This window comes from Melospiza melodia, chromosome 1 (assembly GCF_035770615.1).
Source record: "Melospiza melodia melodia isolate bMelMel2 chromosome 1, bMelMel2.pri, whole genome shotgun sequence".
Classification (NCBI taxonomy): domain Eukaryota; kingdom Metazoa; phylum Chordata; class Aves; order Passeriformes; family Passerellidae; genus Melospiza; species Melospiza melodia.
In genome coordinates this window covers 120212149-120777068 of record NC_086194.1, presented here as the reverse complement: position 1 = coordinate 120777068, position 564920 = coordinate 120212149, and the positions used below count along the sequence as shown (strand labels likewise).

Genomic DNA, 564920 nt, shown 5'->3' with positions numbered 1-564920 from the left:
TGCACAGTTTCTAGATTCAGAATATATTTTGGCTGGTAAATGCCATACAAGGAGCAATATGCCAGCAGCAATGGTGAATGAGAAGTGGGATGTGTTATTTGTGAAACTCTGCCACATCTGACCACCCTGCGGTCTTTGTCCTGGGGTTTTCTCTGGGGAACATCACAAATCAGGTGATGACAATATTTCTTTGTCTCTGAAAAAGTGGTAACGATAACTCTCACCTAATTTCCAGCGTTCCAGCGACCTTGGAAAGCAGGATGAAGCAGACAACTGAAGGAGGTGACTGCATCAGTTATTACAGCTAATTCTGCTGTCAAATATGCATCTACAGTGTGCAATATTACTATTGAATTTACACAATTCTGTCACAGCAAATGGCAAAAATCCTGAATTTCTTTGGACAGGAGGTTCCAATGAAATAATGCAAGGATTACATTTCTAAAACATAAATATATATGCTTCTCAGGGTGATATTAAAACTTTCCCTTCTCTTTCTTTTGCCTCTCACTTTTCTCAGAGAGGAAGCAGTAGAGGTGCTTTTTTCACAGAGAGGAATTAGTCATTAATAGGTTTGATAATTAATCAGATTAATGAAATCTATGCTGAAAGTTGTAGCCCTCTGGTTACTCTAACTGGAAACTTATGTGCACAGCATTTTATACAATTGTTTTTCTAATGTGAATTTCATAGATATATACCTTTAAATCTACCATTCTAACACAACGTGATAGAAATTAAATTAGCTAAAATCATCAAGTGCTAAATTATATTTTTCTTGATAATTTAAAAATATTTCTATAAGAAGTAAGGCAGATACTTTTAATCATCATTCAGATAGCTGCATGATTAGCTCTTGGAAGTTTACTTCTTTCATCAGAATATAGCATTATTGGGGGAAAAACTGAAATAATATTTTTGTGTTCACTAATCTGTGCAAGTCAGCAGATGGTGGTTAAGTAGTCTCTGTACACTGTTCAGTGTTCCATTTGTAGGCTTATACTTTGTGCATGATACTTGTGTATATAAATATCATCTGCTCCTACTGTCCTCCCACAGAGCGCTTCAATGTACGGGGTATTTTTTTTGTATTTCAGATATCTCAAGGGCAGGGGCTCAGAAGGGATGCTCAGCACTTAGGCATGGTGCATAAGCCACTCACCAATGATACATCTATCTGAAATAGTTGTATTTCATCTTGTTCAACAGCATAATGCTGGGGGAAATATTGAAAAAGCTGCATGCACAAAAATTATGTCTTTCAGGCATACACTGTTTCCTGCACAGTGTAGCAATGGGTTACCTTGGGCAGAAAGCAGTCGCTGGCAATCAGTGTCACTGACTGGACCTTGGCTGAAAGGAGCATCCCCTGTACAGCAGCTGCTGCACGCCTCCACCACAGAGCTGTGTGGGAATGTTCAGCGCACCATTAATCCTGCGGCACGATGTGAACATTTCCTAAAATACTCAGTACTTTTCTCAGCATGTTCATATGGTGTATGCTCTCGCAGATTTGGGCTCTGTTTGCTTTGGCATGTGCCTTGAGTTTTCAGTTTAAATTTCTGTCACAACACAAAAATCCCTTATTCCTGTAAGGCCAACTCACCATGCTAGTTTGTACAAGACTGTAAAAAGGAGACTTAACAACAGGCAGACTTGATTCTTCTCTTGTAACAATGAAATTTCAAGATTTAGAAATCATTTAATTAAAAATATGTTAACGTAAACTGTGACCATACAGTTTACACAATAACATTTACAAATGATATAAATTCTTTGCTGCTTCTAATGATTCTAATGATTGAGTAATCTGTCCTCATAGCAGTTCCTGTTGGGAAGTTCTCCTTGTTATGATTCTGATCTAACAGCATTGCTGAGTTGAGACATAAGATGAATAAAGTAGCTGGTGATTAGTATGAAGTCACAGTACATTTTCTCTTTAAAGGGAATGTACCCTCACATCTGACAGTAAGGCAGCATTTTTGTTAATGAGAATTTCATGAGCAGAGGAGAGCAGAATTGAGTACAACAAAATATTTTCAAAACTTCCAGTGAATGGGAAATTAACTTTTGTAGTCATGTGTCTTCCAGAAATTCAGTATGCTTCCCCTGGAATCTTGTCTGGGATTTCATTACATGTCCTTAGTCCAGATGTTTCAAATGCTTTGGAAACAATGAACTATTATTATTGTCAGAGTAAATTAATCACATTTCCTTTTAGAAAAGTTAGAGGGAGGAGGAGTGCTTAGCACATCTCTAGGGAGCCTTTTGGTGTTTTCTCTACTGGAGTCTGAAACCTCCCAAGAAAAATATGTTTAACTTCTCCTAATGGTGGTCAAAGCAGAAAATTACTCTAACACTCCCCATTTAAAATTTGCTGATATATATTACCTGGACTATATCCCCAGACTGTTCCTTACTCAAATTTACTCTGTCTTGTTATGCCTCATGATTATATATAAGCTATATATAGCATATGACATCCCTAAATATGTGATTCCATATCTATAATATAGTCTCCCCATGCACCTTGCACAAATTTAATTTGAAATCTGCGATAGAGAGATGGGGTCTATTCTCCATAAGAAGAGACTGAAGAATCATCTGACAGTTTGAAAATCTTGGCTATGCCCTTTCATAAATATTCCTTAAGTCTGATGCTGTCTGTAGGTATTGCCACTTGCCTTAGCTGAGATTCCTGTTCCCCCCAGAGCACATAACAGGTCCTTATTTCTTATGCATCTTCTTTTAGATACATGAAAATGGCTCCGAGAATTATTATTTTGCTGGAAGACAGAAGTATAAGGATGGTTTTGGGATGGACCTTGAGTTTGTTAAGCTGCTCTGCTTGTAGATGCAAAGATTTGTAAACGTTCTGTATAGCTGCTTAAGTAATTTTTTTTTAGAATGGGTAATCCTGTTGTGTTTGGGGAATATGTGGTTTTCCTAAAACACTGATTTCAAAAGCTCTTTAGACTATTATAGCTAAATAGCATTTTAATGAAGCATGTTTGTTATACTTACCAACAACAAAATGTAATGAGTAATAAGCAAGTTACTTCACTATGTTGTTATCATCCTTCCAACTGCATTGTACCAGCTCTGCTGCACTATAAACTCAGATTGGTATCAGACAAACATTTGGATATTACACCCTAATATAAATATTTATTCTTATCTTTCCAAATGAAAAAGAAATTATTAAAGAAAATTATTGGCGAACTTTCCATTTTAAATTTAGAGTTTTTATTTTATTTGAACAGAACACAGCAGGTATAGGCAGTATATGTGGGCAGGTTGCCTGTGGATGCAGCTGTTCAGGGTGGCACAAGGGCCCCAGTAAAGAGCAGCCAAGTTCTGCTCTTTCCTCTGCCAAGGCCTTTCTCCTATGGATGGGAAGATCATGCATTTGAGCTGTTCATATCATGTGAGCAACTGATCTCTACCTTCTAACAGCAAACTCGCTCAGCCTAGGTAATTTATACTTTTATACTGTAAGGATATATGTGTTACATTGTATTATATACATGTGTGTGTATTTTGTACTCACTTTGAGTCAGTATGCATCAGCAGCAGTAGCAAACCTGACCTTCTGAGCCAATCCTATTTCTGCCCCTTCCTTTGCCAGAGCAGCTGAGCCCTGGGAGCAGTGGAGGAGGTGTAAATGATGAGATTTTGCTGCTTGAGAGTTGAGGAGTGTGGGCAAGGAGAGGAACTATCTCCTGAAACTAGAGATTGGAGAGCTGGAATCCAGTGACTGATGAAGGAGACATTTTAATTCTACTCCTGGTCATCCCAAAACTTGCTGAATGGCCTTGCCAATGGATCTCGCTACACCTCCCTCTCCTCTTTCCTCCATGCTCTTCATGCACATCCACCTTCTGCAACCTCCACGTTCTTTTCTGTAGAGTCTAGTACTGCTGCAAAATTCAAATTTTCCTGTACATGGAGAAGCCTTGAGTCAGCTCCAGGAACCAGCTACTTAAAATTTTCCAATCTATTAAGCAGATCACATTAAGTAGTACGCTCACTTCAGATATGTGAGAAAGAAAAACTCCAAATAAAAGAAAAAATAATCGAAAGAGATACCTGCAGTAAATGAAATTGTCACATTCAGAATGGATGGCATCATGATGTGTGTCTGGCAACAAAGACTATGTGCACTGTGGTGCAGCCCTGCTTTCTGTGGCCCACCACAGCTGTGCCTCTGCCTCTGTCCCCACAGAGCAGGAGGACTGCCATCCTGCAGCTGCATCCATGGTGAGAGGCTGAGGAGGAAAGGCTGCAGCACGTGCTCCTTCCCTCAGCACTCTCTCCCTCTTCATGAGCAAACTGCTGAAGGAAACAGGAGCTGGCTCATCTCTGAGGTAACTGAGAGGCTGTGGAATCTAGAAGGCAGAAGTCTTTCTTCAAACCCAGCTCACCAAACCCTGCCTGACCTCACTGTTGAAATCATTTAATATTATTGTGCTAACTGGTGGTATTGGGAAATCTTTTTGTAAGGTAGTGAAAGATTTGTGTTAGCACCCAACAGTAAAGGGTGGGCATTAAAGGCTTCCTCTGCCCATAAACAAGCATACACAACCATTCTGTAAGCAACAGCTATAATAATGCATTTGATATCCCATCATAATTGTAGTCTGCAAAAATGATTTAACTGCTAACTTTGTCAGCATTTATACCTTGTTTTCTACTTCTGATGTTTCTTTCCACACTCCAGAACAGACGGAGGAAAGCCACCGGAGCTAAGTTTAGACTTTTCTGTCTGTTCTTACTGTGAAAACTCTCAGGGCCAGCTATTTTCTACTTTTTCTCCCACAAGCTGTTTCTATTTCCCAACTTAAGATCAGTAGTTTAAAGATAGCTCTGATGCAATTATACCATCTGAGATCAACCTTCATATTCATCTGTTATGAAGCCATCAGTATTCCCTTCCTAGCTGTCAGTTATGTTGCTTGTCAACTTGTCATTCCAATTTTCCCTCACATTTCTTTGCACATTCATATGACTCAGAATAGTTTCCCATCCATAAGCCACTTACTTACATATAACACCACTTCTGTTTCTCCTTAACTCAACTTTATGTGCTGCCACAGCTATATTTGATCATGACTGAGTAACTGCTTTGCTTGACTGTCATTTCTAATAATTATTTTGCTTACTTTGTCTTCCTTTTTACATTAAGTGGTAAAACCTAATTTTATAGAGTTGGAGCTGTTTTTTTTCTTCTTGCATCTTTCTATTAGTCCTTTTTTTTAGATAAAACAGTAAGTTTTAAATCCAGTTTGGGACATTCTATTGAGTTCCTAGCAAAATAAATAACAGGTTCTAAGTGGAACTCTGCAGCAGCAACAAAGCAGGGTGATACATAAAGCTTCACTGTTCTGCTTTAGGTGCCTATTTTACTCTCAGGTTACTCACATAAAGGCTTGGGGACTTTACCCTCATTTTTACCCACAAAATATTATTTTGCTATTAATTTCTTGCCATGATAGGCCAGTCATGCTTGGTAAGTGATCCTCTTAATTTGTCTTACTCTTCATAACAGTAATTGCTGGTATTTTTTTTTTTCTGAACAGGAATTCTACCCACATTTTGCACACATTGCTGTGATTATGTGTGCTTTCCTCTGAAACATCCACCTTTAGATTTCCAGTTTGTATGACACTTTTGTTACACATACAAGACCGCTTGCTGACATTTTCAAATGCTTTCCAAGTTTTAAGCCTCAGATTCTTGAAGCAAAGCAAACTCCTAAATGACTGGGTTTACCAGAATTTTTTCCCCCAAATCTAATTGCTCAATAACACCAGTTTGTATTTCTACATTGCCTTAATCCAGGACATATAATAATAGATATTATTTTACTCTCTGTGAAATATTACTAATTGTTGTGAATCCAGTTTTTAAGTTAAGGAAAACATGGTACAAAAAACTGTGTAGATTTCACAGAGTCAGGTATGTCTTCCTTGCCAAAAATAATATTTTTAAAAGGTTGTCAGGAATGGAACCTTTAACTCTGCTGAAAGCTGTTTGCTGTTGGCATGATAACCCATGAGGGCCTGTAACAGAGCAGCTTCGAGTGCAGACATGACTGAAGCATGTAACAGTGGGAGCCATTTTAAGCAGGCTCCTCACCCTCTATCCCATGCTGATACAAATATTCTTAATGAGTACAGTTCATTATTTACTTTCTTTATGGTACGACTTTGCATTTTAAAAGCATCTTTTACTTGAAGAAGGTAGTCAAAAGGGAGAAAAGGAAACTACCAACTGTAGTTTTTAAAATTCCAAGCAATGCCAGGTAAAGTAATTTTGCATGAGAATATCTCTACCAATGCTAATACACTTACACCGGACTTTCAGCAGTAATGAATTAAGTTATGTGGTTTTATAAAGTCAAATTGAGAACAAAATTGGCCTACTGTGTCAAAAGTGAAAAACTAACCTTATTATAGATGCTTTTACTTCTTCTTCTGTGCTGTGGTTCAATTTAATTTAATCAAGGTATAATACTGAATCAAAATGTTAAAAAATCTGTACCGGCATTGTCATAGTTGTGTGATCTTCCTCTGCACATCATTATGCAAATAGTAATGTTAAAATACAACTGTCTTTTCCACCTCGTGCACACCATCACCACAAACAGAATGTCTTTCCTTACTGTTCAGCTGTTAAGAGGAAGTCTCCAAGGTTAGCTGGTAGCTGAATCCTGATTCACGCCTCAGCTAACTGGAACCTGCAAACTTCCTGTGGTTCCCCTGAGTTCCAGCTTGCTTCCCATTATCTAGCTGTGTGACAGGAAATGTTCTGGTTACCATCAGCAGCAGATGCTTGTGCCCCCCTGACCTGGCCATGGTAGCTGCCAACCACTGCTGTGCACTGGGGACTGTCCCTTGGTGCGGCAACTTCACAACCCTCTGGATACTCTGGAAATGCAGCAGGGAGCTGCAGCTTTCCAGCACTAAGTGTCTTGCTTTCTGGATTTGTCATACCATTCAAAGGGGAATGGCTCACTAGGCAGTAGTATTGAATTTGTTATTAATTTCACCTAGATTAAGATAAAAATTTTTTCATAACAAAGGTTTCTATTAGACCTAGGTAAGGAAGCAAAAGGAAAGTGCTCACATACTGTTCATACTATTTCCATCTGATTTACCATACTAACCCAGATGTCAAGATTGTTGTGGTCCAAGATAATTTGTGTTCATGTTACATCACTGGAAAATCCCTCTTTTGATGTAGCATGTTAGCTTTTATAGCCAATTTTTGGTAACATTTGAAATCTTCCCGAAGAGATCCAGAGAGATTTGATCTTATTCAACAAATTTTGTTTTACTTTTAATGTGAGAGATACTCTGGCCATTTAAAAGAATTTAAACAAGTGTTGTTTCATTTCCCAGAAAATATGAAGCCTCTTCATTAGACTGGATGCCTTCCATCCTAATTGGCTGTCTATTTAATGACTGCTTGCCTTAACAAAGGCTGTATCTCATCCTCTCATCCCTTTGCTAATTCTGGTGTTTCACTATGAAGTGTTTCTTCTATTGAACCTTCATTCTGTGTCAGTCTTTCTACTAGCTGAAAACACCAGATACAATTGTCTACATGAGGTAAATGTATTTATCTCATTCCTGGGCACTGACTAAAACCAGACACCACAGTAAATGAAGATTCTGGGATGACAATCATCCATGTTTCCTGGATTTTTTTAAGTAAGTGATGATTTTGGACCCAGTTTCTAAATAAATCTAACCTGACCTAACTTGCTTTGAATCTAGGGAACGAGGTCAGGGGCTTGTTATATTTAAAAATGAACAAATATTTGTGTATGTGTACATGTAGTAAAAAAAAAAAAAAAAAGTTATTTGGGTTTGATTTTCTTTTTTTTTTTTTTGCTTACTGACCAAACTAAAATGTCAGAAATAAAGCCTAATCTTGACTTGAAGTGTACAATTTTTGTGTCTTGTCAGAGAAAACAAACGTTTTAGGTCATAATGTGCCCTTGTGAAACATTTACATATTTATATATTGTTCAAATGAAAATGACTGATGTTAATTATTTGTGAATCTGACAATTTTGCCCTGCTCCAACTATACCAATATTACTGGCTGAAGAAATAAACTAAATTTGAGCAGGTGAAAGATATTAATTCACTAGTTGAAATGTACTAGTTGAAAAGTCTCGACAAAACCATTACATTACTAAAATTACAAAAGAATTTGGTTTTGACAGCTGAATCACTGACTGGAAACAATTGTTCTGAAAAAAAAATGCAGTTTTTATAAACATAGTCAGTGGTTTACAGTAAAAGACATTTCCCCAAATAGCTAAAAAAATTGACCTTTCAGATACACTGTTATAGACTGAAGAACTTAAAAGTCAGCTTTAATGTTTTTTATTAGGCACTGTCTCTCCAGCTGTTTGAATGAAGCAGTAACTGATGTTTCAAAGTACACGTCTCTAATTATGCTAAAAGATTAAAAAAGTAAAAATCTTCCTCTTTTGCAATCTAAATACATGCATTATTACTATTTGTTTGGGGGGGGTTTTTTGCCCTTTGTTTTTCTTACATGTGAGGATAGCATGAAAAATTTACTATCTCTGTCACTACAGCACTGAAACAGTCACAAATACATTTCCTTCCTTCTTCTATTCCACTAGCTATAACTTAACCATGGTTTAGAAAATACTGAAATTTCAGCTTCCAAAGTGATTGCATATGATTGCAGGGGGAAAAAAAGGGTATTTGTACTCTGAGTGAGGTTCCCTCTAGGAGAGGAATTGTGCAATACCAGTTCATCTTCAGAAATGAGAAAATATTAACCTCTTCCTTTCATTAACTTCTCATTTTTAAAAATGCTTAGCAAGTTTTCTCTTATTTATAAATGCCAACTAAATTTCGCCACTAATGTAAACAGGTAATGCTTAGATATCTAAATTTTCTTGACAATTTTCTTGCAAATTCCTCTTTTCAGCTCCAGATATTATCTATTGAGATTTAGTTCTGTAGTATTTTAACAATATATTTTTAAAACTAATATTGGCCAACTTGGACAAGAATGTAAAATCAGTTGGTGATTTTTCTTCCAAATTCTTCCACATTTTTGACCCTCTGTTGAATTGAAATTGAAAGCTTTTTTTATATTTGCTGTACTTGGGCAAAAATATATTTTTCAACATGTTAACTTTTCCTTACCCAGTATCACTGCAATAATTGAATCCTAGCATTTAAAAGCTGTGGTGTACCTTCAAGTCCAAGTTTGTTGTAATTTACCTTAATCTGTTATCCTCTATCTATTATAATTCCTTATCACATTTAGGTACCACCATATCTACTCTTACTATAAGGCCTGTCAATGAAACTCATGCATTAGGGTGCTAAATGCTTGCATATTTTGTATGCAGGTAATGCAGAAAGAGTGAAAGAATCCCTCTGGCATGTGATAACAGCACCTCCATCAGTCCCTACTGAATGTAGTCTGCAGTTTGTAAAAATAAATGGATTAAATATCAAACTGTCAGGTTTATTTCACAAGCACATAACAGTTTATTTATAATTCTGTGAAGAATTTGGACATCTCTGAACAAATTCCATTCACTGAGTGAACAGAAATTTTAAACGAGAACATAAAAACATGAAAACTTTAAATGAGATAGTGAAAAGCAAAAGTCTTCTTGAAAATGTCAAAACTAATTTTCTGTTAAAGCTGCAGTTACCAAAAATCTTCTAGAAAAGGTCTAACTCTGACTTGAATCTGGAGAATTTGAATATATCTGATGTCAGGGAATTTCATCCTTTCGCCTTTAATAGATGACTGGAAAACTGGATCATAGCTTTAAGGCACTGGAGGTGTTCTGATGACTTCAGTACTGTTTTGAACCTGAAATATAAACCAGTTAAATACAAATGTATTTGCTTTCACTGTCTATTGCCATGCTAATAATTTTTTTTCTCTTAAATCTACTGACTGCATTATTGTCATTGGAATATAGCGCATTAATTATCCTCTCTTTGCTAATACTTGTCCACTATTGTAGCTATCTTCAGAACAGTCAGCAAATAACAAAGCTTGCAGATCAAACATTCCTTAAAAACAGGATGCTGTAACAGTCTTGTGCTCAGTGTTACAACAAATGAATGGTATTTAAAAGGTATTGGCAAATAAGCTGCATGCCCCAGTTTGTGAGGGGATACTGCAGGACACAAACTGGAAGAAAGTGCTGCTTGTAGTGAAGAGCTCCTTGAAAGGTGGAAGGTCAAGGGTGAAAGTACTGAGCCCTCAGGAGTCTCCATCTGCTGTGGTTCCTTTATTTTGCACAGCCCTCTGACTACAGACCAGTCATCGCTGCTCTATAGCTCCCTCATAGAGCTCAGTCACTCGGGATGCGTTTCCTACCACATGCCAGGCTCTATTCTGCTGCTTCTACTTCATAGCCTGGATCTTGTCCAGCACCCACCATGTCTCACTTTGAATCATTGGATAGCCTGGCTTGGGAAGGACCTTAAAGACCATCTACTTCCACCCCTCTGTCAGGGACAGGGACATCTTTCCTAGAGCTGCTTGCTCAAAGCCCCAGCCAGCCTGGTCCTGACCACTTCCAGGGATGGGGAATCCACAGCTTCCCTGGGCATCCTGTATGGTCCTTCACCACCCTCACAGTAAAGAATTTATCCCTAATATCTAATCTGAAAACTGAGAATAGATAATCTGAACCTATTCTCAGTTTGAATCCATTCCCCCTTGTTCTGTCACTACACACCCCTGTAAAAAATGTCTCTCCATCTTTCCTGTAGGCTCTCTTCAGGTACTAGAAGGCCACTATTAGGTCACCCCTAAGCCATCTCTTTCCCAGACTGAACAATCTCAACTTTCTTAGTCTTTCCTCAGAGGAGTTTCTCAACCTGGCCGCGGATTCCTCCCCTGCCTGCACTGTCGGTCACGAACTTCACTCTCCCAAATCCTTCCCCGACAAGGAAGCAGGTCTCAAGGCTCATCTGACAGGGCTCATTAGTACCGTAAATCATTAACGAAGCAAACGCAGTACATCCCACAGCGCTGAGTGTTTGTTTATTGATCTGCATTACCACAGCGACCTCCGCAGCTTTTCGGACCCGCTATGGAATGCGACTGCGGCGCTGTGGGCACAGCAACCCCACAGAAGAATCCCAGAACCAGCTCGGCTGGAAAAGACCCCCGAGACCATCGAGACCGAAAACCACCATGCCACCAGTGCCGCGTCCAGTCCTTCCTCTAACACCCCCAGCGACGGTGTCTCCACCACCCCTCTGTGCAGCCCATTTCAGTATATAACCACCTTTCCTGAGGAGAAATTCCTCCTAATGTCCAACCTAAACCTCCCCTGGTGCAGCTTGAGGTTACGGCCTCTCGTCCTGTCACTTCGCGAGGGTACATGTCGCAATCAGGAGCGGCAGCGGGGTAATTTCCCACACAGCATCGCCCCGACCCCCAGTGGCCGACTCCGAATCGGGTCGGGTCGGGTCGGGGCGGGTTCGGTCCGGTCCAGTCCGGTCCGCTCCAGTCCGGTCCGTGCCCCGCGTTTCCCGGCGGTGGGAAGAATCGCGCATGCGCGGAGCAGCCCCCTACGCACGGGGCGGGCTGTGGCGGCTGCGCGCGCGGCGGCGGCGGCGTCGGCCCCGCCCCCTGCCCCGCCCCGCCCCGCCGCGTGAGGCGTGCGCGGTGCGCGCGCGTGGCGGCCGCGGCGGGATGTTCGTGGCGCGCAGCATCGCCGCGGATCACCGCGACCTCATCCACGATGTGTCCTTCGACTTCCACGGGCGCCGCATGGCCACCTGCTCCAGCGACCAGAGCGTCAAGGTGAGCGGGGAGCCGCCGGGCCTGGTGATGCGCCAGTGTCGCGGCCTACCGGGCTGCGGGCGGGCCGGGGCGCGGCCGAAGGCTCGGTGCGCGGCGGGTCCCGGTGCGGTGTCGGGCCGTGGGGCGGGAGGCTGTAGCGCACAGTGCCCGTTGTGTTTGTGTGCGCGCTAACGAGTGTAAGTAAACACGGGAACTCCGCTTCCGACCCGGGGCTGCGGCAGGGAACGCATTCCCGGCTGCTGTGCCTGCAGCCGTGCCGCTTGTGGAGTTTATTCAGCTGAAAATCTGTGTTTATTAAAGAATGCTTACGGAAAAAAAAATACTGTTTCGTAATTTAGTGCCAATAATCTGTATTTATTGTGAGAAGGAGGTGAAGTGCCAGTAAGCAAAAATCCGGAGTGTTCCGTGTGTGTCCTGGCAGACTGGGGAAAGTGTGGAGTATAAGAAGTCTTCATTTTTACGTTCTTGTAGAGGAATTAAAGTAGCATTTTACATTTACTTAAAGGAAAAGTTGATTGCTTTTTTTTTGTGCATAGTGAGAAGATGGGCAAATATTTGGGAGTCACGTGGATAGATTTAAATCTAATTTGCAGAGAGCAGACATGTTTGTTATTAAATCCAGATAAATGGTTGAAAAAGTCACTTTTCTGTAGAAAGCTGTGTCACGTGTATATTAGGCTTAAAAACCAAGAAGTAGTCTGTTCTCCCTGACCACAGACTAAAAAGCAAATAACCAACCACAATAAAATGCGCCCCCCCCCCCCCGAAAATAAGCCAAAGCCATGGGGATCTTTGCTTTGGACTGACTACCAAGAGTGTGCAGTTCTTAAAAAAGATACCATGAGGTGGGTTGAACACAGAAACTGTTCTCTAGCAGTGTAATGTTACTTTCCAGTCATAACTGAATCCTTTATGAGAATGTTCAGAATGTCCCTCCACCCAGAGGAACAACATGACCCAGGCTGTGTTGGAGAGCCAGAGTGGCAGACGTGAGGTGACTTTTAGTACAGCTTCAGACTGAATGAGTGACTAACAGGAGGGAGTGTCAGGTAGTGTCTTTCATTTGGTTACGTTCATGACTTTCTATGTAATTTTTCAGTAAGAAACTCGTAAATATAAAGATGTATGGGAAATCAAGAGAGGGGAAGGTTCAGTGACTTGCATGTGGTTAAAAATCAAGGCAGAAATCTCATAAAAAGAGCCAAGATTTGTTCCCCCACTACCATGGTGTATATTTTACTCTCCTACTCTGCTTTTGGGATGAGTGCTGGGAGCTGCATTTGGGTTTTGCAGCCAGAGCTGAGCACGTGAGGTTGCTGGGGGCTCTGGAATGAAACAGAACAGTGTGCTCTTCGAACAAAGTGAATGAACTTTTGGGAATTGTAATAATTTCTCTTCTATGTAATTTACTGTTTAAAAAGGGATAGAAGACATAAAATAGTGGGTTTTGCAGGCAGTGCCTCTTCTCCCTACTTGTAATAGGGATAGTTTCATGGTGGAGTAAAGTGCAATTTTGTACTGGACCAAATAACAGGGTCCTGGATGAAAAGGTTTAGTGGGGATGTGTGTGTATGTTTTTGTTTGTTTTTATTTTATATATATGAATGGTTGTGTCTTTAAAGTACTAGTCAGTGAGGTTTATTTACAAATTGTATTTTGATTTCTTATTAGGTCTGGGACAAAAGTGAAAATGGAGATTGGCATTGCACTGCCAGCTGGAAGGTTTGTATTTGTAAAAATTACACAGACATAATCATAATTTCTCCTTTGTTTTTGGAGAACCATGCTTAATTTCTGCTGAATTTTAGAGCAGAAATATTTTTGGTTTGATGTAGATTCTGTATGTCTTGTGTAAAATACCTTTTCTTTGCTTTTGTAAAGCATCTCTAGTGCCTTTCACTTAAAGCAGATGCTAATATGCAGTCTGCTCTTGTTAGTACCTAGTTATGTTGGCAGATGAGTCTTAGTAAATATTATTAGTGACTGTGTTCAGGGAGTGGAAAACAGTACCTTAATTTTTAATATTTCCTTCTGTGTATAATAAGACTTAAAAACAAAAAAAAAGCGGGAAGGGGGAAATTAAAAGGAAAATGTCTGGCTATTAAATGTTACAACATCTGACCTCTGCTTTTTGTTCTCCAAAACCTTTCTGAGAACTGTGTCATAGAGATGCTCTGCTTCATCTGGATAATTAGTGCATTCAGCTTCTGAATTGTTCTTAAACTTGTGTTTAATAGGACCACAATGCATTCATCCCTGTAAATGCCAGCGCAAGGGAGGCTTTTGAATTCCCCTTCTCTAAGACAGGAATGTTGACTAGGTATGAGAGAGGAGCTTCATATTAAAAAGAAGATTAATAATGCTTACAAGTGCTTTTGAAAAGTACAGGCAAGCTAGAAATGAACATGGTAATGGTTGATGGAGAACAAAACTGTACTTTTTGCATCAAGACACAATCATAGTTTGGAACTTAAAGTAGTAATAAATGATGCCTTGAAATATGCTTGTAATAATTGCATTTAAACACTAAGCGCAACAACTTTGCAGTTATGGTTAGAATAAGGAACTGCAACAGCTGATATGTAACTTTGTATAAAAGAACATAGGTTTCAGAGGAACAGTGTTACTACGTCCTAGAATTCTCTTTTTCAGAAAGTCATGAAAATATATGGTTCCTAAGGCAGTAAGTTTGCTTCTCTGCAGTGTTCTGATGTTTTCTTGCAGACACATAGTGGATCAGTGTGGCGTGTGACATGGGCCCATCCTGAATTTGGGCAGGTCCTGGCTTCCTGCTCCTTTGATAGAACAGCAGCTGTATGGGAAGAAATAGTGGGAGAGTCAAATGATAAACTCCGAGGCCAGAGTCACTGGGTGAGACTTCTTTTCTGTAGCTGTAAAGTTTCTGATTTTGGCTATGTTTTGTTCATTTGTGGCAACATTCCAACTCAAAGGAAGTATTTTTGAAGCATTTGAGGAAAACAGATAACTGGTTGCATTCAGGCCAGTTTGTGTCACTATTATCAATGTTTAATAATGAGATGTTTCCTGGCAAACAACTGGCAGACATGAATTCCCATCTACAGTTGGGTTTTTCTCTGACAAGGGATAATTTGAAACAACACTGGCTGTTCTTGTTCATCTTTCAAACAATATAAAAGTTGGGGGGGAATTTTTTGGTGGAAGATGTAAGCAATCCTATGAAATGGTGTTGTCAGACTTTGATTAGCCTTCCTTAGGAAATAAATTTTTGATGGAAATTTCCTTGCAGGTCAAGAGGACCACTCTAGTAGACAGTAGAACATCTGTTACAGATGTGAAGTTTGCTCCCAAGCACATGGGTCTTATGTTAGCAACCTGTTCAGCAGATGGAGTTGTAAGGATCTATGAAGCTCCAGATGTGATGAATCTCAGCCAGTGGTCACTGCAGCATGAAATCTCGTGTAAGCTCAGCTGCAGTTGTATTTCTTGGAATCCTTCAAGGTATGTTACTAAAACATTTGCTTTATGACTGTAACAGGAAGGGAAAAACCATTCAAAGCTGAACTGCTTTGATTTCTCTTTGTCCAGAAGCGCTTAATAGCTTTCCCTGTGGACACAGTGTTGTGTCCTGCTGATCCAGTTACTCTTTTATTCATTAGCAGTAGTCCATGCTGAAGGTTCAGCATACAGGAGTTCACTTTAATGCATGGGATAGGATAAAAGCTGATTTAAAAACTAAAATCCATGTACATTTACCTTATGTGATTTATCTTCTGAAAACTGATAAAAATATCACTAAATCAATAATTAAAAGCACTGCAAAGAATGCAGACTCTGCTATGAAACTGGTGGCAAATACTAGACTGCAGATGCAATTTCTGTTATGGAAAGTCAGTTCTCTCTGAGAACATCATCTTGAATTGCTGAATAATGTTGTCTAATAATTTCACCTTAGTGAGTGTATAAGGTGGGCTTTTAAAACAACAGAGTGAGATAGTGGTAACTCTGAATAGCATTTAACTCCTCTTTCTTTGGGATTTTTTCCTTGCGGTATTTTGTGGTGGTGTTCTGTTTTCTCTATAGATAATGTGTTTGAAATTTAACAAATGGCTTGGTGTACTTTCTATGGGAAATACTATATATTAATATTATATATACACATAGATATAATATGTAAATATAACAATACTTGTTTTCACCTTTTAGCTCTCGAGCACATTCTCCAATGATCGCTGTAGGAAGTGATGACAACAGTCCAAATATACTGGCTAAGGTTCAAATTTATGAATATAATGAAAATACCAGGTATGCTAAATAATAATAATAATATATAACATTAGTGGGATTATGAAGTTGTTTATGATATATGAGCTTTTATTCCTATCATTAGATGTGGAGTAATAAATAAAAATACCTTAATTTTGTCCCTGATCCATTGGGTAGGAAAAGAGAGGGGGACCTCAGAATGGTAACTGATGTTAACAGAGATGATATTGATAATTTTATTCTCTGTCAGTGCAGAAGTGTCAGTGTTCTTACCAGCATTTTAAAGGGAGAGTTGTTGTTCTGTGTCTGTTAAATTGTGTGTTTAATTTTGCACAAGGAATTAACAGTTGAAATTTGACTTGTGCTGCACCAGGCACTGTTTTGTTCAAGGCCACCTTACAATGATTTTAAAGGCATTATTACAATGACAGAAAGCGCTGTGAATTGCTCATGGTCTGTCAAAGTTCAGGTTGTACAGTCAAGAGTCCACAGAACCAGAAAGGGCTACTAAGTTTGTGCACCACCACTTCCAGTTAAATGATAGCAGAGAAATTGTGTTTGACTGGGAGTGACCGATGTGGGAAAGGAGCCAGAGTGTTCTGTGGATTTTATGCCCAGCTTCAGGCAATGCTCTCCATGCATTAACAATAAAGTTACTGTAACGTACTAAGAAAATTGAATATGTGTTTATCATACAGCAGAGGAGGCAGACAGTAGTCTGCTTAAAAGCATGGAAAATTTAGTGAGTTACTGAGATGCAAATTCCCTTTAGATTTGTGAATGGAATATTTCTCTTCATTTCCCTTTTCCAATTGCAGACAAAAGTGTCCTTTGTACTGCAATCCTTGCTTTGTTGTATGACTCACAATACTGTAGCATACTGTACTTAGTGGCTACTGTATCTGATAGATTCAATTTCTGAAGAAATTTGCTTGAAATTATTGCAGAAATTTATGTTTAAATTTTTTTTTCCAAGTCTTATCATGTATTCTTAACCCTTTTCCCCGTTTCCACTATATCTGGTCTATATAATTTTAATCACTGGCAATTTTCATGGCATTAAAGGTTAATTTCTTGCCCTCTACAGGAAGTATGCAAAAGCAGAAGCTCTGATGACAGTCACAGATCCTGTACATGATATTGCATTTGCTCCAAATCTGGGAAGATCCTTCCACATCTTGGCTGTAGCAACCAAAGACGTACGAATTTTCACACTAAAACCTCTAAGGTGAGCTTAAGAGGAAGATGGTTTGATGTGATGTGATGCACACTATACAATCTTGTTCAAATTGTCTCTGCAAAGCAAAAGTAATAATGTATGCAGGATTGTTTTTAGCAACCTGATTTTTAAGGTGACAAGATTGTGAGCAAGTCTATAATTTTGTCTGAATACCTAATCTAATACACTTGTTATTACAAAGATTTAGTAGTCTCTGACATCATGTTCAAGCCCAGACCTTTGAACAGTTGTGTGCACAACTGTCACTTTTCTCTTAAACAGGAAAGAATTGACTTCATCAGGAGGATTAACAAAATTTGAAATTCATATTGTGGCACAGTTTGATAATCACAACTCCCAGGTGTGGCGAGTGAGCTGGAATATTACAGGCACAGTGCTTGCCTCCTCTGGTGATGATGGCTGTGTTAGGCTCTGGAAGGGTAAGGTCACCCACTTGAATCACATTAACTTTGTAGTCTAGTGAATATATTTGAGAAATTTTACTCAAAACATAATTTTGGAGTGAGTGTCCATTTTAGATTTGTGAAAGATAGATTTTTATTGTCTATATTTCTGTTTATGTTTAAGAAAAACAAAATTCAGAAATAACATTCTGCATGAAATACTTGCTTGATTTAGGCTGCTGTGAATAGCTGTTACTGTACCCTGAAATTGTTTCACCAGACTAGAGCTACATAAAGTTGTCATTTTAAAAAGTAAGGTGGATATTTTCCCTGACTTGGAAATTTTCCTCTAAACCTAGAAAATCTACATTCAGTCACAATGTCCAGGCAAATGGCTTTTTTCTGTGTGCATTTTTAAGAGAAAACAAACAAATAAATGCACCCCTCTGTCAACCAACCAAATAAAAAAAAAAAAAAAAAAAAAGCCCAAACCAAAATTCCCACAACAACAACAATAAAAATCTACTGGCAGTTACCTTACACATTCTCATTTGTTCCTCAGTATTGTAACAGTGGAAACTGAGTTTTAAATTATGGACAGGCAGAGAATATCAGGCAGCTAAAGGGCCGGATCCTCAGCTGTTTGGAATTTATATATAGGTATTGAAGTTCAGGTGTGATTCACACCAGGTGTGGGGCAGTTAAAACATATTTGTAGAGAAACTGAGCTTCAGAAGAGAAACTAACAGTGTCTGTGTATCTGTGTTTGCAGCTAATTACATGGACAACTGGAAGTGTACTGGTATACTGAAAGGTAATGGGAGTCCAGTGAATGGTAGTTCTCAGCAGGGAATTTTTAATGCCTCTCTAGGTTCAGCCAATACAAGTCTGCAGAATTCACTAAATGGATCATCTGCCAGCAGGTAGGTTAAGTAGTAGAGAGACTGATTTTCAGTAGTCTTTTCTCTGAATCTTTATTTCATTTAGCTCTCATATTTGTTTTACATGTTTTTAAAGAGCAGTGTCATTTATTGCATGAGTACTTCTATAAGCTCCTCTGGTTTTGCTCTGTGGTTCGTCTGTTATGCAGGTGTTAAGAGGAAAATGAACAAAACAGTAAGTCATACTGAATCAGTCTGTATAAATAAGCAATATAAATAATTATTTTGGTTTTTAGTCCTTTCATATTATTAAAAACAACATTTCTGAAATAGTTTCAAAGGAGAAGCTTCATCCTACTGGTGTGTAACTGCCCTTTTGGTTTAGATATATGCTTAAAAGTGAAGCAAAAATGCCAGCAACAAATTCTGAGTTTTCTGTGGGATAATATAGCAGAAGGGAAGGAAGAAAAGTTACTTGATAACAGTTTCAACAATTAAATGTTAGCGTGATTTTAGTTGTTTTTTTCAGGTGTGTAGCATCAATTGAATAAAAGTTCTGTGGTTTTAAAATTTTCCTCATATGGCATTCATATTGCAAATAATATGCCTCAATCTCTGTTAGGTTTTTGTTCTGTAATAGTTGCTTTTTAGTGAGTAAATTTTACTGCCTCTTCTGAAAAAAACATTTTCATTTGTGCACACTGAAATGTAGAAATATGCTGAGTCTTGCATGTGTATGGTGCAGTGTGTACAGTCAGCTTTACAGAATTATAAGTCCTATATAAGAATGAGATGTGGGCAGATTCCATAGCAGTGGTTTCCAAGTTTTGTGGCTACCTTTGTTTCAAGTGCCTTGGGATAGTTTCCTTTCTGTCCATGTGCAGTTACTCATGTGGGGTTTTTTCAGTTTGGAAAGCTTATTGGCAAAGTTGGCTTGTGGCGAGTAGCACCAGCCTATCCCCTCTTGCCCTTTCAGCAGTCAGTCCTGAATGGCAGTTCACAATCCCTAGCCCTGTTGAACAGAGAACAGGTTTCACATTTTCCTCACAAGATAAACGCGGACACAAGAGGTGGTAATGGGCCCGGTCCCAACAAGAAAGGGCAGCAAAATTATGTTAGTCATGATTCCAGATTCTACTTGCAGTGTAGCAAATGGAATGCAGCCCTGCCTTGGACATGGTATATCCAGAGCTATGTAGCTGCATTTGCTTGGGCTCCTGTGGGGAAATGCAGGCTGTCTTACAGCTCTTTGGCACAGGGTGTGGTTTTACAATCTCCTTATCTAAGACTCTGCTGCCACCAAGACTAACCATCCCCACCCTTCTCGTGGCTCTTCTCCTGTCCCTGAACTTGGTGCTAAGCCATTGTGCAGCTGAAACTTCTAGCATTATTTCTATTCCCTTCATTGCTCTGTATTGGAAGGTGTTTTGTTTTGGTTTTTAATAAATTATTCTTGCCTCTGATTTGTAAAACAATGTTATTTCCAGAATTAAGTCAGGGCCTGTGGAATTTTGTGACGTATGGTGTCTTGTCCTAGGATTGAGCCTTACGTAAAAAGATACACACTTTACTACAGGCTTTCTTTTGTAGTGATACTGGCCTGAGTTGTGTAAGCACAGCTGCTAACTTCTGTGTTAGTGTTAACGTGCTGATAAAGATTCATGCATTGACATTTGACTAAATAGGTATCCTACACATTACTTGTCTCTGACTGTACATGCTGTGTTTCATGTCTATATGTTTAAACACTTAAGACAGCTATAGCACAGGCAGATCTGGAAAAGTTTATAAAAGCGCTATGGCCAAACTGAATTTGTACTCAAAATAAATTTCAGAACATGTGATGTAGATTGTTAGGAAATAAACCAGTAGGGCTGTATTATTATGTTGATGTAATTGTGTGTGTAGATTTATGATACAATTTCCATTCTCCATTTGTATTATGTCCTTTTTAACAGAAAGCAGAGCTGATACCAAGCTAACTGGAGTAACTTTGGTGTTTTGCTGCTTGTTGCATGCACACAGGAATGGAAAACGAACTCCTTTTTCCCCTTCCCCAGCGCCGTTTGACCTCTCCCAAGACACCAGCAGCCTGCTAACTACTAAATACTGTTCAGAAAGCCTTTTTAAAACACGTTGTGTGCATTTTTTCTACTAGCCTGCACAGTTTGATACTGATGGAACGCCCGATAGAAAAATATTTGGAGAGGCATCTTGTTTGGAAAAAAACATAAACAACCCACCCAAACCCCAAAACTTCCATCAGAACATATTTTTGAAAGCTTGTAAAATTAAAAGATAGTTTGTGATTAAAAACAAGAATTTTTGTCCTTGATTGGGATGGGAGGAGGGAAACGACCATTACAGTAACTTCCATTAAAATTGTTTTGAGAACCAATTTGTTTTGCATTTCAGAGTGTTCAGCATTTGATAAGGATTCCCTAAACATTACAAGGTTGTAACTGCTTTGTAATATATATGCAACTGTTAGTTCTAAAGAAGTGAGAAATCTGTTTTGACAATTGTACAGATGATGGCTTTTAGTGGTTTGTTATTGCTTCATTTATATTCTTTAGTATGACTTCAAATAAATGTTTTGTAAGTACTGTCATACTTCATCCTGAAAGAAGTACTTTCTCTGTTACATATTTGTACATTCCTGTGGTAAGAGTTATAATTACATGGAATACTTAAATTCTCTCAACGTAATATCCTTGAAAAATGCAAACACTTTAGCCATACAGAGATAGAAACCAAAATGCAGTTTGTTGTTAATTGTCCCATAACTTCATTAATAAACTGATAGCTGTTCTTTGTTGTAAGTCCACAGAATTGTAAACAAGACAGAAAACATAATATAGTTATACTAAAATGCACGAGTGTTACGGGTAAGTTCTAATAAAAGCAGCAGCAAAATGACATGGAGTGGCATAATTCTGAATCTTGCATTCACCAGGAATCTTGAATTTACACAAAATTGAGGATTTTGCAGAAATATGTAAATAGATACAAAGACTGTATTTCGTTCAAAGCAGTTATTCTTTGTAAATGTATATCATTAATGTAAAAAGTGGTGTTTTTACATCTTCTAGAAATGCTGTGAAGTTAATCTGAATTAGATGCATATGCAGCAAGTGTACTTTGATAATATTTAATGTATATTTTGTGTCACAAAGAAAGCATTACTGAAAGCTGTTAACAAATCACAGAAATTCTGGGAGAATGAAAGCCTGTTAATAGCTGTACTACACCACCTTTTTGACTTCAAAGTAATCCATTCTTTTGTAAAAATGTATGCTAGGACTGTGACTATGGTATTTTCAATGAATTTTGGTGGAAAAGACTCTTATTTTGCTTTAAAGAAGAGTTTCCAGATTTGTCTTGTTTTGAATTACAAGCCTTGATTTCTGCTGTTATGTTCTATTGGTTTTGGCATGGATATACTAAAGCCTTTTTTTTTTTCCAGCATGTCTTTTCTCCCCTTTGGTTCTCCTTGTATTTACTACCTTTCTCTTCTTTTCTTGTTTTGTTGGTTGTTTTTTTTTTTTGTTCGTTTGTTTTTTTGTTTGTTTTTTTGTTTTGGTGTTTTGTTCCTTTCTTAATTGTTTCAGGTATTTCTTTCCCCCTCTGGATTCCCCACGGGCTGGATCGAGATGGTCCAGTCATGCCCAGCTCCTTCCTCCTCCTCCTCTGATAGAGCAGTCTTGTGATGCTGACACTGCCAACCTCCAGTATCCTCACCCTCGCAGACGATGTGTGTCTCGGCCTCTTAATCTTTTACCTGAGAATGAAGGGGTTTAATGTGTTACTTTAAATAAATTCTGAAGGGCCTTATTCTGGGTGTTTGTGAATGCTTCCATTTCTGGCTGCCTTTGTATTCCTTCTCTGGTACAAAAGACTTTTTTAAACATGTGGGAACTTCATGCATGTTTTGTGAACCAAAAAACATTTAGAACATGTTATTTGTGTATCAAAGACCATTTTATTTTGGTACCCATTGAATTTTGGGAACGTACATAAACAGTATTAGCCGTGCGCTCTTTATGGAGTAGATGGTTTCAATTTGCCTGGGGTTTTTTTCATTTTTTTTTAAATCTTTTTTGAATCAGTTTAGTATGGTCTTTATTTTTTTTTTTCATTTTGTATACTGCATTTATGTGTGATACACATTCTCAAAATTAGACATGCCTTCAAGACACTTGTGAGTGAAGAATGATGTTGGATCACCTTGTTAAAGAAACAAACCATTCCTGCGTATACTGCAGCAAAATAACTTGAAGTGTTTGGTTACTTAAGGTTTTTCCATCTTGCTATATAAATATTTAAATTTTATAATTGTGGTTGACTAATAAACTTGTTCTGAAAGGTCTGTATTTGTATGTCTTTCCTTGTAATTATTTTTTAACAGGTTCCTGATGAAGGAGTTTTTCTGAATCAGGTGTCCACTCTCCTAGCTCTGCTCTGTGCCATTCTTGATGTGCAGCTGCATATTCCCAGTCTGTGCCACAAGGTGTGCTCTCACTTCTCCCATGGCTGTGCTGGAGGTCTGTGCAGGCTCCTAAAGCTGTTGGGTTTCACATTACCTCTCAGTTCTTTTCCAGTGACTGAATTCAATCAGGGCATTTTGAAGAAAGAGTGCTAGCTTGAAAAATGCCAAATGTCTTTTGTGCTGTCAGCACGGGAGGGAGCATCACTGCTGTGGATCAGTATGTTGGCACTGACTCAGACTGGTGCAAGGCAGGCAGGAAGACAATGCTGGGCAAAGAATGCTTGGTATTGCCCAGGAGTAGCATTACTGCACAGGATGGGACTGCTGAGGTTTTTGGGCAGATCCTGGGGGAAGGAAGGAAAGATGAGGCCTTTGTGCTGCAGAAACCCAAAGTGTAATTGCATCTTTCAATGCGCTTCAACATGGACTTACCCTGTTTCCTAGACCACTACTGTGAGGTAAGGGAGAGGACAACTTGTATTTTTCCAAAATGACGTGTTCCTATGAGCTTTACTTGTGTTCTGAAAACTTCATTTGCTCAGATCCACCACATTTGTTTCTTTGTTTCTCTCTGAGGAATCAAGTTTTAATTTAAAAACCCATGAGGTACACTGGTATTAAAATGTGCTTGCTGAACATGTGTGGAGGGAGGCTGCTGATACTTTCCAGCCAACAGGAACAGAAGTGAACAGAAGGAAAAAAAAGTTTTGTAACTTTACTAGAAAAAGTTAACATGAAACCATGCCAGCTTTTATGCTAAACAGAAATGCTACATGATTAAAAGATAATATTTAAATGGAGGGTGGAAAGTTACTGTTCCTCTAAGGGAGAATGAATAACTGAAAAAATAAAAATCAACACTATTACACTGGGATATAGTCCTAAACCAGACCAAATTGTTTCTTGATATGGAAGCAACAAAACATATTTTTTAAGTGTTAAACCATTTGCAGCATTCATGTCTTAACCCTGGAAGAGGTCACTGATTACCAGTTAGAGTAATGACAATTTTTTGCAGTTTCTAGTAGTGCGTTGTTAATAGTTTATTCAGCATGGTCACGTTATTTTCCTTTGTGATGAACATGTGTTATTATTAGATATCCTCATTCCAGTCACACCTCTTACTAATGGAAACATGCTGTAAGATTCAGTACAAACAAGTCATGTTAGAACACAGTGGCCAGGTACTTTAACCTCAGCAAATGAGCTCAGGCTGGTTTTGTGGCCAATGCCTGCCTTGCCCCCTACCTGCTATTTTGTATTGACCTCTCTCCAAACCAGGAGCCTTTCATGTACATCCCTGACTTTCCAACTCTGCTTCCTCAAATTCATAGACTCTTCTTCCTTGACTCAAGCCTGTGAACTTCTGTGCAGGATCTGGGCCCTTGGACATAGGCAGCAAAACTCTAGGAGGGAAGATTAGAGAAGGGCTTTGAAAGGGATAATTACAGCAGGTACAAGCAATATTTTAAATTTATGCAGCACTTTTTAAGGCTACACTCCTTTTTCTTCTTTTGCAAGAATACCCAGAATAGCCCTTCTACTGCTTCTGTGCTTGGAGCACATCTTAGTTTGAGCTGCCAGGATTGGAAAGTTTTGGGTCTTGTAGAAGCCATGAGATGGCATTGGTGGTTTTCTTTGTTTTCCTTGGTTTTGTGGGTTTGTGTGTGCGGTTTGTGTCTGTGGTGGTTTTGCTTTTGCTGTTGTTTGGTCTTGTTTTGAACATATTTGAACCAGTATGAATTTCTGATTACAACAAATGTGGATTTTCACTCTCCATACAAGGAATACAACCATAGAAATGCATTCTGAAAACATCCTGGAGAGCACTGAATTTGATGTAGATCTGCAGAAGTTTTCATGCACACACACACATTTGGAAGGCACCTGCTCACATCCTCTACTTAAAAAAACCCCGTGACATGTACGCTTCAGCGTGGAAATGAAATTTTCCATGTTCTGTACATAAACTAGAACACAAGGAGTTCCACCTCAACATGAGAAAGAAATTCTTTACTCTGAGGGTGGCAGAGCACTGGGACAGGCTGCCCAGCATTCAAACCCCAGCCAGAGCCCCCTGCTCTGGTGACCCTGCCCTGGCATGGCAGTGGGACTGGACCAGAGGTTCCTTCCACACCTAATGATTCTGTTTTCCAGCCTCGTTGTGAAAAACGCTAATGACTTGTTTTTAAAATTTTAATAGTAATAAAATGGTTTTAAAATAGTAAAACAATTAGAATAATAATAATTTGGACAATTTGGAATATGAGATGATGGAAACAAAGAGTTTCAGATGGTCCAGGTACCTTTTTCTGGGCAAAATAAGCCCAAAAAAGGACCCACGTTAACAGAGGATTAACCCTTAAAAACAATAGCCTGTTGCATATTCATACACCTCATACATGATGCATAAATTCCATTCAAACACAGGATTCTGTCTGGTCAGTGTCAACTTCCTCCTCTTAATCCTGACGGCATCTTCAGGCTGAGCGAGGCAGGAAGAAGTTCGTTTCTTCTGATAGGAGGGCAATAAATTCTCTTTCTCTGAAAGATTTAGGTGTCCCGTGGCTGCTATCTTGCTGCGAGTCCTTTCTTTAAAAAAAGTATCTTGCATAGAATAGTTTCTATTTTAACCTTATCTTATAACCAAAAACTGTATTTAACGCACTACTTAAGAGAATTAATACAGCATTACTTTCTAACACAACACATATAATATTAATTTTAATATTTGTGAAAAACCAATAATAAAATACTCATTTTTCACATTATATGTATTACATTAGAAAGTAATGCTGTATTAATTCTCTTAAGTAGTGCGTTAAATACAGTTTTTGGTTATAAGATAAGGTTAAAATAGAAACTATTCTATGCAAGATACTTTTTTTAAAGAAAGGACTCGCAGCAAGATAGCAGCCACGGGACACCTAAATCTTTCAGAGAAAGAGAATTTATTGCCCTCCTATCAGAAGAAACGAACTTCTTCCTGCCTCGAAGGCGCTGTTAGGATTCGGAGGAAGAAGTTGACAATGACCAGACAGAATCCTGTGTTTGAATGGAATTTATGCATCATGTATGAGGTGTATGAATATGCAACAGGCTGTTGTTTTTAAGGGTTAATCCTCTGTTAACGTGGGTCCTTTTTCGGGCTCGTGCTGCCCAGAAAAGATACCTGGACCGTCCGTAACTCATGTTCTTATTGTTCCATTTTGTCCTAATTCAATTTGTCTAAATTATTATTACTCTAATTGTATTACTATTTTTATAACTATTTTATTACTGTTAAACTTTTAAAATTTTAAAAACAAGTGACTGGCATTTTTCAGATATACTATTCATTTTAATGTTTGAGAAAAGCCACACTCATCTAACTGATTCAGATGGCAAAAACGGGACAGAAAACAAAGCCGGGAATATAAACAACTTCACATGAATTAATCTGAATGGACCTTTTTTGTTTTTCCCATTTTTAGGTAGGACGGGTGACAGCAGACTCGGGCGGGATGTTCAGCGGCCCTTCCCCTGGAAGACCCGGAGCTACTCCCTGGTACGGGAACTCCAGCCCGGCTGGCCTGAAAGCAAATACCTGAGACAAAATACACCGATGACATCCTCCCCTTCCCCACACTGCCCGCAGCCTCGCCGCCTATTCCCGCTACCGTTCCCGCTTCCACTCCCGCTCCCTCAGGCCACACCCGGCCCCGTTCCTGCTAACGGCCGGGGGGGCGGGGCTGGGCGGTGCCGCGCGCGCATCGCCCAATCAGCGCTGCCGCCTGCCCCGCCCAGACTGTCTCGCTCCCCGTCCGCTACCGCGCGCCGTGCCCGCCCGTGGCCGGCTCCGCTTGGGGCGCTGCCATTGGCTGCGCGGGAGGGAGCGCCAAAGTTTCGGCGGCGCGCGCGGCGCCGCTGCGCATGCGCTGCCGGCCGCGCGGGTGTGGGGCGGGCCGATCGCGCGGCCGTTTCCGTTGCGCGCCGGGGGAGCGAGCGGTGCCCGCCCGGCCGGTGGGGAGCGCTGCGGCGGCGGCGGCGCGGGGCGGATCCCATCCCATCCCGAGTTTTGGTGGTCGGTCCGTCTGTCCGCCAGCTCCTGTTTCTGGTGCACCTGGAACCCTCGGGAAGGGCAGAGCTCTTCTCTCCCTCCTCTTTGGATAAAAAGGCGCTCGCCGGCTTCCGAACTGCGCGGCGGAGCGTGGCCGGTGAGCAGCGGGAGCCTTCCTGCCGCGGCCCGAGGTCACACGGAGTTGGGGTCGCCCCAGGTGCTCCCTGGAGGGGCCGCGGAGGGAGGAAGGCAGGCTGGGACTGCCCGGTCCGGGCGGCTTTACACGCTAAATATAGGCTGGCACGTCTCGCAGCGGCGCTGGAGTGAGTGGCAGGAGCACCGCTCTTGTTGGGCGCTCCGAGAGCGCTGTGAAAGCGTGTCCCTCTAAAGTCTTGGTGGGAGAGGGCAGGGAACGGTTCTTGAGCACTTCTGTGGCTAAAGCGGGGTGGTTTTCCAGGTTTCCCGGGCAGTGATGTGAGGGTGAAGTGTTCGGGTCCTGCCTGCAGATGCTGCCCGGGCGGGGCTGATGGTGGTGCCGGGCCGAGTGCTGTTCCAGGCGGGATGATGGAAGACTTCAGGGGTATCGCCGACGAGACCTTCCCGAGCTACTTGGGCCAGTCCTTGAACAGCAGCGCGAGTGTGCTCTTTGAGAATGTCACCGTCTCCTCCAACCCGGGGTTACCTGTGGCGGCCTCCACTGTCGCCAGGAGCCAAGAGGGCAGTGACAACAGGTGAGGTCTCAGTGAGTGCTATTCAGAAATATAAAAAAAATAGTTGAAGCATCTAACTCTGGAGAGCAAAAATTAATTTTGCAGATTACTTGGTCGGTGATAAAACTATTTACCAATCAGTATCTCAGTAATCAAACATAGGATTGTCTCTATTACCAGTGTAAACTTCACACTTAATTTGTAACTAGTAGAATACTTAACATTTACAAAAACTGCTCTTCGAAACTAATTTAATTTTTAGACTGTAACTGTCAAATCTCTTTTAACTTGTCTCTTCAGCTTACTTGACTCGAGTTTGAAGCTGTGTAGAGAAGAGAATGAGAGAGAAGAATGTATTTTTTACCTGTGTGTTCTCTGTTAACTGTTCACTGAACTTACCTGAATTTAGCTCCTTTTAGAAACTGTAAGATCCAGCATTATGTATAAGAACTAAAATTTGCTCAACAAGGAGTAGAGCAAAGAGTAACAATTTGAAGCCTTTGTGCTTAACTGCTGTCCTGTTACTTAACAAGTAAGATGAGACTTTAATACCCTGTCCTTCCAGAAGGACACCACTAGCCACCAAAAACTGTAATGTGTTTTTTCTCTGAAGAGCTACAGAAGACTGGAGAGGAGTGTTCAGAATACATATGTAAATACAGATTAGCTACAATATTGCAATAACTTAACTTACAGGAAATAAGTAGTCACAAATACGAGTTTTTCCCCTGCCAATTTTCTGGAAAACAGGAGCAGTGCATATTAGAATGACTGTGATGTGTGATTTTTTGCCCCACATTTACAGGCTTCCTGATGACTGTGCATCCTATTTAGAAGGGAAACATTCACCTCTATCCAGATCTTCTCACAGTAGTCAGTCACATCCTGAGCCAATGGAAAGAGTTGCCCTCTGCTTTCATGATGACATGTAAGTGAGGTAGTTAAAATCTAATTCTGTCCTAAAATGCAGGCACAGTGTAAGTTAGTATATAGATTTATATGTACTATATGGCTAATGATGGGCTATTTCAGAATTGAGTTGCAGAGTGGAAAGCAGCAGCTTTTACTACTGGCCTGCAGTAACTGGGGAGCTCAGCTGTGCATTGGCCTGTTAGCTCACAGTGTTTGGCAGCCTGGGCAGCTTTTCCTACAAAACCAGCTCCTCTGTGTTTTCTGAAGGGGGATAGTGCTGGGCCACGTGGAAGCACCCAGTGGCCTTCCACTCAGTGGCTGGTGCCACTTAGCCTGTGCAGCCCTACATCAGCAGCATTCTGCTGTTTGATTGATTAATTGGACTTCATATATGTGACAGGAACGAAATCTTCACAAGGGATGTTTCCTAGACTGTGAGGTTTTGTTTTGTTGTCATACTAATTTAAATTGTCCTAAGCATGATTATTTAATTGACTTACCTGAATTTGGCCTGTATTTATCTAGTTTACTTTACATAATCTAGAATTAAGCTGGTGTTTCTGGTTCGTGTCATGTGTGTGAACAGCATTCTGCACTGATATAAATATGTTTGGAGTAAGTATCAGGCAGCTTGCTTACAGAAGGAGCAACAGTTTCTATTAAATTTGCTTTTCTTGTAGCCTCAGTGATTGGTATTTCTTCAGAAATAGTTATTGTTAGAGATACACTTGAGAAAGCATTGCTGAGTGGTGGAAGTGTTGGAAGCTGTTGCATATTCTGACCAAGGCCAGATGTGCTGCTGTTGTGACACAAACTGTACTGTGTGCCTTTCTCACTGATAAAATTGAGCCCCAGGCAGTGGGGCTCAATCAAAACAACGAACATAAGATTTGAGACAGAGTCGGTGCCTTGATTGTACTCAAGAAAGAAAACAAAATACAGAACATGGACTAGTTGTGTTTTAGACTTTCAAATGTTAGTTTCATTTATTTACTTGAAATACTGAAGCAAAAGTATGAAACTTTAACATCTGGCCTGATTAGTTTATAAGCCTGTGTGGATGTTCTGTAAAACCAGAAGCGAAGGATAACTTTCCTGCATAATTGCAAAAGCTGTTATTTAATGACATGCAATTTCAGTAACTCATGTTCTTTATAATTTTGTCCTTTATTGAGTGTAATAGAAATGGTGATATTGTGAACTTGGCAAAATCTTGCCTAGTGTTTGTCTTGGTCTCAAATGGATCATGGAACTTGGCCAGAGTAAGCCCTTTTGTCCTTATACTTATCCCTCTTTTTATGGAAATCAAAGAGAGGAACAAATAGGTAGAGAGGCATGTTTTGCATGAAATTTCACTATTTGTTTCACAGTTTAGATTGTGATGCTGAAGTCCTTGTAATTTTGATATGTATTCTTTTATTGTAAAATGACAGGTCTTTAGAATCTATCCTATACTGGAAACAACAGACTGAGACAAAGCAATTGGAGAATGTATCAAATCTTTATCACAAGAGATGATGGTCTGTGTAACTAACTGATTTTTCATTTAAATAATTCTCTTTTTAGGGAAATTGCTACCCAAATTGAAGACCCTCAGCCATCCTGTGTTAATTTGAAAGAATCCCACTCAATATATGGAGAGCAACCTCAGAATGTCGTTGAACATTCAAATCACAGTCAAAGTACCTTACGTGAAGTTTTGCCTGTTGAACAATTGAAAGGTATTACATTTTGAGAAAAATTGTGTACTTACTGTCACTGTAATTAGCTTTTTATACTGCAGATGTCTTCTTTTGACCCTTTCACTGTTTTATGGCAGATTATAAATGGGTTTTGAAAAAAAGCCTTTTGGATTTGAGCAAATTGAAAACAGAGAAAGCTTGTGGTTGACATGTTCTCTGAGTTCTCCTCAAAGTACAAAGCTATACAGCAAGTTGTTGAAAAAAGTGTTTGCTATATAGTATCATAAATAGAATGCCAGTAGTAATCTGACTTAGTTCAGGAACTTTATGGAAGAAGTGTATGTAGCTTGTTCTCTACCCCTTCTATTTCAGTAAGTGTGAGGCTGCAAGTTTATGTTTTAGCTAGCATCTCTTCTCTTGCCCCATTCCAACCTGTAACAGATGTCTTTAATTGCTGCTGTAGGTGTTGGAAGCATGCCCCTCTAGTGGGGTTATACATGAAAAAACAGTTTTGAGTACTTGCTGTGAAAACTATACTTTTTCTGAAGTCTGGGTAGAGTACTGGAAACAAAAGAATATTCCCAAATTAATTTTAATAGTATGGCTACTGATATTAAGCTTGTCTGGGGTTCTTGCTAATGCCAGTACTGTGAATAAATTCTACTTGTCCTTTAAAAGTCAGTAAATACAATTAGTAAATATATACTTTTAGACATTTTCCTTTTCCAAGCTTTGAGTATTTGTATAGGTTTTTGTGAAGTATTAATGATTTTGACAGATAACATGTTCAATGATAAAGTATTGTGACCTGTAATATAAATAGACACATAAAATCCACTTCTAACAGGGAAGTGTTGGCTCCAGTCCTTTGTTGTTGAAGTCTTGAATAAGTGGTAGTAACTGGCAAGAAAATGGTGATGCTTTTGAAAACTGAGAGTGCCCAGTGTTTGGACTTGATGGTGGCCAGGCAGATTTAGTTACTTGATTTTAACTTGGAAATTATTTGAAAATTGTCTTCTATTCACACCTATTACTAAAGAATTACAAACCTTTTTTGCTAAAATTTGTGTGTGCAAGTCTAAACTGTTCTCTGTCTTGTGGGACTTCCAACTGGATTATATGCGGATCTGAAAGACATTTGGAAGCTGCTTTAAATGATCCAAAACAAGAATTGGTCCAATAGATGAAATGCAGCAGTGGAACAGAACCCTTGTTCCTCTTTCTGCTAGCACAAACTGGGACTCCTTGCTTTCTTGTGCTGCCTTGTGGAAATCCTTAAGGCAATAAATAACTTCGATCATTTTTAGAGTTTTAGCCCTGATGAAGCTCTGCCTATTTAACAAGATGCTTTAGATCATTGTCATAAGAACGTACAAGGTTTAGTGTTGTGGTAATCTGTATGTTTGGGTTACTTCTATGGTGTATGCCAAGACCTTCCAGAGGCTCAGTTTAAACTTAGAGAATAGTCAGCACTTATGTTCTCATGTTTTACTGCTAAAATACTGCTCTACACCACTTTCTTATGTTTCAGATTTGCCAACTGGAATATGTTTTCTCCCAGATGTTAAAAACAGCAAGGTAAAAACTTTTCCAAATACAGTGAGATGAAATGTTTTTTAATATTAATCTAATAAATTTAATTCTGTGAGAGGAGGAGGAAGGAATGGAGCTGTGTTTATTGTTTTATACTGTGTATATCTTGTGTTTTAAAGGTGCTGTCATGACTCACTTTGCCTTCATTTTGCAGATCACTTCATTAGTACCGTGTGAACATGACTCCATCTAATATTCCTCAGCTGTGAAAACTGTTGTTTGTTCCTAGCCTCCACTGTCTTGTAGTTCTTTGTCACTGTATGGACCTTGCATTTTATGCCAGTTGTAGTCTGTCTTAGTGAAGCATCTTTTGAGGAATTCTTTTGTAGTGGTTTTGGAAATTGAAGTACACAATGCAGAGCTAGCAAATAGCTGCTGGTATTGACAGGTAGGGTTATGCTTCACCTGTTTTTATCTACTGTATTAGAGATGCTAAGAGTTCTGGTCACAGAGACCCACTGCAGACAGGAATGGGGGGGTTTCCTGTTCCTTGTAGAAAATACACATCAGGCTGCAACCAAATGCTGTCCAATACATACTCCTTAATGTGTCAGCTAGTATTCTGATTTAGTTTTCTGTCATTTGATTTTTGTAGGGGCCACAGTGGTCAGTGAGTTGCAGTTGAATGCTTGCTGGCTGTCTTCTGAAAACCATAATTCATTTTCCTTTCAAATTCTTTACTTTATGAACTTGGACTTTTTTTTTGCTGTGTCAAAGATCTGTTCATCACAAAGAATATGAGACTAAATCCATAGCAGACATTACATCATGCTGTTTTTAAAAATCATTCAGCTATAGAAAAGATAAAGTATTTGCAGTTAACTAGATTCAGCTGAAATATTGCTTTTTGAGTAATTCAGTGTGCTCCTTTGGAGAAATTTCCAACAAAAGTTGGATCTGTGTGTACCATTTCTGAAGAGGCTCTGTTTTAACAGCGCAGGAAACTATTGAGAGATGTCTTTGTACATTAAAGTTGGGATTGCAGCTCAATGAATGATGGAGGACAGTTTTTTCAAGTGTAAACTCTAATCCAATGTTTCAGTTTTTTATTTTGAGATCTCTTAAGTTTGGTGCCCTTCAGATGGTTTTTTGCTCTTCCCCTTTTATGCTTCCTATGTTTCTTGCATGCGTCCATTCTGGAAGCTATCGGGCAAAGTCCATTGGAACTAGAGTGTTTCCTAGGATAAGTAAAAAAAGTGTATGCAGAGTTTTGCAATATTATTCACCTCATTAATTATTTTATTTTTATTATTCACCTCATTAATTATTTATATTAACTGAATTCATACGTTAGTTAGTAATTTCTAGAAACATTTCTTTATGGGTGCTTTTCACAGGTTGGTCCATCTGAACCTTCTGAAAAGCTGATGGAAGGTGTTATCTCAGGTGTTCACCTTAGCAATAGCCTTTCAAGTTTTTTGGAGAATGAGAAACTCTCATCTCTTCTAAGCACAGATGAAGATTCCACTGGTAGGTGTGTTTATAACTCTTGGTAGCTGAGTCAGAATTAGTCTCAATGTTATTGCATACTTGAGAAAAAAGATTCTGTTTTACTTAAGTATTTAATATCAGATTGTGCTTGATAAAAAAGTAGTATAACAATTTTAAAGAAAACTGTTCTTTGGAAAACTGACTTTTTAAATTGTAACAGGAGTAGATGGCTATGGAATTTGTCAGAGAAGATCACAATTGGAATTTTAATCTAAAAAATTAAACAATAGTGCTCAGTTACTGTGAAGCAAAGATAGAAGTGGCAACATCAGCATTGATTTAATAAAGTGGTAACTCTACCTACATTTTCAGTTCAGTTCAGTAGAGATAAAATTCTGTAGTGAAGAGCACACCCATGCAGTTAAAAAGGACTTTTACTTGAGTTTGAGTTCACCTCTCTTTAGATGCTGCATGTTGTGGTAGCAGCATGTGTGCGGTAACGTCTGAGTTTTAAGTCTGATTTACTTGCAGGCATAAAAATGAGTGCATGAGTTCTAGATCACTAAGACTTTTGAACTTTTTGTGCCCTTCCAGGGGCTGCTGCAGAAGGACAAACATGCTCTTCATTAGTGCAGCTGACTTTGCCCATGACATGAAGGATGACAGGGCATGTTCTTGGATGTACCAGTGGGGGAGGCAGAGAGATCAATAGGGTTACTGTTGTGAGATGAGGTACCCTTGCAGTAAAGTTACTGCATTTCTCCCATGGCATCTACGTATGTCATGGCTGTCTTTTGAAGTTGTTTTGTTCTTTCTTGTTGCATAACTTCACTTGAGAGTTTAGCATAATAAGAATTAAGTTAATAGTTTGCTGAGTAGAAATACTGTTGGGTTGTTTCTTACACTCAAGAAGATGAAGTTACTTTTGGTTGCCCTCCGAAGAGTTGGTAGCTGTTAGCTGGAAATATTTGCCTATTCAGGGTTCCAGTACTGGTGAACCTAACTGGTCTTTTTGTTTTTATCATGCAATTCAATATTCAGTGTAAATTATGGAATTGTTTTGGTAGTATATCAGGTGATATAAAATGTCTGTTAAAATGAAAAGGATATTTTCTTCACTTTTCATAGGTGAAGATATTGATGATGAAGAATTTGATAACAAACTAGAAGCATATTTTGAGCAGCTGATACAACCAGAAATAAGAAGAGACACCAACCTGCAAAACCTCTCAGAACACTGTGCAGCACTGAAGCTGTCTGAAAATGTCTTACTAAAAGTAGGTTTAAAGTTCAAAGCTCAGCATGCCCAATGGCTCTTAAACATGTTAAATTTTCAGTGATTATATTTGTTGGTATTCTAAACAGAGTTAGTTTTAATGGTCTTTTTGGTTTCCTTTTTTTGTTTCTATAGGTATTAAGGCAACATGCTGGCACTTCTTTTTGATGATACAAGTTTATAAATAATAATTTTAATCACTTGTTTTTCATCTTGCATAACAATGTCCAAGGTCTTTAAAAGTGACACAGAGACTTGTCTTTCCAGGAGAGTCAATAATTCTCTTAAATAATTGGTAAATAATGTGGAAGTTAAATGTAGGGCAGTAACAGGCTGGTTTGTGGTTTGCCTTTGAGCAACAGTTAGCTCCATTCCAAATGAGTTGCCAGGGATTAAGTGCCTTTCCATTTTCTTGGCTTTGCAACAGTCATTGTGATCCTGGCAGTCTCATGCTTGACCAGAGTGGAAAAGTGTGATTTAAACAGTTAAACTGCAGCTTCTGAAATTTCAGAAATTTCCCAACTGACATCAGAGTTTCCAGGCTGTTTGGGAAGTGATGTTAACCCTGTTCAAGTAGTTTGGATAGGCTGCAGTTTGTTACAGCGGTGCATGAAGGAAGGGATAAGTGGTTTTAAAAGTGAGAATAGCAGAGCTCTGCTCTCAGGGCTTCTCTGTGCAACATGTCCCTGCCTTGTAGATAGACAGTAGGGTAGGTGCAAAAGGCTCTGAGTCTGATTTGGACCCCTCATCCAACAATGGGTCAGCTAGGAGTGAAAGGGGAATAACACAGAACTCTTGTTAAAGGGAATGAAAAGATGTAGTAGGAATAAGAAGAAATCTTCCCATCCTCTTGTTGTGTATGCCCTTGCAGGCACATCTATGGATTGGCATGGCCAGCAACTCTTCTTGGTGGCAGAGGCTAACTAGAGGTGCTGGCTATGGCAGTGTCGTATGAGTGAACAGAGAATCATTAATCTCTTTTCTACCAGAGAATTTTTTAGTATTCTAAAAGGCCCTGTAGTGTTTTTTTTTGTTTGGTTTTTTTGTTTGGTTTTTTTTTTTTTTTTTTTTTTTTTTTTTTTTGGTTTGGTTTTGTTTTTTTTTTTTTTTTAATATCTAATCTACCTAAATGTTTTATAATTTTTATCTAAAGGAGAGCTTTAAGGATTCTGCCGGTTATGGGGCTGTGACTGAAATAGATTCTGGAAGTGCTAGTGATGAAGATTCACAAAATGAAGGGATAACTGGACGTCCTGTGCAAAAACAAACGCTGCCCAGAGCAGTGCAGGAAATGGTATGAAATTGCCATTTAAATTCCTATTATTCATGTAGAGTAAGTCTGTAGTAGAAGATGGCAGTGTGTTTGAAAACTTGTTAGATCTTTAGCTAACCACCCAACCTTCCTTTACAAAAAATTAATAATACCACTTTGGTTCTATGCCTGTTTTTCAAACATAGTCAGCTTGGACTGTTTTGTATCTAGAACTTTTAATACATGCAGTTAATAACTGTGCTTCTGTCACTTTTCAAATGATTATTGTTTTCAAAGAATTTGGTGACTGCTGAGGATGTGCTGGATTCCCGCACAGCTGCTGAGCTGCGATTAGATTCCCTGTACCTCCAGTGCATGGACAGCCATAAAGCTGATGTCTCAGATGTCCTTCCAAAGCAAGAACTGGAGTCCTCTGTCTGTCAGGCTACTTATTCTGATGCAGAAGTGCTACACACAGCAAGAGGATTTTTGGGATGTGACACCACTCCTGAGCTTCCTAGTGCAAATGCGCCTCAGGCAGATGCAACTCAATGTAAAGCTGGTCTTCCTGATACTTACCTGTCTCCAGCTGGGGACAGCTATGAGAACTTAAGTTTAGCTACAACAGACAAAGGTGGGATGCTTTACATACAACCTATCCTTACATTAAACCTGTCCATGCAATTGTGACCATATTCTGTTGCATGGAAAAAGAAATAAAATTGTAAGCTAGGCATTTTTATTTAGTTGTAGGACTTGGTAATAAAAAACAATGTAGCATGAATTAAGTCTGACTTGCTATTGTTTTCAGAAACACTGATTGTTGTATATTGTACTTAACTGTTACTTATTTGCTGATGAAATTAGTTTAAGCTTGCAGTTGGAGCAACTTTTGCCGTATCCCTTTTTTTTTTTAATCCATAATGCAGCATTTGATGTATTTTTTAGGTGATTTGCCACACAGCATTGTCTATCAAAATGAGGAGGGCAAATGGGTGACTGATCTTGCATATTATACTGCATTTGATGAAGAACAAGATTTAAATATGTCTGAGGATGATAAAGGAAATGAGGAATTCGTTACTGGCTGTATGTAATCATCTTTTTAGTTAACTCTTGTTGTCTGTAATAATGTTAAGTAAGCTTTCTTCCTTTTTTTTTTCACTTCAACAAATCAGTATTTGGTGTTACAAACACTCCAGGTTTTAGATATTACAAATTATTTGAAAGCTGATGCTGATAGTAATCTGTAGTGATATTATATCATTATTTATAGTACATAGCTTCTTGCTGTGTACCCTACTCTTCCCATGAAGTGTGTTTTAAAACAAAACAAAGCATTCCAACATTTGCCATTGGTACTTACTGTATGAGCTGAGGCAACTCCTCTCACTTCCACAGTTTTTCCTTTGGACTTTAATGATTGTTTTCCTTTCTTGCAAGAAAAAGAGGAGAAGAGTAATTTTGTGTTGAGTGATGCTTATAAGAGAGGAAATAATTATCAATGAGGAATTAATACAATGTCAAATAGATGCAGTTACAATGTCAAAATTTGAGAGACTTGGCTAGCTGCTGATTTTTTGTGAAATCCCTTGATTTCACAATGTCTTGATTGTTAATGTCTTGATGCTTAAAGATGGTACTGAAAAATATTGGAGCTTTTTGAGGGACTTGGGGACTCTCATCTTCCCTTGAGTTCCAGGCTTTTTGTACCTCTGTTTACTTAAAAAGTTGTTTATTATCCTTAAGCTATATCAGACTGATCTTCATGGGAGTCTATATCTTTGTCATACAGGCTTGGATAATACACATGCAGTGCTATAGGCAAATTGATTCCTTAGCACTAAAATGTCATCTGTTCATCTGTTTTGTAAGAGATTCAAGCAATGTGTGCAACAGCATTTCTCCTAATCTCTCCTAATTTCTGAAGCTGACATGTAGGTGGGCTAATATATTCTCAAGATGTCCATGGTCCACTCAAGATTCTTCTTTCTTTCAAAGCAAATTATGTCTAATGTTGTTTATTTTGAATGAATGATCAAACAGGGTTGACTGGTTGAAGTAATGTTTTTCAGCACTGTAGTGGTTTTCTGATGGGTCAAGTCAATATCATTTGGGTGACACTTTCCCATCTACTATGTGAGTAATGTAGAACTCTCCCGTGATCTTTCAGAATCATTATATTTCAGACACCTTCTATATCTTAGACTGGAGTTGTCAGGTGATTAGAATATTTGACTGTTATAAATTTTTCCAAGGCTACTTACGTTTTTCCACCTGATAGGTTTTTAAAATCTTCGGCTTTCAAGTCAATGAGCTTACCTCTTTGCATAGTAGATGATAACGCACTGACAGATTCCACGTGGTTGGCATTTTTCTGGCTGCTACTCTGCTTGTCTGTCTGCAGTGGTGTTTGACAGCTGAAGAAATTTTATTTGTAAGGACAGAAAGGACATGTTACATCTGATTCTTTGGTCTCTCATTTATGACATGTCTCTGTCAGCAAACTGTGCACACAGTGTGGTCTTGTATGGAGTAGTGCAGGAATGCTCACTTGACAGTGTTGGGTGCTTCAGAAAGTCTCTTGGGGCTTTAGGGCTCATATAGAAGATAAAGAACTGCTGCTGTCAGAGAGTTGAATATAACAACATGTCATTCACAGTGCCTTTAGGGGATGAACTTGGATTGCTCAATGAAGATGTATTCCAACTTTGTCAACTCTGTTTTTTCCTCAGAGTGTGTATTGTGACTTCCCATGAGTAGTTTTATGGATAACAGCTGTATTCACCTTACAAGTTTGCATGCATTCTCAACTTTTGCTCTCTATGCCTAGGGATGATCTGTGTACAAGGACATGTATTTTTGAAGTTTTGATGAGCTTAATGATGCATTTACATTGCGGTCAGGTAGTAGAGTAGTATCTCTTGATCAGTTTTTCACATTTTGGTGCAGAGATTCTTAAGTGTTAGTTGTTCTGTAGATGATAATTGTGAAAATAGTACAGGCATTTGAATTCAAAAATAAGATTGGGTTATTTAGCCTGTTAATTTGCATGGGTTTTTCATTAATAGGTACAAGCCAGTGTCTTTCTTTTGCTCCAATTCAAAGGTACCACCTTGATGGAAAAAATTTTCAACTTCAAATATAGTAAAGGTTTGATCTGAGTTAGCCATGTGATGTTTGGTTCTCGCTAGTATGGGTATCATAACCTATAAAAAGTTCTAGTTTAGCCTGGGGCTAAGGCTGTTAGAAACTTTCTTTATTTACCACTAAGTTAATTAGCTAAATGCTGATTTTACTTTGGCTTCTAAAGATCCAGCAAGAACTCCTTTAAAACTAATTTCGTATAACTTTTCTCACCAAACTGGGATTGAATAACTCCTACTGTGCCCCAGACTGTCTCAGGCCTAGAATTTTATGTGCAATAATTTTCCATCAAATTGAGTTAATGATGACAAATAGTAATGATGGTACTTAGTAACTTTTGCTTTATTTTAATAAATATTCTCTTTGGTTTTAAGCTGAAGCAGCAGCTATGATTGCACAAGACCAGGAAGAATTCGAGAAAGCACACAGGCTCATGCAGGTAACTAATGACCTCAATGTAAAATAAACAAAATAGTTTTCTTATTTACAAATTACAACTTCTGAAATCTCTTTGGTTGCAGGCAGGAAAGGTAGGCAGTCTAAATGCATCTGAATTAGCAAATACTTCATGGAGATCTGCTAATAGCTTCATTCTGCCAAGAACATCTGATCTTCATAAAGATGCCAGCTATTTACGTTTGTCTTTGGGGGAGTTCTTTGGTCAGAGATCTGAAGCTCTTGGATGTCTTGGTGGAGGCAGTGATGTGAAACGGGTATGTATCTAAATGTTAGTATTGAGAAACAAGGAAAAGACAAGACAAACGGCAGCTAGCACTGGTTTTGTTATTTTGTAAACAGTTCTTTATCAGATCTAATTTTCTAAGTTGATTTAGGAAGGAAATTCTGTGTGTTACAGGTGTGGGTTGACTGGTTTCCTACTGGAATTTCTGATGTGAAGTGCTGCCTGGTGTTATTGCTGAATGTTGATCTTTGCCTTTTGGTCAGGAACTAATTATGTGTAGGATTAGAGGGAGAAAAGTACACCATATACAGGAGGCATGTTGGAGGTCCCAGCAAATTACCCACACAGTTGAGTGAAATGCTGGTCAGACAAGGGTATTTAAACAGTGAGGGCATCTCTGAGTGGCTGTTGATAGCTGATGTGCTATCTGGGCAGTGCCCAACTTCAGTGAAAATGTAGTCATTTAGATTCTGACTTACCAACCCCTGTACATGTCTTACATCTGGTGGATAACTGACGCTTCTCTCTTCTACCGTTGGTAGACAGGATCTCATCTGTGTTTCATAAAAAAAAAAAAAAAGGTGGGGAAGTGTGTACAATGAGAAGAAGTGGTCACACATGCTTGTGTAATTCACTTGTATCATGAGGAAGTTTTGGAGTTGGCAGAGTTAGAGTCTGTCCTAAGCATTCTAAGGCTCAGTGGCAGACCATGCCTTCAGGCAGAGATGATGTGATGTACTTTATTTCTTTATTTTGAGTAACTGGTAGACATAAATTGTGTCCTGGTTTCAGTTGGAATAGAGTTAAGTTTTCTTTGTAGCGGTTAGTACAGTGCTGTGTTTTGGATTTAGTATGAGAATAATCTTGATAGCACACTGATGTTTTTGTTGTTGCTAAGTAGTGCTTACTCTAAGTCAAGGACTTGGGGAGTGTTTCATGCTCTGCCAGTGCAGCAGGTGCACAAGAAGCTCGGAGGGAGCACGGCCAGGACAGCTGACCCAAACTGACCAAAGGGATATTCTGTACCATAGAACATCCTACTCAGTCTGTAAACTGGAGGGAGTTGGCTGGCAGCCATGGATCACTGTTCAGGGACAGGCTGGGTGTTGGTCTTTGGCCAGTGAGCAATTGTGTTGTGCACCACTTGTTTCTCTTGGGTGTTATTCCCCTCTCCTTCCTTTTCATTACCAGTATTATAGTTGTAATTTATTCTTGTGTCAGTTATTAAACTGTTCTTATCTCAACCCACAAGGTTTGCCTGTTCTTTCCAATTCTTTCTGTGGGGAGAAGGTGGGGAGTGAGCAAACAGCTGTGTGGTACTTAGTCCCCAGCTGGGGTTCAGCCATGCCAGTTGTTAGTTTATTTTATCTGTGTATGGGAAGTGCAGTGTATGTGTTCAGATTGGGCATTTGCAATGCCGCATTATTTCTTAGTGGTATGAGAGGTATACCAAGCAAGCACTGTGGGCCAAAACTGCTTTGCAAGTGTCTTGAATCTGTTTGTTCATTATTCAATTTACTCATGTGTTGCCAACATCTTTTCATTAAAATCCTTTCTTAGGATTTTTCCTTGTGAGAAGCTGCAGTTTTGCAACCAAGTCCACCTGTGATTGGCCCCTCTTAGATGTTTACAATTAATGGCCAATCAAAGACTGAGCTCTCTCGGACAGAGTCAGAGAGAGCTCCTTTGTTTTCATTCTTTGCTATTCTATTCTTAGCTAGCCTTCTGAGAACTTCTCTTTCTATTCTTTTTAGCATAGTCATATGTTATATATATATCATAAAATAATGAATCAAACCTTCTGATCATGGAATCAACATTCTCATCTCTCTCTCATCCTGCAAACCCTTGTGACCACGGTCACAATTGGTGACCCTGAGTGACTGAAGCGGAAATCATCACTTGGTGAGACCCCAGAGGAGCAATTGCTGCACTGGGTAAACCCGAATGTGTGGCATTGATGGTTGCTTCACAAGTGACCACAGAAGTGGATTCTAGCCAGGAGCGGAAGAACTGAAGATCCTGATTTGGACAGAGTTCACAGCAAGGCTGACCAAAAAGAGAACCTTCTGAGAAGACTCCAGGAAGATGGCCAGAAAGCTCAGCAGCACCATGCAGCTGGCCAAAGAGTTTTGGACTCTGTCACAAGGTACTGTAGGCTTTTGCCTTCCTGATGATCCTGGCCTTCACAGATTATGGCTGCAAAGGTGGTGGGGTCTTCCCACCAAGGCCGAGGTTCCTTTCTCCCCTTCAGAGAAAGGCAAAATGGGGTGAAGAAGATGGAATTCTTGGAATTGTCCTGGCAGAGAGACACTTACATGAGTTTTTTCGATAGGCAAAGCTTTTTGGCTTTTTTGCGAATGTGCTGTATGCCCTGGATGTGTTTGTATGGGAGTACATGGAATTAATTTTCCAATTCCTTTTGGACCGTGGATTCGGACACCCCCGAATTTACCTAACATTTAAGGCACTCTTCCTGGTCTTGAAGCGGAAAGCAGCTGTTTTTCCCTGGATTGCTAACTGCAACGGGCTCGCCCCATATCCCCCGACTCCAGCAGGAGCAGACCCTTTGGAGGGGGACGATCTGCTGCTTCCCAGCTCCCCTGCATCCCGGTGAGGGGGCGAAGTTTTGCCCATAGCTGAAGTTTTTTTTTACTGCGTTTTCGGAGCATGCTCACATGGAGCCATTTTTCTCCCCCTCTTCTCTCTCTCTGGGGGACGAAGAGTGGGCAGCGCCGCCCCGGCCAGCGCCACGAACACCGCCCCGTGGATTCGGGCGCTTCCCCGCGTGGCCCCTCCCGTGGCCGTTTCTCCAGCAGAGCCTGTGGGCGCGGCGGCCCCGCCTGAGAGCTCCGGAACACCGCTTCCTGCACCTGCACCGCTGATGCTAGGCAACCGCGATCCGGAGCCGCTTCCTCCACTTCCCACGGCCGTGCCTTCGCCCGCAGTGCCGATGCTGGAGGTTGCAGCTGAGGTCAGCGACCCACCGGCCCCCTCACTGCCTTCCACCGAGCCAGTCCCTGTTCAGGATGATGCTGAAAACGGCGCCAAGCCTGCGGGACCCTCGGAGCTGCCTGCGGTCCCGCCGCCCCCGGCAGCTGCTGCGGCGGCTTGTTCGAGCTCGGACCGTCCCGGGCCATTTGCCCTTGCAGCAGCAGCCCCGGCCGCCGGCCTCTCCTTCCGTGGAGGAGGTGTGGCTCGCCAGCTGGCTGTGGGTGCAGCCCTTCTGCTTGCGTTCAAAATCAGTCTTCTTGGCGGGCTGGGGGGTGTCTGTTCGGGGATTGCCCCTTGGAGGTGGCCGTCTCTACCGCCCCTCGCGCACCCCAGCGGTGAGGGACAGGTGGGTCCCGAAAGTTCTGCCCCCGGTCCCAGGCCAGAGAAGGTTGGCGTGGTGCCGTGAGGCAGATGGGGGCAACATCATCTGCATTTGCATGGCAGAGGGCACAGCGGGAAGCGATCATAGCTTGTTTGCTGTGGGGAACAAACATTCCTAGGCCCGAGATGAAGATTCTTGGGACGGCTTCTATTCCCCTGCTGCTGGCATGCCTTGGTGATTTTGGTGAAAAGAAGAGTTTGGCCCCTCGTCACTCGTTCTGCCATTGTACTGGCAGCGGAGTGCAGGCCTGTGGCAAGGCAGAGCCTGCCTCATGGGTTGGGCCTGGGCTGTTGGGCTCGGGTCCCTGGGCCAGGGCCACCTCCCGGCCTCCTGATGGGTTTGGGGGTTTCGCTTCCCCCTTCCGGTCCTGGGCCACTGTCCACATGGGCCAGGGCCCCCAGGGCCTTTCTCATGCTCCACTGTTGCTGCTGCTGATGCTCTTTCTGAAAAAAAAAAAAAAAAAATGAAAAGGGTTGAAATAGCTGGCAGCAGCTCTGAAGCATTGAAGGGCCAAAAATTAGCTTCAGCCCAAGTTGTTCAATAAAGGGCTGTGGCCAGGACATTCCAGAAGTTGTCTCAAAATTGTTAGAAATTGTTTTATGACTGTCAATGGACTTCTGATAACTATTGATGCATTTTTCTGCAGCAAACCTGTTTCAGGACCAAAAAGGACTTTCAGAGATGGCAAAGAGGAACATCGTCAGTCCATGGGCTTTTCCTGAAACTCAGCTGTTCGGACTTGAATTTTCTTTGCATTGTTTTTGCATTTTCTTATATTGTAAGATTGTTTTAGTGGTATGATAGAATTTTATGTTCTACAGGTGAAGAAATTCCCTGTTCATTCCACACCAGCACTTGAGTGAGGTTTTGATTGGCAACAGATAACCTTTCAAGTGTTTGTTCTTCCTTCTGCATGGGCCCAGCAGAGAAAATTCCAAACACTTTTCTTTTTAATTTAACTAAATAAAAAAATGTGACATGTCGCAGACATCTTTTCATTAAAATCCTTTCTTAGGACTTTTCCTTGTGAGAAGCTGCAGTTTCAGCAACCAAATGTAAACAATGATTATCTGCTGCTGTGGAATGCAACAGGTGGATCCGTGATTGGTCTTATGTGGATGTTTGGATTTACTGACCACTCATGGCAGAGCTGCTCTCGCTCTCTGTCTGAGACACAGATCTTTGTTATTCATTCTTTTCTATTCTTAGCATAGCTAGCCTTCTGAGAACTTCTCTTTCTATTATTGTTAGTGTAGTCATATGTTATATATATATATCATAAAATAATGAATCAAGCCTTCTGATCATGGAATCAACATTCTCATCTCTCTCTCATCCTGCAAACCCTTGTGACCACGGTCACACTCATGCTGTATTCTGGGATATTTTTTATAGCCATCTTTTGGTTACTATATTACATCCCCGAAGAAGAGGCAGCCTGTTCCTTTGCTCATGAGATCTGATTCATCAGGAGGTGACATCGGCCGAGAGATTTCACAGTTGTCTGAGGTGTTTTCAGGTACTTATGGAGCAGCTCTTTTTTTCTATGGGGCATTAAGGGAGCATATGTATTCAAGGATGCAGGTTTTTTAGACAATTTCCTTACTGTAAATTAATTGCTTTTTTTTGATGTTGTTGTTGTTAGATGACTTAGAAGCACAAACAAAAAAACATGCAAATTTTACCAGCTCTGAAGGTTCAGGGCATAGGGTGGATACTGCTGCTGGAATGTGTGAAAATATTAATACAGAAGCTGCTACCAAAAGTAAAGTAAAGGTATTTCTCTTGTATTTTTCTTTAAAGTGCAACTATGAACTGAAACAAAATTCAAATTATTCCAATTATTATTGTTTCTTTGAATACAGCTACATTTTGGCTTTCACGTCAGCTCACTGCTTTTTATATTGATCATTTGAATCCTAGTAGGTGGCCCTGTTTCTTACATAGGTTTGATTAGAATGGCATGATCCATTAGTAGTAGTAAGTTAGGTGATAGTATCACCATCTCATTTTCCTTTTCCTTCCTACTTCACTTTAAGAATTGCTCAGTCTGTCAGCCCATAGTTTTTCAGAGACTCATAGGCCATTGATGTTCTGTGATCAAGTTTCTGAATTTCAGCTGTGTCTTCCCCTTCCATTTGGTCTTCGCATTTCCCTTTGAACTTCTCAGCCGATCGTTCTGTCTTGTTGAGCTCCCTCTGAATGACAGCTGACTCTCTTGGTCTATCAGCCACACCTCCCAGTTTTGTATAATAATGGAACTTCCTGAAGGTACCCTCTGCCCAATCATCCACATCACTATTGAAGTTGCTGAACAGTACTGGCCCCTGTCTTGATCCCCAGGATACTCTACCAGTGAGTGACTGGCCTCCTGATGGACTTTAGTGCTGCTGATCTACCTTTTGAGCCTGGCAGTTCAGCTTGTTTTCAGTCCAGTCATGGTGTGCACGTCTGCTCTGTGCTTTATCTGTCTTTTGATGAGGAGGTTGTTAAGTCATGCATGTGTATCTACAGGAGGACAGGTGGTTTCAATTCTTCCTGAGTCTGTATCTGTCTGAGAGAGACAGAAAGGTCCAGAGCCCAGTTTCCAACTGTCTACCTACTCTGTGCCCTTTGCTAAGAATAGCCAGTGTGAAAACTAAAGAAGAAATCAGACTTGAGTAGTAGAAAAAGCTGTAGGAATAGCTGTGTCTTCTCTCTATAGAGGCAGATGATTTCAAGTTAATTTGGATGTTACTGTATATTTGATCATGGTAACTTCTCTGCTGTTTGTCCCTGATAGGATTTTCCTCCCAGTTTTTTCAACTGAACTGAATAAAGCATTTTAGGATTTTTAAAGTTTCACAGGAGCTAAGTCTTCCTAGTAGAAGGAAGAATTATTTATTGTTACTATTTAGTCTAGAAAAGCTTTTGTGAAGTAGACTTTAAAAATCAGGAGAGTGAGAATGTCTGTTGCAGCGTTCCTTCTAGACAGGTGTTTCAAAATGCATCAATGAAGAGTGTTAATATAGTCCCATATCCTAAAATGCAAACACGAAACAAAACATTAAACAAAAAGTTTTTTGCCGTGATGCTTAACTCATTTTGTTTTGTTCTAGGATGGAATTCATAAAGGCAAGTTTGAGGATAGCTTGTCTAATAATTCTGACTCTGTCTTGAGTATCAGCACAATTGCAAATGCTATTGCTAATGCTTCCTCCAGTGCTGAACCTTCCCAGCTAGCTGCTATGATGATGGCACTCTCCAATAAAAGTAAAAGAACACGTGTCCTTCCTAGAGCTGTTAAAGAGGCTGAACTCTCTACTAATGAGGCATTATCCAGCAATGAGGAAAATAGTACATTTGATATGGAAAAATACCTCAAAAAAACAGATGAGAACAGATGTGAAAGTGAATACGAGAGTGTCGTGAAACATGAAGCATCTGTCCAGAACCTTACATCTGATACCTTTATAGTGGGTAAAGAGAAACATACGGATGCTTTTGCAGAAGACTGGATCAATAATCACAGCAAACAGCAAGGAATAGAGAAGCGATTGCTTGATTATCTCAGTGAAGAAGGTGACAGTCAGAATTTTTCTAGTCTATCTGGTGTTCCCAGCCACAGAGATGTAAATGCAGATAATGTTCGGTGTTCAGAAAAGTTGTCAGATTTGGTAAATCGTAAACATTTACAGTCAATGGATGCCGATATTGGATCAGAGACACTTAATGAAAATGAAGCCCACACATGTGGAATTCTCTCAGCAGCAAAACTGGAAGTGGCACAGCGACATCTACTTGCTTACCAGAACAGCAATCTCACTAATGCATGTAGTATAGGGGAAGATAGAGAAACAGCAGATAAAGCAGCAAATGCTGTTCCTGAACCGTGTAATGATTTAGTGGAGAGAAGTGCAGGAAATACTGTGTCCCTCAGCAACTTAAAACCTGCCAAGCAATTGAGTAAATGTGTCTCAGTAAGTCCTACAGCAGCCAAGCCTGTGCAGAAATTGAACAGTGATGACAGGAGGCAAAATACAGAGAAGAGAAACAAGGATGCCAGTACTCCTCATAGGGGGAATGCAAAACATGTAACTTTTGAGAAGCTGTCCCCAACTTTCCAGACTAATACTGGTAAGTAAACCTAGATGGAATTATTTGTTGAAAAAGCTTTTTTTTTTTTTTTTTGGTCAAAAAAACTTGTTTCCTGTTCATAAATAAACATGGTGCTTAAATTTTGTTTATTTGCCAGAGCATAAACCCGTTCTACCTGAATGTGACTTAAACCTGGAGGGTGAGCAGTGTAGCTTCAGACCTTCAACTTCGCCTCTGATTCACTCTTCTCCTAGTGAGACTTCTGGAACAGCATTTTCAGGGTAAATTTCTTGGTGCAGGTTACAAGAATTAGTGCTTCATAAAGGTTGTTGAGGATCATGTGTTCGTTTGAATGTTGACTGTGATTTTTATTAGGCTAAGACTTCATTATACATTAAGCTGGACCTTGTATAGACCAATGTAGATGTGTTTTTTAAACTTAGAAGTATTTTGCTCCATCTGGTTCTCTGATTTGTATAATTGCTTATTGTGGGAGAGGGTGGGTAGAAATATTTGTGTGGCTTTTGACGATTTTGATACATACTTGTGTGCAAGGTTTAAGGTTACCTTAGCAACTGAAAGTACACTGTTTCTTAAATGAGTTCCAGTAACATAAGTGTCATAACATTCCAACTAAATTAATTTTGCAGTCTTAAACACTAACGTGGCCAGTAGCTAATGGTTGTGTGCAGACTGATAAGATGAGGCAACTGATTTCCCTGACTTAACTTTGAACTTCGTTGTTTGGTATTTAACTAATGTTTGTGTTTGGATGTGTTATTAGAATTACAGGCTGTCTGGCATTTCTCAGAAATTAATATGTGCAGGAGAATATGTATTTTTGCAGCCATGTTACATAGCTCTTAGGATGTCCGGTTAAAATTGTCAGTGCTTTAATTGTTGTCATGTTAGCTTTTTTTGTTGAGCAAAGTGCTGAGAGACCCTGTGTTTTCAGGTGTTTGAAATGAAGAGAATCTCAGCAGTGAATAGGAAACCTAATGGTGTGATGGGAGGTTAAATGATTTCATTTGACTTTTTAATCTAGTTAGATACGAGTATATTGATTCACCTCTTTTAATAAGTTGTGTTGCTTCTGTGGCCTTGGCATCTGAGGTCAGTTTTGGAATTCTGATCTTTTACCTATATGGATTTATATAGAATGAAAATGTGTTTTATGTACATCAAAGCCAGAACTTGTAAAGATTGAGAGCTGATTTCTCATTTCTACTACATTTAACAGAACAGCTAATTAAGTTGACTTTTAGAATAGTATCGGAAATGGGTAACATTGATTTTCTTGATGGCAGCATTAAAAAAATATATTTTATTATTGGCATATTTTGAATCTCTTTTTTAGATCTGAAGTGGACTTTACTTACCCATCACGTTGTCAGGAATCTCCTTGCAGAGAGAATGTGGTACCTCAGTCTGTTTACTCGAGTCCAAGCATGAGCAGGTTAACCTATGTCTCTGCATCCGGCAGCGCCCGAAAGAACTCAGCAGTGATGCGTAGTCCAGAGACATCCTGGGTAAGGAAAAAAACCAGCACCTCAACCTTACCCCCAAACCAAAATTTATAGGTCAAAGTAATTCTAAATTAGAAAAGCCTTAAGGGTTTTCGAACAGTTTAGGATATGCTGTGCATAGGGAGAAGGTATTCTTCTTTCCAGCTTCTGAGTTATATGGAAATTTGAGTTTTGGTATCAACTCTGCTAAATGCGCACACTCTAATAAATACAAACATAGTAAAACAATCAAAGAACTAGGAACTTTTGAAAAAGTTTGAGTTGATGTATTTTTTCCTTTAATTCTTTTTGATAGTTTCTCATTAAGTCATTCTGTTCTTGGAATGTGCTGCAGTATTCCAGTAGTATTTTGCAGGATCTATATTGTTCTCATCATACCTGAGGCTCCCTTGCTGTTCAGCTTCAGCTGTTGGGTGAATAATTTTCCTGGTTTGTTTTTTTTCTGGAGAAATGTTTATAAATACATAATGTAGCTTGGACTACTTTTTTCAGGACTGAAACTATAATTTTCTACCTCTGACAGTCATTCTGACTGTTTTTACTGGTTTAGAAGAGAATGTGCACTGAGGGTAAAATTTGTGTTCAGACTTGCAGTCTTAGCCTGATTAAAATAATTGGCAATCTTTTATCTGAATTTGTGCATTCCTTGGAATCTGAAATCTGTTACCTCTCTCCCTTTCCAAAGTGTGTGTAATTGTGGATGGAATTTTAAAAACAGACAGATAAAACCTGAAGAACCTTTTTGATTTACATGCATGTCTGTGTAAATATGAATGCTCATTCCAGCTATACCCTACCTGTCAAAATGGCAGGTCTCTGGACTTCAATGATTTCTTGTGAGCACACAAAGAAAATGTCTGTATCAGTGCATTTCCATGCATCTCAAATCCTTTTCGGTTACTGATTTGGTTCAAGACCATTCAGTTTTTTGGGTTTTTTAATCTGTCTAGTATGTCTGGTGTGTTGTCAATGCTGTTTTGAACATAAATCTAAAAATACAGCAGCACAGAGACCGCTGCAGAGAAAATTGACTCCATCTCAGCCAGACCCAGTAAAATGTGTCTTAAGGATAGCAAACAGGTTGATGCTGCAAGTTATCTTTTTCAAGGTGAAGAGTCACAGTTAAAACAGTAAAACTTCTGACAAGACAAGACAAACTTGATTATTTATATTGGATGGCAGTCCCAATAATGATCAGACAGGAAAGTTTCCAGGCAGTACAGAATTACGTGTGTCTTATGTACCCTATTGCTTTTCTTAAATATGTGATACTGCATGTTATATTTGTTTACTAGGATGAAGATGCTGGTGAACTGAGCACAACAATAATTCAGGCCAGCCCAGTTCCTCTGGAGGAACGTAGAAAAGAAAATCTAGAAGACCGCTCATGTCAAAGAAATAGAAAAAAAGCAATACTTAGTACTGACCAGGAACAAGAAGAAAATGAACTTGCTGGTCTTCAAAGAAAACCTCATAATGTACTGGACCAAGAACTGGCCAAAGAAGGTTTTCTGAGGATGAATCAGCTTCCATTTATTCCTTCAAATGTACCAGCAAATCGTGAAGAGCTAGACCGTGTTAAATCAGCTTTACCAAGTCAACTCTGCACCTTCCCACCACTTTCTGTCAACATGGATGCACAAGAACTGTGTCAGGATCAAACAAACAAAGCACAGAGACAAGGATTGCCTGTTTATTCTGGATTAAACACTTGTTTGCCATGCAAACAAAACCCATCTGGTGAACAGCATGTTCATATATCAACTGTTAAATCCCATGTCACTACCTCTGAGAGTCAAGCAATTCCTTCTTCTGTCCCCACCTTGCTTACAGGGCATTGTCTTGCAACAGCTCCATTTGCACAACAGCACCTGGGAGCTAAACAACCTCCAGGAAATGCAGTTCTGTCTCACTTTCATGGCTGCAACGCTGCAGGTTTTGGCCTTGCAGCAGGGCTTCCTTGTTCTGGTATCCCAGGAGGACATGTTGAGAATCCACTTATGTTAGGAATTCCTTTAGGTTCAAATGTTGGTCCTGGCTTTTTGGGTGCAGCTTCACTTTATAATCCACACAGTACTTCATGGAATAATAATATCTTAAATATAAAACCATGTACCGGACAACCTCTTGGAGCTGGGGGAAGGGAGTGGGAGTTGTCGAAGTCACCTGGTATTGGTGAGTATGATTTTTACAGTGTATTTGAAATACAGCTGTGGACAGGAATGGTGATAGTGATGTTGCTTATGTTACAGTAAATACAATTAAGATGGTACTAATGTAACTGCAATTATTGTTTATGCAAACCCTGTTACTAGTTTTCCTTTAATGTTGTTCTCTGAATTTAGTGCCTATTCTTATAGCTCCCCTAATGGTCTTAAAAAACATTTCTCAGAATTTCAGCATTCTTCAATATTAGTTTTTTGTTTGTGTGAAGGATGAAGAACTACCTTTCATAGGAGGAAGAGAAATCTTAGCTGCAGTTCAAACTAGGCAAGACAAGTCATGCTCTTGAAATTCCATTGTATTTTATCTGGAAAGTAGAGGACATTTCTAGTTTCAGCCTAATTTAGTATTAGCAGTCAGTGAAGGCCAAAACTCATAAGAAATTTGAACCCCATAGAGGGTTGAAACTGTTTGCTGGTTATGCAGGGAAGGATGAGCTGCCAAGTGTCCTCTGTCCTTTCTAGACTTAGCTCTAAACCTAAGCAACACAAATTACTATTTAATTTTAAAAACTTATTTTAACCTACAATCTTGCTGTACTTTTTTTTTTCCTGGCTAATTCTTTCAGCCTAAATGACAAACTAGTAGAATTGAAGATTTGAATATGTAAGAGTTTAGAGCTTGTTTATTGATTGTTCCAGATCATTGATCTTAGTGCATTTTAAAATAGAGAAATACTCCTTACTAATTTTTATACTAACAAGATTTTGTAATAGTAATGTTCAAATTTTCCCGAGTTGAGCTAGTGCTGATTAAATTGTGACCACTGAGTGTTTATCAAGTATATATACATATATATATACATACACACACATATATATATATATATATATATACACACACACTTCTTTGTGGGTCTGTATAGAATGTGCCATTTCCATAAGTATTTGTTTATGTGACAGTAGAACTTTAAGATGCAAATTAGAAATTATCAAAATGTCAAATTTCACGCTTATGGAAAACATTCTTATGAGAACTGTAGGAGTCAAACATTTCCTTGCCATAATGAAGCATTTGTCAGATGAGTTCACAAACGTGGTGGCAGCCTGAGTGCTGATTTGCTTCTGAGTACTTGTAACTAATAGGAGCATATTTTCTTCCAAAGGACACATAAAAGTGCCAGAAGAACTGAAGTTCCCTACTGCCTGTTGTGTGGGAATTGCATCTCAGACGGTTCTTAGTGTTTATAATCCAACTGACCGGTGGTTGCAGGTCAACATTGGGATACTCAGTGTTTCAGTTAATGGGGAAAGGGTAAGAGATTTTTTCTGTTTCATAAAACTGATTAATACTGTAATCTTACCAGATATCATATGTAAAATTAAGACCCTCTTTACAGATCTGTGATTTTTTTTTCCCCCGTTTTATCATTGATATGCACAAAAGCAATGCTCCTTTCTTTGGCCAGGTGCCTGACTTCCTCCAGCCAGTAGCCTTTGTGAGGTAAATGCCACATGTAGAATTATATTGTGTGCATGAAGTGTGGAAGGTTTGAATTCGAGTTATTCATTCCCACCTTTGTGCATGCAAGAAAAGTCAACCCTAGGCCAGAAAACATCCATGCTGAGAGCTGTTACTGCAAAAACGTTTTTGGCAGTTTGCTTCTCTTTTTCTTGAAATCAGGAGATTTTTGAGTGATGGAAAATGAGCTGGCTTTTTAGAAGCCTTTTAGAACAGGCTTCAAACTAGATGGGTTGTTCTGTGGGTTATAGGTAGCTTGTAGGCCGTATGTTGGCTGTCTTGCACTTCAATTTTGTTAAATTCTATATAATTCTGTTATCATACTCATAGTTCCAGAAGTAAAATATCTTGAGAACTTGAGAATGAGTTAGATACAAAGTCCATCAGAAGGATTTAATTTCTTTTATTGATGAATTCACTTAATAGAGAAGAATATAACAACAGAACAAGCATAGGATACTCTGAGCTTCTGGCAGTTTGATACCTGCTAACTTTAGTTAGATGTTATTTCTGTTCATACTAGTTTTTGGTATAGTGCTCTTTATCTTGTAAATCTCTTGAAACTATGCATTCAGTCACAGTTCAGTTCAGCTGTAGATTGTATCAAGTATTGCTTTTTTCTTTTTTAAGATACAGTTCATGATGGTTTTATTTGGTCCGTATTACTGAGGAATAGCAGAATTATTTGCTTTAAATATTGCATCTTATAAGTCTTAGAAATCCTGATCACAACCCTCAGGTGTATTCTTCCAGCAGATGTAGCATGTGTCTTTCCAGGGGTATGATTTCTGTTTTGATGTTGTTTTCTTAGAATGCTTCCTCTTTAAAGAACATCAGGCCACAATTCTGTGTGCTTGTGTGTATGTATAGATGTGTGTGTGTGTATAAGGATTTGTTGCATAATTTTCTAATCAGCTTCATAGAGCTTTTATGCATCTCCTGTAAACAGTGATTCTGTTGGATCAAGAGGTGATTTTTTAAAAATGAAATTGCTTTACAGTTGTTTTCATGAATAAATATATGCAATTGTTTGCACAGTGTGATTAAAACCGATGTTTTTTCAGTCAACTTTGAGATCCACTGCTGTTCTTTCTCAAAAATCAGGGTTTTACTTAATAATTTTCCCAGTGTCAATCTTGCACTAGATGGTAGAAAGAAACCTCAGCAATTTTCAGGCTGACTTGTCTGTTTAAATTAAAAGAAGAGATCTGCAGTCGAGCAGGATGCAAATGGGCCATGGATATGAAGATGCATTCATTAAATGGAGGAGAAATATATACAAAATGTCTGTGTTAAGCAGTGGTGCCAGATGGAAATGAAATGTCTTCTGGTAAAAGGCCTTTTTGAAAATGCCAGGTATTTTGTTTTGCAGATGGATCCTATGAAATATCCATGTTTGGTTTTCAAGAATAAAACCATTGTAGGACCCTACTCTACCAACGACCTGAAAATACTTTTCTTACCTTCCTGCTCGGGGATCTTCCAGTGTATCCTCAATGTTTCATCTTGGCCAGTTTCTGCAGATGCTGAGACAATCGTTCAGTCAGAAGCTTTGGCAAGCAGGGTAGTTCTGACAGCAGTTGCTGAAAATCCTAATTTAGAAGTAAGTTGCTGTTTACTGTGGGTCTTTTGTTGTTGCAATTTTATGAATAATTTCATGACACTGGAAAGTAATAGGATTGCAAGGTTGCTCCTCAAAGAAACCTGGAATTTCATATGTTTGAGTGGGAATAGAGGAAATTTTTGAGAAGCACATTGTTATCTGGGAAGTTCCAGTTGTGCAAAAACAGCTAGCTAAAAGTGAAGGCTTCTGTGTGGAAAGAATAAATTAAAAATTACTTTTTTGTTGTTAAAAGACTGGGCATTACTTTTTCATTGTTAAGACCTTAAACATCTGATGCTTAGCTTATCAGATGCTTATCTGCTGTGTTGGATTGGGAATTTATCGTAACAAAAAGCATTTATTTCCAGTTGTAAGGATTTCTTTATTTTTTACATCAAGTAGGCTTTGTCTTGGTTTCTCACTACCACTACCTTGTTTATGCTTGTAGAGAATATTTTCTTATTTTGGACTAATTAAAAATTAAAACTACATGCATGTGTAAAGTGCTTTTGTCTTGTGTCTTATCATGAAGAGCAACCAGGTGAGAGAGTGTGACAATAATTAAATCTGGCTTCATATAGTTCTTGTTTTAAGAGTATGGACAGGCATAGAAAGGCTTGATGATACTTGTGGAGGTGCCTGAACAAATTACATGGTAGTCTGTGACATGGTTGATAAAAGTAAAATTTTCAGTCACCAGCCATAGTGGACATTTAATATATGGTGGTCTTTTAACTTGCTTTGGGCTAATTATGTGTTTTGAAGTAATAAATGCACACAAATTGACATAATTTCTAATGCTTCTTCAATAAATTTTTATTTATTTTTAATGCATTTTTTATTCTTTCACATGTAGTCTATTCTCCATGTTTTTCATAGTATATTCAAACTTGTGTCATGTTCAAATAAAATTTAAACCTTGTGCTCAATCTTGTTGTTACATTCCTGAGATTGGAAAAAGTACCAAATTAAAGCTGTGTTTTGCTGCAGATCATGACATTTAGGTGTTTTTAAGCTAGCAAAAATTACTGTCCCTTATTTTCTTAACTTTCAACTTGCTGAAATGTGTTTTTAGCTATCTAAAACTGGCATTTCTTACTTGCTAGCAATAATCATGGTTTAAACTTACTTTTAATTTGAATTATCCAAAATAACTTGGTTGTATGCTGGATTTTGGTGGATAAACATTGCACTAAGACTGGCTTAATTGATTGAGGTAAAATGTATGGGAGATAGCGAATTGGCTGTAGCCCCTTCTAATATCAAAGGAAACATGATTCTTAGGCTGTAATAGTTTGTATTATATGTGGATATAGGGTTAAGAGGGTGAAATAGATGAGTAACATCCTGGTACTTTTGTAGGGTAGAGTGTTTTGAAGGTTTTCTTTTCTTCTAAGTTCTGCTTTGTTTTAAAACCAGGTGGAAACAGGAAAAGAAGATTGCCTGGATTTTGGTGACTTGCCTTTTGGCAATTTGAAGGCTCTTCCCCTAAAACTTATCAACAAAACCCATGCTTTTATGCCAATTAGACTTATTATTAACGCAGTAAGTACAGTAAAGTTCTGTATGTGAGAGCTAACATCTTGTGATGCTGGATTTTAGTACCCAAACACTTTGTTACAGATCATTAAGAAATAGATCTTGGACACTCGATATAAGACTTCTCAAGAAGTCTTCTGTTAGTCAGGAAATAAATAGTTTTTGCAGGGGGTAATTTGATTCTGCTGTAATGGTACCAAGAAAAATGCTTCTGGGATAGGTGTGTGGCGTTTTGTTTCATGTTTCAAAGCTACAGCACAAATTTGTTTCTTTGTTTTTTCCAAGCTACTTGAATCATTCAAAACTTGTCTTGCATTTCTCAGCTTTGTGAGCATTGCTGTTACTGACAATAAGAGATTTAATACTTGTAATACTTCTCTTTTTTTGACAGAATGCAGTAGCCTGGAGGTGCTTCACCTTTTCCAAGGAACCTGTTAATACTTCTAATGAACAAATGGATGCAGTTTCTCAGACAGCAGCTCCATCAGTTGTAAACCATGTGATACATGCAAGCTATGATGGGCAAGTGAGTAGTTTGTAGTTGGTCAATTCTTCTTTTTACTTGCTGTCTGAAGTGACAGTGCTGAATATTTGAGTTCACAGTAATGATTTTTGGGCAGCACACCTTTTGCATGTTCAGGTTTTGTGGGTGTTTTGTTTTCTCCTCTCAATAATTTTCTCCCTTCCATAAGGTGAGTCAACCAATTTCTTTTTCAGGATCCTGAAGCTTTAACAGTTTGGGTTCTGTTCCATGCACCTAAGAAACAAATTTCTTCCTCAGGTAAAATAATTGGATTTTCATTTCAGCTGAAACAGATTTGACTTTTAATGTATATGTGTTTTAGAATTGCAGGAACAGGCTGCAAACTTGAAACATGTTTGGTTTGTGTGTGCTAATATTTCAGGTATCATATTCATTTTTAGTAACTGTAGGAGACAGAATGTCTCTATGTCTTAATCCTTTATGTATTACCAGGGACATTTTTACTTAAGTATGAAGCTGTACAAAGTTTATTGCAAGATGCCTGGAATTTGTGTTAACTCTTTTTACTGAGGGAATTAAACCATCACTTAAGAACATATTGCATTAATTGCAAAATAGATAATGAATTTGAAGAAATCTCTGAGTTGTTCTGACTTGCTGAATAGAAAATACTATATATATCAACTAGTTTGGCTGGTGTGGTAAGATGAGTTTTTTTCTTTGCATTAGTGACAATTTCAGTTACATATGACAAAAAGGTAAAACTCTTAAATAAGGTTCTGTGAGACTTTATTTAAAAGAGGGGGAAAAAGTGTTGCAGGAGTAATGGGAGAGCTGTTCTTCTCACCCCATGGATATGTTAAGATTGAGGAGTAGCTGAAGTGAGGTGTGCATCCATAGGAATGGCCTTTGCTGTTGGCACACTTGCGTTTGATACTCATGAAATTGTTCCTAGATTCCTTGGGTCCAGCAGAGGAGTTCCTGGCAAGAGTGGATGTGGAAGTGGATAGTCCAGGACCTAGCACTGTGATTAAAAGTATTTTTCTCAGAGCAAGAGCTGGAACAGCAAGGATACGTATTCCAAAGGACTTAGAGGTTTGTGTGTATTTACAAACTGTATTTCAAGAACAGTTTGCCTCTTCTAGCCTCCTACTTTTGTAATGTTTGGTTTTATTATATATGTATATATACAGATATACACTTACTTTATTTTTACAGAAAATACATCTGTCTGCTAGTGTGGGTTCAACAGTCAAGCAGCAGCTGCCATTGGTAAATTCTGGAAACATTAGTGTACATTTGAAAGTTCAGGTAGGTTGGCTTTTCCCTCTTGAAATCATTATTTTTGTGCTGTTCATATTGTACTGAAGCTAGAGGTGAGCCTTGGGATTTTAGCTCAGCTCTGTGGTTTGATAAAAGCTTTACAAGTTTACATACAGGGAATGAAAAATGCCAAAGAGATTTTCTTACTTTTTTTAGAAAAAGCTTGTGGACATTCTTTTCCTCAACTTCAGTTTTACTTGTTGTAACAAACATACCTTTATGATTTTTAATAAATTTTAGCTAAAATATGTAAAAGTAGTGAAGCCTATGCTGCATAGCAGGTGTTAGTTAGCTGGTAGAGTAAAGTCTGCTTAAGGCAAAGATGAATATTAGCATTGGGAAACATCTGTATTTTCTTACAAAACTGCAGTAGTTTTTAGTGTACATCTTGCCAACTCAAAGTGAATTCTTTTCAAATATGCCATATCTTTACTTGACCTTTTTGAGAATCTATGGAAAGTGTGGTTCCAGACTGAAAGATAACTAACCACATTTGAAATTTACATTTCAAAGTCAACAGAAGGAACAGTTGGTTCCATTTTACAAAAGAGATGTGTTAGCCCATAATTTCTAAGATCAGAGGCCATGGAAATAGGATCTGCCACATTAAGTGATGATACTGGGTGCTAATTGATAAAGTGTTGAAGACTCCAGGTGTATTCAAATTGTCTGAATTGCATGTAAAACAGGTGCAGAACCAAATGGTATTACATTTTGTAGAAGTATTTAGTCCCTTAAAATAGGTAACTAACCCTCCCTTTTGCCCTTGCCTGCTTTCAGATATCAGATCAGGACAGCTGCTTTGCTGTTAAACCCGAGGATCTTTTCCTTTTTCCTGGAGAAGAACAAGTAGTGACTGTCCAGTTTTTTCCAAAAAGCACAACAACTACAGAAAGGTAATATAACTAATTCTGTGCTGCATGTGTTAAACTGAACTACTTTTGACCTTAAGGTAATGAACAAATTGAAAGTTTCACCCATATGAGAGTTTTTGACTTCAGTTGTTCTCATGAGAGTTCTCATCCATTACAAAAGGATTTTTGTTAAAGTTCACCTTTTCCGTAGAATATCTCCCTCTTATAGGTGTGTATAGCAGAATGAATAGACAACATTTCCTATCAAGAAATATTCTAAGACATGTTTAGTGTTAATAAGCAGAGTAAATCCCTGTGGCCCTTTATCCAGTAGTTATTTCAAAAGTACAGCAAAGCTTCAAAATACTTACCTTCAGCAGCCTCTTCAGTTGCTTCCCTCTTTCTCTCTTTGCTGAGGCAAGGGAAATGTTATTTCTGTTTTACATGTGAAAAATGTCAAGAACAGATCAGGATCCTACGTATTTATTTGTCTGCTGTACTCAAATCAAAGTTTGTTCTGTACAACACTAATGTACAAGTTCCTTTTGCAGATGGATGAAGCATTCATAGTTTTGCTCATTAGCTCCTGTTGAACTTCATTCTGCAAAATTAACTTGATTGGTTCAAGTGACAATTAAGATGTCATGTGAGAGTTTTTGGCAATGACTCATTTCTCCAGAGCAGCTTTCCCTCTCTTGCTGCATGATTTCCAGTTTCTGCAAGAATGGACAAAAGAATATCTTCAATATATGTTCAACTTCACTCTCCCCAGTGCATTTAAATAAAACAATGAAGTTCTGTGCTAGTTACAGTATGATCCTATTGGATAGCTTGAATTTTTACAGGCTTGAGGTACTCAGGAGGATTGGAAACTTGGTTATCTTCATCCAAGTGCTGCCTAAAGACTAATAAACTAACTGAGGCAGTAACCAGGGTCCGTGTTCCCTGCTGATGGGATTCAGGGCTTGGTCAGCAGGCATCATAAGGATTCACTGACAGCTACAATGGAGGCTCTTGAGTTTTTTTCCTTGACTTGAAATCTCTCTGTGCTATAACAAATGATTCAGGCTATTATTTAAAAGCTAGATTTCCTTCCTTGGTGCTCCTGGTTATCTCACACCTGTAACAATTCAGTAAAGTTTCTCATGGCATTCAAAAGGCATCTCTTTAATCTACAGCCAGACTTTGTTTCTTTCTAAAATTAGTCTGTCAAAATAATTAGAAATTAGTATGGACCAAAAATACTTTTGAGCTGTAGTCTCTGAAATATTTATCTGAATCATTTCCAGATGAAATACTTCAGAAGACTGTGTGAGATATGTGTGGCATATGTACTTACAGCCCAAAGGATGTAAATGTAGGGCTATACCTAAAGCTGGCCTTTGTCATAAAATAAAAAGAAGTGTTTATATTTTTGCCTTAAGAAGGTAGTTTTAAAAATGCCAATCTGTAATATTTTTTCAATTATGTTTTTACTTCATCACCTAATCTTGTTCTATTGTGGGATTTAAATTTATGCATTTATTTTTAAAGCATCTTGAAAATCCTTGTGCTGCCATCTGGGCCTCAGTTTGAAGTGATGATTGAAGGTGAGGTAGAATCTGGGCAAAACAGACCTGTGTCTACACCTGCTAGGTGCTCAGACATTCCACCCATCCTCTCCAACAAGCAGTTCATTGCCTGGGGAGCAGTATCACTTGGATCATCAGTGTAAGTATAGGTTGAACAGCTGTTCATATAGAATATCATGTTAAGCGTTTTATATTGCACTTTTTTGAAGTAAATTTTCCCATTCACATTGATAATTGGCAGTAATTTGTTCTGTGCCTCAAGTGAAAGAAGCAGTATATTGCAATTATTTTTCTTGTGCAAGAAAGTTTTAGAAACAAACTGATCTTGTTTGAGCTTTGTGTGTTCTTGAGGACTCTTTAGTTATGATCAGAATATCTGGTTTTGTAAGTTTAGTGTGTCACGTAAGTAGAAATGAGGAGAGAAGTATTTTTCAATTAAGTTGATAGAAAAATTCTATCAACTTGATACCTGTCTCTTGCTAGAGATTAATTATTCTTGATCTCATCTATGACAAGGAACACAATCTAGTCTGGGTAATGTAATTTGACCATCTGAATAGCATAAACTGTTGAACATCCCTTGATTGATTTGAATGTGTTTCAGGGTTAAAACTTCTAATGTGGAGAATCTGTTTTGCCTCCAATTATGAATTATTTTATCCTTCAGACTACTTCTTGTCCACACTTTTTTAGTTTCAAGTTTACAGGTTTATTATTCTATGCTTTAGTGAAACTGTTCCTAATTGTTAGGATGTTCTTTGCTTCTTTTATATGTAAAGTCTGCAAGTTTTGCAAATCTCTGAACTTCTAGTAATTATTACTTGAAGAACTAATCCACTGTTGGTTGATACTGAACTTTTTGATTCTAATGATCTTATCATGTTCCTGGTGGTTTAAAATCAATGTTTGTATCCAATAATTGTTTCTAATAGCTGCATTTCTGTTTTTCTGGTTTGTTAAGGTGTAGTGTGCTTCTAACAGTAGTTTTGGTTATTTGATATTTAGGAATTACTGCTTCTTTCCTGTATGCTGCAGTGTTTTTATTTTCCGTTCCTCCTGTAAAACGGTGTTGAGGAACCCTTGGTTTTAGGAAGCTGAAATTATTTCTGTAATTTTGTTTCAACAGAGTACAAAAGAATGTCTGCTAGTGTTGATAGAGGTTTTGCTCTCTCTGTCCTCCTCTTTAATTCCAACTGCATGATCTGTTCTCTTATGTTGTAGCAGTTCTGAGTTTGTCAAATTGAGTTTGTCAATGTTTTTTGACTTCTTAAAATGACAAGGGCACTTGCTCTTGCTGGAGATGTTTCCTACCTCTGCTGAGGAAAGCTCTGAGTACCTGAAGCCTCGTCAATGCTAGGATGTATCGCAGAGAAAAAAACTATTTCAGTCAACCTGATTCTGTTAAGTGACCATAACTTTCTGTGTTGCTATTACATTGAGAAGTGCATGAGAAGGAAAAGTTATCCTGAATTTAGTTCTTTACAACTGTTCCTGTGAATCTGGGCCAGACTACTCATGAGACTTTGTTTCTGCATAACCAAGTCTCTCTGGATAAACTCATCATAACTGTGTCCTGAAGTGGGGATTTTTATGGAGTTTTTGTATTGATACAATTGCTGGTTTCTTTGAAAGTTCAGGCTGTTAAGTACAGTACTTGAACTTCAGAAAATTATATTTTTTAATATATATGTATATTTGGGGATTGTTTTGCTATGAGTATTTGTGTGTTTTGGTGTATAACAGTGTAGGATGTGTAAGTTTGATAATACAGAAACAACTTTTTATTTAACATATTCTATTGCTCCAAGAGGTGATTTTTTTTCCATTAAATTACTTCAAAATTGACTGTCCCAGTTCCATTGCTTCCATGAATTAATGTATGCAGTTAATTTGTATTTGCTGTAAAATCTAACCAAACGTATTTTTCAGACAGAAGAAGTTAATTCTAAGAAATGACTCTCCATCTGTGCCGCAGCATTTAAGATTGTTGATAAGAGGCCAGGATCAAGACTCCTTTCAGGTGTCTGCCATTAAAATTTCTCTTTAGTGTTTATGACAGTTACCAGGCTATGTTTATAATGAAAATGTTTTTGCCCTGAAGTGTTAGCAGCCTGCATTTGTTTTGAGACTGCCAAGATGAGTGTGGTAGCAGAGCTTAAGCTACCCTGGTATTTCTTGGGAGCCGCTGAAATAGGAGTGCTGCAGCAAACTGGAGCTCAGTTTACAGCTCTCTAAGCTGCTGTTTCACAGCAGAGTCAGTACTTGGTGGAGTGGTCCATCAATGGCTCTTCTTGCAGGAGGGAGTCTAGATGAGGATAGAAAAACTGGAATTAGCCTTTAGGAATTACCATGGCTAATGGGTCTTTTTGTTATGTAACCTACATTGACTTATATCTCGTTTTCCCTCAAATGTTCAGATTTTTTAAATTTAAAATCTTATACTGTCAGAGAATCATGGTAAAGTTCAGCCTTGACAGGTTGGGGATTGAGGACAAAAAAGTCTGTCTAAACTGAGAGGCATCGAAGTGTTCATTATGGGACTGTGAAGTATCTTGGACTTTGTAATTTCATTGCTTATTAAGCATTCCACTTTAAATATGCCATTGTCCGAGAGGTTAATGTGCAGTTCAAAGAAGTTAATTCTTCCATCCAAGTGTAGTAAGTTTTACTGCTATGTTTTTTTTCTATTATAGTCACTCAGTTTTGATGTCTTTGTTTTTATAGCTGCAAAGTATATTTGGATCAGAACAACGCTTAACCAGTAGCTGGGAGCTCAGAATGCGTCCCAAAGAAGATACGAACATATACCTGATGTTTACACCCACTCGAGTAACTTGCTGCTTTGCAAAGCTGGAAATCAAACAGCTGGGGATTCAATCAAAGCCAGGAATTAAGTTTACTGTAAGAGTCCCAACATAACTTTTAAAAATTTTAAATGTATTTTTTTTGGGTAATTATTGAAAATCTAGCACTGAGTAGGTGTTTCTATCAAAAACTTGAAAATTAAAGATACAGATTATGGACATCTGTATACTTGTTAAAGTCATATGGCCACTACATTTTATGCTTTGAACATGAGTATCAGTTTTGCATGTAATTCTTTCCTTTGAGAATGATGAAATATTTTATGTACTACATTAAAAGTAGCCTAAGATTTTAACTCTAGAAGTGTTAAAAAATCTGAACTTGTCTTGTTCTATAGGTAGGCTTAAACAAACTTGGAAGTAGAACTTGAAAATTATTGAGTAAATTTAAGCTTTTCTATTTCTTGCAAGGGCTTTTCAGTTCACATTTTTAACATTTTCATTTGTTTTTCTGTAAGGTATATAGTTTACCACAGTTGTACATAAATGTGTTTTGCTAGTAAGCTTTTTTCATTTGAAGTACTTCTTTTTTTGATGGTGGGTTTTGTTTCTCTCCCAGATACCATTATCTGGATATGGAGGAGCAAGCAATATAATTTTAGAAAATGTTAAAAAATTGTCAGATAGCTTCTTGGTTACACTGGAATGCTCGTTGTCTGCAAGATCACAGAAAGCTTCCTTCCACGTGAGAAACACAGGTTCCCGGGCTGCCTATGTTAAGGTGCTGTGCTTGGGAAACCTGCACACAAAAACAATGATAGATCCTCAGGTTATGAGAGTGTCTCCAGAGCAGTTTGTACTAAGAGAAGGAACACATGAAGTAAGTACAGTGCTTTGTTCTGAGCAAAAATTATGAATTTAAATTAAATGTCATAATTGAAAATGTCTGACTAATTCTTTATTAAAATCTCACCTATTTTTTGTTATGTCCCGTTCCACTTTTATTGTAGTAATCTGTTGACTCATAGTCCAAATATTAATGCGAACATTAAGATTTTTTTTATTCCCCTCAGTGTGTTGTCTGTTCATTTTATCAGGTGGTCACTGTAACATGGAATCCAATGGAAAAGAACTTCTCTCCAAGCATGGTGGTATCAACACTATGTCTCTTTTGGGGAGATGAAGTTTCTAGGCAGCAGTATCGCAGGTGAGATGTGCTTTGTGTTTGGAACAGACAGATCTGTTTAATAAGAAGTTAAAGCTAGGGATATGTGCTGCCACAAGTGTGATTTTAATGTGTTTTCAAAAAGAGCAAGAACAAGCTAAAATATGATGATATGTAGTGATCTATTAAAAGCCTTGCACATATAAGTTGTTGATGGGGGTTTGTTCATTTATGGCTTTGCTTACTGTAGCTAGAATCCTAGGTAAGGGTTTTGTTCTGTTTTAACTTACTTAAATTCAAGTGTATTGTGTTATGGGGAAATGTTTTCATTTATGTATTGAAAGAGATCTGTCTTATGTCTTTGTATTTCTCTTTCTAATGTGTATGTAACTTTAAAGAAAAGGCTCATGAAAAGAATAGTGCTGAAATCCAGGGGTATTCAGTTTCAAACAAAGTTCATGTCTTGGTTTGCTGAATTCTGTTGACAAAGAATGTGTTTGAGTAGGTGTGTATATGAGAAAAATAACATGCACATATGTTCATGGAAACTTGTGGAGAATACCTTGCTGATCTTAAATAGTGGTCATGTTATTCTGCATTTCAGTTTATATAACTCAAACACACAGAAGTGGCATATTCTGCCTTCAGTGACAGAAGCTGCACTTGTGACTTGTGCTGCCCATGGGGTTCAGTGTAATGCAGAATGTTCAGACTAGGTAGAGCAGTAAGGTGCTGATAATCATAATTCCATGCAAAACTTCAAAACAGCATTATTTCATTATTGATTTTAAATGCTATTGCCTGACAGTGTATGATAGTCATTGTGTATATCCTTATCCAAACGAAGTGTTAAACACGTCTGGATTTAACTGCATGGCTTTGAATAAAAAGCTCATGGAATAGCTGAGTTCCTGACCTTGATAGGAAACTGGCTTATTTTAGATATCTTAGAGGATGCTTGTTCCTGTTTTTTTGTATGAATTGTTTTGTGTGAGGCAATGCTCTCTATCTTGGAATCCTCCTTAAAGGGATAAAGTACTTAGGGAACACTTTTGGTCTACAGATCAACAGAAAACCCATGCAGGAATGCTTTTAGTCTACAGATCAACAGAAAACCCATGTAGAAGCTGAATACAACTACATAAGTATTATTGGAAACTTCATTTTTTAAATTCAGATTGTGGATGTTATGTATGCAAAATGACTTGTTGATTTTATTAGTCAGCAGGCTGACATATTGTTCTTGAAAGTAGTGGTCTAGCTGGTTGTTTCTTGATGGGAGTTTTTCTAAAGTCTCCCTTGATAACTTGAAAGAGATGTATATGTCTTGAAATGACTGAGTTCTCCAAGCCAGTCCAACCCCATTCTGTAATTGTGCACTAGAATGAGAGCGTGATTTGGGACTTAGGGGCAAGAATGTGAGATGAGTATTCTGCCTCATCTGCCAGCTTGTGCCCCAAGTTCCTTACTCCAAAATTATATATAGTCAGCAGCCCAGTAAGTAGCTTAGACATGAGAGTTAGTAGTGCTCAGGTATTCTTTCCTCCTCCATGGCCCTGACCTTATCTGAGTGTCACATTTCCTCTTGCTGACCTGTATCTTCCCATTTTTCCCAGGACTATTTATATTCCTGTGCCTCCCAGTCTTTTCTATGCTGTTGGCAGTCATGCTGTTGGCTCTGTGTTCCTGCTGTTGGCTGGCACCTGCTGCCACTCTGACATTGACTAGTCAACTTTTCCTCTCAAAAAACTTTCACTTGTAACCAAAATAGCATTCTCCTGCTTCCTGTGGTGATTGAAACATCACTCAGATGTCTGATGTAGTTATCAAAAATCTAGGTAGGTGTGACTGACAGCAGAGAACAAGTATGGAAAGACAAACATATGGTAACCATTATTTCAGTGTTTCCTTTTACTCTGCAGCAATAGAGGAGGTATTTCTTTAACCCTTTTAAGACTGTGAAAAAACTTTAGTTTTAAATGGATGCTCCCAAATTTGAGCTTGGTGTAGTCAAGAAATGAAGTGAAAATTATACTGAATTCCCATGATTCGTATCAATCTTTTCAATTTGTTGTTTCTAGTATTTTGTTTAATTTAATGATTCCTGTTTACTTCTAACAGAGCTGTGATGTATAAAGCTGAGGTGGAAAAACGCATCATCCCAGAAAACAACTTAGTGAGAAATGCTGTATTTGATGAAGAATTTCAAGGGGAGCAGCTTGTGACAGAAGGTAAGACTATGACTTCTTAAAAGAAAAATATAATACTTGTTTTCATGTGGCAAATGTGTTTTTGGCTTGAATCCTAGTTACTTTTTCACTAATTTTTTTTATAAATGTAGAAGAAAAATTCTGAGTTTGGACAGTTGTACTGGGCAAAAATTAATTGTATTTTCTTTCCCCAGTCCAGCTGAGGAGGAGTGTGATAGAATGGCTTTGGTGGGCACCTGGCATCCAGCCAGGGTCAACCCATCACAGCAGAATGTGCCTTTTTTCATTCAGTATCTATTTATTTAAATTATTTTCTGTAATTTTCTCCTAGGAGCATGAATCCCTGGTCTGTAAATATTATAGCATTAAAAATGCTGAATTTATTTGGAAAGTGTTTGCCTTATTAACTATTGGGAAAGATTCAGTTTGTTTTATATTTGAAAATTGAGAGGCAGGCAACTTGGCTGACAGCAAAATATATATATTTTTCCTAAATAGCTTTTTCCTCTGCTTGTTAGTAAGAAATGTCTTAATAAGAATACAGTATACTGTAAAGGGTTCCTTAAAGCACCCCCTAAGTGTTCAATCCCACAAGTGTCATGAATAAATTTGCTGTCAAACCCTATTCTTGAGCTAGTTATATTCACATATGGAATTACTTACTGTCCTAAGGCTACTACAGCTGAATAAATATGGTCTGTTTCTTTCCCTGAATTATGTATTGTCTTTACTTGAAAAAGTAAAGATTTTTTCTTAATCATTCATCTTAGTTGAGGTGAAATCCTGGTGAACATTAAATACTTGGGTTCTGGAGTATCCTTTGAAATTGTTAAGCCAGTGTTAGAGAAAAAAGTAAAAGCTAACTCTTAATTTGGCATAGAATCAAATTAGTATATAGCATTTGTATAAATGTGGAAATTATATGATAATCTTTTCACATTTTTTATATGCCATATTTATTATGTCTTATAATAAAAAGTATTAAATTTGTGTATATTCAGATTTATGTATTATATTTGATTTTAGTGTTGAGCTACACCTGACAGCTAAGCTTGCAGGAAGTAATTTTGGAATTATCTAGGATTTCTTAGCTGATGGATTATTAACTATGGATTATTAACTATCCATCTTAGCTGATGGATTATTAAGTCTATGTCTTAAATCTGTCTGGTGTAATTTCTGAATATTATTGAATTGGTCTTACTAGAGTTTCTCTATTACTCTCATTTTTAGTATGTGATGTCCCACGAGAGACAAATGATATCCATCTTTTCTATGCAAATATGCAAAAGATTCTCCTTTCTGTGGTCGGATATTCCACTTGTGATCAGGATGGCTTTCAGCAGTCTACTGGACCCCAGTTGGAATTGGACAGGTATTGGAACCATAATTAGTAATTATATGTATGTAATTGTTTTTTTCTTGAGAGAGTGGTTAGGCATTGGAGCAGGTTGCCCAGAGTGGCTGAGTGTCGCCGACCGACACGAAAGGACACAGGCACACACCGCTTTCAGGTGAAAGGAAAAAAGGGCAGTTTTATTCTCTGACTCCACTATTTATAGTTTTACAAGGGTGACAGTGGATTGGAAGATGACAGTGACACCTCTGCAATGCCACAGGTCAAACCGACAGTCCATCAAATCTCTCCTCCTCCAAAAGGAATGAAAAACAATGAGTTGTTTACAGAAAATGTGTGTGGGAAAGTTCACTACAAGAATGTCAACATCAGAAGGCTTAGAAAATCCTAGAAAACCAGGGCGACAGCTGAGAAGTTTTCATCTCTGAAGAAATTAAAAACCTGGTTGGGCAATGCCCTGAATTACCTGCTGTAGCTGCCCCTCCTTTGTGCAGGGGTGTTGGATTGGATGGTCTCCACAGGCCACTCCTCATCTTCACAATGTGTTGCACAGCATGCTGTTGCCTTCTTTCTCTGTGCAGTACTTGTTTTCTCTGTATATGTTTTCAAATTATTTTATATTATTATCTTCTGAAGATAATTTTTTATTTTAATTCCTCTCATTCTAAATGGTACCTTCCACTTCCAAACACTCTGTGAAAAGCTGTGTCCTGTTATAGCTGCTGGATTGTTTTATACTTAATGGAGAATTGAATTAAATTGAGGGCCCATGTAAAAACTATTGTACTTCAATAATAAAATTTTGAGAAATACTAAGAGTAGGCCATTATAATTACTCATGAGATATTTTTTTACTGCTTTTGCCTAATGCAGTCTTATTTTCAGGTTGGAGAACTTTGTCACACATACTGCTGCAACTTTGGATGTTCTTCCTGTTAAAGGACCTCAGGGTACTTCTTTATCTGCAAAAAATAATGATCTAGCTCAGAATAAATCAGATGCTCAAGAGACTTGGGCTGTTACACCTGAGTATTTGATTTTGACATCTCCTACTCTTGGTAAGTATTTTTTGAAGTTAATGAAATAGCCACTTAAGTATTAAGATAACTATACTGCATAAGATGTTTGTAAGTGTGGATTGGCCAGTAATCTTTATGCAGACTTGATTTGAGCACAGTTTTGGATAAATCATCAGAGGTTATGTGCTCTGTGTATACATTGACAATGAACTGCATGCCCATGGAGGTTCTAAAGTAATGTGAAGGTAAAATTAGGACAGAAAATGCTTTATTTTCATTGCTGCATGTCTTTATCTTGGGGATTTTTGTGAATTTTTGTATGTATTAGCTTTTTTTTTGTGTTACAGGTGAAACGTCAGATACTAGACGTGTACAAATTCTCAACAATTCCAATCGAATGTTGGCATTTGAACTTTCATGGCCAGCTCACTGCCTTACTGTAACCCCACAACATGGAGATGTTGAACCAGGGTAAGTATATTTCCATAAGTTCCTTTATGTGTGAAAGTGTGGTGAGGTTTTGGAGGAATTTATTTTTAGCTTAACTGTGTAACTAGTTTAGGAATTTTAGTTGGTTTTTAGGAATTTACTTTAGTTTGCTTAGACTGCACCCTGAAACTATTTTAGGTCCAGGGTATAGACTTTTTGTCAACTAACATGCAAATCTAGCTTTTTTAGGACCTTATCCTTTTACAGTTGTGTATTGTGGGAATGTTCTTCTGTCATAAGTAAAATTACCTCGATTCCAGGAGTTTTCTGTGCCTGGAAGTTCTATTATTATTGCATAGTTCAAGGAGTTGAATGGTCAGTGAAGCTGAAGCTTTAAAAATCTGTTTTCATAGTAGTTTTTTGTTTAAAATTTAGCTGTGCATTTAAAATCAAAAAACTCTTCTGCCCTTCCCACAGCCAGGAAACAACCCCCAAAATAACATTTCTTAGAGAAGGCTTCTCTTCTGGGGACTTAGCATTTCTTTAGCAAATGTGCTGATATTCCTCACAACTTGATTTTGGGATTCTTTTTATTTGGAGAAAACTTGGTTTTGCCATTCAACCTTTGGCTTCTCAGTATCTGTAGGTATGAAAATAATGACAAGCCAGTGTCAGCTTGCCCATGCCCTGATTAGGGTATTCTTGGAAAAGTAATCATAATATCATTGTATATGTATATAAGACTTTTCACATATGGCAGCAAAGACTTCCACAACTTATGCTTGAAAGGTCTGCTCACCTCTCCCTTCTAAATTTCTGGTATTTTTAAGGTTCTGTTAAGACAGCTTTAAGAACCTGTTATTAAACTATTCTCATCTTCCAAAAAGTCTCCCACCAAAAAATAGGTTTTGCTTTCAGAATTATATTTCAGTAGTTGCTTTAACTTTGAAGTTGTTTACCCAAAATACTTTCTCTTCAGTCCTGCTTGGCTGATTGCATTTTAAACACTTAATTTCATATTCATGTAGATGTAAATTTCTGGGAAACTTTCATCACTGGTGAGAACAGAATAGAGATGCATGGAAGGGCTAGGATATCTGCTATTCATTGCAAATTCGGTCAATGCCAAGAAAAATAATCTGCAAGAGCAGTAACAAGGAATGACTTTCCAGTAGCTGTGAAAGTAAGGACATACTGAGTGTCTCATACCCCAAATTCAAGATTGTCTGGATGATTTTTACAAAGAGGGTATTGAAGGCCTTCTGCAAGCAATTTTCTTGCAGTGTAGAATTTTAAAATGTGTTCACTGGAAAAGAGTGAGCAGAATCCTCACATTTTGGGTCCAAGTAAATAGTCTGGATCAAGAACAGAGGTCTGCAAGTAGGAAGCAGACCCATGGGAACAGCTGACTTAAGCACAGCAAGCTGCACTTGCCCAGGTCTCTATTTTTCATGACCATCTCCTCACAGTGCCAAGGGCAGTCAACCTGCCACAATAGGAGCCAGCCAGAATATTTTATACTCTGCACTGTGGGGGCTGGAGCCTGCAGAACTCTTGAACTGAGTTAGGCCATGAAAAGAGGTGATCTGATTTCTCAGTGATGGTGGAAGAAGATCCTGGGATCATGGCTTTTAAAGCTTAATTTGTGGCATATCTCAGCACCTGAGATTTAACTATCTGTAGAGCCTCTTCACTTATCTTAAAAGTGCATCCTTTCTTTGGGTGGGCTAGTGACAAATGTTGTAGATGCTGATTCTAGTATGAGAGTCATGCTAGTTGATTTTTTTTAATTTTTTTTTTTTTTTTTAGGGCCAGTACACTAATTCTGGTGAGTCCTAATCCATCACTTGCCACAAGGCCCATATTAATTCCTTGGAGTGGCCTAATCTATATCCATTGTGATAATGGACTAAAGGTATGTGGTTTACTTGAGACTTCAGATTGGAACTTTTTATTTTACTTTGTCAGCTCTAATAAAGTTGCTAAAACCTTGTAGATTTGAGTCAGAAGCTCTGTCAACTTCCATTATTCTTTTTAATTTGTGAAGTTCTCATAAAGAAAATAGTCAAGATGCCATTTTGTAAACTGATTTTTGGTTCGTAATCTCTGAAGAAATGCCATGATGTAGACACTAACTAAATTTCCAACAAAAGTGAACCCAGCACTGCCTTATGCATAATTTTATAAAACACTATATATATATATATGTACGTATGTATGTAGATGTGCACACATAAAAGTAGTTTGTATCATATTGTAAAATAAAAGAAGTTAAAAGAGGGTATTGGACAAGTCACCATAGCTCTTTTTGAGCTCCCTTAGGGTAATCTTCACCTTCTGGATGACAGGTCAGGGATAAAGAATGTCTAGAACAGGTTCTACCTCTTCACAGATCTTAATCCAAGACATTTCCCTGATAAAATTGAGGCATAGAAATAAAGTTTATGAAGCAACATTTTTTCTTTTTTCTGTGTAAGAGCAGAAGGACTCCTTGGTATTCTCTCCTAAAGAAACAGACTTTTTTTCTTATTTTTACAGTTAGTGTATGTTTTGAGGTATTTGTAACAATACATGGAGAGAGAAATAGACACTGAAAGGATAAAACTGTATCTACTTTCCTTTTGCATGGAGGGAAGTGTGAGGTATGATACAGAATTGGAAACTGCTTTCAAAAAACCCAAATAAACAGGCAAGTTGTTGAGAAGGAGATGATAACTGCATGCAGTTAACTGTGTTGTGTTCTACAATATGAGAAAAGGATTTAAGAAATCTACTAGGACAAGTGTCGAGAATGTAGCAAAACCCATCAAATTCTAGGAAATCCTGTAATTAATAATGCTTTTGTCATTTATTTGCTGCGTCTCCAAATCAGCAGAAAGTATGCTAAGACTTTACTAGCATTAATTGAAACTTCTAAAATTTCTATTTCTGTAGCAAAAGGGAACACAAAGCTCCTTCTGAATGAGGCAGCTCTGTTTCCATGATCTGCAACAGAGAATGTTGTAGGAATTGTCAGTTAAACTAGTTGAAGTTATTATTCCTGTTGAACTAAAATGCCTAGATAGCAAATTTTCAGTGAATGTTCCTTTTCTCCTAAATTAAACTTTTTAAACTTTTGACGTTGGAGAAGATCTGGTGATGTAATGTATGAGAGCTTTCCTTTGTTGAAATGTAAAGCTGAACATAAGCTCTTGTGCATAAACTAAATGGTTTGATTTATTGATATATCAATATTGACTGTTTAAAACTTTGCTTTTCTCCAAATTGTGCAATAGTTTATTAAAGTGCTTATTCAAGAGGCTGGCACTCAGAGCGTGTCTGGATCAGATTTGCCATGTAGAAGATGTGACAACATTACTCCACAGCCTGAAAATCCCACTGTTGATGTGCCAAAGCTTCTCCCCAGGTTCCCTCTAACAGAAATGCACATAAGGAACAGAAACATTGCTTTTCCTAAAACAAGACCTGGTCAAAGCTCAGGTAAGAGGAATTTGTTATTAAATATAGCATCTGTAATAGCTTGTGTTCAGAGGCTTTGTGTACTATATTGCCTGTTTGGGAATTTTAGTGCTTTGGTTTTGTTCTCTTAGTCTAATAAGTGTGAATGACCAGTTCCCCACTTCTGCCTTTAGTTTGAAATGCTTTTTGGGTTTTTGGGGTTTTTTGGGTTGTTGTTTTGGTTTTTGGGGAGTTTTTTATTGTTGTTGGGTTGGGTTTGGTTTTTTGTTTGTTTTGTTTGTTTTGAGGGCTTTGTTTGTTTGTTATTGTTGTTTTTTGTTTGGGTTTTGTTTGTTGTCATTTTGTTGTCGTGTTGTTTTTTTTTTTGGCGTGTTTTTTGGTGTTTTTTTTCCCCCAGTTCTCCTTATACAGCACAGTCACACCTTTTTTTCCACAGTTAGGTTTGCATACAGACAAATCAGTTGCCACTATGATGAATGCAGCTATGCTGTGCCTGGTAAAAGAGACTGTTAGAAGTCCACTTGAAACTCTTCTGGCTCAAGGCACCTTTGCAGTAGATCCCTTCTCATCTGCACTTATGCCCATAAAGAGATGAGACCAATCTGTCTGGGTTTAGCAGGGAAATAAATGCTCTTCCTGAAGACAATAGGAGTCACAACAGCTGTTGTGAGGCTGGCTGTCCTTGTTTTGGTACATAGCGATTGAGGAGGACAGGGGCAATAATGGAGTCTGAAATGCTTGGACTGTACTTTTAGTTCCAGTAATGCTTAAAATTCTCAAAGTAACTCTATGGAACTCTCATTCTGTTATCTATAGACCAGGTTTCTTTGTAGTACATACTTTTTTAGGCAGTGAATGTTTTTTTAATGATTCATTGCCACTATTTTTTTTTCCAGCAGACTTGAGGACTTTCGAGACTTAATTTATCAATAATATCTTGGGGGTTTTTGCTAAAATTATGGAAGTATTGTAATAATAATACTTTGATGTTTATATATTTCCTATATAATTTATGTCTGCAACTTAAACTTTTTAAAGTGCTATTGTAGACTGAGATGATCTTCTAATAATTTCTTGCCAAGAAACATATATTTATATGCATGCTGAGTAACAAAACACATTATTTGTTACAAGTTTATTTGGTCCCAGTCTGGGATATTGTGTTTTGTCTCTGAATGATCAAATAATATCTTGGGAAGGAGTTGGATATCTTTTGGGGATTTTTTGGTGGAGTCTAAATTTCTTGTGTATAAGCTTCTACAAATTTTATGGCAGTGTGCTTTGTTTGAGTCTGCTCTTGAGATTTGTTATAATGAAAACTGTTTCCACTAAACTTGTGTTCATCTAGAGACACAGTTCCTGCTTAACTCTTTACAGCAGGGATACTTGAACAAAGATATTTTGTATGCTGGTCTGATATTTCTCTTTTAGAGAATTACCTGGAAATGCAGAATAAAGGGAATGAAAATCTGAAGTGGAAAATATCATCTTTTGCACCACCCTATATTAAAGTGAGTGAATGCTTGCATTGGGAGTTTTATGCCAATGTCTGGGTTTTATTTTAACTTTTCTCTTCCTGCTGTGCTCTCTCTCTCCCTGCTGCCTCTCAAGGAAGAATATATATTTGAGCATGACCTCAGTTACAAAGGTTTTTTTCCTCTGTTCGTATCAGGGAAATGTTTTGCTCCTTTTTTTCATCCCCGATGTGTTCCCTGACTATGAATCAATCAGTGCTCTGTGGTACAGTTTCTGCTTCACTTACTGCTTTACAGAGTTTTCTTGTGCTCATACAGTGTCATCATCCAGATTTCATTAAGTGATCAAGCATAAATGAAAGATAGGTGTGTCTTTTTGGCTGCAGAATGCCAGACTTGTGCTGCTGAAATTGCACTGTACGTGGTGTCTCGGTAGAAATTTGAGTTAGGTCAAGGATATTTTAATTACAGTGCTGTTGCCTGTGCCTAGCTGTTGACGTTTGTAAATGCTTCCCTAATTTTTGATAGTCTGAAATGCTGTGATGATTTTGGATTTTATGCTTGAATTATTATTATGCTCTATTGTTGTGAAACTATAAAAAATGTTTATTACTCTTAGCAGTACCCATGGGTACTTTGTCATGTTCCAGCCAGTGCACCACCTCTGAACTGTAAGTCAGTAGTAGTGGTGACTGGATTTAGTAGTTTCAGTCTCTATTAATTTGCTTTTAGGGAATCCGTTTTAATTCTTTACTTAAAAGTACTTTAACTGAGTGTATTTTCTTCAGTCTTCTGCAAGGGGGGGTGTGTGTGGGTGTATTGTGTGGTTTCAGGCTATTTTTTTCCTTTCCCTTCAAATCTGACTCACAAATTGATTTGCAGGGCGTGGATGGAAGTGGCACTGTTTATAGGGTTCCTTACTCTGCTTTTGGATTTTCCCATGTTTCTGGTACCCTTGAGGTTCATGAACAAGAGAAGGTAAACACTTATAAATATTTCTGGCATATTAGTGTATCTCAATTGCAAAATAAGATCTTAAATGAGAGATAAATTTTATTTGATAATGATAAAATGTTGGCCTTTCAGTACTGGGCTCTGGAGTGTGTCAGATATTCTGCATCAGCCTAATTCAGCAGAGTTAATTCTAAGAATTCATGCAATCAAAGTAGTTTGATTTCAAAGTGGTGGTGTGTTTATGTTACTCTTTGGGGGTTTTTAAGGACAAATTATTTCAGAAGAGAAAATTATTTTAAATGTTTTGTAAAATTCCAGAAGAAAATGGCAAATAATCCTGCGTTCTTACAAAACTTGTGTAAGCACCTGATTCCCTTCCTTGAAGCATTCTTGCTATACTTGTTCAGGGACAGCTGTCTGCTCCTAAAGTTGGTTTCATTTGACTTGCAATTTTATCTCCTGGCCAGTAGAGGGTTTCATAACCACAATTATAAAGCACATCCACGGATAGACTGAATGGATTTATAAGGGTCCTTTCCTCCCTCATCTTCTCTCATAATGCTACTTGAGTTCTATCTTTTCATCTTCCTTAAAACCTATCTTTTCATTGTTATGGATAATTATTTCCATAGAGATACAATTTGTAATCTATTTACAAGAATAAAAAACCCATTCCTGACCAGTTTCATAGTAATTTCATAATATTGCAAGCCATTATTTGAATTTAAACAATTGTATTTGCCTTAGCAATCCTTGTTCAGGCCTATTTGAATAACATTTACATCATTGGCATGCCAGGCTGTGGGCTGGAGCTGATAAGGTACAGTGCTATCATGGCTGGCTGTTTTTTTTGCAATGGATATTATGATTGGCTAATGAGATGTAGTTGTAGTGATCTATTCTAATCTGCTTCTCTTTTTCTCTTCTTCCCTCAACCTCAGTTCTGAAAGTTTATTCCTGAATTAACCTGGTACAGCACTATATGGAGACAAGCCATTGTTACATAGGTGGCATTTAAGGATGATCAAATTCATAGGTTGCAAGTTGGTTTAAATTTTAGGCTTTCTAATAATTGTAGTGCAGGAATTTCAGTTTTGGAGCTGGAGGAGTCAAGTTGTTCACAACTTAGTTGCCAGATGAAGAAAGTTTTTTTCAGGTGCACATATTTCCCTTCCTGGTCCCCTTTCTCTCCATTTTACTAACAGAAGTAATTGTGCCAGCACTTGCACAATTGCACAAAAACTCAAGTTTTGTTCAAAACTGCTTGCACAACAGATTTCATCCATTTTTTCCACTTGCGGGCGGAGGAGGATTAGCTAGTTGCATAGTTTTCTGCAAGATCACCTGTGTGTGTCATGTGTGTTCTGTAGTGTGTAAATTTTGTGCTGGCTGAACCATAACTTTGTACAGGTTAAATTGTGAAGATCCTGAACCTGAAGATTATTAGTGTTCTGCAAAATTTTCCTTTTTTTTTTTTTTTTTTTTTTTTTGCAGGTTGCTGTAATTTTTTCACCTAGAGATACAGGAGATTACTCTCAGTTCTGGGACCTTGAGTATTACTCAGTTGGAAATCCAAGCAGGAAATACAAATTAAAATTTCAGCTTTCTGGAAATGTGAGTATATAAAACCTATAAACACTGTTTGAGCTCAAATTTTTGATAACATCTTGATTTTACTATACACCTCTCTTTCATGTATACATTGGTATATTCTGGGAAAACTCAACCCTGCTAGTATTTTTGCTGGATTAAATTGTATTTTTTTCCTTAGGTTCCTTTTCCTTATGTGATAATGCACTGTCTTTTGCCATTCATGGTATAAAACCATTTGTTATTTAAAGAGACTACAGATAAATTTACATTCTATGGGAATTGTTTCTGTAGACAAAGGTATTTCTGTCAGTTTTGTTTGTTATTTTGCTTGCTGGTTTTATTTTTGTAAATAAGTAGTTGACTAACAGACCTTTGCTATAATACATAACTCAGTGTAGTTTTGGAATTTTCAAATATCCATCTTGCAAATGGGTATTTGTGTCTCTAATAAAACCTGCTTCAGTATTTTATCAGAGTAACAATGTAGGTGGGGATAATTGTGAAATTTATACATGGCAGCAACTGGGTTTGAGCTTCCCTTTGCTCCGCTTTTGTTCCTCAGCTCAAACTTCATAGTAAGGCTTGGAAGAAGTGGGTTGGGAGTTGCAACTGGTTTTTTGTGCTCTCTCTCCTTACCTTGCTTTTTATCCCATCTTTACAAGAGGAATTTACCTAGGACAGAGGATTTATTACCATAAGGAAGAATTAATTATAATGGTTAGTTAAATAAACTGAATGTGAAGAGCTTTCTACATTCAGTATGGCATGATTGCTATCTGTGCTTTGCTGTCCTCTTTAGAAGGTTTGACTTGATTTTTCTAAGAAGTCCACTCAAAGATTTGGGATCTTTCTTTGGAGTATTAAGCATGCTTCAGTAGTAAGAACCTTACTTATCCTTCTTACATTTGTTTTGTAGGTTCGTTATTCTTTCCAAATTAATTGCGTTGAAAGAGTACTTGTAAAAAGGTTTAATATTAAACAACTCCTGATTTTTTTTTCTGTATAATGTTTGGTTTTAGAGGGTTTTTTATGTAAATTTCATCAAATTCTTTGGTCACAATTTTCCTGAAAATGAGGAAAGCATCTAAATCATTTGTCTTTTTAAAGCTAGTTGAAGTGTGGAGAAGATTAATTCTTTAACAGAACTCTAGAGTTTTAAGGAAGTCTCTTCTTAAAACGTGACTAGTTGTCAGAGTTGTGTAAATCTTTGAGCTGCATTACTTGATATTAATGTTTTCAAACTACTACTGTGTCAGATTTGTTCTTGATTTTTTTCAGAGCTGTTAACAATTAGATCTTGATAGCATCTCTGCACATGGGAGAAAAGTTAGTAGAAAATACTTGAAATGCATGTCATGATCATGTTCAGAAAGATTTGAAAAGGAAGTACTGTATTTATCAACTAGGTAGGGAACATCTGTTCAGAAGAGGGATCAACACAGAACATTTAGAGTGTTGCGGCTTTTAGTTGAGAAGACAAGACAAGTGAATCATAATCTGTTATCTTCTTGGGATCAAGAGTTTAGGCAGTGTAACTAAAACTTTGAAAAGGACTTGGAATCTGGTGGCTTTGCTGAGGCAGAGGGCTACAGCTGTGGTTAGTGTGACTTTTGATAGAATAAAGGGGGGAAGAGTGACTGACTGTCATTCAGAGTGACTGAGTGATGTTTATTTATAGCACCACTTCAGAAGAAATGAAAAATTTGAAAGAGCTCAGTAAGGAGCTAAAAGAACATTAAGTTAGGAAAATCAGTGGCACATATCACTTTAATGTTTTTCCTGACAAATTAATTGACTGTAATTTTGATTATGCTCTACATGTGTTTGCAGTCCTCACCATTGGAAACTGTAGTCAGGAGTTCAGCTCATCATGTCTCTGAAAGCAGTCTGAGAGACAGAGGAAGGAGGGATTCTCTGTGTGCTCTGAGCCCCAGCCTCTCAGTGCTGGTCATTCCAACTTAGTTTTGTCCTTTCCTGAGGAATATTTGCTCCTGCTGCTGGGAGCTGCTCCTGGGGGCTCTTTGAAGATCATTGAGCTGAAAATGAATATTGTGCACAGGAGTCTTGGACTGGTATTTGGGTCTAACTATCAGTCTCTTCTGGGGGAACTGGCAAGCACCTGCCACAAGGCTGAGACAGCAGCAAAGTCCTGACTGCTCCTTTAGCATCTAGAAAGTTGAGGACTTGATAAAGAACCCCTGCTATTTTTTAAGATATTGCAAATGTTGAATGCATGCCATTTTTTAATTTACATGGTTTATGTACTTTAAAAAGTTAAATAATGTGCATAAGTAACAATAAATAAGTTTGAAAGTATCAGCAGCACAGAGCTTCATTATCTTTGTGTATCTCAGAAGTGAGAAGAGGGAAAACCTTTTTAAACTCTGTGAGAAAAATAATTCACATTTTCAAGGTATGTAAATTTCTGTGTTCCTGAGGTGTCTTTGGAACTGCAGCCCTCAATTGTAACCATTTGGAATGTTAATGTACTGCTCTCATTTGAAACAGCAGAAGTCAGTACAGGCTGTGGTAAAGCAATCAGTATTTCAAGATTCCCTTATCAAGACTGGGGTAACTTGTGATCATTTTCCATAATGTACCTTATTCTCATGCAGTCAAATTGCCTTTTGATAAATTAGAATTTGAATGATAACAGGCATGATGTCCACTATTTTTCACTATGTGGAAAAATAAAAGCTCTTGAAATGACACATGTGCAAATCCCTTCTTGTCTTTATCAGGTTCTACTGGGGTTCATGGGTTATTTGCAACTGAAAAATACATTCTTTAAAATAAGATTAAGAATTTTTTTATGGCTGCTGCTATTTCTGACAGACTGATTAGCAGCTCTTTCAATAGAAGAAATGAATGTCTAAAAGACAAGTTTGTCATAGCAGCTCTATTGAAGATGAATCTATTTTTTTCATCTTCCCTGCGTCAGGGAATCAACTGCTTGTCTAAAACGTCAGCACCATTTCAAAAATTGACATAATGTTGTACAACCATAAGTGTAGGAGGTTCTTTTGGTTCTTTAACTTTGTTTAAGATGTTGTGACCCAAGGGGACTCCAAAGAATATCTGGTAAGATTCACTAAGCAACATGGAATTTGAAATTGATTATTTGTCCAGTTATTCCCATTGGGTGATCTGGTCTCCCTGTGTTAGAATACCCTAAATGGGGGTCTTGGTGATGATAAATATTTTGGCCTAATTTCTGAATGCAGAAAATACCATATTGTGCATTATCTGTTTCTCCTTCTCTGGAGAGGCCTTTCTTTGAGAAGGATGTATTGTTCATAGTACAAAATTATTACCAAGCTTTTTGCTGTCTTAAGAATTCAGATTATAATGCTGACTTATGTCTTCCTTCTTTCTGAGTAGTTGTTTAGCCAACTTGGTTGTTCTTGAGGCATGTGGGCATAATATCTGCAGAGGAAGTGAGGCGTTTTTTGGCTTTTAGTAAAATCTTGTTTCCTTGCAGCCTTTTTGAGGTTCCACCTGCACTCCTAGTTTGTTGTGAGCTGTCTTGTAATAAATATTTGTAAAGCACAGAAGCCTGTTGATGTAGTCCACCTAACTAATTGCTTCCATCATGATGATCCAGACTCTCATGCTCCTGAAAGATTATTCTTGAAATGAAAAGTCTTGCATTGGGTTAGGGGAATGACTTATATTCCTGAATACTTAAGTACTTTTGAACTTGAAGTTTACAATCTTCTCTGGTTTTGCCAACAGAGTACTAAAGCAGAAAATGAAACACCAGTCGTGAAATCTTCTCCAAGTGCCCTTAAGAAAACTGAGCTTGCAGTTACACCAGAAAGGAAAGCTTACCCTGAAGGACAACCAAAAAGAGTAAAGTATGTATGGACAAAACCTGACAAGAGTGTGTCTGCAGCTGGGCAAGGGGGTGAGGGAGCAGAACCCAACTCCACAAGCAAAACCTTTTTTACCATTGGGACATCTGTGGAGTGGAGCAGGCTTCACAGAGAGTCTGTGCAGTCCCTGTCCTCAAATGGTTTTGGGATTTACCTGGTCAGCTTGCTGTGACCTCACATCTGACCCTGACTGGAGCAAGAGGTTGGGCTACAAACCATCTGAATATCTTCTGCCCTGAATGATCCTATGATTCTATGTTAGAATAAGCAGCTGTAAAAAACAGACTTGCCAAAAACTCTTGGTGGCTTTGTATTATTCAATCTTCCATGCTTTTTGTTTTCAGTTGAGTTTTTAAGTTGTCTAACTATGATATGCTGTGGTGAATGAAATGGTCTTGGCAGTAGAATTTTGTCCATGCTTTTTATATATTTGCCTTTTGGATACTCCAATTGACTACAAAGTACTGCATGTCTTAACCTTGCTGTTCAGTCTTAAGTTAATTGTCAGTTCTTTTACAATGGGATGATGTGAATATGGCAGGAGAGTAAAACAATTGGTCAAATCTGCAATCTTTGATAAGACTCTAGGTCTCTGGTAAAGCATATGGGGGAAAAATTCAGACTGTGAAAGTACATATAAGGAAATTCCTGTATATTTATGCCAGAGTGATACTTTCATTATTCTTTCTAGCTAAAATATCTTGCCTACAAAACTTGAAGTGAGAGAGTAGATGTTTTCTGGATCTTTCCATTTTTTCTGATTTATTCTCAGAAAATACACTTGTTACTTCAAGTATGCAATCAACATACACTGATCATACAGGTCAGAAATGTTAATATCTTAAATTCCTTTTTCAAATCAGACAAAAAGAGGTCATTCAAGGGGTGTATGCACCAGAAGATGTCTACGTTTTTCCTCTAACCAGAGTTGGGGAAGCATGCACGTTAAAGGTGCACTTGCGGAATAACTCCCGCACAACACACGTGGTGAGTCTGACACATTTAATCTTAAATAGATACTTGTAAGTCCTTTCAGTTGCTCAACTGCACTGGTTTTTTCTCTTTTACTCTTGACAAAGATTGCAATAGGACATGTCTTAGTTTGCTAGTACCAAAAATCAATATTTGAAGAATTTTGATGTGTAATTTTTCTGTTTTGTCTGACTGAATAACTGAATGTATTTGTAATATATTAATAGTAAAGTATGGTAGATCATAGTTTGCATGGGTTTGTTATTATTCTGATTTGTTGATTTTAATTTTTTTAATTAATTCAAAATATTGAGGTTAGTTTTTTTTCTTTACTGTTCAAAATGTGGGCATTCTCTATTTTTAAACCCTGGGTGTGTGTAAAGCTGTATTTGTAAATGACCTGATTTATCTTACGCATGTCATAATTTGAATATGATGGGCTTAAATATAGTGCAGTTTTAAGCATTTTGTATTAAATTACAGCTGAAATTTGTAAGTCCCAGGGAGCCTTTCTACATCAGGCACTTGAAATACTCTCTAAGGTGAGTAATGCATATGCTAACATTTTCTCCTAACAAAAAAAATTAACCAAGTAATTCAGTAAGATAAATATCTTCTATATATGTACAGTGCTAAAATGTACATATAAATATTCTGGATTCTTTTGTTTGTGGTTGCTGGTTTGGTGGGGGGAGGGGGTTGTGGGGCTTTTTTGGTTGTTTTGTTTGGTTTTGGTTTTTTTTTGTTTTGTTTTTTTTTGGCTAAACTGTACTCTCTAATCTCTGTTAGAAACAGAATGAGCCCACACAGTTATTTCTGCATCTGCCAATTTCTTCACTGCAAATTGTTTCTAACAGTGCTGCTGCTTTTAATGTTAAGCCTAATGCTTCATGTAACCATTTGGCATGCTGTGCACAATCAAGTCACTCCTTCCATTTATACTTTCTGCACAACAGACCAAGCAAATTGCCTTCATCATGCTTCTAATTTGACAAACCTGCAGAGCTGCATCAAAGATTCTCTGCAAACACAAGGTTTCAGCAGCCACTGGAATTGTCTGGTCATACCAACTGTTTCAGCATTTTACCTGCATAAAAGAAATTTTTGAGTTAGTGATAGCAGTCCCTAAAAAAAACCCCAGTCATCTGTGGAGTTCATTACAAGTATGTGCCAGTGGTATTAGTCATCTCTTCAAGAAGTGCAGCATCTCACATGCTCATCTGCAACAGTGGGGTTGTCAGGAAGCAGAAATGCAACTGTTTCATTAGAAATGGTAGCATACATTCTCAGTGTTTAAACAGGTTCCCATTTTAAACACAGGAAAGCTAAGGCTATAGAGAGCAGAAATTGTGAGCAAATCGTAAATGGAGTTAGATATTCTGCTTCCTAATCTGCCCCACATTTATCACAGAGACAGGGCTGTGGTGGTGTTAGCCAGACGTATTCAAGGTATTCTTAAGGCCACTTCTCAGTGCCAAGTGTTGTAACCCCTCTTAGGCTTGTGTTAGTGCTTCAATTTAAATGTCATCTTTTTATTAAATATTTCACATGAGAAGACACAGAAGGGTTTTTTGGTGGGGTAATGACCAGGATAACATCTATTCAAATAAAGACAACTACCTGGATCTGTCTGAGGCTGTACAGCAGCACACAAAGGACGGGATGACTTGATTTAGACATCCTTGACAAAAAAATAGTAACTTCACTAGAAGATACTTTGATATTTCAAAAATATTTTTGAGGAATGCTGTAGAAACTATTTGGTATATTTTCTGCATGAGATTATGCACTCCTACTGCATTTATCTAAAGTAGACTTAACAAGTTTAAAAGTCAGTCTACTATTTTTTTCCTAGTAATTTTGGCCGTTTTTTCTTTGGTTGTAAATACTAGCCTTTCCTATTTAAAAAAAAATAATTTCTCTGAAGTCAATATAATGCTCTCCCATTTATGAGCATAAAGCACAGAAGATTTGCTTGACTTGGATAGATGTTTTTTTAAAAAGTGTTAGAAGTGTTTTAAAAGGCTTTTATTCAAGAATAGCATCAAGGAGGATATCAGTAAAGCTGCCGGTAACTGTTTCCTTCTAAACTTGGCATCTGAGGAAGTAATGGTCAAAACTAATTGGATGAGAAGACTCTTTGCAGGAACTTGAAATATTAGTCTGTAAATAAGAGTATAAGAGTAGAAAGTACCATCTACCTTTATGTTTTTTGCCAAAAAATTGTAATGTACTAAATGTGGTCTATTGGATGCTCGTAATTTTGAGGGCCAAATTTAAAAGTAATCCTGTGTAATCAAGTTTTAAATCTAGACAAAGAAAGTGAAACTTTGTAGCTAGTATCAAGAGTCTTGTCCTTCAGAATTTGGTGTAGTGGTTTTGCCAGTTCTTCAGTTGATTATGCAGTCCCAAGTACCAGTACACAGCTCTGCTGTGGAATTCTGTCTCCAATTTACACCCAAAAGAGTTCTATTTGTTGACAGACTAGAATTTCTTCTACTGCAAGGAGAATACTTTTAACAATATGACTCTTAAGTGATACAAAAGTATGAATAAAGCATTAAAAAATGACAAATTCCTGTTTCTGGAAGGACTACCAGGTTGCTATGCCTACTTTAAGCTTGAGAACAAAAGTGTTCCAATTTGACTGCTTTCAAAAGCCATCTGATTACAGAATAGTATATTTTCCAAATACTACTATAAGGTAAAGCTGTTTGTTGAGTTGTTCCCTTCACTAATTATTTTTGTTTCCAGCAGCCACCCTTCTGGGTGTCAGTGGTCACTGTTCATTGATGAACCATCTGGTTACTATGACTTACGCTGGGCTAACTGCCCATACTCTTCTTTTTCATCTTACTGCAGTGTTGTGTTTTGAGGATTAGAGGATTAGTTTGTCTGTGAAGCAGGCTTCAGACATGCCTGACTTTTCAGAAATATCACTGGAAACTGGTGCAACAACCTGTAAAAGCCATACACTAATCAGAGACTAACTGAGGTGCTGGCATAGTGGAGAGTTTGAAATAAAAGGGGTGTTTTAAGAGAAAAAGAGTTAACTGCAGCAGAATTCTGCTTGTTAAAATTCTGCTTGTTTAAAACTAAAAAAAACCTATAGTTTTTTATTACTATACTTGAGAAAAATCTTCCAGATTGCCTAATTTCTGAGAACATTTATGTTATGGAGTAGCCCAAAGAGCTATTGCATTTGGGGTCTGAACTTTCCAGTCTTGTAGCTGAGAAAATGAAATGGAAGCAAGTGTGATGAGTCTTTTCTCAGTTGTGAGAATTACAAAACAGACTACATGATGTCTGATTTACTCTGCTGTTAGGGAAGAACAGTAATGTGTTTAGCACCTACCCAATGGACACCTGAATTTAAAGATCAAGAGGAATTCAATATGGTTGTCATTTGCTAAGAACTGCTCTGCCTCAGTACCATTCAGGCCATATGATACATATACTGGAAATTAAAATTTGACGGCCAGACGTGGCCATCTTTTTGAAAGAGCAATACCTAACTTACTGTTAAGTTTTTGATAAAGTGTAAGTTTGAGAATGGTAATATTGTTCTTTTTGAGTAAGTGTTATGTAATGTATCAGGGAGCATACATATATTATTTTGGAGATGATACAGACTTCTGCATCTCTTCTGGCTTTCTACTGAATTTACTTTTACTTCTGTAAATTCTCAGGTGGCCTAGTTATGTGCAGCTTCACACTCTATTCCTACTAAAATTTATGTTTTCTAACATAATGCAACTTACAGATTAAATAATCATACCGACATCCTTCACTTTAAAAAATTGATTTTCTGTTAAATGAGCTGAGTAAATATCTTCAGCCTGTATATCATAGATGGTTAAAAAGACAGACACTGCCAGATTTGTTATACAGCACTTGGCAGTCAAGAATGAGACATGAAGCTGATTTGGTTGTATTCCTTTGGTGCAGTGTTGGATGTAGTTCACTATGGTACAATCAGTACTTTATTTTTGTATTCACCTGACAAAAAAATACAGTAGCATCCCAGTCTTTATTCTAAATGTGTATGCTCTTATTTGATTGACCAGGACGTTGTTGGGGGGTGAAAAAAAGTACTGGTGTGGTTACTTGAGCACTAAGGATGATACCAGCAAATGAGAATTGTGTGTAATGCAGGTGTTATGATTTCAGGTGTGGGTAAGGGATAGAGTAGAAGGGTAAAATCACAGACTGATTATGATAGCTTGAATTAGTGTAGAGAAAAGGAGTACAAAAAGGTAGGAACACTGTGAGAAAAAGTAGGAGAAATAAGCACGTGCCAGAGGACTTTGGACGATACCGTACACTCTTAAGGAAAGGAAATTGAAGGAATAGTAAAAGCAAACAAAACTGTCTTTTCTGTTTCTACTAAGTGGGGATGTTCTATCATTCCTTAGTTTGTGCCTGTTACTGCCACCTGTTTCAGAGCTGGATGTTTCTATTGGATGCCATGGAATCCAATAGACTGCCACTCAGAATTTTCAGCTATTGCTTTTACAGCTTATATTTTTAAGTAATTCAGTCTAGGCTTTTGGCAATTAACACAGATACCCATTACTTTTGTTTTTTATGTAATCCAAATAGAAGAGGAAAAATGGTGTAAGATTTCTAAAATGTTGTTTGAGGATGGATGTACTGATTTACAATAATTCAACAAAATATTTCTTAATGTGGAGGCAATTAAAAGTAATAGAATTTAGTAGCTTCAAATGCATGGATTTCAGAAAAGACTTGGAAATCTTAGTGTACTTGTGTGGTGTTTGAAGGGAAGAAATGTAGTCATTTTGCTCTAAATAAAGTTTATGCACTGTCAATATTTCCAAGAGGCAGACCAAGCTTACCAAGGTAAAGCAGCAGTAAAGTATTGTATTACTTTGTATAATCAGAAGGAAAAAATGACCTTGAAGATCAAAGCCCTTTAGAAGAAAAATAGATAATCAAATCTATAAAACTAAACTTGATGACCTGGTGCACATCCAGTATACCATTAGGGTGAAAATCCAAACTAGACAAGAATTTGTCTCTCAGGTAGTATTTACTTGTTTATTAACAATTTCTATGCCCACAATTGCCTTTTTAGATCCTGTCACTACATTGCTGTGCCAGTCCAGTTCAAGCCAAAGGTAGAAGGAATGTTTGAAGATGTCTTCGTTGTGCTGACAAGCAAATATGGCCCAATTAAAATTCGGCTTTATGGTAAAGCTATTGCAGAAAAATAGAACAGTTTTTTTACTGTTTGTAAGAATTTATAACAGTTAATATAATTTAAAATATTAAAAGATTTGCTACTACATTTCCATACTAATGTCCTACTTGTTTTGCCCTGTGATGCTGCTTTGATGAAAAGTCTTCTGTAAGATAAATTATGGTGCTTGTTTCACAAATCTGTTTTGATAGTAAAAACAGTGAGAAATAACATTGTATGTTGTAAAGTTACCGTTTTATAATTTATGTTTCTGCACTTTTAAAGGAAATGGAAGTTTTGTATTTTTGCATTTATTAGAAATAGCTAGATACCGATATATTTTATTTTAAACATTGTAAATTCAGAAATAAAATCTATTTGTAAACAGTTGGTTCTACTTGATTTCTGTCTGTTTCAGAGAATTGTTTGCTGTACGGGATCAAGCTGCCTTCACTTAGACAATGCTAAATTTTTGGGGGGCAGTGAGGGAACAGGGGTAGGCACTGCAGTCCAGAAGCTGATCTATGAATATCACATTTCCATGAGGTAATGCTGGGATCTGACAATCAGCCCCCACCTTTTTACACAGTTCATTGGCAGGCATAAGCATTGTTTTTAATCTAACAGTGTGAAAACAATGTAAATTTTAACATGACCAATAGTGCCTTCAGCCCTCCAGAATTATGCTTCTTACCCAGTATTCTGTCTCTGAAAGTCACACAAGGATGATGTTACTTTGAGAAGTGATGGAAGCCTGGCTGCTTACTGGTTCAATTCCATTTCCTCAGTGTCTGCCACCAGATGAATAAGGATGGGAGGTAGAATCCCACCTCTGCCTTTTTGCTGCATTTATTGGCCTGTTTGTGAATTCACCTGTTCACATTTTTAACCCATTTGAGACTGTTTCCACAGCTCCATGTGGCAGCAAACTCTAAAAGTTCACCGTCTATTATTCTTTTAAGAAAATTTGAATTTTCCTGTGATAAACTGGATTATTTCTGATTTGAGTACTCTCTAATTTTTATATTGTAGGAGTCATTGAACAACTGTTCCCCCATCCCTTGTTGCCATGTCATAGATTCATAGAGTAGTTTGGGTTGGAAGGGAACTTTAAAGGTCATCTTGCCCACCACCCCTGCCGTGGACAGGAGCAACTTTAACTTGATGAGGTTGTTCAGAGCCCAACTCAATCTGATCTGAAATTTTGCTTCCAAGGATAGGATGTCTTCCTCTGCTCTGGGCAGCCTGTTCCCAGGGTATAATTGGCTTTCTGGGCTCCAGGTGCACATTGCCAGCTCATGGGCAGCCTCTCTCCCACTAGCACCCCAGGCTGGACTGGGCAGGGCTGCTCTTGATCTGTTCATTCCCATGAATGGTGCTGGGGCTGCCCTGACCCAGATGCAGCCCCTTGCACTGGGTCTTGTTAAACCTCAAGAGACTCCCAAGTGCTCACTTGTTGATCTTGTCCAGGTTCCTGTGGATGGTATCCCATCCTTCAGATGTGTCCTTCCCTCCTCAGCTTGGTGTCTGCAAACTTGCTGAGGGTGCACTCCATCCCTTTTTCTGTACCACCAATGAAGATATTAAATAACACTCGTCCCAGTATGGACCTTTAAGGGACAGCACTTGGCACTGGTGCCCACTGGGCCAATGATCACTACCCTCTGGATATGACCATCCAACCAATTTCTTAGCCAGTTAGCAGTCCACCCATCAAATCCATCTCTCTCCAGTTTAGAGAGAAGGATGTTGTGCAGGACTGTGTCAAAGGCTTTAAAGAGTCGAGATAACATTTGTAACCCTTCCCTTTTTCACTGATGTAGTCACTCCATGCAGAAGGCCATCAGGCTAGTTAGACAGGATTTCCCTTTGATGCAGGGTGCTGCCTGTCTCAAGTTGTCTCCCTGTCCTCCATGTGTTTTAGCATAGCTTCTAGGAGGAACTGTGCCATGATTTTCCCAGGCACAGATGTGAGGCTGATGGGTCAGTAGTTCCTGGGCTCCTCCTTTCTACCTTTTAAAAATTGGTGCAATGTTTTCCTTTTTACAGTCACCTGGGACTTCACCATCATGACTTTTCCAATATCATATTGCTTGTAGCCTTTGGCTCTGTCTTCTATTTTATTTTTGTAGCATGTATGGCCAAAGTTGCTTTAAGATAGAAGTGCAGGTTTTTGTGTTATTCTGTCATAGCATATGTACATTATTCCCTCCTTCAGGTTGGTAGGAGTGTGAGTGAAATTTGTTTTAGTAGGAGGTTGTTGGTTTAACAGCATTTAAAACAGCTGAAATGTGAAAAAGCAGGGTGGAAAGACTTGAAGTACCCTCTGCATTGCCTTTGGTACATACCATCAGTGTTAAGTAAAAGTATACTAAAGCTGCTGTTTCTCAGCAGTCTGGAAACCAGGAAGGGCAGATTTATTAAAAGAAATTAAACTAGAGATGAGAAGTCTTGTCACCTTATTCTCCCAACATGTAAGTTCATGTCTGTGAGATACTGTGACCATGTTCTTTTTGCCCTCTTTCTGCCAGATGTTTCGTGTTTCCTCAATTGCTGTGATGCCTGTGTACTTCTGAGTACAGAACTGGAATGGAGGGAATCTTCTGCCTGCTGCCTTAGCTTGACAGGCTTGGCTGCTTCATTTTAGAAGGACCTTAGTGTACAAAAACCCGTGTCTGATCAGTTTTAGAAGCACAATTGGAAGTCTCTTCCAGAGCTGAAAAAAAGACTAAGCTGCCTTTGAATTACAGTAAGAAGCCCTGATTTTGGATAATGAAGTATTTGGTGTAAATTCTGAATTGTCTTTGTGTTTTACTCCTCTGCTAGGCCTGCTGTCTGTGACTGTTCATACTTCTCCTATGGACTTTTCTTGAGTTCTTGAGATGAGAAGAATTGGGAGGAATGGTTATGCATTTTTTCCTATGTTTTCTCCTGGGTTGGATGTAAGGGAGAAAAAGGATGCAGAATGTGCTGCTGTGGATACTCTGGTGAACTATGCTTGTGTACATAAGTATGTAAATATATACATGTGAAATACATCTAAGTATGAGCTAATGACCTGTCTTCATAATCCAGGGGAATCCTGATTTGCAGGTGATGTGAATTATTTTGGTACCTGTTTGCAGCCTACTGTGCTTCTTTCACTCCTAATAATGACTTTCACTGTCTTTGCAGTCACTTCAAACTGGTTCCATTCCTACTCCACAAAATAAGATTGCTTCCTTCCCCATGATTGCTTTATTTATATAATAAACTTCTGTAGTCAAGACAATCTTGCTTTGATTTTCCCAGTGCTTACAGTGAAAAAGTCCTGATTTCTGTCTACTTCTTTTAGAGATGCAGAAAAATAGAACAATTCTGTCCAGAATTTGATTTGATTAAGATTTTAAGCTGTAATACTTTTAATAAAGTAAGCAGAATTAACTTTAGGTATAATTCTTTTCTCATTTTGATCTTTGACAGCTTTGAAACATTTTTTCAATTTTCTCATGTTGCTGGCTGCAATCTTTTGTCTCAGACTGGCAAGATTGCCTCAAATGCCCCAAGCAGCAAACTTAAAAAAAACCCAAACAAACCTAAAACTATGTCTTTTTAATTACAGCCATCTTACTTGTTGATTTTAATACCAGTCAGAAAGGAAATTCAGAAAAGAATTATTTTTAAAAATTCATTAAGTGTCTAGCACTGAGGATGTCTGTGTACCTGTTCAACCTAATTGGGATATTAGTGATCATAATTATTCAAGAGCTTTGTAAAGTTTTCACATCATTGGCTGCAAATGGGGTTGTAATACATTCTGTACACGTGCTTCAGTGTGTTTTGGAGATGGTTGCCCTGGCATCTGAGACTAATTAGTGTTCAGAAAACCTTGTATAGGTGCATATCAAGGCCTAGCTGTCTAGAAGATTATTTTGATTATATAAAAGCTTATAATGGTAAAGAGAATTTTGTGAGTGTTTTTTGATACATAGAGTAAATTACTGAGGCCAGTGCTGGCCTTTTGAAATAGAATACTAAATACTCTGGGCATTTCTGTGGTAGGAATGCCTGATAGGTCAGATGCTGGTATATTCTTGTTCCTGTGATTTGTGGAGGAGTTGAGGGGTAGCAAGGTTCACTGTGAGGTTAGTAGGTTATGTTAGTAGGTTATGTATGCGATCTTATGTATCTGAGGTTATGTATCTTATGCATGTTAGCTTGCCGTACTGCAGCATTTTTGGAAATGAGAAAAGGCATTCTGGGAGCCAAAGTCCTTGAAGTCGGTGAGAGAGTGGGCAGGTGACATAAGATCAGTTGTCCCTCGTACTGTTATTGAGTATCCTGACTTTTAGTCACAGCTATCTTGTTCTACCTTGTTTCCAAAAAACCTCCAGGTAACAGAAGTTCATGCCTTACTGCATTCATTGTATAGCATAAATGAAGAATATACATCTTTTTATAAGAATGACAAACATCAAGTATTTGGGTGAAGGATCCACCTGCCTGCCATGATGCCTCATATTCATTAAGAAATGTGACTGTTAATAATTTTTTAAGTGGTAGTGTTTGCATTATACCGATTTTCTCCCCAAATTTGCCAGTTAAGTAGAATATTGTTTCTAGCTTCCCATTTGAAAATTTGAGTTGGTATTAACAGTAGAAAATATTTTCCTCAATGTTCTTATAACAGTAGTGATTTTTTGCCTTTAGAGCACTGCATTAGTTCACTGATACATTAAGTAATGTGGAATCTGCCTTACAGGTTCCTATGGAGTGGTAACTTCAAGTACAGAATAAGGAAGTATTGCAGGCTGGACCATGGTGGATTAAAAAGTGGATTTTCTTTAGACATTTTATTAATTTGCTAAAACTTATCCTGAAGTCTTTTCAAACTTAATTCAATGTGCACAATCTACACTAATAGCATAAACACCTAACTTGCAGCATAAGGAGGTTAAGATATAAAATGAAAATTCTGCTTTCAATACCACACTGTTTGACCACAAAGCTTTCCTGAGCATATCCCTCCATCCTGGATGTTTTACTTTTGCTATATGATTGTTGGAGGACAGTCTTACATGAGCAGTTTTCAGATGTAAAATTAGATTGATATAATGCACTGGGATTAATTGTCTGTAAATATTATCTGATCATCTTTGAAAACTGGATCCTTGGGTGCTACTTTTTGGCTCTAGACATTTCCTACATGAAAATGTTTTTTATTTTTTTATTTTTGCACCTTTTCTCTCATTCTAAGAATATGTAATTTCTAGAGCTGCTCAAAAGCTCAGAAAGATGCAACAAAATTGTTTGGTCTGAATAATCAGCTTTATCCCTGTTCTCAAAATTCTCATAGTTTTGGGGTTTTTTCCATGGGGGGAAAAAAGGTAGTCAGTGCTGACAAGCTGAAGCTTTTGAAGTATAAATACTACTGAAAACCATGGCATTTTAAAGTATAAAAAAGTATAAAGTATAATACCCTTTATAAAGCACTCTAATATTTTTCCTGATTAGTGTATTCATTACTGCCATTGTACTTGGCAACAATTTGTAACACAAATTCATGTCTTTATGGCTCAAAATGCTGAATGCTGAGACAGTTTGTCCTTGATTGCAGGGGCAGTTTGTTGTCTGGGAATGACATTTTCAGGTATGTCTTTCCTCACAGACTCTCATCCATAGCCACCTGCCTCAGTCTGACAGTTGAGCACCAGCTGGGAGTTATGACCCAGAGAGGAGCATGAAAGGGCCGGAGCGTGACAAAATGATCCATCAAGTCCTGCTTGTAAGTCAGGTCTCCAAACATGCATTTTCCACTCTATAAATTAAAAATTAAAATACTAATGGGTGTGCTTTTGTGTTCATCCAACAATTGGTTCATTAGGTAGGTATGTACAAAGAGGCTCTGCTCGTCAATGCTGTTTGGCTCTAAAAGGAGGCGGAATCGGTAGGGGTTAGGCTGGTGCTGAAATGCCCCCACCCCTTCTACCTTCCTTCCATGTTTGTTCTGGGAGGCTGGCGGTAGGTAATACTCATCCTGCATAGAGCTGGTTTGCATTGTGAGTGCTCTGTCACCAGTCACAGCTGTCAGGTATGTCAGTCATGGAGTATTGTGGTGGTGTCAGAGACATAATCAGAGAGATTAGGTGGACACAAAGAGCTCTGAATGAGGTGGTAATTGCGTTCAGGGGGAAAAGAGAGTTAAAGAAAGAAACTTTCCTTTCTCACAAGATCCATTAAAGAGGTGACAGCTAATATATTAAAGCTGGAACAAGATAATTGTGGTAAGAATCTTTGTGTGTTCTCCCTAAAATGCAATGTGCTCACAATAAATATTCAAATGCTTATTTTGTGTTGTGAATACCAGATAACCATTTACAGTGAAATGCGACCTCTTTCAAAAGTTTAAATTCATTGCCAAGAATGTTCTAGGAACAGTTATAAAACTCAAAAGGAATATTGGTGCTATACTGAATCACAAAAATGCCATCTTATGAAAGCTTCTTTGCAGGATTTTCTTCAAATTGGTCTAGTGGAAAAGAAATGCCAAGATGCCAGCCATGGGCTGTGCTCTTCCAGACTTTGCTCTCTTTGAGTAGTACTTGAATAGTACCTCTCCCCCTCCTCTCTCTTACTTTTTTTTTTAACAGACTACTTGAGTATCTGTTTACATTACACTTTTGCTGTATTGATGCCATGCTTCAGAATTGCTACTTACCCTTAAGCTTCAGGAAGAAATTTCCCTTCCCTTCCCTTCCCTTCCCTTCCCTTCCCTTCCCTTCCCTTCCCTTCCCTTCCCTTCCCTTCCCTTCCCTTCCCTTCCCTTCCCTTCCCTTCCCTTCCCTTCCCTTCCCTTCCCTTCCCTTCCCTTCCCTTCCCTTCCCTTCCCTTCCCTTCCCTTCCCTTCCCTTCCCTTCCCTTCCCTTCCCTTCCCGCACTGAAGGTTGCTACAAGTGTACACATAAGGTGTTCACTGGAACTTCCTTTGGCACCAATCTTTTAAGCACCTAATCAGTGTATTTTGCTTCCTGTCCCTACATTTGAGGTCAGGACCTCTGTCCCCTCCAAATAGGCAGGAATAAATGTTTTGGCATCCTCTTCAAGGTTTGAATATTTTCCTTTGTACCTCTGGAAGCTCTTAAAAACTTCAGCTACTCTAAGGACTTCACAAACTGCTGATCTTTACTTCCTCCTGCTCTTGTGCAAGGGCTCATATTACAGATTTTGATCATTTGGTGTGGGCCAATGGATTCCAAGCCAAATAGGAAGAAAATGTCAGCTTTTGGTGTATTATATATTAACAGTAGAGTTGTTACAAAGACCTTTCCAAGTTAGGAATTAATTCCATGGCTGGTTGTGACTGTGGAAAAATAAGCTTCTATGAGCAACCCCAGGTTCTTTATGACCCTAGTGAAAAGTGTAATTGATTTCTTGCACTGCACAGCTGCTGTTGTATTGAATGTTTAATCTGAAATCAACAGAACTGTTGAATATCCTTTTTTATCAATGAATATAAAATTTCTAAATAATGAGTATAAAAGCCAAAAGCAACCACTAATGGAAAAATCACACAACAAATCACACAACAAATTTAAATAGTAGCAGGCATCCTCCACTGTACTGCTTGCCATCAGAAATCATGAAAAGCAGTTTCATTTCTGTCCATTAACTTCTTGGGATCTTGCTAGAGTTTCTGGGTTGACTGAAGTAAAAACCCAATCTTTGTTCACAGAGCTTTCAGGGCCTTCAAAGATGACTGTATAGGTACAGAAAGAAGAAAATACTGTATTAGACTCTATTGTGATAAATTTTCATGCCTTCCTTGCCATTCAAACCAACATTTTTCCATTTTCTTTTGTAGCACTGAGTCCTAATAAACCTTACAATACAAAATAGAGAGAGAATGGTATGAGTCATGACATCTTCTATGACTGATTCTTCAGATAAATTAAAGTAGTTTCTCATTTCTCGTGGTATTTATGGTGGTTTTCCAAGCCTACTTTTCTTGCTGGCTGTTCTGATTGATACAAAAGTGGGTTGTGCAGAGTAATCTCCAAAGATGGAGAGATTTGATGCATTTCAATTGTAACCATCCTGCAAGTGCTTTTAGGATAGTTGAGCCACCACGTGTTGCTATAATGGATCGATCAGTTTGATTCTTTTGATACAGGTAAATTACTTTGATGCAGATTAATTCAGGCTGTGTTTACAGAGGTTATTCTGATCCCCTTTTCAGGCTCCTGTATGTGTTTTCAAAGAAACAATACCCCAAAACCTTTAGAGAATGAAAACCCATTCCTCCCTATTTACAGAAAGTTTTTTTTTCTTTCAAGCTGGAAGCCTACAAAATAAGTCTTAGGTTTTCATCATAATCTTTTGAGTTTTAAATCTACTTCATAAGTTGGCAATTTTAAATGGTTCCTGGTGAGTAGAGTCCTGGTGAGCTTCAAAACCACACACAGTTTCAATGAAGCTGTGTGAACCTGCTTCAGAATCTCTGCAAGTTTTCTAAGCTTTTATGCTCTTGTATGGTTTACAGACAAAAACCTACAGGGGTCCCATTTAAAGCCTCCTAGCAGCTAAAAGATAGAGAAAAAAAATGGCTTTTAAAAAACCTGAAGTACCCTCTTATGAGTGCATTAAAAGCAATTTTATTTGCTTTCACTTTCAAAATGCTTCAAGCTGCCAAAGACGCGATGCTAGAAAATGACTCATGAGCACTAGAGAGAAATAGTCTTTGAAAGGTGGTTCATAGTAAAAGATGATGGATAGGCAAGTGGAATTTCTGTATTCAGAAGAAATATCTTGTGTCCTCATATTGCAGATTTCTTTTTTTCTGTCTCAGTAATCTGTTCTTCAGTGGTTCTTCACCTTTATCTTACAGGTTTTCAGCAATTGTGTGAAAATCAGCTCAGAGCTTCAGTTTGTTCCTGTGGATGCTCTATCTATCAATGTTTGGAGACCTCCACAGAAAGGGAGGGCAGTGCCAAAACAATGAAGGCTTGTAATTTAACCCACCTTTCTGGTAAATCACGGTGTGTCACCCTGTGGATTGTCTAACAAGTCTGTATGGTAGGTTTTAGAAAATTTTAGTATTGCATTGTGGGGTTTTTTTTCAGTATTTGGTATTTGAGTGGTTTCTTGATTTATTTGCTCTACGGGAAACACTCGGCACAAAGGTAAAGTATTAAAATGTCCTTCTCATTTTGATGTTGCTACAGCTTCTCAGTTTTCTCTCTCTTCCAGTGTAATAAAGACAACAGTGTGGAGTAGACTTCTCAAAATTCCAGAATATTTGGACCTTGTGTTCTGTTGCAAGCTGCTCTTGAACAAATATGCTTTCCTTCTAAATTGTATTGCTGAATGTTAGGGAAATAAATTGTTAGGAAAGATTAATTTAATGAAATATAGAGATTACTTGACAAAACAAACATTAATTAACTGTTTAAGTTCATTTTCTAATGGTTTAAACAGATGTTATCTCTAAAAACTCTCACAAAATCCTGCCTTTTGAAGGCTTACCTTATGTACTTCATGGTCTTGTAAATGTGGTATATTTGGTATGAATAACCATACAGAAAAAGGACTCACAGCATTAACTTTTAATGGTTTCAGTTTTAAATTTTAAAACTATGTATTTGCCAGGCCCTTAGCTTTTTCTCTAGGGAGTCAAAAAGAAGAAAGGAAAATGTTGATCCCCTTGGTTGTTAACAATATCTGAAAACTGAGTAAATATTACAATATTAAAAAGCTAAAAGAATTAAATGAAAGTACAGAAGGGGTAGTAAAAAGTCTGAGCTTTATTTTTCTTGTGACAAAACAGAAAGCAAGATGTGTATGAACAGGATGTGAGCATAAACTGAGATCATGAGATAACGATTCTTACCTGGTTTTAACTGTGAAAACAGATCCGTGAGCCTAAAACTCACATCTGGAAATATTGCTGATTTACAGACTAGCAACCCATTGTGTAGTTGAGTACTAATTGAAGGGGTTTGGCATCTTTAGAAATCAAATAAATTTAATGATGGAATGAAATTTTGAAAGCCCTTGCATACCTGGAGCAAGAGTCGGTGCTTAATCTCACCATTTGCTTGTATAAACCTTTTAATGCAGGCAAATTTTTGATTCCCCGAAACTCATTTGCTGCTCCTTCACAACTGCATAGCTTTTTCTGGGGTCAGTCAGTCCATGTTAGGCAGCTGGTGTATGTTGGGAAGTTATTTCAAAGCCTCTTGCACATGCTACCTATCTCTTGCATAGGCTCTATAGTTTCTGTGTACCCCTCTCCACTGTGATCCCCCCTGGAGTCCCCAGAGGAATTACTGCCAAAGCTCCAGGCAGTAAAAAATCCCCTCCAAACTCCAAACAAACAAACAGGACCCTCCCCTAGAAGAGCTGAGGCTTCCTGGAACTGCTGTAGCACTGCAGGATTACTCACAAGAAGAACAATCACTGGCATCACCAGACATGAAAGCAGCCATGCTGCAGTAAGATGTTACCCTCTTAGGAAGGGTCTAGGTGAGATTCTCCTGCTCTGCTTCAGCAAGGAGGTTTTTGTTTGTTTGTTTTTTTTTAATGGCATGAAGTTCCTTATCCACTCTTTGTAGAAAGATGAAATTTATTTTGTGTCATTGCAAAAGCATATGAGTATAGAATCAAAGAGAAATTTGTATACTAACATGGAACTTGCATGTGTAACATGAAAAATGAAACACCTTTTTTTTTGGAGTATAGAATGAGACAAACAGGAAAATGTTGATTCATTGAAGGTAAGGAAGTTGACAGGTCATTAAAAAAAGATTTTGGGAGGAGACTGTATACTTTAACACTTGGCTCTGCAGGAGTGTTGTTGGTAGATTAAGTAGACGTTAGCTTTAGCTACATATGAGAATTAATTTTTCTTTATTCTAGCAATGTATAGAAAATAAGCTGTGTTTTAGAATTCAAAACACAGTAGTTTAATGAAGTCTTGGGCAGAAGTTACTGCCTGGATCTTGCTATGTTTTCAGAAGAGGTAACTGCCCTTCAGCTGCTTGTCACCATCTTTTCAGCTGGTGATTATCATCATCTCAGATCTGTTCGTTGTGCATGTTGTAATTTTCTAACTTGTCTGTCAAAATGAGTTAGGTTGAAAAGACTTTTTTTTTTTTTCAAGTTAACTTGGTTCTCTTTGAAGGCAACAGATTGTGGAACATTTGTAATAAGACCCCCTCCAGCAGATAATCTCAAGCAGAAGGGTGATGACAGGCGGCTGGAGGTTGTAACCTCTTCTGAGCTGGAGGAGTTTCTTGAGATAAATTAGTTATTCCAAAACCTGAGTGGAAGCAAGCATATCTGCTGTAGGGGTGGGGGTCTTGTAGACACCCCTCACCCTGCAAAAGCTGCTTCTGACACTTCCACAGCCAGGAGCCACCCATGCTGCTGATCTGCTCCCTTCTACAGGCATGTGACTTAGAGCAGGGTGTCAGTACTTAGAGCCTGTTCCAGTCAAAAAGACATGCTGGAGTGGAAAGCAGGCCAGCTTGGAACAGTGATGCTGAGGATGAGAATGCCTTTGTCAGCTTGACTAAGGATCAGCCCACCTACAGGGGTACGGCTATTCTTTGATGCAACTGGGTTGAAATCCAGATGCTCTCATCCTGTAACTGCAGCAAAATGGGGAACAAATGCTGCAGGAACAACAGCAGAGACTGTGGGGGTCTGTCAATGCCCTGGAGCGCACTGCAGCTCTTGAAAACCTGCTTTCCCAGGAATCCCATTCATACATGCTGAAATGCTAACATGAAGGTTGTCCTAAGATGCTTTTGAGTTAATGTGGTAATGTGGGAGTTGCTCAAGCATTTGTTCATTGAGATGCATGAGTTGAGGACTTATTAGTGTGGGAGGCCAAACTTCCTCTCTGCAGAGGAAGAATTCCACAGTGCTCAGCCTAGTTTAAATATCTCAGGATATGAAACTTTATAAATAAAAGATATCTAAATAATGATATCTAAGGAGGCAATTTATAGTTCCTCTTGTCAAGAATTTTCCTTACTTGTTTATGTGAGGATAGGATGAGGTCTATTTTCTATGTTAATATGATAGGCCTAATTGCTAGCAGGTCAGACATATACGGTGTCTCAAATGGAACTTCCTGTTGAAGATGATGATGTATTTTCACTCAGTCCCAAAATCCAAGAGGTCATGATCTGAAGCAAATAGAACAGCCATACATGTGAGGTCAGATACAAACTCTGAAACAAAAAGGCAAACAAGATATTTGAAGTGAAATCCAAGTAGCAGTGATGTGAGTGGAAGGGTGGAACTGCCATCCTAGGGCCATGAGAGGATGAGCTGGAGGAAAGGTGAAAAGTCTGTTGACCTGTTCTGGCATGGTGTCAGTCTGCACCACTATATCCAACTGGGAGTAGTAGAAGGACCTGTACTGGAGATAGTTTGACTTGATCTTGCCTTCTCTAGTGCTTAGGTCTAATTTGGAACTCCACATTCCTGAGTTTCTGGCTTTAATCACCAAGAACAGCATGTTCTTATGAGGACTTTCAGTCGACCTAGAGGGACTTAGGGAACATGCTGGCTGCTTAATGCAGCGTTCTTGCATCCAGATCACAGAATCACAAGGTTGGAAGAGACCTCCAAGATCATCGAGTCCAGCCCATGCCCTAACGCCTCAACTAAACCATGGCACCAAGTGCCACATCCAATTTTCTTTAAAACACATCCAAGGATGGTGACTCCACCACCTTCTCGGATCAGTACTGCTATTTCAGCATCAAGCTTCTGCAATTGTCAGTCTCAATAAATGGAAACTCTCAAAGCACTGAAGGGTAGCACGATGTCTGTTGTAGCTGACTCTGGCAATGTTTGTTTTAGAAACTACTCAAGTACTGTGTCAGTCCAAGAGTGAGTGTTAAGTTGATGAGACTACTTACTGAGATGCATCTGAAAGAAAGGATTTTTCTTTCATACAGCTGTTGTGTCTGATCACCTTTTATTCACTTTGTTTAGAACTCTGGAAGGAAGAGTGATGAGAAAAAAGTCTAGCTCAAAATTTGTAATGAATAGTAGTCTCTATTACAACAGAGAAATTTATTTATTGTATGACCATAATGTTTTCTTCTTTAAAAAAAAAAAAAACAAACCAAAAAAACCCAAACTATAATAATATTTCCTTTCTGAAATTCTCCTTGCTGTGGCTTACAAATCTAAACTTTTTTTTTAACCAGAAACCTGCAATTAATAAAAAAGCTACATGAAGTATGTCTTCGCAGAACTTAAAGAGGACCATGCAGCAGAAAATATCAAAGCCAACCATTAATGTAAATGGGTGTTCCTGAAGGTGCAATGGAATGTTCCTGACTAAAAGATATCCTTAATCCCTTTCTGAAATGGAAGTTTGCAGTGCAGCTGAGGGCCAACTGATCGTAAAAGGCTTATTATGAGGCTGAGACATTGTTGGGTCTGGACACTCTTTGAATGGCATCTCGATGTCAGCCTAACCCCATGCTGATTTCGCTTTCTTTCTCACTCTTAGGGAACAGCTAAATGACACATATTCTTCTTCCTGCTGATGAGGTAAATTGTAAACATCCCTCTAGACTCTCAAATTCACCTGCTAGAGTGATCTCTCTCAGCTGTGGCAATGCAAAGTTTCTTTTCATGCAACTAATGGGACAATTATATCAGAATGATGAGATCATGCCTTTTGCTGAAAAGAATAGGGATCTTTCATGAACAAAGAGAGCTTTATTTACATCTTTACAAGTAAAGCACCATTTTATTCGGGGAAAGGGGGTGACTGCTACAATTTGGGTAGGCACAGCATGGCATGAAGGTGAACTCACTCTGTAGAGTGGAAGGTAGAGCTTTGGTGTGGCTGTTCCAAAACAAAATAAGCAGTATTTTGGGCTTTTTTTCCCTGCTTACACTAATTAGTAGACTAGTGTGCAGAGAGTTCTGGTATTGCCTAGGTAAACCTAAGACTGTTGAAAGTAATTTCATTTGTTTGCTAAATAAATGTAGAGAACCCATCTTGGTACTTTGAAGAACTTTCAGGTAGGTAGATTTTGTGCATGTAAATCAAAGAGTATTGGTGGACAGATCTGTACTCTGGGGGAACTACCGGGCCTCCTAATTTGATCCCAAGTTATGAGCCATATCTGAACAGAAACATGGAAAATATTTTCATTCTTGTTTCTTTAGACTTATATATTTGTACCCCATTGACATTGCTAAGAGAAATACACGAGTCTGAGATATTTTTACAGTTCCTTCTTTAAGCTGCAAGGCACATATTTTCTTTTAAAAGCTCATTCAGTGAATACTAATTTTAGTCTGACTTTTGACACTGTTCTAAGTGACATCTGGATTTCATATAAAATCATATGTCTAGTACAAAGCTGAGACTGCCCACTGACAAATAAATTCCTATGCTCATGTAATTCTCTTTAGGAACAGACAAATCACAGCTATACTGACTCTGAAGTGGTTTTGGTTTTATTTCTGGTGGCAGAGGTGATTCTGAGGCCTCTTTAAATGAGTTCAGCATCCAGCCTGTGCCTGGATCGTTGCAGTTACCCACCAAGCAGAGCCTGTACTAGTTAATAGAAGGGCTTGTGGATGGGGAGAAGTCTCCATGATATTGCTCCAGTTTTCAGTGTTTGGGTGAGTGGTTTGTGGAGCCAGGGAGGCCCAGTAGGTGAGAGGGTGACTTGGAGCCCCTTCCAGCAGCAGCTGGGCAGCCTCTGGCTGCGTGCCCCATGCAACTGCTCGAGTGGCCCTGGCATTAGTGTTCCCTGCCAAGATTTCCATGCTGCTGTTGGGCTGCGGTGCCATGAATGGGGTGGGACAGAACAATGTCTTCTTTGCTCTGCTGCCTTGGCCCCAGCAGAAGGGCAGATATTTGGAGGGAGAAAGGGCTTGGAGATAACATTGTGCCTGTTTGCCTGGGGAGGCTCTGAGGTCTCTGCGTGGCCTCGCTGCATGGGGTGTAATTCAAGTTGTGTTCTTGCTCATCTTTCATGCTTTCAGTGTAACAAATGGAGTACAGCAGAGAAATAAATAAATAGCATTGTAAAAGCTATAAAGAATAAACAAATAAACCTTAAGAAATTAGTTCTAAAACCTGAGAGCAGGAACAGGCTTTATTGTCTTAGAGTTGTTGAGTTTTGAAGTTTAGGATAGTTATGTGCTACAAGACTGTGAATGGCATAGCCACAAATAAACCTAAGCAGGTATTTTGTGGAGGGATAGAATGTAAGAAAATAAAGATAGTGCAGAAGGCAATCTCACACCTGAGGAGTTGCAGCTGTGCTAATCACCAAAGATTAGGAACAGGCCTGCCCTTAACAGGCCACAGCTGTGTCCAATAAGGATGAGTGCTATAAGAGAGTGGGTGAGGAGAGAGTTGGAGTTTGTTGGTTGTGCTGTGAAGAAGGAGTCAGTGCTGTGAGGAGCTGCCTGTGAGAAATCACCGAGAAGGTATGGGAGCTTTTGAAATAAGATGGCAAGAGTATTTATGTGCCCTCGTTTGCACAATGTGAAAAGTCTCAAGTTTGAGGAACAAGGATATTATTTCACGTATTTTCACCCTGCCAGAAAGATGTAGCTTGAAGAAGTGAAGTTTTCTGGAAACAAGGTAACTTAGATTGGCATAAGCTCCAGGTGTAGCTGTATTTTATCAAAATGTTGCCAGACTGTCTGATATAATCTTAGTGCATGTATATAGAGAGGACACATATGCCAGTAACCTGCTTGGTCTCTAACTCCTCGTTCTAAGGAAATTACTCCTAGTCAGCTGTTTTGCATTAACTGCCTGCATGCAAATTGTTATTGTCAGGTCAGTATGAGCCAATTCCAAGCTGTTTATTTTCTCGGTTAAGAGCAAACTTCTTTTGCATGTGCTGCTGGGGCATAGTATACATTTTATAGAAAACAACTGAAGATGAACTGATTTATAGTAAATTTGACATCCTAGCTTAACTTGTAATAATTCCTTCATGAATTCCTACTGTTAGAGTGTGGTGTAGTCAATATGATACTGAACAAAAGCAAGATCTTAATCTGCACAAATGAGGCAAAGTTTCTACCAAGAGCAACCTCCTTCCATATGTAGTGCTGATTCATCCTTTAAGCAGCTTCCATTCTATGCAATGAAGGTCAAACTACTCTAAAAATAGTAATATAATAACAGAAAATAAACAAAAGTAGAGGTTAATTTTACAGTGTAATTTGACTTATATTTCTGCAAATGTTACTATTATATCAGAATAATTTTCAAAGTTGCATTACCCTGGAACAGGATTTTTATTTTTCAGTATTAGGATTACAATCCATCATGTCACTTAACATTTAAAAAACCTCCAAACCTCTAGTATGTGGCATCACTGCCTGTTGCAAAAATTCCTAACCTAAGAAAACTGGTTCACTTGTGAAAGTCTGTGTTACATAGTGTATAATCTGTACCATTTCTAATCAGTCGCAGAAGACTATCCTGGAACACAGTAGTTTCCCACTCCATGGATTTGAGAGAGAAAAACAGGGGGTTTTTGTGCATCCCATTATGTTAAACATCTGAATTGAGGTATTATTTTCACAACACGACAGGGCACATCTCAGTACTTCTAACACTCACTTGAGAGCTATATGTATCAACTGTTAGGATGGTACCTATAAAGATAAAATAGAGCTTTGAAGTTAAGATTTTGAGACGTAGAAACTCTTTTTTCCTTTGGCATGTTCTGAATATTTTGTCCAATAGTGTCTAGTTTAAAGTAATTCAGCTGACAGTGGAGAATGCTGAAGATGGTGGCCCAAGGAGTAAACAGTGTGTTAAAGGAAAAACATGTAAAAATCTGTAGCTTTTATGTATTTTGCACTTTTGCAACTTGTTAAACTGATGCTAAAATAACTGTGAAAGTGCCTTTTAATAGCTTATTTTGCATTGGCCTCTGTTCTTGATGTCTGTATGGTATGTTAGCATCTGTAGGTAACCTGCCAATAAATGAGTTGCTAGGAAGTATCTGAGAGAAGACACAGCAAGTTATTGGAGGAAATCCTGTTAATGAAGTCCTACATATCTGAGCATTAGGGGACAGTTTGTCTTTTTGCAAGTGGTTGGAGTTTGAATGCCGGAATGAATTCTGCCACTCAGCCCTCTCTGTAGTTGTTTTCTTGTCTACGGAATAGGGATAATGCTTGTGTATTGAACTGATTAGTGACAACAAGATGCTTTGAGAGCCTTTAATGGAAGGCATTAAACAACTCCATGCTATGCAGATTTCCAGTATTAAAATATATTATAGGTGATATGCAAAACCAGTGGGGAGAATAAAAAAAAAAATCACTGAGGTTCATTTAACAAGAAAGAGCATAGAGAACAGTTCCTAAAATCCCTTTGTGAGGAGTTACCTAGAAGGGAATTTCTAATTTTCAGTATTTCTGTAATCAGTTGTGCAAACATTTTTCCAGACATGAAAAGATGCATTTGCTTAGAGCAGCAGATGTCGCAAAGCAGGCATGTGGTCAGCAGCAGGTTCCACTTGTGCTTGTTATGGACAATATGGATATCTGATTCAGTGGTCAGTGTTAGCCTGGGGTCCCTGACGGCGATGCTCCTATTAGGCATGAAAAACTCTCATCTACTATACTATGTGATGATACATGCAATTTGATTTGTGTCCTCTGTCCAAACTATTTGCTTTAATTTAGTTGTCTTCTCTGATGGTAAACCTTCAGATTTTTCAATGCTGCATTAATGCAAAGGCTTTAACTGAAAAGAAGTCCAAAAGCAGAAGCAAAAAAAACCCAAAAAACCACCCACCAAAAAACCCCAACAAAACAACAAAAAAAACCAAACCCAAGAAAGAGAAAAGGGGGAGTTGTAATAAGTGGATGCTGGGAAGTTTTCAGAGCTCTGCAGCTTTATCTTTTAGGAGAGTTGAAGGGCAGAACCAGAAGTCCTTTACCAGAAGGGAAGGGTTCTTAAAATGAAGGTAGTTATATTTTAAAGTTTAAGCATTGAACAGATGCCTCTGTACTGTACCAGGGAAACAGTGAAAATGGTCCTTATTTCCAAAAATTAGGGTTTTTTTTGAATGCATAAATAGAAAGATAGAAATATTCTAAGGTAACCTGAAGAAGAACAACTGAGTGGCTTTTAAACACATGTGGATGTGTCCAGTTATTGGGAAGGTTATGAAAGGCAGGAAGATGGGCAGCTGAATAGGAGTTATGATGTTAGTGAGCATAAAACCAGAAGGTTATAGATTGTAGTACTGATTTTACCATTACAGCTAAATATAAGATGATGCTGCTGCTCTTGGTTATGGGTTCTGTTATACTTTCCTGTCATACAATATCCCTTTCTTCATGCAAGACTAAGCAAGGTTTTGTAGTTTTTGACTCATGGCTTCATTTGATGTAGTAGGTGGACAACACATTGTTTATTGAATACTTTTTATGTCAGTTTTCTGTGTGTGTGTGCATGTGACAAATGAGTCTGATCATTTCTATTCTACTGAAGTCAGTAGGATTTTTTTTTTTGAAAAGACGATCTTTTCCAACAATATTTGTCAATTCTTTCATTTACAAGTCCTTTGCAAACTAATTACTTGCCTCACATATAGTAGGACTGGTAGCTAAGAAAGTGATTCTGGAAATGTTTTTGGAGAAAAAGGGGGTTTTGGTACTACATGAAATCAAAAAGTGTAGAATAACAAGCAGTGAATAGCTGCTTTGTGATCCAGTAGACAGAACACCATAGAATAAACCAGGAGAACTTGGATCAGTTCCCGATTATGCCTGTTCTCACAGTACATTCTTAAAGCAAATCATATTTATTTTATAACTTAAATTCTGTGTCTATATAACTGAAAATTGAGACTTATCCTCCAACACAAATTGGTCTGAGACTTGGGAAAGACATTAAAAATATATTTGGGAAATGGTATTATAAACAAAAAATTTGTACCTTTCATGTGGCAAAGACTTTATTTTGCAAAACTGACAATATACCTATTTGTAAATTGTTTGTAAATTCGTGACAGCAGAGCACATCCTGTAGAAAATCTAGGTTAAGACAAGAATTAGCTTCTTATTTGATGATCAAATATTGTCTAATTGCTACATGCATTATTGACTCAGTATAATAAGAGGTAGCCCAGCCCCTCTTGCACAGGGGTGTGTAATTTCTCTGTTTATTATGGTAATGTACATGGTCTTATCTTATGAGACCCAATTTGATTCCAGCCCCTTTTTCTTGGTCCCTTGCAGAGACTTTTGGCATCCTAGTTTTCTTGGCTGATTTATCAGAAGCTGAAGGTAGACCTGGCAACCTGATCTGTGCTCAGTCATTGTCAACTTTATTTTAGGCCTCCTTTTAGGAAAAGAGGGTGGCGTTGCTGCTGTTACAGTCTGGAGAGGCCTGAGGTGCTTCTGATATTGATAGTGCTCACTAAGTTTACAGTCTGACATTACATTTTATTTAGCATGAAAACCTATTTTAGTTATGTCCATCACAATAAGCAACCCAAAACATCTCCTAATGTATGTGGGATTATCTAAAACTGAGATTGGCATCTAGTGATGGGGTCTGCAGGTGTGTGGGTGGAATTGGCAGATGAACAACGTGTTGCAGAATGAGCTCTGTGTGTGTGCACCCAGGAACAGCAAAGGAGCCAGAGTCTAACTTCAGTGAATGACTGGAACAGGCAGAGAATTTTCTACAACATGGAAATATTTTAAGTAAAACCATAACATTTATTGTGCTGCCATCCTTACATCCATTTTCCCCCTGTCATTGCTTTCCTACCTAGCACCTACTTAACAAGGCACACAGGTGCACTCACTGGGGCGACACAATTTCACAGCACAGTGACAAGTTGGAAATACAGTCTGGGTCCTGTGGCTGCTCAAGGGGCTCTACATTAAGTCCATCTGTGCACATCTGCTGGGGCGCTGAGGCACCTGTCAAGGCCTTGCACCTCCGGTGCAGACTGAGGCCTCTATCCCTCTACAACTGAAACATTGTAATTTGAATTAAGATCTTGAACCACTTTGGAAAAGTGGTACTTTAACAGACCTTTTTCTTTCAAAATGGCCAAAACCATAATGGCAAGCCTGTGGCATAGTTTTTGGCATGTTACTGATTTTTAAAATTCTGAAGAGATTTAATTGCTTGCCATTAGTTCCATAAATTGCCTAATATAGAAATTTTCTCTGCTGGTGTGCTATGGTTAGTCTAATCAGGAAGGAGAGTGGAAGCCCTTGGAATGAATGACCTTTTTGGGAATCATCCAAGAGAAAGACTATAACTTCCTGGCTTTAGTAAGACAGAGTTGTCATGTTTTTCTCTGTTGTAATGCTTCCCTCACTAGACTCTCTCATGATAACAAACCACCAAAAAAACACCAAAACCAAGGCCTGTTCCCCACTCCAGAGGCTGGATTGAGTGGGGATTTTTGGAGGACGGCATATTGAAGGATCGAAGGTGTTTCTGTCCTGTGTACTTCAGGGCTCCCATAAGGCTGTAGTCTTTTTTTTTTTTTTTTTTTCTTTTTTTTTTTCCAAAACAGCTCCAGGTTTAGAATTATGAGCAATGTTTGTCCATGGTGGACACAAATACTCATCTGACTAGTTGTAGGTATTTTATTTGTAGCATGCTTTTTATGTGTAGCTTATCAAGGCTGGTTTATGACATGCCCATATGCTTTTTAGCTGTGTTCTTACTGTGGTTTGAGTGTTTTTAATTTCTTCCTCCTTGTTCTCTCAGCATAACAGATAATAGGAATCAGCAATACTTGAAATACCCTGATCTGTGGCTTCCTGGTGGGAAACAAGATGAGTCACCAGTAACTAAAACCAACAGCCTTTATGTCCCTGGATTCAAATTTGTTCTTCTCAGTATAATTGTTCAAATACTTGCTTTCCCCACTGACTTCTCCCTGGCAGTGCAGCAGACTGCCAGACTGGGAAGGAAGAAGTGATAGCAGTTAGAGCATGTGTAACAAGCCCAGGAAAGGGGCCCACCAGGGATGGATGTGGACACTCAGACCTAAGTGCTTCACCAGACTGTGTATCTCCTATCATATCTAATAGCATGATTGGGCCAAGTATTTATTATAGGATAGCAGAGATTCTGTCTGCCAAGTTTCCTGGGTTCTTGCACCAGGCTTCTGGACATGGCAGGGGTAAGTGGTGCTTCTGTTGTTAGCCATACCTTTGGGAACACAGGACCTTGCTGTCTGTCAGTAACACTGAAGTCACTTTTACTATCAGATGAACAATGAAGTAATAAAAAATCCCAACAAAACCTCCAGCAGTCCAAATATTAGCTATGCCATTGCTGTGTTTAGAGAGGAAGATGAAGGAAAAAAACCCTACAGAGGTCTGCCTACATCTTAAATCAGTTATAAAAATTTTCACTTTTTTATCCAGGAAACAAACAGGATGTCTGTGCAGCCTTACAGATATGAGAACCCAATTTCATGATACTGTGAATATGGCTTTCATTCAAGAGATGTTGGGGTTTTTAAAATCATTTTTTTAAGATAAGTTTCTTCATAAAACCAAACTCTCCCTGGTATTCTCTTTATGGTGAACCCTCTACACAACTCCAAGTTCTCCTATGATTTATAACTTTGTCAGGGAAAAAATGTTAACACTCCCCTTTAACTGTCCCTCTAAGCTTCAGAAATATTGACATTCTTCAGATATGTTTAAGTGGAGCAAGACCCCGAACAGAACTTTAAATGGAAATTTTGGGGAGGAAAAGGTAAAGGAATTTGTATACCTGTGGAAATTTTGTCCCCTGGCAGGTGCCAGTATGTTGGGCTGCAGGTTCTCTCTTCCAGAGACATCTTGGACAGGAACAAGAGTATCAGCAGCATAGAGTGTTCTTGGCGTTTCACTTTCCAGACATGCATCTATCACAATGCTTTCTGAGCATGTCTATGCATTTTCATCAGATTTTGCTGTCCTCCTCCTCCTTTGAGCCCAAAATATCCCAAATTGCTGCTAGGCAGATCTTTTCACTCAAAAGGTATTGTATAGGAATAATTTGTAACTTGGTAGGTGATTTTGTTATGCTTTACAAGGTTTTCTATGGGTTAGGATACTCCTCTGCACATGGGAAGACTGTTGGGAAGTGAATGACTGGTATTCCTTGAGAAGTCATTGAAGGGAATACAGCTGAAGTGTGTCAGACTAATTTGTTATGAAGTGTATACAGATTAACAGGGCACTTTTGGAAATGGAGCACTTGAGTTTTGGTGGCTAACTACAGAGTAAACTTTAAAACAAATTTTTTCAAGTTTGTTAGATTATAAAAAAATGAATTATAAATACCAACTTACGGAATAACCTTGTGACCTTTTGATGATTTTTGCAACTTTCAGGACAAGTAGCCCCAGTAATTATCCATGTTACTGGAAGCTCTTCCTTTCTGTAGTGTTTGATGTTTCTTTGGCTCCTTGTGGCTTAATCCAAACTATGTTTGCTAAAATAATCTTTCACTGCCGTTCTGACTGTTTCTCTGTTTTGGAAGTAATCTGGTAATTCCCCCTTTTCCAGTCATATGGTGACCCACAGCACCAACTTGAGGCCATCACTTCCACAATCTTCATAGCTTGGTGCTCTGGGTTCTGGGTTGGCAGATTCCTGGTTCCTTCAAGCAGATTTACATCTTCTTCCAACCTGCAATTTGGGAGAGGTGAGGCAAAAAGTGAAACAAGCACATTTGAATCAAATGTGCATGTGCTTAAGGTCAGCAATGTTTATACTTTGTTACCTCATCCCTGCTATTTATCCTCTTCATTCTTAGGCTCACAGGTATAACTGGGAAGGGAAAAGTCTTCAGAGTACAATTGTGGATGGGAATGTGAATGGAGGCTCTAAATTCTCTAATTCTCTCTTTGATTCTCTAAATTAACAGAAATCACAGAATAGGCAAGTTTGGAAGGGATCACAGTGGGTCATCTGTTCCAACCTCCCTGCTCAAGCAGGGTCATCCCAGAGCACACGGCACAGGATTGTGTCCAGATGGTTTGTGAATATCTCCAGTGAGAGAGACTTCACAGCCTCTCTGCGTAACCTGTTCTGGTGCTCCCAGAAACAGGGATTTCTTTATTTTTGTGAGAATGGCATGCATAAATATGCCTGCATTTAAACGTGTAATAGCAACTTTGGTTGTACCCAAGCGGTTTGGGCATAGTTGAGATTAAGGTGGCATTTTTACTAGATAATCCTTATCTTGTAAAGGATAAGATAATCCTTATCTTTACATCCCAAAGGATATCAACAGGGATAGGGGGAGGCCAAGGGCTAGTGAATGTTCTGTGTGGGACTGCCTTACCGAGCCTGGAATGGACAGTACCTGCAAGTGAACACAGGCAAGGCAGAAGCTGCCTTGGGTTCGTGCCTGCTGGGCTGTGACGTGAACTGGGTTTTCCTGTCCTGCAACATTTTTGGAAAAGTTAAAAAATTTCTCATTCTGCATGGGACAAAGTCTATTTTTTTTGTTTCCTGCACCCTGTGCCTGTCCTGACCTTTACAGAGGTGCTGCCTGAGGGCTGGTGGGTGTGTGCTGGGGCTGCCCCATGGATACTGGGGCTGCCATGAGTCTGTGAGCAGGACCATTCCCACACTAACGGAGCAGCTCACACAATCCGTAGGGTTGGGAGGGAGCTCTGGAGATCACCTAGTCCAACCCCCTGCCAAGGCAGGGTCACCTTGAGCAGGTGACACAGGAACACATCCAGGTGGGGTTTGAATGTCTCCAGAGGGAGACTACTACTTCCCTGGGCAGCCTGTTCCCCTCAAGGTCAATAAGTTCTTCCTCATGTTGAAGTGAAACTTCTTTTTTGGGTTATGGCTATTGCTCCTTACTCTGATGCTGGGCACCAGTGGAAAGAGTCTGGCACCATGTTCTTGGTACCTGCCTTTGAGGTATTTGCCTCCATTAATGACATCCCCTCTGAGTCTTCTCTAGACTGAACAGGCCCAGCTCCCTCAGCCCCTCCTCATGAGAGATGCTCAGTCTTTGTGGCCTCTGCTGGACCCTCTGCAGTAGCGCCTTGTCTTTCCTGTACTGAGGAGCCCAGAACTGGACACAGCACTAGAGATGTGGCCTCACTAGGGCCAAGCAGGGGGGTAGGATCACCTCCCTCAGCCTGCAGGCCACACTTTTCCCCAGGATCCCATGGGCTCTCTTAGCTGCAAGGGCACTGCCGGCTCACGGTAACTTGTCATCCACCACGACTCTCAAGTCCTTCTCCACAGTGCTGCCCTCTAGAAGGTAAGCCCCCACCTGTGCTGGCCCTTGGGGCCGTTCCTCCCCAGGCGCAGGGCCCTGCACTTGCCCTTGTTGAACCTCCTTAGGTTTCTCTCCTCGAAGGCGGGTCCCGGGCGGCATTTCGGGGGCTGTCGGGGGCCGGTCCCGCGGAGCCGGAGCCGCGCACATCCACCCGGCAGGTGTCAGTGTGGGCTGCGGGGCCGGGCGGCAGCGCCGCCTCCCCTCCCCCGCTCCGCCCGCCCCCCCGCCGCCGGCCCCCGCGGCCGCCCGCCCGCCCGCCGGAGCCAGACTCGCTGCAGACAGGCGGCAGCCAGCGGGGCGGGCAGGGCGGGGGGAGGAGGAGGAGGAGGAGAGGCTGGGGATGAGTTGGAGGCAGGCACAGCCTCAGCGCAGGGCGAGCGGCTGCCGGAGACAGGCAGGGGGAGGAGGCGAGGCGCTCCGGAGGAGGCCGGCGCGGCGCGGGGGCGAGCGGCGGGGGCCGGCGGGAGGTGAGTGCTGCCCGCGGGGCCGGGGGCGGCCGGGGGGCGCCGCGTCACAAAGTGCTGGAGAAAGTGCGGCAGGCCCGACTCGAAGGTCTGTGAGCGTGCGGGGGACGAGGCGGCGGCGGCTGCCGTGGGGCTCCGGCGGCGCTCGCCCACCCTGCCTGCCTTGGCGGGGGCACTGCCGGGGCCGCGCTGAGCGCGTCCCTCCGCGGCACCTGGGGCAGGTGGGGGTGCCGGCGGGCAGGGCAGCGTGACACGTACCGCTGGTAGCGGGGCCCGGCTGGGGCTCCGGGGAGCCCCGCTGCCGTCCTGCCCCGGCCGGCCCGGGAAGCAGCCGGAGCGGCAGCCGGCACGGGAGAGCCCCGGGGCTCCGCAGGAGAGGCGGAGGCGAGCGGGGCTGCGGAGCCGCGGCGGCGGGCAGGGCGCTGGGAGCGCGGAGTGCGCGGCACGTCCTCCCCGCCGCTCCCGAGCGAGGAGCGCAGCTCCGCTTGGTCAGGGCCGGTGTCAGAGCCCGGCTGCGGGACGTGCCTGGCCCGCGGGGTGACCCTCCCGGGGATGCCCGGCCGCGGTGCGCGCCCGGCGCCAGGAGGGCAACTTTGGCAGGGACGCAAAGCGGCGGTGCGGCTGCCGGGCTCACGCACCAGTGACCTATATTTGATGGAGTGCCTTTTTCCTCTTAAAAAAAAAGTTTATTAGCAGAAGTCTAGCTTTGCCTGGCTGTATCGGATGCCTGCCTGCGTTGTTTGCAGCGAATATGTGCATCCCGAATTTCTGAATGGTGTGCCAGGTTTCCTGTCATGTAGGTAGTTATGCGTAGGCTATGGTTCGATGCTTGCTGAAGAGGCAAACACACCGTTGTGTGTAGGTTTAAGTTCGGTAAAGAACAAACAGGAAGCAGGCAAAATGATAAGTAACTTCTGTTTTCTTGGGCGATCTTAACACCTAGACTGGTACAGATTTTAGTGGGATTCAGAACCTTTTCTAAGTAGCAAATGGTGTTTGTGCAGGAGAGCAAAAATCAGGTGAATAATTTTATGTGGTGTTAAAAATAGTGTTTGATGTTCTAAAAGTTTGTTCATCTAGAACCACAGACATCTTCTAGTCAGGATGGAAGGCTCCTTTAAGAGATTTGTCTGAGCTTCCAAACCAAAACCATCCTGCATTAAAATATTGTGGACTGGAAAGGTGCGTCACGTAGCATGAGGAATGAGGTGTCTCCAGCATCATAAATCTGAAGCTGACCAAAAAGGGGAGAGAGTTTTTGCCAGTAAGAAAGCCCAAGGGACAATTACCAGTAGTCATAGATGAGGTAAGAACATAAATGCTGCCTAAGCAGGGGCAGTGCTCTTGCTGGTCCTTCAACACCTGGATATGTTGGTTAGACAGAATTTCAATTCTGCTTTCCAACTTCATTGCTAGGAAAATGTTTTGGGAAACCTATTCTTTGCAGTGGTCCAGAGCACTCTAACATACGATGCATCCTTGAGTAGAATTAAATTACTGTGCATGGTGAGCATGTATTTGATTCTACTAATGAATGTATAAATATTATGGCTTAGTGGCTGTAAATGGAAGGGGAAGTTTTGCTGGAAAACCAGTGTACTCACTGGTGGGCAGCAGCCTAATCAACATCCCCTTGTCCATATTAGCTGAGATAGAGATGATAATCTGAACATCTATATCTGTACTGGAGGTTTAGCACCAGGTATTAAGTTACTGTGACACACAAAGTGACCAGCATGAGGAGGACTCAAACTGGAACGTGTCAACTCTCTACAGTTACCTATAGAAGTAGAAACACATCTTTTTGTATAATCAGTGTTTATACCAGCACAGTTAGTTGCAGCTCAGGTGTGTGAAGATCATTGTTGCACACACATAAGGCATATTAATGTTATCCAGTAAATTCAGAAGGCAGAGTGGGCCTAAATGATGAGCAGTGTGTAACACAGAATGAGTTAACAGTGTGAGACACACTATTTCAGATCACTGGTTTTGGTTAACTGAAACACGACAGGCACTAGGCAGCATTTGACTGATGCAGTTTTTAGTCTTCGGGACCTTAGACTTATTACAAGAAAACTTATGCAAGTAGAAGGAAGTTGAGATTCAAGATTGAGGCACAGTTGTATTAAATGTGGTAAGATTACAGCCATTGGCAGTAGCTTAACCTAGGAATTTAGAACTAACTCACCTTTTGTTACTTTTAAGTAGATAAAATCCTGTTTTCTCTGTGCAGAACATTAAAGTGAGACTTGAAATGAGGAATTGTTGGTTTCCCCTGCATTGTAGGAGCATTGTTGCAAGAGAGGATTGTGGGCAAGAGGGGATTGAAAGTTTTCTCTCTGATTATCCTGACCAAAATTTAGTTATTTTTCAGCTGCCCTGCAGTACCCTGTAGCGCTGTATAGTGCTGCCCTTCCACCAAAAACTAGTTTTATGTCAGTGACACTGTCTGAAATAATTTGGAATACATTCCAAATGTGAATATGATGTGACAGAAAAAAGTAAATAATTATTGAAATAATAGAGAAATACCTTTAAAGTATTTTAATTTAGCACAGTCTCAAAGAGAAATGAAGTGCTAAAAAGTGCCTGCCTGTCCAACAAGTCTTGCATCAGGAGTCAAGGTTATTGCCTTTAACTTGTGAGTGGTCTTGGAAAAGTGTTTTGTGTTTTTTTTTTTTTTTCCTGTCTGGTTTTTCATGGTTCGAAACAGCTCCCTGCAAGTGCATTGCCAGTTACAGAATGCAAATACTTCTAGGAGTTTGGAGATGAATTTTTCTGCAGATTGGTTCTGTGGTAACCGTGAAATTCTTCAATGGCACCAATCTAGTATCAGCTGCTCGTTCAAGGCACTGGTGCCAGAACAGTGGTGCATCAGTTGCTGGGAATCCAAGCCTGTAGTGAAATGATTCATGCATATACATTTTTCTTTTCTCAGTTGACAGCTATTTTTAAGAATAGCTGTCTTGCCTAGAAGGTTGATATCTAAGCAAAGGCAGCCTAGATAGCTAAAAATTTCTTTCACACCAAACATAATCTTAGTACACTAAAACACTTAAATGGAATTGATTTTAATTGATTCTTGCTGAATCTCTGGTTCTAATTGGCCATTATAAAGGGACTGTGGTGTTTTGGAGCTGATGTCAGGAAGTTGGCAATTTTTTGCACAAAGAAAGATGATGAATTTGAAGTACATGTCAGTTTGAAGAAATTTACAGTAATAATGAGTAGTGATATCTATATGGTAGCAGATTACTTGACTAACTTATTGAAATGAATTGGGTTCTCTGGGTACACAAGCCTGAAGAAATGATCTTGAAATGACACATTTGTCCAGTGTACTTTAAAATGCTCTGTGTGCTGCATGGGCAGAATATTCAAGTGAAGGAAAGCCATGGGCCTTTCTTTTTTTCCATTGTGTTCTTTTGAACCTCATATTTGAAAAAGAAATGTGTTTTTTCTTTTCCTCTTAGAGAGTTTTATTTGCTTGGTTCTGAGACTGTCAGTTGAATAATAGTAACTCTAAGGGGACAGCAGTAGAAAGAATGCTTGCAGGTGAATAGGAGCATGACATTACAGTGTGTCCTGTATTTCATGCTGGCAGAATGTGTTGGTATTCATCATCTGTATTTATTTAATATATGGATTTCTGTGCTTTGATTTAGCATATTTGCAGTATGCTAAGTGTAGATGCATTTTACTAAATGCTTTTTCTTATTGTGTAGTTAAGCAATGGAAATTTTCAAGCACTAATATCACCATTCATTATCACTCAGCATAATAATTGGTAAATTTAATCTTCCTGATTAAGATTATTTTGCTCACAGGAGACAAGGGACTGAAAATAAGTAATTTTCATGATGTTGTGCTATGTCTGTGTTGCTCGTATCTGTTGTTCTTTTCTCTAAAATCCTACTACAGAGAACACACCGACCTTTTAAACTGTGTTTGAATCATCTTGCTCTACATCAAGCTTTTCTTTCAGGTAGGAGACAGAAATTAAGAGGAATGTAAATGCATTTTTTCTTCTTATTGCCAATGGAGAGCTTTCCTAGATTTGAAGTAAGTTTTCTTAGTGCCAAGTGGTTGACTTTTCTAGAAAAAAAATCCCTCCAGGGTATGCAAAAAGTCCTCTGGTTAATATATTGGCATTCCCAGAACCCACTAAAGCTTAGGCAGGTTGCCAGACACCACTTAATGAGGATGCAGAATGTCTGGCACAAATCTGCATGAAAACCAGCAAAGGAGCTGGGGGTGGAAGTGCATGCGGTGGGGAGAGGGCTGGGAAGGCGGTGCACACACACCCATAATTTATTTTTAATGTCTGCATTTTGCAGGGAAACTGATCAGAAGTCCTTACCACAGGATTTTGAAAACTTGCTGGGAGCAGGAGTCTGGATCCTTCAAACTGGGAGAGCTGTGTTCTCACAGAAATGCAGTTTTATTAGGAGAGCAGTTTATGAGTTAGGGGGGTTAGTTTTTTGAGGAGAGCACCAAAAGAGGATGGATATGATAGTGATTTTATGTTTTATTATCTGCTAAAACTGAAAAGCATTTGAAAATGTGGTTTGACAATTTGGGGGACAATGGAAGTCAGTGATTGCCAGATCCACACAGAAAAGCTGTTAAAGTTACATGGCAGGGATAGATAAATTCCTGCTGCTGGGACACCTCTGCTCAGTGCAAACCTGTGGTGGGGGCTCTGCCTGGTTCTGCTGAGTTTAGGATTTGCTGCATGTTAGGTGGAATTGCAGGTGTAATAGATTCTCTGGTGGCTAGGTAACTGTTAAAAGAATCAGTCATTCACCCAGATGAGGTATTTTTCCATAAGAGTGCCATTAAAACCAGAATATATTGGTTTGTGTTGAATCAGATATTTAGTCTTAAAGGTTGGATGAGCAAACTTAGCTATATTCTGAATTGAACATTATTTCAGACATTTAAAGTGTGAAAATTTTCAGCATTTTTTCCCAGGCGTTAGTCTCTCCCTTACCTACCCAAAACAGTATTCCTCCTCTATAGACAAATTTATAAATAGACATTTGGTTGGTAGGCATGACTGAAAATAATTTTTTAATCCAAAATAATTCTAATAGGAGTATATTTTGCACGTGGCTGAATTTGGAAATATGTATGCTTGTTACCTGCTTTTCAGTACAGGTTTCAGTTGTGTATTTCACCATTTAGGAGGACTGTTCCTCTTTAGAGGAATTCTACTCACTAGAATAGTGGCACCTACCTGATGAGGATGGTTGGGTAGGACTAAATCGAAATCCGCATGCTCCTGTTTCATTTTGTTTGGTTTCACTAAGGTGAGATGAGAAATTAAATTATTGGACTTCATTGGACTTCAATGCTAACTGCAGTAGATAAAAGTATTTTGCCAGTTGTGTGGGGATCTTTGCAAAGTTTTCTCTGTATTGACATTGACTCCTGGCTGTCTATAGGACAGTGAAAACAAAAAGAGTGTTGGACATTGTACCCACGTTTTGAATCTAGCACGTGTTTAGGATTAGTTCTAAAAGGGAGGACAGTACTGCCTGGAAAAATACAGTGCTGAAATGCTGCATGTGAGAATGGAGCAGGTTGATGAAGTGTCTGTTGGAATGTCCTTGTCTTTTCATCTGCTGGTGTTCTTGATTTCTTCTGTGCTAACCGCCCTGGTACTTTTTTTGTTAGAAACTAGTAATAAATCTGCTTCTGAAAAAATGTAGCTGTGATAGTGCACTTGTATTGCCTGTAAAAGATGAGTTTGGAGATTTCAATTATTTTTAAACTCAGTATTTCATTTAGGTTCTATGTTCTGAAATTGTAAAAGATGTACTGACCTTTGGGGAAGATGTGCTTTTTTTGCATGTTTGTATGAGAAATACCTTGAGGTCTGAACGATTCTGTCATAACCTTGGACCCACTGAGTGTATTTAAGTTGTGATTTTAGAGGACAGTACAGAATTCTCCTAGGGTTTCTGTTAAAACAAATGTTAATGCTTAATAAAACAAGATCTAGAATCTCTCTCATATTGAGAAGAGACTGGAAAATAGTGTTTTCTTCTGGATAAACTCTGAAATGTACTTAGAGTTCTAAAATAAGTGTTGAGCGTTGACTCATATTATCTAGCATATGCCATTACAGGGTACTGTGTTTTGTCTTCAATTTTCAGCACCAGTGCTTGAAGCATCTTCAAACAGTACACTGCTCTGGTTTTTAAACAGAAGTTCCACTCTTCAGCTTTTCAAAGAATTATAGGAGAGAAAATGTGTGACACTTTCTTAATTACCTCTTTGTGTTGTGTGGCTGAGCCTATTATTTTGGTTTCTCACACCTGTAACCTGTTTGTTCTCCATTTGATAGAGGGAAAGGAGGGGGCAGTCTGTGACTGAGATATGAAGCAATCTCTTTAACAGCTGCCTCCTTCCACTGAGACTTATACGAAATTTTCCCTGTGCATTAATTAAAAGTGATCCATTATTACTCTGGACTTGTAAACACCTCTGAACATTCCATTAGGTGTTAATGACACATGAAGCAAGAATAAATGTGAATCTGTTAGTCCTGTAACTAGTTGGGATGTACTTAGTATAGGTAATTGCCTAGATGTAGCAGTATTTATTCAACTGTTGGTGTTGCTTCACTTTCTGCTTCTGCTCAGCCCTGTTACTGAGTGAAGTGATACCAATCCATAGAGCCTCTTTGGGCCTGTGCTGTACAGAATGTCAGCTGGATGTCTGCCTTGGTTTCCTGGGATTGTCAAAAGACAGAAGTGAGTCTCTGGCTTCTGCCCCATAGGTCAGCAGAAGATGTGGGAGAGAAAATATAAGGAACTCTTATAAATAACCCAACTTAATCCCCATAGCTGTGGAACTTTGAAATACCACAGTGGTGTGTGTTCTTCCTTTACCATTTCACCTCAATGGATGACTGGTTTTGTAGGTTTTCCTTAACTAGTGCTAAGCAAAATTAAATTGCATGTTTGTAGAAATGCATGCAGCTAAGGTTCAGTACTCCTAAATTAGAGATGCACCTGGTCATAAAATAGTTAGACTTGGGCTAACTAATGGCATCTGTTGGCCAGTGCAGTTCATGTGTAGGTGATTTGTTTTACAAAAGGTTTGTGTTTACTGTAATTCCTCTTTAAACTTACATAGATATTAGGAGTGAGTGAGGAACTCGCTCTTCTGTGGGTATTTCCAACACTGATGTTTTTGGGTTTTGTGACCCTCTCATGTTCCTCTTGCTGTTGTAATAACCTTTCTAGCAGGCTTTTAGAAACAGCACATTTGAGATGAGCTTGTTGCAAATAACCTTTTTTCACTTAGAATATCTTAAAGTATGAGTTATCCTTATTTAATTGGGAAGCCTCTAGCATGTGATCCATCTGTCCAATTAAAGCAGCTTGGATAATGTTGAATACAGGTACTGTTTGGTGGCTACTTTCACATAGCTTACAATAATAATTTTTTTTTAAAAGCAACCATCTGTTGATGTACAGAAATACTGCCAGTGTTTGTCAAATGTGTGCTTTATCTGACCTGTTCTACTTAGCACCTTATGGCAAAACTTTCTCATCAAAGCATTTTACAAATATTTTTATTCTTACAGTGCCTTATTAGGTTGGTAACAACAGTAGTCTAACTTTTTAGTGTAGGGATTCATTTACCAAGGATTAGGGGACCAATCTTTCTTCAGCTGCAAGATGAAGTCACCTGCAGTGGCTACACAGATGATGATTCTAACTTGCAGCTGTAGGTGAAAATCAGTGTTCTGTTCTAATGATCTTTACAGCTTTTTGAAGAAAACAGCTGGAATAATGTAAAGTTTCCACAGCAGAAAGCTCCTACAGCCTATGTAGCCTGGTTTCCTTTTTCTCATAGGGAGTGGCTGGGCAAATAGGTAAATTTCAAGAAAGAAGTATCACAGTGCTAATATATTAGTGCTGATAATGCACAGTAAGGAGTTAAAAAAGCATTTGAATGATGGTTCATAATTTTGTTTCAAATTACCCAAAAGCAGAGCAAAGCAAAAGGAATTAAAAGAAGCATGGAGAGGAATAAGAGGACCTCTTAAGATTGCAGAGTGGGAGTTAGGTGTGCAAGGTATTCTGGAAGTGTCTTCTGAATTGTTGAGTTCTGTCTTCAGTTGAATATGCAACCAGTACCAGACTCTGCCTTTTCCCATTCCCAGTTCTCCCCAGGGTGTTGTTAGCAATTGGAGATGAAAGCCTTTAATCATCTGTACATGGAGATACCAGAGCAAATCACTTGAAGTGCTGAGTCAGGATATGTATGCTAGAGTATGTTAAACTTGTGTGTGAGTGCTCTGTTGAATACAGAACAGCCTTATATATTTAACTTGAATCCATCAAAGGTCATTTCATGTTCTCATCTGATGGAGATCATAATTCAGAATGTAAGTTAAATTATACTGATCTATCTGTGTATGGCTGAGAGGCTCTTGACACAGATGTTTACCATGCTGTAATTCAGTGTTTTACACTGGACTTTATTTATCTCAACTTTCCTCCATGTTGCCTGTTATGGATCAGTTTTCATGATGCTGCTACCATTTAGAGGTATCTTAGATGGACCTAGTTACAAACTTTCAAGTGGATGTAATTTACACAGAAAATGGCAGTTCATTGCACCTGGGATGTTTCATTGCAAATATTTTAGACCTGACAGACTTTGACCCGAGTCAAAATAAGACCCAACCTTTCTCTGATTCCTGATGAACTTGTTTTGGCCAGAGGCCTGGTGTTTCCATGGTCCTTGTCACAAAGATAAACTGCCAAGGATCCCACCTTGTGACCAGGGGTGCTGTGTTTCTAGGAACATGTGGTTTCACTGGATAGCCTGCAAGAGAAGTCTGCTGCAAAGTTAGGGACTGAAGAAGTCCCTCATGGACTTGCCTCATATTTGGGGACCTGCAGTAATCCTCTGTATCTGTCTTTTGAATCTGTCAGTCTTTTAAATGTTAAAGCTAAGAAAAAAAAAGTTCTATTTGACAGTTTAAAACTGAAGCCTTCAGCTGGTGGGAAATTTGGAGTTTTATGGGGTTTGAGAGCCCAGAAACTGTCTGGTTCTAGTTGGAGCTGTGTTTTATCATGCTTTCGTGGGTGCCAATTAATATCTCTCTTCCTCTTTCTTTTCAATCTGAAGTTCCTCTGATAGAGTACCTCAGGAGAGCCCAAACCTCTGTTGCCTGAAGTCTTTAATTTCCCCCTTTTCATGTCAGCCTTTACCACAGAGGTTTGGAAGTTGCAGTTTTCTGTGTTTTGCATAGGAAGACTTACATACAGGAAAGAATATCCTGAAGCTTCTATATTCCAAAATATTAAAGTGAGTAGTGAAGCATATATTCTTCAGGGATCTGAACTTGCCTCCCAGAAGGAGCTGTGCCACAGAGAAGAGGAACTGTCCAGTTGAAGTAGTTGCAGGTGCAGTGTGCATAGCTGGACATTCTTTTGTAAGTGACCCTTACAAAATCAAGAGTTTTCCTGGGCATTTCTCTTGAGTCTGTCTCTCTTTCTTTTTTTTTTTTTTTTTTTAATGAAATATTATATTTTATTAGGTAATTCAAGCATTGTTGTATTCCCTCTGTAATAAAAAAAAAAATCTTCTGAACTTTCAGTTGGTCAAGAAGATAACAGCCACATTAAAAGCTGTGAAGGAAAATTCGAGAGCCACTCTGCATTCAATACATTGGAATTTTTAATGGTTGAAGATACTAAAAGTACACTTGTGTGTCTGAAAAAACAAGAGGCACTGTTATGCTATATTAGCTGTCCCACATTTAGCTCATTGTTCCAAGATGTTTGCATGCTTAATAGGATTATGGCCACTGCAGTAAAGGCAGATAAATTTTAGCACCTTAAGAATCTCTTTTATGATTGTACAGAGTTCTTGACCTATTCCCAGAGTCAACAAGTTGATTTGCTTTTGAAATGGAAAAGTTTTGTTGCAGAGTTACAACATTCTCAAGATGTAACTTTCTTAGTGTACGTGGTATAGCAGACATTAGAGAGAAAATCTGCAGCGTGTCATCTTCCCCACACTTTGAGTCTCTTGTTTGGGTAAGTTGAAGAGTCAAATTCTTATGGATGCTAAGGATTGTCTCTTTTCACAGTGTGAAAGTGTCAAAAGAATATTTTTTCCTGCCTCTGACCTTGATGTGTAAAGTGTACTGTATTACCCTTGTGTTCTTGAGGTGTTCTCAGGTATCCCTGACACCTACAAAAAGTCAAATGCTGTGTGCAGCTGGTTCTGTTATCTGCCAGTCTCCCACATAGTTCTGGTAGTTCTCCTGTTGCTCCTGTGGCCATCTAGACATCTCTCTCTCACTCTTTTTTCCCCCTTGGTAGTCCTTTAGGGTACAGATATTTCAGCGATGCATCTGTAATGTCTAAGTGGCTTCCTCCTTTCTTTTTCCCTTCCACCTCAATCAAGAAATTCCAGATGGAAGCTCTTTGGTGTCAGTAACAGCTGCACAGCAGATAATTTGTTGCATCTTTAGAACTGTAATATTTGCAACTCCATATATGTAGCTATGATATACATTTACATTAAGGATCTTCTGGTCTTTTAAGCTTCCTCAAGGCTCTTCTAGTCTTTCTTGATGCAGCATTTTGCCCTATTTTCTGTTCCTGGTTAGAAATAGCTTCTTTCAACATAAAGAAGTTAAGATATTCTGTTGTAAATTTGATTTTTAGGAAGCCTGAATATTTTAGAGTCCTGTGTTGTGATTCAAAAATTGTGCTCCCTTCTTTCATCTCTAGGATTTATAATAAGGTGTCAGCAATGATCTAGTCCATCTGGGAGCTTGCATCAATGCTTGGGAGAGCCATATGTGTCTGCCTCAAACAAGGCTATAGAAAAGTGTTCCACTAGCAACCAAGATGTCATCCATCTGCTAGACAATCCTGTAGCTAGTTAGCTTAATGACGTATTTATTTGACTCTGTTTCTGCGGAGCAGAATCCAGCTTTCCTCTCTGCTCAAATTAATACCAAAACCTCCCTGCTCTGGAGGACGTCAGGAAGCCTGTGGCTCAGTGGGTTTGATCTGTTTGTCTGCCTGGGGATGCTGCAGTCCTGGATTCCGAGTGAGATTCCGAGTGATTCCGCTCTGGGAGGCGGCTCCAGCCTCCCTGACCGAGCAGCCCAGGCAGGGCTGGGGGCCGAGGGAATCCTGGAGCAGACACAGGGCCTGGGTGACCTGAGCTGCATGGGGAAATCCAATCATGCTGCTGCTGCTTTAGAGTGTTATTTTAGCACACAGGGCTGTGGGAGGATTTCCTCCTGCCGTGGGCAGAGCTGGAATTGTCACAGTGAACATTTCACCCGGCTACGCACAATAACCCGAGCGATTGTTGCACTCGGTGACTGGTGTGAAAGTGCTCGTTTGGGACTAAGGATTCAGGGTCTTCCACATACATGTTGTAGATATTTGTAATCTCATATGGCCCTGCAGAAAGTCAGAGCTCCAGGAACTGTGCTGGAAATATACTGTGGGAGGACCAGCTCTGTGAACTTCAGAAACTCTGCATTCATACTGAGGTAAATTTGGGACTGACTGTCATTGATTTCTTTCCAGTCACTCTGTCCTGCTGTTTTGGTTTTTTTTTGAGGTCCAAAGAGGCCAAGTCACTCTTGTTGCAGCTTCTAGCTTGATCTAATTTCTAATCTGTCGGGGAGTCAGACTTAAGTTGAGAAGGGGACAAAACAACAGGAGAAATGCAAATTTAGATGAAAAGAATGTTTTGTGTTAATGGCAATTATATTAATTTACGTTGAAGCAATCTACTGAATTTAATCTGGAAAAATACAGATGTGTATTCAGACCACTGTACAATTAGATCCAGCATATCTTCATCCATGTCTTGCAAGGAAGTTCATATGCAGCTTCACATGGGTTTCGGTGGGTTCAATGGATTGAAGCCAACATAGGGCTGTCTACTGAGGTTGGTAAATTTTACATGACAGATGTTGTTTAAAGTAGCAGACAGGGATACAGGTACTTAGTGAACTTCAAGGAAAAAATAATCAGTAGTCAATGCCAGTCCTAAATACAGGTTAGAAACTGATCGTAAGTAAGGCGCAGAAAAAAAATGTGCTTTCTTGCACACTAGAGGTCTTTTTTTTTTTTTTTTTTTTTTTGGTGTTTGTGTGTGTGTGAGCACATTAGCAGTTTTAAGCTGAAAAAGTAAGTAAAAGTGAAATCAGGACCAATCCATGGAGGAGTGTGGAGATTGAAGGGGTGAACTGTACTCACTTTTGCCTCATTCTCTAATGCTACAAAGAGAATTGTAGAATAATTTAGGTCAGAAGGAACCTTCTGGAGTTCTAGTTCAGTCTGCAGTAACAGGATTAAGAGTTTTCTGAAGAAAACACTTTTGAATCTAGAAGTTGGTATTTAGATCCCAATTTTCAAAACTCAGTGTTTTTTCATATGTTTTGAACTGCTTCTGTTTAGGCAGAAGTGCAGAAAAGGTTAAGTGGAAGAAAAAAAAGTGTGAGAAAAGGAGTATCTTACTTCTAAAGATGCTAAGTAAGGCCAAAACCAGCAAAGTTGACACAACTCTAGCTGTAGATGGGAGGGAGTGACCATGTTAAGAGTATCTGAAAACTGTTGCGTGTGTTTAAAGTAAGCAACACTTTTATTTCCTTGAGGTGTTCTAAATAAATAATGTTGCAGTTCCCCTTCTGAGAAGGGAAACAGCTGACAACTCTTCACTGATATGAGCTTACATATACTTATTTGTATTCCTTTTGTCACAGGGCTACTATCCATTGTTAAATAAAATAAGATAAAAATGTCTTTTCCGTATCACCTTGTGAAATCAGAAGTCCTCTCAGAGGTAACTCTGATTGGTTGCAGTAACTTTGATTAAACCTTTGGAGAAAAGGGATATTTACATCTTGCTGTAAAGCTTACAGGATCAAAACTTGATTAAAACAGAATGAAAGAAGCATTTTTGTAGTTTTCCACAAAAATTACATTTGCATTGGATTGATGCATTCTTTACTCTTTTATACCATGCATAATAAAATTTTAAAAAGAATTAGAAGTCATAAAGCTATGAAGTTTTATAAATTTCTGCCTTTAAAACTGCCTGCTTCAGTTTTTTATTTTATTATTGGTGTCATCAAAGGGAAGTATTTCTGTTTTGATGCATTGGATATTCTGATGGAAAACAGATCTGCAGGAGTATTTCTGACAAGAGCTGATTACTTCTTGTTTGGGAAGAGCTTATTTACTTTATCTTACATTTATTTGTTTTGGGTGTGTATTTTTTAAAGTGCTTTAACTTTCTTTGCGTTTCCACTGCAAATCTGGAACTTGATTAGGAATATTACTAAAACTCACTTGATTTGAAGCTTCATTTTGTTTCATTGCTTCACTCCTCTTTGTTTTACCATGTAAGAGAATATATTAATGTATAGAAGTAATGGGGCATCTTCCTGATTTATCTTGTGTATTGGATATGTTTTGTCTGACTCTATAGCCAGAAATATTAATCTTCTTTTCTTAATTTCTTACATGTGGAGATAATAGCTAAGGTCTTGCACATGTAATTTTTTCGTATCTCTTGCTGCTGATTTCCCAGTTCTGTTCACCTGCTGCTAATCCTGTGTAGCTTAATGGAAGGAGATTTATACAAAATAATTTTGAGCCCACTTTGTTTCTTTTCACTTAGAATTGAGACTTACAGAAAACCAAACGAGGTTTTGCTTCTGAAGGACAAAGCACTGGCTGTGTCAGGTCTTTGTCCCATTAGCCAAGTGTTTTCCTTCTGCCAGCACTTCATATATGTGGATGAGTATGTTTTCCTTGTTGCTAAATATTCTTGTCCAGTGGCACAGAAGTGCTGTGTTTCAAAAGAAGATTATGTGCTTGACAGCTATGGAAGTAATTAACATAAAATTGGACTGTCTTATCCAATTTAGTTTATGTATACTAAGGTAGTGTTTTAACACATAATCATAAAAAAAGGGAATGTAGAATGGTGGTACATCTTTCTGGAATAATTTCTGGAATGCCTGTTGCTTGGATCTCACAGTGGTAGAATTTTAAGTCCTGTCTTTATATTTGGATACTCAGAATAAGGGGAAAAAAAAGGGATCTATATAGATCCCTTGGTAGTCCTTATGCTGAGTGGTTTCTCTTTGGCACTGTTTTGTGGTATAGCCTTTATGCTATTTAAATTAATAAAAAAAAAAAAGGCTCAGAAAATAAATGGGAAAGACTGACTTTGATTTTTGCCTGGAAAGTTTCTTTGGTGAGCTTGAGCATGAGACAGGCCTGAATGCTGTCAAATCCAAGTTGAAATGAGCCCTTGGTCATTTCAACTTGGATCAGCAGGGGCTGAACTTCAAACACACAACTAAGGATGGACACGATGTTTAACTTCAATTAGTGAGTTATCACATCAAAGTCTGACCTACTAGACATGGTAGATGATACCAAAACACTGACTTTGTTTGCAGGTACTTGCCATTTATTGCTGAAGCAATTAGCCATCTTTTACATTTCATTTTAGCTGTCTGATTGCTGGCACGGTATAATTTTTTTTGTTCAAAGTTTTTCATATCAAAGCAAATTACATACTACAGGGTGCATTTGTTTTGTGAACATCACTTTTACAGTCAAAACCTTATGTGCTGCTGGATAAACAAGTCATGTTTTAATTAGGTGTGTCTGTGTTCACCAAAACTATGTCAGAATGTAAAACCATCAGGTTAGAGTTTGATTAAAGGAGAATGAGTCCCCTTGTGCAGTCTCCTCTGTACTGGTTTTGTAGCTATGCTGTGAACTCTGTACTCCCTTTGTAGTGTCAAACAGTCTTGCAAAGAGCTGGCCATTAAATATTTTTTCATTTTTTGTAATTAAGAATAATTGTTGAGCAGTTATTCATGATGATACCTGCCTGAAAACATGATTTTACTTAAAAAAAAAGTTACACATTTTATTCATGTTTTCCATCTTCATTTTAGAGAGACTGTAAAAGGTAAATGGTACAAATACACTATCCCATATAATTGAAAATTACTGAAAAATGGTGTAGAGAAATATGGATAATGCAGAACCCAAATATGCTTATGAGACATGTTACTATGTTAATTAGCATATAAAAAAGTTGAAGTTCATGAATATTTAAAATCCACAATGAACTGTGGCAAGGACTTAAAAAAAACCCAACAAGCAACCCACCCTGAAGTATATATTGCAAAGGCTTCTAATAATTTTACAAAAAAAAAAATTACTTGCTGTTCTTCTTTTTGCATGAGTGGCTGTTAGATTCATGCTATCTTAAAAGTTTAAGGAAGGAATAACTCCATTTCCTGTCCCTTATTTTTAATTAAACTGACTGGTGGTCATAGTTTAACCCCAAAAAGCTCCTTGCTCACTCCCCCACCAGTGGGACTGGGGAGAGAATCAGAAGGGTAAAAGCTAAAGAACTCATGGGTTGAAATCAAGAAAGTTTAATAGGGAAAATGAAAGCTGTCCATAAAAGCAAAGCAAAACCCTGAATGATTTCACTGCTTCCCACGGGCAGGCAGGTGCTCAGCCACCTCCAGCACAGCAGGACCCTCTCATGTCTGTTAGTGACTGGGGAAGACAAACACCATCACTGCCAATATCCTCTCCTTCCCCCCTTTTCCCCCACTTTCTACATTGAGCATGGAATATGGGCTGGGATACCCCTTTGGTCAATTTGAGTCACCAGTCCCAGCTGTATCTCCTCCCAAGCACCCCCAGTTTTCTCACCAGCCTGGCAATACAAAAAGCAGAAAAGGCCTTGGCTCAGTGTGAGCCCTGCTCAGCAATAACAAAAACATCTCTATATGATCAACCCCGTGTTTAACACAAATCAAAACCACAGCCCCATGCCAGCCACTGTGAAGAAAATTAACTCTACCCCAGCTAAAACCAGAAAACTGGTCTTGACTATCATCTGTCTTCCAGAGCCACCAAGATGACTCCTAGATCTTCTTGTTATTCAGACTATTTCTCAATCCATTTCTACAAATTTTGGCAATCTTGGTTTAGTAAGAGTTTCCTGGGTATGAGGTCTGAATTTGACTTTGTGACTAAGTAGCCCTCTTGAGTAGATAATTTATGGTCTCTGTGTGGGGTGGAGGTTTTATGTCATCCTCCTACTGCAAGAAATTTTGCCATGATGGCAGAAAAGTGGCAAACTTTTCCACTTGTTTGCCACCAACTTTGCTGTCATTTTCATTAAAAAATGCAGAAGGGGTCAGACATGAATTGTTAACAGGCAGTGCTTATTTAATTGTAAGAGAATGGTTTGGTCCTGTGGCTTGAATTCTGCATTAAAAAAAAGAACAAAAAATTCTCCAGTGGCCTCTTCCTATTCCTCACTCCAGGTTAAGAGTTGTCAAGAAAACAGGGAGAGTAGAAGAGATGGAAATGTGATTATCAACAAATACACAGTAAAGTGTTTTCCCTGATCAGTACTTTTATGTATTTTATATTAATTTTTTATAAAACATGATGTTCCTCCCTTCCCAGTTCTTTCTAGCTTACCAGATGACTGAGGTTAAATTAAGTACTTCCCAGCTATGATTTTCAGGAAAGCAAATTTACTGGTACTAACTCTGCAGGAGCCCTGTGCTGATATTGATGGCTGGCTGTGTTCATTGGCAAGAGAACGGCTCTCAAGTGAGATTATAACCAAGAAAACGTGTTGACTACTCTCAATACGGATTCTCCTTTTATACCCAAGTCTGTGTTTGTAACTGAAAGTGTGGGATATATTCAAATTTGAACTTCTGTTCGTGTCTGTGAGGGGGAAAATGTCCTTATGTTTTAAGTGACTGCATATTGTGTCTGTGCAAATATAGGTCCTCTTGATGTGAGGAGAGCTATTGAACACATCAAGATTTGTGCTGTACAAGGCTTTAGGAATGCTCATCTCAGTAGTTTAGGATTTGGGGTGTGTGTAAGAAAAAAAAATCTGCTTTAACTTAAGGTTAGTAGAAGGATCCCAGCATATAGGTAATATTTTGATTGTGGCTATTTGAAAGGGAAATGTTAGCAGTGTAATTTTAGCAGTGTTCACAGACCTTGCTGATTTTCTTATATGTTATGCCAGATACAAAACAAGATGATTAACTTTTCAGAAGTAAAAAATCTTCTCTTCTAAAACCAGGACCACAGGGATGTGTCAGATGACAATATTGTTTATTGCTCAGACTTAGGAATTGGTATACACTGAGCAATCTGAGAACCTTGTTTTATTGTTAGGTATCAAAACCAATGCAATGTCAAATGTTGAAATGCTGAATTTTTGTAGGATGTTTACAGTGTATTATCAAAGATATTGAAAGAAGCAATGACCATTAACAACAACAAAAAACAAATATATATCCTGTAAGTCTTAATATGAAATGATAATTAAGAACAACAACAACCCAGGTGACTAACCTTCCTTATGATGTGTAGGTTTCAACCTGTGATTGGAAGTAAATATAGAAATCTAAAGGAAAAGAAACATTTCTGAATAGATTATCATTGGCCCAGTTTAATGCAAAGATGTGATTAGTTCAGAAATTAGAGAGGTTACTTTTCCATATGTTGAAAATAACTTGTGCCATAAAAATAAAAGCATAATGCCTAAAAAAGAAAGGTCAGAAGATTTAAATCTGGCAAAGGAGTGTCTGATGCCTTCACTGAGCTGAGGAGCTGTTCCAGCTTATGTATGGAGGCAACAACACTCTCACATCCCAGGAAATGCTAATTTCACAAAAGTGCCTGTTGTCCAAGAGGATTGTTTTCTAATTTGCCAGACAACTTCCCCCCATATCCATCAGGATGACACACTGAGGAGGTTATTTGTATAGTGATGTTCTGTTCTTCCTTTCTCTCCTTGCCTTTCCACTGAGTTTTCCTGCCTGTGAGCTGTTCTGGTTCCTTGCAAACTGAGTTAACAGGAGCTAATATTGGTACTTTCAGGTAGTTTATTCCCGGCTGTTCTTGCAACAAAATAAATAATTCTGAGTACTGCAAGTATTTATGAAGCATTCCATCAGAGGGCGAGGATTGCTTCTGAAGTTGGGGTGAGGGTACAGTTGCTTTCTCTTAAGTTAAAGCAAGTGTCTATTTAGAGAGACAAGGAGATAAAAGGCAGGAGATGACTGCGTAGGGGAGCTGTGTGTGCATGGAGACATACATTATATATAAAGAAAAAAATTAGTCATGTGCATCTTTAAAGTGAAGAGACTAATGCTAGCTGACTCTCAGTCCTTCAGAGTATTCTGTGCACAGTTGCCCTTGAGTACCCTTCCCTCTGTCCTTTTCCCCTGTGCTGAATGAAAAAAAAAAAAATTGGGTTGAAAAAATGCTTTGGGAAGATAATTCTGCTGTTGTCTCAACCTATGGCTCATGTAAAGCTGAAGGTGAGTAGTGAGAGGGAGCACATTGCACCTGCCTGTGTTGTTTTGTCTGTGCGCACACAGTCACACACTGAAGAGTCCAGTTTGGGACTTCTAGGAGGATGTCACATTGTTTCATCATGTTGGTCTGCTGCATCTGTTTGTTTTTTTATTTCTCTTGATACAAAATACTTATTGTGAGGCAAAAAAAAAAATATAAGGAAAAGAGATGTGATCCTTTTGGTTTTACAAAAACTAAACTAAACTGCATATTGGTAGGGTTTCCCAGTAGTCACTTGTGGGCATACAGGAACATTCTGAGTTAGAGATTTTGGGGTGTAGCTTATGTTGAAATATGTTTATTGCTATCATGCTTACATCTCATAGTAAAAAAAAAAAAAGAATATTAAGTGTCTAATCACATTCTTTCTTGATATCAGGCTTGACCTAATTTTGGGAGCATGTTCCTTTCTCCCCCACATTTCTGCAATGGAATATGTTCAGTACCTCACTGCTGTGTTCCTTTGACTGTCAGTTCTTGGATAACAGGATTTCATTGCATTATGATGTTTTTTTGGGGTGTTTTTTTCTCTATTCTCAGGTATCTCTGATATCTAAAATCCAGTTTTTCTCTATTGAAACATGTACTTTCATTAGGTATGTTCCACACACTGTACTCTGCTTTGGAATGGCCATTGTGGTAATGCACTGCACGAAGCCCAGCAGGACAGTGTGGGGTAGATTGCTCCTTGAATCTTTCTGTTTCTACTGGGTGGATCATTCAGCAACATCCAGTCTCCTTGTGTTTAATTGCCATTGTTCTGGAGGCTGCCTGCCCTTACCCTCAGGAGATATTCTTAATTCCTGGCTATAGACATGACCAATCTGGTGACCTTTTGATACTTACTGTTACGTTTTGCTGACAGTTCAAGCATTTCGTAGGAGTGGAAACTGTTGTCTTGACAACTAAGCTCCACCTAATAATAGATAACTAAAGAATCCAAAAGTCCAAATATATAATAATTCTCACAAAATTCAAACTTATTTTTGAGTTTGAGACCTGACCTCAAACACAAATATGTTTGCTTTAGATCTGTATCATGAGAAGCTCAGGCTTCACCATGATGCAACAGTTTTATAGTAGGCTTCATCTGTATCTGTTTTAGATGCTATTTTTTCTGTGATAAAACATGTTAATTTGTGCTAGTTTGCTGCAAAGATGACTCTTTATTTGCACTGTAACATGTAACAACAATATGAACAGCACACAAACTTTTATTATGCAGGTTATTGGGTTTTTATCTCTATTTTTTTTCCCAGAAGAGCCAGATTGCTCCTCAGCATTTCTGCTGTGCTAATAATGCTTCTTACCAGAGCAGGGTGGGAACAGACCTTGAAACATGGAACTCAAGTTCTGATCCTCATTCTGAAGAGGAACAGCAGTTCAGGCTCAGCATTAAGTTGTTCCTCTGCATATAGGGTGCTTTAGAGGAGGTAGCATAAAGAATTTGTAGCAGAAATTGTGTGTAAATGTCACGTTAAGTTAAGGCACACAAACCCAGGAAGGCTCTTTGGTTACCTGCAGAATTTTTCTGGAGTGGAGGAACTGTTACCCAGCATTAAAGGCATCCTCTGTGGGCTGCATTTTGGAGTGGAGTGGGAGTTAGTGTAAATGAGTTTGGACAAGCTCATTTTTTCTGGTTCCATCTGTGATTTTAAAGGAAGATTTAGCAGCGAGATCTATTTTTTTAACTATTTGTGAAAGAATGGACATTGTATTTAAAATCACATATGCTGGAAACATCACTATTCTACTGGAACTGTGAAAGATGAGCTCTGAGAGTCTCTTTTATTGCAAAATGCTTTTGTTCAGAAAGACATCATTCATCTGCCATGTAACACTGGAGGTGATTGGGGTGTGGTGTGACACTGCTGCTGTTTGTCTCAGGCTGGCAGCCCCCACTTGCTGTGTGTCCCTGTTTACTGAAGAGCTGATTGAAAGCTTGGATGTAATGTGATTAAGCCCTCTTTTTGTGTGTGTTCTTTTGAACCTGCAATGGAAGACGCTTCTGCAAAACGACTATTGTCCAGAGAAGTAGTCCAAAAGCATGTTAGTGCAGTGTTCTAATCTACAGGAACGTGAGTAATCCCTGGAAATTATTTTGCATAAATTTGCAGAGGCAGGAATTGCTTTGGGGATGTTTAATTCATGCCAGAAAGGTAACATTTTCTTGTATTTTCTTGAAATACCTGTCTTAAATCTGGAGATGTTATGGAAAGGAAGGCAGTAGTCAAGACCATGAAGCTGATGGTAAGAGGTGGAGGTTTTGAATTTCCATTCTTTTATTTCTGGAGGATAACCATAATATTATTTATTTCTCCCCTGCAAAAGATTTGAAATGAACCAGGAAAGAAGATTTGAACTATTGCTTTCCCTTTTGTTTGAACAGATGTAAAAGTATGCATTCAACAAGAGGAACAAGTTAGTCTCTTGATTTGAATTTCTCATCTTTCGTTTTTGTAGATCGCTCTTTGGGCTGTCAAGATGCATAAGATTTTTGTGCTTTAATAAAAACAACCTGGTTGTGTGGAAAAAGAACTTGAGTCTTCTGGTTATGCTTAGTACTTTACTTTCTGTCCTCTTAGGACTGGTATCAATTAGTTTGAGAGACTACTTTCTAAATAAAAGGTGTCTATAATATTAACCTACACAAAACAATTTCCAGTGATCTTCAGGAGAGAAAAAGTGTAAAAAGTAAAATGCTATTGAATAAAAATTAGTATAACATACTCAAATTATAAAAGACTGAGTATCCATAGCTGAGGCTTTCAGTGGTTTTCAGTTAATTAAGACTATTTCAGTTGTTTGTAGCTTTCTCAAGCAGGAGTTGGAAATTGGACTGGAAATTTTCCATGCTGCTTTGGACTGGTTATTTGGTCTGGAAGGCTTTTCAGATGCAGTGAACCAGCTGGAAGTATTTCTGAGCAGGAGTTTAGGAAAGAAGATGATCGCTGCTGTCTCAGTGGTGAGGTCTCACCCATTCACGACTGTCTTGGAGGGAAGAGTTGACATGTGGTGGTTGAGCATTGCTGGGGCTGTGCCAGGACAGATGTTGCAGTGCTGCACTTCAAAGTGGGTTACTGAAAGGCTCTGGATTTAGACTAAACCTCCCAGTGGGAATGGGAAGGGAGTTACTGCTGGTGCAGATCCTTACAGCCATGCAGTTTGACTGCAGCCCTGCAAGTGGTTGTGGAGGCATGACTGGGATGTGGGAGGAAGAGGAAGGTCAGCAGTCTGTGGGCTGGGAATGGAGGGCCTGCTGGGGTGGGAATCTCTCAGACAAGCTCTCTGCCTAAGCCAGCCTTTGATCCATACATCTGGGGCTATCACAGTATGTTTCACTTGGAAGCCTCTTGTTTAGGAGAATGAACTGTACTTAAAGGATGGTTTCTGGAGGAGCACCTATGTGTGTGTTCTGTGATCTCCATCTGCCCCAGATGTATGTGAGCACAGAGCTCTTGGTTGTTTGGGGAAAATGTCCCTCCAAGGGTCCTAGGTCCTGTCTGCATGTAAAAAACCTGCAGGAGGTAGCAGGAGGAATTTATAAGAAAAATAACAATAAAACCCCCTGTTTAGAAACAAGGAGCCTTTATAGATTACCCACTATGGGACCAGTTCTATAAAAATTGTTGTTTAATTGTGTCAACAATTGGAAGTACCTGGGTTTGCAAGTAAGTTGAGGGAAGAGTGATGTGAAGAATAACTATGGAAAAATAATTTTCCCTGCCATACTGCCTGACAGGAATGGATGGCATTTTTTTATTACTGGCTTAAAATAGATGTAAATACATCTATAATACCTTTCATTTAAGTTGTTCTATAAAATGCTGGTTAGTGAGTTCAGTGAGGCCAGTCTTCCATGTAAGCTTCTAACTCTTGTTCTCATGCTATTTGTCAACTTTATGCTGCAGGGAACTGTGATTTGCCAGTGCCTGTGGTTTTCAGACTTGCTGAATCCAGAAACACTTGGATTTCTGCTGATTAACAAAGGAAATGGCTAGGCTAGTAGAATTATTTCACTTTAAGTCATCAGGATAAATGCAGAAAGAAACATTGCCTGAGAGTTAGACCAAGAAAGAAAAAATGCAAACATGTTGCTGTAAAGTTATCCAGTAACCTATGTGATTACTCCCAATAAATAACAAGAACACATGCTGTCATACAAAAAGTGGAAATGGATCTGGAATGGCTGGTTAAAGCAGACTTCTCTGCATTTTTTACACGGGGTAATAAATAATTTGTCTTTATTCATGTGTTTATTAAGGGTAGCCCATCAAAATGTCAATAAACATTGTTAGGAATGTAGAGGATCCATGAGGTTTTGGATGGATCAAATCTAGGGATGTGTTTCCATCTTCCGTGATTGTAACAAAGGGAGAGGGAATACTCAAGTACAAACAGAAGGTTCCACAGTGCCTTTTGGGTACTGACTTAAAATACAGTCTCATGTTGAGCTTGTGACTTTTTGATATGAATACAATGCAGGGGAGGAACTGGCTGTCCATGAGTTTCCTTGGAAAGTGCCAGCCCACCTTGCAGCTCAGGTTTGCAGCAGCCACCACTCTATAAAAATGGCTTGTTCAGATTTGTGCAGCCCAGCCTTTTGTCCTTAATCATACTCAGTCATGTGCTGGTCGCCTCAAATTTACTTTTCCAAATGTCAGTAAACTAATTTTTAGGTATTAAAACTATGTCTGCTGTAATGCAGCCCATGACATTTTCTTGGCCCTCTGACTTGTAATCAGTATTTCCATTAAAAGTTGTTCTCCTGTGCATTCTGGTTTTTTATTCAGCTGCATTCCTGTAGTTGGGTAGCCTTTCCCTGGAAGTCTCTGAAGCACCAGGATTCTTGTTCACACTCTGCTTCCCATGATGAGCTGCATAAGGCAACATCTGTGCAGTACAGAGAAAGCCCCCAAAAGAATATGAGTTGTGTCTGCCTCCCTGCTTGTCTTGGCTTGCTTCTCTTCCCCTCCCGTGCTCCAGGTCTGTTGTCCTAGTGCCAGTCTGCACTCTGTTGTAAACCTGGGTTTTACAGCAGTTTTACAGTCACTCTGTGGTGACTGGCCCGTGGCTGGGTGAGAGTTAGGTTCGTTCTGCTGTTGGTAAAATGGGAGTGAGGTGAGAGAGAGAGAGATCATGGAGCTGCTCTGTGTAGTGAAGAACTAAAGAGAAGCAGTGGCAGGAAGATGAGCAAGCAGGGAAGAGATTAGCTGAGAGAATGCTGAAGGTTTGAGGTGGATGTGGAGAAGCTGATGGATAAACCAGATCCTGAAGACAGGAGTGGCAAACGACTGAAAAAGTGTAGATACTATTAAAAAATATTCAGAAGTTAAGGAACCTTGGTTATGGGTGACTTTCACCTGTAGTTACTCACACTCAGTCCAGGCCTGAAAACTCTCACTTGTGTTGGATGTCTTGCGTGGTTCTGGAGTGGATGTTGTACGCTGGGTGTACAAGAGCATTCACTGGAGCATTTTCTTCCTTCTGCAGTGAAAATGGGGAATTAAATATGAAGTCAGTACTACGGCTGTGGAGGAGCAAATTAAAAAAGGGGGGAGTGTTCTTATTTTGTCCAGCAAATGTTGGGTTGTTTGCCAAAGGGAATACTAAAAGCAGAGCCCTGATGAGAAGGACCACAGTGGTGGACACTTCTCCATCAGTGGTGTCCTTGCAGGCTGTCCCTCCTTTCCTCTGCTCGTGGCTCTTGTGTCAGTTTAAACAGGAGGGCTGCAGAGCTCTGCTCTGAGGCTTGTCTTTACATTGTTCATTAAGGTACTTTCCTAAAAAGTGGGACTGGACTTCAGGACTTTAAGTTTGCAGAACTTTAATTGCTCTTTGATTGAATGGCTTTGGTCATTAGTGCAGTTGTAATGGGCTAATGTTCTTTGAGGCTAAAAATGAGTGGCCGTGGTGGGAGAACAGCCATCTTTCCCCTGTGTCATGCTGTAGACAGACTGCTACTTCTCTTGTCAGCCTCTGATGTAACTTAATTAATTGTAGTGGAATTACTCCTGATCTATAATTAAGTGAGAAGGAAATTGAACTGGGCAGTGTGAGAAGTTCCCTGTGTTGTTGCTGGCGATTTTGAAGAGAAGTGGAAAAGTTCACATTTCATTACTGCCAGTCTGTCACCTTGAACATGAAGTCCTTCTAACTAAGCACTGTCTCAGAAGAAAAAGTTATTGGGTGTAGTATGTTGGTTCAAGGTCACTCTTTCTTTAGCCAGTTGCAGAAGTTGAGTTCCCTTTTTTTAAATATTGCTGTGGGATCCTCACTTGTTGGAAGGTCATACAAAGACCTGCGTATGTCATGCCTTGTGTGTCATACAAAGACCTGCCTATGACATGCCGTGAGTGCCTTCTGCCTTTTGGATTTGCTTTGTCATATGGGGAGATGGTGTTTCATGTGTGGCTGGAGCTGTTATGGGTAACAGTCTTCTTTTTACCTGGCTCTCAGCAGATCTTTTGCTACTTACAGGAAGTGTTACACCACAAGAACCACCAGTGTGAGGGCTTCCATACCAGTGTAGCGAGGTGGTGATTATATTAACTTCGGGGGGCACAACTATTTCTGGTCTCCCTGGCTGGATACATGCTGTTTACACAGAAGCAGTGCAGCTCTGACAGTGGAAGTCTCACATTTAAAGTTAATTATAAAGAAGTGACTGGAAAGAAATTACAGAATATCTGCCATTCCTCAGGGCTTTTGTGAAGTTTGTTGTCATTATGAATATGTCAAAGCTAGTATTCTTCTGATAGCTCATTTTTCATGGACACTCCCTTTGTTAGATTTACTTGTTCTTGTTGGACAACTGGATTAATTTTCCAAGTTATTGTAAATCTTGGTTTAGAAGTTGCCTTTTTTGATAATATCAATAATAAGTTTTAGTACTCTTTTTCCCCAGCTTGAAAAGTGTAATGAAAATATTTTATCTCTGTGAGAAAATAAAGTGTATTTGAACAAAGATTAAATAAAAAGATAACCTTGAGGATATGTGGTATGAGAGAGCTTGAAGGAAAATAAATACAAATGATCAAGTCTGTTGTGCTTATCCCAAAATACTTGATTTGGTCTGCATGCACTTAGCCTCTTCTCTTTTTTTTTTTAAAAAAAGCTTTTGGAATAATCAAGTTGCAGCCTAAAACTCTTCTAATACAAAGGAATTTGAGCTTTGAACTGTTCCTTATCTTCTAACTTTTATTATTTAAAGCAATTTTTAGTGTGATTTTTTGTGTAAGAACTCTTCCTTGACTGAGCTATTTGTCACATCTTTCTGAACAAATTGAAGCTAATTGTAGTTGATATAAACCCAGAGAGAATAAATAATTATCTCTATGTTGCATCTCCCAGCACTCAGTTCTGGAAGCAACAGAAATATTTTGTTGAAATTCCTTTGAAATTTAGGCTTTTTGTCCAAAGATCAGCAGCAAGGCATGCATCCAGGCAGGCTGGGAGAGCTAGCAGAGGGGCCAGACTGCATGGTCAGTTCAGGATCTCCATCACTTCTGGTTCTCTCATTTTTGGGAAACATAGGATCATTTTTAACATCACTGAAATGAAAATATAATTGTTTAAAATATAATAGCAATCTTTGTGAAATTGTAGTTAATTGTAAAACTCTGTATGTGTTTATGCACATAGATGGATGTACTCTGTTCTTGTGAGAGTCCACCTGCAGTGCTGGGTTCAGCTTTGGGATCTCCAGCATAAGAGCATGGACCTGTTGGAGTGAGTCTAGAGGAGGCCACAATGATGCTCAGAGGGCTGGAGCCCCTGTCCTGTGGAGACAGGCTGAGGGCTGGGGCTGTTCCACCTGGAGAAGAGAAGGCTCCAGGAGGGCCTCAGAGCAGCCTTATTTGAAGGGGGTCTGCAAGAGAGCGGGAGAGGGACCTTTTACAAGCGGGAATGGCTTTCAATGGAAGGAGGGACAGTTTAGATCAGATTTAAGAAAGAAGTTTTTTACTTCTGAGGGTGGTAAAACATTGGCAGAGGTTGCTAAAAGAGGGTGGTGGATACTCCAGCCCTTAAAACATCTAAGGTCGGGCTGGATGGGATTCTGAGTAAACTAATCAGGCTGAAGATGTCCCTGCCCATGGCAGGGGAATGGGACCAGATGACCTCTAAAGGTCCCTCCAATACAAGCTATTCTACGAGCCTATGATATATCCTTATGTCATAAAAGCTGTTCCTTACTTTTGGCTTGGGTAAACGCATTTCACATGTCAGAGTGATGGAAAAATTGCATGTTTAACTGTTTACTAGGTGCAGATTTTAAAATACATTTTCTGATAATGAAGTGTATTTTTGGTAGTGTTTTTATGCTGTCACAAAAGTTTATTCCCATATTTTCTGTAGCTGTTATCAAATGTTTGAGACTGATATGCTGGGGAAGGTGGTGAGGGTGCCATAGAGAAAAATAAACTTGTAATGAAGTATCTGTGCCAGGTGGTTAGAATTTCATTTAAGCTTGGTAAAATTTGGGAAATGTGCACATCCTATCTAGTGATGTGGGAGAAGAAACAAATTTCCAGTTATCCTCAAGGCAGATCCTCAGTGGTTGTAAACTATCACAAAGCAAGTTAGGTTAATAGAGATTTGATTATATTTCTCTGACTAGTTGAAAATCAGAGATGCTGCTGTGGTGTCTGTTGGATTTGACCCTTTTTTATTAAGGAATTCTTGTTTAAAAACTGGTAAATGAGTTCCAGATGAGCCTATCCTCTCTCTGAAGTAGTGATTCTCACTTTACTTCTACCCTTTCTATACCCTATAAAGAAATATAACTTCTCTTCCTGTTGTTTTTCCATTGGCTCCATCAGCATCCTTTCAGGTCACACTCAGCTGACTTAGTACAGAATTGCTGCTCAAGGTCCAAAAAAAGAGAGGAACATTCCTCTGTAGAAGAGAAATAAAGAACAAAATATCAATCTGACAAATTTAGAAAAAGGATGCATTTTATATATTATGAAAACATCAGGGGCTATGTGTAAATGTGGAACTGTTTTTTTTTAAGGATACATAATGTTGTCATTTACATTTTGGTTTATTTTTTGAATTTCTATGTCCAGGTAATTTGAAATACGGTTAAAATAGTCTAGGCTGTAGCTAAGACACCATAGATTAGTACTAACTAAAGATTCAGTTGTGGATGTTCATCTAGGTGACCTTATTTTTGTCAGCATTTTTGGATTGCAAATGGCTAATTCTGACTTCTACTTAATGTCATTTGCTGTTACCATATTCCTAGAGAATGAGTAAATTATCATTTTGAAATGTTCTTCTAAACAGTGTTAAATTCAGGAGTTAGAAGAAGCAAAGAGAAGTACTGTATTACAGTAATTCTCAATAAAAATTGATTCGGAACAAAGCCATCCTTAATGGTAAGTGTCGTTTGAAGATGACCTGTGATTACAACCCACAGTTTTGCTGTCATTTAAGCTGGAGGGGACATGTGTTACTGCCTTGCTCAATTGATGAGATTGGATGGATGATTGAATGATGAGACTGCAAGCCAGGTCTTTAGCTTGTCAACTCATGCCTAATTTGCAGTGACAGTGTGCATGGAAGGCAAGTGTCTGTATCCTGTCATATTTAAGCTTCCAGTTACAGCCTTCTTTCTGTTTAATGCTGTGGTTGCTCCAAAACAGACCAGAGAAGGAAAAGATGGCTAGGGACAGAAATTGGCAATTTTTGTATATGATGCTTGCTTCTTTTTTTTTTTTTTTTCCTATTTCCTTATTTCAGTGTTACTATGTAGAAATTACATATTAAGGAAGTGTTATCCATTAGCAGAAATATTTAGCTGTCTGGAAAAACAGTCTGTGTTTTTATAAAATACGTTTTCAGTTCACTGCCTTCATTTGCAGTTTCCAAAGCTTTTTGAATCTGCTGTTTTCCCTTTTTCTTGGGATTTTCACATTTCTTCTGTTCTTGCCCCTTCTCCCTCACTTGATTCTCCATGTCATAGATGTTTCTATCACTGGGAGTTGTGTTGTATAACATTAACAGTTAAATTATCATAATCAGTCCTAACTACTGACTAAATTGCAAGCAGTTCTGTATACTAAAGCTGCTGAAATCTGTCTAGTAACTTCTGTTTCCTTATTGTATTGTAATGATTTTACCCCTGCTGCTTAGCAGAAGCCTGGTGACAGGAAAAGGAAAGTAGCTGTCTGGTCCTGTTTGTTAAATGAACATCAAAATAATATAAGTTGTTAAATGAACATCAGAAAAAACAAACGTGAAAATGATGTGATAAGAGAAAATAAATGGAACTCTGATCTTCTAGGAGCTGATATCCTTTTAAGATACTGAAAAACTCAGATGCGGTTACCAGTGAATCGCTTTTCATTTTTAGGAGGTTTTAAAAGTGGAGCTCTTTGAGATGAAGCCAGTTACGAGAAGACACTCCATGTACATAAAACTACTTTTCACTCGTGTGGTTTGCTTCCCTCCATTCCTAGTGATTGTGACACCCTCATTGGTACAGGTGACTCTGAGTTGGTTCACTACTCACTGTCTCTCGATCAAATGGAGCTACCATTCCCCCAGCAGTCGATGGCAATGGGAGGTAAGTTTTTCCTGTGATAGCACCTGCTGCGAGGCAAATACTAGAGAACAGTGTAAATGTTGTGCCATTAGCTGAGTCTGAGCCCTGACAATGGAGCAGGTACTGCCTGTGCAGATGCTGTGTCCGTGTCTCAGCGCAGGGATTGATCCAGGAGCACACAGTGCCAAGTGCCTGGCACAGCCAGCTGGGGACTCGGAGCCCTCGCAGCCTCAGTCTGGCTGGAATTCATTAGGCTGGTCCCACAGTTCTGTTTTGCAGGGTGCGTTATGTAAACCATGTATATTATTGGTTCTTTAGATTATTTGTGTTTTCTCCAGCTGGATGAGTAAGTATTATGCGGAAGATTTGGGAGCTTGCATAAGCTGCAGAACTTAGAAACGTGGTGAAGTATCGTGACATAGTGGATGGGGTTGTCGCAGCACACTGCGCTCCCTGCGCCTGAAACTGCCTTGATGCAGCTACAAAGGGAAGATTAGACACAGAATTAGTAAATTCCTTTTATTTTACTTTTTTAGTAGACTGTGTAATTTTTCTTGTCTGTCTCAAAGAAGAGTTCAGCTCTGGATGCAACTGTAAATAAATGTTCCTTTATTCCTTGGAAGAAAGAAAGGAAGACTGTTATGTGACACATGACAGTTGCCACTAGGTCATGTGTGACATTCTACATGCATGTGTAACATTACCTTTATACTAAATACCATAACCAAAATGATTTGACACATAGGTTTTAAGCAAGCATGAATATACCTTTGATATTTTAAAGGCATGCATGGAGTCAAATTAGGAAACACACTCCCAAAATTTTAGAAATGTAGAAGGTTTAAATGATTGTGTTTGCATTCAGCTTTGCTGTTTCACTACAGATTAATAAAATGTACAAGTCATGAGATGGTGCTGTGACAGCCTTATTGGAGAAGGTGTTTGGGAGCAGACTAGGAGGGAGCATGCAATATATGTGATGTACTATGCAGGATATTGGTAATATAAGCATATAAAATAGTTGATATAGTATGTCAAGTGTAATGGGAGTGTATTTTTTATGTGTTGAGATACAATTGTGTTAAAAATTGGCATAATAGGTGTGTGTAGGAAAAATCTAGAGTTAGTGCAGACAGTTTGACAAGTGTATATATATATATATATATATATATTTTCCCCCCAATTTTCTTTAAAAATAGTTTTGGTTGATCATTTGGCTTTCTTTGCTTTTGCCTTTTCATTTAGCAATATTTAGTTAGAAGTGTACAATGCACACGTGAAATGATTTGTTGTCAGTGTTTCTATCCCCGAGTACATTGCCTGGCTCTTGGACATATTCTGAGTTCCTTTTGGTAAAGTTGGTTGCTTTTAGAAGGCGTTCAAAGCACAGACTCCTACACACCTTCAGTGAGCAATCTTGAAAGAAAAACTTGTTAAGTCATAGAATCATGGAATGGTTTGGGTTGGAAAGGACCTTGAAAATCATCTAGTTCTGACCCCCCTGCTGTGGGCAGGGATGCCTGTTGCCCGACCAGGTTGCTCAAAATCCCGTCCAGCCTGGTCAAGACACAGGAGAATGTGATTCTCATCAGGGCTGACCTCAGTCTATGGAGTTGAGACCTTTGTTTCTGACATAATTTGGGACTTTTTGGGGTGGATTTACCCTGGCTGGATGCCAGGTGCTCACAAAGGTGCCGTACAACTCCCCTCCGTGGCTGGAGAGGGGAGAGAAAATATGGTGAAAGGCTCATGGGTTGAGATAAAGTGATGGAGTGAGATGATTCAGCAACTACCCTCATGGGCAAAACAGACCTGACTTGGGGGAAGTAATTAATTAATTATCAATCAAATTAGAGAAAGATAATGAGAAATAAAAACTGAATCTTTCACCCTTACCCCACCCTTCTTCTAGGCTCAACTTCACTCCTGTGTTTTCTACCTCCTCCTCCTCAGTGGCGCAGGAGAAGATGGAATAGGGGTTGTGTTCCATTCATGGCACGTTGTCTCTGCTGCTCCTTCCTCCTCAGGCAGGACTCCTCCTCACACTCTTCTGCTCTTCCAGTGCAGGCTCCTCTGTCCATGGATTGACAGATCCTGCTGGGAGCCTGTTCCAGAGTGGGCTTCCCACAACTTCCCTTATTCTTTTGGGCATCTTCTTGCTCTGAGCTGAGGTTCCACCATGGGCTGCAGGTGGCTTTGCTCCACTGTGGTCCTCATGGGCTGCAGGGACACAGCTCCCTCACCATGGTCTGCACCACAGGCTGCTGACTTGTCTCAGCTCCTGTGCCTGGAGAACCTCCTACCCCTCCTTCTTCACCGACCTTGGTATCTGCAGGATGCTTCTCTCACATCTTCTCATTCCTCACTCTGGCTGAAATTGCACAGTTTCCCCCCCTTCTTTAATGCACCACTGCAAAGGTGCTGCACCATCACTGCTGAGCTCGGCCTTGGCCACTGATGGGTCTGACCTGGAGCCAGCTGGCATTGGCTCTGTCAGACACAGGGGAAGCTTCTGGCGGCTTCTCAGAGGAACCTCCCCTGTAGCTCCTCTGCTACCAAAACCTTGCGACAGAAACCCAAAACAGACCTTAAAAAACATCAGTAGCATTAAGCCTAATTGGGAACAGGATTATAAACTGGTTGGAGAAGAGATTCAGTGTGTGTGTAAAGATACCTTAATTGATATTCTTCATGCCTACTTTAGGAAGTATTAAATAGTTACCTGTTTGAAAATCAGTGGTGAGTTGATACATTTGTTTTCTGTGATTGTATAAGACAACACTGGAGTTCTTGTTGCTTTATCACTATTCTAAGTAAGCATAATTCACACAGTGTACTTGAGAGATCTAGAAAGTTTAAGAATTTTATGTAATCCATCTAGTGTACTGGTATATTTGTGAAGCAGGAGTATTTTTGGCCATCTGTGCATTTCTATCAATATGCATTTTGTTTGTAGAGCAGTGGGCCAAAAAAAATTGAATCTCAGAAAATTGATATCCAGAAGTGTCTATTAATTTCCATAATTTTGGGTGTATAAACCACTCTGCAATTCTGGGGGCATTTATTAGCTGTTTGAAACAATTTGATATATAAATTTACATTTAGTAAAATAAAACCCATGCTTTGCTTAGTATGACATCTCTTAGCACTCAACCTAATATTCCTTCCTGCAAGCTTGTCTACCTGGTTTGGTTTCTAAATGTTAATATCCAGTGCCTTGGTACCCTTTTAGAAATAACAGGCAAGACTTCAAGGTGATAGGCAGTTACAGTCCCTTTTAGTTGACAAATGAGTGCATTTCTCCCTGTCCTGTCCACAGAAGATGCTTTTGCCCATCAGGTTCAGATCTAGTGCTGCAGCTACATTCAGGTGGGCGAGAAGGGTTTGCTTCCCATTTTCTTTGCAGAGACAATGTAAAGCACTGATAGGACTGGTCAAAACCTATTCAGTCAGACATTTTCTGTCCTGCAGGTCTCTCATGCAGCCTGCTCTTATCCCTCTGCCTGTCGCATCCCGATTCCATCCTACTTTCTTGCAGGGTTCATTTCCTTGATTAAAAAACAAGTGCTGTGTCTTTTAATCTTTAAATCCCTTTTCTGTTCTTGTTTCATGGATGAGCTTAGCACTATTTTCTACAGCTGCAATGAGCTGTGTTGCAGCCTCCCCCTTTGGTCACTTGGCTGCTCACTTTCTGTGTTCAAAAGAGTCACCTCCAATCTTCTCTTGCAGAAACCCTGCCACGATTGCTGCAGTCAAGGGCTGCCCGAGTTCTTGTTAACACAATGCATCACAGTTTTAAATTGTGCCCATACATTTGAGGTACAGATGTTTTTGTCTGCAGCTCAAGAGTCTCTAAAGGGTAGTGAAGCAGCTTTCCAAGCAAAGCCAGCAACAAAACTTGACTGGATGATCCTGCTAGATAAAGCAATTGGTCTGTCTGCAAAGTCCCGCACAAGTTTGAAGGCAGAGGGTATTTCCTGCTTAGTCTCCTAGTGAAAATACGAATTTTATAACATAAGGTTGCTTTTTTTGTCACGTATTTGCCAAGATAACATAACTGTTTGACATTTATGTGAAGTATTTAATTAACAAATGTTTTTAGTTGAAAACATTTTAAAATTGCATAGATATGTTGCAGGTGAAAGCTCTGGTGAGTGAAATGCATTATCAGTTTGCTCTGCAAATCTATTTCTGAAATTCTAAATTTTAAATGTGTTTTAAGGATGAATCAAGAAGAAAGTTCTGTTTTGCTTGCCTGCTCCTTCCTCCCCATTCTTCTGCACCTGGACTCTTCTCATCATCTTCTTCCTCACTGCCATTTCTTTTTTAGCCCCATTGTTTGAGGGTGGTTTGTTTTTTCTCTCAAGTTGTGCTGTAAGTGCTTTGTGGTGTACCCTCTTCTGTTTCTCCATAGCTTCCTACGTGTTCTCCATACACTCCTCTCCTTCCTCTGCTGGGGTATTCTGGTGGCAGCTCCCACTCATCACAGCTGCTGCCATTTTCCCCATGTACTGTGGGGAAGAGCTGGAAGATAGAATTTCAGGACTACCCATGGAGCTTGCAAATTTTGGTCTCATACATATGATGGATGAGGTTTGAGTTCAAGATCAGAGGCAGGGGCCTCTTGTGTTTGAGGTGAAAGACCAAGGGTTGTTGCATGCAGAACAGTGCATCCCACATGGACTGGCCCCTGGGGTCAACTCTCATGCCCAGCTGTCCTGGAGTCTGTGGTGGAGTCGTGGATGTCAGGGTCCTTTTATTGTGCTTTGGGGAATAATGGGCCTGGTCACTGGTGATGGAGGGCACTGCCAGCACATCTGGCACTGGCATTCTGAAAGAGCCATTGTAGGGGCACAGACGAGGGCTTGCCTTGGCTGTACTGCGTCTGTGCTGTGGTCTGGCGTGTGGAATGACCCAGTGCAACTGCTGTTCTAGCAGTGTAGAGCACAGGATGGATAGTTCTGCTTCCCAGGAGGCAGATACCTGAGTTCTAGGTTGTGTGGAAGTGTCAATCCTTGTGGAGAGAGATCTTGGAGCCCGAAGTCCAACTCGCGGTTCCTCTCTACGAGGAAATTCACTTTGTGAAGAAAGGTTTCTCTTGCACAGTTTGAGCTTTTCCCTAGCATATGGGTAGGTAGGAAGAGTTTGCCAAATGTGTTATAGTTACATAAAACATGCAACATCTGACGGATATGAAAAGGGTTATAATAAATGATTCCTTTACACTCCCTCTTCAAAAGAGCTAAACAGAATGGCAATACAATGCCCATCAGATTTTCTTTCCCATTTATAATGTTTTTTGTGTTAGTGTGGAAATTCTCTCAGTGAGCATGGGCTAACAATGGCTAAATCTATTTGAGAGCTTTCTGTTAGGCACGTACTGCACTGTTTTAAGTTGCAGTGTTCATTCTGGTTTTATTTGCTATTGCTATTAATACCTGTGTATATGTGGGAGATTATTTCCCAAATCTCATCTCCATTTCCAGACCTGCATCTGCTATGACCCAGAGATAGGAGAAGCTGCTTGAAGTTCTTAGATTTTTTTGTCTCCTTTCTCCCCTCTCTGTCATTCCCATGTTTTAAGCTGTACTAGTTTTCTGAAGGATAAACTGAAGTTAAAAAAAGAAATAGAGTTGTATTTAGGAGCTAGGGATTATTTTGCTTTGCTGGAAATATTTAGCCAAGTTGGTGGTTTGGAAATATTTTCATGAGAACTGCTGAGCTAAAAGTTACTGAGACAAAATTCCATAAAAACAACTGTGCACTCTAGTTTATAACAAAGTCATTGTTGGCAGCTTTCTGTTAAAAAACTTTCCATAGCTGCAAGAAAGACTTATGGATCAAAGCAATCTGAATTTTTTTTGGCAACTAAAAAAGTTAACATTTGGATTTGAACCTCACTGGGACGAGTTCATTTCCATTCATTTTTTACTCTGGATCCTTAATAAGAATGACACCAAGGATCAGAGGATGGCAAGAGACACTTTTTTCTATTTAAAATTGGTTCCACAGGATGGAACTTTGGCAACAGACACGGAAACTAAGCAAATCTATTTAGAGAGCTCTCTGCCTCTCTGTATAATGAAACCAACAAAAAAATCAAATAGAGATTTTAATGATGAAGCCACACTTTGTTGAAATTTTCCATTGTGCTCTTTTCTTGGTCTTTTTAGCTTGATGACAACATAGTTATTTGGTGTGAGGCGTAATGTAAAAATTGAGGGTGCCAGCACCCATCTTGTGTCTTGTACTCTTCAGAGCTTCTGGCCACTCTTCACACTAATGAGCCAGGTACAAAGAGTTTGGAATTGGTAATATCAAAGAGGCTGAGGGTGCCACAAATAGTGCTGGGATAAGTGTTAGGAGAGAACTTTGATGAGAGGAGTCACTGCAGGTTTCAGACAATAATTTAAGGGTTGGGCTGTGGCTGCTGTTAATGCAGGAACACATGGGAGCAAGTGGAATCAGTTTCCCGTGGCTAAATCCCACAAATCATAGTATCTTTTCAGAATTCAGGTGCCCTTTGTGGGAGGCTGGTAGGAAACAGCCAGGTTAGGAGGCTGGAAAGACATTATTCCCTGCACCATTAACTTAATGGTCAGCAAAAATGGGCCACTAGGGAGATAAATATTAATAAATTAATCTAGTAAAGAATAGTAGCAATTTGCTTAAGATCAAGGAGAAAACTTGGGGGAAGCTGTAATTTGCGGACTCAAAAAAATTTCTGTTGCTATGCAGTTGCTGACACTCCCACACAGCTGGTAGACAGCAGAAAAATATTTAATTTTTTAAAAAAATATTTGCTTTCTTTTTGATCCTCAGGTTAAAAGTTGTTAGAAGATTTAATAAAGTCTTGTCTTTGTGGAGAGAAAGAGGAGAAATTGCTGTTGTTTTGCTTATGCCACTTCTTACTTATGGCCATATATAAAGGAAAGAGGTGTTACTTTATATTCCCTGGATATTTGGGTTCAAAATATGCAAACACTTAGGGATGTTTTTTTTGATCAAAAGGCAGAAAATGACATTACTTTGTTTCCCTTACATCTTGTTTGCAAAGATGTAGAATTTGTCAATAACATGGATACTATCTACTTTATAATGCAGTATTTACACACGTGTTACCAAGATGAATACAAGCTCTGTGGGAAGAATCTGTAGAAGATGGGAAGAATAAGGTAGGAATAATTCAAGTGGTTCTCAGTCACTTGTCACCACACAGTGGTTCTCAGAGTAGTTGGACTGGGCATTTGACCTTGTTGATGAAGTGAGAGAGTGTGCTGATGATTGTAACTTGCTCATAGTAGGAAGGTTGAAGTGGACCATGAAAAGAACTGGAGGACTGACTGACACGGCTAGGTGGCTGAGTAGTGGAAAGACAGGTAAAATTCAGTGTGGATAAAGTGGTCTACATAGGGAGAAAATAATGGTGAGTCTTGAGCTGTTGCCATGTGTGAGTCAGTTACCAAGTTGTGATAAACAGCAGTGTAAAACCAGAGCTCACTACTCTACACTGATCAGAAAAGCAAATCAAATACTAGGAAATATTAGTAAAGGAGTAGGGCATTAAAGAGGTGGTATCCTTTTTGCTACTTTGTATGTTCATGGCTCACCAGCATCTTGCATCATGCACAGTTCATGTCCCTCAGCTCAGAAACAATATAACAGGATGAGAAAATTTTGGAAAAAGCAGCATTTGTAAGAGGTATAGAATGGCTTATGTCCACAGGAAACAGGGATTTTTTTTTCATCTTGAGAAGAAGATGCATTGGAAGATATTCTTGAGATCTTCAATGTTGTGAGTGGTGAGGAGAGGGTACACAGGTTTATTGTTCACTGTCTCTGCCAACACAGCTCTTAAAGGAGGCTTCAAATAAATCATAAGCAAACAGAAGCGGGTCTTATAAAAACACTGTGCCAAAGAATATTACATTTATTGAAGTTTTCCATTTTCTGACTGTAAAGGTTCAAAAAATAGTAATTTTCCCCCCTGTAATTGTATGTGTGATGTAATGGATAGGTGCACTTTGAAATATTAGTGTCTTCTATGTTCTTTTGCATATCCCTGTATTTTTGTGTATCCCTGTATTTCCCAGAGTACCTAAGTATCACCAGTCTGTAAGGAAAAATGAGATACAGTCATTTGGCACAATTCAACAGCCTTCCTAGATGTCTAAAATTATTGAAACCCTTTTTTTATGTGTGGGGAAGTGGTTTTGAGTTTTCTTATCCAAGTGTCTGAGCTTTCTCAATTACTTAATAGGATATAGTACCTTGGGTTTTAAAAAGGAGTCTAGATTTAGTTTGTAATAAATGTCTCCTGCATTCCCTTTGGCCTTAGAAAATAACACACTCAACATGTTTGAGAACTTCAGTTGTGCACATAGGAGAAATACTCTAAAAAATTATAGAGGTGTAGGTTAGTTGGCAGTCCTGGATTCTCACTAAGGCATCGTGCCTCTTTAGGCACATGTGTTATCAGTAAAGAAGGCAAAATTGTCCTTCATACCTGAAATATGGTAGGTTCTTTCCCATAGCCAGCTTCTGAAATGATCCTTCTTTAAAGTTTGGTGTAACACTGCAGTTGTTCTTGCCAAGAAACCAGAGGAATAATGACAATACCAAGAGCTTTTATCTGCACCTTCCTGGGTCAGGTAAGTTCAGTTTCCTTCTTCCCAGAGTCACTCAGCTCATAGCAGCAAACATTATATTCACGTTCTAAGTGCATGCACTCATACATCTTTTGTGCAAGTCCCACATGCTTTATGCTATCACCCCTCTCCTCCCAGTGCCTGCACTGGATCCTGAACCTTCACTTGAGATGTTCACAGTCATCCTTGGCAGGGAACCATGGGCTGGCCTCTGCTGCTTGGGCTGTCACATCCTTGCTCCTTGTACTGTATCTGCTCTGGGGATTTCCGTTTCCAGGACCAGCTGGAGAGCTTGGGTGTGCATGCATGAGCCTCCCCTGCTCACTGAACCCTGACAAGGGATGGGTGGTTTTACCCATCAGTTCTCCTCACAGCACTACGAGGCCTTAATTCGTTTCTACTGTGATGGATGCATTCTCTTTTAGGAAAACTGTGGTGTTAGTTGTCTGTGAAAAGGGCCAGTTCCCCTTTTGGTTGTGCAGTGGCTGGTGTGATACTTGTGTGTGATGGACTGGTGTGTAACACTTTGCGTCTGTGATGAGAGACAGATCTGAGGACGGTCTTGAACACAGTTGCAGAGAAAGCACAGATATCAAAGTTTAATGGGAACCCAGGTTTCCTGATGGTAACTTGTTGTGCTAACAGCAGATTCATTTGTTTCCTAATTAATCAGAAGGAGTGTTCTTTTTATTTCAGCCATCTGGTGGAGAGCATGTTGTTTAGCTTCTTGCTACTGCAAATTGGAGCTACACAGGAAAAAGGATGTTTCAACTTCTGTTTTTGGCTTGTTTTTCAAGGTTGAGTCAGTATTGTGCACATTAAAACATACTGTAATCAGTTGCAAAGTTCATCTCTCAAGGACTGCAAAAATTTAACCAAAATTGTCCTTCCTGAAAAGACAGGGTGGTGATATTGATGATTAATTGCCTTTATCACTTGTTTTATTCCATGCAATCAATTATTCAGACAAAAGCAAAATATCCTTAGTGAGCTGCAGGACTATTCTAGGATACCCAATTTGTTACCACTTCATAGAGAACATTCACTGTCGCTTTTACATTTCTTCTTTGGATTAATGTCAAAAGCATATTGCCTGTCAAACAATTTGTCGTTGAGTGTGCCATTAGCTTGCTAACTCCTCACAAGGATTTTAAAACATTGCATTTTTTTTCCCTCCAGAAGTCCCCTTAGCGCAGCCTTTCTTTGGAAGCTATATTGTTCTTGTGGAATATTTTCTGAGGAGCAGTCTGTCCCTATGTGATGTTTACTGTGTTTTTGCCTTGCAGCCAGCAGATTTTAGTACAAACTTGCCTGGGGGTGGCCTTGTCCTATTTTCCTCTTAGATGGTTCTGGCATTTATAGAGCTTGGGAGATCGTGCTTCTGAATTTTCCAGTCTGAAGAGCCCGAGCCAAAACAGCAGGGGAGATAGCAAACCTGTACGTTGTTTGGCTCACGGCAGCTGGGCCTGTTTTCCTTTGACCTGAAGCAATGGCAGCTTTTCTTGGGTTTTGTGTGGAGGAGGGGGAAGTGAGGAAGAGGAAAGCTACGTAAGGAAAACTGCTTTATCTCTGTGATTGGAAAAAGCAAGGCTTACCTCTGCCTCAACAATCCCTCTTTCTGCACCCCTAGCGAAGGTAACTCCAAGCTGCTTTCACATGGCACGTGGAGATTGTCTTTCTTCAAGTTACTTTATGAGTATTGATTATTCATAAGAAAAGAGAATGTGTATTGTTTTAATATTGCATTAACATTTTTGAAAAACAAACTCTTTATGTTGCAGTACCATAGCCCTTGCAAAATGGACTTTATGTTAGAGGACTGGCTGCTTGGCAGTTTTTAGAGATATTTCATAGCTTTCCATCAACCTGCATTTTCTCCCTTACATCATGGTCACTGAAATAAAATAGTCTTGCCTGAGTCTCCACTGGGGAGCAAATTGTGATGAATGATTATGGGAATATATGAAATACCCTGCAGATGGGTGGCTCAGAGGACATAACTACTCTTTGGGTTTGGCCTTGTGCTTGAAGAGCCTTTCTTGTCTTTAAACATTGTCTCTGAAGTCATACCTGCTAAATGAGGTTTCCTGTGGAAATAAATTTCAATGTTGTTGCCTTTGAGGTATTGCAGTTTTGTGTTTATCAGTAGATGTTTCAGTTAAGTTTTGCGTTTATGTAACAGAAACTTTTAGTTGTGCCAGAAGAGTGAATTTATTTCTAGAAGAATGGATTTGCATGTGGTATCCTGAACTTTTGAATTTCAGGGGACTTGAGAGTTCCCTAAAAAGTGTGTGAGAACAACAGAGAGATGAGGCTTAGTACATACTTGAAGTGGAACACAAAAGAAAACAGCCAGTGTGTGCCAAGAATTTCCAAGGAACTCCTAGTGATTAAACCAAAGTAAAAAGCATCATATTTCCAAAGAGTGATAAGATTCCTGTTTGGATGTCTGCACTGGCGTGGGACTAATGGGTGATGGATCCTGAGCCTCCCCAAGCCGAAAAGAAAGGGAAAGAAAAATTTTAATCTTTGTCCAGGTTTCAGTGTTTTCTCCCTTTATGTTGCTCCATAGTTTTTCCTTACAGATATGTGTGGATCTCAACAATGCTTGTTGAGAAGCTCAAGAGAAACTCTTGTTTCTGCTGTAGTTCTGGCAAGAGATGACAGTGCAGAAGCTGCATGGCTGCTCTCTCTGTGAGGAAGCTGTTGACTGGCTTCATAGTGCAAATTTTTTCCAGAATAAGAATTTTCTTAATTGGCAGCTTTGATAAATTTCCCTCCTCCTCTCTTGTCCCCGTTTGCAACTTTGAGTTGGTCAGTCTTATGTGGACATCATGTTTCATCCTGAAGGGAAGATTATTGGGACCTGTAGGGGGATGCCAGAAGCAAGGAGGACATTAGGGCAGGTGCATGTTACCCTAAAGGTTTCTTGTTGGAATAAGGAGAGTTAGCAGAAAGTTGGTGCTGTAGAACCAGCCTCTCCAGTCTCTCTTGGCTCAACAGTGTGAATGCCTCAGGCTGTTGGAGTGGGCCAGGAAGGAGCTGAGCCTTTCAGAAAATATGCTGGCTTCAATATCAATAGGTGTGTTATGTAGGCAAGTAGTCCAGATTTGCCTAGCTGGTCTATATTTATTTGACTGTCGTCTTTCCATTCAGCAAGTCCATGTTGCAGTAGGAGGCTCTCTTTCCTTGGTCATCTAATTTGTTACCAACATCCTCACCTTTGCAAGTTTCACTCTATGTGCATAAGGAGGCAGTTTAAATTAGATAAATAATAAAAAAATCATAATCCATTCTAAGGTGATAATTTACCTCATTTTCCTTTAATAATAGCCTTTTTCAGTAGTGATTTTCTTTGTTTAACATGAACATTTTCTGCTTTTTGATGTGTTTTTCTACAAATCTCAGTGGGCTGTAGTGAATCCTTGTTTCACGTATTCCCTCTTTTTCAATGATTGTCCAAATTCTGAAGGCAAAACACAAAGGTCGGTGTTCTCTCTTGGACTTTAGTACTGCTCCTAATCTCACTTTGTCACTAAATGTAATGATTCCTACAATTTGTCTTCTTATATTTAATATTTCTCCTTTTGCCCTTAGGAGTAGATTTCCTTTCAATGTTAATCTTACTCAGGGAGGATGTAATCACGATTTACTAATTTCTTTCTTCTTTTAATGTTCTCAAGAATGTCTTCCTTAATATTAGGTAGCAGATCCTGTGGATTTTTTGCTGGTATTAATTGCTGTGTGAGGAAGTGCCCTTGAAAGTCAGTTATGTAAATGAGCAGCCTTGAGCTGGCCATAAGAATGATGTTGGCTTGAGTTTTAATTTAATAATTGAGGAATTGGAACATAAAATGGTTCTTTAAATCTAAAATAGGATAGAGTCATATTCTTTATTAGACAAATTCTAATTGCATGGACTGTATCAGCAGTTTAACGTTTAGTTTTGGTCATCACTTTGCATGCAGGTGAGCGCTTTAGATGGTCATTGTTGGATGGTTACTATTAGGAAAAGTTCTTGTATTCAGTTGCCTTAGGTATTTCTAGTTGAGTATTCTGAAAGAAATTACTGGTTTGTTGTGGCTTTAAAACAACAAACTGAGTCTTTCTTAAAATGCATTCTTACAGTATTTTTTTCCCCCCCTTTATTAAGTTAGTGATTGTAAAAGTCACTGTAAAAGTTTCTTGTATTTTTCCTGAAGATGTGTCATACTTGAATCCCTTGGCTTATTGAAAAGTCCCTGAGTTCGGGACGGTGGAGGGCACACACCTCCTGTCTGTTTGAGTAAAGGTTACTATTTATTGTTATGCACAATATATGCAAAAACCGGTGGATGTGAAGTTATTTGCAAATACAGGCTTGGCAAACCTCCTCTGGAATTCGGAAAGGGTTTTCCAGCTCGACTTAGTCATTTTTTCCCAAATGTCTTGGCATAACTGATCACTCAGGAGTGACATATGGTAGAAACATGCTCTAAGGGACAAGTCTCCCGGATGGCGCACAGCACCACACAAGATAGACAGATGGTGGCTTATTCAACCTTGGAAAAAGTTTAATCCTACATATTGGCACGTCGGCCGGGGTACTGAGAGAGAGGCACACACATGCCTGTGAAATCTGAGGCAAAGCTTTTGTGAGTTTTCTTGCCGTCACTGAAAGAACTACAAAGACTGAGCTGATACTATACCCAATGAGTATCTGCAAAATTATGGGCTCAGTGTGCTCTCCAGAAAAAATGACGTTCCTTAGAAAAGTGGAAACTCCAGAGGCAGCAGGACAATGTAGAGAATAAAATTTGGTGAACTCCTCACAGCTGTTTCCAGACTAAAACATGCTTATTCAACAGAGCTGCTGAGTACTTAATCAACAGCTATTGGGGAATAAATTAATTGAAGTGTCTAGTAGGAGATAAGGGTATTTTATGTTTTTCATAGTTTTAGTTCTAAGTTCCTACAGACTTTATGAAGTGTGTTAGCACTTCACATCAGAGAAACTGTAGCCTTTCTCTTCCGTAGGATCTAACAAAAGTTATAAATTCCCTGATGGTAATTTTAAATTTATGGCAGAATATGCTAGCACTGCAAAGTTGTTTTTGTTTTGTTGTTTTTTTTTGTTGTTTTTTTTTTTAATTAAGGAGAGGAAGTCATGCCTTTTGCTCTAATATCTTCAAGTTTAAGACAGCGAAGAGAGAGAAACAGAATATTTCATATAGAAAAATAAATCTGCTTTGAATTCTTTCTGGAAACCAAGTAGTGATTGTTTGTTTGTTTGATTCATTAAATTTCTGGAGTCAGGGCCATTTTCTGTAAGGATTTTGAAAATACTGACCAATTGAAAAGATAAAGGACTGTCTGCCAAACTTTTTCCCCCCCCACTTTGTTTTTCTTGTAGATCACACTCCATATTCACAACTAGAAGCAAGACTCTCCTGACTCTCTGGACTTCAAGGATATCATTATGTTGTATTGGAGGAGTTTAAACTAGACAAGACTTCTTTCTTAAACACTTCGAGAAAGGTAAATGTAATTCAAACAAACTTAATCTTTTTCCAGCAGAGGAATAGTTAGGTCAAATTATTCCCATTCTAGTAACATTTCAACCACAGAATCATCATCTTTTGGATACTTTGTGTAGATACATACCCATATATATATTTCTATAGCTAAAGCTTCCTAGTGATTTTTAGATGTTAAAAGATTTTGATTTGTCAGCCCTTGTATATTTTGTGGAAATGTACTAGTTTCAAGCAATTCTCTAACATGAAAAAAGGTGGGAAAGGAAGAGGAAAGAGAAGGGAGATGCCTGCAGTAACCAGCCTTTTGGTACTTGTATGGATGGGGAAGACCCAGTTAATGTTTCTGTTCTGCCTAATGAGTAAAATGACTTGAAAATTAGATCCTAGCTAGTGAACTATAAAGTCAAATTACTCAAGCAGTACTGATTGACACATATATTTAAAATATGGTGTGGTTTGGGACACGCAAAGGGAGCTGCAAAGAGAGAGACTAATTCAATAACCTGTTGTTTAGGTTATGCATGGAAGAAGTAAGAGATTACAAATCCTTATGTTCGGCTGAGGGTGCTCTTGTGTAATACAAATATCTGCTAACTTTTGGCCTAGTATAAGCAAAGATTTGTTCTTTCTGTGGATATGAGTATTTTTTTCATCACCCTTTTCTGTCTTTTGCTGTGTGTCATTGTGAGAAATGCTGACCATAGGCAGCCAAGCCTGAGGAACCACAGAAATTGTTGCAGAACTACTGTGCCCTTTTTATTTTATCTTTTCCTATCTATTATAACTAATTACTATAGGACTTAGTAAATAAAAATTTTAATAAGTCTGTTTTGTGCCCAAGTGCAGTCAGAAAAATGTGACAGACATCAGTTTACTTTCTGTCTAGACCCTGCAAGAGTTTCTCACACATTTCACAGAAGCAGTGAGTATTTTTGTGGCCTGTCCAGCCCTGTGTGACAGAGTCCTGCCTCAGTGTCAGGAAGCATGCCCGTGGGCCTTACAAACATCATGCATTTGTGAGAGACGGAGCTACAGTCTGATGAGATGATTAAAATTCTGCAGATCCACAGTTGACACCTTTTTGACCCAGATTTGAAGTTCAGACTTGGAAATACTTCAGTCCCTTGGAATTTCAGGTCATGCTTCATAGAATTGCTGTTTTCATAATTTATAGGCTGAGCGTGATGGTATCATTGTTGAGTCGCTGAGCGAATTCGTGTGTGTGAAGCAGCCATCTGCTGTCAGGGCTGAGTCTTGTATCTCCCTGGCCAGTGACAGGGGAGGTCATTATACCCTGTCAGATGGGAATGGTTTAAGGTAACAACATGGCTGTGTCCAAAAAAGTCACTTCTGCTTACTGGTAGTAATGACATTTAGAGGACTGAGGCGGAGGATTGGGAGTTTCAATAGAGGAATGGAGACTTTGTGAAGACAGAGATGTGAAGGGTTTGCATGTTTGAGAGGAACAAAGGCTGGCTTTTGTAGCAGGGTTTTGAGTTATTTATGGAACCAGATGAGGAAGAGAGAAACTGTCTGCACAGGAGAAAAGCAGACTTCAAGATCTGGAAGAGAAGCTGCATAGAGTTGTTAGGCCACTGACCTAAGAGGAAGCAGATACAAATGCATGTGGTCTCATTTTATTTTGTCGAGACTTGCATACCTTGTATCCTTCCCAAGTGGAGAGCGATTCGGTCTTTTGGAACTCGTACAAACCTTCTGCATGTTTTGCTTCATCCAGTGAATGTCCTGGAAACCCAGCATACCCTCAAGGTTAGATCCTTGTGTTAAACTTGCTGTAACATTTGGGCAGGATGTGGGTTAGCACTAATGATGGGATCCTGTGCCATCTTGCTCTGCCAGGTCCTGTTTCTTTGGAGATGCAGTAATCAATACCAAAGAAAAGTAATGCAGAAACTAAGAAAATTATTTAGCAGGAAATAACTGATTCAAACCATTGGAGACCAAAGATGATTGAGAAAAGCCAGACACAACTGGATGTGCAGTAGTGGGGATTTTACCATCCTGGTTCTGCAAATTTCTGCCAGGCTGTTGAGAGCTGAAGTTAAGGTTGAGCTGAAACATTAAAAATTAGGACTAAGACATCTTGCAGCACACCTCATGGAATGCATTTAGGCTTTATTAGCTGCAGCTGATTCAAAAATGGACTCTCAACAGGTGTAGCCAAACAAGAGGAAGGAGCAGTTTAAAAATCCTCATTTATGCATTAATCCAGTGGTAAGAAAATGTGAAGTTGTAATTGAGTTCTATACTTCCCTCCTCCTTGCTGGGAGAATTTTTTTTAGATCTTAATTTCTAATTTAGTACTTAGTCTCCTTTCTTTTTCCTCCTCCTCCAAAAATCTCCTCAGACCCTGATGGTTTAAAAATGATACATGCAGAATAGAGGTAACTATGTGTAGGTTGTGATGTGCATTGGAGGTGTGATGTACCTCTCTTAAAATCTTAAAAGCAGGTAAAGCTGAAAATGGCTAGATTCACTTTTATGCTGTCTATCCCCTTTGTTCTCTCTCCCTCCCCCTTCTGCTTGTGCTCACTTGCTCTCTCTTTAGTATAACACAGTTGAACAGCAGTGAAGTGTAAAATGTGCTTTTGCCAAGGTCAGTTTCTTGTGATTACTCGCCTGTGGCAACTTATGCCAGTTGCAACAGACTGAGTCTCAGCAGTCCACAAAGTCACACTGGTGCTTATGCAGAGGACACCCAGTGTAGGTTACAGTAACCGGAGTCTGGAATGGCTCACAATGCTGCTGAATTTTAGCTGCTTTATTTAACTCTTCCAATCTGGCTTGTGCTTGCTTCAGTGGTTTGGAGTGTGTGCCATGAAACACTGGGTTGTCCTGGTTCTCTGGAGACCCTTGAGGAGGATTTTGAGTAGATGAAATTCTTGTTGTTAGAGGTTGTTTCTTTTCTTATAGTGGATGGCTCAAATTTCAGAATTTCTCATAAATGAAGAGAAGATAAAACATCATGAACACATGCATCTTCTAAATATTACCTATATTTTTTGAGATTGGCTTGCTTTTGGGTGAAGTTGTATCAAATACTGCCCTATTGACATTGGCACAAGAGAAACTGTTTACCTACGCAGCAAGAAATACTATGAAAAATTTTAAGATGTAGTTTTTAAGCAAGAATTTAAAAGATGAGGAGACAGTCTTAAATGTTGTGCATGCTCATAAGCATAGAATAATTTTTTGTTTAGAAGATAAAAATATTTTGACTCCTGAGGCAGAGGAATGAGTGTGAGGTTCCAGAACATTCATTTTAGTAAATAAGATTTGTTGGATCTCATTTTGTTGTATACGCTGGATTAGCTACCACTGTGTGGAAATAAAGTTAAGGGACCTTTACTTTCATTCTCCTTTCTCACATATGACCAAACACATTCCTTTATGGAAAAATGTTGCATTTAGAACAGAAAAGCATGGAGTTCCTGTATTGTGTGCTTATTTGTACTATCAGCAATATAGAGGATTTTGTTTTCTTTCTGGAAATATTTACTTTTGGAAGAAGTATTTATCTCCTGAGTGGTGTGATAGTGACTTTGGGGTTACTTGTCTTTCAGTACTGACTACTAGCGAGGCAATAAATAATCTTGATCAACTAGAGCTGAACTTTAGCAACCTTGACGAAATTGAAAATTTCATAGCTTAAAACTTATTATGCATTTGATTAATTTTGAAAATACATGTTGCTGTATTCCCTCTCATGTGTGCTTTGGAATGATTCCTGAGCCACAAGTAAAATAATGGCTCAGCAATTCAGTCTTGTCCTGTAAACACCCTTGCATAAAGCACACAGGAATATTCTTGTTGTGCTCAGTGAAACTCCCCACAAAACAAGTTGAAGTGCTGAATCCTGTATTTTCAGTTTAGGCTTGCTTTCAGGCTTAGAAGGAGTGGTTTTCATCAAGGAATGTGTTACTTGTTGCTTTTTTGCCTTACATGGAGGACAGCTAAATTAGTGTTTTGTTTCAAGACTGACATTTGCTTTTATGGTTTTCATAATTTATATAATTCCATGGGTAATCCAGCCCCTTTCCTTTGCTTTTAATAACATTTGTATTGGCCCAGCTCTTATGGAAGGATATGCGTTAAGACCTGTATTCCAGACTTTGTGAATATTGATCTGTCTACTCTCCTTTAAGCTGGAAATTCCTGGTAGAAATGAGCAGTGTTTTGTGTGTGTGTGATGGGGTATAGGGGCCTGTGGTACTTGCAGTGATTAGTGATGTCTTCTAATTGTTATAGCAGCAGTGGAAATGAGTGTTCCCTGTAGGAGGACATGGCTGTACTAGAAGAAGCTGGTCTTCAGTCAGCTGAAAAATGAGCAAGTGGGTGTTCTTGGGTGAGGTAATACCCACCCAAAAAAGTGCCATTGTCTGTGCTTACCAGAACCTGCCACATTAATTTCCTTCTATCTTAAGGAACTTTTGGAAAGGAAAGAACTCTTCAGGCACCAGAGTTTTTTTTGGAACATTTCCAATGACGTAGGTCCCTGCAGTGGGCTGCTGCTGCATGCTCCGAGGATTTCCTCATCAGTGCGTTCAGCACGAGCAGGCAGGTGACAATTGAGATGGAAGGAATCTTCACCAACCCCTGAACCCATTCAAATCTCCATGCTGAGCTCCTAACTGATTTTTAAAAATTCGTTAGAACTTCACTATTTCTCACATTCTCACCTCCTGGATTCTGGGTGATAACAGAAATGCATTGCTGCACACATTGAGGGTAGATGTTGTGGGGGGAGGTTTGGACAAGTGACATTCTGAATTCCTTGAAATCTTGGCAACCTAATTTTTCTTTTAACTCATGGGTAGAGATCCGAAAGCTTGTTAAGGGATTTGTTCATACACTTCCTACTACTTTTAAAGGCAGTTCTTCAAGTCAGTGTCCTTGTAAGTTTAAAAACATTTACTGAGCTAAGACAGATGTGCTGGAAATAAACATTTAACATATGGATAGAATCTAACTTTTATAATACTCTTGCAGATTGTGAGTACCACAAGAGTTTTCCCTTCCTGAAGGCAATCACTAAATTCTTGTAGAAGTAGAGGAGTGCCTATCTACTCATTACTTTATTAATTTTATTAGAAACAAACTAGGGAAATGAGCAGTGAATTTGTGTTGCGCAGCAAAATATTTATCTTTTTTTTTTTTAACTCCGTGTTTCTCCTTCTTTTCTTGGCAACAGTAGCAGTATCTCATATCATAGGTGTTCTGTTCACGTTCCAGGGAGTATTTGAGAACTACGAGCTGCATAAAGAGAAGTCAATAAATATAGACAGAGAAAACATTCTCAAATTCCTTATAAAAGATGTTTATTCCAAATAAAGGTCTGTGTTAATCTGAGGGAGCAGTAACTCTAGCAGTTATCATACATATGTCCTTGGAAGATGAAGGGGAGACCACTTGATAAATCATGAGGGTTTCATAATTTCCCCTTTTAATGGCAAGTTTTTCTTTTAGCTTATAACAGCTTTTAATAAATGTCAGTTTTAAATTTCAGTTATGATAAGGCAGCATGATTCTTATAGTTTCTTTCATCAGATGGGCAAAATTCAGTGATTAGAATGTAGGATTAGGAGGCAAGGTCTCTGACAGATTTTACTTATGGCTTTGACTCCTGAATTGCTGTGTGGACTAGGACAGTCTATAACATGACTTTAGCATCCCCAGGGGAAATACTGACTGTAATTTCCTGCCTCATGGGTGCATATGAAGATTAACCTCATGGAATGAGTAAAGTATTTATTAATAGATGATAGTTATTGATATGTCACCTCCTTGTTCATAGCAGTGACATTGCTAATACATTATTCCTGAGGGGAATGTAAATGAGCACATAAGACAAAAGACATTAATTCAAGTAATTTTCATCATCCTATTCAAAAGCATGTGAATTCAGTAGTGGCCATGTTAGTACTTACTGTTTGGATGATTTAAAAATACTTTAAAAAAATGCCATGAAATACAAAGGGAGAACTCAAGGTCGTGCTCACTTATTCTGTCTTCACATCACAGTGACTGGAGTGCCTTTGATAATCTTCCTTTAAAGGCCTGCTGGCTGACAGGACAGGGAAAGCAGCATACATTTATATCCAGCTACACTTTAGAAGTTCAGTCTTGTTGCATGTTTTCTGCTGTACAGGTGTGATGTATGATTAAGTTGTGAAATGTCCAATAGCAGCATGGCTTTTTAATTTTTTATTTCTCACATTTTTCATGGCTGAGGTTAAAGATAAATAAAATATTTTGCCAGTCTGTTTCCAGTGTCAGAGCTGTCGTTTGGACTGCCATGAGCATGTGAAAATGAATATTACTTTATATTTCTTTCAGTGGTCAGCTTGAAGGATGTGAGTGAACAGCAAGGTCATACAGGGTTTTGAATGCTGCTTTTTATAGATCCTTTTACTGTATTATTACCTCCTTAATGAAAAAGGCTCCCTGGTCTCTTTTTTTTTTGTTTCTCTATTGATCTAGAATTCTGTATATACTCTACTATACTTTAAATATTAAAAATATTCTTGTCATAAATGACCTTTGGGCTTAAAATGGAATTACTGCACAAAGCCTTTGTTTTGGGTGTGGGCTGAAAGAAAGACAAGATAAATATGCAGTGCAGAGGAGAGGGAATGCCCTTGAACCCAATTTGCTACAAAAGCTGATGCCCAGAGGTAATTTTGACATAGTGCTTAGTATCTGATCTGTTGCCTGAAAGTAGTGGTAGTGCTCCTTGTTCCTCTTGGTTCCTCTGCCATCATCTCCTTGGACTCATCTCCTTTTTTAGTGTTGTAGTCCAGTTTGCCTAAATACTACATTTGAAAAAAAAGAAGGCAAATTAGGTGAATCTCATCTGCTTTGATAAACTTGATGCTGGCAATGACCGAGTGGGGCCATAATTGGTGTTCTGTTGTGGTTTCAGTCAGAAGGGTCCCATTCCCTCTGCCCCAGTGGTGGACACAGAGCTTGTGCCCTGCAGCTGTGTAGGAGACAGCTCAGGAATGTGGCCCAGCACTCTCAGTGTCCTCTGCAAGATTTCACTGCCTGCAGGAGCTGCTGAAGGTTACTGTCGTGGCTTCAAACCCTTGTGGTGAACACACATAACAGAAGCATTCAGAATGAAAAGACACACTGAATTTAATGGTATGTTTTTGTAATGGGAGTTTGAGTTTCTGTCTGATGTTATTGATGGAGCTTTTTCTCTCTCAAGAATTAAACCCAAAGCAATGACTTATGAATCATACTTTGTGTCCCACTTACGACTAGCTTTGACTCATCAGTGATTTTCCTTCTGGCATTATTTGGGGGGAATGCCATTTATTTTTTCATAGGAAGTTTTAATAATTATTGACTGTGGGATAGAGATGAAGGCAGTCCAGATAAATACCTGATTTTATTTAGGTCTGTGTTTCTAAAGAGTCAAATCATACAATAAAGTATTGTATGATTTCTCAAGAGAGATGGGGACATGTTTTTCTGATCCTTCAGTGATAATATCAAAGAAGGGAAGTAACAAGTGAGGACTAAGAGCTCATTATTATGCTCATAATTTATTTGGCCCAATATTTTTCAGCTGTATTAGAAATGAAAAAAAAAAAAAAGGAGTAATCTCCTGTCTGGAAAGTATCTCCTGCGAATAAAGCCCAGAACCCAGAGCTTCTGATTTCTAGATTTTCTTTAAGCTCCTGATGATCTCATGATAATATGCATTTGTACACAAATTACACTGGTCATGTAACTTCTGCCATTCTTAATAGTACTTATTTTATTGGATAATGTCATTTTAAGTGTTACATTCATCCTGTAATGTAACCAGGCATACAATCCTTTTAATGCTTGTTTTGTGGGAACTTGAAAAGCAAAACTCAACTTCTGTAGTGCTAAGTATAAAAATTTATAATGATCTAGAATTAACACATTGAAACACTATAAGACTATTCTCTCTTATTAAGAGCAACTGTATAGTTTTTTCTGTATTAAACTGTTTATACTTGCTTTTTCCCTATAACCAGCATCTAAATACTCTTAATGTCTTTTGTAGAGCTGTAAAAGCTTTCAGTTAGGATTCTCAAAGCCTTTTGGTTTCATTTGCATGCATTTGTAAGCCTCAGTGGCTGAATTCTTACATACAAACAGTAAATTGTTTAATCTGTTCGGTATTCTCTAATCTCTCCTCCTCACTATACATTAATTGTCAGAACTTGACTCGGGGATTTGTTTCATGTAGGAAACCAAAATTATCAGGAAGATGCAGCTATACAAGGAATTCCCTTAAGAAATTACTAAGTATGTACTTTTCTGCTGTATACGAAGACTCAAAATCCCTGTATTTGCTGCATGCCCAATCAGTAGGTGCTTTATCCATTAACTGAAGCGGAATTCTGAACTGAAATATCTTTAATTGATGATTTAAAAGTTGTTGGAGCAACTAGAGAAGACAGAAATGTGACAAATGTGTAGGATATCCACATGCACAGGCTGTGTATATATCATAGATAAGATGCACAGATTCTATCTGCAGGTATGTGAGAATCCAGACTCTTCTCCTGCATCCTGTTGGCACATGGTCATTGATCTATGGGGAAGGAAATCCATGTGGCTAAATCAGACTTCTTAAATTATTGGCATTAGTTTGAGCCAAATATTTCTTTTGCATTACACAATGAATGGGAAAACTTTGGTGCCAAATAAAGAACAGAACTGACTGGTAACTGTGACAGTAATATTTATTATGGAGCTTTTCACTGTAATCTTATCTGACATGACCAGCTCTTAATTGGAGGTAACTTTTTCCTCCTTTCAAACTGACCAAGCAGCCACCCTTAATAGAAAAAGTAAAGAAAAACTTGCTCTCAAATTCCCCATTTTTTTTCTCGGCTGGAGGCATCCAGCTTTGTTGATAATGATCTAATCTGTTGCATAACCAGAGAATACTGAGCCTGCTGCCATAGCCTGCTTCTTTCTTGGCACTGTTGGAAGGCTTCAAAGAGAGCCTGTGTGTGTGAGGCGACTGCTCTACCAGCAAGAGCGAGGGGATCAAAGCCTACGTTTGGAAATGGAAAACAACAGAAAGAGAAGCACTTACCACACAGTTGCAATCCTGAAACTGAAACCAGTCTCGCAGGAATGAACTGTTTTGAAGCTGAGGGTAATTTATTGCAAATTGTACAGAGCGGGAAAAGATCATAGATTTTTAAGGAAAATTCGTCAAGATTTTATTTGGTAGTTTCTTGAAATTTTGAACAATTTATTGTTAAAAAAATGGATGTATTGACAATTATATAAATTGATTTTGCATGATTTTATGCTGCATCACATTTTCTTCTTGGCTCTGCTAATGTTTGCAATTAGGAAGTTCTCAAATGAAATCAGTTGAAGGATTCCTTCAAGAAAAAATAGCAAAGTTTCTGTACTGATTTCAGCTAGGGTAGAGAAATTCTTTGAAGGTTGGGTAGTTGTTTCAAGATTATATTTAATGATCTTGGGAAAAATACAGTGGCCTGTGGTGTGGAGTTTTTTTTTGTTTGTGTTCAATTTAATAATAAATGGAAAGAATTTCCACATTATCCCCCAACATTTTGGATGAAAATTCCTGATTGTTCAGGAGTTACCTAATTTATGAACATCTAATTTATTTTTCAGTGATATTAATAAATCAAGTTTATTATTCCTTGTATTTTAAGTACAGGGTCAGATGTTATTTTATTTTCACTTGCAATTCTGAATATTTGTCTTCAATTCTATATGAAAATGTTCATATTTACCTATGCTAATTTAATAAGCCATTGGAAATGTAGGAATCTGAGCTGTATGTGTTATTAGGGAAACTTGCTGTAAGGTACAAAATATTAAGCAGAAAGACACCATGAGACTTTCAGTGCTGACTTAATGGAGTGTTCTTGGCCATAGTTCATTTGTCCCTATCATTTACTGTGCTTTTTACTGTGGTTTTTATGGTGGGGGAAATGACAGTAACAGTTTTTTCATGCTCATCACCTCCCTACAGAAGGGAGGCAAAGGCAAGTCGGAGGGGCAGCGAGCTCACTCTCCCTGCTGTCCTTGTTACCGGGAGTGTTCTGTAGGGTGTGGCTGTGCTTCCCGTTCCTGGTGACTGGCATGCCTGTGGTGTTTCCTTTGTGCTGTGAATCCTAAGAAAAACCTCAAAGCACAATGTGATCCCTCTGGATAGAGGTGCACGTTATCAGGGTGTGATGCTTTAGTGGCTGAAATGGTTTATACGCATTAACTTTGAAATATCGTTCAACTAGAATTTTGGTGTCCAGTGTTAGAAACATTTCTCTCTTCTTGAAAAGCAGATTCCTTACTATATATATTTGCAAAAATTTAAGTTTTGATGGTAGCTTGTCCTGATGCTTACAGCAGGCAGCTGTAGTTGTGACAATGACAATGACTGCTTCCTTGGACTGCTTTGGCTCTGTGGTGGTGTGTGTTTCTTCAGGGGTTCTTCCTTCTGGGGTGAGAAAGAAGGAATGGTTGGTCAGATCAGACCCTTTTAGGACCTCAACTGTATTATAAAAAATATGAGCAATCTGGATGTTTTGAAATGTGTGTGAGATGTATTTAGAAATTATCCTGAGTGTCACAGGGTATCTTCTTTATCCAAAACTATCCCAGACCCTTTCTTGGAAACACCAGTCTTTGCAAGATTTCTTATAAAGTCTGTCTTTTTTACAAGGACTAAACAAGATATTTTTCTCTTGCTTTGTGAAACAACTGAGTTGTTCTGTCTGAAATTAAAATACTTTAAAAATTAAGACAAAGCAGAGACTTGACCTGAAAAAATACATTCCGATTTTTAAATCTTAGCAGTTTTAAGGGATGAACAGTTCTCTGCTCCCTAATTGTAATGCTGAGAGTCAGCTGCGTGGATCCTTCTTCTTGCTGGAGAAGCACTACCACCAATTTACTAATTGTCATGATAATGTTACCTGGAACATGTTAAATACCTGTTTAATCTTTTGTTATATTTTTTTCTGTCATTCCTTACTAGTAAAAAAGATCAGCAGTGGAGAAATTGTATATGCTTAGAGGATCCTCCTCTTGTCCTCTTTTTTTGGGTCATTGAAATCTCTCGCTTTTCAGAGGCTTTTGTACTTTGTTTTTATGTTGAGGGTATTTTTGACAGGGAGTCAATGCTCAGATGGCAGTTTTAGTTACTATGGAGAAGCTTTCCCACAGAAAAGCTTATGCTCTATTTTCTGAACACTGAATTTGACCAACTTCCTCTTAACTTGCAGTTCTGAAGTTCATTTTGTACCAGTTTTCTTTAGACTGAAAATTCTTTTGGCTCAGGCATGCTTCCTCTTAGCCTTTGCAATCTGTAGTGTCCTAATGGAAAAAGAAAAAGATGAGGACTGGGACAAAAGAGGAATATATCCTGAAATCCTGCATATGAGGAGGGAAATAAATGTAGCTGCAGTCTGATTGTTGGATTTTGTTGAAAGAGAGCAATGCCATGGCTGTCTCGCAAGTGAGTTTATTGGAGATTTCTAGTATATTCTGATGTATGTATGTTAGTTCCTCCACTTGAGGATATGGTTTCCTTACACAAGGTGCTAGATTGTTGGGGTTTCCTTTTTATGTTGTGCAGCATGTAAGAGTTGTTTAAGTTCAAGTTTTTTTTTTCCCTGGGAAAAACTTCCTGGGTCTGTGCTGAATGGCAGCAACACATGTACTTGGGTTCATATGTAGTTGTGGGGGTTTTTTTTGGTACTTTCTGTAGTTTTTCTTTGTGTCTGCTATACTGAATACTGTTTGAAAAGGTAGCTACATTAAGGTGTAGTTCAAAGTGGCAGGAAACCATATGAAGCTGGGAACTTGATCCAGAAATAGATTGTGAAAGGTTCTGAAAGCATTTTATTTTCACCTGCTCTGTCAGCATCTGTGCTGAATGAACACTTACTCTTAAGCCCACTGTTCTCAGGCTGGTTAGATTGTGTGATTTTTATTTTTCTTTCACCTCCTTCAGCAATAGGAAGGCATTTCTGCAGCCTTTGAAAGGCCCAAAAGTTTGATAGAATTGTGCTGCAATGCAGGCTTTCCTCCTGGTCCTGTGCAGTCACTGTGATGTGAAGAGTAGGAACCTTTTTCTCTTCATCTTTTTATGTCTTTCAAATCACCCATTAAATACCTGAGAAAAAGCAGGATATTGAGGAAAAAAGTTTTCTACATAATAAGAAAAGTTGGAGAAGAAGAGATTCAGAGAGGGAGCAGCTTTCTGGGTTATGGCTGGAAGATTATTCACATTGTGGGAGGACTTCAGAACACAGGGCTTAACCCCAACATCTTTTCAAGTTGCTAACTGAACTAAAGACAGATCAATTTTTCACCAATTATCTGTAAATGTGGAAGCATTTTAGGCATTTTCACTGGCTGTTGGCACAGTCTTAAGACATAATTGATGCTTTCTGGTCTCATTTTTTTTTGAGGTAATATATGGGATGAGGACGGAGTGGACCCTCTGTAGAGGGTCTTAAGGTTTCAAACATGGGAAGAATAACAATATTATCAGATAACCCATGAGGAAAGGGAGACATAAGAACTGCAGATCACACTGCAGCTAATCTTCAAAGATTGGGATTAGAACCAAGGTGGTATTTTCTGTCTCCTCTTTTTCCTATCTGTGTAAGTATAGACATATTTTTATTCTGGAATTTCAGTACTGAAATCCTTAAGTAAAATCTCAGGTTCTTAAACTACAAAGAAATTGTTTCCTGAACAGATGACAGAGGAGTGCTGGGTTTTGCTTCCTCTCTTTCGTGGCTCTGTTTCACTGAGGTTTGCAAGAAAAAGCTCATGAACTCTTGTAGTGGATAAAGGCTGAAGCTTCTTGTGTATAATCACAAGCAGGCTGACAGACACACTTTATCAAAGTGACAGTTATTGTGTATAGAAGATTAGTGATAGACAGGAAAGATTTTGTTATGAAGTCTTTCCCAAATAGTGAACATTTTCAGTTGTGTGACCTTTTCTAGTTTAATTAGTGTACATCTTAAAAGTGCAAGGCATCATGATTAGAGAAGACAAATGTTGTTCAGCTAAATTGCAGAGTTTATCCCCTGAATTTGGTATGAGGCATGATGTTCCTTGCTGGATTGCAAAACTGAAATTGGCTCTTAACAAAGGATCATCTTGAAAAACTGAATTCACATCCACGTTTCTAATACCAACCATACCTCTTGTGGTTTTGCTACTGCTGTCAGCTTGTATCTTCTTGTGTAAAGGTCTTAGATACATCCACACTTCTATTAATGTTTATAAAGAAAGCAGTGTGTTGAATATGTCTGGCTGAAAAACACATTTCCTGCTGTCGTCCCATCAAATTGCCATCTCTCTTAAATATTTGATTCTCAAGCAATACATATGAAAATGTGAACTGTTCATTCATATCCACACATTTCTCAGTTTGGTTCTGTGGAGAGGAAAAGCAGCAGGGACAAAATACTGAAGATTCATGATGTCATGAAGCTTAACTAACTTACTGTGTTGTCATTTAATAACTTCTGACAAAGTTTGTGTAGTTTTTGTTCTGTCTTTGGAAATGCAGTTTATTTGCTTATAAGGCAATAACTCTATAATATTGTGATACCTTGAGGTGTTCCAGTCTCCTCCTCTCCAGTCTTTATTGAAAGTGTGTGTTAGGGTACTGCAGCCAGGCTGTCTCTTCTACATAATGATAATTTCTGTTTTCTTTCCAAAATTCTGGGCATGACACTGTTTTTTGTTGTTTATAGAACACATTTGAATATCTACTGTCTTAATTGATGTAAGTTTTACGTCAAATCTTAATATAAAAGCTTAGAAAATATAGATGAGCACAGTTTCTGCATGTATTATTATTGGTTCTTAAATGTTGTCTTTATTATGGAGACTATTCTGATGGAAAAAGTGTTTAGGACTTTATAGCTGAGTTAGAATTATGTGCATGTATTTGTATCATGTTCATTTGATTAAAGGCATCAAAAGCCATTTTAGAAGAAGCTATTGCTATTTAATAGCGGTTTTATATTTATTATGCAAATGACCTCGTATAAACCTTAATTTACTTGCCTTAAGTACTAAGAAAATAACATTTTAAGGTAGCATTTGAATTTAGTTGCTCCATTCTGTACTTACAATAGGGTTAGCTGTGGGAATGTGTTTTATGGAGTTTTTTTAAAAAATGATTTGGCATTGTGTAGTTGAATAAATAATTTGCATTTGAAATGTGAAAAAGTCAGCACCACTTAGACTCCTTCACTCTTGCAAGCTAGTCTGTCTTTTTGTCTAAGCTAATTCAGAAGAACATGTGTTTGCACACATATGAGGAAAGCCAATATCCAAAACATGACAAAAGAAAGGATTTCTTATATAAATACCCTGTGTTCTACTGTGGGTCAGCAGTGTCCTAGAGCAGTGAGATTTTTGAAGTTTAACAGAGGCAAATCTTACAAAGACTTCAGTTTTAAAAAAAATAACTTTAAATATGAAAGAATTGTAAATCTTCTCCATTTACCTTTAATTTTGACCTCATTTTACAGCTCCTCACCCATACGGTCAGTACAGTGATTAGACTTGTTCAAGGCCATCCACATGCATCCACAGGGCCTGAGTGTTAGGCACGATGGTGTAGGGGGATACAGTATGGGTAAATTAAGGTGGTATAGAATGTAATCTTATCCCCTAAAGAGTTGCAGCTGAGCCAATTACTAAAGATTAGGAGCAGGCCTGATGTTAACAGGCTGCACCTGTAGCCAATAAGAAGCATGTTATAAAAGAGTGGATTGGTTTGGTTGAGGGGAACTGGAATCAGTTGGCTCCTGCAAGGACGAGTCAGTTCCTAGAGGAGTTGCCTACAAGAAACATCAAGGAGGTATGAAACTCTAGCAATATGGAACCCTTGCAATGTAATGACAATATAACCCTTGCACTATATGATAACAAATGGTGAACCCGACATGATTCAGGAAAAAGGACTCAAATACTAAACTATATGACCCTGTGGATTCGGGACTAAGCTATATGACCCTGTGGATTCGGGGAAACAGGACTCGATTATTTAACCCTGTGGATTCAGGGAAAAGGACTTGAGTACTAAACTCTTGGTAAAATATATCGACTGCAGCTATTAGCGTTTGTTAAATATGAGTATAAAAGATTTCGAAGGTAAGTACTTTGTAAACTGAGAAAAGCTGCAAAACTGAACCAACACGCAGAAATATATATTTATTCGTACTATAATATGTTTGAACATTTGTATAACTCTTAGCTCTAAATGAAATATATGAATGTGTCATAATGTTAATTTATTTGAATATGTACTTCTAGAAATGCTGCAACTCTGCAATTAAAAGAAAAAGAGGGGGAATTGTAGGGGGATACAGTATGGGTAAATGAAGGTGGTACAGAATGTAATCTTATCCCCTAAAGAGTTGCAGCTGAACCAATTACTAAAGATTAGGAGCAGGCCTGATGTTAACAGGCCACACCTGTAGCCAATAAGAAGTGTTATAAAGGAGTGGATTGGTGGGAACTGGAGTCAGCTGGCTGCTGTGAGGACAAGGAAGAGTCAGTGCCTAGAGGAGCAGCCTACAGAAAACATCAAGGAGGTATGAAACTCTAGCAATATGGAACCCTTGCAATGTAATGACAATAGAACTCTTGCACTATGTGACAGCACAATGGCATCTCCTCTAGGAATGCTGAGAGGTCTCCCAGATGTAGGTGGGTAGAGGTATTGACATGACTGGAGCCTCAGTGCCTGCACATGAAAAACAGCTTTGTTGTGGCATCTGTGATATTTTAGCAGCACAAATTTTTAGTTATGGCACATGCATATCAGAGACAACCAAAGCTTTCTGGTTTTCCTATATAGCTTGCCACACAGATCAGGGAAGTTCTGTTTTGAACTTCATTACAAAATGGAAATCCTGTAGCTGGTAACTGTGTCCAGACATAGATCTGCACCTAGTGTGCTTTCAGTAGCTTATTATTGTCTCATGAACTAGTTGTTTCTTTTACATGCTTTGGGTTTTATTTTTATTTGGTGGTGTGGCTTTGATAAGACCTCATGAGTTTGATCTCTTTTCTCAGGAAAATTCACAGGACCTGGTATTTTGGCTTCGATTTTTTTTTTTTTAAACACAGTACTCTTTGTGGCAGAGCACAGCTTGACTGATGACAGCCTAATGATAGAAAAGTTTGCTTTGAAATGGGGTTTGGTTTAGAGCAGGAAGTTCTGATGTGGTCTTGTAAGGGAAATGTGATGAAGGAGCAGGGAATATTTCTGCTGTGTTGTTAGGAGACCTTATGCTTTCCCTAATTTTTCTTGGTTTTATCTGTGCTTTTCTCTGTTTTACTGAAGATGTGCTTCACTTCCTAAGTTCAGAGTGGTGGTTTTGTGTCAAATTCAGTTCAGCACATCTTCATTGGCTTTTTTTTTTTTTTTTTTTTGTTATCTGGAAGAAATTGCAGTCTTGCAGAACTGAAAAATATAATTTGAGATTTTCTGAGCTTGGAACTTTTCCTCATTGTTAATAGTAGTTTTAATTTTTGGGCAGCTCATCACTTGAGTGTGTTTGGGTGAGCACTGTGTGTCTTCTGTGCCTCATATGTGCTGCTGTGTGGATTATGTTCTCCTCACCAACAAAAAAGAGATGTCATTGGAATAGGAAATATTAACATTAATGCCAATTACTGCAAAAATGCTGAGAGTTTTCATTGGAAGAGACACTAAACCTTGTGCTTCAAGGCTTAACAAATGCCTAAGACACAGATCAGGGAAGTGGGGAAAGTTTTTTATACATCTGCAGACTGATGGGCCTTGATTTGTTTCTGAAACGTACAGTTATGTGTGTTGTCTGAAGTTCTTGATTAAATAAAACATAAGTGTCTAGTGTAGCAGGATCTAAAGAATCCCAAAGGATTGAATATGGCAGTTGCTCTGTTTTTATGATAACACTGCCCTTCGCCCTCTTGTTTATCACCTATGAAATTGATTATTTTCAGTGATATTAAATTAATATTGCAGGCTTAGACTCTAGATGCAGATTAAACTTTTGATTAAATCTTCATTGATTTCAGGTAATGTATGAATTTCAGTCCAAGTATATGAACGTAATATTTAAAAATGCTATTTCTCTAATGTAGTAGTGAGTACATGGGAAAATTTGCTGCCCTTCTGGTGATTGAAGAAGCAAGGTTTTCTTCCCTTGGTATGCAATAAACCTTGTGAGATGCATTCTGCTGGGAGAGCATTACAGCTTAAATAAGGAATAACTGTGGAACTGTAATTAAATACAAATTGCAGTGCTAAAGCACACTCAACAAATTATCACTTGATAGTTTTCATGGTTCTGAGGAGGCTCTTTTAGATGAAGGCAAATTTGAATGCTCTTCCTTTAATTCTGCACTTCTGCTATAAAAGCTCACTCTGTTGCCAACTTTCCAGTTTTTATTTGTGCTTTAGACTTTCTAGCTTTTCAAAGGAAATGGTTTGCTTTTTTTTTTTCCCTAAACTCAAAACTCAGAGAAGTTTTGCTCATGTGTTTTACTGTTTGTTAAGTGAAGCTTTGGTCATCAGGGCATGACTCTGGCTTTATTAAAGTGGAGCTGCTGGGCAGTTCTTGGGGCTCACTGGGCTTGCTTGCACTGGGGAAGTGCTCCAGGCTGTAATAGCAGCCTTTGCCATGCACTGACACCGTGTGACATTAACAGCATTTATACAAATGTGACACCAAGGAGCAACCTTGGAGGATGAAGAACTTGTGTTTCAGCATAAGGTCTTTGTTCTAAAATGTCTAATTATAATTTTGAGGATTAAGTTAGAGAGATACACTTAAAACACAGGACTTTAAAAACAAATTAATACAAGTTTTTGATTTAGTTTCATTTAACTTTTTAGTTTCTGGCTTATAACCACTCTTCTTGCTGAAACTGAAAATAAGCACATTTAGTGCAAATTGAACCTCAAATTTCAAAGCACTTAAAAAAGAATTCTGAATAATCAGCATTTGAAGGTACATTAATATTTTATATTGAACTGTGTATTAATTACCAGAGAGATGTTTTCATTTTCCTTTCCTTTTGGAAAATTTTAAGTATTTGTAAGAGATATGACAGACTGCTACCAAAGATCTTGTCCTCTGAAAAATTCTAGTAAACAGAGGTCAATCTGGCTGAGATTTTTTGGTGAGGGTGCAGCTGCTTTGCAGTTAATGTGACCAAAGGAGATTGGTCGTGGTGGTGGGGTGGCTTTCATGCATGCAGAGGGTTGTTTCTAGTGGTCCTTCTTCCTTTCAATCTGCTTGATGGAATGTCAAATACTAGGTTTGGATTTCATCTTAATACAGCTGAAGTTTGGTCTTGTTAATCATCAGGTCCAAAGTTTGTATCTGGTGGAATTCTCTGGAAAAATGGTGCGTCTTTCAAAGCTGGGGTTTTTTCCCCCCCTAAAATACTACTCTAATTTAAAGAATTCATGTCAAACTTGTAGAGCAAACATTATATAGAAGCATATTACAGTATTACTATGTAATAGGGGAAATATATCACAAGGAATTTATATTTAAAAGGGAATTCTAAGAAAAAAATGTACAGATTTGATTATTTTGGAGGGCAGGCAATGAGAATTGCTTGTCTCCAGCCTGAACTTAAGTGCATTAGATACTGAAATACTAATGAGGAAAATATGATAAATTTTTTTTTTTTCATTTCAAGTGTTGAATCTTCTGCTTTCTCTTTTCATATGTTTTGCCCAGGATTTATCCTGCTAGTGATTAAAAATATTCCAGTGTGGGCAGTAGAACTGTAAGTTTGATAGCATATCTTGCAGTATTGCCTAGCAAAATTTTGTTTTATTTATCATAGCTGTTTAAATGATGCTGAGTATATGTGTGTTTTCTTCCATCATTTCTTAATTATTGTTCTCTGGTCTTCTTCAGTGCATTACTTAAAAGTTGTTTTAATATATTATAGATATTCTCATTAATGCATCCTTTTAATGACTCCAGGCCTAGATATATTTTTTTAGTAAATGTATTTTAGTTACAAGCATTTGTACCTATTTTTCCCCTCTATTTCTCTGTAGCTATCTGAAATGTCATGTGATGTCTTTTAGCTCTTTCCTTTTCTGGGACTACAGAACACTTGTGATTGTGTGCTTAGAGCTGTTCCAACTATCAATTTTCTGGACAGCAATTATTCTAAATCCACTTCAAACTACAATGAAGTTGCTCTCAGCTTTGTCCAATTCAATATGAAGAAATTCTTTTAAATTCTCTTAAATCCCCACCGGGCTTAGAAAAGGATGAACTGTATGGTGGCTGTGTTTGATTTTTCTGTTCTCATTTTAGTTAGTAAATGTTATTTTTTCCCCAACATTTCTTCAAAATGTTTTCCAGTTCTATTTTCCTGTGAGGTTGGTGATGTCCTGTTCTTAGGACATCTGCCTTGAGCTTTGGCTGGAGTTGCTGGATGAATAATTGCTGAACTGGGAACACTGCAGAGACAGCTTTTAGACAATATATATTTTTTTTTAAATTCAGTCTCTTTCCCATTTATAAAATTGTGATGAATTTGATTGGGAGAGTAATTTATGTTTCTATTATTTAATTAAGCGTTTTCCTCTGTGCCCCAGTCTCCCCTCCCCCACTTGAGGAGAGGGCCTGTAAAGTAAAATAGTAGTAGAGGTAACAGTACAGTTACAAGTTTTTTGTATTTTTCTTTAGACTGCAGTGCTTTGACAAATATATGGTGCTTGAAGCTCATCAGGTGCAAACCTACAGCTGAAATATGGACTGGAATTTGAGTGGAAAATAGCATAACTTTCACTAAAGTAGCAGCCTGTTTATAGTGGGGATTAACCTTAATTTAGAGCTGCTTTGGCCACTCAGTATTCTATGGGCAAAATGACTGCCCTGTTAGCAGTAGAAGAAAATATGTGTGGAAAAGCTGAAGGAAAAAAGCTAATCATGTCCTGTGCCTAACCTCACAGAGAAACCTCTTCCTTCCCCCAAGCCAACTATGATAAAGTCCCATAAATTTTCTCCTCATGTTCTAGCTGTGTTTAAGCAGACGATACAGAAGATTTGAAGCTGTAACAAGATAGCTTTTGTCCTTGAAGAGTGGGACTGAATTTCAGCCTGTTCTTTTCTGAATGTTTTCTTTTGGCTAGACATTAGAATTGTTTTTATTTGACTTTTTTTTTCCTCTACAGGATATCTGCTAGTGAAGGGTAGTTGTTGGATGTACATGTCAGCATTTAATTTTTTTGGCTCAATGACCCTTAGCTCCTTTTGTTGAAGTTTTGGGGAGGGACTAGATTAGTGTTAATGTCTTATGTATGAGATAAACTTCTTCATCACTTAGTGCTCAAGCCTAAAGACAAAGATGCAGGAAAAAAAAATGGAGCATTAGCTTGCAGTATTTATTTTGAAATTGATTTATGCAGATTAAAGTTGTTTTCTGTATGTAACATTAGCCAAAATTTTATAATATAAACATGATTCTCTCTGACTGCAGAATTGAGTGAAATGTATCATGCGGTGATATGGGGATATAAATGCCTTTTAAGAAAAGTTAGATTTGCTAATAGGAGGGTTGGTTATAAAGTGTACAACTAAGTAGGTAAATTCTTGGTGCAAATCCTTTGGGAAGCACAGTTGCACTTGGGATGCAGTTTACCTCTGTTTGTAAGATGAAATTCCTCTTCCTTGTTTAGCATCTGTTATTTAAGAAGAAACTCTTGGGATCCTGATAATGCATATTCCTGAAAAAGTCACCTCAAGATCCACGAGAGTGTCTCAATATTGTAACCATTTAACCAAATTCCTTATCCTAATACTTTAAAGAATGCCTGCTGTCCTGCCTTTTCAAGCAGTGAGCTATGTTGGGTCTTCAAGTTAGTCAAAGTGTGACAGTGAAGTCAAAACTAGTGTTTGCTAAGGAATGCCTTCAGTGTGTTTCAGAAAGTGGTGAAGGCAGTCAGACATTGACAAAAGTGCTCAGATCCAAGGGCTTGTAGCCCAAGTTTCTGCTCATTTGCTATGTTTAATAAAAGAGGGAAGAGAAAGGACAATTTTTCATTATTAAAATTTGAAAGTTCTATTTTGAGGCAGCTTGAAATCTTTTCAATAGTAATGAGCTAGATCTGAGTCTAGTTTTCCACCTCAAGCTCCTGTGCTTCGCACTGGTTTGGGGTAACTGCAGACTGCTGTTTGTGATTTGAGCAATGAGGGGAATTTTCACATTGTGGGAATCCCCTCAGGTGACCAGGATTCAGTGGCCACCAGAGACAATGAGTGCAAGACTGGTTGTGGATTAAGGAGGAGAAATCTCTTGGAGACTGCACTGGCGTCTTTCTGTGTGACCTCAGATCGGTTCCTCAGCTCTTTCTTTTGCTGAGTTGCGTCTGTGTGCAAAGGGTTATGTTACTCTTTGGACCAGATTCCCTCTCTTTGTACACCTGTGCTGACTGATTTCACCAGGGTTACTTCTGGCCAGTACAGATGTAAGGTGAGAAGCAAGGTTTCTGTTTACATTGTCAACGACATTTGATTTCTTTTTAAATTTCAGCATTCAGCTTGTATCTAGAATATAGACCATACTTTCTTAACATGCAAGGTAGGGAGGAAAAGTTAAGATAATGAACTTTTCAGGGTATAAAACTATAAGCAGGTCAAAGACGAATGTACTAACAGGTGAGGTGCTCTGGAAATTAGTGTCTTCCCTACACAGTGCTAGGTTTTATGTGCTTATGAATTTTGGATATGCAGAGGAGCTCCTGGATGTCAGTGAGAATGTCAGTGATGTTGTTTCACACTTCAACTCTGTCCTACAAGGAAAGGCCATTGCAGTCTGCAGTGTTCCTCCTCTGGATATGCTAATGCACTGTGAAAGTGCACATCATGCCTGGATGGGCCCTGCTGATAAATACTGCCTGGAGATCTCACCAAGTGCTAATGTGTCAAAGCGCCCGCGAGGAGAGGGTGAATAATACTGCTTCGGAAAGGTCAAGTCTGCCGGAGTTAGCTGCTGGTCCTTCTTGTGTGGGGCTGGACTCCACCCTGAAAAGTTCTGTTGTTCTTTGCAATCTCAAAATCCAGTTTAATGGGTAGAATCAATAGGGATGTTAACGTGTCTTAAATTAGACAGTGGGAAAGAAAAGCAAACTCTGAAAGCTTTAAAGCCTTACTTAACTGGCTCTTTTGAGTTAAGATGGTTGTCTGATTTCAGCTCTTGCCTAATGCAGTGTTCCCCAAAGTGTTACCTGTTCTGAAATTGCCTTACTCTCATTTCCAGGCTTCTTGTGTTTCATTACCTTCTAATGAGACAAACTCTTCCACTTCTTGCAATGATTCCTGGTAGTTACCTAGGACCATTTGCCAAGCAAAGTTAGTAGTTACTCTCACTTGATGAACACATTTTAAAAAAAAGCAAACAAAACAAATCTACCTTATATTTTTTTTAATGTTACATTTTACAGTAGCATTTGACTCTCCCCTTTTACTTAAAGCTTCATGCTTTTTCCTCTAGGGCTTTGATTATTTATTATCATTCATAAAATGTTGTGAGCATGGTGTACAATTTGTGTATGTAACATTAAATAATAAAACAGATGTGACTACAGTATAATTTCAGTTAGGCTCTTGCAATTTTATTTGGATCCTGGTTATGCTAAACACTTGCCATAAAACATGTACATGTAAAACTTACACATGTTAATATTTCTAAAAAAGAAGAAAATCTTCAAACAGCTGTGAGCCGTAATGCAGTATATCAGACTTGCCAACTATTTCTAGTGTTTTGCAGGACATTTATGTTCATAGATAACCTGTCAGCCTGGATTTAATTATTTACAAAAGCATGTGTCCATCATGCAGACTGTGTCATTTCAGGCCTAAATCTCTGAGTTCTAGATGATCTGGCATTTTTCTATTGTGAGAAAGAGATGTTTCCTAAGTAGCAAGGAAAAGATTTATTGCTTCACTGTAGGTATGGGACTACAGTCTGAAGCAGAACTCTGCAAAGAGGAAATGCTCTTCCTCCTTTTGTTTTCTATTTTGTTTCTCCATGAATAACTGTTCCTTCACCCCATTTGGTTAGCTTAGAAGTTCTGATTCACCAGAATGTTCTATTCTCCTATGTTTGCTTAAAAAGGAAAAGCATTCAGAGTCTGCTTTTAGGAGTATATTTAAATAATGTTCGTTCCTCTGTTCAGCCAGTGTTTTCATTGCTGGGCATTTAAAGGATAGATGAGAGCTCATCTTTCAAGGAAATCCTTCACTGATGGTTTCTATGCACCATGGTTGTTGCTTATTTAAGTTAGGCAAGCCACTGCCCCGCGTCACAGTGTTTTGTTTGGCTTTGATTTTTCCATTCCTGATGTCTGTTGGTAATTCCAAGTTTGATATCTCACCTTTATATTTTCTTGTCTGTTGCTCTTTGAGGCTCTGGTTGCGGTCACTGCTGCTGCTTCACTGATGAAATTAAGTTTATTCTCAAACACTCACAAAGTAGGTACTGGATGATTTATGTACCGTGCAAACTGCAAGGTGCCTGGCTTCCTATAGGACTGTCCTTCTTTGTGTATGTGAAGTGTAGGGATCTCCCTCCACAGGAGACAGTTGTTAAGGTTGGGAAACACCTCTAAGATCATCTAATCCAACCATTAGCACTGACAAGTCCACTGCTAAACCAAATCCTTAAGCACCACATCTACACGTTTTTTGAATACTTCCTGGGATGGTGATTCAGCCACTTCCCTGGGGAGCCTGTTCCAGTGCCTGACCACCCTTTTAGTGAAGAAATTTTTCCTAATATCAAATCTAAACCTCCTTTGGTGCAGCTGCTTAAACTTGCAGCACCTTGCAGTTCTGTTAGGTCTGTGCTACACAAGGCCATTCTTACAAGACTTGTCTAGCTTCAGCTGCCAAATGCTGTTTCCAACACACTTGGGTGCTTGTTTAGCATTTGTGCTCTTTCTTTGAAGTCTTCTGTTGTTAGAAAACCCAGTGGAAGTGCCACCAGCATCTCTGGTGCTCCGAATTTCCACTACTCTAAAACATCTGTTCTCTGGCATTTGTGAGGAGCAGTGCTGGGTCATGGATGCCTTGGGCCTCATCCAGCCTACACCGTTCTGAAGGGTTGAGACTGTGAGGGCAGGGGAGAGGCTCGATTTTGTCAACTTTTAACATTTTCTTTTTGTCTAAGAATACAATTTAAAAATCAGGTAGAACCAAACCCCCTCTTTCTCCTAGGACTTGATGTCTCATTGAGTGCACTGGGGCCTAAAGACAGATAATTCACATTGCTTGTTGCTTGGCACACCAAGAATGGTGTATTGCACATGACTGTGTTTGACCATAGCTTTTAATCCCATGACCATTTGTTAAACATGGCATTTAAAAATGTTTGCAAATTTAGAACAGCAGCAAAATAAAACCTGACATTGGTTTATAGTAAAAGTAAATAAAATATCTTCCTAACAGTATCCCATGTGGCTAGATATAATTTTTTTCCCGAAATTCTTGTTATATGCCTTGTTGGAAAACTCAATAAACCGTGCCACTTTGTTTCACTTGCTCAGTGTTTGAAGGATGCTGTCTAATGAGAATAAATTTGATTTAAACCCCAAAACCTTAAAAATGTAGTACAGATAATGGGACAAAGATCCTGAAAATAATTTGAATCTACAGAAGTAAGTTGCAAATAAAATCTAAGATAGTGTGGGTACATATGAGGTGGAAGTTACTGTGATGGGTGTACGCTTGACTAGGTGGCAAGTCCAAAAAAGAATATTTGAGTGTACTGAAAGTAAGACTATTCTACCTAGTATAGGCTATTTGGTCAGCTTGAATGTGGTCCAGGAGAACTTTACTCCCTGAAGTAATTGACGGATCCAGGCTCCTAATTGGTCTCCCATGGAATCAAGCTAAGCTATTTGATTCCTTACCTAGATGTGGGTTGTTTTTTTTTTTTTCCTTGCATTTCAGCAGCTTCCTGTTTTCATTCCAGTGTTTTTGTAATTCAGCATAGATTATGTGTACACCTGGTAAATTATCTTCCCTCTTCTCTAAGCATCAGGATGGGGGCTTACTGGGGAAATGCAATATATCTCTATTTGCTTTTGTTAAACAAAAGCCAGCCTCAGTGGTAACTTTTCCAGACATTTTCCTGACTTAGCCACAAGAAACATCTTCAGTAATTTTCTTGTTGCAGTGCAAGCTGGGCAGCTGGATTGACAGGAGGTCAGACAATAATGTGCCAGTTTATATTCAGGTTTATAGTCATGCACAAGTAGCACAGGAATGATTTTTTAATGAATGAGCAAGCAATTGACAGTTTCGATTGAGACCTTATTGTATTCATACCTTATTCATTATCAGTTATACATCTTTAAAAGAAAACACCATGCTAATTGATAGCCACCTTTTGTTTATAATAATTAATAATATAAAATTAATTATCTGCAGTGGGTATAGAAAGAGATGATCTATGTTAATCAATTATAAATGAAACCTTAATATTTGGTGAGTCTGACAGTGATCTCTGGAAATAATTTCTTAAAAGGAACATCTTTTCGAGTAATTATTTTTTTTTCCTAAACATTACTGTTGGGAATTTACTGATGCTAAAGATATTGAGCATTTTTACCTTCTCTTTACTGGTGTTTGCACTGCCTCTTTTTTTTTTTCCCCACTTTTTCTCACTTAGCTAAGCGATAGACTTCTCCAGTGGTTTTTTTGGCTGGAAAGTAAGGTTGAGTTTGGGGGTGGTAGTGGAAAGAAAAATAGGATTAAATAATAATTTTGAAGAAGTATTTTATTTCTAGACAGAACATTATTTTGTCTCATACATTAAGCTGCCACACCTATTTTTCCCATCCTTTTTCTTCCTGGAGGGCTCTGCTCGAGGCCCCAGTGACCTCCGTGGCCACCCTTCACCACTGACACCTGGAGGTTTAAATGTGTCCTGCTTATGGAAGGTTGTATTTGTCCCCTCACAGTTTTTTTTCAAGCTTCCTTGCCTTCTTTAGTGTTGGGAAAATTCTGGTAACATGGAGGCTGTAGCAGGTGAGGATTTCTGAAGTGTGTCCGTCAAAAGTAGCAGGAGGAGTTTGATGATGCTGCATAAGCCAGAAAGGAAATTTCCTGGGCTATGGTGGAATGGATTCTTTCAATTGAAAGGAGTGCACACCTCAGCAGTGAGCACTGAGGACTAGATTTTTTAATCACAGAAATTAGAAAAAGAAAAAAACTTTTTTGGACAGGTGTCACTTGTGTCTCTGGCACAATGTGTTTCCATGTCACAATGTCTTCCCTTCTGGGCCTGTGATGGAGAAGTGGGTTGACATGCGTCTGCCTGCTGTTTACAGGATCCACATTGTGAGAAAGGAAGAGCAAGGAGAAAAACGTGACCCTTTTTGTAAGTTTTAGGTGCTGTTTTGGCGCTGCTTGACTTAGGGATCTCTTTAATGATGATGCAGTAATATGTTAAAGAGGAATGTCCTCATATCTCCTTTGAATGGAAGGTTTATTGTACTTGATTTGTTTGCTGTAGTTGTAAGCTCTCTGGAGTAATGGCCTTTCTTATGTGGTTTGTAAACTGCTGTGTTTACTCTTGATGTCCTGCAAATTGCTGTAAAAAATAGTACAGGGAATAATGTAGCATCACTTACCTCTTATTCTTTATTCTATATCCAGTGTAATAAAATTATACAATTATGATTGAAGAAGATACAGAGGTAATGTAGTCTAAATGCTGTTGTTTCCAAGGAATTAGAAGGCATTTGCCAACCTTTAATGTAAAATACCTGGTTTTTTTTTTTTTTAATTCAGTGAAGATGGATGTGTGAAGTTGGGTTTGAAAAAATCTGCTTTTATGTAGCTATTAACCTAATTTTGAGGATGTTTTAAAATATTTAGTTAACATATCTCTAGAGTCCAGTAATGTTTAAGCACGGACTCTTTAAAAACTCTGTCATAGTTAGTTTACTTCAGGTATTTGTGAACATAGGAGCCAAAATAAGACTGATTGCAGTAACATAAAAGTTAGTATCTTAAAATCTGACCTAAGTTTTGTCATTTTTGTTTAATGGTGAAAATAATGGTTTTTTTCCCATTTTGAAACTTAGGTATTGGTTTTTGCAGTGTTTTTGGTAGTATTTAGTGTTTTTTAAGACTTTGAATTACAGACTCAGTGATAATATGAGAAGTTTAGTCCAGTGAAAAACTGAAAAGTTGTTCTGAGGCACCCTGCTTGTTTTGTTAAATGCCATGATTTTGGGAATTGGCAATTTAAAAGGCAATGAAATTAATTTAAAAGGCAACCTGTGCCTTTTAACAGAAGAAGTTTTGTGACACATGGGGTACCAAGCATTGAACAGAGACTGATATCGAATGTCTACTGCTGTTCTGCAGCGACAAATCCCCTTATGAATGGCTGTGGAAAGTTTAAAGGTTATTATCTCGTGTTTGTTTACTTTGTAAAGATAAGATTTCAGAGAAAATCGAAGGGTACTGTCTGGAATTCCCAGTCACTGCAGTTCCATGGAGAGCATCGATCCCTTCCTAGAGGTTGCTGGGTACTCATTGTCTCCCTGTTCATTATAGGCTGCTGCTGAAATCTCCAATATTTCAGGTTTGCGATTCTTTTATTGTTGTTTTGGCAGTTTGTCAAAATTAAATGGCTTAACCAAATCAATATGCTGTCTTGCTTGGTAATGTCTGCATTTCGCATGTCAAGGTGTTTTGCATTTTGAATGCAGTCACAATGGAATGAGCCACAGTGATTGCAAAAAGAACCTTTTGGCCCTCCAGAGCCCTCTGACTGTAAGGAAACTTTCTGGAAAATAAACTTTGCTCAGTTATGCAATCACAGCTTCCACGGAGATCAGTGGTAATTGCACACATCTGCCCGTGGGTAGGAGTGAGTCGGTAAAGAATAGATGCTGCAAGGTCAGAGACAGCATATAAGCTACAAGGATTATAAATTTTACTCAGTTTAGAACAACTGTTTCTGTATTTGTATTTATTGGTGAAACAATTAATTGCATAGTAAGAAATAATAAAAAAAACCCTTCCTCTGTTGTGATGGCCTCTCATTCCATGGGGTGACTAAGCTTTTCTCACCAATTTTAGTCGTGGTGATATGTGGATACATGTTTATCATTAGCTAAAATAACACAGCTGTTAAGACAAGGTTTATTGCCATACTTTTTCTGCATGCTAAGCACATTCTGTGTACATGTCAAACAAAATGCCAATTTAATCGGCCCCCTCAGAGTTTCCGAAGGAGTGATGATGAAAGTTTGGCAAGTTTATTTGCACCGTTCTGTACAAAATCTGCACGGCCATTATCTCCAGACACTTGCAATATGAAAAATGCCAATGGTGTTTTTACATACTTAAGAGACTAATAAGCTACAGATGTCAAAACTGTAAAGTTGAATTATCTTGAGCATGTATGAATATAGCAGTACATTTTTTTTTTTAAATTTGTGTAGAGTTATTTTTAAGCTGTGTTTTAGTACCCAAGGCTGTTTGTATCATTTCTGAATGACCACTGATTTAGTGAAATTATTGCCTGAATTGAGAACCCATGCTATAAGGAAAAATGGAAATTTCTTTTTAAAAGTAGGAGTCCTAATTTGTTCTTAATTTGTTTGGAGCAAGAATGTAGAGGGAAGTAAACAAAAGGAAAATGGCTTGGTTTAGAAAATTGTCTCTACATTGTTGTCTGACACCCTGATAATAATCACAGCAGGTTGCCACATTTAGGTTGACAGATATATCATACAGTGGTGCAAAGCTGTCTGTCTGTCTGTCACAGAATAGATGGAGTCCAGTGCAAATGATCAGGATGTTCCCCTACTTCTGTTTCAGCAGCCAGTTTACTTTTTTGCTTCATTTAACTTTCCACCCTCTGCAGCCACACTGGTATAGGAGCTATAGTTTTTCACAAAATAAAACTTCAATCTTTCCAGGCAACATCTAAAGTATTTAATAATATACTTTATAATTTTCATTTTTACTTCACATCAGATGACAGTTTGAAGTGCTCAGGCTGAGGGAAAGGGAAATTCAGGCTAACATTTTTCACAGAGTCTATTTTGGGCATCAGCTCTGGGTGCCAAGCTTCAGAGGGAGACTTTGACTTAAAGAGAAATCTTGTGCTCTTACCTTGTGCTCACTCAGGTTTGAACCACAGGATTCAGCACCTCTGTCAGGCTTTAAACCTTTCAGACCGAGTACCCCAATTTAGTTACTCTTTTTGATAAGCTGACTTATGTGGGCTGCCAGAGGGCAATGAACCCACCCAGAATCAGGCAAGAAAAAGACTTGTCTGAATGCCCAGTTTTGTGCTTAACTTTCAAGACTGTCTCCTTGGGCCTCTCAAAAAATCTCTTCTTTTATGACAAGCCAGGAAATCTTTTAACCAGACCTGAACTAAACATTTATGTCCCCCTTTCTAATGCTTTCCAGACTAACAGTAATCTTTAAATACTGTTTTTCATGCATGGGTATCTTTAATTTACTGCCTTTCTTTTTTTTTTTGGTCTTGTTTATTCAACCCAAGTTAGTATTTGAAAAATAAGGAGGTAAAATGCAGAGTACTTACAAACATGGATAATTTTGTAACCATGATTGCATGTTAATGCCAATGTATTTCTAATCAATTAAGTGTTTCCATCACAAGTGACAAAAAACTCAATCAGGATTACTAAGTTCAAAGGACAACTGATGGACTTCCATGATCCACCTATAAAGTGGATGATACTTTCATGAAGCTGAATGCAAATGTTTCCATTACAAGGTAATGGACAACAGTGACTGATCAGCAAGCTTAATTTTTACATTTTTTCTTTGTTAATCCCAGATCAGATAATTAATAACTCAAGGAATTTGCAATGCCAGAAAAATGCAGCTATGTTATTCTCAAGGGAAAGGTAGCTTATTGACATTTCGAATATCAGTCCTCCAAGTGTATGAAACTAGTTTCCTCTGCACACAACAATTTCCATCCTGGAAATTATTGATGTCAACCTACCTAAGGACAGTAGCCCAGTGATGCTAAACCTTTTCCCAGTTTTGTTCTCCCATCCCTGCCCTAAATGTTAGCAGGATTTCTGTGCTTATTGGAAAGGTTTTCTGTGAAAATGAAGTAATACAACTTAGGCACAGTTGGAAACAGGTTAATTTGTTTTCAATTGCTAGATGCTTTTCCATTCAAATGTGACTAAATTCTTTGCTCCTGACAAGTTATATATGAAAGTTAGTTGGACTGGGGGTGGATATTGAAACAAACAAATAGACCAGGAAACAAAAAGAACAAAAAATTAATTTTAAATTACTGGATTTAGCAGAGTTGAGTGACAGTGTCCTGGTGTCATGTTAAGACTACAGTATGAAACAAAACCTCTGTTTAAGCAGCTGCAGGAAGTTTTCACTTCCCTGTAGTCAGTTTTAGTTTTGAAATCTTGTTTGCTGGCAGCTTGTTTTGTTGTAGTAATGATAAGGAGACATGACCTGAGAACTGGGGACATTGCTAGGAAATAAATAGCAAGGTTAGAAGAAAGAAACATGTTTCTTACTTTAACTAATGGGTATGTGACCATGTGTTATGTTGTAAGCTTGAATTCCAACAGCAGGTAACAGTCATGTACAGTTTTATTGTTGTATTCTGAAAATGTGAAATGTGGGTGCTTTTAGTTACCTGGCCTCGTTGTGTTTTGATGAAGAAGCCAGTTGTTTGCTCTTGTTGTTTGCTGCAGAAATAGAGAACTGATGTTTTACCAGGGAGAAAAATAACAGCAGGGAATGGGGAAAATTATTTTATGTATTGCTGTATGTGATAGCAGGAATGTTTGAGGTCAGTGTTGTTCAAGCAGTTGGCTGGTTAGAAACCCTTTAATCACATCACCCCTAGGTATCCACAAGTTTTTATGCAGAAATGTTCACAGAGATGAATGCTTTATGACTGCTTTAAAAATACCTTTCACAGCCTAGAAATATCATGCTTTCAGGTTCATGGTGTGGTTTTGGGGTTGTCCTGTGCAGGGCCAGGAGCTGGACTGGATGATCCTTTTGGGTCTCTTCCAGCTCAGGGTATTTTCTGGTACTGTGGTTCTGTAGGCATATTTGCTAGTGGATATCATCACATACACATGTTTCTATACCACTTGTACATTGATACAAGGTGTGTTGATTCCTTGATACAAGGAATGCAAGTTATTTTCCTTTTTTGCCAATAGTAGTTCTGTAAAGTTACAGGCAGCCAGTTCTACGTTGCCACAGAACACATTCCTCCAAAAAAGACTTACAGAAAGGTCTTAATCTTGTCTGGGAAGGGAATGAAGATCTCTTCTACAAAAAATGGTGATTCATATTGCTGTGCTCAGTGAGGCCAGCCAGATACTAGGAAGTTGCTGAGCTGCTGAAACTTCTCTGCATAAGCTTTCAGCTCCAAAAAATACTTTTCTGCTCCTTGATTGGGATATTGTTGTTCTTAGTCATCAGAGCCCAGGATATCACCACACACCTGTGCCATGTGTGTAAGAACACAGCTTTGTGCTGGGGAAGATCTAGATGAAACACAGGTTTTGTTTAAGTGTTGGGAACCTGTTAGTCATTCTTACCACCACTGACTGAGTGCAAAGTATCATAAAATAGTATCCATTTCTTTTGAAAACTCTCTCCCTCGCTTATACATTTCCCCTGTTGACTTACAGTGAAAAGCAGCTGTTGAAAACTTCCAAGATTTTTGTCCTCTGGTAGCCTGGTGTCAGTTCAAGGAGACAATCTTTTCAGCAGGTGAAAGAGGCTGCTAAAAGCTTATGGGGGTTCTCTGCTAGGCAATTTCTGCCAGGAGCATTGGAGGTTTCCTCCTTGCATATCTGCTGAAAAAAGTTGAAGAATAAGTGGATTTGTGCATGTGCATTTAGGAGATGATCTATCAACATGAGGTTTAAAAAAAAGTTTTCTAGGAAGTCCATGAGATCTTTCTGTGGGTCAGTGTACAATGACTGTGTAAGCTCCAGGATTTTCATTTCAACACCAGGCAGCATCTTAATGACACCTTGCAATATCTCCTGGCCCTGGGTGATGGGGCAAGCATTACAGCCCCAGCTGTGGTGTTTTGTGTCTTGCATTGTGTCACTAGTCAAGACTTACATCAACCCTTAGCGATAGTGATAGGTGCACTGTGCCAGTAGATGGTCTCTGTTTCTTCAGGAGATACAACTCTATCAGGTTCCTTGGGCAGACCAGAGACAGAGTCACTAACAAAATGTCTAAGTTAGATCCTAGATCCCCAAAACAGTTGCTTTCATGACACAGACTTCATCTGAAGGGAATGTCTTTGCAGAATTGATGGGAACAAGAGCCATTCTGCTTCTTGATGTGTCCTCTCATGCAGCTTAAAGCACCTGGTGTGATTTAGAGAAACTCAAGTATGAGGCAAATCATCATTGGGCATGTGAAGATGTTGAACCAAGATTTTGTGATAAAGAAGTCTCAGGTGGCTCAGTCCTTGTTAGTTCCTAATAAGTGCAGTTGTTACTGAGCACAACTGAGTCAGGAGAGCCTGTGGCTCAGAGCTTGGTGCTGGTTTTTCATGGGCCTGCCAGGAAGGGAGGATATGGGCTTACCAAACACGTTTGAGAGACCATTCTGGATTGAATAATAGTTGTGGTTCACCCACATTCTTTGCTATGTAGGGGCCTATTTCATACACCTCAGGTTCAAGTTTGGGTTGAGTCTGAACTATTTGAGTCCTAGTATGGGTTGTATAAGGCCCTGCTGTTGTAAAAGTGAAGTGTCTACTTTGAATTTAAATGAAACTCTGATAGCATCCTGAGCTCAAAGGCAAGTCACTTCTACAGGCTGTATTAAGGTGAAATTACACCAACAGTCTGATTCACTTAGGCTATCACAGACTTCCTGGTGTTCATATACACCAGGGGAGGTTGAGACACTAACTGCATCTGGTCTCTCTGGTAGGAGTTTTAGGGAATTGTCATGTCTGACGCTCCTCAGTGAGAGAAGAAGCAAGAGCCCTTCTTGAGATTTGTGATCTCCATAGGTTGGCTCTGAAAAGAGTGCTGCAAGTTGTCTTCTATTTTTGGTCATTCCCTGAATTAGTAAGAAAGTAATTGGCCCTTGGACTTTACCTAGTAACAGTGAATGCTTGAAATCTTACATTTGATGTCTGAAAGCACAAGAGGGGAACCTTCTCAGGGTTTGCATTCTGCTTCAGGTTTCTTTTATTTCAGTAGTGACCCCAAGAAACCATCATTTTATAAGCAGAGAGCAGGCACCTGCGCTACATCTGTTCCTTCTTTTCATCTGTCTTCCAAAGCTCTTCTAATGTTGTTACAGTTATCTAGTTTTTTTGTTGCTTGCCAGAAAGTTTTTGATTCTCAGTTGTCATTTCAGGAGACAAAAGAATAGCAGAAAATCTTCTGTGGCTAGGAAGGTAATGTTAGTTGTGGTTTTTGATGGAATTACTTCTACTGCAGAGCATCTTATAGCCTCAGGCATTTGGAGAATTTTGACTTTTCTCCTGAGCTCTCCAACCATTTTTATATTCTGCTGGAGCATCAGAGAGGTGGATGGGCCAAGACCATGTCCTCCTAGGGTCTGTTTTAGCTGCAGTTTTTAAAACAAATGGATTTTTTGTTTTCTTCCTCATTCCAACTCTTTCAATAGCTTTAATATTAGAAAGAAAAAAAGACTACTATGTTCATGGGATTCAGTGCTTATAGTTTTCTTTGCAAAATGGTTATTGAAAGTATCAAAAATGCAAACAATTATCTTTGAAATTTAACTTCAAAAGTGTCAAGATGCATTGCATTGCAATCCATTATCCAGCTTAAAGTCCAGTAGCACTTCTCTGTGTGGAAAGTCTCTTCTGACTTTATGGTGGCTAGTAAAATGTGATGCAAAGCACTGTGATGTTCTCTAAAAGTCCTGGGGCTTCAGTTCATCTGTAGTTCTCTCTGATTTACCTTAGCCCTGGGAATTTAGTGAGTGTTAGACAGGGGTTTAATGCCATTTGAAGGATGTGGAAAAATTACCTGTGGGAAGGTGCTTGTGTTTCTGGGAGAGAGCCTGGATTGTTCTGTGCTTGACAGAGTAGATGCTCTGCAAGGGACCGCTCTGTTTTCTGACAGTAGTTTTTTGAGCAGATATAAATTGAGTGAATGCAATGCGTGACAGAATCCCACTGAACTGATTCTAAACTTCTAAAACATTCTGTTAGATAAAGCAAAGATGGTCTTGTAGATAAATTGTCTCAATAAAAAAGTATAGTATTACTTTTAATGAGATGATCTGCACCAGTGTCTTTAGTTAAGTGTGTGCGTGAGCCTGCATTTCAGATTGAAGAAGTAATGGAGCTGAAGGTAGTGTAGGCTTGTCCACTGGGTTTTGGATAGCAAATATGTCTGAAAGGTGTGAAGTTCTGTGATACCAGGATTATTCTAAAGAAAAAATAAATTGTCCTGCAACTGACCTCTTGTGCAATCATCAGTTTGTCACTGATCAAGAGTGCCAGCCGGCCATGTGGGAAGTGTTTCTGAAGGGATTTGGGGTTTGAAAACTTAGAGTTATGGGTGTTATCTTTCAGAGATAGTTTAAAACTAAAAAAAAAATAAAAATGGGACTGTGTACAGTGGCAGAGTGAGAACAGTGGTGTGGTATTATTTTTATGTTAGCATATGAAAATGAGTATGAGACTGGAAATCTCATTATTCCACTAGTGTCTGAATGTTGGAAGTTGAGTCAGTGAGGGAGAGAAGGAAGAGAATAATGTGGGTGCTGCAGCTCTCCATTTTTATCTCCTGTAAGAACAACAGCCATGAAAAAAAAATCTAAATTTCTGGAAAAGAAAGAATGTTTATTATAGAGATTCTCTAGCAGCTGAACAAAGCAGACACCTATATATAAGATGATTAATTAAACCAGTGTATTTGTGTTTATCCAAAATGGTCAGGAAGAGGTCAGACCTAACTGAACTTCCTAAAGCTCCTTTCCTTGTATCAGGGAATTCACCCTGTTCCAGACCTGGCTTTTAGTTGGATGTATCTTTGCTTTGGTAGCTGTGACTTTCATTAACTACAGTGATCCTGGATAACACCTGGATAAGTTAACTCTTTATAATTATTTGGCAAGTAACGCTGGTTTTCTTTTGCGGAAAACAGTAGTCATTACATAAATGAATCACAGTACCACAAATGGCAGGGCTCAAAAGCTTTTCAAACATTAGACCTTGTATAGTGAAAAAGAAAAAGCCTGGTTCAGAACCTAAAGAGGGAGAGCAGTACCAAAACAGTGATAAGTGAAACAAAAAATTAGGAAAGACAGGTTGGAAGATAAGTGTAGGAAAGGCAGATGAATCACTGAATTGCTGAGAATGACAGACTCTGTGTCATAGCAAATGCCTGCTCCATGAACAAAAGAATTAACAAGGTAGTAATGTTGTAAACACATCTTATATAAGACTTAGTGTTTCATGTTAAAGGATTATTATGATTGCTGTAATGATGTTTTCATCAAGAAGAAAGGGTTTTTTGAATAAAAATTTTGTCCAGTGCTTTAGTTCTGCAAGAAGAGACTTGATTGAAAAAATGCATTTAATTTTGGAAAAAGAATTTGAGTCATCCTTTGAAAAAATTACTATGGTGATAGCAAATTAAGCATACAGAGTATTTGGGTTATTTATAAAGTTGAAGAGGCAGGTCACTCCAAACTGTAGAGAATAAGAAAGATTAAAGTGCTGTAATATTAATTTTCCAAATGTAAGCACTGTAGTGTGTGATAAGAAGAAGCTGCATGATCAGATTAAGCTATATAAACCTCTGCAATAACTAGTGTACCCAGTAGGAAAGGCTACTGTTTACTCTTAGAGCATTTTCATTGAAATATATTAAAATACTGGTTGTTTCCAGGTGGATGAATCTGTCTTGCATTAGCAGAGTCACTTGTCGCAGTTTACCAAATTCTGTGTAAGCAGAAATAAACAAACCCAATCAGTCAAGATCACTGCATCACAAAATATGCTTTATTTTGGCAAGTCTACTTAGTTTTAATTGCATATGGTCTCAAACTTGAACCCTAGGTCTAAAAAGCTTAGGAGAAATTTGAATTGGAGTTTAGACTTCACAGATTTTATTTTGTTAGTTAGAAAATGCTTCCAGACTTCGGCCTGCACCACATATTTATTCATGAGAAACAAGCCTTTTATATTAGGTGTTATATAAACATGTGTCAAAGACCCAGCATTATTTTTTATTGAGCTGCAAATAACATGTGCAGTTGGGAGTCAGTTTTTTTTATTTACTGATTGCTGCTGGCATGCTGGTCCCCAGGCTGAATAGGCAAGAGGGGTTCTGCACTGAGGGGAGCACACAACCTTCCAACAAAGGGAAATATGGCTGGAAAACACTCTTCTACTTTCTTCCTCTTCCTTTTCTTCTCAGCCTTCCTGACTGAAAGAGGTTGTCTATGAGGAGCTTTCTTTAACAAGTAATTCCTTTAGGGTAAGTATCCTTGTTTGGAGGCATGGCAAGGGAACTCAGTGTCTAAAGGAACCTGTGGCCCTTGACAGTGCTGGGAGGAGTTCTCCACCTGTCTGCAAGGGCATTTGACAGCCAGGGCATCCTTCCTGAGGTACTGGCTGCTATAAAGCCCTGGATCTTTGCTTCCTGGTGGGAATACAGGGCTCGTTGACCTTTCATTTCAGTGGAGTTCCTGTTTCATGCTCTAAGCACCTGGAACTCTGCCATAGGCTTGAAAAGGAATGATTGCCTTCATAGGCAGATTTTGCAAGTATAGGTCCTAGCCAGCATTGTAGACATTTTTCCTCAAAGAACAAGTAAAAAGTGCTAAAGCTGCACCTGGAATTTGAAAAAGAAACTTTGAATCTGACATAGAATTTCCTTGTGGAATATGGCTTGAAAATCCTCAGAATTTGAGCCCAATTTGTAGCAAACCCGGGAATTTCTTAGGAGAGATACTTTTTGGCACTTAAGAATCCAGCTCTCCAAGTGCTTACTGTTTGCCATTTTTCCCTATTTATTTCAGGCTTTTTTTTTCCCAATCTGGAGCAGATCAGTGGAATTTATGCTGCTATAGTGCTTTCTGTACTAATTCTGCAAAGTTAGTTACACTTTTCTGTCTTAGCATGATGTTGATGGCATTGATAATAAGCATAAATGAGGAAGCAGACTAGAGTTTTACAATATCAGGTTCTAGAAATCACAGTGTAAACATGTAATACACTGGATTAATCGAGTGGTTTTCCAGTGTGATGGGTTTTTTTGTGCTGATTACATTAACCTGTCTTCCAAATGTAGATGGGATACCCTGTTCCCTGTCTTGGTAGTTTTATGGATTTACATCATCAGTTACTTCTTAACTTTTAACTCAGGAGGCAGTAGTTTGTAATGTTACTCCTTTAAAGGCTGTCTCTGATCACTTTTTCTGAGAGCATTTGGCACGATTTTTTGCTCTGTCTTTTCAGGTAAATGTGCTTTTCTAAAAGGCAGTTGGAAAAATTTTGCTGGTTTCCCATTTATCACTTGTCCTGTAGTAGCCAGGAATTAGATGGGTACTATGGACTTGTATATGCTTGGTTTTTTCCCTTGGCTTTCTGTTGTATGATGATGTTTCTTATTCAAACAGTAAAGAGAAGAAAAGAATTCCAGACTTTTTAAGATCACCCTCCTGTTCATTGGAAAAAGAAAGGGAAAATCTTCTGCATGCATTGAAGTGACTAGAGAATTTTCAGCACACCAAGTTCCTATTTTCTAATGTTTGCTTTTTAATCCTCAGTGAATTCCTGATTCAGAGTTTAGTGATGGAGAAAAACTTCTTGTGTGTTATTTAAGATAAATTATATTTCTATTATTGAAAGGAGGTATTCAGTAACCTGTTAAAAACTGACATTTCCTCTGCCACGTAGATTTGGTTGGTTTGTTTAATAGTGCACTCAAGTGACTTTTTATGCATTGGGATTTTCTCCAGCACTGAAGATGATTTTGTTCAATTGGATTTTTAAGCATTTGAAAATTGGAATAAGAAAGGCAGCATTGTTTAGGGCCCTGACTGGGTTTTTAAAAACAGGAACAACTCATAGCATTCCTTATTAAATTTAATTAATTGCTGCTGGTGGGCAATATGGCTGAGTTATTGTTACAGTGAGACCAATAACTAACATAATTTGGATTTCTGAATGTTCAGACCTTAGTTAGAGCTTTGCCTAAGAGTAGTTTGATTATTTACTTCTAGAAAATATATTTTTCTTTTATTTCAAAAGGGTATTGAAGGGCATTTCACTTGTAGATTTATAAAAATTTTGGTGTTTCTATTGGCTAAATTTTCTGTAAGAATTCAGGTTTATTAGCAATTAAAAACATCTTTACTATTTGGTACCTGCTTAATAGTCAGATACAGGCCATTAATTTGATCTCTTTCTGTTTTCTGTTGCACAGATGTTCGCATTGCAAAAATCATTATTGTCTGTCGGTAATCAGTGCTCCTATCGGCAAAGCCAATATAGGAGTGGGGAACTAAATGGGTGACTGAGGTCTCATTCTATTCTACAGATACTCTTTCCAGCTGAGCAATAAAGGGGGCTGCATGAGGAAAGGCACCTTTGGTGCATCTGAGATGTCTGTTCCACGGCTAAATGGAATTCTCCAGCCTGACCGTTCACTCACTCAGCACCAAGCCTTTATGCAGTGAATAATTATTTTTAATGAATAGCACGGGGAGTTAGATCCTTATGACTTAGTTATTTCTCAAGTGAACTCAAATTCTGTTTCCACAGTAAATATGAAGTTGTAATTTGTGATAGGAGTTTGAAGTAATGTAGTTGTGCAAACCTTTTTATGCTCAGATGAAACATGCTAAATGTTTTAGAAAGGTTTGCATTTGATTTTGAGAAAATAAAGCTTAGGAGTTTGTTGTGATCCTTGGCTGAAAACTAAAGTAAATATACACAGTGCTACCCTAAGTCTTAGTGTATTTAAGTATCCGTGGTTGGAAAATGCATAAAATGGAAGATCTACTGATTTCTTCAAGCTCTGTCCTCATTGTATAAGGCATAATGCTCTTGGGTTTACCTATAAAATTATGAAATGAATGTGGGTCGCCTAGGTAAAATTCTGCTCAGAGTGAAGTTATTAGTTAAATTCCCATTGAATGAGGTGAGGGCAGAATTTCACTGACACATGGGACACTTAAAATCCAGTTCAAGGTTAAAAATAAACTAAACCCCTAATTCACATTTGAAAAGTATATAGTATGTCTGTATGATAAACTTTACATCCTTACTAAAAAAATGTATTTACTCCAAACTAGTCACATCTCTCTCCAGACAAAAATACTAAGTTAAATCTGACTGAGTTTTATAGAAATGAATCCTCACTGTGTTCAATTATTGATTGTTTTTATTGATATATCAATCATATGATATATCAATATATACACGGTGATATATCAAACCTCTCCAGTTTGATGACATTTTATGTCCATTTAGGTTTCCTTTAAAAGGAGTCAGTCTCTTGGCACAAAGTATTAGAAGTGTTAATCCTAAATAGAGGAGCTCCTCATATTATCCCTATTCAAGTAACCACATTTTGTGAAACAAAGGCCTTTCTTGTGTTTTGTCTTTAAGTGACTAGGCAACATAGATTTTTAGTTTTAGTTCATGCTGTATGATGACTCATAAAAAAGACTTATAAAACCAAAGTGGAGGTGCTGCCTTCATTGTTTTCTTGTTTTGATGAAAGCAGAGCTTTCAGCTCTCATACTTTGTATGGGGGGTTATTGAGGGGCAGAAGCCAACCCATCATGAAGTCTGCAGCACTGAAAGAAATCCCTGACGGCTTGTTCCTAGGCTCTGGACTTAAAGCTGGGACAAAACACAAGCCCTGCTCACTGCCAGGAAGTAGTCTGCTGGTGGGTCCTTCACCTTCACAGTCACCCCTACCTCAGGGAGATGTGCTTTGAGCCTGAAAATCATCAATCCTTATCCCTCTTAGGGAGGACAGAGCAGTGGGGAATGCTGTGTCCTGCTGGGATGGAGTTACTAGCATAGCTGGAAGACATGCTGGGGAAAGGAGAAACTGTCCCAAAAGTGATCCCAGTGGTATCTGGACCAAATCTGCAGAGACCTGTGTGAGTCCATGAAGAGCAGTGAAGGGCACAAGCCCACTCATGGATGGTGGGGGTGGAAGGAGTCCCTGACTGCCTGTCCCCTCTGCTGAGTGCACAGCTGCGGCAAGGGCAGGGTGAGAAAGTCCTCATGGATTTTCCCTCTGTGTTTTTACTGAAAGGCGTAAAACCATTTCTCATCCCATACAGAGAAACTAGAGAGGCTGAAGTTTCCTGAGGAAAATGCAGCTGCTTGATCAGCATAGAAGGCTAGAAAGCAATGCTCATAATGATAATTTGTTGTTCATTGCTGCTTGGGGAAATACCTCTTACTGGGGATTCTCCTGTTTTTTTTGGCAAAAGGCATTTGTCTTGGCTGTTACAAACCATTTTGACTTGGTTCTTTCTCTCCATTTTTGCCTTACCTTCATGACTCCTACTCACTTCTTTCATAATTTATCTAAAGCAACTTTCCACAAACCCTGAGAGATCATACCCTTCAAAGCTGAATTGTGTTTCTTAACTCTCCTACTCTGCCTGGAGAGCTGTCAGGAGGTGGTTTTACATTTGGAGCAAAGATGGCTTGTTTCACCTCAGCAAGTATTTTTAGTTGCCTCTAGGCAATTTCAGATGGTCTCTATCTTGTCTTTAGTAACATACTCACTAGTATATTTTATTTTAAGTTGTGATTTGTAGTTTTTCTATAATTTGGAGATAGCCAGAGGCTGTGCCTTCTAAAAGAAAAATATTTTCATCCTCCTTAACATGAAAAAACTTGCTCCATTAACTGCATTTGACTTAATGTCATGAGCTTAAACACTAACCTGGAAGCTGTTAATCAGACCTCTGGTTTAAAACAAGGGCACAATTAACAAGTCAAATTTAGGTGGTAGCATTAAGCAGTTAGCAACTGAGTTCAGTAGTCTTCTATTGAATGTTTGGTTATGACTTTCCTGGTTGATAAATTTATCTGTTCGAGATTCTTTAGTTTTTATCCCTCATATTTGCCAAGAATTGCTTGGCTGTGAACTCTAAAAGCCTGACCAATCAGTTTGTTAAAAATATGCCTTATAAAATAGGGATTTTTTTTTCTGTGTTTATTTTTGGCCCTAAAGAGGGCTAGCAAGGTGACTTCTGCATTTTAGCATCCTCCTATTTTCTGTTTCTGGCAGACCACAGGAGATTTAAGAAATACTTTTGCTCCAGCCCATGTCCTACCCAGATTCCCTTCTCCTTTTCTGGCTGGAGTGGACACTATGAGGCAGAGTCACTGTGGGTGACTGGCTTTGGTCGGTTTTTCACCTGTTTTAGGTGAAATTCTTTCTGCTATAGCAGAGCTCTCTTGTGACTAAACTCATGAGAAGACAGCTCAAGGAGAGAGAAAAATATTTGCCCTTTCTTTTGACAAGCTGCGGAGGATCCTGTTTCCCCCACTTTTTCTAAGTAGAACAAATTCACATGTTGAAGTTTTAAAATTTTTTGTCTTTGGTTAGTGGTCTCTGCATTAATTTTGTTGTCATGCCGACACCATGGAATCATGACAGCATCTATGTCTGCCTTCACCCTGCAAGCAGGCAGAAGCTGTCAAGCCTGCATTATCTCCTGCTCTTGTTCTGGGAGAGTGGAAGATGCAGTGCCTGCAAGGTGGTTGGTAACCACGGTGCTCTTGGTGATGGCTCCTGAAAGTGCTCTGACAGTACTCTGGAGATTGTTTTACATCCACATCCATTGGGAGCAAAGAGCTACCCTCTTACCACATTAAATTAGTTTTAAAAATTCTTTTGCATAGCCTTGTAATAGATTACATTAGTGTTACAATACGTTAGTGTTGTTCCTTGTATGTTTTTTCTTCTTGGAAACATCTTTGGGGAAGCCTCCTCTTTGGAGATTTGAAGATCTCCTTGAATGTCCCAATTTGACAGGAACAGGCTTTTAAACTCAGAAATTTAGAATCTTTCACATACATATTTTACACATACAAGGAAATGCATCAGATTTAATTGTAAACAGATCATGGACTCTTGGTGCGTGTTTGGATGGATTGTGTGTGTTTCTATAAGAGTAATGTCTTGGCAACTACCTTGCTTACTACCCAAGGATTTACACTCATACTCTTGGCATTCTTTTTCCTGTATTATTAGTGAAAGTTTTTGCTATTAGGGGAAATACTTCTTGTAGAAGTTTTCCAGGGAAGCTTTGCTAATCTTCAGGGTTCCAAAGTGAGAAGGGAATGTGTGTGAATTATACACATGCACATACTGTAAAACAACTGTGTGTAATCTAACTACTGCTATTTATTAAATATTTGCTGTTGTAGGATTGTTTTCAGCTGCACATTAATTCACATGTCTTTAACTTTTGGACTGAAGTTTTCCACGCTGGCTGCCTGCATTCCGGTGTGTTTTATTTTAGTCAGAATGGCTCCATGGTTTACAATAATGGGATTAATGTAAAGCATGTTTTGCATTTATAAAAAGGAAATACTTAGGCAAACTTTTTTTAGAAGCTTATGGTCCTTGCTTATTTAGAAATTGGACAGAAACTTGGTTTTTGCTTTTTAACTTTCCAGTGCTACCGGTAAGTACCGGTAGTAAAGCATTCCTTGTCTCACCTAAGTGTACCCACATCTAACTGAGGCAATAAAGAACTGTTAAAAGCCCCTGAGGGGGTACATGGTTCTCCTGTCAAAGCAGGGTTTGAACAGAGTTGTTAACTAAGTCTGAGGCAGCGTTCTGAGGACAACGAAGAAAAGCAGTATCAGACATTCATATTTCATTTCTGAAAGCATTTTTGTCCTGGACTCTGAGAAAAACACAAATTATGTTAAAGTAAGTGCTGTGCTGGGGAGTACTGGGAAGATACAGTCAATATGAAAGGTCTGAGCTTCTGGACTGCTGGGCTCCAGGAACAGCAGGACTTGGGTTGTTTTGAGTTCTGCTGCAACATCTGTCGGTTTGATTAACTTAGTACATATTCCCAAATAGACTGGGAACGACACAATCATTTTTAGGAACATGATTTGAACATCTTAATAATGTTCTCTGTACTGTGCTTTCAAGGGTTTGATCAGAAAGAGAAATCTTTCATGATGCTTTCATCAACATGAGACTGATGTGACTCCTCTGTTTGAGAGTATCAGAGCTCATGGAGAAATTTTGCAATCCTTATATAGTAGAAAAAGCCCACCTTTTTAGTTTTTGTTTATATTTCTTGATCGTAAAGAGATTGAGATTTCTTAATTTTTTTAAAATCCATTACTTGCAGTCTCTTGAGTACACAAGGATCTGGGTAGAAATGGAGGAAAAACTTATTTGCATTTATGTGTGTCTAAAATGATTCAGTGAGATTTCATAGTTAAAAATGAGTTAATATTCTGGCAATATTAATTAAACATCACCATACTTAAGCACTCATTTATTTGCTTAGGGAGTTGGGTTTTAGAACTAATTGAGTAAATAAATTCTGTTCAAAGAAGTTCTGTGAAGAAATGGGAGTTTAAATAATGCTTTTTACTGTGTAAGAAAAATTAAAAATGTTATATGCCTTTGATGGTCCAGCAAGCCTGCATGTGCTTTCTGTCCCTTCTCCTACCCCTTTTGGGAGAAATCCAACATGGTTAATATGTTGGGATGCAGCATTGAGGGGGGGGAAAAAAACTACAAAAGTGTGTGGATAGCCAGTATTTGTTAACAAAGTGAAGCATGATTTGAAAAACACTTTGTGGTTGTTTTGTTTGAAATAGTTTGTTTGCAGATTTAGGCCAAGATCCTGTTGGGATCTCTGGCTTGTCAGTGACCCGAGAAAAGTTGGGAAGTCTCTTTTCCCAGCCCAGTGCTTGATGAAGGAGTCAGGGCTTTTAATTTCTTGGTCTCAAGGTTGTTTATTGTATCTTAGCTATAAAATTCTTTCTCCTGTCCTGCTGAGGTCCACTCATCATGACAGTCTGAGGCACTCTGCCTGCCCTGGGGCGGTGTTATGTCTTTACACTAGAAACTACGTATACAATGTTTACAATTACTTTCCAATACCTATCACCTATGTTAGACCCTGAGCGTCTGCTCTAAACCAATCTGTAAGTGCCAACATCACAACAGAAGATGGAGGCCAAGAAGAAGGAGAAAGGCTGAACATGCCCAGATCCCTCCGTCTTGCCTCCTGAACCCCCATTCCAAAAAGCCCAAAATCTACTTTTCCACCCCGTGATAACTTCACTATTATTCTTCCTAAACTGTTGTGGCTTGATGATCTTCATATAAGGTTGGTAACTTGCTCCACAGGTCATAATCAAAACCACAGGCATTTTGGCCTCTGTGCCAGGGTCCCTGAGACCCCTGGAAGGGGTCTTGGCTGCTCAGGACAGCCAGAGGGATGTTCTGGATGTTCTTGGCTGCTCAGGACAGCCAGAGGGATGTTCTGGGTTCCCACAAGATCTGTCTGTTGGGGATCCTACAGGAATACACCAGCTCAGACATCAGGAAAATTCTGCCACAAGCACTGCAGTGGTGCTTCTGATGTGTGGTAGTCATCACATGAGGGCTTCACTAAGAGCCCCGTGCTGAGCTACAGCTTGTGCTCCACATCCAGGTGGAGGTTTCCATCTTTGGGGAGGGCTCCAGAAACACAAGGTCCCCACTGATGATGCTCCCGTGGATCCTTCCCAGTAGGAGCTGGGTGGAGTTGGATGGGCCAGCTCTGGGCCTCCCCTGTGTTTCCCACCTGGGCACTGAGGCAGGAAGGGCTCCTGAGGGCGGCTGAGCTGCACCAGCCTCGGGAAAGCCAACATGGAGCTCACTCCAGAAAAAGGGGTTGTGTAGCCCTCAGGGGCTGAGCCAAGCCATTCCAGTTGTGGGGTTTTATACTCTTACTGCTGTGTTGGGGCATCCACCTGCATAGGGAGTTTGTCAGAGAAGCAGGGAAGGCCCTGAGGGATTATTGTGAGGCTGGTGAAAGCTGCTGGTGTCGGTCTGGCCTCTGCTGCCTGTGTGTTCCTCTATGTCTGTCTTCAAACCCCTCAAATGACTGACTCTAGGTTCAGCTTTACTTATGGGATAAAGATTGATGTAAGCTCTGAAGTGTTTAAGTAGCCTGACTGCTGTATGAAACACTGGAGTTTGTTTAAAAACTGAAACATTCCCTTGTTTGCCAACTGCCACTTCCGGTATTGTTTTCTTTATCTCCAGTAGCACTTCTGGTAGCCCCTGATTTTAGTGAGGGAAATAGCAGTGCAGTCAGGGTCTGGTGCCTCATGACTTCAGAGAAGATCCTTTCATCAGTTTTAGCAATAATAGGCTCTTAAAGCAGTATGGAAAATGAACTAGCAGCAGTTCTGTGAAAGAGACCTCGGGAACCACCACTGCCTTTACCATTCACTGAGAAAGTCAAGTCTTGGGCTGAGAAAATTTTTTTTAAAATAAAACCCCCAAACTTGAGTGTAATGAGCTGACATAGGCTGTATAGTAATAATGATAAACTTTATAAAGCAAATGTCTCTTATTAATGTGCTGCAAAGCACTCCAGAGATTCTCAATGCTCAAATTAAGCTATAAAAGATAATAGAAGAACTTATAAAGTTTCTGTGCAGTGAATGATTTCATGACAGTGGCTTTGTTTGTTTTAATGATGTGAGCAAAGGGCATTTGCCCAGCATCTTCAGCATTCCCAAGGGGAACAGGTGCAGCAGTTACATTTTAGGGCTTGTCTGTCATTATAGAGGTGCTTTTCTGTGCAGCTGTATTATAATGTACTGCATAGATTGCATGTGAGATTTGAAGTTAAAAAATTCAGTAAGGAAACAGAAGTTTACTTCTGCTATGATTCAGCTGGTTGCAGAAATAAATACATTTACTTACATTTGCATAATGCATTTGAAAAATAATTTAGGGCTGTGACTTTTTAGTGACATCCGTAATCGTAGTGTAGTTCTCTGTGGACTGCATGACTATTATAAGCAGTGATGTTTTATTGATGAGCTCACCCAAGGAGTCAAGAACCAGTTGGAAATGGAGACAGATTTACCCTCCTTCATCTCAGATGATCTTTTTGTTTTTCCAAAACCAAGTATAAGCAAAGGGTTTTTGACAGTGCTATAGCTACAGTCACCTTGGACTGTTCCCACCTGGCCTTATATCATCCATGGGCATTCTTTCCTAAGGAGCAGGTGTAACAGTGAAGTAGGGAATTTTTCATCCACCTAACTGGAATAACAGAGAGAAGTCTGGATTTTAAAGTTAGATTTGAGGTATCGCTAATAGATTTCAATTTGAATGCTGTATGTTTAGTTCCTGTTATTTTTGTAGGTGTCCTTTGCCTCTATTCCATTCACTTTCACGATAAAATTGCTTTATTAAGTGCAGCAAAAGCACCTGGAGGAGGATTGACTCATATTCTTATGAGGTGATTTTTTCTTTTAGTGTAAATTAGTCTTGTCTTTAAGCAGTAAAACGTCTGCAGTGGTGGCATGAAGTGCTCTAGAAGAGCATTTACTGCAGGCATCCAGGTTTGCGTCCAGGGCTTTGTACAAAGACATTTCCACACAAGTGTGTACACAAATACACCAACAGTTTTCAGAGACATTTTGCGTAGCGCTTAAAATGACAAGAGGTTGTTGCAAGTTGCTGACATATAAAAAGGCTGCGAGAAAATGCCTCTGAATTGGGAGAATGTATTTTCATTCATTAAGAGGGAGAAGATAACATTTTTCTTGAAGTCACTACTTGTCAGACTGTTCGTTTGCAGTGGTTTTTTTCTTTTTTAATTTAGCAGATTTGTCTGGGTTTTTGAAGGAAGGATTAAAATAAAAGGAGGAAACTAGATCCCTTTCTCACTTGCAGGGGTGGAGGTTTATCCCAGCTGTGACTGCTGCTAAGTTCCCTATAAAATGCTCATGAGAAGCGTTGCCCAACTTCGCTCATTTGTTTCAATTAAAATTTGGCATTGTCAGTTCAGACTTTTGGTGGAGTGCAGTTTGGTAGTTCATATTATGCAGGTGAGTATGGAAGGTAAGGTATGTGTGTGCAAAAAAGGTATTGAGCTGGAAACCGGAATTGAACTACATTCAGTTTTTGCCAATTATGCTTTTAAGTTTGTGCCATTTTAATAGTTTCCTGAAGTGATTGTGTTACTAAAAAAGTACCCCTCTGAACTGAAGTTTTTGATGTTTGCTTCTGGCTACAATGTAAATTTGGCTTGGTTATTTGTTAAAAATCTACACAGCTCTCTCTGCAATGCATATTTGATTTTTTTCTCCTCGTGAGTTCTGTATGATTTTCATAAAAAATCCCGGAGCCTTTTCTGAACTCTGAAATAAATGTGGAACTTCAGTCATGTCATGAAGTCTCAACAGGTAAAAAATAGGGTTTACATCCACATATTTTTATGTATAAGATGATGCAAACAGTAGCAAAACCTTTGACTTCTAAAATTGTGAAGATATATGTGACTAAAAATGGCCCATTACCAATCCATAATGTGCACTGAATTAACATACCGGGGTTGGTTGGTTTGGTTTTAGTTCTGTCATCATGGCAGGGAACAGACATTACACATCATTTTGGTTGCTTTTTCTTGCATCTTGTTTAAGAACAAAGAACACCAACAAACACCACACAAGGAGTTTTAAGCTAGAAGAGATAAGAAGAGGCAGAAAAATGTCTAGATAAATCAGGATCAGTCTTGCTATCTTATGCATGTACTGGGTAGCAACCGACTCCTTCCAAAAAATGGGACTCAGAAAAGTAATCCTTCCTTTTGCCATAGGAAGAGATGCATGATGCAGCTCCTCTGGGGTTGTCCCCTCAGTGACAGCAGCCCTTAATGTTTTTCTGGTGTCCCAGAAGACAGCAGGGCAGGCAGTGGTCCCAGGGCATGGGGTGTGTCCCTTTCAGCCAGAGGTGGGGTGATGCAGTCAAGCCTACACATCACTGCTGCATGGAAGATTCCAGTTTACCTGTGGGTTCTGGGCTGACCATCCTCTTTCAGAAAGGTTTTTGGACACCTTCACGTTTTCTTAGCTCAGGGGTGCAAAGAAATGCTGCAAAGCCTTCCAGAAAGCGAGTGCCATTTGCAGGATCTGCGTGCAGCCCCACGGATTTTGCATTTAAAAAGAATGTGAGGCACAGATATTTAGTTTGATGGTAATTAACTTTGAACAGTGTACTGAAGTATCTGGCACATTTAGAAGTGTTTTAAAATCAAGGTTTCAATTTGTTTCTGAGAAATTTTGTAGTTAACCCAGTTTCTGCTCTTGATGCATGAGTGACTGGGTACCATATGATGAACTGTGTTATATAAGATGCTCAAATTGTTGATCCAAAATTCTAGCTATTTAACTCTTCTGGGATCTTAGTGTTTCTTGTTTTATTTTTGTCCTGTTTTCTCTTTTCAGTATTTGAAGTGTTGATACGAAGCCCTTTTCTGCCAGCGCTGTTAGCAGAAAGAACTTATGTATACCCATCTGCCTGTTCCTTGGGCATGGCAATGGGTTGTGCTACCAGGAGCTTTTAACTGTGTGGTAGATTATTACAGGAGGGATTTTCCTGCTTTCCCCTCTATTTCCTCTAAATAGGTTTGTTTCTTACAGCAGGATATAGTGCAGTAAGAATAATCAGCATCATTGATTCCAGCTGCTTCCTCAACAGAAAAACTACATTTTATTTGGATGAGCTTTGCTGTCTCCTAAATATTTTGAGAGGAAAACAAGCTTCTCCCTTTCTGTGAATCTTTCCCACCCAGATGTTCAGTTCTTTATTGTATTTTATTAATAAGTCCACTGCTTTTTTAGCTGTAGGGCTGCAATGCAGCAAGCAGATGCTCCTGTTAGAAAAAATTTCATATTATTGGAAGCTTAATTATCAAAGGCACAAAGTCAGACTCTCATTAAATTTTCCACTTGTTTTAAAGGGGGGCTGGTGGGGTTGAAAGGCAAAAAGTAGTTTTGTGGGGTTTTTTTTTGTGGTAAGACTGATGGTAGCTTAACAGCTGGGAAATACAAAGCTGCAGCTCTATGACTTAACAAGGAAGATAATGATTGTTCATCTGCAGAGATCATTATTTTCTTCTAATATGAGATTGCAGTGTTTCTGTTTGGGGCTGTGAAGCTTTAATTACAGTTTGCAGTTATTTATAAATTACGACTGTGCAGGCCCTTCCTATGGGAATCTGTCTTTATTGCAGAGGGTTGTGGTGGTGGGAGAGAGGACTGACAGGTAGGCTTGAAATACTGCACATGTAATCTCCTGGACATTTGAACGTAAAAGTTGTGGATTTGTACTTTTAAAAGGCTGCTGTAAAACACAAAACAAAGCTAAGGGATGGTATGTGTGGAGAGTAATGAGAACAGCTGAATGGGATGTTTGCTTGAAAAAAAAACAAATCAGCCCAATTTTCCTTCATAAGAATACCAATTGTTGAGTTGTTTGGTCGACCTCCCCTCGCTGTTACTAAGGGAGATGCTGTCAGCATTGTGTCAGTAACACATTTCTGCACTTTCATGCAGTCACAGGCCTCAGTTGCACCCAGACACTGTACATGAGCATAGCAAGAATGATTTTAAAATACAGCAAGGGCATGTTAAAATAAATAGATTATTAAAAAAACATTGGCAGAAAATAGATAAGGCACTAGATTACACAAACACGGTGTTCTTAATGAGTTGTTTGGTTTTGCCAGTTAGGACTAGGAATGCTTCATGAATTAAAGCTGAAGTGAGTGAGCTGAGATTCTCTTTTATTTGTGCTAAGCAAAAACTTCTCAGGAATATCACAGATTTAACTGTTAACAGCATTGCCTCCCATGCCTTTATGCAGTTTGTTTATGTAAAAAGCTGTCCTTCAAGCACGGGAAGAAAATAACCTTTTCCTTTTGTATCTTGAGTAATGGGGAATTGGAGAGAATGAACTGTGGTTTTCTGGGACATGAGATTTAGCTGATCACCATAGGATACTGCTTTCTGATGTGCTTTTCATGTGATTTTTTTGAGATTTTTTGGTGTAGTTTTCCAGTATATTTTTTGAAGAAGGCCAGACTTGAAGCAGAGTATGTGTGTTGGTATTACCTGGAAATAAAGAATCATTGACTCTACCTTAGTTAAAACTCTTTCTTTGGCATGATTTTACAGTGCTAATTGAGTTGGTTTGGATTTTGGCAGAATGATATATTCTCTTGAGAACAAAAATTAATCAAAGCTCTGCTTTAGCATTTTCTGTCTGTTTTACCAGTAACACTTCTGTTTCCTAAGCTTTTTATAGCTCTTTAATCCACAGGTAGAAGTTATATGTACTTTAGTGACTTGATCTGAAGCCCAGAGAGATCAGATAACATGCCCAGAAATATGAAGTCCAATGTACTAAGTCCAAGAAAAATACAAGAAATACTAACCCATTATTTTGTTCCTTTTCTCATTTATGTGTTAAACACTGGAGTAAAATTGTGTTGTTAATTGTAGCTAAGACTTGCTGAGGCAATTACTTATGCCCCATTGACTGTAGGGCTCAAAAGCACACACCTTTAAAATGCTGAAAGAACACTTTCCTCAGTGTTATCTGGATTATTGAGCAATAAGGCAAAGTTCATTTTCCTTAGTCTGGCATGGACAACACCACTGTGGACACAGGAGAAAGTTTTGCTCAGATATGGCTTCTGATACATATTAATCTTGTTGTTATCTAGTGTCATTCAGAGGATGACATTCAAGTGGATGCTCTGGAAAGCAGAGCAGCAGGACACCATGTTGAAGAAATGGTTTGGATCCATCTGAATTGTTCCATGAAGTTCAGAACTCAGCCATAATGTAATGATGGAGATGCAATTTAAACATACCAGTTTGGTTAGATACTGGTCAAAATGGAGACCCGGTCTTAATGGAGGCAAACAGGAATTTAAAGCTCCTATTACATCATGTAGATGGTTGTAGTTTAGTGCGAAAGAGCTGGTAGAGTGTGCATCAGCATAACTCATGGATTTTCAGTCATCTGAAATCTGGTGCCATTCTACAGGAGAAGTTTTAGGTATTTGTTATAACAAGGGCCCCTTTGGATACAGTCACACATCTTTTTAAGATTTCTATGGTACTGGAAGTAAAGTGGATCTGTGCAGTCAGAAATAGTTGCACGCCTTCTTGAGGCTGGGAGAGGCATACACATGAGCCTGCACTGCACAGACTGCCTGTGTCTCCTGTGCTGCTCCAAGTAGTGCTGGGAACACCCTGTAGCTGATGTGCTCAGTGCTGTCAAAATTTTCTTCAAGTTGGGTTTTTCTTGTCTGGATAATGTTCCATTTGCATTTCTTCACGCAGCATGCAGATGATGTTGGCTCCTGAGTCACTGTCAATAAACCAAATGAAGTTTTGTGGTATGGCTTGATTCACAAGAAGCTAGAACTAGTTTTGTGTAGTAATGTGCATAAAATACTAGTGGACTTTTCTCTTTCCTTGCCCCCCCCTGAACAGCTGCTGATCACAGCAGATGGGTGTTAATTGCACTGACTGATTCAGCATTCCAGAAAGGCCATTCTTATCAGTGTTTCTTCAAATAATATGGTGTCAGTTTATGCTAATTCAATTGTATAACTCATGTTTGACTCCTTAGTAGAAGAGAATTTGCTTTGATCTTGGCCCAGGTGCACAGGATGCTGTTTCCCTCTTCAGGCTGGCAGAGCACACTCACTCCCCAGAGTTGTGCATAGCAAGCCCCAGTGCTGTGTAGGTAGTAGCTTTGTATTCCAAGACTGTGGTTTCATTCTCCAGCAGCTTCCTCACCCCTGAATGTCTCTTCAGCATCAGTTCTTTTTTCCTTACAGTTAGAACTGTTCTCTTCTGCATTTTGCATTTGTCGAAATGAGCATAGTGTTGTGCTTTTTCAGTTGTACCCTGTGTTTTGATAGAAATTGGAATAATTTTGGGTAACTCTTATTAACCAACCCTTGAATTTTTAGATTCCCTTATATTTTTACTTCCATGGTCTCCCGTACTGTGGGAGGACTCTTGTCATTCTGTGCCCCTAAGATGCTTGAGATTTCCACATGAGAGATACTGTCTTCGACACTTTCTTTCCAGAACAATGTGCAGATATTTCTGCTTTCAGAAACAAAGTGCAGCTTGGTTAGATCCACACAACTCTTGACTTTTTTGAGCGTAGTAGGTGTGTGTGTCTGTCTTCCTTGTGTGTAATAGGCATTTTGGCTGCTCTGATCAATGCAATGGGAGAAGCTGCTATCATCTGTGCACCTTTTTTTGGTGGATGTGATGCCCTTGCCCAGAAAATGCTGTCAGTGGAGAGGGGAAACCTGACATTGGATCCTCTGGGGATGATGGGCATGTATGACATAATTGTAATTTGCTCCAGAAAAGAAGCACTGCCCATTTGCTTTTATTATGCAACAGAAATGCACAGAGATGGCAAATAACCATGTGCTCCCGTTACACCTAAAAGCTTAAATAAAGAGCTTGAGGAGCTTGTGTTGGCTGATAAAAAACCAGGAACTTGGCAAATGGAGAGCTTGTAAACAACATACAGTGAGTGTGTCTGTGTGGTGGGTTCTCAGGATGAGGTGAACGGGAGCCAGAAGAAAGATTTTGTTGAAGCAGCCATGGGTTTCTGTGGGAGTGGAGAAGGAGATAAATGTGTCTCATCGTATGCTCAGCTCCGCATTGATGATGGTCTGACAGCAGAGCACACTGTGTTGTGTTCTCCTAAGGTCTCCCCTCCTTGCTCACACATCCATTGTGGCATGAGAGGGTTAAATGAGTCACTTCCCGGTCCTGCTGCTCCTTGTCTGGATGGTCAGGTTCTGCAGCTGTGACTGACAACCACAGTTTTTCCAGTGGTGTGCAGCATTGCTAAATGCCTTTTGGATTGTAGCTAGATGTTGGATACTCAGTCTTGAGATATGCAGGATTCCCATGGATTCTGTCTACTGCTCATTTCCCAAACAAGTCACAGAAACACCAGTCAAATTTGTCATCTTTTTCTCAATCTGTTCAATTACTGTTCAGTGTAATTTTTGCTTCTACCAGCCTTCTGCAAATTCAAATAGTGACCCTTTCTGGGAAAATACTGAGACTGGATTCTGCTCTTCCTACCTTTTTGTTATTTTGGCAAATAAAATTTAGAGGTCAAGTTTTTCTTTGACCGGTCAGGTTCACAGGGCAGCATGATTAATAACTTCTTGTGACAGATTCTGATAATTATAGTTTTATTAAGCTGCAAAAATAAACAATGCAGTCTTCTTACTTGCACTGCATTACACAACTTGTACAATTTCTCCCAATACTTACCTCATCCAAATCCAGTCATTTGCTGTGGAGATCTTAGTAAAGATTTCCACTGACTGCATTCTGTCAGCACAGATATGATAAAATGGCTTCTTAGTTTGTTTGCAGAGACAGAAAATAGAGGATTCAATTATTTCACTTAAGAAGATGAATGGAAGAGATTGTGGCATGTTTGTTTGTGTTATTAGTTATTTGTAGGATTTCTTCCTACGTGAAAGGCTTCCCAAGGAAGTGGTCACAGCAGCAAGGCTGCCTGAGTTCAAGAACTGCTTGGACAGTGCTCTCAGACACATGGTGTGACTCTTGGGGATGGTGCCGTGCAGGGCCTGGAGCTGGACTCAATAATTTTTCTTCCAACTTGGCATATTCTGTAATTCTGGGAAATAATACTTTCTACATGGTTGCCAGAGGCTATTTACTTCAGCATGAAGTTACCAGACAGACCAATTTTTTGCCATTGCTTCAGTGTGTTTCTTCATTCCAGAAAGAAATAAACAGGAGGAAGAGGAGGAGAAGTGTCTGTACTGGAACAGTTATCCTTTTCCTTTTTAGCTGGATCTTGTCTGCAATGTTTTTTTGTAGTGTGTGCTTGTGTTTGGGATATATTTTGCTTTATAGAACATTTTCTTAACAGGCTAGGAAAAACACTGCTGGGGTTTGGCCATAAGCCCTCTTCTCAAGACCTGTTTCCTGCTTCAGCTAATAAAAAAAGACCACCTTGCTTTGCTTGTTGTCCATTTCCCCCAATTTAGGGAGTGTTGTAACAAAAAAGAAGTAAGAAAAAGCTTCGACACGATTCCTTGACAAGCCTAAGAGTATCTAAGAATATCTGTAGGAAAATAAATGTGTATAACATAACATATAAACTCATTTTGTATGTCACTGAAATGCACCAAAAAAGTAAAATACAGCAGCTGTTTAAAAAGTCCCAACTGACCTATGCAAATATGGAAGATTGAAAGTAAAAGCAAATTATATGTGTGCATGCGTGTGTGACAGAGAGAAAGATGTGCTTAGATAAACATATTTCGAACATCTGGTTTTCTGTTTGATTTGTGTATGGTCTCCTGTGAAAGTTGCTTTGAGTTTTTTAAGTAGTCTTTGAGTTATAGAGCACAGTATTTCCCAAGAAGCAGGATTTACTTAGCACTGGTGCAATGTTATCTTGGAAGGAAGACAAATTGTAGATAGCAGTAAATAAAATAAATGAGGATCACACAGTAAAATGCAGGCTTTACCACTGAAAAAGATGAGGTAGAATTGGTTGCTATTAATTTATCTAGTTTTGAATCTCTGTAAGAAGCAAAAACAAACCCTGGAAAACTTGGTAAATCCAAAAGGAACTGGAGAGGTGAGCTATATGTGTCCACAAGAGCTTCATTTTAAATGGCTTTAGCAAACTTTAAAAGATATTTTGAAACAAAACAGTTAAATTAAATAAAAAAGTTGCAAGTGTTTTTGTACCCAGAAACAACTTAAAGAAATATCCAAGTCTGTGCTGCCTTAACCTATGGGAAGTATAGGCATTACTTCAGCAAAGTGTTGAAGCATGCTGATAGTTCAGTGCTTGTGTGGGTTTCAGCCTGAAGACTTTTGTCCTTGGAGATGTGCTCCCATCTCCCGTTGAGATGGGACGCTGCCAGCCCAGCCCGCCGTGCTCCTGCCCTCCGTTCAGCCATGGAGTGAGGCTGCCCCTGCTGCACCCTCCTTCTGCAGGGACCACAGGGAGAGCAGGGCAGGGTAGCTCCAGCTCTCTCCCCTTTTACACTCCTTCACCTGAAAGCAAGAAATCCAAGCATGAGTCCTCCCTGGATTAATTTAATTTAAAGCACAGCTCACAAGTTGTCCAGTGACTTTCTTAAAAAATGTGAATGTGTGGGCTCCCTGTGCAGATATTCCTGTTGGGAAATGTATTGTACACCTTAGTGAAATGCTGTCCTTTAGCATCCCAAAGGATGCCAAGGGCTATCACAGGAAATGTTTCCTATGGATGTAGCTCTTCTGGCAACACATTGAGTGAGTTCTTCAAGCCTGTGTGGGAACCAAAGCATTAGCCAGAGAAGCAGACTTTATATAGTGAAAGGAAATGGAAAAATCCCCTCTCCAAACAAAAAAAAAAAAAACAAAAACACCAAACCAAATTGCAGCATTTACATGTCAGCCAGTGCTTTTGAGTTTTTCAAGATGTTACAGAAATATCAGTCTTGGAAAAAGCAATATTTCACTTCTTCTTTCAGAACAAGTTCCTCCAGTCTTGTCCTGGCTGATGGTTGCATAATACTTCATAAAATGTAGATATTAATGCAGAATTTCATTATACTCTTTGCTTAGTTTTCTCCCTCAGATTCTTTTTTTACTGTTACCCTTTTACATCTTTGAAAGTTTAGAAAAGGGAAATAACATGTTTACTAGCTAAATATTCCATGAGAATGTGTAAGACACAAAAGATGTTAAATAGTCAAAATACTTTCTGTTTGCAATTCATGTGAGGTTTAGATGGGTGTGTCTTCCTCAGGACCAAATCTGAGAAAAGCAGAGAGGATGAAAATAAGTGGGTTTGATTTTTCTTCTAGATACTCCATTTTGTAAGTGCTTAGTAGCCAAAAGTCCTTATAGCACAGCTATCTATTTATACATCACAATGGTTTGCTCTGGTTTGCTTCTGAGACTCATAAAACACTGCAGAGTAGATGAATGAAAGCAGAAGTGGAAGCAGAGTTCTTGTTGCTATTGGAAGGAAGGCAACAGATGGAGCAAAGAGAACATCTCTGTTTTTTCTAGTTCACATTTTCTCTTGCTAGCCATCAGTTCCCACTGGGGTCTCTGCAGGTTGCAAAAAAGTTACATCAAAGATCACACCTTATTACAGTTCTATCAGTATGGTTTATTCTCTCATTTTTAGATAGGTATTTTCACTTTTTGGGGCCTTAAGCAGGTTGGTTCAGCATTTCTGCACCACTCTGGTAGAAAAGGATAAGCACTGAAATGTGTCAGCAGAGGTCCTGACCCTTTCCATGCATGCAAACATACCAGTGTGTTGGAAACAAACATAAAACTCCTCCCTTTAAACATAAGCTCAGCTTTAGTGGAAAATTTCTGGATAACGTGAAGTACAATAGAAAGGTTGTAGCTCTGCATGCTGTTCTAATCGGAATTTTCAGTTTTCCTTATTTGCTGTGGTATAATTTTTGCTGCTTTGTCATCTTCACTTGGATGCATTAATAATCTGAGAAACCTGAAATTGTGCAAATGTGACTGACTAAAGTTTGCCTAATGAGAAGGATCACCAAATAGGCTACATAGCTGTAAGGGACAAGCATTTTATAAGTACTGAAGTTGGTTTTGAACGGTGACAAGGCCCAGCAAGGGCTGAGCACTGCACAGGCTTCCCCCAACATCCTGCTCCAGTTCCTTCCATCCTGCAGCCACCTCTGAGTTTGTTATCTGGCACGGGAGAAGAGCACTTTTGCAGTATAGAAAACACTCAGGGCAATAAAGAGATATCAGCATACCTTGAGTCCTTGAGGAAGGACTTAAACCTGATGCAGTGCACTATCCTTTGAATATTAAGGTCTAAATAAACTCTTGAAATGTTTCAGTATCTTGTAATGTTGTTAAAATTACATCTTTCCTTGTGAATAAGCAGTTGTTACTGCAACTGCCTGTGTTCTAGCGTTTCTTCAGCACTACTGGGTTCTTAACTAGTTTAGCAAAACTGTTGAAGATGTGGAGAATAATTATTCTTTTCATAAAATATTAATTTTCAGTAAAGTGAAAATACTTCATTCTTTTAAGAATTAGAAGTTTATTATATCTAATATATAGAAATCAAAAAGGAGAATTTCCCTGGATGCTAAATGTGTTACTGCACATCTCTTGAGCATCTCTAAGATGTGAAATGAAAGTGTTGAAAATAGAAGCATCAAAATTTTGGATTTATAAACCAAAATCAAAAGTTAGAAGACTGTAAATGTAAATATGGATCTCCTCTTAGAAATACAGAGGAAACTTAGGCCACTAGAGAGAAAGCTTGGGAAATGAGTACAGCATCCACCTATAGTCATTATAGAATAATTAGCACAACGTTAAGACCCAAAAGAACTATATGCTGCTGTGTATGTATATTATATTTCCTCAGTTATATATATTTTAGAATAAAAGAGCTTCATATGGAATTGTTATTAGTTGCATTGAGCACTTCAAAGGGTTGAAAGAGTATCTCAAGGACCTATATAATATTCAGGAATAATGGCTTTTAAAACACTATTCTAAAATTTTTTACACAGTATTTTCTGATAAAAGATATTACACATAATTTTTTTTTCTTTCTCCCTTAATTTCCACTTTATTCTCTATTAGTTTGAGATGTTTGGGTAAGAAATGGGGAAAACATTTAAAATCTGTTCTGTAACCTTGTTTGATTTGAATTCAGATGACTGTATTTGAATACAGGTAACTAATCAGTCGTTCCTGTGCTGTGTGTTGAGACAAAAACCATGTGTTCTTCAGTAATAGTGGCATTAAGAAAATTGGGGGCAAAAGCAATACCATTGAGATTCATCTTTGCTAGCAGCTACCTTCCATTCAATGTGTTGCAAGGAAAATGACATTCATCAGGTGTCAGGCTCACTTGGTTTCAGTGGCACGCTTGAGGAGAGATCCTTTCTGTCCCTCACCCAAGATGGGTCCCTGATGAAGCCCTCGAGGCCTGGCTGACTGTACCCCAAGGAGCATGAGAGTCTTCTCTGCAGTTTTGGACTCTCTAGGATATCCCTGAGCTGGCTCTTGCAATGCTCTGCAAAGCAGCGGCTGCTGGGGCTGCCATGCTCTGACAGGGGCTGCTCCAGCAGGTAGACCTTGGGTCCAGTCCTGTAGTGCAAGCTCTGGCTGGGCTCATCATCTAAAATCCATTAATAGGTCGTAAGATCATCACAGATATATTTTCAACCTGCCTGTGCCACTGAGCTGGGAGTAGTGAGCCAAGCATCATTGCACAAGGAACAGGATGATTTGGGACTGATAGGTTCTCATCCAAGTCCCCTTTTCTTTCTTCCTTGTTTTCTAAAGTAATCTTCTTCAACGTGTGTCTGTCTGCTGTTCACTTTAAGCCCATTAAAGTAATTTTATCCTAGTTTTTAAAAGCTGGGTCTGGAACAAGCTGTAGTTTCCAGTGAGCTGTAAGTGTCCATGCTTTATAGAAGTAGCAGTATCAAGTAAAATGTAACCACCTTTCTGCCTGTGGGTGTTTTTAACCAACCTCATTGAATGTCTGAAGGCATCTGAATTGTATCATCTGTGTTACAATTGAGATTTTAAAAAGATAATCTACAGCAAGACCTACAAAGTTTGGTAGTCGACAGGAAGAAATGCAGAGGTTTTTAACCGCAGAAGACTGTAAGAATGGCATATATAGTGTTGGCTCACAGCTCTCTTTTTTCCTGCTCCAGAAAAGGAGGGAAGCAGCTATATGAAATGCTAATAGTTTCACTGTGGTTTTGAATAGACTAGACTTGAGAGTCTTGAGTATTTTTCCTTTTCTCTTTTAACTGCAATTTTGTTATTGTATTGCTGCCCCCATCTCTGCTAAATATGGCTTTTGAAATGTAAATCATATCATGTTCTCAGAGATGCATATGACACCCTCAGCACTGTTCCTCTTTGCACTTCAAAGAGCTGTGTGGTCACACTTTGCATCTCAGCAAAATCGCAAGATTTGCCTTCTGAAGATCTCCTTTAATGTGTACAATCAATCCCTGATAATGTATTTTGGGTTTTTGTTCCCTGGAGTCTGTTAATTTTAGTGTTGCTACAGGTCATCAGGAAACATAATCTCTTCTTTTTTAATTTCTCAGTGAGCGTGCCTGAGGGGAGAGGAACACAAGAGAGGAGAGACAATTGAACGTCACCATTGGCCGAGACCTGGAAAAATGGTGCTGGATGAACACAGGATTAGAACTTAATTGTAAAAGGGAAGGGAAGTCTTGACAGGAGATTTGCTTCATTTTCACATTCATCATGGCACAAATCCTCTGGCTGGCTGGTTGATGGGACTGTCCAACACTCCTCCTTAGTTTCAGTGCAGATCCCTTCTGCTTACACATCAAAAGACCTGGGAACAGGTGGGAACTGGATGGTGCCAGATACAGGAATGGAAAGAGAAATGGACTCTGACGAGCTAAGATGGAAGTGACTTGACAGCAACAAGCTCAGCAGTTGTCTCCAGTAAGGACAGGTTGAGACGGGAATCTCAAGCTTCTCTGGAAGAGCAGTATGCAGGAAGCTGGTTTTCAGGCCACAAATGCTTTCACAGGTAAGGATTTCTGTTCTATTTGCTGGGTGCCCCATGGCTGGAGGGAAGGAATGATGAATCTGAATCCATGTTCTCAGAAGGCTAATTTATTATTTTGTGATACTACATTGTATTAAAGAATATTAAACTATACTAAAGAATACAGAAAGGATACTTACAGAAGGCTAAAAAGATAATAATGAAAACTTGTGACTCTTTCCAGAGTCTCGACACAGCTTGACCCGGATTGGCCATTGAGCCAAAACACACCAGAAATCCAATGAAACAACCATCTGTGCTAAACAATCTCCAAAGACATTCAAAGGCAGCAAAACACAGGAGAAGCAAATCAGATAATTATTGTTTTCCTTTTTCTCTGAGACTTCTGAGCCTCCCAGGAGAAAAATCCTGGGCAAAGCAATTTTTCCAGAAAATAGGAATGTGACACTGTTGTAGTTCCACTCATATTCTCAGGATGATTTACTGGAGTTTGGAAAATGAATAGGTCCTGACTGTCATTAGCATCTTGTAGTACTTTCAACTTAAATAGTATTTAAAAACAATTTACTTGAAGATCAGTTCAACACCTTGTACTAGCAGTGAGGAACACAGTTATCCATGTTTCTGCTTTCGGAAATGGATGGCCATGAGCCTTGGGGAAGGTTTATCTCAGCTTTCCTCGTTAAAGTACTCATTAACAGCTTAACCATGAGTGGTCTCTTGGGTCAGTATAAAATGTGGTCTGTAAAGTTGCTCTTGTGCTCAACACAGGAGTTTGGTGAGGCTGCAGGATGGACATGGCTCATTATCAGGAGGCTTCTCAGCAACATGTCAGTGTTGAGCCTAATCTTGTCTGCTGGAGCACGTCTCTGGGCAGACCTTGCCAGGCACCCTCTCTGTATTCCCCCTCCTCACCACTGGCCTGCTGTAGTGCTTGAACTGGCTAAACTGGATGGTCTGAATGGGAATTGTTTCACCTCAGTCCGGTGTATTTCTCTGTAGATGAATTAAAAATAATGCAGTGAGAAAGAGGATGCCACGCTGGTGTGACTTTCTGAGGAAAGCTCCCTCTAGTGTAAAGTCTGCTGGAGTTCATTTAGTGCTTTCCCTGTATGGGATAGTTTCTGATTTGAGACGTGGGAGGAGGAAAAGAGGATGAGCAGATCCTGCTGCTTTGTTTCCATGTCTGCCAGCCAGCTGAGATGCAGCAAAAAATGCATAGAAAATCAACTGGATATTGCTCTTGTTTTGGTAGGTCTAGATAAGGGATTAGTTCCACAGTGTAAATAAACTAGTGATGTGCGAGACATTTATTTTTCTAATATAAAATATTTGCCTTTAGGAGGAGTTTTGGCTGCAGTGGGTGTGATTCTGTGTCCAGCTGTCTGCACCAGCACAGCAGTTTGGAGTGGTGGTGCAGCTCTGAGCTGTCTGTGTTGCCTTGCTTTGATTTACAGCCTGGTTTCTGTGTGTGCCAGTGAGACGTGTCCTGAAGGAGAGGAAACGGGAACTCTCCTCCACATGTGCTCCAGTGCTGATGGGAGAGGTGAAGTCTGGGACAACCCCAGGGCTCTCCTTCCTCTGTCTAGCCAGCAGCACACTCCTAAAGCTCCCCACTGCTGTTCTTGTCCTTGCTGCTTACTGCCAATCCTCAGCTCTTTCTTAGGAGTTTTTGTCACTCTTCTGCTTTCCACCAAAATTCCCAACTGTGAGGATATCTGCTCTCTTCCTTAACCTGGCTCTCTCCTTTGCTGGAAACCCTATTACTTCTAACACCCTTGCATTACTATATTATTTTCTGTCCAGTTTTACACTTTTCTGCCACTGTGTCTGCTGCCCCTGAGCTCCCAGAAGTTGGCACTGTGACCAGGGTGCTTGGGGAGGGGTGTGTTGGAAAGCTGAGGTTTCATGATTGCTGCTGGATGGAAAACACCTGGCAAGCAGAGCTGCATAAAATTCAGAGAGGTGAAATGGGGTCCTTGGAAGCCCAGGACAACAGTCAGACAGTGGTGCAACCCAGCAGATTCAGATTCAGACCTATTCTGGAGACTTAATGGCATGAAGATTGCTTGGTCTCCTGTAAGAAATTCTTATATTCCTTTGGAATTGCCCTTAGGTAAAGATGTTAATAAACATATTCAAATCTTGGCAGCTGTACTAAAGAATTATTAAACATTAAGGTGCACCAAACGTTCAGGAGACTTGTTAAAGAAACAGGTTGAATTTTATTTCCTTTGTATGAGGAGAAAACTTCCAGCTTGTATCAAATTGCTATCTATATTTTTGGAGATCCTTCTTGTTCCTTATTAGATTTATATGATGTACTCAGCAATAATAAACACTGGGTAGGTATGTATTTCTCAGAGAAATCCACTGGAGTGTGTTATGCTAATTTAAGAGTTGCAATAAGGATGTAATGGCAGTACATATGGTTGCTCCTCTGATCCTTGCTGTAGTGCTCCTTTTGTTTTGTTGGAGTGCCAGTTTAGCTGTAGGAGAGAACAATATCTGCTAGCAGCAGAGGGGGCATGGCCTCATGAGAAGGGAGCTAATTTGTACAAAAAAGCTTTGATATCTGAAGCCTGGGGGGTGTCAACACTGAATTGAGACATGCTAAGTGATTGCAGCTATTGCAACAACCAGAGGAATAATTTCAATTTACAGCTGACCAGAGTGCTGGCAAAAGAAGCCTGGGAGGACAATGCCTCTGTGCAGCCATGGTTAGAGTATTTCCTAAACCTCTTTTCTACTTTGCTGTTTGCTGTTACCTGGAAAGGTTTGCAGTTATGGCTAGGAGAAATTTTGATCCTGTCTGTATGCTCATTTTACTGGCACTGGTGCCAAAGATTCTCTTTCTTGCAGATGGCTCTTGTCCCAAGACATGGGCTCTCCCAGTCATTTTATCATATATTACCAAACAATAGCAGAGGTTTAGAGTATTTCCACTTTATGTGCTAAATACTGAATTCCGTAGATCATGTGAGTGTAATAGGTTCAGCATTACAGAATGTAGAAATAGCAGTGGAAGGGAAGTGCTCCTGGGCTTGGTTAGGAAAGAGATGGCTGAGCCTATGATGGTAAAATACAATTTGAGTGGCAGCAATCAGGAAAGAGTGAGCCTGTCCTTCTTCAGAAGGTGAGAAGAGAGAATTTGAGAATAAAAACAATAGTATGCAAGAAAGTATATTGCATTGAGCTCATAGAACTGATAGGTAATGTTTCCTGGGATACAAGCCTGAGAAATTGTGGCAATTTTAAAAGGAAATAACTTTTTCTTTCCCAGTCAAAATAAAGAGTAAAAAAAGCCCAGATGAAAGGCATTTCAGTAGAAAAAGAGCAAGAAGAGACAAAATTATATGATCCGATAATTTGACTCATACGTAAGGTGGAAACTCAATATGTTACTGGAGATGACTGTAAAAGAAGATGAGAAAAATGCAAGGGTGAAATCAGGTAGGCCAGTTCACAGAACAAGGTACAACTAATAAAGGGTATGATAGCAAAGTAACATACCACATTCTCAGTAGTAATAAGAGGAAGACCGAGTTTCTGGGCTACTAGTTGACAGGGAATTACAAAATGTCAGTTAAAAAACTCATAATCTGATGGTGCAGAGAGGATTGAGTAGTTCATGTAAGTGTTTGTATTGTTCTTTGCCTAAAAGGATGGTCTGGAATCAAGTGGCAGGAAAAGAACTGCGACCTTGAGAAAGGTAAGAATTCCAACTAGAGCAGGAAAAGAACAGATTATAAATTAATGAGATAGGATAATGGGTGTTTTAGAACAAGATGGAGTTTATTAAATTATCTCTTCAACATTGGATGAAATAGCTGAAGCAATCTCTGAACAATTAGTGGCAACACTGGAGAACATTTGGAGGACAGATTAGGTTCAAAAAATCTATGAAGGAGCAAACGCTGCGCCTATGTATAAACTCTTCTGGGTCCTTCCATGTCCCCACTGGAGTAGCTAGCTTATCTTATATTCTTGGGGAAAAAAGTTTGAGTCAAAGAGTCAACTGTATTTTTTAATAATTAGCCTGTAGATAATAATATGATAAATGAATTTGCATGGATTTTTTTTTCCCAGAAGGTACCTTGTCAGTGGAGCCTAATTTTCCTGTAAGCAGAGAAATAATATATTTTGATTTTGGGAAGTCTTTTCAGCTTCTCATAAACAAGGTGGCACAATGGGCTACAAGGTGGGTACACAGTTGGCTGGAAAGCTCTGCTCAGAATAATTACTAGTGATTCACAGTCAAACCAGAAGGATCTGTCAAGTGGGATTCTGCCCTAGATTGCCAGAAAATATTCAATATTTTAATTAATGATTTAGATGATAGAATCTGCATGCAAAATTTCTAGATGACACCAACCAGGGGGAGGATGTAAGCCCTCTGAGCACAGGATTAGAATTCAAAATTAATGTGATATATTGGAGAACTGATCTGAAATAAATATGATGCAGTTCATCAAGGACAAGTTCTAAATTGTAGTTCAACAGGAATAATCAACTGTGCAAATCAAAATGTAGAATAACTGGTGAAACACCAGGTCTGCAGAAAACAGACAGACAGTTGCAAGAGTTCAGAAAATGGCTATGAATCAACAATTCTGTCCCATGAATATTGTGCTAGAATATATGGACAGGAGTCTGCCTGCAAAATGATTTTTCCAGTCTACTTGGCATTTGTGTGGCTGATGTACTATTTCTGCTCTGAGCAGTGCTCTGTGGGTCTCTTGGAAGCATCCAGAGAAAAGCAGAATGAATGGCCAGAGGTCTAGACAACATAACCCCTGGGAACTGCAAAAAGGGTCTTGTTCAGACCAGAGCAGTAACTCTCAAACTTTCTGTGGATTTTTCCCTTGGTTGCCAGAAGCAGCCCAGATTTGTGTCAGGGCGTGTCTGATGCACTGAGGGACATGACAAGATGTGGCTGTGACACAGCACTCCTTTGGGGTGATGGTCAGAAGGACCTTCTCGCTTGCACATGAAGTTTTGCACCTTCTGCACTGGCCATTCCCAGTGCCACACCAGTGCTGGATAACAGCAGTGGCAATTCTGGACAGCCAAGGTCTGTTTTTAAAATCAGCCACTTCCTTCACTAGTGTGTATTTTGAGTGCTCATTTGGGAGAACAGTGTGATTCTGAAGTCTGCCCTCCATCACTGGGGAGTGTGTGGCACAGAGACATCCAGGATGATCAAAGGATAATGGGAACACTGTGGGATGGATTAGGAATCAGTGTATGAAGCTACCTGACCTTGCAAGGTCAGCCTAGGTTCATCAGGATTTTATTAACTCCAACTCTGTCAGACCTGGGCTGACTCAGAGGCATTCCTGCCCTGTGACCCTCAGCAGTGCTGGAGGGATTATTAGTTCTGGCACTATGGAAACCAGAATAAATAGTAAGAGGCTCTGTGCTGCTGCCCTTCAATCTAGCACTGACTTTCCCTGTCATCTCCTGATCCCATTCTGTCATAGCTGCATATCTTCTCCCTCACACCTTTCCCTGTGAAAGTGATGGCACCCTCAAATCTTTCCGTAATCCCTCGCAGCCTTATGTCTGAAAGTCATTCTCACCAAAGTTTGACCTTGGGCCATATCCAGAGAGACCAGGCTACTCCCAAGGAGCAGCTCCTCAGCTTGGCTGGCACTCCCACAGGCCCTGCTGTAGCAGAGAAAGAGAATTCATCTGTTAGATGATGCTCATGGTCATAGAAACACAACTTGGTGGAGCTTCTCCAGTGTCCCCACCTCTGTGCTGTATTTCCTGGCACACAGGATTTCTGCTGCATTTCTTCCTGTGTTTTATGTTGTCCCAACCTCTCTTTGCCTCTTCTCCCATCAGTGCCAACATCCCCTCCCCTCTCTCTGTATTGAGGCTCTTTCATCCCTCCCCATTTGTACATTTGGTTTCACTTATCTTCCAAATTCCCTACTCTTGTGGTAATCTTTCTGCTTTTCACTGCTTTCCTTCACCTTTATTTCCAGACCTTTCCCACTTCCAGACAACTAACTACACCCTAATTCCAGGTTGTGTAAGAGCCTCTCTCCCTCTTTTCTAGACTCAACCCTTCCTCTCTTCATCTGCCCTTCTCTGGGGTGAGTACCTTTCCCCACATCGCATCTCTTCCATGGTCGCTTCTGCTGGGATCTTTCTTTGCAGGAAGGCAATCTCAGAGGCTGCCATCCACTTTGGCTTCTCTCCCTGCATCTTGTTTTGCTTAACTGCCTGCATTTTGGGTGGAGATGTCTGTGGTACAGGGGTGGCAGTGCCAGAATAGGGAGGCTCCTTGAGGGGACTACATGGTAGACCAGATAAATTGCTCCAGCAGGTTGCATATGACCTAGTTGGCCATTATGCATTTAGGGAATGGGAAAGTGAGGGAAGATGTGATAACCATTTAAAAATATATGGAAATTTCATGTAAAGAGTAAAGTAATAGAAACTGTTTTCCAGTTCTGCTGGGGATAGAGCACAAAGTAGCAGTCAGGTTTGCTGTAGTGGAGAGATTGAGGTTAGACATTAGGAAAATCTTTCTAATGGTAAGGGTAGTTAAGGACTGCAGCCGATTGCCTAGGGAGGTTGCAAAGCCTCTGTCACTGAAGGTTTTTAAGAACAAGTTAGACAAATATCTGTCAGGAATGGTTTATGTACAGTTGATTTTGCCCTGGGGCAGGGGAATGGACTTCATGGGAGCACTTCCAGCCTTACTTTTCTGTAAAAATGATGCTCTCTTATTGCTGGTTCCCTGGATAATAAATGTACATTTTTAAAGTTAGTAACCCACCTGTACTACTCTATCATCTCAGTGTTTAAGTAGATTCTGTTGAGCTCTTGGAATAATTGATAAAAAATAGATTAGGAGTCGTGGGTGTTTAAAGTATTAACTCTCCTTTTGCTGGAATATTACTCCGTTGCTTTCCTTATAGCTTGGCCTTGTTTAGATGTCTTATTTTTGGGGGTGTGACATGTTTCTGTGTCTGTGCAACTTGTATAGAAATATTTTAATGTTACAGAAATGCTGCATCCATTCTTCCATTTCACAGTATGCAAGTATTTTAAGAAACACTTTTGCCACTCTTAGATAGTAAGCATATTTAAAAGGTAATTTTAAAGAATAACCAAAAATAGGGCAAAGCCAAATCAACAATCCCCTGAGGTTGTTTTCTTTATTGTGAGCAAAACTGATCTGTAACTGGTATATCTGCTGCTGAAGGTAGCCTTCTTCCTCAGAATTATAATTGAGGCTCAGTGTAAAATAGAAAAACAGGTTTTAAATGCCTTATATTAAGTATATAGTGTAATATTGAAAACAGTTGAAAATTAATTTATACATTAATACAGATCTCCCACATTGCTGATTTCATTATTTGCATGATTTTCAAGTACAGATAAACATTTCATTTAAAAATTCAGCTTGAATATGTAGCAGAGAATTCTCACCCCTCTCTGTTCTAGTTTTGTTTTCATCTCCTTCATGAAACTGTTCTGACCTTACTAAAATGTTTGCAAGTTTCTTAACAATTGCATTCTTATTTTATGAATTTTCAAGATTACTGTGTCACTCAGAGACAACTCTGTCTCTTAGTTCTTGTGAGAAACAGATTGCTCTTTTGCCATGCCCCTTACTCAGCACACAGATAGTAACAGATCATATTCCATTGTATTCCTTAGGTGTTTTATTTAGGGTAAGCAGTTTTTGGAATACAGATAGTATTCTCAGCAAAAGTACATGGAAGAAGATATAACCATGGTCTCTAAGAGTTTCCCATCTAAATATGTGACATTCAGTAACATTCACCACTCCTGTTTTAAGTATAGTATTGCATTGTTTGGAAGTCTCCTCTTCAGCGTTAAAAACTTTAATAGAAGTACAGAAGAGTGTGAAACTGTGAAAATGAATTTGAGAGCACTGTTGCCACGTGAGAGTGATAGCTTTTGGTCTCAGCATAGTTCTTCCATTGTCCTCATGGTCAGTGATTAGAACCAGAATGCTTTCTCTTTAGGATTTTCTTCAAGCCTGCAAGGCTGGCTTTTAAGTTTTGATCCCAAACTTTATGTAGGTGAAATACTGTATTTTCTGCTTTGTTTCCTTTCACCTCAAGAAAATGGGTAGTTCCCCTTAAAATGTCTAGTTGGAGAACTGTTTAATCTTCAACTGGCCAGGTACTACCTTTGCTTCTTGAACCGTGGCAGTCCTTTTGGAAACAGAGGGACATGTCACACAGGCCAAGGATTTCACATTTTAAATGCTTCTCCTTTCAAATTTATATTTAATTGGGGTGCAAGACCTCCTTCCCTGTTTGCTTGTTTCAGCGAAGTACTACATCCTTTTCCATTTGCTAAGGGGACAATTTGGGTGGCAGTCACTACCAGCAGGAGGGCTTGCCATGTGAAGCCACCTGGAGCTCAATGAACAGCAGGCAAAAAAGGGCAGAAAAGAAGCCAATGAGACTCCAGAGGAAGTGCAGTGGTGGGGTGCCCTGTGAAACAACTTGAGAGTCCCTCACTTGGAAAAGGATTCTCCACGAACCTGGAATTACAGACTACTGCATGATATAACACCATTCATATAAAGCAACATCCTACTTACTCTGATACAGGAATATTTCAAAGAATTACTTTAAATCAAATTTTCATTCATTTTTGATTTAATTTAAATTCAGTTTAGACGTCCTTTAGTTTTCAGTCTAGGTGTTGTTTTGGGTACATGTATGTGGACCACTCATTCTGACAGTCCAGAGCCAAATGAAAAGCAGTGGTTTGGGCACACCAGAGCAAAAGAAAGTTCAAATTGAGAGAAATATCTTGGCCAGTGCTATTATTAAAATTATTCTATGAAGTAGTGTATCACTGGAAATGGCAAACTTCTTCCCAAAGTGGGAGGAAATGCTCCAGCATGTTCAGGCAGGATGTTAAGCCTGGATCCTCACCTTTGGTAACCATTTTTAGCAGATGATATTCAGCTATAGCATTGCCATTTGCAAAGCTGATGGTTCTTTGGAAATGCCCATCTGCCATTTCTCATTTCTTAATAGTACATGTCACGATGCCTTCGTGTGGTACAACTTAGTCAGCCAAATGGCCAATTCCAGACTGAATATGACAATAAATTTAGCTGTAAATATGCTATGTTTCAGTGCTTAATCATAATAAAAAGGCAGACTTTTTGAAAGGACAAAATGCACATCATCCCTCAAGTAAAACTCAAAAAATAAAAAGTGGTGAAAATTGATTGTTAAATTGGCCATTTATGCTTTCTGTTAATTCCTTCTAATTAATTAGGTGGGCTGCTTTTGGAGTTTTTTTTATCTTTAGGGGAAAAGAGGCAGTCTGGCTGTGCCCATGGCTGGCTGAGTGTATTTTCACTGCTGGAAAGGCCTTTTACCTGTTGCTGCTGGTGGTCTCCAGCAGTGGCAGTGGGGCTGCCTCCTTGTGTTGGAGCACCACTGTGAGGCAGGCTAGAAATGCATTTTGTTACAGACTTAAAAGTGCTAAAAGGGGAAGCCTAAGCCCCAAATCAGTGCAAAGCAACAGAAGCACTTGACTGTGCCGTGTTGGAAGCTGAAGAGAAACAGTGGCTAATTGGAAACATAAATGCTGTTAGAAAAAAACGAATTTTATTCGTGTAAAAATGATGCGGGATATTCCCAGGCACTTGTCTTGAGGTGAGGTAAAGTTTTGGGCTAATGTTTTGCTGTTTGGTTTTTCTGTAATGTCAAGCAGCCCATTCGACTTGATACTCTCTCTCTCTCAGTTTTCTTTTACCACCAAAAAAAATAGTGTGGATTAGTGTTATGTTTCTTTGCTCTGTGCAGTAGTAATGCCTTTACAAATCAGAGACTGCAGTCTGGATAAACAGAGAAGTGAAAGTTGACATTACTGGATAAATGTTGTGGAAAAGCCTAAAGTTACTGAGGAGAAGGTAATACCCTGTATACAGATTAAATGCTACATTTACTTCTCTGATATTTACAACCTTTTGCTTTTTTAGCAAAAGAAGCCAGGATTCACAGGTATTAACTTCTTTCTAGGCCTTTCTTTGTTGCTGTTTGGTTTGGGTTGTGGGTTGGCACAGTCCTTGCTCTGAGCCCTTCTGTGAACACACGTGTTCCTGTGCCTGTATCAGCTGCACCTCCCATCCTGGGGCTTGGCTTTCTCAGCAGGAGCACTTCATTAGGGAGCAGCATGGATCCACCCAGGCGTGCACCCCACGCTCTGCCTCTCCCAGGTTTTCTCCCTGGGGGCTGCCCAACCTCTGCTCCAAAACCTTTCTAGAGGGATAATCACACCCGTTTTAATTTCTACTCAGCCGTCGGCAACAGTGAATAACCAAAATGGTCGGTTTCTAGTAAGATCATTACTTGCTAATATGGTGTAGCCTTCAAGCCCTTCCAGCCTCTTCCAAACACCCAGAGAGACTCTTTTCTCTGTGAGAATACATCACCATGATATAACTGTAATAACAATGCTGCTTTCTGAAACCCATCTTTTCCAAGGCTGTGCTTGTGCTGATTTCTTAACCAAGGGAGCTTCAAACAGGAAGGCTTTGACAGTATCTGGAGCCCAGGAACTTGGAGTTTAATAGCAAACCAAAATTTCTCTGTATCATAGTTGAATCCTTTCCACTATAATTTATTAGGATCACACCACTATCATTTGCCTATGAAGCTTACCCAGTAGTTTGGCCTGCTGAATCCTTAAACTTTGAAAGCCATGAAGATGAGTTTCCCTGGGGTTTAAGCAGATGTATTGATACATGGATGGCAAGTTGGGACACTCTCCCTGTTCATCAGAGCCACAGGTCCGTCTCCATGCTCTCTTTCATCCCAGGATTAATCTGTTAGCGATGGAGAACAGACTGAGCAGTATGTCTTTCATATATTGTAGGGTTTGATTTCTTTTATTAAAATTTTCTATCCTGTTGTGTTTTTAGCTTTCTCACTTGCTTCACAAGAAAGTCACTCCCTTCTAATTTAAGTGCAAGAGTAAAGGAAGCTTTGTTTGAGTTGTGAGGAGTTAACAATGAAGAGTTTTCATGATGAAAATGCCCAAGAAGAATCCTTCTCTGCAGCCAGCATCTAAGCAGCACCTTCAATCCACGCCTCTGAGGATAAATATGTCTCTGCTGTTAGTGGGTAAAATAACTTTGTTCAATGCCATTTGATGGCTGACAGTGCTGGATGCCTGTGTTGTAGGTGTGCATATGCTGAGGTGGTGATAGGTAGACTGAGGACAAGGTAATGGCTTCAGAAAAGCCTGGAAGACTGGCTTGCCTATGAATTGTTTAAGAATTGTCTGTTTATCCTGGAGGCTCAGACTATACAAACCAGTAATTTATACTGGCTGAAGATGGATTCACAGCCTGGCTGTGCACTCAGTCAGTCCTTGATTTAAACGGAAAAATTGGAATTTGGGCATGAGTCTCCATTTTTCCTCTTTCTGATCTTTATTATTCTTGATTTGTTTATCTCAAAAGAAATACTTTCAGGATAATATCTGCTTCCAGTTGCTCAGAGCGAGAATTTGAAGAGACACATGACCTGCCACAGCAATGCTAAAGTTCAGAAAAGCCTCACTCTTCTTAACTTGGGAAGTAGGTGACATCTGTAAACTGAAGATACTTCTTTTTTTTCCTGTAGCAATCATAACCTTTGTGCCCAAACCACTGCTGTTTATATAAATTGTTGGACAGTTTCTGCATAATAAAAGAAAGAGGGACAAGCCCAAACAAGAAAGGCAACAAGTATGGTTCTTGAAGATGTTTTTATTCAGTGGCTTCTCTAGTGTATGCATGGAAAAAGTGCCATAGCATTGACTTAGTGGCTTTGTACAATCTTTCAAGTATGTCACTGCTTTAAAACCACGTTATTCTATTTTTTGAGATAAACATGATAATGTTCTCTCAAGCATGACTCCTGCGTGTAGTGGTCAGTGTTGCACCAAAGAACCTTCAGCTGAGATTAGGACCCTACTGTGCCAAAACAGTGAAGGACAGCTCTTTTTAAAGCCTCAACATCTAAAAAAGACAAGATAGAAGCAGAAGGAAAAAGTATTGCTGTCCAGTGTTTGCAGACAGGCACCTGAGACACTGATGCGGTATTGATGTGAGGTGAGTCGGGAGCTTGGCAGACCTGAGGACTAAAGCTACAGCCTCTGAATTTAAACCCTGTATGAAGGGTGAGGTTATAACAGAAAGTACTAATGTACCTAATGCACTATTTTCTGTGTTGTATTTTTGTACTTTTTGCCTGCTGCCGTGAGGAGATGAATGTAAACTGGCAAGATTTCTTGTGGAAACTGCAGGCTTGCTTTATGCCAGCAGTGCTAGAAAGAAGTTCTCTGAAGAACAATTACAGCTGTCCATAATATGTAACACAAACAACCCTTCTCATCTGCAAGTATTAATTGTGCATTGGGAAGAAGAGGGTGCTGGGATACCAGACTGCTTAAAGTATATGGGATATTACTAAAAGGCTTAAAGAAACTCTGTCATTGAATTGCCAACTACAGAGCAGGATTATTGAAATTTATGAGAACAAAATTTAGTGAGATGAATACAAATAAAGCTGTCCATATTAGTGTCACTTTTTTTTCAAAGGTCTTTAAATGCAAAATATAATTTCATTAATGTAATGCAGGCGGGCTCATTGGATTGTTGCATTATACGCTTTTGGATCTGACTTGATGTGGTATCTTAAGACATAATTTGAAGAGCCTCAGAAAGTCCTGGGTTTTATGTGACTTGCTTTATCTGAAGGACAAAAAGGCAAGTTTTGTGGAAAGATTCTGTTTCATACTACATCTAGTGGTCTGTTTGAAAGGCAAACAAACAAGATGCCAAACCCCACAAGTATTCAGGCATATGAGCTCTTCATCTCCAGGAAAACTCTTAATGAGCATTCAAGATTCTTCAGTTTGCTAAGGGACATCTTCTGCTACATAAACCATCATTAAAACCAGAAATGGACAAGCAAGAAGGAGAAAATTCTCATGCAAATAAAATCAGCTGTTGCCATATTGGCATTGTGCTTTCAATTAGTATTGTGATTGGGAACAAAATCCCCCAGTTGTCCCCATTCATGGCACTGTGGTTCAGCCCACAAGACAGCTTTGTTGTTACCAGAGTAGATAGTAGTCTCCTGCTAACAGGAGGTTGGAGAAAGTGAATTTGCTTCTTTCCAGCTGTTCAGAGGCAATGGGATGCTGGATTTGTTCATGTGAGATGGAAGGCAAGAGGAGTGAGACCTAGGGACAATGTCTGCAACTGAACTGGACTTGTGGAGTTCCATCCTGAAAGAAATGTGTGCTTGAGCCTCCACCTGGATATAGTGCTCTTGGAGAGGCAGAAGAGCATCAAAGCCTGACTTGGGATGGTTGCAGAAGGTAAAGCTGAAGATAGAATTACATGTGTGTACAGTGGTTAAGATGATTCTTTTAACAGTGATTGCTGTCACTTCAACCACGCTAAAGTTCTGCCAACACTAGATCAGAAAAATACTTGTACAGGGAACAAACTCTGGAAATCTTATCCCTGCAGTGACAGTCTTGAAACAGTTTCAACTGGGAAAGAGCTACATTCATTTTGGGGAAGAGTGTCAGAAGTCTAGTGTGCTCATTCTTAGTTTTTGTCTTCTTAAATATAGAGCCACACTCTAAAAGTTCGATCAGTGTGAGACTGTGTAGACATTACATGATGCCAAGCAATGAGTTCCCAGATATTTATAAATAAACTCTTGGTGCGCTCCCATTTTCCTCTCTCTCGTCTTTGCCATTATCCCACACACTTGCCCCAGGCTTTCTGTGCTATTTATAGAGATGGTAGTAGTAATTCCCTTTTCCTGAATATCATTCTTGAAGAAAGTAGATCAATTATGCAGTATAATGCTGGTTGGGTTACACCTAATAGCTATAGCTGTTAACCTCACATGTTCATTTTACTTCTGTGGTAGTAATGAATCGTTAAATTAAGTGCAGCAATAATCCTTGAGTGATAAAAATAGAAATAATTTTACAAAGGCATTCCAAAGTGAATTCTTTTATTGATTAATATTATGTAAGATTGTCAATATCTTCTGACTGTTACGAGGTTTCCAGAGTGCAGCTCAAACTGTGAGGGTGATGTGTAGAATATCTGCAGACCCTCATGCCTTTATTGTATTCTAATCTTTCAAGACTGTTTTTCAGAAACTAGAAATGAATGAAAGAACAATGTAGTCTTCATGTTAAAGAGCTCCCATTTTAATAAAACTTGAACAGTTAAGAACACTTAGTTTTGCTAAATGTGTCTACCAGAAGAGACAAAATTGAAAAATATGTCCTTTTAGAAAAGAGTATTTCAAGTTTCATAAAGATTCAGATATATAGGGGGAGATGCATTACTGCTCTGGTCCACTGTGGAAATGTATTCTCTAACTACTGTGCAAATGTTCTAACATAGTGAGAATATTTTTACCTGCCATCGATACTGTTGTTGGTTAAGAATTACTAAATAGTTTAGTGTGAAGTGAGACAGTAACCCTTCCCTCCTTACTTTAAGTTTGTTCTGCAGCTTGGTTGAAATAATATTAATAATACTGTTAGGGTTTTTTCTTTCTTCTGTCAAGTTTTACAACAAAAGCAGACACGATGTTATTTGGGTTATAAGATCACTTAATAGATTTCTGTATTCTGAACAAATAATAATCAGTTAAGTTTAGCTGTCTGAGTTTGTATATTAGAAAGAATTACAGAGAATTCAAACTGCCCCTTAAAACAGCAAATAGTTTTGTGTTAAAACAAGAAATTGAAATAATAAAAATTGAAGGAACAAAGACTAAAATAAAAGTAATTGGAAAAGCTATGACAATTGTCATGCTGGAGATAGGACATAACTTTGGTTTTTGGTTCTCAGTAGTAATAACAGTTGTCTTATTTCAGTGTATTTTCTCTGGGAAAAAAAAGTGCCTCTGTTTTTTACTTCCTATGATAGTGTAATTGAAATTTGCAATTGTTACTTTCTTAATAGTTCTGTGTCTTCTTCTGACCAACTGTTGTTGGTGTCAGGAAGAGTAGATTGCATGTGATTTAGAGTTTAGATATTGGTATTGGCAGGTGTGTGGCTGCATAGTGTGTCAAATGAAATGTTCCTTCTGAAATTTATTCTTCTGGATGTTGTTAGATATCTGGAGATTCAGTTTCCCTGTAATAACTTAGGCTGACTTTGGAAGACATTGCAAGTCTGATGATCTCATGGGTATTCTTGTTACTGAGAAGAGCTGTTCCATTTGCTGTGAAATATATCATGTGGAGCTATACATCCCCGTATCAGTACTTTCTACAAGGCATAAATTATAGGAGGTGGTAGTTTCTTTTATTAGACCATCTGATTTAGTTGGAGAAAATAGACAATCTGAGTGCACTGCAACTCCTTCTTGAGGTCTTTGAGAAAGATCCTGAATGACAGGTCTGCAAGCTCCAAACTTGACCTGTTTTCTCCACTTGTATCTGTTGATCAATTAAAAGATAACCTGTCTCTTTATAATGCTTACCTTGATTAAACTGCCATGTCTACAATAAACCACAGCTTAGTAATTTCAGCATTTGCCATCAGGACACATATCCTTATTTTCTTTGAAGTGCCTGAATGAAAGTTACTTTCAGCCATTTTGCTTTGTTCTCCCTTCACATTTCTCACTCTGGGTATAGCCAGAAGGGCTGACTCTTTTACCTAAGCTCAAATCAAGTTGTGCTAAAAACCCGATGAAGCAGTTGAGCCTGTGATTTGCTTTTCAGTTTTCTATGTTGTTCCCATCCCTCAGACTTCACTACAGACCTCATTGGTAGCCAAAGTATTTATTTTGTGGCCTGTCATATGTGATGCAAGCAGCCTATTTAAAGCTTGGTTTCATGCTCCTCAGTCAAATCACCTTGGCTTCAGGGACAACCACACAGCTTTGCGTCCTTGCGAGGGGAATTTTGCTAGAGCAGGTTAGTCACTTTCTTCTTTGTAGCATTTGCAGTTTTCTGTCAGTTTGAATGTTCCTCCTACTTTCTGATCCCTGGCTCCTCTCAAAGCTCTGCCTACATTCCACTTGCACATTCCTTTGCCTTGGGAAGATTTTTTGGGACCAATCGAAGGGCACACAAGGGATTCAATACATGGACCAGAAGTTTCCTGACAACTGTGCATGCCCTCATTTCTCACCTCTTCCTGGTGATTGTTGCAAAGGAGGAGAGCCTTTGGATAAGACTCACCATCTCCTCTCAGGGGTTGTGGTTCAGCTGGTAGCTTGGGAGCCTGACTCTGTGTGTTTTTCCCTCTTCTTCATGGAAAGGAAGCAGCTGTCAAAAAGAGGGCTCTGCTGGAAGTCACCACCACCCTCTTGTTCCAGCTTATAGCCCAAGAGATTGGTTTCTGCTGGCTTCAGTGGTCTTGCCAAGAGCTGACCAAGCTGTCTGTAGCAGTTTCTGTGCATGAGCTATGCTGAGGAGTGATTGAAAGATCCCTTCTAGCAGGGCATGGACTGCTGGATGTGTGTGTTGAGTTACAACACATTTTGAGGAAGAGCAAAATTTTAATCTTTTTTTAAGACCACTGTTTCTTGTCTTCTAGGAGAGATGATCATGTGTAAGGAGCCTTCCTACAAAATCAGGATTTGTAAGCTTTAGTTAGAAGCTTTCTGCCATCAGACTGTCTAAAGGGGCTCTGCTTATGCCATCTAAAATTTCCTTTGTGCAGCAGCAAGGTATGCAAGTATTTGTGATTCAAATGTGTGTAAAGGTATGAAAACTTAGCACCAGGAGGAGCAGAAATGGGTTGTAGATCTTGAAATCCTAGATTCTGGGCTTTGACATCTTGTGTTACTCTTCAACTTAATTTTTTTTTTTTTAAGAGTACACGGAGACCTTGCATGAGCCATCATGTAAGATGGTTTTGTTGGTGGTGGCTTTTTGCAACTACTTAAGCACATTTGGCATTTAAAATTTTCTCACAACTGCCCCATAAAATTTCCTTCTAAGAGAGGAATCTTTAATGCTAAAATATATTTTTTTGTTTCTCTAGTAACTTTTTACTTTTATTATTGAAGCAGTAGCCTGAAACCTTACAAAATTTTCTGAAACTAGAGTTTTACAGCAAGCATATGGTAGATTTTACATTTCATGAGGAAGGAAAAAGATATCTAAAAAAATCTAGAAATATCAATTATAAGGAAGCTACATCTAAGGTCCTAAGTGCAGATAGACTGAAGACTTCTAAGAAACTTTTTACCTTTCTGTGTAATTTTACATCTAATAATTGATGACATTGTCAAATAATATGCTAATATCAATGATATATTTTCATCAATTTTTAAAATGTTTGATTTTCTCTCTGAATGCAGTGGAGGCAGTTCCACTATGACATTTGTGTGTAATGTGCATTATTTCTGTCATGGCAGAAAAACAGCTACAGCAATTCCACAGCTCACAAAATCTTCTGATTTTCGCCTTTTCATTATATTTGGCACTGATTTGTGTGTGCATGTGATTCCTTAAAAAACTAGTTGTGAATATTTTAAAGATTGAATTAGTTTTAGTTCTGAAGGACCAGTGTCTGTTGGCTGTCTGTGGTAAGAAGGAAAGAAAAACACATACATGAAGCTCACTTTCAGAAGGTAATTGGCATTGCCAGCAAAACTATGGCCTTATCAATATTAGATAAGAACTGAAAACTTATGTATTATAAGGGTATTTTCTGCATGGCAGGAGAAAGTAGGGAAATCACTGGATGCAAGATGGGGGGAAGCTGACAGACAATAAGGCTGTCTCCTTTTGCCCTGCAGGTAATGTAGCATGCATCAGGACTTTGCTTACTGCACAAGGTGTTCTCCTTCAGCACTAAATCTGCCAGCTCAGTAAATCCCAACATGCTTAATTATCCTGTTCATTTTTCTGGAATAGGAGAACTGGGAGAAGCACCTGGATCTGTCATGTGCTCCAAGTACATCTGCACAACTGCGACTGCTGCTGTAGAGGAGACTCCTTTCCATCAGCGTTGGGCACTTCTTGTTCACTGGAGCTGGGGGTAGCAGTAGGGTGTAGGGCTGCATGCAGTCACAGAAAAGCATGGTCCCTGTTTTGAGGTGTAGTCCTATATCCTGTTGAAATTCCTGTTAAGATACTATAGCTGTCCAGTTGAAATTGGGCTCTTGAGAGAAAAAGATGAGAAGTTTTATCATGACTGAGTTTGTGACTGGAGACACAGTGTCAAAGGGAAGTGAACTTGAGCCCCTGACCCATTGGTACTAATGGCTGAACTGGCAATAAAATAAAATGGCTGTTCATGTTTTAGTAGCAGTTAAGATAAGAATTACTGGTCTCTGTTCATCTGTAGTTCTTCTTAAAATTATCCTTCCCTAAGATACTGGGGAGTGGAATAATAAACCAAGGCAAGGAATAAAACAAAGGCAATCCATAGCTGGATTCAGTTGTCCACTAACTGTGCTTTTCTTTTTCTTCCTCTTCAAAACCCTTTTCAGGTTCAGCAGAAATCTGAGCAGTTCTTTCAAACCTTCACATCTTTCTAATAAACTAGTAATTTAACATTGCAATAATTTTTTATGTTCTGAACTGTCCCAGATCTATCATGGAATGATGGCTGTCTCAGACATGCCCAATTTCATGGCCTCCAGGGTGGAGAGGTGACAGGGTCATGGACAATTGACACAGACTGTGATGCACAGTATTTTAGACAGAGCTCATGGCAGCTTTCCATCCTTAGGATGCCTCATATACCCTGCTAGTTCGTGTCCTTCATACAGAGATAAAGCATTTTCATATTTTTGACTGCTTCAATTTGAAATATTTAGGGGAAATGTCATCAGGGACAAAGATATCATTGTATATTGGTGCAAGAAATTTCTAATAATTCTTCCTCATTAAAATCCTGATCTTTGTAGTCTTTTAGTGAAGTTCTGCTTTATTGTTGCCTTCACTGAGAACAGAGATTAGATCCTGGGAAGAAAGAATATGGATTAGTCTTCTAAGAGTACATTGCTCAGGGTTTCTTCTTCAGGTGTTGCATCTACCTCAGGAAATGAAAGATAAACAGGGTAAAGCTCCACTGACCACGGCAGCAGTGGTAGTTATGTATTGATTTAATTGTTCTGTATAGCTGGCTGAAAAGAGATGCTTGAAACCATGTCTGAACAACAAAAAAGTGGCTTGTCATGCAGGACGGGACATAAAATCGTTTTGGTTTACTTTGTCTTTAGAGATAAATTTTTGGGTTAAATGGGAGTGAGTTAAGAGCATTGTATCTCATAGCTGGGAAGGTGGCCCATCTGAAACAGTTTCCATTGAGAAAATCTGCAGATAAAATACATTTTTAATAGTTGATGAGATTTAAAAAAATCGAATAGAATTAGAAAATTATTAAAATTATTAATCAATAGAGAGTCTCCTTTACACTGAGACACACGGTAATGTTGCTCAGTTTGCCTCAATACTTTCCTTCTTACTGTCATCATGAGCTTTACATGTCTACATAATTTCACACCATCAGTAGTGGCATCATCATCATCATTATTATTATTGTTGTTGTTGTTATTACTATTATTACAGCTCTAGGTATGCTGGGAAGATCCAAGCAGCTTGCCCAGTGTCATACAGACTGTGAGAAAACTGCAGCTAAGAAAAGAATCGTGACGTTTTTGTTTCAAGATCTTACAAAACCTTCTGTGACCTTACTGAAAGGAAAATTTCTGGAACTATTACTTAAGACAGCATAATAGTTTTCCCCCTGGATCTTTTGGTACACAGAGTTATGCATTCCCTTCCTGCTGCTCCATGTTCTTTACAGGACTTGAGTCTTGCATGCTTTGCAAATGTAATAGTGCAGTACTGCAGGCAGCTCCCTTGTGCAGCAGCCAGCAAATCTCTTTTCTCCTGAATATCAAATGAAAATAATTCAGGCCAGTCTTCTTGTTTGGCCTGCTGGTTTTGTATGCAGACATCAAGTATTAAAACGGAAGCTGGGAAATTGTAGCACAGTCTGGCTACAATTCCATGTGTTTTTGGAATGTGCTTTTGCAACCTGTGTTGCCTAATCACATCTAGGTTATATAATATGTTGATACATGGATTCAAAATCAGTTGATACTGTGTTTAAAATAAAAAATGTGTTGCCTATTGACTCATGGAAATTTCCATACAAAGCAAGCCAATGCATTTTTAAGGTGGTTTTGCAATGAGATTTTGAGCTCTGTGTTGTCCTTGCATTTAAGAAATATGAAATAATTCACAGGCTGAGTACTTTGTAAAGGAATCCCCAGGTCAGTACATCTTAGGCCAGATTTTGCTTCAAACCTTGGCCTACAATGCCTATGCTTTGTGTTTGCTGTTAGATATATTCATGTGAAAGCACAGGTCTCTTTATATAATGGTACATGAAAGGTGAACTTTGTAAGGAAAGCGTATGGAAAGATTGGATTTTTTTGTTCTTTGATTTTATTTCTTTGCAAGATACTTGCCTATATGTTGTGAAAAAGGAAATTATTTTATAAGAAAAGAACACTGATGAGATTAGTTTAAAAATCAGGTTATTCTTTCCTTGTTTTACTGTTGATACATGGCTTGAGAGAGAAAAAATATTTAGAAGACACTTGGAGAAATCTTTATGCAAAAGACAAGATGTAGGCTGCTGATTGCTAGGCATGTGATAAAAATAAGCTTTAAGTGAAATAAATATGTGAAGCCCCATTAAAGTTGAAGATACTATCTAGAGAGTTTTAAAGTGATTTAAGGAGTAGTCCTCTCTCATCTCTAGGTACTTGTAATATGAGAGAATGAAATACTTAATGTTCTAAAAAAAATAAGAAGGGGCAACATTCCTCTCTCTTTTTTTAGTCTTCCTTTTCCACATTCCTATATCTCTCTCTATATATTCACAGTATCTCTTAACATATATAGGTCACCTTTAGTGTCAAAGAAAATAGCGAGCAAGTTATTTAAAATACACGTTTAGGGGTGGAATTCAGTGAAGCGAGTTCTCATTAAAATACATGGGATTAACCCCCAAAATGTCAAAATGGGACAGAGCTACCAAACATCAGCACACTATTAGAAAGATGCCTAGCCTTCCGTACCCACTGCCTATTTCTTTGATGCTTAATATGTGAATTCCTTCCATCAGTGATGTCATCAAATAGAATTAATTTTTACCCATTTTTTTGTCTAATGGGACTATGCTTCTAAAAAGCTGTAATCTGGTGATTCTCTGAAGGATCCTAATGTTCTATTTGGAAATCTGAAATAGACTGAATTCTTTTCTTCAGCTATTCATTTATGTCTCTCAAATACCTGACATTTAGGATGTTTGCCCTAATTTAGTTAATTAAGGTTCTCAAAGAGCAGGACTCTACATCTGTATTCCCCAAAAAAATGCCATGGAAATCAAAGATTGCAACCTGAGGAATAACATTGAGGAGCAGTGTTCCTCAAAGCAAACGAAGTCCATCTTAGCTAACAGCAGCTCTGCCAAAATTTTGCCGTTCAAGAAGAGTAATCAGATACTCTGCTGTGTGACATCATGTGAATGTTAGTGTTTTACTCACAAGATAATGTAATTTTTCTTTTATTAATGATTTGCTCAGTATGTCCTTGCAGAATAAGATTTTTTTATTCGGTTTTTTAAGCTTTGACAAAAATAACACTGGGTGTGTGAGGTCATATTTGGAACTCTAGAAAGCATGTTTAAACCTAAACCGTATTCTTCTCTCAAACGTTCTACCATGTCAGCTATGAGTTTAACAACAGCAATATGCTCTGAAGACTGTAAGTTATTACTCTTTTATTTGCATATCTGTTACAAACATGCTCATCTTTTTTAAATAGTTAATCTCATTTTGAAGGCTTTGATGACTGCTTGCCATATACCAATAAGTATTAAAGTGTTTGTCTGCTATTTAAAATAGGTGAACTTCACAAAATCCCCTAATGCATAGGTCATTTAAGGAAACTTTTCTTACATATTTTATAACACTAATTGATTATGAAGGGGACTTCCTACCCTTTTAAATGACCTTTTATCAGGGTGTGTTGTCCTGCCATCACTGCTTCTGTCTTTTAGGCAGTAGGGCACATTTAAATATTTTACAGTCAACTCAAAGACAGTTACTTCATGAAGTATAAAAAGACATATGTCACTATCATTTCCCCACTGTTGTTAACTGCGACTTTTCTAGGTAGTTCCTAATCCACTGGCACACGAAATACAAAGGGTTTGTTTAAGCTTTTGCTGAAGTACTTTAGGTGAATGTTTTTTGTTTAATATTGTGTAGAGCAGATGATATTTGCTCGCTGGATGCCACCTCTCAGCTCAGACCTTAAAAACAACAGATTAGATGCACAAACAGAATGTGCTAATGTGTTCACAGTGTTCATTTAATTGTAGCCTTTGTTACCTTTCAGTATCTGAGAACTAGACTAGGAAAAAATCCCTACAGGGACCCTTATATTACACTGCTGTAGAATTTCACTCACCTTTGAACTTGATTTCCAAAGATTTGTGTGCTAGATTCTTTTTGCCTAGTACTGGTGACTGTTGGACTTCTTTTTTCTTTCTTGAAGATCCTTCTTTTTATATCCATGTATCTGAAAGAGTGCCTGGAGATTATAAAATATTCTTGGTCTACATCCTGGATTTTAGACTGGGCTCTTCTCTGGAGAAGTATTTTTGTATGTTAGTGTAACATTCAGTAGTATGACATGTTATGTTTTAAAGAAATACCTCCTAGTGCCAAGGAAAATGAATCTATTTAGATGGTGTTTCTTAGTGTCTCAGTAGTTTCTTAAACATAAGGACCCTAAATTAGAGGGTTATTAGGAAGCTCTAACAAATACTTTGTTCCTTTGTTGTTGCTAGAAAATGAGCAGTGTGGTATTAACTGGATTTTTGCTTTACTATGAGCTTCCTATTTGAAGTATTCTGAGGAGGGAACAGTGCTGTGAAACTGACCTCAGTTCAATTATCTTGACTTATAAAAACACAGAAAATTATCACCATCTTTGAACAGATTATAATAATGATCTGGTACAATATTACAAACTGCCTTGCCTAGAGTTAAAACACAATGAGTTGCTCTTGAGTTTCCAGTGCTCTGGCTGTTTATTCTCCTTCGTGGCTGGGAGGTTCTCTGTGTTCAGCACATCATTTGTACAATTTTTAACGTGCTTTAACTTGTCATCGATACACTGATAGCTTGCGCTGTAACCGGAGAGTTATCCTGGGCCCCTCTCTTGTCCCCACCCAAAAAATTCTGTGGGGCCTCTGACAGATCTACAGTGGCAGGTTTAAATTAGATGTCTGAAATGATTACTGCTATTGGCTGCCTACCCTGCCTCTCTGACAGACGTTGCTGTCTCAAGGCTGGCAGGACTGATCTGCATGTCAAGCACAGTAGTTTCCAGTCCAGCGTATTAAGATAAACCACAGACAGAAATCATGTCCAGAGCAGTCGGAGGCGTGAGGTAATGTGTCAGAGTTTTGGAGTGTGGTTTGTAGATCAAGTCCTACTTGGATCTCAGATGCAAAGCACATTTTGTCAGAAAAGCCAGACTGAACCATCAGTGGTACTCCAAGCCCAGGTCACAGCTGGATGTGTGCCTGGCAGGTGGGCACTTCTCAGGTGTGTTGGTTCAGTGCATACCAGGTGGGCACTAGACTGAGCTTCTTTTGCAAAACTGTGTTTAGGAAGGGACAAGCATGGTTAACTTCTCAAAGCCAGCTCTGTCAAGAAGACTCCAGGCTGTGTGGCTCCACCGAAGCCAGTTGTGTAGATGTGAAGACAAGCCCTTACTGTGACACGTGGACACCCAGGCACCATCAATCCTCCCTGGGTGCCCCATGCCCCACTCTAGTCTTTTCCTTCTCACCATGCCAACACTCAGCTTGGGTCAGGTGGTCCCCCTGACTCAAGCAGACCTGTCAGAAACCTCCTTAGTTTCTCTGTCTCTTTCCAGAGGAGTGGCTGCAGATGGATGTGAACTGCAGCTGATGTTGGAGAAAGGCTGTGCCATGTCCCCCTGTTGCAGTGTGTTGTAATGTCCTGTTTTAAACTTCGGGTCCCTTCCCCAGGTGTGCCAATACCTCTCTCCCTTCCCCCTCGCCCCCTTGCTGAGTGAGTCCTGTCAATCAGGCTTAACATTCCAGGAAGGCCATCGTGTGGTTGGTCAAGTTCAAAGGATGCCCCTATGCCCAGAGGTCATTGGCCTGTCTGGGTGTCATCCTCCCCTGAGACCCTGCCCCTCCCACCTGGTTGGTGGCTCACCTGTCCCTTCCCTGCCCCTCCCCCGGAGCTTAAAAGGTCAATCAGACCATGTGCTCGTGATTCTGTTGGAGCTGTTACCTGACATTCAGACCTCTGTGACCATGGAATAAAGCTCTGGATATAACCCTCCGGCAGAATCCGTCTCCTTCCTCCTCACCATCGCCTGAAGCCTTCCCTCCTGAGGTAACAGGGTCCCTTACAAGCCTGGACTTGTTTAGTGCCCAGCTGCAACCACCAGCAAGCTAAAGGTGTCTCTGGGGTGATACACCACAGTTGCTGCCTTTGGCCCAGCAGCGAGGGTCAGACTGGCCCAGGCACAATCTACCTGCTAATATTGGGATTCATATTCCAACATCCCCCCAGCTGTCACTGGGAAACAGTGCCAGCAAAAAAACACTCAATTATGGGGACAAGGTTCTCCAGCTTGTTTTTATTTTTGTTCTTGTTGGTTATCACATGCAGTGTAGTCATGGCCTGAGCTTGTGAACTAGAGCCTCTGTTTATATTCAAGTTTTGGATTGTATTAGGCTTGGGTCTACTTATTAGGTACTTTTTGACTTAAACACTCAGTGTATCTGCAAAGTTGAGTGCAGATTAGGGAAGGGAAGTAATGTGCTGTGCTTGTCTCTGCTATGAAGGTACCCAAGACAATGCATGGTGCAACACCATCCAGCATCATGTTAATAGTCTGTTCATGTTAACAGCCTGAAATGAACTGTCCTAAACACACTGGCCATTTTTAAATGATACTGTTGCAAAACCAGAAAGATCTAAGTGGTAGAGATTTCTATGCAATGCCTGTATCAGAGTTTTCTGCACGGTGTGCTTTGTAAGCACTTTGGCCATGGAAATAGTTAAATAATCTTGATTAAATACCTGCTAGGTGGTCAAATATGTTGCTGATGCTTAAACAAAATCTCATCATTGTAGTTTGAAATAATCTTTTTAAAACTATGCTGAACAGGTTGCTAAATGAGGCATTCTCAAAGCATAAAATACTGGATCTCTGTTCGCATTTCTTCTTTGTGTCTGTCTGTCTCGTGCACTTGATGTTGGGAGCACTTGGGGAAGGAAGAGGTGCACCTGGTGGTCGTACTAATGGCTGAACTTGGCTGTGCCTGGAAGTGAAGTGGAAATCTTGTGTGAAAGTGAGGGGGAGCAGAGCTCACACCTCCCTTCCCCTTCCCCACATCTGCCTCTTCCCCTGCTGTCCCAGTATGGCTCGGGCTGTTGCTCTGCCAGTGGTACTGCTGGAGCCTCACAGTGTCTGCGCCTTTGAGTTATTGGGGAGTGCTGCCAGAGACTCCCCTGATGCAGACAATAAGAAGATAAACGATTTTTTGTTTTGTTTTTGGTGTTTTTTTGTTTGTTTGGGGGGTTTTCTTGGGTTTTTTTTTAAACAGTTTTTATTTCCATAAAAGCAGAAGATAATTTCTTGGGGCATAGAAAAGGCACTTCTGTAGGCTAGGGGCATTCTTCCAGCTCAGCGTCACAGACCTGCTGCATGCAGTGAAAATGAGAGGGATTCTCCAAGGTATTTATTGTGGAAAATATTAGGCAAAGCAAAGGAATACCAGCTCCACTGTATGGAAATGCATATACTTGGAAGTCTGCACTACAGTACATACCTGAGTGGAAGTGTTCATGGCAACTGGTAAAAAGGAAGAATTAAAGACAGGTAGAAAGGACTTATTTTGTTTATTTTCTTTAAAAGGCTTAGCCAAAAAAACTGTGGACTTCTGGGAAAAATACTAAGATGAATAGAATGTATGACTCATTTTTAGATAGAGATGAATAAAGAGGGAAGGGTTTAGTAAGAATTGATACAAGACAGTACTAGTTTGTAAAAAACTTGGTCCATGCTGTATGGTGCAAAACACTGAGAGCTATCAATTTCCCTGTAATCTAGGTATTATTTTGTTTATATTTTTATGTGAACCCTAAGGCACATTGAACTGAGTTAGACACTTCTTAGATAATTGGACTTTAGTTAAAATTGCTTTTAAAGTACAAAATCTAACAGTGACAAGGTATTTACTGCAGGAACACGCAAATCTTCGCAGGTGTGGATCAGAGAATATGATCCAGGTGATAACAGACTTCTCATTACTCACATTAGTGTGCATTGCACAATTCAAATACCACTGAGAAATGAAAGAAGAATGCTGTTGTCCATGGAAATCTGAACTCCTATTACAGTGGAAACTCCGTAACTGTCCTGCATCTTGACACAGAGTAAATACATTAATTTCTCTTAGATTTTCTGCACATTGCGCTTAGGAAGACATGAAAAAAAAGGTACTGTCATCAGTATTAGGTTGATATCTGAGCAGCTACCTCTAACACAGTATACTCTTGCCTGCATTATGCATTGCTTTTATGAAAAGTCCAGTTCTCAGGTCTGCTCTCAGACCCTTCCTGGATTCAGTAGCATTACAGCACTTCAGATGAGAATGGTATTTGTTCTGTACTTCAGTACCTCCTAGAAGAGCTGACGTAAAACAGCTCCTGCCCTACAGGGGTCACAGGCTTAATGTGACCTAATTAAATAACAAAATACATAAGGAGAACTCTTTTCCCCATCAATCAAACCATATTATCCAACCCCAGATAATCCTTGGGTATTGCAGTAACTGTTGTGTGTCTTCATCTGGGCCTGGTTTTAGTGAAAGCTCCACAAGGCATCTGTGAAGGGATATGATTTAGTCTGTATTTCTGTGGATTCAAAGTTTTATGAAGTTGCCTGATAAAATGGTCTTGTCTTGAGCTGTTTGTCAAGCAAACAATATGCCAAAGGATAAGCAACAAACTGCTTCAGTAATGTGATTTTTTTATTTTATATTCCTCTACATATGCGGTACTCTACAAACCTAGTAAGTGGCACTGCTTGTGATTATTAAAGATTTCTTAAGATGAACACCAACTAAGATAATTTTAAAATATTTACCATAATTCAAGAATTCTTTGAATTATGATTAAGGAGGATGAGATGTTAAGAAAATCTCATTTGCATATACCCTTCTTACCTGCACTTGCCCATGATAATGACATTTTGCTTGACAAAAATTATAAGGTACATGCTTAATGTATCTTTAACAGTCTCCTCATGTAATTTCTCAACTGAAAATGAGAGTGTCATTAGTTGAGTCACCAATGCTCCTTCCCCCCTTCCCCATACTTGACTTGGAAAACTTTGCTGGTGCATGTAGAGGAGTGCAGGCAGCTCCTGTGGGGTCTGTCAGGGCAGACACAAGGCCCTCCCATGATTTCTGGAAACCCATCCGTCCTCACAGGTCATTTCTTCCTGTCAGGTGGAATGAGTGTCTGTGGTGGTGCCATGTCCTTCTGTCTGGGGGCTCTGACCCAGGTGGAGCCCTGGGGCAGTGGCCAGACTGTCACTTGCTGGAGCTGTTGGCACTGGCCCCAGTCCCTGTGCCAGGGAGTGCCAGGCACATGCTGCTGGAAGGAGGTTTCTGCAGAAGCCTTGTGGCTGGAGAGAGTGTCAGTGGGCTTTAGGATGTAAAGGATCTTCACATGAATGAGGAGAAGGAGACACAGTTCTCGACTTCTGTTGAGAAGTCCTGGCATTTCAGTTCTCTGTGGGCATAAGCAGGCAGAGCACTGCCAGTCCAGGAAACGCAAGTGGATGGAAGAGCAGAAAATGGAACTCCCTATTTATACTGCCTTGCTGTTTTATGGGCAGGTAAGTGATGAATAGAACAAATAATTTATGACGGTGGCAATAGAAGATCCTTTCCTTTATTGGCTTTTCTGTATGTTGGCAGAACTGGCAATTTGTGTGAGCTTGGCAGTCTTTGAGATCACCTTGGAGAGGTTTTGTCCATTAGTGATGAGTGCTGTGATGGGAACTGTTGTCTCATTCCTGAGGGGACATGCTCAGGGCTGCTGCTGGTCCCCAAGGTGAAGCTGTGGAGAATTGCTGTGTGGACAGAATGGTGGCTCAGTGACAGTGACTCTCCTGAATTTAGTTTCCAGTGTTGATAAAAATTCTTCTCTTAACGCCCCCATGGCCCCTGGGGAGAAATTTTTCTCTTTATTTTCACACCAGAGACAGGTATATGCTGTGAAGAAAGATCACAGGCAAAACTAGCCTCCTTGACCAATCTCAAAATAAAGGAGCTCTTTTGTTTACCCCCATGATGTCTGGGGTAATTTTATTCAGGCTATTAATTAAGGTGAGCTTTGTGAAAAGTCCTAATGCCCTGAACTGGTGAACTGAGCAGTGGATTTCGCTACCTGTGTTCAAGAATATTGTGCTTGCTTCCTTTAGCTGCTGACATAAATAGTAACTCGTTAAAGGGCATAGCTCCAGGCTTTGCCTTAAGAAGTAGATGAAAAGATAATTGCTGGATAAGCAAGCGAGCATGGGGGACTGTAAGAGTAAATGAGACTGGTTGTGAACCAACAACAATCTTCTTTCAATCAGCCTGGTTTTAAGGCTGTAATCTCCCCTGGGCAGAGGAGGTCCCTGTCCCCGTGTTGTGTGGCTCTGGGAGCAGCCTCGCTCCTTGTCCTGCGTGAGGCCGTGGGCGCTGAGGACGGGCCTCTGGCTGTGCCTTACAGCTCTGCTCTTACCCTGCATAAAGCTGATCCTCTTTCATTCCTGTTGGTGTTCTGCTTGGCATTCTTTTTCTGAAGTGCTTTTTTGTTTTGTACAGACCTATTTATCCCTCCCTTCCCTGCACCAGTGGAGGTTTATTAGATCGCATGGCAGGCTGCCATCTTCCTTATTAACCAAGCTTTTTCCCAAATAAACATGCTCCTTGTGTGCATGTCTCCTATTTATGATTTACTTCCCATTATAAAGCTACAATCTACAATATTAAAAATAATACACAGACAGATGTTTATGAGAGGCTGAACAGGGTTTTATTGTACTGACTCTGGTATTTGTGGTTTATATTTCTTTAATCTCCAGTGAAGTGTGGTTCCTCCCACCCTCCCCATTTTACTGCTTCTGCCTCTTATTAGCCTTATAATAGGTGATGGTGCCCTTTAAACACATTTTCTTTCAGGCTCTTACATGCTGCAGTATAAGCAGGAGTATGAGGAAGTATGATGATGTACTTAAAATGGTGTCTTTATATAAGAAATTAGAAGTTAGGCCTTTATTCTGGAGATCTAGATCCACCCACCTGGAGGCAAAGAGATCCTTACCCTCCATTTCCATGACTTCAGTAGGGCATTTGATCACCCTCTGCTGGCTGAGCTGCCCGAGCAGCTGCCAGTCTGCTGGATTTTGGGAGAGTGCCTTTCTGCCCCGGTGGAGTCCCAGCCATCACTTGGGATTTCACTTTGTGCCTCTGAAGCGCGTTACTACGGTTTGGTCACAACAGTTTGGAGTCACTGGCTGCATACAGAGTTCTTTGGTTTTTATTCGAATGGATGGAAGAGAATTCTGCCCCTGGGTCAGATAATCATCTCAGACCCGTTAAATAAGCAGCTGTGACATGCATCATAACAGTGGCCTAAACCACCATATTTTTTCAATATGACACTTCTTTGTTGCTTTTTTTTCCTTGGCCTGTGGTTGGGCTTACATTAGAAAAACAAACAGCACTTAGCTATAATTAAAAGTGCCCTACGGTAAGTGGGATGACAAAACAATGGGAATGCTGTTCATATGGATGAAGTCAAGTGTAAATGAAGTCTAAAAGAATTAAGTTGAATGCAAGGATAAAATTATCTTGTTGGCTAGGCACAGAAAGTATAAAATAAGCCTACCCAATAAATCAGATCTTGCATTTCACAGTAAAAAATCAGATCAGGGTAGTTTTTTTGTGTCATGAGGCAAATCCATCTTTTGCTGTAGCAACAGAAACATAACCTTCAATTAATTATTTGAAACTATTTGAAATGCAGTATATTGGTAATTGTAGAGAGTTTTATGCATTCAAACATATACCTTGAACATGTGTGCAATATAATTATACTACTTGCATTCAGTTTCTAAAAATAGGAAATGTTCATAATAGTATCCTTAAAATTCCTTTTTTTTTCAAGATAGTCAAGTTCTACCTGGAAGTATGTTTATTAAAATTTTATATTGAAGAACCACTGTATCATATAGTTTTTTTTAAAGTATGCTCCAGACATAAGTATGAACATAGTAAGACATAATTATAAGAAGGATTGATATTTTTCAACCTCCAGTAGCTGTCGTCTTGCTTCAGGTTTAGCTGTAGTCAGAGCCTTGCTGACCAACCGACTGATGTTTCACTAATTGCCACTTGAAAATGAAAAGGGAAACTGTCTAGCTTTGAAACATTATTCATGAAAGAAGGATCATGCTGGCACGTTGTCAGAACAGGATCTTTCCCCCCTGTCTTGTCTAGACAGGCCAAGTACAAGACTTTGTACTGAAAAGGTCTCTCTGGTGTGTCATTAGGCACAGTGGTTTAGTCTGGACTGGTCTGGATTCCCTGGTCGGAGCATTTTGAGGTCACTCCTTGTGTTTGGGTACAGACCTCTGCAAGTTTATTTCAGTTTGAAAATACTCTAATATTTGCTTTCTACTACTTCCCTCAACCTCACTTTGATCCATTTTGCTTTACAAGGAAGGGTTGTTCTCTTGTTTTAGTAAAAGCACTGCTTAAATGCATCCACTAAGCAAACTAATTTAAAGTACTGAAATTTTGTTCACAAGTTGCAAATACCAGATGCTAAGTATATTCTATGGTCAGAAATATCTGTATTCTCATTGGATAATCTCTTTAATTAATTTATCTTATTCCTGCAATACATTTTTTCTTTGAATATTTCTTTCAGACTTCAACAGAATGTGATTATGCAGACTAAGTTTTGCAAATTTCTGTCCTCCATTAGATATTGTATTTTGTTAGATTTAGGTGTTACTTTTGCAGATGTGTGAGTGAGAAAAAGCGGAAGCCCCATGGATATGCAGGCACTGCTCAGCACTAACCAAAACATCGTTGTGACATCAGCACTGTCCTACAACACTGTCCAACACTGATTATTTGGATCACAAATCCAAATAGCCACCACAGGGGTCTGCTGTGAAGAAGGTTACCTCCATCCCAGCCAGGGCCAGTAGAGGATGACTGCTTCCTTGGCAAATAGGTTAGGTAGGAGACAGAAGGCAATGTGATTTTTGACAACATGCCCCATTTTCAAATCAACACAGAATTCCTGTGGTATTGTGAGCAATGTTCCAGTCAATGTGGGCACAACAAAAAGGGGACAAGAGGCCTCATGACACTTTTTTTCAAAATGCACCTTCACAATGGCTATTTTCACATGTGTGAGGGAATGAGGAAGTAGCCTTAATATTCTACAGGAAAAGTTGATTTAGTCTGCTTTTTGATTCTAAATTTCAGTGTGGTCTGTTATCTATGACAACCCCCCCGCTTCACCTTAAATCACAAATCCTTACTTCTGGTTAGTCCTCTTATGATAATGTTAGTTAAACCCCAGAACCTTTAAGACTTTAATGTAGCTATGAAAAATGTAATGCTTCGTCTAGTCTTTTGTGTGAAAACTGTATAATCTGATGGCAAACAGACACCGTGAGCTCTTGGCTTTAACTGCTTTTGACTTGACATCTTGCTTGAGCATTTTACATCAGCCATGGGGGAAGCATGGAAAGCATTGCATTAGGACTCAACACAAAGGCACAGGAAAGCAGTAAAAGCTAGCCAAAGTAGCATGCCACATATTCTAACTGCAATATGGTGATTGATTCTTTCTAATAGAAGCATTATGTTCTTTACCACTCCAACTTTACCCTGTATTCTTCCTTTAATATACCTGGGAAGTTTGAATCCTTTCAAGATGACTCTTCTAACCTTCCAAGATAGCTTTGTTCATTTCTTGTTCCAGTTTCTTCAGAAATGAGTCCTAAAGCATTGTAATTATCAGGTTGCTAATATTGAGCCTGGCTTTTTAAGTCTCCTTTCCAGAAGTAATTGTTAATGACCTTTTCAGTTCCATGGGTTTCAAAGGCTTACTTCATTTGGCTATGATTTTTTTATAGTCTATACTCAGAAGGAATCTATGCCCTTCAATGCCTCTTCAGTTCTTTGTTGTTGCAGAGAAGAACATAGTAACATACATACAGAGGAAAATAATTTGTTTGTACAGTATTTTATTAATAGGTTAGGGACTGCAGGGTTGGACTGAAAAAAAGCTTAAATTTGAGGACCTCACTTAGGCAAATACTTATTTTATAAGTACTCCTCCACCAAGCAAAATAGATCTGTTTTTTTCCCCTGCAGGAAAGGCTTGTTTTCCTTGCTTTTCATACCTTCTATTTATATTCCTAAGTAACTTTTTATATGTTACACATATTTATGCATACAGTTTTTTATTGCAGCAGGCTCTTGCTGTTATGTATACCAAAATATCATTAATACTCTTGAAAAGTGTTCAGAGTGAAGTCTGCAAATTGCTTTTATCTGTAAAGCAAATGAAAAATGAGAATGAATTCGCTCCCTTTCTCAGTTTCTTTTTCCTCTCCTTTGCTATTGCGGTGCTTGTGTTATGTAACAGACGTGTGAGTAAGTGTCACACCTCGGTAACTGATGTAGGGACCTTTTAGAATTGGAGGTCCTGCTGTCTCAGTTCAGACTAAGTTAAGATTAAAGCAAAGTCTTTTGCTAATGCTGTTGAAGATGAACAAATTCTGCCTCTTTGCTGGGAAGGACCAGGAATCATCTCTCTGAAGCAGAATCAGCCAACCCATACTGCAGTGTTAGGGAAGCCCAAGGTTCTGGGACTGGCATTCCTTTAATAAACTGCCTGTGAGAGTTTCTAATTCTGTCTGCTTTGCCTCTGCTTGTGAATGGCAATCACCAGAATTTGTCAACATACTAGTAGTGTAATCATTAAATTTTAGTTTGTCTTGATACAGTGTGTTCTCTGTTCTGTACAAGTATTTTACTTTGGAGCAATCCTAGTGAGAAAGCTTTTCATAATTGTGTGTATATTTTTGTGAACATTTCCTAATTTCATCTCCAGTACTTGCTATAAAGTATACTTGGTCTCATAGGAATTTTTCTCATGACAGAATCATATTTAGGGGAAACTGTTCTCCTTTTTTTGTAAAAGAAAAGTGTAAAAGCTACACCATGCCTGCATTTAGCGTTCAGATATCTTATAGGCATTTTAGAAGTTTACTAACTTATAAAGAGCACTGGCATGTGGGATTTTAATGTGCAGACACCAAGTGCTTGACTGTAATTAGGTGGGAGACTGGCAAATTGGCTTTGGGAAGGTAGTTAAGGAATAATTGTCTGTGTCTGAACAGGATTGTTCCTGGTTACAAACTATACTGTTGCCTTACAGCTGATGGCAAGATTTTTTTTTTTAATGTGGGACAATTATTATTTTTATTAATAGTGTTGTCTTGCCCCAGATATGCAAGGTGCCACACAAACATATATGAGAACACAGTCTTTGTCCAAAGTGAACTATACTCAACATGAGCTGCAAAAATTATTGCTTATTATTGAAAAAGGTGCATTTTTCCAAGTGGCAAATCTGGTTTACTAGTGGTTTGATTCTGGTGGTCAGAAATATGTCACATATATATTTATACATGCAATACTGTGAGGGCAAAATTGTTTGTGTTGGTGTTGAATTGCCAGAGACCCACCCACCATTATAGCATCTACTTGAAAAAGATTGTCATTTTAGCACTGAAGAAGGGTGGGCATCAATTTTCTCACAATTTTTTCTTTTTTTTGTTCCTTTTTTTTTTTTTTTTTTTTCCTTTCAGAGTGCAAATTCACCTGCGCCAGTGGTAAATGCTTGTATCTTGGTTCACTGATTTGTAACCAACAGAATGACTGTGGGGATAACAGTGATGAAGAGAACTGCCTGCTTGTAACAGAGCATCCACCTCCAGGCATCTTCAGCTGTGAGTATTGGCTCCTTGTGTGCATCCATGTATGTCAAATATGTCTGGCTACCTCAGAAATCAGTCTTTTTGGAATCTTGATCTGCAGTATGATATCAAGGGAGTATGAGACAGAAAGTAAATAATATTTTTTCTCAGAACTAGCAGGGATTTGTGATGCACTTTCCCCAGGACTCTAAATGTGTTAATTTTTAGTTATTCCAAGGAAGTTTGTGCTATGGACATTGTGGTTATAATCATGTGGATCATACGTGGCCTCTGAGAAAGCATAATTAAATATTTGTTTTCAAGATTCTACAAAATATTCTGTGCTCTGTGTAAAAGTCTTTATATGCTAATAAGACTATCAAGAAAATTATAATTTTCTGTTCATAATTCCTGTTAGTTTTATTAGTGCTGAGATCAGCATCATTTGGTAGGTTACTGACCTTTGATATATTTAAAATATCTTTAGTTACTGTTCTTCAGTGCATAAATACTGCACACAGAGTTTATCACAGGAATTGCTTTCTTAGTGCTTTGTCCTCAGTCATGTCTACTGAAATCAAACTTTGCTTTTGCTTTTGTTTCTTGTGCAATTATTTATTTTTGAACTACAGTTCAGCTTTCTGGATGGGTGATACATTTTTCCGGTACAATAGAAGTATGTCATGTTACTTCTGCTTTCCAGACAGTTTTGTTCGGCCCATACTGACATCTCTCAGTATTCTATTTCCCTTCTGATTGTGATTATATCTTAGGAATATCTGTTTTGTTATGCTGTTATTACTAATAGCAATTATGAGCAGCATGTGTCTGTAATTTTTGTAATTAATGCATGGGGCTATAAGCAGGACAGAAGATGGAGTCAGGTGTTGGATGTCTGTCCTCCTGCACCCTCTAACCTCCAAGTGAACATGTTCCTAAATGCTCTACTCTAAATCATTTAAATCTTGTTCTTTCTGTTACTTTGGTACCTCTGCAGTGATTTCAGTGGCTTTGAAATAATAATCACCTATGTATTCTTTTACGCTATTTCATTTTATTTTTGTTTTGTTTGGTTTTGAGTGGAACTCTTTCCCAAGTCCCAGACAAGACATAGGCTTTGGGGATGCGTCCAAGTCAAAATGTCACGTTTGCCCATAAGGTTGACTTTTGAGTTGTAAAAAAGTTAACATTTTATTATTTATTCATGCAAAACTTTTAAGTATATCTGTAAAGTTCAAATAGAGGAGTTTTTTTTTTTTTTTGACTGGGTTACTGTACAGCTCTTCTCTTAAACCAAGCTCGCCACAACTGTTTGTCCAAAAGGTGGCCACAAAACTCGCAGTGATAGCAGGTGGAGGGAAGGGCTTTGGTGATGAGCAGCAGCTGTGGCATCACAGGTGGTGGCCCTGCACAGCTGCAGTGTGATGATGGCACTCTGTGAGTTCCTAGGTGGAGCCTCTTAGGTGAAACTCCCAAACCCTTCTTTATCCTGAGGTCTGACAACGAGGGCAACAGTGGTTTTGCAGTATCCCTCTGTGCTGGTGACAGTCTTGCAGTAATCAAGTATCATCTTGGCACCTTCTCCTCAAAAGCCCTTTGGACTCTATAAATGGTTATTTGCTTGACCCAGGATCTACAAAGTTCCTGCTCTTCCCCTAAGTCACATCTATCCCCTCTGGTCTTGCTGCAGATCATGAAGACAGGCCTGCCTGGTCAGCTGGCAAGTCATCCCCCTAGCCTCCAGTGACATGAAGTTTGTGGTGACCAAACCAAAAAAAAACGTGTCTGTGAAAAACCTTCAGCAAAAGGTTCCCTACTGCTTTCCTGAGAATTGCAGTTGCTGTGTTTCATGATCCTGTCTCTGGAAAATCGTGCAAGTTGGCAGCAGTTTTCTTACTTTTAAGTGGACTTGGAGAAAGGCAGTCAGCTTTCTCCTCCAGTCAGCCTTTTACAGCTGTGAGGGCTGTTGCCACCCATCCATGGGTGTTAAAAAACACCCCAACAAACAAACCCACCCAAGTTCATTCATATGAATTATGTTTCCTTAAATCTGTTAGAGTTGTTCATTTTCTATGACTGCTTCTAAAATATGGTGTCCAACAGGCTTACTACTTGAGATCTCCCGAGTAGAGTCCAAGTGGAAGAGGGGTAATTATATAAAGTCTTATTATTAAGTCTTTCAAGAACCCTATTTGCTGGTTTTGCAACATCATTGGAAATGAGGAGTTTGTAGAAGAAATACTGGATGCATTGCCAGGAGGATTTGGAAATGTTTTAATTTTTGCTCACCTGGTGGCAGGTAGAGCAGATCATTATTTGTTGCATTTGGGGATATTGACAGGGTCTGTACTGTTTTGTTGCAATAGGGACTGTGTGAAAAGTGCTGTTAAATAAAGGGACTTTGGTTTTAAATATAAAAAAACAAACAAATCCCAGTGAAACAGGATCCTAATGGTGAAACAAAGAGAAAAAGAAAATCAAAGCCAGACAGAAAAATAATACAACCATAAACTCTATTTAAATTATATTTATCATGTTCTGGCTATTAAACAGACTACTACATGGTAGAAATCAGTGCCAGTTGGTAATAGGAAACAAGATTATTATGGACACATCAGTTGTGTTGGTTTATTCCAGCTTTGAAAAAATGTTTTTAGAATACTTGCTGAAGTGAGGTCCCCAGGCCTTAGAGGGATGACATGTTGAATTAAGAAATGTGTGCATGCTTTTGCTCAATGATTTTAATGGGAATCCCTACCAGAGTACAACAGTGTATGCTCTTGAAATGTCCCAGCTGAGCAGGCTGCCTTTCAACACAGAAGTGCATACATTCATTGCTCTCTCATTAGTAACAAGACGGTAACACAGCTCAATAAGAAAAAAATTAGTATTAACAAAAAAACATCACTTGAGGAATGTTACACCAGGTATTTCTTTCTAGTTAGTGTTACATATAAGCTCTGTTCTTGCATCTTCTTGCTTGTGTGCAGTTCTTAAATGGGAAAGAAACTGTTGAAAGGAGCCACTTATTAGTTTGTGCTGGTTAACATCTAAGCAGGGTATCCTATTTCTTCCTGGGACTGTCCTTGTCTTTACCTACAGCATATTGTCACTACAAGCAGTATGCCTTCCCCTCTGCTGTTTGTTCAAAGAATCCCTTTGTCATGCTGTATTCAAACCTTCTGTTTTCCTGTGATAGAAAAAATAGCCAATGTCTAAATAAAGAAATTTTCATATGAAAGTTTTGCTTTAGTTTATTTAAGCAATATGTGCCGTGTTAGTGGTACCCCATATTTCCCAGCTGCTGAAACATTTCTCATTTGTGTTCTTGCCAGCAGCCAAATCCAGAATGTCTTGTTGGAACTTCTTGTTCAGTTTACTGAAGTTGCATGGGCAATGGCATAGAAAGATTTTATTTTTGTGGGTGGCCTGTTCCCTGGATCTCATGATTATAGGAGATGCTATCTTACTGTTAGAGGAGTTCGCATCTCCCAGATCTGGTGTTCCTCTCTCTTTGCCATTCTTATATGGCTCCAGTGTACTAACTGTTAATTTAGTCTTTTAAATCACGGAATGATTGGGGTTGGAAGGGACCCTAAAGATCATCTAGTTCCAGCCCTCTTGCCATGGAAGGGACACCTTCTGCTAGAACAGGTTGCTTTAAAACCCCATCCAACCTGGCCTTGAAGACTCTTAAGGACAGGAGCACTCACAGCTTCTCTGGGCAACCTTTCCCAGTGTCTTACTACTCTCACAGTACAGGACTTCTTCCTGCTACCTAATCTAAAACCTATTCTCCTTCAGGCCATTCCCCCTTGTCCTATCACAACATGCCCTTGTAAAAATGTTGCTGCTGAACTCAGTGTCTCACATGTGCAAAGGAAAACAAAAAGTGCATCTCTGAAGCCCTTTGGTTGTCTTAATTTTCCTTTGCTGACTTATAGGTAGGGCAGCCTTTTGCTGCTGCGTGGGCGATTCACTCTGTATAGCACAGAGAAATTGGAGGACAGCTGGGAAAATCCAAGGTGTGTCAGAGTCTGATTTTAGATGACACAAGCTGCAATCCAGCAAGTTGATCAAAATACATGCTAAGGCATTTAAGCTGAACATGTTAAGGTAACAGCTTGCTTGATTTACACCAGGGTGCAGGTTTGGTGATGCATGTTGAAGCACACTTCCCCTCCTCCGTGAGGACACCCACTGCTGCTGCCTCTCTCCCTGCAGCTCGCCTTGTGCAGAACCCATGGCAGCTTTCAGTGGGGCTACTTGTTTTTGTTTTCATCAGCTGTAAAGGCTTATTGATTGAGATAATGGAGATGACTGTTCTTTTAAGACTGCTTGGAGGTCAAGGGTGTATTTAACAGCACAAAGCCATGACAGGAAAAATGAGGCAAAGAGTAGGATTTTAAACGTTGCAGACTTGGCCTTGGCAGCAGCTTGCCACTCCATGTGACCTGGAGAATTTGGACTCCAAAGAACTGAAACAATGTGCCTGCATCTAGAAGGACGCAGTTCATTTGTTTGAGCATTTCCCTTTGTTTCACAACAAATGATCAGCCTGCCTTGTCCTGCTAAAAGTAAATTAGATTTTGAAATGGGAAGTGTAGTCTGTTGTCTGCAGACTGCAGTATCCAAGTCATGTCTTATTGAGAAGGGTTGTGGTGGTGGAGATTTTAGGGTTTTTAATTGTTTGGTGGAAAACAGTGCAGGTAGTTGTCTTTGCTGTGATCTGTATGTGTTTGTGGGTATATCAAACACAAATATTGACATGCTTGAGAATTTGCAGAAGAATAAAATAAGTGAGAACAAATCCTTCTTGTCATGTGCAAATTATGTCTACATCAAATTTCAAGTTGTCAGCATTGATGGAGGTGATGTGTCATGGCTGTTTTGGCATAGAAGAGTTTGCTGTAGGAGTTCATTTTCCTCTGCAAGGTAAAAAAACCCAAACAAATCAAATATATAGCTCTCCCTTTCACCACCCCCACCTACTGCTGTCAGCTCTGAGCTTTGTAGGGATCTGCAGGGGGTTGGAGAATGATTCTGTTTTAAAAACAAAAAGCTCAATCAAAGGAAAATATTTTGTTTAAAGAGACCTTTGGCATCCCCCTCTGACTGTGACACCGAATTTGCGCTGATAAAAACAACTGCTTAGATTTACATTTTGATTGTGCTTCTGCTTTCATGTGTGCCGGGCTGTCCCACTTCAGGTGAAATTTATCCATTTCTTTAAATATTTAGCAGTCTAGCGTTGATGTTAATGAAAGTCTGGCACTGCTATTTTGAGCATTGCAACAATGATAGTAATTTTCAGTGTCAGATTACTGCTTCTCGGAGGAAAAGGGAGATGGGAGGAGGGAAGAGCAGGAAAAAAAAAAAAATTGTTTCGGCTCTAATAGAGTTTGTCATCAGCCTGGCTGTGCCAGACAGATGGATCATGAATACTGTCTAGACGCTCTCTGCCTGAGTGGAGCTGTGGTCTCTAAGGACAAGCAGTGAGACGCCGGCTTAAGTGACTGGGGAGAGGCAGGACGTGCTCCCCTCTCGCAGATAGCGAGCCGGGCTGGGCCTGCCGCCGGCCTGGGGCCGCTCAGTGCCGGCCTCAGCCGAAACGGGGCTGTGGGGGGCTGTGGGGGGAAAGGAGAGGCGTGTTGGTACGATGGGATTGATTTCAGCCGCGTCTGCCCAGGGGGACTGCGGGCTGGGCCAGCCGGGAGTGTGGATCTCGGGAGGAGGGGCATTGGAGTCCGCATCTGGCCATAAAGAACACGCTGTAAAAGAGTGCCGGTCACCTGTATTTATCAGCTGCTTTAGCCACAAAAGTGACTAAAGTATACGCTGGAAAATGCCGACTTCCTTGCTTACGTTTTCTTTATTTGGCCCCTTGCTCAGAAGGATTCATCTGTTCCCCTAGCCGGGGCTCCCAGTGTCCCCGGCTGTTGGGATGAGGTTTCATGAGGCCGCCTTTGGAAAGGAGAGGCTGTGGGTAAGCAGGTGACACCCACAGCCTGGGGCACATCTCGTGCTGTTTAGTGATCTCTCTTGCTGTTACTTGTCCCTTCTCTGTCACCAAGCACAGTTAATGATAAAGAAAATTTCTCATGTAGATGGAGCAAAAAATATTTTTTGACCAGCAGAGTTTTAACAAAAATTCAATTTGAGACATATGCTAACTTATTTAAAATCAGGATGTTCTCTGGGATTCAGATTGCAGAATAAATAATAGTACTTTGGATTTCAGTTCTGTATGTATGTCATTAAATACTAGACCGATATTTTTATTTAGAAAACCCAATTGGTTTTCAGCCGATAGTGCAGTCTTGTTTCTTGAAGTGCTATAATCAGGTTCTGTGCTTTGTTCTGAAATATTTTCCCCCTTGCATATTTTTAAAGCACATTATGGAATGTTAGCAATTATATGATCTTGAAAATTTGGAAAAGAGCAAAACATTAAAGTGACTGTTGTATATAATTTTCTTAAAATTTTGTTTTTAAAAAAATACTGTATTCCCTGGCTTTTAATAAATGAAATAGAATCCTGGTCCCATGAATGCTGTAGCAAAACTGCAGTGGAAGTCACTAATGTTGGAGTTTACCTATTCTTCCCCTAAGGCCTGACACTGTGAGTGACTTGGACAAGCCAGACACACACACACACATATGTGGCCAATAACAACCATGAAATGTGCTGGTACAAAATTAGTTGTTTGCATCTGCTTATCAACAGGGCTAAACTGGGCTCCTGGTAAGGAATTTCCATTTCACAAAGTTTACAGCTGAACATTAATCACATATTTATGGTTAAAGAGAGAGAGAAAAACTCACAATACTGTGCAGATAAAAATGTGGGAATCTTAGTAGCTCTGAAATGCTATTTTGTTCATTCTCAAAGTATGTAAGTCATTTGTATCACATTTAATCAAGATGTAGAAAAAAAATGTTCTTTAAATTTGTTTGTGTTTGCTCTTCATGCACATTTCATTCACCCTTCCATCAATTCCTGTCAACTTTTAGGAAACTTCATCCATTACTAAATGTTACTTCTCAGAATGATCATGTTGGGTGTGATTTCTCCTGTCCCCTTTTTTGGCTACTGATTTCTTACAAATGCAAATTGTAAGCTCTCAAAGTATACTGTGTAATAAAATCTTCATTCAAAGACTGATTTTTATGTCTCTTAGAAAGTGATTAAGCTTCAGGTTAGAAATCTCAGAGCAGAACTGCCAGGCACAATGGGACTTCGTATCTTACAGATACACTTGGCTCTTAAAGTCACCAGAGCTCCTCCTGGACCTTTTGAGCCTGGGAAATGACCTCTCACACACTCTGAGGGCATTCTTTGTACACACTGGTCCTCCACCAGAAGTGCATGGTAGCATAAACATCTCATCAATGCGGGTGTAAAACTCAAGTATGAAAGCCACAGTGCAGTCTCATACCACAGGCAAGATGCTCCCCTGGAAAGAGAATAAACTGAGAGACAATTATTTTGAGACATTATTTCACATACACCTAGTAGGTGCTTGAACACAACATCAGAAATCATTTAGGTTGTGACTAAGCAACTTTTGTTACTTTTATTTTCAGTCCACATTAGTAAGTGTTGTCCATTGCTGCCCTTCCCTGCTACATTTCATTTGCAGGGGTCACACTGTACTGTGCACTAGACAGCTACGTTTGCTTAGCTAAACCTCTGTAAGTTTTAGATGCAGTTCTGAAATCTTGCTGTGTGAATTTTACAGCCACAGTTTTCCCCATGATTCATTCAAGTCACGTTGGTTATTGCTGGTAAATACTCCTTAGGAGGAGCACTGCATTTGTGCTGTTTGCACTTGACTACTACAAGCCTGGAGGAGCCACTGGGACCTATTTCTTCTGTACAGCATTAGATGCTGTTCAGGTGCTTAGGCAGAATGAAGATAAATTATATTTTCTTATAGTTTAAAGTGTTTTGTTAAGGTTTAATAAAAAATAATGTTTAAAAAAATCCTCACAAGAAAGGGACATTAAGTTAGACCAGATCACCTTCCTTCTCTAAGAATGTTGCAGACTGTGATGTTTGATTGCTTTTCATTCTGCAGTGTGTATCTGACCATTATCTCCAGAAATTCTTCATCTCCCTGATGAAATTACCCACTTTAACTTTTCCTAAGCAAGCTCATCTTCTACTTCTGCTGTAAAGTAACAGCTTTAGAGATTAAGGTGAATTGGGAGTTTACGTCTAAGTTCTGGTATGGATATATGCACACTGAAATATTTCTGACTGAAATTTCTATGTAAATTACCAGCATCATGCTCAAAGAAATCCATGCTTTTCTGTGATCTCTAAAATGGTCTGTGTTGTGAGTGAAATTATGTTTTTCCATACCATGTAGTGTTTAACCAAAGCATGTTGCTTTGGTCATTAGTGCGTAGCTATTTTTCTCAGACTGGAAAGCCTGAGAAATCTTTATGCTCTTCATAGTTTTGCAAGTGCTTGAAAGTGGCACAAGCCACTGTTGCCTCCTGTGGTTGCTCCCTCACTTTCTATGTGCAAATGTTAGTGCAGGCACACAGGGGTTGGGTTGGAGACTGGTCTGGTTCTGCTGAGCTCTGAGAAATGTGCACTTTGCTTTGGCTGGTGTTCATGTCCTTGATTCAGTTCTCAGCTCAGCTCTGCAGACTCTTGTGCCTGCACAAAAGCAGAGGGAGATACAAGGGGCTCTATTCAGTTGTGGCTTATCCTAGAATGGTTTAAGGTTTCTGTACCTTAGTCCCTGCCCCTCTAAAGTACATGCTAATAGACCTTTCCCTGAATACAAAAGTGTTTGGGAATTAAGAACTAACAGTTGCTTTCCCCCTTTTCCATAATTCTGTAAATCTCATTATTTGTCACTCTTTGTAATAGAAAAATGAAATAGAAGAGTGAAGTACAAGACTGGATCTCTTGGGACCATCCATGGGCTTGGGCTCTTTTGGACTGAACCCAGGGTAGTACAATGTAATATACCATTTTGGTATATTACTTGGTTATCCAAGTGCAGCTCGGCTTAAGTCATAGGGCTTTATTGGAATAATGCTAGCTAGTTAAATGACTATATAGGAACAGCTCTCCTGGGTCAGATCAAAGGCCCCTCTAGCTCACCATCAAACCTAGAACTGGCCATTGTAGATGCTAAGTGAAAGAGTAAAAGTTAATTAGATAAACAGTTCTGCTTTTCCCAGTAAACATGATTCCTTGGAGAAATGCTTCACTGCTTTGCATGAAAAGCATGGGGCTTATGTCCTCTGGAGAGAATTTAGCATTTAGAAAGGGCAGAACTGGGGTAAAGAGAAAACACCTCATTTCTGAAGTGTGAGAATAAGCAAAGATCCACCAACCCTTCACTAACCAGTAGATGTGTGGGCACCGTTGGCTTCTTCTGTATGCAGAGCATACTTTTCATATTGAGGCATTCTGAATGTAGGACACGAGCTAGAAGGTGCTGAATTCATGTCAGCTGGGTCTGTTTGCCTAGGTATTTTCACTTATTTTGTGAGGAACATGGACTTTTAGTTTCTCTAAGTTTACTGTGTTTTTTCTGAGGGATGTTGTGGGTTTTTTTAGTCAGGATTTGTGGACTGTGTGTCAGCTTTATAGTTAATGGTGAACCAAGTTCATCTGGCAGGCTTAAATTTGTCTTGGCTGTTTAAGAAAACAAATGCACTCACAAAGCTGCACGTAGAAAACACAGTTGTCACCTGTGACTGTGTAGCACACAGGCATCAGATACCGTGGGTGTACACGTGTATCTTAGAGCAGGCTTGGGCTTATTTTTGTTTTCTATACATGTAGGTTGTGTGCAAACCTAAGGAGTGAATACAGACTGGTTAGAGTTAAGAAAAATATCAGCAACATAAGAAATATCTATAATCAGCTTCTACAAAAACACAAATTGGTATTTCTATCTTTGTTTAAAAACAACTGTTCTTTTAATTACAGGTTAAGGCTTAAAATCATGACTAAAAGAGGATTTCACATTCTATTTAGACCATAAATGAGACAGTGGAACCAATTCTTTATACTGAGTTACTGTTAGGAGCTAACAGAAAACAGATCAGGACAGTGAGTTGCTAAATCACTTGTGTTTTGTGTGTGTTAGATGACTTTTCTTACTTAACAAAGCAGTCTAAGGTGCTAGAGATTTATCGAACACAGCATTGTCCAACCATACCTGATAAGATCACAGATCTGCTTATCTTTCCAGCAGTATTGCTACACTGATAGTTTCTTCCTTCCTTCTCAGTTTCCTCCTTCTTCTCTCCTTCTGTTCAGCATCACTGTGTAATAGTTTCATGAAACCAAAACACATGAGGGATCTGGGGGGGGCAGAGACAATAGTGATGCATTATGTGAATACTGAGTCTGACACCTAGTAGCACCTTGATAGAAATAGAAAGCTGTGATCACAGTATTAAAATATGCTAACAAGCTGAAGGAGCTAATGGGCTTAATTTTTACAGTGCAGATGTTAATCCAGCACTTGTGCTGAATGCAATCACAAATGTGTGGGGGCTGATGGTGATGTTATTGTGTTCTTGGCAGCACAGTCCTCCAAAACAATCTTCCTTTCTTTGATATTTTACTAAGAGTTAGAATGTTCTTTTTTGTGGTCCAAGATAACAAAGGTATAAACAAATTGATATGACTAAGGCTGGTTGGGCCAGGGCCATCTTTATTCAAATAGGGGTTCTGTAAGAATCAGTGTGCCCTTGTGTTTGGTGATGGAGATTGCTGTTCTAGTTCTTGGATAGCTCATGCTCCACATCTCCTACTAAATTTCAGATTGTTTTATTGTTCTTGGTTTCAAATCTGAGCTCATCGAGCCAGAATAAACCATTTGCTTTGAGAAAATGTAGAGCCACAGTGTGATCTAAAGCTCAACTCCCAGTCTTTTCCAGAGAAGAGTCGATAGTCTCCTGGAGAACGGTCACAGTGGCCTGCATTCCACTCCAGTGCCTCAGCCTCACCATCCCCCTCGTGGCATTTCAAATGGTCACACTCCTCCTTTCTGTTCAGGGCTTTGCAGCTAATGAGAATGATGCTGCTATCCTGTGGAACCTTTCATCTCTTTCAATAGGAAATGATCTTGACTTACTTCCAGCAGATTCCGATATTCCTGAAGAAATTGCCTTTTGTACCAGCCAAAGATTAGCTAGGTGTTCATGGGCATCATTATGTTGCAAACCTCTCAGTTTTTTTTTTCCTCCTCTCCCTAACAAAAGTGCTGGCTTGTTTAATTACCAGCAGGAAAGGTGCACATGGCTTTTGTTTGTAATCAGGTGCATCTCTCACTGTGAATACCTGTCACTTTTGATAGGCTATAACCATGTAGGTGATCAGTCAGCTGGCCCTGAGTATTCAGGGCTGGTGGTGCTCCTCCAGCAAATAAATTTGCTGTGGTATAGAGCACAGGTTTCAAACCATGTCCCCTGTTGACGAGCATCTTAGATAATGTGCAAGGAAAATAAATTTCACTGATGTTAGAAAACTAAAGGAAGGACTGAAATGATATGAGGAATCATCAGTTAGTGAATAGGGCTTACCACCAGTTCCATGTTTGCTTGACATCTCTGCCACCAACTTCCTGTGCAATCCTGATGAAATAATTCTTTGTTTTCTTTCTGAATTTCCTTATTTTAAAAAGGGAGATTATGATTTTCATCTACTTTGCAGAAGTAATAAAAGAAGATGAAATTTTTATGTGGTTGAAAAACATGAAAAGGGACATTAAGCTGTAATAGCCTCAGAAAATGGGTATTACGTACTGGAAAAAAGTGCAATTATATGCCGACAGAGAGAAGAAAAAAATGGAAAGTATGTGCTTTGTGTTGTACATTAACATTAACACATACTGTCTGTTATTAATACAAGTATAATGTTTTACTTGTGTGGCAACAAGGAAATGGATATGCTAGATAGTTTCTAAGTAGGTACATAAAAATTGGGTACACAATTTGTATTAAAATGTGAGTAGAGACAAAAGATGAGGAAAGAGTTTCATCAGTCAACTGTAATTCCACAGGTGAAGCAGAATTTCCTAAAACGTGGTGAATGTAATGCAACATAATGATGTTTGGTGGTGTGTTAGTGAAGTTTGAAAAAGATCTTTGGAAGGATTTAATCAAATGAGGTTACCAGTCAACAGAATGATGAATGAAATTCAATCTTGATTAATGCAAGTAATTCATACTGGAGGGCAAAGTACTATACATTTTATTAGGTCCTAATTAATTGTGTAATTTAGGGAAAAGGACCACTAAAAAGCATCACTATGAAAGGCTGAATGAAGATCTCTTTGGAGAATAGAGTTGTGGTCAGATAAAAGTATTTTGAGTCAATAAAAATAGGATGTGAAATGTTATGATGCTGCTACATAAATCAACATTTAACCTTTATTTAGAATGATGTGTTGCTGCAGCACAGAAACTTACTGTGGATGTTGAAAACATAGGAAAAAAACCCAGAAAGAACTGTGAACAGACCTAGATATGTATAGAGCCCAAATATTTTGGAATCATTTGCGTTTGAGTGTAGGTAAAGAGTGGGGAAATAAAGAGGTACAGAGAACTCAGGGTGTGGAACAGAGGTGGCTCAGGCACTCAGTGTGTGTGGTAAGATTAGAAGATCATTCAGTACAATTCAAAGCTGATACAAAAGAAATCTTTTCGCTGTCTTTAGGCTGTATAGCTCATTACCATGCAATGCTTTTGAGGCCAGGATTTAGCAATACTTAAAGAAAGGAAGCCTCTCAATACCAAGTCCACTTGTGTGTAATTTATCCAGGGGGTGGTCGTTAAGAAATGTATAAGGCTGAAGCTTCAGGCATTCAGTTAATTTTTAGCTACAAGGTCATGTTGAGAGCTTGGGAGGACATTTTCTCATTCTTTTGGAGAACTGAACACCCTTATCCAGGGTGAAACTGCATGTGGGTTCCTAATTTGGTGTGAAACTGAAGTCCATAATAAGTGGCTTATAATACTCCTTGTGGCAGATCAAAATCCTTATGTGGAGTTTCCCTGACTTAAGTACTTACTGATATTGTGTGTAACAACCTTCTGTCATATTTCAACACAGAAATCTTGACTGCCTTGTGTATCTGTGTTTCATAGAAGGTGGTTATCTAGTGAGCCTGGCACACTGAGTTGCTCAACAAGTGAAAACTGTGGTATCTCTGCCAGCCTGTGCTGGATTCCTGCTGCACACCATGCTGTAGCCCTGGGAGGGGTGTTGAGCACATCTCCAGCACAGGAGAGCACGCTGATGGGAAGAGTTTACTAGGAATTACATAGGAAGCCGGTTTAAGCAAGCAAGGATTAGAATTAAGTGTGTTGCAATATGGATTGGTATTTGATTCTTTGAAGTTTCCTACAGCCCTTCTGTCCATTCAACCCATGCAGTTAATAAACCAGATCCTCAAAAATGTCTACTCTTTAAACACGGTGTACTGAACTCCATATATAAATGCCCAACATTAGTGGACAGCACTTGTAGGTCTTCTCTTCTTGTAGGAGGTGATAACAGTTTCTTTGCCTATTGCAACACGAGCTCTCCATTAATTAGGACTTTGGGAGAGAAATGTGTGTAGGCTGTGAACATGCGGAGTAATGCAGAGGTGGGAAACAGATGTGTGGTCATAGATGCACCACCAGCTATTACTCAGATACCATCCTCCTGCTAATTAGTGCCTGGAATGTTGAATAATGTTGGTGTTGGTGTTGGTGTGATTGCTTGAGTGCGGTCCTGCATCTGCTTTTCACACTTGTCTCGGTCGCTGCACAGTCCCATAAGTAACATGCTTCAATTAAAATTGTTTTGAAAGTGATGTGTCTAGAACTTCCTTGTTACAACAGATTAATTTCTTGGTGTAGATTGCTGTAAGTACAGGGCCATCAGCTCTCTGTGCCCTTGAAGGGCTAGCATTTGGCTTAACACTGGAGGGGAAATCTGACTCATCCATTTTGCTTCCTTTCATGCTAATGAACCCAGTGTGTGCCATCTCAACTTTAAACTACCCCCTTGGTGATTCTCACTGTACCCCTTTCAGTGATGAGACAGCAAAGAGGAGCCAATTTCTGAGCTGCCATAGCTGGGGAAGTGATGGGATAATATTACCTGTGTGACAAGCAGCTTCTTAGGAAAACTACTGCAATTTATCCTAAGTTTGTGTTTTGTTGTGTTATCTCTTAAGAATTTTCATGCAAAGTATTTTCCAGCTGCTATATGTCCTAAAAAAACCATGCATGCTTGCACACACATGAGCATGTATTCTTAGAACAGACTTTTTTCTTTTGTGAAGTCCAGATCCAAGATATGTTTCAGTCCTAGACATTATTAGAGGAACAAGCAGTAGCAGACAGCACAATTAGAGTTGCCACACTGGGGTTATAAATTATCTACTACTCTATACTGTGCTGTGTTCCAGGTAAAAGGCACATCTGTAGATCAGAGTGACTCTGAATGTGATGCCAGAACATAAATACAGAGATGATTTTCCTCTGATCCAGTTTCTTTATTTGTAAAATGCTTGTGAATTAGAAGACTGTTTCTAAACTTCCAGGTAACTGGGCAATAATCCCTCTTTTCCCCTCACCTTCTTCCCCTGCTTATCTTCCCTTCCCACAGAATACTAAAATACTGTTTTTCCTCCCACAGTTGAAAGATGTATTTTGCAGAATACAGATGAGATATTTGTTGGCTAGCAAAGAATAAAGCAATACAAGAGACATGTCTTTCAGGTACAAATAGGGCTTTAGAGATCTCTGTTGGAGAGCTTAATTTCTATGTGAGCAAAACTGTTTTTCCATATTGCTTGGAACACTTCAGCTGTGTACTTGGCCATACTTTCTAGTATGGATTTTATAAGGACATCATTTGTCACGATAATAATTGTGTACAAAAATGTTTATGCACAATAAAAATAGATTTCAGAGACCTTTGAATTGCACCCACAGATACAAAATTTTGCAGTGCTTTTCAATATACTGAGCTGGATTAAATTATAGTAATAATAATAAATAGGATTCCTCTCTCCATTCTGCAGGGCTAACTAAACCTAGTGCTTTGAAGCATATCGGGTTTTCTTTGTTTTTAATATTTCTAATTTTTGGCCTCTAGTGAAAAAGGTGAAATATTATTTAAATATAAAAATCTTGCTTGCAGAGTGCATTTTCATTACACTGGTGGTCTCTGAAAAAGAGCAATCACAGACTATACAGCATATTTTTAACTAGGTGGATAACTGGTTATTACAGGGAATGTGTTGGGGTTTTTTTCCCCAGCTAAATAGAAAAATTACGTTAGTAAACTACAGACTGCGTAGACTTTTTATAGAAATTGTTTTCTTTAATTATGTCATATATAAGTCCCAGTCAAAAGGTATATTTGTCCCTGATTTCAGCAGCAGTTACGTCATTTAAGTAGGAGCTAGACACACAAATGTGTTCTATATGTGACCATAGTAGCTATTTAAGCTGAGGATTTAAGCAGACAGAATGTAATTATCCCCATTGCAAGACTAATACACAAGGGAAAAATGCCATAGGATTTTGTAATAGCAGCAAGTGGTCAAGACATTACATTTATGCTTTGCTAGTTTTACCAGCTGTGTCTCATTCCATTATTCAGACAGACAGACAGACACATACACACACACACACACACCTCTCTTCTAATTAATTATAGTTGTCTACCAGTGGGGGAGGAAAAAAACCAAGAACTCCAGAGGTGATTTTCCAGAGAAAATCTGATTCCAGAGTGGGGCCACTGCAAGAAATATGCAGACGTGATATAGGTTTTTGAGGTTTAAAAATCTTTGATCATCACATGAATCTGAAATAGAAATGCAGTTACCGGGATTTTCTTAGTGATCTATTTATCTCAGTTAAAACCAAAAGAAAATATCAGAAAAATACTTTGGTTTTTCTGCTTCATGTTATGCATGAAGCTGCATCTATCCATGATCCACAGTGACAGAATCTCTGGGAAATGGTGAAGGCAGGGCACTGTGTGTTAGAAACCAGGGTTTAATGTGCTCCTTCCAGATGGACAGGTAGGGGTGATGATACCACATCACCTACATTCCTAAACTGTTAATCTTTAAAAAAAAAAAACCCTTCTATTTCACATGGCATTATATTTCCTTGCCAACAGTGCCTTGCTCTCTGCTGAAGTACAATTTTTGTGAAGGAGAGCTGGCTGAGCACGAACACTGGGAAATAGAAATGAAAAAGTGACAAATACATGAGTGTTTGAAGATTGTAGAATAGTGTTTTTGGTTTTTTCACGTCTTTGGTAGAGGGCTGGGGTAGAAGATGGTCTTTTAAAGGTTCTTGAATACAAATAAGCAAGCATCTAATCCTTTCAGTTGCAGAGGTGTTTGTTTTTTACATGACTGAATCACTTGCTCTCCTAAAGGCATCAGCCCTGGTCTCTAAATGCTCCTGCTGGCCTTTGAATCTTGTCAATATTGTATTTTTTCAACAGGAATTAAAGCCTCATCTTGACTTTGTAGCCTCCATTTGATTCCTTCACAGGCTAATTGCAGGCCTTTGACAGTGTGTTGAAGTTAGGCATGGATAAAACATGTTTTATGGACATGAAGCCCTTACAATGCATTGCAGTTTTGCACAGTATTTCCACTGCTCATAGGAGTAATTGTATTCTGACAGAGCTTTTAATTTGTTATGTCACATGTCTGTAGTGTAAATTGCCTTAAAAGAGTTTAGACTTCTACAAAACGTTGCATTGACTTGTTTCAACAGTGACAATCCTCAGAAAAAACACCTGGGCTTTCTAGGTGTGTCCATGAAGGATGGAGAAACAGGGACAGTACAAGCCTGAGAGTGAACAGATTGGGTGAGATTTGGTGGAGAGACTGGAAGATGGATAACTTGTGGTAGGCAGAGGGAGGCTGCCTGACGAGTCAGTAGGTGGGAAGAAAGCAGGAGGTGTGGCAGGTTGTGGGAAGAAGAAGTTGCTGGAGTTCCCAAAGACATCGCCCTGCCTTGCCTGGCTATTGCCATCCGAAACTCGCAGTGTGTGCCGGCTGCCCCTCCTGCTCCTGGTCCTGAAGTCAGTGCATTGTAACTCCCTGGGGTTTTGGGTCCTGCTGTTTCTGCAGGAGCCCCAGCAGGCAGCTGTGGGGTTCACAGTCCTGGGTTTGCAGTCAGCCGCTCGGCAGGAGCATCTCGGTTGTGAGGATGCTGCTCCAGGTGGAGCACTGCAAATCCTCGTGTATTCAGATCTGGGGTGTTTGGAATGCCTAATTGTACTGCTGGTGTTTCATGAAGAAAGCACCAAGCAATCATCCATCGTTTTAAACACCCTGTAAAAGCAATTGGGAAATTAAGTGCTGCAGGATTGGGGTTCTAATTGTTCATATATAATGTCTCAGCTCAGGCTGGTGAAAATAACCTTGTTCTTTCTTACATGGCATCATTCCTTTCACTCCTAAATTAGGCAGTGATTAAAAAGATCGATAACTGAAGTTGTCTGGGGCCCTTTGATCGGCCTGGGTGGGAAGAGCCTCACATTGAAAGAAGCTTTGTTGATTTAGCTGTGTTGGATATCTAATGATTCATCCAGTAAATATAAAAAACAAAAGAAAAAAAATTAAAATGTTTCAAGTGTTGAATGTATTTCAGACCTATGGATGACTGGCAGGTTAAATACCAGGGACCTGGCTGCGTGTGCATGGCTCTGGTTCAGCTGCAGCTCCTTTCACCAAGCTGTGGAGCCTAAGGACTAGGAAAAAGATGACTTAGAGATTGCCACCATTGCTGGTGAGGAGGGTAAACAGCACGAATACAGGGGAAGCTGTGTTTTAATAGTATTTGTGTTTGTAGTGTAAATTCCTTCATGTCTTCAGTTACTTCAGCAAATATAGTACAAGGGCTTACTACTTTTTCATTTTAATTTCAAAAGAAGTAGGGAACTAGACACACAGAACACATCCACGGAGGCCTATTTAGTATGGACATACAGAGTAGCAAAACTGGGACATGGTGGCATGGAAGGGGCTCTCTTCAAGCATTGCTTGGTGTAGTTAATTTGTGTCACAGCAAATCTATATATTGGGTAAGCTTCAGCAAATTCTGGGTTAGGAGAGAAGGGTGTGCAGACTTGCTAATTGTAGGACAGTGATTCTCTTAGTGAACAGATACACTGCCAGCTGGAACTAGTGCTGAAAACAAGCATGTACAAAACATGGATGGTGGTGTGTAGTATGCTGGTACTGGTTGTGAGGACTTGAATTCATGCTTGTCGGTAAAAGTACTAAACTCAAGTAAAATGCTTCCTTTCACTGAATCCTACCTACTTTTTTCAGCTGCCCATTGCTGAGGAAAGAAGTGAAAGGAGCTCATGAAAAATGGCTTAGTCTCCCTTTGATTCAGTTGATGCCAAGGATGGAACTAGCCAGTGATCCCACTCTTTCTTCTTGCATCCTGCCATCCTTTGATGTTTTGCCTCCTAAAATCCTTTTTGCCAAATCAATCCAACTCCTTCTGGTCAAAGTGTGGGTGTTACAGTGTCCACTGACAGCTTTGAGGTTCCTTGCTTTCATTCAGGCACTTGGAAAGGGACAATGAGGCAGCAAGGAAGATGAAAGGAGTCATTTAGACTTCAGTCTCAGATGAAAGAATCAAGTTTGGTGACATATTCCAGTCTAACAGTATGGCTTCTGTTCTTTGGGACAAAATATATAAGAATAATGTGAACAAAGAAGTATTCATACTGTATCTGCTGAATTGTAACCCTGTCCTGTGTTGTACACCAGGTTTTTGAACCATGTGGATTTTAATGAAGAAAATTAACTGGAAATTTGGGTCCCTTTTCCATTATCCTTTCTCTCTTCCCTTTCCACTCTCCTGTTCTTTAAAATCATCCCACATGACCACTGTAGGAGGAGTTTTCAAGAATCAGTTCAGGGTTAAAGTCTGGATTTCACAGACCCATGTCAGGTCACAGGGTTGCTTTGCATGAATTTGCTGCTGTGTAAGCTGTGTTCCAGCTTTAAAAGATTTAGATCTTATTTATCAATATATTTATGTTATTTAAATTTATTTATATTATTTCCTTAGTAAGAGGCAGTCTTGCTGGAAGGGAGTGCAGAATGCTTAGTGTTTACTGAAAGGCTCTCTAGACTAGAATCTGCAGAAAAAGTACCCAATTCATCACAAAGAGCTATTTTTCTGGAAGCTTAAGATTTTTTTTGTTTTTGAGAAGGTCATTTGGGCCTGTATTAACTTGAGCTGACTTCTATATTTTTTTTCCACAAAACATAATGTAAACTTTGTACATTCCCAGTGATAAGTCAGATGTTACAGCAAGCTCAAGGAGAGATTTGTGCTCTGGGAAATGAAACTCCACTGAAGCTTGGTGTGTTGTTAAAAGTCTTCTCAGAAACAGGCTTCATTCAGAATGTTTAGCTCAATTCTCAAAGATGGCATGTATTCCGAGAAATAGATATTAACTAAACTGCTCAGTTGAAAAGGGCATGAGAGGAAAAGAGTAATAAAAAAAATTAGAACAAGTCAGCTGAAGTTCATTTACACAAAAGGACAATACAATTAAGATAAACTAAATACTACTATAAACAAACTGATGAACTAATTTTAATTAAAATTAAGTGTGATTTGATTTAGGTCCTCCTCATTGCTCTTGAAGAAGTGGGTTTGTAGTCTCTACATCATGGCCCCATCAGAGTGTTCCTGTTTGGTAGTTTTAGTCACTCAGTCCAGAAAAAAACAACCTGGAAACTGGCTTCTTGGAATACTTCTTAACGTTTTTCAATAAAATGAGCACACCTGATTTCTTCCTTTGTTTTTTCTTTCTGTTTTGTGGGGGATATTTTTTTTGGTTGGTTGGTTTTTGTTTGGTTTTGTGTTTGTTTTGGGTTTTTTTTTAGCTTTATCTCTTTTTTTGTTGTTTTTGGTTTTTTTTTCTTGGAAAACTAATTTTTTTTTCCTTGGAAAACTGTGTTGTTTGAAATTAATTTATCTTGTTAGATCCGCCTCCTTCAACAAGGAAGGATTACAAGGAGATATGGCATGGTATTTTTTTGCTAAGTTGACTTAGCACAGACTAGTTTTGCTGCCTGAGGAAAGTGTAATCTTCCACCTCTTGCTGGTGTAGCTGTACTTAAGTATTTACAGGTTATATTTTCTTCTGTGGGTTTGTTTGTTTTTCATTACTGACTTTAAGAAGGTCAGTAATTTACACTTTAGAACAAATCTACTTGCACACAAGAGTACTGGGGAAAAAAATGCTTTTGGAACAAAGAATGATTATAATGAAACTCATCTTCTCCCAAAGAACCTTCCATGTGAGGTACCCCAAAATTCTTGCTGGCTTGTCTTGGGTCCTTGTTTTTTATATTTTGTTGTGTCCTCAGGCTCGGACTTCTTGTCCTAGTTCTCTGTTGTTTTAAAAAAATAATGTTCTGGTTGGGTAAGCATTTGTTAAAAGAAAATGTGACCTATGATATAAACTTGTAAAATAGGTTGTTTTTTTAAATCTGTATGTGTTCTGAGTAAACAGGAAGGCTAAAAACTTTTTGTTTATGATTGTGAAGCCTGTATTGACATAAAAATATCCAAATTACCTAAAATGGTAAATTGTGATATGTTCATCACATACAGTGCAAATGTTTTCATGTTGGAGGTGTGATTATGATCTATAGAGTGAGTGCAACAGTGCTAGTTGGGATGTAAAGTTCTTTGCTGGAAATAGAAATGTGTCCAGTCACATGATGTCACTGCACCCCTCGTTTTCATTGGGTCATGCATGTGTTCCAACTATTTTCAGGAACACTGAGTATCTTCAGATTGGGTGTGATGTTCTTGGTGCCTGGGAAAGGGGCACTCAGTCCTTTGGATCTGTGATTATCCTACGCCTCATCCACCAGTGACTGTCCAGTTGTAGTTCCAACACCTTTTTTTTTTCATGGAAAGGAAACAAAGAGCATATGTTAAATTAGAAACCTTCTGGTTTAGGTTTGGAATCATCTCCTAGGCAAGCCATCATGAAAACCATTTTCTCCAACCTAAAGCGTATGGGTGGGAGGAAAACTACAGAGAGATATGTTGAAAAGCAAGAAAACATAGCTGGCCCTTGAACAGCTGCAACTGTCTGCCCTTGTTAATGATCAGAGCCAGTGTACAGCACAGAAATAAAAGGGGGAAAAGCCCAGAAGCTGCTGAAGTAAATGTGAAAAATCAGGGAGCAAGGCTTCCCTTCAGCAGGGAACAAGAGGGTTCTCCAGCATTCAGTGATCCATTCCTGTATTTACCCATCGTAACTGCTTAGCAAACCCCTTCAAAAGTTGCCTCCCAAAATTTACCCTAAGCCAAGACACAAACCAAAACATCCTCCAGAATACCAGCAGTGCCACAGGTAACTCCCCAAGCCCAGCCTGTGGAAGCAGAAGCTGGTGAGGGAAAAAGGTACTTGCTGTGAAAGAGCAAAGGGCAGAGGTTGAGTTTATCTGGCAGGACTTTACACTGGGTGCGCAGTCTTTGTGTAATGAAGGGACTTTGCATAAGGGATAAACTAATTTAGCATCTTCCAGGAAATCTGCTTTTTTTTTTTTTTTCATTTTATTTAAGTTCTTCGTTCAGTGACGCACATATTCCTGGAAAAGGTCAACATCAGCAAGCAGGTTAGTGGGTAAATTTTGTTGACAAGTGCCAGTGAAATAAATTTCGTTGATGAATGCCAGTGACCAAAGAAATAAAATGTGGAAAATGACAATGGGAGACTGACCTGCTAGCAGACAGCAGAATTAATGGAGAGAGGTTTGAGATGAGAGAGAAAAAACCAAGGCAATATATACTTAAATATAAAGACAGCAAATTTCCTCTATGCCTATATTGGGTTAAAAATGTATATTAATATGAAAAAATCTTCAGAAATGAAAGAACAGTTTTTGGACACGTTGCATTTCTTACAATCTGTTTGCCACAGTGTGTGGTTTGGTAGGTTGTTTTGGCCTTACCTGGTACTTAAGTACTTAAACACTTAGGCTGAATAATTTAAGGAATTTCACTGGACTGGTGTGTGCATTACCTGTCAAAGGCTGCTAAGGATATGAACACCTCTTTTGCCTGTTTCACATGCATATATGGATGTGCATTCACCTATGCATCTATTTATTGTATGGTGTTATATAATACAAGTGTACAAAAAAGTAATATCAACACAAAATAATGTAATATAGAGTATTTAATTTTTAAATTAATATATAAAATAATAAAAATATAGTATAGTATAAAATTAGCTCTACTGTATCCAACACCATAGATGAAAACTCAATTGACAGAGGTATTCTAAGCACTGTAAGACTGTTGTAATGCAGCTTCTAAAATTCACGGAATGATGGCTATGTGAGTAATAATAATTAGTATATCAGTCTTTCTCAGAGGAATTTAAAACACAGAACAGAATTGTGATAGCATAGTATTTTTTCAAGATGATTAAAACTTTTATTAATATCCTGAATTTTTAGATGCTAGAGCAGAAGACTTCGTAATTGAACGTCTTGAGCAATTTGTGTCTAATTATAAAGAACACTGTGCAAGCAGAATTTGGTACTCTTTTGGAAGCCGAGGTTAAGGTTAAGCAGGAAGGAAGACTGGGTAATGAATTTTCTGAGGGGAAGAACAGATAAGTGGTACATAAATATAGCTTCCCCAGACAGGCTTTGTGTTCAACTACCTGACCTAACACTAAAATTAAGCAAAGTTCTGGCTGCCAATGTGCAAGATCAGAAAAGCATTCAGAATTGGCAGCTGTTTGATGTTGTGGTTGTTCAACATCTGTTTCTTGAAGTCAGTGTTTTTTCACCTAAACTAAAATACAGACTCCTTTCATAGTGTTTGTACTGTTGGATTGTTTCTGCTTGGATTTCTTTGCTTTATAGGACCTGGGGAGTGCCCTCCCCAGTGAGATGAGATGTGTTCAGTAGGTGACTCCTGCTTCTGGGTAGCAAGAACTGAGTAAGAAAGAACGTCCACAATTTTCTATTGCTTGTCTATTCAGAAAACCAAGTTGATTTCTGGTCTCTTCTTTGGTGTACACAAAGCAGACTATTGCAAAAAAATTGCCTTTCCCTATCAAAGCTGCTTTAAATTACATGACTTCAGTCATCTTAAGTCATCCAGAAGGAACAATTTTAAGGCGAGTTTGGATCTTCCCAAAAAACATAAGGACAAAGGCATGGTGTTTCCATTTCTGCTTAGGAAATATTAATTTATGGCGTATCTACATTTGCTAAATACATGAGAATAAGTACAAAAAGCAAGTTCAACAACCCAGAGGTTTCTGGGTTTTGGTTGTTTTGGTTTTTTTAGCAAGCATGTTGGCTCTGCTTGAGTTTCCTGCACCTGCTTGTAAAACAATAGACAATACAACTCCTCCGTAATATAACCTTCCAAAATTTTGAAGTGTGTTATAAATAACTTCCTAGTAAGCCAGAACAGGATTAGCATGTTTTTGCTGTTACTTTTTCCCAACATAGACTGGAAAAGTTTGTGCACAGGAGTAGTTTAAAAGTTGATATCCTGCCTTTGGTTTCATTAAAATGCTGGTTTTAAACAACCTTTATCAAGTTACTTCCTTTCAGATAGAGGACTCAGGCATATGTGTTTTCCCTCCTATTTCCCCCTCTCCTCCTTTCAAGCTTCAGGAACTAGGACTTTGAAAGGGTTAGGAAAGCTCCCCATTTGAAGAGTTTGGGCACCTAAGGCTTCAGGTGTGGGGCACAACAGGGTCTGCTCCCTCCTGTGGCACCGCTCCCAGCCCGAGCTGCCCTGGGCAGTGAGGGATAGTTCAAGGATCACTTTGTGCTCTCCCACAGTGTTGATGACATTATGCAAACAGCTACATCAAGAATTTGTTTATTGATCTTGCTTTTTTAAAGAGGAAATGTAAGGAAAAAAACAACTGATGGTTTAGGGGGAAAAAGATTCCGAAAGAAGAATTTTGGGTCCTATGAGATAAGTGTCGAACACTGCTTCTTTGCACAGAGCACAGGAACACCAGCTGGCAAGGCATTTATTTTTGCCTCAGAATGTATTTGAACAGTAAACAATTTAATAAACTTTCCTTTTTAGTAATTTTCAAGCCTTTTCTAGAAGACAGCTATAAATTGTGTGAAAAAGACATGTATAAATTATGGTATGCATCTCTGGTATGCATCAACAGTTTTGTTTAGAGACTTCCCTGGGTTTTTGTGGGTCTAATAGTAGTACTTACCCCTTAAATCAAAAAAGCTTAATATCTTCGAGTGAGAAAGTGAATTGTATTAACGATCTCAAGTAAATCTTTCCTCTTTGCTGGTTTGAATTTGGAGACATCTACTACTTTCAGACTGAAAAATGTGTTTTGGAAAAAGGGTCTTTCAGCAATCCCCAGTAGAAGAGAGATGTGGAGCTACCAGGCAGAATTGAGCAAAGGAATATGAAGATGATGGTGGGCATTTCTCCTCTGAGGAAAGGCTGAGATAGCTGGGACTGCTCAGTCTGGAGAGAAGGCTCAGGGGGTGTCATCAGATCTGTGTATATGAATACATTGAAGGAAGGATGTACAGGAGATGCAGCCAGGTGCTTCCCAGTGACAGGACCAGAAGCAGCGGGCACAAGCTGAAACAAAGGAAGTTCCCCCTGAACATAAGAAAATGCTTTTTTTCACTGTGATTGAGCACTGGCATGGGCTGTCCAGGGAGGCTGGGGAGCCTCTGTCCATGGGATTACTCAGAAGCTGCCTCGACACAGCCCAGGCCACTAACTCTGGGTGGCCGTGCTTAACAGGGTGGTTGGGACCAGAAGACCTCCAGAGGTCTCTTCCAACCTCAACCATTCTGTGATTCCATGTCTTTAAAGGAGTTCTTGTATACTAATTTTCCTCTCTCCTTTTTCATCTTTCTTTTCCAAAGATTTGCCTTATTTGAAGCAGTTGATTGCAAGCCAATCTAAACCTTTAGTCTAGACAGATAAAACTGTTATTTGCAGCTTATCTGACTTGCAGTCATAGCAATTCCACAGGTGCACAGAGCAAGTTCATACTGGATTTATTTTGCCTTCCCTCATGGCTTGTGCCTGATTTGCATATGCAGACTGTCCACTGATGGCTGAAACTTGTGAATCAGTTTGTTTATACAACCCAACATCAGAAGATGTATCCATGTGGATGCAGTCAAGATCGCTGAGATACCTCAGAAAACTTGTTAAGTATCAGAACCATAATTGCATTAGTCTAGGAAAATGCTGTGCTAATGTGGATAAAAAGTCCAAGGTAATTAGTTGCTCATGTATGTTACTACGCTGTCCTGTGTAAGTCAGCGCTGCAGTTGTTGTTCTGGAACCTGGTATCTGCCCTCATTTTATTTCAACAGACTTCAACTCCCCAGGATGTAATGTAGGACATATTTGAACAATTTTGCTGTTCCTAAACTGAAATAGAAGAAATAGCACTGTTTGTCCTGATAAACTGTATCTTAATTGGCTTTGAGGAGTATGGTTTCCCAAAAACAAACCTGAGTTCTGCCATTAAACGAAAAAAAAATTGTCAATGGAAATTGGAAAGAGTTTTCATTTTGTTCCAGCAGAGTTCCTAATTCTGCAGGCAAAAATAGGAGCAATTTTTCATCTGTCAATAACATTCTGCCTGAATCTGGAAGTAATGGCCTTCTGCATCATCTTGTTTACTGCTCCTGGTTGAAAAATGCTACAAATTCGGTATCAGATTAGACAGACACATTTGTTTGTAAAGCCTGTGAGGCTGATGGGATACCAGTTTTCCAAGGCATTTATAAATAGCAGTATTTTGGGCTGGGGTAGAGGCGTGAATGGGGAAGCTTCAGAGGGAGAGAGCGTAGAGCTGTGACCCAGAGCTGCATTCATGCATGAAATGAGATCTTGTACAGTGGACGTTCTTATTTTGGCTAATGTAGCCGCAGGCAGAAAATTCTCTTGCTGCATTCTTGAAAGAGTTTGTTTTTCTTTCCTTTCTCTTTAACCTCGTACATTAATTATCACTCTGCCTTTTCCAAATGGTAAATTGGTCAATTTATAGACAGGGAAGTGCATATTCATGTACTTCAGAAACAGTGAGTGAATGCATGCTTTTTCTGCTGGCATCACTGTACAAAGTCCTTTCCTACCCTGCCTGTTATCCTCAAGAATTTGTGCATTTTTTAAGTGTTATACTGGTGTTTGGGGACAGGATTGTGTATTTGGGGATATTTTTCCCATTTAATTTTTTTGTTCATATATTCTTCACTTTTGGTTTATTAATAGCTTTGCTTTCTCTAGTCGAAGTACAGGGAGATTCATCAGTGCATGCAGATGCTCAATGAAAATTAATGGAAGCAAAAGGTGCATTTCAATTTCCAGCTAAAATCCCATTAAAAAATTTGCTACTCTTCGAAATACTACAACTTTCATTTAAAAGCAAGGGTAAAACAAACTTCTTGCTACAAAGCGTCTGCAAGAGGGCAGTAAAATCAGTCAGTAATAACTGTTGCTGCCAGGAATGGTTGTGTTAGGTGAGTGCTAGGGCATTGAACTGGGCAGCATCTTACAGTAAAAACCTAAATAGAAATAGATAAAATGCTCTCTGAATTGTTGATTCACTATGTTTACTATCAAATAGATAAAAGAAAGAACAGTTTAACAAAATGTCTCTGTACTACTCTTAATATAACAAGAACCTTCAGGTACAGAATTAAGAGTGTCCTATTCAGCCTTACCAGAATACCTTTGGGTTTCAAAACAAGTTACATGGGTTTTTCAACCCCAATCTAGTTTTCAGTGTTCTGGAAAACATCTGTCATCCTTTAAGGAGGTAAACCAGGGGAAAAAAACAGAAAATAAATTGTAGGTAATGTGCCATGGCAGTAATGCCTGAGCTACATTGTGTGGCTCTGGATTTTGGTGCCTACTGGTGGTATAATGTTTGGAATGTGCTCCTGGGCTGTTCTTTTGAAAAGGAAGGGAAAAAAAGAAGGGAAAAAATTGATTGGTCATTGGCAACACACAGTAAAATAGGTAAGTCAGTGCCAAATCTTATTTTGAAACACTGGGGGGAATGAAACCCTTTAGTTTTCTATGTCAGTACAGTGGTAGTAATGTTGCCAGGTGCTTGGAAGCTCTGCAAAACAACATCTGATTTATTTTTTGAAGTACCTGGGGTTTGTGTTGTTTGTACAACTTGCATCTCCTGACAGCTGACTGTACTTTCCTCCTTTGGTCATGGTAACTGCTTCACACTGCAAGTGAAGTTCTCTACCCTGCTGTTTTGATAGATGTTTTCTAGGGCTGGCTGTTATGTAGGTATTAATTTCTTATATGACAAAATGGGGATTATCGCCTGTCTAGAGTAATCTGTACTCACTGTTATCGCTATATTTCAAAAAAATGTGTAACTTGAATTCCAGAAAAGCATGCAGCACTTAATCTAGTTTTCTTGTTCATCTTCTTGAGTTATGTATTCTGGGTATTTTAATTTATTTTTTTTAAATAAAGGTAGTCACCATGCAAATTACAAAAATACAAAAGTGAATCTTGTAGCTATATGTGTTTTAGGCCAGGAGAAAAAGGATTAGTGCTGCTTAGAAATGTTAACAATTTCTTTTTGTCTGAAATTAAGTCTTGCTTAAACACTGAGTTTTTATTTGCAAAAAACTCTTACAGATTTCAGACCTATTTTGGCCAACTCTTGCGGATTTTAAACTGAATTTGGAAATAATTTCCATTTTATTTTTCACTCTTGTTAAAACATAAATATTTTAATAGGAACATTTATGATCTTCACCCACAACTAGCTCCAAGGATGGTAATAATTACAATGTGTAGAAACACCCACTTTGCACTGTATATCTTCTTTACTTAAGGTAGATTTGGTCACAGTGACAGCCTTGACAGCTGTTGTAATTGTTCTAGGGAAGGTGTGGAGGAAAATCTCCAATGTCACCAGACAGATAAGAAGAAAGAAACCCACAAGAGGGAAGAAGATTGAGTAAATCTGATCAATCTGACTTGAAGATTCCCAGTTTTTAATTTTAGTCTCTCTTTGTGATATGAACTGCATCCAATTATTAGTTTAGTTGGTGAGCAGATACCTCCTCAGGGGTGGATTTTGGCATAATATTCCTGCTGTATTATAAATACTGACATCACGCTAATCTATGCAAATCACTGCTCAATCAATCTGAGCATCTGTGGTTGATTAAACAAAACACGTAGGTGTGAAAGCATTTGCATCTCACAGGCTCTGCTGGATCTGGCAAAGGCTGAGGGGAGTGTAAAGGCACGGAGAGAGATTTGTCACTGCCATGCCTGCCTGGCAATTTGGAGTTCTAATTGCGACGGGCGCAGAGATACCTGCGTGGGCTGAGGCTCTGCAAGGAGAGGAGACTGGAGAAGCTGAGCTTCAGCCCAGCTGCTTGAAGATGTGAATCCAGCTCAGACTCAGACCTGATTCTGTGAGTGACTGCAGTCACGTTAAAGCTCAGATCCGTGGGGTTTGCAGCTCGCAGGGATGTGCTGTGGTCACCCCCGTGGCCATCCCTGCAGATCCCAAGCTGCCAGGGGTAACTGGCCACCAGAGAAGCCTTTGGATGGCCGAGCTCCTGCAGCTGGGGGATGCTGAGGTGGGCAGCACTTGAGGGGCACCTCAAGATGGCAAATGGGAAGTGCCCTTAAGGTGCTCTGTAAGAAGAAGCAAGCACAGGGTACCTGGACCCTGCCAGTCCCTCAGGCTTTCACATAGTCCACAAGTGGCCACTCTTACCATTGCTTTTCCCCAGGTGGGTTTATTCTCTCCCTCTGTCCTTCTATGCCTTGGCCTGACCAGAGATAATGAGGGTAGTGAATAACAGAGGAAACAGCTTGTGTTGGGCGAGGAGAGGAGGGGAGAAGTGGACTTGCTAATAACTGACCAGACATAGTCATAGTTTGGCTTTTGTTCACTACACAGCGGTAACACCGCTCGTACAAGGATGAAGAGAGCCGAATTGTTCTATCTCAGTGGATCTCTTTGTGAATTAAGTTGGTGGCATCAACTGTTGAGTAACAGAGAGCCCCTGGGTCACTGCTTGGGAGGTCCTCAGTGTCGGCTCTGCTGGGCGGGGAGCTTCCAGGAGAGCAGCTCCCACGGGAGGGTGATAACCAGGTGACTTGCTGCCCACCCAACCAGGTGACTTGCTGCCCACCCACTGCCTCTTTGTGGAAGCACTTCTGTCTGTATGATGAGAAATCGCTGAGGAATAATTCACAGTATTCTGTTGACGCTGATGCGAAGAAATGTTCCTTAAAGTAAATACACAACTTAATGAAACCGAGAAAAAGTTATTTAAAGGGACACTATCCTGTGAAACTGCAGATTGCCCAGGTCTGAGTCACAGAGATCTAAGGCAGCCAAGTCATAGCACATTTTCGCTTCAGGAGAGACATCAGCTCTCTTCAATAACAGGATATTTAACTGAGTTTTACAAGTTTTGAGTTTGTCAGACTGAAGAAATGTTGATAGTGAAGAATGAACTGTTTTTGGTCCCCCCAAGGAAAGCTGGGGTTGTGCAGTGGGGCTGGCAGAGAGAGATGTGGTGATTCCCAGAATGATGATGCTCCCCTGGGTGTGGTGTGCTGCTTTCTGATCATTTAGTGCTTTTATAAGAAATGTTTCTTATGAGAAGTATTTTTGTTTCCAAAACTAAAAGTCTGTTTGAGCTACAGTTCCCTTTAAAATAAAAACTTGTTGGTTTTTTTTCTTTTCCTCCTGAGAACAGGGAAGTGGAACTCAGTTGTGTACTTGCATGCAGAAATGCAATCCTCCTTCTAAACCGACAATGGCAATGTGAAATTTTAGTGTCAAAATCACAAATTGTTCAAGAAGGGCAAGTAAATCCCTTATTGTACAAGAGCTGAAGTAGCCTTAGTTAAAATGGGCTATTGGCTCTGAACTCTGGACTTCAGGCAAGGAAGATATGCACTCCTATCCTCTTGACTTTCTATGGATGATGATCTTGATGTTGCTTATGTAAAAGTCTTGCTAACTTTCTGATTTGCATCTTTTCTCAGGTATATGTTTCTTTTCTATTGGAAAGCCTGTCTGCTAGCATCCTGGGATTTCAGGAAGATTTCAGCTCTTCTTTTTGAAGTGTGCATTCCTAACATTCCTAAAAAATACTTAGAAGCTGTAAGTGCTCAGAAATTAGAAGGAAATAAAATGTTGAAGTCCATTATTTGTTAAAAGAAATGTCTGTTTTTATGCCAAATGGAATTTTATGGCATCTGACTCACATTCTTGAGTATTTGCTGTTGGCAGTACTTCAGTGGGTAGAACATATGGACGCTGCTACTACGAGCTTGCCCAGCAGTGGTGTCTCGGCAGCAAACACCTTTTATGTCTTTGCTCCTCGGGTCAGGTAGAGCTATTGACTCTTTTGCTGTAACAGTCAGAGTGCCAGCTGGGCTGATGGCTTTGTGCTGTGGACACTTGTACAATGCACAGAGAGGTGAGATCTCATGCAGGCTGTTCAAAAGCTATCCACTCGCAACAATTTTAACACTGTTCAAGCCGATGCTGATACAGGATATATTTGGCTTTTCACTTCCCTCTCCTAATTCATATGAACATTCAGATCCCGCTAGTTCATCACTTCTTTTTTTTAACAACTATATGGCCAGACATTTTCTTTGGCTGTATGCAGAATAATTAAGGTCTGTCCATAATTTATTTAACTTCAGTTTTATTATTCCTTAAATAACTTTCTCTGCATTTCCTTATGGTGGCAGGTACTGACTGCCCCTGGACACTGTACAGCTGTGAAGCTGACAGAGTAAATGGACCAGTGTGTCCACATCTGGCTGGTTTACATTCCTGTTACAGGGTCACTTGTAGTCTTCTTTCCTTGATTTCCTTATTGTCCTGAGACTGCTGTGCTGAGACTATCAGTTTTTCATGGAGGGATTATGAGAACCAAGAATCACATCTGATATGAACACTGTCAGTTTGGAGAGGATGATGGAAGTTTCATGCTGGCAGTCAAAACACTTGCACCCTTTTCTTCTTCTTTGTGACCAGGAGAGTTGCATAAATGTGTTCATGTGTTTATGTATCCCCTTCTTCCACATATGTATGTGAACAATGGCATTTTGTTTAATCCTATTGTTCTGCATTATTCATCCATTACTTAACAGCTCTTGCACACCGAGGTGATGGCTTTTTGTCCTCCCCTTCCTTGTATAGCAAGCTCTGCCTTAATTTGCAAAAATGACATAGGTGAAAATGTCATGATGTGCCTTCCTGATGCCTCTCCCAACGCCTCTCCTGAATCTTACTGACAGATATATAGTGTAAGCTCTGCTTCTTCATTTAGTATGGATCATGTTGGCAGAGAGATCAAAGAGGAGGAATCTTGGGAGATGCCTAACAATTTTTAACTGGCTTCTTACAAAAGCCGAGGGTGTTATTTATTATATATGCATAAGAATAAAATGCTTTTTGTTCCACCTTTCGTCAGATCCTTCAGTCCTCCTGTGTCATGGCAGAAAATTCTCGAGTTTATAGGGCTGCCATGAAACATGTTTGTGAATATCTTTTAATATATATTGCATTAAACATTACTATTTTTCTTTTCCTTAGTTAAGCAAATACTTCATCATCCCATCCTAGTCCCTCTGTCAGAAACCTTTATAGCGATTTCCACTGGTGACAGCCAACTTGATCAATTCCTCATTGCTGCTGAGCTGCACTAACAAGGCACTTACTACTACCATTTTTTGGTTTTTTAAAAATTTTATGGCCTGTCTCAAATGATATCTGCCTTGCTTTGGACAGGATCCAGAAGATACTTTTCAGAATCCTATTTGGATTTGAGTTTTTGGCTAGCATCTAGAAATTTGTTAAATATGCAAAATTATATTTTCTGTTGGTAGTCCAGCTGCACCTGTGTGAGCACAGGCTGGCTCATGTCAGACCACTGGATCAGGATGGGCAAAAAATGCCCGGACAAAAGTCGAAGGGATGTCCAAGTGTTTTCAACTAAGAGATCAACTTTGTTGTCTTTTTTTCTTGTTTGCTTTCTACCAAAAACCAAATTCTCACCAGCTATGAATATTGGCTGTGGCGTTTTTCTTTTTTGTTTTTGTCTGTCTGTGTTTTGAGTCAAAGGACAACAGAACTTGGGACATGAACTCCAACCAATTTCTGATGTCTCACAGATGCTCTTCTGCCCCAGTTTTGGCTTAAGAGTTATTAAGATGCCAGATTCTCTTGGAACTCCAGTAAAAGATGGTATTTTAGCTTGTATAGCAAAGGTATTATTGTGATCTCAACCAAACCCCTATGTTACTTTCAGTGCATTCTTGTATTAGAGTTCAATATGTCATTGATTTAGGCTATTTTATTTTCCAGAGAACAAAATGCCATTTGTTATTGCCAGGAAGCATTGAAAAAGTGTGTGGGGTATAGAAGGTGTTTTATATAAAATACTTTTTATATAACCTGCTTATGTGTAGTTTCCTTGTCCTTTAGTACCCTTTTCTTTTTTTCCCTCACTTTGTGTTTATTTTTTAGGCAGATTCTGGTTTTTATTTTTTATTTTCAGAAGTAACTGAGGAATAGTGATTCTTGTCTGTGTTGGCATGACAGCTCAACCTCTTGGAAATTTCACTGAAGTAAGAAATTAAATCCAAGCAGTTAGATTTTTACTCTCTTCATCCTCCACTGAGTGCTTTAAGAGCCCAGACTTTTTGTATAAGCAGCTGAGGGGAGGCAGAGTCTCATTGTTGTTCCCCTGTAGCTTCCAGATGGTGAGGAAAGTCCCAGGAAAAATGTAGGACCAGCATGTTCTGTCAAAGTCAAGCTTGTGTCTAGACAGGGAAGCTTACGTAAGGCAGCAGGAGAGGAAGGGGGCCTTGTGTAACTGCTGTCCCTGGCAAATAAACACCCCCTACAGTACCTCTTATGATCTGGCCCTTAGAGGCTGACAGCAAAATGCACTTTGGTGCTTTTTTGTACTCAGCTTGCTCCGACTTGCAGCTGGAGGTCATTCTCTTGCTTTGGCGTTTTTTTCAAACACATCTTCCAGTTATTACCATTTTACTAAAAGCTTTACTCTTCCCCCTTAAGCGGAACCACTTTTCCAAAGAACCCATATACACCTGCACAGCTAATTTAAAACAGATATAGCAAGTTACCAATTTTAAATGGCCTTGAGAAGTTGTTGATGGCATTTGGCAAACAATGCAGACAATATGCAAATCACCAGAGGCAGCACAGAGTCTTGTTCAGGAAGATAAATTCTGCTGTAAGGTAACTTTCTAGTTTGACTTTGAAAAAGCATGATAGTGTAATATTGAGCTCGTGGTATTCTATTAAGTGCTTCAGTCAGTGTATCTCAGTACCTTATGGGGACCTCTGGCACCCCTCTAGCGCTCAACTTACCCTGCACTTAATTTTGTTTTGATTTTCCTCCAGCTGAATGCAAATCTCTGCCAGTGAGTGCTTTCTGGTTTACTCACCCTCTCATAACTATTCTCTCTTGATTTTGGAGCTATTGTTAAAGGTGCTGTGTGTGTTTATTTCTGCCATAAAAATGTGAATACCAGGAGGAAATGTTTTTTCCTTTTGATTTGGATACAACTTCTTCAGCACTCCATGTTCTGGCTTAACTTGGTTTCTCGGGTGTTGCCCTTAGCTTTGCTCTTATCTCTGCATAAAATTTTCTCAGTGTAGTTTGTTGGTGCTTTGTCCTCAGGCAGACGAATTTCTTGGAGGCAGGATCAAGAGCCAAGAGCTCGTCTCCTTCTGTTCACTGAGGCTGGTATTGCAGCCACCTTGCAGGGACAACACAGGCCAAGTAACTTGAGGGTCAATGGTCCTTCAAAGCCTCCCCACCATTTTGGTTCCCTATTTTGAATGCTCAGAAGCACAGACAGGTTTTTCCTGAAAAAGCATCTTTGGGAAGGTTTGTTTATGGAGAATCAGGCAGTGGTGGGATGTGTGTGGTTGTGTGTAATGTGAGAGAGAAAGTAGTGACTGGAGTTTGGCTGTTCAGGGGTGTTGTCTGCACCTGGGAGACAGTCCTTCAGCAGTGTTTGAATCTGGTTTCCAAACCCTGAAGTAGGTCTGAGTGATGATTTGCCCTTTGATAATCTGACTTTTTTCTTTCCTCATTGAATGTAGCTTTAGTCCTTCCATTATTTTTCCCTACTAGAGCATGTAATGTAGTTAATCTCTTCATAACTTCCATTTTGCAAACAATTTTATACAGTCTTGTGGCCTTTCTGACACCTAGCTTTTTTTCCTAGACAGACTAGATATTTAGTTCCACTGCCTTTTATTACAAACTCAAGGAAAATATTACTTTCTCGAGGAAAAGAAAATGGGTACTTTTTCCTTGTGAAAATAAATTTGTACTGTGGCTCAGTTTTATGAAATCAATTTTTTTGGCTCCACACTGAGAGCAGAAGCCTGGCTAAATTATTTTTATGCTCTCAGGTAGAGCAATTAATGCCATGATGCTGAATACTCCACTCCAAAGTAATGTTCTTTCCATGTTCCTGAAGAATTATTTCTTAAAGCTATAAAATGAGTTTTAAATAGCCTTTAGCTTGGTGTGTCTCTTTTTCTCTCTCCTTTCTTTTTTTTTTTCCCTTCTCCATTACTCATTTGAAATAGTTCACAGTTTTTGAAACTTCCTTTAAAATGAAGTTGCAGACATCTCTGTGAAGAGTAAAAATACTGGCTTGGTCAGAGGAGACCATGACAAGACTCACCCATGACTCTGCAGGTGAAGTTAGCCTGTTGGGGTATTTACTGCCCTTGTGAGGGAGTCACCTGGGGATGCTTTTTCTCTCATATATATTCTGGGAATGGGAGTATGCAAGTTGGAAAAGAAAATGTTAATCTATCTCAATGTCTCTAAGCTTCAGATCAGTACTCAAAAGTATTTGTGTAGAGCAGAGCTGTTCCCTTTGCCACCTTGGGTGGGGAAGTTATGGTTATAATAACACATGCCCAAATATTTCTTTTCTGCACTGAGATCTAAGAGCATATTAACTGTGGAAGGTTATGCCAGTGTTTCCTGCTCTGGCAATACCCTGCTCCTTTGGGAGGGCTAGAGGGCTGTGCCAGCCGTAGGGAAGGGAAGTAATACTGATGACTTGGTGTATTGCCTCAAATTAATTTAATGTGTATTCATAGACTGATGTATGCACTGAGTCACATCAGTGACTCCTAGGCACAGTTAGCAGTTTTGTTTGGAGAGGGGCAGGGGGCTACTAGGAATAACCCTGGCTTAAGCAGAGAGCAATGTAAGGAACATTCTACCTCATGCACTTCTTTATTTTGGTGAGTTTGCTTTTTGAGTAGCACTCTTGCTCCTTTGATCACGTCCTTGAGCACCTTCCCCTTGTGCACGCCTTTCTTCCCCACTGCCTTCCAAATAGTTCTGTGACAGCAGATACCCAGACTGAAAATGTTTGCCATAATTCATAAGTCAAAGTACTTTCAATCCCAGAATAGAGGAGACTGCGTGCAGACTTCATTACACAGTATTCATAACATAAACAAGCCTGCAATTATGTCATAGCAACAAGCACTGTGCTTACATGAAAGTTTGATTCAGGTCTCCAAGAGTGGAAGACCTTTGCATCCAAAATATCACAGCGACCTACTTCTCTGAAAGAGTGCCCTACATAATTTCAGAAATTAGATATGACACCAATATAGTAGGCCATATGGTGCTTTTTGCTGGTGTAGGGTGAACAGTGGGATATTCTTGGGGCCACACAAATGTCTGTCCACTGACTAGGTGAAGTCAGCTCATTATTAGTTGAGGAGAGGTGTGACGTTTGTTTTCCTGATGTTGTGAGGCAACAAAGTCAAACTGCCAATTGTTTTAAAAAGGCATTTGCTAATAATACGGGCATGATCCTAAAAAGTTTTAACCTTTTTTTTGGACCAGTGCTCACTGCCTTTAATTGCTGTTGAGAACCTGAGAGGCTGCACCTAAAATTATTTAGACAACTCCAAACCTACCTCTCAGTAATTCATAGAGAGAGCGTTTCCCAGGGACAGTTAGACGTGTTTGACTGATCTGATCCTGAGCTGCCAGAGCAGGATTATTTATATTTCTGTTGGTGCTCCCCCAGACTGGCTGTAGAAGTTGTTAGATGTGTGTGATGGGTGCTGCTGGGGTCCCACATAGCAGTGGGGGTGCTGGGCTGGGCCATTCCTGAGAGGATGGGAGGGCAAGCTGCAAACTCTGCTCCTTGTTGGCAGTGGAGCTACGCCTGAATTTCAGTTGTCAACACATTGGGATGGCAGAGGAGGCTTCAGGACAAAATGGTGCCTTATTCAGAAATTGGGAGGTTTTGGGATCTGGACTTTCTGAGCATCTGGTCTGTGCTGGACGGTTTTGTCTGTGACAGAAACTTACTGAATTGCTGTGAAGTAATATCTCTTCCTGGCATGGCATCCACTATTTATTTATTTACATACATGCATCATCATAGAAATTATATTTGCAACTGAAAAATTAAAAAAAACTCAAAACAATCTCATTTCAGCCCTTTCTCCATAATTTCTGTGTGCTTTTCCTCGTACTTTGAGAGCTTTTTTTCCTTTCTCTTTATTATTAAAAATAGCACCTTTGGAGTCTGCGTGAAGTGAGTATTTCTGCAGTGCTCATTCTAACAGCAAAGTTTCCTGAGGACTGCCCACATTTCAGGTATCTGCTGCATAGGTTTTCTGTGTAATAACTCTCGTGCCAATCTGTAGACTTCAGCTGAAGTACCCACCCAACAAAGTTCCTGCTGAGAAGAAGCAGCGCTGCTTTGGGTACACTGAGGCAGCTCAGGCGATTCCACTCGGCCTGTGCACAGGGCAAGGCTTTAAAAAGCAAAGCACAGTGCCTGGGCCATGAAGTGTGCTGTGGGGCTGTCTGGAGTTCCTCCCAAAGGGGGCTGAGCAGGCATGGCAGGCTCCCTCTCCGTACTTCCCTGCTGCCAGCCAGTGCGAGCACTGCGGGTGCTTATCGCTGCAGACACGCTGGCATCCCTTACAGCTTGGTGTGTGTGTTTATTAGGTGGCATCCATGGGGATAATCTCATTTTGGCTCTTAACCATGAGGTAGATGTTGGGTGACCTTGGGGCAATCTGTGCTCGTACAACGCTGTGTGCTGTCAGCTACCTGATAGTGGCGGTGCTGGAGCCTCTGGCAGGGGCCCCAAGGTGGGAGCCCTCATTGTCTGGGGGCCGCCGTGTTTGCTGACAGACAGGAGGATCTTTGCCTGCTGCCAGCACAGGAGGCACCTGCTGGTCGGAAACTTCTTTTATCACAATGTTTAATTTGCTGTCTCTCAGCTTTTGGAAGGAGAAGCCTTTCATCTCTCGAGTTTGGAAAGGGGTGATATGATTATATTAAGCAGATGATGATGTCTATCTGCAGCTGAAAGGGGATTGGTTTGGTGGCGTTTTTTTAAGATGGCAGCAACAGTAAAGTGCAGTGCAAGCAGCTGAACTGCAGGCATGAGATGAGTCAGATATGGATAATTGCACTCCTCTAGAGAGTGCCTGGGCTGTCCTGAAGATTCCCTCTCCAGAGCTGCCTGGTCTTGCTCCTTGCTTCTCTCTGGACCAGCAAGAGAGGCTGAATAACTCTGGTGCAGCTGTCATGAGTAGCACTGTAGGGTGGACTGGTTTGGGTTGGTTTTTTGGTTTTGAGGGAAAGCTGCTATTTGCCCTGATGGAGCTTCCTTCGGCTTGAAACCAGCATAAACCCTATGGGACAAATAGCACCTAAGATGTTCCTGCTGCAGTGTTCAAACAGGATCTGTGCTGGTGGTGATTGCCAGCAGATGCCTACTCTGCATAAAACTTTAGCCCCTGCACTGATCTGACGTAGATTTTTATTATATTTTATAGGAGGGTGGCATGCTTATGCCATTTTGCAAATGTTGTGGTCCTCTTAGACTTGTATCTACTTGTTGTGTCATAAAATACATGCCCTAAAACTAGTGCCAGAACACTCAACGTTCCTTGAAGAATGTTTTAGGGGTGGACACATAATTTGAACTGATAACCATGGATAGTTGTGATGATTAAAATATCCCTGAAGGTTAGAATCTGTCTTACTGATTATACTGGGCAGTGTTCCTGGGTGGCAATGCCAGTTCAAATGGCATTTGGGCACAAATTATTCTTCCCTTAATGTTTTATAAGCAGAGCTGTTTTAAAAAGTGGTGGTTATGTGAGTTGTTGGGTATTGGTTTTGTTTTTCTTTGATACGAGTGAGTTTGTGTTCTCTGTGCTTTGTGTTGTGTTTGGAATTCAAACTAGAATAGGGACATAATAAAAGTCATACTTGGTCAAAGACTTTCAAGCAAAGAAGGAAGAACTGCTGAATTTTGAGTGTAGTGGTTTACTTGAGGTTTTGATATTCTTTTAACCTGAAACACCAACTTCTCTTATCTATTTCCCTTCTCTCATTCAGGAAGGGAGGACTTCACCCTCCAGTACAAATACATATAACCAAAGTCCCCCGGGTCCTACAGGGTTTTTACCTATTCCATTTTCTCTTTGCTGTTGCCGGAGGAAATGAAGTGATTTGGCTGGCTCAACCACTCCTTGTTTTTAGTATTTCCACAGCTGCTGGCCAACTACTTCAGGTTTTTAAGGTTAATTTGACTTCACTCTTCAAGACAACTGGCAGGGATGTGGGAAGGGTGTGGGATGTGGCAAGCAAGTCTGCCAGCTTTCTTAAAGCTGCAATAACAGAACCCAGTATAATCTTGAAGGTCATATTGCAGCTTTTTCTCTGCTTTGGTCCAGGAAGGTTTTGGGGACCTAAGGGAGCAAAATGTCTCATAGAGATTTGTATTAATTCATGAGAACACTGTTGTGAAGAAATCAATTTTATTTTAAGGTTGCTCTGCGTTTATGAGTTTCGTTAATATGGCGTCACCATATGAATAATGTATAGATGTAGCACATTGTTTATGACCACCTGTGCACGTGGGCCTGTAAATAATAAAGGGAGAGAAGCTCTCAGACATGCAGTAGGAGAATGCAGTTCATTAAGAAGTCACTGGGGACAAGTAGCTTAGTGCTTCCAAGTAGCCAAGGCAGTTGCATAGACACAGTGAGGTATATAATGAAGATTAAGCGGTTTAATATTAATTAAACTAAAGTAAGAGTTACAGATGCTAGAAAAGAATGGGTTTGGTGCCCTTTGCTCATGGAGAAGCCACTTTATCAACCCCAGAGAGTTTAGAGCCTGAAGGACTACATTAGACTGACTAGTTTGAGGATGTAAAAGGCTGTGGAATTCCATGTATATGGTGTTCATAATATTGACACTAGAGGTGTTACTTGGAAAAAATTGTTGCATGCCATATTCAGAAAAGAAGTCAGAACAGAGATCACATCAAAACTTTCATATGCCCATCTGGATAAGCTGAGATCCAGGCTTGAACCGAGTGATTCACAGACTCTGCTAAAAAAGGAAGCAAATGTGTCATTGGACCACTGCAGTAAAATTCCTGTAATGTTCCAGATCTGGGAGATGCTGCCAGCATAACCAGGTACAGCCATAACGCCCATGAGATTAAGCACTGAAGAAGTAAAGTTATCTGTGTTACTGTGGAATATCATGTTACTGTGGAATATCATTCCATCCAATCCAGTAACTTGCTGTGGCATAGCACTTTGTTCTAATGTGCAGAAGAAAATAAAACTGGGATTCACTCCTGCCTGGTGGCCAAAGGTCTGAACTGTATTTGTCACTGTTGCCTTATGCAGAACAGTGAGTATTAGTAGCAGCTGAGTGTGGTACTGTTAATTATCTGCTTTTGTTTTGATACAGTAAGAGGCTGAATCAGGGGTATTCATAGGTTCAAGGGGCAGAACTGATCATTGTAATTATTCAGCTTGACCTTCCCTGTTAGGAGCTAGGCATTTATTTTTCCCTGTAAGTTAGTTGAAAGTGTATTTTTTAGAGATAAATACAATCTTCAAGACTCCACGTGATGGTCAGTACCATGTGGCAACCTTTCCAGGTTTTAATTACCCACCCTACTAGAGAATTAATTTGTAAGTCATGGTAATTTATTTATTCTAGAAAATAAAGCCATTGGGGTTGCCTATCCTTTTAGTAAGTGTTTTTACAGTGCCTAGTACAAAAGGATCTCTGATGGGAGCCTTGGTGACACCAGAATGCACAAATAACTTGTTAACTAGGTAAAAGCAAACTGTGTTTCTCTTCACTTGGATAGTCTTAGAGAATATAAGATTAGAGAGCTAGGTTCCTCGGTGCAGTGATTTCTTTTTCTTCCCTTATTTCCTCTCCTTAGCTTATAGGCTACGTGGTGATATTTTCAGTGAGGGATTGAGCATTGTTTTTCACTTCTGCTGTTTTCTGGGGCTGGCACTAAAAATGTTCCCCTTTTTCAATTTGTCAACTGCATTGACAAATTACCCTTTGGCAAAGAACACAGCACGGTAATTTTGGAGCGTAAGTCTTCTATCAGTCTGGCTTCCTTTATTTCTGCCAAGGGTATTGCTGGGAAACTCGGAGATATGGCTATGTATTTTTGTAAATATGCTAATAAGAATGTTGATCCTTGCAAAAAAAAAAAAAAAAAAAAAAAGTTTTAGAATGAATTTCCTGGTCAGGCAAAAGAAAAAGAATAGTTAAAGTCTGGAGGAAGTATGCAGCATGACTACATGTTTGTCTGATTTAGGGCTGCTGAAATATTATCTCATAGAGGTTGGGACTAAGAAGGTGTTAGGCTTTTTGAATCAGCTGCCAGTGGCTCTAACAGGCTCTTGGAAAGCCAAGGATTAGTCAGATGGAGGAATGTCTTGGCCAAAACTCTCTTTTCTCTGGCTAAACCCACTCCCTTGGCAGCGATGCATTGTATTCTTATAAAAGCTGCTGTGGAAGCTTGAGGCCAATGCAAGATTTCGTTATGAGTATTGGATCCTCCTGGGAGCAGTTAAAGTAGATGGAGAGCTCCTTTTTTCTCTGGAATGTAACGGTGAATATGGGCCATTTCTAGGACATTCTGTTTCTTTTATGAACCTGCTTCTCCGGATTCCCCTTTTTGTTTATCCAATCAGTACAAATGACTTCTTGACAAGGTTCCCAATTCTTGACAAGGTAAGTGGTTTTGTCTGTCATGCATTATAGCAAAGGACTGATGGCTCCAAACAATAGACATGTTGTTCCCATCTCAAGATGTCAAGTGCAAGAGTCTTTCAGCTGTGATTACTGGCACGATGTCTTTGGTTCCATCTGAGATCTCTTCATCTTTCCTACAGTTGGGAGGACAGCACGCAACAAAACATTACCTAGCAACTAAAATGCCTCAGGTTGGTTTGGGGAAAGCAACATAAGAGTTGTTATTAATCATGCTGAGATGATGCATTGTGGTTTAAAAAAATTGGAAAGGAAAGGCCAGATTAAATATTGACATTTAGTATAGTCCAACTGTGTTAGCTTTCACTTTGGCTGACATGAGATGTATATTCAGTGAAAATGGCAAATAAAAACCCTTGTCTGTGTTCTCCTGGATGCAACAAAGTGTAATAAACCCCCCAAACAACATTGATCTGTGATTTGGGGATGTTGCAGATGTAGCCATCGAAATCTGAGAGGCTGAAGAGACTTCCATTCTGGTCCTAAGGGCTACAGCAGTTTGATTGTCAAGAATCTAGGGTAGATTGTTGTCAGTGGAAACCATTTTATTATAAATGAAAACTTTGATGAGCTCACAGTGTTAAAAAATGTTTTTAACAAACGTAGCATAGTAGTGAAGGACCTGAGACTTAACAGCAGGCTACAATGTGCTCTATTTAAGGAATAAATTTTGGTGCATTTCCACCTGATGAAAGCCTGACTTTGCTTTAGCCATCTGAGCTCAACAATGACAGCTTCACAGGGCTAAGCTAGGCCTTGATACTACAGATCTCAGTGATCCTCCTGTCATATGCTGAGTTCCACTAAAGATTCTAGAGAAGGGACGGTGTCGTGAGCTGTTATGGAAAATAGGAGTGTAAAATGTGATAGTCTATAACCGTGTAGGAAATAAATGTGGTCAGCAGTGAGGAAGGTGCTGTTGTGTGCTGAGGCATTTTGATGTTAAACCACACTGTTCTGGAACAGTTGGGGAACTTTCCACTTGGCGCTTTCTCTCTGAGGTGGTAATTTGGAACCGATCCGCGCGCTGCGGCGTGGGTAGTGTGAGCAAACAGTGTCACGAGTGGGCACGGGTGGGTGGTTGAAAGCATCATTCACATTTTTTCTTCATATGATCTTCTCTGAGCTGAAATTGTGCCAAATCAGTCGGGCTGGTTCTACAGGAGCCATTATTTTCCTGGTGGTAACTCGCCACCATGTCCATCCTTTGCTCTGCGTGTTACCTGCAGGTGGTGGGCAAGGGGAGCACACAGATCTGTGGAAGGACAAGAGGAACTAGACAAAGGCTAAAATAATCTAGTATTCATTTCTATCACACCTTTTAAGTTAATTCATTAGTGCAAAGATAATTAATTTGAGGTATAGCTTTCAATGGCCTTTTGAAAAATAGAGCTCCATGCTAACAAAAAATTATTGGTTTTTTACTGGTTTCAGAAAACAAATGTCTTGTCTCCATCAGCCTAATAAACAACTTTAGGTTTGCTACTTCTAATGAGTTAACTTGTTCACCTTCTGGCAAGAAGTTTTACTGCCTGTATGCGCAAACCTGAAGCCTTTAAGCACAACAAAAAGAAAAATTATTCCCCGTAGACTTAAGATTGCTGGAGGATGATACAGGCTTGTGTAAAGTTTTGGAGTGATGCATACAATGTTCTTGTCAGGGTGTTTTTAAGCTGTTGCTGTATCCTTTTAAGTAGTTGAAAAATGTCTTTCCTCTGGTAATAGCCATAGTTTGTAGGTAATGGCTTGTCAGAAACACTGATGGTTCATAAAGATTAGCTATGTGAAAATGTCTGCAATGCTTTTTCTTGTTTGTCTGCTACCCAGAGGAAGAACAGAGGAACACAAAAGAGGGGCTGGGAGTACATGGTGAGGAAGCAATCAAGGCATTTTTTTAAGAAGTAAAATTTGTAATTCTGAAAGTCCTGGAAATCCATGTGGTAGAGACATGTGAAGAAGCCTTCTCAAATCTGAATCTCACTCCTGGTTCAGGAGCATCTCGGAGAAACCCCCTTACAAGTTTGTCATCAAGGATATGTGGTGATAAATCAGATGTACTAGGATTTTTAAGAAGGGTAGAAAACCAGTTTGATTGCTTTCCCAAAACCTCAGCATTAAACAAAACGTGTGGCTTTATGTGAAGGAAGTAATTAGGAAATATCTTGTTTGGTATTTGAAGTTGCCACAAAGTTAGTTAACAAATTAAGAAGCAATTTGAATTTTGGGCTTTCTGTGCTAACATCAGTGGGAATTGAATGATGTCTTGATGGTCTGAAAGGCAGCAGGCCAATCTCAATACAAGTTTTCTCATGGACCTCTGGACTTCTGTGTAGTCTGACCTGCTGGTGAAAAATTGATCTTGAAGATGGACTGAGAAGCTAAACTTCACAGGAGTGTGAACCACAGAAAAGGTGAGGTGTAAGCTTGCTGAGAAAAAGAGTTTACAGCTAATTCAGTCTTGTCAAAAATTTCTGTCACACTTGGTAAATAATTTTTTTAGGGAAGTATTCCAGTATTTCAGTTTTTAAGTTGTCAAAACATTTCATTTCAGAAGTTTTTAAGTTTTAAATTTCACATATTTTTTACAAGACAACATATGTTAGAAAATATTTAAATACTAAATAATAAAAAAGAGCTTTTCTTTGTTTGCTATTTACTTAATTCACTATCTTCAGCTGCCTGATTTCTGTTTGAGTTGAAGGAAGCTGAATATTTTTTTTTTAGTCCCCTGGTTATGATGCACAGTTAGAATATGACAAATAAGAAGCTTCTCAGGAAAGATCCATCCACCTGGTCTTCAGTGATTTTGTTTTAGGAAAGCCATGTTAGAGGCTCTTTTATTTCCTCCTCTTTTATCTTCTTCCTGCGTTGCTGCTCTAACAGGTTGGGGGAGGAAGGAAGTTTGGCAGCCAGCAGGAATAAGAGTACTTGTCACCACTTTGAGGGGGTTTGGGAGAATTTCTTCAGTAGATTGGAGTGGAGGGTGTAAAGTTCACATCAGCCTAGAGGTATGTGTTAGATTTGTTGAGTGGTAGATGCCCTTAGTACACCCTGTTGTCAAAATCCTCTTGATTCTGGTTTGGTGGGGTTTATTGGTTGGATGTGGGTTTATTTGTTTTTGTTTTGTTTTGGGGGGTAGGGGGTCTGTTTTGTTTCAGTTTTTTTTTTTTGGGGGGGGGGGTTTAGGTTTTTGGGGGTTTTTGGGGTTTTTTTTGTTTGCGGTTTTTGTATTTTGGGTTTTTTTTTGGTAAACTAAATTCTCCTGTGGCCCTGTTGTATCCACCATACCTCCTTTTCCAGTTATCAAAACCTTTGCTCAGTAAAGTTGCCTGATCCCCATTTTCCAGCTGTACAGCTCTGCTGTGAGTTCCCGTGTAGTGCCAAAGAAGGGGCCCTTTTGTTTTTCCTATATCCCAAAGACACCCTGCTGTTTGCCCCTCACGTGATTGCCGCAGCTACCCCAGTGATCACAGAGACCTGGCCATGGCGTTCCTGCTCTGGCTGCTTGCACCCACAGAGTGTCAGGGAGAATGGGGCATGCCCACCCTCTGCCCTGCTCCCTCTCCTCAGCCTGGCAGGACACCCTGGAGCAGGGTTTTGTCTCCAGCTTGGCCTGCTCAGTGCAGTGTTAACTCGCCACAGAGCTGTGTTCTGGCTGGGACACTCCTTTTTCCACGTCTTTCTCCTTGTTTTTTACAAAGCTGCTGTCATTTTATTAAATGAGTTCTGAAACACTCATAGGAACATGCTCTTGTTGACATAATTATGAAAATTTTGAGCCTGGGCATCCTTGAGAAGGCCAAGTGTTGCAATGGGAATCTTGTCAGAATTGTGTCTTCTTTTTATCTTGTCATGGGAGTTTGTCTCAAGTGTAGGAACTGAAAGTGGGTAAGTCTCTGCTAAGAACCTCTCCAGGGAGCTTTCATACAGGAGAGAATGAGGGACTTCAGGGCATCAAACTGAGGTGTCATCAACCTGTCAGGGTACTGGCACTCAAAAGCAGCTCTCCTTGATTACTGTCTATCAGTGACATCATGGCTTAAAACTGGAGTTGCTGAAAATAATTCCAGTCTTTTGAAATGAAATTGTCCCTTATAAACATGCTACCTTGAGGGACCCAGAGATGAGAACCTGTTTTGTTGGGATTTTGGCAGCAAATAGAAGCAGGCGAGGACGTGTGTTAGCACTTTGGTGTACAGTGCAATCTGGTGATGTCCAAAAATTGGATACCATTACTGTTTTGCAGCCAGCATATCCAGCCTTTCTCTAAACAGACACATTCTTCTGCTACAAAATATTGAAAATTTATTTTAATGTGTCACCTGTCAAATCTGTGCTGGTCTTTTTTTTTTTGCCAGGGCATGGCCTCAGTTGAATATGAGATATGAAAACATATTCCTATCAGGAAAGCAGTTTGCAGGGCACATTTATTACCTTTGTCTTGTCAGCTCAAGTAGCTGAGGCTTGCTGGGCAAAGGTGGTGGTACTTGGTCCCAGTACTACCAAGCCTGCAGATTTTATTTTAGCTATGCTTCATAGTGAGATGTTTTCCCTTTCAAACTGGATTTCTGTGCCTGCCCATCCCAAATACTGAAAATGGCTTCTTTCTTCATGCTCTGGCTTGCAGTCTGCTTGGGAATAGTCACCACATTCTTGCCAAACAGAGTCACGTTTCTTTCTAGTTCTGACAAAGGTCCCTGGTTCATTCTGTGTCTCAGGTTTGTCAGACATCTCTGGTATCCAGTGCACGTGAGAGGAAAGAACACATGCATCACCTTGCTCAGACAATTTCTATAAGTTTCCTTCATTTCAGTTCTTGCTGTTTGCCACAAATAGTTGTCTGGAAGAAATGGTGACACTTTCTGCCTCTCACCTTCATGAAGATTTTAGTCTGCCTTTACATAAAATGTTCCTGTCATGTTTTTGAATTGCTGGTGGTGATGAACCAGAAACAAATTTGTAATAGAAGTGTGATGTTTGAGCAGTTTCTTCAGCAGAAGCTACAAAGAACTTAGAAAATACACATATATAGTAAAAGTGAGTAAGTCTGTATTTTATCTGCCCTAGATTGGCTGAACCCCACAGAAACAAATATTTCTATTTCATCTGGTGGAGCATGTGTTTTAAATTAAATCTGGTGCAAGGAGTGGTTATGGTGGAACCAAATGGACCAGCATGGTTTGAAAGGAGGGCATGTCCTGAAGCACAAAGGAGTGGAGGGAAGAACTGGAGTGCTGTTTTCAGTGTCTGGATGCTGACCACAAGTGGTAACAGATTTTTAAACTGAAATATACAGTCTGTATACAGGTATCAAAGGTAAAAGAATGAACTCAAACATCTTCTCTCCTTCTTTGATGTTATATGATTTAAAATATGTGCTGACATTCAAGACATTAAAGGTAGGACCAAGAAAAAAAAGTAGTTTTAATGCATGAGGTTTGCTAGCAGTTTTCAAATATTTTGGTCAGTTTTAATACTGAGAAGATTTTTTTAAACACGGTAAACTTCTGAACAGAAGAAAATAACCACGTTTGATTTTACCCCAAATAATATAATTGTGCACAACAATTAATAGAAATATAAATGAGTGTTTTGAAAGGTGAGATGCAAACATCTGCATGGTGAGTCTGAACTGGGGACTTGCAGATGGGTTCTGACCAGGGAACTGGTCCCAGTGTGAGTGTGTCCCACTGCTGGGGCTGAGAGACCCCCTTGGAGGAGAGGGGTGTTCTGCCTGAGCTCCGTGCTGTCACAGTCTCTCCTGACTGGAGCAAGTTTGCATGGAACTGCCTTGGAGTGTGGTATCCAAGTGTGGTATCACTCAAAAATATGATTGTACCCATTGTGCTGAGAAACCTGATGTGGAGAGTATTTAGGTGGCTGGAATCTGCTCCTCTGGAGAGACCTCATGAAAAGGGAGAAAATACCTGTTTATATTTATATTTGAGGCTTTTACAATTGAATAAAGGCAACATTATGACTTTGAATACTTTTATAGTTGCCAAAACCAAATTTTTGCCCTTGTCTCTGTTTCTAAGCAAATATGAACCTACAACAAGCACTGTTGTATCCTCAGGATATTGTTTTCAAGTAGGTTGTAGAGCTTAAAAGCAGATGATCTAGAAATGGAAAATGTGGTATATTGGGCAGAGTTTGGGGTAATTTTTTTTTTTTTTAAGGCTCAGATAGTTGGTTTTGGTCTAACTGATAGTGAAATGAGAGCATGATTAAGGCCAAGAATGAGTCACTTTGGGCAATTCTTAGTTTGCAACCCTCTGCTCAGACCATAAGTTGATGTTCTCTTTTATAATGAAACCTTTCTCCCACGACTCTTTGCTCATTTTGGAGTCACCATGTCATGGAGAATTCATTCATGCTGTTGTTTCTGAAGGATTTTTCCACTTCTGTCTTGCTACTCTTTGCAGACTTTCATGCTCCTTACTTACTTCAAACATGTCTTAAGTTTTAGAGCTCTGGCTATGTTTGTGAAGCTCTGGGACAGACAGACTGACCCTCACTTCTTGTTTATGTTTTCACTTTACCCTCTCAAGATCTTTTCTGCTTGGGAAGAGAGCAAAGAGGGGGAAAAGATTTCTCTGCCTATTTGCAGGGCGGTGTTTAGTGAGAAGTTTTGTTTGATGGAGGTTTTGTTCATGTTTGACCGTTGGAGAGAAAATCTGGCTGTGTCAGTGTGCAGGTAGAGCAGAAGCACTTGTGGGTGACCACAGTATTGCAGTACTGAATGGAAGGTGGGTGCTGTGGTACAATAAGCAGTGAAAAAACATCTGCTGTGAGTGGAAAAGGGGATCTAATACGAAATAAATGGACCAGAGGAGATAATTGAGCAGACAAATGCCTGGTCCTACATAAAGAAGATGAAAGAAGAAAGTGTTCAGCAATGAGTGTGGGGAGGAGTGTGAGGGGGGAAACAGCACTGCAGCGTGAAGGCTGCCTCACCTGAAGCCCTGTGCCCCCTTCATCCTCAGCGTCAGCAGGTAAACTCATGCATATTCATATCAATAGAAATAATAACAATAATGAAAATTGGTAGCAAAACCAAATTAATGTGGTCTCCTGCTGCAGAAATATTTACCCGATGTGTCCTGCCAGTTACAGAGATTGGCATTAAACCTAGACATTACCTCATCTTCCTGGGCAGACAGCCTATTTCTATGCTAAGCAAGTCTGCAGGAGTGAACAACTGAATACCTGCCTGATTAGCTGTGCAGCAGCAGATCCTGGTTAGGAGCGATTTCCCTCAGCGCTTTCTCTCCCTTTTGCTCGCACGCTTGCTCTCTGCGAGGTTTGTCACCGTGCCTTTATCAAGCGATGTTTTTCATCTTGAAGGGCACGTTGCAGGGGAGATTGGTCAGACAGGTGGGCTAGTATAAATGCTGAACCAAATCAGAAAGGTCAAGAAGAAGAGAAGGAAAAAAGTGTGTGTATATATGTGTATCTGCCTCCCCGTCTCTGCATGTGTCCGTGCCAGCTAGGTGAAACTGGATTAATGAGGAAGGGAGAGATAAGTGCTAAGAGGATTGTGCTATAAAAGGAGATTTTTGGGTTTTGAGAATAGATGAGGGTTTCTTTATGAAAACTTTAATTGGCTACCTTAGATCATTTCTTTAGCTTTGTTCCTGGGTGGTAAATCATAAGTTTCCTGCTGGGTGTAAAATCATAGCATAATTATGATAGTTGGCCTGTGTAGAGTGTCTTCTATCACAGACTCCCAGCATGCTGTATATTCCTTAAAAAAATTAAGCCTCATAATGTATTTCAGACAAGTAGTCTGACAAGTAGTAATAAAAATAGTAATAGGAAAAAAACAAAGTGGAAGAAAAAAAACCTCCAGCAAAAACAACAGTTGCTTTTGTTGCAACACCTTTAAAAGAGCATCCTACTCTTGCATCCACCTGCTTGGCTACTGCTACTGTTTTTTCCATAGCAAGGTTCAAGGACTCCAGGATACAGTATCACTGTTACTGATTTGTCCAAGTCCTCACAGTAATGCCTTTGTGAATTCAAGAGCTGCATATGTCCATAAGTCACTCTCCCCTGATGTTGGCATGCCAGTATTTTCCCATGTATACATGTATTTCCATTTCAAACCTGCAGGAAGCTGGACACCCCACTACTTTTGTGCTTTTTCTTGACTTGGCTGCATTGCTTGCATTATCAAGAAAACATGCAGCAAAGTCACAATGAAATTAAGCCTCTTGTTCTTCTGGTTTGATGTTGATAAATCTGAAGTAGTATTTATACTGTAGATTTCCTATCTGTTTTCATCACTGGATGTATTTTTAATGGTCAGTCTGCTCAGCTGTTGAAAACGGTGAGGAACTTACCTAATGGAGAAAAGGTTTGGGCTGATTGGCCTCTTCCACTTTCTTCTGTCCTGCCAGGACAGATGTGGCTTCTACCTGAGCTGCTCTCCTGGGTGGCCAAACTCTGGAAGTAACTTTTCTCCTCACGCTTACTGGTCCTAATTCTGAGAAAGTGTACGCCAAAATTGCATCACTCCCCTGGAAATGGTGTGGGGACTGGAGATGTGCAGTCTAGGACCAATAGACCCATGTAATGGCTGAGTTATTTTTCAGCAGGGATGTTTTCTGTTGGTACACAGCAGCAAGTTGCTGTCTCCTCAGTGTCTTAAAGGAGGAGAAACACCTTTTAAAGAAAAAAAGAAATCCTTTGTCTTTCAACTGCAGGGTTAAAGACACTACAAAAACACTGAGGTGGACATTGGCTCTCCACTCTACAGTTATTGGTAGAACTGAATGTTTTGATTTGTAATGCTATCATTTTGATTAAGCAGTGCTTAAGATTTCCATCAGAAATGTTAAAGAAAGCTCACAAAAGAAATAGGGAACCAAATGTTCAGCCTTGGTTATGAGGATTTTGTTACCATTTCAGAGACAGTAGTACCATTTTATAGTGAGGGCTTAAAAGACAGTAGTGTAAAAGACATGCCATCAGCAAAAGGGGAGCTGTGCCCTGACATTCCTCAAGAGAACAGTGAGAGGTTATAGGCCTCTGGAGCAGAGAAGGAAAAAGATGTTTGCTCGATCTCAGTAAATTATGTCAAAGCTCTGTATTTCACCAGAGTATCTGAGGGAGGTCTCTGACCTAATTGTTTTTTCTTTCCTCTGCAATATAAAAGATAATCAAAGTCTGTTATCACTCCTGTATTTCCAATACTTCATAGTCAAACAAAGGGCACTCTCCTCTAACTAGTGATTCGAACTAGTTTGATGCAGGCAGAAGACCTCAATCGAACGTGTTTGAGCCAGGTTATTGAAGTGGTAAAAGACTGGCAAAGTCAGATTGCCCTCTCTATGAAAGTACCAGTGGACTGCAAAATATTTCTGGATATTAGTTTGTACCTAAATTATAAAAGTAATTTGGCTTCTTGATTTAAGAATTAAATTTTCTATAGCATTGGGGCCAGCTGGTTTGTTGAAAGATTGAGCTGCCTTAGTTATCAGAGTATGCAAGCATTATCTTGTCAGATGGGAAGAGCACTAGTACTCTAAACACGAGTTTGAAGGCGTCATCTCCATAACCCCTGTGCCTGCAGGCAGGAATGACTAACAGAAGACGAAAAAAGTAGCTTATTTCTGAAATAAAGTGGTATTTTCCATTCTGTCATCTGCGGATGAGAAGAATGGACATTGAGTTATGACACTGCTCTCTAAATCTTTCTCAGGGGAAAACAGAGGCGGAACATAATCTTCGGGGTTTTTTTAAGAATATTTCATCACTTAAGGCAAAAGAAAGAACAGCATTGCTTAAGATGTGACAGAAAATATTATGTTATTTCAGTAGTGATGTACAGTGCCAGCACAACCTGTGCTGCTTTTTGGCCAGTGATCATCCAAAAGTGAACAAATTTTTTTCAGTATATTCCAAACGAAAGTTTTCAATTTCAGGGCTCAGACAAAAAATGTGTAAGGCACTGGTTATACATTTCTTTTTGGCCTGCACTTTTGCTTCTACTCAAAAATTTGATGCATGTAGAAGTTGTCCTGTGGCTTATCTTTTGACCTGACAATTTACATCTCCATCTGAATTGGACATGTAGCAGGTTGCCAACAGCATGGCATGGTTACCAGCAATCTCTGCCTGCATCAATATGACAAAACAGGGCTGGCACTGTGTAAGCTACTTCCTCTTAAATATATATCCTGTGTGACCATGGACTCCTAGATTCATTGACTAAATGGTGGCACCTTTGCATTAAGCAGATGTATCCTTTCACCTGATGATTATAAACTCATCAGCCTCCACCCCCTCCCTGAACAGTGATTCCTCTATATTTTCTTGACTTAAATGTTTTTTTTATTTTACCACTTCCTTACAAATCCTATGAGCTCACTACATAGTGATAGTTACCCTCAAATGTCATGCCATTACAAAGTAACAGCTATCCTGTTTTATCTTCATAAATAGGTAATATACAATCAATCAATAAATAAGGAACAAATAAATAAATTACAGAGCTTTTTTTTTTTAATAGCAGTATCATTAGCAGCTGTCAAATGGATTTGCAATGTCTTCAATTCCTTAGATGATTGTTTTCATTCGCTTATCAGCATTTCAGATCATACTCTACTTTGGATATTGATAATCTGATTTTATCAGTTCCTTATTGTTTTAGTGATAAAACTGCAACTCCAAATAAACAAAGTTGTTTGGCACATTACACTATAACACAAAACTAAAGAGTTTCCTTCATGCCTTTTCTAAGAGAAGAGGTTTTTGCATAAGATTGAATAGCAGGAATATGAATACTGTTGTATGTTTTGCAGACAGAAGTGGAATAGGCAGAGCTCAGATCTGAGAACAGCCTGTTGAGTCTTTGTTTACCATACTCCATCAGTGGCATCCAGATCTCTGGGAGGGCTGCATGGGAAGAGAGTATTGTCAACATCCTAAATTTTCAGCTGATTCCCAGCTGCTGTGGTCCTGGGTTTGCGGTGGGAGGGTGCACTCTGTGCTCAGCAGTGTTTTCTGTGGTCCAGCACAGACAGGGAGCAAGTGTCAGGAGGCTCCTGCAGCTGTGTGGAGAGATGCTTAGCTGCTCTCCTGGGGGACAGGGAAACTGAGCCCTCATCTCCACTGAGCCAGGAGTTCTGGTCAACTTTCATTCTTCACAAAGCTCAAACTGCTTTTTTAACACAGTGCTGTGTTTATCAGATGCTGCTAAGCTCTGGATATTTTCTTCTGATAATGTTCCAGACAATTAAAAGTAAATTAAAATGATGTACTAAACCCAGTGCAAAACATTTCTTCACAGTTTTAAATTCCCAAAGAAATAAGAATTTGGTGACAGTCTGTGAACCCTGTGTTCCTATGTACACGTGTGTGCGTATGCATATGTAGACATTCATTTACCTGTTTGCCTGCTTCACACCCTTCTCAAGTATTTTGGAACCAAGAATTCCCTGAAAGAGGAGCAGGTCTTAGAGATGGAATGGTTTCTTCAAGAGTGAGAAGCAGAGCTTGCTAGTGAGCCCGTTGGAAGAACCCCATGCCCAGTCAGCACCAGCGTGGGGCAGGAAGGGGATGACATGGATGCTTCAGCTACTGGCAGAACTGCTGTTTAGTGCTTGTGTCTTACTGAACCAGAAAGCTCTGGGTCAAATCAGATGTCATTAATTCAGCTGTTCACAGACTCCTGTGTGATTTTAACATCTCCTTTGAAGAACATGTGGGATGAATGAATGAATACTGCCATGTTTATATCCTCAGAGTTGTGTGTTGTCCCATAGCAAAGGAGTGTGAGTAACAGCCTACATGCCTTGCGTGCACGTTTCATCAGAGCTCTTCAGAAAGGCACAATTGTTGCTGCCTGCAAAAGCTCGAAGGTGCTTCCCCTTCCATATCCGTTTATTCTTGTATTTGTGAATCAGCCAGGAAAGGAACTTGCCAAGTTGAATCAGTTGTCAAGGAGCATGTTGTGGTCACCTTTGCTCCAGGAGCTAGACTTGGAGCTCAGATTTCTTTAACATAATCTAAAAAGCCTTCAAGGTGACAATTCATTTCAGTTATTACCAATTAAAGATGGATTTGAATTGGCAATTTAGGAGCAAAAAAACTGTGTTCTGACCACTTTGGGTTTGAGGGCAGAATGAGGGGGGAGTGATATGAGAGTCCAAGGGTCCTTTTTTCTTACTAACATGCTTCAGGTGTAGTTCTGATATAACTGATTTTCAATTCACAACATCTATTGTAGATTTTCCTTTTTGTTCACATTTCTGTATCTTCTTAAAAACAGATATTGGATTTTTAAGTATCTCAGATACTGAAGGACAATAGGTTAAAGTTTTATTAGTGGAGTTTTTTTCTTAAGCTTTAAAAATTGGCAGAAAGGATGGCTAAGTAAATTATATTACAGTAGTGAAACCAGGGTTTAATTGAAATGGTTTTGCAATATCCTATGTACTTAGATATTCTAAAGAGGAGACAAAAAATATACACTAAATGCTTTAGCTTTTACTAATCATTAACATGGTGGTGTGGTTAGTAAGAATTTAGGGGCGTTTAGGGCCTGTTTTTGTTTTTAGTTGCCATATAAGAGAATTCTGAAAGCCCAGTTTAGTTACTGAAACAGGAGTTAGCCTTGGCCATAACCAAAGGTGGGCAGTATTTTTCAAAAGTGGTAAAAATGCAGAACATGCATCAGCCTTAGGGAACTTTCCTCTGCTAGTGGGCTGCCCAAAATGTCGACTTCATTTTTCTCACTGACTTCTTTCAAGTCTGTTGATTCATTACATTATTTAGTCTATAGTTTATGATCTTTCAAGATGCCATGGAAGGTACCATGAGAGATGCTTAAAAATAGTATAAATTGAATTAAGAGGTGAATGTTGAGTAGGAGGTTAGGTAAGGAGAAGAATATACTTTTCATAAAGTTTTCTGATCTATGGAAAAATTATTAAGTTAATAATTTTCAGAATCTTAAAAGTGTTCATAGATCTCACTCTACTCGCAGCGTGTATCTGTCCCCATGTACACACAGCTGTGTGTGGGATGCCCTCTACTACCCTTGCTCAAATAAAACACTGCTTACAAAAAGATTTAATGAATTCCCCAGAGACCAGGGTCATGTGGTTTTGCATCAGTGGAAGATGAGGCTGCTTCCTGTAGTAATTTTTTCTGGATTGTGCAGTGTTTGGGAGTAGGTAAGAGAGCTTGTGTGATGCTAGGAATGTAGTAAAAAGGCTGATGTGAATAGATACAGCTATGTGCTTGTATTTTGATGGTCATACAAACCTTGGTATATCTTGAATAAAAAGTCACTTCCAGCCTTCTGAGGTTTTTTGGATCTCATGCCAAGAGCTTTTATGCACTGTGAACTTGTGCAAATCACTGCTCATTGAATGAGTAACAGAGCAGATATACAGACAAATGATAATGTGTTGAATGTGGCAGTTTAACAAGTTTAATTGAAACATCTTATCTTGAAGCTCTTAATATAATTCACGAATAGCAATTTAACTGCCATGAAAACACTTAAAGTTGGGTTGACATCATATCACCCCCTTTTTTAAAATGGCAGATGGAGTGATACATAAAGAGGTTGTGTTTTCCTGTGTTCTGGAAGTAATCATCATTAAAGTTGGACTCCAGAGCTTTTAACTCTAAAACCATTAGAAAATTACTGTTAGACCATTGGTAATGCAAGCACTCACTCAATTCAGCTGTGAACGCTGAATTATGTGTTCATACGTGTTATGTAATGTTGAAATCCAGTTACATAAACCTTTAATGCATGAACAGGGGAAGATTGCATAGAGGGAAAGGTGAAATGTCACATCACATTGGCCTGCTACTTTCCAACCTGACTTTTAGCTTGGCACATCCACTAAACTGAAGGGCCACATCTTAAATTTACTCTCAAAATGTCTTTTTATACAAAGACAGTGGTGTGTGATCATACATATGAAATTAAAAATGTGTGGCTGGATATGCAGTTGGGTTCACACTGCCTTCAGTAGTTTCAGGTTCGAATACCAGATCTTATGACTCCTCTGATGCTGTCTGGAAGTGGAAAAAAAATCTCCTGGAAAAAAAAATCAAATCCCAAAGAAAGTATCCACTGAAGTGCAATTGGAAGAAGCCTCGTGTTGGGGAGGGACAAAAACCCCAAAGGCAAACACTGCTTCTGAAAACAGAAAACTGGTGCCATTGCTGTAGAGGCAAAGTGTTGGGACTGTAGCCCCATATTTATGTACGTGATGTTTTTAGTGCGTGGCTTTCAGAGCACCTCGTGTCTTGCAAATGCTTTTCTTCAGTTTGTTAAATGTATTTTAGGCTCTGAAGGTCTCAGGCACAGGGAAGCAGGGAGTGGAGAGGAATGACTGTAACAGGTATTAACATTTGCACCTTTTTTTTTTGCTCTAAGCTGAACATGGAGACCTTACAATCACTAAGTCCCAGAGTGTTAGAAAGAAAAAAAGCATTCATGCTAGCAAAAGTGCAATAAAATTTGATGACTAAAGCAGTAAAATGGTGAATTATTTTTATTGCTGAAGTTCCAGGGAAGAATTGAAGCTGTTTAGCAGACCTTTATATCTTGTGTCTTTTATTTTTTATTTGCTTATCAAAGCAATGCTGCACAAAAATTACGTCACTTGGGCACAGTGTCACAAGTACTGGTCTGCAATCCCCCATGGAATCTGTGATGCATCATTTTGCTCACTATGATGCAGTCTCTGCCATCATTCCATACTGGGCAAAAAGCACCTTAGCAGGGAAAGCAATCCAGGAGGGCTTGATGCATTGGGAAATGGGAAATCAGGAATGGTGGAGATGATTTCAGGTGCTTTTGTTGCTGAGTGACTGGAAGCATTTCCCTTCTCAGAAGGAAAGGGAGCAGAATGCCTTAGGAATTGTGTTGCCAGATTTTGTAGTTCTGACAGGTTTTGAGTCATAGTAAGACATGTGACTTTAGAGGGGTTCAGATCATTGTAAGGATCATGCTAGCACACGTCCAGAGGTGTGGCATGTGCACCAGAGATTAGTAAAGCAGGAGAGAGGGGGTAAGGTGTGAGTCTATAAACAGCAGATAAGACCAAATATTTCTTCTGAGATTTTCTAGCTTGAAATGTTTCTCCACATAAATAAACAATGTCTGTCTGTTCTTGATATTCCTTTTCAATTATTAGTTATTTATTTACTGAGAAGATGATAGTAAAAACAGTCATCAGAATGAAATTTTGAAATCACCTGATGGTGGTACCGATATACGTCAATGTTGTATATACAGAAGAATGGCTCAGACTGTGTTAAGTCCTTCAAAAGGAGCCAGCAGCTGATAACCCATTCTGAGTCACTGCAGGGGTAGTGCCTGTGCCTTGCTGGTCTTTCCTGAGACCAGACATTTCCTGCAAGGAGTGATGAGGAAGCAGCTCTGGGTGGTTGGTAGTTGGTATCTAATGCCGTGCATAATATCTCTTTGCCAGAGAAGTGTTTGATGCCACTTCAGGATCATCAGCTTCTTCAGAAGCAACGTATGTAGGTACCAGCAGGCTGATGGGAACACTCTTGGTTCCTGTGCATTTGAAATTTCTGCTGAGTTCCAGGCCCTTGCAAATCTAAATCAATGCACAATATGATAGGGATGAGTTGTTTAGAAACATATTTGTTTCTTAGGAAATGTTCTTAATACTTGAAACCTTGAAGGTACAAGTTCCTGTTGGCAAATCAAGGGCTGAAATTCTTCATTATAATGTTGGAAACAAATCTGAGAAAAGAGAAATTGAGTAAATTGCATCAGGAACAATTCAGTAAGTATTGGTTAAGGCCTTTCAGGTATAAAGTGGCTGAGGAAGCTGAGAAGTGGTTCAGCACAGAGCTCCCTTCCAGGGCACTGTTTTTCTAGGAGTAGCAGGGAGCTTCTGGTTGTTGCCAAGTAGAAGTGAAACATCAAGCAATGTTCATCAGACTTCCCATGTAACTTACTGCAGTGCAGCTTTGTTCAGATGGCGCCTGTTCGTAAACAAATGAAATGTTTGGTATTAAGTCGGGGCGTGCAAAACATCTCTTGGAATGTTGAGTTCCTGTGTTTGGTTTCCACTGCTACCTAAGAAGGTAATTGAAGTGCAGTTCTACCCGGTTACCCTGCATGATAAACTTTGTTTTTCAAAAAAAACACCTTGTTGCTTTCATACAGTGTCACACAGAGCATTTATATTAGAAATGGGGACTCTTAGAAAGTTTGAGGGAGTGGCAATTGCAGCATCTTATGCCTCCACCTTTAATTCTGAGATGGAGCCTTTGGGATGGGGAAGCTCTGTGCAATGAATGACAATGAATGCAAATTATTGGCACGATTTACCTTCTGTCACCTCCAACAGTAGATACCAAAGTATTTATCTGGTTAACACTTTACCACCTCTTAATTACATATTGTATTCAGCCTCAGCGTTTTAAAAGAAGGGGAAGTGGGATAGCATCAAACAGTTTTTTGACCGATTTTGTGATCTCCTCCTTGACATGCCCTCTTTCTACAAAGAATTTAATGAATTTGCTGTGAATGAAGTAGCTTTACCACTTTCCACCCTCCATAACAGTTTCTTGAGGTTGTTACATTTTCCATAGGGATTTTAGAGGAGAAAGGGGTGGGGTAAATGACCTCCCTAGAGAACAGTTAAGGTCTTTCTATTCTGTCAGCTATGCATATTCACAGCCTTTAAACATACAGATTTCAAGCTTGATCTCTGAATTTTTCTGCTTTCTAAAGTTCCTTCTTTTTGCAATGCCTTCAGAATCCTTTAAGTTTTTTTTTTTGTTTCCTTCTCCCAAACTGTAGTTATGTTTTCTCAACCGTAACTAAGTCAAATGTCTTCCTTTTGTTTGGAGAATGGTGCTGTTCTAGAAATGCATCTGATGTATATATTATGAAAGGTAAATGGTAGAGAGAGAAAGAGGGGCAAAGTGTGTGTGTATGTCATTACAATAATTCACAAAATGTTCTGCTTTGAAACTCTAAACCTTATTCAAATGTAAGTTGTGTAATCTTCGTTTGATTTTTTTCAAGATCTTATCCTGTACATTTTCTATTGCACAAATAGAAACTCCCAAAAGAAGTCTAAAGTACCTTTGTGTGTGTGTGTGTATTAATTATTTTTTCTTCCATTCAAACAAGCTCTCTTTACAAATTAGAAGTGCCCAGTACATTGTATTAGATCGCTGAGAAGCAAGGCAGTGCTTGTTTGGTTTTAGAGAGAAAACACAGCAAAACAAAAAATTAAAACACCAAAAAAACCAGAAAAAGCTTTATTGAAGCCACATCTCGGGTTTGGGTTGCTTAGCAGACAAAATTATTGCTGGTGCTATATGGAGACCAGCTGAGGAGGAAAGGAGCACAGATCTGTGTTACCTGTCCGTGGGCTGTTGGACTCTCTGATTTAGCAGCTGCAGCTGAATTACGTCTGGTGTAACACATGCTTGTATCCTAATGTGTCTGTCTTTTCTGTAAGGGTAATGCTGTCTGGTTTTGGAACTAGAAAAAGGACAAAAGATATTAAAGCTTGCAGTTTCATGTTTTTAACCCTGCTTTTAATATTTTTCCAGGCAGCTACTTGCTTTGTATTGAATTTAAACTACTTGGATTTTTATTTTGTTATTAATCTCTGTATATTTCTTCCAGGGATTTTTGCTGTTGCATTGCAATGTAGTTGCAGCACCACAAAATCCAGTTATTTCTGTTAATATAATTTTTGTCTATGTAATGCATTATATTTTTCTATTTGTTCATCTTTCCTGTCCTCACAGCTACCTAAACTGGGCTCTGTTCAGATATATCTTGGCGATTTGTTCTATGGTGGTTACTCTGGATGCCATCCTCACCAAATCCTAGGACATGGGTATTTTCAGGCAGCATGGTGGAGACAGGGAGAAGCTGTGGTTTAAGTACTTCATCTCCTTTTAGCTGAGAGAGGATGTTTTGAGTTTTTCTTTGTGCTGCATGTTAAAGCAAATTTGAGGCTTGTCTGTGTTTCAAGGCTGGACAAATAAGTAGGGAGCTGTAAATGTTTTTCTAATCCTCCTTCCTGCTGAACCAAGCAGAAATTCTAAAGCAAAGAGAACCTGAACCATTATTTTGTATAGTGATGTTAACTGTACTTCATCATCCAAGGCATGCTTTATTTTGTTCACTTTAAATTATTGTTCAGATTTGGTTAACCTAGGAATGCAGAATAGTGACATCAAATACTTGGTTAATTTGAATATCTTAAGATTCAGCAAACCAACCTCTAAATATCAATAACAGAATGTTGGAATGGCTGCAGCATTCTTTTGGCATCATATAATTTTTATAGACTTCATTGTTCATATTATTGCCTTTTTTTGTATAGTTCTTCTCATTTGCTCCCAGGAGAAATTTTAAGTTGAAATAGTAGCATGAGCAATATTTTCAAGTACTTCAAATGGTGGAGAAATAGAAGTATTCCACAAAAAGTTTTGTTTTTTAAAATTTGTATATCCAGAAGAAAAGAATACTCACAGTTAAATAGCAGTGTATATCCTTCAAGAGTTTTGAAAAGTTCTTTCACTACACCCAGTCAAAAGCCCTTTTGGTAACTAGCAACTCTTCCATGATGTGGAACAGATCCTCTACTTCCTTTGCCAAAGAAGACATTATTTTACCTTAACATTATTTGCTTTCTTGCAGTTAATGTGGTATTAAAGCCTTCTCTTGTATTTCAACACAGTGCTCAAATACAGACTGGGTTATAAAATTGGATGATCATTCTTGCAGTGATTAGTCCACTTGAATTCTTGCATTGTGTCCATTATCCTTGGCACCTCATTGCCTGTCTGAGGGTCTCTGCCCATCAAAGAACTGATATTTTAATGGGAGGGATTGCAAAAGTTTATTTTGCTCTATCTGCTGAAATGCTGCCTGTTAGATTGTACCTATGTGGCCTTGGTGGGCTGTGCAGTACTTAGGTGCAACCCATCATCACCTGGCCCCTTGCCAGTCCTGAAGGACGTGATAGCTTTGCTGCTTCTCATCTTGTGAAGGCTTTGTGCTTCACTGGTAATAGCTGCTGTGTCAGGCCCGTTCTGGCAGATCTGCTGGCAGATTAATTATCATTGGATGTGTATGATTTCAGGGGCAAAAAAATCCCCTGTCAAGTGCTAACTGTATGAAGAATTTCAGCAAATAATTTCTCATCTTCAAGTGAAATACTTTTGTTGGCCTAGTGTGGCTTGTACTGAGCCAATGATATTTTTTTTTGCTTGCTCCTCACACTATCTCTTCTTAGTGTAAATTAAAACATTTTGGCAAAAGGATAGATTAATACTTAGTCTTTGCAGAGTGCTACAGAAGTGTAATTGATATCTATCTTTTTTAACATTAAATGCTCTCTGGATGTCTCAAGTATTTGTCAAGCTCCAACTCAAGCTGGGACTTAAACCTAAAATTTAGTCCAAGGTTGCAAGTGTTCTGATGTTTGTTTCCATGCAATGTGTCTGTAGCTCATTCAGCCCTGCATTTACTGCAGTAATTTTACTGCCTCTATTAAGATTTTGGATTCTCTGTTTTTTCTATATGATTGTTTTACTACCTTTCATTATACTTGTTTGGGTAGCTGAGTCTTCCTTTAGAAAACAATGGAAATTTTTTTTGTGTGAAGGCAAAAGCAAAGAAAGACTGCAAAAGTAATGAGAATCTCAGAACACAACCTTGTTTTTTATTTTGGAAGAGAATATGTGGAATTACAGCTGCAGGAAGAGTCTGCGAAGAGTCTCAGACAAATTAGAATTTTCTCAAAACATCTTCTGTTTCTATCCACCTTCTCATCTAACTAAAATTCACTTTCATGTTTCAACTACTGCTGTGTACTTTCTCTTGCCCTGACAAACACAGTCTTGCTCATATCCATGGCAAATTCTCCTGCAAAGATTGTTGTCCCAGCTTGTCACTGAAGTTGGTGATGAATGTTGGCATCACTGGTTGATCAGAGACAGGAGCTGATATTTCAGTGAGAAATGAGATGTGATAGGTAGGAAATGAATAGGTCTTGAAAGCAAAAGCAAGCAATTTATGTGCTGGAGTTTTGTTATGGAGGAAGAGGAATTGGTGGATTAGAAGAAGAGTGACATGAGCAAACTTTCCTTAGCTTTGCCCTTTCAGCACCTTTTTGGAATGCTCTTTTTTGGAAGCCTCTTTGCAGGGGCATGTCCTCTGAGCACTACAGGAGCCTTCCTTCTCAGAAGTCTCCCTTGCTGTTGTGTCTGCAGAAATTTGGCAGTGATGGGGTTAGGGTATTCTTCTGACTTACATCACTGCATGGTTTCCTTGCATTCTTGCTCTCTTTCAATGTTCATCTTGTGTCTTGTCAGAGACTGCAGGGCTTACACAGTTGGAGAAAGGAGTTTTAGCTCGCAGCCCTCTCTGCAACAAGGCTTATTCATCACACTTTGCATACTGGCAAAACTGGCATACTTAACCCTTATCTAACAAGCAGCCTCTCCAGTCCTTTGACTACGTGTTTGCCTAGGGATCCAGCCTTAAAATTACCTGTATGGCCTCCTACATAAATCTTGCCCCAGTCAAGCAGTCCTTGCCAAACCTGTGCTTGGCAATTTGTTGGTCTGGACCTCCCTTTTCTGATCAGTCTCTGCTGCCTCTCTGTTGGCCATAACCCCTGCAGAACAGCCATCTGTCCAGCCCGATGATACTTTTTTACGTGCAAATCCCCCTTCATTCCTGGTGAGTCATGTAAATCATTTATCACCCTGCTTGTTTACAGCTCTTTCATAAGTGTATAAAGACAAAAGATGGAGATTTCAGCACATAGTAGAGTCAGAGGATGCAGGAGGAGATGTTATGTAATGAGGCAGGGTGAATAGGTTATGGATAAGGAACACCGGAGTCCCACACTCAGATAGTCAACCTCAGCTACCTGTGTGGCAGATTAAGAGGAATCAGGAATAATAGAGCCTTTTCTCCCTGCAGAGCCCCTTCTGGCTTGAAAGGATTTTTTAGCTGACATTTTTTCCAGATTATTTCAGCAATGCTATCATTTGTCATCAGCACTGGGCTATGGTGGTGGCCATTGGTCTGGCTCCTTGGAGAAGAACATGTGCATTGACCTTCTCAAGGTCTGGTGCCTTAGGTACCATAAGGCACAGATAGCTCAGGGCTTGCCTCTGTGCCTGAACTGGGCTGCCCTTTCCCTCAGATTGCACTGCAGTGTCCCAAAGAGCTTAAACTGAGCAGGAGCGGATAAGCCCTGCCAGCCCAGCATGATCCACGTGGTGTGCACCACCTTTTCCCAGTGCGAGTTTAGTGGGAGCCTCTTTCTTGGGTGCCAGAGTCACAGAGTGCTCCCACTGAGAGCTCATCCTGTTGCTGGAGAGGTGATGAAGCCCATGTCATACTTTCCTTCACTATGGCTGGGACTGAGATGAATGTTCTTTCTGGAACACGCTTGGCTCAATAAAACAGCTGGATGGGAATGAAAATGAAAATCCTCCCTAATGAAAATCTGCCTTAATTGTCCATGAGTGAATCATTACGGTTTTAGAGGAATGTTTAAGGGAAAAAAAAAAAAAAGGAAAAGTGCTCCATATTGAGCTTCAGCTTGATTTCTAATCATGATTGGCTTAAACCCAGAAGTCAGACACTTAATATTCTTGCTGAATTTTTAACTGTTGCAACTCTGGACAGCCTTTTGATATGTACAGATGTCATCATACGCTTTGTGAAATTCTTACCCTCGACAGCCTTCAGCAGCCAATTCTACCGTCATCTGCATATTGCAGGGAAAAGTGTTTGCTTCAATGAAAGTAGTCAGTAGTATTTCTCAAGGCCCTACAAGCCTTGTTTTGGTTTAGATTTGATCAAGTTGCAGATTGCCCAGTGTCAGGCTTTGTAGAGATTGCAGACTCCTAGAATGGTGTGGCTCTGTGCACCTAGAATAAAGACACATGCTTTATGGTATTTTTCGTGCCCAAAATAGCAAACAAATACTAATCCTCACAACATATGGAAAGGCATCTGTTTTGAATCTGTGAAGCTGAGGAAGGGCGGGGGGAATTCGCAGAACCTGGAAGAGAGTTCCACCTTTCAGCTAGAGTTGGTGGTCTGTTAAATGATGTGGCCAGATTTCAAATCAGACGACTCTTTCAAACCGTGTGAAACACCTGACTCAAGCTATTGCACAGAGAAATTGTTTTAAAATTATTACTGAGCTATTGAATATCTTAGATGAACAAAAGTACATGGTTGGAAGTAAAATTGATTCAAAGAATTAAGTCAAGAGAAAGTCCCTAACCCTGACTGCAGAAGTTTCACCTAAGATGTTATGGACATCCTATTGTTTCACATTAATCAGCACAGAAGAAGGCACATTCTTCAGCTTTGTTAGAGGAGAAAAGCATTGGTGTAGATATTCGTCCCAACTTCCATGATTCTGTAAGCACCTATGACGCACTTAGTTATTTTTGGCTTAAAATGTTGTAAACAATAAGCCTTGAAACATTTTTGTTGACAGCATAGCATGGAATGGAATAAAATCTGTTGCATCAGAGAGGTCCTAGTATGGTATGTGTGGATGTTAACCTAAACTATATATGACATAAACTCTCTTCTTACTAGGTGGTTGAATCATTGCCCAAGATACGCTAAAATTTTTTTGGTTCTTCATGGGCAAAATTGAATCTTATATCAACTACAGTTACAATTATGCTAAAGAATTAATTTGATACTGTTAAATCTTAAGTTATGGCATGCTTAATTTTGTCTGTGTAGCTCAGGCTAAAAGGAGTTGCAGTTGTGTTATTAGAGCTAAAGCTATGTGCTGAGTTAGGACATGATCTGTGCCTGGGAAGCATGGCTGGGTCCTGTGGGAAGGCTGGGAAGCAGAATAGTCCTTAAATATTCCTTTGACTAGCGCCTAATTTTCATAGATGGAATATGTTTTACTGAGCATTTTGGACAGCTTTACACTTGAGATACTGTTTCCCTTTTTTTATACTTCTTGAATATTGAGGAAGCTTTTATCTTTCGTTTCCTGGCTGAAGGTAACTTTAGATGATGCTGTGAATAGAGTGCGTGCCAATCCGTAATGAAATTTCCAAGTGCAATTTATGTTAGGCACACTGGTTTGACCTTTCTGTTTTGTTTTTATATGAGATGTGCAACAGCAGAGTCTAATCTTCCTCTTTCTAAAGTCAGAGCTTGTTTGGTGAGGTTTTCAAAATATTCCAATCTGATAAACATATCTGGCAAGATTTACGAACCTGTTACTATTCCTTAAATTATCTTAATGCATCCCATCATCTTGATAATTATGCTTACACAATATCGTGTTGGCCATTAATTTGATTTCATATCTTACTACACACAGACTTTGAAAAGTTTTATGCAACACAGGCGTTCGTGTGCTTTTATCTGTAGCGCTGAGCTGCTTACATGAAAATTGTTTTCGGCCTTATCAGTTCCTGGTAGGGCATGACATGTCTGTGTGTGACGCCGTGTTCCGTCCTACCTCTGCCTCATCCTCGCTCCTCTGTGGCACAGGGCAGAGCTGGGACTCTTCAGGAAATATTAAAGAGGGTAGCACATTCCTCTGAGGACTGTTGTGTGTAGCAAATTGTTGGTAACTGTCAGGTTCAAACAGCACTGGAGTCTTTTGGTGAACAAATACTAATCACCAGCAGAACGCAGTAAAGCAGGCAGCAGCATTTATTTGGCCTGGTATAAGTTTAATGTAAAGGCCTGGGTTGAAAATATTTTGATACAGGCACAATCTTACCCCTGCTTTGCTGTTAAATATTTACATTTACGCAAGGCTTTGACCTGGTAGTATATATGTCAGCAGGCACATAAAAATAGATTCCATGCAGTGATTTATCAGTCTATACAGTGTTATTGCATGAGCAAGCAACACATCAGCCTGACTTTGGAGCTTGGGCCTGGCACCATCCCAGCTCTTCCAAATGGTTACAGGGTCCAGTAAATGAACAATTTATCTGGTGTCTCCACAGTGGAAAGTTCTCTGTGCCCGATCAGAGACTGACTAAAACAGTTGCTAGTGAAGCAAAAAACATCTTTCAAAAGCCTTGCTAAGCTGTGCTCAAACTCTGCAGCTGGGGCAGAGCAACTGTCAGCTCTGCAGAAGCTGCTCCTGGAAACCACTGCATCCTTCCCTCCAGCCCTGACCAGCTCAGCTCTCGGAGGGTGAGGGGCAGGACCTGTGGCAAGGATGGCCAGAAATAAAAACTTCTGCCAGGGCTTTAGGAATGGTTATCAACACCACCACAAGGCAGTAGTTGCCGCACATGTTTAGTTGGGGCACAAGCCCTTCTCAACTGAGCCACTCTGGTTTGCTCACCGCAGGACAGGTGGATGAAAAGTTGGATTAGATCCCATTGCTCCTTCCTAGTCCCTTCTCCCTGCTGAGGCTGGGCCCTGCTGTTGGGAGCAGGGCTGGCATGTGTCCGTGGGCTCATTTTAAGGACAACATCTGTGTTTCCCTCTAACCATTTCAATGTAAGGTCACTTAAATGAGGAAGACCAGGCTTGCTAACCTTCTGCTTTGTAGTCATTATCTAGAGGTGTGTTGGGCCAGGGAAACTGCCTTTGGGAAAATTTAATGCAGTTTTAATGGCAGATGTGCTCCATTCCCCAAAGTTTTTTTCCTGTTTGTTTTTTTTTCTGGTATGTGTGGAACAGATTTTAAACTGAATGAACAAAAGCAATGCAGAGGTTAGCAGGTCTGAGAGGAATCCTGGGTATATTAAAAACAATTGGGAAATAAGACATTGACCAAAATCTAGAAAAATATGGACTACAAGTCTCCTGTGAGTTGCCTGTCTGGCTTTCCACTTCTAAATTATTTCCATGCAGCATGTTAAGCAGGGATAGACCTAACAGGCATTGAGAGTTGCCAGGAATTCTTTGTATGATTGTAACTATTTTTAATTTCCATCTTAGAAAAAAGTGTGCTTTTTATTGTTAACAGTTTTTTGGCATGCTAGCAGCTTTACAGAGATGAGGACTATGAAAAGGATATACCTATCTGTGTCTAATAGAGATAAACAGACTCTTTTCCTGCGGGAAAAGCACCGTTCTTATTCTTTCGTGGTGATGTGCCAAATGGGCTGATGGGAAGAACTTCCAGGGATGGGAAGAACTTCCCTGCCCTGTTTGCTCCTGTCTCTGGTGTGGCTCTCGCCAGCAGGCTCAGCTGCTCTTGGCTAGAGGTGCTCCAGTGCTTGCAGCAATGATACCCTGACAAAACACTGTTGACTTAAGTCAGACCAGCCTCCTCCCTTTTGTAAAAACAAAACTTTCAAGCAAGAAGTAAGTCTGATTACTTTAATCTCCTTGTGTCTTCCTCTTTGCCTTCCCTTTTAAATTAAAGTGCTCATCTCGATGTTCTGTCTTACTTGGAAATCTGAAGGAGTGGTGGGGGGGAGTGGAGAAATAATGATGAAGGAAGAGATAAATGTAGCAAAGGTGGAAGTGATAGTTTATTCATGGCGTTACGTCTCTCTTATCTTGATCTGGCCTACTTGAAGACTGTTTTTTTCTCCATCCAGGCTCCTTTGATGAGTGTTGATGGTTCTCTCCCACTGCTGTGGCCGCAGCCTGATCCTCTCGCCCCACTTCCCTCATAGTCAACATCCACAGGATGTATATTATAATTTGTGTGGATGGAAGCAGAAGCAGCAAAAAATAACCTTCCCTGGCATAGTAGGCAAACCATCCATCTGTTTTCCACCAGCTCCCACATCTCCTGTTTCTGAAGTTGCTGCACCTATTTTGCAGCTGACTGCCAGGCTCCAGCTATCGTGCTGGAACCAACAAGTCAGAGATTCTCTTCCACTTTTTATTACCTTTCCTTCTGGGAATGGCTCCATAAACCCAACGTAGTTCTGGAGTTCTGCTGATTTTAATTATTACGCTTTGATTTAGAGAGGTATGAGATTTATGTTCTTTTGTTCGGTTCAGAGACTTTCAAAGGTAAGCCAATGTGGAGATAGCTTTCCGTTCCTGCTGCCAATTTTCTCATGCTGTTGAGGAATTCATTTAGGCTTAGTTTTTAGGCAGGGTTTGTTGGGGCTTTTTCACCTCTCTGGTACGGCTCACACCAACTCTTAAAGTCATGAGCCAGTCTGTCAAAATCATGATCAGCTTAAAGATCATGAGCCTTTAATAAACAGGTTATTTTCTTGAGTCTTTGTAGCCCACTCGGGCTTTTCAGGCTCTGTGTAAGCTCGGCTGGAGGCCTTCTTAAATGTCAGCTGATTCCAAGGTAATCAGTTGTTTTCAAAAGTTATGACTTTAAATAGAGGATCATGAGACTTGCAATAAAATTTCAAGGGTTGGCAATGCTGAGTCTCGTATTCTACAAGCTTTACAGTATTTTAATTGCTATTGTGAGACATTTAGAGTGGCACTCCCTTCCCCCCCAGCCTCCTCATTTGAAGCAGCTCATGCAGCTTGCAACATGGCTCTGTCAAGGTTCACAGAGACTCCAGCTTCTTTCCTATGTGACCCAGACGTTCTGTCCCCTGAAATGTGCCAGACGGACAAGAGGTTACTTTGAGAAATAGTTCGCACTTTTCCCAGACTCTGCTGCTCAGCCTCTCTTACAAATATGTAGCTGAGGTAATGTCACTGTAGATAGTATTTGTACATCTTTTCCAGAAGCTGAATGCCTAAGCTAATAAAATCAAAAAACTGTCACTAACTCTTTTTTTCCCCACCATGTTTCCTTCTGTCAGTGCTTTAGGAGCATTAATTTGGGCTGTTTCACAGTGTAGAACTGACTTTTTTCCTTTGGCTGAAGCAGAACCAAAGGACTTCCCTGCCAGTGTACAAAGAATTTGCTTGAAGGTTTTCTGACAGGAAAGTACTTTTTTTTTTTTTTTTGCAGCTGAGCCTGGTTGTGTTTCCACTCACTTGCACTGAAAATGGTGTTAGTTACTGCACAAATACCATTTCAAATAATGTCCTGTTTTAAGGCACTTTTCATTGCCCTTATCAAACAGTAGTAAAATCTTTTCTTTCCAGCTATCTTTTCCTCAGTTGCAATGTAGCAATAGTGACTGCATGATTGATTACTCTTTGCATGGTGTTTTCTGACTAGGTTAAACATTTACAATGGTACAAGGTATAGTGCTGTAGTTAATTACCATGTGCTTTCTGTGGATTGGGCTGGAGTCGAGGGTAGTTGAACCTACAGAAAGCTCTTAGGAAAACCAAGGAAACACAAGAGCTGCAGTGCAGTGCCTACCTGAAGATCTTTTCCTGGATGAAGGTAGAATTATTCCTACTTCCTTGGATTTCCTGCATAGCCCACCAGAGCCTCACATGGGGAATCCCTGCTTGTCCCAAATAGTGTGTCTTGTTCTTGCTTGGTGGAAGTTGCTACTTAGAGCAGGTACAGGTGTCAGCAGAGCCTTTTGTATCCTGACAGGGATGCTTGGGGAGGGCCAAGGTGGAGTGTTTTCTTTAAAGCTGGCAGAGGCAGTTTTCCTTGCTCAGGTAAGTGCTCTCTGTTTTGGAAGCAGATTTTGTAAGCCTTCTCTGATCAGCCTTTGCTTCTCCCCCACTCCCCCCTTGAGTAATTTAATTTTTGCTTAAAGGAAAAACATTTTCAAATTCTTTTTTCCGGGTTTGTTAGCGATTTATTGTTCTTATTGAAAACTTTGCACCTTTTACATGCAGTGCAATTAGGAACAGGGACAGCAACTCTCTGGAGACTGGAGTGCTGTGCAATAGTAAAAAAAACTGTGAAACAGAGCAAGGTAGAACAGAAAAGAAGTTATAAAATGGCCAGGCAACCTACAGCTGCACAGAAGTCTTCAATCTTTGCCTCAGTGTGTTGAAATGAAAAAAATAAAGCAAAACAAAAGCAAAAATAGAAGACGAGGAACAGAGCGAGGGAAGGAAACAGAGATAGAAAGCAAAGTGATTTTCTCACTGACTGCCTGACCATTAATGCCAGAATCTCCCACGTGATCCTGCCCCTGACTTTCACTCTGCCTTGAGCCCAGCACCATACCAAGATCCACAGTCTTACACTGAAGAGTGGATTTGTACACAGCCAAAGCGATGATTTTCCCAGTGACACTCCACACTGCATAAACAGATGTCTCCTTTGTTAGTCATTCCTTGTGTATCCTTGGTGGGATGGTCCTGGCTGCAGAACAGTGTTAATACCTTCCCAGTGACTCCTGCTTACCCCAGCTGGAGGTGGAGTTGAAATGGCAAGCAGATGTACACCAGCTCTTCCCCAGCATATCCTGTTTTTTCAGGGATTTAATCTAAGGCAAAGTTTTCACTTGGTATGAATGTGAGACATCCTGCGCCAGCAATAGGGAATGTTTGGCTTTGATTTAATTTATCCAGACTTTGTGATAGACTGATCTCAGGGGCAGGGAGGCACTGGGGCTTGCATCGCCAGCTCTCCTGGTTAGAGATTTCTCCTCAAGGACTCTTCTCCCAAGCAGTGGGAGCCCATCACTTTTAGTAAAGATGGCAAAGACTATAATTGGTTTAATTTTATACAAATTCAGTGTTTCTTGGATGAATTGCACCAGGTACCTCAGTGAAGCACCAGGTACCTCAGTGCTATAAAGAAACACAGTTCAATTTTTAATTCAAGTTTAATTCTTTTTAAATATTTCAGGTTGATTTTTCTGTCTCCTTTTTTATTTTTGTGCTTTTTAAGTTGGAAGCTGCCTCAGCATGTTGTATATGCTGCTGTGGTGGCATGTCTTAGCTAAGCTCAAGGGGAGTTTTAGAGGTTGCTGCCTCCTGAGAGCGTAACCCGGTAAGACAGTGGCTTCCTTGGCAAAGGCAGCACCAGAGCCTTCTGGCTCTGCATCTGCCTGCCACCACCGAGGTGTTGGCAGAAGGGCTGCTGGCAAGGCCGAGCTGCTGAGCCATTGCTGGAGAGATCTGTCTGGAAAAACAAGTCTGCAGGAAAAAACAAGCTGGGTATCGTTATTCTGGACCAACTCAACGATGTGTTTTGTAGGATGGTGGCACAAAGAGCTGTGGTGGGAGTCCACGTGAAGGGCACCCTTGGAACCTCAGCTTGGTGTGGTGTCAAACACCACAGGCTACTCAGAGGTCTGAGCTGGTGTAAGTACTGGCAGTGGGAGTGTGTTATGGAAATACCTCCAACCAAGCAAGACACAATTAGAGGCTGCTGTGACTTCCACCAGTTGTCATGTATTCCCCAAGTTAAAGTTTCCACGTTCAAATGCGTAAATGTTAAATTAATCAGACTGATTACTGAGTTCATTTTCAGAATGTTGGTTAGCTGCTGGTATTTGTGGATTGCTGATTCATCTGGGAGATGCAATGCAGCAGGGAGCGTGGATATGTCCATTGGAAAAAGAGGCATTTCATTTGTGTCCTTTAAAGCCTTTCTTCTCTTCAAATACACACATGATAAAAACTCTCTCTGAAAGGTATTCAGTGGGGGTTAAAAGCAGAAGATGTGTTTATGCTGCAGGTTGTTAAATGTATTTACAGCCTTTTTTTGGAGCTCAGTGGGAGCTGCGCTGTTGTTTATTGGTCTGCTTCGACAGCTGCTGGCTGAAATTAAAGGAAATCCATTGCCTTGATTTGCAAAAACATGATAGATTGCTTGTGCTATGATGAGATATGAGAGGCAATTTGAGTGAAGCCCAACATGTGTAGCATGTCATGAGAAAACATGTAGTTTGCAATATTCAGATAATCCATATAAATGGATCTGCAGGTTCTTAAGATATAAAAATAGTTTTGTTTGAACTGATCTCCTGATTTTCTTTGGTATTTCTCAGGCCTGACCAAAGGGACTGAAGACTCTGGCTCCACATTTGAGTCAGTGGTGGTGACTTCAGCTTGTGCTGTCCAGCCACTCTTTCCTGTCCTGAGCTTTGTAAATGTAGGTGTTTTCTACTACAGTCAAGTATTTCTGGGAACTTATTTGTCAGAAAAATAATTAGGAAAAAAGCAAAGGGCATTAGAGCCAGTACTAATCAGTCCACATACCCAGTTTAAGCAGACACTTCTCCACATTCCTGTTTTTCTGGCAGCTTGCAGTTCTCAGTTTTTCAGGTCCATCTTTGAAAGAAAGATAGGAAGGTGGGAAAGAAACCTGTGTATGCAAGTCCCTCTGACCACTGGCAGTGTGCAATATGGGAAGCCCTATGGAAGTAGAAAGACCTGCTCTTAAACACCTGCTTATGTTAGCTCATGGCAGCAGTGAACCTTTGACACTTGGTCCACTTCTTTTCTGTTCACTGGAGGCTTTTCTGCTGGGAGCCTTGCTCTCTTTTTTCATTTCTCTCCTCTGAAGTGGCCGGAGAGGCCACATCTGAAAGGACAGTCCTTGCATTGACAGGTGCAGCTTTTGTCTCATCCAGGATGTTCCTGCTCAGTCTCCTGACTGCACTGACAAGGTCGTGGCACACAACATTTCTGAACAATGAAGAATGTTGAATAAATAAAAGCACATAACAAGAAATGAAATTTGTAGGTCAGACAGGCAGCTAGCCAGATTATAATGCGTGTGAGAATGTGTGTGTAATTATGTTGTTTCAAAAGTAGAGCAGGGACTTTCCTTACATCATGTTTAATTTTATTCTCCACATAAAAATATGTTGTTGAAATTCACTCAGCACTTACTGTTGCATGTAAGGATAAATCAGCTGTCAGACAATGGAAGTCTTTTGCTATGTTTGGTACTGATCCTCATCAGAGGGATACTGTGTTTGATTTTAGTTCCCTCTCTTCAAGAGACAAGACTGAAGTGGAGAAAGTTCTGAATTATAAGAGATTTCAAATAGGTAACCACAGAGAAAAGACTGGAAAAAAAGGAGACCAGAAAGGACAGAAGTCTTTGATATGAAAAATGTCAGTATTTAAGTATCAGCAATCAATGGCTTGCCATAATTTCCAGAGGAAGAAAAGAAATCAATTTAACGTGCCACAGATCTGATTTTGGCTAAAAGTCTACTGTGTCTTTCCATTACTGAGATGATAAAGCATCATCAGTGGCAACCTGAGGGTTACCCAGTGCAGAATCCTCACTAGAGGAGAGAACAGCTCAGACAACCATCAGCCATGGGCAATGTGCATGTGTTTGTTCTTATCTTAGACTAGGAGGGTCGGCCTCGTAAATATGTGAATTCTTCAGCCCCATATTTCTTTGTTTTCATGCATGAATAAAAAGACCCCTACAGCACCCTGTGGCTAACCCAGAGGACTTTGTTAGATCACTGTCTGCTCTCCGTGTCTAATTTTATCTCTGTCTGCACTTGGTCTTGCTCTCTACCTCCGGCCACATGTTCTTGCCCACTTCCTTGTGACAGCTCTCCTACAGCTGTGTGGTGACCTAGACTGTGGTGCTGACCCAACAGGAAAGTAGCCCAGTAAGAGATTAGCTTACTGCAATTTATTCAACTTATGTAGCCATTCCGTAGATGTAATGTAAACATTTATAGGGGTGGTAGGTAATACTTACATACTCTGTTAGGAATGTTGATTAATGGATCATACAAGTTACAAGATGGGATCTTCTGAAATTTTCTTCTGGTCTAGTAATGGTTTGGAGAAGTCACTTAAATATTTTATCCTGTTTCCTTGTCTGCAAAATAAAAATATTTGTCTAATTTGCAAGAACTGTTGTACAGCACTTAGAATTAAGAGTGGGTGAAAGGCTGGAAATACTATATTTTTTTAAAGGTCAAAATAGAATTTTCTGATAATTTTGGTACAATGTTAACTTGAGCTGGCACAATTTTTTATCTCTATATGCCAAAATAATTTGTCTCCTGTGAATGTAGTTAGTAGTGTCAAAGTATCAACTCAAAGAGGAATTTCTTAGACATTTATTATATTTAATGCAGCCGGTATTTTCTTATTTTTATTCTCACTCTCTCATAAGGAGAGGCTTAATATTTCCCCAACTGTTTTTGCCTGCACTCTGGAGCAGTTTCTGGTTAAAATGCATTGAATGCTGCAGAAAGGTTGCAAAGATTTGAACATTTGAACAAAGTGCAAGCTGCAATCAGGCGACTGTGATCATGACTGTCTTTCTTCTGCCCAGGGAACTGGAGAGTTCAGAGCTGCATGAGCTGTAAACTCACTGTGTCATCCCTCCTTAGGCTCTAACAACAACATGAAAGCCCTGATTGGCGGTCTTGGCACATTTTCCTGAAATCTCCCTGGTATAGAACCTACCAAGGCAAAGGAGTAAACACCTTTTGATCCTGCATAGCTGCAATGGGAACAGAAATCTGGAACACAAACACGAGTTCAGGTTGGTTTTAGGAGCAGCACTTGGCAGCCCATGGGGAAAAGTGTTGTGCTTGTCCCTGGAGCCAGGGACTGAGTGCTGGTAGGATGTGTCCTGTGGAGGGTCTGATGAAGTGTAGGCTTCCTCCTGAGCTGCTGGAGCATTTAGATGTGGATGGCTGAGTACACTCACCGAGGGGTTGTGGTGACAAAGGACCTTGTACATTACCAGTGGTGTCAAGTGCAGCTGTAAATACTGAGCAGCTTCCAGTGGCTACCTGTCCTCTGCCTGTGCACTCTGTCTCTGGTTTGGCCAGCACAGTGCTGCCACTCTGGATTACAGCTGGGGGCTGACACTGTTCAAGACTTCACTGAAATTTTGCTGTTTGATTCTTGCTGAAGTTAATATCCAATTTATGGTGTGTTGTCATTGCTGGATTACAGTTACCAACTCTTACTGTCCTCCTCTGTAGTCACACATTGATTTGCATTTTCTTCAAAACCTGCCTTCCAAGGCTACTGATTATAGAAATACTTAAGAATTTTGGTCTCGCTGTAAAAAAGGTTAATTTCCAGCTCTCTCAGTTGCAAAGAAAAGCTTAAACATATGATCCCTGAAGGCTTTGAAACTAGATAAAATTAAAGCAAAAAGAATATTTAAGCTCTCCTGATAGAAGTGCTGCCACAATTTCTGAATAGTTTGAAGTGGTAACTCATGTTCTGTTGATTGATTCCATATAATATTAATTTGTTAAATATCTCTCACTGTATTTGGCTCTGTTTTCATTCAGTGCCTCTTTCAAGACCTAAAACAAATGTCTCCAGGCTCTAAGTAGTTTTTTCCATTGATGACAGTATGTTCAAACACAGAGAATAATATTCTTAATGAAAAGTTTTTTTCTTTATGATCTTACTGATAAAGCATGTAAGTACACTGGTATTTTTTTAATTATTTGGGTTTTTCTTTATAATATCTTTAAACATAAGTGATAGGCTGCTTACCCCTACATTACAGTCTCTCCTGTAAGTTGCTAACCAGAAAGAGTTGTTAGTGTAATCTCCTCAGCATCACATCTGAGCTCTGTATCAAGAAAGTCTTATGTCATAACTGTTCTTGAAATACAGTTGAACCCCATCTGGATTTTCCAGTTACTTGTTTGCAATTATGGTGAGCACTAGGAAATCCAGCAGGAGCTCTGTGGAAATGTGGTGAGAAAGGGCCAGCGCTCTCAGAGACCCACTGTGCAGTTTTAAGGATTTCCTATTCAATTTTAATAATAGAAGATTTGCTAAATTTGAACTAATGAGAAATAAATGTAGTTTCAGAAGTTACTGACAAATCTAACTAAACTCAGTCAAAAATCTCTTAGTTCTGCTAAACTGTATCCCAGTATCTTGAGAGTTGCTCTTCTGATCAGGGGTTCTTATTCAACACTTTGTGCAAATTTTCTCTTAGGGACAGAAATCAAGAAGTTTTATTACATGTTGGGAACCTACAGATACCAAGATGCAATATGAATGTTAAACTAGTTTAACTTGGCAGCACCTTTTTGTTAGTTGTTTTGTGACTCCATTAATATGTCATGATTAACTTGATGATTTTTATGCAAGCCAACTTCTGTGTTTTGAAAGAATGAAAAGGTGATTGTTCCTGAGTAGCTGTGTTTCTTACCAGGCAAGTGCAAACGTGGTAATGCCGCGATGAGGCTTTGCTGCTTTTAATGTCAGGTCTCCAGACAATACTGCTCTACAGGGTGTAGACATGCTGTGAGAGGATCATGTTTCCATAAAACAACAGAAGTGTAAGTTGGTGCATTAGGTTTGCTAAAACACGTTTGCTTCCCCGTCTTAATATTGTTTTCATTGGATACAATCAAATACTTTATCATTCAGATAACAAAGTGTGTCAGCAAGTAATTGTATTTGCAAATTTCAGGACATAATTATCTGAGCATATGCAAAATCATGGGCAAGGAAAGTTGGTAACCCAGTTAAGATGAGACTGAAAATTTGACTTCTTATATATACATGCTGTTTGAAACAAAAAGGGAGAGGCAGTGCTTTCCCTGGAAAGAAAGAAGTCAGGATGGTGTTGGCATTGCTCTTTAATGTGTTTTGCCAGTACAAAGGACTCGAGTTTTTTTATTAATTTAATCCATTTCCAATTAAGGTTTTCTTTTGGGGAAGGTGACAGAAATTATTTGAGAACAAATTGATAAATAAGAGCTATAATGATAATAAAGCTTTTCTTCTGCTTAGAAATTAATGTTTAACAGCTGAAGTGAAGAGGCTGGGAAATAGGCAAAAACCTCAAAAGCAGGAGAATAACCTTACCTGTCACTAAGATTCAAGAGAGTCTACAGCACAGGACCTTTGTTATACAGCTGTTTATGGGAATAGTGAGTTAGTTACAGACCCCTGGCATACTCCCCCAGTACAGTAAGAAAGTAGATTTTGGGAAATGGTTCAAAAGTAGGAACAAGAATAAAGCCATCCTTCCCCCCAGTCTGGAAATGTAAAAAAAATTAGGTTAAAAAAACCCCAAGTTCTATTTTTAGGGTAAAAAGATCAATTTCCTAAACACAAACACATCTCTCTTCCTTTAGTCTTTTCTATTCTGATTCTAAGCCCCCTGACCAGAGCTGAGCTTCTGTTCAAGGCAAAAGGATGCTAGTGCCTCGTGGCTCTTGTAAATTTTATTTCAGAATGGGTCAAGGGGGCTGTTTCAGAGGGATTGGAAGCTGGCTTCATGTGCCAGCTCCTCACCTAGCCCCAAGCTAGCAGCTGAACTGAAATCTCCATTCCAAACTCCAATTCCGTGCTCAGCAGGACTGGCTATGCACTGGGTGGTCAGTTAGGGTCTATTTTTAGGGCATGAATAAGGATTACGCGTTTCAGCTGTCTGCACCTTTTGTGTAACACCAGACTTCTTTCCCCATTTAAAGTCTGAGCTGATGAGGAAATGTGAGTGGAAAAGGTTTCTGAGATCTGTGGTTTCTTAATGTCAGAATAGTAAGGTTTGGGTTAGGTTGCAGGGCAGTCTGACACAGAAGGCTTGGTTATTGCAGAATAAGGCCCCTGGAGTTTAATTTTATTTGCATTCCACATTCCGTAGAGCAAATAAAAAGTGTGAGTTTTGAAATGGTTTAGATGGATTTTTCCCAAGCCTCAAAAAAAAAAATCTGTGATCTCATTGTTCATAACTCACTTTGTTAAATTCCATACTTGGACTATGGATGATGAGGATTGCCTCTGCACTTCTCACAGCTCTGTTAAGTTTAGATTAGTTTACATAGTTTAGTCTGTCAAAGATGGGTTTTTCTCATCAGGGCTTGTTAGTGCAAGTGTGCCGTTCTCACCATTGTGGCAAACTGTTTTTTAAGGGATTATCTGTTGTGACAGCCTCAATCTTTACCTGTTTCTCTGGTGAAATCTGGTTCAGTACATTTTGACTTCCATCTGATTCCCGGATGATATTCAGCCCTACCCTCTGCTGTGCTACTTCATGCTGCTTTAGCAGGAGCTGTTGGCTTGGGCTTTCCATCTCCAGGAGCTGCTCCTCTGTTATTCCTCCCTTGCAAATACATCCTGAGATTGGAGGCTGCTACAGAAGGAACAGTGCAACCATACACAGAGAGGCTTTGTTTGGCCTGGAAAGGTTGCAATCTAAAAATGAGCTTGATGATGTCTAGACAAGACTGTAAGTATTTAGTACCTTTACAGAGCTTTGCATCTTCAAAGCACTCTGCAAACATTAACTGATTAACATAACTGCGCCATCTGTTTTGATGTTTACATTTTGTGCAGGCAAAATTCCTGCTTTGTTTTATTACCTCTTGCAGGTATGTGGATGTCATTATTATGGCCCTTCAGAGGATGGTAAAGTCAGGTCCACACATGTCTCTGGTAACATTTTGCCTTAAAACTCAAGCCAGTGCCATTGGGGCCCTGCTCTCTGACCTGGCTGTGACAGTTGGGATTATTTCCCTCTGAAATTTCAGCCTCTAGTCTGTAGAAATTGTTGTTCCCATGGCTCCCGGAGGCTGCTGCCTCTCTTGTCACTTTGCTGCTGAATTTAACTGTTTTCTCCCCAGCCATGGACAGGCAGGGACACATCCAGTGGTGTGGGAGCTTCTCTGCAGAATGCTCCCAGACAGCCAGATGAAATATTGTCTCAAGCAGAAAAAGGGGTAGAAATCACAAAGATAGTGAAAAGAAGGGGAAATTTTTACTTAGCTTTTGGCAAAAGGTTGTTTTTCTCTGCAACTTCATGCATGGCTACAAGAAATGTCATTGTATTCTTCTTTTCCCAACTTGTTATTGGAGATTTTGTGTAACAGAGGGGTTGTACTGATGAGCCAGTGTTAATTTTCCATTTCAGTTTAAATTTCTTACTAAAGATTTCAAGACTGTTTCAAGACTGATTTAAATTAAAGCACTAGTAGCACTGACAAGAATCAAAGCTGAAAAACCTTAAAGCAAACCAAAACCACACTCTTCATTTTTTGTCTCTTTTTTTCCCCTTTTATTTTCAACTCCTCACCATTTCCACGTTTCACTGCCTGAGTGGTGTTTCAGGTAGATCACACAACCTAATACTCCCTTTATTTCCAAGTTACCGCAACTTTGTTTTGCAGAAGAGCTCTAAAGAAACAAGTGCTCTGCTGTCAGCAGGGAGAGACCGGCGGTGTTTTGATCCAGGGAAAATTGCAGGCACTCGGTGAGGGAAGCGAATCGTGAGAGATGTGCAGCGAGGCAGCGCGCCGGCAGACTTTTGCGTCAGTGCGGGAGTCATCGTTAGAAATCTCAGATTAAACTCAGATTAAACGGTGCCGTGGCATCTCGTGGGAACGGGCCGTGACCCAGAGCAGCCGTGGCGCTGGGGAAGGCCCTGCCAGAGCAGCCGTGGCTGCGGCTCCCTCGGAAGCGCTCCACGCGGAGAGGCAGACAGCACGCACGGGCCCGGGAGAAGCTCCTTCACAAATTCCATGTCTGGCACAGTTCACACCATGGTTTTAAGTGTGACCTCAAGGCATTTGCAAGGAATATCTTCATAAAGACTGTCACGAACGTGCAAGAGGCTCTCACAGACAAATTTTTCAATTAATAAACCAGCAAACCTGCAACATGAGGATATAAATACATTGAAAAGATGGATGTGGACAGACCTAGACAGTGGGTGTGGCTTTCTTTCACACTGAATATTTTTGCAGCATTTTTTTGTTTGTTTGCATACTCGCTCCTGGTAGAGACATTTTGCTATGTTTGCAGGCTAGGATACAGCAGTTGGGAACAAAGCTCTGACAAAATGGATTTCTCCTTTGTCAGACTGTGGCATCAGAAAAGTTGATGTCAAATGCCACCTTTGACTGGAAGCCTTTAAAGAAAGGTTGAACTTTTCAGAAAAGATACACTGTAGAAATGGTTTAGGAAATGCCTGTGTCCTGTAGCATCCAGGGGTGAGGTGAGACAGCTGCAATTATTCCCCTCAAACTGAGCCCCTCATTTGCCAGAGCAAGGCTAGAAGCCAGACACAGCTGTGAGCAATTTGCTCTGGGTGGCCCTGCTTGAGCATGGGCAAGTTGGACGAGATGGCCTCCAGAGGTCCCTCCTTCCCTCAACCCTTCTGTGAGCCTGCAGTTCCGAGCCTTTCTGCTGTTCCCTCCTTAAGTTTCCTCCTGACAGTTCAGTTTCTTTCATGTACGTGCTGCAGTCCCTTCTGCAGCTTACTCTGGGAAGGAAGAATACGAATTCAGAGAATTGCAGACATTGTAACAAAGTTATGTGCAGCCAATTTCACAGGATGGAAGAGTGCCTCCCTTAAAATGCTGAGCGTCGTTCGCTCAGATGGAAGGAATTACGCTGAGAACACGAAGCATTCTGTAGACTCGGCAGACTCCTGCTTTATATAGAGAATCCCACAGCAATCAGAGTGAATTTTGCATCTGACTGGCTCAATAGAGAGGATATTCTATGCCTATCTTCCCTATGCTTGTCCTTATTAGTCCAAACCTTCCCCTCCCACCCCCTCCTGAGAAGAACATGATAGCATTTTTATATTGCATAAAGGAAAATGTTCCATATAATCTATGTGGATACTTCTGTCATCTTAAATTTTTCTTCCAGCATTTTGTATTCTTATAGACCCATATCTCATCTCCCTTTTTAGTTGTAGTCCTCCACCCCTAAGTTTTGGGGGATGAAACTGCAGTATCAGTGTTTTCAATTACACTGTGACAAGATCCCACGTGGAGTGGGGAGCTTTATATTTTTAGCCAATTTCCAAGTAATTATATTCTATAAACTAATGGTGATAAGCAATCAGCGGCCTTACATTTACATCTCACATGAACAAAAAAGGGAGGAGGTCTCTCTCACTGCAGCACCATGCTGAAGATTCTGAAAGTCCATATAAGATGAAAATTATTTGCATGTAGCACAGAGGGAAGCACTGTGCAAGCATCTAATTGCAGCACTCCCTGCTGACTGTTTTTAATGTGTGTTGGTTATATTAAGCATTCTTAACATGAAACTAGACTTTTGCTTCGGCAAAAAAATTAAGATAAACAGTGATTTTAATTCTCAGATTACTGAAGTACATGCAATTGGGAAAACTTGTCTGGATGCAGCAGATTAGGTGAATTTTTACCCCTGTAAAAAATGATAATAAATTGGTTTTTTGGTCCTGCATTGCCTGACTGGCTTTTTGTGTTGTGAGTGTATGCACAGTATGTATGGCTCTGTTACATCTTGAAGTTTTGGTTTCATGTGTTATGCTATGCATTGCTTATGAGGGACAACGTTTGCATGACAAATTGCAAACCCATATGGCATAGTTTTTTAACATCCTGTACTTTTAGGTATTTTCAAGGAACTGTGCCTGAGGAGGTGAAGAGGGGAATCTGCTGGTGACTTCTCACTACAAGGGATGTCTCTTTAAAACACTGCTGTCAAATAAAAATGGTCATGGTTCAGTCCTAGATCAAGTGCAATACGAAAGTGACACAACTTTGTATGTTGATATATGGTAGCCATACGTAATTTGAGTCTATGATTTATCCCACTAAAGAGATCCATAGCTTTGCAGAGAAAGAGACACACATTCATCTAGTATGGAAGAATTGAGATTTACAAATCTTTAATGATGCAGCATTTCTGGTTAGGTATAAGATTTTGCAGATCATTATTAGCCATCTTAGCAACTCCTCCTGAGCTCCTCACAGTTACAGCCTTACTCTGGCCAGGTCTGTTGCTTTACTAAGGATAGTAACTAGTAATTAAATGCTTTCTCTCTTTAGTGCTTAGCTCAAACAGTTTTTAGGTATGTGAATGAAGTATGGTGTAGCACCATACAGATTTATCAGCTTTCACTTTAAATAAATTACTTCTAAAATGTATGCTTGTCTTTGTCTTCATAATTAATGTTTCCATCCCCACTTGTGGCTCAGAAACCTTTATATTTAGCTACAGGATGACTTACTTGTTCTACACAAATCTTATGGTTCAGTTCTCACAACAGGCTAAATATTTCGCTTAAGGTAATTACCTGACTTCAAAGGAACTTCATAGAAAAGTAATAATATCAAAAAGAGCCTATATGCTATAAATAGGGTATAAAATTCCACATTAAAGATGTGTGTATATTACAGGAATCTTCAGAGCAGTGTGAAATATAATTAGGGCCGTCTACTGAGGCATAAAATTCTCTGTAATACATGCTAATCTTATTTGCTTGGAATGAGGTGGGAATATACCTATCAAGGCATCTTTTGAAATATTTGAAATCTTTACATCTGAGTTTCCAGTTATACTTGTCTGACTTGATCTTTTCTTCCTTGTCACTTTTCCATCCTGAAAGGTTTATTTGTGAATAAGCTTTCTCCTCTGCACAAAATCAGAAGCGTGAACTTTCAGCAGGACGATTAGAATTTTAGTGAGATGTAAAATGCTTTTTAAGAAAAGAGGAAGAAGAGCAATATAAATAAGTTCATATGTGATTATGTGCTCTTCAGTGTGTGTTGATTGCCTGAGAGGCTATATTGTAGTTTCAGGTAAGTCAGGTCCTTCAGTGCAGTGCCTGTTCTTTGCAGCATCTCATTCTTCCTACAAATTGAAGTCTCTTAGAAAAGAACATTTCTAATTAACATACATCTTTTCTGATGAAAACATGATTTATTTATTCCCTCATTTGTGTTTGTCCTGGTTCAGGGCACGCCCCACAACAAAGTATTTGTCCAGAGCACATCTTCAGATTGATTGGGTGAATCACACTTACCTTGTGATTCCTGAAGGAATGGTCTGCTCCCAGGTCTGCAGGCCATGCAAGCAGCTTGGGAATAAGGCAAGGAATTGCTTTTGTCCAGAACAGGGACATTTCTGGTCTTTGATCTATGGAATCTAAAGCAGTGCTTTTTGCTTGGAAGGGATTGTTACAGTTTACATTGTACAGATAGACAGACGGGGACAGAGAAGGACTGGTGACTCATCCAGCACATTACTGATGTAGGGAGAAAGGGACCGAGCTGTCCTGTCCCTGCTGGACTGATGGCTGCTGTGTATGGTTCTGGTGGCTGAATGGAAGATGGTTTGGAGGAGCACTGCTTTGGGTATGATTATGTATCTGACATCCAAAATGTAGTCACTCATCAGAATAATGGGTTTGTAGACTGGCTGTTGCTTTTCTGGGAGAGGGAGAAACAGAGTTTGGGAGGAACTAGTGTGTGCATGACAATTAAACCCAGAAGTTTATGGGTGTCTTGTGATTTATTACAAGACTTCTAGGAAGCTAGAGTAAAACCAAAACCAAGTTACCTGAATTACTGTTTTACATTAGTTCTCAACTCATTTTCATCTTTATATTGCTGGGCAGGCTTTTGCTGTTCCAGTAGGATGTAAGAAGTTTTGAAGTGTTCCTCAAGGTGTGCTTCCCACAGCCAGTTGCCATTGGTAGTCATCTTTGTAACCTGCTGCTAAAATAAAATCAAAGTCAAAATACAGTCACTGTTTTCCTAATAATAAGTTCTATGTGGTTCCAGGTGTCAGTAGCACTGCTCTAGGTGAGAGTGAGAATGGCCTGACTTCAGTGGCATCACTGCTATGCCAAGGCTCTGTGAAATATTTTTCTATTGAAAAAAAGGATTTGCAATCTAATGGTCTGCCATGTTGACTGTAAAAATTTCTGGGAATCTGGAAACTTCCAGGAGGAGAACGATTCTCTTCCAACATGCTTGCACACAGTGCAGTGAAGTCTGGGATCTGCATTTGCAGAGCTCCCCGGGATCTCACCTGGGCACCTCCCCTGGGGAGCTCCATTGGATCAGGGGCTCACAAGCCTGGGGGCCTGCAGCACTGCTGGGATGCCCCAGAAGCCTTGAAAGCCAGCCAGGGGAGGTGATGAAGGAAACCCAGCTTCTCCATAGTCTGAGTCCCTTGCAGTCAAGAAAGCCGACTTACTTTGAAAACTCTGAACTGGTTCCCTGTCATGGACAGCTGTGTTTCTGAAAATCTACTCTCAGTACCTCAAAATACAGTTTTTCAAATTAGGGATGACTCAGAAAAGTTGTGTGTGTGTCTGTGTGTGTGTGTTCGCTTTGGGGGCATTGAACTGAATGGAACTGGACTGAATTTTTAGATAAGGAAAGTCTATCCACATATATTATGGATAGGATTGTCAGGTTGCCCCTTATTCCAGTGACTAAACATATGAATTTAATACAGGACCTTTATTTAATATCAAAAAATTTCCTTAAATGTGGTGTCAGCAAGCATAAAATGCAGAGGGACCTTTGCAAATAAATTGTATTTATTGGTTAACTGAAGAAAAGGAGGATGATTGGGACCATTTGGGACATGTGTGCTTTGAAGTTCCTCCAAAATTTTTTCCTTCTGACTTAACAGAACAAAATCAGGAGAAAAAAAAAAAGGCAATAGGTTGATACCATGCAGACATAATAAATTAGGTTCCATAGCTGTTTTAATTTAGACAGGTTCTTCCATCTCGGCATCACCGCTGCATTGTTTACTGGGGAAAGAAGTCACGGCGATAAACAAACAAACAAACACAAAGACTCAGGGCCAGTGGCTGCCCGCGGATCACTTAGCAACATCAATATTTCTGTGCACAAATAAAGGTCTGCTGCTGCAGTGCCTGCTGCCAGCGTGTGCGAGCGTGTGTGCCTCTGTAGTGCTGACCTTGTAGGCAGAGAGAGCAGCCTGTCAGTGATTGGTCACTCCTTAATTTGGATGTCTAGACATTTCAGGCCGCGCGAGCGAAAGGCAGACATCTAAAGACGTGAGAAGAGATTCTAAGGGATACCAGGGCCTTAAAATAATTCCCTGTCAAACTGCAAATGTATTTTGTTCATTTTAAAAATATATGGGTACAAGTGACTGAATGGAATGCGTTACTGAAGGCTTTATTTTTTATTATCACTATTAATTAATGTGCTTCTTGGATGTTTTCACATGGCTGTGGTATAAATAGTAAAGCTTCCTTAAAGGTTATCGGCAAGTGTGAGAGAGTTAATATTATGATTGGTCTGCTGGCTGGAAAGATGTTTTCTTAATTTGCTAAGAAGCACAATCCAGAATCCTTAGAAAATAAATGAACTATGTTTAAAGGCACTACCAAATCTTAATTTATAATATTAAAACTATGGTCAGGAGTGTAATCTCTGAGAGTGTCCAGATGAATAGGAAATTATTGTCCATCTGCCTTTTATTCAAAACGTCTCTATGTGCAAGCAAATGTGTTTATACCCACATGTAGAAAAGGCTCAGTTCTGCCAAATGCTGAAATCCCTCAATTCCCACTGATGCCATTGGGCATTTCAATGTTTCCAGGGCATTAGGCCTACATTTGCAAAACAATGGCATGCATATACGTTTACACCGGCCCAAATTTTCAGCTGCTCTTTAAATATATCTACAAATGGGGCAAATGATCACCTAGTTAACATTTGCATGGATTGTTGTTTGGGATATGGGATACTTGTACAATTAATTAGAATTTACATTTTGGTAAAAATGTTTAAATTTAGAGAGCCATATCTATTACCTTAAGAATATTTTACTGTAATAATAAGATCTAAAATGTGGCAGAGCTTGGAGGAGTGAGTATCTTTTGGAGATCTATTTTAGTTTTCTTTGATTTTAATTCTTTCAGTCATAAATCCCAGAAAACAGCAACTGGTGCTTGAAGAGCAACCAGCATTTGGAAGCAGCCACTCCACTGCAACAAATTATTTTGAAAATAATGTGAACCAGTTTGATTTCAGTACTGATTCTCTCTGTCCACTATCAGAGAATTCCCATCTGGGAAGAGGTATAGCATCACAGAGAAACTTCCATACAACTGTAGAGGTGTCTGTATTACAGGTGTGGTGGTGTAAACCACTTAGGCAGGACTCACACCTGTAAATGAACCAAGTGCTCTTGTGCAGAAACAACAGACCAGATCTCAGAGCTAGTTTGTACTGTGAGGATCTGCACTACAGCATTAGCAGAATGGTTACCCAGCTGTAGCTACATTGATGTGACACTCACCCCCTGCACCCTCCCTATCCCCCCAAATCTTTGGGACCAATCCATTTCAGCATAAAAAGTCAATTTATTTTCACATAAATCTCAGCTTTAGAGATATTCCTCAATTCTGTGAGGAAATTGTTAATCTAGAATAGCTCCAGGTTTTCTTTTTTCTTTTCTACAAGATTGCCCTGTTCCTTTTTTTTTTGGTTTTTTTTTTTTTTTTTGTTTGTTTGTTTGGGTTTTTTGCTTTGTTTTGGTTTTTGTTTTTGTTTGTTGTTGTTGTTGTTTATCCTTTCCTAATGTTTGGCTCAAGTAATAGCAAACTGCATTAGCTCCTGAATTCTGTATCAGATGAAGAGCTGCCTTCCCTGGGCAAACATCCCCAGATTTCAGTGGATGTGGAGGCAGAGAAAGAACCCACACAGACATGTGATGGCAAAGCACTAACACTGACAGGTCTCTTGATGTTATAAGTACTGTCCCCTCTGGTAAATCTGTCCCATTTTTAGAGGCAGGCCACAATTACTGTATATTCCTTCTCCTTTCTCTTTAGAAAATGTCTCTATGCAAATAATTAACATACAATCAGACCCCAAACCTTGTCTTACTGCACTGCTGATGGAGGTTTTCATAGAGCCCATTTAAATCTGCCAGGAGGACATTTAAAAGCAGGGAAGAAAGTGAGGTATTTTTAAGCAAACATTCTTTAAACACTTTGATAGAGAAAATTGTACTTTAAAAATCATTAACTGGGTAAAATAAACAGCAGTGGGGTTCTCCATCACTTGGGCTTCTTATTTGCTAGTGTGTTAAATTGTTTGCAGTATTGCCTGCTAGTTCTTGTGATTTCATTGTATATTCCTCCATTTTCTGCACGTTTCAACTCTGAAGTTCTAATGATTATCTGAGAAGCTTATGTCACTTGTTAACACAAGAAAATTAATGCAAAAAAACCCTCAGATAGATGTTATGGAAAGAGAAGGTGGTATCTGTTTTAAACAAAACTGCTTTGTCCCACACTTGCTTCTTATCATTTTCATTCCCACTCTCACAACCCCCATGCTTTTAAGAAGGGGGCTAAGGGATGTGTGACCAAGAAGTGATCTGGCCAGGATCAATTTTGACCCTGAAGGACACCCACCGAGTTGTCACCATGTTGCTTGTGCATCTGGAATGCCTTGTTTTTTGTGTAGCCTGCTCTACCGTTTGGCAATCAAACACATTGTTATCCTTTCAACTCTTCTTCTTGCTTACCTCACCCTAGGTGAATCCCAGCTTGCAGGCTGTTTCCTGGGTTTGCCTGCTGAGGGTGTCTTCCTGGCTACAGCCATCTTCCCTTTTGGGTGAACAAAGGGAAAAGAAGGGGCACATAGAGCATGGTGCAGCCTCCCTGCTATCCTCTCCCCGTCAGGACACAGGTCTTCAGCTAATCCATGCTGTGGGCTTCCTAGGGCACAAAGTTTTGTGCAAACACCACATTCCTCAGTTCTTCTCTGTTTGATTGCTGTCAGTGTGTCCATGGCTCTCAGAATGTTTTGGGATTTTTCCTGTGACTGTGCTCTATTGCCCTTCCTGTTGCTTTTACTGACAGACTGTTCCTGTTCATGCATTCTTCAGACCAATATTAATATTTCTGCTACAAATGCTATAAAACTGAAGAAACAATATTCTGGTTAGAAGTATTTTAAACTGTGGCTTAAAGAAGTAGACATTTAAGTATCAGTTGAAAAATAGATTGCATATAATGTTTTGGTAATGGCTTTATATCTGTCTGTCTTTCGGGTTTGGCATATCTATAATTTGGGCTGCTAGTATTACAGCTTAAACAAGCCAACTAGGACATTCTAAAACATTACATTTTCTTGTAGTCTAGACATATTTTCACAGACAGTCCAGCCACAGCTAAGGGTCTCTGTAGGTTTAATACAATTCAGATGCTTCTTCTTTTGGGACAGTCTTAGAGCTTATTGACCCTGAACAAAATATGTGAGGAGTACTCATTTATTGGCCAGATTGGCAGAATTGAGTGGTTTCTGCCTTGTGCAGTCATTTTGCTCCCTTTCCTGTGCTGCTTCCTGTGCTTTGCTGGCACTCCAAAATTGCTTACAATTTCTATGATCCAGTTTGTTCTGTGTGGCTGCTCAAAGGTTTCTACCACTACATCAGAATGAGTACAGCAAGATAGGGAATACCTGGAAGCTGCTCATCAATCTGTCCTGGGATTTTCTTATCTATGTCTCTGGGTGCATGACATCAAGAAGGAGGTACTGAATATGTGCCCAGCACCTGTAATGCAATATCCTACTATTCATAAGCTTCCATTAAGGTCACCTGTCTTTGAATCTTCGGAGACACATCACTAGGAATTATCCTGTCCTCTGAAACACTAGTGCTGTGATAGGGACTGATGAGAATTTGAGCAAAACTGTTGTTTTTGAATGCTCTTTGTGGTTTCATGTATGATTTGACTAGATGTATTATTTAGCATGGTTAACCTAGGCATGCAACTGAGCCCATGTTCTATTACTGGTCATCTTTAACATTTGCATGTTCCATTTGTTAAAATCATATTTTATGCTAGGAGATGCTTAACTTCTGCATTCATTCAGTAAATGTGCAGTGTGTTTCCATATCAGGTCCTTTGACAAGGTAATACCTAAATGAGCTTCACAGAATTGTTTTAATTCCAATTCCTCCCTATTTTTTTTTCTTCCTGTCTGTAGTGTTCCCAGCAGTGCAGTAGCCAGGATTTGATTTCTGTCAGAAATGATACTGCTTCAGTCTTGTCTCTGTAAGTCTCCGTAGGGAGGTTAGAGGGTGGTTATCCTCCAGCTGCTCTGGACCTGGTCCAGCATTCAATGAGAATGCAAATCCCCTTGAAAGCAGATACCTCTCTGCAGTGATACTGCCTTTATGCTGCATGTGCCTCAGGAAGCTTGTGATAAGTTTATATTTGCATTGAAATACTGTTATTTTTTTAAAGGTACCCAATCCTTTGCTGTTACAGAAGCTTAGTAAATGAAGATAATTCTTTCCTCTCCTTCTCAACAAGAAAAAAAGAAGACTATATGTAACACAACTCAGGGCCTTGCCACAGCAGTGTAGGAGATTATTGTTAGTGCTTTGCTGGAACCTAACTTTGATTGTCAAGGCATTTGCTGCAGTTCAGAACATTAATTCTGTCATGAGAGGATTCCACATCTTCCTTGTTTTCTAAGGCACGGTGTGGCAGCATGAGCTTAAGCAAGCTGGATTTGGTTGCCCATCCCCACTGTCCAGGTGCAGAGGCTCAGATTCGGACCGGCACAGCAGCTTTCGGGGCGGATGCAGCGCTGAACTGCAGGAGGGAGGATGGCAATCCCACGGCCAGTTTTGTGCCCCACGACAAACAGGTCCCAAGACACTGATCCGCTCCTCTCCTAAGAGGGCCGGCAAGCCGTGGCGGGCACGCAGGCTGCGGGATGGAAGCGTGGCCGTGGGGAAAGGCGCTGCCAGCTGCGGGCACGGCCGGGGCTGCTCCGGGGGCAGGAGGGCAGCCGGGCCCGCTCGGCTGTGCCGGGGGACGTTCCTCCTGCGCAGGCTGCGGAGCCCGCCCGCTCGTTCTCAGCCGGGCACGCCGCTCTCCAACCGGCCGTAAATCAGCCGCGCTTCCCCGATTCAAGTTTTATCTTGCTCGGGCCGATCAAAAATAGCCCGTGCGCGGTGGGCTGCCAGCGGAGGGCGGCGCAGAGGGGGCCGGCCGGGCCCGGCTATTTCCGTGCGGGGCGGGCGGCGCTGGGGGCAGCGCGGGGCCCGCTCCCTCAGCCGCGCCGCCCCCCGGCCCCAGCCCCTCTGTTGATCCTCTGTTGTCACTCCCTTAGCGACCGTCGCCACGTCGCGCCTTCGCGTCCTGCCGGGCACCCGGGTCCCCCTCCCTTTGCCTGCTCCCGGGGCCGGCTGTCATGTTTCCAGAAAAAGCCGGCCCGGGGCTGCGGGGCGCTGCCCGTGCCCGGCAGGTGTCCCCGGCGCCGGCCGGCAGCGGCTCTCGCCACCGCGGGGCTCCCGCGCCCCGGCACGCCAGGGCTCCCTCCCTCCGTCCTTCCCTCCCTCCGTCCTTCCCTCCCTCCTCATCCGGCCGGGAGGCAGTGCGGCAGGGCTCAGGGAGAGAGGTGGGGGCGAGCCCGAACCGTCATCTATTTAGCAATAAATAAGCGTGAATCAAATTCCTCGTACTGTTTAATAATTAATAGTTGGATTACAACGTAGATATTTCACAACTAAACGGTTGTTTAGTGCCTTTCTCTGCCATGCCGTGCCGTGCCGTGCCGTGCCGTGCCGGGCCGTGCCGTCCCGTCCCGTCCCGTCCCATCCCATCCCATCCCATCCCATCAGAAGGCTTCCAACCAGCTCCTTAAAGCTCCCTAAACTGATACGCACCCCCACCCAGAGAACTTGAAGGGAAATGGTAGAGAAAGCTCCCAGCTGTGGAGCCTGCAGTGCGGACTCGATTTCACCAAACATTTTCTGTCAGCAGGAGACGGGCATCCTGTAATCCAAACAGGGGAGGCTAAAGAGGAGTGGACAGACATCACCTATCTGAAACGCCGGTGGTATCTATCCTAGCTTGCCAGATTTTCTTCACCCCTTATCTGCTGGCATCACGTTTCACCATTGCAGTCCCTGCTCAGCACAGTGTGTCCCAGCCCACCAGGTTGCCTGGAGCACCTTCTCATCCCTTCCAAGAGCTCCTGGTGCAGGTGTCCCCCAGAACCTGCCTTTGCCCTTCTCTCAGTGATGCCCCAGGCATCCCTCCCCAGCTGACAGCCCCTCTGTGAGCCTGCCAGCACCCCTGGGGCTGAGCTGGTGGGGCAAATGCCATGTTCCTTTGCATTTACCACAGTGGCTGTTTTCTTCTCGACAAATCCTTCCTAGCTGCAGAACAGATCCCTCACTACATGAGATATATCTCTGATAGGCTGCATTTTTAAATGTGATTGCCAATATATTAAAAATAGCCAGATTTTTTAGGATTTTTTTTCTTTTAATGTTTGTGTGTAGACACAGTAGCTCTGTGTACACAGTTCCATCCTGATCCATTCTTTAGTTTGGGAAGACTTTGGCTTTTGTAAATGAGCAGAAGGTGTCACCCCAGTGAGCACTGGCTCAGTGCTGAAGTCTCTATGGACTAGTTTTTGGATTTATGAGTTTCCACTCTTTCTTGAGTAGCTAACAGGAAACAGTGATGGGCATCTCTGAAAAGCTATAGAAAAATTGTTATTTAAAAAAAAATAAGTGTACATGTGTGAACACTAGGGTGGAAGGGTATATGGCTGTAACTGTGCCTCGAGCTAACCAAGAGGCTCAAAAGGTTAGAGCCACCATAAAAGTTGTTATACAGAGCTGGTGGCATCCCTGCAAGAATTTCACTGCCACTTGCTGTGAAAGGGACATACGAGTTCCAGTAGAGATTTGGGGTTTAGCTTTTAGTTGTTATTAAAAACTAGAATGTAATGTTAAACTTCATTTTTTCTCTTTTAATTGGGAGAGGGGAGGAGGGGAAGGAGGGGTTTCAGCAGCTCTTCTTGTTGTGTCTGTTGATGTAATCTCCAGGGAGGTTACCAAGGTTTGATTTTTGAACAAGACAGATCTGTAGATATGTCATTATACATTCAGAAAATGTGTGTGCTGAGCTCTTCTAAAGCTCAACATTTCTGGATGCTGAGAACTTTTGAAAATGTGCCCCACTACATGAAATTACTGTATGTCAGAAAAAAAAAAAAAAAAAAAAAGAAAAAAAAGTGGCAGTTCAGATAACACAGAAGATAGATCAACGGTGTTCTGCATGGCATGGTAGTAAGGACAAGCACAGTGTGAGAGCTGTATATTGAAGGCAAGGAATGCATCATGCTTATGGCTTCTCCACGAGTCAGATTTTACAACTGTGTAGACACAGCTGGTTTTTTCTCTTGGCTTTTCCATGTGCCTTCAGCTGGTAGTCAGGGCAGTGGGTTCATCTTGCTGTGCCTATTTCTTAGCCCAGCCTTTGCCTTTATCACCCACTGAAACTTAAATTGGTTATGGCCGCACGATGCACGTGGGCCGCGCGTGGCACCGCAGCAGCTCGTGGGTGCAGTGCTGCTACATGCAGTGGTGTCAGTGTGGGGGTTTCCTTTCTTTGATTTCACTGAATTGGAAAACCTTCTTCAGCTCTGTGTGGGTTCTGCTTGTGTAAAGAGTGATTGTAATAGTCACCTTATCTCACAGCTGAAGGACTGCAGCAGAAAACTGTTAAGAGGGCTGGGTTATTTGCACCAAACATTTCCTGTCAGTTTGCAGTTCCTCAGCCTGAAAACTGAGCGAGTTTAAGTTCTGCTTGATCAGATTTACATCCAACGTATTTTCTCTGTTGTTCAGAACAGATAATTTTCAGGGGAGAAATCATTCTAGCCTTTCCTTTGCCCTTCTCAGTTTTGAGGGTGCCGATTTGTTAGCAACTCAAGATGATGGATGATCTCTCTACAGAGATGGTGGCGTAATTACCAGAACCTGAATGTGTTCATGCAGAGAGACCATATAACATGGAGAAACTAAGACTGTAAAGCCAGCTCATACAAAGAGTTATTTTTAGGACATAGGAATACAAGTTTCTTTTTGAGAATTTTCCTATGGTGTCTATAAAGTGCTTTTATAGATAAATAACTATTATGACCTATCTCTTGGCCAGTGGAAAGTGGAGATGTGAGGGTTGGACTGACTGTGACAGAGGTACAGAGAAGAATGGAAGAGACTGGATTGCTTCCATGCCTCTGTAGATTTCCTGTTCATTGCCATACTGGTTGGATCATGTTGCTTCCCACCTACTGCTTTTGTCCCTGGCATGCTTTGAGTTTGAACTGGTGGTGACTTGTCATGCCCAAGTGTCACTAGCATGTTTGTTTGAGGGGAGGGAAACCTGAAAAAGAATGAAGTGTTATCTCAAGCCTTTCTCAAATGTCAGTATTCATTCTTAAATAGCTTTGCTTTAACTTGCCTTAGTTGTTCTTTTGTTTAGTGAAGAGTACTTCAGTATATTGAATTTCATGCTGTTTGATGTAGCAATACACATTAACACATGGTGAGGAGTAAATGTAAGTACACTGTGCTATTTTGTCTTCCATAAATAATACTATCGGCTAGTTGCCACCTTAATTTCAGTTCCTTCCAATTTATTTCATTTCAATCAGAGGGAACTCATAACATCCATGTTGTCCAGCCTGTATGGCAACCAAAGATTCCAGTCTGCCCATTAAGCTGGCAATGTTGGTAATGGTCTTCAATACCAAGTCAAGAAGGCTCAAGCATAAAACTTGCACATGGTTTCTTTTTGTGCAGTACATGCTATTTAGATTCTAGAAAACTTTCTTTGTTAATGCACTTGCTTTCAGTGTAATCTCATCTTGCATCCATTTGAATGGATACTGACTAATCTTTTCATTTGCTTAACCTGTTTACTAAACCCCGAGCTTCCCAGAGCAACAAGGATAACACATGAATGTGACTCAGGTACAGTTTAAGAATACAGAGTAACCTGGAATAAAGGGCTCAAGAATAGCAAGCAGGAGTTATTTAGAGCAATTTAAGATAATCTGTCTGTGTGTGGAAGCTGAGCAGAGAGCCCTCGCATGAGGGGGCAGCGATATTCAGCATGGGAGCAGTGAGTGAGCTTTGCAAGAGGAGATCTATTGCTCCTGTCCTCTGGTGGCCTTCTTTTTGAGGCAGATGTCACTGAAAGACAAAATACCAACCACATGAAATTCCCTGAAAGCTTTTGTGTAGGTTTACTCATCATAAAGCAGCAAGGGCGTGCTCTCTTTCTTCATAGACAGTATTAGTTTTTGGGGTTTTTTTAATGGATTTAGATTGCCACTCAAGATTTATGGTGTTCCAGTTGTCATATTAGTGTACAGACTGAACTTCAGAACCTGTATTTTGGATTTACAGATATCTTAAAATTGACTTTTGGGGATGAGAATGCTCTTCCCATATCCAGAAATAAATTACTTTGAGAAATGGAGATAAGCATCTATTTGACACTTTTTTACCCAATGAGCTTAAGTAGTATATCTTTCTTCTGCAGAATATTTTTTCCCAGCAATTTTTTTGAGCTCTGTTTACTCAGAAACCTAGTTATGTGAACAAGGGAGACTCGGAAACTTTGGCATTTGTAAAAAATATGGTTATAGAATAATAAGTATAAGAGAAGCATAGGAGCTTATTATTAGTTATAATTGCTCTTCATTTTCCGAGTTTCAGAAAATCTACCATTGCTGCTTTTGCACATATGGATGGTTTTATAATGTAGGGTGAAGGCTCTGGCAATGTTTATGTGCTTTTGCATTTTTTGTTAGTATTCTAATTATCATCAGTTTCTCCAACCAGACCATGCCATTAACATTCCTCCTACTCATGCTTAATGGGAATCAGAGTTGAAGCTTGACACGAAACAACAGTACTGTTCTTTGTTCCTGCTTCTGTGTCTGCATGAAATCTCACACACATACACACACGTGTCCTTTTTAAATTTGCAACTAACAGTGTTAAAATTTTCTGGAAAAATTATAAGAAGGTGAGAGAAAGTCCTTAACAAAATGATGGGGACATAGCCCACACAATTGAATGTCTTGGTGCAGAGGACTTCGTTCGTTGAGCAGACACACACAGACAGTATCCACCACAAGTACTGCCAGCACTTGGATGGCTCATGTAAATGTTATATTTCTTTAAAAACCAGTAATACAGGACAGAAGAAGGAGGGTGTTTTCAGCTTCATTTAATTATCAATTGTTGTCTCCTTTCTTTGAATGACCTGCCTTCGGTAGCTCAACAGTACCTTTTGTGTCCCCTCAGAATGTTCTGTGCCGTGAGCTGTGCCCTTACAAACGATTTGAACTTGTGGAAGTGGCAGGGGCAACTTTCGGAAACATGTAGCTGCCAAGTTTCCTGTGATGTGATCTTAAAATAGACCAGACTGGGAAAAGAGGGGAGGACTGTCACCAAGTGTGCTCCGCATGTCAGGACTGTTTTTACTTGATCTATATCGGCTGGCGAAGTCCTTTGTGAGCAGAAGAAAGAACCTCACCCCCACCCATTTCCTCTTTTCAGGCTATTTTGGGCTTCCTGTGAAGTTCTCAGTGTACTTTCTCAGCCAGAGCAGCATTGTGAGCTCCTTCTGGTAAATCACATTTTCGGGTTGGGGTGGGGGTTGGGATGATTATAAGGAGAAGACAGGAATTTGTCTTGAAACAGGTTGGGTTTTTATTCCCCCTTCATGTGTTCAAGAAAATACTCATTATGCCACTGAATGCATGGAAGTTTCCAGTGTAATTTTTTTGGACCAGGTCTACCTGGGTAGCTTTCATTCCTGCTAGCAGGTGGTACGGACATTTTCTCTTTTCTCTTTTAAGGAGCCATTAAATTTAACAAAGAGCTAGTGCCAGGAAGAGGCAGCAGTATCTTAAGGAATTTGTGGAATATTCAAGCTGAATGTTCTTATTAGTTCATGGTTGAAAAATGCCACTGCATAAACACACATCATTGATCTATTTCTGTGAATACTGAAGCAATAGCCTAGTTCTTTTTTTTTTTTTTCACTGAAGTTTCCACCAAAATAACTCAGTTGTTTTCACTGAGCTTGTAGTTGATTCCAGCCATTATGGGAGAAGCCAAAATTGGAGTCCAATTTCCATGTGGATGTAAAGAGTTCTCCTCTCCTTAGCCCATATTCCCAGAAAAACAAAGAGAAGCAGAAAAAAAATTCTGAAAGAAGATATGGAATAGCACACTCTCAGATTTCTCTGCATAAAAACATCCAGATTGTATGAATTGTACATGTATAACAGGAGAAAAACAAAATGTGGGAATTGGATTAAAGAGTTTTATCATGCTTGGTTGGGGCTTTTGGGTGGTTTTTACACCCAAAAGTTCCTCAACTGCAGGTTTTTACACCTGCAGTTCCTCAAGTCCTCAAGACTGTTACTACTTGAACATACTAAAGGCTGAGCAGTTTAGTGCAGGAAGGATTTTTATGCACTGCAAAATTTTCTGTGTAGTTATAAATACTGGCCTAATCCTAGGGAGTGTTTGGTTGAAAGGCTACGCTTGATTAAATGTAAGCATTTCTCAGACAACAGACACAAAAAAGTCCTCTGTGGGAAGGGAAGAAATGACTGATTTTTTTTTTTTCCTGATCTCATTTAAAATTCAGGAACAAACTGGAACAAGATTATTTGAATCTTCCTGGACAAAAAACCCACCCAAAACTGTACCTCACATTCAGTATCTGAAAATTCTTTGAAGTTTTTCTGTGAAAAATTCCTTCATGTGCAGTCATAGTGAGGTCAGTTGGCGACAGTTCCTGACATCTCAGCATGGACTGATACATTACTTTTTTGTGTTGTAAACACAAGCAGTATTCTGAGTCCGTGCGCATTCCAAACAGGTGCTTTTTGTAACCAGTTTAAAAGGCAATAGGTATTTTCCAGAAGAATCAAATGTTTTTGTTTTGCCCCCAAATTACAGTTTACCATTAAGAAATTGTCTCAATACATTAAATGTCTTTTATACTTAAATTAGACCTGAAGTCATTGGGGGAGAGTTGAAAAGGAAAAGCCTTGGTAATTTTTAGTTTCTACATGATTTACTATTGAGTTTATTTCCTCTGAATCAAAATCCCAAGTAAAAGTCTGTGTGTTAGGGTTAATCCATGAGAATGTTTTGCAGGTGTAGAAACTTGGAGTCAGTCCTGAAAGCACCATGTTCTCCTGGTACTTTTATCTTGTCCCATCTTTTCCCCTGTCTGCAACATCTTATTATTTGCATGGCAGTGGCAGTTCCTTAAACTTGCTTGCTGTTTTTTCCATCACCTGATGGGCTGGAGCAGCATACACTGCTATTATTTTTCTCAGAAATGTGTCCTTGAGTCTCACTCACTTGTCTGTACACCATAGCCAAAGAAGGTCTTCTTCAGGCATCTCTACTTCTCACATCAAGGTCCAGGATAACAGCTTCCTAGCTTTTCCCTTAAAATAAGGAAAACTACAGCCAAAACCCAGGAGAGTTGGTGGGGTGGGCAGAACAGTCCAGCTTAGATTTTCAAGCCTGACTTTCCCAACATAGCTTCAAGTTTTCCTATTCGCCTGGCAGGACTAGATTGGGAATAAAATGTATTACATTTAAGTTGTCTCAAAGCTTACTGCACTGTTGTTATGATTGGGTTTTGTTTGTTTATTTCCGTGCTGCTGAAAATCTTTTCTGCAACCTCCTGCTTCTCACTTCTGCCATCAAAAAATTAAATCAATTGCATTTTAATTTTGCTGTGATGATATACTTTGTTAAGCGGCCAATCCAGAGATCTTCACGGGTGTGTTTTGGAAACCCCATGCTCAGATTCTGGTAAAACAAAATACCATATGAAATAGCTCCTTGTGATTTTTTCTCTGAAGGCAGCGTTTTTTACGATGGTGGGCCATGGGGAAGGATGGCTGTCAGGGCTGGGCACAGGGGAAAACACAGAGGGTTTCTTTTGAGGGGTGGGGGAAGCATTTCTGCCCCAGCACAGCCAGCCAGCCCCTCTTGTGCTGCTGCAAGCATACAGAGTGTAGAGGGCCATAAATTCTGGGAGCATGGAAGTCCCAGTCAGTGCCAGTCGGCGAGCAGGAGCTTCTCTCGGGCAGGCGTGGTTCCAGGTGGCAGGGGCAGGACAGGGCTGTGTGTGTCCAGCCCCAGCAGGCTGCTGCTCCAGACCGAGCACTGCACAATAGGCCTCGCTTGTCGCAGCTGGGTTGTGACACTGGCATGAGAGACGCTGTGCAGCTGGGCCGTGCCAGTGCCAGACACCAGCCCCGTGGCACGGCCTGACCCTGCTGCACTGAAAGTCTCATTCTTCCCTCTCTCTGTATTTTTTTTTTAAGATCAACAATGCAAAGTGGGGGTTACAGCTAATGTGTTCTTGCACCCACATGCATAAAATACATTGACATTAGGCAAATACAATTAACTTTTTTCTTTCCTTAAGCATTGTAAGAGTTTCTTAGACATCTGCAGTGGTCCAAGCTGCATTTCTTGCTCTGCTGGAGGCACAAAGTGTGGTTGGAAAAAAAAGACCTTGCTTGTATGTGTAGACATACATACAAAAATAAAATATATCCCTGTTTGCTTTTTCAGTTCTGCTTAGGGAAGAGCAGTTTTGAGTATTCAAATAATGCAAGCTGAACATTTTTCTAATGAACATCATTTTATTTGAGTTGGAAATAGTGAAATAATGCACATTTCACAGGTCAGCAACTAGTGCCCAATTACACAGTGATTTGTAGATTGTCCAGTTGTGAAGGGGCGGCAGTCAGCTTTTCTTTCCCAATCTAGAGTGTCTCACAGGTATACATTTACAATTCCTACACCAGCTTCATAAGCATAAAATAAGATCCAAGTCTCTTAGTTGCCTTGAGGGCTTTCTAGACTGGGAATGGACTTTGTTTCCCAAGTATGTCTCTAATCCAATAAAGCAGTTTAAAGCATTACTATAAAAGAATATATATAAAAATATAATTAATTATTGTTGGATAATGCTGACAAACAGGTGAAGAAATATTTTTTTACTATTAAGTGATGACAGTCTGAATCAGGATTTAGCTCAGAGCAAATTGCCGTTCTAAAGCATTCAAAAATAATTTGCCAAGACTAAAAAAAAACCGAGAGAATTGCTTAAAATAGTGATGTTAAAAATCAACAAATTACATTTGACCAAGACAAACTTCCAGTTCTTTTTATTTGTTTACTGGCTTTTTATTTTCTCTTGGGAAACTCTGCAGCCAGATTTTCAAGCTATTCTCTACAATTATGGGAACCCGGAAAGTTCCGTTTTTAGAAGAAATCCAAGTTTCTCAAGAAGAAACATGACTGCAGGGACTGGGACTTCTAAAAGAGTGAGCAAATGCTGCAGCATTGGAGATGGTTTTGTTGTCTTTCTACTTTCCCACAGACCAGGAGAGTGACAGTGTTTGACAAATAAAGATGATGGTGTGTGGCTCCCACCAAAATCTGCTTTGTGTTGGCAGTCCCAGATGTGAAATGCTGGATGTTATCAGCAGGACCAAGAGCTGTGGGGGGCATCACGTAAGAATTTCAAGAAGGCATAAGAGGCCCTGGGTTTTTTTTTCCCCTGTTTTTTAAGCAGCAGAGCATGGAGGATGTGAGAAATGAAGGGTGGAGCTGGAGTTACTTGCATGAGTAACATCTGCAGGACTGGGCCTGATCCTCTTCCCACTGGAAGCCACAGGCGTTTCGCCAGCCCCAGCACTGGGACCAGGATCTGTGCCAGCCAAGAAGAGGGAAACTGATCAGGCATTTTCTATTGCCTGCTCAAGGAGGAAGAATTAAAAAAAAAAAAAAAAAACCAAAAAAAACAAACCCAAAAACAATAACAACAACAAAACCCAAAACACAACAAAAAAAAAGAAGAAAGAAAGGCACAAATAGGTGAAAATAATGATACCAGTAAAACATGCTCTGGCTAATACCCATAGGGACATGTTTTGTAAGGAATGTCTTTAGTCCTGCTACTCTTCCTTCAGACATGTGGGAAGCTTCGTGCTTATTTGGAAGAGTCAGTCCCTGGGTTTGAAGGTGTGGGACACAAAGAACTGGAACAGGAGATAGATGGCCACTGGCATTTCTGTGGTGGGGTTGCCATGAGGGCAGGGAGCAGGTTTTTCTCAACTTGGGAATGTTGCATTGCAGCTTTAAAAAAATTGGAAATACCATCCTCATGACCTGGATCATTTCCCTAAGCTTTTCTTCTTTTTTATTATAGTTAATCTTTTTTCTAAATACCAATTTTCTTTCCCCTAGGAAATTTAATAGGTAATGGCATCTTTACCTCTTTCTCTAGCCCAGTTAAGTTTTGAGGTGGTTTTTCATTTCTGTAGAGGGTTTTTTGGGTTGTGTGTTTTAAGTGTGGTGAATTAGAGTAGAAATAGGTCAACCGATTAGTAGCTGCTGGTTTGCCTTTAAAAGCAAATCACTTTTAAAATTATTCTTCATATTTCTCAGTGTATGTGCCAGCTATGTGTGTAATTTTAGCCTGTGTAAGTGGCAATGGATCATTCGGGGCAAGGGAAAACAAACCCTCTGGAACCAGAACAGAGCAGAGTAAGTAAAATAATGAAAGCATATGTAATTATTTCCTAAAAAAATGCAGTACTCCAGTGAGGTTTCAGGAATCCCATGTGTAGGAGGAAGCTGCAGCTTTGAACCCAGTGTGTTTGGAGAGTCGCTTACCTTGGTAGCACAAACATAATTCATTGACTGATCTGAGAACTTTTCTGTTTAAATTAAATAAAGGGAAAAATTTCCTATTTACTGTTCTGTCCCTAGAAGCTTGTGGGCTGTAAGCAGAGCTTTTGCAGTACTGGTGCACTTGAGAACATGAATTCATATTACCTGGAGTGTTCTTAAGGTATCACATCAGCTTGTGTTCATAATATCCACACTGTGTGTTTACCAGTGACTTGTTTGCTATACTTCTAGAAATTAATTGCTTGGCATGTATCTCTGAACTGGTTAGAAGCTCCTTTAAACTTGTTGTACTCTGAAGTTCTCTCTTAGTTAATGACTGCAGCTTAGTTTGCACTAGAAAATGGCACATCAGCAAGGGTTGTGTGTAAATCCCAGCACATTCAGCAGAACTTGGAAGATAAATGAAATTATTTTTTTTAAAAATTCTGCTGGTGTAGCTTGTTTAACCAAGAGACAGGTCTAAAGTGTACTGTCTGGGGGCTTCTTTGCACATGTAGTCTGTGTTAGGGTAAGAGACAGTCACCCACACGACTTCATGAACTCTGTCAAAGTGCTCTCATGCTACAGGTATTTTCAAGGGACCAAGATGTCCTGTTTTCAGAAGCCCTCGCCAGCCTTACTTAGACCCAAACAATACCAATATAATGCCTTTTTAAAAGTGGATTCATTTAAGTTAGTGGAGTTCCCTTCTTGTCCTGATGAGTTAAAGGGTATTTTTTAAGTCAATCTGATCAGCAGAATATAAATTGCAGCCTGGTCTGGACTCCAGTGCTGACCTGGCTTTGGGCACAGCATCACATGAGGCACCTCCCAGGACCACCCCAGCCTGAAGGATTCCATGGCTCTGGGCAGGGCTATGCCAGTTCATGGGCAGTGAATGCTGCAGTGTGTGCTCTATCCATCAGAATGACTTGTGTAGCTTTCAAAGGGGCTGGCAAGGTGAGCCAAGAAAATGGCCTGAATGGGTGAAAAAAGTTCTTTTGTATCACAGATGTCTAGGTGCCTGGGTCTGTCTTCTGCTTCATGTTGTGATCACTGTGGTTCCTCTGCATTTTGCCATCCCTGGCAGGTTTCCAAGGTGGAGGTCTACCAGCTGAAGCACCGTTAAACTCTTAAAGGTTGTTATGGTTCCTGTTGTTTTTCTGATGCTGTGTCTTTGACATGCAGCAGTGCATGCCATGCAGAACAGTTGTGGTCCATCTACCATCCCTCCCTTGCACCCAGTAACCTCAATGAGCTAGCAGCATGAAGGAAAATTACACAAAACTTCCCAGTTCCTCTTTCAGTGTTCAGATTGTTTTTATTTTCTTTATTTTGGGGTGATATTTTCCTTCTCTGTGGCACAGAGGTGGTAGTCCACATGGATTTGCTGAGAGTGTTCATGGGGCGTTACAGAAGAAATCTCTCATCTCCTGCTTCTTTGTCGCTGTGCTGGCACAACTTCTGTTTCCAATAGTGTGGTGCCTCTCCAATTTCCTGTCTCTACATGCCAGATTTTGGGAGTTAGACAGTCAGCAGTGCTGCACTGGGGCCAGAGCCAAAGAATAGGAGCAGAAGACGTGAGCAAAATGCTTTCCTTGGGAGAAGCTCCACACTAGGGGTCTTAGGTTATTGACTTGGAATGACTGACCTAAGTCCTTCTAGCAATTTGAAGGTGGGGCTTGTAACTGGATGCTCTACTGCCCCTCGTTTTTTACACTGTCCTGTTCCAACATTGTTGCCATTTGAGTCCTTGAATTCTGTGGAGTCTGCAAGGCTGTGAAGAAAATCCTGAAACTCCTGTCTTGCTGTCCCAGTGATGCACTGTTCACTCAGTTTTCACATTTTGTTTGCCCAACTCATTCTGAGACTAAAACCAACATAAAGGCCCAGAATGTTCCAAGTCAATGCTCAGATCCTGTAGAAAAAAGTTAAGCAATCCAAACAGTAATAGGAATGATGGCTTATTTTGGGCCTTTAATAACACTCAGCAGTAATTTGGAGACTGAGTAGTCTGAGGTTGCTAGCACTGAACTAGCAGTAGCCATGCAAGTTTCTCTGCAGAGCTGCAGTTCTGGTCAGCTGGACCCTTAAGTAAGCAGGAATAACAGACCACGGAGTAGGGTTTGTTCAAAGTGCTCCACATTGGCAACATTTCATTTTTTATTAATGGAACTGATGAATTTTGTGACTCAGTGCAACTTGAGAGACAGTGCTCATTGCGCTGTCCACAGTGTTTGAAACTCCCTTTACAAGATCACCAGTCAAGCTTTACTCTCATTACTGAGATTTTTTCTAGAAGTTGCCTGTTCCTCACAGGTCTCCCTTAATTGCTGACATTCCTGCTGGCCTTTTATTTGATGACTGCCAGACTGTCACCAGATTCCTAATCTCAAATCCATCAAAGGAGTAGCAAAACCCAGCTTGCTTACAAAGACTGTTCCATCCTTTCTTTTGTGACCTGACTTAAACCAGGGATTTCAGTGTGGAAGACTGGTTAGCAAATTTTTAATGCCATAGGAATGCTTGTGTGAGGATAGGTTCATATTTATGTTCTTGTGATCCAAAACACACAGAAACATGGATATATATGCGTGTGGTTGCGAGAGGAGGCTGTAGGGCTTTCGGTTCATTTGGGTTTCAGTGGTGTGGCTGGTTTTGTTTTACTTTGAGATGTCACTTGAAAAGATATTTGTCCTAATTTAACAGTAATCCACGATCTAGAGACAAACTATGTTTGATGATGCCCTAGAGTTTAGAGAATTATTAGAGTTTTTATTTTTGGCTGGTCTTTCATGTGATAGGATCTGTGCTGTGGGGCTGCACTCTTTGCAAAACTGAGAATGGAGCTCTACAGGGCTTAAGATAAATCAGTCTTTTTTCTCTTGCTTCCCATGGTGAATTTGCTCCTGTGGTGGTTGCATAAGGCAACCCAGCTGAGCAAAGCCGCAATAAAAGAGAAGCAGCTTGCTACTCTCTTTCTGTCAAGTTGCCACACTCCTTCTGTACATGCTGCTCTACACCAGTTGTAGATTACCACAGCAAATAGGTTCCAAAACTCTAGCAGTCTTTTCTCCCATGTGCCTTTGCTTGTTAGCATGGCTCAAAGGCTTTTGAGCTACTGCAGCACTGCTTGTTGGCTGATGTGGCACGATAGAAACCAATTCATTATCAGTGTCCTTTTTTTATACTTTAATTACCCTGGCTGGTCATACATTTCTGCTCCTGGAAAAGAAGTGAATTCAGTATCTGGCAATGTGATCTATCATGAGCTTCAAGTTGGCCAGCCTCACCTGAGGTATTTCCATTGAGGGACAGATTCAGGACTTGGAAGTCTTTGGGAGGAATCTGGAAATTCTTTGCTGGAGGAGCATGCAGAAATCCAAGGCAGCATTACTTTTCCAGGGTACTGGATACAAGTAGCTTGTCAGAAAAAAGGAACTTTTCACCAGTTGTCGTTTACCTTATGTTCAGAAATCAAGACTGTACTTTAACAGGTTGTAAATGAGCAGGGTTTAGGAAATTTGAATCAGGTGGTGTGCAAGGCTCACCACATCAGTGGCACAATGCCTCTTCCAAGCAGAACTGGCTCACAGCTGCCCAGCTCCTCCATTGTACAGCGCAGGTTTCCTGCTGTCCCACAGTGGAGGTAGGAGGGAGGAGAGCATGACAGCTCTGCCTTGCAAAGAGCTGCTTTTTTCTGTTTCTACCTTGTTTGCTCCGAGTTAGTGAGATGCCTGTCTTATAGTAGCTGGGTACAGCTTGAGCCTCCTCTGGCATGTTCTAGCTACCTTCCTACATACTTGCTTTCATCCAAGTTGTACAGTATGAGGAAAGACGGCATTGTCATCCTGACTTACCAAATCTTGTATTAGTCATGTCTTTGGGAGATGGTGGCAGTTCTTCACCTCCCACGCATAGCCTAGATATAGTCTTTTACCAGGCTCGATATGGATTTAAAAAAAAAAAAAAAAATCCTAATTCTTTGGCTCTTTTAACTGTAAATGGCTGTAATTCATAAATTTTACCATTTTGTTTTTCTGACGAGAACTGTAGCTTGTGCTAAGAACAGTATTTTTGCTTCCCTGCCCCCTCTTACTGTTGTGGTAGGGTGAATTGCATCATTTCTAATAAGATTAGAGCTATTTGCATTTTAAGGTGTTCAGGGTATTAGCTGGCAATGTGTCAGTTTAGTCTGTCTGAGCTGGCTTTGGTCACCTCCCATAAAGGTTAGAGAGTTCAGAAATATTGTGCCTGGTTGAACTGAGAGTCTAGACGTGTGGAGAGATCCTTAGTTTTCAGGGTTTGTCTAAGTTTTGTTTCAATAGGGGTGTGAAAGCTACCAAAAAATGACAAGCTAACACAAAGGTTTGAAAGTCATTTGAGTACTGTGTGGGCGAGAAATGCCTGTATCTGTAGTCTTAGTCAAAGAACAGTAAAGGGCACACACTGAAAAAATAAAGAGTACTGTCAAGCAAATAAAAGGCCTTTTATTTGTGTGTAGAGATGGAGTCCAGGGTTGTTTGTGGTTTTAACTGCAGAAACTTAGGTGTGCCACTCAGATCTCTGCATGCCAGGCTGTAGTTCTCTGCATTCGGCCTGATCCATGCCACCTTCTCTGGAGGTGAGCCAGGCAGCAATCCTCCTGGTGCTCCAGGAGTGAAAGAAAAGACCAATAAATATCAAAGTATTATTCCTGCAGGACTGCACATTTTGCCACTCCTGGAGGCCCAGCTGCTGGTTGTGGCCCTGTGCTCCGTGCAGCTGTGACCATACCTGTGTCCAGCTCAGGGACCTTCCCTGTGTGCCGCCTTTCGGTTCAGGAGAGCTTTCCCTGAAGATCCCCAGTTCCATGCCTTGAAAATGCCCCTATCATTTTCTCCTGCTATTCCAGTGAACCTCTTCACCCAGTGAGCATTGAAAAACGTACTGTCCAAGAACATGGTTTTCACTGGAAAGGTCTCAAAAGAAGGAGCAGTATTGTCCTATACCAAAAGCTGTCCTGAATCGTAGAAAATTTAATGGGTCTTAAGAGAAGCTGGGCGGTGCTTGACCCCTGACAGATGCCACTGTGTGTTGTGCTCTGTCTGGAGGAGTCACTGTATGCTGGGGCCATCACGTCTTTTGTCGGTACTTTGAAGCTGTGGTGGAAGTAGGAATGCTGAGGAAAGGCCATGGAGTCTACTTGTGCGGTTGCTGACAGGTACACTGTGTAACACACTGGAGTTACACACTGGGGGTTTTTTGCCTCAAAGCTTGCAGTTTCTCAACTAGCTGATGAAGTAACCTGGGAAAAGGACAAAGGAACAGCAACATAAGTGGAATATGCCTGTTAAGTTTCCTAGAGAGGAATTAATGCAGAGCAGAAGCTATTTGCTTCTGCAAGTTTCTACAGGCAAGTTAATGTTCTTGACCACTCTTCAGTTCTCATGATAGCTGGAGTATTTTAAAACTCTGATTCCTGGAACTGTATAATAAGAATGTCAAGTCTCATCAAAAAAATACAGTATAACATGTTTCTAGCCTTCCTGACTGCAGCCCAAATCTTTTGGATATAGCCGGAGTAAATTCAAATGTTTCTAAACAACAGAAAACAATGGCAATGTATTTTTTAGTATTGGGATTAACATCAAGTGAGCAATACTAGAATTACCAAACCTTCATCATCAGTAGTACTAAAGGCTCTTGAAGGATATAACCACCTCAGCAGTTATGTTTAATGTGAAGTGTGGAGAAGAGAGCAGCCAGTTCATTTCCCTAGTTATTTAGGCACCATTGGTGATATATTTGTGGGTTTGTATATTTAATATAGGCTTTGATGTTTTCCCTTATGCATCTTTTTATTATATAAATAATCTCCTTGTTTCTTGGTGTTTGCTGTTGGTGTGTGCAAATACATTCATCTTTTGTTTCCCCCTTCCCTAGTGACCTGTTACATTTAGTTATGTGATGTACAGAAAGGAAATAATTAGTCTAACTTTGATCTGCCCTTGAAATTGCGCTGTGCTTTTAAACCACTGTAGAAAAAGAACAACAGTAAGTTTGTTTCTGCTCTCCTCAGCAACAAAGCACAGAGTAAACCTAAGCACTGTAAATTAGTGTATCATGATAGCCTAAAGAGCCACTTTTTAACAAATGAGTTGTAGATGGAAACTTTTATTTCCAGCATGGAGATACTGCAGATAGGGCAGCAGTGTGCCAGGAGCTCCTGAACTGTGAAATCAGAGGAGAGACCATTGGATCATCGCTTCTGAGCACCTGCGTGGGTGCCTGATTCATCTCACCCCCTTACTTTCACCTTAATTTATTTCTCCACTTTTTAGCATTGAAGCTTATTTTGTTGGTGATTCTCTTCTCTTTTTTTCCCCCTTTCTTTTTTCATCTTTATATTCTGCTTGGCATTGCATGAGCAAATTGTTAAAGCTTCCCTGCTCCAAGGAGCTCTGGGAAGAAAAAAAAATCTGCCAGAAGTTATTTGAAATGGGCTGTGAAATTTGCAAACTGTTACAGGAAAAGCAGGTATAGTTTTCTGTTTCTGATCCCCATAACCTATAAACAAAGCAAAATTTGGGTGATAGAATAAAATGCAACACCTGTAAGATTTTTTTTCCAGTTGCTGGTGATGAAGGAGAGACTTGGGTCCAGCCTGTGGGCACAGAATTTGAACTGTGTGTCCATCTAATTAATTTACTTAGAGTTGGTCTTTTTTGGTTTTTTAAACCTTCACTTATTTCCTAGCGTGTGTTGTTTTTTCAGACACCAAAACTATTAAAAATTAGGTAATAGGACAATAAGAAACAGCTTTATTTCAGGTAGTGTCTGGACCCTGTTTTTACAGTTTCTTCCCCTGCTCAGAAAAACAGAAAATAGAAAGAATTTGGAATACAGAAATACAATGCCAATTTCTTCTTCTAATCCCCTTCGTCTGCTGTGCATTTACTGCATGTGGCTTCATAGGGGATTGTCCCAGTGCAACAGAAAACTGTCTTGGTGATTCAGTAAAAGGCCCCCTACACTGATCCATGGGAAAGACTATTTGTGTCAAAGTCCTAAAAAGGCTTTCCTTGGAGCGGCTTTTTTTTTTCACTTTTTTGGGTTTTTTTTTTAGTTTTTTTTGGCTAGGCAGCTGTTGAGCTAAGAATACCCAGAATTTTTTGCAGTGGATGTGAACATCTTACGCCTTAATCTCACCTCCTTTTTCATAAGCAAGTCATCTTCTTTGTCATAGTTCCAGACCTCAGAATCCTAGAGCTGTCTTTTTTTAATTGTGCAGTGCTCAGGCCACTGAAGTTGTGATCCTTGACTGAAGGATCTTTATGTGGAAAATGAATGAGTGGTGAAAATGCACTAGTTTTACCAAGATGGTGTTTAACCAGCATGGGTTAAATGTGAAACCAAAGTCTTTGTAGTGAGTCATAATTAAAGATTCCACTCTATAGTTTGTACTATTTTTATTTGATTATCTATTATTCCTGTGTGATATTTTCCCATCCAGTGCAAATACTTTTGTTCCTTTTATCTGTTAACTGTTTTTCTGCCCTAAGCCACTATGTGTTGCTCCTTTAAGATGACATCTCCTGTGCTGTACCCCAGAGCTAGATGTAGTAGTATATAAAAGTGTCTTAACACACTTCACACTATCACAGTGCTAAATTATTTAAGTTTTTCAAAAGGCATTTAGGCTTTTGCTGAAAAAGGATTCAAATGTGTAGAGCAGTGGTGGTTATTACTCAATATATGTTTGTCCAGAAATGCATATGAAAGGTAGAGATGTTAATTTTAGTTTCACTGAGTCTCCACGGCTGGAAACTGAATGTAAATCTGAGTATGTATCTCTCTCTTGTGTTTTGCCTCTAGCAGCTTTTAGAATCACAAATGCACATTTTTAATGACTAAATGTAACATTAACAGAGACCCATTCTGCCCCAGTTGTTTCAGCCGAGAATGGACTTGCTGGAGACTGCTTTTAAGTAGCCTCATCTATGTAATCAAGGTTTCCCCCTTCCCCCTGGAAAAAAAAAAAAATTAAAAAGCAGAGAAAATAAGATTATTCATTTCTGTTCAAGCTTCAGAGTGGCAGCTGGGATGCAAAGTAAGAGGTCATGGTTATGGCTGCACCATAGACACTTTCCTCCAGAAGCTGTGTTTTTGTTCAGCCGTACCAGAGGTGGCCAGGAGGTTGTGCAGTGCCCCTGGGGCTGGGATGCAGTGCTGGTGTCAGGCTGGGTAACCTGCTGCATTCTCTGGGCATGGGTGGAAAACACTGCCAGAGGTGGAATGCTTAAAGGATAAAGGAGTACCTTTAGGTTATATTTTCTTTCAGCTTTTAAATAAATCCCTGGGAATTAGGAGTGAAACAAAATATTTTGGAAAGCCACCTTAGCCTTTTTCTGTGTTTTGCATTTCTAGACTCCCTGAAAATGGAGCACTGCTTTGCTGGATGTTGGGACTGACTGTGAGTGCAGGCTTGGCAGCTGTGTACATGCTCCTTGCAGCTGGCATTTGGAGCTGGCCCTAGATGATGGGATCAGTCTTGGGCTGAGGGACCTGGGGAATGAGCAGCTTTCCCATGTGAGGATGGTGGTCCAGCATCACTTTCCTCCCTCAACATGCTGCAGCAGGGAGATTGTGGCTTGCTTAGAGCAGGAGGATGCTTGATGTTATCCTGCCTGTACCTCCTGGCAATTTCTGCAGAGCTAGCCTATGGCATCTTGCTCCTGTGTGAGGAATGGGTGAATCTGAATCCTGTTGGACGGGGGTTTGAGGGAGTATATAAAGGGAAATGGAGCTTGGACATGTGGCATCAGCTCCTGGTACCTTCCCATTCCTTTCCCATTAACATGAAACTGGGGTTCATTCACCTTCAATGAAGTACTTAATGTACATGACTGAAAAAAAGGAAAAAGTACACTGCAAGGTTCACGAGAAGAAAAGGCAGAGAAGCTCTGGACTGACCCAAAGACAAGGGCGGTTCAGAAAGCCTTGCAGCCAGCTGGTGATGAAATAAAGCATGAGGGATCGTCCCTTCTTTATCCCAGCTGAGCCGGCAGGCTGGAAGGTTTTTCCTGGATGGCTGTCCTGCCAGCTCACTGAAAGGAAAGCTTTCCAGGGGGTCAGGGCTTTCAAGCTGCTGTATCTTCCGACTGGGCTGGTGTGGGGAAGGAAGGAGACCTGGGGAAAGAGGCAGCACTACAGCTTTTAAGGGTATGACCTTAAAGGAAGAGGAGTTGGAAAAGCCAAAGATAAAGACAGCCCAGAACATCCTTAGGGCTGCCAAGCCTAAAATTAGATGCAGGCTAGGCTTTGTTTTCCTTGCAGGCTCACATGACACATGCGTCTTCCCCCAGCTGGCCTACTCCGTGAGGACGGCGAGTGCTGACGCCAAGGAGCACTTGACTCCCTGGGAATAGGTTTCTTGTGACTTTGTGTAGTCCCCATCATCCCACAGTGGGAGCAGGTGGGCGACACGGCAGAGCTGCTGTCACGTGCGGGCACACGTGGTGACAGCAGCTATCCTGGGACTGCTGCTGTCGGCAGCCAAAGCGGTGCTGACTCCAGGGAGGGTCAAAATTATTGTTGGTGACCACAAGTGCAGCGTTGACGTTAGGAGTCCATGCACAGGACACAGCTCACCTAAGTGTCACTGAAGTGGTGGTTTAAAGAGTGGGCAGTGGATTGGGAACTGGCAGCAGAGGGATGCTGGATACATCCCTCACGTGTGTTATAACCCTTCCCTTAAAGGCTGTCGCATACATTTTGGCAGGGCACCTCTGAACAGTTATGCCCAAAAGCTCTACTTCTGCCAGATGGAAAAAAACCCCAGCAAATTGTTTGGGCAGAGCTTGGGTATTCAGGGTGAACCAGAACAACGTGTAAAGCTTACACTTGAGGCTGTACCAAAGATGTTGGATTCTCATGTCAGTGCATTAAAAGGGAGCAGTGTAACTGTATAGTCACTACTGTTTGAAATGGTGTATCTCTTAAGAAGACATGCTGTTAAACCAGACTTACTCTGTGAGCTCTAAAACAGGCTATCTTAATTTGATTCGGAATTCACTTAGCACTGTTGTGTTCACATTATGCAGCAGAAAAGCCTGTTAAGATATGTGCTTGCCAGGGAGTCCTGCAACTGAGCAAGAGCCTTTCTGATCCCTTTGCCAGGTTGTTACCAACTCTGCATGCAATTTGGGCAGTTTTGGAGTGTACAAGTATAGGTAAATCAGACTGCAGCAGTACTTTTGGCATCTCTGCTAGCTGCTGTACAAGGGACTGATTAGCCCAGGACATTTCAAGAATGCAGATTTTCTTTTTTAGTTTGCTTCTGCCTGCCTGTCCTGTTTTGTCCAGCTGCTTAGGAAAAGCAGCGGTTTTCCAGCTGCCTTCTTTAATCCCTTTTGACTGGGCTGGAATTCTAGCCAAGCAGTACCTACATTACAAGAGGGGAGAGGCCCTGAGTATAATGCTGCACTAAGGGTTTTACGCTCGTCTCCTCGCTTGCTGCATAGCCAGGATAAGTCCTAGCCATTTCTCCAAATCCCTGTAAGTTTTTCTTCAAAATGAAGTGATTAACTCCTGCTGTAAACTTCCCCTTGTCTAGGGCATCCAGGCCTTGCGCTGAGCTTGACAGCATTCAAGATCTCCTGCCCACATAGACTATTAGGTTCTGCTTATCCTTCGTTTCCACTGCCTGGTGAAATATTAGATAACGGGGAAAGAGCTTATCTTACATGCGTCTGAACTGACAAATATGGCAGCCTTTCAGTAAAAAGGCTAATGCAGACGAGGCCTTTTTCCTGGCTGGAATAAGAATGAGGCCGGCGCTTGTCTTCTGCCGCTGACAACGGTCAGATGCATGCGGCATGATTTCCATAGCATCCAGACAGTCGGAGCACCTAATATCTACCTGTCTAGTCAATACATCAGCTTTGCTGGAGCGGGGAGCTGAAGTTTGTCATTGAGGCGGGTTTCTAATGCAGCACGAATGGATCTTTCAGCTGTACTCCAGGGTAAACATTGTAAGCCGTGCAAATTTATTTACCGGCGCGGACAAATAACTGTGTCAGTCACTTTTGTTTTCTCCCTGAAATAAGATATGCTTTATAAATGTCCTTATGGATTTAATTTTTGCAGCTTCGTGCATGGGGGAGGGGGACTTCTTGCTGTTTGAACAGATTAATATTAGCGTTTGTTTCCCTATGTGTTTCTGCACGTTAAAAATTGGACTGTGTTTGGAATCAATAATCTTAAAGGTTTTTTCCAGCCTAAATGATTCTATGATACAAATAACCTTCAGATGGACCAATTTCAGGATTTAACAGTGTGATGGTAACAGCTGGGAAACACTCTCCTGATAACAATGTTGAGGGGAGTTTGGCTTAACAGCACAGCTGAGAAACTTTGCTTTGCTGTGCCAGGGCTACCTGGAGGGGCAAGAGGCGCAGGAAGGAAGAGGCTGCTTTGCACACAGGGTGCTGAGCAAGGCCTGCTACTCATTTCAGAAGTTTCTTGGCTCATCTGAGGCGTAGGGCTGTGCTTGAAATTTAACACTTCCATTTTGAGAAAGAATACTCACTGTTACAATGTGGCATATTTCTGCATTGCATTCATACAGATATTTTGGGAAATTGTTTTCCCAGCTGTAAATTCTAAACCGTACATTCGCTGTTGAATTCTAAGCCACCAGCTAAACCCCGAAGTGTCTGACAGCCCAAAAAGCTGGGGATCTAGTGGGAGAAATTGCTGTCCTTTTTAGAAAAGAGGGAATAGAAGTTTCTGGGTGGCTTTCTGCAGTATGGTGAAACACAAGTGTGCTCTGCATGGAGGAACTGGAAAGAGTTGTTAGTTGGGCAAGCCAGACACACCTAGACAGCATCCTGAGCTGCTGCCAATCCACACGAGGGGTTTGGATCTCTTCCAGGCTTTGTTCCTGAAAATAAATTGTTCAAGATGGGAAACCCTGAGGATTGCATTGACCAGTGAGCCATGCCTCTGGGTGTGAGCTTTAAGGGAGAGAACTCAGGTTTCAGATTTGGGCTAGAGGCTCACTGAGAAAAAGCTGCAATCAAACTTTAGCCTGCATTTCATTTGTTTGCAAGAGGTGGTCTACAATTTTTTTTGCGTGCGTGTTTTTCCTTATAAATGGGATTTATTTTGGCCTCAGAAATTTGAGAAAGGGCTTTGATCTGATTATTTTGTTTAGCTGTTAACTTGTTTTGTGTCCACAATTTATATAAAGAGATCACCTCTGTATCTATTCCAAAAGAGTAAAGAAATTAATTAACATGTGTAAACCATGCAGAATATGTAAGACAATGGGTATATGCTAACTATTATGTTATTTATTTAGTGCTTTGATAGCCATGTTGCAAAACAAACGAGGAGGTGGGGATGTCTTTTGGAACAGAATATGCTGCAGCGCCCGCCTTGATCTGCATTAGACATCTGCACTGTGAAGTACAAGCGATGCTCAAAGACGCACTGAGAAAACAAACGGGTTACAGAACTGTCGTGTTAGAAATGACAAAATGTGTAGGCAATGCAGAACCTAAAACTGCTTCAGTTTCAGGCAGGATGTTAAAGTATTAACTGAAGAAACAGCGGAATCTAGCAGAAAAGATAAAATACCAACATTTTGGAAATTGGGACTCAGTTCTTCAGGTTACAAAAATTCACTGTGCTAAAAAAAAGAGCAAATTTATTTTGTTTTTTGTAGCAGAAGACCAGACACTCAAAATTATGTGATTTAACACTGGGAACCCCAGCTCTTATCTCTAATACTGGGAACCAAAACTCTTAACTCAAAGACTCTTAAACCCTCCCTTCCCCCCCACCCCCTCCCATTCCCCAAACCTCAAAAGCAAAAACACAAAAAACCCAAACCCCAAAGCCAAACAGAAAAACCACCTTCCTGAAAATTTTTAGAGGTGTTCAGGTTTAAGTTGGCTTTGGGTAAGGCACTTACAATGAACAAAAAGTCGTAGACTGAGCTTTCAGAGCAAGAAATATGAGAGGAAATAAAGAAAAAATTACCAGAGTCTTTTTAAATTCAAAATGTCTAAGCTGTTTCTGCCCAAAAAAGGATAGATTGAAGCTGAGAGCCAGTTTGGGTTGTATACAGATTCATGCTTCTTATATGCAGAACTATGGATTGAGCAATTCCCTTCTTCCTGTGTTAGGTGTGTAAACCAGAGACCAGATGCATTAACAGCAAGGTATTTGGTGTGTCTAAAAAAAATCCAGGATAAACCCTGGAAAGGGTGTGCCTTTTCTAATTCACTTAGCAAAACTGTGCTAATATGATGACATGCAGCTTTCAAGGCAGGAAATACGGCGGGTAAGGTATTGGCAGCACCTCAGCCTCACCATCCTGAGTGTCAGACAGCAATTTAGACTTTATCCATGGCTTTATCCAAGACTCAGACTTTATCCATGAGCCATCAATGATCTGTCCCAGGAGACCCTTTTGAGTACCTACCACAGCCAGGGGACTGGATCCCTGAGGGCAGAAGTGCCTGGGAAGCTCTTGCTGCAGGGTGTAAACTTTATAAGGGAAGCAACTGCAAGTTTGTGCTGCACTTGGTTGAGACTAGAGAGAGCAGGAGTGGCGTGGGATGTACGGGGAGTAAATACTGCCCTGCCTGAGGGCAGGGGCTGTGTGGCCAGGCCTGTGCCACATGTGTGGTCCTCGTGGTGTGGTGTGCCCAGGCATGGTGCACAGAGGAGAGGGCGCACAGACGCAGCCAGGTGTTGGTGAAGTCTGTGGGGGAGGCTGGGATGCCGAGTGCAGGTGGCCAGCACATGCCTCCGGTGTCAGACACATCCCAGACCCCGCGTGCTCGCTGGGTATGCGCCGTGCTGGCAAGCTGCACGCTCTCACGAGTCATTTGTCTGGGACTTATGAATGGCAAAAAGCCTGGTCTGAGCTGCTATGCAGATCAGGATGCCGGCATCCTGAAATCCCGGACAAATCCCCTTAGCGCTTTTGGTAAATCTGCAGCTGGGATTTAACGTTGTGACAGCACATCCTAAGTGTGGTAAAAATAGCCTGTCTCCCAGCAGTGCAAACCTGACTCGCACCTCTCAGTTAATGGGTGAGCAGTCAAGGCTGTTTCTGGAGTCGCTGCACGAACGCGTGAAGCGGCGCCGGTGGCAGGGGATCACAGAGCAGCGCTGTAAAACGCTTGCCTGGCTCAGGCCGATTCTCTGCAGCTTTGACTTAAAACTCAGCGGATCAGAAGTGTGGCAGAGACCCCTGATCCCAGAGTGGAAAGGATGATGGAGAGATCTCTCTGCCCTTTGCTTCTCCAGAAGGCTTTGTCAGCCCTGGGTTTGCCTGGAGGCAGGCTGGAAGGTGTGCTGTGTGGGCAGCATCCCCTCCTAGGCTGGGCACAAAGCTTAGCCCTCTCCCTGAAGGCTGCATAAAAACTTGGATTCATCTGGTTTTAACCCTTTACCTTAATCCTAATGAAAAAACACATTTTATATTAAAAATTAGGGCTGCACCAAATGTGAAGCATCCATCATTTTGCTGCCCCAATGGGGTAACACGGAGAAGTGAGAGGGAGAGGATGTGTTTTTCCTGCTCTGAATGCACTCACAGGAGATCACGGTTTATCTGTGACCCTGAACACAAGTCTCCTACTCTCAAAACTTCCTCTCCAACAAGTCAGTTTGTCCAGAAAGCCTTGCCCCACCCAAATGGGGTGTAGTGTTATCTCTTTGGTGGGCTGCACAAAAATGCTACCGGTGAGTCAGTACAATGTTGGATGTGCAGTTGTACAGAGTGGGAATACAGGATGAAGTAGTTTGCAATGCAGCCTCCCATCCAAAAATACCAGCCAACCAACTGTAAGATGCATTAGCTATCATTTCCCAGTGCATCTGGTAAGATTTCAAGCAAATTTTGGGTTTTTTTGCTGTCACACACAGGAAAATACCATTGCGGTCCCTTGGGACCAGCCTTTTGCTAACTGGGAAAAGGCACCTGTTCACTTACCACTGGGCAGATTTTGAAACTGCATCTTTGTGATTTTGATGCTCACATGTCATCTTCAAAAGCGGCTTGGCAGCCCAACTGACAAATGGCACTGGCAGTGGACAGCGTGTGAAGGCTGAGGTGAGTGAGGCCGTGATCTGTGGAAGTGCTGCGTAGGTGCTGCTGTGGTACCAAGAAAGAGAAGAATGGAAAGGACAGGCAGGAAGAGCTGAAAGGACTTTCCTTAGGTCACTAACAGGTCTGTGACAGAGTTAAGGGGAGAAACTCAGTCTCAGTCTGATCTCACAGATAGAAGATTATGCATCTCCCTAAGCATCTATGCCATACTTTGTATGCAGTCTTGTATGTTCTGCATACAGGGTTATTTTTCCGTTCTTGATACCTGAAGTCCTCCTATGAGACACTTCAAGTTTAATTATATCTTACCTGATCCAATATTATGTTAGGGCTACAGGGAACAAATGGATGGAGCAGCAGTGTTAGAAAACACCTCTCAACCATCACTGACACCCCAGCTCTGTCCTGGATTCTGTTCAGAGACATCCATCCCTCCGACTGCCTGGGCTCAGTAACGTCACAGTAGAGTGGGACTCTGCTACTCTACGTATGAGCTAGCACTGCATGGCTGCTGGTTTTGCTCCTGGCTCTTAGCTTCCATCCTGAAATGACAGTGTAGTTTAAACTGCCTGAAAATACAGAAGTTAGCTTGCCCTTACACAGGGTACTCATGGTAAACGGTCAAGCTGCCTTGCTGTCATGTGTAGTGTCTCACAAGTGGCTTGAGCTTGAAGATAACATTAATTCTGTTGAAAACGAGAATTCTGTCATTGCCTTGGGTGGGATTGGTCTCATTTTATGTAAAATACATGCAGATTTCAGCTTTGTATCGAGTTGCTAGGGTGCTGTCCATCAAGCAATGTTTGGAAATCATTTTTAGAAGCGATGCCAGTTTTGACATGCTGTTTTAATATTTTTCTGGCTGCAATAGGGCAAGACATAGAAATCTTATGTTGTCATCACACAGAGCTGCAAAACGTTCTTTTTATCTTTTTTTTTTTTTTTTTGCTTTCTCTCTCTTGCACTCTGTCATATGGAAACCAGATCAAGATTATAAAACTATTGCCCACAAACTGTGATCTTTCTTCTCTTTTGTGGTGAGAGCTGACAAGTCAGTGATGGCTTGGTGCTGTTGGTACTAGCTGTTCATGCCGCACTCATTTGTATGTATCGGGAAGTGCCGAACTTGGCGTTCTTCTCAGTTGGCACACAGGCTGGTGAAACGTCAGATTTTTAATTGTGATAAAGTTCACGAAAGAAAAAAATTATGGCAGATGTTTCCTTTTGTCAGAGTGAACTGAATCATTAAAATGTGATATGATGTACTATGAACAAGTCAATGTAAACACCATCCCTTCTGAACATGTCAGAAGACTGAAGAACTTAGACCATTCATGGTAATGTTAAAAACCATGTGGTCTGAATGCTGTATTACCAAGTTTTTCTCTTTAAATGCAGAGCATGAATCTTATGAATTTTTATTGCCTTTCTACAAAATGAAAAGATAACATATTCTGCTGTGGTAAAAATATCCTGGTAGCTTCTGCAGTGTGGTTGTCGTTTCGCTGGTGGTTTACTCAGAGGTCTGCTTTTCACAAGTAGCAGTGAGGTATCCCATTCCCATTGAGTGCTGAGCTTGCTCGCTTAATTTCCTCTTTTCTAGAAGATGTATTTTTGGGAAGTCTTACTCCTTTTCCAGTCTGAAGGAAGTGACAGAAACGCTGCTGCTTGCTGAGGAATGCCTGTGATGATGCGTTAAAACTGGCTCCCGATAAGTGGTTATGGAAAAACTGCAGGAAGCATCTGACAACTGACATTCTCTGTGGACTTCTTCTCCTATTTCCTCCTCACATCTCTGCTTGAAGATTATTGTCCACATACTCACTTAGGCCATTAGTCAGAAAAGAAGTGCATTACAAACTTCCTGATACTTCCCCATGACCTGAGTACTTCTTATCTGCAACTGTTCTCATTCTTGCTGGCCTAAGAGATTTTGACTAGATTATGATTCTTATTCCCAGTGTTGTCCTTTCTCAAGATTTTGCCTTGAATTAAGTTATTTTCTTAATGCTTCAGCTGCTGGAATCAAGCATGAATGAATACCTTAATTTTGACATAAAGGTCAAGGACACTCTGGAAAGATAAGATCTGGGTGGATCCCACAGGGATGTTTTCTGTCGCTCTTCTGATTTCTAATTTGAAGGAACCTGACTTTACTGTTTTGGAATGCTGTGGATTAGGAATAGATTACTGTGCTATATCATAAAGAGAGTAAAAACAAGAGCAAATCCAAATCATTTTGTCCACCAAAAATCTCAATCCTCACCTCTTTTGAGGGTGCACTGCAATTGAGGTGACTGTGTTTTGCAGACACATGTAAATACTTGTACACAATGTGATCCATTACACTGATTCATTGGGGAAAAGTTGTGTTTCTGTGCATGGACATACACAAATTGTATGCCAGCCATGTATTTTATTTTAAGTGGGCTTGCAGAAGCCAGAAGTAATGAACTTAGCAATCTGATAGCAGTTGTTAATGGCAGAGCCTCTGTAGCTCTTGCACCACCACGGCAATTCGTGGAAATGCAGTGTGCTTTTTCTAAACTGGCATAAGTTTTTACACCTCTCTTGCACCATAGGAGCTTAATCCATCGTGAAACCTCGTTAGAAGCTGCACCATTGTATCCTGAGGCAGATGTGAAATCTGTGTGAGTCACTGATCTGCCATCAAGCTGAAGGAAACTGAGTCTGTGGTTCTTAAGAAAGAAGGCCCCATTTGGGATGCATTTACACAGCTCCTTTTGTATAAATCATTAGTGCTATAAACTATCCATTCTTGTTAGGAGAAGAAATTTAACAATGCAAATAAAACAAAATACTGTGGCAGAGCAATTTTATGCTTGATTGTAATGTTTAATGGCATGTTCTCATAAAGAGATTTTTCCCATCCTTCAGACCTATCGTGTCTGTGACTCACTTGATTTCCGATGGTTTGAACATCCCTCATTTTATTCCTAGAGTTGTTTTCTCTAGAGCAATTTCTGTAAACGTGCTGCAGCATGGGGTTATCCAGGGTTAATTTCCCTTATGATTACACATCCAGACAGCATGTATGTAAATGCTGCAAGACAAATGATAAGAAAACTGCAGGATGAAAGAAAACAAATTCCTTTGTTTTGCATGTAGATTCATTTACCAGTACTGAAGTATTTCCTTTGCTCACTTTTAAATGTTTACACTAGCTTATATTGGCATTGTAGTTCTTTAAAAGCATTATTTTTATGTCATCCCTGACCTCAAATTTTGCATTCTGTTGATTTCCTTTGTTCCCCATATGTCTTCAGATACTTTTTCCAGGTTCTCTCTTCATCCTTTACCTTCAGGTGCAAGACAGCACCATCAGTGAAGCAGATCTTTGTATCTCTAAACCAGCTGATTATATTCGTGTCAGAAATAAAATACAGCTCTTCACATTCTACTTGTATTTTTAGTACTGTATTGTAATCCTGGTTCTGCTTTCGCTTCCTATCTCTGTTCTGTCTTGCCCTGAGATTATATTTTTTTTAGACCAGGGCTGCTGGGTTTGCTTGTGATGTTTCTGCACTGTCCAGCTTTTTGACGTCTTTGCATATACCTTAGTCAGAAAGTACTAAAATGTTTGATAGTCTGTTAACCTGCAGTCGAGTACCCCTTGTTTTCTTTTCCTGGCTGCCAGGGAGTTTGCTGGCAATTGAGATTTATGGAGCGAATAATCCACCTGGCAGGAGACTCTCTGTAACTGAAGTATGTTCTTTAGTGGAAGAGTGAACGTTCTTTGTGTGTCTAAAATACCACTAATAGCTTATTTAGCAACCTATACTTCTACAACAGGGCTTTCAGTTTTGTGTTGGAGGTGGATTTTTGCATGTGCTTAATTCTAGCATCCATGCTAATTCTATCCCTCATTTAACTTTCATCCATTCCTATGGCAGGATAATGCATGATGTGATCTCCCAGCTTTTTAATGTGGTGCTTAGTGCATTTCTTCTAGCTCCTGCTTGAACAGAAAAAAAAATATTAATAATGAGGGATGATTCTTTCCTGTACTTGCTGGGAATTGCCTGGAAACCACAGGGAGTTTAGGCAGGGTAGTCATGCTGCAACCAGAGACTCCACAGAATCCAGTTCCAGGTACTAACTGCAAGTACTGCTGGGAGAGCTCTGAATAATAACAGAATTTTTAAAATCCCAAACAAACAATATTGTTATCCTTTCTTGCCTTTTCTCTTACTTAAATAGCTCATTTTTACACTTAGTCGATTTGAGCTCAAAATGTGACAAAAGCTGTGGAATGTGATCAAAACTAAGGGTGGAAGGAGGTGCAGTATTTTCAGCACAGCTGATTTTGTTCACTAATTTTTGACAGAACTAAATGGAGGATTGAAGCAGCCAGTGACTAAAACACATGGAAGCCACTGTATCACAATATTCACCCTAATGGTGGGAAATTTTTGTTCTCAGACACCCGGTGACTTTGTCCCCTTGGAGACGTTTTCCTGGTCTGAATAGTCCGGGTTGATTATCTTCCTCATATTTACAGCTGCCTTTCCCTGCCCAGAGCTTCTCATTCCTCAAGCATCAGCACCAGGAAATTCTGTACCTGTTTTGCAGCAGTGGCAGGGGAGCATCCAAGTTAGCAGCAGTGTGATCTGCAGGGTAAGCAGGGCCAGGGCATTATGCTCACTGTACCATTTAACCCTGCTGGAACAGACGACTGTAAATTGCCTATGTTGAGCCAACATGTGAGGACTAATAGAACTGCAGTGGGGATAATTCATAAGTAGATTTTCTCACTCACCAGTGTAAACAGAGCCAGTGCTAGTCAGGTCTGAAACGGTGATTACTTTTAAATCAGCATGTTATAATTCAGTGTCCCTGACTGAACCCTCCTTCCAGCAGAGGAAAACAAACCACTGCATGCGTGGCCAGCACAGGGATCACTCAGGCTGTGCAACTAACTATGCATGTGAAGGACTGCCTGAATTTCCTAATCCTTCTTATTACTGCAGAGTAAAGAACAGCTTTAACAGGGAGTTAATTTAGAGTCCTTAAATACTGTCTTCTTCCCTCCACCAACTTTACTTCTTTTGGGCTGTGTTGCTAATCTCTCCACAGTGCTCCCATCTGCTTGTTCCTTGCACCTAATCACATTAAACACAACATAATACATCTGGATACATGTACTGGCAAATCGGTTACTGGAGTTCACTGCCTATGAGAAAAGCACTTTTTCTTTCCCTCGGTCGGTGCAGTTCCTCCGTCTTTTTCTGACAAAATCTAGATTTAATCAGAAAGGTGAACATTTCCCCCAGGTGGAGGCAGTGTGAGAGGTGGGGGCATGGGGCATTCAGTGGGTGCATCTGCAGTTGCTTGAAGCCTTGAAGTTGCTTGGCAGTGCAGGGAGGGGGAAGCGCCTCTGCACACACACCCACTGTCCAGGCTCCCCAAGGGGCTGGCTGCAGGCAGGAGAAAAACACCCCCTTATTGTCCACTTTGAAGACTGTGGGTTTTCTCTTATTCTTCAAAGTATCACAGCTGGCCAAGAACCTGCCCACGGTCAGTAATGTCTTTAGAGGATCAGAGAAAAAAAGGGAGAAGTAGCAGAAATGCAAAAGTCATATTGAGAAGGCAGTATCTGTGCAGTTTTGGTCACCAAAGCATGACTGTTTCTTTACACTTGAGATTAACATCTTTACTAGCAGTAAAATAAAAAATTCAGGTTTTGTTCTTGTGGGTTCCAAAATGAGTCTTTAGTTTTCTCAGTAATGATCTGAGGAGACAGATCAGTGAACATGTCCTTCATAAAATTTCACCTGTTACCAAGTTGAACTAGCCCTTGGTTTTATCATTAATATGCTAGACTTGTAATGGCCTGTGGAGAAGCATTATGACTCTGTGCCAGAGCCTGCTTAAGGAGCTTCTACCCTGACGCCAGAGCAGCCGTCCTGCTCAGAGGTCATGGTGGAACCTGCTACTTGGAATTTTAGCAGGAAGCTGCTCCCCCATTCTTGTTGACAGAGAAGCTTATATGGGCTCTCTGGCACAGGGCTTGATTCACATTAAAAAGTTTGTGATAAATTCTTAATAAATAGGTGATGAGCCAAATATTGTTCTGAGGATGTTTTTGAGGATGCTTATCACAGAAGTCTGTAACCATTTTGCAGTCATTGTGCCTGCACTTGTACAATAATAGTTGGTGGGTATTGGGCTAGAGAGTGAGTAAAGTGTGTGAGTTACCAGTCTGTGTGCTGAGTCCCCCGTCTTGCCAAAGCAATTATTTTATGTCATGGGTTAATGCTTGTCAGAAACTGAAGACTCTAAACATCTACAGTTCAATTGTATGAGTAAAGGACAAGCATTAATGCCAATATATTAGTTTGGTTTGTTTTCTGCTTTCTTTGTAGTCTTTAAACTGCACTCATCTGAAACCAGCTTCTCGTTTTAAACATGAGGTTGGGGAATGATGTATGTAGGTCAGTCTTTGGTCAGAAACTTTATCTTACAACGTCCTTGAAAACAAAGAGTTTGCAACAGGAAGGTAATTGGCCTCAGCAGCAGCTCTGTACACATTGAGTGGGTATGCCCACGCAACAGCCATGCTCAGAAGTCTGGTCTGTTGAATTAATTGTCTTTAAAGTAGTTTAAGGACAATCAGATTGTAATTTTGAAGGTGCTTCACATCTGCTATCTGTACTGAATTACTTATCTCTGCTGGTAACAGTGCCGTACTTGGTTAATACTCCACTTGCACAAAAGCATTCTATTGACACATAATTTAAACTCATTCTGCTCTTCTAGGAACTCTCAAAGGATATTTATTTACAGTCCACAATCACTGTCCCCCAGCTTGACTGTTGTGTTTGGATTGAGGCCTTAGACCTTGCAGTATCAAGCTAAACGTCAACAACAGTTTAATAAATCCAGACAGTGGGGATAGCCTGTAACCAGGAGAGGGGCCCTGCTGTTTGCTGTGGATATATATAGCAGAATATGTCTCCCTAATATTTTTAAGCCCCTGGCTCTTCATAGTGCTAGCTTGATAGGTGACTGCAAGCAGGCTCACTCCTCTCTGCTTCTTTCCCCTCCTGGCTTTTGCTCTTTGACTTTGAGTTAGGGCATCTTTATATTTGAGGCTGGTGCCTGGGATTTACAAACATGAGAGGCGTGGGCAGCACTGGGTCTGCCTCCATGGTCTGCCAGCGTGTCCTGGGGGCCTGTGCTGTGTGTGGGGGAGAGCAGTGCTGCTGTGAGCTGAGCTGAGGTGAGCCAGCCACAGCCTGCTGGAGAGGGGCATGAAGCCTCCCCAGTGCTGCAGCCATCTCCTCTGCTCTCAGGAGCTCCAAGGCCCTGGCAAAGTGTGGCCCAGAGGGTCAGCTCACTTTTCATGACACTGGTCTCATTCAGTGCTTTGGGGATGCCACCATAATCCAGAGAAGTAACTAGGAATGGGAGGAGTCTTGCCCATGATGCTGAAGCCAGGATAAAGGAATATCCTGGGAATTGAAGGACAGGGTGCTGACAGTGCTTCCTAACGTGTCAGAGACACTGTGGGACTGTGCTGCTCCTTTGCACAGTGGCAGCAGGGACAGCCCTGAGTCCCTGCTGCTGGCCTCCATCGTGTTACTGAGTGCGAGTACAGGTGGGGAGCGGGATCAGGAACCCACCGGCAGCGTTCCTCAGCCAGAAGGGAGTCAGAAAGGCTGAGGCAGGCATAGGGGATTGGGGGGCCAGAGGGGTTGAGGGATGGGCACAGGGCTTCAGGGACAGGCACAGGGGTTCTGGGGCAGGCAGAGGAGTTTAGGGACAGGCACAAGGGTTCACTGGCAGGCACAGGGCTGCAGAGGAAGGCAGCACTCACTGCTGGAGCTGGGAGTTCTGCCAAAGAAACACACATGCGGCTGAAGCCCGGTGTTCTTCTTTCTCCTCTATCTTTAGTTTTTTTTTGGTTTTTTGTTTTTTTTTTTTAACTTGAGGTTACAGGCATCGTTCCTTCTGATGGTTATGGTTTTATGGTATAGCGCCGGGATGTGACTCCCTAGTATTTTACGCACACGCGGAGACACACACGACTGCCCGTGAAACTTGGGACAAGGCAGCGGGGCCCGCGCAGCTGGGATGACCCCGGGATCCCTCTGGCTGTCGGTGTGGCGCTGGGGCCGAGCTTTGGCTGCCGGCGCCCTTTGAAGGGCCCAGGGCCGCGAGCGCGTCCGGCCCCGCGCGGTCCCGTCTCGGCGGGCGGGGCGGGGCGGGGCGCGGGCACGTGCGCGGGGGCGGCGCGGGCGCGGCGCAGGCGCGGGCGGGCCGGGCAGGCGGCGGAGCCGGGGCGCCCCGAGCGCGCCGGGCCGGGCCGGGCTTAAAGAGCGGCGGCGGCGCGGGTCAGGTACGGACCTTCCTGCATCCCTCCTTCCCTCCCTGTCTGCGCTCCGCGCCTCCCCGCGGGGCTCGCCCACCAGCGGGGCAGCGCCTTTCCGTTCCTTTTGTTCTCGCCGGTCGACTGTTTTTTAATATTTTTTTTTTCTTTTTGTTGTTGTTGTGGTTTGGGATTTTCGATTTTTTTTTTTTTTTTTTTTTTTTTTCTCGAACTCGTTTCGCCCCGGGCGCGGAGCCCGGCGGGACCCTGGTGTCCGTGCGTGCGCGCACACGCGCGGCCGGGGCACGGCGGGGCGGGAGCGGCCGGTGCCGGCCGTGCCCGCCCGCTCCGGCGGCAGCGGCGGCTGCGGGGCGGCAGCCGCGCTCCGAGCGCCGGGAGAGGCGCGGGCGGGAGGCTCCCTGGCAGCCGCCCTGACCGTGCCCCCTCGCTGGATGGAGCCCGGGGCTGCCGGGGATGCGGTGCCCGCCGCGGGGGCTGGCGGAGCGGCTTGAGCCCCCCGCCCGGCGCAGGCGAGCATGTCCAGTGAGCGGCTTAACAGGACAGCGGTGAAGGATGCGCGGTTAAAAGACCTGTTGTTGGAAAGAGGTACCGGCGCCGAGGTCCGCAGGGGCAGCGACCGCGGGATGCGGCCCGGGGCACCGCAGCGCCCGGGAGCGCTCGCCGGCGGAGCTGCGGGATCCGTGTGCGGGGGGAGGCTCGCTCGGGGTGCCGGTCTGGTGTGGTCGCTGCTAGGGCTGTAAATTGTGTCTCTCTTTTCGAGCTCTTCTGAGAAGGTAATTTGATTCAGCGTGTTGCTTTTTCCGTGTTGGGCGTTTACCCTGAAACGTTGTGTTTGGTTTTAGGTTTTTTCCCGCTGGAGAATTTTTATTAGAAATGCAATTTCTTGCGCGTTAAGAAACCGATGTATGTGAGTGTCACAGGCTCAGGGTCGTGAAACCAAAGCGTTTCTCTTCCTGAAGCTTTGCCCGGTTTCTTTCCCGGTCAATTTACGGGAGAAGCGGGGAGGAGGAGATGCCTGTCGGGAAGGCGGTGGCCCTGCGCGCCTGGCAGGTGTCGGGCAGGGGACGTGATGGGGGCTGCGGTGACCCAGCGCCTGTCAGCAGCCGCTAGGAACTATTTAAATGGCCTCGACCCGTGCCAGCAAATACAGGCTGCTGCTGCTGCTGCAGGCTGCCTTTGCTTTTTACCGCTGATAACCTAATGAGCAGCAGGAATGTCACTCAGGAGGAAGAAGCGATTTAAAATTATAGTTTTTCCCCGTGCTTTCCATTGAGGAAATCCTCTTGAACATCAGTAAGGTGTTCTGTTGCGGTTTGGTGTTGACAATGCAAACTGAATGTGGGAAATCCCATGTGCTCGCGGCTGTGTGCTGTGGTTTTTATTTTCTTTATTGTATGGCCGTATTTTAATCAAGCATTTTTAAATGCTTCCATCCTGCGGGAAGTGCTCACAGACCAAAGCACTCATCTCTAAGGGAGAAGTACTGTCCCTTGCCACTGAAATGCAGGGGTCTCGATAAATTTAGAAGACTGTGTCCTTGGCAGATAGAGAAGTAACATGTCACTCTAGTGATCTGTGCATTCTAGGAAAGCCCAAATAAACATTGGTTGTTTTGCATGTTGCCCTTTAGCAACAGTCTCCCATTTTCCAGTCTAAAGTGTGACATGGACCCAAAAAAAGTTTGTATAAAGAAAAAGAAACCCTTTAATACTTCAGTAGCCACAGAATGTGAATTGCAGAAGTTGTCAGCTGTGTGAAGTCTGTGTTCTGTGTTTCTGAGCCAAGAAAAACCAAGACTTTTAACTTAACTGTGGTTTGGGTGGGTTTATTTTTTAATTAATTCTGTTCTTCCGCCTTTTTGATCTTCTGGTGCTGACATTGTGAGCTTCCAGTGACGCAAGAGAGGGGAAAAAGAAAGATCGCTGCCCTGTGTGTGGGGTTGATAGCAAAAGCAGAGCACCAAGCACTGACTAACCAAATTCTTTGAAAACGCTGGTGGTCTTAATGATGAGTGGGAAGCACTTAACAGCGAGGAGTGATAAAGTGATAGACATATTTTTGCCCTTTACTCTTTCCTTAGCCTTAAGTAGGCTTAGTTACTCCTCAGGAGAGGATTGCAGACCCTCAGCACTTGGTGCTGTGGCTGGTGAAAGACAGCTGGAGCTTGGCACCAGCCCCCGCTGGACACCAGCACGCTTGTAGCTCCTGGAGTCTGATGTTTGTTTGCAAGAGATCTTAGAATAATGGAACAGCGTTGGGTTTCCTTTAGGTGCACTGCAGGTTCATCTTGGGGTTTATGTTTGAGTGGTGTTTTTGTAGCTCAGCTTCACAGTTGTGTTGTGTCAGCACAAGTGTTCTGCTGTCGCACAGAAAGCTGAGCGTGGCTGCGAATTAAAGATGGGGGCAAAAGGGGCTTGTTTGCTGATACTTGTTCTTTCATTTTCATGTGGCATGTCTCTTTCCTCATTAACTTCTTAAAACAGATATTTAGTATCAGTTCCCCAAAGTTCATGTTTTTGCGTCCAAAAAGTAATGCCCTTTTTGGAAAGTACTGAAACTGAGCAACTTGAGCTGCTTCTTTGCTTTTTCTACCAGCCTAGCAACCAAAGACCTCCTCCCATTAACTGGAGTTGTCTTTCAAGATGAGCATCCCCTGTGAGCAATGCAGTTTCCATAGAAATATCATCAACTAGGTAGCTGTAAAGGGCAATTTTTCCCCTTACATTGCTCATCCTTGCTGCTCCAGTGTAGCCAAAAGGGTGCAAGAGTGACTCATTTCTAAATATACTTAATATTTGTGGTATAGGCAGGGCTTCAGATAAGATGATGGGTTCTGACGGAGTTCATTGTAATTGTATCTCTTGCAACAACCAGGGCCCTGGTTTCATTTTTATCCATGGTGGAACATCTCTTGTTTTAGAGTACCAGAGTTCTTTTTAGATTTTTACCTGACTGGGAAAGGCCTGGAAAAGTTAGCATTACACTCGTTGGAGAGAAGGTGGTAATTGAAAAAGACACCGCATGTAGATTCAATAGGCTTAAGGTTTTCCACTCTAGTTAAATAGCTTTCATGCTCTTGACTTGATAAAAAAAATAAGGTTAGTGTATTAAATAATCAGTGTCCTGATTCCTCTCAGGCTTTGAAGCTTATGAAGCCCTCTGGACTCTATTGGTACTACAGGTGGCTATTAAAACAGAGTGGGGTGTGTGTGTATGAGGTTCCTTTGGTTTTTTGTCCAGTGAAATTGTTTTGTCCAAAAGGTTCATCTATGGTGTTTATGTTGAAGAGTTTGTTTCCTTTGGAGGCTGAAGAGAAGGATCACTAAGAAGCTTCTTAGTTTTGACCTACAGCCACTGATGCTGGTCAGTTTGCTCTGGCAAAAATGAAATAATTTTCATACTTTTTAGAACAGTTTTCATCACAAAACTTTGCAGAATAGACAGCAAGAGTATCTCAAGCCAGATCAGTCTCAGAGAAATATTGAGTGTCTTTTCAGGTTGTTGCTTTGATGGTTAACCTTCTATGTGTTGATGACACATTTTCCTCTTTTTTTCCCCTTTGTTTTAGCTGAACTGGAGTTTGTTCAAATCATCATTATAATCGTGGTTATAACTGTTATGGTGGTAGTGATCATCTGCTTGTTGAACCATTACAAACTCTCGACTCGCTCCTTTATCAACCGGCAGAGCCAAAGCAGGAGGCAGGAGGAAACTCTGCAGACGGTGAGTGTGAGCCCCCTGCACCAAACTCCCTTTTCCTTGGGCTCTGTGGGCCTGCAGCAAAGCCTCCCAAAGAGCTCTGCTGCAGGAAGCTGCTGGAAGAACTTCTGATATCACTTTTAATACTCCCTGTAGTTAGGTCTTTTGCCAAAGTTGTATTTGTCAGTAGAAAACAAATTTGGAACGCAAATTTAAGGTACACGCTCTTCAATTATTTTTAGACCCTGCTGTGTTTTATGTAGCCTATATTCATTTTGCATTTGGAGCTTAGATGGGACTTTGTGTTTGCTCCTGCTGTACTTTGAGAGGAGAGTGTGGAAGGGGAATGAATGGAGATGAGCTGGGGTGCAAAGATTTGAAATACATGTTGTTATGACTTTCCATATGTTGTGTGGTATCCTGGGGTTTTCTCTCTGTTACTGTTTTGTGAAGCTGGCATGGCTGTTTGCTGTATCAAAACCACTGTCCCAGTAAGGGCCCAGGAAAATGTTGTGTTTGTTTCACTAGAACAGCAAGAAGAGATAGAAAAAGGATCTCTCCAAGGACCTGGTGTGCTTAAGATGTGTTGTTACTGGGTCAAAGGCTTAAGATGGAATCTCAGTCAGCACTTGTTAAGAATGTGTTTAGTGACCCCAAGAGTAAATGGGCACGTAATTTGCCTTGTGAGCCAGGAGTTTGCTGGGTGGGATGCTCTGCTGCCTTGTAAGGGTTAAGCACAGCGTGTCCCTGACCTTGGGATATCCCCCACAAGCCGTGCAGCGTCCCATGGTGTTACAGGGAGGTCCTTCCTTCTGATGGGCTTTTCCCAGAGAGGTGCCCTTGGCCTCTTTGCTGGCAGAGGTGGCCAAGGGGCCATTTATGAAGTCACCTTTTGATGCATTGAATTCCTGGTAACAGTGCTGAGTTCACAGCTTCCTTTTGCTGTCAAAAAAAAAAAGTCGGATTGTAACTGAGAGGTGTGATCATAATGGTTTACACCAGTTCTAACACCACAGTCTCACCTTTTTATCCATTCCAGTCTTATGTTTCTTCCCTCTTTGTGCTCCTTAGGGAGCTGCCAAGGTAATGGTGAGAGGCCTCGGGACTGCTCTGGCTGAGCACTAATTGCTGGCTTTTTGCTTTTGCCTTTTTGTTATGGTTAGATTTCAGCAGGGGAGGCAGAGATGCCACAGGGCTGCTGTGGAGCTGCCTCCCTGGCAATTGGCAGCTCCCTCCTGAAAGTCAGCTGTACAGTGTGACAATGCAGGGTTCCCAAAGCTCTCTCTTAGTGCATCACCTGTGCCATTTTGCTGGGGTGAATTGCTCTTTCCTTGGAGGCTGCAAGGGGAGGAAAGGAGCTGCCTCCTCAAGGAGAGGCTGCCTCACTGCCTGGCACTTGGGTAGTGTACAAATGGTTAGCTCTAATTTGGTTACAGATGAAACTGGAACTTGTCAAGCCTTCACCTCTTGGACTTGAGGATTGGAAAAATTGACTAGATTAATTTGAATGTTGCTTTAAAATGGACACTGTAATTCAAGAACCACAATTCTGTCTGAAAAATGTTAGCTGTAATTGCTACAGATCCCTAAAATGAAATAGTTTGAGATAAATGAAATGCATTTTCATCTTCACAAATCTTTTTAAACTGTAGTAAGCTGTCAAATGCATGAAATAACCCATTATTTCCTTTGTATGGTTCATTACTATTGTCTGTTATCAGAGCCAGTGATTTTTTTTGCCTTCTCTTGGGCACAAGGGAGAAAACTTCGCCTTCTGGTGAAGAAGAGCATGCAATTTGGCAACAGGGACTTGGGAGCTGCTTTAGTGCCCAGAACTGATCTTAAATCATTTTTAAAACACTGACTCAGTTTCAGTTTGATGTCACCATTATAAGTAATGATAATCACAGCCAAGTGAGCACTTCATGGGAATTGATGAGGGGATGGCAAGAAGCAGTTACTGATTCCTCTGAAAGCCTTTGGTATAGATTTGTCATCACTATTACTCATCTGAATTTCTGATAAGCTGCAGCTCTTCTTAGAAGAAGGTCATACTTGTGGGGAATGGGGATTTACAGGTCTCTGAGTTGAGATGTCAAAAACTTTGAATTTTCTTTTGTGTCAGGTGTTAGAAGGAAATTCTGATAGAAACTGGCTGTGCAGTACAAACCTTAAAAGCAATGTGCAGAGAATGAGGGTCAGAAAACTAAAGTAAGTGCTCTGTGGTGAGAAACTGCAAATGACCAGCCTGTTCTCATTGTCCACATTGGAGTGGCTTGCACAAGATAATAGTGTGAGTGGTGAGATGCAGGTTATACACTTGTAAAATTCATTTCTTGTGCCAGGCACACCTTCCTCTGTGTGCTCATGCTGTCCAAGTGGATTTTCTTGGAAAGGAATATTTTTTTAATGGTATATATTATATCTCTGAAAACAGATAAAAATGTTTGTTAACCACTAATACCTGAAGAAAATATTATTGTGACTTAAGTCTTTCATTGGTAGAGAAATTGTGAGTGGAAATAGAGGAAATTCAGACATCTTTCTTGAAAGAAGATGGTAAAGCAAATTATTTCACTGTTGACTAGTTCTGAAGTGGACACCCTTTCATGTAACTGGGTTAGCGGAGGTGTATCAAAATGTAGAACTCAGCCTTTCCTGTTCAGATGGGGGGTTTGTTTGTTTGTTTGTGGTTTTTTGTTAGGTTTGTTGTTGTTTCAGTTTTTTGGTTTTTTTTTTCTTTTTTTTTATCTTTTTGTTATCTTCAGTTTTCTTTTTCTTTAAGCCTGTCCTGTTTCTAGATAATCATGCCTTCCACCAGCTGAGTGGTGGCTGAACTGCACAGATTTCTGGCTGCATAAAGATCAACTATTGAATAAATGATCTCTCTTATTCTGGTTCTTCTACAGAGTGTAATAGGAGTGATCAGCTAAATTACCTGCTGCCTTTATTACCAGCCTCACACCTGTAAAACTCCTGGGTTAGGCATCAGAAGTAATTAAATGAAAGATCTTAGTGGATTTTTTTTCTGAAATGAAAGATATTAGTGGATTTCTTTTTGTGGTTGAACTTCTTCGTGGTTATACAAAAACAAACAAACCGAAAAACCCAAACAAACAAAAAAACCCCAAAAACACCCCGAAGAAATGCCCTCAAATAAAAAAAAAATAAAAGAGGATGATAATGAGAATTTCAACTTTCAGGCCAAGTCAGAAATTAGAATATTAACAAGATTTGAAGTAATGTTTAAAGGGCAGAAAAAGGACCAGTCATAGGGAAAAAAGGCTGCTCTTCAACAAGTGCACGCTAAATGAGGTTGTTACACACCTGTTCTGTAAATACAGTTTTCTGTTAATATTTATAATTTTTATTTATATTTCTTTTTATTCTTCTGGAGTATAATCTTCCAGTCTTTCCCCTGGTCTTTGGTATTTTATTACCTTGGTTATTGGGCCAAGGCCTTAAGCAGACAGGACAAATGCTGAGTGCTCAGGAGCAGTGGGTGCTTCTGCTGCAGTGCTGAGGATTGCTGCCTGCTCTGTCCTAGTGAGGCCATTAAGCATTCCAGCCCTGTTTTTACATTAGCAGAAATAAGAGTTTTGGGATCCTAATTATGAGAGGTGGAAAGATGCTGAGCAATAGCCATGCTGGCATGAGCAGTAGCCTGGAGTGAGCCTGCGAGGTGCTGAGCAATGTCTGTACCACAGTGGATAAAATATTGAACGTTTCCTGCTGCTGGCTTATCCATCAGCAGTGCTGGGCTTCACAGCTGGGAGCAAGCCAAGGGTTGCAGAGCACCTGAGAGGGATGCAAAAGCCGTGGGGCGTGGAGTACACCAGGAGCTTGCCCAGGGGCTGCTTCACGGTGAAACAGCAGAACTCCGGTGTGGGGGCAGCTGATGCTCCTGGCAGTGCTGGGGGAGTTTGGGGCAGAGCCATGTGGCAGCCCTGGCAGCGCACATGTGTGCACAGGGCGGGTGTGTGTGATACCCCAGGGGAGATCTGTGCTGCTGCAGCGTTGCTGGCTGTGCCTTTGTTGATCTGGTACTGGGAGGGCACTCGTGCTGGTGGCCAAAATCTCCTGCTGGAATGTAGGTAGCTGAAGCTGAGCTGCTGCTGTGGCACTCTGCTGTTTGCTGGGACAAAACAAATATAAATCTTGCTTCCCAATGATTAACTCTTAAAGTCATCACCAGTGATTTCCACGGGGACATTGAGGGGAAAGAGATTAACTGATTTACAGAGAGGTACTTAATGAACTTTGACATTCCTAATTTCATTCCTTTTCCCTATCCTGGTGTCTTTGCATTGTCCTCTTTTATAGAGTAGGTGTTGAATGAGTGCTGAACACTTGTACTGCCCCAGGCCTACTCCTGGCAGCAAATCCCTGCATCCATCACAGAGGATGCTCACCCTGACCAGCCCCTGCCTCCCAGCACCGAGGGCAGCATTGCTGCTCAGGCTGCTCAGCTTGCATTAAACCTGCATTGGGAGTGCCAGTCTTGGATGCTGAGCTCCAGGAGCACAGCTGTAAAAAATACTCCCTTCTGCCCTGCACCAGCTATTTCAGAATAATAGGGGAATGTCAGGAGGGTGACAGAAAATAGTCAGTAATATTGACAGCTCAGGGATTTGCCATTTTTTCAAATGATAGTCTTTCCTGCTGGTCTTTTAAATTATTTCCTACTGGCATTGGCATTACTCTGTCTGTTTCCTGCTGGTGTCCCTAGGCCACTCATTCTCATTTTCTTACTGACATGTGCAAAGGAAAGAAAATCCCACTGGGAAGGAGAGCCCAGTCTACAGCCAGGAGAGGGTGTGAGTGCTGTAGACCACCCTGCTTTGCCAAATCTTTTTGTTTGTACTAGTCATCATTTGTCAAGGGCTGGATGTGCGCTGTATTCTCCTGCTGTCTCCTTGAGGGACATGAGCTTGCCTCTCCTCGGGGAGTGCTGCCAAGAGGGACAGCGAGCTCGGCTGCTGCCCTTTGAAGTCTCCCACAGTAAAGTCATTATATGTTTAATAAGGGCAGGATTGTCCAGGAAATCTGCAGGTAGGACTAGAAGCAAGGAGCACTGGCTTTGGGTGGCACCTGACTCAGTGTGTCACCTTGGGCAACTTGCTTCATCTCCAAACAGAGGAGGAAGGATAATAGTACTTACTCCCTTCAGTTGAATGAAATGAAGATTACTTAAAGTGATGAAGTGCTGTGAAGATGGGGAAATAAAAGTTTTCAAGCATTAAGTAACAGGAATAATTGCAGTAAGTGTACGGAGGCAGATTACGTGTGAGAGATTTGGCACTCTCTGTAATTCTCTAGTACTTCTGCTTGGTACCGTGCACTGCTGTGTTAGACAGCGTCACCTCTCCTGTCCTTGAGGAATTGCTTTTAAAGGAACAAGCAGTCCTGCTGGAATACTCACCATTCTGTTTGGGACAGCACAATAGTTTGTTTTGTTTGTGTTTGTTGCTATCTTCAAAGCTGTGGTGGTCTGTATGACCCAGGAAGATACTGGGAGGAATGAGCCCCTGTGCCTTCCTGGAGTGTTTTCAGCAAGCCAATGCTTTAATGTGGTGTAATGTACCACCTAGGGCCAAAAGCAGAAATTACACTGCTATCTGGAACATTTCACTTGCAAAAGAAATGTGTGTGTGTGTGTGCGCGCACGTTTTTGTATAAAAATAAAATAAAAATCTATGTTAAGGGGAAAAGAGGGACCTTCTTAATAATTGTAATGCATTTTAGAAAGTGAAAAACTGACTTTTGTTTCTCAGGTAGAGACTGACTTTTGTTTCAGGTAGAGTTCTATTTTGCAGAAACTTAATAGTGGAGAAAGCCTGTAAATCTCCTTAAGAGTCAGCAAAAAAAGAAGAGTTTGGATTATATGGGATTGTCATCGTTTAACCCCAGCTGGCAACTAAGCACCACACAGCCACTTGCTCCCAGCAGGCTGGGGTAGAGAACTGGGAGAGTAAAAGTGAGAACTCGTGGGCTGAGATAGGAGAGTTTCATAGGGAGAGCGAAACAAGGAGTTCATTCACCACTGCCCAGGGACAGGCACGTGCCCCTCCATTGCCAGGGCATTGGTGCTCCATGCTGTGTGACAGGGACTTGCAAAGAGCAAATGCTCTTGCTCCCAAAGTCCCCCCTTTCCTCCTTCTTCCCCTGGCTCTGTGTACTGAGCATGATGCCGTGTGGTCTGGCATGTCCCTTTGCTCAGTGGGCTCAGCTGTCCTGGCTGTGTCCCCTCCCAGCTCCTTGTGCCCCCCCAGACCCCTTGCTGGTGGGCTGAGGTGAGCCCTGACTCTGTGTAAGGACAGTTCAGCAATTATGAAAATACCCCTGGGTTATCAGCGCTGTTTTGCTCAGAAATCCAAGACATGGCCCCATACTTGCTACTGTGAAAGAAATTAACTCTGTCCCAGCTTTAACAAGCACAGGGATCCTTTTGCTTTATTACAGCTTGAGGAAAACTTTTGGCTGAATGTAAATTTTTACCTCTAATTTTTCCTGAGTTAAGAATCATTCTTCTGGTAAATGTCTTTGCTGCTGGCTGTCAAGGGGCTGATGCTCAGCTGAGGCAGTTGGGTGACAGTGTGTGCTCCACTATTTAAAAATGTTCTCAGAAAGTCATCTTCTTACACTGTTTAATTCTGGAGGCTCTAAAGCTTTGTAAAATATGAAATAGCAAATTATCTTAGGCCTGTGGACTCTCCTAAGCTCTAAATATTGAGTTAAATAATCATCACCATGAGATAATTAAGTAATCACTCAGCTGGATTTATTAAATGATGCTGCTATTTCAAAACCTAATCACAGAGTTAATTTCTGTAAATTGTGGTGAAACCCAAAAATGACAATGGGTCAGCAAAAGACAAAGGTGGATCCCTAAGATTTTTCTTGCTTGGTGTTATTGGTAGATGCTAGAACTTTCATTCCAAAGCCCAACAGTGTTAAAAATTAATACACTATAGGGAATGAATGCATAAGCTTTCTCTCCTTGTTGCTTTTAAGCATGGAAGCTCGTGCCTGAAGTCTCTTGAACAAGGAGCACGTTGAGCTGGCCTAGCTATTGACTTCTGTAAGAAGCAGGTAAATGAGGTACTGCCCTCATCAAAATATGGGTAGATTGCATTTGCTCAGGTTTAGCCTTGTTTGCACACACCTGATAACTACAAATCCCTAATATAAGTACAAATGCTGTCAGTTCTCATCTGATTTTCACTGATCTGAGCACAGGGGAAGAAGCATTTTAGCTTTCAAAGGAAGGTCTGTAAGCACAGGGACAAGTAGGGAGCAAGAACTCACACTTTCCCTCAGTATAAGTCACCCCAGATTGGTCAGGGTGATCCTAGCACATTATTTCCTAAATCTGTGTCTCAGGGTGGAGGAGTGTAGTCATGGGGATATTTTTCTTCTGCAGCACTTTGTTCTCATCTCCACCTCTTCCCATCACCCCAAGATCAGTGGAGCTGATGGGCACCAAGCCTAGGGTTAGGTGGTATCTGCCCAGTGCAGGGAAAGGGGAGTTTTCCTTAAATAAAGACTCAGAAAGGTAGGTAGTATGTCTCCTGTGGTAGATGCAGTGATTTCAGGAGGGCAGAAATTCTGTATTGGATCAGTTAGTCTGGTCTTGGTGAGGAGAGGGTTCTGTGCTGTGTCATTGGACCAACCATGAGGTTGGTGTGCACGTGTTTGAGCCTGGTATTTTCCAAGTGTGGGCATGCTGAGCACGTGTTACCCAGCCATCTGCTTGGGGAGTTCTTCTGGCTCCTGGGATAGAGATCTTGCTGGGGGTTGGCTGCTGCCAAATAATTTATTCTGTCTGCTGCTCTCTCCAGGGGAAACCTTAGGGAAGGGAGGAGCTGCAGGTGAAGGGTAGGACCTACTGTCACAGGAATAACATTGTTGCATGTCCTTGCATCCTAAGGATCTCACAGCCTCAGAGTTCAGCTGCATCCCAGGCTGTTTACCTTCTCAAGTAGTTATCCCAGGGTGGGGAGAGCTTTGGGCTCCTTTGGTCTCATCTTGGTGTGACTATCCCAGTGCCCTGGTTACTCACCGGGATCCCTGCAGCAGCTGCAGTGCTCCAGGCAGGGCCTTTGGCTGTTCTGGGATTCAGGCATCAGTGGTAGAAGTAACAGGCAACTCCTCTCTTCTAAAAAGTTATTTCTGTTAGGCATGGCTGGTAGCAGATCTGGGAGACTTGGCTCAGTGAGCACGTCCTGTTCCATCTCCATGCAAGGAGTTTTTCTCCATATGCTGCACCATCTCTCTCAGCTCATCTTACCCTCTTGCCTTTGGGGAAATGGGCCCTAGAATGGAAGTTGTTTCCACATCCTCATCAGCAGCTCCTTTTCATAAGGGAGTTTAAGTAATATGAGTGGTGTAGCTAGATTTTATTTCTTTCTAAGTGGCTTGTTGGTTTTGCCTTTTTTCTTCTCTTCTGAGCCTGTAACTCAGGAGCAGTTAATTGAGAACTTTAGCTTTGACTAATGTGTTTTACAAACAGTTCCAATGGGTTTGGAGCCCGTTGGGTCAACTGCTGATGACCTGATTGCCTTTAATTGTGCAAACATACCCTCAGATATTTCAAAATGAAGGAATGGAAAGGAATGTGTGCACAAGTGTGTGTATAAACATGTATGTGTGTAGTTCCAGTTACAATTCCTTAACTGACAGAACCACATCTAGGCACTGAAATAAGTGACTCTGCATAAAATTTACCTTTCATGGCTTTGCAAAGGGGAATACTTGGGGAAGTTGTAAATAATTGCAATTGTCAGCCTCTCTCTATCTTTGCTCTGTAAAGCTAGAAGAGAAGTGTACCAGCTTTGCTATTCAGAGCATTTCCCTTAGCAGCTGAATCCTGTGGGAGAGTCCTCTCAGAGCAGCTTTTCTCTGCAGTGGACTCTCCTGACAAGATCACAGACGGCATTTGGTCTCTGAGTGTCATGATGAACATCTAGTTGGGTCTATTTTTACTTCTGAAATATGTTGAAAGATGCTATGGTGAGAAGAAGCAGTACAGTAAGATTTGGAAGCAGTCTATACATGGTAATGCTTTTGGGGACAGTATGCGTTTTCTTTCCAGTTCCTGAAATTTCTTATGTATGTAAAACTTGAATTAACATCAAGAAAATAGTCACGACTGTCAATATTTTTGTTTTCTCTTTGTGCACCAAAATTGAAGTTCTGAGCTTTATAGCTGCTCTGATATGTCCTTTTCAGCTTCAAAATTTTTCAATAAAATAAATTCACTCTGGGAGTTACTGCTACTCCAAACAATTAATTGAGAAGAAAAATAATGATACACCTTAAGCTATTTTCCCTTATTCATGTATTGTTCATCACCCCTTTATTCTGCCCTGAGTGCTGGTACGGTGTCAGAACAGCATTTCAAGGCATGAGAGAGAAAATATTTTGACCTGAGAAGATGGTTGGAGAAGTGGTTGAAAAAGTGGCTGAAACCTCAGCTGCTTTAACTACTGTTCGTGGTGGGAATTGGGCAACTGGCAGTTCTGACCAGATTATCCCTGGGTTTAGTGTGTCTGTCACTTCCCTGAGATTACAGACGCCAGGTTTTGCTGTGAACTGTTGTGCCTGTGCTGTGTAATCGGGATCCTGGCTGGCAGACCTTTGTCAGACCTGCCACCCTTGCTGCTTTGGGAGGTGACAGGTACCTGCTCAGCACACAGGTGCTGAGGTGTCTCCTGTCATCTCCGTGCATTGCCACACTCTCTCAGACACCACCAGCTTGCTGCATCCTTATGGCCCCTGGGGCTGGGTGCAGTGGATGACATCTTGGCACTTGCAAAATGGACCAAGCTTGACTTGCCTGGGAGCAGAGCTGCTCTTTGCTCATGATTTGGAAAGAAAGGGGTGGGATGTTGCTTGTTTAGCTCCTGGAGACAGCCAGTCCTTAGAAGATGACTGCTGGTAAGAGCTGTGATAATGAGGCAGAATGGTGATGTGATCTATTAATTTTTCTTTTTTGTTGTTTTCTTCCACATTTCAGGAGGGGTGCTTGTGGCCTTCAGAAAGCTCGGTTTCACGCCAGGGTGCTTCAGAGGTACTGACAGATTTCTGACTATCTTCACCGAGTGCTTTCTTTTTTTTCCTGTAATGTGTATTTGGTTCCTTTCAAAAACATACGTCTATTTTTTGTAAAGGAAGCTTTTTCAGTGTAGTTCACACTGTCATCTAAGCCCGCCTTGACATGCATTTCATAAATTCCTGAGTCCTTTTCAGAAAAGAATGAAATTCTGCCTACCTGACACCTCATCTCCATCAGCAACTCCCTGTGTCATAGTAGGCATCCACAAATAAGTGATGGAGGTGTGTCTGTTTCCCACAGTGGCTCAGTAATTTGAGTATTCATTGGAAGCTGGGAGACCAGTTCCTCTTGTCTCTGAACTTTCCTTGGATTTACAGCACATATCCCATCACCAGGGTCTCCCTTCTTCCAGCTAGCACAGATTCCTTGTCTATGTAATAATTTGTGGGTGTATTGCTCTGAGTGGTCCAGCTGTCCTGTGACAAGCAGCAGAACTTCCTGGTGGTTGGCCCTGCATCTGTGAAGGTCAGGGGTTGAAGACCCTGCAGGGATCCAAAAAAGAGAAGAGCAGTTTGATAGCTGTAGGTCTGAGAAGCTGCTGTGTCTGTCCAGGTCTGGGATAGACCAAATGAGGAGCAACAGCACTCACAGAGTATCTTGAATGCTTTCTTTTATAAAGCCTATCCTTCTCCAGGATTTTAATATACCAAGGACATAGTTTCCATCACAATGCAGAAGCTTTGTAGGTTCTCCCCAGAGGCTGAGTTCTGGCTGAGAACTGAGGAGGAGGACACCTGATACACGCTGATGGTGAAGGCGTGAGATACACTGAGCCTTTACAAATGGTACTGAAATGACCATCTGAATTCTTTGGGGATGCATTAACTCTGAGTAGGAGGGGGAAGCTCAGACTGCAGCTGAAATTCAGTACTGGGACATTGTTGTAGAGCTAGCCAATTACTCAGACTAGAGAGAATTAATTTCCTGGTTTCAGAAACAGAATAATTTTATTTTTGCTTGGAATGTTTTAGTTTCAGAAGGAGCTGTGTGGGGTCTTGTGCTTCCTTCGTGCAGCTGTTCTTGAGTGTGCTGGGTCCTTCCTGCACCTCCTGCCTGTTCACCTGCAGGCATGTGGCTGCATGTGTGCATGGTATCTGCTGGGTTTAACCTCTAAGACAGGTGGCAGGAAGAAGCATTCTGTGTTTATCAGTTTGGGATGAGCACTGGAGCAGCGGTGGAGTCACGTGTGTCTCTCTTCCCGTTTCAGATCATGTACGCCCCGAGGTCCAGGGACAGGTTCACCACCCCATCCTTTATGCAGCGGGACCGTTTCAGTCGCTTCCAGCCCACCTACCCTTACATGCAGCATGAGATTGACCTTCCTCCCACCATCTCCCTCTCGGACGGCGAAGAGCCGCCGCCGTACCAGGGCCCGTGCACGCTGCAGCTCCGGGACCCCGAGCAGCAGATGGAGCTCAACCGGGAATCCGTCAGGGCGCCGCCCAACCGAACCATTTTTGATAGCGACTTGATAGACATCTCCATGTACAATGGGGGTCCCTGCCCACCCAGCAGCAACTCGGGCATAAGTGCAACCAACTATAGCAGTAATGGAAGGATGGAAGGACCGCCCCCGACGTACAGCGAGGTCATGGGCCATTACCCCGGCTCCTCTTTTTTCCATCACCAGCACAGCAACATGCCTCCTTCCTCGCAGAGGGGGAGCAGACTTCAGTTTCAGCAAAACAATTCAGAGAGCACAATAGTCCCCAGTAAAGGCCAGGAGCGGAAGCCAGGGAACCTGGTCTAGGTCACCTGCCCAGGTGCGTTTGGACTGAAGACGGGAGAGCCCAGCGGGGCGGCGGAGGAAGAGCCCCGTGCTCCGGTGCACGGTGTTGTTACGTGGTACAACTGAGTAAAACCAAACGTGCAAACCAGTTCTCTGTTTCTGATTCCTTTCAGGGGAATTGCATGCAAAGCAGATTGAAAGAAATACAAACTTCCATTCGGTTTGTCTACGAGCAGTGTTTCAGGGGAAAGGGGGGGGGATATATTATTTTTTTTTAATAAACTATTTCAAGTATTTAATTCTAAAAGTTAACTTAGCACAGAAATGAGGCTTGTACAGCCTGTTTTATACTCACTGAATGGCAGAAGGAAAATGGTGGTTTTGCTAGATAAATGGGGGAAGAATTGGCCAGTTTGCTTTTTTTTTTCTCCCAGGATGTGAATTTTTTTTTAATATGAAACAAAATTCCTGTTCTGTGTGCCAAGGTATAAAGTTGAGAACTTAGATGAATGCGAGGAATTAATTTGTGTTGTGATAAATGTGTTTTAAAAAGTTGCACTATCTTACTGTTTTAAAAAAAAGTATATATGAGGGAACTGTTTTATGTGAAGTTCTTCTATATGTTGTTGTTTCACCTGTGGAATAATGATAGAGCCCTAGAAGTAATCTGGAGGAGTTTGCCCCCTCCCCCTGGGTTTGCTAAAAGATGGGGACAGGACTTAGGCTAACATCTCTTGACTTTTACAATTCAAAAAATACAGGGACACTTGTCTTTGCAATAATTTGCATTCAAATAACAATGTATCGGTGAAGTGTCTTGGAGACTTTTGGATGGAAGAAGGCAAATATGAAATCCCAGCATTTTCCATCACTTAAGGTTTATCTATTTTGCAGTGTAGACTATTTCTTTCATAAATGGCAAAACTACAATTTCCAGATGCATCGATTTGTATTGATTCTAAGTGCTGCCATTCTTTTCCTTGTCATAATGCAGTATCACCAGTACTTACCGTGCTAGAGATTTCTGTCCTCACTGTAGCCTGAAATGTATTTAGTCGCATATCATGACATTATGCAATAAATGGTTTGAAAATGCAGGGTGGGATTATTTTCCCCTGCTCTGCTGTTCAAGTACGTGAGGCTGTCGTGGTTTTCACTCTCCATTTCATCCTTTCAGATGCTGAAGTTCAGTCCTGGAGGTCCATCCTGTTGAAGTGAAGGGAGCCCTTGTGGCTAACCCGCCCTGTGGTGTTTTTGCAGCAGTACCAAGGGCACTCGTGGCAGTGGTGCTGGCTCCTGGCAGGGTTGTTGGTGCACCAGGGATTCTCCCCGCAAACCATTTTGCTCTGGGCCCTGCTGCAGAAACCCTTCTGGGTGCACGATGTCTGCGTGACAACAGCAGGACTATGCTCATGGCTAAAGGTGATTCGTGTGTTCACCAAGTGTCTGTAAGCCCTGAGTTTTGCTAACCTGGCCTGGAGAGTAGTTGGGAAGTGTTCCCTGCCTGTGTCGTGGCGTCTGGGGTGTTTCTCCACTGGCTGTTCCCATGTGGAAGCACGCGCGGTGCCGGAACACAGTTGACAGAAGGTGATAGTGGCATCACAAGCACATGAAAAGCACAAATTGCACTTAAAATGCATTTTGGAAATGGACTTAAAAGTAAGAATCTTTAGAATCTTAGCTTGAATAGTTTCTAATATATAGGTATATGAGTGTGTCATAGACCTCTTCACGTTAAGGTCTTTCACTTTTTCCTGTTTTCCTGAGCCTTGTGCTTGGTTGTGGGCAGCAGCTGCTGAGTACCCCAAGGGCACCAATGCCCTGGTCCCATGGCTGGAAGCTGGATTTCTGCAGGACTTCTGTACATGGACTCTGATAACTGAAGTGCATCTTTGATCTATGCAGAGTTTTAATGCCAAAACTGTGTGTGTGTGTGTGTGTCTGCGTGCGTGTTGTCTTTTGGGCCTCAGTGTAGATTTGTTTTCTTCATAAGTTAATTTGATTTTATTCTAGTTTAGAAAACATTTGTATAACTGTTAGTCTGAATGCACAGCCCCATTTGTCTCTAATTGTTATTTTGGTCTGAGTCATGCTGGTAATGCAGAGTAAGGCTGCCTTTTATCGTATGTATTAATTGAAGGGAGAGATAGAGATTGCATGGTGGGGTTCACTTATTTTTTTTCCTCTCAGACCCGCAGGACAGGTGTTAAGAAGATGACTAGGTGGCTTTCAGTCAGCTGGGGCTCTCATCACTGTCTGGTTCCTGGGAATAAAAGCTGTGAAATTAGATTTTTGCAAAGAATCTACAAACATAATTCTTAGTTAAAAACGACAAACAGACAAAACCCAGCCAGAGGACAAAGCCAGCAAATGTTGGTTTTGGTCTTCAGTGACTTTTGTCGCTTGAGAAGGAAGCCTTTAAGCCAGAGAATATGTGTGCCTACACAGGTACTGTGCTGTTGCCTAAGTGAGGATTGTTTAGAGAAGCTTTGAGGTGAGAACAGCTGGAACTCAGTTGTCAGGGCAGAGCACACCTGGACTGGCCCTGGGCTTGGGCTGGTTGGAGACCAACTTTCCCCATGTGTGATCTCAGCAAAGTGAGCCTTGAAGTTGCCTTCAAAGTTGCCTCTTGGGAATGTTCTTTCTTTAAAAACAGCCCTTTGCCATCTTTTACCCTCTCTGCATGCCAGTGGATTTATGCACTTCCCATTAACATTGTCCACTATGCTGTCTCTTAAGTTTTCTTGAATGAAAAATTTTTCTTCCTGGAAAATGCAGCCTTTTCCAGTTCTTTAGAAAATATTTGTTTAAAAATAACTTGGTAATTGCTCACCTAATAGTTGCATCTCCTCTTGCATCTTTGTCTTCTCATCCCAGAATCCTCGAATCATCCTAGAATCATAGAACAAGCTGAGCTGGAAGAGACCCATCGGGATCATTGAATCTGGCTCCTGGCCCTGCACAGCCCCATCCCCAGGAGTCACACCATGTGCCTGAGAGCACTGTCCAAATTGAACTCTGTCAGGCTGGTGCTGTGGGGGAGCCTGTTCCAGTGCCCAGCCACCCTCTGGGGGAAGAATCTTTTCCTAATACCCAGCCTAAACTGCCCCTGGCACAGCTTCCTGCCATTTCCTTGGATGCTGTCACCGGTCAACAGGGTGAAGAGATCAGTGCCTGCTCCTCTTTTCCCCATGAGGAAGTTGTAACTGCACTGAGGTCTCCCCTCAGACTCCTCTGGGCTGGACAAAGAAAGTAACCTCAGCCACTCCTCATGGCTTCCCCTTGGGACCCTTCATCATCCTCATGGCCCTCCTTTGGACACTCTAATGGCTTAATGTCTGCTCTGCTTTCCCTCATGTGATGTGCTGACTCAGCTCTGGGAGTGTGGTGATTAGTTCACTTGCTATAGGTGAGCTTGTAATCTTCTGTTTTGGGGCCTCTCTTAACAGTAAATAGGCTGTTTTCTGGTGGATATTAGTGCTCTCCAATGGAAAGGCAGTCAACAGTGTAACATTGAAACACTTTCTTTTTCTATTTTTTCTTCCATTGACTTGGTAGAAAATCTGCTCTTGATAACAGAACAGATTGGTGAGCTCTGAAAATAAAGCATGAAGCATTTATGAAAGACCAGCTTTGAAAATATCCAGATTTGATAGACTGCATCCCAGGGCCACTCAATGAAACTGTCCTGCAAACACTGTAGCATTAATTGTGTAGATTTTATATGTCTCATACCACAAAACCTACATAATATGTATGTGGTGTTCTCTATGTGATAGATCATATTTGCCTGAATTCTGGTTGCATCTTCTGACTTTGCCCAGTAACTCGTTTTCCCAAAATTCAGAATAGCGATGTTCCTACTTTAGAAATTTTCAGGTTAAAAGATTTTTTCTTTTAAATGCACCTTTATGAAATAAAGTTTTGTGACCTCTGTCCTACTGCAAAGACTAATTTTTCCCTTACATGTCTTGGCATGGCTCTCTTCTTGGTGCTGAATATGCCCCATCTTTGGTGTTTTTGTATGATCTTTCAGGGCTAGAAAAGGCAGGGGATTTAGAAAGGAAAAAACCTGTTTCTGTCCCAGTTTACCAATGCAGCACTTGGCACTTAGCTCTAATTCTGTACCTATGTTTAGAACAATTGCGTTTGGGCTTGCCTCAGTGCTGGACAAGCAGACTGAGTGGGATGCTGCTTCAAAGGTGTGAGTGAGGGACAGGAAGAGGGGTACCTAGCCAACAGTGCAGTGTTCAGATCCCTTTCCTGGCATGTGGGGCACATCCAGAATTCACAGGAATTTGTATAATAGGATTTTTTCATCAGGGAGGATCTAATTATGCTACTCCTGGTCTTGTCACTGATGGACTCTGCATGTAGGCCAGTCTTGGGCTGATGGGACTTTATTACAGCATGAATTTCCCTTGGGAGTATGATAACTCCAGCATATGCCCCATGTACAAGTTCCTGATGGTCAGTGAGGAAGATGATTGTGTTCCTGCACTCATGGAATCTGCTGTGCTTCATTTGGCCTTTTATTACTGCTTGCCCACTGCTTATACCAGTTTGTCCCAGCTGGAAGGTGCTTGTTATGCCAAATCCCAGAATGTTCTTGGTGCAGATATATTTTTTTTAAAAAGTGTCATTGAGAGTTCTTGGTTTTTTTCTGTGAATGAGGTGCAGGGAAGGGTAAGGAGCAGAATTGCATTTTTTATTAAGGAGTGCACTTCTTTGCAATAGAGAAGAAATCCTTGTCCTGCTGAAGAGCCCTGAGTGGAGGCTGTCTGGAACAGTGCTGTCTGAGGTGGTCATGTCTAACCCTGCCAGGTGGTGAGATGCTGGGCCTTACAACTGACCCTCTAATCTGTAAGGAATGTTTGAATGCTGTGGAGAGGATTGATTGCTGACCTTTCTCTGACTCTATCCCTGAGTGCTCATGGTAGCTAAGGTAACCTGATTTTGTAGGCGAAGAAAAACAAAATAGCAAGTTGGTAAAAAATAGATATACATCGATGTTTTATTGTGCCCCCCCCAAGGATAAACAATAGGCTTGCTGGCACATTTGAAAGTATTCAGGGTTATTCACAGGTTCTCTCTGGTCATTACAGTTAAGTCATGTCCATGCACATACAGACCTGCTTGCAGACTTGTCCCCTTGATTCTGTCTGTGCTAGTTTCTATTCCATGATCACCTTCCAGAAGTGCTGCATGGCTCGGTGTTGAGCTCTCAGTGACAATGGCAGGTCATTTGTCAAACAGCAGCAAGCCTGAGGAGTATTTGCTTTTCAGTCCTGTAAATGTCATGACCTATGTTTTTATCAGTAGGGGGCTTTCTTGCTGCACCACTTCTTGCCTGTCACCTGGTGTGCTTGTGCATCTTCCATCCAACAGCTCTCTCTCCTTTTGGGTGAGCTTTGAAAAATCCTTGTGCTTTGGGATAACCCCGATGCAGATCTCGTGTATTGATGTACAGGAAGAAAGTAACACTTCCTGTAGCCTAAATCTCATAAGCATGTTTTTCAGACCTAGCTGATGGTGAGAACCAAGTGATCCTTCTGTGCAGTGGGTTCAGATGAAGTCTGGCTTTTGATTGCATCCTTGCTTTTTAGATAAAGGCTGTTGCACATGATTTAATTACACATATCTGGTCTTTCTCTGCACTGTGTTGCCTGCTTGCCCACCAGTACAATTACAGCTTTTCTCCTACACTAGCCCCAAATGTGTCAATCATTTCAGTCCCTGGAAAGAGGCAGCTTTATTGAGTTGTCTGAGGCCTTTTAAAACATGGAATAGTCTCTTGTGAGGATGTGTTGAACTAAAGAGAGGTTTCCCATCCAAAAACTGGTCTGTATGTTTCGTTAGGAAATTCAGCTTTAGGTTTTGAGAGTATGCTGACTGAAAATGTTGGCAGGATTTTTTTTTTAGTTAATATATTGTTTGCCAGCCTATCCAGAGATGTAAATTACCTTTTGAGCCACCTCTGATTGCATTTTTGGGCTGGCAAAAGCCCCGTTGGGCACACTTGCACCAGCAAAAAAAAAAAAAGAGTAGTTTTCTTGGTACAGCTCTGAGGAATAAACAGAAGCTGTGCCACTAAGTCCATCCTCCAAAACCAGCCTGAGACCTGCATTGCCTCTTCCCAGCAAACTGAAGTGTAGGTGTTTGGATGAAGTGCTTTGCTGCACTCTCTAGTACCACAGACACGAGTGGAGGGGCCTACTGATGTTTTCTTGAAATTGTCATTGGCATTAAATGTATTTCAGGGATGCTAATGCTGTTTTGGTAACCACCCAGTACAATTCTCCTGCTTTTGAAAGGGAAGATCAAGGACCATTTTGTGTCACAAACTCTCCTGGCTACTTCTGCCTTGCTGGTGTCTCTTCTGGCTGAACACAAGCAACTTGGGTATTGCTAGTGTTGCTTTCTTGCTATAAAGGAGCTTACCTTTTTATGTTGATTAATGATATAAAAACAAAACTGTAACGTAGATATACTTCCCCTTCCCTCTGACAGAAGTGTGATTTACTGCCAGAGATGATGCTTTTTCTTTGCTATATTGCTGCTGCTGTTTTAAGTGGTTTGGTGTGTGAGCTTCCTGGAACAACACGGTGTGTGTAGGATCTTGTGGGTGACAAAGCTGTCTCTTTTCTTCTTCCTTTCTCTCCTTGGTTCGTGCTTGTCTGTCTGCTGTGGTAGGTTTACTAATGAATTAAAGACATCCTTATTAGGTATAATTTTGAGGAGGTTTGCATGTCAGTAGTTTGTAAGCAACTAAGGTGCCTCATGTTCAGGTCTGAGCAGATAGGAATCCCCTTGCACTCAAGAGGGCCTGATCCAAAGCCTGCTGAAGTTGGTAGGAAGACTCTTGCCAACTTCAGGGGGCTTTGCATCTGGCCTTACACTCCCACCTTTGTTGTGCCTCACTTAAAATGGTGCTTTTTCAGTTGTCTGTCTTTTTTTCTAGTTTGTTTGTTTTTTTTTTCTTTGTATGGTGCTGTGTATAACTTGAATATATTATGCACATATCCTACCCAATGGGTAGAACAAGCAAACAAACATATGAAAACAAATAGATGTTGTTAATACTGTAAGATAGTGTACAGATGATACCAATTTTAACACAAAAAAAATGGCATAGACTTTGTGAATGCCAATCTGTGCTTGGTCCTTTTTTTGTAAGAAAGTTTGCAAATGAATGCATACAAATGACAAAAAGTCTATGTATTTTATTTTCCTATTAAATATCAATATAATATCATAAGGGAAAAAGGTTAAACAAATCCTTTTTGACAAGCCTGTGTATAGCAATTAGTCATTTGATGCATCTTTGCTGTGAAGATTTCTTCTTTTTTCTTAATGTGTCACTTTAAAAAAAAAGGAAAAAACCACAAAACAAACAGAACCTCCACAGCTTTAACCTTGCAAATAAATGCTTCTCGTATTGGTTGTTGCCTTGCTATTGCTGAGTTGGACCAGTATTAGTTACTACTTCTCCAGCAGATACATTATTTATTACTATCCTTGATTACCTTTTTTTTTTAACTTAGAAATGGGCTAAAACTTTTCAAACCTTTTTAATCACATCCTAGATTTGAAATGAAGCTCAGACGAGTGGGAACTGACCCAAAGCATCCCTGCAAAATCAAAACCAGGCCAATGAGAGTTCTGTGACAGCAGCCAGCTCTCTGTGCCCACTGCTGGTGCACCATGCTGCCACTACAGACTGTCCTTGGGCTTGGGGTGTGGAGGGACTCCCTGGTGACCTGTGCTCTTGCAAGGTGGACAGGAGTGGCCCCAGCAGGTAGTGAATGCAGGGTTTGAGTGGGAGCTTTGAGTTGGCAGCTCTGCTGCTGTGTTGGCTTCTGACAGCAATGGCTCACCCAGGTTCATAGTTAAGGTGACAGAGAAATGCTTAGACCTGTTCAAACCCAATGGGGGAAGGGGTGTGGGCAGTAATGTTACACTTCAGCTTCCTGCCGGGCTCCCTTGGTAGTTGGTTCTCCCGTGGCGTCTCCCTGTGTTTGGCGTTCCATTCCTGTGCCCCGCATGCTCTCCGGTAAAGCAAATACCTCAGGAAAACTCACCATGAAGTTCTAGTGTAGGGACTTGCAGATGCTGTACTTACTTTTCTAACCTGTTAGTTCTGACTATCCCAGGACAGTAGGTGATATAAAAGTTTATTGGTCCGAGACAGACTTGTCCTCTCACAGATGGATGCCAACTACTCTTTCATAGACACTCCTGTCTGTATGTAGCTTTTTTATACTTGCCAGGCTTTAACCACAGATGTAAGGTAGCAAGGTGTTGGGTGATGTGTGAGATGGCCTTTTGGTTTGGTTTTTCAGACGATTAGCAGAGTGCTGTGCTGAAACTCAGGGGGCCTTACCCGGGGCCAGTGAAGTCAGTGGTGGGGCTTCCTCTGGTTTGAGTGGGCTTTCAACCCGTCCGTCGTGCTGGAGGATGGTGCCTTGGGCACACTCCTTCACTGCTTCTCTGTCCACCTGAAGCATCTACACCTTTGTCTGTAAATATCCCTTGAAAACCCCTCACAGGAGTCCTGTACCTGAATGTTGACCATGGTTGTTCTGGCTTTTTTTTTGGTTTTAAAGAAGTGTGTTAAGTTTCTTATGGCCAGTTCTGCATCATCATGCCCTCATAGGTAGCTTGTATCGTCACATCCTTCTCTTTGTTGAGCTGTTCTGTCAGTGGGCATGTACCATAGGTAAATACACATATTTCCTGATTGTCACTTGTTAATTCATTTGTTGTTTGTCAGGGCGTGGAGTAATTGTTTTGGAAGTGTGCCTTGCCTGGCCATCCTCACGTTTCTGTTTGCACTGCAGAACCACTTCTGTGCATGAAGGAAGAGAAGCAAACAAAAAACCCCGGGCCTTCACTAGGAAGACTGTACAGAGTAAACCTCCTGCTGGAGGAGTCTAGAGTAGGATTTATCATAACAAAACATGCATATTGAGTGGACCAAACACGAGCATGTCTTCTTTTAGAGGCACTAATTTGCTTTGAAGCTGCAGTGGAAAGAGCAGACTGTCTGTCTATTAAGTGTATTCACAGCTGTGTTCACGCTTTTCCATTTACCACAAAGCACAGCAGGCAGCCAAGATTTCAAAAGGACTGTGAGCAGAAGTTACGAGAGCCTCAGGCATCATAGACCTGGACAACAAAAACAATAATAATAATAATTTTTTAAAAATCACTTTAGTATTCCTTAACAAAGCTTTTCTACTCATAATGTAAAGACTACACAAGCGTTGATAGGGGTTTTATCTTTGTATAACTCTCAACTGCCCAATGCTGCTGTGCTCAGAGCATTTCATGATGGTATGTACATCAGTCAGGCTGTTACACTCAAAATTAACCATCAAATGCCTGTTTTTAGAGTGTTACCCTTTATTTGTTGTTTCTTGCTAGTTAATTTACCGAGTAAAATGCTTTATTGCTGTATGGATTTTAATTTTTTTTTTTGTATCTCCAACATTGTGGCTTTCAAGATCACATTTTCAACACATCTATTATTTTTGTCCATTTTCTTTCAGGCTATTCTGAAATATGTACAGCACTATCAACAATATTTAATCTTTCTTTTAAAATTTATTGTTGTAAAAAAAAGCTATTAAGAACAGTAAGTCTTTTTACAACTGTATTGGAATTTCTCAATAGCTGTTCATGTGATGCTATGACAAACCTGGCTTGCTTTACTTTTTATTTTTTTTTAATTTTATTTTGTGTTTAACACAATTAATTTGTTGCTTATTTTCCACTGTAACTCCCAGTTATATACAGAAAAAAGATTTCAACTGTTGTGTATCTGACTCTTTTAATTGAGCAAATGGTGATGTCCTAGTTTTTAGACCTAAGGTCTGTTTATTGCAATACTTTTAAAGGAAGATGTTGCTCTAAGTGCTGTTGTTAGTTTTAAATACAGATTTTATGCTTGTTCTTAATATGCTGTGGTTAAACCATGGCACAAAATTATTAAAAATTATTAAATCCATTTGTCTCCTGTTGGATTTATTTTCCCTTTGAAGTGAAAAAAAAAACAAAAAAGCATGGAACACTAGAGTGGCTTTGGTAAAAATAAGTACTTGTCTCTTTCCCTTGCTGTGTCTGATGAGGGTTTAAGATCAGTCTTCTCACCCTCCCACTCTGGTGATTAATGCTGGGACGGTTCTGCCCTGCCTCTGCCATAGGATGGGCTGGAGCAGGAGACAGGGAGACAGCCTGTCACACACGGGAGGTCAGTCTAGGCACTTAATCTAAGCCAGTTTGTGCTTTCAGTTCCTTTAAGACAACAACCCCACCTCGATCTCATTTCAAGCCCTGCTGGTGGTGCTGGCCTCTGGCACAGCAGTGCTGACTGACCAGCAGGGAGGGGGGATAAGCAATGCCCCCAAAGCACTGAGCTGCAAAACTTGTTTAAAAAATGAAGGTGCAAAATATGGCTTGTGGGAGGGAGATTCACAACCTGGTTTAAGAAAGCTGGGACATGCTTTGGCCAGTGCTTAAAAAAAGAGCAGTTGTGGTCCAGTAATGGGGTGGAGAGAGGGATGATGCTCTCAGTAAGAAACCAGATGAAAGGGTCCTTTGCAAAGATTTGTCTTTGGTGATACAGATCTTTGCAAGGGAGATCAAATTATCCCTGGCTGGCACTTGCCACTTTGCCATACTAAAGCTTAACAAAACTGGGAAAGAGCAGATAGTTTCTGTACATTCTGTGTATAAAGTGATGGTTTATTTAGCATGATTATTAATAACATAGTTTTCTTGGTTTATGTTTTATACCTGTGCTTGCTGGGTGTCTGTATTGCTGTGATGTGATGCTGAGTTTGATGCTTTAAACCTGGGGCTTTCTTGCAGGTCTTTTCCAGGAAGAGCTTTGCTGTGGGACCCGTGGTCCACCCCACTTCAGGCAGCCTGCTGTGGAGCTGCCTTTACATTCCACTCAGAGAGGAACCAGGGGGGCTCCCCTTGCTGCTGTTCTTTTCAAACATCTTAGTTCTTTAAATGTTACAGTACTTAGTTTTGGGTCAAAAGTAATCTTTTTTTTTTTTTTCTATAACCACCCTGAGCTTGCTCTCTTCCATGTACAGCATTTTAATTCTTCTTTAGTATGTAGAAAATGCTAGTTCCTTAGTCCTTAGAAGTACTCTAAATCTCCAAGCTTCTGCTCCTCCTCTGCTGTCTGAACCCTGAACTCCCTGGAAACTGCATTTTTTGAGCCTGCTTTGATCTTTTACTTAATCTGGTTTTAATTGTATTTATATTTAGTTTATAATATGCCATTCTGTTTGATTGTGTTTTAATATCACTGCCAATGGTTGCAACTCAGCTGTAAATGGGATGTCTCATCTCAGTAGGGTTACTTTTTTTCTGCTGAAAGATTAATATAGGGGCTGCTGCAGTCCTGTGAAACCTCTAGGTCTGGCTTCCAGGCTCCCAGCAGTATTGTGTCTCATTACAAACACCCTGGTTTTAACATCCCAAACCCTTTTCTTCCAAAGACCCCTCTGTAATGAGACTTCGTTACTTAGACAAAAATTAATTAGGCTTCTCTCATTATCACTGTTTTGATCGGTTGTGCTTTAAGTGAGTTCTAATTAAAATGCACATTTTAAAACCCTTACTGCTGAATCCTCTCCTAATAGCTCGCTTCTACTGCGGCAATGCCCTGCTTTTTGTGCAGTTTGCATTGTGCTGCTTTTGCAGAACTCTAGCATTGATTAAGAAAACTAAAAACTTGCATGATTTTTTTTTCTGCTTGTTTTCTACATTTTTTTCCACACTGGCTGCCAAATGATTGCTCCTGAGAGCCTGAGAATGGGGATTAGAGCTGAAACACTGAATTCTTTACATGTGGTAAAATTGATGAGCTGAGTTTCTCAGTGTCCTGTATAGTCAGTAACCCTACTTGTTCCCAGAATGTTCCAAAACATAAGGGGGAAGCTGTATGCTGCATTTTTTACTATTTAACTGCAAATTTCTGCTTGCCTTAGGTGTTCCAAATTGCCTTAAATACATTGTTTATTTTGGCAGGACTGCACAATCCATCCCAGGGATACCTGCCACATGCTAAGCCTGTGGATGCTCTGCTGTGGCTAGAGGGGGACATTTGAAGGCTGGTTCTCCTTAATAAAGGGGCTAATCTGTAAATCAGACAAAACATTTTGTATCCTTAATGGTTTCCACTCTGAAGCGTGTTGCAGAGCAGCAGTGGAAAGGTGCCAAAAGTATTTTAAAGAGGAGGAAACATATGAAGAAGTACATGCCAGGTCTCAGCACAGCCTGTGGCAATACTGGGAATAACCTTTCCCTGCCACCATTCCCAGTCCCTCTCTCTGCCCACTTCCAACACATCCCACTGTCTTGTGCAGAGCTATTTTCTGTTTGGCAGGGCTTTGAGCAAGCAGCCAGGACATAGCCACCCTTTGTTCAGAGAAAGAGGGCATCTTTTTCACAGAGGCCAAAATGCCACCCTTGAGCCCCCGTCAGTGCCAACACCAGATCATTCCAGCTTAATTTAACATTTGCAGACATTATAGTGATTGACAGTTGAGTTGAGTGGAAAATTCCAGTTTAATCCTGCTCTGTGTGCCACAGACATGGGCTCAGACAGCTTGACCTACATTTAACCCTGGGCAGCAAGAAATTCTTAGGAGAAAAGAAAAAAAGTGGTTTTCATCTCAAAGCAGTGAGAACATTCCCACTTATTACATGTCCCTGTGTATATGCATACACATGTAATTGTGTTACAGTGCTGTGAATATTTCATGAGCTGAGCCAAGTTTGCCCTGGTTGGCTTTACTTGGTGAAGAAGACATGTAAGTCAAATATAAAAGCACAAGTGTGCTTGCATAACTGCTCAGTAGGGTTTATGGCAACAGCAAAAAGGATAGGAGCTAGTTCTTTCCTGACAATGAGGTTAGGATTGTAAGTGCTATAAAATTTGCTTATGCTGCAAACTTTATATCTCTTGGGGGAAAAGTTGATGAGCTGGTAACTTCAACTAATGTACTGTCAGGAAAAGCCCAACAGGTAAGGCTTGACTGAGGGACTGCAGAGTCAGTCTGGTTTCTTTGACCCCCCCCTCCTTCTGCAGATCAAAGGTGCTGATAGTGACTGACTGTGTTTGTTTTGGGAAGTTACAGGTGCACTACTGGGTGTCACAGCTTTTCAGCAAGAGGTGCATTGGCAAACATGAAAAGCCCTGTGGCTGAGTGATAACTGCATTAAGTACTCAGCATGCAGGCCCTCTCACCTTCTACAGTCATGCTGTATCTTATACCTATAGATAATATGCATGCTATCTCCAGCCATATGCCACGGCAATCAGGCACTGTACTGTAAAATTGTGCTCTGTCAGGGAAACGGCAGCAGGTGCACTTAAATCCCCACCTGTCAGGGCACAGAAGTGAAGTGCCTGTCTGCAGTGAAACTGTGCTCAGGAGTAAACTGCAGCTGTAGCTGGAGTGCTGCTTGTGCACTGGCACTTCTGTTTTTGAAGAAGATTGTCTGTATGTGGGTCTGTGCTGTGCAGAGGTGTGAGGGCTAGTGCAATCCAGCAATAGAAAATACACTGTTAGGACATTAGGCAGAACTTTGAGGTCACTTCTATGAAATGACACTGTGTTCTCTTTATGTTCATGGCTTTTCTAACCTAATCCAGGATAAAAACTTTATTCAGGTATTTAGCTAACCACATCATTAGTCATCAGTTAGCCAAGGCTGAGAAATTTCCCTTTCTCCACTACAATTCATCCAAAGGTCACCTTCTGCATTGAAACACAGCTGCCACATCTGGGAGGTAGCTGGGGGTCACAGCTGTGTGCAGGCGCCTGTTTTTGGGGGAAAGGTGCTCCAAGGTGGCTCTCAGGCAGGGCTGGATAAAGAGCTGGTGTAAATGTGCTGGTGGAAGTGCTTGACAGTGCCAGCGGAGGGGATCAGCACCACTTACTGCAGAGTCTGTTCAGCTGAAGGGCAAGAACAGCATCACTGCTCATGAGATCTCTCATGTTCTCCTATATCAACATCCTTACAAGGTCTGGCAACTCTTTTTGTGCCTATGAACAAATCCATGTGAAACTATAACAAAAAAAGGATGTGAGGCAAACTTGCAGTTTGTGTATTTAGAACCTCATGGTGGAGTTGGATTTTGTCTCCACCTGCTTTGTGATCCCAGATGGAAGGTCATCAGCAAGCACAAAGGCCAGGTCAAGGCAGTGTTCACAAGGAGCCTGTGCTGTCTCTCCATGCCTGCTTTAGGTCACCAAGGCAGCCCATTGAAATTACCAGTGCTGCATCTGTTCCACTACCAGCCTCCCAGCAGTACAGTTCTGATTGATATTAAATGCAGGATCCCAACTGCATTTCTGATGGATTCAGCATAGCATTTCAGGTGGAAATTACATCAGTTTCATGACTTTAGTCTGATTGCAAGAGTACATAAGATTTTTTATTCAGCATGAGTTTGAGAGGAGGACACAGACTATTCAATACTTGACTGGCAATGGAGTTGACTCAAGAACTGTAGCATGTTTGGGCATTATTCCTAAACAAGCCTGAATTATCCTCCCCTGTGTTCCCTCCTCTCTGATTGTCCAATCAATTCATCAAGCTCAAGCCCAAACTTAACACTACATGTTACCCTGCAGGCTTTTGAAATCAAGATGTATTCTTTCCACTTAGGAAGATAATAAAAATAGGTAGCTAATTGCCAGGGGATAATTACAATTCTCTAATTATTATTGTTGCTGATGGTAAGTGATGAACAAGGATGAATGTCATGAAATGCCCTAAGCTGACACCCTGAAGGGGACACAATCAGAGGAACATTTTTCAACTTTGGCTCCAGCAGCATCTTGAGTCACTATTTTCGCTCTGGCCTGTTACTGGGTCACAGCTTTGGCCCCAACCCTGCTCAAAAGGCTCAGCTGCACCTTCAGCTTGGGCACTAATTTCAACTGTGACTGGCTCTGGTCTTTGTTCTGGCCATTATTTTGACTAGCCCCATTTTCACTATTGCTTCAGCTCCAGCCATTGCTTAGGCCAAGATTTCAGCTCCTCTTGGGCTGAGACTTCATCTGTTCCCCTGTCAGGCTCTGACTTTGGTTCTGGGCCCATCTTGGGCCACGGTTTTGACTCTGGGTCCTGCTCAGGATGTAAATTCAGCTTTGGCCCTATGTTGAGCGGCTGTTTCCACTCAGCTCCATCTTGGTCTGCAACTTTTTCTCCTGCCTGTTTCAGGCCAGTACTTGAGCGCCAGCCCCACACTGGTCATAGGTTTGGCTCTGGTTGTACATTACTCTTTGAGCTGGGCTCCATCCTCTGCTCCTCGACCCTGTATCTTCATCTCCAACTTGGTATCAGGCTTCAGCTCTGGCCCCTGGCTGGGCTGTGGTTTTGGCTCTGGTCCCATCAGGCTGTGACTGCAGGTCTGACCTCTGTTCAGGCTGTGAGTAGAGGTCAGGAGCCACCTTGGGCCTCTATCATGTCTCCAGCCCTGTCTTGGGCAATGGTCGCAGCTCCAGAACCCATCCTGAGCCACAACTTTGATTCTGGTCCCATCTTGGTTCATGAGCTTGTCCCCAGCCTGATACAGGGCTCTGAATCCAGCTCAGGCTCCCATGTCTGCTCTGCCCCTGCTTGGTCTTTGACTCTGCTCTGCCCTTCTCAGTTCATGACTTTGGGTCCAGCCTGACATGGGGCAGCAACTTTGGCTCTGGTCCCTGCTTGGGCTGTGACTGGTGCCAGATTGAGCTGTTAACCTCAAGTTTGTAAAGATACTGGAGTGAGACTTTATCTGCTCCCATCTGTGGCAGCAGTTTGAGCTCTGGCTGCCTCAGGCTGCTACTGCAGCTCTGGCCTAACACTGGGTTGAGATTTTTTTGTCAGCCCCATTTTTGGCTGTAACTTTGGCTCTGGCCATTGTTCAGGTGGCTGCTTTGGGTCTGACCCCTCCTCAGGAGGCTGCTGTGACTTGGCCACTGTTTGGGCCATGGCTTTGGCTCTGGCCCCGTCTTGGCTTGTGACTTTGTTGTCTCCAGCCACATCTTCATCTGCAACTTTGGCTTAAGCTATGGCTCAGGCCACAAACTTGGCTTGATTTCCATCTTGGGCTCCTGCTTTTGCTCCTGCTTTGGCTCTGATTGCAGTTGTGGTTCTGGATTGGTATGGGGCTGTGACTTAACCTCTGGCCTGATATTGGCCAGATGCTCTGCCAACAGCTTGATGGTAGATGACAGCTTTGGCTCTGGCCCCAATTGGAGGCTATTACAGCTCTTATTTGGGCTGCTACTTCAGCTTCATTCCTGTGTCAAGCTGTGGCCTAGACTCTGGCCACATGGCCATCCATATCTTTGTCTCTGCTTTGATACTCAGTTGCAACTTTGCCTTTGGTCCCTGCTTGGTTCATGACTTCTGCTTTAGCTCATTTCAGGCTGCATCTTTTGCTTCTTGGGCCTGTTCCCTGTTCAATGACTGGTGGCTATTTTCAAGCCATGTCCACTGTGAGGCCATGAGCTTGGCTCAGTTTTTGGATCAGGGCTTCAGCTCTGGTCCCTGCTCCAGCCCGGGTGAGGATCATGGCTTCTGCTCCAGTGCCATATTGAGCTATGACTTGGGCTCTGGCCTCATTTTAAGGCATAAGTTTGACTCCAGCCCTATATCAGACTGTGATTTTAGCTCCAACCCCATCCTGAGCTGTAACATCAGCGGTAGTGCCACTTTTGCTGTATCTTTGGCTCTTGCTCAATCTCAGCATGTCTGTCCTCTGGCCCCTATTTGGATTGCTATTTGTTCCTTGTCATATCTTGGGCTGTTACTTTGCTTCTAGGGGAAATATTGGGCCATGGCTTCAGCTCTGGCCCCATCTCTCTAGATGTGACTTTAGCTCCATTGCAATTTCAGGCCATGATTTCAGTTCCAGACACATCTTGGGCCTCAGACAGGTCTGGCCTAATACCAGGTTGCTACTTCACTTCAGTACCTGTTTGGTCTGTGACTGTGGCTAGGGCTGGATAGCAGGTTGTGGCTGTGCCTGTAGCCCCATGTTGATCTGTGGCTTCATCTCAGTGGCATTTCTGGGCACGATTTCAGCTCTGGCCCAATATTTGGCTGTGATTTGGATGCCTGGAGAAGTTACCTAGAACAGAAGCTAGACAGAGTAAGAGAAATAAAGTAGGTATTTATTAAAAAGGCCTTCAAAGATTACACCTTGGGCAATACAAGAGCCTGGTGACCTTGGTTCACAGGCTGGAAAAGGATTGTTTTTTTCACCTGTGAAGAGAACTTGCTAACACTTTATATCAAGTTCAGAGTTATATACTAATGCAGTACAGAATCTGAAAAATGAGAGCTAAAACTTCATCACCTTCAGTTGCTGCCCTGTCTTGGACCACTACTTGCCTCCAACTCAAATTTGGCTCTGGTCCATGCTTAGACAGTGAGTGCCACAGCAGTCTGGCAGCAGTGTAGGCTCTGGCCCTAACTCTGGCCACGGCTTTGGTTCCAGCCCATCTTGGGTTATGAACTTTTTGGCTCTGGCACTGCCTCAGGTGATGATTGCTGTTCTGTCCTGATACTGGGCCATAATTTTTGTTCCAGTCCCAGTAGGGATGTTATATTGACTCTGGGCCCACCTTTAGCTGCAATTTTGGCTCTGGACAGTGCTTGGGCTTTGATTTTGTCTCTTCCCTATCTTGAGCAGCAACTTAGACCCAAGCCAAGTAGGGAGTTGTGATGTTGGCTCTGGCTCTGCACTGGTTTGCAGCTTCAGCTCCAGTCACATCTTGGATTGTGATTTCAGATCTGCCCCCTGCTTGGACCTTCACATCTACTCCAGTTCCATCCTGGGGCCCCAATTTTGGCACAGATTCCCTGTTTTGATCACAGCATGTACTCTGGACTCATCTTGGGATCCCAATTGCAGGCACAGTTTCAGGTCCAGCCCCTTGGTGATGCTGTGCAGTGGTGTTTACATGTGAGGCTGGCAGCAGACAGCAGTGGGAGAGGTGGCCAAAGCAGCCATTTCCCTGCTGTACATGTATTGATAGATGTCTCAGTCCCGGTCTCACCAGATTTCTGAAGCTTTGCAGAGGTGGAGGGACCCACACCCCCACCCACCCTCTAGAGCCTGAAGGGACAGCCCTTTCCCATGAGGATGCTGAACAGCGAGAGGTAAAAAGGCAAGCCCTGGTAGCACTGACTGAATGGTCCTACAGGCAATAGAAGATGCTGCTGGGCTTCTCTCTGGGCTTTTCACCTCACCAAGGACTTCTGGCACTCACTGGGCAGCACTCCCTTGGTTGGGTCACTTGTGTGCTGCCTCAGGGGCTCTTGGTACTGTGGCCAAACTGCTTTCCCAGGCCATGGCACCTGCTCCCCTGTCCTTCTCTGCTGCTGAAGGCTCTCACCAATGCTGTTCCACCTTAAGGGACACTGCTGCCACACGAGTGTGCCAACTGTGCTGGCCTGGGCACCAGAAGGAGACGCTGTCCCCAGGTGCCCCTTGCTTGCCCCAGCCTGCCAGCACAGTGCAGGCACACGGCCTCTTCAAAGGGTGGTGGCCCCTGGCTGCCAGCCATGCAGACTCACGCTAAGGCAGACTGTCACTAACAAGAACTGCACCTCAGTATCATGGCAATAATTTATAAGTGAGATACAGGACAGAAGTCAACTTTAGCTTAGTTAAAACTGCAGAATGGCTGGGTACCTGCTGGGCACCAAGTGGCATTACATTCATTGGGCAGCCCAGGAAACTCCCCAGGTGCTCTCTGCACTAACAAGGCAGAGGTTCCATAGAAGGCCAATTTGAGACAAGATCATCAAGCATGTGACTAATTGTCACAAAAGCTCTCCAGGTCAGACTTCTAAATTCTTGAAGATTTCCCCTCTGGCTTTGTATAAATGGATCCATGTAACTCTGTGCTTTGTCAATTGACATGCTGGGTGGAGGAAGTGGTTGTCCCAGAAACTCCTCAAGCTTCTCCATGCTGCAAAATTGACCACCTACGCAGAGGAGGCACTTGGCAAGAGTCCCCATAAGCTGTTCCTGCAGCCACAGAAATGATCACACAGGACAGTCAACTCCAGGTCAATCAGCTTTTGTACTTGGCACGAGTAGAGATGGATCAATAAACACTGGAGTGGTCACAGGCCAGCTGGGCAAGGGGAAGGGCAGGAAGAGGTGCTGTAATGAACAAGTTGTAACATGTCTCAGGGCTAAAAACTCATCCTAGGACACCAAGGTGCCCCTGTGCAATCCCTGCCACGTGTAAGTTGCACTGAAAGAGTCCCATATGTGGCCCCAGACTGAAAGTGATCATGCAATGTTACTGGGGCACACTCGGGGCTTTGCAGGGTCCTGCAGGACATGGGTAACACTGCCCCCAAAAGTGGGAAACCAGAAGAAATGCTAACATCAGAAGACTGTGTGCAGGGGGACAGTACTAAAAGAGAAAAACAAAATAGCATCTATTAACTCTAGTGCTTTACAGTAGTACGTAGCAGTGTAAGAGTTCACAGAAATATTTTTTTAATAATTTTTATCAGAAACATGGCACTTTACATCTTCAGGTCACTGAATATACAATGATTATTCCTCACAACATCCCTGTGAGGTAGGCATTAGATTGCAGTTACTATTTAACATGTGGGCAGAGGCAGAGAAGTATGTAATGAATCCTGCACAATTAAGCTAATGAAGTTCAACTCACTTAAACATGGAGAAGCCCTCAGTGACTTGAATGAGAATGGGACAATGGGGCAGAGCTGATACTTCATCAGCTGTATTTTTTTCACTCCAGTCAGTTGCAATGCTCAGGATCCAACTCTATTGCTTCCCCATATCCCCCTGAAAAAAGCACCTTTGTTAAACAACTTACACATGCTGAGTTGCTACAAAGTGAGATCTGTAGTAGAAATAGGAAAAACAGACTTCAATTCAGCCTACATTTGAATAAAACTGAGAGAAGTTTGCCTGCCCAGCCAAATAGAACACTTTCAACTTTAGTCCTTTATACATCTGAGACAGCATTTCAGCCTTCAGGTATGAATAAGTGTTTGCTTGACTTAATCTAGGGGAAAAAAGTTTGGTAGACTGTGATCGCTGTCTCAGAAATCATGCTTATTTTAGTCAAATTGTTTTACTGAGGGAGGAGGAGGAGGAACTTTGGGGTTTAACTCTAACTTTCCATGTGTTTAAAAAGCCCCTTAGTATAGCAATTTCTCAAATAAACTTTTCTTTCATATTTTTTTTTTTGTTTCAAAAATGAAATAGAGCAGGTTTGTAAACTTTAACACAATGAACAAATCCTAGTGTTTAATATACAATTATTGATTTTAATGACTTTGTACTGTAAATCAACTTCAGGAAACAAAGTACACTTGACAGTATGGCTACTGTGATTAACTCATCTTCCTATAGCTTTCAGTTGAGATTTCTGAAGAGATGCACTGTTCAAGAAAGATTCATAGTCTCAGCCCATAAACCACAGCAGCCTGGCTGAAGCCAAGGAAGCCACTGTAATGAATTCCTGCCGAGCAGCTGATCCATAAATTCCTTCATGTGCAGTATCATTGACAACGGTCTGCTCCAAACTGAGAGATGATCACGATTGAAGAGGCTTGGGTCCACGTGCTCTAAAAAATCTAAACATGCTGCTCTTCCCAACAGAGAAATCTTCATTCTTATTTAATGGAAGACTCAGTCTAGTGGAACCATGCCTGTGCACTATGATGGGAGAAGAACAGAGTAGTGGCTCTTGGCAGAAATCGCCTTCATTTTGAGGAAGAGGGTGTGGGAAAAAAAAAAAAGAGGGAAGAGTAATTCTTAACATTATTACCAAGGGACATGTTAACTTCTAATCTGAGATTTACTTTTCCTTCTGAAAATTGAAACTTTTAGGTCACAACCTCTTCCCCAAGGAACTTTAACCTTTAAATCCATGTAGCAATTGTTGTCTCCAGACAAAGGGTAAAAAATATAAAAGAAAAAAAAAGAAAAAAAAGCTCAGAAGTGCACTTTGCATATCCTGCCTCACAAACGGTTAAAGTGCTAAGTTTGATATATCCAAAAATTAAGCATCTCTCCTACTCCTTTATTTTTTTAAATGAAACTTTCTCTTTGGTTTCTTGTATCTTCCCTGTAATTTTATCCTTCGTTTCCTCCATCTTCTCTGTAATTTTATCCTTTGTTTCCCCCATCTTCTCCGTAATTTTATCCTTTGTTTCCCCCATCTTCTCCGTAATTTTATCCTTTGTTTCCCCCATCTTCTCCGTAATTTTATCCTTTGTTTCCCCCATCTTCTCTGTGATTTTATCCTTTGTTTCCTCCATCCTGTCTTGTAGGTATTCTTTTACTGGTGGTGGTGTGGACATGTAGCCGTGCTTACGTAGGTATTTAACAGTGACAGATGTTCCTCCCAAAGTCACAGTGTATCTGGCGGGAGTTGCAATCTTAAAGAAACCAAAGAATACACCACATAGATAAAATAGGAAAATAACATCCAGCAAAAGGTATTTTTTTGTGTTGAAAATCTATTTTGACCAGTGTCAGATTCTAAAGGTATCTTCAATTTATAATGAAATAAGCCAGTTTACAGTGCATCCCCTAGAAATGCATACCTTTTACTTTAAGTATCATTTTGTCAGAGCCAGCAAGGGCATTAGATCTCCCTTAAAAAACTCAACACACAAACCCTCCCTGTGCAGCTTGCAGACAAGCATTCGGCATCTTGATGCAATTCAGAACAGACTGCATGTGAACACCGAGTTTCTTCCAACACTTCCAGATCTCCCAGCTATAACAACATCTTTATATTTAACTGTATTTATTTATTGGTCTCTTTTAGGCAAAGGAAAAGTTGGAAAGAGTCGTACTTTCACATTTTGTTTGGGAAAGTAACCCATTTGAAAACAGGCAAGAAGGGCATCACTTTTAGAAACAAAACAAATTGAGTGGCATGTACAGCGAATACTGTACCTTGTTTTTGAGTGGTCTGACATGTTTCAAGTTTCCCAAACACAGACTTTGCACATATAAAGCAACAAAAGGAAACCCAGACCTGAATATAAGTAATTGATTCAAATGACAATGAAAATACTTGAGCGTGATGGACATCTAAGGGGAAGACAAAAAATCATTTAGGATAAAAATAACTGTCCTTTTATCTGAAATTCAATGAAGTGTTTAGACTTAACCTCTTTGTCCCTGCTAATTATGTCAGGGATACAGAAGAATAACTTAATTGTCATCTCAGAAGGCTGCAATACCTCCGCAGCAAAGAAGTTATTTTAGAAATACTCCTTGAAGTCTATTTTAGATAGACTCCTTGAAGGAACACAGGACGCATATCAACTTGCATGGGACTATTTTTACCACAAAATGAATGCTTAAGTACATGCAGCTATCGAAGAAAGCTAATTAATTCTTTCTGCTGTAAACAAGTAAACCCTGTTTAGTTCACCAGGCAAGACTTAGAGCTTATTTACAAACTATAATTATACTTACTTTATACAATGCATATGCAGTTAGTGCATTTCCACTCTGGGAATTTTTCAGGATGTCTACTACGCTGTCTGGTAAGCCAATCAACTCTAGGAATGGAACAACATTCACCCCACTATAAAAGAGAAAAACACTGGTAACTTGAATGGGAATTTGAAACCTGAACAGTAGAGTACTATTTCTTTATTACACAAACTTTATAATTTGAAAAGAAATTTTTTTAATCTAAACAATAAACTTACAAGATTTATGTTTCTGACCTTAATAAAATTAATGTTCTTTTCAGCATTTCAAAAGGTGACCCATTTATATTATCTCTGTTGGATGGAATGGTTTCTAACTTACCTGTGTCCCAGTTTATGTTTGAGGTAAGTAGATGTAATGGTGGTAAGACAGCTACTCAGGTTCCAGCTGTGCACGTTCAATTTCATGCTCTGTTTTGCCTAAAATTACCTTCTTTTTCTATTAAAATTTCAGTCAATGTTCTCCATTCACTTCTAAATATATCAAACATGGAATGTGGCAAAAGAAAAGGAAGCAACATGTCACACAGACAAGACTTCAGGGGCTTTGTGCTCAGTTCTTCTACTGTGTCAATATAAGCTGTCAAGATGGTGGAGGGAGCTCCTATAACAATTTCTTTCTATTTGACATACAGGAAAACACCAAAAGAGAAAGGAAAGCTCATCTTTATATTACAGAAGAAAGCTACACGCAGTTATAGAAGACCTGAGTTTCCAATATCTGGCAGTTTATATTATTGGTACCATTATCTATTTCTATCTAATATTTTAAGCGTTCTTCTGAGCATGCAATCACTTTAGCATCAAGAACAGTAACAGGCAGTAATTTACCAACAGTTACCTAGAACCTACAGTCTGAGTAGAGAGTAGGGAATTCCCAGAGTAGGGAATGGAGATCTAGTAGGAGCTGAAACACAGCTCTAACTGTGCCATTTCATAAACCACTGCTGTTTAGTCTTGTATGACCAGTCATCCTGAGAGTTATTTTTCCACTCCAAGAGAGCACTGCTCCTGTGGTATAACAAACTGAAGCTTTGTTATAATTAGTTTAATGAGTTTCTAGTTGAATATTTCAGTTGTTTTCATCTGCCAAATACCTACTTTAGCAGCAGGCTTTAGAGTTTCAAAAAAAGTAATCTTCACTCAATGTGAAATGTCTGGACATAAGCATCAACCTGAATTTATTCAAAGCAAAATATTTTTATAGTTCAAGACCTTTATTCCTCTGACATGAGCTAAATTTAGAATGACATTTGGATCTATAGCTCCCAGAAAGGGCAATTATGCCAGCTGGTTAGAGTAACTAAAACAAACACTTGTGCAGTAAGGCATTCTGATGTCAGAGTTCCATCCTTGCCACCACAAACCTCGTTGTTTCATGCTTTCTATTATTAAATATACAACACCAGCAGTCCAGAGATAAACATTTGCTTATATTTAGCAAACTATTTCCAGATAAATAAAACCTCTTTCATCTGAACTAGCAAACTAGCAGCTCATAATTGATGTAGTAGTTTTTTCTGATAAATGCCATTTTCCAGAATGGTGTCTAGGACATGCTGTAACTAAAAGAAACTAAAATTAGAATACTTAGTTTTTTTTTTTTTAACCACACAGATATTTAATTTTCAATTAAAAAGTATGGTCTACAGCAGCATTTTTTTCAGTGGATGGCAGGAAAGACAGGAAACAGAAACAAAAAAGGAGGGGATACACATTGTGAACAGCTAAGGGAGGTAAATCCATGAAATGAAAATCCAGTTATGAGGAAGGACTGGGGATGAAGTCCAAGGGCAAAAAAAAAAAGGTCTATAAAGATCTCAACTAGCCATTCATAATCAGGATTCCAAATCCCTATCTTTACCTTTTGAGAGATTACTAATAATTTCAATGCTGTTTACATCCATTCATCATTTTGGAGAGATGAGCATACCTGTAAACGTCAGCACCATACCTGGTACACAGCAATAACTGCATGGTAATAGTATCTACACGACACTCTCATGAATCCTATATACTTCCAACATTACCCTTATGCTTTAGTAAAAAATGTAGCCACATTTCTCTTCTAAGTATAAAGGCACTTTTTAACAGGCAAGAATAATTTATATGTCCATTCACTAGTAGATCTCAATTCAACCATGGTACTGGGCACTGCAACAAAATACCAACTTACTTCATGGCTGCATAGTAAAAGGATCCAAACCATACACTGGAAGTCACAAGGTGCACTGGAACCATGACTTTCCCATACTGCTTAAAAGTCTTCTTGAACCTCTGAACAAGACTAATTGATTTATCTTGTAATGGATCAAGTTCTGAAGAATCTGACTCTGCAGGGCTCTGCTTGGGCGCATCAGTGGCCGAAGGCAAAGGATTTCTCTCTTCTGGTACTTTGTGAGAAGCGTCTGCTGGCTGTGATGGAAAAGCAGTTTTCTTTGAGGCAAAGTGAGCTGCACCTGCATGAAGACATCGTTTAGGAGGGTCCAGTGCCAGAATCACTTTGCATCCCACATTAGGCAGCACAGACTGTCCTTTTAAGCACTGAAAGACACCGGTGCGAGGGAAGAACCAACACGTCCCATGAGCCAGCTGAGATGCAGAATGGAGCAGACTCCGCTGCATTTTGGAGAAGTGTGGATGAAGTTTCTGTAAAAAAGAAACAAGAGTAAACAAACTGCATTTCAATGGTGTGATTTCTGCTTGCTCCAATGCCACTTACAATTCTCAAAATTTAAATGGCTTCCTATTCTACTTTAAAGAGGTTTTCTTTATCTTCCTTTGCAGAAATAGTCATGTTCTGAAATGAAGGAAATAATTTTCTAATTTTTTCAGCATTCTGAACTAAAATAGTCCCTTCACATAACATACTCTGCTCCTCACTGCTAAAATGATTGCAATACTCCCAAAAAAACATTCTTAGGAGTTTAAGAATCTACTTACTTCTACTGCTTTTATCTACATAACCTGGCACAGTCATTGAAAAGTTACCCTTAAACTTCACTTATAGTAGCATCTGATAACTTGAGTGAACCTTGAGCCTACATAAATGCATTATAAATTCACTGAAGTAAGTGTGCAATTAAAATTTATTTTTGGTGCCAGTGCATTCTTAGTTTTGGTAAAATTTTTCATGTTCTATACTATTTTCAATAGAAGTTCATAAAATTGAAAAAGTCCAATAGAAATAATTATTAATGATCAAGCAATAGCCTAAATAGTAACAAATGTAACTGCAACAGTCTGTCAGTAACACCTGTCAGGAAGGGGGAAGGTACTGTTGAATGTCATGTATTAACATGAGCAAAACTGAATTGCAATTTTCCAAACATTGCAATGCAAAGAGTATTTTAAAACTGTTGGAATAACCCAGTTAACTTTATGATTTTGAATATTTACCAATTACTCCTGAAAGTTTGAAACAACTATTGAGAGCTTCCCCACAAAGAAGAAAGGAATTTAGTTTTGCATGCATAGAAATAATTTTTACCCCCCAAAAAGCATGCTTTGAAATTGTGAAATACTTGTTCCTTTCCTTTATTCAATGGTTGCAAGTTACAGAACTAACAAAAAAAAGATGATGCTAATTGATGTAACAAATGCCACTTAAGTTACTTACCTTACGAGTTTTGTACATTACTAATGCTTTTCCATTTTCACTTATCACAATTCTTTATCCAAACCAGAAATCATTGAAATTTAATTGAAACGTCATATATGCTTTCCCTTCACCTTAGATATATGCCAGGTGCTTTAGCAGTGAATTTTTCTAGGCTGTAGAAAATGATCAATACTTCCTAACATAGGAAGAATTTAAAAAAAAAAAAAGAAATGGAAACCATACATACCCTTTTTTACTTTCTAGATACAGTAAGGTGTGTATCTTCAAAAAGTTGCAACTCTTCCACTAGTTCCCCACCTTTCAAATATATGTCTTGAACACATTGAGGCCCCTGCTAAAGTGAAAAAAGGGCACATTTAGAGAGATAGCAACAAGAGCAAATTAATCCTGAGAAGATTTATTTCTGATCAACCTGAAAAATTGCAACTGAAAAGTTATTGGTGTAAATTCCCTTTAGAATACTGACATGCTAATGGGAGATTTTTTCTGTGTAATTTTAGAAGTTCCTCAACTTTGAATTACTGTTCTCTTCCAAGAGAGGAAAGTTTCATAATCCAAATGGATCTGTTGGAACAGTCCTGCCTGTATGTTTTCTAGGTAGTTTTATGCTACTGTTGTACTTGAATTAACAGAAATTACTAGAATTACAATGTTTGATGTGGGGACAAGACGAATTCCCAGGTTGCAAACTCCCTGGGAACCTCTGCATTGCTTGTGACACACACTTTGGTTGGACTCGTGCTAACAAAAGGTACTGCATCAACGGGGAAAAAGGAACTGGTGTCTCTATATAAGGAACCAGTTACTCTGTCCTGTTGACAGAGTATGAACTTGGTGGGAGTCAGGAAGTGCTGCTGCTGCTCATGGAGCAGTAAATCAGCTACAGGTACTGGCTCTCCACAACTCAGTTTTCTTTAAGACTTCATGTGGTATGTCTAGTTTTACAAGAAGCAGAGATTCTTGCTTACTTCTGAAATCCAAATGCAATTGCTTCTCAAAACAAGAAGTAGTGAAAACACTCAGTAAAACTCAAGTGTTCAGATGGCACTCCATCATATGCCAACTACTTAACTGATTTATAGAAATTGTAACAACAAACTTGGAACATGACAACTGCATTCCTTGCCTACTGCCACTTACAGTTCTTTCCTGAGGGATAACATTCTCCACAGAGAACTGTTTTCCTCTCTCACTAATAGTACACAGCACTGAGTGTCTGCCCTAAGTAGATTTTCTCAATATCCAGCCAGCAGACTCAGCAAAAGGCATTCACCTATGGGAATCTGGAGGCTCTTGAGTCAGACTTCTACTGTTCACCAGTACCCAATTGAAAAATATCTGGTTCAAACAAGCTGTGCAAATTGCAGCATGGGGGAAACCATAATTTTAAGTAATTTATGTTATTAACAGGACACTGCATTCCAGCAGCCTTGGGAAGAGATCATTCTTCAGCACAAGACTGAGAAGCTGAACAAGAATTTCTGAATATTTTCCATTCTTTGTAGTGTACTTGCAGCAGCACTTCTCAGAGCACTGTTTCTAGGTTTTGCATTCTAGCACTGTCCCAGCACCTCTGACCCAGCACAGTGGCTGCAGAACATCTGGGGAGGAAATGGTTCCGTTCTCCTGAGTGTGGGTCACCACTGTGTCCAATGCTTGTCAGGCAGCACATGACACTGCTCTGATCAGTAAATGAGTTTCAAGGTCTTTGCTCACCAAGTTACATGCACCATGTAAAACTTAAATATAGAATGTCACCAATGGCTTTAGAGCAGAGAAGGTTTTGGGGCTATTACAAGAATTTCCATGCCACTTTTTGTTCCTAGACTCAGATGGACTTGAAAGTCATTATTTAAAGGCTTTTTTCTCCATGATGCATGATGTGGTAGGTCAAAAGGAATGCTATCTAAACATCTACAGTAGACCCTGAAGAGGTTTTGCACCTTGTAAGCAGATAGTATGGTTCTAGTGATATTCTGCATAACTGCTTACTGTTTGTTTCTCCACTTTAAAATGTGGAGAAGCACAATAGCTTGATAGATAAGGAAAGGGTAAGCTATGACAGTGCTTATGTTTGAGAGCATAAAAGAAAACATTTTTTGAAACAAGGTAAAAGTTTTCCTAATGACCTTACTGTGTTTCACAGGGAAATGCTTTGCTTATTTAAATGAACAAAGGAGAGCCCTTTTGAAGTGTTGGTACATTGAGTTTTACACTGCTGTCCAGAAGCAAGGCATGAGGGAACTATTATAAAGGTTACAGCATGATGTAGAAAAGGCACATGAATAAAGGAATGCATTAATACAGCATACACTATGTAAATTCATTTTAAAGAAGCAAATATTTTTAAAGAGGTGATGGGTGCAGCTGCTCAATTGTTATACTTCAGTTACTTGGCTCAACAATGCAAACAAATTTTTATCAGGACATATAAAGTACACAGTTATTATGGCTGGAGATACAAATATATATGAAACTAGCTGTTTCATCCCTCTAAAACATGAGATGAATAGAGAGAAACTTGTGATTTAAGACAATTAGTGAGAGGAAGTTCCTAAAACCCTGTGCACCCAACAGGCAGGAGGAAGTGTGTCAGCCTATGGATCTGAGACAAGAATTTCTTCTCTAAGCATAATACTTCTCAAAGAAATTACTGGAGCTACACAAGCTATACAATTGCCCCTGTAACTTTAGGTTGTTAAAAACACTCCGATTCTAAGGAAGTCAGGACAGTAACCTGAATGTTACCCACAATTGCACCTAGTGACTTGTGAGAAGTTGCTTCTTCATTTTAGCGTGTTTAACATTTTTCCTGCTGCAAAGATACAGAAAAGGACAAGAAGGTACAAGCTCCAAATACCAGGGTGAGAAAGCACTTATCTGTGGGGTGGGAGCAGGGGGAAAGGTGCTTTAAAACATCTTAGATCACTTTATTAGTTTTCTCTTAAAAATGCCACAAAGAAAAAAAAATCTAAGGACAAATATAACTCAAGTTCTCTGCTCCAAGAACTCCATGTGGTCAGTGACAGAATAGATATTAGCTACAGAAACCATGAAATGCTACACAGACACTTGCGATATGGTCTCCGCTTCAGCACTGTCACATCCCAGCTAACTATTTAGTACGATCTCAAGCAGACTGCAAATTGAGCTGTAGAGATATTGGCTGTTCAAGACAAACTCCTGGTTGGGATTCTTGGACATCCATTTAATTCCTAAAGGCACCCTTGTCTCGTGGTGAGCTGCTAACAAGGCCTCTGACACACAGGGAGTACTCCAGGGGCCTCTTAAGGAAAAGAACAGATCAGCTTCTCATGGCAGTGCTGGAGGTTTTGCTTAGGAAACTTCTGTACTTGTGTTATAATTCAGATCAGCTTTGGCATAAATCTGATATACTACAAAAGCATCCTAGCTCTTGCATTTGCTCTACTTTCCAGTGATAATTAGGAAGTAGATATTAGATTTGCTTTTTGTTCCTGAGGACAAAAGAAGTTCAGGAATTTTAAATGCCACAGAGCTGGTTTAGGTGACTGTCACAGACTCATTGGCTTTGGATGCGTGCTAACACGTTCTATGCCAAAAAAACTCTGGGAGATCTTTGGAAAACACAGAAGTAACAGGCCTGGCCAATACAGGTATGGCAAAGGCTGCTGTGGAAATTTACTGTTGGAAAGAGAAAACGTGTCAGAGAAACTTTCATCAGGATAATTTGTCTAAAAATGGTTACCCTGCTACAATTAATGTTTTTGAGTTACCAGAAAAATTAAAATATAAGAAGTTGGCAGTGCATAAAAGATGGAAAAAACTTTAGTGTTAAGATAATGGCAAAAACTTTAGTGTTAAGTTTGTTTGTAAAAGAGGTCAGAAAGCATCTGAGGGAATTGAGGGTATAGTATATGCAGAGAACACTGGATTATTTTCTCAGTTGTACCAGAAACACTCTGGACACAATATGTAAATATGGATGACTTTAAAGCATTTTCACTTGTTCTGTTACTGTTTAAAAAAAGAACATTAATTATACCACAGGAGAGTTCCCAATGAAAATCCATGAGCTTTTTCTACTCCCAAGGCACCTTTCTATGGAAACAGAGAATTAATTTACATTCTTGTCATATTTAGTGTAAAATCTAGAAAACTTAAAGAATTGTGTGTGGCAGACAGAGTAGAATTTAGAAAGGAAACAAATCAAGTTTTCAGAAATCCTTTTCAACTCATCTTTCAGATGGCATAAAAAGCAAATACAGAGCTCTCATCCAAGCAGCTCAGTTTAATAAACAACACCACCATATTGCTTATATTTTTACTAAATATAATAAAAAACCCCCAAAGCTTGTTTTCAGATTTAACTTGTTCTTTTCAAGCACTCATTGACAGTGTATATAAAAAAACCCCAAAACTGATTTGCCAAGCTTATAAACCAAAATAAGAAAATAGGAAAACCACAATTGAAAACATATATAGGTGTCCTAAAAGTCTGGGAACATATTTTAAAATAATTTTAAGACTAGTGCAATACATGCAAAGCATTGTTTTTCTTAAATTCAATGTAAAATAAAACTATAAACCTCTTGGTAACTGGAAAGGATTGGTATAGCATGGAGTCACTAAGCATGGATAGGAAAGTGGCAGTGCACAGGGACTTTTTATGCTTTGTATTAATACCTTGAGTGCATGAATGAACATTTAGAATTTATATTTTGATCTTTACTACTTTTGCAGTATTACTAAAACTATCTGTTATTCATTCTAAACTAAGAAAATTGCTTGTAATTTGAAGTTTGGGCATCATTAGCTGTGTAGTTTTGTCTACCACTCAGGACTGTCTGAAAATATAACACCACATTTTAGGTTAAAGGGAGTAATGCAAAATAAGTCACAGTGGAATTTATTTAAAACTTGGTAAAATCATGTTAAAATGGATAAAAGACTAAACCCTTGCAGACAGACAACCCTAAAGCATTAGCCCTACCCTACCTATACACTATTTTCACTTAGTAAATGCTATGCTATCATTTTTTTAATTGATCATATTATTACAACTCAACACTGGTAAGTGGAGAAAAGACAACAACTTTGTTACTCTTATTTTACCTAAACTACTCTTCTTGCTAAAACACCCTAAGCAAAATCAAAAAAGTAAAATAAACTTTTCCACAGTCCTTACACACCGAATAATCTTCACTGCTACAATCTTCTGATACTCAAATATTAAAAAGGACAAGAAGAAGTAGCTTTAGGAAGAATAAAAGATACTGCAGACGTGTAAAGTCTGCACATTGGATTCAGAGGACAAATAAAGGAGGAGAACGTAATGCAATGCCTGTGTGTTGAATTATACATCTGGAATGCTAAACAGGAGCCTTAGCACAGTCAGTCCGTCCGTGGTAACTCCATTTTCCTCTGGGATGGAAAGTACTGGATCCTAAGGATGCATGTAGCTGACCATTATATGAAGATGTGAATGCTCTCTCTCAAATGCTTCTCAAAGAAAGGATCACAATCACCTGTAGTGCTTTCTGCTCTTCAGAACTGGTTTTAATGGCTGGTGCTATTCCACCTGTTACCGCTGGTTCCTTCTTTCACAAGTTTCGTTCTGCCCTCTACTGAATTTTTTTGTAAGTACAACTCAACAAAAAGGTCTCTGCGGTGTATGATTCCATCCAACAAGTGCTGCTGGATCATCCTCTGTATCAGTTCCAGAGCCTCTCAGATTATAGGCACATGTCAAAGAAAAAATTGGCTTTTAAAGTGCTATCTGGTTTGATTCTTTTGGTCCACTTATCACTCTACAGACATGTATGCAATAAGCAAGGCAGAGAAATTATGCTTATAGATTGCAACTAAGCTTAAAAATAGGCATATTATATATCTATGCCAAAAAAGGCCAAAAAAGCCTTATGTTAGTTAAAAGCAGGGGCTGTATTAATCTGTTTCTTCATGCTACCTTCCACTTTAGGCTAATGATCAAAATAAGATCTGATTTTCTTTCTACTCCACTTAGGTAGTAACTTTCTGAATCCTAAGGTATCAGTAGTTCATTCCTCCTAGAACACTTGTGCTTGTCTCTCAGAGGGTTTCCAGCCCTGCCATGCAGGTGTGGGGCTGTAGGGGCGTGTGTGTAGTGGTCTGGTGTACAAAGCAGTGGAAAGCTTCCACTGGATAACTAACAGGGGCAGGAAAGGAACTTCACATAAGCAAGCCTCAGATCTACAGTTTCCTGCATATGACTCTGAACTCCCTCAGGAAAAAAACAAACTAACCCACAACTAAACTGATGAGGGGTTAGATGCTAAAACACGAACAAAAAAATACACAGATCAGTTGTCTACACTTCATCAAAATATAGTTTGAGAAGCTCTTAGGATCCTCCCTCTCAATAGTACATTGTATTTTATTTGACACCTCTTTCAACTCACTGAGCATCACTGAGAGTGTTTTGACTCTACACTTTAATACACACTGAAATGCACTGGAAATATGGTTATTAGTTCTATGTTCAGAGTTCAGATATTTCTTTTATGCATCTCTTTTCACTAATAGAGTCGTCAATGAGAGTCAAAAGGTTGCTGCCAAAAACTGAACTCTTGCTCAAGACTTCCTGCTACTTGCAACTTGGATTCTAGCAGCCAAGCTCATTTTTTAATTCATAGCTTTTCTGGTCACGCAGCACATCACTGATATAGACAGTGTGGATGATAATAACTAATATTTAAAGTCTTTGGAATTGTAATAAAATATTTATTAATGAAAAATGTAATGAAACAATTAGAGACACACTGCAGATACAGTGACTTTTACAAAAACATGGTGCTGACACAAAGTTCAGCCTTTTTGCCCAGATGCAAAAGGTTGGGTTTGTGCAGCAAGGTTCTGGTGGAGGGTGGGCTATAGGGGTGGTTTCTTTGAGAAGCTGCCAAAAGCTTTCCCCATGTTTGAGAGTGCCATTGCCAGCCAGCTCCAAGAGAGACTCACTGCTGGCCAAGGCTGAGACCATCAGTGATGGTGGTAGAGCCATGGGATAACACGGCTAAGAAGGAAAAAAAACTGTTGCAGGGATGTAATTGAGGCCAGGGAAGAGCAGAGTGAGAACATGTGAGAGGAACAGCCCTGCAGATACCAAGGTCAGTGAAGGAGGAGGGAGAGGTGCTGCAGGCAGGAGCTGAGACAAGCCAGCAGCCTGTGATGCAGACCATGGTGAGGGAGCCGTGTCCCTGCAGCCCATGGAGGTCCAGAGAGGAACACAGATCCACCTGCAGCCTGGAGGAGCCCACACCAGAGCAGGTGGATGCCAGGAGGAGGCGGTGAACCTGTAGGAAACCCACACTGGAGAAGGTCCTGTAAGGACCTGGGGCAAGAGGAGTCCATGCTAGAGCAGGTTAGCTGAGAGGACTTGTGATTCCATAGGGGATCCATGCTGGAATGGGCTACTCCTGGAGGACTGCACACAGTGGAAAATGACCCACACTGGAGCAGTTAAAGAAGAACTACAGCTCATGGGAGGGAATCATGTTGGAGAGGTTTGTGGAAGACTGTCTGTCATGGGCAGGACTCCCTGCTGCAGCAGGGGAAGAATTTTCCCCCTGTGAAGGAAGGAGTGGCAGAGAAAACATGTGAGGAATGGATTGTAACCCTTCCCTGGCCTCCTGTACCAGGGAGAGGAAGAGCAGGGAGTTAAACCCAGTAAGGAAGGAGGAGTGCCAGGAAGAAAAGTCAGGATTTGTTTCACCTCTCATTTCTGTACCCTGATTTGATTGGTAATAAATTCAATCAATTTCCCCACACTGGGTCTGTTTTGCCCATGACAGCAGGCGATGACTGATCTCTCCCTGCCCTCACCTCAACTCAAGAGCCTCTCATTGTATTTTCTTTTCCCAGTCCAGCTGAGGAGAGGGGTAGAGCAGCTTTGGTGGGCACCTGACATCCAGCCAGAGTCAAACTACAGAACACAATCGTAGATATTCAAATACTTTATCATGACTTATTATAAAAGGCATTTATTAGGAATATGTTTAAACTTTGATCTTAGAATCAGCTTTGTACAGCCTTCTGCCCCACCTTCCACAGTGACTACCAAACCTGTTTCCTTTCTAGCCTTGATAAATGCCATTTTTGCCACCTTGGATCTTTACAGGTCTTGCCTCATTGTTGTTTCTTCTATCCATAACCCAACAGCAAGCAACAGTATTATCAGTATTATCTGTAATAATACATTAAGGGCAAATTATATTATGTAATAATTTCATAAGACACTTAACAACCTCTAAGTACCAAGTCTTTTACTCATCAAATTCACCCAAAATGCTTCTAAAGATGCCCAAAAAACTTTCTCAAGGAAGAACTCTGAAGCCTTACAATTAGAAACAAAGTAGGAATAAAAGTAAACCAGCATGAAACTGGAAAAAAAACATCCCAGCTTCCATAAAAACAGATTCACAGTGGAAGCATTGGGTTCAAGATTTTTTCTTTTATTCTCTCACCACATTTATTTCACACTTTCAAACACTGAAAAGCTGTCATTTTTCCCAGCAAAAAATACAGAACGTTCATCTTTCAGCAGAATTACTGTTGGCAGACATTCCCTTCCAGTACAAATCTTTTCTAAATATTCAAAGTAAGTGCTGAATTCTCTGTTGTGAATTCAAATTTCTCCATATGGGGAAATATGTGCAGTATCAATCAGAATATCTTGAAAAATTATGTGTGAAGAGGCTGATCATAACATTTACAGAACACACACACACTCAAAACCACAGTCTTCATCTAATTTTCAGTAAACGCTATTCCCAACATCTCTACAAATGAACGTGAAAAGTTCTTACAAAAGAAATATTTTTATTAAGGTCTCAATACCTGAGTGGCTACACCTTCTTGCCCATTATTCAGTTTACTGCCTTACACAGCATTTCTTGCACAGAAGCATGCAAACAACAAAACTACACCATCTACAAGTGTCTGAAAGTGCATCAGATTCAGAGAGCTGTGTCTTTACACCAGAAGGAGCTCTGATGAGACTTTAGTATCAGAACCCTAATAACATTCCTATTCACAGCCTGAAGCAGCAGCATTACAACACTGCTGTATTCAGACTGGGAAAGGAATCCTGTGACTGCAACACTGCAACCTTTGCAAGCGCGCTCGCTGCTTTCTGCCAGATGTCATCAGCAAAGCGCAAGGCTTGTGGCTCAGCACAGAAACATGTCTCATCAGAAAGTACTGTCCTATGGCCTCAGACAGCAGCAAGCAAAGGATGCCATCTAATTTTAACATCAGTAAAGCCAGTTTTTAAATTCACAAAATATTAAGAGAGAATAGTTAACCGCCTGGTTCACGCTGGGGCTAAGCACTACCACTGCTGTTAAAGGTAAGTGCTGTCACGTTTTACTAAAATCTTTCACCAGCCACTTTTGGAAGAGATTTGCTGCATTTTTATTTCCAACCCACAAAATTAATCCATTGGAAAAAAAGTTATTGATTTGTTTTATAATTTGTTTATGAGCACCTGACTGTATTAACAACCACTCCCTTGCTCCATCCCTCTCCTCAAGGACATGGCAAGTCCTAAAGAGCTGCAGGGGATATCTGCTGCACCGTTGTACAAAGCCACAATCACAGCCACACAACTTGTTTGGTTTACATAAGAACTGTTACACAGGATCAAGGTCAATTCTCAGGACAAGATAAAACAGGAGACACAGGGAATAAAAATTCATAGCCCATCTAAGTGTCCCTTTCATTTCCTGATGTGAACAAACAGAGCTTTACCATCCAGATGAATTTATTTCCAAGGGGCAGGGTCATATCCGGAAACATAACAAAAAAGGTGTCTCATTTGAAGAGGATGAGAGGAAAACTGAGTGATGGAAGGCACTGGGCTACAATGGGTTTGAGATTTTTAGAGGAAGCACAAAGTTCCAAACAGAGTAAATCCTACTGTGTAATGCCAATGCCTAAAAGAAGATGTGGCTTCAGTCTTCACCAGACAAAAAGTCCTAAGTAGGCAAGGCACACCACTCTGGCCTGTCGGCACCTGCTTAAATCACAATTTCTGGACAAAATTTAATATGGACAAAGTGTGTTGACTTAACACCTGTACTGGTACCTTCAAGACTCAACTAAATTTACGAAAATAGAATCACGGGTGTCATCAGAATAGATCATAAGGATTTTTTAACTGAATAATAACATTTTACTCTCACTGGAATTATACTGGCAGGGACAAAAAGAATAATGTGCGTTTTTTAGAGGTGTCACGATTTAAAACTCAAAAATTAAGAAAAAGTTCTGTAACTTAAAACAGTGCTCTTTTTTGTTGTTGTTGTTATTGTCTCACTGCACAATCCATTCATCTGAAGCAAAAAAATCTACCAGGGGCACATAATTGTCATTAAGAGTCTCTGACCCCGAGTTTGATCCCTGATCTAAAGTGATGGAACCATGCAGTTACCTATCAGCATATCGAGGTAAAATCCTTATGATCCATTCTGATGACACCTGGCTGTCCAGGAAGATTCCCATCAGGTTTTGGGCCCAGGTCTCAGTCCTTTCAGTGATTTCATTCCATTCCTAATACTGAAATATTGATGATTATGAATTTGCTTCAGCATCTAATTTTGAAAATGAGTTCATCTTCAACCACCTGATTTAACACCGAAAAGAAGTACGTTGGGTTGTCTTTCCAACCTGCAGGACTAAACTGATTACAAGGAATTTGCTGAGATTCCATTAGCAGTTTTACATTTTTAAAAATCAGTGTTCTTCCTGCTCTTGTGGTTGAATTTCTCATGCCCTTGTCTTCAAGACTAGAACAAACTCCCTGCAGATCCAGAAATGTGACAAGATGCAAACTGAGGGCTCTTATCTGACATTAGGGGATATCAAGAGCTCTCTGTCTTGCAAAAACACATTTCAGTTTCCAAGTGATACCTATAAGCATACACAAGAGCTGGGGTGCTTTACCTGCAGAAAAGACCATCTACAGCAGGAGAACCACAAAGAATCTTTTAAAAACCAAACCCGATCAAAACTTTTCTTACAGGCGCTATAGCTTGTGAAGCAGACCTGCACACAGTCACACCAGACAAGTCTTTAACTTCTTACATTCTTTACAGACTCCTTAACAGTCTGAATTTATCTACTCAGCCTTTGCCATGTGGAAGCTACCTGATATCCACCTATCCAAATCACCAAATGATTTTTTTTTTTTTTTATTTCCTGATGGAAGTGCCTTTTAGACAGTGAGTGCAATTCAGAAACGCTGCCACAAGGGTCAGTCGTACCCTTTTTACCTCAAACAGCCATTAAACAGAAAAGGAGACAAACACCTGCTGTCACCCCCACCTCCATGGAGATGGACAGTGGGGACATACTATCCTCTGTGCATGCAATTCCCACACGGAAACAGCTGCAAGTCACATAAGCACAGGCAGCAAAACACATTCCAAACGAGGAACCCGCGCCCTATCTCTTCCCAATGCAGCAAAACTTTGGCAAACCATTTTATGTTTATACTTGTACCAGCAATGACATCTTGGGGTAAACTGAAGAACACTTTCAGTTTAAGAACTGGCTTTGGTAAGGAATTCTAGGACACTTCATGTAGTGCTGTCCAATGTAATGTTCTCTTTCAGGACAGTTGGTAGAGGGAGTTTTGTTAATAGACATTAGTGAGGCTGAAGTAGTTTGTAATAGCTGACATGTTTCACTTAACAGCCTTAACAAAAATTCTGATGATTTCTCTGACTCCCTGGATATACTTAATTAACAGGAGCGGATTGCTAATGAGAAACATAACATGGGGACAACAAAACATTTCTAAAGCCACTTCAAGCTTTCTGAAAAGACAAGACACAGGCATGTCTAGGAAGAGAACCCCCTTAAGGGGCATAAGCCAGCCGCGGTCCTTCAGTGGTAACATAGAACCATGGAATACGCTGACTTGGAAGGGATCCATCAGGATCATCGATGTCCTGAGCACGGCCAACTCCTGGCCCTGCACAGGACATCCCAAGAATCACACCTTGTGATTGACACTGCGGCCAAACGCCGGAGCTCTGCCAGGCTGGTGCTGTGACCACTTCCCTGGAGCCTGCTCCAGCGCCCAGCCATCCTCTGGGTGAAGAACGTTCGCCTAACATCCAGCCTGAACTTCCTCGGACACAGCGTCGTGCCGTTCCCTTGGCTCCTGTCACTGGGCACCGGGGAGCCGGGATCGCCGCTGCCCTTCGTGAAGAAGTCACAGCCTGAGCTCCCACCCAGAGATCCCTTCCTCTCCACCCAGATGCTGCAGCAGGAGCCCACGGCCGAACACCCAGGCCCATCCAGCGTCACCTCCCTACCAGGAAATCTCTCTTTCCACCCCGCTTTCTTGGGCCGCGGCCGACATCCTTCAGCGCCGGGCAAGGCGGACCGGGCACCGGGAAGGCACAGCCGGGAGGAAGGCGCCAGCAGCCCGATCCCCCCACAAGCCGGGCCGGAGTGGGATCCCTCCCGATCCCGCCGGTACCTCGTGCCGGGCCCGCGCCGCTCCTCGGGGCCCCGCGCGCCTCGGGCACGCGCCTTCGGCACCAACGGCCGCTCCCGTCACTCCCCCCCCGCCCGCCCCGCGCAACGTGCGGCGGCGCCCGTCCCCACCATCACCTTCAGGCCCGGCGGCGCCCTCCCACTGCGCAGGCGCGAGCACCGCCCTCCTCTCGCGCGGCCCCCTGGGATTCGTAGTCCCTGTGCCCTGCTGGGACAGCGCCACCTTTCACACTGCCAAGGTTGGAAGTGACCTTTAAGACCACCCTGCCCAATCGTTAGTCCGGCACTGCCACTTTGACCCCGTAACCCAAATCACCCGGCGCAAGGGCCAGGCGTCTCTTAAACACCTCCAGGAAGGGCGACTCCACTACCTCCCTGGGCAACCTATTCCAACGCCTGAGCCTCCTCACAGTGAAAAACTTGTTCTAGTATGTAATCGAAATTTCCCCTCTCCCAGAGCAGGCACGCTGGAAGAAGCCGGTCCCAGCTCACTACACGCTCCTGTCAGGCAGTTGTAGAGAGCGATAAGGTCCCCCCGAGACCTCCTCTTCTCCAGGCTAAGCAGCCGCCCCTACAGCACTCCGAGCGCCGCCGCGTTTTCCCGCTCCCTTTCCCGCGGTCCCTCCCAGGACGTGACGCCGCCGCGGGGATCCGTCACTTCCGCAAACAGGGATGGCGGAGCGCTGAGCCGGGTGAGTGCCGGGGCCGTGCAGGGCCGCCCTCCCTGCCCGCGGGCGGACCGGCGGCGGGGCCCGGGGCCCTCGGCCTCGCCGGACAGCGGGGCTGGGCGGGCCGCAGAGAAGCCACGGGCGCCGCCGCCCGGTTAACGGGAGCGGAGGCCCCGAGGCCTCCCAGCCCCGTCATGGGGGAAGGGAAGGAGGGAAGGGAGAAAGGAGGGGGCGGGAGCGTCCCGAGGCCGGCGGGGCCATTCCCACATCACTGCAGGCGTTTTGAGCTCTCCGGCTGAAGGAGCTGCTGCTTTCTCTGGTTGCCATCGCTAGTTGTGAAAGTCGGATCGTTTCACAATTAGGGCTTTCGAAACATCTTGGAATAGCCGGGTGAGGATAACGAGGGGTCTGCTGCTGCTTCGCAAACCAAGCGCTGTGGTGCTGTGCAGTAGTGGAGGAATTATTTTTGTAAGTCGTACTTTGAGGCTGTTTGTTCCGAGGAAAGCTGTTGTGGTGCTTCTGTGTGGTGGCCCACTCAGTGGATGTGTTCCGGCCCTCATTAGGAGGTGAGCCTGGACACGGTGGGTTTAAATGTGATTTTTGGAATTTTTTTTTTTTTTTATTGTGCTTTAGGCCACTCTTTCAGAACAGGGGGTGCCAAACTGCCCTCTCCCATGCCTTGTTAAAAAGTAGGTGCTCTGCTTCCTAGTGCTGGTGTAAAGAAGGCTGGGATGTGCTGGAGACCAAATGAGCTTTGTAGGAGTTGTTTGCAGTCCTGCAGCCCCTGTTGATATTTGTGAGGTGGAGATGTGGAAATACAGGTGCAACTGAATATTCCACATATTAGTTAAGCTCAGAGCATAGTGGATATTCTTGGCAAACTGGAAAATCCACAACTGGTAAGAAAATTTACTCATAAAAACCCATCTTGATCTCTTATTTGAAGACATCCATTTCAAAACATATCAGTTTAAATAATAAATTTACTAATTTGAGAGAATCTTTCTGTATTTCTAAACATAAACTGATTTGTAGGTTACCTTTTATGGGAAGGGAAAGAAAAAACCAATAATTGGCAATTGAGTCAATAAAGATATGTAAGAATGACTAAAATGAAAAATAAGAATTTATCTTAATTTGAACTTATTTAATGAGTACTTTTAAGTTCCACATGTTTGATTGAGGTGCCTTTATTAAACAAGTGGTTAAATTTGAAGTCTATATGTTGCCTAGGGTGAAATACCAATATTATGTTTGAAGGTCACGATCGTAACCACAAGTAAGTGAAATTTTCAGCACTGAAAATTCTTGGTGGTTTGTTTCTTTTCCCCCTAGATATCCATTCTGATCAGTGGACCAGTCAAAATGGCTGAAGTAACCAAGACAGAAGAACAGCAAGCAGAGAAGAATTTGAATGAAGAAGTGGAGAAAACCCCTCCTGCTTTAGAGTCAGCTTCAGGTGTCAGGTGTGAAGGCAATAATTCTGCTTCAGGTGCAGAGCAGTCCACTGAAAATGATAAAGAAGTTGATGGTGGTGGTCAGGATGGCAGAGCAAAGAGGAAGAATTTAGATTCTGAAGATGAGCCTTCTAAAAAAGCAGTGAGTATCATTTATTTTGAGCTTTTTTCAAATCCTTGTTTCAAAGCCTTAGCTCAAGAAAAGATTGAAAATATTTATGCTAGATGCCTGTGAGCCAGCACAAAAAAAGTATGGAAATGTTTCCTAGGGGAGTAACAGGTGCACAGTGATGTTGGGCTTCACAGGGGAGTAAGAGGGCTTGCAGTTAGAATGATCATCTCAGCACATACTTCGTCTAATTCTAAGACTGTTCCATCCTCCTTGTGGTAGCAATCTGGTAGTGTAGTGTAGGGTTTAGTGGCATTAGTCCCGGTTCCCTATCTTGAATTCAGTTCTCAAGTATGTTGTTTATCTGTGTGTTAGTCTAGTTACCTGTGCTTGGGTGAGGTAATTTTGTCCTTTTATTTCCTTGGTAATAAAAGGACAAAATTTATAGCTTGCAAAACTCAACAGACTGCATCCTCTGTGATACAATTCAGTATGATTTGTTGGGAAAGTGAAGCAGTGAAAGACTTACAGGTGCTTCTTTGTATTTTAAGACTTCAAAAGCAGCAGAAAATGTATATCCATTTTATATGTCCACCTGGGAGGGTGAAAAGGGAAATGTTTTACATGATGCTGTCCTTTATTATGTATGAGCTTGTAGAAGCTGATGCTTTAATATCCACTCTAGGTCATCCTTTTGGGATATTTAAATATAATTTGAAAATGTCTGACCTAGAGTTTTGTTTATCTGCCCAGAATTTTCTCAGTATGTTAATATATGGCTTAGCAGTCTGGCAAAATAAAGGGTGTCCTGTGTTGTAGTAGAAACATTGTTAACCCTTTCATCCTTTTAATAAGGGAGAACAAGGCTTAGATGAGCACGAACTACCTTGGGTCTGTGTAGCCTAAGGGTGGAGAGAGGTGACTGAGCATAGGTGCCACCATCTAGATGTTGCTGATGGCTGTTTGCAGCTGAGATGTGCTGATGGTTTGTATGAGTATGTCCCCCACACTTGTCTGAGTCAGCTGTTCTGGCTTCTGTCACCTTCAGTGGCCGTTCAGGGAGCCATCTGTGCTTACCCTGGAGAAGAATAGAAGTCGTCAAAATACTTGTTAGTATCGGTCAGCCCAGTGTGGGAATAAACAGGTGATGAGGTTATGAAGATTTCAAACAAGTAAGGCTGTGTTCATTTTGAATGTTTCCAGAAGTATATGAAACACTGAAGAATTCACATCTATCAGCCAAACCCTCTTTTCCCTTGAGGAACTGCTATTTGATTAGCAAGATGCAGGAATATTGACTTCTGTAGTGAACTGTTAGGAGTGCTTTTAATGGCTTCATTCTGGTTTGTACTGTTATTTCAAATGCTTTTGTACCTCATAGAGTCAGTGCTGGTTGTGTCTGTTCTGTTACTTTGGATTTTACTTATAATTTATTTTCACTTCATATATATAGTTGAAGATTATTTTCAAGGTGAAGAAATGCTGGGAGCATAATATCTGGATGAAGACTGCTTCTCTGTGTAACAGGGGAGAGAACTGTCTTGTAGTACTTGAAGCTAAGGCTGGACAGAAATCTCTTGGAGTATTTTGAGTTAAAGCTAAATCAGAGACATTTCTGCAACTAACTCTTAAGCATTATATGGAATATGTTGTCAAATGATTCCTCTCATTCCTTTATCGTGGTCTGTTTAAATCTCTGGCAGTGGGGTCACCCACTTGGACCTTAATGTGACATCAGCCAATTGGCCTTTTGGTTAAATTGGCAGTTTATACACTTCTGTCAGATGAAAACACTGAAATTCTGAAACAAGCTCTAAGTTCCTTGAGAAGGAACATCCTCTTCTTCTGTCCCAGACTTAAGAAGAATGAAACGAGTTCTTTGAGCGTGGTTGAGAGTGTTAGAGAACTGAAAGTTAAGTATTTCTGTGAAGGAAAGATGCTGGGCAGTGTCTGTCATCCAGAAATTGCTTGAATGAACTGAAAAGGGGATTAAGTTTGTGTGTGTTGCTGTGATAATTGAAGTACTGACATCAGTACCAGGACAGGTATGGGAAATCTCTTTATGATGATGATGCTCTTCATAGTACTGCTTGTTTGCCTTCTTAAATCTTTGAAGTGAACACGTATGTCTTTTGTTTAAATGACTAAGTCATAAAAAGAATTGACTGCTTGAGTCTGTTGCTTCTGTGGTGTGATTTCCTTTCTGCAGCATGTGATTGGCCATGGGCAAGCTGTAGCTGCACATTATAATGAACTTCAAGAAGTTGGTTTGGAAAAACGTAGCCAGTCTCGCATATTCTACCTCCGAAACTTTAATAATTGGACAAAAAGTGTCCTCATTGGTAAGTTCCCTTAACTGATTGCTTAGACATGATTAAAATGTAAATAACTTTTGTATCAAAATGTAGTTCTTTCTGTTTTCTGATGTTGAGTATAACACTTCATTTCATAATGTATAGTAAGTTTTTCGGCTGCAATAAAATGTCTATATTTATATTTAATTTGAATCTCTGTGATAGTGTTTTGTATTGTTGGAGTTCATATCCTTAAGTTGCCTAAGGAACTTAAGCATATGCTTAAGTTTCAAAGGTCAACTGACATTAAAAGTTCGTACTGGAAACTATTCTTCTCCATGGCATTTTTAAAGAGAAAAGTACAGTTTTAAATCATAAAGAACTTAAGTGTTCTAAGAACAGCTCAATCTATCTCAAATAATTTCTTAGGCATTTTCCCAAAGCACTCTCTGTTCAGATCCTGGTTAAGCAGTTCTGCAGGAAGCTTGAACACATAAATATTTTCTGTATTACCCATATATTACCCATAGTCAGTGATTGAAAAAGTGATGGAAAGCTAAAGGATGTAGTTCTTTAAGAATCAGCAGGTTTTTATTTAAAGGCAAAGTCTACTGTTCCACAAATTAATTCCAAATTGAGGAAACAAAGCCATCAAATATCTGCCAACAAAGAAAAGAATCATCAGCACAGCACCACAGGTTCATGAAGAGGGATCTGTGCCAGAAGATGTTGGCACCATTTGTCTTAGCATGCTGCTTTTTGTTGTGTTGTATCAGAGCAGTTAGAAGCAATATTTAGATTTCTATAAAGCTGTTCCTCAAGCCTGTGTTGAAGCCTTTCTGTCATAAAGAATTTCAGCAGTGTGGCTTTATAGCAGTTGTATCAAAACATATTTCATATCTCCTACTGTGAAGAAAAGTTGCTAGCAGGCTGATATGTTTTACATAATATGCCAACATCAGTCAGAGCAGAGAGAATCTAGGCAGCCTCGAGGGGAAGAAAAAATGTGACTGGTGTATGTAGAGTAGAAAGACAGCAAAGGAGTAGCTACTGTTATTGCAGAGCCTGGGAGAGTGAGTGAAAAACATTATGCATTTCTGTAAGGTGACTGGGAGGAGATGTTGTGGCTGATGCATTTAATTGGCTTTTTCTTTCTGCAAAAGGCTTTCCCATACTTTCAAATAACATCTGCATCTCATACTTTCAAATAACATCTGCATCCCATACTTTCAAATAACATCTGCATTCATTATAATGCTAATGAAAGGGAGCCCTGTTTGTCTCCCTGTGTCCAGGATGGTTGTTTAGCCAGGTGCAGTTTTACCTTAGCCAGGGAAACGGTTCAGAGCCTCAGTCAAGTTATATGCAGAGCACATTGAGCACAGAAAATATTCATCTTCTCCACAGTTTTAGAAGTTTGTGGTTCCTTTCATCCTTCTAGAAAAAAAAGAGATTTAAGTTTGTAATATTAAGAACATTTTATAGGCAAAGTAAGGTCTGAGGTGTTTTAAAATTCTCAGCTCCTTTTGGTTCTTTAGGCTTTTAGGTGCAATACACGTGCAGAGATGTTTATATGCTCCTGGTTTTCATTTTCCTAGGTGAATTTATAGACCGGGTACGACAGAAGAAGAGTGATATAACTGTTTTGGATCTAGGATGTGGGAAAGGTGGAGACTTACTGAAATGGAAAAAAGGCAGAATTAAAAAACTCGTCTGTACTGGTAAGAAGTATGATAACTTTCTAGGGAAACTGCATCAGGTTTTATAGGAAACCAAGTAGACCTCTGGTATTTTATTATTTCTTTTTTTCCAGTCAGTCAAAGAATGCAATGTACACCTTCTGTGCAAAAAGTTGTGTTTTGTCTTTTAATCTGAAGATATGACTTGATTGCTAGCAGAAATATAAGAATCATCAATATTTAGCTTTCAGTTCAACTGAAAACTGGTATCACTAAAGAAAGACACCATTGATACAGGTTGCCTTAGGTAAAATGTGGCCCTGGGGAAAAGACTGACTTTTTTTATTTTATCTCTTTCCTTCCACATCTAGTCTCTTGTAATATTTTTAATTGTTCTGAAACACAGGAGAGTTGCATTTAAAAAACCAAATAATCCCCATAATGTTGTGAGAAAAAAATGGTCTTGGGTGTTACAATCAACTAAATATTTTCAGACTCAGAAACGGGGTAGAGCCGAAAGCTGATTAAAAAAATTCTGGTTTGAATAATTGGCTTAGATGTTGGGAGAATGATACATCTTCCCTTTTCTCAGAAAGTATCCCAAGCATAATCAGAGAAAGAATTACTTAACTCCAAATTTAATTAGGTACTGAAATTCCCTAAAACTCTTTCAGTGGGAATTATTTTGTGTACTTCATATTTTACAGTTCTTTCTTGCATTATTCAGTGGGCAGCATTCAAATACACTTAATCAATTTACTTACAAAGTTCTTAGGTGAATTCATTGAATATTGTCAGAACCTCAATGACTGAGAAAGAAGCAGTCTTAGAATATGTGACATATCAGAGATGTATTTCAACATCTTTAATATTTTAACAGTATTAAGAATCCCAGGGAGCTGAGCTGTTTTAATGGAACTCAAGTTCATTTTTTTATCTTACCTTTTTGTACCTTCTGTTTTCTAGTAATCATTCCAGCTTTCTTGTCTGGAGCTGTGTACACATTTTTAAAACTTCTATTTATTATATTTATTATATTTATTATGTTTCCATATATAGACATTGCTGACATTTCTGTGCAGCAGTGCAAGCACCGCTATGAAGAAATGAAATCCCGGTGTCGGTATAATGAACATATTTTTGATGCAGAATTCATACAAGCAGATAGTACCAAGGTACAGTTCCTGTGCTTTGTAATATTTTGGAGATTTAATGTTCTCTATGGTAGTGTTGTACCAATTTGGGTATATACATTTTTAAGGTTGGATTATTGTACTGCCAGGAGAATCAGCCATAGGGGTTACTGAAGGTTGCTTAAGATGTACTTTGGTGCATTTTGCTGCTGTTGTACAGTGTAACATTCCTGAAGGTCTTTTCCAGATAGTAAATCTGGGGCTTTCACTATCCTTTACTCGACAAGGGGAACAGAATTTAGCTTTGGAGTTATGTGAGACAGCACAAGATGTTGGAAACTGTTTTGGTGAATGCTGGAATATATAAAGGACCTCTTCTGATTTAACACTTTGCCACTAGAAAGTAAAAAATCTTTTTGTTACTATAATAGGTATCTTTAAAACTGCCTCTACTTCTGTGGTAGAGCAGGTTTCTTAGACTGTCTGGAGACAGTGGTGAATGCATGGCTGAGGCTTAGGGGACTGTCTTGTAAACAAAACAGGTTTTGCTTCCTAGAAGTGCAGGCTGAGAGTGCCCTGCTGATAGAGGCTGAGACAGAACCTACCTTGTTCCAGCATATCTGTGGAAAAGCTGAACCTGTTCTCAGCCTTGCATGAAGGGTCTGCTTGAATTCTTGGTTGGCTTTCCTTCTTCTGAGAAATAGTCTCTTGCAGGTTCATGGCATCTCTCAGTTTGGGGGAGGGGAGAGGGAGACTTGGCCAGGAAAGAAAGGGATATTTTCATGTTGCTATTACAGCTCAGTTTTAGATGCATATGTATTTTCTGTTGCATGCTTTGTTCTATCTGTCCTTGTACACAAAAGTTAATTTCCCTGACTTTTGGTCTCTATCATGAATGTGGTGTATTTGTTAGATTTAAGTGAATCATGCTTGTTTCTGTAGGTTTTTTTCTATTTTATCTGTTGCAGGATCTTTTGTCTTCCAAGTACAATGATCCAGATATGCGCTTTGACATTTGCAGTTGTCAATTTGTTTACCACTATTCATTTGAGACGTACGAGCAGGCTGACATGATGCTTAAAAATGCTTGTGGGAACCTCTCTCCTGGAGGTTATTTCATTGGCACAACTCCAAACAGCTTTGAACTTGTGTAAGTACTCTTATATCCTCTTAGTCTTCCAAAACTCTGGGAAGCATTGTTAAGTGATAGATGTTCTTACAGTGCTCCAATATGTTTGTGCAAGCAAAAGCAATTTTTTGCAACAATTTTGGAATCTAATAAAAAAGAATCTCACTCACTAACTTGACTCAAACAGGTAAAGCAATACTTACCCTTGTCTTATGTCGTCATGGCTCTTCTGTTAGGGAATACAGGTCTTCATACACTTCATCCCTCTGTCATGACTTTAATAGTGTCAAAATTTCCACAGCCTGGGGAAAAACTGTCAAGGTTTTATGGTTGTTTCTAGAAGCATGTCTTGTCCATGTAGATTGTCTGTGTGTCTAGGCTAAAAATTCATCTTCTAGGTCCATTTTGTCCTTGTTATGTTGTATGGGAATAGTAACCTGTTAAAACCCAGTATGCTGCTTCATTTCATTGTTTCAGTGCCTTTTGAGATAAGGGAAGTGGGAAACTGGAGAGATCACTGAGTATTACTGGGAGAAATACTTTCATGCTTCTTATGTGTAGTTTTCTCTGCCTGTTCAATACTGATAAAAAAATGTTTGTTTATATCTCATTCTATAGAAAGAGACTCGAAGCTTCAGAAACTAATTCATTTGGGAATGATGTGTACAATGTAAAATTTGAAAAGAAGGGAGACTATCCCTTATTTGGCTGCAAGTATGATTTTCACTTGGAAGAAGTGGTTGATGTCCCTGAGTTTTTGGTTTACTTTCCCTTACTGGAGGAGTAAGTTATGTTTTAAATTTATTATACAATAAAAACTGTGGAGCACAATAAACATTTGTTTAGTTTATGTGTCATTGCATAATGCTTGCAGAAAATTATGTTTTGCCTTTCTTATTATATTTTTCAGCTATTAACTTTTTTGTTGTTACTTCACATACAGAGGTTTCTTGCATTTCTATCTACAACTGTAATCTGTCCATTGAACTCTGTTGAAGATGCTCTGGTCAGAAGCTGTGAGGATTTAAACTATGTCTCATGAGGGACCCTCTGATCTTATATATTGGATCTGTCAGCAAACCTTTAAAACCTTTTAAACTTTCTCTTCTTTATTTGTAACTTTTTGAGGTGTTTCTTTCTACCCCTTTTCTAGTCTTTCAGTAAGCTTTCTTGTGCATCTCCTTCATCATGGTGCCTCTTTCTTGTCTTCTCCACCTTTCCTTAGATGTTAATAGGATTTTTGCTGTGATGATTTTTTTTCTTCCTCTAAATGATCTTCATCTGTAAGCATATATTTTGCTGTTACTTCTCTGTGACCTTGGATTTGGTTTTCCCAGCTGTATCCTGAGGTACAGACAAATTTTTCCATACTGTTTTTTTTTCCCGCTGTTCAAGCCTCAGTATGGTTAAACAGTATTAAGCTTCCCTTCAAGCCTGTTCAAGAGCTTCATTTGTAGATGTCTGTGAAAAATAACAGCATCTGTCACTGACAGCTGTAACTTCAGTGTTGCATGTCCATGGTGTCTACATAAAATTGAGATGTAAGCCACGGAATACAGCTGAAAGAAGTTCTCTAAATATATTCATAATATCTGACATGATAGATTCTGCAGGGAAAAGTGTAGTCTTTCTGGAAGTCCACATGGAACTTACATGTTTCAGGAGAAGAGACCTTTTCTATTAAAATGTTTGTAAATTACTTCTGTGTAGATTTTTGATGTCCTAATTAAAAAAAAAACCCTACAATTTGTGGTGGAACTGCAGCTTTTTTCATCTAAATGTCTTTACTTAGAGAAAAAAGTTGTAAAGAAGTGTTATTCTAGTGAATACCATAAGATGTCACTCTGGCTTAAAATTGTTCCTTTGAAAATAAAGCTGCAGTAATTTTGTGGCTTCCCTAATTAAGTTTGTTATTTTGACAGAATGGCAAAGAAACATGGTATGAAATTAGTCTATAAAATGACGTTTCGGGAATTCTATGAAGAAAAAATCAAGAATGATGAGCATAAAATGCTGTTAAGGAGAATGCAAGCCTTGGAGGTAAATTTGGAGTTGACTTGTTTGATTTTAGTAGCATTTCATATCTTGTTAATTTTGCACAATAATTGAAATTTCCTTTGTGAACATTTTACAATTAAGTAAGGACCACCAATAGAAAGTATTTAGTTCCTGGGGCTGAAAGTGTGACTCTGGTTGTTGATCTTGACTGGCTGCCAGACACCCACTGACCTGCACTCTTGTTCCTTCTTCCCAACAGGATAGGGGGAGAAAATAGAAAAAAAATCTTGTGGGTCAAGATAAATTCAAGGAGATTGCTTAGCAATTACTGTCACAGACAAAACAGACTGAACTTGGAGAAGGTTAATTTAATTAATTTAAAAAAAATGTAGAAAGGTGAGAAACACAAAAACCTAAAAACACCTTTGTCCCACCCACTGCTTGTTCCCAGGCTCAGCTTCATTTGTTCACTCCTGACCTTTCTACCTCCTCTCCCTTCCTCTGCGTGGGAAGGGGGATTGTGGTCTGTTCATAACACTCTGTTTCTGCCTCTCCTTCTTCCTCACACTCTTCTCTTAGATCAGCACAGGTCCCACCCAATGGATTATTCAAGTTTTGAAGATAATATTTCAATATTGAGGCAAGTTTCTGTTCTTGTGCAGCAGGAAACAGAAGCCCAAGAGTCATGCCAAGTGTCAGATAGTGGTGACTGTAATCCACAGACAGGAATCTTTGTAGGAATAAAAGAGCAGTCTGTGTTCATAGAAGAAAATGGGACATAACTGTAACTGAGCATATATTTTTGCCCAATGCTTTTGCATTTTTTGTTTATCCTCCAACTCTTACCCTGAATAACTTTAGCAGTTTCAGATAAGCTTTTCCAGGCCACCTCTGAGGCTTTGGTTTTACTTGCAGTTGTCTGTGCTTCCCTCCTCCCTCGAACAGTAGAATTCTTCTGCAGAAAACTCTCAGATCAACTAAATGGTGGCTTAGTCAGCTGAGTCAGACTGCAACTTGACTGTACTTGTTGACTCTAAAAGTGATGGTGCTCTGTAAGGGCTTACACTGACAGTAGCACAGAGACACAGCTTTTGACTTACCATCTTCCTTCTTAGGAAAGAGAGAGTTGTCTTAAGGTAGTGGCCACTTATATCTGAGGACTGCATTTTTATGATTAGATTTATTTACACAGATCACTAGTACCCGGGATCCTTAATAAGTACATCTTAGTCTGAAGAACCTGTTGTATACTTCTGTTACAGTTTTGTGTGTTACTGAAGCATTTTAATTGTTCTGCTTGAAATTGTAGTTGCTCATTTCTTAGAACTTCTGCTGAAGAGTTGCTGGTATAGTTGCTCTTGTAAAAGAAGGTATATCTGGGTAATGCTTATAATGAACTGTACATGAAGGAGAGTGTTTATAGTTATTCTGTTTCCCCTGCTTTAGAGATATAAGGATAAAACTTAATTTATAATTCTTGGATGCCAAATTTTCTGGTAAGTAGGGAATATCAGACCTGTTCCTGAGGATGCTATAAAGGAGAGACATAAATTAAAAATATTTTTAAGACTTACTGACTTCTGTTGTGGACTGTGTTGTGACAAACCTTTTACTTGATGTGATCAATGTATCTCACTACTCAGTGTTTTATTCTATGTTCTCCAGCCATATTCTACACATGGTGATTCCAGACTTGTTTCTGATAAACCTGATGATTATGAGCATGCAAAAGAGTTTATCAAAGATGGCAAGGCAAAGTTACCATTGGTAAGTTCCTTCATTCTTCACTAGAGATAATGATGTCTTAAAATTGAGGTCCTGATCTTTCAAACTGTGCTGCCTTCATCGTTTCAACCGCAGTGAAGTTGGTGTGAGTGTCTCTTAGCATGTGAAAAATTGTAGAGCTGCAGGGCTGAGGGGTTCATCTGACCTATATCCCACACTCAAAGAATCAAATTCAGCATATTTGGTAGCTGTTAAAACATTTGTAATAATGCAGAAGGGAAAGGATATTTTTTCCATCGTACTTGACAGCTCTCCTTTCTAGCCATTCTTAATTTGAGGAATCTTCTTATATGTCTGGATCTTTACAGTACTGATTTAAAGCATTAATTCTAATCCTTTGATGGGACACTTCAAAGCTTTCTCCTTAGCACTGTATATATTTGAAATCATTCTTTCCATTTTCGTCAATACAGTATGAGGGTGGTCAGCCTAAAGTTTTTCCACTTGGTTTTATTGTTTGGGTTTTTTTTAAATCATTGATTCATCTACTGTTCATGTTCTGAATTCTTCAAGATGTAGTCCTTTTACTGCATATATAAAAATCCTGCATCAAGAGAGAAAAGAAGCCTGCTCTTCACATTTGAAATTAAAAAATTTTTGGAAAGAAAAATGCTTGTTTCAAGAAATAGGCTTAAGAACATGAGAACAGCCAAGTCAGACCAAAACCATCTGTTGCCAAGTGCTATTTTAAAAGGTGAAGGTTTGGTCAGTGGGTAGCATATGGACTAAATTATGGCCCCAGTGAGGACTCTGTGGATGGAGATGGAGTGGGCAGAACAGAAAATCAGCTTCTTGTTGTTGCCTTAGGTTTCTTAAGTGGTGGGGTAAATGGCAGCAGCTTTTTGCTTGTGAACTGGCCATGCTTTCATCTGATCAGCTGAGCTGGGAATTTCCTAGGCTGGAAGGCAGGCTGTTTTTCCAGAATGTGTGAGTGAAGGTAACAGTCTCTTGCAAACAGAGTTTCTGTGGGCTGTGGGGTGTTGGCTGGAGGCAGGCAATATTCCTGAGGAAGATGGCAGCACCATAGTGTAAGGCTTTTCCTGGCTTCTGCACACATCCTGGGCATCTCAGTCTGAACAGCACCTGGAGCCAGGTCAGGTCACACTGGTGGGTGGTGATGGGCACAGGCATGCTCTGCATTGCAGGGGCATCCAGACCAACAGGCTGGTGGCCCATTCTCCTGTACCTGTTTACTTTAGGTGTGTTCCATTATCTGGATCTTCCAGTTCCCAACCATCCAGCATAGTTAGCGGAGTTGTAAATATCTGTGGTCGACAGCAATGCTTTCCTTGCCCCTAAATAGCCAGTCAGTGTGGGTGGTTAGACACTGGTCAGTGAAAAATGGAGCTAAATCAGTGTTTTATTGTTTCCTTATTTTTTGTTGAAACTGGGGTTTTTTTTGTCCCCTTCTAGGGAACCTTGAGTAAATCTGAATGGGAAGCAACAAGTAAGTAATAGTTTTGAAAATACTATTGACTGAATGACTGCTTTGAAAAGTGTGTAAAATAGCCTGTTAGTCATGGAAGAAAATCCAGATTTTAAATATAATAAGATGATGTTATTTGTGTAATTCAAAATGTCTGTGTATAGTTATATAGTGTGCACATCTCAAGAAATTGTGAGGAAATGCATAAGTGCAGCCAACCAGGATTTGCATTTTTCCAGACCATTATACTGGTTGTGGTAGTAGTTTAAAACCAAAAAATGCTGTTTACTTCACAGGTGAGAAGCCAGCATCAAACCATGACAAATCTTCACTCTGCTTTATTAAATTATTATCTAATTATTGAATCTATGAATTAATTATAAGGTAGACATTAATTTCCAGCAGTCTAGAAGTATTATCTCAAATAGCTATTTGAGAGAGGCTTTTTATATAATTTTATACCTTTTCATACGTAAAAATATATTTATACCTTCAAAACTCCAGTGATTGCCATGTTTCCTAAGTAGTCTATTTTTCCAGAAACATGTGGAGTATTGAGCTTCTGAGAAGAGTATTAGCACAGCTTGTTGCTTACATGGAACTTTGCATTGTTTCTGAGGAATGTCTGATAAGCTTGTCTTGAAAGATTTGCAAGTAGCTATGGCACCTCACTCTTTAAAATAAAAGTTGAAATCAAGTGGAAATCTATAAATGTGGTCCCAAATAACTGGTTTAGCATGTCTGTCTGGTGTGGAGCACAGGAGCATTTGGCATACCTGGCATTGAATATATGCCAACTAATTTTTCCAAGGATGCGGATGTGAATTGTACAAATATCCATTAATAGAATCATACTGTTCTGGACTTGAAAAAATGCTATAATTTCATCTTTGTCCATCAAAATTGGTAATATGTATCAGGAGTTCATTCACTTTTCAATTAAAAATGAAGTTAACAATTCAACCCTGATTGTCCATTACTGCAAGTATGAAGGAGTCTTTAAACTTAACTTGCATGACTTTTTAGGTGCTAGTGAGTTTTTTTATATGTAGAATGGCACAGTAATTTATGAATTTGATTCACATTTCTGAAAGCATGTAAAACTATGCTGGAGTGGAATGCTAGAGTTACTCACTGGAAAGTCATAAGATCTTTTGTCATTTCAGTAATCTGCTAACAGGTTGTTTGGGCATAATATCAACCTGGTTACATTTTGAAAACTTAATTGAGTCACCAAGGAAGCTGAAACTTTAAATACTCCCATTTTCTTTTTTAGGTATTTACTTAGTATTTGCATTTGAGAAGCAACCATGAAACTTCACATACTGGATGCAGCAAGAGGGGATCATATCCACGTGCAAGTTGGAATGATCAGAAATCCATTGTGGCAACTATTTTTTTATTTTTTATTTTTTAATTATCAGACGTGTGCAGGACACTACCAAAAACTAGAGCAAGCTCATGATTCAGAGTTACATTGCCTGTCTGTGACAGATGGACTTGTGTGTGTATATATAAGAAAGATTCTGAACCAGTCTTTTTAAGCATTTGTAAGCAATCTGCATGCTCTCAAAACCTGTGTTTGAACTCACATAACTTTGTTAGAAACAAATGTTTTGTTTGTAGAAGTGTGTTTGTGATTACGAGCCTGACCCTGCAGCTTCTGAAGTTGATGGAAGAACATTGACTTTGATAATGCAGAATGAGGGCCTAAATAATGTTCTGCAGAGCTCAGTTAATTCATAATGAGATCTGTTCAGCATAGAGGGTATGTCTACATTGCATGCAGAGCAAAAATTACCCGAGTCAGTTTGAGAACCTCTGTGCTGTGCTCAAGCCTGCATTGTAAATCTACCTTAGTGGTATTCATGGTGTATTTTACATGGTAAAATCCCATGATGTTCTTGTTTTTCCTGCTTGCTGATATGTAGTGTCACTTCACGGTGCTTTTAAGATTAAATGAGTTTGTTCTGTACAAAACTGCTCTGAAAGTACTCAATTTCTAATGTTTTAAATCTCGACTTTGTTTTCCAAATATGGCTATGTGGTAATCAGTAACATCTGCTTAAGTTAGATTACTGAACATTTTTTATTGTTTTAAAGACTCTCCTGACTTTTCAATAGTTTTGGTGTTTCTTGAAACTTACTAGACAGATCTTAGGATGCCTTTCTTTCTTATTTCGTAAAATTCCAAATGGGCTTGGCAGTAGAATGAGCTGTTGGTGGTGATGGGGACCTCATTGCAGTCTTAAGGCATAAAAAACATGGTCGTGTCATGGATCATGAACCAAAAGGGGAGCTTGTGTATTTTTTGAGGATACCAGCAGTTCTCTCTGGAAGGGAGGGTTGTGTATGTGCATACACACTCTGGTACCTGCGGGTAACAATCCCAAATTGGAGACACATACTTACTTTGGGCATGTGATGAAATGATACCAGGAGGCAGAACTGTGCCTAACTACTGTCATAATTGCTTGTTAGTCTCTTAGAGCTGGCTTAGGGGTTTCTCTACACTGTTAGCTCAGTTTTCCCGGTGCTTGTAGCCACCCATTACTTAAAAGGCCTGAATACTTCATGTTCCCTCTCTCCAGTTTTGGGCTAACAGTAGCTGATGGATTTAACTTTGAGATGAAATGATGATGGTACATGAGTATTTTGAAAAGTTATAGCAAACTTAGAAGAAAACATTTCTGTTAAGACTTGAATGTTCAAATTATAAGAGTTTTTACTTATTGCTTTCCCCTGTAATTAGGTTGTACTCTTTCTTCCATGACTCCTGTTTTTTGTTGTCTAGAAGAACACTTGTAACCTTCACTGAAGCAGTAGAATCTGTCAGTTCTGCTGCTGAAATTAAGACAATAAGATGTTCTTGTTTTCTAGAATTAGTACTTATGAAACTAGCTAAAAATGGTGACACTTTAGAAGTACTGAAAAGTTTCTTTGAAATTTGTGTGCGTCAAAGCTAGTTTTGTTGGATTTCTTGTACCAAATTTCATTTGAAAATACGTTGTTATGCTATTTTTGGAAGAAATAAGAAAAATAAAAACAGAGGGAGTACAGTGAAGTGTCTTTCCTCTTTTAAGTGAATCTTAACATATCAATCACATAATCCCATAATGGTTGAGTTCAGAAGGGACCTCTGGAGGTCATTTGGTCCAACTCCCACCCCTGCCCAAGCATGTTCACCCAGAGCTGGTCGCCAGGACCTTGTCCAGACAGCTTTTGAACAGCTGGGTAGTCCACAACCTCATTGGACAACCTGTGCCAGTGCTTGGTCACTCTCACAGTAAAAATCTCCTGGTGTTCAGAGGGAATTTCCTGTGTTGCATTGTGTGCCTCTTGCCCTGTCACCGGGCACACAGAAAAGGCCCTAGACCCATTTTACAAGCTCTCTTTGGGTCTTTGAATGCATTGATAAGATTGCTGCCCTGAGCCTTCTCCTGGCTCCAGATCTCCCAGCCTTTCCTTGTATGAGATGTTCCAGGATTTTGAATGGATTTAGACCCAGTATCAACTCCTGGCATACACTGTTGGTGACCTCCAACAAGGTTTTGTTTCACTGATCACCTCTCTCTGGACTGGCTACTCTGTAATTTCCCCTCACTGTACATCCAAGATGGCAAAAAAACCCCCTTTCTTAATATCAAAGTAGAGTATCCACTGCTTTTCCATCATCAAGCCAGACATTTATTTTCTCACAGAAGTTTGTGCTGTCAGTTAAGCATGACTTCCCTGAGATTAATCCATGCTGACTATTTCTGTTAATTTTCTTGTTCATGTGCCTGGAAATAATTTCCAGTGTCTTGTTCAATCACCTCCTTGAGGTGAGGATAGTACTGTAGTTCCCTGGATCATTTTCCTTGACCTTCTTGAGGATATGAGCAGCATTTGCTTTCCTCCAGTCTTCGGACACTTCTCCTATGAGTATTCAAAGATCCTTGAGAGTGGACTCATTGATACCTGTCATCTCCTTCCATACTTGTGGTGTATCCCATCAGGGTCCATGTACTTACACATGTCTAACTTGCTTAAGTATTTCCTGACCTGATCCTTTTCAACCAAGGACACATTCCTTGTTCCAACCTTTTGTTCTGGTCTCTGGGCCTGAGATTCCTGAAAGGCCATTGTTCCTTGCAGAGACAGAGATGATGAAAACATTTGGGACCTCTGCCTTTTCCATGCTCTGTGTCACAAGTGCCCTGCCCCATTCTGCACTTTTTTCCCAATCTTCCTTTTGTTATCCATACACTTATAGAAACCCTTGTTGCCTTGGAAATCTCTGGCCTGATTTAGTTCCAGGCGGGCTTTTGGCTCTCCTGGCTGCATATTTCGAGTAGGTTACCTGTCTGTCCTTCCACACTCTGTATACTTCCCTCTTGTGTCTGAATTTAGTCAGGAGCTTCTTGTTCATACACACAGGTCTCCTGGCATTTTTGCCTGACTTCCATGGGGGTTGACCTCTCTTGATCTTGGAGGAGGCGATCTTTGAATAATAATACGCTTTATGGAACCTCTTTCCTCCAGGACATTATCCCATCAAACTCTACAATGCAGACCTTTGAAAAGGCAAACATCTGCTCTTCTGAGGACCAGTGTTGTGCTTGGTTTTTGTGCTGCTAACACATCTCAGAATCCTAAACATAGTATCTCATGCTCGCTGCAGCCAAGGTAGCCTCTGACCTTCACATCCTCAACAAGCTCCTTGGTGGTATGAGGTCCAGCAGAGCATCTTTGGTTCCTCTCTCACTTGGGCCAGGAAGTCATTGATGCTCTTCAGGAATCTTCTTAATTGCTTTTATCTTGCTGTGTTATCCCTCCTGTAGCTGTTGAGGACCAGGGCTGTAGATGTGAAGCTGCTTCCAGCCATAGAGAACCTCATCCAATTCTCTCTCTTCAGGTGTTGGTCTTGTAGCCAACAACCACTATAATGTCACCTACACTTGTCACCTCTTTAGTCCTTACTCTGTAAAAAAATCTTCATTGCAGAGCTTCAGTCATGCAGGTCATCTCACCATTTCTCCATGATTCCAGCAAGATCACAACCCTGCAACATTTCCTGTTAAGTACATGATTTCCCAGAAGAACCATATGACCTTAGAGAAGCAATTAAAGGTGAGCAGAGCATTTAGGTTCTCAGGACTGCTGATGAGACATTGAAGATAGGGGAGTGCTAAGGTCATCTGAGCTGGATGATTTTTTGCAATGGAAGGCATTTGGTAATCTCCTGAATTAAGAAGCTGTAGGAGTGATACCTGGTGCTGCACTGTCACTGATGTATTTTCTGAAAAATACTTTTGCTAGGATTTTTCTCCTGAGAAGCTGAGAGGCCTCAGAAACGAAATGTAAACAATAATTTTCTGCTGCTGTAGAATGTGGCAGATGCATCTTTGACTGGTCTCATGTGAATTGTTTCTACTTGATGACCAACCACAGGTCCAGCTGTGTCGGGACTCTGGTCAGTCACAAGATTTTATCATTCCTTCCTTTCCTTTGCTAGCCTTCTGATGTCTCCTTTCTCTTCTTCTTTAGTACACTTCTAATATATATTTTTCCTAGTATTAGTATTAGTACACTTCTAATATATATCATAAAATAATAAATCAGCCTTCTGAAACATGGAATCAAGATTCTCATCTCTTCCCTCGTCCTGGGGACCCTCAAAGACCACCACACTGCACCAATTAAGTGGTTCCATTTTCAAATTCACTTTACACTATGAAGGAAATCAGAAATGGCAACTGAACTTTGTAGATCATTTTGTCCTCCCTCAGCTAGGTGGTGAGATGTATGAGTTGGGAATAGGAGCTAGAAAACATTGCAACCTTTTCCTCTAGTTTCTTCCCTAATGGCAAACACTTCAGATCTGTGTGAGAACTGTAACCAAGAGGGTCAGCATGTAGTTGCTGGTGGCGGTGGGGGATTAAGTGGTAGAAATTGTTGCAAAACACTTAAGCATGTGCTGTGTTTCATGCTTAAGTTTCAAGCAAAAGTTTAAGCAATTGTGTTGCCTGGTGGAAGGTGTTTAATTGACTTTAGAAGACAGACTTTGAGAATGGTTTGGTTGGAAAGGACCTTAAAAATAATCTAATTCTACCCTCCCTGTCGTGTCCAGGAACACCTTTCACTAGAACAGGTTGTGCAGACCTCCATCCAACCTAGCCCTGAACACTTCAGGGATGAGGCACCCACAAATGCTTTGGGCAGCCTGTTCCAGTGTCTCATCACCCTCAAAGTAAAGAACATCTTCCTAATACCTGATTCAAAAATACTCAGTCTGAAGGCTTTCCCCTTGTTTCCTTATTCTTTTTCCCCTTGTAAAAAGTCCCCATCCAGCTTTCTTATATGCTCCTTCTGGCTACTGGAAGGCTGCTCTGAGGTCACACCAAGCCTTTATTCCAGGCTGAACAATCCCAATTCTCCCAGCCTTTCCTCAGAGGAGAGGTGCTCCATGCCTGTGGTCAGCTTGGGGCCTCCCCTGACTTGCTCCAGCGGGTCCTTGTCCTTCCTGTGCTGGGATAACAGAGGTGGATGCAGCACTGCAGGGGGGTCTCACCGGAGCAGAGCAGAGGGGCAGAATCCCCTCCCTCTTCCTGCTGGCCACACTGGTTTGGATGCAGCCCAGGATCCTGTTGACTTTCTGGGCTCCTAGCACTCCTTGCTGGCTCGTGCCCAACCTCATCCAGCAGAATCCCCAAGTCCTTCTTGACAGGGCTGCTCTCAATTTGTTCATCTCCCAGTCTGTATTGATACTGGAAGTTATCCTGACCCAGGGACAGGACTTTGCACTGGGCTTTGACCTTCCTGATTTTCTTATGAGCCTGCTTCTCAAGCTTGTCCAGATTCCTCTCAATGGCAGCCCATCCTTCAGGTGGGTTTCAAATCTTACACGTTCTCCTGTTACAGCCCTTGAATAGTTTAATTTCTATAATTAACATCTCAGTCCTTTGACTATGAGTGTTTTCCTTTTGAGTCATAGTCTAGTTAATAAAGTACTCTAATACCTATTTTTATGAAAAAGAGTAATTATATGCTGTGTCCTAATTGCTAAACTGTTTTTAAAGACATTGAAAACCGTTAATTTCAGGAACATCCGGCTGAAGAGCAACAAGTGTAAAACATCTGCAGGGTAATTAAGGGGCTAATAATAAATCCACTTTTGCAATCCACTTATAAGTGGAGTAATATAAGCCACTTATAAGCCAGAGTAATAATGCTTCTGGAGGAAGCAGGATCTAATATCAAACAGGATTAACAGTAATCTTGTAATCTCAGTTCCTGTTGTTCTTTGTATGCCACAAATTAGAACCTATGTCTGTATGGAAATGAGGAAATGGACATCTGTTAATGCTACTTGTGAGTGCAAATAAGCATCCTGATTTTTCAGAAATTTGAAGCACAAAAATCAGGTCATTTCAGTGCCAAAAGACATGGGGAAAAGTGTTTGAGTCATTTTTGAACAAGAAACCTCACCTGAGATATAAAGAAAAAGTCTGAAATCCTTTTGCTGATGACATTATGAATGCTGTGTACTAAACAAACTGTTACTAGAGTTAAGTTTTTTGCAGCTTCATTTTATATGGATGTGAAATGGCTTTACCTTAATCTCCCTTACAGAAAAGCCCATCACAGATTTATATACTGCCTTGAATGTTTCTGTTACTTAAAGAACAGATGTAAGGTAAAGCAAAGCTAACTTGATAAATTAGGTTTTGCTAAGTTAAAGGTTTTCTAATGCCATTTTAATGGAAGCTGTCATCCTTTCTTCATTTTATTAAAGTTGGTTCTGAACATTGCTGCCTTTTTATTCAGGTTAATGTGTCTCCCAGCAGCTGAGGTCCATTTGCAGGATAAGGTGTTTGAACATTTAAGGTCTGACTGAACTGTGCTGTTATTAGTTTAAGTCCAAGGAAAGGATTTTTTTTTAGGTCACAGACCATATTTTTTCAAGGGGCAGATTCATAAGGGTTGGGCTCTCTCCCTCTGCATCTCACAGTATTGTACGAATTCACTGAAGCTGTGTTTCTGAAAGTCTGATTTAATCACTAATTGTGATTAAACTAAAAATGTACTGCTTTTAGCAGTGGCATGAACCATGGGATTTAGAGTAACAGTGTTGTCATTGCTGGAGTCATACTTTCTCACTTTGTTCTTAACTTTTATGGCTCTCTCACGATCTTGGAATAAGACCACTCAGCTGGTGACTTACTAGCTCCCAGCTAATAACAACTTCCTTCTCAGTTTGCATTCACTTCCAACTGGGCAGTGGTGGAATTAGTTAGACACAAGACACATGGCTAGGCTCTGTAGGTTTTAGACTACAAAATACTACATGAAATAATAAGCACAAAGAAAGCCTTGCTTTATATATAAGATTCAGCTTTTAAGTCTCTAATTTTTATAATCCAAGGAAACTTCTCTGTGGAACAGTAATTTTCTGGTAGCAGAAAATTTCTTTAGTTCATTTTGACACCTGCAGTGTACATCTCTGCAACAAGCAGCTGGAACTGAAGCCTGCTTCTTTGTAAAAGAGCTGTGAGCTGAACAAATAACAATAATTACAAGGTTGGAAAGTTTTGGCTTCTTTATATAATTTATAAAAGATTTAATTAAGTATTTCTTCAGCTGGAAGCAAATCACTGTTTCCTCTTAACAGCAGTCTCAAGGAAGAAATGGGCTGCTGTTGAGTGTGCAGGGCACCCTGCACCTTCATTATGATGGTGTACTGTTGGATCTGTTAGAAAGTGCAGGATCTGGCCTGGCTACTGAGAGTCTGAGCCCACAGGAGGCTTTCAGGCAAAACCATGGAATCCGAACTGTGGTAATCAAGAGGCTGATTACATAGTTTGTCTAATGCCCATTTAAGGTAAATTTGATACAAAATGTAGCACAAATTGAGGAGACACTCCTAAGCTGCCCCAAAGATATACCTCTCAATGGTTAAATTAAATATGGGGTTTTTTGCTGGTGGTTTGTATCACTAACTTGTGATGTGATATCACTTGCATGTTTGATGCTGTACAGACGGGTGGAAGAATGGATTATCCTCTGAAGACCAGTCCTTATATCAGAAGACAATGGTTTTCTATGTTGCCCTTCCTGGATGAACATTGCCTTCACTAGTACTATGACTTTGTGCCTGAATAAAGATGAATTAATGTTTTATTTTAACTCTGTGAGAATATTTTGCCTATTTCATAGATCCATAGATTGGTTCATGTTGGAAGGGACCAATAAAGATCACCTAGTGACCACCTAGTCCACCCCTGCTGCTGTGAACAGGGACAGCTTCACTTGACTAGATTGCTTAAAGCTCCATTCAGACAGGTCTTGAATATTCCCAGGGATGTGACACCCACAACTTCTCTGGACGACATTTTCCAGGGCCTCCACACCCTCACAGTGAAAAATTTCTTCATTATGCCTAATTCAAATCTCCCCTCTTTTAGTTTAAAACTGTTACACCTTGTCTTTTTGCGACAGGCTTTGATAAAATACTAATTTCACCTATTTTATAACCCCGCTTTAAATATTGTAAGACCTAACAATGTCTCCCTGGAGCTCCAGGCTAAAGGTTTTCAAGCAAAGCAGCAATATTTTATTGTATGTTTGTGGTGAGTTGATCCTGACTGGATGCCAGCTTCCCACCAAGCAGCTGGGCAGGGGAAGGAAAATGCAGTGAAAATCTTGTGGCTCAAGATAAGAGCAGGGAGAGATCAATCACCAGTTACTGTCATGGGCAAAACAGGCTTGATATGAGGAAGTTAATTGAATTTGCTATCAGTGAAAAATCAGAGTCAGATAATGAGAAAAACTAAATCTTTAAATAATTTCTCCCCTTTCTTTTCCCTGTGCTCAACTTTCACTCCTGAATTCTTCACCTCCTCCCATCCTGCAGTACAGGGGAAAGGGGAATAGGGATATATGGAAATACATATTATAAAATTATAGTTGCTTTATGAAATTATTCTTTTGATGAAAATCGCGTTTCTGTTTTACTAATCACTAGCAATGTATTAGGAAAAAAAGAGGCAAAAGGAGCAAGTTTTATGTTTTTTCTTTTCAGAGGTCATCTCCTGCCATCTCCTAAGATAAATGGGAATGAAATGTGTAATTTTGTCACTGCCTTCAGTATTTTCATACAGCAAGCAAAGTTGTGCCCCTTTTTTCTAAGAAGTGAAGAGAGGGAAAAATTTCCTGCAGGTACAAGTCCATTAATTCTGCAGCATTTTAACTTGTCATTCTTGTGGCATTATTTAAGAATCTCAAGACAAAACAATGGAGTTTTATAGTGATGTCACTTTTAAAAGACTGTCTAAAATGTTGGTTTCTTAGCTGACTTTCATCTACAGCCAGCCTGAGAGAAGAGTCAGTGTCTTAAATTATTTTCTTCTATTCTAACATTACTTTTGTAGTACAATTTTGAATTTTAGTCATCATTGCTGTTGTCAATTTGTTCTAACTTCAAAGATGACTTAGGTGCACTGATGAAGAACATATGCAGTGTCTGTGCACCTGTGCAGGAGTCACTGCTGAAGCCTGCTGTAGAATTTTTCTGTCTCAGCAACTAATTTCATTAGGCTTTGCCTTAAAAATGGTTTGTGGAGGGTGGGACAGTGCACTTTACAATAAACGGAAGAGAAAAAAAAAATCTTTTTTTTGTGTGTGTGTGTTTCCCTCATTGTTCCCTATTTTTCTATCAACTGCTCTGCTGAAAAAAATGTTTTTTCAAGTTCCCTTTGTGAGTTGGTCAGTTCAGTTATTGTAACTAAGTCTTCTATACAGAGAATATTTTGGGGAGAAGAACATTTATTAATAAAATACATTTTTCAGCTTTGCAGGAGTTCCTTCAAACTGGAGTGCAGAATAACCAGTGCCCATTTTTCTGTTTTACTCCAAATGAATTTCAGTCTTCACTGGTCATTGCCTTAAATAATCAATTCCTATTGTATGAAACACATCTATTTCATGTGGCAAAATACCACGAATCCTGGGGTACAAATAAGATTTTTATGGGAATATGCCTGATGAAGCAATGTAGACATTCTGGGTGTAGCAGGCAAGAAATTTTCCATAAATTGGCCACAGTGAGAAAAATACGACATTCTGCTTTCAGATTCAAGGCCAGAGGCAGTTAATGGCACAGAGAACATTACCTCATTGCACCTTGAGGAGCAATTTCCCCTTTAAATTAATGTCTTAAGAGAGGGGAATATCACCTTGCTTCCCTTCTTGAAGATGCATTTCTCTCCAGACAATATCTGGTTTTGCTTATCAGGTTTTTTCTTCTTCAGTTGCCCTTTCTAGAAGCAATCTCTCAGTTACACACTGAATTTGGCTTATAAAAAGAAAAATGAGTCTTTCACAAGGTCACCTTTCAGCCATTTGGTGTGCTGAACATCCTATGTGGGCATGAAACCAAACCCTGACGGATTGAGGATGTTAATATTGCCCACTTTGTCCAGTATAAAGATGGCTGTGCTCAGTGTGATGGAGAAAAACTAACTGATAATCTGGGTTTCTGTATTCAGCTAGTGGGGCTAACCACACTTCTCCTTAGCCTAAATGGAAAATGGCATTTATTCCCTAGAAGACGTAGTAATTTTTCTTTCTTTCAGTAACACTTGTTTTACTTCTGTCACCTTGAAACTATTTTTAGACTTAAGCATGTTAGATATAAAAACATAATTTCCTTTGATCGACTATGGTGATAACATTTATGTAGACACCCAATGACAGGGTTGCTTGTAGATCAATCACTAAGATCAATAAGTGTTTCTGCAACTTAACCTTGTGCTGTGAGGTGAAACTTTGTTCTGTTATCTGGCTGGCTTGGAACAGGATTATACAAATGGCTGGTAATACACAGGTTTTAAATTTCTGAAGCTGGACAGAGGAGGAATTTTAAGTATTTGGATTTGAAGTTCTGATTCCTACACACCTGCTCAGAAGACTCCAAATTCTTATAGAAACCCCTTCCTCTTTTTTAACTCTCCAATTTTTCTTGCTTTTCCCACATTTTGCCCCTTCTGTGGCTGACTCCTTGAGAGCCCTGGTTCAAGGGGTTTACTCAGACTATGTTGAGCAGAGTAAGCATAGTCCAAAAGAGTGTTTTTTTTTTCAGAGTTATTTCATTGCCATCACTTTCTGCAAGGAGAAGGGACAGCAAGAGAGCTCAGGCAAAAGGACCAACACTCTGGCAGAACATGTTAGTTTGTACTTGTACTACAAAACTTACATAACTCCAGCTGAAATACAAACTTCCTTTTAGACACTGGAATCAGAAAGTAGGAACTAAGAGAGTAGCTCAAATTAGCATGATCATTTACTTGCTAGTCAAATAAGCAATAAAAGAATTTCCCAGCTCCTTGTTTGTCCTATGCTTAATAAAGTGTGAGATAATGAATTAGAACAAATTGCTTATTAACAGGCAACAGCTTTGTCAAGGGGATGTGTTGTCAGGAACTACCAGAATGAGGGATAGATGCCTATAAAAATGTCATGTCCAAGTTGAAGCCAGAGCTTAGAGATTAGCTTATAATCACTTTTTTTGTACTGTACAGTGAATAGTTTTTACAAGTAAATGACATGCCATTCAGTCCTGCTGTAATTAAACCATGCTAATGAGACATGCCAGGCAGTGCTCTGATGGGCCATTATACCAATTTGTAAAATGATGTATGGCAGGCAGCAGAATGAATGCAGGGTAGACATACAGACCACCAGCAAGAGCTCAGGAGTCTGGGAAATCCTGAACTAGTACAAATACATGAACAAGCAATTGAATTCTGATATCAATTAGTATGCTGATAGAGACAGAAAAAAGTGACTCAGCAAAGACTTTGTGTGGCATTGCACACAAAAATATTTCTGCTCTCCTGTCAAGATGACTGATTTAGCCAGAAATGAATTTGTAAGGAGCAACAGGTCTACTCTGTAGTATTTTAGCACTGCCAGAGAATCACTTAAAAACCATTTGATTCAGCTGTAACTGCTCGTTGATGGCTTTTATGCATATAACATAACATTTTTTTCTGCCTGTACCATAAACCAGGAAACATTTTTTGTAACATAACATTTTTTTCTGCCTGTAGCTGTTATTATTTCATTGGTAGGTCCAGGTTGGTTCTTGTCTTTCTGTCCTATTCCTATGCATCAATTGCATTTGTACACAGAGCTGATCTGATGGGGTGTCTCTAAAATTTCCTCTTACTTCTTTGCTACAATGAGTTCCTCTCTGATCTAATTCTCCATGGAATATAATTGCAGAATGCCTTTTCTCTCATTTTCCCAAGGCCATAGGTTTCTGACTTAGTTCTTTGGACAATTCCTGTACAGAGTCAAGCCAAGAGAGCCATTCTTCAGCCCAAACATTGTAGATTTTGATCAGAGCCTTCTTGACATTAAAAAGTGCTGGTAAACCATGTTCTCTATTGATATAAATAGGAGCATGGTGGGAAAGGGAAAAATGAAATCACCAAAAATTTATTTCATGCCTTCACAAAGTTTTATTTCCAATCCTCCTCTAAATCTTTTCATTTGTTTCCAGAGGCCAGAAAAGAGAAAATGATCAATAATTTTAAATTATATTTTGTTTTGAATTTTGAATCATTAATCAAGCATAAAATAACAGGTATTTCCTTAAACATATCAGAACTCTGATGTAACTGGAAGGACACAATAACAGCATGGCAGTAGGTTTTATTAGTAGAAGACATACTTGGCTGATGTGGCTGTTAAAATCACACTCAGTATATATTTAAATTCCGTTTCTTGCATTTACCATTCACAATTAAAATTGTGATATAATTATTTTTGGAGATCCTCAATACTTGAATACCTTTAATAATTTTTCAAGTGTAAATTGTCACAGTGGTCCATGTATCATATAGCCTTTGTTCTGCAGGATATTTAACTCAAAAGGCTTTAAAACCTCACATTTGGAGTTTTCCCTTTCCCTTTCATATCAACAGGAACACTGTGAGTACTGTCTATTTAGGTTGTGTGTGTCTATTCTATTGTATTGTGAGTACAGTAATTTTAAAGTGGTTTTAAATAAGGCAAAGACTCTTTAATGCAAGAACCCTCTATCTTCATTAACACCTCTCCATCTCCCAAAATAGCAGGGGCTGGGAATTTCTAAGGAGGCTACAGAGAGCCAGGGTGTGCCCTTGATCCAAAAGAAATGGTGATTTTTTTCATCCCTAGCCTTTCTGGGCTCCCTTTAAAACTTTAACTTCTGACTCTTTTCAGTAGGGTCCAGGGTGGAAAATACTGTAAAAAGGGTCAAGTTTTGTTACAGACCTTTGGGAAACAGAAGCAGATGGCAGTTGGGACTCGCTGTATGCTGTGTTTAGAGGAGTCACTGTCCTTTCCAGTTTCTGATGCTACCAAAGAAACACTTGTGAAATACTGATCTAGTCAAGACTTCCTGTGCTGGAGGTGGCCTATTTTTGCTGCTCTCACTGCTTAGCTTGTTAGTGGAGCTGTTAAACCTTCTTTCAGGAGGGAGGTTAACAATCTAAGGGAGTGATTTGTAACTGTGGGGTATTTTTTATCAGCCAGCACAATTATTCTGTCAAGTTAGTTCACAGTTCAATCAGTTCCTTCATGTTGATTTTGCAGATGGGATGTAATCAGGATGCAGGCTCATCTTGTGGTCCTGTTAATTGTAAGGAGCCCAGTGGTTACGCAGATGTCAATCTCGAACATGTGATTTTTTCCTCCTTTGGTACTTGTCTTTGCCCCTTTGCTGAGAGGTATCACATGTCTGAAGATTTGTGGAGATAAAACCAGTGATGCTTGTCTTGAGGGCACCAGGATGTAATGGGGGCTCCGGGACAGAATGTATCCTTTTTACTCAGTCCCCTCTTTTCTGGCCCAAGACCAGGGCTGGGTTTCCTCACAGCAGCTTTTCTTTGGAGTTCCACACTGCTCAAATCCAAGGCTGCATTCTCCCAGGACAGGGTAATGTGCTTCTTGTCTCCAGGGTCACCCTGACAAAAACCACTGAGCAGTCCAGAGCACTAACATGTGTGTAGCATCCTTTTCCAAGACTGTGTATTAAGTGAGCGAGAAAAGATGCTTTGTGAACTGTTTGTAGCTTTGTGAGGTGCTAATGTCATCCTAGTAAAATTTAGGCACTCTAATATTCACAACAATTATTATTTTTATTGGGCTCTTTCAAAAAAATTAAAGGTGTGTGTTTTATGATGCTGACCACATAATCAAATGCAGACTTTTAGACATCTGCAGTCTCACTCTTAAAACTGAAGTAATGCTGAGGAATAGCTTTAAAAGTATAACTGTCCCTTGCTACCAGAAAGATGAAAGAGAAAATCCTGGTGGGAGGTCTGGCTGGGATGGAGTTCCTATCAGCCTGAATGACGACACAGAAAGGTGGACAAAGGATTAATGGAATTAAGGTGTACCAAAATCTAACAGTTTAGGTTTTTCTTAAAGAAAGAAACTCAGTGTCTGGTTGTACAATTAGGCTGTGATACTTAAGCATTATAATATATACCCTAGTTTGAATGAGGGTATTTTCCAAGTACCATATTTAATACTTTAAGCATTCTAAATTATTTACTGTAATCTCTCTTCTGCACAGGCTGAACTCTGAGGGCATTATCTTACTATTTAATATAGAAGAGTTAGTTGCATTGCCCGGTGGCAGCATACATGCCAAAATAAGAGAAGGAGTACCACAAAGAGTACCTAGACAAAGCAGTACTGTCAAAGTCTACAGGAATTCCGGAGAAATCAAATATGGAAAGTATTTGTACAGGGTCTTGCTGGGTGTGACAGATTGGTAGAGAGATGAGTCTTGGTCAGGTGTGAGAAGTATGACACTGATTATGTGGATGATTATGATTAGTTTTATTGCTTGTACAGTATCTAAACATTGCCCGTGCAGTATCTAATACACGCAGGACTAGAGGATTATAATATAAGCAGGTTTGGCTAGAAATTTACAGATTTACAGTCTTTGGCCTTGCAGAATACACAAACAAAGCACCTAAGGAGCTACTTTAGGATTTTATCTCTATATGTGATAAGATCTCAGAACTTCTACTCACCCATCCAAAACTGTGTTCTGCATCTTCAGGCTGGATGTATCCTGAAGACATCCCTGTTGAAGGAATTATCCACCACAAGCTGCCTGCAACCTCAGGAGACCAGTTTGTCCAGTTCTCCCAGTGTCCAGTAGCTCTTTACAACCTTTTGCAGGCAGATGTGTACCATGTGTATCAATCATCACACCTCCTCCATTTCTGGAATGTATTAATAATACAACTCTCCAGACAGTTCCTTCTGCAATTTCCACCTGATGTTCTTTTCTTAGGATGAGTCAGACTGCCCATCAGAGACAGCAAGGGTTTGTGTGTGTGTCTGTAGGACAAACAAAAAAGACCTGATTGTTCTTTGTTGCTGTCACACTGGTATCAGTGAAGCTGTGCTTTGCATTTGTGACAAAACCACTCTTGATAATACACCATTGTTTTGGTCACTGCTGAGCAGTGCTACCACAGCACCAAGGTTTTCTCTCCAAAACACTCCTGCAAAGGCCAGTAGGCTGGGGATAGGCAAGAGGTGTGAGGGGACACTGCTGGGCCCGCTGACCCCAGCTGACCAAAGGGAGGTCCCACACCATATGATGTCAAGCTCAGCAGTAAAAGCTGGGGGAAAGGAAGACATTTGTGGTTATCCTCATTGCTATGGTGCTTGTTTTCCCAATAATCATTGTGGATGCCGGGACCCACCTTTCCTGTAGGAGTCTGGACATCTGGTAGCCAATGGGAAGTGATGAATTAATTATTTTGGCTTTGCCTCTGTGCAACACTTTTGCTTTTCTTATTAAAATGTAATTATCTTGATCCATTAGTCTTCTAACCTTCCTGATATTTTCTTCAGATACCACAGCAGGAGTGTAGGGCAAATGTCAGGCTGGATTTTTTGTTGCTAGTCAGGCCCAACCCACCATGGTACAACAGTTGAATTTTAAGAAGCTACTGCTTTTAGAAATAATGCCTTAAGGCACCCTAATAAAACTAATATTAACAGATCTGATTTTTTAAAAGTGACCTATATTTGGCAGTCCTTGAAAATCAGATCCCTCCTAGAATCCTGCAAGTATAATGAGTATTTAAAGTCATTTCTATTAGCTGCTAAATTTATTTGTGCGCATGGATATTTGAATAGCAGCGTGTACTACAATACAAGGAGTAACATGAGAGCAAGATGAGCAAGTTTAGAAGTCTATAAGTTACAAAGCTAAAGGCAAGACTATTGCTGGTGACTGCCTTTATATAATATATTTGTGCTCCACTCACTGAGTAGTAACACAATGTGATTTTTCACAGCTTTTGCAGACACATCTCTTCTGATGTATGTGTAATCATTACAGTGATCTACTTCAGCACAGCTACACAGAATAAGGTTTTGCTGCCTTGAAATGCAATTAAACACTTGTGAAATATAGTGAAGATTCTGTTTATCAGTACATTACTTAAAGTTTCAAAATTTGGTTGCTGTGCAATTAGTGTAATGAAGTGCAAATTGGAGTGCAGCATAATTATGACTCTTGTTATTGTGGAGGCAATTAAGACTGGATGGAAAGGTACTAATAACTGTAGCTGCTTGCAATGTACCACTTAGTTTTTCACCTTTGATAAGTTTAGAGAAGAAAGCAGACTTTTTGAGGAACTTGGTTACCTGGGTTCAGTGTTAACTTCAGTAGTGTGGGCACTTTTGTAGCAAATTTATCCTTAGTACCTCTTTACTGTTCCAACTCCAGGAATAGACTTCTTTTTTCACTGATGACTTTGTAAGAAGTGGTTTTTTTTGCCAGACTTGGATCACTTTTTATTACATGTTCAGAAAGAAACAAAGACAACTAAGAGAAAAAAAAAAAAAAAGTATTCAGTTATTTTTTCTTTGACATTTATACATCCACTTGAAGTTGCTGAGAAGGAAATCATTGGGTTATTGCATTAGTTTTGGCTGGGATAGAGTTAATTTCTTCATAGTAGCAGGTACGGGGACATGTTTTGAATGTATGTTGCAACAGTCTGATAGCTCAGGGACATTTTCATTATTGCTGAGCAGCACTTGCATGGTGTCAAGGCCTTTTCTGCTTCTCCTACTGCCTTGCCAGCAAGGAGAATGGGGGCAGGGCGGGGGAGTTCAAAGACTTGTCAGTGGACTCCGCCAGGAAAGCTGACCCTAACTGGCCAAAGGGATGTGGTGAATGACCTTGGGAAGTGGTGGCTGAATTCCTCGCTCGGCTTTGCATGTGGATGTATTTTGCTTTCCCTACTAAACTATTGTTATCTCAACCCATGAATTTTCTCACTTTTACTCTCTTGGTTCTCTCCCCTGTCCTACTGGGAGCAAGCAGCTGTGTGGTGCTTAGTTGCCAGCTGGGGTTAAACCCCTAAAATGGAATAATTTAAAATGAACAAGAAGGTCTCTATTACCTCTTCAACATCAGTAAAACAAGCAACCACTTAAGAGAATATCTGATTGTACAAGTCTATACTGCAATAACGGCCGCCATATATACCCAAGGATATCAAACCTTACCTAAAACTTCAATGTGCTTTTGAGTAACTTTCCATGACTGTTTTCCAAGGCAACTTCCAGTAACTTCTGCTGAGGCGACCTTTAATAATAGCGAAGAAACACAGAGAGGCAAAAGGAGTTAATTTCTGGACAAGGCTTCGCTCAGACATGAAGGTCACAGCAACCTCTTCAGTGCAATATTTCTCTTCCATCTGTTTGAATCTGTTCCTTGAAACTTACAGTTTCCTAATCCGTGGTCAAAATGCCCTTGAAGAGAAAAAAGACATATTAGAAAGCAAATTGGTTTGAACTACTTGTGGCCAAATTTACCATTATTGCTTTAAAGATTGGGCAGAATGCTCCTGTAAAAACTGGAGGATGGACTTTTCACTGAAGCTGTGTCTTGTTGATGTTCTGAGAGCTCCATTGCTTTCTCTGAAATCAGTCAGTATTTCTGTGTGTGAGGACAGGTTGTTTTGCTTTCTCATTAACAGTTGAACTAGACATGCTGCTAATTCACAACTTAAAGCAGATGTATTAAGAGGTATCTTCAATTGTATCTATCTTCAGTTGCTCAGAAAATTTTGTCTTAAAAGCTCCCATTTTTTAAAACTGGATTTTAATAGTAAAATGGTGGTTTTGAAAAGTGACAAATTACTTCAGTCTTGTATACTTAAACTTTTCTCCTGATTGAAAGCAAATAGTAGAGTTTAATCTAACAGGAAAACTAGAATTTGCAAAATACTATTAGTTTGTTGATACTATTACTAAGAAACAAGCCCACTCATCTTATGGATCAAGCAGAAGACACTGGCTTCACAAAAGCTAATTAAAACAGAAATCCTAACCTTCAAGGCTTGAGAATATTATTTACAGCTGGGTGTTCCAGTTCTCGCTCCTGCCCTGCCAGCATTGCTCACTTGGTGAGTGCTGCTTCATGTCCTAGTGTTAGAAATGGGATCACACTCCCAGTACTAAAAGTGATTTTGGCATTTATTAGAAAAACAAAACAAAAAGCCTCAAGTGTGGGCAGAGCAGGAGTGTTCCCATTGAGGATGCTGCAGCGCCGGCAGTGGGTTTTCTTGAGCAGCAATATGTTCAATGTTCCAGGTTGAGCAGCACAGATTCACTGGCCAGATGCCCCTTTTTATCCTGTTTTTTGTCACTTCGGATTGGTTTCTGCTTGAATCCTTCATTTGCATGAAGGTTGAAGGCTCTTGATTGGCCCATTACAGTTCTGTCCAGGCTGGCTCATTTCACTTGGGAGGTGGTGCACTTTACTCAGATGTATGGTATGTTGAGAACTGCATTTCTTATAACTACCCTTTTAACCCCTTTTACCATAACCAAACTAACAGTCCATGCTTAACAATTATCAACTATTTTACAACAGTTTCAAACCTAGTTTTGACACTGGACAGGAAGGGAAGCTACTAGAGCTGGTGTTTTTAACCTTTTGCTCCATCTGACACACTTTCGATCATGATTACACTGAGATTGGGATTGAAGGTAGAATAAATATAGCATTAGCTGCATTTTAGCCCTGTAAGCATGGCCTTGAGCAGTAAAGGAGATGCCTACATCTCATTGAAAAGCCTTGGGGCCCAAGCTCTCGCTCAGGCCAGTGGTGCCTGAGTGCCCTTGGAGTCAGGGGCTTCAACTCCAAGCCTCCCACTTTCTAAGTAATAGTAGTTGTTCATCCAAGAGACTACTGTAGGGGATGCTATTTGTTGAGTCTACACCAAAGCGAGCTCTCTGGATAGGGAAGAGGATCAAACAAGTGTAAGTCATGATCTTTTAATAGCAGCCATTCATTAGGACCCCCCTCTGAGACAGGAGAATCTGGTATTATGGGCCTGCTTCCCTGGAAAATGTGTTTTATCAGCGCTGGATTCACAACAGCAACAAACCTCAGAGCACTCAACTCTTCTTCCTCTTAAATAAGTAAATATGTGGTCTTTCAGGCAGCTAAATGCTGTGATTTGCTCTGGGTCAGGAGAGGAGGAGTGCAGGTATCATTGTCATCCTTCTGTTGGGCATGGTCACCTCATGGCCCTCATCTACTAATTGGCTCCCTCAGGTAATCTGAGTGAGCTCTTCCCTTTGTCATTGGGCTGTGCTTTGGGAGATACAAAAAGCATTTGCAGTGCTTCTGTATTCCTGCTAACAGATGTAATTTGTTAGCAAACACATCAACAAGTAAGGTCAATTGTATTTATTTTTTGTGTTTCTGAGAAGCATTTAAGATAATAGAGTGGTTTTGGTGTCTAAGGCTGTGGTTTGGCAAAGATTTTCCATGGTGGAGTTAGCCTTTAAGTCAATACTTAATGACCCAAACATATGTCCTGAATCTCAAAAGCAGTAGACGTTCTGCTGTTAATGAAATTCTATTCTGAAATGTCTTATGGGGAAAAAAAAAAATCAAAGTTTTCTTAGGTCAGCTTCAAGAAAGACAAAATCAAAAGTTAAGTATAAAATAAAAGTGGGCTGGCAGAATAGAAAAAAATGGTCAGGGCTAAAAGATAAAGATGCAATGTATTTTGGTGTTATTGGCTGTGTGTAATGTACACATATTCACAAAGAAAAAGCCTTATTAACACAATTGCAAGTAGTTGGCACATTAGCCTGCAACATTAAAATTGGCAAGAATCTCAGCTGGAAAGGATGTAGGGGCTGCAGCTTGAATTTGCAGTAAAGATAATGTTCTGATCCTTTGTTAGGAATCTGGCTGTGGTGCAAAGCTCTGATGCAACAGAGGCTCATTCAGCTGGTTCAAATTTCTTTAAGCAATTTTGATAGCTTAACTTGATAGTGTCATGCTTTAGGGCAGTGCTTATTGCCTGTCCACCCCGTTCTGTGCCAGGTCAGACACTGATCATCCACTGTAGGGCATAAACTCTACATTGGGCTAAATCCAGCACTAACTATCAGGATAAAAAAATATATATCTATTCCACAGAAACAGGAGTCCTGACCTTCCTCTCACTGTATCCTCTGACTTGTAGAGGATATTGCTTCTCAGGCAATTCCCATGGCCTTCTTGTTATTCTCTGGCACTTTGCGAACCTGCTGTGATAATCTTAAAATAATTTTGAGACTCTTCTTGCATCTAGTTACTGACAAATTTATTACCTTTTAAAGGACTAATGAAGAGGTGGAAATTTCATTAGTTGATTAAATTATCTCTCTTATAAATGCTGTAATATTAAACTTTCATTTGCCTTTGTATTTTAATTAATTGGATTATTATAACTGAGAAGCACTGTGATTTTTTTCCTAGTCTTGCTTAGCCTGCTGAAAATAGAATTTTGTAACCCTGAAAAAGAAGGCTGTTTACTTGTGTTACTGTTCTGTTTTCTCATGGCTATAAGTCACTATGTTAGTAACAGTTAATTTTAACTCAGCATCAAAAAATCAGTTTATTGCAAACCTCAAATTAGCCAAACACGCTCAAAGAGAGAATTGATTTTCTTTAGTTTTTTTCTCATTGTGTCTTAAGACAAAGCTCCAACTGTCCTACTGTTAAGGCTGAATTCATGTTGTATTGGGAAGTATACTTTGTGTTTCCTGTTTGTCAGAAATGGTGGCATCATTGAACTTGATAATGTTGATCCTGCAGGTCAATATTAATTCTGTTTGTAAAATTGAGATGTATACTGACCAAGTTTCTTTCTCATTGCTGGAAATGAGGCTTCTTTTGTTTCATCTTTTGAATAAGAGCCTGTGAACTTGCTCTCCCTGCAAATTTTTTTTTTCTGGAGAAAAGTTAGGAGATTTGCAAGTTCTCTTTGGCCTTGTTGTTTTAATTCGCTTAAATCTTTGGATTAACTTGTCCCTTACTGTTGAAAAAAATATTTGCATATATATAAATTTAGTACACAGCTACTACTTTCACTGAACCTTTTTTTTCTCCCTGGAGAGGCCATACCTTAGCTACAAATCTGTGCATCTGTAGGTATTCAGACTTTAATTGTTCCCTGCTGGCTTTCAGGAAATTTTCTGTATGAGCTGATCATTGACAGACCAGAATATATCAACAAAAGCATACTTGGTTTTAGGAATCAGAGCCATGTTCTGTAGCTGTATGTGACATTATTGGAGTTATGTTTGCTGTTTAAATCTCAATTACAACATTGCTGGTGGGTTTATATGTCCAGACGAGAGTACAAGGAATACAGACAGTCTCCAGAGCTAGAGGGTCGTGTTGTTCTGCTGGTCCATCAATGTGTCTTACATGGGCACGTGGAACAGAAGCTCCTGTCAGGTTCTGGTGAAGGATCTACACAATTGTATCTTCCCTCTCAGCTCCCCAGGGTATTTCTTGAAGAGTGCTGGAGTTTTCTGTCAGCCTGGAGGCCATGAAGGCTGATAACTCAAGTACAGATTCACAGGAGGGGAGAAAAAGGATTTTTCCTTAAGATTAAAGCTTAATTTTTTGCCCAGAAGTTTCAGGGATTTATCTATCATCCCCCAAATGGAAATATTTCAATGCCTGCTTTCAATTAGCCATTGAATTTGGTGTGCATGGTAGGTATTCAATGTCTTTAATAAGCACTTTGACAAGGATGCAGGTATTCACCACTTTGAAGGCCGTGATCTTTAGCCAGCATTGACCTCCACCCTATAATTAATGAGGAGCTCAACAATAAAAGTAATGAAAGTTGTAGATACCAAGCATTATTTTCTTTTTATTTATCAGCCACTGGAGATGGAATGAAGAAATATAACTTAGTTGAGTAACCATTGCATAAGTCCATCTCAGCTCTTGCAGAAATTGATTTCCCAACCGATCCAATAGCAGATTTCTTGGAGACGCAGATCTGCCATCCCTCTTAGCTGAATGATTGAGCCATGCACTGGCTCAGGGTTAAATTTCATCAGAACCAGAGCTTGCTTGTTCTCTCTCTGAAATCATTTGGTGTTTCTTGTGTTATGATGTGTTTCTTTGTTTGGGTGGGGAGAAAGAAAGGAAAGGGGTTTTTATTAATGTTTCAAAACAAGTTCAAAGGAAATGATTGTATGATCTTCTTTTGTAACTAGGCATTTTGTAAACCCAGGAAAGCCAGGAAGGTGAATCATAGCAGCATCCTCAGCAAATCAGCATCACAAGAGTTTTCTCAAGTTCTGCTTCACTTTTAATAGTGGATCAGACATCAAGAACATCAGGACACATTACCTACTTTTGTGTGGGATTAATGATGCTTGAAATTTTAAATGCCAGGAATCTGGGAGGACCATGAGAGTCACTTGATTTTTGTATGCCAGCAAACAGCTTACCATTGAGGACAATGTTTTATTGTAAACTGATTTAAGTTCTCAATAGTACAACTGCATGCACTGGTTACTGCAGTATAGAAGATATTCTGGGTTCAGATTTGATAATGAACTGCTTTCCTTTCTGCAAGTCTCTTTGCTTCTGGCTAACATAACTTAACCTTTTAAATTTTGACAGCTTTCATTTCAGCCATAGCAATATTCCACCCTTTCACTCCTTAGCAGGTGAATACTAGAAGGAAAATAGTTGCAAGGTCTGAAATAATATTTTTTTTCTGTTAGGATACAGTGATTAAAAAAAGATCCTGACATAACAAGGTACTGTTTATTGCAAGACTTTATTGCCAAAAAGATCAGAAAACATAGTGTGGTAAGGTACTGACAGAAAGAATTTGAGTTCTGAGCTAAATGGCTGTTATTTAGTTCTTCTTTTTGCACTTAGACACCTCATTAAATAGGAAGTAGCTGCATTTTTTGCCAACCTGAACAGAGAGTGAGGAAAGAACCTATATATGAGTACAGAGAGGTAGCACTGAACACTACTAGAGACAAATGTTGATATTGTAGCCTGGGTGTTCTTGAAAATTGCCTGTGTAGCACATGGATCCATGCTCAGTTACCATGTGCATCGAACAGAGACATTTACATTGCCTTGACAGGAGCAGCATGCACACATTACTGCATCTTCAGTTTTCTGTGTGTAGCAAGGTCTCTGTGAGATGCAGAATTAAGGATAATTCTCACTGTGCATCAAATTGAGGTTTTTCTTCAGCTGCTTTGTTACCTTTCCATGTTCATGCTGTGCTGAAATGCCAACACCTGACCAGGGAGATAGCACAGGACAAAGAGACACTGAGTTCTCAAGGCTCTCGGCCCAAAGCAAGCCAGGATGGGGAGTGCAGTGCTCCCAGGGAAGGGTCCATGCTGTGCTCCTCTGCTTATCTGGAGGAAAGGAAGATGGAAGTGAGCAGCTTTTCAAGGGATCTCTTTAGACCAGTACTTTATAAAAAAATCAGAAATCAGAATTTTGTCACTCAGTCCAAGGAATTCCTGCCTCTTTACACTCAAATAAAGTAGATTTGAGCATGTACTTTGTACTCAAATAAAGTGGGGAAGGATGATCTAAGCACAATGCACTGTGTTCGGGAGGTTTGCTCTTTGCTAGTAGGACCCTGCATTTGCCTCTGTTGTATTTCAGACTGTTCTTCTCTGCTTGCGCGAGGGCGTATTTGGCCCAAGTGTCCGGCTAGCCGAAGCTGTGGAAGGAGGTGGCCGACACCCCCGGCGCATGCAATACCAGCCCCCTTTGGCGTCTTGGCCTCAGGCTGGGCTGGGTGCGCGGTGTGGACGAAAGCACGGAGGAACGAAAGAAGAGGTGACCACAGGCTGGGGGCTAACTCCGGTTTATTGATCGTCCGATGGCAGGGGCAGGAAGGGAGGACGCCAACCAGCGTGTGGCAGGGAGTGGAGGGAGAGGTGCAGTTTTAAAACGAAGGGGTGGAGAGAGGAGGGGAGCCCAACTAGCCAATCAGGGAAAGATACAAACACAACTGACATAGGTAACCAACCAATCAATACAACATAAAGGAGGAGCCCCGGGACCGCAGCCAACCACAACCCCCAGAGAGGAGAAGATTCTGGAAATCTGGGAGGAGTGGGGGGTGATTGACTGGGCCCAGGGAGGAGGAAAAACTTACATATAAGGTATACAGGGGAGGGGAAATTATATAACAAAGGGAGATTGGCAGTTGAGGGGGAAGGGGGTTACCATGGAGATCAACTGTAGGTAGGCAGTGGCGGGAAAATCAGGGGAGGGAGGAACCATTTTGCAGAAACTAGGGGGAGAATACATAGAATAGGGGAATAACTGGGGAAACTGAACAACACACCACAACATCTCCCCGTTTCTTAACAAATAAAATGAAAGAACGCAAAAGTCCATATAAACTTAAACTTCAGGGACCCGCGGCTGGTCCGGCCAATCTTCGTCTTCTTCGAGCTGGGGCTCGTCCGCCCATAGATGTTCGACGGGCGGCGCGGTCGACCCCTCCTCATCTGCAGCTTCTTCGGCCTCCGAGGAGAGGTCCCCCAGCTCGATGTGCTCTTCTTTGGGCACTGTCGCATGATTAACGCTGGGAGAAGTGGCCCTGGATATCAGTCTCTGGACCAGACTGCGGATCACCATAACGAAAACTGAAAGGACAATCAAACTCAAAACGATTTTAATAACACTTTCAATAATGGAAGTGGCCCACCCGCTCAGGCCCCAACCCTTGAAGAGGTCCCCCAGCCAGTCCGAAGTCTCTTGTTGGACTTTATGGACGAGGTCTTGTAACTTGCGTATGGATTGTCTGGCGTCCTCGGCTCGGGTGGACAGGTTCAAGCAGCAGAGGCCCTCAAACTCCTCACAGTGGTGGTGGTGGAGCAGCAATAGAAAATCTATTGCTGCCCTGTTTTGGAGTGTCGCCTTCCTTGTAATCTCCTCGTCTGACAGGAGGTCGTATAGCGCGGCTGATGTAAAGTTGGCTTGCTTCGCCACCCAACACTCTAGGCGGCCCAATTCTCCTAGAGCCTTCGCCACCGATACCCACGGCAACAAAATGGTAAAGGCGACGGACTTTGAGTGTGACCAATGAGTAATTTCGGCATCACAATCCTCGGTGAGATCCTTAAGATCTCTTTTAGACCTGCCCAATTCGGATGTGATGTTGGATCTTTTCCAATCAATAATTTGGGACATGTTGGGTGTGAACAGCGTCAGCCGGCCAAAAGTGCACGGCCCTCCCACCAGGCCAGAGGGGATGCCTGCCCACGCTCGGTCTCCGCAAATTAAAAACACACCCCGAGGAAGGGAGTAAGGGGTCCGGCCAGTAGTGGTGGGGCCGAGGATCTTCAGGACAGCCTGACACCACTGTCTGGCCTGATATTCTTTTTTGGTCTGGAGGACCACCTCACTACCCCTCTCTACGGGGGTGATAGTATAGTCGAACTGAAAACAGATAGAGGCATTGGCGGAGCCGAGTAGATGTAATTCTGTGGGCTCGGAGGTTGCAGGAGCCAGCCTGAACACTCCGTCTCTCCAGGCATTTGAGGAGTCAAAACTGGGGAGGATAGTAAGGCTCCGGGCCAGAACAGGGTAGAAGGAACGTTGGAAGGTGGGAGGGAACTCGCCTGGAGAGAATGGGATCCCCACAAGGCAAGACGACATCGGGTCCTCTGCTGCGCCGGTGTCTAGGCAAATACTGTCCTGTCCGAGGGATTGAGCCAAGGCACGCCAGACGTTGACCTTGGGCTGGGGGACAACCCACGGCTCCGCAGGTGACATCAGGAGCCAGAAGGTGGTCACAAAGATGGTCAGCGCTCCGGGGTTTGGGGCCAGCGGTGTTGCAGCGGGGGCCATTGGGGAGATGTAACTGAAATGATACAAAACAGTAAAAGTACATCGAACTCATAAGAATGGTTCCTCCCTGAAAAGCCAACTTAAATAAAACATGCGGGGTGACATATCCGGGAGTGGGGGAGAACAGGAGGAAACATGAAGGAGGAGGTCCATTGGTGGAGGAGAGGCTGGAGGGGAAGGCTCTTCCTCCACGGAGGGAAGGTCTGGAGGAGCAGATGGTAGTGGATGGTCTTGCCTCCTCCGCCGCCGCCAACACGCCTGCCGGACTTGTGGCACAGTCCCTGCTTTTGTCCCCTGCTTCGGGACGAAGGGTCTTACCCATTTAGATGGAACCCACTTGGGACCTGAGGGGGTAGACACGCAAGCGTAACCCCTCCCCCAGGTCACCAAGTCGAAGGGGCCCTCCGTCCGCCAGGTCTCCGGATCCTTAACCAGAACCGGAGGCCTGACTTTAGGCTGCAGCTGCTGGTGGCTGCCGAAGTGCCGGACCACTGGAGGATTTTGGCTGTCGAAAGAGCAATTAAGGAAGTTGAGGGTATACAAAGCTCTCGACAGCCGGACGTGGGGGGTCTCCACCTTCATCGCCGGTTGTTGGCGGGACAGGGTCTTCTTAAGGCTCTGGTGGGCCCTCTCCACCATGGCTTGGCCTGTCGGGGAATAGGGGATGCCGGTCTTATGGACTATTCCCCATTGCTGCAGGAAACTCCGCAGCTCCTTGGAAACATACGCAGGGCCATTATCAGTTTTTAGGGCCCTAGGGATGCCCAAGACAGCGAATGCCTGAAGCAGATGCTTCTGAACATCCGCTGCCTTTTCTCCTGTGTGGGCAGAAGCGTAGATGGCACCGGAGAAGGTGTCTACCGAGACGTGGACGTAACACAGCCGGCCAAAAGATGGAACATGTGTTACGTCCGTCTGCCACACCTCGCAGCTCGCCAGGCCTCGGGGATTAGCTCCCGAGACCACGGTGGGCATCTGATGTTGCTGGCATTGGGGACATGTGGCCACAATCGCCTTGGCCTGGTCCTGCGTCAGATTGAATTGCCGAACCAGGCCGGGCGCATTTTGGTGAAAGAGCTGGTGGCTGATCTTAGCCTGGCCGAACACATCTGGGAGCGGGCCCTGCGTAACGGCAGCCGCGGCCAAAGAATCGGCACGGCGGTTGCCCTCCGCGATGAACCCGGGCAGATCCGTGTGTGACCTCACATGCATCACATAAAATGGGTGCTCGCGGTGGGAGACCAACTCGACGAGCCTGTTTAATAATTCGAACAATCTCTTGTTCGTGACCTCTTGAAGAACTGCATGTTCTGCTCGAGACACTACACCTGCGACGTACGCAGAATCTGTAACCAGATTGAAAGGTCCAGGAAACCTCTGGAAGGCCCTGACGACTGCATCTAGCTCAGCAACCTGTGGAGAGCCCTCCACAGTAACAACATCGGTCTCCCACTGCTGAGTCTGAGGATCCCTCCAAGTCATAACCGACTTGTGGGATGCTCCAGACGCGTCAGTAAATACAGTCACGGCATCCAGTGGTTCCCTACTTTGGACCTTAGTTAGAGATAATTTGAATTCCGAATTAAATAATTTGTGGGCCGGCCGATCAACTGCGACGCGCCCAGTGTAGCTGTCCAACGCAAACTGTAGATATTCATTAGTCTGCAACAGTTCTTCAAAGGTCTTTAATTTTAATTGGCCCGCTTCCAATTTAATTGGAATGTGAATGCATGCGAAGTCACATCCTGCCAACTCCCTGATCCTCGATCTTGCCTTGAGGATCAGTTCGGCTACCAACTCTTGTGGCCGTGTCATCCTTTTGGACCTGTGGTGGCTGAGGAACACCCACTCTATGATTAAGAGGGGGTCACCCAGACCCTGGTCCTTCAGGTCTTGGTCCCACTGGTGGATCATGCCATGGAGGTGTGGCAGCTTTCCCAGTATAATAAATTTGAATGGCAGGCCCGGATGGTACCGATGGGCCTGCCTGGCCGAAATAATTTTTTGCACCCTCTCCAGAGCCACCTCCGCCTCTGGGGTGAGAGTCCTAGGGGAACTAAGCCCCTCTCCCCCTTTCAACAAATTGAAAAGGGGGGCTAGGTCTTCGGTGGGAATGCCCAGCCAGGGTCTCACCCAATTTAAAGACCCACACAGTTGATGGACATCTGCTAGGGTCTGGACTCTCGTCCGAATAGCCAATTTTTGCGGAACAATGGTCCGCTTTGTGATTTGGAGGCCCAGGTACTTCCAAGGTGGCATCCGCTGAATCTTATCCTGCTGGAGCTCAAACCCTGCAGCAACCAACGCATTGGTTGTCAGGTCAAGCGCATGGGCAAGTAGACTGTGGTCGGCCGCACACACGAGGATGTCGTCCATATAGTGATAAATGATGACGGCATCCCCGAGGGCTGTACGTAAAGGTGACAGCAGCGAAGCGACGTACCATTGGCAGATCACAGGGCTGTTCTTCATGCCCTGCGGTAATACCCGCCAATGATAGCGCTTGGCCGGGGACTCACGGTTGATAGACGGAACCGTGAAAGCAAAGCGCGGAGCATCGTCCGGGTGAAGGGGAATTTGGAAGAAACAGTCTTTTATGTCAATTACTGCCAAATTCCAATTTTGGGGGAGCATTGCTGGGGAGGGCATCCCTGGTTGGAGAGATCCCATGTCGACAATTAAATCGTTAATTTGGCGGAGGTCGGTCAGGAGCCGCCACTTATCTTTATTGGGCTTCTTGATGACAAAAACAGGGGAGTTCCATGGAGACATGGACTCCTCGATGTTGCCCTTAAGTAGCTGCTCCTGCACGAGCTCGTTGAGCGCCTTCAATTTCTGTTTGTTAAGTGGCCACTGTTGGACTTGTACTGGTCTATCAGAAAGCCAATCCAGCTTCCAAGTCCGGCGCTCATCAGTGGCCACTGCCCGAAAAACCTGGGGAGCCTTTGGCAGGTCAATTCTGGCTCCCCACTGGGCTAGCAGATCTCTCCCCCAGAGAGGCTCGCTGTAATCTAAAACGAACGGGCGCACTGAAGCCAATTGCCCGTCGGGCCCCTTAATTTGGACAACGCTCTTCGATTGTTTGGCCAATTGTAAACCCCCGACACCAGAAATCGTGCCCGCTGCACTTTGCAAGTCCCAATGCGACGGCCACTCCCGAGAGGGAATGATCGTCACATCTGCACCCGTGTCCAAAAGACCCCTGATGACCTTTCGATCCCCGCCCAACGAGAGCTGGCATGTCAGGCGGGGCTTCTCCCTCCCCACGAGCTGCGCCCAGGCCACCGACGGAGGCGATGTCTTCTCCGCGCCGCTGCTCCAGTGGTCTTGATCGGGCACGGGGATGGCCTGGGCGATAACCTGTCCCTTGGGAAGGAGAAGTGGGGGTCGGACACAGTACAGCCCTACCGCGAAACGATCCCGGTCGGTAGTGACCAGACCGGGGATGATATGCACGTCTCGCGGCGTGTGCTTAGTGTCACCGATGACAGTCCACCTGCAACGTCCTAGTTTCCTCCAGCGACCCGGATGTTGGAGGTCAACAGACACCAGCTGGATGTTACTGCTAGGGATATAAAAATCCCTAGTTAGCTGCAGCCTGTAAGGGGAAGCAGAGGACAAGGTGTTAAGCGCAGGAACTGCACCACAGGTATTAGTCAAGTCCGTGAAGTGAGTCAAGTCCGGCAAGGTGAAATTGGGCGGTGGCATTCCCTCATCTCCTTCCTCCCCGCGTTGTGATCTTTTGCCCGCCGCATTTTTGTCTTGGCGCAGGGAGGGGCTGCGCTCTTGGCCTAGTTTTTTGCCAACTTTTTCTCCCTCTCCCTTTGTTTCCTATAATTCAAATAATCTAATCTCATTGGACACTGGGGCATCCAGTGCCCAATCTCACCACATAAGTGGCAGGGGTGGGTGTCTGATGTTCTTCTGCTGGGCCCTGGTGTCGGTGGCCCAGCAGCGGGGGCAGCCTCAAGATCGAATGGCTCGGGCTCGGGGAGGTCGGCAAAGGCTACGGAGTTACGGCGCGGGCGCGCAGGGAGTTGAACATGAGCCACTACCGCCTCCATCATCGCCTCCACCGTGGGCCGGGGAGTTCGGGGGAGAGTCCGAATTGCCTTCCGGCATTCGGCATTGGCATTATAATATGCCATCTTTCTTAACATGGACTCTCTCTCCCGGTCCCCGGACACCTGTGCCTCTACGAAACGGTAGAGGCGTTCGATGAAGGCTAAGTAGGGCTCTTGCGCGCCCTGCCGCACCTCATCCTCCTCCCATTGGGAGGTGACGGTTGCCAATTTGAAAAAGGCTCTCTCCGCAGCCTGAGCCGATTCCGTCAGGTGTTGAGAAAAGAGAGCCCGAGCCTCGGCTGCCCCATTTGCCCACTGCCCCTCGCCCAACAGCTGTTCCTCCTGCACTAACAGGCCATCCGCATCGTGAGAAGTGGCGGGATTCCCCCAAAGATCTGGGAGAGCCTCCACAATCTCCCTCTTCCACTCCTTCACCCATATGCGAAACTCCATAGGGCCTGTTAGACTGGAGAAAAGAGCCCTCAGGTCAGCGGGCACCAGATCTCCCTGCGCAAGGGCATTACGGAGCAACCCCCGGAAGTATTCAGACTCCCGGGAGTAGTCCTTCTGCGCCTTGCACAGTTCCTTGATCCGGGCCGGTGCTAAAGGCACCCACTGCGCCAGAGAACTCCCCTCTCCAGTCAGGGTGTAAGAAACCGGGGCGGCTTCCAACAAGGGCACCGGCTCCGGCCTCTGGTCATCCACTCCCCCCCCCCGGAACACAAAGCGTGGGAACCGGAAGGGGGGGCGTGGGAAACGGAAGTGGAAGAGGTCGAGGCGGGGCCTGGTAGCGAGGCAGGGCGAGGGGGTGGGCACGGCACACCACCCCTCTCCGCCCCCTGGGTGGAGCTTGGGGGCGGAGCCGAATAGGAAGGAGTAACAGGAGAGGGATCTACGGGGGGCTGAACCGGGGGAGGAGCCGAAGGAGGAGCCGACTGAGGGGGAGGAACCTGGGCTGGGTCAGTGGAGGGCTGTACCGGAGGCGGCACAGGAGGCGGAGAAACGGGAGGAGTCGAGGGAGGAGCTGAGTACGAGGGAGGAGCAGAGGCGGGGTCAATAGGAGGCTGGACCGAGGGCGGAGCTACGGGCAGGATCGAAGGAGGAGCGGTAGGCGGAACCAAGGAGGGGTACGAGGGAGGGGTAACCGATACAGGGGTTGGGTCAGGAGGGAGAAAGGGGTTGGGATTTGGAAGAAAGGGATTCTGGGGAAGAGAAGGGGCCCTGGCGGGAACGGCCATGTGGCCGGCGCCATTTTGGGCACCCTGGGAGCCATCTTCTAACTCTTCAATGAACCGAACTTTAGGTCTAGCAACTGGGGACTTGGGGGCAGGGACAGGGGGGTCGGGACGGAGAGAAGCCTGGCCAGGGCTCCTCGAAGGGGGGGGCCGAGCAGGTCGAGGGGGAGCAGGGGCAGGTGGAACCCCCTGCTTCTTGTCGGCCTTTAAAATCCCCCTCGAGGGCTCCTGCCTGTGGGATGGGGGGGCGGAATGAGGGACAAGGGCAAGCGAACGAGGAGAACGGGGGGACAAACCAGAACTTGCGGGCCCTTTCTTCGGCTCCCCTACTGGGCGGAGAGTGGCAAGCACAACACCCGCCCAGTACGCCACGTTAGCCAAATTCGTCTCCCCAGACTTCACTACTTCATTTAATTTGGCCACAACGGCTGTCCAAAAACGTGGCTGCTTCACAACTTCTGGGGAGACGTTGGGGAACTTTGAAAAGACCCACTTAACCAATAACTTTAACTCTGGTTTGGGCGCCTTGTGCCCACCAGTGAACAACAACCCTCTAACATAATAATAAACCTCTTTCTGTTCCTTTCCCAAGCCCGCACCCATGGCACCTTTCTAGCAGCAAAAGATTTCACTACTAGAAAGGGGGAAAGGAAACCGATGACACTCCCCTCTCGCCCGGGGAAAAACGCAAACGAAAACACCAAACCGCTAACGACGAGCCTCCGCCCTCCCACCGCCCCGAAGTCCGGGAGAAGGTGTGAGGGACAAGGAAGTAGGGTGGTGGGTCCGGCCCCCGCGTCCGGGGAGAGTCCGGCTCCCACAGGAATATTAAAACAATAAAATTAGGGTTTTAGGGAAGAGGGTGGGGGGCAGGTCCCCAGGGCAGGGCCCGTACCCCTAGGGGAAAGTTTAAAAAGGCGGAGGGGAAGCCCGGAGAGTCCCCAGGGAGAAGGGGCCCGGACTTACCAATCTCGCCGAAGCGGCAACCAAAAATCGGGCGAGGGGGCTTTCGTTCCTGGAGTCCTCCTCCGGCGGTGCTGAGGGTTGGGACTCCAATCCTCGGGGAGCGCTACCCCTAAAACGGGGTCTGCTACCACCCGAGGTAGGTTGACGGCCAAAAGAAACTGTAAGTTCCACTCCGCGGGGTCCGGTCAGTGGTCCGATGTCCAGATGTCCACTCTCAGGCCCCACGTTGGGCGCCAACCTGCGCGAGGGCGTATTTGGCCCAAGTGTCCGGCTAGCCGAAGCTGTGGAAGGAGGTGGCCGACACCCCCGGCGCATGCAATACCAGCCCCCTTTGGCGTCTTGGCCTCAGGCTGGGCTGGGTGCGCGGTGTGGACGAAAGCGCGGAGGAACGAAAGAAGAGGTGACCACAGGCTGGGGGCTAACTCCGGTTTATTGATCGTCCGATGGCAGGGGCAGGAAGGGAGGACGCCAACCAGCGTGTGGCAGGGAGTGGAGGGAGAGGTGCAGTTTTAAAACGAAGGGGTGGAGAGAGGAGGGGAGCCCAACTAGCCAATCAGGGAAAGATACAAACACAACTGACATAGGTAACCAACCAATCAATACAACATAAAGGAGGAGCCCCGGGACCGCAGCCAACCACAACCCCCAGAGAGGAGAAGATTCTGGAAATCTGGGAGGAGTGGGGGGTGATTGACTGGGCCCAGGGAGGAGGAAAAACTTACATATAAGGTATACAGGGGAGGGGAAATTATATAACAAAGGGAGATTGGCAGTTGAGGGGGAAGGGGGTTACCATGGAGATCAACTGTAGGTAGGCAGTGGCGGGAAAATCAGGGGAGGGAGGAACCATTTTGCAGAAACTAGGGGGAGAATACATAGAATAGGGGAATAACTGGGGAAACTGAACAACACACCACAACATCTGCTCATCTCTCCAACCTACTGAGGCCCTTTAAAGGGCTTTAAATTACTCTGGGGTCTCAACCAGCCCTTCCAGAAAGAAGTATCAAATCAACACCTGCTGGTTTGGTTTTTTCCTTATCCCAGACTGTTTGTTTATTATGGAATCATCTCTCTTTTCTGTCAGAAAGCTTCTGCAGCCTCCTGCTGGTTATCTGTGCCTTGTGGAGACTGCAGCTGACCCTTCTGATTCACCAGGTCTGTACTGCTGACCCGTCCTCTAACACAAGGCTAGGGGGTGATTCATTGCTCCATTTAGTGGCACATAAAAATGATGGTTCCTAAACCTCTTATTGCTCTTTTACAGTTTGGGAGGCTGGTTACAACATCATCCATTTTAGGTTATTTGTAGTGAGAGTCCCTGAGAGCCCCTGTAAAATCTATGTATTGGATAAGTGGGTCCCAGTTATTCTAAACGAGCTACAGCTGCAAAGTCCTTAGTTGGGCAGCAGCTGTGGCTCATGAAGATAACTGGGATAAAACGGGGGGTGGGTCAAGAGCAGCATGTTAGAAAACCAGCCAAGAAGGTACGAGACTTTAGGAATGTGATTGCAAGTATGGGACTCTAGAAATATGATAATAACAATAAGATATCAACAGTTATTAGGATAAATCTTTCTTGAATGCCTTTTGTACCATACTGTATCTTTCTCAGCTTTGTACTCTAATGCAAGAAGCACCACTGATAGTCTCTGGCCACTCTCAGTTGGTACCTATCTCAAACCATTTTGAAGGACTCAGCTGAAGGGTTTGATGGCCAAAAGTGCTACTGCAGTCATGCTAAGTATGGCTGATCCTACCCTTAACAGGGCACAGATTGTTTTATATTTTGATGCTGTTTTTCAGACTTCCTTTTCTTTCTGAAGAAAATACAAAAGATCAGATGTTGATTTGAAGATTAGGGCCATGAGGTAAAAGAAAGCATTCACTATGCCACTGCTTACTGCAAAGCCTAACTTTCAGGCTTTCAGACAGGAAGACTGAAATACTGACAATCTGTCATCACTTCATCCAGCTTTTTTATTTCAGGACAAGGAGTAATAAAGTTTTTTTTTTTTTAATCTCAATGAATTGGCTGTCATTACCAAAGGCTAACTGACTGTAATGCTGAGGAGCTAACAGTGGGGACCTTGATGGGGCTCAGACAAGGCTACTCAGTACATGGGCCAGGACAAATAGTTTTCTCAGTGTGGAAGTTAAAGAACATTTGTTATGTGATTTGAATGCAGAGAAGGCCATGATCTTCCCTTTTGGCACATGCACAGGTTATCTCTTAGAGCAGTACGGAAGGATCCTCTGTGACTTTGAAATATTCTGCTGATGACAACATAGATAAGAATTAGACAGAAGAAGGATTTTATAAATAGACCAAGAGCACCAATCCTAGTTATGTTAAGTGAAACAAAGGTATTTTCAACAAATAGATATAAAGAGCTGCAGAAGGATACTGGAATTGAATTTCTTACATGTGTTAGTGCTAGACAAGTTTGGTAAATTTTTATTAACACAACCAACGCTTCTCTGAATCTGTTAAGATTAGCAGAGATTAAGACCAGAATGCATCTGAGTGTAACCAGCTCTTCTACAGAAACTTGTTTGGGAACATGTCCTTCCATTGGCCTCATTTATCCATTTATTGATAAAATCAGTATCTTGCTATCATTCAGATGGCAATTCCTTGCTGATTTGGACATGATGAAACTTGTCCTATGTGTCAGTGTAGTTCCAGTGGATGTGCAGGGCAAAAGGGATTCTGGCTGGGATTGTTGGTGCTGCTGATGGCAAGCAGGGCCCGGCTGTTTCTGCCAGCGATGTTGTCATGGCTCCCAGTCTGGTTGCTGACAAAGCCTGAGAGGCAAATATGTATCTGGAGTGGCTTCTGCTCTCTCTCAACAACTTCACAGCTGAAAAGAATGGCATGGGACTGAGACAGGTCCTGGCTTCTCTTTTTCTGTCAGAATCCTATTTTACTTCTTTCTTTTATTCACTGATGTCTTTCTGTAGCACTTTCAATCTCTTTTCCTACAACCCAAAGAAATTTCTTGGTCGAGGGAGATGAAAATTGAGATCATAAACCTAAGCCTATTCCTTCAGGAGTCCTGCAGCTGAGAAGTTGTTCTTTGATTCTTCCCCAGAGAATCCAAAGATCTGCTCCCATAGCCCTTTAATTCAAATCTTTATAACTCACTTGCCTGCCTCCACTCACTGCTGTTTGGGTGTCCTTTCAGTTACCTGCTTGTCAAGCTACAGCAAGCACTAAAGAGCTGCTTACTGCAGCAATATAATAAAAAAACCTCTTTTTTGGTGGGTAGGGGTGGAGAAGGGAAGTATTTTTTTTTCATTTCATCCTCTAACATAAGAAAAAATGTGTCTGTACCAGTACCCAGTTCCTAGGCAGGCAATTTTTCTGTGAGTTTTGTAAATAAGGGACTTTTTTTTTTGGTGTAGCATAAGCAATTCTACCAAGGTTTACACCTGCAGTGTCTGGCTTATGGAACAAAAATCCAAATGCTAATTCATAGTTTATATGTAAGAAACTTGGCATTGCTCTAAGAAATAACAGCCAAACCACCCAGTCTGATGAGTAATTAATTTCCTGCCACTGGCTGGTTTGCTGAGCCCTACCAGGTACACTGAAAACTTTTGTAAAGCAGTTCAGCTGGCCTGCAACGAGATTTGTTAAACTGAACATACAGAGCAATTTGAAAATGGAATTAACTGAACCTAACAAGAGACAATGTGATATACAACAACAAAAATCAAGTTGGGTACTGCAAGAGAAGTAATTGGAAATGGAAAGAATACAATGTCTGCACAGTTCTTGCTAGATATAAGAGCACAGGAACAAGTAAAATATACTGTTAGGTATCTGACTTCTAGGACCTGCAATGGGAAAATCAAAAGCTATGGAAATGATAACCAAAGTTAGCTAAGGTAAATTAACTTTGCTGAAAACATGTTACCAAAACCACGCTTCACATTAAAGAACAGAAAGAGGACTTCAGATGATCTTTCTCTATTCTTTTCTTTTGGTCATAGCAAAGAGCTAAGAGCTCAGAACTGGCACACAGGTGAGATACAGCAGGCAGTGTGTGTGCTCAGCAGATGGCATGATCCACTCAGATTTAACAGCTGCATTTGACCACAGTTTGTGACCTCTAGTTTGTGATAATTTAACTTCTCTTTCCAGTACTGGAGAGAAGGGATAGACAAAGTTCATCTCCTGACTATAACTCTATAATGCTAAAAGAGCCATTTTACTCAAAATGATAAAAAACCGTTTTCATTGTCACCCTTTGTCCAGGGACTATTTGTACATAAAAATATTTCATCTAATGGCCCAGGTGTTTCTGCACCCCTAGAGTGAAGGGTTAGAGTGAAACCAGCAGTGACAACAGAGAAACCTACTGTGGAGTATGTTAATTAGAAATAGGGATTTATCTGCTTTTCAGAGATAAACCTTAGCTAACAATGAAAGCACAAAAGTGGCACAGGAAAATTAGGATTTGTTGGTGGTGATCTGTGACAGTGTTCACAGGAGTCTCAGGTTGAGGGAAGAGATGAGGATCTGACTCCATGTTTTAGAAGGCTTGATTTATTATTTTATGATATATATTACATTAAAACTATACTAAAATAATAGAAGAAAGGATTTCATCAGAAGGCTAGCTAAGAATAGAATAGCAAAGAATGAATAACAAAGGCTCTGTCTCAGGCTCTCTGTCTGAGCCAGCTGGGCTGTGATTGGCCATTAATTAGAAACATCTAACATGGGCTAATCACAGATCCACCTGTTGCATTCCACAGCAGCAGATAACCATTGCTTATATTTTGTTCCTGAGGCCTCTCAGCTTCTCAGGAGGAAAAATCCTAAGGAAAGGATTTTTCATAAAAGATGTCTGTGACAGTGATGCTTTAAGAAAAATGCTGTAGGTTAAAAAGAAGCAATTGGAACTGTTATACACCATGAACAAACCTCAACCCACTGATTTTTGGAAAAGCGGTGATTTGGAGAAGCAGAGACTTCCTGTGTTGATTTAACTTCAAATCCTGCATGGTGCCTGACTCTCTGGTTATCAGCTAAGGAGAAGGGCATTTGCAGTGTCAGGAAGGTGTGTGCTTTGCATTCCCCAGCCCGCACCTGGAAGCAGAGACCATTTGTTAAGGACTTGAACTGATTTGGCCGCATTTTGGGCAAGGCCCAGAAGGAGCATTGGCTGCCTGACTGCTAGACCACAGAGGAGCTTCAGCCACTGGAATACTGAGCACTGAGTTGAGCAGCTCTTGGGCCCCTGGGGGAATTCACATCCATCTCGGGGAGCTCAGGCTCCTGGAATGATACACTGCCCCTTCCATTTCTGCACTGAAATCTCTATTCTAGCAAGGGGCACAGAACACAGCTGTTTATTTGTTCAATTGTTTTAATACAAATTATTTAAATATATTTTCTATTAGTGGCATGGTGGGTTTGACTGTATGTTCTCAAAGTTTTATAACAGTGGGTTTCTTATTTCTGAAAAAGTCCCAGCAAAGCTGAATATGAGAAAAAATGCTTATAGCAGTAATAAGACTTCCACTTCAATAATAACCTTTTCTCCTCTTTTAGAGTACTACTGTAGGATGAACTTATTGTCAGTGTAGTAGAAGCAGCAAAGAAAACAAAGGAAAGGAGCATGTCTGGTCCATTTCCCCCCTTTAATATTATATATAGAAAGCTCATAACGAATTTCAGATCAGAATCCCTGTTCAGTTAGAAATAGAGGGGAAGGCCACTAGATGGTGGTAAAAACCCAAGCCTTTGCTGTGAGATCTGTGGCAAGAGAAGTCCAGGGGGGCAAAGAAGGGGAGGAGGAGCCACAGTTCGAGTACTGAAGTCTTTATTGCTTGGAGTCTATAAAAAGGCAGTTGCACAGTAAGTAATTTAAAGGTGGTCAGCTTTGACTCTATGGATTTACTAATTCCTTTCCCTCTATTTTTTTTTCATCTTTTGCCACCAAGGAGTCCCCAGCCCCAGATGTCAGGGGGGCTGAAACTTGGGCTCTCTGGAGGAAACGTTGCAGATGAGGAAAAGCAGCTGAAGGAGCGGCTCTGGTAAATAGGTACAGTAAATTCCTGATTGCAAATAAAATGTGGCTTTTTGAAACTGAAAATTGTTTAGCATGATATGCTTTGAATTTGTACTTGCAACAAGTCACTGACAATCAGCTCTAAATATTCCTTTTATTGAAAATGTGATGACTTATAACTTTCCCTAAATATTGTCGTTACCAGAAAACCATTGAATAAAATATTCTGGATTCTTCTTTTACTAAAGAAATCTACTCACACCAGTTCTGTAACCTTAGTGTGTCCTGAAATGTATGGATTTGCTTTGGTTAGGTGTTTAATACCATGCTTTTAAATGAGCATGTTAACACTGCACAGATAAGGTGTTTATAATATAGTTCATGCCAAAGTAAATGTACAAAAGTCAGGAAAGCATTTAAACCTTTTACTGAAAATGTTCAATCCTTTATTGTGTCAATAATAGAAACTTCTCTATATTGTATTCAAGTGAGTGGTTTCTGCTGGAGGCAATGCTACATCCTCCTGCATTTCTGGGGTCTGAGAGCTGGGACTGGGAAAACTGCTTTTTGTTTGCTTTTCAGCAGAATTTCCAGGACATTCTGGGGCAGTACTCCAGGGAACCAGATAGAATAAACAAAACTATGAATGAAGAGTGCAGGAATCTTTTCATCAGTTTGTGATTTTAATTTCCCAGTAAAGATAGGTAGAAAATCTCTGAGCCAACCAAAGTTTAATTTAGAATCAGTGAAGGAATGTGGTGGGACATGTACAAGCCAAATTAAATAGAAATGGCTGGTATTTATTGTCAACTTCTGCCTGTAATCTTCATGCTATATTTTTTTTAGGCAGGATCTTCTGCCTTTTGGAAAATGCATTTACCACACTCCTTGGCAAGCCCTTCAGAAGGAACAGAATGTGTTAGCTCCCAGAGATGAACACATCCTCTCAATTCAATGTTTCTGAACTAAACCTGAGTGCCTTCGGTAGCAACTTTACTGTGCCTACTGCGAAGAACAAGTCATCACCATGTGAGCAAGTGGTCATCTCAGCTGAGGTGTTCCTAACTCTGGGCATTGTAAGCCTCCTTGAAAACATACTAGTTGTATGTGCAATAGTTAAGAACAAGAACTTGCACTCACCCATGTATTTTTTTGTTTGCAGTTTAGCAGTGGCTGACATGCTGGTTAGTGTCTCTAATGCTTGGGAGACCATAACTATATACTTAATAAACAATAGACACATCATCATGGAAGATGCCTTTGTCCGTCATATAGACAATGTCTTTGATTCCATGATCTGTATATCTGTGGTGGCTTCCATGTGCAGTTTGCTGGCTATAGCAGTAGACAGATATATCACTATCTTCTACGCCCTGCGTTATCACAACATTATGACAGTGAAAAGGTCGGGGCTCATTATTGCATGCATCTGGACCTTTTGCACGGGCTGTGGCATTATCTTCATTCTTTACTATGAATCAACTTATGTGGTCATTTGTCTCATCACTATGTTTTTTACCATGCTGTTCCTCATGGTCTCACTGTACATCCATATGTTCCTCCTGGCTCGTACTCATGTGAAGAAAATCGCTGCTTTGCCTGGGTACAACTCTGTCCGTCAAAGAACCAGCATGAAAGGAGCCATCACTCTGACCATGCTTCTTGGCATCTTCATTGTTTGCTGGGCTCCATTCTTCCTTCATCTCATCCTGATGATCTCCTGCCCTCAAAACCTCTACTGTGTTTGCTTCATGTCTCACTTCAACATGTACCTCATCCTCATTATGTGCAACTCGGTGATCGACCCCTTGATCTATGCCTTTCGTAGCCAGGAAATGAGGAAGACCTTCAAAGAGATAATTTGTTGCTATAGCCTGAGAATGCTCTGTGGGTTATCAAACAAATATTAAAATAACAAAACCAAACCAGGGAAGAGACTGGAAAGGCAACATCTTCCTGCATCCTGTAATTCTGGTGAAATGCCTATGGAACATTTTCTCCATTCAGCTGTCATGATTCCCACAGCAATCAGAAACCTTTTTTAAACATGTGATTTTACATTTCTTTCCCTCCACACACCTCTCTCATGTTGGTGGTTGGAGCTACTCAGTCCATCTGTATTATCGGGATAAAGGATATTTTGAATCTCATTTACTCTATTGAAGATTGGCATTTATAAGAGGGTTATACAGGGAAAACCTTGTTTTTATTTCTGCTAAATGCAATGAGTGAGTTCTGCCATGTGAATGAACCCACTAGCCTCTCAATGTGTGTTTCTTTCAGTGTTATTTCTCTCTCTAGATATAAAAAAATAATAAAAATTTATCTTTCTAAATAAAAACAAGCATGGTTTATTTTGATGCCCAGAATTAAGATGGAAATTTTTTGCTATTTCCTTCTGAAGACATAAAATCAGAGAAGTAGCTCCAATTATCAAGCTCCACGTACCTTGGTCGGTAGTTATGATCAATATACATGCACATATCAGCAGTCTTGTATTCCAGTCATGACTGTTACTGTCAATAAAATCTGTACTATGTAAGATGCCAATGTTTCCATGAGATTTTCCAGGCTGGATACAGCACTTTGTCATATATGACTATATATGTTCAAATCACTGTGAAGCAAGATGTACTACAGGTGGATTTTAAGGCTGAATATGAAGACTGAGCTGATTCTAGTTTGTCTTTTTTTTTTTTTTTTTTTTTTTTTTTTTTATTGGCTAGGGAAGCAAAGGGAGCACAGCCTGTAATATTCATGTAATATTTTGTGAAGATGGAAAGATTGAGTGACTGGTGAGTGGCTGCCTTTCTATACACATTAGAAAACCCTTTTGGATGTGAAGAGCTGGTGTTACTGCAGATTGCATCTTTCAAGTTGGGAGAGACAAAACAAGTTTGATAATCAAAAGGCATGGCAGGCAATGGCAAAAAAAGGATTTAGAAACATCAAGTACATGTAGCTGTAACAGAGTCCTGACTTTTGTTCCCCAAACAAACAGTTTTCCTCTTAGTTGAGAGGATCCTAAGCTGAAACACTCATGCCTTTTGTGTGAGTAGTTTGCATCTAGTCATGCATTCGTAAACCTGTTGTTCTGCAACAGCTGTGTAAGGTGCAAAATCTGGGCTTACAAAAGAGGGAGGAGCTTTGATATTTCTTGATGAGCATGAATGGTGCATATCTTGTGCTGTGATTTAAGTTATGGAAAGATTCCAAGTGGTGTTAAGCTACTGACTAGATAGCTGAATATATCTTGAAAAAATGAACTCTTCCATCTGAAATCTGGAAGAATAAAGCTTGTAATACTTGGTTTATATATGCTGTAAAACTCTTGTTTATCAGTAGACAGTTTATGATTTATTCCATGAGTGTTAGGTTACATTTTCAAGGTGAAATTCCTGATTGGGTTTTAGGAAATTTATTTGCCATAAGGGTGGTCAAATGTGTGAACAGGTGCTCAATGGTTGTGCAAAATCCATCTTAGAGATATTTAGAACTTGACATGGCCCTGAAAAATCTGCACTAAATTGAAAGCTGACTAACTTTGAAGTTGGCCCTGCTTTGAACCACTAGGAGCAGATTGCTTCTACAGGTGCCTTCCAACCCAAATTATTCAGTGATTCTATGACACAGTTTGCATATTATGATAAAATTATATTTTTTCCCTTCTAATTTTATCTCTTGTATAAGAAAAATTGGAAAGTATTCCCCTCCACACACTCAGAGCCTACTTTATGTCTTCATTTGCTTAGGAGGTTTCTGACAGGAGAAGTAAGGTGCAACCTTAGCACCAGAGTTATACATTTTGTCTGCTTAAAATTTACTATTCCTCCAGCTCACATTTATCTCCCTCTGACATAAGTGGGAATGTTATTCTCAGTGGAGATCCCTTATTATGCTGACTGATATACTGATTATCAGTGCACTAGGGGATAGAGTCTCCCTTCAGCTATATCTGAAAATAGGATTTCAGAGAATGCTGGAGGTCAGTAGTGAGAATCTTGCCTTGATTCAGCCCATCTCTTAATCCTATCCATAAATAGCCTCTAAATGTTGGCTCTTGCAACTATGAATATACATGACAAAAGGAGACCGTTCCACTGCATAGTGAAAGCCACCAGCTGATGTAAATAAATCATTAAATCATTACTGGATATTGCAAATAAGACAGTTTTGTACATAACTGTAAATCAACCAAGGAGAAACCAAAACTGTAATAGCTTTAGGTATTTTCTTCAATTGTATATTACTCTTTTTTGTTTTGTTTGAAGCCTGTTTGATGTTTAAACACAGACATATGAAGAAACTATTAAACTGGATTGCTGGAAACTCCCACATTTCTGGTTATTCAATGTAACATTGCTGCATTATTCACAGAGGGGAATATTTCATTACAGACTTTCACGTCTCATTTAAACAAGTGCCTTCTTAAGAAACATTCTGAATGAGAGTTACAGACTCATACAGTGTATTTACACTCATACCTATGTTCCTCTGGGTGTCAACACCACATCTTCATTATAGGCTTTAAAGGTGGGGAGCTGAAACAACTTAAAAGTGAAATGAAAGTATTTTCGAAACACCCTAGAACATTTCTTGCAAAACAGGTTGTTTACACTCTAGTAATGAATATAAAATACATATCTCTGGGAGACCATGACAAGCTTTAACTTGTTTCTTTCTCCAGTTAGCTGCAGAATAAAAGGAACATTTAGCATACTGTCACATCTGTCAGAGCCTGGAAAACACAAAGTGTTGTGATAGACTGGGACAAGCCAGCATTGTGTAAGCAGGAAATTTGCTGTCACAGGACAGCCATGGAAAATTAATTGCTAGACTGTCATTGCACCATGTCCCTGCAGTTAATGACACTTCTCTTGCTTATCCAGCCAGACATTTATGGTTTAGTTTTAGTCACTGCAAAAACAAAGCTCAAATCACACTGTTTCTGCCCCAAAGCACCAAAGCTAATTTTTATTGCCCACTGTTGCTTTGATGATAGAACACTTCACTGCTTCTAACTCATGTGTCACAATTTAAAAGTTCCTAATAAGCAAGTATTCTGATCTCCCTCCTGTTGCAGGTGGGATCAACTTCTAGAAAGTCTTCTGCATTTAAAGAAGATTAGTATCAGGGGGAATATTAAAAGAAAAAATCTGAATCCTTTCTCCATGCGAAGGCCACAATAAGGTTCTAGGAAGTACTAGTTTCCCAAAGACCCTTAGCATCTCCTGTAACACAAAATGGTTATAATTGGATGGAGCAACAAAATTGCTTCTTTGGGGAAGAAGTTGGTCCTGGGCTTCAGGATCCTGCTCCCCAAATGGGCACAAATCTGTCACAAAAAGCTCTAATTACTGAGTACCAGTGCCACTGAGTCTGGGCTGGGAGGGATGATTGTTTTCAAATCTACAATCTACAGATCTACATCCTTTGTGCAACCAGTGTCCAGCAGTCCACTAACAGCATGGAACCCTTTTGAGAGTGGATTGCACATTCATTCCCACCTCTTAGGCTTATCCCATCAGAAAACCTTCTCAGAATGTCTCTCTGGAGACCGGAGTTGCATTTTTTGTGGATCAAATAAGTGCAAAATCATCGCAGAAAGCACAGGAATTTCCTGCACACACAAACTTTAGGAAGGCAGAAAAGGTTTAAAATCTTTGGGAAAACAACTCAACTCCCTCACACAGTCTGCTCTCTGAAATATTCAAGGACTCTGTTTTACTCCAAAGTCATCTTGTGGATTCTCCTGCCTATTTTTCAGCAAATGCTTCCTCTGTTGCTCATCAGCTTCTTGCACAGGAGACCAAATCATGGTGACCACTGCTGCATTCAGGAATTGCAGAGGATGGTCCCAGTCTTCAGCTGTGCTGGTTTTCAAGTACAGTGCCCTTCCTGTTAGGCAGGTGAAGAACATTTGGGAACATGGACGTGGAAACGGGGATCCTCACCTGGGGGACAGAAAGTCATGCAGGCTGTGGTGGAGCTGCCTGCATAAGATTCTCTGCTAATTTATCTCCAGGTGAGATGTTCTCCCTCCTTTTCTAATCTTAGCCTGTGTTACAACCTCAGCTGTGGGTACCTTGGATCCTCCTGTTCTTCATACAGGACAGAAGAGTCTGAAGTGTATGTGTACACCTACATACCTGTCTACACCAGTTTTTTTCACTCCCAATTATAAAATACAAGCACAAATGACATCAACAGATGAAATGTATGTGAGAATGTATAGTTCCTTTTCCTCCAACCTTTCTGCTTTTTGTTATTTGCTTTCCAATCTGCAGTGTGTTTTTCATGTATTTCCTCTCCCTGTGAAAAAATCAGCAACAGTCAAAATCTGAAGCAGAAGAAAAAAACCTCAAGTAGTTTTTGCATCTTGAGGTTTTGAAAATTGTAGTAGATTAGTGTGACAGAACAGAGTTCCCCTCACACCAGTTAAACTAAAGACCTAGTAAATTTGTCAAATTCTTATGGCCTAAGCATTATTCCCACAATAGTTTCTTTTTGAGCAGCTTGCCTAAAAAAGACCTAGGAATGCATGACTAGCTGTGCTGAGCAAGGAGTGAAGAGTTTTCATCAAAACAAAGGGCAGCTCTTTAGGGACATTATGTAAAGTCTGGACTTGTGTCTGGCAATCCTCTGGAATGTGAGCAGAGCTCCCAGGAAGCTGTGGTTTAGGGACTTCTTGTGCAGGAGGTTATATTTACAGATTTGTGATGAATAGCTCTAAATGAATGGGTCTTACACAAATTTACCTAATCACTCTTGGATCTCTTTATTTTAATCTGCAACATCTTGTTTCACAAATTAGATATGTTGAGTGGAAAAATGATTTTTTTTTCTCTTATAAAACATCTACTTGTAAGTTTTCTTCAATGCCCTACAGTCCTTATGTTGCAAAGAAAAGAAGCAATTACTGCCCATTCATTTCCCTTGTGACATTCATTATCCTACTCCCCTATATTCTTCTATAAATTTTATCTTTGCCAGCTAAGAACCCTGGCCCATTTAATCTCTACTGGTATCTTCATACCTTGTTGTTATTATGTTGTTTTCCTAGACCTATTATATTGTTTTTGGCTCGGAGGGGACCAGATAAGCAAATGATAATCCAGATCTAGATGGAAGCTACATTTCCACAGTGCCAGATGCTGCTGCCTTCTTTGTTGTCTATGCAGTATGTAACAATATACTTTCATTTAGTACAACACACTCTATAATTTGGAAAATTTCAAGATCTCTAAAATGCTCATGGGAACAAAGGCTCTCTGTTCTCTAAACAAGCTTTCATTTTTGATGGTAAGGACATGCAAAACTTATGTCAAAACCACATTTCTTAGGGATGTTTCTGGACCAAGTACATGCCTTGGTCGTGCCCTATCTCTGTAGCAGAACTCATCTGCTGGACACAGCCTTCGTTTCCCTACCTCTGATGGGATGGAAGCCTGGCCACAGAGACTGGAAGGGCCTTGTGTCCCAGCCATGCTCTGCCTGGCTGAGGATCAGGGATCTCAAGTTCAGACACGCACTTCTCCTGGAAGCTCATAACTTCCTTGAGAAGGGTGGTAAGCATGTAATTTGCACAGCTACTTCCAGATGGTGATTTATCACTCCCTTCCTTTCAATTAGGCTGGTTTTACACCTGATTAAAGCACTATGAGAAATGGAATGATCAGCTTTGTATGCTGGCTCCAGATGATTTGCAAAGGCATCACATGAACTTTTTTGATGCTCTGTTGCTTATTTCCCTTATTAACAGTGACAAAACAAAAACCCACAACAAAATGGGATTAATTTTTCTCTTTAGTTTGCCAGTTTTTTAACAGGACACAATTGGTTTTGGCAGGCAATAAGTAAAGTTGCCCATGAATTAGCTTTTTCATTGTTATTTTTCAAGGAAATGTGCCTACTTCACCTACTCTGAAAATATGACCATAGTAGTAACTATCATCCTTGTATAATACCTTTTCTTTGCTCTGAACTTCTTTCTGAAAAGCTTTGCATGGTTTTTTGAGTGAGAATGCAAGTCCCTGAAATTCTACATTCCCACAGTTCATAGTGCTGGGATAGCCTTACATAGACCTTACTATTATTTCTGCTTCCGAGGTTCCTTGTATTTTTTAAAGTCAGGGGAATCTGTCCAGGATATTCTTCCATTCAAAGAATAGTAGGAAAGATTCCTCTGCTGTCACCATCATATTTTCTGAAAAATCCTCTTTGCCCAGGATTCTTCTCCTGGGAAGCTGTGAAGCCTTAGAGAAGAATGAAAACAATAATTATCTGATTGCTTCTCCTGTGTTTTGCTGCTTTGGAATGTGGTTGGAGATTGTTTATCCAACAGGTGGTTGTTTGACTGGTTTCATGAGAATTGTTTTCACTTAATGACAAATCACCATCCAGCTGTGTCAGGACTCTGCAAGCAGTCACGAGTTTTTCATTATCATTCTTTGTAACCTTCTGTCTGTATCCTTTCTTTATTCTTTAGTATAGTTTTAGTATAGCATTACTTTAATATAATATAAGTACATAAAAAAAAATTAGCCTTCTAAGAACATGAAGTCAGATTCACCAATTCCTCTTTTGTCCTGGGAACCCAGAAAATACCACACTCTGCTTTAACCTTGTTATAAACATATAGCAACATCACGATTAGTAGTGCCAACCTTGACTTAAGCTCAGAGATGTCACTTTGATTTTTTAAGTTTTTTGTAAACCTTCTGATGTTTACACTCTTGTAGCAAACTTTCTCACACACTTTCTGTAAATAACTTGTTTTGCATTCTTTTATAGAGGAAGAGAAAGTTGATAGACTGTTGGTTTGTCCAGTGTCATTGGAGAGGTGGCACTTTCACCTTCCAATCCACTGTCACTTCTAAAAAAGTATAAATGTTAGAGTCAGAAAATAAACTTCCTTTTTCTTCACCTTAAGAGCAGCGGTGCGTGCGCTTGTGTTATTTCATGTCCTATAGTGACACAGAGATACTTCACCTAAACTAAAAGCAGCTCTTTCACAAAAGCTTTTCCCAGAGAACATAAGGAGCCCTGGCTATAAAAAGGAGATGACATTCCTGCTCTCTGCTCACATAGTGGTAGGTAAGTGGAGGAGCTTGGGCAAGAAAGAATTTCAAGTCTTTGTCAAGTTCACACCTGACTCTTAACAAAAGATGAAGATAAATAGCCGTGTCCTGCTGTGAGGACTAGGCTGCGTTAAAAAGTGTCCTGGTACACATACTTGTGCCAAATTCAATTTTAGAGGAGTAGAGTCAGTGAGTTGCTGGAAACGTGGCTGAAAGTCTGTGTGCAAGACCCTCACCAGGTGTGACTGAATCCCATTCCACTGAAGTGTCTTGTAAGACATCTTCTCCCCACAGAGCCACATAGTAGGAATTCAGGATAGGGGACCTCTCAAGCTCCTTCTCCTTCAGAAAGGAAAACAACAACATTTTAAGCATTAGTGGAAAATCAGTATGTTTAGAAAGAAATTTATTTATGTTCCTCAGACCAAGAACCCATCTTGGTGAGTCCCCAAGCTCCAGTACTGTGGCTGGGGGTCTCTAAAATCATGTCATATGGAAACTGCTTAAGTCGCTTGGAAAAGGTAAGTTAAGCCTTCGACTTCTCTTGGTCTAAAGTGCTCTGCTTGGTACTTGGTATAGTTTGGAAAGCAGGTGCTTGAATAGTCCTCCTTTCAAATGGCAAAGAAAAGAGATGAATCACTTGACTTTCAATTCAAGTTCCAATGAGAGTTCCTGTTCCTGCATAAAGCAGATAAAAAATGAAGAGGTAGGAGGTTAATCCAGAATTAAATCCAAGTTTTTAATCTCACAATAAAACTGCTAAATATTCAGGTTTTCACATTGAAAAGGGACATTGGTGTGGCCACCTCTGACTCTGGAGGTGGATATTTGAAGGTCAATTTTTGGGAAGAAAAAGATAGTATTTGTTGCATATTCTGATGGTTTAGTTGCACTCTGGAAAGTTGAATGGTCCCATTGGTGAAATAAGAGGAGAAACATATATTTTACTAATTTTGATTGAAGTAATTTTTGAAATGGTATTTGTAGTCTGTGGGTTCTTGGTGTTCCTGCTGTCCAAAGCAGAGGTGCTCAGCTTCCAGAAAACTGGAAGGTGCAAGGATTTTAGGTGTAAGTGACAGGTGAATTTACACTCCCAGCTCCTTGGTTTTTCCTGGTGCTCCAGTCAGGTGCAATTAATAACTGAACTTAGCCATGGCATTTCAAGAAATACACTCTTATTTAGAGTGGGGAATATTGAAAATATGTCCAGCTTAATTGGATGGAAATGGAAAAGAGGAAAGCCACCCTAGAGCTACCTCCTGTGAGACAGACCTGGCATGCAGACAAACCGGGGATCAAAGGCCTCTTGCACAATGTAATGAGTAAATAGATGACAAACACAACATTATCTCTGGTGGACCTTTAGAGGGGAAAGCAGGCAATATGAGAAACACTGTGTGTATTTCAGATGACCTTTTGTTGAAAATGTCAGCTAGAAGACTGTACTGAATTTTTAAAGAGGGTAATAAATAACTGGGCTGAATAATGAAAGGTTTAATTCTGAGGGAAGAACCAAAGTGAGGATGCAGGGAGGCTGGACACAGAGCACTACGCATACTTTAAAACTTAGCTGAATTAATAACAGCCAGTGTAGTGCCAGCATTTTTGGTGCTGGGTAAAAACAAAACCATCTGATGACAATGACTAGGGCTAACAGCAATGAAGGAAATTTGTGGTGTACTGGCAGAGCTGATAAAGAAGGTTCCCTGTGGAGGCTGCTACCAGACCTTGTCCTAAGACCACTGCTTGCAGCAGTGCCCCTCATCTATGCTCCAGCCCTGGACGGGGATGTCCATGTGGCCCTGGAAGTCATGCATTTTGGAAGAGATATACTAAGCCTTCTCCATAAATAAATAGGAAGGTATTTAAACATCTTCAATTTGATTTTTGTTGTGTTTTGTTTTGCAGTTCATTTTTCAATGATATTTTTGATCTTTCCTCTTGATTGGGTAAAACAACTTCTGATCAGAGCTAATTAGGCAGATATTTAGAATACTGTAGCATCTCCCTTCTCAGAGTCTCAAAGTGTTTTTCAAACACTAATGAATGAAGTCTCAAACAATGGCTGCAAGATTGCCTGCAGAAGCCTAGCATTGTCCCGAGGGTGCAGGCATGGAGGTAAAGATGAGGTATTTTTGAAAGTAAAGCTCTAAAATACTGATTTCATACCTTTGTGGTTAAGTAACACTTCTCTTTTTTTTTTCTTCTTTTAGTTTCTCAGCTATGGCTGGTTGCCTGTGAATGATATCTTTGCAACATCCCTGAAACGTCCTTGCAATGTGAAAAACTCTGAAGCAGCAGCTACGATCACTGCTGTTTGAATAAACAAATAAATGCATCGCTAAAACACAGGTTAAGGACAGAGAGTAGGACACTGTGACATTCAGAAGGTGAAAGTGTCTGGAGGCTTTTTTAGACTGAGAGCATTTTGCACACCAGTAATCCCTCTTACTAATGCATCCTTAGTCCTCTGAAATGCTGGTGCTGAGTATGATTGTCCTTTGAAACAAACAAATTACACCCCAGTTTCTTTATTAATTACTTTAAACAGTCACAGCTGATAGGATTTCAAGGCCTAAGAGTGTCATATTCATTGCTACTCTTAGCAATTGTCTCAGCTGTTAGGTAAGGTCAGGCTTTATTAGACTGCTGTCCCTTTTTCTAATAAGCCAGGCCACAGGGGAAGGACACCTTAAAAGTTGTACTTGAGGGGTTCCTGCACTTTCCTGTGGAGGTTTTAATTTAAATGTACTTTCAACATAATATCTGTTTTCATTCAAAATACATTTCAGACAGGGAAACTTTGTAAGGTAGAGACAGGATAGCACACAGGTAGCAAAGAACCTCTATCCCAAAGTGACCAGCATAGTTCAACTTGACAAACTACTGATTCTTAAACTTAATAATTCCTACCAGATACTGTAATTTGAACATTTACATCTGTCTTTTAGTTTGGCCTGCAGTGTGGGGCTGAGGAGTTACAGAAGGAGGCATGCTCAGACTGTACTTCAAGGACTTTAAAAGGATGATGGTAGTCTTGAAACATTATTTGTAGTGCAAATGCCTTGGCAAAACCACAAACAAGGCAAAGACAGACATTTGTGTCAAATTCTCCCTGCTGTTCCCTGGGAGAATTTGAAAATTTTCTGTAAAAAAGTCGAGTTAGAATATGAAATGCTGTTTCTTACCTTTGAAATGGAAAAATAGATGGAAATTAGACAGAGATTTGTTAATGACATCCACAGTTTTAAGCTAATATTTTGCTACAACCTGAGTTATTTACAAAATCAGTGAAAGTGACTTTTGTTCTACAGAAATCATTCTTCTTCTATAAGGTAGGATTCACTTAAAAATCTTTTCTACTTCTTTCCTAAGGCATATTTGACTCCTAAATTTTTGGGGGCATTAGGGCTGCTGCTGCTTAGCTTTCTGGGACCCTCTACCAGCGTTTGTCTGCTTGTGCTGCAGATGAAGCAGCTGTAATCCCCAATCTCCCCAAGCTGTAACTCGACCAATCTCAAGGTAATTTTTTTTCAGTTTTAATCCTTCACCAATCTACTGATCCAGACTAGTAATATTGTGGGTTAACTGAGAGCCTGTTCCTTAAGTAACCATGGATTTTGATAGCAGCTCATAATAAGCACTGCTTGTACCTCCTGCAGCAACACATTGCTCTGCACTGCAGAAACAGACTAGATTTTAAATGGATTCATCCTATGGGAAAGAGACAATCAGTGGTGAATGAAAACAAGTAAAGTTTTTTGAAATAGCTGTTTTTCTAAGGCTGCTGTCTTTGATTACTCACCTTTTGCATAAGCACTTGATCTAAAATCCCCTTAGTCTATCTGCAATTAGACAGTTTGAAGGCATTTTTTTCAGTTTGCAGGTTTTCCTTTGAAAAGATCTGTAGCTGACTGGCACCCGCTGTTCATTAGCTTTATGGTAGCATTCTTGATTTGGTCTCTAGTTCAAGCAGAAAAAAAATATGAGAACAGGCTGTTCTTCACAACTGCAAACTGTATTTCTGAAATCTGCAGGACTGCATACTTTATGACTTGGGGGCAGGGAAACAACACCAGAGATTCTGGTACCCAATATCCCAGCAGATCAAAGGAAAACATGGCACATGGGCTGACTTGAGGGTCCCAGGTGATTTAGCCACCTGTAATTTGGTGTTGTCTTTGGGTGTAACAGCTGCGTGCTGACAGTGCCAGCAATGTTATGCTTCCCACAGCCCTGGCACCAGGTTGCCTGGAGCTTCTTTACAGATCTCTGCACTGTGGCCCAATGTAGAGGTAGATGGACCTGAGTCAATTGCTTAGCTGGATCATTGTGTTCCTGCTCTGTACTTGACAAATTCAAGTACCTGAAGATATGACATGACTCATCACACAATTTATTTTTGCAAAAGGTCATTAATCTCTGTCCCTTCTCCATACAGTGTGCATACTTGATACTGGAGCTAGAATAAAGCAAAAAAACACCTGTAAAAGACTATGTAGGCTTTTATGAAGTAATGAAGTAATTTTTTTCCACAGACATTTGAAAATGTAACTTTTCCTGTCTGGTGCCATTATTGCATTAAAATAAAAAATTGAGAGGCTGTGAAAAGAGCCTGCAGAAGCTACATTGTTATTAGTGAGGAATTAATTCACCAATCACCGAGGTGCAGAAATCACAGGAGGAGATTTTTATGGTCTTTATTATGAAAGTCAAGCTGGTGGATTGTTTTAATCCATTCTGGTCTTAAAATTTTGAAATAAGTGTAATGAAAATTTAGCAGATATTCAGGTCTCTTTCCCAACAAAGAATGGGAACAGTGAAAACTGTTCTTCTTAACGTGTAAATAAATATGGTCCAAAGGAAATCTTCCTACATTTATAAAGGTGAAGGTTCATGATGAAAGCTTTCATGAGTTCAGGTTAGGGCCAGAGCATAAGAAATGGAAGAAATTTAACACTAAGATTGAGTCAGAAATCACATTTGTACAAGTGACCAGCCTGAACTGTGAAACAGCATTGTATAAAATTCTGCTTGAACTAAGAAGCAGTGGTGGAATAAATTGATTCATTAAAACCCCCCACCAAAACACAAAGAAGAATTAAGTTAATGGAATAATATATGCTAAAATCAATTTATCCAGATCTAGCAGCAACATGACCCATTTTATTAATAATTTAATTTTCTGTAATTGTTTAACGTTATTCAAATCAACCATGATTAGCCTTATTTGATTTTATTTTGCATTGATTATTGTCACTGCTCCTCTAATCACCCATAGCTTTGGCTATTTGTGTATTTTGTTTCTAAAATTTTTAATATAGATAGCGAGGAATTACAAAAGTTGGGGGAGGTGAAATGCAAGGGAATAATAAAAATCGCCTTAAATTCATATCTGCTAATGTTCCTATTTAAATTCCTGCAAGGGAAGGGAGGAGCTGTCATTTCAAACAACTGTTCAACCATCAGGATGAACATGAGTTTAAATAAAATTGTAAAAAATAAATGAAATAATATTTCCTGAATGAAGTGCAAGAATTCCTTTGGGACAAATTTAGAAATAAGCATTTGACTATGGGTTCTAGAGCAGTTCTGGAGTTTCCAAGTGTATGTTTGAAATTTAACTGGGTTTGAGCAAAAATCCCTGTTTAAATCTAACATATATGGTGTCTGGATATCATTTTATTAGCCCCATAATCTAGTGGTTTAAAAATTATTTTCAAACAGATGCCTTTATTGCTACTGCTTGCACATTGCAAATTTCTGTTTATTTAGATTTGCTTCTTCTTTACTGGATCCACTCAAAATTTGTTTGAGGTCCACATAAAATGCGTTTGGGATCTCCCAGTCCAGACGGTTTTGCCAGATTCTCTGTCTGCAGACCAGGGACTGCCGGCCATCAGGAGTTACCAGCTCCTTGACTTTTTGTGGCTTTGGCATAGGGAGGAGCAGTGAGGGGTGCTGAGATACAAAAATTTGGTGAGATACAATTTAATTAAGAAGTTGATTGGAAAATGTGTAAATAAGCACCATGAGTCCTTATGCAACAGACTGGGTATTTAGAAGGAGGGCACACATTTCAAATGTTCTGTGATGGTACATTTTTGTTTTCTTCTACGCAAGAGGAAAGACATGGAGAATTTTAAAGGACATGATTAATTGCCAGTTATATGAACGGTACCATGCCGATCTTAATTTTTCATACACAATTATATAATCTATGATAACCTATAATTAAGTGACAAAATAAAAGGTAGTCATTACTGGGACTCTGGAGATATTCTTCCCTTGAATGACTGTTTCTTTAAAATTCTTACTGTAGTCTTGAATTATTCGGATTCAAGTTTTTTAAATCTTAATGGACTTAAAAGAAAATGAATGAATGAAAAAAACCCATTATGCCTCAGCCTTTTTTCCTGAAACTAAATGTGAGTGAAAATGCAGTAAACACAGGGTAGGAATTTCCCAAAGACTGTCTCAGCAGTAGAATGCCATTAGACTTTAAATATCTCTAAATACCCATTCTTAGTAGAACTCCAGGAAATCTGGAGTAAAATGGACTTTTTAAATGAATGGAGAGGTGAAGAGACAGACTATTTGGATCATGCAGAGAGATGCTTCACATTGCACATCATTCTACTTAACTCAACAATTTGTGGGCCAGTTCTATATGAGGCAAGATTTTTCTCCTTCTTTGTGACAGACTGAAAGTTGAAGCCTGGCTATAGGGGGAATAAAAGACCTTGCACAACTGCGAGAAGAAAAGGGAACAAAAAATTTAATTCATTGCTCCAGTCTTCTCATAGTCATGCATTTCCCTCAAGCAGGCGAGAAGGGAAATGGAAAGTGCTGCCCCTCTTTCATAGTGTGAGACACTGTGGGAAGTAATTTTGCCCACTTACAACCAAGCAACAGCTCAAGAACACTTTATCCTCTTGCTCCTCTTTATCCATTCAGTGCCAAGTGTCTAATTTGCCTTGGCCTGGAAACAGGACTTGACTATACTAGAATTTTTTTCACCTCTGGTACTTTAAATGATCTTATTTTTGTAATCCAGATTTGCTTTTGGAGCTCTTAGAGTCAGTTGCAGTCAAGAACAGTGTAGGCAGAATAGATTTGATAAAAAGGGAGAAATTCCCAACAAGTACCTGCTGCTATTTCTTGACTTGCTCTGAAGAATTTTCCTCCCAGATTGCAAGATTTGTCTGCAGCTGGATCATGGTGCGTTTCTCATTGGAGCAGGATCATAGAATTACAGAATGGTACAGACTGGAAGAGATCTTTAAGACAACCTTTTTCCAACCTCCTCCCTGCCATGGGCAGGGACACCTCTCACCAGCCCAGGTTACTCACAGCCCTGTACAACCTGGCCTTGGACACTTCCAGGGACGGGGCAGCTTCTCTGGGCAACCTGTTCCACTGCCTCATCATCCTCACAGTAAAGAATGTCCTCCTAATATCCAATCTAAATCCGTCATCTTTCAGTTTAAAGCCTTGTCCTGTCATTATATAGTCTTGTAAAAAGTCCCTTTCCATATGTTTTGATGAACACATTTCTAACTAGAAGCTCTATTTATCTCATAACAGTCACAGAAAAATCTAAACCATAGCTGCCAAAAGAGAAAGACACTGTGGATCTTTTCTTCCTACATATTTGAACTCCAGTTTTTCCATTAGCAATTGGATTCTCCATAACCAATTGAATTTACAATAAAGATGTCAGACACAGAGGCTTGCATTTCCATGTTCAGTTATTTTCTTCTGTAATTATCAGGAGCAAAACTTTTCTATCCAATGACTATCTTATACCTTGAAAGTTATATATATGAACCTTCTGAAGATACAGGACATTCTCTGAATGTGTCTAAGACATCTCTTCTGTAGGAGCACAAGTGGTGCAAGTCCTGTTTCTCTGCAAATGCTTTTAAAAGGATGTTCCTCTGAAGGAGTATCATCTTATGTTGTCTAATTCTCAGAAAAATCAATAATTTCTAGCCAGTTAAGATTTAATTTTTAAATTATGCTGAGACTTTTTCTCTCTAAAGGACTGGATTTAAAATATTTGTATTCATTCCAGCTTATAATTTTGCTGTCTCCTTTACATTAGTTGAAGTATGGCAACACTTGATATTTCACTGATTTGTTGCTACAAAGCAGGGAGCTAGGAGACTTTTCTGGAGAGGTGGTTTATGCAATAAACATCAATATTTCTTTAAAGACTGGAAACAGGGTGAAAACTTGAAACTTATTGTTTCTCTGATATAGTTTTGCTCCAGTGAACATCTAATACCTGTTAAATCACTCTCAAGAACACGTGACAGAGATAATTTCCTAAAAATGGCAGCTTTGAAAAGGAATGTGGCTGCAGTTGAATGTGCTTAGGCTTTGGACAGCTGTAAGAATATCTGCTAGGCTAGATTAGAGCTGTGGACTTCTACTAGTGCATCCCAACCCAATTTGCAGAAATACACTTTGTTCCAAGGTTGGTCATGTAGATTGCCTGAACTGTATTAGCATAAATTCCCTTAATGGTCACAGGAAAAGGATTGTACCATTTATTTCTGCTCTGTTCTGTAGGAGCATTTGACTGCCTTGCTCCAGAAACCACAGCATTTCCTTTTGACAAGTGGGGAAGCGCAGGTCCTTGATTGTTCCTAATGTCCCAGGTGAATGCAAAATACAGCACTGTGAGTGAAACCAGGAATGTACATCCTGCTTCTCCGCTTTCACTTAATGAGCTTCTGTGCAAGTTCACCTCAGCTAAGTGGTGGCTCCGTAAAGCAGAAGTGAGCAAGCAAATTCCATTCAAACAGAAAAACATTTTTGTTCTCATCTGTCTATTTAATTCATGAGAAAGCATCCATTTGTAACAATACATTTTTTTGCATAAAGGAAGAGTAAGCACTACATAGAAACCTCCAAAAGCTTTAACCTCTTCTTTTCCAATAAGAGGGTGAAGCAATCTTATTTCTAGCACTTTCTGTGTCTGTTTTAACATAATTTACTGCTGTATTTGGTAGCTAGTACAGTAGTATTCTATAGTAGTAGAGTATCTGCTAAAAATATATGTGAAAAATCCATAAATGACTTAGAATTTGAAGTTCCATGTGTAAAAGCAATGAGGGAGACAATTTGAATGGGAAGTTAATGGCCTATTTTCCCACATTTTCTCTAACGTCAAGGTAGCTTAAGTATTTTGTGACACTAAGGATCTTACTGGTGATACTTTTATTTTCTCATTTTCTCCTTTAAAGTTTACTGATAGTTTTTACAAAGCTTGGGTTTTTTTTTTTTTTTTTTTTTTTTTTTTTTTTTTTTTCCTTATGTGATCATACTTTCTACAGCAGAAGTAAATATAATTTCTTCACAATGAGGTACAGGTTTTGGTTGGATCAATTTTCTCCACAGTGGCTTGTATGGTTCTATATTTTGGATTGGTGACCAAAACAGCGTTGACAGAAAACTGATGTTTTAGTTATTGCTGCTCAGTGCTTACACAGCAGCAAGGTCCCTTTTGAGCTCCTTAGGCTGTGAGGAGGCTGAGAGTGCAAAAGAAGCTGTGAGGTGACACAGGTGGAACAGCTGACCCCACCTGGCCAAAGGGACATTGCATACCACACGGTGTCATGCTCAGCAATAAAAATATTCAAGGAAAGAAGGACAAAGGAGCAACATTCAGAGACATGCTGTTTGTCTTCAAAAGCCACTGATGTGATAGGGTCCTGCTTTCCTGGGGATGGGAAGGCTGAACACCTGCCTGCCCATGGAAAGTGGTAATTGAATTCCTTGTTTTGCTTTGCTTGTGTGCCCAATATTCGCTTTATCAGTTAAACTCTCTGTATCTCAACGCACAAGCTGTCATACTTTTACCCTTCTATTCTCTGCCCCATGCCAGTGCAGAGGAGTGAGTGAGTTGTGTGGGGCTGAGCTGCCACCTGTGGTTCACCCACATCAACTGCCTACTTAGAGCAGAGCAGCACTGAACTCATGTATAACCAGCAGAGATGAAAGAGTGTTTCACTGAAACAAAAGCCTTGCCCTTCTTCTTAGAAACCTGTGGTGCATGAGCTGCAGATGTCACTATCGTCCTCTGTGGATTTTATTCCAAGCAAAACTCTGTGGAAGAATAATTTCCTAAGGCAAATTATGATGCTGCAGGTCTAAATATTGCAGGGTAATTAGAGGAGTTCTCTGCAAAACCCTGCCAAGTTCTCTAGCTCTTTTTGTCATTCTGAGAAGAGTTTCTGTTCCTCTCAAAGCCTTGGTTGTGCAGCTGGAGGTGAGGGATTATACAGGTGCAGAAATAAGTAGATAAAAAGCTGAATACAACTCCACTGAAACATGACTAAAACGGCGACAGAGGCATTTCACAGGTCACAAGTGACCCGTGCTGTTTTGAAGACATGACACTGGAGTTCGTTCTGACTTCACATTCTTGAAAAAGCTGAAAGAAAAGGAGGAAATTTCCTTCAAGCAGTTTTGATCTGCTTGAGCAGTTCAAGTGAACTGAAAGCTCTGTGATGAAAGGTGAAGTTGTCAAAGATGATTCAAGAAGTTTAGGGACAGGTAGAGAAAGTAATGGGTTGAACAGGATGACAGAAGTCATGGAAGGATAGTGGGGCCACCACAAACGAGCTAGACCCCTTTTCTGTTTTCTCTCCTTTTCATTGCCCTGTTATGATGAGGTCAATGAAGATTATATACTTTCAGCTTCAGAATGATTCATATTTTAAAAATGAAGCTATCTCTTTATTAAGATATCCATGTCTTACATATCATCTGATAGCATCCCAGCACATGCAGACCGACTGACATATTTTTCTACTTCTCTTTCACAACATGTACTGTCCTTGCCAAGTTCTTTATAGCATCTATTTAAAGAGGATTTTGTTGCTGAAGTGTTTTTATGAAACCTATTGGCAACTGAAGGGAACTAGTGGAATTTAAGGGTTATTAGCTCAATAAAAAATGGTTTTACTCTTTCCTGGCTACTTTACTGTAACAGCATGGTAGCTCTTTAGTTGTTTTTTTCTGTACTATTTGAATATGCAATTCCCTGAATCATTCTCATTTATACCACTGCTAAGTGCAGAGCAATGGCTGTTGTTATCAACCTTCCTTTGTCAGCTTCAGGTTCCTTTTGTTGTTCATAGTTTCTCCTATATGGAGCAAATTGGAGTGTTTTCTAGGTTCCCTTGGTCTTGTTTGAGTCATTGAGACAAGAAGTTCCATTAATTTACCCACAGCTGCCATCAGGCTACTGGCAGGATGGCCCTGATTCTCTTGCCAGTCTGAATTTAGAACACTGTGTTTATCTTCCACTTGTAAATGCCACAGTTTTGGATATTTTCTTGAAAAAATACCTTCCTTCCTTCCTTCCTTCCTTCCTTCCTTCCTTCCTTCCTTCCTTCCTTCCTTCCTTCCTTCCTTCCTTCCTTCCTTCCTTCCTTCCTTCCTTCCTTCCTTCCTTCCTTCCTTCCTTCCTTCCTTCCTTCCTTCCTTCCTTCCTTCCTTCCTTCCTTCCTTCCTTCCTTCCTTCCCTCCTTCCCTCCTTCCCTCCTTCCCTCCTTCCCTCCTTCCCTCCTTCCCTCCTTCCCTCCTTCCCTCCTTCCCTCCTTCCCTCCTTCCCTCCTTCCCTCCTTCCTTCCTTCCTTCCTTCCTTCCTTCCTTCCTTCCTTCCTTCCTTCCTTCCTTCCTTCCTTCCTTCCTTCCTTCCTTCCTTCCTTCCTTCCTTCCTTCCTTCCTTCCTTCCTTCCTTCCTTCCTTCCTTCCTTCCTTCCTTCCTTCCTTCCTTCCTTCCTTCCTTCCTTCCTTCCTTCCTTCCCTCCTTCCCTCCCTTCCCTCCCTTCCCTCCCTTCCCTCCCTTCCCTCCTTCCCTCCCTTCCCTCCCTTCCCTCCCTCCTTTTTCCTTCCCCATCATCCCTCTGAAGCTCACTGCGTGTATCTATTCCATTGCCTACAAACCCTCTGTGAATCCTCAATTACTCACTGTAATTATAATAATAAAAAAGAAGCCAAAACATGTTTTTCTGAAACACAGATATTTCTCACTGGCTGTGTAAGGGACTAATTATTAACTATTCACTCTGGCTTTCTGCAAATTTAGTAACTATTTTTTTTTTTGGCATCACTATTAAGTTTGTTTTTTCTTCTCTGTTTCAAAATCTCTAGTTATGCAACTACTAGAGATGAAGAGGACTGTGGTTACCAACCTTTGTCCCCAAGATATCTGCCTTCACATTATAAAAACGTCCTTGTTCCATTTATCATCTCAAGTAACATTTACAATTTTCTACTTTGTGAAAAAAAAAAACAAACTAAAAACCAAACAACTGATTTTGAAGTGTTTCTGTTTGAAATATTTTAGTTTTGTTGTCAGCTTTTGCAAATAGAATTAATAGAGGGTTTTTGAAAGAAAAGTAATTTTATTGGAGAAGAGTATTTTAGTCATCTGGGGAAAAGATAAATATATACACAAGAAAATTAATCTATGAAGAGCTTTTTGAGCAATTTTAATTTTTAATACACTATTTGTCAAAACAGCAGTTACAGTGGCTGGGAAGGAAATGAACATTATGAATATAGCTGCCATGGTGATAATGATGTTGAAAGCACTTAGATTCAATCTGACATGACTAGGTAGAGAAATAGCTTTTTACTTTAATCAACAGAAAAAGGAAGTGAAGAACTTATTGTTTTCTGGTAGCCTTTGATTTAAGTAAATGTAATAAGACTTTCAGTGAAAGATAAAGAAAAATACTTCATCTCTTACCACTGTGACACATCTGTTAATAAATCAGCCTGGAATGCATATTTTAGAAGGGAATATATTGCTGTCCTTGATGGAGATTCCATTATTGTTCTTTGGTTAATTACTGTAATTGTTTGATTTTTCCTCTGTAAGAGACGCACATTTTTGATCAGCAGAGCTTTCAGGGCCAGCCAAAGTAATGACCTGTCTGCAAAATATGCTAGGGATTTCTTTCAGTAATAATTTCATTGGCTTTAAATCAAGTGCTGTCATGGCTGAGTGCATAAAATGATTCTGTGCTTACCTTGAACTGCAAAATTTTCATGTTTTTAAAACCATTGAGTGCAGCAAGAGATTGGGAAACACCTGTCTGTAAAAGTGATGAAAAGAAGTAGCAAGCCCCTTGCATTCTGGCAAATAAAATTCTATTCTGAAATGAGGCATAACATATCAGACATGCTTTCATTATGCTTTCATTTTGAGAAATTTTGGACCATTCCTTGGACTGCAGTTCCATCTTTGGCACTAACATGAAAACTGCCTTCATTAAGGTCTTGAACCTCATAAGTACTGTAGATAGCAACACTATTTCTGTTTTTTTCCTGTTTCTGCAAGGATGTGAATGTTTTAATTCCCCTATAATCACTGTTCCTTCATGTGCATTTGTTAGTGGGAAATAGCCACAATCCATTGTACTTTGCTCAAATTGGCATCATTATTTGGGCTGCTTCTGTTTGTCCTGTCCAAAAATATATTTTTCTCACCTCTCAGCTTCTGTCTCTGAAGATTTTGTACTGCTTTATTGAGTGGCCAACTTTTCTTCTGAAGGGGGAAAATTGCTTGATAATGATGGAACACTATCTATCTATCTATCTATCTATCTATCTATCTATCTATCTATCTATCTATCTATCTATCTATCTATCTATCTATCTTCTATCTATCCTTTCCTTTATTTGTCTGACAAGTGGCACATGTTGGTGATCTAAGTGCTGACAGCTCATCAAACACATCTGAACATCCTGATAAAATCTTTCAGGTGGCTATTTTTAACCTTCCTATTTTGTCCCCATGTACAAATAGCTCTGGAACTGCATCCCATGTCAGAGATATGCAGAGAGTGCTGGCAGCTCAGAATATGGGGCTCAAGAACTCAGTCAATCTAGTGGAGAAAAAATTGTGAGTAGTTAGTTAAATGTCAAAGAGTCACCTACTATTTCTTTTTAGTTGTTTTCAGGGTAGGTAGAGCTCACCCCCTGTAAATGAAGGCAAGAGGACTGGTGTCTGTAACAACCCCCACTGAGAGACTCCGTTTAGATCAGACTCTGCACAGGCATGTGTTCCTCTGCTCTTCCAATTTCCCCTACAGCAGCACAGACACTTGTGACCTTTCTAAGGGACCTAAAGCCATCCTGGTGTAATAGCTCATTTCTTTATTAGGAAACTTGTGCAACCAGCTGAAAACTATAGTTGGGAAAGACATTTTTCCTAGAACAAAAGGGTACTGTACAACAGGCATCTGTACACAGATCCAAAGGTCATGGGCTGAAAAACCAAGGAGAGATTTAAGCAAGCTGTGCATCAGCATGAAAGACATGCAGTCCCCTGTCAGTTGTTTCTCTTGTCCTCATGGGTTGTCAATTTCTGGTTTCCTTGTGTCTTAGAAAAGGATCTGGTTGCATTTCTTCTCCCTGTTGTTTGCAGCTGCCTGCTTAGCTTTAGGTGTGGGTACAATTGTGTTTCAAGTATATGTAATTGTGGTTTTGGTAACTTGTCAAATCATCTATAAAAGATGCCAAAGATAATACACAATTTTTTTAAAGGCAGCTGAGGACAGACTGACTCTTGATCTAAACTTTGAGCATCTGCGCATGCATTTGAAATGTAGGCAGCAAGAGGTGACCAGGGAGTGGAGAGGAAGCAATGCAGGCTGGAGTGTGGGTACTGCCTTCCATATGTTATGGCTAATTTGCTCCCATGGAAGTGTATATTTGAACGTGTATTTCAAATATCTGCTATTTACTCTCACCATTACACTTTGCTAGAGCAGTTATCTCCTGAAGAGATGCTACTATTCCTTAAGGAAGATACTGTTTGGGCTGTTTAATTCCACACAGTCAATGCACTGCGCTTGTTGTGTATCTTGGGTAAAAAGAAGAGTCACGTGCCCGTGATATAAACAGGGCCCAACATCCCACAGAAAACACACACAGTGGTACCACTAAGTACTAAAACTAATGAATTCACTCTGTTTATTGTAGGCATGTTTTTTCTGCCTTTAACTTTCTTGCTCGATAAACCATGTTTGGGTTTGACACAGTTGTTTTCTACCCTCCCTGGAATATCATCAGTCTGTCCCTTACCTTCGCTTTCCTTAACCTCCTCCTCAGAAATAGAAACGGGCTGCATTCTGGCCTCTGTTTCCAGATGCAGTCTTCCTTTGGCCAGCTAATAATAATTTTAATTTAAAGTTCTAATTCCTTTAAGGAACAATTATTTCAGCTGCAGAGATCTCCTGATGTGTGTGGAGGTGTGTGTGTGTGCTGACAGCAAAGACTTCCTAGTTCTTGGGATCCTTTAGGTACAGTGGTCAGGATGGGATGAAATCTTGTTCAGCTTTTCCTGTAATGCAGCCCGGACTCTACTATTAGTTTGGCCCACCTTAGCTTTTTTGGAGGAAACATGAGGGAACTTTGTTGCAAGAACATTTCCTCCCCATAGTCACAACACATCCTTCCCACTTTCCAATGTCTTCATTACTTAATCAGAGGACTTTCACTCCATCTTACGTTGTTGTAATACATTTAAGTATTGTCATTCAAGAAAATACCCTGAGATAACTAGTCTAGGAGATAACTAGCCTAGGAGAGCAACTTTAAAATTTCCTCTTGCAACTAGGTCAAAAAAGGAGTGAGTGGGTCATGACAAAAGGTGTAGAAGATTTAGCAGCAAACAATAGGTCTTGAAAGTACACAGTATGATATTTTAAAAAGTGATTTTTAAAATTCAACAAAATATCTCTACTGTTGATGGATAAAAGGGATTCTAGTTAATGCAGGCAACAACAGAATGTCCTTCAAAAGGCAAACATTTCAAAAATTAGAGTGCATTTCAGGTTGTTCACAGATTGCTAGGTTCGAAGCAGGTATGTTAGAATTAAATTCATTTTTAACCAATTATATACATTTTGAACTTAGTTCATAATATTCTGTCTCATTAGACCTTTCTCATTTCTTATTTCTTGGCTATTGCGCCAACTTCTTGCAACCCACAATATCCTGGGTGCAGTGGTGGTTGACATTTTTCTCTTGATAGCTGACACTATTTCTACTCTTAGCAGTACTGAAACGACTCGGTTGTTTTCTTTGCCTTTTTTTCTTCTTAATGCTACATCTGCTGACAACTCCTTTGCTCTGTGTCACCTATCCTATAGGTCTGGCTGCCATGCTTTGCTGCAGAGGTCTGTGCCCTTAAAGAGTCTGGCTTCTCCTACCAATATTCCCTCTCAGAACCTGGAGGGACTGTCACCCAGTTCTGCAGATGCATCAGGTTTCTCTTTTATGGAAAAAGCCTCCTCTCCCCACTGCTATCCTAATTCATGAAGCTGGGGCCACAAAATCACAGACAAGGCAATCTGCATTTCACTCTGTTGTGGAGAAGCTGGTAACAGGTGAAGTGCACAAATCAGGCCAAGGATACCTTTCCAGGACTTACTCAGCAGACCTGAACAAATATGTTTTTTGGAAGAGATTCACTAATGGAAAAAAAGTGTGCCTCAGCTTGAAATTAGTGTAAGTAAAGCTAGTCTGAAGTAAAACCACTTTCATTTTCATATTGCTTCATCTGTGACCCAAAAACACTGATATGAAAGTATCATTAAGAGAACAGATGCATTTTTGAACTGCCAGATGCTATTTCTGCCTCTTATTTTAGGCATTTGTTTCAAAACATTGCCAGTTGGTACAGCATATTCCTTAGGGGGAAGACTTTTCCATTAATATGTCTAGAAGCACTGGAGGAGCAGACTTACTTAATTCAGAAGATCTTTTGCTTCCCCCTTATTTCCTAGCATGTTGTCTCAGGAGAATATTTTCCAAACCTTAAACTGAGAGTTTGTGCTTCTTCAAAGCTATCTGCAGGGAATATGAAATGATTTAGTAAGCTTATCACTCTTCTTTAGGGGAGAAATTCTTCATTACAGGCTTAGTGCAATACAAGGAGTCATCTGAGCTCGTGTGCATTTGCTTGCAAGGAAAACAGAAACAGATGAAGATCCTCCTGTTTCAGGCACCAAATTCCACCTAAGTCCTTCAGTTTATTTGGCCCTCCTTTTTCACAGTACTGCTTTTTATTCAAGCTTTCTGTTTCAAATATAAGAAGACAGACATTTGGATAGGCTACTGAATGTAAGTGTAGATATTACATTAGGTAACTTTAGTCATGTAAAAGCAAAAGTTTGCATTCATGCCTTAGTTGCTGGAAGGACAATCAGCTGAGGAAAGTGTACTGTAATGTGCTTAGTTATAGAGTGGATGTAAAGCACACAATGCATGAGATATTTTTGAAACATCAACATCTGAAATTCAAATGACTGTGCAATATGTTTTAAATTTAAATTACCAGGTTATTTTTGAAATACCAGAAGCATCACGCCTAATCTGACTGTATTATGGCTGACCCCTAGACATGATACATTAACAGTGACCAGGATCATTACAGAGAATTTTATGATGATGATTTAAGGAAGAAATGGGACATTTTTGAAAGGAAATAAAAAATAAATTAATAATTAAGCTATAAAGCACAAACATCATCCCTGTTTACATTATGAATTCTTCAGGACTTGTTTTGAATTCTTTCCATGAGTTATGGTATCACTTTATTTGCATACACACATCCAAAGAAATAAGACTTCAAGGCGTCTTTGATCTCTAAATCAAATGGATGTACCAATTTTTGGTGGCTATTGCAAATCAGAAGCCATGTTCTGGACATCTCTGCTGTTTTCACTCATCTCAGCATTTCGTTTGTCTGACCATGAATGTTACTTCTTTCATTTCTACTTCTCTCAGCTCTACATGCTTCTTTCCAGCAATGCAAGATGAATAGGTCTTCCCCACCAGTTTGTTTTTCTCTTCTGCTTACATCCATGCTGTGCTACTCAGTCTTAGAAATTACTCTTTTCTTCCCTGCCCTTGTCTCTCCTAACCTAATCTTGACCTTGCAGGCAAAGCTTCCAGCTTGGGAACCCAGGGATGCTTCCATGTGATGAGTCTTCTTGAGCCCCTGATACTCCTGAGTCACCCAGACAAAGCCTTCAGTAAAGACCCCTCTCTACAGAAAAAAACTGAACAATTGATTTTGCTCATTTAGCACCGTTATTTTAAAAAATTATTACTCTTCATCAACCCTTTTCCCTGGGCGTATTCCCAGGCATTTAACTGCCCATAGTGCCAGCCCCTCTAATGGGAAACGCTGCCAGCCTCAGCCCCTTATTAACCAGCCAGCTCTTACTTGCAAGGCTGTGCTTCTTTCCACCTCCTGTTCATCCAGGAGTGAACAGCTGCCTTTTATACAAATCCCCCTTCTTTCAAAGGTTCTGCTGTGATCTGAGAGGAAGCAAAGTGCAGATGAGGGCTGAGGGCTCCATCAGTTCCTCCCAGCTTGCCCTCTGACATGGGCTGCTCCATACTGGGCTGGAGCTCTTTTTTCCCTCTCTTTTTATCTCATTGCACAGGCTGGCAGTTAAGACAGGTTTAGCTGTCACACGGGATGATATGATTACCCAAATTACTTGGCAGTGGTTTCATTTCTCAAGTAAATGAAAATGTAAGACTGTGGTCTGTGAGACTGAAATGGTGCATTAAGCAACTCTGTGGATCAGCAACTCTTTAAAATTCAAGCAAAAGCTCAAATGCATATTTAGAATGATGGATAATAATAATTACTTTTGAAAGTGAATAGCTGCAGGAGTCCCTAGACTGGGAAGTTAGTTCTGAATTGGAAGACGCCTACCCAAGATTTTCAATGCCACCAAACCCTGAGACCCAATTTAAATTGTCAGGGGTAATTAGCCAGAAAAACCTATGTGATGGGATTTTAAAGGGACTGAAGACATTTGTTGCTGATTTTAGAGACTGCATTATACCTCGTGGTATTATTCTGACTCTCAGACTTCCTGCAGGGCTGAATGCTCTCCTGATGTGATAGCATAGAGGCTCTTGAGAGGCTTTAGACATTGTGAAAGTGGTTTTTTATTGCCTGACTTTATAACCACCAGGTCAGAGTCAGGACACTGCAGGGGCATGGGACTCTTTTGGGGTCCATCAGGGCAATCTGTATTTTTGTACGGGGGACCCTTCTGTACAGCTAACTACAGCTGAAATGTCAATGCAAGTGTCCACCTGGGCCATGTGCTGCGTCTCCTCTATCCTTGGTTAGGTGGTCAGAGGGTGAGAAGCTGCCAATGGAGTAACTCCACCCACAAATGTACCATCTTTATCCAGATCGCACAGAGTTTAGGGGTAGCTGTTCAGGGACTGAAGTTGTAATAAATGGTAGTGTAAAAGTGCTGATGAAGCAATGGACTGTGGACTAACAAACCCATCTCATGGTCTTAATGTAAAAAACCCCACAATTTTCGAAAGCAATAAATAATTTTAGTTACTCAGTAAGAATTTGTACTCCAGAGATGTTATGCAGAATTATTTGATAGTTAATGGTTGCTCATTAGACTATGTGTGACAGTTCAATAGTCTGATTTTGTCTTATAGGTGTGAGGGGATTTGAGGACGTAAGAAAACTGCTTTCAGTGGACATGAAAAACATTAGTTTAGTGGTCCCACTCAGTTCTCCAGAATTGTACTTTAAGTCATCCTCTTTGAATTGGAAGCTTACAATAGCATTGTGTCTTCTGAGAAATGACACTTCAAATAAAACTGTATTAAAGTGCTGTTGAATTATAAGGACACAATGGATAGCTCTCTGCTGAAATTATCTTGAGAGAATTAATAAACCAGGCCCTACTTGTGCATAATTCCGTTTGAATAAATGTATCATTTGAAGAATGTAGTTTTGTTTGAATACCTGAAATTTTGTTTGGCTGATAGGAGTCCAGGGTACCTATTTTTCTGAAAGTCTTGTCCAGAACAACAATTCATAGAAACAAGATTTTTCTCACATAAATAAACTCACTCTAAACTATATTTTCTCATGGATAAACTGTGTTTGTCTTGCTAATTTGTAAACAAAATCAAACTGCAAGTTTGTCTCTCACTGACATACTGACTCTTTCAGTGGAATTAATTCCCCTGGGCGTCTCTATCAGATTTGTTCATTTTATTCCTGAACACAAAGTTCAGTTCAAAACAATAAAAGAGAGGAGGAGTTTTTCTTCTTTGGTTTTGCAGTAAGTGACTGGGAAATGTTTTGTTGCCACAGGCATGTAAAGTTCTGTGGATCCTTCCAAATGAAACATTGATTGTAGCATTGCCTGTGATCTTCAAAGAACTGGATGTTCCTTTCAGGCTTATTAGCTTCTGGTAGAATCCAAAATGAATTTTTTTTCTCCCAAAGTTAAGGTACAATTCTGCCTCCTAAACTTTTCAAGCTGGGTAGATGAAGGGAAGTTCCAAAATCTGAGAAAAGTCTTCACTTTTACATGTTAATATAAAAGCGAGAATTTAAAAATTCAGTGAGAATTTCAATAGTGACTTCAGCACAATACAATGAAAGCTTCAAAAATTGTGGCCTAAAGAATCTGTTCAAAAAGCAACATAGGTAAGTATATGGAGACATTGGTATGTGGCAGAGAAACTTGCTGGGACAGTGGACAACTAAAATGCAAGTAAAAATTTACAGGCAATTAGGAGATAATGCATAGACACTTACCCATCTGCTAACATGCTAGAAATCCAGGCAGACTGAAAAATTAAAATCTTTCTAGAAGCTTTTTTATTCAAACATATTTTGTGTTCTTCCTGACTCTTTCTTGCCAGGAAGGGAATATTTTCAAGAGAAAATCCATTTAATCATAACTAGTGCAAACTGAAAAAATGTTTACATGTGTATTTTGAATTTTATATTGACTCCTTATGTAACCCCCAGGCTCAGCTTGAGATCTAATATATTGTAGACACAGATTTCAGCTGTATTGCAAATGCACAGGATTGCTTATTGCAAATTTACACAGTGAATGTGGCAAATCCTGTAGTCACTAACACAAAAATGGAAAAAAATAAGCAGTTTTCATGATTTGCAACCTGTCTACCCTGCAGCCTTTTCCCACTCTTTCTGGTTGTCTGTGTATTAGACACAGAGTATAACAGTGAGAGCCATCAAGTGTCTACACCAGGTTAAAGAGATTACCATGAACTGTAAGTTTGGGTGTTGTACAGGCATCATGACAGGAACAGACATTCCAAAACATTCAGTTTTGGAATACTGATTTGAGTGCATTCACAGCTGAGTGCAGGTAGGCTACAGAGAACAGGTACGTCATTTCTGGGAAGACAAGGTGGGAGCCAGTTCCAGACAGTGCTTGGGTTCAATGTCAGTGACTGCAGAAATATTTTTAAGTCAAAGAAAGCAGTGTGGGATAAAACCTACCAAAATCTTACTGCCTAGGTGTTGACTTCTTGTTTTAACAAGCTAGATGGAAAAAAATTCTCACTGGTCCGTAACCTGCATAACCACACCTGCTCTGTGTGTTGCAGATAAATGGTGCCTGGACGCTTGGGGATGGTGCTGGGAAAGGCAGTGGGATAGTTTGGGAAGAGTGGGCAGATGGGTTACTGGAGAACAGCTTGTCCTGCCTTTGAAGGAGGGCTCAGAGGAACACAATCAAAGGTGTGCCCGTGGGATGGATTTTGTTTGACGAGGCAGAAGCCCAGGTCCTCATTGCAAAGCAAAGCAAAGCAAAGCAAAGCAAAGCAAAGCAAAGCAAAGCAAAGCAAAGCAAAGCAAACAAAATGGTGGGAGCTGCTCTCTGTGTCCTGGGATCTGTGAGTGACCACTGCCTCTTTCCCCTGGGCCTGGGGATGCTGCAAAGGGAGGTTGGCACCAGCCAGTCCCTGAAACTTTTTTTAGGTGAGGGCACTTCAATGAGGGCCGAAGGCAGCCGGTTAACCAAACCTGTCAGGACTACCCTGAGCTGCCACTGGCTGGTGTGGTAGAAAAATGCAGTAGCTGGTGGCACTGCCTGAAGTCTGCTGTAGCCATGACCTTGTCCATCCCCTGCTTTCACAGGGGTACCTTTCCAAGCCCTAACTGCCAGCATCTCCAGGAGAGGAGTCCTTATCAAAGGACTTTTTATAGAATTTCAATAATACTTTTTACTGCTGAATTTTAGATTTTGACATGAGTCTCTCTTGAGCATTCCTCATTATGGGGCTAAATGTTTGGTGTTTTCTTTAATGATTAGGTGTTTCTCCATGTTTACGTGTTATGAGGTACAAATAATTTTATTATAAGAATAATTTACATTTGGACAGCTCATTGTGAATGTGAAGTCTTTGCATGTGTACACTTAGTCTTCCTTACAGGATGCATTCACTTCTAACATGGTGGAAGCTACTTATCTCTTTTAACTAAGTCTGCTTTAGGGAAGCAGATGGAAAATAGCATTTTGAGGGAAGGAACTTTTGGCTGATAATTCATGCATTGCAGAGTTAATATGAGCTCTGTGTTAATCACAATTTTCTTTCCAACATTTTTTATCATTTTAAAATTCATCATTTGTGAGCACAGGGCACTGCAGTACTGTAGATGTTTTGTTTTACCTTTTCTTTAACATTGTGTGTTTCTTTTCTTTTTCCCCCCAATTCTAACAGTCATTTCTTCTTGTGCAGCTTTACATTTATTCTGCCATTTGATGGAAATGAAGCAATTCTTATTAAAATAAAATATGTGATTCTATCTGAACTCCCTTTTAAACTTGCATTTTATAGATGAACCTTTTTTTTTTACAATAAATGCATAGGTTTGAAAAATTTTCATTTTAGTACCTCTTTTCCAATTGATTTTTGCAGAGGCTTCCAGGTTTATTGTCCTTCATTCAACCCAAGATAACATGAATTTGTATGGTTTGTCCATGTTCCAAACTCTTGAAATTCTCTTACTACTTCTCTCTGGCACAGCTGAATGACTTCCTTGAATTACTGTGAGTTTAATTCTTCACTATATACTCCGGACTGCTTCAGAATGTTTTACAACTGAAAGCCATTCTGCCTTTAAATTTTGTGAGCTCTGTATTATTTTGGCAGGAACAATTCAAAATTTTCCCACCAGGGTTTCTAAATTACAGTCTGCTTTGTAGCATCCTTCCAGACTGGAGAGTTGTTTCCTTACCTGGGTGGCTGACTTCCTCAGAACTGTTTGAGTTTTATCTCTGGTATTATGTTTTTTTTGAGTTCTTTGTGGCAGCATGCCATGGTTGAATCAAAGTGCTTTTCCTATCTGTGGAGGTTATTATTTTATTGAAGAGAACTGGCACTGACAAGTTCAGCAATCCCCTTTGCTAGTTCTGACCTGCCTTAGGGGTTTTAAAATTCAAAACCCATCTTTGCTGGCATGACAACTTTATGTTGGAAAAAAAACTTCAGTGACTACAAATATCTTTTTAATCAAAATATCCTATTCTTTTTGACTTACACACCAAAAGTTGCTTTTGAAACTCAGAGATCACTAATTGCATGATTTTAAGGAGATTAGATGTTAAAGAAGAGTCTTGAGTTCCCTTTTACAGCAAAATTACGTGTCCATGTTTTCTACTTAACCATATACTTTTATGCAAATGCATGGTTTAGAAACAAATGTTCACTTCATTGCAATTTAACCAACAGAATTTTAAAGTAGTATATGCATTGAATTGAAATTTATGCAAAATGAATTTGCTCATGTCTCAGGTAATGCAACATGATGCAGATTTTAGTTTGGATTTTTCTGAACTGACAAAAGGTAATTAAGACATTTGTTTAGATTTTTTTCCTTGAATGAAAATTATCAGCAGAATTAGCTTAGTGTGGAGGTCTGGTTGACAAAGATTTGTGTGCTTACTTATATTTTATTCATTATTTGTTAACTGAAAAATCTCTGGCAGTATGCTACAAGCATAGCATTATTTTGGGTGTAATTGTTGGTATTTTTAACTCTTCACACTGATGTTGCACAGCACCCCATAAATGCTTCTAGAATTTTCATTTTTGATGAAGTGTTCACCAGTTGCAGCTTGACCTGGGACAATAGAACATCTTCTTAAATGTACTCCGCAACTCTGGGCTTCGGAATGCAAAAATCATAGGGTTGATGATTGCATTGCACATGATGAGTGTCCCATTCACATGGAAAATGGACATGTAGCAGGCACAGTAAGGGTTGTGTGGGCAAAACCTTGCTAAGAGGATGTGAAGAACAAAGGGGGCCCAACAGCAAAGGAAAACTCCAAGGAAAATAGTCAGCGTGATGGCGCCTTTCATGTTAGTTCTGTGATGGACGGTGCTGCTGGGCAGTGAGGCGATCTTTTTGGCGTGAGATCGAGCCAGGAGGAACATGTGGATGTAGAGGCAGAGTATGAAAAACATCATCAAAGGGAAGAGGATGGTGAAGGGAATGACTGTCGCTGCTTCATAGGAGAAGAGCGCGATGGCTACGCTGCTGCCGGCACAGAACGCCCAGATGATGGCCAGGATAGCCAAGGCCCTCCTCAGTGTCATGATATTGTGGTACCGCAGAGCGTAGAAGATAGTGATGTACCTGTCTGCTGCTATGGCCAGCAGGCTGAAAATAGACCCCAGCAGAGACAGAATGAACATGGAGTCCATGGCATCATCCAGTTTTTTCTCGAAGTCTCCGTGACGTGTCAGGTATCCCATTTTGCACAAGATGATAAAGATGTTCTCCAGAGTTTTGTACAAGCTACCTAACATGTCTGAAATGGCTAAACTGCAAATGAAGAAGTACATGGGCAAGTGTAAATTCTTATTTCTCACAACAGCAATGAGGATAAGTAGATTTTCCAGTATCCCAGCGGCAGCAACAGTGAAAAAGACTTCCTCTGGCACCACAACCTGGGTGCAGTCAGTGATATTTAATGAAAAATTGCTTATGTTTTCAAGGGATGGAATGCTTGTCTGCCCTGGGTGTTTGATTAAGTTGTAAGGTCTCTCAGTGCTCATTCTTCTGGTCATGGAAAGAGTCTAGGTTGCTTCTTTTTCAGGTTTGGCTTTATTGTGAGGCTGACCTGTCAATCAGACATTCTTCTTTTGATCAAGGCTCTGTCCTTCATCTGGAGCAATTTTAAGACTTAACTGAAATGTCTGGGATTTCTCCTACAATAAGACATGTAGAAACATAAATATCAGGAAGAAATTGACCACACATATGAGGCAAAAATAGATATTTGAAATATAATGAATTGCAGTTTAAAGCACATCTATAATCACCATAGAGAAAAAAAAAATTGATTAAATAGGAGCTGTTCAAGGCTTCATTAAACCTTAAAGAGAATCAAAGTGTAAATTCTCTTTTAGCTTCAAAGTGATTTTAAAAAATGTGGGTAATTTTCTTTACTAATGTGCATCCCACATTTACTGAAACTAATCTTACAGACTTGAAGAGTTTGGCAATCTTTACTGGCCCAGCTGTTTGCTTTGAGAAAGCCTGGCAGTTCTCACAAGATTTTCAGCATTATTAGACACAAATAAAACTAATGCAAAGATAACTCTTGTCATACAATAACATTACATTATTGTAATAACATAACAATAACATTTACCTCCATACTGTTGATGGTGTAGTGAAATGCCCTCAATTTAAATGTGAATATTAGAAAATACTGATGGATTTAGAGGCATATTAGATGTTAGTGAAAGGCTTCCTTTTAATTTAGATTGAAACTGTCTTTTGATTCCATGAAAGTATTTCTAAGATCCGAAGTACAACTTTTTCTTGTCTGTATTTTACAACTATCTAAAACCCCAAATATTATTTCAGCATTGGGATGATGTTTTCCTTTTTCCATAATGATCCTAATCTAAACTACATCCAAGCATATAGGAATCTTTCCAAAGGAATGGACTTTTTACTCTTTACATTAATGTATAAATTGATATGATATTAATTTAGCTTGGATATGACCCATAAATGATAAGAGAGAATTTTTCTTCTTGTCATAGTCAATTTGGGAAATACAGATGCAATTTTGGTATTTAGAAAGTCTCCTCTTTACAGATAATATTTTCACTGAAAGGGTTGTCAAGCACTGGAACAGGCTGTCCATTGAGTCACCATATCATGAGGTATTTAAATGAGGTATGGATGTGACCCTTAAGGACATTGTTTAGTGGTGGACTTGGCAGTGCTGGGTTAATGGCTGGACTGAATAATCTTAAAGGTGTTTTCTAGTCTAAATGAGTCTACAGTTTCATGATTCCACCTCTGTTTTTAAGTTTAAACCAGCTTTCTTTGACACTTATATCAGTAAATCTTGAAATTACTTTGGACATTTGTTCAGAATCAGGGTTGCTGAATATTATAATACACAGTTACTGTTTCAAAGGGAGAAGTTAAAAGTTTCATTTATTTTGTATACAAACAAGGCTTGGAGCACCAGCCATCACAAATTTGATGAAACTAGAAGCATTCAGGAGAGTACCCATACATATCTGAAAACACGGGCTGAATGAACTGTATTGCACTGCAGCATGTGTAGACATTCCCAAAGATAATTAGGCTGGCATCTGTCAGTATGTGATGGAGGAGTTACTAACAAGAATGAGAAACTTGACAATGTCTTTGTAATGATATGTTTTTCCTATTCTCACCTGGAGCTACTGTCACAGTTAAGTTTAATGATTTCTAATCTAGCACTCTGTTACCAATTTTCACTCTTTATAGGAAGTCAGCACAGACACTTCAGACAAAACTTCATTTCAATAGGATTTAAACAGGAGAATCAGCTAGCAACATTTATTAAGTTGCTATTTTCTCAAAATGGTATTTCAAGAATGCTTCTTTGCTGATATAGTCATATTGCTGAAATAATCTACCAGAAAAACATGAAGTTTCCTTCACTGAAAAGATATAATATTATGAATTGCATGGTATAATACATCTGCTGCTTATAATTTTACAGTAATTTTGTTTTAAACTAAGAGCAGAGAATTTATAAGAGCTTTGCTGGATTTACAATAAACTGAATAATTACATCATTAAATGTTGTTTTCCAACAATCCATAGAAAGCCAAAAAAAAGACCATCTTGTTTCAGAGATTCTCATTTCAACATGTATTCATGGCTACTGCACACTATTCTATTAGGGTTCCATCAAAGATCTTGTCCATTATCTCCTTTTCTGATGCTTCAGCATGGTGCAGAGTCATATTTCAATCTCAGATATCCCAGACAGAAATATCTGTGTATTCAGTGTTTAACATGGGTCATCGGTGCTTGATCTCTGCACAACAGACATTATATCATACATCTGCAGTAAGTGCCACAGTTACAGGACTGTTTTCACTGCTACTGATCTCCCAGGTAGGGTGCATTGAGTAGTTTAGTGGTTCTAAGGAACAGGCAGACTACACATGGGAGGTAAAGCTGTTGTGAACATGGTGAGTAATATCAGTGGTACTCTCAGAAAAATGACTCTGGGCCCCAGCACCAAGAAGCCCAGGGTGAAGAAGAACCACTAGGACTCCACTGAATCCACAGGTAGTGACTGTCTTCTGCTTGATCTCTCTCTCTCTTCCCTCCTTGCCCTTTTGTATTTCTTTTTATCTCTCTACCTCACACATGCTGTTAAATAAAACCCATGCTATTACTTTGTCATGTGGTCTTGTCTTCACCTTCACTCAGGCAGAGGCTTCTTTCAATAATTGGATTTTAACAGTGTCTTAAAAGGTAATGGGAAAAGAAGACACTTTGGAGCTTGGGTGCATATTTCTACTGTCTACAGAAATTAGAGCTGAGGTCCTTTCACATAAGTATAAAAGGTGAAAAAAAATGCTCTGGTACTAACACTTGTGTGTTAATACCAAAGAGTGTTTGGATGCAACAGATTTTCTCTCCCCTGTCAGTACCTTGACAGTTTGCTTTGTATTGTCCAGATGAAGGGTCCATGCCACTCACTCTCTGAAATATCTCAGATTTATCTTTTGCAGGTACCCGCATAGTCAACCTTTCCCAGCTAGTGCTTACATTTCAGAATTATTAAAAATAGGACATTACAATTTTAAAATGAAAAATACCATATAGGACAATTCTGGTTTTCCTGGCAATCAACAGCTGAATCATTTGGATTTTACCTTTTTTGAGGTCATTCATGGTGTAAGAATAAATCTGCCTGACTGTCGCAGGAAATGTAAAACTGTCAAAAAGCAATAAATGACAATGAAAAACGTAAAAGCTGAAACATTTACATATCTAGCTATATAACAAAATCAGCAAAGAATTCAACCCATTCTTGTTTAAATTAGATCCTGGAGGGAGAAATCAACAGCTCAGTAACACTGGATATTCAGAAACATTATTTATCTATTAGGATGCAGTCCCGTGACCTGGTATAATGGGCCATGAACCGATGGCAATACTAAAGTTACAAAACATGTATATATTTGTAGTACTGTCATTCATCAATTTGTATTTGTTTGGTAGCTATCTAAAGGAAGATGAAGCAGAAGACTGGGAGAATGGAAGCCAGGACCAGAAACTATATTGAGAATATTGTACAAACTTAGGAAACAAGTCAAAATCAGATTACCTGACAATGAATGGTAATCACCACGGTTATGGTGTGGCTCCTTATGATGCTCTTGTTGCTTGAAAAGCCTGTATCACGGTTTGACGCTGGCACAATCCAGTGCCCCCATGAAAATACCTTCCAAACATTCCTCCTCCCCCCAACCAAGTTCCCAATGCATCACAGTAAGACAAAACCTTAAACTCTCAATTCAGTTGCCATCCCTCAGATCACCATCTCTCAGTCCATCACCACCCTTCAGATAATCAATCCTCAGTTCATCAAGAGCAGAGGAGTCCCTCTTGTGCCATAGGCTTCCCCAGGAAACACTGTTGGAACCTTGTGTGTTTCCATGTCACTCGTGGCACCACCCAGAGAACATTTGCCATCATGACATTGTCCTTCCATATCCAGTGCTCTCACCACTGCACATGGACCAGAGCTGCTTCTGGGGTTTTCCTTTTAAGGGTGCTTTGTCCAGTTCCAACAAAGAGCACAGTCTCTCACCTTCAGGAAAACTGTCCCCCCCAAATTTCACCCCCTGGGGCCGAGGGGTACCAACACTGAACCCTCTTGGCTCTGAGCCATTGCCTCCCCCTGGATGCAGTCTCTCTGTCACAGGAAGAAAACGGTTCTGTCCATGGCTATATAAGAAAAGTCCAGCCAAAGGCCACTCCATCATCTCCTACCACCTAGAATTCTTTTCAACTTCTCTCAGACATCTTTCACTTGCACAAACTTGCATCACACTTGCCCATTTCCTGCCATTCATCCCTATCTCTCTTCCCATTCAGTTCCAGGAGGATCAGCATTTGTGAGGTTTCCATCATGCAAGAAAAGGGTTAAAAATCTCAGGCTCTGCCTGTCCAGAACTCCCACAGCTGCCCTGCCGGGCACCTTCTCACTGCAACCCCCCTTCTCCTTCTCAGCCAGCCTCTATCAAATTTCAAGGTGGCACAGGCACAGACACCAGCGCGCTCTCTCTATCTCCTGGGGGCTGGCTGCTCAATGTCTCTTGGTGCTCCTCCATCCTTCCATCCTCTTCCATCCTCAGGGTCCAGGCCCACCTCACCCTGCCACAGCAGCCGGGCAGGGGAGAGCTCTGAGCTCTTTCACCACCGGAACCCAAGAGAAGGTTTCCTGGGAGTTCTCTGCTTTTAACCCCCTGTGTTCTCAGAGGCGTATCCATGTCCCCAGTGGCCACACCAGGTGCCAATATTCAAATCTGAACACCTATTGGTTTGACCACAGCATCCCAAAAAACTCACTTCTTCTCAAACCACGACAGCCTGTTTGCACTGGTATGTAATACACAGCTGAAAGCCAGCCCCAGTTCTTCAGCTTGTGGCAAGGCAGAGAATACCCTTGAAGATGCTGGGAACTCCCAGTGCTCCAGAGCATTAGCCTTGGGCACAAACCATAACTCTCTCCTGTGTGTCTTGTGCCCACTGATAACTAAAATACAAATTTCTCTGCAGTAGAAATACAATGACTTAGCATGTGAAAGGTCTGGGAATAATGGGTCTGGTCTTGACTTTTTTTTTAATTGGATGAAAACTTAATTCACTGAATAAATAAATAACACCTTTCCCTTGATGCCAAAATACTAAATAAACTGGCCAGGTCAGCTGCAATAGCAATAAAAGTAATTTCAGCTGTGAACTATAATGAGAAGATACGGTTAAAAAATTATACACCTTAATACTGTATAATTTCCCAGGGGCTTTTTTTTTGGCATCTATTATTGTTTTAATAGCAAACCATACTTCCTTTTATCATAGAGACCCCAAGATGTATTTACGCTCTAAATAGCTGTAAGTAAATAAAACCTGAAAGGGTCCTGAGTAGTTTCTTCAGCTTTAGGACTACACAAAACAGCTATGATAACAAGCCAATTATATAGAGCCAATGATTTATTTCAGAACCATGAAATGTACGAATTCCTGGTTCTATATATCTAAATTTTTTTGGGTAAAAAGTAATTTGGAAGGAATGCAACAGAATAAGGGAATTGTGTATCAGACATAGTGTAAGTAGTGTATTTCACAACCCACTCAGTATATAAATAGGTGCTCATTTGTCTCTTGAAATGCCATAACCTTCCCTCAGTTCTCCAAAGTCTCCAATGTACTAGCACTTCTTTCTATGCCTTTATCTCCAGCTAGCTCCAAAGGGTTTTCACTGGGACACCAGGTAATCTGTTCAGGTTTGTTCCCCTTGCCTGGTGCAGCTTAGAATGACCTCCTTTGTCTGAAAATGCCAGCCAAAGTCCCACAGACAGGAGCAATGTATTTTTTCAGTCACTCGCGTTTAAGCTGTTGCAATTTTGTATCAAGATACATTTGACAAAAAACTAGTGACAAATACCTTTTCCCTAGTTTCTAGCTTTTCTGGGTGTACCAAGCATTTAAGAAGGAAACAAGCCACTCAAAAACATGGATGTGGAGGCTTAGCTTTTAAAGCTGTAAAACAAGAAAATGGCAACCTTTTTTCTCTTTTTTTTGGTCTTTAGTAAGTAGGCAATGGCTTTCATGGGGACAAGAGGGGCTGGACTTGTTATAGGCAGGTGAGTTATGAGGACAGGATGATCCCTACGTGCGCTAATGGGAATTTCTTTTTGTCTGCCAGCCTGGCCTAACCCTGAACAAGCAAGTTAGGGAAAGAACACATCTAGCCTGATCCTGCCTTACCCTGCACATAGTATGGTTCTTTACAGTCATTAGAAGTAATCGTGTCAGAGGAATTACTCTAAAAAATACAGACTCCTAAAGGCCCTGTCAGCTTCTCTATTTCCTGTAGCTTTTCTGTCTGTCTCAAAGTATAGAAAATATCTCGCTCACTTCTAGGTTGACCATGCTTACGGTACCTCAGCATGGCCTGTACAAAAGAATCCCAAAAAGAAACCTGCCTGCTTGAGGAACAGTAGCAGATCATAAGTGAAACATCCTCAGCTGTAATTGTTAAACTCTTGAAGAAAATAGTTTCCTCAAATGACCTTGATTTTAAATCTTTCACCATCTATTAAACAGACCCAAATGGTGCAGAAAGCATCCAAGCAAGTTGCTAAAATTTAGTGGCAGCACAGTTCTTTGATATTGTCCAAGTATTGTTCCTTTATAGGGAATCCTTCTGAAAGCATTGGTATCTCCCATCAGTAACTGGGATGGTAAAAGGGTGCATATCTGATAACCTTCTTTCCTGTAAAACTAAGAAAGTCTATATTTTAAATTAGGCATTATATGTAAAAAATTTTGTTCAGCAAATGCTGAACAAAACAGTGGCTGTGATCGCAAAAGAGTGATGGCATTAATTTCCATCTGTCAGAAATCAGATTTTTTCACTTCTCAATGGGAAACATCTCAGTTGCTGACATTGAGGTAGAACAGAAAGATCTCTCTCCAGGGAAGGAACATGAGTTTCTCTTTCTGCTTACTGCTGTAAGTACAGCTAGGAAAAAGTACCACATGGTCACATTTCATTGTTCTCTTGCTAGAATTTGTATCTTCTCATCAAAGTAAACATATTTCATATGAAAAACCAATTTATACCAGAATAGAGTACTGGCAGCTTTGATAGAATAATTTTCCTTTAAAGTATTTTTATCCTGTTTTCTTTTATTTTTTAAAATTACAGTGTAGGTTAAATAATGTCAAATAAGGGTATGTGAAAACAGTGATGAAAATTGGAGATGCTAAGACACCTGGATCTTCATCACACAATCTTTTGAAATTTTATTAACAACTGCAATTAGTATCCACTCTATATCAGGTAATTTATTCTTTTGCTTTGATCTCCCTCTAGTGTTCAAGAAAATAGTGTCAGCCAGGTATTAATGACTGATCAGAGCTATTCTAATTCTTCACATGCGTGGACATTACATAACATTGTGTTTCCTAATCTCGAGTTCATGAACTATTATCAGGCCTAGATAAACGTTTTTTTTTTTGTGCAAGGGTGTTCACTGCCATGGGTCTCAGTGATTTATTGCACCAGGATAGTGAGTGTATGTCCCATATGATTTCAATGTTGCTACTTTCTTAGAAATAACTTCACATCGATTGAGATGGCACTTTTTGAAGAAAAACAAGGAAGCAAAAAAGGGAAGTGTGTATGTTTACAAGTTAAATACATTGAAAAATATTGTTGTATCTAAAGCTGTGCATATACCAATTGGGTTAACTACTACCAAAATTTCACTCACATAATTACAACTGTGGCTTCCTTTTAAAAAGACTTTCCAGAGTGAAATTAAAGTGCAAATCATAATTGCTGAAATTTTAAATGTATGCCATGTGTGCATATGTTGAAGAGACTTCTTTTTTCCTGGTTTTGAAAACTGTATAAAAACATTTTCTGACCAAATCATAATCTGAACGGACTGGAGTTCTTGCAAAGATTACAGCTGAAAAAAATTTGAATGTTTGGTTTACTTCTTATGGGTAATTCTTTTTTCCTTAGGATCAGCACCAAGGTAACACAATTATGTGTTTGTTTTATGAATAAGGAAAAATCAGGAAAGATTTTCTTATTCATATTTGAGTTTAGGTATATTCACTATGCAATGATTTTGTTGCAAAAAAAAAAAGTAATAAGGCATCTAAGCTATGCAGAAACAAACTGATCAGGACGACTTCTCTCCCTGTCATGTGAGTGTAGCTTCATGCAAGACATGCATAGCTCTGGGTGTTTCAGCAAAGATACTGGAAGCAGGCAAAGTAAAAAGGATTAAAAAGGATGGACTGAGTTCTTAATATCCTTAACAAAATAAATCTTTGCAGTAGCAGAGAGGAAAAAGGAATTATTTAGGATACTTATGAATGAAATGGCAAGAACCATTAAAAAGGTGGAGAGAAAAAAAATTAAATCTGAAAATCCTGAAAATCTAGGAAACATTTTCTAATTGATGAAGTCCTTGTGGCAGGATCATTTTTCACATGCAATTTCTGAGTCTGTAAGCTATGCTGTTAGCTGAGGTGCCTGGAACTAAAAAAAGCTGCATAAAATGTTGGAGGTTTTGTAAAGACTCTTGTTTTGTAACAAGGCATAAACACAGAATGTTAACAGAGTCATTAGTGCACTTTATTTCACAAAGTCTTTAGTGAAATAATCTTCTTCATACCAAGTGTGTGGACAATTTATTGAAAATGAGTAACCTGTAGAGATTAAAGCTAGGACCTGTACAAAATCAAGGACTGTAAATATATTAATGCACTTCTCACTGGTGTTCTGCCTCCTTCTTCAGTAGTTACACTTTGGAGCAACCTCCCCACCAGTGTAGACAACATGCTGTGCCCTGGGGAGGGGGAACTTCTGCAATTCATTTACTACACAGCTATCAGGGAAGGGAGTGAAATTGCAGTGAAGGTTTCCTGTCTTTACTGCTGGACAGTACATGGGATCATGAGAGTTTTTTCTGAAATATGTGGAGCCTCATTCTCTGCAAAGCTTCTGTTGCTTTGCAAAGTTGAGATACATGAAGAAATACAGCTATTGTGATATACTAAGTAATAGAATTATTAATCAGTTGTAATTTTTACAATGCAATCTACCTAAAGAAAAAAGCCACAAAAGACCAAACCAAACCAACCTTGCTCTGCCTGATGCAGGTAATTGCTTTGGAAGTGGTGTACTTATAAACTTTGGTCACATCCTTCACCCTCAGATCAGTTTGATGTCATTGGAGACACTTGGTGACAAGCTACAGTGATCAGCGCCTACTAAATATGTTTCTTTATTAAGATTATAGTGGAAAGATGCATGTTTCTTTGAAACAATAGTTATTGTGCCCCAGACTTTGTAGCTGGCTTTTATGACACTATTCTTTCCTATTTGCTTCCAGAATAAATTAATTTTAAGCCAATAAAACTGTAAATTTCTACAAAGAATAAAAAATTATATTGGATTTGAACACAGGATGAATCGTTCTTTGGGATTGCTGTAAAATCAATCAAGAGGCCTTCAAGTGACATTTCTGGAGGCCATTGCTCTGTTTTTACACTTTCCACAAAATCACTGTTTGCCATTAATAATGCCCCACAAAAATGTTACCAACAAGCATTAAGGAAATTTTCTTTACAAAAAAGCATTTACCATTTAATTAAAAGGAACTCCTGTGTTTCTGCTCTAAAGAAAGAAGCACCCCTAGCTGCTCTTTTAGGAGCCAGCCATCTTTTTCTCTGGCTCTGCTTTCTCCAATAGTTGCAAACAAAATAATAGTCAAGGTAGATGGTATCATTAGAGTAATATTTAATATTGTTAAATGACAGAAAACAAGGGTGTGGATTTATAGCATATAGCCTGCTGTTTAAATGCATTATCTTATGGTATGTATTAGCTATCTATTTTGAAACAAAAACATGAATCAAAAATACAGGACCTTCTTTCCTGAGAGCTACTTCAAAGTGCCATTGTGCTTTTTGTCTTGCCACTGAATGAATATGTTTACATCCATTTATACTAAAAAGTTATGTAACGTAGTGAAAAGACAATGATTAAAAAGATTAATTCAATAGATAGTTATTTTCTCTGGGAAGCTTGTAGAAAGGGGGCAGGGTGAAAAAAATATCTCCTTTAGATTTGTCTTTTCAGAGCCATCTTTATTCCTTATGCCTGGGAGGGAGAATGAGTAGGAAAAAAGTGTGAAAGGACTCATATCTAAATTCTCTAAGACTGTAAAAATCTACTTGCATTTGGAGTAGGGGCCACATAAAGCTTTAGTCTGATCACATCTTGGCATTCAGTGCTGCTGTGGCTTCTGCTATGGGTGGAATAAAACAAAATCTCATTGCAAAAGTGTGCTGTCATCCAAAGCCACCTCTGGAGAGGTGTGAGAGGTTTATGAAGATACCTAAGATTAGGTAATTTTAGCCTGTTTTTCTCATGCACATTCCCATGAATGTGGAACTCCTATGGCAATAACACTTTGGCAGAACAGGTATTTCCACTTCTACACAGGTATAATAGAATTAAAGGTACATATAGGGGATGTGGATGTGTGTGCATGTGGTGAAATTTGCCTTCTGCTTCTGGTCTGAAATAGTTAACAGGGAAAGTCAAAGGATAAATAATAGTTCTGGTTCTCTACAACAACGAGTTTTAAGCAGAGACATTTTTCTGCCCTCATTTGTGCTAAACTGCTTGTTCTCTGCCTTCCTCTCTTGTGTGCTGCTGATTGACACAGGATTAAGCATCTAAAAGTATTGGCAATTAGAGTGCAGCAAACCACACAGTCGTCTGAGAAATCTGTACCTGTCAGGTACATCGATGGAATTATTCAATACTCGTACTTGAGCAAGTGAGAACAGAATTTGGTCTCCCTGAACAGAGTGAATACAACAAAACCATACCTGGCAGGTGTAGCCCTCCTCAGATAATTCCCAGTCCAGACTCAGAAGACCACTCATTGATGACCAGCTAGAAAGTCGCTGAGGGATGTGTGGCCTCTGGCTGACACAGTGAAAAAACCCAAAACAGTTGAAGCAGGAAAAACAGTAAACAAAAGATAAACATTTCAATAGAAGTTTTCCTACTCTATAACTTAACTTCCATTGGTAAAGAGGATAATCTTACTCAGTCTTCATACAAGAGGCATAAAACCCTTGCGAAAATTTTGCTTTAAAGAAGAATGTCTGGAAGATGAAAGATTTCAGGGAACATTAGGATATATGGCACTTCATTCCACAATAACACTGCATATTTCTAATTTCTCCAAGGAGGCCCAATGACATTAGATATATCTTGTAAACCTCCACTTACCTGCTAGAGAAACCACTTGTGAGTCAGTTTGCTGGTAGTTCTGGGAGCAAGTTTATTTATAAAGGAAATGAAGCCAACACAGCCTTTGCGTAAGGGAAAGACTGGAACATCTAAATCAAAGAGGATGACAGTTGTTTCATTGGCACAACCTTGAATTAGAATCTCTTTAAAATAAATCATCCACTGTCTCTTGAAATATTTATGGGAAAAAAAGAAAAAGCAAAAACTGCCCAGTCAAAGGGAAAATATTCTGTTTCAGATGGATTTTCTTGTCAGCTACCCCTCTTTATAACCTCCCTTCCTAATATTTGGAAGGAGGAGTGTGTAAATCACAACAAGACCATGGGCTATATTATAAATAGTAGTTAAACACTCAGATAAATGGTTGAGATGGTGTAAGATGTTTATAGCCATCAAGATGTCACTGTCTTTGTTTTCAAACTGTCATCTCTACTAAAGACACATCTGGTAGCTGAACTGAAAAGTGAACATGGTAGAGAGAACTCAGCAGCACCAAAATCCAACTGTACTAGTCTGAATAAATACGAGTGATCATCATGGAGATACATAATTTAGGTTGTGACGGTTAAAAAAATGTACTGAGCTTTAACAAAATTCCATGAAGATGTGGTTGGCCCTATTACTGAAACAAATGGGAAGGAATAGCATAAGTGAGGTACCCTAGGGAAAGACTTCACATTTGGATCTATTAAGTAGCAATTAAATTTCAATGCCCAAAAGCAGAATTATATTCTTAACAGCATAAACCAAGTAATTTTTTTGCTTCCAGGCTACCTAAGGAATTCAGGCTCAAGAAATGAGGCTTTAATTCCTCTCTGTGCAGCAGAGCTGGTAAAAACATAAACTCCCAGCAATTAGCAGTTTGACAGCTTCAGTGAGAGTCATTTGGATCCCTGGAACATAACGACTGGTGGAGAAAAAGCTTAGCAACACATGCAAAGGGAGGGGACCTGAAAAAAATAAAAAACCTTCAAAAGAGGAAGGTATATCCATCATCTGAGTGTCCTTCAAATTTTCAAGGAGAAAAAAAAGTGTCTCACTCTTATTCTTCATCCTCAGTTTTACACAGTGTCTCTTTCTCGGCTGTTTTTATGATCTGGAAAGGCTCGGGATGGCCTTGGGACAGCCCGTGCTCCAAAGGACGAGAAGAGTCTTCAGGGTTTTTCTCGGTCTTCAGTGTTTATTAGTTTTATATCTACAAGATTTTCTCTCGGCCTGACAGAGGTCCGCACAGCAAGCCAGCCATGAGCACACTGAGAGCCCCCGGGGCGGTCACTTATCTTTATACCTAAAACTACGTATAAGATATTGACCTATTTTCCCCAATGCCTTTCACCCTTATTGACCAGTGCACTTTTAGTAAGAACCAATCCCAAAGTGCCACCACCACCACAGAAGATGGAGGCCAAGAAGAAGAAGAAGAAGGACAGGACACGCCCCAATTCCTCCATCTTACTTCTCCAGACCCCCCTGTACTGAAATTCTGAAACCTGTGTTTCACACTCTAATTAACCTATCCCTTCACCATTCACCCAGTGAAATCCTCCCATCCTCATACAGGTGTTGTCTCCCGTGCAGGATCAAAGTCCAGCCACCAGACACTTCTGGCAACATTCCAGGATTCCCGAGCCCCCCAAGGGTGGTCTCGGTGACTCGGCACATCAGTCCTGAGGTGCTGAGATCCCACAACACAGGTTTGCTTTTAACTTCCTTTTCTTTAGACCAGTTGAACCTGCTGAGCGCCATTATGATCCGCAGAAATAATTAAATAGAATAAAGAAGACAGCTGGTGTCACAGGAGTGTAGAACATTTGTTTACTTTTCTTTTTACCTGCATTGTGCAGCATTTGAATAACCTGCTTCAAATATAGCTGGTTATGGTCCTTGCAGGCACAAGCTTCAGGAGTACTCATTCTTTATATTGTCAGGCAGAACTCATCCTATGAACTCAGGTTCTTTGCACTGCTTTGTGCACGAAGACACTCATTAAGTGCCTCAAAAGTTGTGAAGGCCTTCATTCCTTGTGCTGTGAATTTCTGCTCTACCCTAAGAGTGCAATACACAGACAAGCAATATACTGTATGCACAAAAAATTTTGTACCGTAAGCTGTGATAAATAGTTAATAAGGAAAAGTCCATAGATTCAGGCTTGCATTGTATTTTGGTTACAGAGAAAATAAATACACTGGAGCCACAGAGAGTGCTTCATTCAGCTTTGGGCAACAAATAAGTTTGGAAGAAGTCTGAATTGAGAATGAAATGTAGAGTCAGAACTCAAAATAATGATGTTTAGACAGCGAAGCTGTGGATGCCCCATCATTTGAAGTGTTCAAGGCCAGGCTGGATGGAGCTCTGAGCAATCTTGTCTAGGGGAAGGTGTCCTTGCCCATGGCAGCGGGGTCAGAACTAAATGGTCTTTAAGGTCCCTTCCAACCCAAACCATTTTGTGACTCTATATAAAATAAAGACATCAGCTCAGCACTCCAGCATGTCCCTACTAGCATTACAAACACAGGGACAATGTGAATGTCACTCCAACCAGCCCAACAAAGCTGGGACTGTAGATGTACAGGGGACAGCATCATGCCCTCGAGTTCCACCTGCAGCTCACAGAACTCTCAGCCTCCAGGATCACACGGAGTGCAAAGCTGGAGCAGCAGGAGAGCTTAGGATGCATTTCCTGTACTTCCGACCTGGCCACAGAGGCTCTCTGCTGCTCAGCAGAGGTGTCTGATGCTACGGGGAAATGCAAAGTGAATGCTTGAGCATGCACATTTGTGAGAAATAGGAAGGTTAGTATTTATCAGAGTTTTATTCTGAAAGGTGCTGTGGGCATTTAGAAAAGGGATCAGAGGTGAGAAATAAATTAAAATACCCTGAGACAAGTCATCTACCTAAGCATAAATCACTACAATTCTAGGCAAATCGGTTTTTATAATGTTAATTCTTGACTTTTCTGTTTGTTTTGTGAAGGGAAGGTATGTAAATAGGAAAGGATTTGTCAGGGAGAGGCCAAGAGTTTTTCAAGTTTTTTTTAAACTATGTAATATTAAAAAAATGTACTACAGTGAATTATAATGAAAAAGCAGCTAGAATTGCATGTCATAAATAAAAAAATGAATCCCTGTTATCACACTGTGTAAGATTTATTATTTCTATATATTGAGCCATTAAATCAGTAGATTATTTGAACTTGAAGGTTGAAAAATACAAAATAATTAGAGAATGACCTTATCACCTGAAAAACTTGTTACAATGATTTTTCCAGTTCAGTGCTTAAAAAAATATAACCAATTTAACACTCATATTGCATGTGTTTTCATCCTACTGTGTTTCAATTCAAGAGAACACTCTGGGAAATAAACAGTATTTTCACAACATGTGAAGGGAGTAAGAGATATAGAAATTGTAGCAGAAAGGAGATCTAGAAATAGTCCAGGCTTTCAAGGAAGAGACAGGATTGGTTGTTGGTTAGGAGTGACCAAAAAACGTGACCTCAGAAGGGTCAAGAAAAACACAAATACTCTTTCCACAGTATACACTTTTTTCCCCCATCGAGTATGCAGGGAACACATCAATTGTAGTTTATTAGCTATATAAAATACTTGGCCAAATATCAGATTCTTTAGCTATGACCTTTAACAAAACAAGCAAGCATGGATTTAGCCTGCCATTTCATTCTTGCTACACAGTAGATCTGTTAGGCCAGGTTTTTATTCCAAGCAATTTTCAACATGCTGTGCCAACTTGGAGCTTTGCAGAAAAGGCAACTATTAGGCTAGTCTGTCATCAGAAAGCAAACAACGATCTTTTGGGTACAGGTAGTTAGGGAAAACATTAGCAGGAGAGGAGGTTTTTCTTAAGCAGAAGACAGTCTAATTGTAAATTGGTAAATCAAAAATATGTAAGTATTTGCAATTTTATTACTAGTAATCCAGTATTTGCACAGAGATGCCACCAAATAAGTTTTCAGTGACTTGCAGTATGAAAGCAAAGCAAGTTTTGGGGAATTTCTGGAGGTACACTGGTAATGAATTTGTCCCTGAGGCAATGCCATATGGTCAAGCAGAGCTCCAAGAAGGAAGGATTCTGCCAACTTTTTCAGATGTCTGCATGTTTTATCTTGCAAACTGAAATATAGCAAGTGATAAAAAATGGGATTAGAACGCCAGTAGAGACTTTTTGGATGAATCTGGGCTTTTTTGATCAATTTTTATTAGAGGAATTGTCTATGAAATTTTGTCAAATCCTACAACATAGTCAGGGAGTATATTAAAAACACTACATGTGGGAGTTGGGTGGTCTACTAAATGTTAACATTTACTTATTTATAAATAATTGGATTTGCTATTTTTGTATTGTGCTGTTGCAAGTGTTCTAGGTATAATAATAATGTTGCTATTCAATACGAAAAATTAGTTAGGTTTTAAAAGGAAAAGCTGGTATTGCTTTTGCCCTGGGAGATAATTTTCACATACATAGTGTAGTGCTCAAGTTCTACTCAAATACTGATATTCAAGGTGATCAAAACATTTTCCATGGATGGAAAACATTTTCCATTCAGTCAATAGTATGTCAGGAGAATTTAGTAATCTTATTAAAAACTACATTAATTTCTTCAAAAGTATGAATAAGAACAGCTCAGAGGAATATATGTTTTTTTAAGTTTTTGGTTTTAAATTTTTTTAAAGTTTTTGTTTCCTAATTAGTTTGTTTTCCTTGTGTTTCCTCTTTATGAAGCTTTTGGAGGATATTCTAACCATAGAAAACCTAGAGGAGACATTTGTTAATTTGATTATCCATGATCAAAATTAGTATTTAATTATTTTCACTTTTAAAAAGCAAATATTGTGACTCTTCTCAATTTATAAATTTATTTCTATGAAAAACTTTATTTCTGTGATTATCTCCAATTTATTTAAACTCCTGAATTTTTGTTTTTGCTTTTTCTTACTAATTTTGCTTTTTCACTACTAGCACCAAAATAATGTTAATTATTTATTAATGTTAATTTCTCCTAATGTAGTTTTCAGTGAAAGCTATTTTAATTAATACAGTTCACTTCAAGAAATAAACATGTCCTTAATGTAATGAAAATTACATTTGTACAGCATGTATCTGTAGATTTGGGTCATTATACTTGTTAAAAATGGATCTGTAACTATGGCAAAAAACTTAAAAGTTTTATATGAACTTATAACCAATAAAGCCTTCAGGACAGATATAAATTAACTTTTTTTGGGAAGCTCTAGTCTTTTAACATTCAGGAGGAGTCAATACCTCAGAAGGGAAGCATCCAGAACTTTGCATGTTCTTCTTCCAGGACCTCCAAGATCTCCAGGGCAGGAGATCTTCCCTCTTGTCCTTCCAGCCTGGTTTATGACAAGAATTGCTAATGGACTTTTGGGGACAGATGGCTGGAGAAAACATTAGCAGGAGAAGAGGTTTTTCTTAAGCAGAAGACACTCTGCCCAGTGTGACATGCATCAGGCAGCTTTGGATCTGAAGTTCAGGTCCCTTGGGATGATTTGCTTCTCTTACCATTCCCTGTCTGATGAGGAAGATATTTTATTGCCTAATTGCAAAATATGCATCATCTTAAGAACAGCAAAATGAAGTTTCTTGTAAAACAATAGTCTCTTGACTGGGGTTTCTAGTAACCTGTTAACAAGCAGATATTCAATGCTTAGTGCAGTTCATTTTTTAAAAAAACTCATAAACATCTGAAGAATTTGCATAGCAAAATAAATAAAATGCAACATAAGAAGTTTTTTAATTTGAAATTTAATACTATATTTGACTTTTTATTTCTCCTTTAGAAAGAATATCTGAAGAAATCTGAATTTCTAAATAAAGTTTTATATATTTGTGTTTTCTCTCTAGGTAGAAGAAGAAACATGAAAGCATTTTATGTTAAATAAAGTTAACAATACAAATATGGAAAGGAGTAAGTGAAATGACAGGGATAAATATTATCAAGAATATTCTATGTATTCTACAAATGGTATTCTACAATTTCAGACAAGTAAAATAATTTGTCCATTTATTGAAATCTCTGTCAGAAGATTCAGAGACTGAATACTTCAGTTGTTTTAGCTTTTTTTTCTTACTTTGGTCTCAGAAACACCTTGAGCCCCAGGGCTCTCAGTGGGACTGTCTGAGGGCAAGGGCAGCAGTTTGTCTGTTTGTTCTGAGCAGGAGGGGGGAAAGTGCAATCCTTTGATAAAGCAGGTTGAAGATCTCCATTTATTTTCCTTGTTTCCTTTTGTGCAGAGGGCTTTTTGGCAGGCTGAAGGAGCATCCCTACAATTCTAGGATTGCAGGTGCGGTAAACTTGACCGCCTCTACAACATTTTGTTCTATAAAGGTCTGATTTATCTCTATGTTTGAAACTTTGATAGTGGAGTTAAGCTGAGAGTGGAGTTAAGCTTGAGCGGGAGGAACAACTTTGGAGAAGCGAATAATGCAATTTAAAATATGACCTTCTCCTGTAGTGAATATGTGGGTGGAGGAGGGTTAACAGGAATGTCAAATACAGCTCAAGTTTTACAATTCTTATATCAAAAGGCAGACAGATGAAATTTCTGAAGTATGTTAATTTACCTTTTCTGATGACCATCACATATCACTACTTAATAAAAACAAATGCATTATCCAAATGAATTTTTAAAAACAATTTATCTGGGTAGCCTCTAAATGCATTTACAACTCTTGCTTCTCCTTTTTTTTAGTTTGGACATTTTTGACATGTTATTTTTCTTATATTTAATTTCTAGCTTCATGAATCATGTAATTTTTAAAAATACTGTTAGTGTGCTTTCATATTCTGTTTAGTGTTAGGTGGTTACTGCCTGAAATAAATGCTTACAATTTTTGGCATGAAAGGAACAGAGATAATCAATACAACAGATTTGTCTATTGATTTTTCTCTTTTAATTGATATTCAGCTTTTGTTTCAGTTTTTTGATGGAAATTGAAGAAAAAACCCTATTTCTGCAGGCAACTGGAGGTTTTTTCCCCTCTGACTATTAATTAGTGCATAGCATGCTTTTATTGAATGCTTCATTTGTTTAGTGTGACAGAAAATCAACAAAGACTTGGATTTTGTTCTCAATCTAGTTTGTATCTTCCTGCCTATTATTCCCACTAAACACATTTCCCCCAAACAGTGTTTGGTTATCTATCATGTATAATTGAAAAGCCTCTTATATTGTTCATTTGTCATTCTCAGCCATGCATGAGTACTGAGACTTGGAGCAAAAAATTGAACGTGTTTTCATCGGAAAAATGAATTTTTTGTTCTTGTACTAATCTTCTCAAGTGGAGTTTAGGCTCAGTGGGAAAAAAAAAGTAGAAAAAGGGAGAGTCTCTGTTTTCCCCCACTCCATTTAAAAAGTCTTATATGTTTTGTCAAGGGATTCACCTTACTCTCTTGTAGTGCCCTAACTAACAGGCACTCTTCTTTGATGTCATTTTGCTGTATTTTGTTACCCATGTGCCTGCTCCTATTTAAATACAAGATTGTCAAGGTTGAGTGAATATTTTTGTTTATGGTCTCTTGTCAGCCCTTGGAAATGTAATTAAAAAAAAAACAAAAAGAAAGCAAAAACTAGAAATGTGAGGATTCTTGACTTTTAATCTGTCTGTTACATAGAATGAGTTTTCAACACTAAGCCACTTACAGGTGGAAAATGGAAAAATTTCCTGGACCATTACATGTGTTTAACTAGATATAAACTACAGTGCAGTGAGAATCTTGTAAAACAAAAAATCACTGCAATTGGTGAGGTCTCAAAGGATGTTTTTGGAACAAAACCACGACAGCCTGCACAATTCTTACTAGGTTGCCTGCTGGGCTCCAAGGCAGCTTGCAAGCAGAGTCAGAAAGAAAAGTGCTCTTACAGACCTGCCCTGAGATGTGCTCCAGTCAAACTCCAAATATGCTGAATCCTCACAGTGTTTCCAGAAACAATGACTCCCATGTGGAATTTATTTCTTCCCTCCCTGCAATCTTCCAGAAATTTCCATCAATCAGGAGGACAAATTCTGAAGACACTTTGCTTCACAGAACAATCTTTCACACCCATTCTCTAAGGGACAAGACCTAAAGACTTCCTGCACCCACAGCGGGGACAGTTCCTGATCAAAAAGAAATTGACTTTTTAATTTCTGCTACATTTTAATGGGCTTACCACTGATATGTAATAGAAGAAGAGAAGATGAAGTTTCTTGCTGTATTTTTGCCCACCAAGTCAAGTAAATGGCCTAGAAGAGGGGCCAGGCTGTTCTCAGCATCCATCTCTTTCCCACCAATGGGCAGTGCAATTGAATCACCCTAAAGGAACACAAAGATTTGGGATTTTCTCTACAGTTCATGAATGGTGTTACAGTTTGTAGGCAATGTGATCACAGAATGTGCTTGTGAAATGGGTTTGCCATGGCCAGGGAAGTGTTGGTACCGATCAACGATGATCTTAAAGTTGCTGAATCAAACACTTAAAAAAAAAAATCAGTTGAAAAAGTATTTTCCCCATCAAGTTTATTACGTGAAATAGCTAAAATTGAAACAATTCTAAACACATTCAGGAAGTAAAAGAGTGAAAACACCTGTAACAATCACATCGAAGTAACACAGAATTCCTGTACTTTGCCATTCATGTTTGATCTTTGATGCTTTGTAACAAAAAGAGCTATCTCCTTCACCATTTTATTCAGAAAATGTTTTTCTTCTGCAAATTTTGTGTGCTTTAACTTTTCATCTTATCCCAGGGTTGCTGAAGAGCTGTGCTGGCTCTCAGCAGAGCTCAAAATAGCTTGTTCTTTATTCAGAAAGACGGTGCATAATTACATTAAGCCTGAACAATTAGCTAATTCAGAAACTGAAAAAATGAACAACAAGAACAGTGACAAAAATGTGTACAATTTGACACATCCAATGTATTGATTATGAAAATTATTTCAACTTAGAGTTATTATTAATGATTATTCTTCCATAATAATTTGCTTATGGACTACAAGCCTAAAGAGAGAAATGTCAAAACGCGACAATAAGGAACAGTGCATAATTAATCAAAATGTTATTTAAACCCAAACTTTGAATTAATTTTAATTATAATGATCATATTTTAGGATAATGACATGGCAAAAGAGAGAATGAGTGCATTTTGCCATCCATGAGACAATTATGTTTCTGCAAATGCTTACGCTAAGTTAGAAATGCACCTGAGTGTAATTTTGGTACTGGAGTCTTGCTAAAAGCTGGAGCTGAAGGAGCTATTTTATTTCTTCACTAAGAGGAGTCTGCACCAGGTGAGGAAATACAAGATATTCACCAAGAAAGAGTTTGAAAAAAGAATTTGAATAGCTGGTCATTATGCTAAGAAAAGTGTCTTAAAAAATGATTCCTGTAAATTATGCCCATTTCTTTTTCCATTTATAAACCTGTCCACTTTTGTAAAGCAGCATTGCAAAGGGCATGATTTGGCATTCAAAACGTTGAACAAAAGCAAAAGTTTTCATAAGCTGTCTGTGCTTTATGGATTTTATGATAAAACTGTTGCATGTAAACTCCAAGGCATCACTGTTACTAAACTGAAAAACAGGGAGATAAGTACTGTCATAAATGCAGACTATCCGTTATTGGATTAACAATTGGCCATCTATTGGTTTGACTATTTGGCACACAGTGCTACAAATAGGCATCACTTTCCAAACTGCCCTACTTGTCAAATATTTTACAAAATATGCAATATCTAGAGATATGTAAAAAATATTCTTTAACTTTTAGACTATTTACAAAGAGTTGAGTAAATATCAGAATGAAACACTGGATTCTAGCTCATTAATCCAGGGTACCGGAGAGAGAGATCGGGATGATCTGGATACGTCTTACAGGCACACAAGCAGAAGTTTCAAAATAAAGGGTTTTAAAGATCTGACCAAAGGACAAAGGTCCGAAGCTGAAGATGAATGCATTCAGATTCTCATTTCTTTTTTACCTCTTTGAAAAGAGGTACAATGTGTGAAGGGTGAAGTAGTGATAATTTAAATCTATGGCTTGTGTTGTGCAGGGTGCCAGAATGCATGGCCCCTGCAACATGGTTTAATTATTAGCTATTGTTCTGATTAGTGATATTAACCATAAACATCATATTCTCAGAGGTGTTTAGCCATTGATTTTAATGGAAATGAGAGCCTGAGTGCATCCCACTTGACACAAAGTCCATTGTCAGAGTGCTCTCTGGGCATTTTGTAATGGGCATTTCTCCAGCAGCAAGTCCTTATGCGACACAGAGAACAAGCAAGGTCTTGCTCTGAAGTGAAAAAGGCTAGGAGTGACCTACTTTGGTAAAAACCACTTTAATTATTAAGACTAATTATTTCTCTGCTTATTCCCTAGAACTCGGCTCTGGGTAAAGGTTGCCAAATAATATGAATAGTCACTTAAAAATATTCTAGACATTTCCAGTCTAGTGGAATTTAAATAGTCTTTACAGACCTCTAAAAGTAGATTTCTCAGGTTTTTTTCATATCATAATAAAGTATCCTTTTACAAAAAGTACAGTTACCTAATATACTATTTTGAAAGATGCAACCATTTTAGACTTTTGACATTGTAGTTTTGATGAACACTTGCACATCAATTTTGAGGTGAATGTCATATTTTGACTTTGCAGTCTCTAAAGTATCTGTTGAGCAGTGTGGTAGCTAGATGGGAACAGACATGAGGCTGGGTTGAAACTGATAGTGGAGTGCAATGGCTTCATTCTGCCATGAACTGAGATGCCTGGATGGAGCATTTGATGTGTGAAAGGCAGTTTTCAAGCTTTCTGGTAGTTAAACATTTCTACTGGAAGTAAACTACCTTCTACCCTTCCTGGGACTGATTGTTAATTACTCTATGGGATAAAGCCAGTATTATTAATGGAAAACTGAGCAGATTAACTCTGGGAGATTCAGGAGGAAAAGAGAATTGCACTTCACATATTAGTTTTACTCAGATATGGAGAGCTGGGGAATTTTTCTGTGCTGTAGCAAGGAGAAGAACTAAATTACTATGTGGGGAGTGGTTGCTGATAACACCAGTTTTCTTCTCCTTCTACTAATTCTCTGTCTTCTTTGCCAACCAGAATTTTTACAGATGTCAGAGCTTCCCTGCTAGATTATGTCTTTGAATTGCTGCATTTGTTTAATCAAACCCTTGTGTTCAAGTGGATTTATGTGCTCATTTAAGAGACTACCTTTTTGATTACTTTCTGTTGCGGGGAGAGGCATACAAAAAATATAATTATGTGTATCAGGCTGTAGCTGGTACATGAGATATGATTGCAGGCAGAAGAAGGTTCACTGTCTCTCTGCATTCATGTCCACTTCTTGATTAGAAGCAAAAGGGATAGATTTAGCTGGATGCAGAATCCAAGCTCGTAGCTTCACTTTGACATTGATTTGCAGTTTTACATCCTATGACTGAATAGAAGAACAGTCAGAACTGGCCTGTGTCTGTCTGTAAGGGGCTGCTCAGACATATTCACCATGGTTCCTGCATCAAGATTCCTTTCCCCCTTGATAGGCTAAAGCCTATGTTGTAGGATGCCTAGGCTTGATGAAAAAAAACCAAACAGCAACCCATCCACGACAGCTCAAATCTCTAAGTAGTGGGGAATTGCTGGGGGTTTTCTAGTTTTATACTTTTTATATATGCAATTTCACATAGAGCAGAATCCTGCTGGACTCAAAGGATGTAGCTGTGGAGCACAAAATCCAACTAGAATATGAAAACAGAAAACTGTTGCTTCCTCTGTGTGTGTTTCCAATTCTTGTTGAAACCTGGTAAATTAATTGCTTTTAATCAACATTATAGGGTTTTACTTAATATATAGAACCTTTTTTAGAAGGATAATTATGGCAAGTCAGTTTAGAGTAGCTGAGATGCACAAGGAATGTAATGAAAAAACAGCCCTTTTCCTAACTTCTCTTGGATTTAGTAATCAAGCTGTAATATTGCATAAGTTTATTTTAAAACATACATAAATAGCTCAAAAAAGAAGAAAAAACTTCTCCATGGTAGTGTCACAATAGTGAAATAGGAAAAAGAACAAACCTCTAGCTAATTAATATAATTAGATAACTGCACACTTTGGTTTGTGTACATCCTCTATCATTTGCTCTAACATTTCATTAATTCTGTATTCTATTAGAGGAGAGTGACAGATTATAAATCTGTTATTAAACAGTCATAGCATTAGACCTTTCACAGACATCTTTTGTGGTATTTCTGCTGTATTAGTAGAATAATTACTACTGAGTTGAACTGAGAGTTGGCTTGGCTAGCTCCATTAAAATTAGAAAAAACCCTCAGAAAATGGTGCTAACTCCTCTGTACCCTGGTCCCAAGGCAGAAAGACCTATTCTGATTTGCACAGGTTACTTTTCTAACCTCTTATCAAACCCCTTTATTTCTCTGTATGTGACAACCTCCTTGAGTGTTTCCTCACATGTGAATTAAATTTCCTTTGTTGCAATCAAAGTCAGAGTGGTATAAAAATAGCATGATTTGAAAATGGAAATTGTGTTTTGACAGACTTGTTCTAAAGAACAATTACTTTTTCATTCTAACTGCCTGCTTTTTGTGTTCATAAGAAAATAATGAAAAAGAAAGTAAAGGCAAATAATGAACAATAATTTTGTTTTTGAGGGACTCAAGTCCCTCAAAGTTTTAGGTCAGCCTTTTCCTGATCCTATTTTTTGTATGGGACAGGCTCTTCTGACATATAATATTGTTGCAATTGTAACTAATTGAATACTACACACTGTTTTTAGCCATTTTGTCTCTGCAAACACTTTCATTTACTTGTCCAGGGATATTAGAAGCAGTCTAGAAACAAAACACCAAAAAAGACTACATCTTAAATATTTATCAAGTTCACTCCCCTGCAGCAGAAGGAAATCATAGACAGTACATCAGGAAGTCACCTATCAACAATTTTTTTTTGTCTCATATAATAAAACATTTGACATTTCTCCTACAGAAGGGATTTGACTGCTATGAATGAAAACATGGCCACTGAAAAATCTACAACAAAAGAGAGCAAGAGAGGTCAAAGGATGGTTGGTATGTTCACACTGGCACACAGTCAGACAAATAACAGTCCCAGAAAGCAGTTTATGCAGAGGGATGCTAAAAAACTGGTGGTAAAACAAACCATCAAACCCAGCAGACATCCTCCATCCATCCTGGAGAAGTCAGATGTGTCGTCTGACATTTGATGTTAACCTCTGTGTGTGTGGGGAAGCTGGGATGATGGATGTACTTGATGCCCTTAACCAGACCAGCAGTAATTTGGTAGAGGCTCCAAACAAGATAAAGGCCTAGGATACAAGACAAGAATTCCCCAAGAATGTTCACAAAGGAGCAGAGTAGCTCAATAAGCATTGATGCATGTGAGCTTGGAACATCAGCTGTGAGATTAACACATGAATAGTGGATGGTTTTACCAAAACTCACTAATGAAAGAACAGAGAAAACTGTGGGCACGGGAGTATTGTCTTAAGTTGCAAATGTAAGATGTGGCTGGGGTTGTGTATTCTATTGCCCTCTGTTAGAGGTGGGCAGTTATCTGCTGTTAATTGGGCCACCTGTTAAAACCAGGTGGGGCAGTTTTCTTTATCTCTTTCAGGACCCATCCTCCCTCTAGGGAGATATCTTCTGTTAATAGGCCATTGAGTCTCACTGCATGACTGATAAAATCACATCATCCTATTGTGAGATACTCCACCCAGGGGGAGGAACCAAGCATTCCTACCTTGATATAATCTGAGAACCGGAACACCACAGTCAGCCTTTTCCCACTGGATTCCTAAAGGAGCAGCTTTCTTCTCCACTGGATTCCCACAGGAAGACCAGATCCATCTATACCACCACTGAACTGTCAGAAGAAAGCTCCACCCTTCTACAGGATCACTGCTAAAACAGAAGCACATCTGTCACTGCAGGAGAACTGCAGCCACCATTTAATTGGACTGCTACCAACACTCTGACCAACAGTGCCAGGTCAGCGTCATGTCAGGTCATACTTTGTCAGTGTTGTTTTATATTATTGTATTTTTATTTTTGTTTCTATTTTTCCAAATAAAGAACTGTAATTCCTACTCCCATATCTTTGCCTGAGAGCCCCTTAATTTCAAAATTATAGTAATTCGGAAGGAGGGGGTTTACATTTTCCATTTCAAGAGATGCTCCTGCCTTCCTTAACAAACCCCTGTCTTTTTAAACTGAGACAAGTATCATGCACGTCCCTTCCTCGGCATGCAATTTGACTGTGAGCCAACTGTTATATCCCCTGAATGTGACAGCCCAAGTGAGCCTTCCTTGAGCTCCCCCTGCTAGGGGGAGCTTTATGGATGTGATCTCCCTGTTGGCCACAAAACCTCTCAAGGTTGCTCCTTAAAGCAGGGGCACCTCTCTAGTAACAACAGATCTTTGTATGAGTCCAGTTTGAATTCTTTGTATATTGCAACTGGACTGCATGCCAGTGACTCTCCCCTTGAGCTGGGACACTTCTCAAGGTCTGAGATTCCTTACTTGAGACTGAGAGATTCTTCTTCACCCAAAGTGAAGAGACCCCTTATTCACAACAGATCCTCAGTAAATTGCTGAGATCTTGTTAAATTAATACTAATGAAACCCATAGAGTTAATTCCCTCAGTTATGAACCATTGTCCAGCTCCGAGACTAAGACTGGATCAAGCCACACCTAAGCTTCTTGAGAAGCTCAGAAAGCAGGTTCGCCTCTGAACCTCAGTTACTCAACAACAAGAGGGTCTCCAGTTCCCTTTTATGTCTTGGACCTCTGTGTATATCATCCTAAATTGATTTTAACTGGATTTTCCTATGTGTGTTTGATCCATGTGGTAAGTAAGAAGAGCTTGTAAGAAGCCCTTGTAGGGAAGCCCATGTAAGGTTTTCATCCATGCTGTAGGAAGCAGCATAGTTTATGATGCAGAGCAAAGAATAATACAAGGAATTAATTGAGCCTCAAAGGATAGTTTTGAACAATAGGGAAAGAAAGTATTTCTTAGGAATTAGACGGAGCTGGTGGATGCTCTTTGGTGGTGCTGTCTGGAGACAAACCCTTCATGAAGAGCTGTAAATAGATACATGTGGCAAGGACTACCTGTTACTTTGTGTGGCTGGAAGAAGAGTTAAAGAGGGGAAATGCAGCTGAAATGTCAAACATCTTGAGGGAAGAAGGGTATTACCTGGTGTACTTGATACATGTCTGAGCTAGGGTTTGCTCTTTTCATGGCAAGATCAGGAGCAATAGGATTCCTTCATGAAAAGGGCTACAAGCTCAGAGGACTCTGCTCTGTGAAGTCTCCCAGATCATCCCTCTATGGATGATTTTCCAGTTCATGTGTGAGGTGTTTCTTGGGGTGCCCAAATACCTGTCATGGTTTGTCATTATGTTCTGGGTTGAGAGGCACCATGATTTTGTGCATTGGCAGCATGTATGGATGTGGGACTTGGGCAATAAGGTCATGAACATGAGAAAAGGGAACAAGTATAATATAAGAATTTTCAGATTTCCAAATGAAGGGTCTGAGCCAGATGTTACACTGGCTTTTAGTTGTGTATTATGTGGTGCTGTATTGGGTTTAAGTTTTAGTCTCAGAAGAGATCAGGAGCTGCCTGCCCCCAGGTTGGACAGCATCATTTCTAGATGGCTCTAAAACAGATCATGATTCGCCAAGGTTGAGTCCATCAGTAACGCTGGTGACATCGCTTGAAAACATATTTGAGAAAGGGCAAAGAATGCTGTGCAGCAGCTGAGAGAGGACAGTGAGAAAAATGTGAGAGAAATAGGTTTCTTCCCTTGTGAAATGGTGTCGATTCACATTTTTCAAATCACCTCATAGGAGCTCTGATGATTCCAGGATTCAGCAATATGTGATCCCTAATTCTGAGAATATTGGTGCTGCCTGAACCATGACACTGTAAAAATTTATCTGTCCCTTGTTGCAAAAGATTAAATTGAGCCTATTAATCTCAGTTTGTGAATGGATTTGTATCTGTCATGAGTTTATAGGAGGGTAAATGGAAAACAAATGTCTTATCTTCTGCCTGCTAAGCAGTGTGATGATAAAATAAATGTTCAAATGTCAATGATTACTAAATGTATCAGAGTAAATTATATCCAATCCTGTTTGAGCAGTACTGCACTAAGGTTTCTTTTGTTGTCTTCTTTTTCTCCCTTTTTTTTCCCTCTGGAAAACATTATTTTACAGTGAAAAATCATTATCTCCTTGTTTACAATGGTTCATGTGGCTTTGGCACCCGAAAGGATCCATTATTCATTTTAAAACTATGTTTCAAGGCAAACTAAGCAATTACTCAAAGGTTATAGAGAGCATCAAACCCCATGAAACACTTGAAAACTATAATTAGTGTAATAATGTTAAAAAATAAGAAGGTGTTCTACATAACAACATAATCACACAGATGAGGTGCTTGCCCACAATTTTCATCGGTAACACCAGAATTCATTTTCTCTGATTATGATTCGCGTAAGCAGAAGAAGAGAGGTTTTAATGTTAAACTGCAATGGGTAAAAACTAGGTTAAACATCAGAATCAGGGTTTATGAAGTCCTGAAACATGCAGTGCTCTATTGTGTCAATTTATACTAACATCAGAATTAGTGATAAAAAAAATGGTGACACTTCTGTCTGCCTCTCTTGCTGAGGTTCTGCCCTTCTTTCTTTTATTTTTTTCTTTCAGGAAAATTCCAGAACTGTTTCCTGCAGGTTATGCAAATCAAACCAACTGTGTCTTGATCACTAGGTCAAAGCCATAATTTGAAGTCAGAAATATTAAGAATAGCAACTGCTTGGAGCACAATTATCAGTTTCTACGAGATTTAACACAGTACTATTCCTTGGACAGGAACCTGTATGCTGAAGCAAGGGAACAGAGGCCTGATCTTTGAAAGAGCAAATGTATGTCTAGAAAAGAAATAAAAAAAGAAAAAATACAAACAGAAAAAAAAAAAGATTAGGCAAATAAAAAAGAAAAAGGAAGAGAGGCTAACAACACTTTTTTTTCCTCTAGAAATATAATGACTGTCTGACAGGCAGCAGTGGAGGTCATCTGAATTAGTCCCTTGCTCAAAGCAGGGTCAATGTAAACCTAGTTCCATATTGCAGCCTGCAGCGCTCAAGGCTGTGTTCAGCAGAGTTTTGAATAGATCTGAGCTTGGAAACTTTGCAACTTCTCTGCCTGACCTGTAGCAGTGTTTGCTGCTCCACTTTAGTGATATTTATAATGTATGGGATCAAAAGTTCATGCAAGGGATACAGTGGTACTTAACTGCCTTGAGAATTAGTTTCAGACAGTGTTTCAATCCTGTCCATGAAGTGATGAGATACAGAATGGTAAGTAAATAATTGTGTTCTCAAGGTAAACTGGTAAATCTTTTTTGAGTTTATTGTTTTATGACTGTGAACTGGGTCTGGCAAAAGCTACTTTTGCTTCAAGTATATGAAGGAAAAGAAAGCACCAGCAAATTTTTAAGTAAATGTTTATTTAAACTTCTTTAAAAACTACTTTTTGTTAGCTTGATTAACTACAGAATGCTAATAACCAATGTTCAGGCACTTAACAGCTAGTTGTATAGATTTTGGTTTTAGCCAATATGATTATTAGCACTAAATCATAGCAAAGAATATAGATACATGAACTTCCTTCATAACATTATTTCCCTATTTAAATAGATGCTGACATCTATTCAATACTTCATTGTGAGTGGGTAAAGAAGAATGTTTAGGCACAAGCACAAGCTTATTCCTTTAGGATGAGATATAATCCTTGCTGTGACACATGATTTTTCCAACAAAAATATTTTTCAAGGTCACAGAAAAGCAACTGAAATGGTTATTTTTATATATGTAACCCTGCAGAAAACTAGTTCGCTAAAAGCAGAAACAATAGCTGAGTTCAGAAATTACAAATTGTATTTACCTCAGTAATGTATTAGCTGTGGAGTTAATTCCATTTAAATGCTAACATCTAAAAAAATAATGCATTGAGGAGAGAAAAATATTACAAGCTTCTTTATTGCTTTTAATCATACATCCAGCACAAAAAGGGTTTCAAATAAGTCATTAAAGCGCAGATTGCAATGCTAAGCGTTTTGGAGTGAAGGCATAAATCTTTAGCTCATCAATGAGAGGCAGCAAGGGGTCTGACAGCAGCCACTGCCAGTGAGTGGTGCTGAGCTGCCAGGGGGCTACAGCAGAGTGCAAACAGGGGCTGAGATAGCTCATGCTCTCAGATGGGTGGTCATCCCCTTGGCTGTGTGGCTTCCTCTGGGTGTGTGGGATTTACTTGCAAAAAAGGGAACAAAGATGCTGACAGGAGAGGCTTAGACAAAATCCAGCATAGGATATAAAAAAGCCCAAACAGTTGCCAAATTGTTGTTCATATGTGGCAGAGAGCCTCCTGTGTCCCACTTGAAAAATACCTGGCTTTGTTGCCTCAGCTGATCTCTGAGCTTTGCTGCTGATCAGCTGAACTGCCAACAGCTTCTCCACAGGCTGCTGGAGATCCCTGCTGTAAGCAGTTGTCACTTCACTGTAGGCTGGATGAGCCAGCTGAATCTCTAGAACAGAACATTTCAGCTGGAGGGGGCCTGCAGCAATCATCCCATCTGACCACTTCAGGGGTGACCAAAAGTTAAAGCATATATTTTTAAAGGCATTCCCAAATGTCTCTTAAACACTGACAGTCTCAGAGCATTGACCACATCTCTAGGGTGTGTGACCAGGCACCAGTGTTTGATCATCCTCTCATAAGGAAATGCTTCCTAATCTCCATTCTAAGGCTTCCCTGGAGCAGCTCTGAAGCATTTCCATGTGTCCAGTCATGGAATACCAAGGAGAAGAGCTCAGTACCTCCCTCTGCACTTCTCAGGAAGCTGCAGAGTGCAGTAAGATCTCCCCCGAGCCTCACTTTCTCCAGACCAGACAAGCCAAAAGTCCCTAGCCACTCCTCACAGGCCCTGCCTTCCAGCCCGTTCACCGACCTTGTTGGCCTCCTCTGGATGCATTCAACTACCTGAATATCCTTCTTAAACTGCAGGGCACAGAACTGCACACAGAGATAATCTAATTGTATTAGGTAGTGTCCCTGAAAACCTTACAATCATTTCTAAATTTTTAATTTCACAAATTGCTGATTAAGTGCTGCTGGGAATGAATGCAGTGATGTGAATTGCCTGTCCAGAAATGACAAACTAAGCAAGACTTTTTGATATTATTTAAAATCCTCCCCTTTTGCTTATTGTTTCAAATGACAATCTTATCTCCTCAGCCTGTCAGGCACAAAAAAAAAGGAAGACAGTTGGTTAATATCACAGCCCAAGTTTCTAGGCACTGTTTTCACTCCCTTAGGAATAAACCTGAGCTTTAATATTATTGCTTTTATTGCAAGGTCTAGATGGTTGCCAGTTTCCAGCTGTTCCCAGCTTGAGGAGTCAGAAACTGTCAATTCACTTGGAAGAATTTTTCCTTACATCTTGCACTGCTTCAAGCCTGAAATGTTCATTATTATCCTACCAGCCAGGTGTAGATGTAAGAGGAAGAAAAAACTGAATTTTTTAGAGAGTGGCTGTTGTGCCTTAATTTTTTGAAGAAGTTCCTGGAGACTGATCATTAAAAATGAACAAGTAGCATGTATTTTAACTTACAAACTCCCAGTTTCTCTGGCATCTCTTTTGAGAATAGCCCTCAATATATCAGGTTGCTCAAGTTTGGCAAGAGTCATTCTCAGTCTGGAGCTGGGGAAGGGGAAAAGGGGAACCAGCTGCATAAACAGAGATGTCTAATATTATTCTGGGCAGTTGTGTAAGATACCCTTTCAGGTGCCCAGCTGCAGCTGCAAAATAAAGCAGTTCTTGTGTCATTGCCGTCACACCCACCAGCCCACCCATCAGAGGCTGTGTGTGAGTGTTGGGTCCCAGATGACAGTGAGCACCCACGTTTAGGCAGCTGATCCATGCACTGATGTGAGGGATGCTGAAGTCCCCCCAGTGAGTCAAATGAGCAGTTTGAGCTTCTGTCAGCTGAGCACCCTCTAGGGCACACTGGTCTGGCCACTGGCTGCAGTGGGAGTGCAGACACATTGCCTGTACATAAACACCAATCTTCCAGATGGCTACCTTGAAATATCTGAATTTACAGCCTTTAAGAGCTAAAGCCCACCTGTACTGCGGCTTATACAGAGTGTCTCTGTCAGCTGCAATCATTTTGGCTGGGTTGTTTGTTCCTCAGCTCTTGGATAGGCTTGCGCACATCTTATTCCTGCTTTCATTGCTGGCTGTAACAACACAGTAATTTTCCTTTTAGCTTTTTTTTTGTACTCATCTATTTTGTTTCTATGTGAGTGACTATATAATTAAATTGTTTGTTTAATTCTGAACAAAAATCATAGGACTTTTCCATTAGTCTCTCTGTCTCCTCTCTGTTTCATGTTTTCTTATTTTAAATCTTACCTTTAAAGCACACAGTTCAAAGCTTTCCTATAACATAAACTATCTGACTTTATAGTTAGACTGAACTTATTTTACATCTAATAGAGGAGAGGTTGGTATCCATTAAAGCAGTTTTTAATACAGTATATTTAAATTACCTACTAGACTGGCTTAAATTGTCAGGTAGTTTGTGTCTACAAAGGATGCTCCCCCCTGATTTATATTCAAATATATTTAGCAGCAAAACTTTGTGGTTCTGATTGATGCTATTCAAAAGAATAGTGCCTTATTCAATCAGAGATCTTGTGGAATGGAGTACTGGTATAATTTTTCACAGTGTTCAGTAGAGCAATGAAAGAAGTTCCTCTCTCTTTAAGAGACATAGTTACAGACTGCTTTTATTAATATTGAATCAAATCTTCATCAGACACTTGTTTTCTTCTCATCAACACAAAAATTAACATATCCATTCCATACAAAGGTTCTGTGATTTAAACAGCAATTTACATCACATTGACACTTTCTAAATAATTTCTTCAAAAATTGCATCTGAGCTGATTTCACACATACAAAATGAAATCTATATCTATTATTAAAAAAAAAAAAAAAAACCAGCCCAACAGAAAAAAAATCCCCAAGAGAGCCAATTCTTTTCTGTGCTTCAGCTGTGACAGAAATATAAATCAGCATCCTCCATTGGATTCATCTTTGAGTATATTCTCTTTAGCTAGAACAAGCAGAAAAATCTGTTTATCTTCTCTGTGGGTGTTATTCAGAGACAGCTAGAAGTATTGTAGGGGGATATACATGTGGGGCATGAAACCAGAGTATGGATCTGGGCCTTTTATTGTACTATCAACTTCAAATGAAACAAGTGCTAAGCATAGGGAAGCAGCAGTTTACACAGATGCCTTAGATTTTCTGGGGAACTGCTTTCTTCCTCATATGTGTTCCAACTGTCCAGCATTGGCATCAACAGCAATTGCAGGAGAAGAGTTGCTAAAAAAACCCCTAAGGGCAAGCATGTTGGACAGCAATGGAGAAAGAAAAGGCTGAAGAGTCTGGTGGGGCTTTTTTTTTGTGTGTGTGTGTGTGTGTGAGGTTTTTTATGGTATTTACTTTTCGTCTAATTAATATAAGGGAATTGTAATCAGTTACTTGATCCGGTGGAATAGAAGCATACAAACACATGTGAGAATATGGGAAAACAAAGCTTTACAGACTGACCAAGCTGTGGCTATGCCAGCAGCAGGACTGTCCGATGTCACCACTGTGGTGATGTGGTGCCCTCTCTGGTGTCCCCAGCTTGTTCTTGGAGTGCTGGTGAAGGTCTTTGGCACTTGTGTTCTGGGAAAGTGTGGCTTAACAAGTCTTTAGCAACCAGCATATTCTGTGAAATATGATCTTACAGGTAGTGTTAAATCCCATTTTCACCTGGATCTAGTAGTCTCCTGCTTTGAAAGTAAATAGAAACATTCAATTCAGGTTTTTCTTAGTGTGTTTGTTTCTTTGTTGATTTTCGCCAAACTCATCCCCTTAACAGTGCCACACTGAAGGCGTCAGCCTTGAAGAGTTTCTGTCACTTCATTTAAATCAAATTTATGTAAAGCTGCTTCTGAAATGATCTATGCTATTACCTCACAACATTTGGTCTGGAGGCTATTCACAGAATAAAACAAAAGGTCCTAGAAATGTAATGAAGCACCTTTTTCTGTGAAAGAAAATAGTTGAATCTCACAGGACTTTGCCTCAGGAAAGACAATTTCCCTCTGATACTATTTCATCAGTTCTAAATGATGATCCCCACTTTTACTGTGATTAACTACAGAATAAATTTTAAAAGTTTATCTGTTCAAAGAAAGATCCTGTGATCTGACACATAACGAGACTGTTCAGATGCCAATGTTTTGGGGTTTTTTTTCAGAATCATTGTAAGTGTGTTTTGAGAACCAGCAAAGCCAAGTACTTCCTTCCTCTGAGGAATTTATCTCAGCAATCTTTTCCAAACAGTTTCTTCCCTGTTTAATTATATGGCACATTTCATAGAAGTACATAGCCAATTTTGTTGTTTCTTATGTTTTACTTGATGGATATTTTGATTTCATGAACAGATGTAATAGGGAAGCTGAAATTCCCAAGCAAATCATATTTCATTTAAAAAAAAATATTATCTATTGAATTATTGTAGTAGCCAATCCATCTAAGTCAGAACCAGGAAATTTTGGATCACTCTGCTCTGCAGCACAGCAGATTTAAAGCCTCAGGCAGGAAAACTGTGGACAAATAATTTGCAGAAGAAAGGTGGCCTAGAGAAAATTATTGTGGCTCCTTCTTGCGGGAGCAGAATTTTGCATATTCTTACACAAGATGTCTGGCTGGTCTCTTCTGGTAGAATTACTGAAGTGCATTTACTTGAATCTCCTCTTATATTTTGGGTGATACAGATATCACTCAGACTTGTTCTTCTGGGCTCATTCACCCAATCTGACAGCACCAAACTTTTAATACTCAATTTTTCCCCTCCTCTATCAAGCTCTTCCTCAAAATATTTATGTGTTGCTTTAAGAAACTTTACTAAGGCATAATTACTAAGCATGTATATAAAGAGGGTATTAATGAAGGGGCTGATGTTTTTAGGCTGATTATGACTTTGCTATGTGATATGTTATCTGTGGGCATCACAGATTGTTTAAAAAGTGTTTCATTAGCAGCTCTCTGTATAGAGCTCCTGCAAACAGAGCAACAGGATTAAAATTCACCTCAGCAGACAGAAGATGATTGGTGGTGTTTTCCTCTGTGGCTCCATGGAATTGCCCTGGGCAGAAGCTCTTCTCTTACAGTATCTAGAAACACGGTACATTCTTGATTTCTGTCTCAGAGTTAAAATAAGAAAGACAAATCTCCCTCTGTCTCAGGGCTTCTATGGGTTACTCTTAGTTCTTATTTTGCTTGGAAGTTGGAGGGATGAAAGATAATTGCAAAAATTATGAGAAAGGTTTAAGGCTTCAGTTTATGAGACTTCTTATCAAAATAGCATAAAAACAAACTTGTGATTACAATGAAGAAATTTTACCTTTTCTTGTCAGCAACTGTGTGATAGATGCATCACAATAAAACCACAAATTAGATTCAAAATTGCAGACTGAGGGAAAAAAAGCTGTTCAAATAGACAATGCCCAGTCTGATGGAATTTCAGATTTAAAACGTGATTATTAGACACTCTCACAGTGCAGATAATAGAAAACACAAGATTGTCATGGGAGATAAGATAGGTTTTAAATAAAATCTCAGTTATGTTCCATCAGGTATTAACATTTGTCTGCTCTATAGTGCACTTGGTACTTTGCAAAAATTCAGAAATGAAATCCCACTTTCATCTGCCTAGCAGTTATCATTTTGAAGACTTCATTTATGCGCAGAGGCTCAAATGTACACTTACTGAGTAATGCAACCATGAGGGAAAAGTTAATAATGAAAGCACTTTCACTTCTTAAAAAACCCCACTAAATCACAGCCAGCATAGCTCTCAAATAGCCAATATTGCTCATGTCAGCTTGAATCCCTTTAATCTTTCGGCATAACAGCTAGCAGAAGTTAAAGTCAAGCCTACCTACCTATCCATCCATACAAGAATTATGCCTAATTGTAACTCTGTGGTACTCTGTTCAGTGGTATAAGTATCAATATTATCTTTTTCAACATCATAAACTGTGGTTCCACAATCTGACGGATCCATGATCTGATTTTGACGTATGAGAGAAATAATTTGCATTAATTACAGGAGTATTGTTTTGCTCTTTTGTTTGCTGCAGTCACGAGAGGTAAATGTGCAGCTATTGGCTAATGGAGTGGCACCTGGAGGTGTGAAGAACAGTGGAACAAAAGCACAGAATCAGTGATCAAATTTGGAAGGAGCCTCTGGATGTCATCTGCTCCAACCTTCCCACTAAAGCAAGGTCACTTACATCTATTGGCCAGAACCACATCCAAATGGTTTTTGAACATCTCAAAGGATGGAGACTCCTCAATTGCCCTGGGCAAACTGTGCCTGTGCTGGGTCACCCTCACAGGAGAAAAGTGTTCTTCAGAGGGAACCTCCTGTCCTTCAGTTTGTGCTCATTGTCTCCAGTTCCATTCACGGCCCTCAACCATTCCTGCATTTCTTTTCCATCTAGGCCACCTGAGTTGTCTGGTTTGGTGGCACATCCCAAGGCATCTGGATGTTATTCACTAAGAAACTGTGTTCCAACATGGAAGGATCTTGTGTGCTAAACTGAGGAGCAATCTGATAACTGTTGAACCAAATTTCAGTAAAATGAAAATGATTACTTTCTCTCCCTGCTTGTACAAAGACTGTTAAGAGGCTTAGAGATACTTCAGAAACATGAATGGCAAATCATTTTTTATGTTCCATATTTATAGTATAAGAGATGATTCAAGAAATATATATCTTGCAAAAAAACCCCCAAAACCCTAAGACATTATTAGCTTCACATATGGAAACTTAACCTTAGAAGTGCTCTTTTTTTAAGTGAGCAAGGGAGGGGATAATGGGACAAACAACATTTTATGCTATCAAACCCTCTGCTTTATAATGCACTGTGAATCATAGCAATTTTTTCCCCCTTCTTTTGTGCAGAATTGCTCAACTGAGTTCACTAACTTACAAATCAAAACATACCCCCATTCCCAGAGTAATATATCATTACTAAATCCCTTTTCTGTAGTCTCACTAAAAGTATATGCCTATACCCTTAATATCCAAGGGAACTTTCCTAACGTCATTCACAACTTGTGCTCTACAACAGTAATTCTGCAAAAATAGATAAAGCTGTACATGTTGAATAGCACTAGTAAAAATAAAATTTTACAAAAAAGGAAAAAAGTGTGTTTAGATTCAGCCAATATTTCTTGAAAATAAATATTGTAAGAGGTGCAGGTGTAGACAGCTAGTGAGGATCTGTGACTTTGGAACAAGAAATAGCATATTCAACTTCATGCTTTGAAAGCAGAAACTTTGGAAAGTAAAAACAGAGGATGAAATAAAATTATTGTGTACTTCGGCTGTACACAGGAAAATGTTGCTGCTGACTACCAGTCCATGAGTCATGTAGAGCAACAATTTTACTGAGTTTTCAATGAAAACTCATTCACTTTTGGTAGTTGCTGTCATGGGAAAGGCAAAGAGAAAAGCCTGATATAACAAAACTGTAGGAAAAAAGATGCTCTGATTGGATTGTTTTAGGGGTTTTTTTCTGTGTAACACACACAGATTCTGGGTAGTTGCAGAAGGAAACTAGTGTCAGCCATATGTGGGTGCTTGATTATTTGCAGTGATGACAAACTGCATTTTATTTGGGTTCAGCGATGCTCATTTTCTTCACAGTGCTGTTGGAAGGAGAGTTTCTTACTTGCATAGTGAAATATTTTAATCTGACAGTAATAATAAAGGAACCATTACTCATAGCCATGATTACTATTTTAATTCTTTCACTATGATGCAGGCTGATAGCTCCATACAAATGTAGCCCTTTAATCTGGAATGGCTTGGAAAATGGCCAGAATTTGAAATTCATCTCAGGGACTCAGCTATTACTCCTTGATGAAAGCGAAATTTTGCCATCCAAAATAAAGACAAACTCTATATGAAATAGATGAATAACTTCTCTAACACTCTTCCAACTCTCTACAGCTTTTGTGGGCTGGTAAGTCTAAGTATTACACATAAGACTAATAACATTAATATATATAAGAAATATTAGAATTTTGCAAAAATTTCTCTGATTTCCTGGAATGAGAGATCTCCTAGCACAAATACCCCATTTTCTTCAGTGACACAAGTTAAATTAAGGTTCTTAACTTTAGAGATAAAAGCAGATATTTCCTAAGAACTTATTCAAAGCATTTCAGTTTTTGTCTGTGGGATGTTAGAGTTCATGGATATCTGAAACATGCAAAAATGCAGTTAATTAGTACAGTGTTCAACTGATATCCTTTACAAATTCTATATTATTCTGTCATTTAAGAATAATTAGAGCATATCATTTAGATCTTAGGCGAGCTGTGGCTTTCACTGCAGGTATGAAATAGAGAAATCTCTCTCAGTACCTTTACTCTTTTGTCATTGTTTTATTTGGTTATTGTGATTGCACAGTTATATTATTTCTATAGTTATTGCTGTTGTTACCATCATTATAATTACATTGATCATTCTGCCTCAGGAATTTAAGTCTGAATTATTGATCTTAAAGCTTCCAATTAATTGTTGCTAACATTGTGAAGGTGGAACCAGTTTAACAAATTGGTGATTCAGCTGCAATCATTTCCTGCAGTAGAGACACTTTTCTTGAGCTGCAGGCCATGAAATGGAGTAAACCATGACTTGGCTTATTCCAGGTTTCAGTGGCATGAGAAATACTGTCTTCAGAGATTTATTCTTTAATGATCAATGTGTTTGAATGACCATCATAATTCCTCTTTTCCACAGCACTTATCTTCTGTAACATATTTTTTTTGGTAACTGAGAGGGATTCCTGGAGAAATGGAATTTTCTGGATGATATGGTTTAGTCAGAAGACTTAATAAACATAATTTTGACGGAGAAATATTTAATGTCTTCCTCACTTCTATGGAATTGGCAATTGTTGCAACAAGAGGCATGGTCGTCTGTAACAAGATGCCTACTTGTTACAATTACACAATTGACAATGTGCATTTTGATCTAATAACTTTCAAAACCACTTGTTTAGGGGTGAGTAAATATTTGTCCAGGGAAATTTCCCTCTATTTAGAGAAGAACTAGATTAAGTGCTTGGGTCTTTGACTTTACCTCTACCCTAGCTCTTCACAGGAAATGCAGGTGACTTGATAGACATTTTTAGACCAACCATTTACGGTTTTGAATCATTAAAATTATTGAGTATCTAAGGTTAGATTCAAATTTAAAGTGGGAATGAAAACAGAAACATTAGCAGCTTAATACAAAATTAGATTATTTAAATTCAATGATACAGAATGTTTCTATCCTATGTTGGCAGAATAACAAAGACATGAATGAAATTAAAAAAAAAATAGAACTTTCAATAATTGCCACCCACCATAAGTTGGCTTAAGGTAGGAGTTATTGTGAAAAATTACTTGCGTCCTGCTAGCATGGGATGAGTTTTCTGTTCTTTTAATATGGACTCTGTGAGTGTACTATGCCTTCCTTTAATATATTTCTAGTCTCAAATTATACCTTTTATGCTCCAGGATCTTCACGGTTTTTGCTGTTGTCAGCAATGCAGTTCTTGTTACTGGACCTGAACAAGAGGTGACGGTTGTTCTTTTATGTATTCTTACGTGTATTGAGCTGAAGGTGCATTTCTGTTCCCTATTACTTTACAATTTACTTTATGTGCAATCATCCATATACTCCACCTCTTAATTAAGGTCTCAAAACCTTATTCTTTTCATTAACTTTCTGACTCTAACTTTCACAAACAAGTACAACGGATTTTTTTGCATTGTTTCTAACAGTTTGTTTATGTCGCTGCCAGTCACTGTGATCCTCCAGTTGTTTAATTTTCTATCAACTAACTAAAGGCAAGAGAATATTCAAGGCCTTTCTTCACTCTGTTCCTGCCTGGACAATTTCTCCTTTTCTATTTTGCCCTCAGGCTCCTTTACTTACCTCATTCAAATGAAAGTCTCAGCACCTTCTAACAAGTGTATATATATATATGTATGTTTATGCGCATATATATATGTATGTCATGGTTTGATGTCGGCACAATGCCAGTGCCCCCATGAAAATACATTCTCCCTGGTGTCTACTGTGAGATGGGACCAGGAATAGAGCAAAGCAGGCTCCAACTTAGGAATAGAAGGGGAAAAAACCCCACTATGTTAACCTACAATATATAAAAGAAACACAAAACTCAGGATGAAAATACCTTCCAAACATTCCTCCTCCCCTCAACCAAGTTCCCAATGCATCACAGTAAGACAAAACCTTAAACTCTCATTCAGTTGCCATCTCTCTGATCACCAACTCTCAGTCCATCACCACCCTTCAGATAATCAATCCTCAGTTCATCAAGAGCAGAGGAGTCCCTCTTGTGCCATAGGCTTCCCCAGGAAACACTGTTGGAACCTTGTGTGTTCCCATGTCACTCATGGCACTGCCCAGAGAACATTTGCCATCATGACATTGTCCTTCCATGTCCAGTGCTCTCACCACTGCACATGGACCAGAGCTGCTTCTGGGGTTTTCCTTTTAAGGGTGCTTTGTCCAGTTCCAAAAAGAGCACAGTCTCTCACCTTCAGGATAACTGTCCCCCCCAAATTTCACCCCCTGGGGCCGAGGGGTACCAACACTGAACCCTCTTGGCTCTGAGCCATTGCCTCCCCCTGGATGCAGTCTCTATGTCACAGGAAAAAAACAGTTCTGTCCATGGCTATACAAGAAAAGTCCAGCCAAAGGCCACTCCATCATCTCCTACCACCTAGAATTCTTTTCAACTTCTCTCAGACATCTTTCACTTGCACAAACTTGCATCACACTTGCCCATTTCCTGCCATTCATCCCTATCTCTCTTCTCATTCAGGAGGAGGATCAGCTGTCATGCTGACAGCTCTGCTTGTCCAGAACTCCCATGGCTGCCTTGCTGGGCACCTTCTCCCTGCAACACCCCCCCGCCCTTCTCCTTCTCAGCCGGCCTGCTATAATCAAATTTCAAGGTGGCACCAGCAAAGACACCAGCTCTCTATCTCTCCTGAGGGTGGGTGGCTGCCTGTTGTGTCTTGGTGCTCCTCCACCCTTCCATCCTCAGGGCCCAGGCCTCCCTCACCCAGCCGCAGCAGCTGGGCAGGGGAAGTCTGAATCTTTGGTTCTCTGACTGGAACCAAGAAAAAGTTTTCCTGGGAGTTCTCTGCCTTTAACCCCCTGTATTCTCAGAGGCATATCCATGTCCCCAATGGCCACACCAGGTGCCAATATTTAAATCTGAGCACGTATTGGTGTGACCACAGCATCCCAAAAAACTCACTTCCTCTCAAACCACAACAATGTATACGTATGTAATTTAATTATCTGAACCATTGAAGTTGGAGGTTTCATTAAAGCAGTTGAGAATGAGATTTTGGAGCTGAAAAGTTCTGAAACAGTTGATTTCTTATCCGTTTACTTGACTGATGAGTCTCTGGCAAACAAAGAACTTTTGTGGCTTGCTGATTACCCTTGCATGTTACACTGATGTCAAGAACAAGATGTCTTTGATTATGAGCTTGTGTCACCCTGGGGTCAATTTCAGACTTCAGCTGTTTTAGCTTAAATTTTAGCCCTCAACAAAACTTCACATTCATTTAAAATGCCAGAACTTTCTTCCCAGATTTAATTTAATTTGTTTACTTCAACAAAATATATGCTTTGTGGGTGAAAATCACCTGTCTTGTGAGGGATTCAGTGAACACAGAATATGGAATGACATCTACTTGGAATAGCCTGGCGGGAAAGCAGAGCACTGCAACAGAGAACAGTGTCTCTCAGCAGATTTGTGGCAAAGCTGAGAGCAAGATCCACTCTTGAAATTCCCTGACTTGGGATGAAAATGACCCTTCTGAAGCTGCTGGTTGGAAATTTTCTTCAGAAATCGCCTAGCATATTTTAAATTGCCACAAAAATTCCCAATCATTTTATCAGAAATACTGAAGTGCAAAGTTAGCCCAAAAGAAGGAAATTGTTTTCATCTTATTGCAAAACTCCCATATCTTCTCAGTGATTTCTCACGGACTTCTCCTCACAGCACTGACTCCTTCTTCTTCACAGCACAGCCAACAAGCTCCAACTCTCTTCTCACCTAGCTAACCCACTCTTTTATAGCACTCATCCTTATTGGACACAGCTGTGGCCTATTAAGGACAGGCCTGTTCCTAATCTTTGGTGATTATCAGAGCTGCACCTCCTAAGGTGTGAGACTACCTTCTGCATTATCTTTATTTTCTTATATTCTATCCCTCCACAGGAAATCTGCTGAGAAAAACAGAAATGATAGAAATAGAACAAGGCCAAAGCTTTTCTTCATGCATTTAAATAAATGTAGAGTGTTTTATAACTATAACACCCACCTCACCCCCCCCCCCAAAATATTCAGAATTTCAAATGAAGAAAGAAAAGTATTCACTTAAAATGCAACCATATGAAACATTTAACCCAGGCTGTGGGCAACAGTGCTGAGTGACATTGTAATGCTTTTTCTATTAATTCTGAAATGGCTGTGGGCAAATAATCACTACTTGAGAATGAAACAAAATTCAGAATAACATTTGCCTCCTACATTCTCTTGCGAAGATCAACAATTAGGAGATTCATAACATGCTTGCTGATGAAATAAAGGTTTCCGGAGAAAGACACATATTTATTGGAAAAATAAAAAATTTTCAAGATTATGAGTCAGTTCTCTTTCTCTCCTTCCCTTCATGAAACAGTCAGCCTGGTGCTCTTTTGCTGGCTATTAAAAAGAGAACATCTGTGGATATTTGTGAATGAAATTAAATAATTCTAAAATTAATTTTTAAGAAAGGAGAATGCAGACTAAGCCCAGTAACCAGTGCAGCCACATGGGATGGGTCTGTGACTGTGCCCATTCTTACTGTGTCCTGAACCCTGTGGATTTGATAATACCATCTATAGGACCCATTTACTGTTGGAAGATCCAGCTTTTCAGGTGATGTCTCAAAACAGTGTCCCAGGGCCATAATGAGAAATTTGAGGAAGATCCCAAGGCAAAAGCCTGGGAGTGGATGGTTAGTAGTAACATCACTGACACTGGACAGACTGTTCACTGTAGGCACTCCACTTGTCTTCAAATGTTTTTGTATCAGTCATAGAAGTACAAAGATTATACCACATGACATTTTTGTGTAATAAACATTTTTGTAATAAACATTGGTTTATTTTACTTGTTTTTCATTTAAATGAACATACTATTTTCCTCTTTTTGTTCATTGGTTAAAATGTTAACTAAAACTCAGTACATTCATAGTCCCTGAAGCCTTCCCACTTAAATGATTCACTGATTTACTGCAGAATCAGTATGTGTTTGCAGTTCCAAATTGGCATTCAGTCTATTTGGCAGATTTCATAAAAGAGCCATTTAAAAGTGATTTTTCTAGATAGGATGTCTTGATATATTCCAAAATTTATTGGTTTTGAGACACTGTAGGCATTCATAACATGGCTGACAAAATGTGGCAAACATAGTAACTGTTTAATTTGGTGAATTTTTCACTCTTTATGCTTTTTCATAAAAGAACACCTAGTCCTGTCAATTATATGCCTTCTAGCCTTTGCTTCTTGCCAACAGTGTTAAAGATTTTCTGTTATAGTTTCTTTTTAATGGATATGATCTGGTTGTCACTTTGGTGTTTATGCCTGTTTTCCTGTTACACTTCCTAACCCTTCCACAAAAAACAGTGGAAATTATTTTTGGCATGTCTAAGCTATCTCTTTTTAAGATGTTTTTAGATTTTCCAGTTTTCTATGTTGCAGTACAGAATGGAATTCAGTTCTGCCTAAAAAAAAAAGGTAAAAATATTTTTTAAGTTAGGTATTTTTTAATAATTGCAGTTATGGTCAGTAAGCATCTGAGCTTACGGCCAAGAGTCTTTGCTTTTCTTTCCTCCTCATGGCTTTTCTTTCAGTGGGAGTTTAATCTGTCTCTGCTGTATGGACATCAACTGTTCTGCAACTGCATTCAGTGGAACACAGTGTTTTAAAGCTTTTGTTAACTCTTTGGAAACATAAATTGCATCAATCTGTGTGGGGAAAAGATGTTTAGACAATGCATGGGAGCTGAGTACTTTCTTGGCTGGCTTTAAAGAAGTAGCCCTCTACCATTTCTGTTGTAATCTCCAATATAAGAACAAGCGCTGTATACTTGGTCTCCGTAATCTAATCCTGTTTAGTGAGTAATATTTTATATTCTAAAATAACTGTTTGGGAAGTTTCAAGTGGAATATTCTATATTGAAGTCTTGTGAAGTAAAAATGTAGATAAAAGACATGAACTTAGGGCTATGTGTGATTTTTTTTAAAGTCAGACTATTCTGTTTTATTCTGTCCATGACAGGGGTCAATGATAAAAGTGTTACCGTACGACACAACTGTCTTCTCTAAATGTCCAATTATACAAAATCTTGCTCTCAAGAGAGTTTTTTCACTAGTTTTGAAAAGGTAGCAATGTTTACTTGCTTTCTGATACAGAAGAATTAAAAAGAGGTTATGGCAGTATTTTGAAACTTGAACAATGACTCAAACTCAGAGATTTTTACTCATTTTTGGTGCTAAAGTTGAGTCAAGCTCACAAACTCTGTGCAATTTCACATTCTTATTTTGCCTCTACGTGTCTCATTTTGTCATCTTTAAACTTAACTGCCCCTTCACATAGGGCAGAAAAACATATCCAGCTGTTTACTTCAGGTTTTTTCCTGGTTCTGTGTCAAGTGAAGAAAGCTCTGACTTGCAGGTTCTACTGCTTATCTGTATATTTATCATTTATCCTTCTATATCTCCTCTCTAATCCAAACAATACAGAACTTTTTTATTTTATACAGCACAGAAATCCTGTCAGACTAATTTTCTCCTTTAGAAATGGGCTGAATATTAGAAGAACTATTTATCTCTTTGAATATCTGACTTTATACTTCATAATAACTTCAAAGGTCAGACACTCTCCTGGTAATGCAAAATGCTATTAGGTCGAAAGGATCAAGATTATATACCATCACTTTTTAGATAACACATGTATTGTGTCATTTCTTGAATCTGTACCAGGCAACCCCATATTTCACACTTTTAACAGAAAAAATTAGACATGGAGGGAGATGGCTAGAGTAGCAAGATAAGCTATGGGCAATACAGTAACAGGAAATTCATAAAGGTAAAACCTCAACTATTTTAAAGGTCAGTGAACTATTTTTTTTTAAGCCTTATGGAACTTATTATTAAAAAAAAAAACATGCCAAAGATGAGAGAAACCTTTACAGCTAAAATTTTTAGCAGCTTAGTTTCCAAGGACATGCAGTGGGACAGATCCTTTAACTGAGATACAGAAGGCATTAAATAAATCAGTTGTCTAGTGGAAATGGAATTTTAGAATATATGTTCACAAAAACTATACAAGAAATTACCTGAATGGTGCTTGCAAATTTGTCAATGCTGCAGGCTTTGTGCAGTTTCCAAGATATCTGCAGCTGTGTTATTGGACTTGTTGAACCTGTAGGGCCTCCTCAGTAGGATTTCTTCAGACTGAGCTGACTGGTTTGGCACCTTTATTTGCCTGATTCTTGCAACCTGGCTGGTAAGGTGACTTGACTGAGGCCAGAGAGTCTCCGGATTATTTCTGCTTTCTCACTGATACTGTCCAAGGGAAAAGGTATGCTTTATCTGTGTGAGAACAGAGTGGCTCAACTTGCTGAAGCAGACTCTAGATGGAGGGTTCAGTTTTGTAAGTGCCCACCTGAGGTGAGCAGACCATGCAAGAAACTTTTGCAGAAACTGGCTTTTGACTTTTCCCATGGGCATGGCTTGGTGGTATGGAGCACTGGCTTCCTGGATCTCTAACTGCCTCTTATACAGTACAAGGGCAACTTTGGGATCTGTCCTGCCTCGTGGCTGGGCACAACACTTCAGCTTGCTGGCTGTGTGCTGCCTTCATTGAACACTGCCCTTGATGTGAGAAAAGCCAGCACAGAGAACTGATGTTTACCAGTCTCCCCTTGTAGACTTGAATCACTGTGGTAAAATGTGCTGAAAAAAGGCAACAGAGTGATCAGATAGATAGAACACTGCATAAAGAAATGAGAGGATGTTTCCTTGTTTACTGAAACCCCTACTGCCTCAACTGTCAAGTTGTTGGAACAATTCTTTACTCTCTTCAGGAGAATATTTATTTGAAGTTACAGCTGTTACATCCTTTATGATACTTCTCATCCTGTTCCCACTGCTCTATACCCCTTTGTATTTTGTTCCTCATGTATTTAATTGCTACCAGGTACTTAAGAAATTAATTATTTTGGAAATATTTTTCTAATTATTCTATCATGTTACAACACTTTGACTAAGAGAGAACATAATGTAGACACAATAGAATTTGAGAAAATAATTTCAGAAGAAATAGAAAATCTTCATCCTACAAAACAATTGTTTCAATGAAAGGGAAAATATGTATTGATTTTGATATTTTCTTTTTCTTTTGTCATTCTTTACCTATATTGCTTTCTCATCACTTTCATGGCTGTTACTATCATTTCACCCACTTGCACTGCCACTGACATAACCCCTAACAGGAAGCCCATTTGTCTACCTGAATTCACCTATGGAATAATAGAGGAGATGCTTCTATTTGCACACCTGGTCTTCTCTCACATATTTCTGCAGGCTGTGGAGAAGCTGGCAGCATGGAGTTCCTAATGGTATCCTTTTCCCAGAGTGCCTGTTACTTGTGAGGCACATTTATTATTGCACTCACTGTCAAGCAGCACCAGTAAAGTTCATCTTTCAGATGTGGCAAGTTCTGATCCTGTTGCTTTTTGTCTCCTGCCAAAACATTTCACTGCAGTTTTCAATCACAAATGCCTTGCAGCTCTGTGGGCTGTGAGGATTATTAGAAATGACCATCCTAATTTGCATGCAGGATGGCAAGGTACAGGGAAAGGGAGTCAGTTTCTTGCAGATACAGCTTGCTTTTAACAGCACAGCAGGCTTCCCTGTCACTCCTCCTCTTCATAGGTCAAACCTGCATTAATGTGCACCACCACATTAATGCGCTCCACATTCATGGAGCTGAATGGATTAATTCAGGTAGAGTAGAATTTGACTCAGTGCTCTTGTATAAATTCTCCCATTCTATGGAAAACAGACCCAAGAAGAAATTAAGATTTACTGCCATTATTTTCAGAGCTCATTTTGAAAATTTGGCTCAGTTATTACATTTATAAATGTCAATTCAAAAAAATAAAAAGTATTAGCTTCTTCTTATGAATATTTTAAAGAAATTAAATAACCACATTATTTTATGCTGTTACTAATGCTAACTTAATTAAGTCATAAAAGAATTAAATGAGCTTAACCAGTCCCTCTGGAGGCTGAAAACCGGATAGTTTAGCATAGAAATATTCCTAAAAACCGAGATGTCAGGATATTTGAGGATTCACTTAGATAAGAATTACAGAAGGACATCTGAAGCTGAGATAAACATGACATCTCCTTTCTCTCACTGAGGATGTCAGATGTTAAAAAAAACTTTTTTTTTTTTCCTTTAAGTTGTTAAGTGATTTTGCAACCTTTTTTTGGTGACAGTAGTATTGAGTTTTGAGTGGTTGTTGGCTCAGTAGCACTGGTGAGCAAAGTAAACAGTCTCTATTTCCCCTATGAAGTGAACATGAAAGTAGACAGTCACTATAATATTGGTATCCCAGCAAGCAAACAAATTATGTTTAGTTTCAAGTAAATTAAGAACAAAAAAGTTCTTAACTTCTCTCTCTTATATTCCAGTTACATACATTCCAGTAGATTTCAAAATGTGAATTAAATCACATTCCAGTAGATTTCAAAACGTGAATTAAGTCAAACTGAATCAAAAACCCTCTCAAACAAATGAAAATAGAGGATATTAAAAAAATAGTGTTTGTAGAGAGCTTATTCAAGGCATTGTGTTAAAAAAGATGTGGGTCTGAAGAGAGAAGAAACTCTGATGAGAACAGAAATATTGCAGATAAACTAGATGAGAAAAAGATTTATAATGTATGTGTGCAAAACTATATGTCGCAAAAAAGGAATGTTCAAAGTAGCTTAACATAATGCTTTGGTTTTCATCTACCAGGGAACATACCTGGAAGAAAAACGTTAAATTCAACATGACAATGAGGATGCCAGCTCTGTTCCCACATCTGCATGTCCACCTAGAAGCAGCAATAATTAGATTCTGCTCTCAACTTAATGCTAAACCTGAATTTAAAGGGGGGAACTTTTTCTAATGTGTAAATAGAATATACAGTCAATTGAAAACTGTGTTTTTAGTGTAGCACTCTTTTGCCTTGCAATTCTTTCCAGGATTTGCACTTACAGCAGTGTTTCATTGTTATCTTTCCACTTTTACAACGTTAAGGGTTGGAAGGCCTCTTAAAGGTCATCTAGACCCATCCCCTACTGTCATTGGCAAGGACATCTAACAATCGAGCAGGTTGCTCAAGGCATTCTCCGACCTTACCTTGAACACTGACAGGGTCAGGGCATCCACAGCTTCTTGGGAAACTGTTCCTGTGTCTAAGCCCCTTCACAGTAAAGAATATCTTCCTAATATCTAAATTAAATTTCCTCTCTTTCAGTTTGAAGCCATTGCCATTTCTCCTTGTCCTATCACTACTGTTCTTGACAAAGAGTCGCTCTCTGGCTTTGCTGTAGTCTCCTTCAGATACTGGAAGGTTGCTGTGAGGTCTCATAGCAACTTTCTCTTCTCCAGGCTGAACAGCCCCAACTTCTCAGCCTGTCTTTGCAGGTGAGGTGCTCCAGTCCTCTAACTAATTTTGTGGCCCTCCTCCTGACTTGCTCCAACAGTTCCATCTCCTTCTTAGGTTGGGGGTCCCAGAGCTGGATGCAGCACTCCAGGTTGGGTCTCACAAGAGCAAAGTTGAGAGGCAGAATTACTTCCTGTGACCTAGCCCCACTCCTGTTGATGCAACTCATTGGCTTTCTGGGCTGTGAGCTGGCTCATGTTGAGTTTTTCATCACATCCAAGTCTTTCTCTGCTGGGCTGCTCTCAACCACTTTCCACCCAACCTGTAGGTGTGTTGGGACCGCCACAACCCAGGTGCAGGACCTTGCACTTTGCTTTGTTGAACCTCATAAGGTTTGCAGAGTTCCACCTCTCAAGTGTGGCAAAGTCCCTGTGAAGGACATCCCTTACCTCCAGTGTGTCAACTGCACCACACAGTTTTCTCATTTCTTTTTCTTTTTTTTTTCCCCAGTCACAGTGAGCCAGCCCTACCCCAAAGCATTTTGGCTTTGCTTTTAAAAGTAAGAAGAAAATTGTCCTACTCTGATCGCCAAATTTAGATTTTCCTCATTCTTCAAGTGCATAATAAGGCATATTTATGCAAAGCAAATATTCAGTGTTCAAGAACAAGCTAATTGGGTTATTTTCATAATTGGTAGTTTATTGCCCATTTGTATTCAAAACTGTTCCCGCTGAACTTCCTGAGCTGTGAAAACCAGACACAGTGCTTTTATATTACATGCTTATTTTAGCTGTCAAGCCTAACTAAAGAATTCCTCACTTTTATTTAGAAAAGACCTTTGCAACATCTTCAGCTATGAGGCTTTTACAGGTTAATGGTTGAACTAGTGCTGTGTCAATATTCTTGTCCTATTCAGAGACAGAGCAAGAGCCTCCCAAGACTTAGGTCCATCCTTCCCACCTGGGAATCCCATTGTAGAAGTATTACCTAGAGCTAAAGGTTTTTGGGGCAGTAACCTACACCTCACTGTGCATCTTCCTCCAGACTTCTCTTTACAGATTCCTGAGGCTGTATTTTAAGAGCAGGGGCAGAGCAATTTCCTTGCTTCTGCTGTCAAGAATTGCATGTATATCAGAGTATTTAAAAAATATTGTTTTAGTTCTGTTTATAGATTAAGCACACTTTGGTCTTCAGTAAAATTCCCTGACAATGGCACTGAAGAGAAAGAGAAACAACCATCAGCAACTCATCAGTTATTCTGTTGGATATATTAATGTTTACAGACTCTCAGACACAGACTACTTTTGCCACAACAGCTAATCTGTGTTGCTGGGTAATTTGGCCTTGGATATTTCCCAAGTATAATAAATGGAAAGGCTAAGAGAAAAAAAAAATCTATGCTCATAAATTTGGTTTTTCTTTATGAAGTTCACAATGAAAACTGTTGAAACCTGGAACCCAACTCTTGCCATTTGATGTATTCTATGTGTCTAGCAGAAGTCCATAGATCTCTAGATACAAAAAGAATTTAAGATTAAAACTGAGAAGTGACTGCACCCAAAGGGTGCCTTCCCTCCCAGCTGTTCATCTCTGCACTTGAAATATCTTGGTGTTATGCTACTTTTTATGAATTAATCTTCACAAGCTAATAATATTTTCGTGAGTTCAAATTAACTGCTGCATGGACAGAGCTTGTTGATTTGCAAAATAAACTGTTTTTTGGCATCTTTGTTAGATGTAGTTGTGTGGGAAGAGGAATTATCCAGACTGCCATTTACTTACTAGGAGAAAACATGTGGACAGGCTTTAATTACAGATCATGTGGAAAACACATAATTAAATAGAAAATTCTTGTTGAGAGCCTTTGTTGAAGATAGAATTAAACCAAGGTGAACTTAACTACCAAAGCGGTATTTATGCTTGCTATACAAAGTCAAAATCTTGAGTAGCTAAAATACATTTTTCAGATTCAATGGATTTTAATGGAGAGATAATTGCCTTCTCAAATGTGTTATATAAATAAATCAAACACTTCAAGACCTGTGTTTTCATCCGTGATGAAAAGAGACAATGTTGGTCCTATGAAGTTATGGTTACTTCATAAGTTTCAGTTTGGGAGCAATTCCATCAATATTATCCACCAGTCCTGGCTCTGTACACCTTTGTGTGGGTCTCTGTAAACCTGTCGTTCCTTATTGCCTTCTAAGGAAATATCTATTTGCCTTGTTTATGTGGGCGACAAATTCAGCTTATATTGACCATCTCCAGATACAACAAGATCATCATTTGGTGAAGAGGTGGAGAAGCAGCAGCGTAGAGGATTCTGTGAATCTAATCTCCACAGTGTAGATGTTTATTAGAAAATCTTTGTGTGTGACTATAATTGATTTGGACATGGCCTTCATTTAATTTTTCACAGAATCTCTCTTCTGTTGCATGTTTTAGATTAGTTTTAGTTGCATGTTTAGTTTAGCACTGTTAGGTCTGATTTCTGGCCTCAGTACCTCAAAGACTGAAAACTCCCCAGTGATTATGAAAGACATTTTCCTCATCAAAGCATAATCTTTCTGCCTCTGGGTATTGCAGACCCACGTATTCACCTTCTCTCTGTGGACTCACCAGCTCAGCCCTGCTCCTGTGGATCACACGAACACAATGACAGCAGCCATTTGATACTCTCTTCAGCAGCAACTTATGTAACTTATGTTACATGTTAACATACATAATACCAGATGATTTTACTTGAAGTTAGAAATCTTATAGTCCTATAATTTACTCAACAACCAAACTCATCTTCAAGAAATAAAGTGAGGATGAAAAGACACTGCAAAGCCTCTGCTCTTTGGAAAGAAGACATAGACTGCATAAGATTTTCAGAATATCAGCTCAAATAATTTTGCCCAAAGAGCAAAACTGGCAATGCTACAGATGACACAGATGGAACTAGGAACTGTACACAGGATCAGATGTAATCCTGTGGGTAATCCTGTAGTCTCTTCTTCATTGATGGAGTTCAGTTAGCATTCACCTGAAAGAGCCAGAATAAAGATCTCAAAATCTCACCTCAACAGAGTTGGCAAAAAAGAGAAAGAAACTAATTAATCTTTCTGTCAAATTTACAGTGGGAAGAACATTTGCAGTTTAATAAGATGGGATTGTGAACTGAAACTAAAAGAAGGTTGAAAAACTGCCGTCCTACAGTGATGAATAAATATTTGTGCAAAGCAGAAGGACTACGTAAATTTCTTGGAAATATAGCAGTATGCATGCTTGGTGGGAAGAAATTAGAAAGTCAGGCACATTGAAATAAATATAAAGGAACACCTCTACACTCTAAAGATAGCCTCGGTCTTTGTAGTCTCAGTCTAGTCAGAATATCCTAGAGGTAAATTGAAAGCAGTTATTAATCAGCACCTCTCCAGCATCTGATAGCTCCCCTCTAATTGTAGTAAATGGAGTAAGACACATGAAGAATCCTCAAATGTCAATTGTTGTCCATGGATGACTAAAGAATTATTGATGTGGACCTTTTCAAAAGAGAATTTGCAATGCATTGCAATAGCTCTCTTAAAATCACTGATTGTTTTGATCTTTCTAAGAAAATTTACATTCCACAAATACAATAATGAGAATTGAACCACATTGCTGAAGGCAACAACAAGAACATGACTTATACCTTGGCAGTAAAATAGTTAAATAAACTTCAGAAATTAAGAAATATAGTAGCCTTCTTCCTTTAAAATTTTGAAAAGGAGCATCAGTCTGTGTTTTACAAAGTAGTTAAGTGTAGAAGAAACAACCTGTCTCTGCAACATGAAGTGTGTGAAGTGCCTGCCAATACTGGGTTGTTTGGTGAAAGGCTGTGAGGACTGACTGTACTGTGATGTGTCAAGAGATATCAGTATTGATTTAAGCTGTTCAGGACACACAGGACAACTTTCAATTATTGCTAATGGGATGTGGAGCTCTTTCATTGTTCTCAGTCTCTGCATGCCTTTCCTACATTACTTCAATATAAAAATGACAAATGAGAATTTGAACATTTTCAGGTATAAAGACCCCAGTGAAAGTCATCTATTTCTCAAGATTTTCTGACTCATGGGCAGGAAGCATGTTTTTATACAAGACTGACTTTTCTGTCAAAATTTTGTCCTTTTCCGTACTTTGTCAGTAT

At 40.2% G+C, this 564920-nt stretch overlaps 7 protein-coding genes and 1 long non-coding RNA gene across 12 annotated transcripts; 4 read left to right on the top strand and 4 right to left on the bottom strand.

The window, feature by feature from the left end:
• The first annotated feature begins 11688 nt into the window (after positions 1–11688).
• On the top strand, positions 11689–86742 carry CEP192 (centrosomal protein 192). Its single transcript, XM_063149748.1, has 54 exons — positions 11689–11841; positions 13513–13563; positions 14566–14712; positions 15110–15321; positions 16027–16125; positions 17174–17314; positions 17588–17745; positions 18482–18632; positions 22202–22388; positions 22999–23134; positions 26553–27275; positions 27576–27849; positions 28634–28756; positions 30307–30461; positions 31954–32000; positions 33353–33485; positions 34575–34723; positions 35876–36016; positions 36272–36608; positions 36923–37063; positions 39496–39560; positions 39643–39834; positions 44575–44698; positions 44825–44955; positions 46278–47295; positions 47414–47537; positions 48614–48785; positions 50078–50957; positions 52111–52259; positions 53839–54069; positions 55489–55614; positions 56000–56134; positions 56326–56389; positions 57048–57187; positions 57311–57403; positions 58196–58311; positions 59803–59979; positions 61770–61860; positions 62565–62741; positions 63264–63524; positions 63742–63851; positions 65931–66040; positions 67253–67394; positions 68262–68434; positions 68743–68866; positions 70634–70739; positions 72100–72304; positions 73715–73794; positions 74641–74736; positions 76207–76326; positions 80041–80162; positions 81044–81167; positions 81636–81694; positions 86251–86742. Exons 1-54 carry the CDS (start codon positions 11731–11733, stop codon positions 86387–86389), a joined length of 9792 nt encoding a protein of 3263 aa, XP_063005818.1. The 5' UTR covers positions 11689–11730; the 3' UTR covers positions 86390–86742.
• Positions 86743–154155: 67413 nt separating this feature from the next.
• LDLRAD4 (low density lipoprotein receptor class A domain containing 4) lies at positions 154156–396505 on the top strand. Of its 5 annotated transcripts, none has more exons than XM_063165658.1 (7): positions 154156–154280; positions 213577–214034; positions 248067–248207; positions 374520–374674; positions 384669–384722; positions 385975–386530; positions 395270–396505. In XM_063165658.1, the coding sequence occupies exons 2-6, from the start codon at positions 213995–213997 to the stop codon at positions 386515–386517; spliced, it is 933 nt and encodes a 310-aa protein (XP_063021728.1). In that variant the 5' UTR covers positions 154156–154280; positions 213577–213994; the 3' UTR covers positions 386518–386530; positions 395270–396505. The 5 variants fall into 5 exon arrangements, with proteins under 5 accessions (XP_063021728.1, XP_063021720.1, XP_063021713.1 ...); XM_063165650.1 differs by having other exon boundaries at positions 389374–396505; XM_063165643.1 differs by having other exon boundaries at positions 385975–396505.
• Positions 396506–406016: 9511 nt separating this feature from the next.
• On the bottom strand, positions 406017–425211 carry FAM210A (family with sequence similarity 210 member A). Its single transcript, XM_063165619.1, has 5 exons — positions 425163–425211; positions 412884–412991; positions 411212–411684; positions 409016–409127; positions 406017–407961 (listed from the first exon to the last, which is right to left on the bottom strand). Exons 3-5 carry the CDS (start codon positions 411658–411660, stop codon positions 407596–407598), a joined length of 927 nt encoding a protein of 308 aa, XP_063021689.1. The 5' UTR covers positions 411661–411684; positions 412884–412991; positions 425163–425211; the 3' UTR covers positions 406017–407595.
• A 590-nt stretch (positions 425212–425801) lies between these two features.
• On the top strand, positions 425802–441921 carry RNMT (RNA guanine-7 methyltransferase). The gene is made up of 11 exons (XM_063165608.1): positions 425802–425871; positions 427183–427446; positions 429623–429755; positions 431306–431428; positions 432446–432561; positions 433488–433669; positions 434267–434431; positions 435571–435688; positions 437312–437413; positions 438845–438878; positions 440134–441921. Exons 2-11 carry the CDS (start codon positions 427213–427215, stop codon positions 440169–440171), a joined length of 1245 nt encoding a protein of 414 aa, XP_063021678.1. The 5' UTR covers positions 425802–425871; positions 427183–427212; the 3' UTR covers positions 440172–441921.
• Positions 430933–455205, bottom strand: LOC134423041 (uncharacterized). Its single transcript, XR_010028990.1, has 3 exons — positions 454934–455205; positions 433852–435109; positions 430933–431144 (listed from the first exon to the last, which is right to left on the bottom strand). It is a non-coding gene; the product is annotated as an uncharacterized LOC134423041 (long non-coding RNA).
• Positions 455206–464079: 8874 nt separating this feature from the next.
• LOC134414660 (uncharacterized) lies at positions 464080–472672 on the bottom strand. The gene is made up of 6 exons (XM_063149613.1): positions 472358–472672; positions 471722–471868; positions 471053–471475; positions 470148–471005; positions 468130–469923; positions 464080–467994 (listed from the first exon to the last, which is right to left on the bottom strand). Exons 1-6 carry the CDS (start codon positions 472670–472672, stop codon positions 466141–466143), a joined length of 5391 nt encoding a protein of 1796 aa, XP_063005683.1. The 3' UTR covers positions 464080–466140.
• Positions 472673–478171: 5499 nt separating this feature from the next.
• MC5R (melanocortin 5 receptor) lies at positions 478172–480927 on the top strand. Its single transcript, XM_063165595.1, has 2 exons — positions 478172–478416; positions 479230–480927. Exon 2 carries the CDS (start codon positions 479316–479318, stop codon positions 480291–480293), a length of 978 nt encoding a protein of 325 aa, XP_063021665.1. The 5' UTR covers positions 478172–478416; positions 479230–479315; the 3' UTR covers positions 480294–480927.
• Positions 480928–511344: 30417 nt separating this feature from the next.
• On the bottom strand, positions 511345–512387 carry MC2R (melanocortin 2 receptor). Its single transcript, XM_063177715.1, has one exon. It carries the CDS (start codon positions 512385–512387, stop codon positions 511428–511430), a length of 960 nt encoding a protein of 319 aa, XP_063033785.1. The 3' UTR covers positions 511345–511427.
• Between the last annotated feature and the right edge of the window lie 52533 nt (positions 512388–564920).

What these genes read in the sequence shown, in the direction of transcription:
- CEP192 (XM_063149748.1), top strand. Translation starts at nt 11,731, where the DNA reads ATGTTCGTGGCGCGCAGCATCGCCGCGGATCACCGCGACCTCATCCAC. An exon ending in CACAGATGAAGATTCCACTG is followed by an intron (nt 33,486 to 34,574) that starts GTAGGTGTGTTT and finishes CACTTTTCATAG; the next exon opens with GTGAAGATATTGATGATGAA. An exon ending in TAAGAGAAGGAACACATGAA is followed by an intron (nt 63,525 to 63,741) that starts GTAAGTACAGTG and finishes TCATTTTATCAG; the next exon opens with GTGGTCACTGTAACATGGAA.
- LDLRAD4 (XM_063165658.1), top strand. Translation starts at nt 213,995, where the DNA reads ATGCAGGAAGCTGGTTTTCAGGCCACAAATGCTTTCACAG. An exon ending in GGCCACAAATGCTTTCACAG is followed by an intron (nt 214,035 to 248,066) that starts GTAAGGATTTCT and finishes TTTTCCTTTCAG; the next exon opens with AGTGCAAATTCACCTGCGCC. An exon ending in AGGAGGAAACTCTGCAGACG is followed by an intron (nt 374,675 to 384,668) that starts GTGAGTGTGAGC and finishes TCCACATTTCAG; the next exon opens with GAGGGGTGCTTGTGGCCTTC.
- FAM210A (XM_063165619.1), bottom strand. Translation starts at nt 411,660, where the DNA reads ATGCAGCGGAGTCTGCTCCATTCTGCATCTCAGCTGGCTCATGGGACG. An exon ending in TTTTACTATGCAGCCATGAA is followed by an intron (nt 409,128 to 411,211) that starts GTAAGTTGGTAT and finishes TCTCTTTTATAG; the next exon opens with TGGGGTGAATGTTGTTCCAT. An exon ending in CTGCATATGCATTGTATAAA is followed by an intron (nt 407,962 to 409,015) that starts GTAAGTATAATT and finishes GGTTTCTTTAAG; the next exon opens with ATTGCAACTCCCGCCAGATA.
- RNMT (XM_063165608.1), top strand. Translation starts at nt 427,213, where the DNA reads ATGGCTGAAGTAACCAAGACAGAAGAACAGCAAGCAGAGAAGAATTTG. An exon ending in TACAAGCAGATAGTACCAAG is followed by an intron (nt 432,562 to 433,487) that starts GTACAGTTCCTG and finishes TATCTGTTGCAG; the next exon opens with GATCTTTTGTCTTCCAAGTA. An exon ending in ATCTGAATGGGAAGCAACAA is followed by an intron (nt 438,879 to 440,133) that starts GTAAGTAATAGT and finishes TTTCTTTTTTAG; the next exon opens with GTATTTACTTAGTATTTGCA.
- LOC134414660 (XM_063149613.1), bottom strand. Translation starts at nt 472,672, where the DNA reads ATGCGCCGGGGGTGTCGGCCACCTCCTTCCACAGCTTCGGCTAGCCGG. An exon ending in TTGCCGCTTCGGCGAGATTG is followed by an intron (nt 471,869 to 472,357) that starts GTAAGTCCGGGC and finishes GTCTTTTCAAAG; the next exon opens with TTCCCCAACGTCTCCCCAGA. An exon ending in CTCCCCCGGTTCAGCCCCCC is followed by an intron (nt 471,006 to 471,052) that starts GTAGATCCCTCT and finishes TCCGCCCCCAAG; the next exon opens with CTCCACCCAGGGGGCGGAGA.
- MC5R (XM_063165595.1), top strand. Translation starts at nt 479,316, where the DNA reads ATGAACACATCCTCTCAATTCAATGTTTCTGAACTAAACCTGAGTGCC.
- MC2R (XM_063177715.1), bottom strand. Translation starts at nt 512,387, where the DNA reads ATGAGCACTGAGAGACCTTACAACTTAATCAAACACCCAGGGCAGACA.